The 563,896-nt window shown below is 48.1% G+C and overlaps 14 protein-coding genes, 2 long non-coding RNA genes and 2 other non-coding genes across 63 annotated transcripts; 12 read left to right on the plus strand and 6 right to left on the minus strand.

Annotated features, from left to right (window-relative positions):
• The first annotated feature begins 10,180 nt into the window (after positions 1 to 10,180).
• On the plus strand, positions 10,181 to 55,260 carry ELOVL3 (ELOVL fatty acid elongase 3). Of its 2 annotated transcripts, none has more exons than XM_055093316.2 (5): positions 10,181 to 12,507; positions 52,106 to 52,321; positions 53,298 to 53,429; positions 54,088 to 54,239; positions 54,496 to 55,260. In XM_055093316.2, exons 2-5 carry the CDS (start codon positions 52,221 to 52,223, stop codon positions 54,921 to 54,923), a joined length of 813 nt encoding a protein of 270 aa, XP_054949291.1. In that variant the 5' UTR covers positions 10,181 to 12,507; positions 52,106 to 52,220; the 3' UTR covers positions 54,924 to 55,260. The 2 variants fall into 2 exon arrangements, with proteins under 2 accessions (XP_054949291.1, XP_054949290.1); XM_055093315.2 differs by lacking the exon at positions 10,181 to 12,507 and adding an exon at positions 49,159 to 51,583.
• Positions 55,261 to 55,443: 183 nt separating this feature from the next.
• On the minus strand, positions 55,444 to 71,031 carry PITX3 (paired like homeodomain 3). Its single transcript, XM_024930485.3, has 4 exons — positions 66,983 to 71,031; positions 57,636 to 57,765; positions 57,261 to 57,463; positions 55,444 to 56,774 (listed from the first exon to the last, which is right to left on the minus strand). Exons 2-4 carry the CDS (start codon positions 57,751 to 57,753, stop codon positions 56,187 to 56,189), a joined length of 909 nt encoding a protein of 302 aa, XP_024786253.2. The 5' UTR covers positions 57,754 to 57,765; positions 66,983 to 71,031; the 3' UTR covers positions 55,444 to 56,186.
• Positions 71,032 to 71,050: 19 nt separating this feature from the next.
• GBF1 (golgi brefeldin A resistant guanine nucleotide exchange factor 1) lies at positions 71,051 to 208,568 on the plus strand. Of its 5 annotated transcripts, XM_055093319.2 has the most exons (41): positions 71,051 to 71,431; positions 84,606 to 84,711; positions 85,739 to 85,805; positions 169,780 to 169,911; positions 176,991 to 177,109; positions 177,584 to 177,692; positions 178,199 to 178,259; positions 179,341 to 179,395; positions 180,111 to 180,209; positions 183,770 to 183,917; positions 184,233 to 184,456; positions 184,997 to 185,162; positions 185,913 to 186,124; positions 186,754 to 186,852; positions 187,450 to 187,644; positions 188,192 to 188,381; positions 188,973 to 189,113; positions 189,427 to 189,515; positions 191,108 to 191,310; positions 192,062 to 192,185; positions 192,761 to 192,886; positions 193,154 to 193,236; positions 193,894 to 194,130; positions 194,415 to 194,508; positions 194,887 to 195,063; positions 195,389 to 195,453; positions 195,539 to 195,662; positions 195,852 to 195,923; positions 196,062 to 196,156; positions 196,385 to 196,538; positions 201,042 to 201,267; positions 201,955 to 202,115; positions 202,243 to 202,483; positions 202,618 to 202,823; positions 204,966 to 205,116; positions 205,203 to 205,333; positions 205,535 to 205,636; positions 205,933 to 206,046; positions 206,190 to 206,370; positions 206,812 to 206,940; positions 207,727 to 208,568. In XM_055093319.2, the coding sequence occupies exons 2-41, from the start codon at positions 84,616 to 84,618 to the stop codon at positions 208,005 to 208,007; spliced, it is 5,679 nt and encodes a 1,892-aa protein (XP_054949294.1). In that variant the 5' UTR covers positions 71,051 to 71,431; positions 84,606 to 84,615; the 3' UTR covers positions 208,008 to 208,568. The 5 variants fall into 5 exon arrangements, with proteins under 5 accessions (XP_054949294.1, XP_008949086.2, XP_003825561.2 ...); XM_008950838.4 differs by lacking the exon at positions 180,111 to 180,209 and having other exon boundaries at positions 184,994 to 185,162; XM_003825513.6 differs by lacking the exon at positions 180,111 to 180,209 and having other exon boundaries at positions 184,994 to 185,162; positions 202,618 to 202,811.
• LOC134731148 (uncharacterized) lies at positions 107,400 to 130,569 on the plus strand. Its single transcript, XR_010113279.1, has 2 exons — positions 107,400 to 127,357; positions 127,395 to 130,569. It is a non-coding gene; the product is annotated as an uncharacterized LOC134731148 (long non-coding RNA).
• Positions 208,569 to 216,941: 8,373 nt separating the features above from the next.
• On the plus strand, positions 216,942 to 228,144 carry NFKB2 (nuclear factor kappa B subunit 2). 7 transcript variants are annotated; one of them, XM_057298994.2, is made up of 23 exons: positions 216,942 to 220,401; positions 221,505 to 221,597; positions 221,870 to 221,951; positions 222,066 to 222,106; positions 222,343 to 222,441; positions 222,522 to 222,673; positions 222,922 to 223,028; positions 223,147 to 223,305; positions 223,603 to 223,707; positions 223,834 to 223,919; positions 224,001 to 224,139; positions 224,355 to 224,480; positions 224,907 to 225,116; positions 225,196 to 225,337; positions 225,699 to 225,813; positions 225,897 to 226,110; positions 226,274 to 226,443; positions 226,567 to 226,669; positions 226,800 to 226,951; positions 227,069 to 227,138; positions 227,365 to 227,537; positions 227,668 to 227,779; positions 227,872 to 228,144. In XM_057298994.2, exons 2-23 carry the CDS (start codon positions 221,577 to 221,579, stop codon positions 227,994 to 227,996), a joined length of 2,703 nt encoding a protein of 900 aa, XP_057154977.1. In that variant the 5' UTR covers positions 216,942 to 220,401; positions 221,505 to 221,576; the 3' UTR covers positions 227,997 to 228,144. The 7 variants fall into 7 exon arrangements, with proteins under 7 accessions (XP_057154977.1, XP_063463940.1, XP_003825563.1 ...); XM_063607870.1 differs by having other exon boundaries at positions 216,943 to 220,401; positions 227,875 to 228,144; XM_003825515.5 differs by having other exon boundaries at positions 216,943 to 220,227; positions 227,875 to 228,144.
• A 94-nt stretch (positions 228,145 to 228,238) lies between these two features.
• Positions 228,239 to 245,558, minus strand: PSD (pleckstrin and Sec7 domain containing). 5 transcript variants are annotated; one of them, XM_057298992.1, is made up of 18 exons: positions 245,485 to 245,558; positions 244,312 to 244,370; positions 242,024 to 242,760; positions 241,656 to 241,758; positions 240,501 to 240,867; positions 239,407 to 239,835; positions 238,019 to 238,213; positions 237,785 to 237,865; positions 237,345 to 237,457; positions 236,677 to 236,735; positions 236,477 to 236,566; positions 232,841 to 232,884; positions 230,966 to 231,156; positions 230,803 to 230,873; positions 230,518 to 230,675; positions 230,203 to 230,347; positions 229,462 to 229,605; positions 228,239 to 229,050 (listed from the first exon to the last, which is right to left on the minus strand). In XM_057298992.1, exons 3-18 carry the CDS (start codon positions 242,675 to 242,677, stop codon positions 228,820 to 228,822), a joined length of 3,075 nt encoding a protein of 1,024 aa, XP_057154975.1. In that variant the 5' UTR covers positions 242,678 to 242,760; positions 244,312 to 244,370; positions 245,485 to 245,558; the 3' UTR covers positions 228,239 to 228,819. The 5 variants fall into 5 exon arrangements, 4 of the variants coding, with proteins under 4 accessions (XP_057154975.1, XP_003825568.2, XP_034787265.1 ...); XM_003825520.5 differs by lacking the exon at positions 245,485 to 245,558 and adding an exon at positions 245,267 to 245,337; XM_034931374.3 differs by lacking the exon at positions 245,485 to 245,558 and adding an exon at positions 244,630 to 244,712.
• On the plus strand, positions 244,857 to 248,751 carry FBXL15 (F-box and leucine rich repeat protein 15). Of its 3 annotated transcripts, none has more exons than XM_003825518.5 (5): positions 244,857 to 245,025; positions 246,666 to 246,796; positions 246,968 to 247,121; positions 247,402 to 247,907; positions 248,419 to 248,751. In XM_003825518.5, the coding sequence occupies exons 2-5, from the start codon at positions 246,744 to 246,746 to the stop codon at positions 248,606 to 248,608; spliced, it is 903 nt and encodes a 300-aa protein (XP_003825566.1). In that variant the 5' UTR covers positions 244,857 to 245,025; positions 246,666 to 246,743; the 3' UTR covers positions 248,609 to 248,751. The 3 variants fall into 3 exon arrangements, with proteins under 3 accessions (XP_003825566.1, XP_008949094.1, XP_008949095.1); XM_008950846.6 differs by lacking the exon at positions 244,857 to 245,025 and adding an exon at positions 245,326 to 245,913; XM_008950847.6 differs by lacking the exon at positions 244,857 to 245,025 and adding an exon at positions 246,410 to 246,571.
• Positions 248,752 to 248,863: 112 nt separating this feature from the next.
• Positions 248,864 to 258,626, minus strand: CUEDC2 (CUE domain containing 2). Of its 4 annotated transcripts, none has more exons than XM_063607872.1 (10): positions 258,148 to 258,288; positions 256,997 to 257,083; positions 250,730 to 250,810; positions 250,264 to 250,407; positions 250,114 to 250,175; positions 249,879 to 250,009; positions 249,611 to 249,793; positions 249,413 to 249,474; positions 249,272 to 249,332; positions 248,864 to 249,187 (listed from the first exon to the last, which is right to left on the minus strand). In XM_063607872.1, the coding sequence occupies exons 3-10, from the start codon at positions 250,801 to 250,803 to the stop codon at positions 249,041 to 249,043; spliced, it is 864 nt and encodes a 287-aa protein (XP_063463942.1). In that variant the 5' UTR covers positions 250,804 to 250,810; positions 256,997 to 257,083; positions 258,148 to 258,288; the 3' UTR covers positions 248,864 to 249,040. The 4 variants fall into 4 exon arrangements, with proteins under 4 accessions (XP_063463942.1, XP_034787271.1, XP_003825567.1 ...); XM_034931380.3 differs by having other exon boundaries at positions 250,730 to 250,813; XM_003825519.4 differs by lacking the exon at positions 256,997 to 257,083 and having other exon boundaries at positions 250,730 to 250,813; positions 258,148 to 258,626.
• A 2,811-nt stretch (positions 258,627 to 261,437) lies between these two features.
• LOC117974710 (uncharacterized) lies at positions 261,438 to 281,923 on the plus strand. Of its 4 annotated transcripts, XR_008620027.2 has the most exons (5): positions 261,438 to 261,615; positions 263,936 to 275,891; positions 276,960 to 277,116; positions 277,632 to 277,753; positions 280,963 to 281,923. It is a non-coding gene; the product is annotated as an uncharacterized LOC117974710 (long non-coding RNA). The 4 variants fall into 4 exon arrangements; XR_008620025.1 differs by lacking the exon at positions 261,438 to 261,615 and having other exon boundaries at positions 262,061 to 275,891; XR_008620026.2 differs by lacking the exons at positions 261,438 to 261,615; positions 276,960 to 277,116 and having other exon boundaries at positions 262,069 to 275,891.
• MIR146B (microRNA mir-146b) lies at positions 262,126 to 262,184 on the plus strand. The gene has a single exon (NR_163121.1). It is a non-coding gene; the product is annotated as a microRNA mir-146b (primary transcript).
• Positions 275,899 to 277,085, minus strand: C8H10orf95 (chromosome 8 C10orf95 homolog). The gene is made up of 2 exons (XM_034931381.2): positions 276,947 to 277,085; positions 275,899 to 276,708 (listed from the first exon to the last, which is right to left on the minus strand). The coding sequence occupies exon 2, from the start codon at positions 276,652 to 276,654 to the stop codon at positions 276,013 to 276,015; it is 642 nt and encodes a 213-aa protein (XP_034787272.1). The 5' UTR covers positions 276,655 to 276,708; positions 276,947 to 277,085; the 3' UTR covers positions 275,899 to 276,012.
• A 5,022-nt stretch (positions 281,924 to 286,945) lies between the features above and the next one.
• Positions 286,946 to 302,716, plus strand: MFSD13A (major facilitator superfamily domain containing 13A). 6 transcript variants are annotated; one of them, XM_008950850.5, is made up of 11 exons: positions 287,011 to 287,097; positions 291,643 to 291,748; positions 294,430 to 294,519; positions 294,632 to 294,874; positions 295,670 to 295,752; positions 296,342 to 296,794; positions 296,950 to 297,073; positions 298,531 to 298,627; positions 299,247 to 299,418; positions 299,496 to 299,689; positions 301,397 to 302,716. In XM_008950850.5, the coding sequence occupies exons 4-11, from the start codon at positions 294,707 to 294,709 to the stop codon at positions 301,657 to 301,659; spliced, it is 1,554 nt and encodes a 517-aa protein (XP_008949098.1). In that variant the 5' UTR covers positions 287,011 to 287,097; positions 291,643 to 291,748; positions 294,430 to 294,519; positions 294,632 to 294,706; the 3' UTR covers positions 301,660 to 302,716. The 6 variants fall into 6 exon arrangements, with proteins under 6 accessions (XP_008949103.1, XP_008949098.1, XP_008949100.1 ...); XM_034931383.2 differs by lacking the exon at positions 287,011 to 287,097 and adding an exon at positions 287,313 to 289,258; XM_008950852.4 differs by lacking the exon at positions 294,430 to 294,519.
• Positions 302,717 to 304,881: 2,165 nt separating this feature from the next.
• ACTR1A (actin related protein 1A) lies at positions 304,882 to 328,403 on the minus strand. The gene is made up of 11 exons (XM_003825522.3): positions 328,263 to 328,403; positions 316,204 to 316,268; positions 314,717 to 314,792; positions 313,804 to 313,929; positions 311,265 to 311,389; positions 309,815 to 310,031; positions 308,666 to 308,758; positions 307,654 to 307,828; positions 307,490 to 307,551; positions 306,785 to 306,825; positions 304,882 to 306,618 (listed from the first exon to the last, which is right to left on the minus strand). Exons 1-11 carry the CDS (start codon positions 328,308 to 328,310, stop codon positions 306,516 to 306,518), a joined length of 1,131 nt encoding a protein of 376 aa, XP_003825570.1. The 5' UTR covers positions 328,311 to 328,403; the 3' UTR covers positions 304,882 to 306,515.
• Positions 327,959 to 453,877, plus strand: SUFU (SUFU negative regulator of hedgehog signaling). 6 transcript variants are annotated; one of them, XM_034931388.3, is made up of 15 exons: positions 327,965 to 328,649; positions 328,980 to 329,023; positions 329,787 to 329,997; positions 334,822 to 334,956; positions 375,596 to 375,732; positions 413,277 to 413,419; positions 414,331 to 414,416; positions 414,688 to 414,760; positions 417,837 to 417,990; positions 420,130 to 420,241; positions 435,708 to 435,842; positions 437,728 to 437,866; positions 446,235 to 446,360; positions 447,599 to 447,667; positions 450,489 to 453,877. In XM_034931388.3, exons 1-15 carry the CDS (start codon positions 328,642 to 328,644, stop codon positions 450,576 to 450,578), a joined length of 1,662 nt encoding a protein of 553 aa, XP_034787279.2. In that variant the 5' UTR covers positions 327,965 to 328,641; the 3' UTR covers positions 450,579 to 453,877. The 6 variants fall into 6 exon arrangements, with proteins under 6 accessions (XP_054949301.1, XP_054949300.1, XP_034787279.2 ...); XM_008950857.5 differs by lacking the exon at positions 446,235 to 446,360; XM_034931387.3 differs by lacking the exons at positions 447,599 to 447,667; positions 450,489 to 453,877 and having other exon boundaries at positions 439,504 to 446,384.
• Positions 412,215 to 412,321, plus strand: LOC112441136 (U6 spliceosomal RNA). The gene has a single exon (XR_003029097.3). It is a non-coding gene; the product is annotated as a U6 spliceosomal RNA (small nuclear RNA).
• Positions 453,878 to 463,829: 9,952 nt separating the features above from the next.
• Positions 463,830 to 478,461, plus strand: TRIM8 (tripartite motif containing 8). The gene is made up of 6 exons (XM_008950858.4): positions 463,830 to 465,339; positions 474,795 to 474,890; positions 475,221 to 475,454; positions 476,246 to 476,277; positions 476,410 to 476,525; positions 476,887 to 478,461. Exons 1-6 carry the CDS (start codon positions 464,770 to 464,772, stop codon positions 477,492 to 477,494), a joined length of 1,656 nt encoding a protein of 551 aa, XP_008949106.2. The 5' UTR covers positions 463,830 to 464,769; the 3' UTR covers positions 477,495 to 478,461.
• Positions 478,462 to 496,680: 18,219 nt separating this feature from the next.
• On the minus strand, positions 496,681 to 534,935 carry ARL3 (ADP ribosylation factor like GTPase 3). Of its 3 annotated transcripts, none has more exons than XM_003825524.5 (6): positions 534,748 to 534,935; positions 525,469 to 525,612; positions 519,535 to 519,651; positions 509,927 to 509,977; positions 505,859 to 506,044; positions 496,681 to 496,959 (listed from the first exon to the last, which is right to left on the minus strand). In XM_003825524.5, the coding sequence occupies exons 1-6, from the start codon at positions 534,748 to 534,750 to the stop codon at positions 496,912 to 496,914; spliced, it is 549 nt and encodes a 182-aa protein (XP_003825572.1). In that variant the 5' UTR covers positions 534,751 to 534,935; the 3' UTR covers positions 496,681 to 496,911. The 3 variants fall into 3 exon arrangements, with proteins under 3 accessions (XP_003825572.1, XP_034787283.1, XP_034787284.1); XM_034931392.3 differs by lacking the exon at positions 534,748 to 534,935 and adding an exon at positions 534,270 to 534,665; XM_034931393.3 differs by lacking the exons at positions 509,927 to 509,977; positions 534,748 to 534,935 and adding an exon at positions 534,270 to 534,665.
• A 100-nt stretch (positions 534,936 to 535,035) lies between these two features.
• On the plus strand, positions 535,036 to 559,722 carry SFXN2 (sideroflexin 2). 11 transcript variants are annotated; one of them, XM_003825525.6, is made up of 12 exons: positions 535,036 to 535,159; positions 547,107 to 547,292; positions 547,482 to 547,652; positions 548,927 to 549,025; positions 549,814 to 549,889; positions 550,218 to 550,303; positions 552,216 to 552,276; positions 552,645 to 552,711; positions 553,352 to 553,401; positions 554,046 to 554,095; positions 556,410 to 556,457; positions 558,215 to 559,722. In XM_003825525.6, exons 2-12 carry the CDS (start codon positions 547,132 to 547,134, stop codon positions 558,312 to 558,314), a joined length of 969 nt encoding a protein of 322 aa, XP_003825573.2. In that variant the 5' UTR covers positions 535,036 to 535,159; positions 547,107 to 547,131; the 3' UTR covers positions 558,315 to 559,722. The 11 variants fall into 11 exon arrangements, 8 of the variants coding, with proteins under 8 accessions (XP_003825573.2, XP_054949305.1, XP_054949303.1 ...); XM_034931391.3 differs by lacking the exon at positions 535,036 to 535,159 and adding an exon at positions 535,226 to 537,197; XR_008620029.2 differs by lacking the exon at positions 535,036 to 535,159 and adding an exon at positions 535,217 to 537,197 and having other exon boundaries at positions 553,352 to 554,095; positions 558,215 to 558,265.
• The last annotated feature ends 4,174 nt before the right edge of the window (positions 559,723 to 563,896 follow it).

A 563,896-nucleotide genomic window follows, 5' to 3' on the forward strand; every position in this document is an offset into this window, starting at 1 on the left:
GCCTCAGCCTCCCGAGTAGCTGGGACTACAGGCCCCCGCCACCACGCCCGGCTAATTTTTTGTACTTTCAGTAGAGAACGAGGTTTCCCCATGTTAGCCAGGATGGTCTCGATCTCCTGACCTCGTGATCCGCTTGCTTCGGCCTCCCAAAGTGCTGGGATTACAGGTGTGAGCCAGCGCGCCCGGCCGTATGTGTGTTTTTAAAAAGGATTTTATTAGGGAAATTTTCACATACTTACCAAAGTAGGAAGAACAGTATAATTAAGCCCCATCTTCCCATCCAGCTCTTAACAATACACAGCCCATCTTATTTCATCTCTTATTAGCCCAACTCATTCCCCTTCCCACTTCCCATTGGATAATTTTGAAGCAAAAACAAGACTTTTTTTTTTTTTTTTTCTAAGCAGTCTCACTCTGTTCCCCACCCTGGAGTGCAGTGGTGCAATCTGGGGTCACTGCAACCCCAAGCCTGCAACCTCCAGCCAGGCTCAAATGATCCTCCCATCTCAGCCTCCTGAGTAGCTGGGACTACAGGTGCACACCACCATGCCCAGCTAATTTTTCATCCCATCAGAACAAGTAAACATGTGGGCGCCACGGCTCTTGCGGGTACTGTCTCCCTCATGGTGAACAAGCCTCCTGGTGCTTCGTCCAAGAAAAGGAAGGGTGTCAGCGGAACCACAGTCCTTTTTCATTTATAAACTGCCTCTTCATGTTGCCTGCTCAAGTTTCCACGTAGAATTGCTATCACTGTGGCTCTTTATTTTTCTTTTTCTTTTTTTTTTTTTGAGACGGAGTCTTGCTCTGTCGCCCAGGCTGGAGTGCAGTGGCGCTATCTCGGCTCACTGCAAGCTCCGCCTCCCGGGTTCACGCTATTCTCCTGCCTCAGCCTCCCGAGTAGCTGGGACTACAGGCGCCCAACACGGCGCCCGGCTAATTTTTTGTATTTTTACAAAATACAAAGTAGAAACGGGGTTTCACCATGTTAGCCAAGATGGTCTCGATCTCCTGACCTCGTGATCCACCCACCTGGGCCTCCCAAAGTGCTGGGATTACAGGCGTAAGCCTCCGCCCCCGGCCCACTGTGGCTCTTTCTAAAAATCCTTCTATTTAACTGGCTCACTGAAATTAGTCATAGGAAACTTGTGATTTGGTGAAGAAGCATTTCTTGTAATAACCAAATGATGGGACGGTTTGCATAGCAACAGTGTTACACTTATGGGGGCCGTCTCTAGAATCCAGGAAGTCTCTGGATCTGAAGGATGAACAGTTCTTCCTGCTCTGAATGAGAGTGGACTCTTCCCCTCACCCCCAACTGAAACCACAAACACCCAGAATCTTCTGGGATTCTGACTTAAGAGTCCTTGTTATAGAAGACCTTGTTGCTATGGAACATGAAACTGTGTGTGTCAGATGGAGAGATTCCCTTAACTTAAGAGCCTTAAATAGCCCTGAAAGTACACCGGGACAGTTTGCCATGTAATTAAAATTAGAAGTGAATATTTTTAGGTGCCCTTGAAGCTTTCTGGGGACTCAAAATTATCAAGAGTCAGGGACAGTCCGGAGGAAGAACGTCTGCAAAAGTGGGTTCCTGGAAGTACAGACAGATGTGGCTTTTTGTAGAACTTGGTGGGGAGCGGTGCCTCGTGAGAGCGGAATGGCCTGGCGTAGCCAGTGCTTCCCGGCAACACGCAGCTCTGCCAGCCTCCAGAAATCCCCCGTTCTGAGCTTGATGCCCTTAGCCTGTCCCCCACCTCCTTCTTCCCCTCCCCTCTAGCCCTTTCACAGGGGTGATTGCTACCACTCTTTTCTTGGGACTAGGCAAGTTTTAGAGGAGTTCCCAACCATTGTCACGAAGCCTGTGTGCTCCCTGGGCTGGATGGCCTGGGCTTGCGTGTGGCCCGAGGGCTCTCCTGGGGCCTTTTCCCCAGTCACCGTCCAAGCCACAGTGCACTCATTGGATGTATGTTCTTAACATAGCTCACTGCTTCTCTTTCTACATTAAAAAAAAATCATTATTGCATTTTGGAAAGCAGTGCTTATCAAAAGCAACTTTTTTTTTTTTTTTTTTTTTTTTTTTTTTTGAGACGGAGTCTCTCTCAGTCGCCCAGGCTGGAGTGCAGTGCCACGCCCGGCCCAAAAGCAACTTTTAAAACCTATTTCATTGTTCCTTTAAATGTTCTCTCCCGCTGAAACTGCCTTGGGGAGGCTAGCAGCTGCTCTTCCATTTCCCCACATCAGGGTATTCTCCACGTCACTGAGTGGAGATGACTCCAGGTATGTTTAAAGACTGGACAATTCACCTGTACTGTGTAGGAAATTACCTCCTTACTTACCTGGTAGAATTGTCAGCAGACATGTTCATCCGATGATAGTACTGCAGTTTTCTATTAATAATTTGCTGACTTTTATCTAACCTGCACTCATGTACAGATTATTAAAAGTTTTAAAATGTAACTGATCAGTATTGATCAATCATTATCTTGACTTTTTTTTACAGTGTATATTTCTTTTTTCTTTTTATTTTTTTGAGACGGAGTCTCGCCCTGTTGCCCTGGCTGGAGTGCAGTGGTGCAATCTCGGCTCACTGCAAGCTCTGCCTCCCGGGTTCACGCCGTTCTCCTGCCTCAGCCTCCCGAGTGGCTGGGACTACAGGCGCCCACCACCACGCCCAGCTAATTTTTTGTATTTTTAGTAGAGACGGGGTTTCACCGTGTTAGCCAGGATGGTCTCGATCTCCTGACCTCGTGATCCGCCCACCTTGGCCTCCCGAAGTGCTAACAGGCGTAAGCCACTGAGCCCACCCCCTATAGTGTATATTTCTAATCATATTCTTTAAAGCCAAGAGAACTGGTTGAATGAATGTTTATTTTCCTGAAGGTATTTTTAAGATAAAGCTGCCTAATGGCCTGTAAACTTTGCATATATATGTAGTTTGATACATATTGTCACATTTGAAAATCTTGTGAGTTGTAACTGGTTTTATACAAAATATCGAATAGTGGAAATTGTATAATTACAATCATGTAATTAAACTCCCCCCCAAAAAAATACCAAAATTAGTCGGGCGTGGTGGCATATGCCTATAATCCAAGCTACTCGGGGGGGCTGAGGCAGGAGAACCGCCTGAACTTGGGAGGTGGAGGTTGCAGTGAGCCGAGATCTCACCATTGCATGCCAAGTTGGGCAACAAGAGTGAGACTCCATCTCAAAAAAATTAAAGTTAAGCCTTTAAGGAAAAAGGCTTTACTTTTCACACTTAAAAGAATTATCAGGCCGGGCGCAGTGGCAGGCGCCTGTAGTCCCAGCTACTCGGCAGGAGAATCACTTGAACCCAGGAGGCAGAGGTTGCAGTGAGCTGAGATTGCACCACTGCACTCCTGCCTGGCGACAGAATGAGACTCTGCCTCAATAAAAAAAAGAATTATCAGTATAGTAATTAGTTGGTATCATTAAACATCCAGTGAGTATCACCATCCAGTCAGTAGAGATGGGATTTCACCATGTTGCCCAGCCTGGTCTCAAACTCCTGGGTCCAAGAGATCTGCCCACCTCTGCCTCCCAAAGTGCTGGGATTATAGGCATGAGCCACCACACCAGGACTTTAAAAAAAATTTTTCTTGAATTGAGTAGTGCTTTAGAATTATCCATTAAGCTTCATGTTTATGTTTGCTGTATTTCACACACACATACAAAGTGTTGTTGTTGTTTTAAAGAAGAATGCTGTGTTTCCTTGGGACAGGTGAGGTGAGAGGAGAAACGTAGAAGGAGAAAAGTAGAGAGATGGAACAAAGAGGGCTCTGAGGAATACAAAACCTGCAAGACAAAAGGGAAAAGAGTGGCTGTGGGGGCCGTGGACCCTGAGAAGGTGTTTCCAGGTTCTCCACAGAGGGACCCCAGACCTTGCATCTGCAAGCCCACTTGAGCTCCAGGCTTCTGGAGAGGTCTCCAGAGAGCGGGACTAGAAAGGCAGCCCCAGGAGTGATGATGGTGAGCCTGCCCGGGCCAGAGCAACTCCAGGACAAAAAGCAAAGGGGCCTGGGAAGTTGGAGAAAGTTTCTTTTCATTTTCTCTTTTTCATTTGAGAAAGGCAGCAGAGAGCAGTGGAAAGGACCAAAGGGCCCCGTGTCTGAATTGTAGCACTAGTAGTTGTGTGATACTGGGTTATGATACTCCATTAAATTTTTTTTTTTTTTTACTCTCCTCTAATTTATTTTACCAGACTCCATTAATTTTTATCTCAGCTTCATTATACAGGTTGAGTATCCCTTATCGAGAAGGGCTTCAGATTTTGTGTGTTTTTTTGTTTTTGTTTTTGGACTTTGGAATATTTGCATGTACATAATGAGATATCTTGGGGATGGGACGAAAGTCTAAACAAGAAATTCATTTGCGTTTCATATACATTTTATACACATAGCCTGAAGATAATTTTATTATGTATTTATGTATATAAACATAAAAATATATGTGTATATTTATTTTTTTGAGATGGAATCTCACTCTATCGCAAGGCTGGAGTGCAGTGGCACGATTTTGGCTCACTGCAACCTCCACCTCCTGGGTTCAAGCGATTCTCCTGCCTCAGCCTCCTGAGTAGCTGGGACTACAGGAGTGTGCCATCACACCTGGCAAATTTTTGTATTTTTTAATAGAGACAGGGTTTCGCCATGTTGGCCAGGTTGATCTCGAACTCCTGACCTCAGGTGATCCACCCGCCTAGGCTTCCCAGAGTTCTGGGATTACAGGTGTGAGCCACTACACCTGGCCAATTTTATATTATATTTTAAAACAATTTTGTGGCTGGGCGGAGTGGCTCACACCTGTAATTCCAGCACTTTGGGAGGCTGAGGTGGAGCCCAGCATTTCGAGACCAGCCTGGCCAACATGTTGAAACCCCGTCTCTACTAAAAATACAAAAATTAGTCAGTAGTGGTAGCTGGTGCCTGTAATCCCAGTTATTCGGGAGGCTGAGGCAGGAGAATCTCTTCAGCCTGGGAAGTGCAGTTTGCAGTGAGCCCAGATCGTGACACTGCACTCCAGCTTGGGCAACAGAGTGAGACCCCATCTCCAAAAATTAAAAAAAAAAAAAAGAAGCTGAGGTGGGCGGATCACTTGAGCCCAGGAGGTCAAGGCTTTGGTGAGCTGAGATCACACCACTGCACTCCAGCCTGGGTGACAGAGCAAGACCCTGTCTCAAAAAATAAAATAATTTTGTGCATGAAACAAAATTTTGACTTCATTTGACTGAGACCTGTCATATGAGGTCAGGTGTGGAATTTTTCACTTGTGGCATCATGTTGGCACTTAAAAAGTATCAAATTTTGGAGTATTTTGGATTTCAGGTTTTGGATTAGAGATGCTCAGCTCAGCTTGCATGTAAATAATAACAATAGCCAAGCTTTATTATATGCTTACAATAAGCCAGGCCCTATAAACCTTGAAAATACGACTCATTTGGCCAGGCGCGGTGGCTCATGCCTGTAATCCCAGCACTTTGGGAGGCCAAGGCGGGCGGATCACGAGGTCAGGAGATAGAGAACATCTTGGCCAACATGGTGAAACCTCATCTCTACCAAAAATACTAAAAAAAATTAGCTGGGCGTGGTGGCATGCACCTGTAGTCCCAGCTACCTGGGAGGCTGAGGCAGGAGAATCGCTTAAACCTGGGAGGCAGAGGTTGCTGTGAGCACCACTACTCCAGCCTGGCAACACAGCGTGACTGCATCTAAAAAAAAAAAAATATATATATATATATATACACATACATATATATATATATATGTCTTATTTACTCCTTACAACAGCCCTCGAAGGTATTATCCACATTTTACAGGTGAGGAAAATAAGGCAGACGGGTTATGTTACTTGCCCATATTCACACAGGGAAACGTAGAGCTGAGACTTGAATCCAGGCAATTGGACTCAGAATCCATGTCCTTACCACTATATTACCATTGCCAAGAGATATAACATTACAGAATTGTTTTATTGGTTATAGATAATTAATGCAAAGTACCTGGAACTGAGTGAGTATAGTCGTCCTTCAGTATGGGGGAGATTGGTTCCAACCCCCCAATACACCAGATATCAAAATCTGCAGATACTGAAGTCCCTTATATAAAATAAGCAGTACTTGCATTTAACCTATGAACATCTTCCTGTATACATTAAATCATTCTAGATTACTCATAATACTTAATACAATGTAAACTCTATGCAAGTAGTTGTTATACTATTTTTTTATTTGTTTGTTTTTTGAGATGGAGTCTCAGTCTGTCGCCCAGGCTGGAGTACAGTGGCATGATCTAGGCTCACTGCAACCTCCACCTCCTGGGTTTAAGCAATTCTTCTGCCTCAGTCTCCTGAGTAGCTGGGATTACAGGCGCTTCCCAGAACACCCGGCTAATTTTTGTATATTTAGTCAAGACAGGGTTTCACCATGTTGGCCAGGCTGGTCTCGAACTCCTGACCTCGGGTAATCCACCTGCCTCGGCCTCCCAAAGTGCTGGGATTACAGGCATGAGCCACTGCACCTGCTCCTGCCTCTTTTCTTCTTAAAAATCTGTTGGAGAAAGCATTTTAGAAGAAAATGAGTCTCTGGTCTCACGTTTCGTCTGATCTCTTGTGGCTATTTTAGGACACTTTATTCCTAGACGGGTAGGTCCTGGAAGCTCATTTTTAGCAGGTTGTGAAGTCTCATGTCCTATGAAGAGAAAATGGGGGGAGGAAGAAAGAAAAACAACAACAAACAAAAGAATAATCCTGGAAAAATTGATATAGGCAACATTACTCTGAAGTCCATACATTAGTAGGCAGGTATGAAAGTGGCTTATGTATATAAATAGGTGGCTGTTATTTTCTTCTGACACTTAAATTGTCTGGCTTCAGTTCACAGGGCATTAAGAAAGCACAGTTTAGTTTTCAGTGAATCCAAATTAGGAAAAATGGGGGAAAAAGAAGAAAAAAAATGAAAACAGTATTTTGAAGTCTTGTAGCTAAGAAAAATTAGAATTTGGTTCAAACTGTAGAAAACAATAAAAATTGGCCGGGCGCGGTGGCTCACGCCTGTAATCCCAGCACTTTGGGAGGCCGAGGCGGGCGGATCACGAGGTTAGGAGATCGAGACCATCCTGGCTAACACGGTGAAACCCCATCTCTACTAAAAATACAAAAAATTAGCCGGGCGCGGTGGCGGGCGTCTGTAATCCCAGCTACTCGGGAGGCTGAGGCAGGAGAATGGCGTGAACCCGGGAGGTGGAGCTTGCAGTGAGCCGAGATAGCGCCACTGCAGTCCGGCCTGGGCGAAAGAGCGAGACTCCGTCTCCAAAAAAAAAAAAAAAAGAAAAGAAAACAATAAAAATTGAAAAAATATTAGGCAAGACTAGAATCTAACAACAGGTGTACTATAGTTTTAAAACATAATTTTTCTCTCTCCAGTTTCCCATTTTTACTAAAGACAAATCATGGTAGGACTGGTTTGCTTTATTACACTTGGCATAATTATTTGTATACAGTGCAGCAAGAATAATCATTTTTTTAATGTAGGCTTTTAAATTGGCTTTGATGGAACTTGTTCCATAGGAGGATTCTCAGATAAGACTTTTTAAAGCCGAACCCAGTCATGGATTACAGGCATGAGCCACCGCACTCGGCCGCTTTTTGAGAAACTTTTACTATAATGGATTATAAAAATAACCACTTTAAGGACAGTATCAATAATTTAATTTTATTATTTTTTTTGCCCCACCCCCTCTGCCTCTTAATTATTTATTTATTTATTTTTTGAGAGGGAGTCTCGCTCTGTCGCGAGGCTGGAGTTCAGTAGCACAATCTCAGCTCACTGCAACCTCTGCCTCCCAGGTTCAAGTGATTCTCCTGCCTCAGCCTCCTGCGTAGCCGAGACTACAGGTGCACGCCACCATGACCAGCTAATTTTTGTATTTTTAGTAGAGACAAGGTTTCACCATGTTGGCCAGGCTGGTCTCAAACTCCTGACTTCAAGTGGATCTGCCTTCCTTGGCCTCCCAAAGTGCTGGGATTACAGGCATGAGTCACCGAGCCTGGCCAATTTATTTTTTTCTCCCCTTAATTTGAAATGCTACAGAATGAAAGATGTTTGTTTATTTATTTATTTATTTATTTATTTATTTATTGAGATGGAGTCTTGCTGTGTTGCCCAGGCTGGAGTGCAGTGGCGCGATCTTGGCTCACTGCAACATCCGCTTCCTTGGTTCAAGCAATTCTCTGCCTCAGCCTCCCGAGTAGCTGGGATTACAGGTGCTGCCACCACGCCCAGCTAATTTTTGTATTTTTAGTAGAGACGGGGTTTCACCATCTTGGCCAGGCTGGTCTTGAACTCCTGACCTTGTGATCTGCCTGCCTCGGCCTCCCAAAGTGCTGGGATTACAGGCATGAGCTACCACGCCTGGCCTTGGCATTTTTATTTTATTTATTTTGAGACAGGGTCTTGCTCTGTCACCCAGGCTGGAGTGCAGTGGCACTATCTCGGCTCACTGCAAGCTCCGCCTCCCAGGTTCATGCCATTCTCCTTCCTCAGCCTCCTGAGTAGCCAGGACTACAGGCACCCACCACCACGCCTGGCTGATTTTTGTATTTTTAGTAGAGACGGCTCACCATGTTAGCCAGGATAGTCTCGATCTCCTGACCTCACGATCCACCTGCCTTGGCCTCCCAAAGTGCTGGGATTACAGGCGTGAGCCATTGCTCCTGGCCTTGTTTATTTTTTATTTTTATTTTTTTAAATTGAGACACAGCCCAGGTTGAAGTGGTGAGATCTCGGGTCACTGCAACCTTTGCTTCCTGGGTTCAAGTGATTCTCCTGCCTCAGCCTCCCAAGTAGCTGGGATTACAGGCACTAAGTCCCTATGCTGCACACAGCACAGGAACCCTTGGCCCAGCCCACAAAACTAATTTTTCCTCCTAGGCCTCTGGGCCTGTGATGGGAAGGGATGCTGTGAAGACCTCTGACATGCACTGGAGACATTTTCCCCATTGTCTTGGGGATTAACATTCGGGTCCTCATTACTCATGCAAATTTCTGCAGCCAGCTTGAATTTCTCCTCAGAAAATGGGATTTTTTTTCTATCGCATTGTCAGGCTGCACATTTTCCAAGCTTTTATGCCCTGTTTCCCTTTTAAAACTGAATGCCGCCTGGGCACGGTGGCTCACACCTGTAATCCCAGCACTTTGGGAGGCTGAGGTGGGCAGATCACGAGGTCAGGAGATCGAGATCATCCTGGCTAACACGGTGAAACCCTGTCTCTACTAAAAAATACAAAAAATTAGCCAGGCGTGGTGGTGGGCGCCTGTAGTCCCAGCTACTCGGGAGGCTGAGGCAGGAGAATGTGTGAACCTGGGAGGTGGAGCTTGCAGTGAGCCGAGATTGTGCTACTGCACTCCAGCCTGGGCAACAGAGCGAGACTCCGTCTGAAAAAAAAAAACAAAACCAAAACTGAATGCCTTTAACAGCACCCAAGTCACCTCTTGAATGCTTTGCTACTTAGAAATTTTTTTCCACCGGATACCCTAAATCATCTCTCTCAAGTTCAAAGTTCCATAAATCTCTAGGGCAGGGGCAAAATGCTGCCAGTCTCTTTGCTAAAACATAACAAGAGTCACCTTTGCTCCAGTTCCCAACAAGTTCCTCATCTCCATCTGAGACCACCTCAGTCTGGACCTTATTGTTCATATCACTATCAACATTTTTTTTTTTTGAGACGGAGTTTCGCTCTTATTGCCCATGCTGGAATGCAATGGTGTGATCTTGGCTCACCACAACCTCCACCTCCTAGGTAAGTGATTCTTCTGCCTCAGCCTCCCGGGTAGCTGAGATTACAAGCATGCACCACCACGCCTGGCTAATTTTGTATTTTTAGTAGAGAAGGGGTTTCTCCATGTTGGTCAGGCTGGTCTTGAACTCCCGATGTCAGGTCATCTGCCCGCCTCGGCCCCCCAAAGTGTTGGGATTACAGGTGTGAGCCACCATGCCTGGCCCATTATCAGCATTTTTGTCAAAGCCATTCAACAAGTCTCTAGGAAGTTCCAATCTTTTCCACATTTTTCTCTCTTCTTCTGAGCCCTCTAAATAGTTTCAGCCTCTCCCTGTTACCCAGTTCTGAAGTTGCTTCCACATTTTCAGGTATCTTTTCAGCAACACTCCACTCCTGGTACTAATTTACTGTATTAGTCCATTTTCATGCTGCTGATAAAGACATACCTGAGGCTGGGCAATTTACAAAAAAAAGAAGTTTAATGGGCTTACAGTTCCACATGGCTGGGAGGCTGCACAATCACAGTAGAAAGACAAGGAGGAGCAAGTTACAACTTACGTGGATGGCAGTAGGCAAAAAGAGAACTTGTGCTGAGAAACTCCCATTTTTAAAACCATCACATCTTTTGAGACCCATTCACTATCACCAGAACAGCACAGGAAATACCCACCCCCATGATTCAGTCATCTCCCACTGGGTCCCTCCCACATCTTATTGGAGCTACAAGATGAGATCTGGGTGGGGACACAGAGCCAAACATATCACTGCATGTTCTCACTTGTAAGTGGGAGGTAAATGATGAGAACACATTGGCACAAAGAGGGGAACAACAGACACTGGAGCCTACTGGAGGGTGGAAGATGGGAGGAGAGAGAGGATCAGAAAAAATAACTAATACTAGACTTTATACTTGGGTGAAGAAATAATCTGTACAACAAACCGCTGTGACAAGTACAAATTTGCTTATATAACAAATCTGCACATGTACCCCTGAACTTAAAAGGTAAAAAACAAACAAATGAAATCAACCCAATAGTTCCAGAGACTATTGTTTTGGATAAACATAAAAATTTATCTTTCTGGTCTTAAAGCTTGAAACTTATATTTGCTTTATTTGAGTTCCTTCATTAGTAAATGACCTTCAGGCTTCTCCCCCGCAAAAAAAAAAAAGTATCAATGAACTGAAACTCACCAGATCACTACATCCAGACAATGAGACTTTGGACCCCTCATTCATCATGATTACTTCCTTGGCCTTCCCTACTTCCTGTTTTCTTACACATTACATTTCTTCCCTGCTGTATAAAACCCTTGTTTTAGTTGATCAGGGAGATGGATTTGAGGTTTTGAGCTCCCATCTCCTCAGCTGCAGCACCCGATTAAATCCTTCTTCCTTGGCAATACTTGTCATCTCAGTCATTGGCTTTCTGTGCAGCTAGCTGTAGGACCTAGACTGAACCCCTGATGTTTCAATAACATATTTTGGTTCCCTGACTGGGAACATGTTGCTTGTGGCTCAGCTGCCATGGGTGGAGTCTCAGAAGCCCTCTTATGCAGCTGCCTGACAAATTTTATTTTATTTTATTATTTTATTTTATTTCCTTTGAGATGGAGTCTCACACTGTCACCCAGGCTGTAGTGCAGTGGCACAATCTTGGCTCACTGCAACCTCTGCCTCCCAGTGCTATAGGAGTCAGAAGAAATCACTTGGGCAGATAGCCAGGGTATGGGAATCCTCAGTAAGGCTTTTCTTTTTCTTTTTTAATGAAAAGCTGCCCCAAATCATTTTCTAACAAAGAGCAGCCTGAAACCTGGGAGTTTGCAAGGGTGAATGCCAGCAGGAACTAAGGAGTAGACATGTTCAAGATAGCGACTTCATCTTCCCTTCTCTGCCAGTCATGTGTACTGTAAGGAGCAGACCAGATGGTGTCGATCACCTCGCCTCTACTAAAAATATAAAAATTAGCTGGGCGTGATGGTGGGCGCCTATAGTCCCAGCTGCTCAGGCGGCTGAGGCAGGAGAATTGCTTGAACCGGGGAGTCAGAAGTTGCAGCGAGCTGAGATCGCACCATTGCACTCCAGCCTGGATAACGAGAGCAAAACTCTGTCTCAAAAAAAAAAAAAAAAGAAAAAGAAAAAAAAAACAGATGGTGTCGATCAACTGGAAAGGCCATTTGCGTAACAAGATTAGGGTGGGGCAACCAGCCTTTCCTGAGCACTATGTAAACGTCATAGCTGATCAAACCAATCTGTGAGCCCTATGTAAATCAAGACACATTAAAACAGTCCACACTAAATCAGACACTGCCTCCTCAAACTGGTGTCTTCACTACCAGCCAGTCCTTTCCATTCGGAGACCTCTTCTTCTATAGAGGAAGCTATTTCTCTTTTCCCTTCTACCTATTAAACCTCTGCTCCTAAACCCCTTGTGTGTGTCTGTGTCCTAAATTTTCCTGGCCCGTGACAATGATAAATATATACCCGAGGGCATATACCCCAGACAATGTAGCCACTTCACCAGGTTCAAGTTATTCTCCTGCCTCAGCCTCCCCAGTAGCTGGACTACAGGCATGCACCATGCCCATCTATTGACCAATATCAGCTGGAAGTGAGTTTCAGTTTCTCTCTGGCCCCACCATGGTCAGCCCCAACCATCCTCCTGATTGCCTTGGAAGAATAGCCTTTGAAATTGAACATCTGCATCCAGATAAGTGAGTATCCTTTGTGGGCCCAGACAGCAGGATTTGCTCCTCTCAATTTGGGAAATTTTTAAAAGAATTTTCATTTGCAGGTTGAACAAGCCCAACTGACTGAGGGAGGGAAACACCCTGACTGTTTTTATGTGGACACTCTTGGGGGCTAGTTTATAATTGTGTGTTGTGTCTGGGCAAGTGAGTGCCTCGTGTGTGTACCAGACAGCGGGATCAGTTCCTCTCAATTTGGGAAATTTCCTAAGGAATTTTTGTTTGCATTTGATCAAGCCCAACCAATGAAGAGAGGAAGCACCCTGACTGTTTGAGTTTGGACACTCTTGGGGCTTGTTTTTTGCTGCAGCAGTTGGATTGTGTTTTGGTGATCATTTGTGTGTGTTTTATATAGTCATGAGAAGTTAGAATTTGGTAAACTGATATTCATTTGCAATACTGTTTGGCCCCAGTGTTGTTTGGAATCTGGCGTTTGCTGTTTGGAATCTGGAGTTTGCTGCTGAATGGGAAAGTGGGATGGAGTTGTGTGTATCCAGGCTTTTGTGCTGCTGTTCTAAGCAAGGTTGGGCCTGGCAGGTATGTGATGTTCTCCTTTGTTGCTGTTTGACCCCAATGTTCTTTGGAGTCTGAGGAGGTTTGGCCTTTAAAAATCAAACTGCCATGGAAACTACTATACCCAAAATTTTGATTCACAGCCTTCACTGAATTACCTACTGGGACAAAGTGTAACCATGTAAAACCAGTAAGCTTGTATTGCTATCTCATAGCTATAGTTCCAAGGTAAAAGCTATTGGATCTTTGTTTATGTGTGTATATTCATGTTTAGATGTGTTTATTTGTATGTACCCTTATTGGTATATGTTGTGTCTACCAAATTGGCTTATAAGTAAAACAGCACTCATAAATTAAATAAGTCAAAGCAATTTTCAAGTTCATGTGAGTTAAGTATATTTTTTTGAAACCAGCTGGCTTTAAAATTATTGGTAAAATGAAAATAGAAATGTCTTCAAAATTGTGAGCATACATTTTTGTCTGGATTTTATATTTGTCTCTGGTAGATATTTTGAGGTTTCAGGGTTTGGCATAGAAGGTTATAAAATTATAAACCCAGCCAAAACAAATGATCTTCATGAAAATTTTTTGAAAAGTAGTATTACGGGATCACTGGATGTCAATTTTTCTGGCCAGAAACCTCTGTGGCCAGTGGTGCTTTGCCTGAGTTCTTATCCTGCGTTCAGGAAGAATGAGGTACTCAGGCAAGTGAACCAGACAAAGAGGAGCTTTATTTAGTATTAGAGCAGCTCAGGGGAGACGCACAGTGGGTAGCTCCTTTCTGTTACTCGTTGTCCCAACGTCTGCTGCTCTCAGCAGAGAGGAGGCCCTGGAGAGGACAGCTCCTGTCTGCTACTGGTCATCTTGACGTATGCTGCCCTCAGCAGAGAGGAGGCCCTGGAGAGGATGGCTCCTCTCTGAAGCTGGTCCACGCAATGTCTCTTCTGGTCTCTGAAGCTCTTAGCAGAGAGGGTAGCTCCTTTCTGCCAGCTGGTCATCCCATTGTCTCTAGCTATCAGTAGGGGGAATAGCTCCTCTCTGCATTTGGTCCTCTTGTTGTCTCCCCATCCTCTGCCCTGCTGTGGCTGAGCCCAGGGCTTTTATGTGGCTCAGGGGGAAGGGAGTGTGTGCTGACTGGTCCACAGGAAAAAGCACCATGAGTTCCTCCTCCAATCAGCAGGAATGGCAGCCTGGCCCCCACACTTCAGGCCTGTCCTGGCATGAAGGTGGGGCTTCACTGGGGACTTGCCCCCTTCCACCCAGGAGCCTGTCTGCCTTCCACAGCCATCCATAGTGCCCAGGCTGCTGGCACCAAGGGGCACCTGCAGGCCAGCACCAGTCACTCTCAGCCCCTCTCAACTTCCCTTCCTGCACTCCTCAGTGCCCAAAGTCCAGAGGGGGGCAGGGCAGCAGGGGACTGGCGTGTCAGCACTGCCCTGAGCTTGCACATACCTGGCAGCACTGTGACAGCCCCTGGACTTGGCCCCAAGCCTGCTCCAAGATCAGAGTGGGCACCGGGAGCAGGGAAAGGCCAAGCAGCAGGAGCAGGGAGAGGCCAAGCAGCAGGAGCAGGCACCTCTGAGCCTACAAGGGCAAGGAGGGGGCCTTTTCAGGCCCCCCAAGAGTGCAGGGATGCCTGGGTCTGCAGCCCCAATTTGGGCGGCTGCAGCACCCCACGGCGGGTTGGGGTTCCTGCCTGCTCTGTGGAACTGGAGGCCTGTATCTGCAGCTGTGGACCAAGTTGCTGCAGCTGCACCCAGGAAGGGATGGATCCTGCCTGCTCCTGGCCCCAAAAAGAGCACAGGGAGGCTCAGATCTGCAGCGAACACCTGTAGTCCCAGGTACTCAGGAGACTGAGGCAGGAGAATTGCTTGAACCTAGGAGGCAGAGATTGCAGTGAGCTGAGATTGTGTTACTGTGCTCTAGTCTGGGCAACAAAGCAAGACTCTGTCTCAAAAAAAAAAAAAGACTTTTGTCAACCACAATCGATGTTTTGCTTTGATTCTTCTCAAAAAGTGACTTACAATCAGCTACAGTCCAGGGCTTGCTTCTTTGGAGGAGTTCATGAAAAGGACTTTTGATTTGCAGGTTTCTGATAACTTTGGGGTTTGTGCCACTGAATTAGAGAGAAAACTTCCAGGACTGTAATTGAAAAGCTGGTGTGTTCATAAAGATTGCTAACTCAATATGAAACAGAGCAAGAGTTGATTGCATGAATTGAAACTGAAACTGAAATAGTTTTTATGGCTTTTTGTTTGAAATATTGCTGATTCTTTTTTTTGTTTGTTTGTTTGTTTGAGACGGAGTTTCCCTCTTGTTGCTCAGGCTGGAGTGCAGTGGCGGATCTTGGCTCACTGCAACCTCTGCCTCCCAGGTTCAAGTGATTCTCCTGCCTCAGCCTCCTGAGTAGCTGGCATTTCAGGCATGCATCACCATGCCCAGCTAATTTTGTATTTTTAGTAGAGACGGGGTTTCTCTATGTTGGTCAGGCTGGTCTCGAACTCCTGACCTCAGGTGGTCCACCCACCTCAGCCTCCCAAACTGCTGGGATTACAGGTGTGAGTGACCACGCCCAGCTATATTGCTGATTCTTTTTGTTTTTTCAGAGTCTGAATAATTTTTCCTTTTGAGCTGTTTATAGCCTTTAAGCATACTTTAAGTGTATTAAGTGGAGTATACTTTTTTTTTTTTTTTGAGATGGAGTCTCGCTCTGTTGCCCAGGCTGGAGTGCAATGGTGTGATCTTGACTCACTGCAACCTCCACCTCCTGGGTTCAAGCAATTATCCTGCCTCAGCCTCCTGAGTAGCTGGGATTACAGGTGTGCACCACCACTCCCAGCTAATTTTTGTATTTTCAGTATAGATGGGATTTTGCCATGTTGGCCAGGCTGGTCTTGAACTCCTGACCTCAGCTGATCTGCTTGCCTTAGCCTCCCAAAGTGCTAGCCACTGCACTGAGCCAAAGTGCAGTGTACTTTTTTATTTTTTTGAGATGGAGTGTCACTCTGTTGCCCAGGCTAGAGTGTAGTGGCGTGATCTTGGCTCACTGCAACCTCCGCCTCCTGGACCCAAGTGATTCTCCTGCCCCAGCCTCCTGAGTAGCTGGGATTACAGGCGTGCGCCACCATGTCTGGCTAATTTTTGTATTTTTAGTGGAGACAGGGTTTCACCATGTTGGCCAGGCTGGTCTCAAACTCCTGACCTCAAGTGATCCACCAGCCTTAGTCTCCCAAAGTGCTGGGATTACAGACGTGAGCCATCACACCCAGCTGAGTATACTTTTGTAAACAGAATTTGAGTCATATATCTCTCTCTGCCTAATTTCTCCAAAATTTGTAAACTATTTGTGAATATTCTTAATTCATGGCAATGTATATGTTTGCATATACTTAATAACAACATATTTTCAGCCAGGCGCGGTGGCTCACTCCTGTAATCCCAGCACTCTGGGAGGCTGAGGTGGGCGGATCACAAGGTCAGGAGGTCGAGACCATCCTGGCTAACACGGTGAAACCCCATCTCTACTAAAAACACAAAAAATTAGCTGGGCGTGGTGGTGGGCGTCTGTAGTCCCACCTACTCGCAAGGCTGAGGCAGGAGAATGACGTGAACCCAGGAGGCAGAGCTTGCAGTGAGCCAAGATTGTGCCACTGCACTCCAGCCTGGGCAACAGAGCGAGTGTCCATCTCAAAAAAAAAAAAAAAAAACCAACAACATATTTTCTTTTGTAACAGGGCACAATTGAAGGAACTGGTTTTATTATTATTATTATTATTATTATTATTATTTTGAGACAGAGCCTTGCTCTGTCACCCAGGCTGGAGTGCAGTGGCATGATCTTGGCTCACTGCAAGCTCCACCTCCTGGGTTCACGCCATTCTCCTGCCTTAGCCTCCCGAATAGCTGGGACCACAGGTGCCCACTACCACGCCTGGCTAATTTTTTTTTTTTTTGTATTTTTAGGAGAGACAGGGTTTCACCATGTTAGCCAGGATGGTCTCGATCTCCTGACCTCATGATCCACCCACCTCGGCCTCCCAAAGTGCTGGGATTACAGGTGTGAGCCACTGCACCTGGCCAGGAACTGGTTATTTTCTCAGGGCTTTGACTGAAATGGTCTTGTGAGATGTTCCAGCAAAGCTGATTTGGGAGAGTCTATATGGACAATGATTCTTGCTGCACTGTGTGTGGGTAATCGGGTCGATTATATGGGACTGCAGCTTATTTTGCAGGTAGATTGGTCCTGCTGTGATTTGTCTTTGGTGGAAGCAGTGGACTGTAGAGAGAAATATCATGTGTCAGAAGAAACTCTACATTAGATTAACCTTTGATCCCTGGATGGCTACATGGTCACCCATGGTATGGAGCTGCCTATGACACCCCTCCTCATTATGAAGCAGCCAGAAAGATAGACAACCAGATTCCTCATGACTGAGGAACTGATCAATAGAAAGGGGGCACTGAAACCAACCCAATAGTCCCATAGACTGTTCTTTTGGATAAACATAGAAATTGACCTTTCTGATCTTAAAGCTTGAACCTTATATTTGTTCTACTTGAGTTCCTTCCTCAGGAAAGGACCCTTAGGCCTTAAAAAAAAAAAAAAAGTAAACTGAAACTCATCAGATCATTACATTTGGATAGACTTTGGACCCCTCATTCATCGCGATTGCTTTCTTACCCTTCTCTAGTTCCTGTTTGCTTACACATTGTTACATTTCTTCCCTGCTATATAAACCCTTTGTTTTTGTCAGTCAGGGAGATGAATTTGAGGCTGAGCTCCCATATCCTGGGCTGCAGCACCCGATTAAAGCCTTCTTCCTTGGCAATACTTGTCATCTCAGTCATTGGCTTTCAGTGTGGCGAGCAGCAGGACCTGGACTGAACCCCTGGTGTTTTGGTAACACAAAAAGAAGATGGCTGACTGGAGGCATCTTGCACTTGCCTCCTCCACAAAGAAGAACCAAAATAGCAAATAGATAATAATACTTTGAATCAAGCATCTAAGGGAGACCACTGGAACTCAACAGGGAAGTGACAGGAAACACCTGAGGCACAGGAGGAGAGGGAAGCGAGACAGCCAGCTCTGCAGGCCAGGATTGGCTGGGAGGCCAAGGAGTTTCCCCAGTGTGGGAAAGTGTAAATGAGAGATCCCTAGTGATCCACATTCCCACCTGAAACCCGAGACATGGGAGAACCTCGTGATCCTTGCAGGCCCTGAGAATAGTGTAGGAGCTGCCTGGAGACTGTGTGACGTCAGTGCTCTAGAGAGGGAGCTCACACTGGGTCCCACACCCCTCCTCCATGACCCCTAAGCAGCTGCAGCATGGGACCATTTTTAGAGCTAAGCACCTATCAGACTGCATTCTGTCCTGGGGCCCAACAGCCCTTGCATCTCCACATCTCTGGAGCCTCACTGACATCCACCTGTGTCCACCTGGAGGGCTGAAGCAGCAGATGTGGTTGGACCCAGTAGAGGTTCCCTCTAATGTGGTTGCTCTAGCACACAGTATCTTGCACCCTAGGGAACAGGTAGTATAGCACACCAGGGAAGCTGCCCCTGGGGCAAACAGAGCCAAAGCACAAAGTCCCTAGAGCCTGAGGGAGATGGGTTAATGGACACAAACATACAGTTAAATAGAAGGAATAAGTTCCAATATTCCACAGCAGAGTAGGGTGACTATAATTTGCAACAATATATTGTCTATTTCAAAATAGCTAGAAGAGAGGACTTTAAAGGTTCCCAACACATAGAAATGATAAATACTTGAAGTGATTGTGAGAAACCCTCACCTGTCCAAAATCAAAGAATGGACTCAGAGACACGAAATGCAGCAGAAGCGAGACTTAATGGCGGTCTTGCAAGATCAGGTGTCCGGTAGGCAGGCATACCCGGGGCAGTTACAACAGGTAATTTATCTCCTAGCACGCAAGGCCCTCCCCCAGCTCCTCATTGGTCGAGTACTATGGGGTTACAATCTTCCTGGACATCGCCTAAGTTTCATTATCCCCTTATAAGGTTATACCCCAGTCCCCTTCCTCACTTAAGTTTCAATTTCCCAATAATGAAACTTTCTTCCCTTTTATGGGCTGACCCCTCCTCTACATACTGTTCTCTTATCGTGACTTTCTAGGTGCATGAGTCGTTCAGTTTGTCACATCTGCAGGCTGGCTGCCAGTACACACAGATTTATCATGCCTTGAAAATAGACCATTTAAAATATTCTCTCACAAATTCCCTCCTCTGTTGTATTTACTTTCCTCAGTCTCATTTTTATCTAAACCCTTTTGGTCCTGAAATTGCTCTAGAAGTCATTTACTTTCTTCCTCATAGGAGAGTGAGTTTAATTTGGTTTCTAATAGTAGTAGGTTATTTTTCTGGTAAATCATGGGCATTTGTTTATTAATAGCTGTTTCAGGCCGGGCGCGGTGGCTCATGCCTGTAATCCCAGCACTTTGGGAGGCTGAGGCAGGCGGATCACTTGAGGTCAGGCCAACATAACAGCACCCCATCTCTACTAAAAATACAAAAATCAGCCTGGCATGGTGGTGCACACCTGTAATCATAGCTACTCCAGAGGCTGAGGCAGGAGAATTGCTTGAACCCAAGAGGCAGAGGTTGCAGTGAGCTGAGATCGTGCTACTGCACTCCAGCCTGGGCGATAGAAGGAGACTCCAAAAAAAAAAAAAAAAGAAAGAAAAGAAAAAATAGATGTTTCAGTTAATCTCTGTGCTAGTCCCCTCACACAAAGGATAATACAACATCCCACTGCTAAGACTCCTGCTACAATTATGAGAGATGTAAGGATTGAAGCTACCATGTACCATGCCTTTCCTTTTTTTTTTTTTTTTTTTTTTTGAGATGGAGTTTCACTGTAGCCCAGGCTGGAGTGCAGTGGCGCAAACTCAGCTCACTGCAATCTCTGCCTCCCGGGTTCAAGCGATTCTCCTGCCTCAGCCTTCCAAGTACCTGGGTCTACAGGCACACACCACCATGCCCGGCTAATTTTTGTATTTTTAATAGGACAGTTTCATCATATTGGCCAGGCTGGTCTCAAACTTCTGAACTTATGATCCGCCCGACTCGGCCTCCCAAAGTGCTGGGATTATAGGCATGAGCCACCATGCCTGGCCACCTTTCCTTTTTTTTTTTTTTTTTTTGAGACAGAGTCTCACTCAGTCGCCCAGGCTGAAGTGCAGTGACGCGATCTTGGCTCACTGCAAGCTCTGCCTCCTGGGTTCAAGCCATTCTCCTCCTGAGTAGCTCCTCCTCTCCTCAGCCTCCCGAGTAGCTGGGACTACAGGCACCTGCCACCATGCCCTGCTAATTTTTTTGTATTTTTAGTAGAGACGGGGTTTCACCATGTTAGGCAGGATGGTCTCGATCTCCTGACCTCGTGATCCACCCTCCTCGGCCTCCCAAAGTGCTGGGATTACAGGTGTGAGCCACCGGGCCTGGCCCACCTTTCCATTTTTTAAACCATCTTTCTAGCCAGTCTATAAATGGGTCATCAATCCCAGCATTTTCTGCCAGTTTGTTGGCTAGGGTTGTTAGCCCTTGTAATGCCTTTGTGATAGTTCTATCTGGGGCAGTATTATTGGGAATGAAAGTACAACATTTTCCACCTAGCATAACACATACACCTCCTTTTTCTGCTAATATCATATCTAATGCAAACCTGTTTTCCTAGGCTGGTGGCATCTAACTGGCTAGCCACCCCCTTGAGGGCATCTTGAGTATAATGAATGTCTGTTGATTATAATAGATGTAATTAATCCAATCTACTTTTTTGTTAATAGTTGACCAGCAGAAGACTGCTGACTCAAACCCCACAGCTATTTGGTTTTGGGCCTTGAATTAATTAGGCACCTCCCTGGGGACTCACTGTGTCAATGTAGATATTGGGATTAAAGGAATTTGTTAAATGTCTCCGGTTTTGGTGGCTATGTGAATTTTCAGGTATCTTATGGAATGCCAGGGTAAAGGGAACAGCCAGTTGGACTCAAGCACAAGTACCGGTCCAATTGGACCGTAACAGGTTATGGAGGTTCCTCTTCCCACAGTACCACCAGACATCAGCCCAGGGTATATGGAGAACTGAGTAATTGCCATTGCCTGACTCACCAGTGATGTTTAGGATGTGGATACAAGTCAAGAGTTCTCCCATGGACTTATTGAACTCAGCCTCCTGCCTGGAGAGACAAGAGGAGTGGTTTATACTCCCTATAGAGAATGAGGGGATTGCTGTGGGATCCGACCTCTGCAATGCAGGAAAGAGCAATGACAGACTCTTACAAGTCTCATCTCCCCATGCATTCTTGTCCTGGTATAGAGCCAACATGCAATGCATTCCTTCAGGATTGGTATCCCATCCTAGGGGAAACGGAACCACCTGTGCTTGTGGTCATCCTGCAGCACACATGTAGCAGTTACTCTTGTTGAGGGCTTGTACCAAAAATTTGACCTATTTGACCCAGGCATTCACATCTGCTTACCCTGTCTCAATTTCTTTCGCCTTTTTCCCCCTTCTTTCCTTCCTTCCTTCCTTCCTTCTGTCCTTCCTTTTTCTTTCTTTTCTTTCCTTCTTTCCTTTCTTTTTTTTGAGATAGAGTCTCGCTCTGTTGCCCAGGCTGGAGTGCAGTGGCACAATCACGGCTTACTGCAACCTCTGCCTCCCAGGTTCAAGCTATCCTCCTGCCTCAGCCCCACTAGTAGCTGGGATTACAGGCACATGCCACCATGCCCGGCTAATTTTTGTATTTTTAATAGGGACGGGTTTTCGCCATGTTGGCCAGGCTGGTCTCAAACTCCGGGCCTCAGGTGATCCACCCGCCTTGGCCTCCCAAAGTGCTGGGATTACAGGTGTGAGCCACCGCACATGGCCCCCGTCTCAATTTCTAAGGTTTGCCTTAAATCCTTCAATTATTTATATTCTTTTAGGATTATTGTTGGGTGAACTAGAGTGTTTGTTGGGGTCTGGAGTTGGAGTGGTCCCAGGCAAATGAGAGGTTGAGTTCTCGACTAACTTGAGGATAAATCGACCTAAAGGATCCCTCCCTATAATATCTGCCCCTAACCCATATACTCAAGATGCTACCTCTGGCTTTTGGTTTTAAATGACTGGGTTGTCAATAAAGATGAGTATAGCATTACATTGTAGATTCTGACAATTATTTGGTGGGGAGCCCTTGGACAGTTGTATTTTATTATTTAGGGCCCTCCAAGATGGGGTTACCTACCCCATATTGACAGTCCAACCCTGGTATTTGGTGGTCCAGCAGACATCATCCCAGCTAGGTCAGGGACTTGCCCTACGGTAGCCTTTGTCTGGTTCAGGGCAGAGATATACTTATCTGCCTGTGAAAGCTGCCTCTGGTTTTCTAAACTTCTACAGGATAAAATTTGGCAGGCATCAAACCATAGTTTGGGGTGCTATTGTTCTAGTCACATTAATCACCAATTTGATCGGGTAGGAAGGGGTCTCCTGCCAATTTCCATTTCGACCTTCCACCCTTTGTATACTAAGCCATCCCAACCACATTAATTTCCAAAAGTAGGGCCTTCCCATGGTCTTCTTTGTAAGTTTTTTTTCAGAGTCAACTTTAAAGATTTCTCGGGTAACTGATACACTTTCCACTGGTCTTTCTTCCTCCCTTCTGGGGTTTCTTTTACCAGTCTCTTGACTCATGTATAGTGAGTCCACCCCCGTTCAGCTTTTCATACAGCTGTCTTGGTGGTCAGGAGCACTTGATAGGGAACTTCCCAGCTGGGTTGGAGCATATCTTCTTTCCAAGTCTTAATCAGCACCAAGTCATTGGATTGGAAGTGGTGAACTGTGAACTCAAGAGGCAGGGTTTGAGTTAGAAGTCCTCTTAACCTAAGGGATGACAAGGTGGAGTATATGGCCAGTATATAATTTCTTAAGAATTGGTCCTTGGTTTTCATAGTAGGAAGATCTGTAGCCCTGCCCAAATATTGGAGTCGGTATAATAACTCATATGGGGACAGTCCCAAGTCTGTTTTTGGGGGCTGTCTTTACCCTAAGGAGTGCTACTGGAAGACATTTGGTCCAAGGAATTTTAGTTTAGTTTAGTTTTTTTTTGTTTTTGTTTTTGAGATGGAGTCTCACTCTGTCGCCAAGGCTGGAGTGCATTGGCACTATCTCGGCTCACTGCAAGCTCTGCCTCCTGGGTTCACGCCATACTCCTGCCTCAGTCTCCCAAGTAGCTGGGACTACAGGCGCCCACCACCACGCCTGGCTAATTTTTTGTATTTTTTAGTAGAGATAGGGTTTCACCGTGTTAACCAGGATGGTCTCAATCTCCTGACCTTGTGATCCACCTGCCTCGGCTTCCCAAAGTGCTGGGATTACAGGCATGAGCCACTGTGCCCGGCCAAATTTTAGTTTTTAAGATTAGTTTGGTAATATGCTTTTTGAGAGTTTGATTCATTCTTTCTACGTTTCCAGAGGAAGGGGGATGCCAAAGGGTGTGATAATCCCATGTAATTTGTAAACCTTCCGTAATTCCCCTTAATACCCTTGAGGTAAAATGGCTCCCATTGTCTGAATCAGTATTTTCTACCAAGCCAAATCAGGGTATAATCTGCTCTAAGATTATTTTGATCACATTCGTGGCAGTGGCTGTTGGAAGGGGAAAGGCTTCCACCCTGCTGGAAAGGTAATCTGCTATCACCAGCAAATACTTTAGTTTTCCTACTTCAGGCATTTCTGTGAAATCTACTTGAATGCTCTGGAATGGTCTCAGTCTGGGAGGTCTTCCTCCTGTGGCCTGTTTTCTAATTACCTTTTTGTTTGTCCTTTGACAAGTTACACAACTTCCACATATTTGTTTAGTGAGGGTGTGGATCCAGTTATTCCTAAGTATTCCATCACACAGAGCCTGGGGTTCCCAATGACTCCCTTTGCGTAATATAGACATTAGTTCTCTCATCAGGGGTTTACTTATCATTTCTCTCCCATCAGGAAGTACCCATTTCCCATCTTTAGTTCGAGTGACCCTCTATCCTGTCTAATTCTTCTTTCTTCTCTCTGGTAAGCTGGGGTCTTCATACTACCTTAGGGATGTCTGGGATCAGGCTAAATAGTCTAATTTCTTTCTCCAGGGAGGCTTGCTTAGCAGTTTCATCTGCAAGCCTGTTTTCTGCAGCTTCTATAGTGTTTCCTTTCTGATGACCATTTATTTTTATTTTTTTTTATTTATTTATTTTTGAGATGGAGTCTCTCGTCTCCCAGGCTGAAGTGCAATGGCATGATCTCAGCTCACTGCAACCTCCACCTCCCAGGTTCAAGTGATTCTCCTGCCTCAGTCTCCTGAGTAGCTGGGATTACAGATATCTGCCACCAAGCCTGGCTAATTTTTGTATTTTTAGTAGAGACAGAGTTTTGCCATGTTGGCCAGGCTGGTCTCGAACTCCTGACCTCAGGTGATCCACCCACCTCGGCCTCCCAAAGTACTGGGATTACAGGTGTGAGCCACCACGCCCAGCCTGTCTGATGACCATTTATATGAACTATGGTTACTTCTGCTGGAAGAAGGAGGTTTCTAAAACCTGTCTGACCAGTTCCCCAAGTACCAATTCTTTTCCCTTGCTATTTATTAGGCCCTGCTCTGTCCAGATTTTTCCAAAACTGTGTACCACCCCATAGGCATATTTAGAATCAGTATATATAGCGCCTTCTTGGCCTTCAAGGAGCTTTATGGCCTGGTTAAGAGCATATAATTCACAAGTTTGGGCTGACCAGCCATTAGGTAATCTACCTTCCTCACATAAGGAGTGTTTATTTTTATTAATGACAGCATGACTGTTACGTTTCTTGGCATCTATCACTCTGGATGACACATCCACAAACAGGCTTATCCTACCATGTAGTGGAGCTTCTCTAAGGTCTGGGCTAACTTTGATTTGGTATTCTATGATATCTAAGGCAGTTATGGACTGATGCCTCTTTGTTCTTCTCTCCTTTCCATAAGAAACTGGCTGGATTCAGGCAAGTATCTGTTGTTATGACCAAATCATCTTTTTCTAGTAACATGGCTTCATATTTTAGAATCCAAGAATCCATTAACCATCTCTTGGCTTTTTGATTTAATATATTCCTGACCCGATGTGGGGTGCTCACTGTTAGGGCCCCAGCAAAGGTTAACTTTAGACTCTTGTCTGCCAGCAGGGCTGTGGCAGCTACTACTTGCACACATTTGGGCCATCCTCAAGAGACAGGATTGAGAAGCTTGGAGACAAAAGCAACAGGTTGCCTCTTCCCTCCCCAGGTTTGAGTGAGCACCCCAAGAGCCACACCCTGGTCTACTGTTACAAATAGATGGAATGGTTTCTCTAAAGATGGGAGGGCCAGGACCGGGGCTGTAAGGAGGGCCTGCTTTAGCTCTTTTGTGTCTGGAATTGGTGGGTTCTTGATCTCACTGACTTCAAGAATGAAGCCACAGACCCTTGCGGTGAGTGTTACAGTTCTTAAAGCCAGCGTGTCTGGAGTTTGTTCCTTCTGATGTTTGGATGTGTTTGGAGTTTCTTCCTTCTGGTGGGTTCGTGGTCTCGCTGGCTCAGGAGTGAAGCTGCAGACCTTCATGGTGAGTGCTACAGTTCACAAAGGCAGTGCGGACCCAAAGAGTGAGCAGCAGCAAGATTTATTGCAAAGAGCAAAAGAACAAAGCTTCCACAGTGTGAAAGGGGACCCGAGCAGGTTGCCACTGCTGGCTCGGGCAGCCTGCTTTTATTCCCTTATCTGGCCCCACCTACATCCTGCTGATTGGTCCATTTTGACAGGGTGCTGATTGGTGTGTTTACAATCCCTGAGCTAGACACAAAAGTTCTCCAAGTCCCCACAGAGCACTGATTGGTGCATTTACAAACCTTGAGCTAGACACAGGGTGCTGACTGGTGTGTTTACAAACCTTGAGCTAGACACAGAGTGCTATTGGTGTATTTACAATCCCTTAGCTAGACATAAAGATCCTCCAAGTCCCCACCAGATTAGCTAGACACAGGGTGCTGATTGGTGTGTTTACAAACCTTGAGCTAGACACAGAGTCCTGATTGGTGTATTTACAATCCCTTAGCTAGACATAAAGATTCTCCAAGTCCCCACCAGATTAGCTAGACACAGGGTGCTGATTGGCGCATTTACAATCCTCTAGCTAGACATAAAAGTTCTCCAAGTCCCCACCAGATTAGGTAGACACAGAGCACTGATTGGTGCATTTACAAACCTTTAGCTAGACACAGAGTGCTGATTCATGCATTTACAATCCTTTAGCTAGATGTAAAAGTTCTCCAAGTCCCCACCAGATTAGCTAGATACAGAGTGCTAATTGATGCATCCACGAACTCTGAGCCAGACACAGAGTGCTGATTGGTGCATATACAATCCTCCTGCTAGACATAAAAGTTCTCCAAGTCCCCACCCGACTCAGGAGCCCAGCTGGCTTTGCCTAGTGGATCCCTCACCGGGGCGGCGGGTGCACGCCTGCATTCCTCAGCCCTTGGGCGGACGATGGGACCAGGCACTGCAGAGCAGGGGGTGGCACCTGTCGGGGAGGCTCAGGCCATGCGGGAGCCTACTGCAGGGTGGGGGCTTGGGCATGGCGGGCTGCCAGTCCTGAGCCCTGCCCTGCGGGGAGGCGGCTGAGGCCCAGAGAGAATTTGAGCATGGCACAGGCGGGCCAGCAGTGCTGGGGGACCCGGCGCCCCCTCCGCGGCTGCTGGCCCGGGTGCTAAGCCCCTCACTGCCTGGGGCCGGTGGCGCTGGCCGGCTGCTCCGAATGCGGGGCCTGCCAAGCCTGTGCCCACCTGGAACTCGCCCTGGCCCATGAGTGCCACATGCAGCCCCGGTTCCCGCCCACGCCTCTCCCTCCACACCTCCCTGAAAGCAGAGGGAGCTGGCTTCGGCCTCGACCAGCCCAGAGAGGGGCTCCCATAGTGCAGCTGCAGGCTGAAGGGCTCCTCAAGCACGGCCAGTGAGGCCGAGGAGGTGCAGAGAGCCAGCGAGGGCTGCCAGCACGCCATCACCTCTCACTTTCACTGCCTGAATTTCCTCTGGGGACTACTGCAAGGGATCAGGTTCCTCTTCTTGTGACTTGAGATACAGGATCTTTGTCTTTTGAGCACATGAGTCAATCCATAACCTCCAGTAGCCAGTTAAACCTAAAAATTTTCAGAGTTCTTTCTTTGTCTTAGGCAGAGGCCCATTATTCCTGGTATTCTTTCTGGGTTTATTCTCCACCTCCCTTCATTAATCAGGTGTCCTAAATATTTAACTTATTTTTCTACAAACTGCAATTTGTTCTTAGAGATTTGCAACCCCCTTTCTCCTAGGGAATTAAGCAAGCTTATGGTGGTTTCTGATACTTTGGTCTTCCTCTCCCTAGAAATTAAAAGATCATCTACATATTGTAATAACTGGGTTCCCCTGGAAGGTTGGAATTCTTTCAGGACTTTTTCTAAGATTTGACCAAATAAGTTTGAGGCATCTGTGAAGCCTTGTGGCAGCACAGTCCAGCAGTACTGTTGTTTTCTCCCAGTTATGGGATTTTCCCATTCAAAGGCAAGGAGATCCCTACTCCTAAAGTCTAGGGGACATCTTTTCTTTCCTGCTCCTCTGTTAGGAGGCCCATCATTACTTTTATTTGTCCTTCCTCTATTCCTAATCCTAAACCCAATCTCACAATCAGGTCTCAACTCAGGAGGTTAGTTGCCTGCTTCAGGAACATATAAGAGTGACCCCTCTATTTGTTCTGGTCCTAATCTAATTAACATTTTCTTGAATATCAGAACCTGAAATCCCTCCCCTTTTACCCCTGATACTGTCAATTTTTCCTTAGAGTCCTGTACCCCTTGGTTGATTAATTAGGAAGGAGAGAGACAGCCCAGTATCAAGCAAAAAACTTCTTCCCCATCGGGTCCCACCCTCAAATTTATCAAGAGTTCCTGGTGGGACCTACTTACAAGGAACCCCTGACTCCCTAATCTTCATCAAAAGTCATACAGCGGATTACTTCTCTTCCTTTTTCCATTCTGGACATTCTCTTTTAAAATGTCCTGGTTTTCCACACTTGTAACATCCACTTACAGTCTTAGGAGTTTTTACTTGTATTTCTCTTCTGTCTTTTTGCTGAAACCTAGTATTTTCTTGTCTCCTCTGAGAGGGGTCTTGATCTAACTTCTTCCTGACTACCTCCTCTGCAGTGGAAACCATTATTTTTGCTTTTTGTTTCTGTTTCTCCTCTTCTCTTCTCACAAAGATCTTTTTGAGCTTCCCTCAGTAATTCCTCAATTGATTTTTCATTCCAACCATCAATCTTTTGTAATTTTTTTGTAATGTCAGGCTAGCTCTTAGTTACAAAGTTAACATTCAAAAGGCCTTGCCCTACTGGGGCCTCCAGATCTAATCCAGAGTATTTTCTCATCTGATCTCTGAGCCTCTGCAGGAATGCAGAGGGAGTTTCCTCTTTTTCTTGTTGAATCTTTGAGACATTTGAGACATTTTGTGTCCTAGAAGTGAATTATTTGATCCCTTTAATTATTAGTTCCCTGAGGTCCTGCATTTGGGCCTGGTCCCTGGGATCATTATTATCCCATTCGGGATTGACATTTGGAAATTTTTTGTTTGGCTGGCAAGACTCCTTTCCTCGGAGGATGTTGCCTCTTCCAGATGGTCATTGCCACCCTCCTAATCATTGCTCTTTCTTCTCCTGTGAATAAGATATTCATGATAGACATTATTTCAGTCCAGGTATAAAAGCTGGTCCTAGGAATTGGTACAACTGGTCTGCTAAATGAAGGGGATCCTCTAGGAGTGGTTTCATTACCTTCTTGAAATTCCTAACTTCAGTACTTGTAAGAGGAGCGTTTACAAAGCCAATCTCTTTCTGTCCTGTGGGAACTTCCCTAAGAGGGAACATGCTAGATGTTTGCTGTTTGGAGGGGATAGGGAAGTTCTCAATATCTCTTTTACATTATTCTAATTCTTTTCTTAAATTTGGATAAGGATCTAAAGGAGCAGTTGGTTCAGCTCCCCCATGGTCTCCAGGTCTTTCTTTCTCTAACTCTCCTGCTGCCCCTTGATCTCCCTGTCCCCTATTTTGTGAGACATATGGAGGGGGCACCCATGATAGGGGGTCCCAGGGCTTTTCACTGGGCAAGGGCTTTTTACTAGGCTCTTTTTCTTCTTCTTTGAGGGGGGAACATGGGGGCTAATTCCTTGATCCCACAGACAGCATAACCTATCTTCTCCTGTGCAGATGGGGTTTTATCATTCACATAGAGAATTAAAGGTTGGCACACCCAATCCTCATCTGAGCCAACCTTAGGCCAAAAGACTGAAGGCTTATGAATGGGGTCTTTGGGTTAGGTAAAACAGCAATACTTTATCAACTTTTGCTTTTCCTTGTCCCTGGCTGCAGAGTTGTCCCTCCAAACCTGCAACATTCATTCACCCCAAAGGACTATCTGGGGGAATGTCAGAGGGAGTCTCTTTGGCTCCCTCTTTCCTTTGTCCCTAGGCCTAGAATTTCTGTTTCCCATTTTTGGCCAGTCTCTGTGTCTGGGCCTTTCCCTATGTACTCAACTCTCCTACTGGAGGTTTCTTGCACACCCTGAGAATCGCTTCATCTGTCTCCTGCCGATTCCCTCGCAGGAGAATGGAACTGTGGATTGGGACTCCGTGCTTGCTTTGTATCTAGGGTATGTCTCAGTCACACACACTCAACCTCCAAAAATGCCCAACCACCAAGGTGGTACTTACAGTCTGGTTTTCCTACCTTGGCTCATGCACAAGGTTGCCTAGTTGCCATAGTGTCTGCTTTTCTCCCTATGTCACCTCTGCTGCCTGCTGAATAACAATCTCAGGTTTGTCTATGGCCTGTGTGGGGAGCTGGGACACCAGCACAGAGCGGGCCACCTAAAATTGGGTGAGATGTGTCTCCCCTCTTGGCTGGAGTCCCATTCCATGCAGGCACAGAGATCCTGGATGAGCCCCCAAGTTTGTGAGAAACCCTCACCTGTCCAAAATCAAATAATGGACTCAGAGACAGGAAGTGCTGCAGAAGCAAGACTTTTAATGGCAATCTTGCAAGATCAGGTGTCTGGTAGGCAGGCACACCTGGGGCAGTTACAGCAGGTAATTTATCTCCTAGCATGCAAGTCTTTCCCCCAGTTCCTTACTGGTTGAGTACTACAGGGTTACAATCTTCCCAGACGTCACCTAAGTTTCATTATCCCCTTATAAGGTTATACTCTGGTCCCCTTCCCTGCTTATGTTTCAACTTCCCAATAATGAAACTTTCTCCCCTTTTATGGGCTGACCCTTCTTCTACATCTTGTTCTCTTATGATGATTTTCTAGGTGCATGAGCCATTCAGTTTGTCACATCTGCAGGGTGGCTGCTAGTACATAGATTTATCATGCCTTGAAAATGAACCATTTAAATGTTTTTTCACAATGGTATATACCCTAAATGCCCTGACTTGATCATTACATATGCTATGCATATAACAAAATACCACATGCACCCCATAAAAATGTACAAATATTATATATCAATAAAAAATTAAAAAAAAAGAAAAAGGGAGAAAGATGTTGAATCTACAACCACACTTTACAATCTAAGGAAGTAGAAAAAGAAAAACAAATGGAAGCAGAAAGAAAGAAATGAAGACTAGAGCAGAGATAAATGAAATAAGAAATAGAGAGAACAATAGAGAGAATCAATAAAACCAAAAGTTGTTTCTTTGAAAAGATCAACAAAAGGCCAGGCTCGATGTGAGCGCTCACGCCTGTAATCCCAGCACTTTGGGAGGCTGAGGTGGGCGGATCACGAGGTCAAGAGATTGAGACCATCCTAGCCAATATGGTGAAACCCCATCTCCACTAAAAATACAAAAATTAGCTGGGCATGGTGGTGTGTGCCTGTAGTCCCAGCTACTTGGGAGGCTGAGGCAGGAGAATCACTTGAACCTGGGAGGTGGAGGTTGCAGTGAGCCAAGATAGTGCCACTGCACTCCAGCCTGGCGACAGAGAGGGACTCTGTCTCAAAAAAAAAAAAAAAGTTCAACAAAATTAACAAACCTTAGGCCAGATGCAGTGGCTTACACCTGTAATCCCAGCACTTGGGAGGCCAAGGCAGGCAGATCACCTGAACTCAGGAGTTTGATAACAGCCTGATCAACATGGTGAAACCCTGTCTCTACTAAAAATATAAAAATTAGCTGGGCATGGTGGTGCATGCCTGTAATCTCAGCTACTCAGGAGGCTGAGGCAGGAGAATCACTTGAACCCGGGAGGTGGAGGTTACAGTGAGCTAAGATCATGCCATTGACTCCACCCTGGGCAACAAGAGTGAAACTCTATCTAAAAACATAAAAATAAAAATAAAATAAAATTAATGGTGGTCCACACCTGTAATCCCAGATACTCAAGAGGCTGAGGTGGGAGGATCGCTTGAGCCTGGCTGGTTGAGGCTGCAGTGAGCTGTGCCACTGCACTACAGCCAGGGTGACAGAGTGAGACCTTGTCTCAAAAAAAAAAAAAGAAAAAAAGGCCAGGTGTGGTGGCTCATGCCTGTAATCCCAGCACTTTGGGAGGCCAAGCTGGGTGGATCACCTGAGGTCAGGAGTTCGAGATCAGCCTGGCCAACATAGTGAAACCCCGTTTCTACTAAAAATACAAAAATTAGCCAGGTGTGGTGGCAGGTGCCTATAATTCCAGCTACTTGGGAAGCCTGAGGCAGGAGAATCACTTGAACCCAGAGGTGGAGGCTGCACTGAGCCGAGATCACGCGATTGCACTCCAGCCTGGGCAACAAGAGTGAAACTCCATCTCAAAAAAAAAAAAAAAAGAAAAGAAATGCCTAGAATAGGCAAATTAATACAGACAGAAAGTGGATGAGAGCTTACCAGGAGCCAGAGGGAAGGTGCAATGGTTAGTTGTTGCCTCACAAGTACAGAATTTCTGTTTGGGGTGATGAAAAAGTTTTGGAACTAGTCAGTAGTGATGGTTGTACATTATGAATGTAATTAATGCCACTTAAGAATGGTTAATGTGCACATGTACCCTAAAACTTAAAATATAATTAAAAAAAACAAAAACAAAAAAGAATGGTTAAAATGGGCCGGGTGTGGTGGCTCATGCTGTAGTCCCAGCACTTTGGGAGGCCGAGGCAAGTGGATTACGAGATCAGGAGATCGAGACCATCCTGGCTAACATGGTGAAACCCTGTCTCTACTAAAAATACAAAAAAAGTTAGCCGGGCGTGGTGGTGGGTGCCTGTAGTCCCAGCTACTCGAGAGGCTGAGGCAGGAGAATGGCGTGAACCTGGGAGGCAGAGGTTGCATTGAGCCGAGATCGCGCCGCTGCACTCCAGCCTGGGTAACAGTGCGAGGCTCCGTCTCAAAAAAAAAAAAAAAAAAAGAATGGTTAAAATGGCAAATTTTATGTTATACATATTTCATCACACAAAACAAAGACACTTTGGCAGCTGTAAAGAAACAAGACTAGCCGGGCACGGTGGCTCACACCTGTAATCCCAGCACTTTGGGAGGCCAAGGCAGGTGGATCACGAGTTCAGGAGATTGAGACCATCCTGGCTAACACGGTGAAACCCCGTCTCTACTAAAAATACAAAAAATTAGCCGGGCGTGGTGGCGGGCGCCTGTAGTCCCAGCTACTCGGGAGGCTGAGGCAGGAGAATGGCGTTAACCCGGGAGGTGGAGCTTGCATTGAGCCGAGATCGCACCACTGCACTGCAGCCTGGGCGACAGAGCGAGACTCCGTCTCAAAAAAAAAAAAAAAAAGAAACAAGACTATAGGTTAAGGTTACTGAAGTAATCCAGGCTAAAGATCATCTTCTGTTTGTCCTTCCAGGTGCACACTGCCCTCTTCCTTGCTTTGTGCTCCAGGATGCTGACCTGTGTTGACTGATTAGCAGATTCTTAGGCCCTCTGGCTTCTGGTTGAATTTGACCAATGTGGAGCACTGGCAAGTGATCCGAGAGTGAGAGGAAAGTGACAGCAGGGTAGTTCCCTGGCTCCCAATCTTCAGGTTGCGGTGGGCTGCTGTATCCCTTGACCAAAGGTCACAGCTCCTGTCAGGCAGCCTTCTCCACAAAGCTCTGTCTCTGTATTGTATTAATAGTAATGGCTTGGCCGGGCGCGGTGGCTCATGCCTGTAATCCCTGCACTTTGGGAGGCCGAGGTGGGTGGATCATCTGAAGTCAGGAGTTTGAGACCAGCTGGCCAACATGATGAAACTCCGTCTCTACTAAAAATACAAAAAAAATTAGCCAGGCCTGGTGGCCGGCGCCTGTAATCCCAGCTACTCGGGAGGCTGGGGCAGAAGGGTCGCTTGAACCCGGGAGGCAGAAGTTGCAGTGAGCCAAGATCATGCCACTGTACTCCAGCCTGGGCGACAAGAGCGAAAATCTGTCTCAGAAAATAATAATAATAATAATAAAATAGTAATGGCTCCCTCCGCCATTCCTCCTAGGGGAAAAATGGCCCCAACTAGTCTAAGGCAGGGGGTAGACAGCACGGTCCATTTGTGTGTTTTCCTTTGTGTGTTTTCCTACATGAGTTTATTAGTTTAATAATTCCTTTATTAAGCTTTCATCAAATTACCCAGTTTGACCGTGCTGTCTATTTCCTGCCTTAGACTAGGATGGAGAGAGAGCACTAAATCTATGTGGAGGTAGAGCCTTGAGGTTTTGGTAGGTTGGATGGTTTGGCAAACTTGGCCCCTGGCTCTCAGAAAAGTTCTCATAAACTGGGGGAGACAAGACACATAGCTTAGAAAAAACACAAGATTCACACTTATAGCAAGTAATCATAGTGAAGTCCAGTATAGGCTCAATTTGCAAAGTGGCTGATAGCAGGTACTTAATGCATTAATTCATCTGTTTTCCTGTGTTGGGGACAGAATTGACTCTTCTTCAAGTAGGAGAGAGGTTGGAAGTGTTTGGCTAGTTTCCACAGAAGACTCAGAATACTCAAGTGTCCCGAGAAACAGTGGAAATAGAGGTTCTTGGAAATGATCCCAGAAAACAGGTCTAATCAACTGGGTGAAGTGTCAGGATCCAGACAGTGACTTATAATGGCTCAACCTCCAAACCAGTGATCCTGAGATAAATGGGAACACCCAGCTGTGGTTGTGTGCCTACCTCAGGGTTTTTGAAGCAATACCCTGTTACATCCATCAGCTGTCCTCCTGAACCTGTTCCCTCCCTGAAGCCATGTGTGGAGCAAAAAGAGTATATTTCTCCATTACAGGCCCTGCCTCACTTATCTCCTCCATACTACTTCCCCACTTTCCTTGTTTTCCCCAAAGGCCTCTCTCCCACTCTGGCTCTCCCAGCTACACATATCAAACCTACCTCTCTGCCAGGAGGCAGGGTGTCTGTGGTAGAGGAGTGACCCACACATTTGAGATTTTCCAGGGTCACACTGGAAACCCTGGATTCCTGCCTGGTTTATTTCCCTTGGATTCAATCCATAAAACCCTGATTGGTGTGTAACTCCCATAACATGATCCTTATCTCTTGGGCCCAGGACCCATCATCTGAGGCCTGCCAGCTGTTTCAGCCCAGGCTTTCGTGCCAAGCTCTCGAATAGATGTGGCCAGTAAAATACAGTCTCCTTTTTTTTTTTTTATTTAAAGGCAAAACTCAAAAAATGTTAGCTATTATTATTATTACTAGATTTAAAAAGTACCAATATGCTCATATAATAAATATGAGCTGGGCATGGTGGCTCACGCCTGTAATCCCAGCACTTTGGGAGGCCGAGGCAGGCGGATCACCTGATCGGGAGTTCGAGACCAGCCTGACCAACATGGAGAAACCCCGTCTCTACTAAAAATAGAAAATTAGCCGGGCATGGTGGCACATGCATGTAGTCCCAGCTACTCGGGAGGCTGAGACAGGAGAATCGCTTGAACCTGGGAGGCATAAGTTGCAGTGAGCTGAGATCGCACCATTGCACTCCAGCCTGGGTGAAAAGGGTGAAACTCTGTCTCAAAAGTAAATAAATAAGTATGACCCACTTCACCAAATTTGAGTCTAAAAGGATGGTCACATTTCTCCTCTCTCTTTTTTTTTGAGATGGAGTCTCGCTGTGTCACCCAGGCTGGAATACAGTGGTGCAGTCTCGGCTCACTGCAACCTCTGCCTCTTAGGTTCAAACGATTCTCCTGCCTCAGCCTCCTGAGTAGCTGGGATTACAGGCATGCACCACCACGCTCAGCTAATTTTTTTGTATTTTTAGTAGAGATGGGTTTTCAGCATGTTGGTCAAGCTGGTCTTGAACTCCTGACCTGATGATCTGCCTGCCTTGGCCTCCCAAAGTGCTGGGATTACAGGCGTGAGCCACTGCACCTGACCTCTCCTCTCTCTTTTTAAAAAATTCAAAGTTCAGTTTATTTTTATACCTGTTTTACTTTATTTTATTTATTCCTTACATAAGTAATATGTGCACCCAGAAAAATTCTAAGAAAGTCAAAAGGCCTGCCACTTTTCCCAACCCCCAAGTTTCCCTCTCCACAGATGCCCCTCTTACCAACTTCTTCCATGGACTTGAAGAGAGTCTATGCAATTACAGACACTGATATGTTTTTCCTTGTACAAATACAAGTTATATATTTTGGAGAGTGTCAATTCTTATTGAGTTGCCTAATTCTTCCATTTAATTACTCCCAAACCTATTGAGGTATGTGTGTACTTTCCTTTTTTTTCTTTTCTTTCTTTTTTCTCTTTTTTTGAGACAGAGTCTCACTGTGTCACCCAGGCTGGAGTGCAGTGGCATGATCTTGGCTCACTGCAGCCTTGACCTCCTGGACTCAAGCAGTCCACCTGCGTTGGCCTCCCAACAGGCATTAGCCACCGCACCTGGTGAGGTATAGTTTTCTTTCTTTTTTTTTTTTTGAGATGGAGTTTCGCTCTTGTTGCCCAGGCTGGAGTGCAATAGAATGATCTCGGCTCACCGCAACCTCCACCTCCCAGGTTCAAGCGATTCTTCTGCCTCAGCCTCCCTAGTAGCTGGGATTACAGGCACCTGCCACCATTCCCGGCTAATTTTTGTATTTTTAATAGAGACAGGGTTTCTCCTTTATTGGTCAGGCTGGTATCAAACTCCCGACCTCAGGTGATCTGCCCGCCTTGGCCTCCCAAAGTGCTGGGATTATAGGCATGAGCCACCATGCTCAGGGAAGTATAGTTTTCATAAGGTAAAATTCATCCATTTTAACTTTACAGTTTGATAGATGTTGGCAATCGTATACTGTCATGCAACTGTCACTACAATTAAGATATAAAATGTTTCCATCACCTTAAAAAGTTACCTCCTGCCCTATTACAATTCAATCCCCTCACCTAACAGCTCTAGGCAACCACTGACCTGCTTTCTGACACTGTAGTTTTGCTTTTCCTAGAATTTCTTATAAATGGAATCCCACGATATATTTTTTTATGCTTGACTACTTTCACTTAGCATAACGTTTTTGAGATTCAGCCACATTGTTGTACATATCAAGTCTCATTTCTTTTTAGTACAGAGTAGTATTCCATAATAAAGAAATTGTTCATTCACTTACCAGTTGATGGATATTTGGTTTGTTTCCAGTTTGGCCCTATTATGAATAATGCTGCCGTAAAAATTTGCATACCAAGTCTTTAAGTAAGCATGTGTTATCTTTTGTTCTTGGGTAAATACCTGAGAGTAGGATTGCTGGGTCATATGGTAAATAAAGTATTGTTACTTTCATAAGACACTGCCAAACTATTTCCCAAGTGTCTATACTATTTTGCAAATCTCACCTACAATGTTTTAGAGCTCTAGTTTGCCTCATTCATTGTAACAGCTGGAATGTAACTGCTGGTGGAAAAGAGCAATAAAGCAAATGTGGCAAATGCTAACAATTGGTGAATATAGATAGAATATGTGGATGTTCATTTTATTATTAATCCCATTTCTTTTTTTGAGACAAGTTCTCATTTTGTTGCCTAGGCTGGAGTTCAGTGGTGTGGTCATGGCTCCCTGAAGCCTCAACTGCCCAGGCTCAGAGGATACTCCTGCCTTAGCCTCTGAAGTAGCTGGGACTATTGATGCATACCACCATGCCTGGCTAATTTTTTGTACTTTTAGTAGAGACGGGGTTTCACCATGTTGGCCAGGCTGGTCTCGAACCCCTCACCTCAGGTGATCAGCCCGCCTTGGCCTCCCAAACTGCTGGGATTACAGGCGTGAGCCACTGCACCTGGCCTACATTACTAATTTAAAAATTGTGGCAAAATATATATAAAACATAAAATTTATCATTTTAAGTGTACAATTCAGTGCATCAGTTACATTCACAATGTTGTACAATCATCACTGCTATCTAGTTTCAAAACTTTTAATCACCTCAAACAGAAACTCTGTACTTATTAGGCAATAACTCTCTATTCACCCCTTGCACTAACCACTTGCAAGCTGTGGTCTACTTTCGGTATATGTGAATTTGCCTATTCTAGATATTTCATGTAACTGGAATCATACAATATTTGTCCTTTTATGTTTGACTTCTTTCACTTGGAATAATGTTTTCAAGGTTTATCCATGTTGTAACATGTATCAGAGCTTCATTCATCCCTTTGTATGGCTGAGTAATATTCCGTTGTTGAGTATACACCACATTTGGTTTATCCAGTCATCTGGTGATGGAGACTTCTGTTGTTTCCACTTTTTGGCTATTGTGAGCAAAGATGCTATGAATATTCACATACAAGTATCTGACTGAATCTTTGTTTTTAATTCTTTTGGGTATATACATAGGAGTAAAGTTGCTGGGTCATAAGGTAATTCTATGTTGAGCTCTTTGGGGAACCATCAGACTGTTTTCGATAGCAGTTGCACCATTTACATTTCCACCAACAATGCAGAAGGGCTCCAATTTCTCCACATCTTTGCTAACATTTGTCTTTTTCCTTTAAGAAAAAAAATAGCTATCCTAGTAGGCATAAAGTGACCTCTCACTGTGTTTTTGATTTGCATTTCCCTAGACTAAGGATGTTAAACACATTGTGCTTATTGGCCAGTTGTATATCTTCTTTGAAAAAATGTTTATTCAAGTCATTTGCCCTTTTTATTTATTTATTTTTGAGACGGAGTCTTGTTCTGTCACCCAGGCTGGAGTGCAGTGGCGCGATCTCAGCTCACAGCAAGCTCCACCTCCTGGGTTCACGCCATTCTCCTGCCTCAGCCTCCTGAGTAGCTGGGACTACAGGCACCCGCCACCATGCCCGGCTAATTTTTTGTATTTTTCGTAGAGACAGGGTTTCACCGTGCTAGCCAGGATGGTCTCGACCTCCTGACCTCGTGATCCGCTTGCCTCGGCCTCCCAAAGTGCTGGGATTACAGGTGTGAGCCACTGCGCTGGGCCTTCTTTTTCTTTTTCTTAAGTTATAGGAATATGGTACATTCATGTAATGAAATAGTACACAGCTATTCAAAAAATGTACTAATATGGTACACTCTCTGAGACAAATTTAAAAAGCAAGGTATAGTCTGGGTACAATGGCTCATACCTGTAATCCCAACACTTTAGGAGGCTGAAGCAGGAGGATTGCTTGAGCCCAGGAGTTGAAGATAAGCCTGGGCAACATAATGGTATCTCATACCTATTTAAGAAAAAAAAAAAGCAAGGTATAAAATAATATGGAAACCCACACACCTACAGTGAACTCATTTTCGACAAAGGTGCCAAGAACATACACTGGGAAAAGACAGTCTCTTCAACAAACGGTGCTGAAAAAACTGAATATCCATATGCAGAAGAAGGAAACTAGACCTGTATCTCTCACCATATATAAAAATCAAATTAAAATGGATTAAAAACTTAAGTCTAATACCTCAAACTATGAAACTACTACAAGAAAACATTGGGAAAAATATCCAGGACATTGAACTGGGCAAAAATTTCTTGAATAGCAACCCCAGAAGCACAGGCAACCAAAGCAAAAATGGACAAATGGGATAATGTCAAGTTAAAAGGCTTTTGCACAGCAAAGAATATGCTCAACAAAGTTAAGAGACAACTTACAGAATGGGATAAAATATTTTCGAACTACCCAGGTGACAAGGGAATAATAACCAGAATATATATGAAGCTCCAACAACTCTATAGGGAAAAAAATCCAATAATCTGATCAAAAAATGGCAAAAGATTTGAATACACACTTCTCAAATTAAGACATACAAATGGCAGACAGCCACATGAAAAGGTGCTCAACATCACTGATCATCAGAGAAATGCAAATCAAAACTACAATGAGATATAATCTCACCCCAGTTGAAATGGCTTATATCGGTAAGGCCATAACAAATACAGGCAATAACAAATGCTGGTGAGGATGTGGAGAAAAGGGAACCACTTTACCACTGTTGGTGGGAATGTAAATTAGTACAACCACTATGGGGAACAGTTTGAAGTTTCCTCAAAACACTAAAAATTGAGCTACCATATGACCCAGCAATCCCACTGCTGGGTACCTGAAAGAAAGGAAATCAGTGTATCAAAGATATCTGCACCAGGCATGGTGGCTCATGCCTGTAATCCTAGCGCTTTGGGAGGCCAAGACAGGTGGATCACCTGAGGTCAGGAGTTTGAGACCAGCCTGGCCAACATGGTGAAACCCTGTCTCTACTAAAAATACAAAAATTAGCCAGGCGTGGTGGTGGATGCCTGTAATCCCCGCTACTTGGCAGGCTGAGGCAGGGAGAATTGCTTGAACCTGGGAGGTGGAGGTTGCAGTGAGCAAAGATCTCATGACTGCACTCCAGCCTGGGAGACAGTGAGACTCCGTCTCAAAAAAAAAAAGGCGATATCTGCACTCCTATGTTTGTTGCAGCACTCTTTATAATAGCCAAGATTTGCAAGCAACCTAAGTATCCATCAACAGATGAATGAATAAAGAAAATGTGGTACATATATACAATGGAGTACTATTCAGTCATAAAAAAGAATAAGGTCCTGTCATTTGCAACAACATGAATGGAATGGGAGATCATTATGTTAAGTGAAATAAGCCATGCACAGAAAGACAAACATCACATGTTCTCACTTATTTGTGGTATAAGTGAGAACAAAACAATTGAACTCGTGGACATAAAGAGTAGAATGATGGTTACCAGAGGCTGGGAAGGGTAGTGAGGGGCTGGCTAGGGGAGGTGGTGATGGTTCATCAGTACAACAAAACAGAAAGAATGAATAAGACCTATTATTTGATAGTACAACAGGGTGCCTATAGTCAATAATAACTTAATTGCATATTTTAAAATAACGTAAAGAGAGTAATTAGATTGTTAGTAACTCAAAGGATAAATGCTTGAGGGGATGAATACCCATGTTCCATGAGGTACTTATTTCACATTGCATGCTTGTATTGAAACATCTCATGTACCCCATAAAAATATATGCTTACTATGTACCCACAAAAATTAAAAATGAAATTTTAAAAAATTTTCTTTTTTCTTTTTTCAAGACAAGGTCTCACTCTGTCACCCAAGCTGGAGTGCAATGGCGTGATCTTGGCTCACTGCCATCTCTACATCCTGGACTCAAATGATCCTCCTGCCTCAGCCTCCCAACTAGCTGGGACTACAGGCAAGCACCGCTATGCTTGGCTAATTTTTATATTTTTGTAGAGACAGGTCTTGCCATGTTGGCCAGGCTGGTCTCGAACTCCTGGACTCAAGTAATCTGCCTGCCTCAGCCCCCCAAAGTGCTGGGATTACAGGCGTGAGCCACCACGCCCAGCCCCCAAAAAAATTTTAATTAAAAAAAAATATGAAGGCTGGGCACGGTGGCTCACGCCTGTAATCCCAGCACTTTAGGAGGCCAAGACAGGTGGATCACGAGGTCAGGAGATTGAGACCATCCTGGCTAACACGGCGAAACCCCATCTCTACTAAAAATACAAAAAAATTAGCTGGGCGTGGTGGCGGGCGCCTGTAGTCCCAGCTACTTGGGAGGCTGAGGCAGGAGAATGGCGTGAACCCGGGAGGCGGAGCTTGCAGTGAGCCAAGATCACGCCACTGCACTCCAGGCTGGGCAACTGAGCGAGACTCTGTCTCAAAAAAAAAAAAAATATGGAAACATGCTACCGCTTAAGAAGTTATATACAAACATACCCTTTTATGCATAGATGATATTAGAAAGGGTATGTAGGAGACAGGTCATTGCAGTGCCTCTGGAAGGAGAACACTGAGGACAGCAGTGGGAGACAGTTAATTTTATCAGTTTACCTCTTCTTCTTCAAAAAAAATTTTTTTTTTGGGGGGACAGAATTTTGCTCTTGTTGCCTAGGCTGGAGTGCAAATGGCACAGTCTCGGCTCACTGCAAACTCTGCCTCCCGGGTTCGGGCGATTCTCCTTCCTCAGCCTCCCAAGTAGCTGGGATTACAGGTGCCCTCCACCACGCCTGGCTACTTTTGGTATTTTTAGTAGAGACGGGGTTTCACCATGTTGGCCTGGCTGGTCTCGAACTCCTGACCTCAGATGATCTGCCCACCTCCACCTCCCAAAGTGCTGGGATTACAGGTGTGAGCCACCGCACCCGGCCTATTCTCTTTAAGTTTTTTTTACCATTCACTTCAATTTCACGTGTATGCGTGTGTGTGTGTGCACATATATGTTAGTAATGGAAAAAACACCATTTTTCCTTTCTTCTGATTAATTTCAGAAGACTTTCTGGACAAGGAAAGGATAATTCTAAAGTATTCAGAAGAGACAGGTTTTTCCTAGCTATGGGAGAGGGGAGAGGCTTAGGACAGGGCTTCAGAATAAGTTTTGAGGGTCATCAAAAATGGTAGAACAGGCCGGGCGCAGTGGTTCACGCCTGTAATCCTAGCACTTTGGGAGGCCAACGCGGGTGGATCACCTGAGGTCGGGAGTTTGAGACCAGCCTGACCAACATGGAGAAATCCCATCTCTACTAAAAATACAAAATTAGCCGGGTGTGTGGCGCATGCCTGTAATCCCAGCTACTCGGGAGGCTGAGGTAGAAGAATAGCTTGAACCTGGGAGGCGGAGGTTGCGGTGAGCTGAGATCGTGCCATTGCACTCCAGCCTGGGCAACAAGAGTGAAACTTCGTCTCAAAAAACAAAACAAAACAAAACAAAAGTAGAACAGGCAGCTTCAAAACCCCAGTCTTCCACTAGGGCAATGATTAAGCTGCAAAAACTGTCAGAATCTACTTTTTTGGAATTCTGGAATCTAATAATAAAAAACCTGACAACAACCAGAGGAATTCTTTTCTTTTCTTTCTTTCTTTTTCTTTTTTTTTTTTGAGACAGAGTTTTGCTCTTGTTGCCCAGGCTGGAGTGCAATGGTGTGATGTCATCTCACTGCAACCTCTGCCTCCTGGGTTCAAGCTATTCTCCTGTCTTAGCCTCCCGAGTAGCTGGGATTACAGGCATGCACCACCACGCCAGGCTAATTTTGTATTTTCAGTAGAGACGGGGTTTCTCCATGTTGGTCAGGCTGATCTCAAACTCCCAACCTCAGGTGATCCTCCCGCCTCGGCCTCCCAAAGTGCTTGGATTACAGGCCGGGCGCGGTGGCTCACGCCTGTAATCCCAGCACTTTGGGAGGCCAAGGCAGGCGGATCACGAGGTCAGGAGATCGAGACCATCCTGGCTAACATGGTGAAACCTCACCTCTACTAAAAATACAAAAAATTAGCCGGGCGTGGTGGCAGGCGCCTGTAATCCCGGCTAATCAGGAGGCTGAGGTAGGGGAATCACTTGAAACCAGGAGGTGAAGGTTGCAGTGAGCCGAGATCGTGCCACTGCACTCCAGCTGGGCAACAGAGCGAGACTCTGTCTCAGAAAAAAAAAAAAAGAAGAAGAAGAAGAACCAGCATTAAAGAGGTGGAAAGAAGGGGAAGAAAATCTCACAAAGGCACAGCCAGAAATATCAAGAAAAAAACAAGACAGTAAAATACCGGGGAAACGATGAGTTTGGGAGGAATGCAGGATCCCAGGGTAGGGAACCGGAAGCAGAGAAGTCAATTAGTGACAGAGCACATGTAAAAAAAAAAAGACTTCAATCCAAGATATTTCAATACATTTATTATTACTTTTAAACATTTACTCATTATAAGAATAATTTTAAAATTCTGCCATTCAGAGACAAATTCCATTAGCATCTTGGTATATTTCCTTCCAATCTTCTTTCTCTACGTGGTTTTCTTGCATATTTTTTCCCTACAAAAATTTTACGAACATTCTTCCCATCTGAATTGCCTCCACATTTTTAGTCAACAAATTTGAGACCATACTATACATATCGTCTCATATCCTACATTTTGAAACTTAACATAATATTCTGAGCATTTCTTATGCCATTAAAAAGCATTATTTATTGGATGCAAAGCATTCCAAAATGTATCTATCAGTTTTAAAACAACATGAGAGAAAATTTAAAATACTTCTAAGTTTATGCCTATAATCTCACCCACACCATCAATTGATTTCACATTTTAGTGCTTCTTTTCAACTTCAGTCTTTAGGAACATTATTGCTTTTAGATATTTGAGGTAATAGGAAAGGTATGGTTTTGAATATTGTTTTTCTTTCACATTATTTTGGAAACATAGTTTCACGTTTCTTCATATTCTGATAGATGCAAGCTGTTCTGTGATGTTAGTTCAATGTTTGTTGCGATGTTAAATTCAGTAATTATCCATCAGTGGGTTGTTTCCAGCTGTCTTTTTTTTTTTTGAGACGGAGCCTCACTCTGTCACCCAGGCTGGAGTGCAGTGGCTTGATCTCCACTCACTGCAACCTCTGCCCCCCAGGTTCAAGCGATTCTCCTACCTCAGCCTCCGGAGTCGCTGGGATTATGGGTGCGCACCACCACGCCCGGCTAATTTTTGTATTTTTAGTAGAGACAGGGTCTCAACATGTTGGCCAAGCTGGTCTCAAATTCCTGACCTCAAATGATCCACCCACTTCAGCCTCCCAAAGTGCTGGGATTACAGGCGTGAGCCACCACCCCTAGCCTTCCAGCTTTCTATTATTTTAAGTCCCACTGACTTAATATGTGACTTAAAATATGACTTTCAAATATATATATATTTTTTGTTTGTTTTGTTTTGTTTTCAGATGGAGTGTCACTCTGTCCCCCAGGCTGGAGTGCAATGGTGTTATCTCGGCTCACTACAACATCTGCCTCCCAGGTTCAAGCAATTCTCCTGCCTCAACCTCCGGAGTAGCTGGGACCACAGGAGCAGGCCACCACGTTCAGCTGATTTTTGTATTTTTAGTAGAGATGGGGTTTCACCATGTTGGCCAGGCTGGTCTCGAACTCCTGACCTCAAGTGATCCACCCACCTCGGCCTCCTAAAGTGTTGGGAATACAGGCATGAGCCACCTCACCTGGCCTAAAATATACATTTTAATAATGGTGACATAATTTGGTAGCCAAAGAAACTGCTTTGAATGTTCCAGGCTATTGGGCCATTGATGGGGAATTAAAGTAGATTGAAATTTAATCAGTTGATATTACTTTGTAAGGCTAATTTTTTTCCTTTTTGAAATGATTTCATTAATAGCTGACATATTTATTTTGCAACAAGCTACTTACAATAAAGGAATAATAGTCTATTTATGTATTACTTGTGATTGACCCTTTACTGCAAATAACAAATGCCACTAAATGCAAGCATTTACAAAAGGTTTACAATCCAGTCTACAATCATCAGAAACCTGCTCTACAAATCACTGCTTTTTTAAAAAAGTATTTAATCATTTTTTTAATTGACAAGTAAAATTGTGGATATTCATGGGGCAAATAGTGATGTTTTGATACATTATAATGTATACTGATCAGATTGGGGCAATTAACATCCATCATCTGGAACATTTATCATTTCTTTGCATTGGGAACATTCAATTTTTTAAAAAAGCTGGTTTTCATGGGGAAGAAAACCACACTTATTAATATTTTCTGTGTCTAGTCAAGTACTCTTTATATATAATTAACAGTCTCAGCTGGGTGCAGTGGCTCATCCCTATAACCCTAGCACTTTGGGAGGCCAAAGAGGGAGGATTATTTGAGCCAGGAGTTCAAGACCAGCCTTGGCAACATAGCGAGAACTTAAAAAAAAAAAAAAAAAAAAAGCTGATGTGGTGACACATGCCTGTCATCCTAATTACTTGAGTGGGTGGATTGCTTGAGCCCAGGAGGTCAAGGTTGCAGTGAGCCGTGGTTGCACCACTGCACTCCAGCCTAGGCTGGACAGAGTCTTGCTCTGTCGGGATCTCCACTCACTGCAGCCTCCACCTGCTGGGTTCAAGTGATTCTCCTGCCTCAGCCTCCCAAGTAGCTGAGATTACAGGCATGTGCCGCCACACCTGGCTGATTTTTGTATTTTTAGTAGAGATGGGGTTTCACCACGTTGCCCAAGCTGGTCTCAAACTCCTGACCTCAGGTGATCCACCTGCCTCGGTCTCCCAAAGTGCTAGGATTACAGGCTTGGGCCACCTCACCTGGCCTTTTTTTTTTTTTTTTTTTTTTTTTAGTCTTCCCAGACACTGATAATAGATAGGCATCTTTCAAGCTGATCCCCACTCGAGTTTATAGGTGGTTTGACAGCTGCCTCTCCTCAACATTGCATCTGTTATGATGGTTTAATTGTTGAGTCAGAGCCAGTGAACATTTATATTTCCTACCAACTACCTTGAAGTAAATATCTTGGGAGCTGCTGACCTGGAAAGGTTGTGAGAAGGCTCCTGGCTTCTTCTTTGTCTCACTTAACATTTATTTTAAGGTCAAAGCAATATCTGCATACTACTTTCTCTTTGGTCCTCCAGATACAGTGAGCCCCTTGGTCCAGTCCTCTCCATGTCCCATATGTAGTTTCACCCTAGATCAGATTTTGTGTCTTGGTTCTCAGACCAAAACGGGAACACTGCATGATTGTTTTCTGGAGCCCATCCATCGTGGATGCCAGCCTTGTCTCCACATAGGAGTTGAAGCTCCTTTTGTATTGTATTTCCTGAATCACCACTAAGCGAATACAGTCTTTTCTCATCTAGGCTGGGGATGTTGAAAATGCTCAGCCTTCTGTAGAAATTCTTAAGTTCTCATTAACACATTTCACAAAAGGAAATGAGTATTATTTGACATGGTTCAGATGGTGTTTTAATGGTCAGCATTTGAATAAATACTTGCATTATAATTTGTCCCTTTAAAAAAGTTGTAGCTGAATGTAACTTATTAAATGTTCAGTGGAATGTAAAAATATATATATATATTAATACATACAGATTTTTTTTTCTTTTGGATTATTTCACTGCGTTGAATTCCTAGGTGAGACACTGGGTCAAAGCATACCAGCTCTTGCTAAATGTTGCCTAAGTGTGTTTCTACAAGGATTATATCAGTTTACTTGGCCACTAGCCAGGTGTGATTGCACCTGTTTCCCAAAGCTTTGACTGGCATTAGGTATTTAATTGCTGCTTAGCTATTAATTGGGACCACACTATACATACAGTCTTTAATTTGCATTTCCTTAATTACTAAGAAAGTTGAGTCTTTTAAAAAAATGTTTATTGTTTGTATTTCCTCTTAGGTGCCTACTCAATTCAAAGCAACAGACATATTTTGAGTGCCCACTATGTGCCAGGTAGTATGTGCTACCCTCAAGGATGAGTGACCTAGTGAAAATGACCATTTGGGATAGGGTGAGGGAGCCAGAATAGTACAGAAAATATATGACTGACTGTCCTCCACAAGTAGAAGCACAATACTGGCAGGCAGTTTGGGCAAAGTTTTTTGAATGAAAGACAAAGAAGGAAGGGCCTGACTCTGAAATATATTAGGCTTTTGCAGGGCAAGTGACTTTAGAGCTAGAGCTAGAGTTAAGATTTGTCCAGGTGAGAAAATGATGTATGGGGGGAGAGGGAAAGATGCGTAGAGAGGTAAAGGGGTAAGTATGTAGAGTTGTCCATTATGGCTACAATGCGGAATGCTGGGGGGAGAGGGAAAGATGCGCAGAGAGGTAAAGGGGTAAGTATGTAGAGTTGTCCATTATGGCTACAATGCGGAATGCTGGGGCTGAGGGATGGTGGGATTTTGGCTGGAAATGAATGGTCAGGGCTAAACTCAGGAATCTGATCTTTGTCCTGAGGATTATTTTTGTTCTTAATGAGGAATGACATGAGCTCATGTGTTTTAGAAAGACCTTTCTGGCAGCAAATGAGAGGCAGATTTGGAGACACTGGAGTGTATGAAATGAGCTTGTTTGTATCCTTAGCCATTTACCAAGGGTCGAAGATAAGACTATGAATAAGATTTTTGTGTAGTATGCACATTAACCCTTTATCTGACCTACTTAAAACAACATTTCAGGCCAGGCACAGTGGCTCACGCCTGTAATCCCAGAACTTTGGGAGGCCGAGGCGTGTGGATCAACTGAGGTCGGGAGTTCGAGATCAGCCTGGCCAACATGGCAAAATCCCGTCTCTACTAAAAATACAAAAATTAGCCAGGCGTGGTGTCGCACGCCTGTAATCCCAGCTACTCTGGAGGCTGAGGAAGGAGAATCGCTTGAAGCCGGGAGGTGGAGGTTGCAGTGAGCCAAGATCGCGCCACTGTACTCCAGCCTGTGCAACAGGAGCGAGACTCCATCGCAAAAAACAAACAAACAAACAAACAAACAAAGAAGGTAAAAATGTCGCTTTTTTTGTAAATAATTACTGATGCTTACTCAACTCTTTACATTGTATAATGCTCTTTATTTATTTATTTTTAAATTGAGACAGAGTCTCACTCTGTTGCCCAGACTGGTCTTGAACTCCTGGCCTCAAGTGATCCTCCTGCCTTGGCCTCCCAAAGTGCTAGGATTACAGGCATAAGCCATCATGCCCCGCCAATGCTCTTTAACATATATTATTTCATTTGATCCTCATAAACATCCTTCTGAAGTAGTTATCTCCATTGTACAGATGAGAAAGCTGAGGCCATGATATGTTTGATGATGTCTTCGCCAAGGTTACCTAGGTAGTAGGTGGCAGAGATAAAATCTGAATATAGGCATTCTGATGACCATGCCACCTCCAGAAGAAATGACAGGACTTTGTGTCCTATAGAAGAATATAACTTGACCTCACAATTTCTAGCCTGAAAAATTATATAAATAGTGGCTGGAAAAATCAGCCTATTTTGGAGGTAGATAACAAATTCTTTTTGGGGTGTGTATTGCTAAGGATGCTAGCAGAACATACCAGTAGAGATGTCCAACAGGCAGTTGGAAATAGGGAGAGAAAGAAGTTGGGTTGAGAACCCATAGACACAGAAGGCAGCTACTTGGCACCATGTAATACAAGTGATTGGTGTTCTATAAACTTCCAAAGCCTGCTCAGTTATTCATCTGCTCACACCATCCCATGCTTACCGCTTCTTCCTCTATGTTGAGGCTTTCAGGAGGGCTACTGGGGAAAAAAAACAAAACAAAACCAGTGACCACACAAAAGATAGGCTTGGAGTATTTATCCTGGAGAATAAATAATGTCACTCAGGTTTACATGCCAAGGATTTGATCCATTCAATCACTTGCGCAACAAATATTACCTGGGTTATGCTCAGGGTTAGGAGAATGATGAAAAAAACAGACATATTCCGGCAGTGGCTCATGTCTGTAATCTCAGCACTTTGGGAAGCTGAGGTGGGCAGATCACTTGAGGTCAGGGGTTCAAGACTAGCCTGGCCAACATGGCGAAACCTGTCTCTACTAAAAACACAAAAATTAGCAAGGCGTGGTGGCACACATCTGTAGTCCCAGCACTCAGGAGACTGAGGTACGAGAATCGCTTGAACTCAGGAGGCAGAGGTTGCGGTGAGCCAAGATCAGGCCACTGCACTCCAGCCTGGGCGACAGAGCAAGACTCTGTCTCACAATAAAAAATTTTAAAAAATAGACATAGTCCCTGCATTCATGGAGCTCAAGAACTAGTAGGAAAAACAGGCATTGATCAAGAAATCACAAAAACAACTAATTATAAACTCTCACTGAAGAAAAGAAATACCATGCTCTGAGAATAGTTTATATAAAATAAGGGTACCAGACCAAGTCCAAGGGTCAAGGAATGTTTCCTCTAGAATATAATTTCTGAAGATTTTTCCTCTTTTTTCTTTTTTGAGACAGAGTCTCGCTCTGTTGGCCTGGCTGGAGTGCAGTGACACAATCTCTGCTCAGTGCAACCCACGCCTGCCAGATTCAAGCAATTCTCCCTGCCTCAGCCTGCCAAGTAGCTGGAATTACAGGTATCCGCCACTACACCTAGCTAATTTTTGTATTTTTAGTAGAGATGGGGTTTCACCATGTGGGCCAGGCTGGTCTTGAACTTCTGACCTCAGGTGATCTGCCCACCTCAGCCTCCCAAAGTGCTGGGATAACAGGCGTGAGCCACTGCACCCAGCTTTTTTTTTTTTTTTTTTTTTTGAGACAGAGTCTCACTCCAGGCTGGAGTGCAGTGGTGTGATCACAGCTCAGTGGCAGGATCACAGCTCACTGCAGCCTTGACCTCCCTGGCTCAAGTGATCCTCCCTCCTCAGTCCCTGAGTAGCTGGGACCACAGGTGGGCGCTACCATGCCCAGCTATTTTTTGTACTTTTTGTAGAGATGGATTTTCACCATGTTGCCCAGGCTGGTCTCAAATTCCTGGGCTCAAGCAATCCCCCCACCTCAGCTTCCTACAGTACTGGGATTACAGGCGTGAGCCACCGTGCCCAGCCCCGAGTGTTCTTCTTTCCCTCTTCCACATATACCTCCTCCAAGCCTCACCATTAAACCTCACAGGGAAAGACAATGTTAAATATCTTCACAGAGAAATCCAGGACTGAGTATATATTCTCCATATGCATTTGTAAACCTCCCATAATGATTCACCTTGCCATTTCCATGTGTCTAGTCCACAGTATCATTTTATCTACATTATCTGGCTTGCATACTAATCCCAACCTTGTGACATAAGCAGGCGAGTATGACTATATGCATTTTTTTCTGAAGTAGAATGTGACAAAGGCTAGGTAACTTGCCTAAAATCACATGGCTCATTAATGGGGGTGCTGGGACTTGAACTTGGGTCTTGTAAGACCTAGATGGCATTATTCTTGTAATATTCATTCTTTTATTTATTCATTCATCCATAGACATGTATTGATCACCTTTTGATTAGCTGTCAGGCTATATATGGAGCCATCAGGAACCACTGAAGGTTTTTTTTTTTTTTTTTTTGAGACGGAGTCTCACTCTGTCGCCCAGGCTGGAGTGCAGTGGCACGATCTCTGCTCACTGCAAGCTCTGCCCCCCAGGTTCACGCCATTCTCCTGCCTCAGCCTCCCGAGTAGCTGGGACTACAGGCACCCGCCACCACGCCCGCTAATTTTTTGTATTTTTTAGTAGAGACGGGGTCTGACGGTGTTAGCCAGGATGGTCTCAATCTCCTGACCTCATGATCTGCCCGCCTCGGCCTCCCAAGGTGCTGGGATTACAGGCGTGAACCGTGCCCGGCCGAACCACTGAAGGTTTTTAAGCAGGAAAGCAGAGCTGTTTTCTGGATAAGCAAACAGAAAGTAGTGGTTTTCCAAGTACAGTCTGAGACAACCTATAGGACCAGAATCTCTGCAGTTGAGGCTCAGGAATCTGGTAATCAGCCAGGTATAGGAACTCTTTTCTGATTGCAATGCAGTGAAGAGCAGAAGCACTGTATTAGAGAAAGAGGCAGTGCAACCAGGTAACGTGACCAGGTGAGAAGTGATGAGGTACAGAGACAAAGAGATGCACTTTTGAGTCACTTAGATGGCACTGATAGGACTTCCACTACACCCTCGCATAGACAGTGGCTGAGGTTTAGGAAATAGAGCTGGGGTTCCTACTTGGATCCTCTGGCTCTAGAGCTTTACTGCACATAGCCATTTATACCCACATCTTGATTTTAATTATTTTATATCTATGTTTCTTAGCACTTTTTGCAAATTTCCACCTTATCTCAAACTGCCCTCAAGCCTTGTATTTCTCCTTCGCTTTCATAAAACCTAGGAAAGAAATAAGGGACAGCCAAGTAAAACTTTTAAAAGTTTTAGAACATTTATTTCTTTGGGGCTGGTTACACAGGCGAGAAAGGAGTAGATTTGGTTAGGGAGAGAAAACAACAGGCCTTGGGGAGATACACTGGCTCTCCCCCTCCCTAAACCCTAAGAGGCCTCCAGGAAACCTGAAGACAATAATTCCAGAAGCCCAGAGGGTGACCCCATTTCCTCTCTCCATGGTTATTACTGTCAGTCTGGAGCAGTTCAGGAATTCAGGAAACTATAAAGAAACCACAACAGCCTCAACAACCCAAACATCAACATCAACAACCTCAACAATAAAACTCCTTAAAATTCATCTCCTTCCACCCACTCACAACCGCAGACTCGAAGCTAGGAGGTGGAAGGGACTACAGAAGCTCTGCGTTGCCCAGGTTAGTATTTGCTCATCACAGGCCTGGGTTTCCCAGGATCTCAGGGAGCCTGGAAACTGACGCCTCCATTTCTGGGTGGGAGCACCAAAGCCTAAGGACACCTTTCCTCTCTTCTCACTGCTAAGCAGGTCAAGATTAAAGCAAACCGAGGCAAAGGCCACGGTTGACAGTGCCAAGGGAACCCGCAAGGCCGCACGGGATGGGATGGACGTTTTACGGGAGAAAAGTCTGGGGAAGTGGGCGGGCGATGGCCTACGACGGGACTTGGGGCGGGGTGTGCGAAACGCCTGGCAGGCGGGCCCTTGAGTATGACCAATCAGAATGCGGACTGCGTCCCAGGGGCGGAGCAGAGGCATATCTTGGTCGAGATTGGATAGCGGCGGGGCGCAGGAAAGAGGTCGCGCGCCGCCCGGGCAGACAGCTTTTCAAGTCCGCGTTATATATCGCAGTGGCTGCGCCCGGGATAGCTGGCTGCGCCGCCGCGCACGTGCCTAGGTCCGACGCCCTCCTCCCTTTGCCCAGGAGTTCCTTCTGTCCCGGCTCTGTTCCGTCTCGCCCCGAGGTTCACGCCATCCTCGGAGCCCCAGCCTTTCACCCAGCGCCTCCAAGCTTTGGACCTTGACTTGTGCAAAACTAGATGGTCACAGCCATGAATGTCTCACATGAAGTAAATCAGCTGTTCCAGCCCTATAACTTCGAGCTGTCCAAGGACATGAGGCCCTTTTTCGAGGAGTATTGGTGAGACTTCGGGAGAGGGAAAGGCCATGCCAGGGCCCCGGGGCCGGGGCGCGAGGGGGTGGCATTGAATGCCCACACTGATTTTCTTACAGAGCAGAGTTATGGGACTCCCTCGTACTGGCTTCACACTACCTTTGTCCGAGGTGCAGGTAGTATGTGGCACCTCAAAGAGATTAGAGCTGAAAGCAAGCAAGCAGAAATAAGAGGATGAGGGAGAACGTGGAAACATACAGAAGTCAAAGAGAGCGTGTAGTGAGAAGGGTCTTGGAGGCGTGAGGTTGATCTGAAGCCTTGCTAGATGACTTCCCCGTCCTTTGTGGCTGTGTGTGCGCGCGTGTGTGCACAGTGCAGGGCCCGGGGGACAGCCTGCCCTTTACAATTATCCCATCGTTCCCCAGGTGCTCCACCGTTCCTGCTATGGAGAAGGAGGCGAAGTCAGAGAGCTCTTCCAAGCTTTCCCCAGGAAGAGCTCTCTGGCTTTGCCTTAAAGCTCCCCAGAGGTTTTGGGGGCTGACTTTATGCTCCAACCAATTTGCCATACCCCAGCCAGGGAGAAGCTATTGCCACATTCTTCTTACGCCACAGCCCTGGGCTGCTTCTAGGAGCCCCAACCAGGGAGAAGCTATTGCCACACTTCTTACACCACAGCCCTGGGCTGCTTCTAGGCGCGGGCCAGACAGCCATCACCCACCTCTAACCCCACTGAGAGAGCAATAATCACAGAAACCTTGGACATAGCTCCTGCCCTGTGCTAGATACTTTGTATACGTTAATACCCCCAGGAGAGATGTAGTATTCGCGCTCTACAAATGAGGAAGCCAAGGCTCAGAGAATTAAGTTGGTTTTTCCAATGTCACATAGCTAGTAAGTGGCAGAACTGAGACTCCAACCCAGAGCACTCACCTGGAGAGATGAGTGGGCATTTCTCTAATCAGCACCCACCCATGAGCCCATCCCTCTGCCTTCTGCTTGCCAGGGCAACCTCATTCCCCATAGCCCTGATCTACCTGCTTCTCATCGCTGTGGGGCAGAACTACATGAAGGAACGCAAGGGCTTCAACCTGCAAGGGCCTCTCATCCTCTGGTCCTTCTGCCTTGCAATCTTCAGGTAAGACCCCATCCCACTCCCTGCCTCTTCTCTAGATCTTAGACCACCATTCTATCCCTTAAAGCTTTCCCGATTGCATCAACCTCCATCCTGTCCCCAAGTTGCCCTGTAACACTCTCCCCATCTCATTCTCAGCTTTAGTTCCCCTCCCAGCCTTTACCCTCTTCTGTTATATTATCCTGTTTTCCTTCTCTTTTAGACCCCTACCTGGTGGTCTCTGCTTTGTCCCTCTTGCCTTCATAGAGTCTGTACTCGCAACTAATTTCTCCAGCCTCTAATAGTGTCACCTCCTAACACCCTCTCTCAAGACCCTCCAATAACTTCCCCATATTTTCTCCCCCAAACTCCTTCAGTCTTCCCCTATCCCTCTACACATCTCCTCCCAGGCTCCTAACCCCTCCCAAGAACCCCATTCCTTAACTCAACTTTCAGTCCCATCCCCCTGCATTCCCTGATCTTTCTCCAGCCCTCATCTCCTCTAGACTACTGATTGGATCTACCAGATTGGCTTCAGGATCTCAGGAGCTTTGACCCACCCCCTGTGGACAGGTGGGGAGGTGGTAGAGCTTGGAACACAGTAACCTGGCCAAGCCGGGGGAAGGGTGGATTATTGGTGCCTGGGGTGACACTTACACCATCTTCCTTTGTCCCATTTAAGTATCCTGGGGGCAGTGAGGATGTGGGGCGTTATGGGGACTGTGCTACTTACCGGGGGCCTAAAGCAAACCGTGTGCTTCGCCAACTTCGTCAATAATTCCACAGTCAAATTCTGGTCCTGGGTCTTTCTTCTCAGCAAGGTCATAGAACTCGGTGAGTGGCAAAGCTTTGTCTTTCTGGTGCCTTGTGAACTGCATCCTTCCTCAGGGCCCTCCCTTCACCCATCCCATGGAGGGTCTCTTTCCTACCCTTGGGTCCCAATAATACCTCTCACCCAAGCCCCTCTACAGATTCTCTGCCACAAAGACCCCCTTCCCTCCCCTGAGAATTTCTCCCGTGTCCCTACATCCAGTGCAGAGGGTGGTCCCAGCACTGGGTGGTATGCCAACTATGACTCTCCATCTCCCAGGAGACACAGCCTTCATCATCCTGCGTAAGCGGCCACTCATCTTTATTCACTGGTACCACCACAGCACAGTGCTCGTGTACACAAGCTTTGGATACAAGAACAAAGTGCCTGCAGGAGGCTGGTTCGCCACCATGAACTTTGGTGTTCATGCCATCATGTACACCTACTACACTCTGAAGGCTGCCAACGTGAAGCCCCCCAAGATGCTGCCCATGCTCATCACCAGCCTGCAGATCTTGCAGATGTTTGTAGGAGCCATCGTCAGCATCCTCACGTACATCTGGAGGCAGGATCAGGGATGCCACACCACGATGGAACACTTATTCTGGTCCTTCATCTTGTATATGACCTATTTCATCCTCTTTGCCCACTTCTTCCACCAGACCTACATCAGGCCCAAGGTCAAAGCCAAGACCAAGAGCCAGTGAAGGTCTGGAGAGAACAATGAAGCTCCAGGCTCTCTCTTCTCCAGGGCACCAAGAGGCTGGGCTTAGTTTTGGGAGAATGATTAGGTTGCCTTACCTGCATGGTTTCCCCAGAGGATGTGTGCCCCAAGGTGGCTGGAATTTTTGACAGACAAGAAGGGTGACCCTGGGATGGGGGTGTGGTCTGTTACTTTAATGTTTCTGTTTTTAATGTGAAGGCCAAGCAGGCCCTGGGATGGGAGTGGGGCGGAGGAGGGTCCCAAGAGCTGATTATTTAATTTCTATCCAGAAATCTTTCTTCTTCTTGCTCTGTTTTTTTAAATTAAAGATGTCAACAAAATTTTGAGAGTTGGGGGATTTGGGGGAAAAGAGGGCTGCTGTGATGGCAGGAGGCTGCTACCAAGGGGATGATCTGCAGGTGGGACGCCTGAGGGTGTGTGGAAGGGTGAGAGGCACACACACAGACACTGAAAGAATCCTAGGCCTGGTAGGCACTTAACAAATGTCTGTTACAGACCAGAATTTTATTGCTGTTAGAGACCCAAGCCCCTCATAGGAACAGTGAGAAACAGGTGCAGAAAGGCGGAGTAACTTTATCTAAAGTCATAGGCTCCCTCAATAGCAGAGCTGACACCTACAAGGAAGCGTTGGAGACCAGATCTACCAGCTAGCCTCCCTGAGACCACGAGGTGGCGCCGCAGCACCGGCTGTGGCCGATGCCAGCCAGGTAGCCGGTTTCCCACGTCCCCCGCACGCACGCACCTCTTTGCTGCAGGAATCCCGGGCTGCCCCGACCTGGAGTAGGGGGAGGGTGGTGAGTGGGACTGAATCCCTAGAAGCCTGGACCCTCACTTCGTTCCTGTACATCCAGCTCGCCTGTAGACAGTGGGGGAGGATGAAGGGAAGAGGACTCAAGCGCAACTCTGAATCATCACGCCTTCGACAGTCCGCGCACGTTTATTTCATTTATCTTTGAAAACGAGGGAGGGGAAGCCTGGAGAAGGCGGGATGGGCCAAGGGTGAGTTGGCCCCCGGGGAGCTGGTCCCTGTTCCTGGCTTTAGTCCCAGGGGCGCGGTCTGTGTGTAGGGCCTAGTCCACCCCTCAGGGCTGGGAGGGGAAGGCCCTCTCCTGAGCCGGTGCCCCCCAGCTGCCCAAACACCCCTTTCAGACCCTGGGGCGGGAGCAAGCCAGTCAAAATGACCCCAGTCCGCGGAGGCTGTGAATCGTTGCCCCCGCCCTCGGGGATGATCTACGGGCGGGGCCGCTCATACGGGCCTTTCCACGGCGTACTGGCACGGACTAAGGTTGGCTGCCGGGGGCGGCCCGTGCACAGCGGGGTAGCTGAAGGAGGCGTGCTGTTTGGCTTTGAGCCGCAGGCTGGCCAGGCTCGAGTTACACGGGTCCCGATAGACGTAGGGGGAAGAGGCGGCAGCCGCGGCGGCGGCGGCGGCCGAGGCATAAGGGCAGGACACGGCCCCGGAGGACACGGCGGCCGGAGCCAGCCCGGGGGGGCCCCCGCCCAGGCCCTGCAGGGCCCCAGGCCCTGGCACGGTGCCCGGGGCAGCCGCGGCGGAGGGCACCATGGAGGCGGCGATGGAGCTGGGTGGCGAGAAGACGGGCTGCGAAGCCAGAGGCCCCACGTTGACCGAGTTGAAGGCGAATGGAAAGGTCTTGGCGGCGAGCGGCGGGGCAAGCGCCTTGGGCGGCCAGTTGCCGTACGAGTAGCCGGGGTACACCTCCTCGTAGGGCGGCACCAGCCCCCCGAGCGGCGCCGCGAAGCTGCCTTTGCATAGCTCGGCCTGCTGGCTGCGCTCGCGCTTCCGCCATTTGGCGCGCCGGTTCTTGAACCACACCTGCGGGCACGGGAGAAAGGCGGTCAGGGCCCGGGGCCGGGTCCCAGCGGCTGAAGGGCGGGCCACCCCGACGGGGCTTCCAGCCGGGGCCCTGCGGTCAATAAACGAGATGAGGTGGCTAGAGACGGGGTGGGAGGGAAGGAGCGCACGGAGTCCGGGGTCGGAGAACAGAAGGCGCGGGCGGCAGGACCGAGTCATCGGCGCCAGGGTCTGGCGGGACAGTAGGATGGGGTTGAGGAGGGGTGGTGAGGGGAAGGAGAGACGGTGTCAGGGCCGAAGAAGCGCGCGGTCCGAGTAGTAGGGAGCAGTGGGAGCAGAGGCTGGAGGTTGGCGAGCAAGAGACCGCGTGGGGCTGCGGCCGGGAGCCAGGGTCCGGGATCCGGGGTCCGAGGGAGGGGGCAGGTGGGGTGGAACCGCTGGCCGCCGGGTCGCAGGCTGAGCGCGGAGGGCCCGCGCGGGTGCGAGTCGCGGGTCTGGAGAGCATACCCGCACGCGGGCCTCGGTGAGGTTGGTCCACACGGCGATCTCCTCGCGCGTGCTCATGTCGGGGTAGCGGTTCCTCTGGAAGGTCGCCTCTAGCTCCTGTAGCTGCTGGCTGGTGAAGTGCGTGCGCTGCCGCCGCTGCTTCTTTTTCAGCGAACCGTCCTCTGGGGAGCCGCCGGGCAGCGAAGCCGAGGCCTTTTCTGAGTCTGGGGGCCAGAGTGGGGGCAGGTCACAGAGCGCCCAAGCCAGCGCATATTCTCCGGCTCGGGGACCTCCTAAGCCACTCGCTGGCTCCCACCGGGGCTGCCCAGCCGGGGTCCCACCCGCACTGGGGATGAAGCTGTTATGTCCTGCACCCCCGGAAGGGGGCGCGCTTACCGCTGTGCTCCTGGCCCTTGCAGCCGTGCTCTGGGAGCTGGGGGTGCGGAGTGCCAGCGTCTGACAGCGACAGGGCAGGGCTCCGGGCCTCTGCCTCGCTGAGCAGGCCGAACTCCATGGAGGGAGGGCTCTGGAGGCGAGAGAAGACACAGACCAGGGTAATGGGGGTAAAATCTCCGGCTTAGCTAGGTCCCAGCAGCGTTTCCCCGTAAATTCCCTGGCGCCTTTCTCAACCCCAGCCTTAAAGCTGGGGCTGCGTGGGGCTCCTTAGGATAGAATCGGGAAATAGCATCCTAAGGACGCAGAGGTGCATGCTGAGAGGTTCTCTGCATAGATATATAAACTAGACTTCGTTTCGTTTACTGTTGGGAACTAGAACTGTGCCAGGTATACAGTTGGGGTTCAATATTTATTGAATTAATAAAAATGTAGACTATAGGCCGGGCGCAGTGGCTCACGCCTGTAATCCCAGCACTTTGGGAGGCCAAGGCGGGTGGCTCACCTGAGGTCAGGAGTTCGAGACCAGCCTGGCCAACATGGTAAAATCCCGTCCCTACTAAAAATACAAAAATTGCTGGGCGGGGTGGCACGTGCCTGTAATCTCAGCTACTCGGGAGGCTGAGGCAGGAGAATCGCTTGAACCTGGGAGGCGGAGGTTGCAGCGAGCCGAGATGGTGCTACTGCACTCCAGCCTGGGTGACAGAGCAAGATGCTGTCTCAAAAAACAACAACAACAAAATCTACACTATAGCACACTACATACCCTATACTACATCTGCAAAAACTTAAAATCCTTCTCACCTGAATGCTTAGTATCCCCCTATACTCATACATGGTCCTCAGCCAATCATACCTGAGACACAGACCAGATGTCTGTTACCCATTCTCCTTAGGACAGATTGTATTTTGAACCAGACCTGATATTTCTCCCTTAAGAATAATGTATACTTACTGTGAGCCTTTACCTCATTCTCTCTCCCCTCACAAGAATACGTCAAGTATGATCATCCTTTTTCTGCTGAGGAAACCGTAACTTGAAGGAACTTGATGAGGCTCACAGAGCTTGTAAGCAGTGGGATTGAGATCTGAACTAGGTCTGTGAGACTCCTAATGCTTTTTCTTTGTTTGCTTTTTATTTTTCTTTTATTATTATTTTATTTTTCTGATCCAGTCAACTCAGAACGCTTGTTTTCTCACACTGTGCTTTCTGGGGCCTTCCCTCGAGATTCGCTCAGGGACTCAGCTGCAGTTCTAGCCTGGCCTTGCTTGGGTCGGCTTCAGCTAGGGCAGCGCTGCTTTGATCTGTTTCGTTTATGACTTCTTTCTTTTTTTTTTTCCTTCTTTTTTTTTTTTGAGATGGAGTCTCGCTTTGTTGCCCAGGCTGGAGTGCAGTGGTATGATCTCGGCTCACTGCAACCTCCACCTCCAGGGTTCAAGCTATTCTCCTGCCTCAGCCTCCCATGTAGCTGGGACTACAGGCACGTGCCACCACGCCCGGCTAATTTTTGTATTTTTAGTAGAGACGGGGTTTCACCATGTTGGCTAGGCTGGTCTCGAACTCCTCATCGCTGGTGATATGCCTGCCTCGGCCTCCCAAAGTGCTGGAATTACAGGTGTGAGCCACCATGCCCAGCCTGTTTTGTTTATTATTTCTGAAGAGATTTCATTTGAAAGAAGGTAACAAGATCAAACACAAGTATAAAAACCACTGGGTGCTTGGGCCGGGCCTGGTCTCATGCCTGCACCGACACACACTGCATCCCACCAGTGACTGCTCCACTCATGGACAGCCTCTACCAAGCCTGCTCCAGGCCATAGGCAGGAGCTTCATTAGACCACCTTCCTACTCATACTTCCTTTCCCAAACCTAGCCTCACATTGCCCAGGAGCCTCCCAGGGTCCTTCTCCAAGTTTCCCCCGCAGGGTCCCCTTTTCTGCCTGCTCTCCCAGGACCCCTCTGCTGGGAGGAAGGGAAATGGGCAATACTGGGGCTCAAGACTCTGGGTGCCTTTTGGTTGGAGGAGAACAGAAGGAGGCTAGGGACAGAGGGAAGGGGTAGAGAGCTGAGTGGGAGGGGCCTCTCTGCCTCTCTCACCCCTTCCCCATTAACAGGGGCTTAATGCAGGCTGCACAGGATGGCATTAATGTGGTGGATTAGCCTAGATTGAGATGTGTGTCACTTGGCTGCTCTGGATTTATTAGGAGCCTTTCTCAGGGAGGTGCAGATGGGCAGCAGCCTGTATTTGCACATGGTAATGCCCCCTTCAACAGCTCAGAGATCACAGCTGTGCCCCCACTCCCCACCCCACCTCTCAAGCCAGGTTGGGAGTGGAACCGAGGTCAAGGCAGGAGGTTGAGAAAGAGTCCCTGCTCTTTCCACAGGCAGAGGGGTCTAGATCTTGGACCTTTTATTGGGTGTGAAGAGACAGGGCTGGAGGGAACCCAGGACAGGAGAAAAGTCAGGCCAGAACTGGAGGTGTGCTCAGCTTACTTCCCCTTCCAGGTCGGGTCAGGTCAGGGGGTTTGGAGCTGGAAAACTTTGGCCAACAATGCTCTGATGGAAGGGAGATGTCCCTGAGAAGGAACTATGGTAGCCTTGGCTGGGAAGATGAGGGAGGAAGGGTTAGAACTGAGAGTTGGAAAAAGGGGTGCTCTGAAGTCTCCCCTTACTTCATACCCAAGATGCCCTTGAAATGCAAATCATCCCCCTGACTTTTCCAGAGGCCATGGAAGCAACATGGAGCTGGGGAAAAAACCCAGAGAGGGGTTTACCTGTGGGAAAAGCAGTCCCACCCTTGCCACCTAGCCTTCCAGTCAGCTTTGGCTCCCGACTTGCAGTTTTCCAAATTACCCTGTCCCCAGCGTTCCATACCTGCATCTTGCTTTCACTTTATTTCAGCAGAGGGAGGCAGGGTGAGAAGGGATATGGGCGAGGAAAAGCCGAGGCCAGAAAGCCGAGTTCAGGCTGCGTGTTCCCAGAGACAGACAGACACATGTGCAGACACACACAGGCCCCCACTCAGACATAATAAGCACTTGGACTTGGAGCTAGGGGCACACAAACACACACTCTCCCACACATGCGCTGCCACATCCAGGCAGACAGACACGTACCGTCACACAGTCTCCTCTCTGTGACAGGGACAGCTGCCGGGGCTGTTTTGGAGCTAGCCATTATTACCCTTCCCCCACCCCACCCCCACCGCCTCCCTGGCCCCTCTGAACCTCAGCTCTCAGTCCCAGGAGCTAAGGACTCTGTGTGGGGGAGGAGCAGGCCAAGGGGCCAGGGGAGTGTTCTGCACTGGATGCTGCTGAGTGAGGAGAAGGCATGAGAATGCTGGAGCTAGAGGATGGGGTGGGGAGGAGGGGCAGAAAGTGCCCAGGCCCCTCTCAGGAAAGTCATCTGGTATAGCCCAAAGAAATTAGGTTTAGAGTCAGCAGATCTAGATTCACGTCCTGGCTGTACAACTTACTAGCTGTGTGTCCTCGGCAAGTTACTTTACCTCTCTGAGCACATTTCTTCATCTCCGAAAGGAAGTTCATGATCCCTTCCCTACTTACCTTCAGTGTTGTTATAAGGTTTAGATAAAAACATAAACATGTAAATATGAGTAGGGATAAAACTCTACCTGAGTAGTTTTTTTTCCTCACTCATTAAACAAATGTTTATTTAGCACATTCTATGAGCTGGGCATTGAGTTAGGCACTGAGGGTGGAGTGGTGGCTAAGATCTCATCCCTGTGTCTGCCCTTCCTTGAGTGAGTCATCTGCCCAGACTCTGTATCCTCCAGTGAGGTGTTTCCCTGGTGAATGAAGGTGAGTACGCTGCATTACTGAGAGATAGGCAACACATGCTGCGAACACTCTGTCCTGAGCATAGATGACCCAGTCAACAAGGTAACAGCAAAATGGGCAGAGTAACCCAAGCTGGGAGCCACTTTGGGGACAAGGGACTGGTAGAGGAAAGAATGAAGCCTTTAGGCTCTTGCATGGGCTAGTAACAGCAGAGAGAGGAGCCACAGCTGAGAAGGGACCTGACCGTGAAACTGAAGAGAGAAGGAAAGAACAGTAAAGCCAGGCAGGCAATAGAGAGATGGAAGGGTGGGGGCATAGACCTCTAGCCGACTCACGTCCGGGTGGGCTGGTCAGGCAAAGGCTGGGGGCGCCAAGCTGTTGTCTGAGCTGGAGACAGGCTGGCTGAAGATTAAGCTCCCCCAAACTGCTGGAGGTCAGGAAGCTAGGGAGTTGGGACTGAGGCCAGGGACTTCGCCTCACTCAGTGGATAGGGAAGAACAAGCAGTAGGTCTGGAAGCCGCAGGATTGGTTGATGCTAGTAAGAAATGCCCAGGCAGGGACAGAGAGAGTCAGAAGATAACAGTGATGGTGAGTCCAGCTCTGGAAGGGGGCTGCCGGCCCCACCCCTAGACTTTTTGCCACACCCTGCTAGGGATGTGAGGGATGTGTGGCCCAGTCCCACTGGTATCAGGGTGGCAATCCCAGGCACAGGGAGTACAGAGGGCCTACAGGTATGCTCTGATTCTGTAGTACAGGCTGGAATTACAGGAAGCCTGGTCATGGACTGCAGCAAGAATGAAATATCCAGGACATATGAAGGTGGAGAGCAGATCCCAGGCCAGGGAGGCCACAGTGGGGAGGCCATGGTTTCCAAGAGACACAACCCCATGGCAATAAGTCAGCTGTCATGTGGACCCACTTAAGTCCTGAAGCCAGAGAGGTAGACCAGGGACATAGTGAGGGCCCACAATCGGTTGCAATAATAATGCCTGAGGCTGGAGGCATAACCTGGAACTCAAATAGGAGAAAACCTTTCTCTTTCAGGGGCTAAATGGAGAGGAGATGAGAGGAGCTGGAGTTGTGATGTTTTCATCTTATAAACATGAAACTGAAGTGAGGTCCTTAAGTGGACATGGCTGCATGTTCATTAGGGACGCTGAGCACCCAGACTCTATGGTTTGCTGAACTGCAGTGTGCAAATGGGAGCAAATCGAGACACATTTGCAGCAAAGATTTGAAGCACTCAAGTTATTAAGGGACGATTCGGGGATCAGAGAAATGACTCCACAGTCTTCCTGCTCTTCCTTGCTTCCTTCCTTCAGCAAGTATTAGGTGTTAAGAGGGATCCCAAGAACAGTAAGGCAGAGACCCTATCTTGTAGGAGTCTGCAGTGTAGGGAGGCAAACAGAGCACAGGATGGAAAGATGGACCGCATGGGTCTGACTCCCAGACTGTGGGAGATCAGAGAGAGGGAAGCCCATGGAAGGTGGTACCAAGTGTTGGGAGCTCAGAGAATATAGGCACGTGACTGAATTGGGAGTTCAAGAGGCAGAGAAGGGGTATGGCATTCTAAATAATCAGCAGTGTTGGGAATAAGCTGGCAGGCCGGGAGGGCAGTGGTGAGCCTAGGTTAGTCAGAGTCTCAGTGTAGGCCACGGGAGATCTGCAGAGAGAAACGAGTCAAACCGAGGGGGCCTCCAATGGGGGACAAGGGGCAGTGGTTCAGATTTGACAAAGTCTAGGCTACAGTATGTCCAGCTTTTTCATCAAAAACCCCTAAGATTCACACTGAGCAACAGCCCTGAATAAAGAAAAAAACCCTAAGACCAGTCAAAAACAACATCTACTAGAAAACAGAAGCATGACCTGAAACAGCTGCCACTAGTATGAAATTGTTTTGAGGTCACCAGCTTTATGTTAAAAATGCAAACAAATTTTTCGTTCTATTCCATACTTTAGTCATGGAATATAAAATATTTTAATATAAAAATAAAGCTTTTTTTAATATAAAACCCCCCAATCTTCAAGTGATATCGCCACACCAGGAAGATGGGCCCTGTTTAGACTGTGTGTCATGCCTCCTCCACTCCCGTACTGCCCTCCTCCCCCCCCCCCACTATGAGAAGCAATGCACCAAGCAGTAGGGGTCACTGGAGGCTTGTATCCAGGGGTGTGACAAAAAACAGCATCTTTGTGACCTTTATTTGACCATGGTGAGCAGAAAGGGTTGGGCAGGGAAGAAATAGGAAAGGAGAAACTATTAACTGAAAGGTGTAAAAAAGGCCCCGGGGCAGGACAATGGGAAAGGAGAGATAGAGTTTTGAAAGTTATTCCTCTCTGTCTTCCCCCAACTCTTACCCCACTGATGATCTTTTCCTTTTCCTCCCCATCATTCTTTTCATGAGTCCCTGGCAGTGGCCATGGACACCCTAGACACCCCAAAGCTCAGGACCTAATGGATCCTTCAGGTTAGTCTAGGAGGCATCATTTAGTGTGAATGGAGAAGAAAAGATTCTACTGGCCCCATCCTTCAGTCACCACAAGTCAGCTCTAGCCTGCTGCGTTTGCCCTCCCGTCCTGAACCTGAGTCCTGGGCCAATGTTCCCATCCCTGAGCAGGAGGCAGGCAGAGATATTTGGCCTGGTAGACAGGCTGAGCATTTGGGGAGCTCCCCAGAGTTCTCAGACAGAGGCAGGGGTAGTGGCCAGCATCTGAAGTCCGCGATAGGGTGGCCCGTCTGTCATTAAGATCCCTCCTATGGCTGCATCAGGGATGAGATTAGGCTGCTCTAAGTCTCAGCCCCACTTTTCCAAACAAAGATTCTGCAGCTTGGGCATAATAATAGCAGTGCTTCTTATTTCTATGATGCTCCTCCATTTGCAGAGGGCCTTCACAGACATAATTTCATTTAACTCGCACAACTGCCCTGCATGGCTGGAGTGCCTATCCCCATTACACCTCTAAGAAGGCAGGATGCAAGGTTACACAGTTTGAAGATATTTGAAGAGATTCAAACCATCTAGTTCTGCTCTTTCCATGCCTCACTCCCTCCACCCGGTAGCCATTTGTGACTCTGACATGTGCTGATCCTTCCAAACCCTGAAGGATTCCATTTCTACTTCCTGCCTCTACCATCTCTCTGGAAATGAGCTCTGGAAGTATGCTGCCCACTGTGTGCCAAAGAACATTTTTCTATTCATCCTGAGCTTGCATCACTCCAGTTCTAAAAGGCCCCCTCATCTCCAGTTTCAAGATTTGGGGAGCAAGCAATCCTTCTGCATATCTAGGTCTTTTATTATGCTGTAGATTTCCATCCTGTCTCACCTTCCAGAGGACTAAACTTTGAAATTTGCCCTCGCCAGCAACCCCTGGCTCCCCATTCTGCCAATCATTCTCTGACCCTACTCTAGGCCCATGACATTCTTCCTAAGAGCCAGTGACCAGGCATGCGTTCAGTTACAAGGCTTTATGCAAGGGTGGGAAAAGGTTCTGTCTTTTGTTTCCAATCACCTTCATTATGATACCACCTCTTTGGCCTTTTTGGCAAAAGCCAACTTTGAGCTAAAGTCTTCAGGGAACCATCTGTAATGCTTTCCCTGTTCCTTTCCTGACACAGAGCCCTTCATTTCACCTATAATTTCAGTGATTTTATGGGAGCACAGCAATGGGAGCACAAGCCCCTGAAAAGTGTATCAGAATGTGATGGGGATAATTGTGGTGTGTCTTTATATTGATCAAAATAGGGCAAATGAAAAACAAAAGTTGAGAATCCTAGCCAGTAATAAGCAAACTTTAGAACTGAGGAATGGACATGGGAGTGTGGGGAATACGTATTATATGTCACTCACAGGTGAAGGGTAAGAAAGGTTGAAACCACTGTTTAGATTACTCATTGCTAAATACAATGCCTTGCACTTGTCCTTGTGAAAACTCAGTCCCCAGCTGGGCTATCTCGCTCACTTATATGGACTCGTTCTCCCTGTTCTGTCCTCTTCAGCATAATTGAGCTGTGGTTAGAATTGGGGTCAGGGTGGATGGTCACTGTATGGGCCCAGCAGAGTCAGGGCTGTATCCCAGCTGCAGGGAAAGTAAATCCGGCTGTTAGGTAGGGCCAAGACATCCTTCCCAACCAGACTGAGAGGGCCAGATAGCCCCCTGTTGGACTCCAGAGTCTGGATTCCATGAGCCTCCTTCCCACCTCCGCTCAGCCACCAGAGTGGTGTTGGGACTGGTAGGGCTGAGGAAGCAAAAGGGAAACAGGACCACAGGGTTTGCTTTGCTAATGGGGCTGTAGTTTTCTCTTCTGGCCTGGGCTCCTGCCCACTGTAGGGAAGGAGCCATTGGTCGGCTGATACTCCAGCAAGGAGTCTGGGGGGTGTCTGGTTAATTGTATTGGAATTAGGGGGCAACTGAGGCTGCCAGGGGCTTGTACCCAGCTCCTTCCTGTTTTCCCATTGCCTTTTGTCACCTATTCCTTCCTTTCCTGGTCTTGATTCCCACTAGCAGGCTCCTCATTGGCCTTCTGTCCTCAAATTTGGATTCTGGAAGTACAGAGTGATGCTCTGATCTATTCTGAATTGAAGGGGGCATGTGTCCCAGCCCACCTCACCCCAAGGCCAGGCTGCAGCCTTTACTCTCGCTCCCTGCTCACAGCTTCGCAGCCCGAAGGAGCTGAAACAAGTTTGCAAAGTGTGAGCTGGGATTTGAGGTGACCCACCGCAGCCGACCCCATCGCACACGCAGCAGCTGGGCAGGCGCTGCTGGGTAGATGGACATGCCACCCAGCCAGGGACATTCTGTCCACCACTGCCAGACACAACTCCCGCTCCGGAGAGACCCACTTCGCTACCCGGACATTCTGTCCGCTCCGAGCCCCATGCACCGCGGACATTCTGTCCGATTCTGAGGCGGCCTCAAGTCAGGACCCTTCTGGGCCCAGACACCCCAAGCCAGATCCACTATACCCGCCGCCTGGTCACTCTGATCCGCACAGCGGCCATCTGACTCAGTCGCGGCCGGGCTCTCACAACACAGCTCCTATTCCAACTGCGGAGCAGCTGGGAAGAGAAGCGTGTGCGACCAGGCGCACCCCGGCTCCCAGCCCCAGGAGTCTGAGCCTAGGCCGAGGGGCATCGGGCACCGTCAACTGCCCCCACACTGGGGGCCGCCCCGCCAGCTCCCCCGCTGGCCAGGGCCTCTGTAACCCCTTTCGCTCCCTGGCCGCCTGCCCCGTGCCCTGGGATTCCAGGGCGCTTTCTGGTAATGGTTTCCAGACTCCCTACTCCCTGCCTCGCGAAGCCCCTATCCTGGTTTCAAGTCTCCGGCTTCGTTCCGGATCCTCTGAGTCTCCCCCTTCCCTATCCCCTGGTTCTTACCCTGAGTTTCCCTTTTCCCAAGTCCTGGCCCCAGGTCTGCAGTCCGCCCTCCCATTCTCGACCTGTTCCCGAGGCACCGGAGTTCAGCTGCCCCAGGTCTCGTTTTAGGGATTCCAAGGTCCAGCAATAGCTCCTCGGCCCCATGAGCCCCTGTCCTTAGAATGGTCAAACACTCACAGTGCGTCCTGCAACAGGCAGACTCCCAGTAGCGGCGGCTGCGGCGGCGATCTAGAGGGCAGGCAGGGGCCAGGGGCCGGGCACCCGGCCGGAGTGGGGGCCGCCCCCCTGCTCCCGGGCCGCCTCTCCGCTCGGGCGCTCCTGGACTCTTGGAGGGAGTGAGCCTCACCGCGTACTGCCACCCCCAGCCGGCGCCCATTCACTTTATGGCAGACCAGGGCGCCCCCAGCCCGCCGCGGCGAGCCGCGCGCGTCAGGCCCCGCCCCTTTCCAGCTGCGCTGCTGGGGCTCCGCCCTTTCCAGCTGTGGATCTCCAGGCCCCGCCTTTGAGGGAGGGGTCTGGTCGGCGAGACGCCAAGAACCCCGCCCTCTGGCCAATCAGAAGCGCTCTTCAGCAACTCGGCCGCGCCCCTCCCCACGTGGCAGAGACCGCGCTCCGGCTAGGACGCTTAGGCAGAGCCAAGTGGGCGAGAGTAGAGTGGTCCCGGTAGCCACGGGTAAAAGGGATCGGCTGGCAGCGAAGTGGGTTGGGCCGCTACCCCGAGGAAAGTGGATCGGCGCCAGGTGGGAAGGCGCACGGGGCCGCCGGGTCTCAGCGCTCAGACTTCTCTGCCACTCAAGTTTCGCCGATTTTCTCCACTTGTCGCTGTCCGTCTCTCCTCCCTTTTGTCTCTGTTCCAATCCTCCCACGTCTCGCCTTTCTTTCCTCTTCTTTCTCCTCAGCCGCTTCGCTCCTGCTGTTTACCATTCTCCTTCCTCTGCCACTTTAAAAGACTCATTTCTCTTTCTCTCTGCTCCTCTTTCCTCATATCTTTCCTCTTCTTCATTTCCCCCTTCTTCTCCAAGGAAGGTGACTTCGGGGAGACAGCAGGGTTTGGAATGATACAAACCAAAGTAGTATTCCAACGCTGCCACGAACTGCACCATCACTGAGTGAACTTGGACGAGTAACTATCATCTCCCTCCCCGCGCAAAGCAATTAAGAGGAGGTTCCTGCTGGATCTCAGGGCTTGGGCTGGGCACTCCAAAGGCATTGCCTTTCAGTCTGTACCCTTGTCTTGCTTAGGCTGTGCTCTCCCTCCTTCAGCAGGGCTGGTTTCCCGCTGGTGGTACCAGGTTAAGTCCTGTGGGCAAGGTGTGGCCTTGGTGCCTGCTGGTTAGGAATTTGCAAGGGACAGGACAGATGACCAAGGAACATCCTGGCAGACTGTGACTTCGGCCCTCTCTGACTTAGGCCTCAATTTCCAGGAAACAGGCTCCTTCTCTTCTCCCAGTTAGGCTATGTTGCTTGGGTGCTCCTAAGAGCCTAAGCCCAGGCCGGACACGGTGGCTCATGCCTGTAATCCCAGCACTTTGGGAGGCCGAGGCGGGCGGATCACAAGGTCAGGAGATTGAGACCATCCTGGCTAACACGGTGAAACCCCATCTCTACTAAAAAATACAAAAAATTAGCCAGGCTTGGTGGCGGGTGCCTGCAGTCTCAGCTACTGGGGAGGCTGAGGCAGAAGAATGGCGTGAACCCAGGAGGCGGAGCTTGCAGTGAGCTGAGATCGCGCCACTGCACTCCAGACTGGGCGACAGAGCAAGACTCTGTCTCAAAAAAAAAAAAAAAAAAGAGCCTAAGCCCAGTCACACACAATATGCCCCTAAGGCAAATCTGAGCAGTCATGTCTTGACTGTTCAGTGACTCCCATTGCCCTTAGGATAAAGGTCAAGCTCCCTAGCCTGGCATACAAGACCTTCAGGACCTGACCTTGTCTTCATCTCCAATTTCCTAGTAGTGTCCTGCACACCTCTGGCCCTTCCTGTGAAAGTAACCCATCTTTATATTGTCAATTCCTACTCCTCCGATGTTCCACTCAAGCCTTATTTTCTCTGGGAAGCCTTTTCTGAACTCTCAGTTTAGCCCCTTGCTCTCATGACCCTCAGTGTATACCTTCTATTACACCACCCACCATATTGAAGGGATCAGCTTATGTGTTGTCTGCTATGATAATAAAATTTAGGAGGGTAAGGACCATGTCTATTATTCCCAGGCATAATGTAGAATCTCAATAAATGTCACACTGATATCTATGAGGAAGATGTTCTGCCTGGTAAGATGATGATTAGTGGTTAGGAGGGACTAGGGAATTGTCATCTCTCTCCTCCCCATCTCTATTGCACAATCACATGCTTTTAGAATGATGAATTTCTGGAGGTATGTAGAAGTAGATATTGGCGAGCAGAAATTTTTGGCCCACTTAGAGGATTTTCCAATCGGCTTTCCAGGACCTCTCAATCTGAGACAGGCCCAGGACACCAACTCTCAGTTTTCAAATGAAGAGGAAAATGGCTCTGAGGTAATGTGGAAAGAGGTGCTATGATGGTATATCCTCTTTCCCTGACTCTCTTTGGGTGATAGAGGCTAGATCTTCAGCTGGACCCACCGACCAGAAGCCCAATGCGCAGGTGTAGGAAGTTACTGAGGGGTTCTTCACGTCTGATATCTGATGGGTGCTTTACACTAGAGCATCGTGGCCAGGTGTGGTGGCTCACACCTGTAATCTCAACACTTTGGGAGGCTGAGGCGGGTGGATCACCTGAGGTCAGGAGTTCGAGACCAGCCTGTCCAACATGGTGAAACCCCATCTCTACTAAAAATACAAAAATTAGCCTGGTGTGGTGGCAGATGCCTGTAATCCCAGCTACTTGGGAGGCTGAGGCAGGAGAATCACTTGAACCCAGGAGGTGGAGGTTGCAGTGAGCCAAGATCACAGCACTGCACTCCATCCTGGATGACAAAGCAAGACTCTCTCAAAACAAACAAACAAACAAAAAACAAAAAAACAAAACAAAACAAAAAAATAGCGCATCGTAGCACACGGATGGTCTTTGGATGTCTGGTTTTGAGACTGCTTTCCTATGTGGTTAGTTATAGAGCTTCCCTGGACTTGGGTCGTCCATAATTGGGAGGATGTATGGAAAGAATTAGGTATTTTTTTTTCACTGCCTCCCAGCAGCTTCTCCAGGTCTGCAGGGACACTGGGGCTCTAGTGTCCCAAATAGGCTGGGAATTTCATGATTCAGTCTCCTAGGAGAAAACCCATCCTCTTGTCCTCTTCTCACGCATTCTCACTTCCAGGTAATACAGGTAATTCTAAATAGCTTAGTAACCTCTATCATCTCTTGCAAGGGGAGGAGGCAGCTGGGGGAAGACAGTGAAAACAGGTGGGCATCCAACCCTCAGGCCCCTTAGCGTTTCTAAGGCAAACAAGAAAGACTTCTGTTTCCTATCACTGATGAGGTGGGCTAAGCTGTGTATTTAGCCTGGTGGATAAGGCCCGTCAAAGGCTTGGTATGAAAGGCAGACCGGGAGTCAAAGCCCGATATACTAAGGCATAAGAGGTGACAAAAGGCGATGAAAAGAGTTGGCCTGGGGGTGAGGAGACCCAGGGGTTCGTCTCTCTGCTCTGCTATTTACTAATTATGTGAACATGGGCCCAGCCTTCCACCCTGGGGCTGTTTCCTATAATGTAAAATGAAGAGACTTAAATTAGATATCCAGGGCTTCTGCTACGTCCCATTTTCTCTATTTCTGGATGATGGGAGTGGGGCAGAGGACGCTGAAACAGAGTTGGGACGTGACAGACATAACTGTGAGAAGCCACGACAGGGAAGGTGGACAAGAGGGCGAGGAGAGCAGGGTGTGGAATAGATCGCTGGACTTGTTTTTAGAATGAAGGGAGCCCAGAGCTGCCTCGAAAAGGAGTGATTCCTCAAGGGGCATGGTCTTGGCCCAGGTAACTTTGATAATACGTGGACGGGGAGTAGGGATGCCCGCTCAAGTTCTCAAAGCGGACCCCGCCCCTTTCCAGCCAATTGTAGCCTTTCTCCCCATAATGCCCAGCAGCCACTGCCAAACCGCGCACTGCAACCGAACTCTACCTAACTCCACCTCTCTAGCCGCCCAGCCCAGTTCCTCATTTTTTATTGGTTTTTTAAACTGTCACTCAGAGAGTACTCGTATCCGTTGGTTGTCCCCTAACATACCCTTTCTTTCCCTTGTAATCTCGCCTCTTTAGGCACTACCCGCCTCCTGAAGCCAATTTCCTTTACTCGATTGGATAGTCGGAATGCTACTTTTCACGGTGCAAAGCTATGATTGGCTGCGCGCGGCAGGGCTCGCGCAGTTACCAGGCAGCGGGCTAGACTGAGGCTAGTTACCACGTCAGTGAGCTGACAGGGAAGGTACCCGGCTCTACTGCCCGTCCCGGCCGACTCATCCTGGCGGACTGTGCAGTCCCACCCTGACTTCGGCCTCAATTTCCAGGAAACAGGCTCCTTCTCTTCTCCCATCTGCTACCAGAGCCGGGAGAGCTGCCCGGAGACGCCTCCGGGGTGCGGGCTGGACATGAGCAGCGGCTGCCGGTCCTGGGACTAGGCCCCGCCATTTTGGATCCGCTGACAGGTCAGTGAAGTCTCTTCCTAGAGTTCCGGTGTCGTGAAGGCCGCCCTGACATCGCAATAGGGAATTAGTGGGAAGGGCCCTTAAATTGGGCGAGCCAAGGTGGGCTAAGGACGCAGCGGACAGGAATAAGACGAGGGAAGGGTTGTTGTGGGAGGGAACAGGGAGGTATGCAGGGGCAAAGGTCATGCCTCTGCCGCAGGAGGGGCGATTTCTGCTCTCATTACTGATCCTTTGCAGGTGCCCAAATCTTCTGTTTTCCCAGGCTTGACCTAGTATTTAGCTTCTCCTTTCCAGCGCTTTCTGCATCCTGAAGAGCCCAGTACTCAAAAGCTGAAAGCAAACCTAAGGAGCATTGTGTCTACTTTTATGGGTTTTCAGACTTTAGATGTGAAAGTCTCTCTAGATTCTGTACAGCGTCTACTTCTTTGTGATTGCCTCACTAATACAAAGGAACTGCTTCATTAATACTGAATGATGAACTAGTGCACCCTAGAATCAGGTTGTCAGCAGAGGGACGTGTGGAAGGCTTGAGGTTATAGCAGCACAGGGAACTGGGCTATGAGAAGGCTTCCCTCTTACAGGACAGCTCAGCTGCCAGTCTGGGTCTGTATGTAAACACTAGACTTATCTTCTGGGCCTGTTTGTTCCTTTATACAATCTTTCACAGGCATTCTTTTGTAGTGTATGTTTTTGTTGACATTTTTCTCTCAGATCTTCACTAAGGAGATGAGGCTTAATCATAAGGAAACCACTCTATTATGACATATTTGACTGACAGCAGAGAGAGATTTGAATACTGGCAAAGTTTGGTATTGTCGGCCTATTATGTTTAGTGGGCAAAAAGAGTCATGAGAGATTTTCAGCCAATTGTAGGGTCAGAGCCCCAGAGTGAATGATGGAACATAACCCTAGAGAGTAGTTTATGGCACTGTGATGACCTTTGATAAACTGCTGTGTTGTAAAGCTATAAAAGTCCACCAAGGGTAACGAATGCTTTTAGAAATAAGGAATAGTGTAGATGGTGTTTTTTAATGCACAATGTGGAAACTTGTGCATTAATTCAGGTATAAAAGGCACTCTAGGCCCTGTGGAGGATACAAATGGAAAGGTCTGCTTTGGGACTGCTCAGTTAATGCACTTCTTAAAAGTAGTAGCATGTATGTGCAGTGGCCTAGCTAGAGCATGTAGTAGGTTAAGAGCAGGATCAACCTAATACCTTTTGGTATGTAGTGGGCACTCAATAAACGTTATCTCTGTCTGGGATTAGTTTCAGTATGTGATCAGGACTTGTGGCCTGCTTTTGGCCCTGGCAGTCAGGAACACTTTGCACTTTTGCATGATGAGGTAGTAACAAGGAGGATCAAAACCTCATAGTGTCAGAAGAGAAAACTATTTAGGATCTTGGAATGACTAACTCAGTTTTTCCTACCTTTGTCCTTATGAAATTGAAATTTCATAATTTCCCTTTTCCCTTCCTACCTTCGTCCTTATGAAATTGAAATTTTTGTGTGTGTTGGGAGAAGGGGGATGGCATTATTTATGCTTCACGTGTGTTGATTTAGATGGAAATGGTACAGGAAACTATTTGCATTTTAACTTGCTGATCTAAGTTGTAGAATTCCTCCCCTCTCCCCGCCCCCAAAAAAGTAGTTGAACGCAGCAAATGAAATGACATACCTCAGGAGGTACCCAGGTTTGATGATCCTGCCTTGCTCACTTGGGCCATTGCGCTGTTGAGTTGATATGCTTTGCATAACAGGCAATCTAGTTTCTGGGTAGGCAGTGTGATCAATCCAGGATCCAGTCATCCTCAGTTGAGCCTAAGGGTGACTATAGAGGCATCAAAACGTTTTCTCTTTCTCTCTCTTTCCTTTTTTTAATCCTAAATGTCATTTCTAGATAGGAATAATTTTCTAGATAGGAATAATTCCCACTCCTACCCACAAATCAGAAAATTCATCTTTCAAATACAAGTCCCAAGCTTGTATTTGAGCTTCTTTTTAATGGTGTTTGTAGACAGTATGTTCCAGTCTTGACAGTGATGCTCATTGGCACAGTGGGAACTCAGGCTATAGACATATCTCCTCAGTAGCTGGGCACCAATCCCAGTTTCAGCTCAGAGTTCTCAAAGTTCCACTACTATTTTATTTCCCTCTTTTCCAGAAGTCAGGATGACTGCCACTTTCACATAATAACCTCATTGATAGGGTACTTAGAGTGGCTGCTGTGGGCAGCTAAAGAGGAAGAAGACACAGCTCTTGCTTTTGAGGAGACTCTATTTATAGAGTACTCACTGCAAGGATCACCCTAATCTTTGTATGACACTTCTCATTGATTGATCACACACTATATCCCTGTGGCTCTGTGTGACTGATTAGAATGATTCTGTTGTTGGGTTAATGGTGGGATTGAATTTAAGGGTGTATGTTTTTGTTGACATTTTATCCTCAGGCTAGAAGAGCTATGTAAATATAATGAGCTGCTGTTTAGCTGTTACTCTTTTTTTTTTTTTTAATATTTCAGTACGTTCAACTGCAGTTGTTTAACTAAATGAAAATATAATAAAGCAGTGTGCTGATTTGGAACCCCAATAATAATAGAGGTGATCATAGAAGTGATTATTTGTTCTAGTAGTAGTGGAAATTACCATAGATGCAATAGTAGTGTAAATGATCATGGAAGTATGATGGCAAAGTAATGGTTTGCCAATCATATAAACCAGGGGTTACGAGCTCATGTGCCTAAATGCCAGGCAGGTAATGTAAATGAGTTAATTGAGTCCCATGGGAATGTATTAGGATTAGTGGGGACTGTTGTGTACTGGACAACCCATGCCTTTATTTTTTTTTTTTGTCTTCAATTTTAATTTCTTTTTATTGAGACAGGGTCTTGCTCTGTCACCCCGGCTGGAGTGCAGAGGAGCGATCACAGCTCACTGCAGCCTTGACCTCTGGGCTCAAGTGATCTTCCTACCTCAGCCTCCCAAGTAGCTGGGACCACAGATGTGCGCCATCATGCCCAGCTAATTTTTTAATATTTTGTAGAGACAAGGTCTCACTGTATTGCTCAGGCTGGTTTCGAACTCCTAGACTCAAGCAGTCCTCCCACTTTTGCCTCCCAAAGTGCTGGGATTTTAGGAATGAACCACCATGCTCAACCCATTCCTTTATTTAGAAGAGCCAACTGCTCCTTTTTCAGCAGATTGTTACTGTTTTAGAATGCAGGCACAGAATGACCACTCTTTCTATTTTTCAGGAGAAACTGGAAATTTAGATCATTGTGTTTTCTAATTGTTGGAAACTAGTTAAAAGTATTTTTAAGCCTTTTTCAGGCCAAACAAAATATGTCTGTGGACTGGATTCTGCCCAATGGTTACTGGATGATGACCCTCAATAAACAAAATGGGCAGGCCTTATGAGACTTAATCACTGCAGTTCTCTATGCATAATCACATAGACTTTTTTTCTTTGTCCTACTCTGCCAGCTGTCACCTTTATACCTTGGGTGCCCTGAGTGGCTAAAAGATGGAGTGAGATAGAGAAGGTTTGTTTTATTTTTCATCTCCAAGCTGGCAGAAGGGACAGCTTTGGACATATTAGTAGCTTACCTTGTAAACGGTTTTTGAGATACTCTCAGAATCTCCACAGGGGGAGGAGATGGCATGCTAGAGCTGAGGTACCCTGGTCACCCGATTATCAGGTCTGGGAGGATTTTCCAGTGATGCATTGTCAGGGCACCAGCTTTTTTCCCAGTTTAACCTTCTTTTACTTCCACCCTTTAAGTAAATTTCTTGAGCTCAGTAAGTTGTTTCCTAGTTTAGTAACTTTGGTTATTCTCAATAAAGCACAGAACTATGATGTGTTCCTAGGCCAGCTCTGGAAATATTAAAAGCTCTGCATCTTTATTGTTTCTCTGGCTTTTTTTTTTTTCTCTGATGGAGTCTTGCTCTGTTGCCCAGGCTGGAGTGCAGTGGTGTGATCTTGGCTCACTGCAACCTCCGCCTCCTGGGTTCAAGCAATTCTCCTGCCTTAGCCTCCCAAGTAGCTGGGACTACAGGTGCGCGCCACCACACCCAGCTAATTTTTGTATTTTTAGTAGAGATGTAGTTTCACCATATTGGCCAGGCTGGTCTTGAACTCTTGACTTCGTGATCCGCCCGCCTCGGCCTCCCAAAGTGCTGGGATTATGGGTGTGAGCCAATGCGCCCAGCCTTCTCTGGCTTTTAAAGGGATTGAGTGAACATAAACCTTAGAAGGGCCTATTGCTGGTCCTTCAGCTCCCTACTACCATCTACCTTTTCAGAAAGTCCATCAGTTTTCTTGGTTTGCCCAGCTCTGTATTAGACACAAAGGCATCATGAAAAAGAAAAACAAAATTGCGCTTTTGCCTTTGGAGAATTTATTTGCTAGTTGGATAAGAATAATTTTTTTTTGAGACAGAGTCTCTCTCTGCCACCCAAGCTGGAATGCAGTGGTGTGAGATCTCGGCTGACTGCAACCTTTGCCTCTCAGGCTGAAGTGATCCTCCCATCTCAGCCTCCTGAGTAGCTGGGACTATAGGTGCGTGCCACCACGCCTGCCTGATTTTTGTGTTTTTTGTAGACACAGGATTTTACTATGTTGCCCAGAGTCCAGTGGTGTCATCATAGCCCATTGCAGCCTTGATTTTTTTGGCTCAACTGATCCTCTTACCTTAGGCTCCCTAGTGGCTGGGACTACAGGCATGTATCACTATGTCCCACTAATTTTTTTTTTTTTTTAAATTTATGTTGCCTAGGCTGGTCTCTGACTCCTGAGCTCAACCATTCCTCCTGCTTTGGCCTCCTAAAGTGCTGGGATTAAAGATGAGAGCTACTGCACCTGGCCAAGGAAATGTTTAAAAGTGATTAAGAGGCCGGGCGTGGTAGCTCATGCCTGTAATGCCAGCACTTTGGGAAGTCAAGGGAGGCAGATCACCTGAGGTCAGGAGTTAAAGGCCAGCCTGGCCAACATGGTGAAACGCTGTCTCTACTAAAAATATAAAAATTAGCTAGGCGTGGTGGTGGGCGCCTGTAATCCCAGCTACTCGGGAGGCTGAGGCAGGAGAATCACTTGAACCCTGGAGGTGGAGGTTGCAGTGAGCCGAGATTGCGCCACTGCACTCCAGCCTAGACGACAAGAGCGAAACTCCGTCTCAAAACAAACAACCAAACAAACACAAAACCAAACCCCATAAAAGTGATTAAGAAAAAAAAAACCACTTAAACACTAGTGTACTAAAACAGCTATTTAGAGCCAAAGAAAATAAGACATATATGAAGAATTGACAGTTACATTAAAAATTATATATTTCACAAAAATGTGAATGTGCAAATAACACTTAAGGAGATGTCAGGAAGATAGACGTGAAAAAAGAAGCATTATGATATGGCTGGTAGGTAAATGTGGGTTCTTTTTACCTGTATGGAAGGTTTGTAACTTCTGGTAGAGAAGCAAATATATATTATCAAAAAAAGGTTTGCCAGTGTGGCTCAGAGTTATTGTCTTCTATGAAGTCATTTTTCTCATGAGGTGGATGTGTGCTGTACCACTCTTGAAGAGTCAGTCTTGATGTTATTTCATTTGTTCATCCAGTATTTATTGATCATTTTTCTTACTATGTGTCAGGCTTTGGAGATAAAAAGGTAAATAAATCATGGTCTTTCCCCCTGAGATAGAGCCTGATAGTCCCATGGTGGTGATACACTAAATAAATAATTATAAATTAGTATAAGATGTGTTTATTTTTATTTTCATTTATTTATTTGAGGCAGAGTCTCACTCTGTCACCCAGGCTGGAGTACAGTGGCACGATCATACCGCAAGGCAACCTGGAACTCCTGGGCTCAAGTGATCCTCCTGCCTTAGCCTCCCAAGTAGCTGGGACAACAGGTGTGCGCCACCACACCTGGCCAATTTTTCTTTATGTTTTGTAGAGACAGGGTCTCACCATGTTGCCTAAGCTGGTCTTGAACTTCTAGGCTCAACTGATGCTCCCTCCTTGGCCTCCCAAAGTGCTGGGATCACAGACATCAGCCACTGTGCCCAGCCAAGATACGTTTAGAGATAACTACAAAGTGCTGTGGGTGGCCGGGCATGGTAGTTCATGCCTGTAATCCCAGCACTTTGAGAGGCCGAGGCAGGCAGATCACTTGAGGTCAGGAGTTTGAGACCAGGAGTTTGAGACCAGCCTGGCCAACATGGTGAAACCCCAACTCTACTAAAAATACTCTGCTAAAAAAGTGGAAAAAAGGGCTGGGCGCAGTGGCTCACACCTGTAATCCCAGCACTTTGGGAGGCCGAGGTGGGCAGATCACCTGAGGCCGGGAGTTTGAGACCAGCCTGACCAACACGGAGAAACCTCGTCTCTACTAAAAATACAAAATTGGCCCGGCATGGTGGCGCATGAATGTAATCCCAGCTGCTGGGAGGTTGAGGCAGGAGAATCGCTTAAACCTGGGAGGCAGAGGTTACGGTGAGCCGAGATTGTGCCATTGCACTCCAGCCTGGGCAACAAGGGGGAAACGCTGTCTCAAAAAAAAAAAAAAAAAAAAAAAGTGGAAAAATAAATAAATAAATAAGTGGTTTTAAGATTGTTCTTAGAACCACTGTGATATTCTGACTCCCTCATTGACTTTTGGATGGAATGAGTAAGGGTTTATCAGGTGGACAAGAGTGAGAAAAAACATTCAGAATAGAAAGGGAGCTTCATATGCAAAGGCAAAGAGGCAGCAAAAACCATGACTTTAAAAAGTAGGAATGATGTGGCGTGGTGGCCCACACCTATAATCCCAGCATTTTGGGAGGCCAAGGCAGGCAGATTGCTTTGAGCTCTGGAGTTTGAGACCAGCCTGGGCAACATGGCAAAATGTTGTCTCTACAAAAAATACAAAAAAATTAGCCAGGCATGGTGACTCATGCCTGTAGTTCCAGCTACTTGGGAGGCTGAGGTGGGAGGATCGCTTGAGCCTGGGAAGCAGATATTGCAGTGAGTCAAGATTGTACCACTGCACTCCAGCCTGGGCGACAGAATGAGACCCTGTTTCAAAAAAAAAAAAAAAGGAACCTTTTAACTTTTTAGGGTCTTTTATTTTATTTTATTATTATTATTTTTTGAGCTGGCGTCTTGCTCTGCTGCCCAGGCTGGAGACCAGTGATGCAATCTTGGCTTACTGCAACCTCCACCTCCTGGGTTCAAGCAATCCTCCTGCCTCAGCCTCCTGAGTAGCTGGGATTACAGGCCCCTGCCATCATGCCCAGCTAATTTTTGTATTTTTAGTAGAGTGGGGGTTTCACCATGCTGGCCAGGCTGGTCTCAAACTCCTGACCTCAGTTGATCTGCCTGCTTTGGCCTCCCAAAGTGCTGGGATTACAAGCATGAGCCACTGCCCCCAGCCGAGGGGCTATTTTAGACAAAGAATATGTGTAGCTTATATGGGGCACCAATGGCTGCCACCCAGCTTGAAAAACAACATCACCAAAACTGAGGCTGCATGTATGTATGCCCTTCCCTGTTAGTTCCCCCACACTCCCTGCCCCTTGCCACTATTCTCAATTTTTTTGTGTGAGCTTCTCTGGGGTATAGTCCTAGAAGTGGAATTGCTGAAATATAGGATATGAAGTGCTTTAGCTTTGTAAGATAATGCCAAATTGTTATTCAAATTCATATTAATTTAGATACATACCAGCCACTTGGTCTGCATTTTTTACCAACTTAAAAACAATTTTTTTTTTTTGAGACAGGGTCTTACTCTGTTGTCCAGGCTGGAGTACAGTGGTGTGATCGTGGCTCACTGCAGCCTTGACCTCCTAGGCTCAAGTGATCCTCCCACTTCAGCCTCTCAAGTAGCTGGGACTACAGGCACATGCCACCATGCCCTACTAATTTTTAAATTTTTTGTAGAGATGGAGTTTTGCTGTGATGCCCAGGCTGTTCTCAAACTCCTTGGCTCAAGTGATCCTCCTGCATCGGCCTCCTAAAATGCTGGATTATAGGCGTGAGCACCTGGCCTTTTAAGTATTATCAGATTTAAAGTGTTTTGCTATTTCAGGAATGTAAAGTGGCATATCATTATAATCTTATTTTGTAATTTTCCTGATTATTAATGAAGCTAATAATCTTTTCATATATTTATTTGCTGTTTATGTTTCCTATTCTGTGAAACACCTATTCATGTCTGTTGCCAATTTTGGGGAGGGGTTATATGTCTAGTTCTTATAGTTTTGTAGCAGTTATTGTATACTCTGGATATTACTCCTTTATATTAGTTATATGTGCCTCAAATATTTTCTTCTGGTTTGTGCCTTATCTTTTCCCTCTTTTTTATGTTGTCTTTTGAACAGGCATTTTTAATTTTAACATGGTTGAATTCACCAATTTTTTAAAGAGGTTTTGCTTTTTGTTTCTTGTTTAGGTACTTCTCCCTTATGCTGAGTTTATAAAAATACTGTCCTGTAGCCAGGTGCTGTGGCACACACCTGTTGTCCCAGCTACCCAAGAGGCTGTTGTGGAAGGATTGCTTGAGCCTAGGAGTTTGAGTCCAGCCTGGGCAACATAGCAAGACCCTATCTCTAAAAAAAAAATCAAAAAGAAAATATTCTCATATATTAGCTTCTAAGAGATTTCAAGTTTTGCTTTTCATATTTAAATAACCTGAGATATATTTTTGGTATTCCATTAAATAAGAATACAATTTATTGTTTCTTTTTCTCCTGCTTTTGTTGGATATAGACAGAGTTGCCAAGTGATACAGTGACTCCTCTTTGGATCCTGTTGAGGTAACTGGGATGCCACAAAGCACTAGGGGAATGTTCTAGACCCAGCTTTAAATGGACAGTGGTTTCAAGGGTACATGTTACTCAGAGTCTCTGGGCCAGTGGCTTATCTGGCTAAGGGTGTTAGTTGGTATTTATTTAGTTGTTCCCTCTCTTATTTATTTTTTTCTATTAATTTTTCATTTGTGTGGGTACATAATGAATGTATTTCTCTTGTTATTTCTGACACAAGATAAATCTTAAGTTCGTTTCTACTATACTTTTATGAGGTTTCTGCAGGCCTTTATGACCTTGTGACAAGGGATTTCTTGGCCATTGGCTACCAGGCAGCAAGTGGTTCATCAGTTTCCCATCTGAAGCTGAAGGGCACAACTGTTTGGAGATTCCCTGAGTGAGGGGACATACTCAGAGACCTAGAAGGAGATTAGGCAGCTCTGCATAGTACTTGAAAATAATTCCTCTTCATTCCCTAGATGTTTCTTTTTTTTTGAGACAGAGTCTCACTCTGTTGCCCAGGTTGGAATGCAGTGGTGTGATCTCGGCTCACTGTAACCTCCACCTCCTGGGTTCAAGTGATTCTCCTGCCTCAGCCTCCCAAGCAGCTGGGATTACAGGTGTGTGTCACCACACCTGGCTAATTTTTGTATTTTTAGTTGAGGCGGGGTTTCACCATGTTGGCCAGGCTGGTCTTGAACTCCCAACCTCAGGTGATCTGCCCACCTCAGCCTCCCAAAGTGCTGGGATTATAGGCGTGAACCACTGCGCCCAGCCCTAGATGTTTCTTTTTTACAATGATTTTTTGCTTAGACCTTTGCTGTCTTAGAAAGTGGTTACTTCTTTTCTAAAGGGCTTATTCATTTTTAGTCAATCAGCTGATTAAAATTTAAAAGTAGTTAATAGGTAATATATGTTTGTGACACAAAATTCAAAAGGTAAAAAAGAATATACAGAGAAAAGTTAGTCTTCCTTTCACTCCTCCACCACTCAGTTCCATAGTCATCCAGTTTCTTTCCCTGGAGGCCGTAACCTCTTAGCATTTTCTTACAAGTCCTTCCAGAGACCTAGAGCATATTCATCTTGCCTACATAATTTAAGGAAAGGGAAATACCAGGAGAGATTTAATCTTTTCTCTTCTGATACTTTAAATCATTTTTGAATATATCTTTCTTCTATTTCTAAGTTCTCCTCCTCCTCAGAAGAGAGCGTGGTTGTACATTCATATCATTGACACTTCTCAGAAGAGAACATTGTTGTGTTCCTAGAGCATTTGGAAAGCAGATAGTCTTCTGAGATTAACCTAGTTTTTAAAATTGTCATTAATATAAATCTTGTGTTGGATTCCCTTGTGGACTGGGGAGCTGTCATGGGCATGGACACATTATTATTATTATTTTAAGAGAGAGTCTCGCTCTGTTGCCCAGGCTTGAGTGCAGTGGCACGAACGCGGTTCACTGCAGCCTCAATCTACCGGCCTCAAGCAATCCTCCCACCTCAGCCTCCCTAGCAACTGGGACTACAGGTGTGCACCACCACACCTGGCTAATTTTTGTATTTTTTATAGAGACGGGGTTCACCATGTTGCCAAGGCTGGTCTCGAACTCCTGGGCTCAAATGATCTGCCCACCTCAGCCTTCCAAAGTGTTAGGGATAACAGGTGTGAGCCACTGCGCATGGCCCCTGGACAAAATTTGTACCAGTTTCTTTTTCCTTTATCATGGTGGTTTTCATGCTTTTCACTTTCTTGGGGGGGCCTCATCTTATGCAAAATATGCAAATTGAGCTACTTGCTAGGTACATTTCTTTCTCTATTATCTCTGGCTGTGTCTCAGTTTTTGTATCTATTCCACTAAACTGTATAAATGCCTCAAGGACATAAATTATATACCTCTTATCATTATTAATGTTTAATTATATTGATAGTACAGTAATACATTCTCTTTGTAAAAAAAAAATTTTTTTTTTTTGGGGATGGAGTCTGGCTCTGTTGCCCAGGCTGGAGTACAGTGGCATGATCTCGGCTCACTTTAACCTCTGCCTCCCAGGTTCAAGCGATTCTTCTGCCTCAGCCACTCGAGTAGCTGGGATTACAGGCGCTCTCCACCACACCTGCCCAATTTTTGTATTTTGAGTGGAGATGGGTTTCACCATGTTGGCCAGGTTGGTCTCGAGCTCAGGTGATCTACCCGCCTTGACACTCCTGAAGTGCTGGGATTACAGGCATGAGCCACAGTGCCCGACCTTCTTGTAAAAAGTTAAAATATTACAGATCCAGCCTGGGCAACAAAGTGAGACCCCATCTCTACAAAAAGTACAAAAATTAGTTGGGTGTGGTGGTGTGCGCCTGAAGTCCCTGCTACTCAGGAGGCTAAGGCAGGAGGATTGCTTGAGCCCAAGAGTTCAAGTCTGCAGTGAGGCATGACAGTGCCACAGGACTCCAACCTGGGTGACAGAGTGAGACCTTGTCTCAAAAAAACCCCAAAAGACAAAACCATTACAGATAAGGCTCAAGTATCCTTTGATTGCACCCTGTTTTCACAGCAACTTCTCTAGGAATAATTATGGTTATAAGTTTGGGTATATTAGCACAGACCTTTTATTTTATATTTACCTATCATATTAATGCTTTCTTGCTGTCAGTTAATATGAGTTTTCAGAACTTTTCAAAGGTCTTGTCACTGTCACTGTCCAGTTTTCTGGAGCTGACTGGGCAGATTGGATGCAGTCATTTGTTTATATTTATATTTATATATTTTTAGAGATAGTGTCTTGCTCTGTGACCCAGGCTGGAGTGCAGTTGTGGGGTCATAGCTCACTGCAGCCTCAAACTCCTGAGCTCAAGTGATCCTCCCGCCTCAGCCTCCCCAGTAACTAGAACTACAGGTGTATGCCACCATGCCTGGCTAATTTTTTAGTTTTGTTTTTTTGGTAGAGACTGGGTCTCACTGTTTGCCCAGGCTGGTCTCAACTCCTGGGCTCAACTGATTCTCCTGCCTTGGATTCCCAAAGTGCTGGGATTGCAGGTGTGAGCCACTTCACCTGGTCTGGATGCAGCCTTTACGCTGACATTGCAACTGTGGTTCTAAACCAACACTATGCTTCCAACAACCTTTATTCTTTTCTTTAACTTGAATCTTTAAATTCAAGTTAAATTTTTATTGAGTAGATTAAAAAGAACAAAGGGAAGACTATATATTTAGGAGAGAGCGAGAGAGAGTGTCTCGATATGCTGCCCAGACTGGTCTTAAATTCCTGGGCTCAAGCAATCCTCCCGCCTCGTGCTCCCAAAGTGCTAGGATTATAGGCATGAGCCACCACGTCTGGCCAGAAATATTGTTTTTAACAAGCTGACATTACAGTTGTATCTGTGTACTTAAAGGCATCATAGGACTTTGGGAACAATTGACTTTGAAGAATTTGACATGCTTCCTGAGGATTGTTGAGGTGCCTTTGAAAAGTGTTCTGGATTGACTCGCTTTGAGTTGTATCTTGAACTACTTTGAACTTCTAAAGACCCCCAGGAGAGCCAGATAGTTGGATTCATAACATAAGATGGACTTCATCTCATTTTAGTATTACAGATTTTTTTTTTTTTTTTTTTGAGGTGGAGTTTCACTCTTGTTGCCCAGGCTGGAGTGCAATGGGGCGATCTTGGCTCACACAACCTCTGCCTCCCAGGTCCAAGCAATTCTCCCATCTCAGCCTCCCGGGTAGCTGAGATTACAGGCATGCGCCACCTCGCCTGGCTAATTTTTTGCGTTTTTAGTGGAGAGAGGGTTTCTCCATGTTGGTCAGGCTGGTCTTGAGCTCCCAACCTCAGGTGATCCACCTGCCTCTGCCTCTCAAAGTGCTGGGATTACAGGCCTGAGCCACTGCACCTGGCTAACAGATTTTATGAGTATAGAAAATCTTGGTACTGGCCAGGTGCAGTGGCTCACGCCTGTAATCCCAGCCAGCACTTTGGGAGGCCCAGGCGGGCGGATTACCTGAGGTCTGGAGCTCGAGACCAGCCTGACCAACACAGAGAAACCCCGTCTCTTCTAAAAAAAATACAAAATTAGCCAGATATGGTGGTGCATGCCTGTAATCCCAGCTACTCAGGAGGCTGAGGCAGGAGAATTGCTTGAACTCGGGAGGCAGAGGTTGTGGTGAGCCAGGATCACGCCATTGCACTCCAGCCTGGGCTACAAGAGTGAAACTCTGCCTCAAAAAAAAAAAAGAAAGAAAGAAAGAAAGAAAGAAAGAAAGAAAGAAAGAAAGAAAGAAAATCTTGGTACTGAAAAGTTAAATCACAATTCTAACCTTATCAGGTACTGATTTTTAAACTTGGGTATGCTTTGGGTAACCAAATATTAACCAGACTATTATCTTAACTGTTTCGGTAGGTTTGCCAAGATGGTGGATAAGAATATTTACATCATTCAAGGGGAGATTAACATTGTGGTTGGGGCCATCAAACGAAATGCCCGATGGAGCACCCATACACCACTGGTAAGTGGGAAATGGATAAATAGCCTGGTCACTAAGTTTTTATAGGGGATCTGTTGGCATGGTTAAAAGAGTAATCAAATTCCTAGTAATAATGAGAATAGTAGGAATTCAGAGTTGTTCTTGATATCTTGTTTTTTTGTATCCCAACTAGCATCAGATACATAAGCTATCTTTTTTTCTCTGGGACCATCAAAAGATGTCATCAAAAGATGACACCATTCTTCTTCTAAATATTTTTGTAAACAGCTTAAGCTAGTCCTGTGCTTGGGACCTCTTTAGTATGCCTAAAAGTATCAGAAAGATTCCTTATTTTCTAATTCTTTACGGCTATAATTAGCTATCAAATTTATTTAAATCAGTGTAGTTATTGATACATAGAACATGACTTAGTGATGGTACTCCTTGGGGGTTCAGCAAACTTCCATATATAGAGTAGGCCATATCTTACCAATCAGATGAGTAAGAAACTTACCTGTTATACAGTTGGCTTTCTTTGCTATATATGTTTGAGGATTTTTTTTTGTAGAATTGTGTAAAACAATTTTTGGCCCAGTTGTAAAAGCAAGTTTAGAAATTGCCAACTTGGGAGTTTATATGAACATAGTTGGTAAGTGCATTTGGAAATTTCTCAAGTTCTTTCATAAAAATGTATTGATTTAAAAGTGAGAATGGCATCAGGAATATCTTTGAAATGAATATGTATGATGACATAGTGGGTATGAAAAGGGAGAGAAGACAGAATAATACACATATAAAGGACCTGGCAATCTGTAGTAGCTTGAGTGTTATGGTGATGATATAGATTAGCACGTAAGAATTCACTATTTTGTATAAGCCCAGAGTATCTCTACGAAATAAGAGATTAGGGTACAGAAAAATATGAACTATGGCTAATTTTCTTTTCCTCAGAAGGAAAACTTAAATGATTTTCTGATTGGATTCATAGAAAGAGCCCTTGATCTGTCCTTTATTTTCCTTTTCCTCTTTTGGCCCAATAATGACTTACTTTAATCTATGTGTTCTACAGGATGAAGAACGGGATCCTCTGCTGCATAGTTTCGGTCATCTAAAGGAGGTTTTAAACAGTATAACAGGTAAGTCTCCATATGTATGTGGATTACTAATCTTGGTAAAAAATATGTGTTTGATTTATTGAAAGGATAGACAAACTTTTTGTATAAAGGACTTTATAGTAAATAATTTAGGCTTTGTGGGCCATACACAACTGTGCAACTACTTAACTCTGCCTTTGTAGCTCAAAAGCAGCCATAGATAATATATAAATGAATGAGAAATATATATTTCCTTTTTGTTTATTTTATAGAGACAGGGTCTTGCTATGTTGCCCAGGCTGGTTTCAAATGCCTGAGCTCAAGCAATCCTCCTGTCTTGGCCTCTCAAAGTGTTGGGATTCCAGGCTTGAGCCACTGTGCCTGGCCTATATTTTCCTTTGTTTTTTTTTTTGTTGTTGTTTGTTTTTTTTTTTTGAGGTAGAGTCTCTGTTGCCCAGGCTGGAGTGCAGTGTCATGAACTCAGCTCACTGCAACCTCTGCCTCCTGGGTTTAAGCCAGTCTCCTGCCTCAGCCTCCTAAGTAGCTGGGATTACAGGCGCGTGCCACCACACCCGCCTAATTTTTGTATTTTTAGTAGAGACGGGGTTTCACCATGTTGGCCAGGCTGGTCTCAAACTCCTGGCCTCAGGTAATCCACTGCCTCGGCCTCTGAAAGTGCTGGGATTACAGGAATGAGCCACTGCGCCTGGCCTATATTTTCTTTAAAAAAAAGAATCTGCAAGCCAGATTTGGCCCATGGGTGCAGTTTTCCAATCCTTGGTTTATTGCATTGGTTTCAGTCTTCATGATCTTTCAATCTTCATGTGTTCTAGAATCATTTGTCCCTTTGTTTGCCCCCTATTTTCCTAATCACGGTAACCTTATATAATATATTCATATGTTTAGAATTTTCAAAGCCATTTTCACATTTATTACCTTATTGAACTTTTATACAACCCTGTGAGGGAGGCATGGCAGCTATTGTCCCCTTTTTGTGAAAGAAGTTAAAGCCCAGAGGAGTTTAAAGTGATTTAGCTGAGGTCACACTAATCCTAAGAGGTGGAGTCAAAACTAGAATTCAGGCCTCTGTTGCCTGGTTTAGGGCTCTTTGCTCTATATTGCTTCTGTACATGTGATTAGAAGAGAATGTACACATTAAGTACCTTATATTTGTGTGTGTGTGTGTGTTTATTTTATGTATATACATACACACACACACACACACACACACACTGGCAGGAAAGGAGGAAAGTGTCAAAACCAAGGGGATGTAGATACAGACTGAAAGGGAAAGCCTCAGAGCTATGTTCCTTTGTTGACCACAAAGGGCTCCTGCAGTGTATAACCCTGGAATGCTTTTGGCTAGTGACATATGTCAGACTGTAATTGGATAGTGTTTAGGCTTCTGCAAATTAAACAAACAATAAGAAAATTTCTTCTTTTCATTAGAAATATGGGAGAAGATCTGGAGAAAAATTCTATTTTACTTTCCTAAACATGGGCTAAAGTTATCTAAGAGTTCCCTACATATTTTCTTTCTTTCTTTCTTTTTTTTTTTTTTTTGAAACAGTGTGTCTCTCTGTTGCCTAGGCTGGAGTGCAGTGGTGTGATCTCGGCTCACTGCAACTGCAACTTCCGTCTCCCAGATTCAAGCGATTTTCGTGCCTCAGCCTCCCAAGTAGCTGGGATTACAGACGTGCACCACCACACCCGGCTAATTTTTGTATTTTTACTAGAGACGGAGTTTCACCATGTTGGCCAGGCTGGTCTCAGACTCCTGACCTTAGATGATCCACTTGCCTTGGCCTCCTAAAGTGCTAGGATTACAGATGTGAGCCACCGTGCTCAGCCCATATTTTCTTTTTGTGCAGTGGCGTGATCTCAGCTCACTGTAACTTCTGCTTCTTGGATTCAAGCAAGTCTTCTGCCTCAGCCTCCTGAGTAACTGGGATTATAGGCGTGTGCCACTATGCCTGGCTAATTTTTGTATTTTTAGTAGAGATGATGTTTCACCGTTTTGGCCAGGCTGGTGTTGAACTTCTGACCTCAAGTGATCCGCCCACCTTGGCCTCCCAACCATATTTTCTTTAAAGGAGCAAATTTCACTCAATTGAAACAGCTTGGAAATGTTAGCTAAGAAGGATCAAGTATAGAGGAGGCAATTGTTGACTAGTTAGCAGGGCAAATGCTGCTACTAGGTGGCATGTTCTTATTTTATGGCCTGTACCGACTGGTACTTGAGTGCTTTAGAATGTTGGCTACTTGCACAGATTTTTTTTTTTAATTTTACAGATAAAGCTTACATATCCCAATTAGAAAGGAAATATAATGAATGGAGATTTACAGTTCTTTTTGTTTGGTTTTGAATTCAGAGTACTGTCTTCTTAAGAGATATTAAGAGGATCAAACAAGTTAATATAATTGGAAACACTTGGTAAACATCTTATACACAGTGAAGGATTGTTGTTATAAGTGACTGGGAATACCCTAAAATGACTGAGATCACCCTGGCCTTGTAGGCCTTTTGGTCATTCTGCAAACCTTGAGGAGCTGAGGTGGTGCTGCTATCCTGACAGAGCCACATTTCCTGCCTGCTACTGAATCCAGATCCCATGCTTATTTTCTTCATGCTAACATGTCCCAAGATTTTACCTCAGAGACCATACCTGTGGTGAATGATGCAGTCTAGGAATTGTAGACTATTTAAGAGCTATCAAAGTTGAGTCTGACGCCTGATTTCCTTATGTCCTTGGGTCAGAAATCCAGCCAGATTATCTGCTCTTGGAACTAGTAAAACCAGAGTGTGTTCAGGAGCCATTTCTCTCATTGGTGGTAGGAACATCTCTGGGTGTTGCTAAGCTTTCCCCTGGAGTGAGAGGGAAGGGAGTAGTGTTTTCCAAGGCCAACAGCTGTGGCATGTCTTGAAATGGTGCCTGCCAAGGTTGCTACATTGTTCTTGGTTTTTAGCATATTACCTGCCTGAGAAAATGACAGAATTGACCTAAAATAGAGCATTTATGGTCTTCATATTGCTTCTGACCCCACACACAGTGCTGGCTCCCAGGAGCAGGTTTATGGGTCAGCTGTCCCTGTGGTCCTGGACTCTGCAACCCATGACTAATTTCTTGTTTCTTTTACGGAAACAAACAGATTTTTCTGATTGGCAGTGTCAGGAGGACTGCTTTCCTGGAAGCTTATTAATGGTAGGAGGCTGGGAAAGGGTTTTTAACTTGGAGAGAAAACTGAAGGGAATGTGCTTGTGTTAGATGACCAGTTAAGGTGTACCACTTAGATTGGAGGAGGGATAGCAGGAATTCTAGGACTTCTACCCAGGTTCTCATGAAACTGACTTGGACATGGTCCTTTTTTGCAAAGGGTTTCTGTTTGCATTTTTCTAGGCTTTCTGCTGGCTTGATTGGTAAGACTATCACTGTTGGAAATGGGTGGTTCATTGGACATTGTCAGTAAACCAAAATGATTTTTTTTCTCTTTTTGTAGAAAGAATCTTTAAAATGTATAAGTACTACCTACACTACTCCTCCAGGAATATTATCTCATTATTGTGAAGGAAATAAGTCCTTTTCTCCAGTAAGGTTGGCTAAGTCCATACTAGTTTTTCTCACAGATGTATGTCATTGGACCACATTTACAGTCAGTATTTGCCTAAACTGTATGATGACTACAAGGTCTATAGCATTTAGAGTAATAAGATATTCTAATAATACCAAATTTGAAAAGAGGGTTGCTCTTGGAAGAAAAAGGGTGTCCAAGAGCAAAGTTTGCATACTGTTACTTTGGATAAAGCTTTAGCTTACCACTAGTGAGAGAGACTTGACTGCTGTCCCTCATTTGGTCTTGAAGTCCTCTCAGAACTCCTTTTAGATTATTCTGAAGGAGTTAAAACAGATGTGTGGTTACCAGGGGCTGGGAGGGGGTATGGAGAGTGACTGCTAATGGCTACAGGGTTCCTTTTTGGGGTAATGAAAATGTTCTAGAATTAGATAGTAGTGATGGTTGCACAACTTTGTGAGTATACAAGAAATCACTGAATTGTATACTTGAAAAGGGTAATTTTATAGTATGTGAATCATATCTCAGTTTATAAAGGAGGCAAATGTAGGCTGCAGAAGTGATGGATTTGCCAGTTTTTTCTCAGGTCTCAGCGCTGTGGAGGGAAGTCTCTGTAGTCACTGCTGTGCTTTGGACCCATTACCCAGCAAAGGCAGCATAAGGCTCTGTTCAGCTTCTGGCCCAGTTTGTCCTTTTATGTCTCTCTCATTAACTCAAGGAAGCACATGGCTTTTATATTTAAATTTATTCAAACTGTAATCTTTGACATTTGAGTTAGCTTTTAGTACAGTTTTGCATTTATAGTAATATATATTATGTATTTTCTCTATCCCCAAAGAATCCGTTTTAATCTTTTCCGGATGCAAATTTCAGCCTGTCTTGTCCCATCTCCCCTCTCTTGCTCTCTTTCCCCTCCCCCCACGGAGTGTGTTTGATCAGGTGTGGCAGGAATATCCACTGTCAAGCTGCGCCCTTTATATTAGTCAATATTATCCTTCTCCCCCCTCCCTGTCTGTCTGCCCCTTTGGGCTTTCCCAGTTGATTTATAATTTTGGAATTCTCATTGGAGTCTGTAATACAGTTTGTTCATTATTTAACCAAAACCTGTTTAATGAGCAGAGAGAGGCAATGTAAATGTTAGGCATGTTGCAGTGATGTACCTTTGTGCTTCTCAGAGCGGGTGGGTAGTTAACTCTGTGCTGCCTGCAGGGCTGGGGTGTCCTGGCCTTAGGGGCAGAAGGGCCACTGCCTCTCTCTTACATCTGCCCAAGCCCTGCCATGGGTTTAGATTCCAAAGACACATTTCCTTTTATTCTTCTAGGAATCTTTTGGGGCTCTTGCATATGGGAGTTATCTTCAGTCTCGCAGCTAGACCTTGTGGTAGGATCTGTGGCATGGGATGGGGCATGGAAGGGAAAGTGAAATATCAGGATACTTGATATTGCTCTTGGTTTTAGATCTGACAAGAGTAGACAGTTTATAGGAATGCTTCTAGCCAATATGGTCTGTGGTCTTTGATCTCTTTGTTCCCAGACTAGATAAGTTCTTGCAAGCCTTAGTTCCCTTCATCCAGTATAGCTTTATGGAAAGGGCTATAGTCATTTGTGAGTTGTGGTGTTTGGTTGTAGTCATTTGCCTCCAGATATAGTCTGTCTTTGTCCTTGGTCTTTAAACTTAGATCATTACAAAGAGATTCTTTTCCAGAAAATTTTTGGTTTAAAGCAGGAGAGGAACAGTCTAAAAGTATCACAACCAGGCTAGGTGCAGTCACCCACATCTGTAATCTAGCACTTCGGGTGGCCAAGACAGCAGGATTACTTGAGGCTGGGAGTTCGAGACCAGCATGGGCAACATACCAAGATTCCCCCCATCTCTACAAAAATAAAAATAAAAAAAATTAGTTGGGTATGGTGGCGTACAACTGTAGTTCCAGCTACTTAGGCTGAGGCGAGAGGATCACTTGAGCCCAGGAGTTCGAGGTTACGGTGACCCATGATTGCGCCACTGTACTCCAGCCTGAGTGACAAGAGTGAGACCCTTTCAATGAATGAATGAATGAATAAATGAATGAAAGAAAGTATCACAACCAAAATCTTCTCTTATGGGATCATCTTTTAATGACTTACTTTAAAGCCTTCAGGGCCAGGGCTTGAGGAAGACTTCTTAGGGTGTGCGTGTGTCTATGTGCGTGTGAGGGTGTGGTGGTGAGGAGTTTGCCTTTGGAGATTTAGTCCCAGGTCTTTTTAGCTCTGAGGACCTAATGTCCAGTTTTGGTTTTCAGGACTGGGGGTTCTCAGTGTAAGACTAAGGTGGAGGGCCGGGCGCGGTGGCTCACGCCTGTAATCCCAGCACTTTGGGAGGCCGAGGCGGGCGGATCACGAGGTCAGGAGATTGAGACCATCCTGGCGAACACAGTGAAACCCCGTCTCTACTAAAAAAATACAAAAAATTAGTCGGGCATGGTGGCAGGCGCCTGTAGTCCCAGCTACTCGGGAGGCTGAGGCAGGAGAATGGCCTGAACCCGGGAGGCGCAGCTTGCAGTGAGCCGAGATCGCGCCACTGCACTCCAGCCTGGGTGACAGAGCGATACTCTGTCTCAAAAAAAAAAAAAGACTAAGGTGGTCTTGAGGCCCAGTATAGGTACCCATATTAACTATAACATTGTTCTAGCTTCTTAGACCTTTTCTTTTGGGGATTCTCCAAGATTTGGATTCCTTCAGGGCCTAGCTTATTGAGTTGCTTCTAACTGATATTTATTGACTATCTGGTATGTGCCAGGCATTTTTCTTAGGTACTTAGGAAGTGGGTCTATAATGGTAAACAATCAGTCAGACTTCCTGCCCTCATAGCCACTGGTTTGACAGGACTAATGACTCTAGCTGATCATTCCAAAGCTAACATTTTGTAGCCTCTACTTTATGCTATATGGTCCCTATCAGGCATGGAATGGATGACCATGAGTGAGAGCAATCTGCTGCCAGCTTTTCTTATTCCTGCTCTTTCCTTAAGGAACAAGCCAAAGAAATAAGTAAAAACAATAGCTCATATTTGCTTATTTGGCTTTCACATGTAAAGCTGTTATGGCCAGAGTTTAGCTATTCCCAAAGACATTGGTGGGTTGCATAGCGTAATTCTGGGGGATAGGATATTTCTTTACAGAGCTTACTGGGACAGCAGGTTATGGCGTGCTTGAGTTTAAGAGGGAGAAGCACGTGCCAGGAGAAAGTGGATGTGTCAGGAGTTTATTTAAGTATAGTTTATCCTGGACAAACACACCTGTAGGGTACTGTCTGTCTCAAGCTTTGTGAATTCAGAGTCTGAGCTAGGAGGTTTGAGTCCATCTAACCTCCAGAGGTTTGCAGAGAACATTTAAACAGAGTCTGGAAGCCAACCTGGGAGGAACTATGACTTAACACCTGTCTGGCCTGGGCCTCTTAGCAGTAGCCGCTTAGGTAGAAAAGAAACTGTTTGAGAATGCCTGATACCTCAAGTTTAATCTGTTTCATTTGGAAAATGGGGAGGTGTAGAGAAAAGAGATTTTAGTAGTCATTGTCAGGAAAAAGATTGAATAAGAGTATATTATATGTGCCAGGCATGGTGGCTCACACCTGTAATCCCAGCACTTTGGGAGGCTAAGGCGGGTGGATGACTTGAAGTCAGCAGTTCGAGACCAGCCTGGCCAACATGGTGAAACCCTGTCTCTACTAAAAATACAAAAATTAGCCAGGTGCAGTGGCGCATGCCTGTAGTCCCAGCTACTCAGGAGGCTGAAGCAGGTGAATTGCTTGAACCCAGGAGGTGAGATTGCAGTGAGCTGAGATCGTGCCACTGCACTCCAGCCTGGGTGGCAGATCAAGACTCCATCTCAACAACAACAACAACAACAACAAAAGCGAGTATGTTATATGAAAAAAATTTGTTGGAGTCCTATTGATTAAGTGCCTACTTTTATTTTTTCCTACAGGGGTCTATAGTTTAGGGAGTAAGTAATATATCATTATTAATCAGCATGAGAAGAAGGTTGAATGGGTCATCAGCTTTTGTTCCACTTGGAATTGAGCTTGTGAATTGTTCAAGGCCTAAGTAGAAACTAAAAGAACCAAATGTGATAAAATTTGGCAGACAAATTTTGTGAAAGGCTGAGTGTTAGGAAAGGCAATGGGCACACTTAAAAGTATCCATTTCCTGTGCCCTGTTTTACTTTCTTGGTTTATAATATAAAACTATAATTGAGTAATACATTAGAATGTGACTTGAATTTGAGTCAGACTGACTTTGGCACCTTAGAATCTCTGTAACTTGAGTGGCCACAGACTTGTAGACATTTCAGCACAGTTAGAGTGAATAAAGGTACTGTGATTCTTTTTTTCCCCAGGGACTATTCATATTAAAAGGGTAGCTCCAAGAGGCCTATATTTTGATGACTTGATTTTGCCATTTCTTTTTGCTGGGGCCTTCCCCAGATGATTTATGAATGCTCTTCATTTGACACTTTTAAACCAAGAAGTTCTTCCAAACATTTGTTTGTACTCAAGGTTAGAAAATGAAGACTCTTGAGAAGAAACAGCTCTGCATAATCTGTCTTCTCATGGGTTCAGCTCTCTCTTTTTCTCTTCCTCATACCCAGGCACACTTAGCCATCAGAACTAGTTTGCTGGCTGTTGAGGGGGCACATTTTCTACTGCATGTATCAGAAAAGGAATTGTGTAAAAAGAGGAAAAAGCATTCTTAATAGTTTAACTCTCAAAAACAGAGAAACCTAATTTCTTTGTAGCAAAGGTTAGGGGGCAGTGTAACAGTGTAGTTTGTGGTGGGTATCAAAGTTGCTGGCGTTTTTATTGCATTTGTCCTCTTTAGCACAGCTACCTCTTGAGGCCTGAAACTTCTGAGTATATGCCCAACTTACCATGACAGCAGTCAGATAAGTAAAAAGAAAGCCAGCTGCTGTTTTTTTTTTCAAACAAGGAGGCAGGCAGAGTCCCTTCCTGCTTTTCCACCCATTCAAACTCAGGACAAGTGCCAAAAGGGTTTCAGAAGAAGCCAAATGCTTGAAATTCAATGTGTTGTTTTGATTAGGAGAGATAGTGAAGAGTTTGTCTCAGCCTTGCCCCCCTCTGACTATCTCTCTATGTTCATAGATACTTAGTTGATAACCCAGTTTCTGAAGTGATAGTGGATATGTTTATGGAAAGGGTGAGTACATTTGTCTTTTCTCTCCTGGCATCTGTTAGAAGATGGAGTTGGCTATAGAGCAAAATGGAGATAAGATCATTTCAGCTCAGATCACTTCATTAAGAAAGGGTAATAGATGGAGAGCAATGACTACTTTAGGCTCTCAGTTTTACTCTAGGAAACCAGGAGATAATTTGCACCTCACCAGTTTAGGGGCCTTTATTCCTTTCCTTTATTCTTTGAAGATCCTAAAGAACTTAGATGGACAAGCACTTCTGGCTGTCTGTTGGCTGGGTTCTCATGGCATGTCTCTTCTGTAACATCAGCATTCTGTTACCACTGTTACCACTGTAGGTCGAGTTGTGAAGGGCTGCCACATGTGCACAGATCACAACTGACCTTTCCTTGTTCCACGCTTATTGAGCAATTACTTGCCCGTTTGTGGAACTCACATTATTGTCTTGCATTTCTGGCCCAGTGTGAAGTGGGGGCATCCAGGAAGTGGCCTAATGGACTGTACATCAGAGGGCAATAAATTGGCATATGATTTGGTGGAAAGGCAGGGCCAGATGTAGTGTGGGAGCTAGGGTTTTTCTGCAGTCAGCCATGCAGCTTGCTTCCAGGTGTCCTGGAAAGCAGCTTGGGAACTAGAGGGTAAGAGTAGTTGAGGACTTTCACTGGGGAAGAAAAGGATCAAAAGCACTTCAGTGTTATCTGGGATTGGCCCTGAATTGAAAAAAAATCCTCTAAAAGTAGAGGGACAAATGAGATTTCCCTGACACTGACAGGGACTTTTCCACAGATTATTTTTTGTTTTCAAGTAAAGTGAGTTATTGTAAGAAAAAAAATCTAAAATTTGAGAGACCCTTGACAAGAGGATGTAGAATGAGAAAGCCTCATTCCAAATGAGTTTTTGCATTTAAGAAAACTGGTACCAAATTGATTAAATGAAATGAGAGCTGATATGGTATTACAACTGCCCTGGGCTACAGTGGTGTTTTTCAGACTGTAGGATGCTTTGCATTAGTGAATTACATCACTGTAATGGGTTGCATGGCATTCTCTCCAATTTTTTTTTTTTTTTTGAAACGGAATCTTGCTCTGTCACCGCGGCTAGAGTGCAGTGGTGCGATCTCAGCTCACTGCCAGCTCTGCCTTCCGCGTTCACGCCATTCTCCTGCCTCAGCCTCCCAAGTAGCTGGGACTACAGGCGGCCGCCACCACGCCCGGCTAATTTTTTGTATTTTTAGTAGAGATGGCGTTTCACCGTGTTAGCCAGGATGGTCTTGATCTCCTGACCTCATGATCCGCCTGTCTTGGCCTCCCAAAGTGCTGGGATTACAGGCGTAAACCACTGCGCCCGGCCTTTTTTTTTTTTTTGAGACGGAGTCTAGCTCCGTCACCCAGGCTGGAGTGTAGTGGTGCAATCTTGGCTCACTACAACCTCCGCCTCCTGGGTTCAAGCAATTCTCCTGCCTCAGCCTCCTGAGTAGCTGGGATTACAGGCACGGGCCACCACGCCCAGCTAATTTTTGTATTTTTGGTAGAGACAGGGTTTCACCATGTTGGCCAGGTTGGTCTCGAACTCCTGACCTCATGATCTGCCCACCTCGGCCTCCCAAAGTGCTGGGATTACAAGTGTGAGCCACCGTGCCCGGACTGCTCTCCAGTTTTTTATGATGAAAAATGTTAAACTTAGCAAAAATTGAAAGAATACCATAATGATTACCCATATTTCACATTTAGAGTCAAAATTACTAACATTTAGCCATATTTGCTTTATCCGTATATGTGTATTATCATTTTTTTCATGATCCATTTGAAAATAAATTGCAAACATGTTGACATTTCACCCCTAAATACTTCAGCATGAATCCTAAATAAAGATGTTCTCCTACATAATACCATTATCACAACTAAGAAACAATAATAATTTGCCAATTCTAGTTAATATCCAGTTCATATTAAACATTTTCCGTTTGTCCCCAAACTTTTATAGCTATAGTTGGTTTTAGAAACCAAAATCCAAGCACAATTCTCATTTCATTAGGTAGTTATGTCTTTTTAGACGTTTTATTTTATTTATTTTAGAGATGGGGGTCTCACTGTGTCACTTAGGGTGGAGTGCAGTGGTACGATCATAGCTCCCAGCAGCTCAAGCGATCCTCCTGCCTCAGCCTCCTGAGTAGCTGGGACTACAGGCGCATGCCACCATGCCTAGCTAATTTTTTATTTTATTTTATTTTATTATTATTATTATTATTTTTTGAGATGGAGTCTTGCTCTTTCGCCCAGGCTGGACTGCAGTGGCGCTATCTCGGCTCACTGCAAGCTCTGCCTCCTGGGTACATGCCATTCTCCTGCCTCAGCCTCCCAAGTAGCTGGGACTACAGGCGCCCGCCACTGCGCCCAGCTAATTTTTTGTATTTTTAGTAGAGATGGGGTTTCACTGTGTTAGCCAAGATGGTCTCAATCTCCTGACCTCGTGATCTGCCCGCCTCGGCCTCCCCAAGTGCTGGAATTACAGGTGTGAGCCACTGCACCTGGCCCATGCCTAGCTAATTTTTAAAATTTTTTGTAGAGACAGGATCTTGCTGTGTTTTCCAGGCTGTTCTCAAGCTCTTGGCCTCAAGCAATCCTCCCACCTTAACCTCCCAAAGTGTTGAGATTACAGGTGTGAGCCACTGCACCTGGCCCTAGGCTTTTAAAAGACAATTTTCTCCACCTTTTTTTTTTTTTTTTCTCTTGCATTGGCTTTTTGAGGACACCAGCCCATTTATGTTTAGAATGTTCTACATTCTGGGTTTGTCTGTGCCCTTGTGGTATCATTTAACTTGTTCCTCTTTCCCGTATATTATGTACTAAAAGGATTAAAAGCTTGATTAGGTTCAGGTTAAATATTTTTGGCAAGAGTATTTTATAGATGATACTATGTAATTCATATTATTATTATTATTATCATCATTACCATTATTTTTTGAGACAGAGTCCTGCTCTGTTCCCCCAGGCTGGAGTACAGTGGTGTGATCTCGGCTCACCACAGTCTCCACCTCCTGGGCTCAAGTGATCCTCCCACCTCAGCCTCCCAAGTAGCTGGGACTACAGGTGCATGCCATCGGGCCCAGCCAATTTTTTGTATTCTTTGTAGAGACAGGGTCTTGCCATGTTGCCCAGGCCTGTCTTGAACTCCTGAGCTCAAGTGATCCACCCACCTCAGCCTACCAAGGTACAGGGATTACAGGTGTGAGCTATTGCGCCCAGCCTTATGTCATATTATATCACCACAGGAAGCACATCCTGTCAGGTTGTCCTGCAATTGTTGATTTTTTTTTTTTTTAGACGGAGTCTTGCTCTGTCACCCAAGCTGGACTGCAATGGTGTGATCTCAGCTCACTGCAACCTCACTCCCAGGTTCAAGTGATTCTCCTGCCTCAGCCTCCCCAGTAGCTGGGATTACAGGCACCCACCACCGCACATGGCTAATTTTTGTATTGTTAGTAGAGACAGAGTTTCGCCATGTTGGCCAGGCTGGTTTCGAACTCCTGACCTCAGGTGATCTGCCCGCCTTGGCTTCCCAAAATGCTGAGATTACAGGCATGAGCCACTGCACCCGGCCGCAATTGTTGATTTTAACAGTTTTGTTACTTGCTTCTTATGGTGACTGCCATATCTCCTAATTTTGAAATACGTTAATTTTTCTTTTTGTAATTTTAGGTAATCTGTGAAGTAATATTTTTGCACCTTGTAAATATCCTGTCCTCTAATATCCTTTTACCTAATGGTTATCCACTGATTAATATTTGACTGAATCTTTTATTTCACTGGTCACAGAATGATTTTTCTAATTCTGTCATTTTTTTCTACATTTATTAGCTAGCATTTTCTGTAAAGAACTATTTTCCCTCATCAACTGGAGGATAAACCAATTTCTTCTAAAAAGGCAGGATAAATGCTTAATTCATTCCCTTTAATTGGCAGTTTTCAGATTCAGAAGTGAGTGTTGATAATGATCACTAGTGGTGGCAAATGTGGGTCTGCCTCCTCCTAGGGGCTTGTGAATATTTTTTAGTGTTTTACAATTAATTACAGATATGTTTTTTTCCATTGTTATTTTTGGTGCTCACATTATTTCAAGTTTGGCCAGTGTGCGTCCCCTTCAGACTGGTTCCTTTGTCTTTTGACATGACATCTTTGAACACTTCCTTGCTTTCTGGTACAATCAACCAGCAATAAAGGGGAAAAAAGAATAGAATAGAAATTATCAGTGTATCTGGCCGAGCGTGGTAGCTCATGCCTGTAATCCCAGCACTTTGGGAGGCTGAGGTGGGCGCATCATGAGGTCAGGAGTTTGAGACCAGCTTGGCCAACATGGTGAAACCTTGTCTCTACTAAAAATACAAAACTTAGCCAGGCATGGTGGCACGTGCCAGCTACTCAGGAGGCTGAGGCAGGAGAATTGCTTGAACCCAGGAGGCAGAGGTTGCAGTGAGCCGAAGTCGCGCCACTGCACTGCAGCCTGGGCGACAGAGCAAGACTCTGTCTCAAAAAAATAAATAAAATAAAAAATAAAAAAAAGAAATTATCAGTGTATCATACTTAAGAAAGATAAGTATTGTTTTTCGCAACTTGTTTTAGTTAGAAACCTGTATTTTCTGGGTTGTAGCGTAAGCTGTATCTTCTTCTATCCATCATGGTCAAAAAAGTTTGAAAGCACTGGTAGAAAGTTTGTGATGTACTCCTGTTCTAGCACTGGTTTGAATTTGTCTGTCTGCAATGTTATTTCATGGGCAAGGAGTCAAGGAGGATATTGAGTCAGGGTGCCCTTCTCACCATTTTCTTGACATTCTGTGAAGGACTCTGTGAGGCACCTTAGCCCCCTTGACTTTTGGGAATTAGTGGATTCTTCATCCCTATCAACTTTGATTTCAGTAAGACAGTTCTATGTAGATGGTTGTTTCTGGATGAATCAGCTTTTGCCAGGCAGAGATTAATTTGAGCCTATTTGAGTCGTTATAATCCTGGAAAATATTAGAGTAAGTATTCTTCCCCAAGGAAATAAGAATTGTGGAAGTAATTATGACTGATTAGTCACTTTGCACCTTATCCCTTTTATGTGATGCTATACAGATTGTTTAGACATACCATGTTAGACATGGCCACCCTTTTGAATCATCTTGGTGAGCTGAGGGAATCATTTGTCCTCGAAAGACTCCAAAAGAGCATCTTCTCCAGGAACTTTTCTGTTAGTGGAAGTTCAACAAATATTTGTTGATTACTTACTATGTGCCAGGAATGGAACTAGGTTCTAGGGACCTAGTTTTCAAGGAGACTGACACAGTTCCTGTTCTCATAGTTTATGGTCTAGTGGGCTGGTGATTTGAGAAGCTCTGGAATTTGAGCAGACAACTGGGCACTAGTTTGAAGTCTGCCAGTTTCCACATGTAACCTCAGGAAATTGTTGTATGCTTTGGTTTGCTGAAAGAGGTTCTAGGATGGTCAAAAGAATAGCATTGGTGTTGTCCACATTGTCCGTCCCACCCCCACCCTCTGCCCTAGCCCTGCCTGCTTGGCAGTGACCCTGGAAATTCTGTGCATGGCAGCTTCATTAGCTGCTTTTAGGGCCTTGAATGTCTTATAGTTGATTAGTCTATTAAAAAAATTTTTTTCACCTATAATATGTTCTATGATATGATTAGTCTCTTTATATTGGCCTTTGATTAATCAGTCTGTGCATCACAGACTGACCACATCACAGACGGACCACAACTGACCACAGTTGAACCATAGGATAAGTTATCAATGGCTGATTGTTTTTTCTAATAAAATTCAACTTTGCATTTGAGTCCTCTTTGGCTTGGGCTTCTGACACAATTTTTAGGACATTGAAGTCTACAGGTGCAAAACAAAGATTTTTTTTTTTTTTTTTTTTTTTTTTTTTTGAGAGGGAGTCTCACTCTGTCGCCCAGGCTGGAGTACAGTGGCGTGATCTTTGCTCACTGCAACCTCTGCCTCCCGGGCTCAAGTAATTATCCTGCCTCAGCCTCCCAAGTAGCTAGGATTACAGGCACCCACCACCACGCCAGGCTAATTTTTGTATTTTTAGTAGTGACAGGGTTTCACCATGTTGGCCAGGCTGGTCTTGAACTCCCAACCTCAGGTGATCTGCCCGCCTTGGCCTCCCAAAGTGCTGGGATTACAGGTGTGATCCACCGTGCCAGGACCTTTTTTTTTTTTTTTGAGACAGAATCTTGCTCTGTTGCCCAGGCTGGAGTGCAGTGGTGCAATCTCCTGCCCTCAAGTGATCCACCGGCCTCAGCCTCCCAAAGTGCTGGGATTACAGGCATGAGCCACTGCACCCAGCCAAAAACAGATTTTAGTAGCTGTTTACCTTATGTTGCTAAAAGAATGAGGAAAGCTGTTTTTTCCAGCCAGGGTCTAATAGTCCCAGTTCACAAATAACAAAAGTGTTTTTTAGTAGCAGCCTACTACCTTTAGCCCAAGGGTCTCATGTGAGGAAAGTAGTACCAAAACCCTTGTAACTTTGAACAGGATTTAGCTTCATAATCAATAGGACATTTCATCATATATTTGTCTTTTGAATCCCAGAGAACGCACCTAGAAGTAGCCTTTGGGAGCATTGAGACCTCAGAGAGACCGTCCCCTTGTGTAGGAATAGTATTCCTAGGATTTTCAAGGGTAGAAAGAGGTGGTGAGGCAGTGAAACAGTTAAACAGTGGTTAAGAACTCTCTAAAAGAGAAAGTTGGAGTGAATGTTGGAGTACAAATGTAGTCCACAGAAAGACCTGTGACCTGTCATTTGCTTGAATGGCTTATCGTGTTCTGAATTTAAAGTGCAATTCTTTCTCCTTTGCCTCTTTTTTTCTGGGATGAATCTATATCCAAGTTACATTATTTAATACCTACTATAGCTAAATACTTTTTGTGACCAGAATCTGTTGACTCTGATAGGATCCTTGTTCCCTCTGGCCTGGGAAAAAAAGTTCTTGGTTCAGTCCACCTGGACAGAAGCATTGTAGGGAAAATAGTCAAAGGAAAATGGACTTCGGTTCTCAGACTCCAAGTAGGTTTCATTAATCCTCCCAAGTGAGCCAAGACTGCATCTTAATCAGTTTCATTTCAGGGGTTTTAAATAATGTTTCTGGGCTGGGCGTGGTGGCTCACGCCTGTAATCCCAGCACTTTGGGAGGCCGAGGCAGGTGGATCACCTGAGGTTAGGAGTTCTAGACCAGCCTGGCCAACATGGTGAAACCTCGTCTCTATTAAAAATACGAAAATTAGCTGGGCATGGGTGTGAGCACCTGTAATCCCAGCTACTGGGGAGGCTGAGGCAGGAGAATCGCTTGAACCTGGGAGGCGGAGATTGCTGTGAGCTGAGATCGCACCACTGCACTCCAGCCTGGGCAACAGAGGGAGACTCCATCTCCAAAAAAAGGCCTGGCGCGGTGGCTCATGCCTGTAATCCCAGCACTTTGGGAGGCCGAGGCAGGCGGATCACAAGGTCAGGAGATCGAGACCATCCTGGCTAACGTGGTGAAACCCCGTCTCTACTAAAAAAACAAAAAATTAGCTGGGCATGGTGGCGGGCGCCTATAGTCACAGCTACTCAGGAGTCTGAGGCAGGAGAATCACTTGAACCTAGGAGGTGGAGGTTGCAGTGAGCTGAGATTGCACCACTGCACTCCAGCCTGGGCGACAGAGCTAGACTCTGCCTCAAAAAAAAAAAAAAAATGTTTCTGTTGCCAAGGTTCTATAAGGAAGAAAATGAGTAGTGCTTGCCTTTAGTAGAACTGCTTTTTATTTAGAGAATGGGAGATGGTGCCAGGGTCCTAAGTAATCCTGGGTAGGTCGTAGGCTCAATAGTCAACAAAATGGGTTGTGTGCATGTAGTAAAGGAAGGTAGAGAATGGGAAATATTTGGGTTGGTAATAGTCTAACAAAAGCTCCAAAGGGAAGGAAAAAATTGGCTACTAGAGGTTGTTTTACTGCTATTTAGAATGCGAATTCATCCCTATTTCCTTTTTACCTAATTGGTATCAGGACATTGAATCAAATGAACAGATGGTGAATTTTCTTGAATTTTTATTTTGAAATAATTTCAAATTTAAAGGTGCAAGAATAATAGGTCTCCCATATGTCCTTTTGCTACTTACACACACACACACACACACACACACACACGCACACACGTATGTATGTATGTATGTATGTATAGACATAAAATTATTTTTTGGCTGGGCACAGTGGTTCACATATATAATTCCAGCACTTTGGAAGGCCAAGATGAGAGGATCACTTGAGCTCAGGAATTTGAGATTATCCTGGGCAACATAGGTAGACTCCATCTCTACAAAAAATTAAAAAGCCAGGTGTAGTGGCATGTGCCTGCTGTTCCAGCTACTTGGGAGGCTGAGGTAAGAGGATCACTTAAATCTGGGAGGTGAAGGCTGAAGTGAGCTGTGATCATGCCACTGCATTCCACCATGGGTGACAGAGTTAGACCCTGTCTCAAAAAAAGAAAAGTACATAAATAAATAAATTTTTCTAAATCATTTGAGAGTAGGTTATATACATTGTGACTTTTTTTTTTTTTTTTTTCAGACAGTCTCGCTCTGTCACCCAGGCTGGAGTGCAATAGCGTGATCTCGGCTCGCCTCCCGGGTTCAACCGATTCTCCCTGCCTCAGCCTCCTGAGTAGCTAGGATTACAGGCGCCCGCCACCATGCCCAGCTAATTTTTGTATTTTTAGTAGAGACAGGGTTTCACCATGATGGCCAGGCTGGTCTCGAACTCATGACCACAGGTGATCCGCCCACCTCGGCCTCCCAAAGTGCTAGGATTACAGACGTGAGCCACCGCACCCAGCCTATCATGATCTTTTATCCCTTAATACTTCAGTGCATATTTCCTAAGAACAAGGATATTCTCTTACTAATATAAGTATAGTTATCAAATTCAAGAAATTTAGCATTGATACAATAATTTACTATTCATATTCCAATTTTGTCAATAAACTTTTATTATTTGTTTTTTTTTTCCCCTTCAGCCAAGGATCACAAATTACATTAGTTGTCACGTTTCTTTAGTCTCCTTTAATCTGGGACAGTTCTTTAGCTTCTCTTTATGCTTCATGACATTAGCATTAAAAACATTTTTTTAAAATTTTTTCAGCCAGTGGTTTATGCCTGTAATTCTAGCGTTTTGGGAGGCCAAGGCAGGAGGGTTGCTTGAGGCCAGGAGTTTGAGACCAGCTTTGGCAACATAGTGAGAACTCATTGCTTCAAAAAATAAAAAAAATTAGCTGGGCATGGTGGCATGTGCCTGTAGTCCCAGCTACACAGGAGGCTGAGGTGGGAGGATTGATCGAGCCCAGGATTTGGAGGCTGCGGTGAGGTATGATCATGCCACTGCACTCCAGCCTGGGTGATTAAGAAAACAAACAAAAAAACATTAAACAAAAACACTTTTTTTTTTTTTTTTTTTTAGAGTTATGGAGTTATCTGTAACTCCATAACTGTTTACAGAGTCTGGTGATGGGATCGTAGCTTACTGCAGCCTAGAACTCCCAGCCTCAACTGGTCCTCCTGCCTTGGTCTTCCAAAGTGATGGAATTACAGGCATGAGCCACCACAGCCAGCTGACATTGACATTTTTTATAACTACAGACCAGTTCATGTCTGTGTTCTTTCTTTTTAAAAAATTGATCCATAATAATTATACTTATTTATTGGTTACATGTGATATTTTGATACATGAGTACAATGTGTAATGATTGTATTTAGGATATCCATCACCTCAAACATTTGTCATTTCTTTGTGTTGGGAGCATTTCAAATCTTCTCTTATAGCTATTTGGAAATATACAGCAAATTATTGTTAACTATAGTCTCCCTAATTTATTTATTTCTTTCAAAAATATTTCTCATTTTGGGTTTGTCTGATGTTTTCTTATGGTTAGATTCAGGTGGTGTGTGTCTATCGTGAATCTGTAATATATACCACTACTGATATAGGGTCCTTCTCAGGGTATCGCAACTGCAGGTGCTGTTCATTGGTGATACTAATTTTGATCATCTGGTCAAGTGTTAATCTGATTTATTTACTGTGTAGATGTTATTTCCCCTTGCAACTAATAAGCAATCTGTAGGGAAACATTTGAAGATCATACTCCTCTTTAAACTTTCCCTCTAATACCTAACATACATTGATAATTCTTGCCTGAACCAATTTCTGGTTGCAGTTATGGTGAAATTTGAGTGGTTGCTTAAAATACTTGTTCTTAGGTGGACACAAACTGTCTTTCTAGCTTGCTTCTGTTTGTTTCTCTTCCTATAAGAAACACAATTGCATACCCTAAAGATCTATATTTTTTTATGTCTAAATCTAATAACTAAAAAGAGTTGAAAATTGGAAAAAGGTTTGGCTCAATGAGGCTTGACTTGGAACTTGGTAATTTCCTAGAATGGCCACATCACCCAGTGGAATTTGTTCTCCACTCAACCAACAGCATAAGTGCTTTTTCTCTAAGCCAGACTGACAACAGCCATGTGAAGTGGATTCTTTTTTTAAAATTTACTCCCTCTTTTAATAAGTGGGATTTGCTATGAATTCATCATTATATTTCAGCTTTTGTTCTCAAATCTATTTTAATAGCTTGATTCATCTTATTAAGAACTTCCACTTAAGCTTTAACAAAATCCATAAAGTTTGGAAATGCCCATTGTCCAGGAGCTTTAAGAGAGAAAAGGTTAGGAGAAATGTTTTCCTATTCTCCTTTTCTATCATTTTTTTCTTTCCTACCCTCTTATTTTTCTGCATTTTTTCCTTGTGCCTTTCCTTTCATTCCTTTGAAGCATGATTAGGATGCATGACTGAGCCTCCAAAAGCAGAGAGAAAAAGAAGTATTGCTTCTTGAGACTCAGGTTTTTTATTGTTATTACTACGGAGAATAGGCTAATGATATGATAATTATGACCATTACTAATGAATGCCTTATCAGCTATCAGTTGTTTCTTCGAGGGAACCTTGCCCTCAAAAAAAGTGGCTTACGCCTGTAATGACCAGCACTTTGGGAGGGCGACGCAAGAGGATTGCTTGAGCTCAGGAGTTTGAAACCAGCCTGAGTAACTAGTGAGACCTCATCTCTACTAAATTTTTTTTTGTTTTAATTAGTCAGGCATGGTGGCACACACCAGTAGTCCCAGCTACTTGAGAGGCTAAGGCAGGAGGATCTCTTGAACCCCAGAAATCAAGGCTGCAGTGAGTAATAATGGCACCACTGCACTCTAGCCTGGGTGACAGAGGAGTCCCTGTCTTAAAAAAAAAAGAGAGAGAGAGAGAGAGAGAAATAAGTAGAGACAAAAGAAAACAACTAGAGAGTCAGAAAGAGGAAAGGGGCAGAAGCAAAGAACTTGGGGATGGGGAGGCAAGGGTAGGAGAGAAGGACAGAGAATACAGAACTCCTAAAATAGGAAAATGGGAGTCAGCTCTAACATTTACCTTTACCCAGTCCAGTGTGTGGGTTTTCCCCTTTCAGTAGAATGTTCTATGAGATAGGATGAGATGGGGTGAATGAAATTGTCCCATCCTTGACTCCTTGGATCTGTTTACCTGGAACTGAAGGTTTTACCCTGTAATGTGACTTGATAGCCTGATCCTAGTGGGTTGGGTAGGAAGAGGCTATTAAGTGATGTTTTTTGGCTTGCTAGCATTAACAGAGTTATTTTTAACCTCCCATTTCAATCTCTTCATTGTTCAGGTTCCTCTGCTGGCTACCATGAGAGCAGTCAAAATTAGCAACTATATAAAATGAAGTACCTCTTGTCTCCCCAGTCACTTCCAAAATAAACAGGGAGTAATACTGTCCATATTTTGTCTCACTTTACTCTGAAGGCTAGCAATAGAGGAAGCATGGATTAGTGTGTAGTGATTTCCAGGCTCTGCCCTCTGGACAGATTCCCCTCTGAGTGCTCCAGTTGAGTGACAGGACCATGTGGCAGGAGTGCAGCTGGAAGTATATCATCGGCAGATTTGGGTTGGGTAAATATAGCAGGAGCAGGATGTCAGTGTGGGAGATGGATTGTTCTGGGAAAGGAAGTGTTGTCTTTCGTCTGAGAAACAATTTCCTGCACTTCTGGGACTTTTGCTTTCTTCTTTTTCTTTTTTTTCCCAGGGCAGAGCAGGAGTTGGCAGGGGATGGGTACACTTGCTGAATTCTATCTCTGGATGTCTGCATGTTTCTACATTTGAAGTTGGGAGTAGAGATCAGATCTGTTTCAGCCAGTTAGGAAATGGACCTAATAAATTATCGTACCCATGCCTTAAGTTTCACTTTTTGAAGTTTTAAATTAAAGCACCTATCTGCTTAAAGCCTCTTTTTAAAAAGTTACTGTTCTTTTAGTGAAATAGACGGGTTGAGAGGCAAAAATAATTACGTAAAGAAAATCAACTCTATTGCAAGTCAGACATGAGGCACCAGCTGGCAGGAAACAGCTGGGATATTTCTGGGGGCTAGACTCTTCCACACCAGCACTTAACTCTTCAAGTGATCTCTGTTATCTGAGCTACTTAAGATAGCTACCTACCTTACCAACAATCTGCATAAAATACTAAATCTACTAAATTATGTGATATTTTACAATTGACTAGAACTTTATAATTTATAAAGTGGTTTTTCATTATAGCCTTTCAATTTTAGAATCTATAAAGCACATAAATTATCATCTATAAATTACATTTATATAAATTATCTATAAATTATATTTATATAAATTATTATATTATAACTTAGACTCATATATAATCTATAATAGATTATTTCTATAAACATATTTATAGAAGAGTTGTAAAGAAGTTCTCATCTATCCAATGCCCAGTTTCCCCTATTATTAACATCTTACATTAATATGACACATTTGTCACAATTAATGAACAAATATTGATTCATCATTAATTAAAGTCCATACTTTATTCAGATTTCATTAGGTTTTTACTTAATGGCCTTTTTCTGTTCAAGGATTCCATCTAGGATACCACATCACATTTAGTCATCACATCTTGTTAGGTTCCACTTGGCTGTAACAGTTTGCCTGTATTCTTTTTCTTTTCTTTTTTCTTTCTTTTCTTTTTTTTTTTTTTTTTTTTGAGACAGAGTCTCGCTCTGTCGCCCAGGCTGGAGTGCAGTGGCGCGATCTTGGCTCACTGCAAGCTCCGCCTCCCAGGTTCATGCCATTCTCCTGCCTCAGCCTCCCGAGTAGCTGGGACTACAGGCGCCCACCACCACACCCGGCTAATTTTTTTTTTTTTTTTTTGTATTTTTTAGTAGAGATGGGGTTTCACCGTGTTAGCCAGGATGGTCTCAATCTCCTGATCTTGTGATCCACCCGCCTCGGCCTCTCAAAGTGCTGGGATTACAGGTGTGAGCCACCGTGCCCGGCTGCCTGTATTCTTTTCAAGTTTCACAAAAACTCACAAGATAGACTGTACCTTTATTAATATTCCCCTTTTACAGATAAAACTCAGGTTCCAGAAAAATTAAGTAACATTTTCAAGGTTATACAGTAAAAGCTTCTTTTAAAGTGTGATTATGATTTGGAAAAAGGCGATGAGGTTATTTATTTGCTTTTCACGTGAATAAGGGCAGACTTACAGCTAACCTTCAGGTGGGCCATTTGCTGAAGAGGAACAAGAGACAGAGGTGAGTCTAGCTTGTTCCTGGACTCTTCTGTCTTGCTGGAGACAAATTAACATTATTATTTTAATCACAGTTATTTTGGGAAAACCCCTTTCTCTTTGATTCTGCTATGTCTACCGAAGGAACTGATGGCAGAAAATCCTGAGTTAGCCTTGTTCCCTGGCAACAGACTTCAGGCTGCTTACTGGTCCCTGTTGTTGGATACCAGGTTCAGTAGGAAAGTCTGCTGAGAGTATAGCATGAACACTAACCCAACTAGCCTATTTCCAGCACATGTGGTGTTAACTATCTGGGAATAGGAACATGAGTTTTTAAATTCCAGTCTCTAATTGGGTAGGCTGAAGTTCTGGCTTGGAGTAAGGAGATTCACAGAACTGCAGTGCTAAGAGATAGTAGAAAAATTTAAAAATTCAATAAGACATGGCACTTAACTGACTCTGAATGCTCTGTCCAGAGGGATGAGTAAAGGGGAGAGGTGAGAGGAGGTAAAGTAGCGGGTTACTAATGATCCTAGATACTATTAAAAGATTATCACAAGGAGGTGGAAACTATTGAGGTACAAACCATCAGATCTTAAGGTAAGGAGTCACTCATCTTGCCCAGAGAAGTAGTAGTGAAGATAGTACCTGGATCCTAAAAGGTAACTTTTAAAGTACTTCAACCTAAGATGACAGAGGGTAGGCAGTTTATTGATACCCTTAACAACCACTTGTTAGTAGAGCCATTTTAATTAATGGGAAAGGGGATCATTCTCCGTTTATGCTTTTATTATATGTAGCTATGAGCATAGAAGCTGTGTTTGGACCCTCTGGTGACTATTGCCCTCTTCTAGTTGTGTCCAGGCACAGGTAAATTATTGAGGCCAGGAAGGGCCTGGCTTTATCTCCAAAAGGAAGCTGTGGAAATAGCAATGAGCAAAACAATGAGAAAGAGCTTTAGAAAATTTGCAAATATTGTGTATCTTCATGGCATGATGAAGTGGGATTAGGACAGGGGAGAAAGTATAAACCACCAATTATAGGAGTCTTTAAGGGCTTGGGTGACTGAGGCCTTCTGCTAGGAGGCTGGGAGGTTATTGATGACAGCAAAGATGTAACAGGTATTGAATACTAGAGGATAGACCTCATACTCTGAAAATGCTTTTGCCTCAACAATTTGGAAGAGAAATATGAAAGACAAAGTGACAATATGAAGAATGACTATTCAAAGTGCTTCTACCAGTAAGTCTTGTCTGTTGGCAAGTTTTAACCTGTAGGTAGGGGAAAAACGTGGGAGGATCTCTTATTCGGAATGCAAAACAGGAGACAGTGAAGTACCTGTGTTTCCAAAGAACTCCGAATTGAGCTGTGGTGGAAGAGGAGGAAATTTCTTACTGTGGTCTTGTATAATGTGAAATCTTTATGAAGTCTCAATAGATGTTAAGTCTCCAAGGAGGGGAGACTTTTTAGCTGCTAAAGAAGCTTAGGTTCAGTGAGCCTCCAGTGGGAATACAGACATAGACGTCCACTGACATTTCTGCAACCAGTTTTGGTGAGTGGAAAGCAACTAGGTAAGTTTCACTTTTTGCAGGAATCCCAAGTGACCCTTTGTACTATGGGCTGAGGTACCTGCTTGTCTCTACAAAAACTATAGAGGAGACACGACAGGCTTTAACTGGAAATTGTTCATGGTTTCTTAGAAGAGAAGCTCATATCCTGTTAAAGCACTTTAGAAAAATAAAGTCAAATTAGAGATAAGAGGATCTTTACTTGCATTTTCAAGAGCTTTTTTAAAAAACTGAAGTGAAATGCATATAACATAAAATTAACCATTTTAAAGTGAAACAATATAGTGGCATTTAGTACATTCACAATGTACTCTATCTAATTCCAAAACATTTTCATCGCCCCAGAAGGAAATCCTGTACCCATTAAGCAGTTGCTCCACACTTTCCCTTCCCCTCCAGCCCCTGGTAGCCATCCATCTGCATTCTGTCTCTAAATTTACCTATTCTGGATATTTCATATAAATGGAATCATATAATATGTGACCTTTTATGTCTGGCTTCTTTCTCTTAGCATAATGTTTTTGAGGGTCATCCATGCTGTAACATGAATCAGCACTTCAATTCTTTTTAGGATTGAATAATATTCCATTGTGTGTGTATACCACAATTTGTTCATCCATTCATTCGTTGATGGACATTTGGACCATTTCTTCCTTTTGGCAATTATGAATAGTGCTGCTAGGGACATGTGTATACGTGTATTTGAGTATCTGTTTTCAATTCCTTTGGATATATACCTAGGACTGGAATTGCTGGGTTGTATGGTAATTCTATGTTTAACTTTTTGAGTAACTGCCAAACAGTTTTCTATAGCAGCTGAACCATATTACATTCCCACCAAGAATGCAAGAGGGTTCCAGTTTTTCCGCATCCTTACCAACACTTGTTATTTGTGTTTGTTTTGTTTTATATAGCTTCAAAAGCTTTTGAGACTGGATAGGACTTTGATGATAAAGCTCCTTTCAGGTCTTATGGATCTTCTGACATGCTTCTCTCCTGAAATAACTGGATGGCTCTTCTGGGCCAAATAAGGTATTGAGGTTTTAGCTTTTATACTAAAGGATTACTTTCTTCCAAAATTTCCAGTAAACAGCGAACACAGATTTTACAGATTTTACAGGTTGCCTAGACAGGGTCGAATTCTGACTTGCCAAAAGAAGAGCGTCAGTTACACTTTGGGTCTTGAAAGTAGATGATGGTATTTCTGGTTTCATTTGCCATCAGAATCCTGGACCAGGCAATAGGCTAGGTCTTGCTGACTATACAGGTAGCTCAGTTTGCTTACACATTACCAGCTTATCTTCCTGCTCACAGAATAACCTTCTGGGGAGGGAGTTAACTCTAATTCCTGATAAATGACTGGCTCTTTTTAAGGTGCTATATAAACTGAATTTGGATGTTACTTTGCCACTACTTACAATGATATTATGTACAGATATTAAAACTCTAATGTTCCCATCTCCTTACTGTGTGGCTGGGTGGTTTCTTATTTTGATGTCTTCTACATCCAACTGTTGAGTTCCTAAGTGTTTTCTTCTTACCCCTCTCTTTTTTAGTCTCTCAGTTTCTACTTCTTGCATCTATATATTTTGTGATTTGTCTAATAGTCACTGTGATTAATGTTTTAGTTTGTTTTTCTTTTGTGAAAATTATTTTCTTCTTGTGAAAGGTGAAAATTAGTTTCTTCTTGTGAAAGGAGAAAACTGGTACAGAAATCTAGGATGCTGGAACTTCTAGCTCTCTCCGTTTTTTCTAGAGTTGTAGCTTTCTTTCTTTTTTTTTCTTTGACTGTTTTCTCCAGTTTATATGTTGAGTGGTAGGTTTTTCTAACTTTTAGAAAAAAATTATTTTGCTATTTAATGTGTTTGCTGTATTTCCTTGAAATATTATAAATCAGAATACATTTTAGTGTTTATTGCTGCCATTGGTTGCTTTAAAAAAAAAGGTTGAACCTGTTTTCAAAGTAAACAGAAAATTGTAGCCTCTGCTTACCTTCCTCCTTTCCCCACCACAATACACAGTGTTGTTGGGTTTGCAAATTCATCCTAACCATTTGATCAAAGTCAGGCTTTGAACAAGGCTTTATAGTGAGGTGTGGTGAATGACAGGTATGTCTGGATTTGGCCTTGAGAGATTTGGGGATGTAAAAGCATAAGGGTTTTTTTTTTTTTTTTTTTTTTTTTTTTTTTTTTTTTCTGTCTTTCTTTCTCTTCTCCTAATGTACTGTGGTCTATAATAGGTTGAGTTGTAACATTCATTAAACCACTCCTCGCATTCCCTGTTTTCAAAGCTTATCAGGATGACTTTGATTTAGTTATTTGGAACCAAAAAGGCAGTTTGTGGAGCCTGGTCTGGAGCTGTGTAGCAGTAATATATCAGAGATCAGACTTAGGTCCCAGTGGGATTATTCCTCGGGATTTATTTGCCTGGAAGTACACACAGGAGCCAAATGGTATGTATGGAAAGCTTTGCTGGAATGCAAATTGGACACATTTTGTTGGGACCTGTAGGGGATTTTCACTGCTTCATAATTTTTCAAAGGTTTGTTATACATCAGACAGTCACTGCCTCTTCTTTAAATCTTTAAATCCCCCCTCTTTTTCCTGTTGTAAAGGTCAGATTTTTTTTGACAACTGTGTGCAGGAACAAGATTTGCTAAATCCCTTCATTTTTATTCATACAAATATCGGAATTCAGTGAGCATCAGTTATTCCAGCATTTAGAGGTAAGGAAAACTCAGGGAGAATCTTGTGAATCTCAGCTTTGTGCTAGACATATATCTCTGGGGATAAATTTGCTGCCTCAACTTTAACCCCTTGACTGCTCTGATGTGAGACGACACCCTTACAGTGGCTGCCTTGTATGTGAAACCTACCCTTAACTAACCCCCATTTATGGCTGTAGGATATGTAATATAATTACTGGGAGGGGACTGTGTTGGACTCTTCTGATGGGGCCTTTTTGGCTGTGACAAGCCTTAGATTAGTGTTGGAAGAGAAGGACAATTCATTCCCTCCAGTGGAGCCCCTTCTTTAGGCATATTTAGCTTTTAATGGTATCATAGGCAATAACCACTTTTAATTTGCAGATGATTCTTTCTCAACCAGTAGATGAAATAATGATATCAAATGGTACATTTCCCCATCAAACTTGCTTAGTTTGATGTTATGTTATTATGTTATCTATTGCTGGGTAACAAATTACCCCAACAAATTACCTCTCCTACCCATCTATCGCTGGGTAGCAAATTACCCCCCAAAATGTGGCAGCTTAAAATTAAAAAACAAAAAAAATTTCACACAGTTTCTTTTATTTTCTTTTCTTTTTTTTTTTTTTTTTGAAATGAGGTCTCACTGTGTTTCCCAGGCTAGTCTCAAACTCCTGGGCTCAAGTGATCCTCCCACCTTGGCCTCCCAAAGTGCTGGGATTACAGGCATGAGCCACTGCACCTGGTCTATTTCACACAATTTCTAAGGGTCAGGAATCTGGGAGCTGCTTAGCTAGTGGTTCTGGCTTAGGGTCTCTCAAGATGTCAGCCAGGGCAGCAGTCATTTGAAGGGGTGGGCTGGAAGATCCATTTCCAAGTTCATTCATGTGGTTGTTGGCCAGAGGCCTCAGTTCCTCACAATGTGGCCTCTCGATAGGACTGCTCACAGCATGGAAACTAGATTCTCCATAGGTGAATGATCTGAGAGAGAGCAGAAGCCACACTTTGTTTTCTGACCCAACCTCAGAAGTAAACCTCAGGAGTAACCATCACTCCTGCTATATTATATTAGTCACATAGACCAACCTAAATACATAAAGATGTAATCATTGGGGACATCACTGGGAGTCATCTTGGAGGCTGGCCTTGCAGGAAGTTAAATGGAAATTTTTAGATGTTCACTGGGACTTCAAGATTGATTTTTTTAATTTGAAAAATTTTGTTCTCCCCAGTCAGCCCTGTCTCCCTGTCTTCTCCCAAACCTTTATGTCTCTGAAATTGTCCAATATGTATATGGCAAATATCTCTTTCTCTTCCTTTGCTGTCTCAGCCATAAGCGCTAGTAAAAACTTTCCGTTTTTCTAAAGCAAGCCAGTAAGCATGATCGATCTACCTCCTCTACCCGTTTTGCTGGGACATCCATGGCAGCTGGTCAAAGGAGGCTTCTGCTCGTGAGAGCACTTCAACTGGATTCAGATAATCCTTTGTGGTTTCTCCACCTATTTACTACTGATCCTCTAAAATTTGGTGCAAATGAACTAGACTGACTAGAGTTACAGTGTTACCATGTTTTTTTCAGACTGAGATATATAATGATATAATGATATGAGCTCTTTTTGGATTCTATCCAGGATCTCCAAAATGGAGATAAAGACCTAATGCTCGGGAGTGATTTAAAAACGAAATTACTTGTCACTAGATAGATTCATCTGGTCCTTTGTATACCAGTCAGATAAGAGCCTTAGGAGTTGGCCGCATGTGGTGGCTCACGCCTGTAATTGCAGCATTTTGGAACGCTGAGGCGGGCGGATTACTTGTGGCCAGGAGTTCGAGACCAGCCTGGCTAACACAGTGAAACCCCATCTCAACTGAAAATACAAAAAAATTATCTGGATGTGGTGGCACACGTTTGTAATCCCAGCTACTTGGAAGGCTGAGGCATGAGAATCACTTGAACCCAGGAAGCAGAGGTTACAGTGAGCCAAGATCATGCCACTGCACTCCAGTCTGGGTGACAGAGCAAGACTCTGTCTCAGAAAAAAAAAAAAAAAAAAAAAAAAAGGCCTTAGGAGTTATTTACTATTCTTCACCTTTCTAGGACAAGCAAGTCGATAGCCACAGTGATGAGGACTGCACAGGCAGATCCTAAAGCTAACCAGGGACACTGTCCTGCCTCTGTGTTTGGTAATCATTCCAGCTATGCAGTTTCATTGATGTCTTTCCCTCCTTGGTACATACCTTACTCTATACCTGATAATAGAAATCCTTGTGAGAATATACTTATTCAGCTCTTGGTGACAGGAGGTGGGTGGAAGTGTGGGGCAGAGAACAGGGGTGAGGTTGTTAAAATGGAGAATCAGTTTACTTTTTCAAAAATTCTGGAAGCCAGACATGGTGGCATGCACCTGTAATCCCAGCTACTTGGGAGGCTAAGGCAAGAGGATCATTTGAGCCCAGGTGTTTGAGACTAGCCTAAGCAACATAGTGAGACCCTATCTCAAAACAAACAAAAATTCCAGAGCATCTTTGGCTTCCTAGGAAATAGCCTAAGGCTGTAAATAAACCCTGGCCTCATATTCCTGTTGTCATTTACTGGCGTAGTAGACAATTCATAACTGGGAAAATCCTTTGGGTGTTTTTTTGATTTAGGTTTTATAGAATCAGAGAGGTTCCAAAATTGTGTTTAACTGATTCTATAGAAGACTATAAAAGTAACAAAGCAGGCAAACAAGAACAAAAACCTTTGTGCCATAAAATCACTATTTAGGCCAGGTGTGGTGGCTCATGCCTGTAATTCCAGCACTTTGAGAGAGGCCTAGGCGGGAGGATTGCTTGAGCACAGGAGCTCAAGACCAGCCTGGGCAACATAGTGGGACCCCGTCTGTACAAAAAAAAATTTTAATTAGCTGGGCATGGTGGCAAGTGCCTGTAGTCCCAGCTACTCAGGAGGCTCTGACAGGAGGATTGCTTGAGCCCAGGAGGTCAAGACTTCAAGTGAGCCATAATCATGCCACTTTCCAGCCTGGGCAACAGAGTGAGACCCTTTCTCAAGAAAAACACAAAAATCACTGTTTACCTTCTCTAACCCTTATCATTATGTAAACATAATTTAATAGTTTAATCAGTATGCCTTATTATTATTTTTTCCTTTTATTCATTTAGTATCATTTTTTAAAGTATATTTTTATAGGCACTCTAGAACCTTGCTGAAATTGGCTGAGGATACTCTTCAGTGGGGCCAGAAGTTCTTAGCATTATTTCATACAGAATTTTCCATGCATTTACCTAATATATTTATCATCTTTAATGACATTATAAAAATACATTGAACCAGAATGCCATAGATTAACTATCCTTTTTAAATTTTGATTCATTATATGTAGTAGAACCTTATCTCTGTATTGATAACAGTTTTTCTTTTTATTTTTTATTTTTTATTTTATTTTATTTTTTTTTTTGAGACGGAGTCTCGCTCTGTCGCCCAGGCTGGAGTGCAGTGGCGCGATCTCGGCTCACTGCAAGCTCCGCCTCCCGGGTTCACGCCATTCTCCTGCCTCAGCCTCCCGAGTAGCTGGGACTACAGGCGCCCGCTACCACGCCCGGCTAATTTTTTGTATTTTTAGTAGAGACGGGGTTTCACCGTGTTAGCCAGGATGGTCTCGATCTCCTGACCTCGTGATCCACCCGCCTCGGCCTCCCAAAGTGCTGGGATTACAGGCGTGAGCCACCGCGTCCGGCTTCTTTTTTATATTTTTAATTTTTAATTTAATTTAAATTTTCAGACAGGGTCTCTGTCGCCCAGGCTGGAGTGCAATAGTGTGATCACAGCTCACTGCAGCCTTGACTGTCTGGGCTTAGGTGATCCTCCATCCCAGCCTCCCTGAGTAGCTGGGACTACAGGTGTGTGCCTCCACTCCTGGCTAATTTCTATATATTAATATTTTGTAGAGATGGGTTTTTGCCATGTTTCCCAGGCTAGTCTCAAACTCCTGGGCTAAAGCAATCCACCTGCCTGAGCCTCCCAAAGTGTTGGGAGTGAGCCACCACACCCAGCCTGCTTTTCTTTTAAATTATTTTCTCGAAGTAATAGTCCCATAAGTAGAGTGGGTTTTGTAGCTATGCTGCATCCTATATTGAGTTTTCTAACTTCTCTTTAATTTTGCTAATTTAATTGACAAGGTGATGCTTTTATAATTTGTTTCACATTTCTTTAATTACTAGCATTTTCTCAAGTGTTTTACTGTTTGGGGTTTTTCCTATTGAATTATCTGTTCTTATCTCTTGGCCACTTATTGGACAGAAGTTGGATAGGAACCTTTCGGATTTGTATTACATGTATCAGGTTCTTTCATAGCTGGATAGTGTGTTTTTTATTGCCAAGTTTCTTTTTTTTCTATTACTATGAGCTATTCACTGCTTGTTTGTTTGTTTGTTTGTTTTAAATAATACCCAGACTGGTCTGAGACTATGGGCTATTTCAAACCTAAATAGGTAGTGGTATTTTTTTATCCTTACAGAGAAGTGCATCAACTAGTTTATTTGCATTTGAAGTGTAGAAACGAGAGGTCCTGGCTGAACTTTTGGCATGGGAGCAGTGTGTGTGTGGAGAGCAGGCTGTCCATGATAGGAGGGGAGTTGAGGACAAGCCTGACACCAGGCCTATAAATACCCTAAGGTTTAGCTTTGTACTTTGAAATAGGAATTAGGTCACTTTTATTGTCTTCCCCAGACTTTTTACTGGTTGGCTGTGGAGAAAAGGCATCAGGACTTTTAGAGGAAATGTTACTGTTTCCAGCTCTCAGAAAGGTGGAAAGTGCTGATATTGGTCAGCTCTTACTCTTGTTTTCTCATTTCTGTTAGACTGAGGTGACCAAATGGAAAGCGTGGGAGTGGAGACTTGATATTCGGCTTCCTAAGTAAGAAGTGGAATTCTGAACAGCGAAAGGCCTTGCCTGTATCCCTTTGCCGTGGCACCATGCCTTGGACAGATGGATGGGGAGCTAGTTACCCAGCATCTGTCATTCTCCTTACCATTGACAAAGGTTCTCTTTTACCTTTATCATAGGCTGCTGTGTCCAGTCATTCTAACTGGGCTTTCTGCAGAGGGACCCAAACCCCTAGAACTTTTCTTTTTTTTTTTTTTTTTTTTTTGAGAGGGAGTCTCGCTCTGTCGCCCAGGCTGGAGTGCAGTGGCACAATCTCAGCTCACTGCAAGCTCCACCTCTCGGGTTCATGCCATTCTCCTGCCCCAGCCTCCTGAGTAGCTGGGACTACAGGCGCCCACCACCACGCCCAGCTAATTTTTTGTATTTTTAGTAGAGACGGGGTTTCACTGTGTTAGCCAGGATGGTCTTGATCTCTTGACCTCGTGATCTGCCCACCTCGGCCTCCCAAAGTGCTGGGATTACAGGCGTGAGCCACCATGCCCGGCCCTAGAACTTTTTCTAAGGTCCTAGTTTCTAGTATTCTCTTTGGCCTTTCCATTTTCTTCTCTAAAATAAGAAAATTCTGGAATCTCTGGGACAAACAGAAAAGAAAAAAAAATTTAATGATAAAAAAATAAGAAAATTGGACCAAACGATCTCTCAAGTATGATGTATGTATGTACTTGTTAATTAAAGACAGGGCCTTGCTGTGACGCCCAGGCTGGAGTGAGTTGCACAATCATGCAATACTTCACTACAGCCTTGAACTCCTGGGTTCAAGCAATTCTGCTTCAGCCTCTCCAGTAGCTGGGGCTACAGGTGTGTGCCACCATTCTCGGCTACTTTATTTTTTCATATTTTTAGAGATGGGGTTCTCGCCAGTTCTGCCCAGGCTGGCCTTGAACTCCTGCCTCAAGTTTTCTTCTCACCTTGGTCTCCTAAAGTGCTGGGATTGCAGGCATGAGCCACTATGCCTGGCTCAAATGATCTCTAAAGTCCCTAAAGTCCTAAGATTTTTTGGAGTTTGATGTCTTCCCACACAAGTTTGGAAATACTTTCAGAGGGATTCTATTCCATATGAATGTCATTACAATTTTAATGAAAATTTTGATGTAGCAATATTATAGAATATATTTTAAAGAGGTAAATATACACAGTCTTCTGTGCATTTTGAGATAGTCTAACTTTATAATTTTCCTTTGTCTTTCTGTTGTCCAGTTGTCAGTTTTCAGATAAATTCTGCTTCAAACTTGTTACGTAAGCTTCTATTGGGCATTTAGTTTCAAATTACTGTTTCCAAAATCTTTGTATTTCTTTAAATTTTCAATCATTCTTAAAAATAGATTAATATTGCATGAATGTCAAGAGAACCTCTTCTATTTTCATTTTAAAATTTTAATCATTAAAATATACTGCAGTGTCTCTATATTAATTTATCTGAAGATGCATCAGTGTACAGTCAGGTGCTGCATAACAACATTTCGGTCAACAATGGACCCCATACATGATAGTGGGCCCATAAGATTATAATGGAGGTAAAAAAATTCCTATCACTTAGTGATGTTGTAGCCATCATAATGTCATAGTATAACATATCACTCGTGTTTGTGGTGATGCTGTTGTAAACAAACCTGTGCTGCCAGTCATATAAAAGCATAGCACATAAATTATGTACAGTATATAATACTTGATAATAAATGACCATTACTAGTTTATCTATTTCATATATTATATATCATTGTTTTAGAATGTACTCTTTCTACTAATCAAGAAAAAGAGTTAACTATAATATAGCTTTAGACAGGTCTTTCAGGAGGTATTCCAGAAAGCATTATTATCATAGGAGATGACAGCTTCATGGGTGTTATTGCCCTGAAGACCTTCCAGTGGGACAAGCTGTGGAGGTGGAAACCAGTGATATTGATGATCCTGACACTCTGTAGGCCTAGGCCAATGTGAGTGTTTGTGGCTTAGTTTTTAACAAAAAAGTTTAAAAAGTACAAAATAAAAAATTTAAAAATAGAAGAAACCTTATATAATAAAGATATAAGAAAATATTTTGTACAGCTGTAGTATGTGTTTTTTTTTTTTTTTTTTTTTTTGAGATGGAGTCTCACTCTGTCGCCCAGGCTAGAGTGCAGTGGCGTGATCTCTGCTCACTGCAAGCTCAGCCTCCCGGGTTCATGCCATTCTCCTGCCTCAGCTTCCCGAGTAGCTGGGACTACAGGCACCCACCACCACGCCCAGCTAATTATTTGTATTTTTTAATAGAGACGGGGTTTCACTGTGTTAGCCAGGATGGTCTCGATCTCCTGACCTCATGATCCACCCGCCTCGGCCTCCCAAAGTGCTGGAATTACAGGCATGAGCCACCATGCCCGGGCTGTAGTATGTATGTTTTAAGCTAAGTATTATTATAAAAGTCCAAAAGCTTAAAAAAATTTAAAAGTTATAAGGTAAATTATGGTAAGCTAAGGTTAATTAATGAAGAAAGAAAAATCTTTTTAAAAATAAATTTAATGTAGCCTAAGCATAGTGTTTATAAAGTTTGCAGCAGCATACAGCAATGTCCTAGGCCTTCACATTCACTCACTATTCACTCACTGACTTATCCAGAGCAACTTCCAGTCCTGCAGGGCCCATTCATTCTAAGTACCCAGCACAGGGTTGCCATTTTCTTTTTTTTCTTTTTCTTTTTTTTTTTTTTGAGACAGAGTCTTGCTCCGTCGCCCAGGCTGGAGTGCAGTGGCGCAATCTTGGCTCACTGCAACCTTCGCCTCCTGGGTTCAAGCGATTCTCCTGCCTCAGCCTCCTGAGTAGATGGGACTACAGGCGCCTGTCACCACGCCCGGCTAATTTTTTGTATTTTTAGTAGAGATGGGGTTTCACCGTGTTAGCCAGGATGGTCTCGATTTCCTGACCATCTGCCCACCTCGGCCTCCCAAAGTGCTGGGATTACAGAAGTGAGTCACCATGCCCGGCCCATTTTGTATCTTTTATGCAGTATTTTTACTGTACTTTTTCTGTGTTTAGATATACAAATCCTTACCATTGTGTTAAAATTGCTTACAGTGTATAGTATTCAGTACAGTAACAGGCTGTACAGGTTTGTAGCCTAGAAGCAATAGGCTGTACCATATAGCCTAGATATGTAGTAGGCTATACCACGTAGGTTTGTGTAAGCATACTCTATGATTTTTGCACAACAATGAAATCACCTAACAATGCATTTCTTAGAATGTATCTCTGTCCTTAAGCAATGAATGCATATCAGTTAAGCCTGTGAGGTAGGCCTGAGGATGTGGAATAGCAGACACCAATATATCCTAATCCCAAGAGGCAACTTCTTTCATCTCTTTTAGTAGATTCTTTTGGAATTTACTCCCATATTTCTAATTAACAAGTGTGTATTGCTGCTTCTTAGTTTTTCAGATTAAAGGATAGAGCTCCACTCATTTGTTTTGTTTCTCTGTCAATATTTACAAGAGTCAAGTTATCTTAGAACTGGAAGAGACTTCAGATCCTCCAGAGAACTAAACTCAAAAACTGTCAAGGGCTTGGCAGATAACTTAAATGAAAAGAATAGGGAGTAGTATGGACTGTGGCAGACTAGAATTCTGTGCCATCTAAGGACATTCAATTCAGTTTTAACTCTGCACATATCAAACAGTTGCAATATATGGACCTTGTTTGGATAGCGATTTATACAACAAACTATCTTTAAAAGTTTATGGCAGTTATAGAAATTGAATAATTGCAAATTGAGCACTAACTAAAATTTTTATATTAAAGCAATATTACTCTTTTGGATGTGATGATAATGATATTAAGGTTAAAGATGTATGAAATGATATGATAGGCAAGATTTGCTTCAAAACAATATGGGAATAGAAGGGAATAGAAGGGAAAAAACAAGATAAGCCCTAAGTTGCTAATTATTGAGGCTGGGTTTGGGGTATTTGGGCGTTTGTTAGTCTATTTACATAATTTACATTTATATAATTTTGAAAATTTTCATAAGCTTTTTTTAAAAGACTTATGTGGGTAAAACCTTGTCTCCTTCAAAGAGGAATATTAGAATGAGGAGAAAAGGAATCCAGATTAAGCGAGAATAGAGGCAGTTCTGTTAGCTATACTGATTAAGGGTTGTCACCAGAACCTTACTAGTATATTCCATTGTATAAATATGTATTTGTTATTATACATATTTATTTGTTTGGCATATTCTGTTAAGTTTATTTGTATACTCAAATAAATACTTATATCTTAAGTAGCGGACAATAACATTCATTCCAAAATGTGGTTTCACTTATTCTCAATAAACTCATTTATTGCTATTAAAAAAATAAAACACAACATAATACTAAGCAAAACACATCTATGGACCAGCCCAAATTTGTAAGCTGGCTTTCAGTTTGTGATTTCTGAGTCTATTCTCACCAGCTTGTTTCACAGAAGAAACTAAAACATTAACCAAGGTCACATAGCTTATCAGGGGGAAAGCTAGAACTCAGGTCTCCTGATTCCCCATTCATTGCTGCTGCTTATGAAAAAAACTGCCCAACTGACTTAAATAAGAAAGAAGGGTTATGGTTTTGCCTGGCAATTGTCTCCTGTTTCCTAACCTTGACTATTTTTTTTAGAATATAGGTTTGAGATTTGTCTTCTCTCTTTTTGTAAGATGATAGGGATAAGAGATTCAGCCTTAAACTTCTGGTAGAAATCCAGGTCTAAGGATAGTTATATTTCTTTGAATGATAAAGAATTGTAGGCCAGACGCGGTGGCTCACGCCTGTAATCTCAGCACTTTGGGAGGCCGAGGCGGGTAGATCATGAGGTCAGGAGTTCAAGACCAGCCTGGCCAAGATGGTGAAACCCCATCTCTACTAAAAAGACAAAATTAGCTGGGCATAGTGGCGGGTGCCTGTAATCCCAGCTACTCAGGAGACTGAGGCAGATAATTGCTTGAACCCGGGAGGTGGAGGTTGCAGTGAGCTGAGATCATGCCACTGCACTCCAGCCTAGGCGACAGAGTGAGACTCTGTCTCAAAAAAAAAAAAAAAAGAATTGTAGGCCAGGCACAGTGGCTCACACCTGTAATTCCAGCACTTTGGGCGGCCAAGGTGGGCGGATCACTTGAGGCTAGAAGTTCGAGATCAAGCTGGCCAATTTAGTGAAATCCCGTCTCTACTAAAAATACTAAAATTAGCTGGACCTGGTGGCGCGTGCCTATAATCCCAGCTACTTGGGAGGCTGAGGCACAAGGATCGTTTGAACCCGGGAGGCAGAGGTTGCAGTGAGCCTACGTTGCACTACTGTACCTCCAGCCTGAGCAACAGAGCGAGACTGTCTCAAAAAAAAAAAAAAGGAAAAAAAAGGTAATTGTAGCATTTAAGCAAGTTATAAGCATAAGACTTAAGATGAGGCAGGACTGGAAAAATGAACCCCTTGGTTCTATTTGGTCCCCAAGTGACATTTCACTGCCACTAAAAATTGCTGCTGTGTGTGGGCTTTAACATTTATTTTTAAAATTTAATTCTTTTCTCTAAGTCCAGAGCACTAAGCAAGCAGCATAGATGTACAGACTTGCCAGCTATTGGGGATGTGTTGCTAAGCAGCTGTGACAGCCTTCGTAAGATGCTTTGCTGTACAGTTATCACTAGACTTTGCTCCCAGGTCTAATTGGGAAATAAGGATTCAGGCAGTTTTGTTTTATGTATGTTTTGTTAGCATGCTTAATTTAAAAGCCTAATAAACCTGAGCTGACTTTTGAAAAACCATTTCTGTACTAGCAAAGATTCACATAGCAAACATCAGCTGAGGAGAGATTACTAGAAAGCACCAGAAGAAATTAGAATGACTCTTGTAGATAGATTTGAATAGTCTTTCTACTATTCCAGCTTATTCTCTTCTTTTTTACCTTCTTACACTACTCCTTTTGTTTATATATTTTTCCACTCAGACCAAATGGAAGCAGAAGGGAAAGAAATGATCTTATTGAATTCCTTTGGACATAGAATTTGAGTCCTTCTGGACCTTTTCATAACCCCTTTGAAGTATACTCTGTTTTCCTAAAGAACTTGAAAATTTTATAAACCAATCACTCATCAAGTAGTACAAAACTCAGGCCTTTTATGGAATTTTTTTCCTTTCATAGGTAAAAAGTTGTTAGAACAAATACCACTTTGAAATTGATGCAGGTACCTGGAATGAAAGAGTTGAAACTAGTAGTTTTGTTTTTTGTTTTTGGTTTTGGTTTTTTTGAGACAGAGTCTAGCTCTGTCGCCCAGGCTGGAGTGCAGTGGTGCAATCTCAGCTCACTGCAACCTCCGCCTCCTGGGTTCAAGCGATTCTCCTGCCTCAGCCTCCCGAGTAGCTGGGATTACAGGCGCCCACCACCACGCCCAGCTAATTTTTGTATTTTTAGTAGAGACGGGGTTTCACTGTGTTAGCCAGGCCAGTCTTGAACTCCTGACCTCGTGATCCCCCCGCCTCAGCCTCCCAAAGTGCTGGGATTACAAACATGAGCCACCATGCCCGGCCGAAACTAATAGTTTTAAAAATGTATTCTAGATGTCGACTAGTAAAGGCTTTGCTGTTATCTATACCTAGGTAATGTTCTAGACTAGATGACAAGTCGAGTCCACACCTGAGTGTTGATTTTGACTTTAAAAAATTAAATAGAAAGTTAAAGCTATTGGCTAAAATTGTGAGTTTATCTCTATATTTGTAGATCCAGTCACACAGTTTAGCATCATATTATATCATGACATTAGTTCTACTTTTAGAAAAGTGTATCTTTTAGCTAGAATATGTGCTCTTTGTAGTCAGGGACCATGCCTTCTAAATCTTTCAGAGATTAATAAATACTCGTATATTTCGTAAGCATTTTGGCCTCTCTTTTTGTCTCTACTCAATATAGGTGGTAATAATACTCTGTATCAGGAACTTTGTATGTGTCATCTCATTGAGTTCCCCCAAGGATATTTCAAGGTAATATTATCCCCATTGTATAGAAGAGGAAACAGAGGTTCCAAAAAGTGAAGAACTTGTGTAAGGTCACATACTTAGTAAGTCACAGAAATGGGACTGTAAACCTAGGCCTGTTTCACTGATTATACCTCCTACTCTTACCTCTACATCAAGATCCCTTGAGAGCTTTGGAATTGTCACTAGAAGTCTTGACTATTCTCATCCTCATTTTTGGTAAATATGAAACTCATTTGTTCTGTTGTTCTAGAAAAGCTCTTAATGTTTAAATCAGGATCATGGACTACTATCCCCCTCTTCTAAGAGCTTAGATTAATAGGGGCAGTATAACATAGTGGTTAAGAGTGTATATAGGTTCTAAAGCCATGCAGACTGGCTTTGAATACTGGCCTCACCTTGATGACCTTGGGCAGGTTGCATAACCTTGCTGTACTTTAAGTGCCTTATGAGGCACTTACCATAAAATGAGGATGGTATGGAATGCTACTCAGCAATAAGAAAGAACTATTGATACATGCAATAACCTAGGTGGATCTCAAAGTCATTCTGCTGAGTAAATGATTCCAGTTACATAGCATTCTGGAAAAGGCAAAACTGTGGTGACCAGGAACAAGCATGATTGCCAGGGGTTGGTGGTGGGGAAAGGGTGTGACTACCATGGGGTAGTATGAGGTGATTGTTGAGGAGATGAAACTGTTCTGTATCCTCATTGTGGTAGTGGTTACATGAGTTAGTACATGTGTTAAAACTCATAGATAATACGCTTCCCCAAGGAATCCATTTACTATACATTAATTTTTTAAAAAAATAAATGTAAAAAGGGCCAGGCGCAGTGGCTCATGCCTGTAATCCCAGCACTTTGGGACGCAGAGGCGGGTAGATTACCTGAGTTCAGGAGTTCGAGACCAGCCTGACCAACATGGAGAAACCCCGTCTCTACTAAAAATACAAAATTAGCAGGGCATGGTGGCACATGCCTATAATCCCAGCTACTTGGGAGGCTGAGGCAGGAGAATTGCTTGAACCCGGGAGGTGGAGGGGTTGTGGTGAGCCAAGATCACGCTGTTGCACTCCAGCCTGGGCAACAAAAGCGAAACTCCGTCCCAAAAAAATTAAAAAATAAATGTAAAAAATGGGGCAGTAACAAAACCTACACATACCTGTGTACTACCTACTATACAGTACATAACTATATACTAAATTATTTTTATTATTGTTATTTTATCATTGTTATTAAAAGTATGATATTAAATATGGTGACATTCATTTAAGGTAGGATAGAATAAACTTTCACACCATCTGCATGGGTATGGTCAGTAAATGTGAGAAAAATGAGTAACTGTTGAGTCAGGTGGAGTATGTTTTCACATGATTTGGCAGGGGATCTGAGGTTTTCTGGACGGTGGAGGATTAGGCCTAGTATTTCTGGAGTATCTTGCAGCTGACTTCTTGTCTGGCTGCATATACAGTTCCCTTGATAGTATTCTTCAACAAAATAGCTTTGGTCTTAGAAGCCACAGCTCTTTTCACTGGCTTCAGATTAGATCTGAAATTTGGACTGAGCAAACTGGTCAAAGAAGAAGCTGGAAGTGGTTCTCATACTTGGAAGATGGTAGCTGTTCTGTATAACAGCTGTGGCTTCCAGAGCCATTTCCTCCTGCCAGCCATAGTCTCTGGATTAGACAGTGATAGCAGTAGGGCAAGCATTATTCAACAGCTAAAAAAAAAGTTAAGGTCGCAGTGGCATTGTAGTTACACTAGCAGTGAAAAAGAGGTTCTAAAGTGAAACCATGACCTTTCCATCAAGTGGGGTGGTGCTTTTGTAGAGGAACTCACAACCTGAATCAAAACAAGTTAAATAAATGGTAAAAAGGATTCTGACCTTAGAATGCTTGCTATGTTAGTTGGCACTTACTGGTCTGTATATTCATTTTTATCTAATGACGCCAGAATTCAGAAAGCAGGGGGGAAAGGGGAATGTTTGTGGTTCCTGGTACAGGGCATTGGTTTAGCAGTGACTTAACTTTTCCTAATTTCTTTACAACAGTGACACTAAATTTCAAGCAAAGCCCCGTCGTCATTCAGTTTGCTTCTTTTATAGCTTGTTGTACATATGTGACTAAGTTATTGATTGCTGTTGAGGAACATCACTCTTTTGTGGCTTTGAGGAGACAATGCCAAATTCACTAGCCTATTTTTTTATTTTGGTTTTGTGTTTTAGTTCTCGTTAATTATGCTAAGAGTAGTTTGTTAGGACAGTGGTTTAAAATATATAAGAGAATCAGTATTTTCTTTTTTTTTCTTTTTTTTTTTTTTTTTTTAGTATTTATTGATCATTCTTGGGTGTTTCTCGCAGAGGGGGATTTGGCAGGGTCACAGGACAATAGTGGAGGGAAGGTCAGCAGATAAACAAGTGAACAGAGGTCTCTGGTTTTCCTAGGCAGAGGACCCTGCGGCCTTCCGCTGTGTTTGTGTCCCTGGGTACTTGAGATTAGGGAGTGGTGATGACTCTTAATGAGCATGCTGCCTTCAAGCATCTGTTTAACAAAGCACATCTTGCACCACCCTTAATCCATTTAACCCTGAGTGGACGCAGCACATGTTTCAGAGAGCACAGGGTTGGGGGTAAGGTTATAGATTAACAGCATCCCAAGGCAGAAGAATTTTTCTTAGTACAGAACAAAATGGAGTCTCCCATGTCTACTTCTTTCTACACAGACACAGCAACAATCTGATTTCTCTATCTTTTCCCCACATTTCCCCCTTTTCTATTCGACAAAACCGCCATCATCATCATGGCCCGTTCTCAGTGAGCTGTTGGGTGCACCTCCCAGATGGGGCGGCTGCCGGGCGGAGGGGCTCCTCACTTCTCAGACTGGGCGGCTGCCAGGCGGAGGGGCTCCTCACTTCTCAGACGGGGCGGCCGGGCAGAGACGCTCCTCACCTCCCAGACGGGGTCGCGGCCGGGCAGAGGTGCTCCTCACATCCCAGATGGGGCGGCCAGGCAGAGGTGCTCCTCACATCCCAGATGGGGCGGCGGGGCAGAGGCGCTCCCCACATCTCAGACGATGGGCGGCCGGGCAGAGACGCTCCTCACTTCCTAGACGGGATGGCGGCCGGGAAGAGGCGCTCCTCACTTCCCAGACTGGGCAGCCGGGCAGAGGGGCTCCTCACATCCCAGACGATGGGCGGCCAGGCAGAGACACTCCTCACTTCCCAGAAGGGGTGGCGGCCGGGCAGAGGCTGCAATCTCAGCACTTTGGGAGGCCAAGGCAGGCGGCTGGGAGGTGGAGGTTGTAGCGAGCCGAGATCATGCCACTGCACTCCAGCCTGGGCAACATTGAGCATTGAGTGAACGAGACTCCCTCTGCAATCCGGGCACCTCGGGAGGCCGAGGCTGGCAGATCACTCGCGGTTAGGAGCTGGAGACCAGCCCGGCCAACACAGCGAAACCCCGTCTCCACCAAAAAAATAGGAAAACCAGTCAGGCGTGGCGGCGCACGCCTGCAATCCCAGGCACTTGGCAGGCTGAGGCAGGAGAATCAGGCAGGGAGGTTGCAGTGAGCCGAGATGGCGGGAGTACAGTCCAGCTTCGGCTTGGCATCAGAGGGAGACCGTGGAAAGGGAGAGGGAGAGGGGAGAGGGGAGAGGAGAGAGGGGAGAGGTCAGTATTTTCAAAAATCATCATATAGTACGTGGTTACACAACTCTGAATATACTAAAACACATTGAATTGTATACTTTAAAGGAGTGAATTATATCTCAATATATAAGGGGTGAGTTATAGCTCAATAAAGCTGTTAACAACAAAACAAAAATGCCATACCAAAAAAAAAACATCATACTGATCTGTGACCTTCCAATGGAAGGAATTAAACTAAACTTTTCAAAATGGGGCTACTGGCCCTTAGGCAAGGTCCTGAGATTATCCTAAAATTATGGATTTAGAGTATTTAATGACTTTTCTGAAGAGTTCTTAGAATTCATCTACTAAGCAAATAACCATTCATGTAGTTATGATGTAGTCATTGTCAATTTTTACAAGGGAGGAGGATAAGGATCATCACTAAGACTAAAACAATGATTCTGAACTGGGTGATTTTGCCCCCCAGAGGAAGTCTGGCAATATCTGGAGACATTTTTGATTGTCATATCTCAGGCATGCTACTGGTATCTAGTGGATCAAAGCCAGGAGGGATGCTGGTAAACATCCTACAATGCATAGGACAGCCCCCATGATGAAGAATTACGTGGCCCAAACTGTCGTTAGTGCCAAGGTTGAGAAACTCTGGTACAAAATGTACATCTGTGTTTTCTTTCAAGAGTTTTAGCTTTTACATTTAGATCTTTGATCCATTTTGAGCTTTTTTTTTTTTTTTTTTTGGAGACAGAGTCTCACTCTGTTGCCCAGGCTGGAGTGCAGTAGTACGATCTCAACTCACTGCAACCTCCGCCTCCTGGGTTCAAGTGATTCTCCTGCCTCCACCTCCCAAGTAGCTGGGATTACAGGTGCATGCCACCACACCCAGCTAATTTTTGTATTTTAGGTAGAGATGGGGTTTCACCATGTTGGCCAGGCTGGTCTCAAACTCCTGACCTCAAGTGATCCACCCACCTCGGCCTCCCAAAGTGCTGGGATTACAGGCGTGAGCCACCATGACCAGCTTTAATTTTTGTATATGATATGAGGTAGGGGTCCAGTTCATTGTTTTACATGTGGGTATCGAGTTGTCCCAGCAACATTTGTTGAAAAGGCTATTCCCCATTGCATGGTCTTGGCACCCTTGTCAAAATCAATTGACCATAAATGGCCCTGGTGTAAAATGGCTAATGTCTGTACCTATTTCTCCTAGAAAAAGCCTTACACAGCCTCCCTGAGGTCTTAGAAAATCTTGATGACTTTCTACTGCTATGGCTGCCTAAAGAATAATTCAGGTTGTTTCCATATGAATACTGCTACACCTGAGTGAGAACAGGTTAAGGATTACGGTGTCTGTAAGCCTCCTGTCATATATTCAGGCAGCTCATACCGCGCAGCTTCAGTTCTCCAGGCTAAGGCATGGCATTAAAATTGTGAAGGACTTCAAAAATTTAATCCGACTTTCTACCAAGTACTCTAAATTATCTCAAATATTATTGTTGTTTTATGATAAATCTCAATATACAAAGCAGGTACCCTCTCAGTACTTACTTTTTCAAAAATTTCCTTAGCTATTCTTATCTGAATGTTTTAAATACGTTATTTTGTTTAATTATCAAGCCGAGGAGGTAGGGTTGTGCTATTTTCTTTGTCATTTTACAGATGCAGAAACTGAGGCTTAGAGAAGTTTATTTGCTATGGTCGTACCAGGACTGGGATTTTAATCTAGTTTTTTTTTTACTCCAAAGGCATTGCCTTTAGAGAGCACATAATGAATTATATGTGAAGTCTCCATCTTCACATATAATTAAGTTCTTCTAATAGGAATAAAATAACTGCAAAAATATATCCAAACAGAAAAATGGTACATAAGGTTTAAGCTTAAGCCAATATATACTTACGGGGAAAATCTAAACTATATTTGAGATTCATTGGCCTTTTATAATCTATATTCTGACTTAGAAAGGGGATATGGACCGTTCTTTGAATACTTACTTGTTTTATAGCTAAAGAGGTCCTCACAGTCATGGGCCACATCGTATGTAATTTTGAAAACATTACAACATGCAAAGACTTCGAATGCCGTATGTGGTTCTGGTTGCAGCATCTAAGAAAGAGATATATATATTTTAAATCTGAGAAAATTTCGGAGTGGTAAAATAAAATACTTTCCAGTCTTAGAATATTAGGATTTAGGAACATAATCTTCAAGGTGAAATTAGGTAAAAGGGGCCGGGCACGGTGGCTCATGCCTGTAATTCTAGTACTTTGGGAAGCCAGGGTAGGTGGATCACTGAGGTCAGGAGTTAAAGACCAGCCTGGCCAACACAGTGAAACCCCATCTCTACTAAAAATACAAAAAAATTAGCCAGGTGCGGTGGCACACGCCAGTAATCTTGCTACTAGGGAGGCTGAGGCAGGAGAATTGCTTGAACCTGGGAGGTGGAGGTTGCAGTGAGCTGAGATTGTGCTACTCCACTCCAGCCTGGGCAACAGAGTGAGACTTCATCTCAAAAAAAAAAAAAAAAAGAAAGAAAGAAAGAAATTAGGTAAAAGGAAAAGTTCTTCCTTATGTAGTAGTAAGTAAATTTTTAAAATTTTATACAAGCCGGGTGTCGTGGTGCAAGCCTGTAGTCCCAGCTACTCAGAAGCCTGAGACAGGAGGATCGTTTGAGCTCAGGAGTTCAAGACCAGCCTGGGCAACATAGCAAGACGCACATCTCTTAAAAAAAAAAAAAAAGAAAGAAAGAAAAAGAATAAAAAATTAGCTGGGTGTGGTGGTTCATACCAAAATAAAAATTTTATGTAAAACATTGGTTCAAGAAGGATTGAGATCAGGCATTCTGATCTGGGATCCAGGAATGGGCTTCAGGAGATTAACGAACCTTCTGAAATTATATGCAGATTTGTGTGTGTGTGTGTGTGTGTGTGTGTGTGTGTGTACTTGATCACCTCAGTGAAATAATATTAAGAGGTGAAATAATATTAAGAGGTACCACTGTACTTCTAATTCTGGGCAAATCTTTCTCCTAGCTATAGAAATTGGAGTCCTGGCCAGATGCAGTGGCTCATCCCTGTGATCCCACCACTTTGGGAGGCCAAGACAGGCAGATCACTTGAGGTCAGCAGTTCAAGACTAGCCTGGCCAACCTAGTGAAACCCCATAGTGAAAAATACAAAAATTAGCTGGGTATGATGGCACGTGCCTGTAGTCCCAGCTACTTGGGAGGCTGAGGCAGGAGAATCACTTGAACCCAGGAGGCACAGGTTGAAGTGAGCCAAGATCATGCCACTGCACTCCAGGCTGGGCAACAGAGCAAGACTCCATCTCCAAAAAAAAAAGAAAAAAGAAATTGGAGTCCTTTCACTGTGTTTCTTTTGAGACGGAGTTCCGTTCTTGTCGCCCAGGCTGGAGTGCCATGGCGCAAGACTCTGTCTCCAAAAAAGAAAAAAAGAAATAAATTCGAGTCCTTTCATTGTGTTTCTTTCCTAAAGAGTCATTTCAATAAATTTGTATTGAATATCTTTTGTATACCAGACACTTGTGGGTGCTTTGTGTAATACAAACATGATCACTTTAAATGAGTGTGAAGTACTGTTCTGGGCAGGTGAAGGGTAAAAGGAGAGCATCCCTCTCAAAATGATGGAAATAGGATGATAGGTTTGGGGGAGAGCAGGGATCTCCAGAGGGAGAGAATGATGAATAGGTAGGTTGGATTCATGTTGTGGATGCCCTTAAATACCAACTGAGCAAGGTTACTATATATATATACAATTAAAGGATACCTAAGAAGAAGCCTGAAGACTTGAGATATAGACTGGGCTTTATCATAATTAGCTGTGTTACCCTTAGGTAAGTGATTTTACTTCTCTTGACCTCAGCTGCACTACTCAAACACACACATAAACACAAATGAGACGGGAAATGAGCTGGGTGTCTGTTTCCTTACAGCTCTAAATTCTGTTATTCCCCTTAATTCATTTTTAATAGAAGTGGGAAATCATTCATTGAAGGTTTCTGAGCATGGGAGTTCTCATCAACAGAATTACTGCTGTTTCACTACTTGGTTGCTCTATTTATTAATGCTCTTTCTTCCACCCTTATGTGATTGCTCTGGGAGGGACTGTCTCTTTATTTGTTTTTTGTTTTTTTGAGATGGAGTTCTGCTCTTGTCGCCCAGGCTGGAGTGCAATGGCGCAATCTTGGATCACTGCACCCTCTGCCTCCCAGGTTCAAGCGATTCTCTGGCCTCAGCCTCCCGAGTAGCTGGGATTACAGGCGCCTGACACCAAGCCTGGCTTATTTTTGTATTTTTAGTAGAGATGGGGTTTTGCCATGTTGGCCAGGTTGGTCTTGATCTCCTGACTGCAGGTGATCTGCCCACCTGGGCCTCCCAAAGTGCTGGGATTACAGGCGTGAGCCACCACACCCAGCCAGGGCTGTCTCTTTAGATAGTTACTGATGTGGCCAAGGAATTGGCCATTATTATTAGCTTATATTATTGAGAACATGGGGATGGTCAGGTATCTATTCTTGAATTAGATCTGAAGCTGGTCTTGTTTCCTCATATTATCAGTCACTGACCTGTGAACTGGTCCATGTGTCCACAATGTGGGCAGCAGGTAAGTGCTGACATTTTGATGGCCACATCATATTTCAGGGATCTATGAGAAGGTCTGTAATGACCATGGAAAGCCAGCCAAGAATCTCCTTGCCATGGACAAATGGGAGAAGTTACTAAATTTAGCGGACATTAAGCTGTAAATTATTTGAAAGGTGGAAAAGGATTCTATTCAGAGACTATCCAGAATTTCCATTTACTAATCAGGCCTTGTGCTGTAGAGGCTTTCATCCCAGGAAAAGTATTGCTTTCTCTCTTCCTCTTTCCCCACACTTTTGTTCCTGTTATAGTGGGAGGATGATTTTCAGCTCTTACTATAACATGGACTTCAGTGCATGTTGCTATTAGATGCCAAGAGCCTCAGGATGATAAAATCTGAGGATTCTGATTCTGATTCTGCTATTTAAAAATTAGAATATGAGCTGAGTTTGAATTTTTTAACTACAGAATGATAGAGACATATATGAAATACAGTACATTTTTGCTTTTTGAAAGGAATTGTTATAGTGATGTTCACAAATCACCAACCTTGGCAAAAAAAAAGGTCCCTGTGTGAACCGGTGTAAATCAATAAGAAAAAAGCAGATTTCCCAGCTGGGCGCGGTGGCTCACGCCTGTAATCCCAGCACTTTGGGAGGCCAAGGCAGGCGGATCACAAGGTCAGGAGATTGAGACCATCCTGGCTAACACAGTGAAACCCCATCTCTACTAAAAATACAAAAAAATTAGCCAGGCATGGTGGCGGGTGCCTATAGTCCCAGCTGCTGGGGAGGCTGAGGCAGCAGAATGGCGTGAACCCGGGAGGCAGAGTTGCAATGAGCCGAGATCGCCCCATTGCACTCCAGCCTGACTGAGTGACAGAGCAAGACGCCGTCTCAAAAAAAACAAAAAAAACAAAAAAACAGATTTCCCAGTAGGAAAATGGGAGAAAGACTTGAACAGACATTCACAATAGAGGATACCTAAATAATCAGTAAACATAAGAAAAGGTGCTCAACTTCATTAGTCATGAGGGAACTTCAAAACCACCATAGAATACTACTACACATAGAGCAAAATAGCAAAAATGAAAAAGATACACAATATCAAGTGATAGCAAGGACGTGGAGTAACTCAGACTTTCATACCCTAAGGGTAAATAGGGTAAATTGGAAAGCTGGCTGCATCTACAAGAGCTGATTTGCCAGCAATTACATTTCTAAGAATATGCCCAGCAGGTAATCATATATATGTTCACCAAAAGATGTTTATGAGAATGTTTATAGCAGTGTTGTTCACAGAAGCTAAAAAAAAAAAAAAAAAAAAAAGAGGAAACTGCCCAAATCTCCATCAGAAATAAAATGGATAAGTAAAATGTGGTATATTCTCATAGTGGAATACTATAAATAAATGAGAATTAGTAAACTACAATATCTTACAACACAGATGACTTTCTCCAGCATAATATTGAGTGAAAGAAGCCAATCCATACCCAAAAGACTATAAATCATGCTGCTATAAAGACACATGCACACGTATGTTTATTGCGGCACTATTCCCAATAGCAAAGACTTGGAACCAACCCAAGTGTCCAACAATGATAGACCGGATTAAGAAAATGTGGCACATATACACCATGGAATACTATGCAGCCATAAAAAATGATGAGTTCATGTCCTTTGTAGGGACATGGATGAAATTGGAAATCATCATTCTCAGTAAACTATCGCAAGGACAAAAAACCAAACACCACATGTTCTCACTCATAGGTGGGAATTGAACAATGAAAACACATGGACACAAGAAGGGGAACATCACACTCTGGGGACTGTTGTGGGGTAGGGGGAGGGGGAGGGATAGCATTAGGAGATACACCTAATGCTAAATGATGAGTTAATGGGTGCAGCACACCAGCATGGCACATGTATACATATGTAACTAACCTGCACATTGTGCACATGTACCCTAAAACTTAAAGTATAATAATAATAAAATTAAAAAAAAAAAGAAGCCAAACCAAAGGAGCTTCTACTTCATGATGCCATTTATGTAAAGTTCAGGCAGAGAAAATCAGTGGTTTAAGAAGTTAGAATAATGATTATCTTTGGAGGGATTGCAACTGGAAGAAGTCATGATTGGGATTTCTGGGTCCTAATAGTGCTCTGTGTCTTGATCTGAGTGCCGACTACATGAGTGGTTAGGTTTGCAAAATTCATTGAGTTATGCACTTAATGGTGTTGTCTTATTAGAGCTGATGGAGGAGACAGGGCTTCAGTTTGCACAACTGAGTAATCAGCTAGGCCCAGTCACTAGGTGAACAACTTACTGCTACCAATCAGCCTTAGAGCAGGAATCAAACTCATGTCTCAGAAAAGTTATTAATTACAGCTTGTCTTGGGACTTCCTTCAGAGTCACTCTTGAATAGCTGAAATAGTAAATGTTAAATCTGTGGATGCAAGTGTGTAAATTATTTTAGTCATCAGCTCTAATAAGATGGCCTTTGGGGAAATGAGTATAAGATCACGAAAATGAAATGGCAAGAAGGAGGTCTACTATTTCTCCTGTAATACTGATTTTTACCCCATCAGGGTCAGTCCCCAGAGGTTGTAAATGTGAAGCTTGTTCTTTTTCTTTAGTAAGCTGAGTTTGTGGCTTTTTAAAGCTTTGCTTCACTGTTCTCATTTGTAAGTGAGATATTGCTTGTTCACCTCCCATAGCTGATGAGGAGATTCTTGTGCACTGTATTTGTTGAGATAAGGCTGGTTTGGGGTTTTGTTTTCATCTTTGTTTTTTAGTTAAATCATAACCTAGTTATGATTTTTGTGTGTCCTTGTTTATGGATCTGGAATTTAATTCATTATTAGTTGTAGAATGAAAGGTAAGATTTTGTTTTACTCTTCTCCTGAATTTTCTCCCCATTCTAGATCTGTTGGCATAAAATTTTAACCAGAAGCTAATTTAGTGATGCTGAGTTAGTCCTAGAAATTAGTTTCAATTCTAGTGTTAATATAGTCTGGGTTTCTAAGTTGTAGAAAAATCTCATTTTTTGGTTCTTGGTTTTCATTTGTATAATTTAGGGAAAATACAACCAACTGTATTTTAAACATATATAGGCCTCATCTTTTCTGTTGGGCTTGAAGAGTTGTACTGGGTATTATGGAACTGGAAAGAAGCCATGTGGATAGTTACGGGATTTAGGTGGATTTGTTGTTGGTAGAAGTGGTGAATTGGAAAAGTGATAGGGTACATATGTTTCGCCTTCAAGGCAAGTCTATTCTTACTGTTTGATGTCAGAGTAAAAAGTGTCAGTAGCTGAAAAAGACAAAAGAATCTTGACAGAGTAGGAAAAGTCGTGCCTCATGTTCTATTGATCAAAAGGAGGTTATATTTTCAAACTAGCTTCCTAAGATGAAATTGAAGCTGTACATATGCCCTACTTATCCTTGTTTTTCCTGATTTTGGTTTTTCAGATTATTCCTATTAAACATGATATGCTGATTAGCACTGAATATTTTAGGTCTGCTACGCCTGTATTAGTTGAGATTCCTCTTAATTTGTGTTAGATCTCTGTTAGGTCATTTCTACTGCTGGCATTCCCTAGAATAGAGGCCTGCACGCACATTTGTATTCTAATGAGTATAAGCACTAGGTGTTCTTGGCACTAAGAAAACCTTGCAGCATCATCAACCTAGGAGAGATTTGGGGTTTACACATTAACTATGGGAGGTTGATCAGTTTGTGGCCTATACACCAAGACTGTTCTTTATCACCCCCAAGCCACATTTGAGCAGGGGTTGAGGAAGGGGTTGATTTTTCTGTTTATTAGAGGTGACATGAGCAGTGGGGCAGCGGCAAAGAGGCCATGTTGCTCTTGCTAAATATACATCCCTGACAGTTGGATAATAGGTTCCAGGAAGTTCAGTGGAAAATTAAAACAAAGCAACATTTATAGCTGATTGAACTTGAAAAGCCATTTTGGTGTTGAATGGCAAATATGTGGACTTCAGCATTCCTGGAGCCTGATGCATCCCGCTGGATGGCCCTGTTCCTGTGTACATGATGGCCTGGGGACTCAGCAGTGTGCAGGGTACTCTCCTTTAGAGGGTGCTTTGAGGAAAGAAGTTTGCTGCCACTTACAGAAGTCCCCTTCCCATACAGTGATATAACACAAGTACCCCATGTCCAGGGAGCATCTTTCCTCTGATGGCTTGAGGACTTATTTATTAAAAGGACAGGAATGTCTGGCAAGAAACAGAGGAGCTCTTAAGTACTGTAAATACTCCTAGTCACTCTGCATCAGGGCTGCAAGTTTAAGCAGATTGCTGTGGTGTATACACATGATTTTAGCATGATAACACTTCTGTTTAATGTCCTTAGTTGTTCTGGGGCCACCACTGGCGTGAGCCTTAAGAAAGGCTAACGCGGCTGTGAAGAAAGGGCTTTATAGTCTGTGTGTGGAGTGGTTAATTTTCTTAGAACTAAAAGAGAAGCTGCAGGGGATGGGAAGGGAAAATGAAGTCATGGTACAGGAAATATAGGTGAAGAGAGAATTGAGCCATTTGCAAGTATCAAGAAAAGTTGCTACACATTCCCATCTTTTTCTCCAGGATGATCTTACGCTATTGCTTCTATGTGTTTGTCTTTTGAGAAGCAAGGCCAGGGTGTCTGATGGGAACTTACAAACCTTGGTTTGCTAAGGGTGATGAGAAAACCTCTGTCATTTGACCCTGTCAGTCCCTTGGTGACTTCATCCAAACCAGCTTGGCTGTCAGGAAAATATGAATTGTGGCTATGGGCCTAATTTCTTCTGTTCCCACTCAAGTGAACTGCCTTTGCTAGCTGTAGAATCAACTATTCCTATGCCCCATGAATTTCCCCAAAGTTGAACTACTCCAGTGGAACTGAGGGTTTATTGGTTCCCTACCATTTCAGGACATTTCCCCAGCAAATAAGAGTCTTTCATCCCTTGTGTTTTAACTGAAAAACAGAGACCCAGCCATAACAATTCCCTCAGCTCCTCCTTTACTTAATGAAGAGCTTGAGTAGGCCCCACTTTTAAATATCTCTTCTATAAGTATGGTGCACTGTTCACAAACTTAGAAAATGTTAAATCTCGCCGGGCGTGGTGGCTCACGCCTGTAATCCCAGCACTTTGGGAGGTCAAAGCAGGAGGATCACCTGAGGTCAGGAGTTTGAGACCAGCCTGACCAACATGGAGAAACTCTGTCTCTACTAAAAATACAAAATTAGCTGGGCGTGGTGGCGCATGCCTGTAATCCCATCTATTCAATGGAGGCCGAGGCGGGAGAATCGCTTGAACCTCGGGGGTGGAGGTTGCAGTGAGCTGAGATCTTACCATTGCACTCCAGCCTGGGCAACAAGAGCGAAACTCTGTCTCAGAAAAAAAAAAAAAAGAAAGAAAATGTTAAATCTCTCTCTGCCCTACTCTGCTGTGGGGTTGAGGAACAATCCACTTAATGGGTCTCTTCTCTTTTGCTTAGCTGTAGCCACGGCAGCTCTATGTGTAGGTTGGTTGGCACGCATTTATAAACTTTGGATAACCTGGCACCCAGCCCTTGGTTCACTTATTTTAATGCTACTAAAGTTTAGTTTTCAATTCAATAATCTTTGTTGGTAGGGCCTAACTATTCTAGTTAGCAATTCCCTCCGTTGCAAGGGAATGCTGACAGCTGACCTGCTGTCGTCTATGCAGGTTAAAAGATCTTAGTTAAAAGATCTTAGTTGGAGTAAGCCTATACTTTTGGTGTTCCCAGACTATGAAACTGCTGCAGGTAGAAACAACTGTTTGTTTTGGTTTCTTCAGCAGATAGAGCTTTTCCCATGAGACACTGCTCCTGGTGTTTGCCTCGGGTACCTGTAAAGTCACTGAGGAAGAAACAGATCTTCCAGTGAATTGAGCTTAATTGTGGTCTGTTGCTTTCTCTGTCTGTGTCTCATACTGGCATCATGAGTTTCCTTTCTGAGCCAGTTAAATCTGAGCTGTGCCTTGTCCTGTGGAAATCTGAGGCTTGGCTAGGCTCATCTTGATGGTCTCCAAATGGTGAAATTGGGGCTAAGGTGTGTGGAAATGCACACCTTAGCCCTGTGTGCAGGGCTGTGGTGTCTTATAGATACAGTACTTTCTAGTGAGTGCTCACTTAGGCAGGGCCAAGAAAGTAGTTCTGAATGGGAACTCCAGAGGCCTAATCCAGATATAGCATATTATAGGTGCTAATGAAGAGGAATTGTGCTGCTGAGCAAAGGAAAGCTTTTGTGACTTGAAAGCACGTTCTGTGTATCATGGAGGCTGGGTTATTTTCCCAGCTTTAGGCAAGTGGCACTAACTACAAGTTTCATATTCTTCTGAGTACACATGAGTCGGTACTGCAGTCAGTATACTTCTTTTCCTGAAATAAGAAAGTGATTTACGAGGTGTGGGCCCTTACGTGAAAGAAAACAAAACCAGCCGCTCTGTGGGCCTGTAAAATTCCTGTGCCATCTCAGTGGTGTGGGTTACAGGAGGAGAAGATGGAGAGGGCTAGCTGGCCCTCCCTTGCTGGGGCTCAGCTGCCCCAAATACTTGTGATATTGCAGGTTATTTATGAGCTCGTCTGGACTGGGATTCACTGCCCCACACCCTGGTAGGTGAAGATTTGCAGGCAGAATGTAGAAGCCCTCATTAATCTTCCTGGTCTTGTTGAGGATTTCTTGTCGGCCTGAGCTCCTGTTGGAGAATGAACTGGCTTTTCCACTGAACTACAATGGCTCAGATTAATATTAATCCCCTTAATGCTGCAGTTCATGATATAGTCATTAGGTGACTTGGAACTAATCCTGTCCACCTAACTAGTGTGATTTATTAAATACACATGGAGATCGAGTCTGAATACAGCTAGGCAGAATCAGCAGCAAATAAATACCTCTGTGTATCTGTATTAATGCTGGTTGATTGGGACACAATTGCAGGCTGGGCTAGGGAGAAACAAGGGCCAAAAGGAGGCTGAGCTCTCTTAATCAACAGTATTTGCCCACCTCTACCCTTTAATTTAGATGGCAGAAACTATTAAACTCTTGGTAACAGTTTTAGGAGCAGTGATGAGAGCGTATGTCAGGAACAGGGATTATAAGTAATCCAGTTCTGTGCATGTAAAGTCAAAGAAGAGAAAAAAAGAAACCATATATGCATTTGAAAAAATGTAAAGACATAAGCTCAAACTAAGTAAGAAGAAATCCTTTAAACATATCTTTTTTTTCTGGAGTCAGGATTATGCTCTTTTGCCCAGGCTGGAGTGCAGTGGTGTGAAAATGGCTCACTGCAGCCTCAACCTCCTGGGCTCAAGTGATCCTCCTGTCTCAGCCTCCCAACTAGCGGGACCATAGGTGCACACCACCACACCTGGCTAATTTTTAATTTTTTTTGTAGAGACAGGGATCTTCCTACGTTGTCCAGGCTGGTCTTGAACTCCTGGGCTCAAGCAGTCCTCCCGCCTAGGCCTCCCAAAATGCTGGGATTACAGGTATGAGCCACCGCACCCAGCAACCTATCAATTATTTGAGTGACTTTTCCTCCTATACTTTCTTCCTTTAAGTTTTAAGAGTAACAGTTCAAATGGAGCTTTCTCTACAATTTAACTTCCTTAGCTTCCTTTAAATTCTTAATCAGTAGACACCCTAGGCCAGGCACTGATCTCACTGTTCTATTACTTCTCCTGGCTTCAAGGCTTGAATTTTTCTTTTTGAAATGGGTAAGGAGATGGAGTAGCCATGCCTGCCATATAACAGTTCTCTTCTCTGAGATCCTTGCCCAAGTTAGCAGAAGCATAATTTCTTTGGTAAATAATTGATGTTTATCGTTTCCCTTTCTCAAACCTCCTTTTCTTCCCCTTTCAGCAGAGATGGCATTAATATGAAAAACATCTACCTAGCTGGCTTCATTTAATCAGGCAAGTCTGACATTTGTGAAACCTCTCATTAACATTTTCCCCAAAGAGCACAAAATGGCCTCCCCTCCAAATACAGCCACCTCAAAGTTTAGGCTTCTTTCCATCACCATTGGCAGGCTGTTCTCAGAGATGTTACTTCTCTAAACTCACACTCCTGGCCAACAGCCACTGGTCACATATGGGGGGACCTTCTGTTCAGGTGCTGCCCTATTCCTTGTAAACATCGCTTATTACCAATTTTCCTGGAAATGACAAGAAATCTTTGATAGGAATACTGGAGTATAGGTTTCTTCAGTACTTACATAGGACCTTTCTCCACCAATTCAGAAACATCAGTTGAAGACTACTATGTTCATGGTCCTCTACTTCAGGGGGTCCCCAACCCCCTGGCCACAGACCCGTTAGGAACTGGGCTGCATAGCAGGAGGTAAGTGGTGGGCGAGCAAGCATTACTGCCTGAGCTCTGCCTCCTGTCAGTTAAGCTGCAGCATTAGATTCTCATAGGAGTGTGAACCCTATTGTGAACTGCACACATGAGGGATCTAGGTTGCGTGCTCCTTATGAGAATCTAACTAACACTGTAGAACATCGGTTCCCCAACCTTTTCAGCACCAGGGACTGGTTTCATGGAAGACCATTTTTCCACAGACAGTGGGGCTGGAGGGCAAGGGAGGTGTTTGGGATGAAAGTGTTCGACCTCAGCTCATCAGGCATTAGATTCTCATAAGGAGCACCAACCTAGATCCCTCACATCCCTCACATGTGCAGTTCACAATAGGGTTTGTGCTCCTATGAAAATCTAATGTCGTCGCTAATCTGACAGGAGGCAGAGTTTAAGTGGTAATGCTCACTCGCCCGCTGCTCACCTCCTTCTGTGTGGCCTGGTTCCTAACGGGCCACAGACTGGTAGTGGTCCATGGCCTGGGGGTTGGGGACCCCTGCTGTAGGTAACAGAAAAGCAAAGAAGCCTTGTCCCTTTCTGCTTTCCAGGAGCTTGCAGACTACAATTTAGCAATTCCATAAACTAGAATATGCTATACTAAAGCAACAGAACTCTATAGAAGTTCTAAGAAGGAAGAAATTAATTCTGATAGCAGACTATATAATACTAATACTAGTAATAGTACTAATATAGTACTATTAGTGCTATATCCTCTTACCAATTCATATCAGGATGAGGACAGTAGTCTCTGTCATTTACCTTTCTGTTTTCCTTCCCTCCACTTTTTTTTTTTTTGAGATGGAGTCTCACTCTGTCGCCCAAGCTGGAGTGCAGTGGTGCAATATCAGCTCACTGCAACCTCTGCCTCCCGGGTTCAAGCGATTCTCCTGCCTCAGCCTCCCATGTAGCTGGGATTACAAGCGTGTGCCACCACACCTGGCTAATTTTTGTATTTTTAGTAGAGATGGGATTTCACCGTCTTGGCCAGGCTGGTCTTGAACTTCTGACCTCAGGTGATCCGCCCGCCTTAGCCTCCCAAAGTGCTGGGATTTACAGGCATGAGCCACCGTGCTCGGCCTTCCCTCTACTTTTTGACCTGTCTAGTTTTTGACTGAGTACAGTTTAAGTAAGGACATGGATTGCTTATACTTCTTGGTAATTTTAGTAGTCCTCTTCCTCTTACCTGTTCTCCATCTCATCACAATATTAGTGTCTTTTTAACAAGCATTAGGAACAGAACCACCATTTAGGTCTTCAGTGAGTCACAGATATAAAACTGTGCCACAGTTAACGAGTAGAATACTTGGCATGCCTGACAATCAGAAATCATAGTCATTGAATTTCTGAGCCATATGGCCATTTCCAGTCCTATCCTTTTAGATAGATAGACAGATAGACCAACTGATAAAATAAGACCCAGAAAATTTGAAGTTTGGCTGTGGTCATAAAAGCTAGTGTAGTCTATAGTCTGTAAGCAAGACTTTGGATTATTCTTCTTTGTATATCCAATGGTTAGCAGTGCCAGGCCCACAGAAGGTACAAAATAATATTCACTGAAGGAGAGGATGAGGGATTTGAATGCAGGAAGGCCAGTATTGTTTCAGTAATCCTATAAATGCCATTTTAAATAATTATTTTAAATTCCCTAATAATGGGAGATTATGCTAAACAATCATTTTTAGCTATTCATGAACAACAAAGCAGTGCTCATATTAAGTTTTGGGAAGTGAGTTTTACTAAAACTTAGTAATAATAGTCTTCAGACTCTGTGATTTAGGCTGCCCAGTGCCCCCTTTTTTTTTCTAACTAGCTTTTTAAAAATAACATTTAGTAGTAATATAAGCCAGGCACAGTGGCATGTGTTGGTAGTCCCAGCTACTCCAGAGGCTGAGATGGGAGAATCACTTAGCCCAGAAGTCCAAGTCTAGCCGGGGCAACATAGTGAGACCCTGTATCTAAAAAATAATAATAGCCCATGTCTACATAGACTATTATATAAATTTAGGAAGATACAAAAAAGTTTAAAGATGCTAGGCATGGTGGCTCACGCCTGTAATCCCAGCAGTTTGGGAGGCCAAGGTGGGTGGATCACCTGAGGTCAGGAGTTCGAGACCAACCTGGCCAACGTGGAGAAACCCCATCTTTACTAAAAATACAAAATTAGCCAGGCATGGTGGCACATGCCTGTAATCCTAGCTACTTGAGAAGGCTGAGGCAGGAGAATCGCTTGAACCCAGGAGGCGGAGGTTGCTGTGGCCAAAATCACGTCATTGCACTCCAGCCTGGGCGACAAGAGCAAGACTACATCTTTAAAAAAATAAAAAAGTTTAAAGAGATGGAAACAAGAACCTCCATAGTCCAATCACCTAAAGATAACTATTATTTTATCTTTTTTTAGTGCACGCAAACACAATATCACCCTTAGCAAAATGGGAATCATATTCTATACATTTTTGCCTCTTCTTTTATCATGTTATGGGCATTGTCCCACATCATTACACATTAGAAAATAAGATCTAATGATATTATTCATTGTATGAATGTTACAGAATTTATTTAAGAGCTTCCTGTTGTTGGTTATTTATTTATTTATTTATTTATTTTTTATTTATTTTGAGATGGAGTCTCGCCCTGTCACCCAGGCTGGAGTGCAGTGGTGTGATCTCAGCTCACTACAAGCTCTGCCTCCCGGGTTCACGCCATTCTCCTGCCTCAGCCTCCCAAATAGCTGGGACTACAGGTGCCTGCCACCACGCCTGGCTAATTTTTTGTATTTTTAGTAGAGACAAGGTTTCACCGTGGTCTCGATCTCCTGACTTTGTGATCCACCCGCCTCGGCCTCCCAAAGTGCTGGGATTACAGGTGTGAGCCACCATGCCCAGTCTATTTATTTATTTTAAGATAGTGTCTCACTTTGTTGCCTAGGCTAGAAGGCAGTGGTGTGGCTCACTGCACCCTCAACCTCCTGGGCTCAAGTGATTCTCCTGCCTTAGCCCCCCAAGTAGCTGGGACTACAGGTGCGCATCATCACACCCGGCTAATTTTTGTATTTTTTTTTTTTGTAGAGACGGGGTTTCGCCATGTTGCCGAGGCTGGTCTTGAACTCCTGGGCTCAAGCAATCCACCTACCTTGGCCTCCCAAAGTGCTGGGATTACAGGCATGAGCCACCGTGCCCAGTGGTTATTTAGATTATTCCCAGTTTTTCAATATTATAAGCAATGTGGTATAAATATCTTGGTACACAAATTTTTGCTTATCACTCTTAAGGATCCTTATAATAAATTCCTTCTATTATTTTTATTTCTCTTTAGGTAATACATGTACATAGTTTTAAAAAGTCAAATTGTGCTGCAAAGTCCAACTTCCCCCCGTTTCAAGGTCCCCTCCCTAAACTGTTTTAGCTGTTTATTCAGTTATTTTCTTTTCTATTTCTAAATAATATGTTGATACTACATTTTTAAATAGGATTTTTACATTTTAAGCATTATCTATTGACTTCCTACTCCTACATGTAGATATAGCACATTTGCAATACCCACCACCCCTATTCTCCTTTCCTCCATCCTCCCAATATAATTATCACCCCATTTGGTTAAACCAGTACTCATTCTTTACCTTATTAAGACCTTATAGCTGGGCACAGTGGCTCATGCCTGTAATCCCAGCATTTTGGGAAGCCAAGACAGGAGGATCTCTTGAGGCTAGAAGTTCAAGACTAGCCTGGTAGGCTGGGCGCAGTGGCTCATGCCTGTAATCCCAGCACTTTGGGAGGCTAAGGCAGATGGATCACGAGGTCAGGAGATCGTGACTATGCTGGCTAACATGGTGAAACCCCGTCTCTACTAAAAATACAAAACAAAATTAGCCGGGCATGGTTGCAGATGCCAGTAGTCCCAGCTACTCGAGAGGCTGAGGCAGGAGAATGGCATGAACCCGGGAGGCGGAGCTTGCAGTGAGCCGAGATCGCGCCACTGCACTCCAGCCTGGGTGACACAGTGAGACTCCGTCTCAACAACAACAACAAAAAAGGCTAGCCTGGGTAACATAGCAGGACACCTGTCTCTAAAAAAAAAAGATCTTTAGTATTATTCATTTGAATTCATTATTCAAGTTTTCCCCTCCTTTTGAAAATATGCTGTTTTCTGTTACTGTTACTGTTTCTTCTCAAATTCTACAAGTTTTAAAAACTGAATATTATTTTTCCACGTGGTCAAACACACAGCTCTTCTCTTCCATTTTTATCTCTTCCTAGAAACTCTTTCTCAGAGCCTCCCATCCTCTTCTTCTATTCTGTATTGGTTACTCTCTAGACCTCAGGCACAGCTGTCCTTCTGGAACTTCCCTTCAGTTTTCTCTAGATCTCCTTTTTCTTGTTTATGCTATGTCCATTTCTTTCTTTTTTCTTTTTCTTTCTTTCTTTTTTTTTTTTTTTGAGACAGAGTTTCACTCATGTCGCCCAGGCTGGAGTGCAGTGATGTGATCTCGGCTCACTGCAACCTCCGCCTCCCAAGTTCAAGCAATTTTCCTGCCTCTGCCTCCTGAGTAGCTGGGATTACAGGTGCCTGCCACCACACCCAGCTAATTTTTATATTTTTAGTAGAGATGGGGTTTCACCATATTGGCCAGGTTGATCTCAAACTCCTGACCTAAGGTGATGTGCCTCTGCCTTCCAAAGTGCTGGGATTACAGGCGTGAACCACTGCACCTGGCCCATTTCTTTCTTGATTTACTGTCTCACGTTGGTTTTTTATTTTTTATTTTTTACGTCATCCAGTAGCTTCTAGGAAAGGACACCTGGGGATGTATGGTTTTTTTAGACATTGCTTATCTGAAGCTATCTTTTTATTCTATACTGACACTAATTGAAGGTTTTACCGGATATAGAATTCTAGTTTGAAAATAGTTTTCCTTCGAAGCTTGATGGCTCTGCTTCTTTTTCTTCTCATTTCCAGTGTTGATCTTGAGTAGTCTGATGCCATATTGAATCTCAGTCCTTTATATTTAAACTGGAGTTCTTACAATTTCTTTATCCCCATTATTCTGAAACACTTGGTGTGGGTCTCTTTTAGTTATTCTGCTAGGTTCTTAGTAAGGGTCTTTTTGATCTGCAAAATTATATCATTTGATTTTGAGAAATGATCTTATATTAGTTCCTCAATAATTTCCCCTTTTCCCCCTTCTCCATTTTTTCTGTTTTCTCAATTAGTCCCCCTGTTTTCTGTTCCATGTCTCACCTTCTACCTGGTGCCTCCTTCCAGAGCTTGTTTCTTATTGGTACTTCCTTCTAAAGCGACTTGCTCTTCAGCCTTTTCTGCTCTGCTTATATTTCCTTTTCTTCTGCTAAGAATCTGTTAATGAATCTATGCTTGATTTTAGCTGAAAGGCTGAGAAGCAATCTGTTAATGAATCTCAGACAGTTTTCTTTTCACCTCAAGGTCATTTTATTCTACTTATTATATATTTTAGTTTTTAATTCTTTTTTTTTTTAAATGGAGTCTGGCTCTGTCGCCCAGACTGGAGTGCAGTGGTGCAGTCTCGGAGTCTCGGCTCACTACAACCTCCACCTCCTAGATTCAAGTGATTCTCAAGCGTCAGCCTCCCGAGTAGCTGGGATTACAGGTGCGCACCACCACGCCCGGCTAGTTTTTGTATTTTTAGTAGAGATGGGGTTTCACCATGTTGGCCAAGCTGGTCTCAAACTCCTGACCTCAAGTGATCCACCCACCTTGGCCTCCTGAAGTGCTGGGATTATAGGCATAAGCCACGGTGCCCAGCCTATATTTAATTCTTAAACACTCTGAACACCTTGTATTTCTTCATAACACTTACAATTAGTGTTAAAATCATAACTTATAATTAGTCACAATTATAATTAGTTAATTGTGTGATCCCTTGCCTAATGTCTTTCCCACTACACAGGAAACTCCATGAGGACAAGGATTGTGTTGCATTGTTCACCATCATATATCTATTATCTAGCCTGGTAACTGGCACAAAGTTGGCACTCATAAATATTTAATAAGTGTATTAATTTGCATCTTTCTTTAATCAATATAATTTATTCTGTCAAGTGGACTGAAATAGGAATTTAACTTTTCCCACCTAACATCCCATTTATTGAATGCTCTTTATCATATATCATATACTACATATTGTCCTACCTATTCTTTTGCCAATAGTATACTGATTTATTTGTTGTAGGATTATAAGACATTTTAAAATGATACTGCAGACTTCCTGAAATTAGTTTTTTGTTTGTTTTTGTTTTGAGACGGAGTCTCGCTCTACTACCCAGGCTGGAGTGTAATGGCACGATCTCAGCTCACTGCAACCTCCACCTCCTGGGCTCAAGCAATATTCCTGTCTCAGCCTCCCGAGTAGCTGGGACCACAGGTGTGTGCCACCACACCTGGCTAATTTTTTGTAGAGACGGGGTTTCGCCATGTTGCCCAAGCTGGCCTTAAACTCCTGAACTCAAGTGATCTGCCCACCTTGGCCTCCCAAAGTGCCAGGATTACAGGTGTGAGTGAGCCACTGCACCCAGCCTGTTTGTTTTTGAGACAGGGTCTTGCTCTGTCACCTAGGCTGGAGTACAGTGGTGCAGTCACAGCTCACTGCAGCCTCAACCTCCTGGGCTCAAGCAATCCTCCCAGCTCAGCCTCCAGAGTAGTTGGGACTACAGGCCTGCAACACCACGCCCAGGTAATTTTTTGTATTTTTTGTAGAGACAGGGTTTCACCATGTTGGCCAAGCTGGTCTTGAACTCCTGGGCTTAGGCAATCCACCTACCTCGGCTTCCCACAGTGCTGGGATTACAGGCGCAAGCCAAGCCACCATGCCTGGCCTCATTAGTTGTTTGAAAAAATATTCTGGCTATCTTCATCTGGTTCTTCTTTCACATGAAGTACAGAGTCACTTATTCAAGTTCTTTTTCAAAGACCTTTAGGATTTTGATTCAAAAACATAAATTAGTATGGAGAGAATTGACATCTTTATAATATATTTGGCCTCCCTAACCAGGAACATGTTATGGCTTCTCCATTTAGTCAAGACTTCTCTGGTGACCTTGGTAAAGTTTGTAGATTCTTCTTTCCCCAGTTTATGTCCATTTCTTGTTAGATTTATTCCTAAATATGTGTATGTTCAATTGCTAAAGGAAATAGGATTTCTCCCCACTATAAATTCCTTTTATCTCACCTAAAACTGGGTAAGTTTTCCTTTATTCCTACAATACAGTTTACATTATATGCCCATGACAAAATACTAGTGTTAGTAGTTCTCCTTACATGTGGTGTCTCATGCCTGTAATTCTAGCACTTTGGGAGGCCGAGGCAGGAGGATCTCTTGAATCCAGGAGTTTGAGACCAGCCTGGGCAACATAGTGAGATCTCATCTCTACAAAAAAAAAAAAAAAAAAAAAAAAAAAAAAAAAAAAAAAAATTGCTGGGTATGGTGGTGCATGTCTGTAGTCCCAGTTTCCTAAGTTAGCTTCATTTTTAATAACAGCCAGCTGTTTCAGCAAGAATCGCTTGAACCCAGGAAGCAGAGGTTGCAGTGAGCTGAGATCACACCACTGTAGTCCAGCCTGGGTGACAGAGCAAGACTGTCTCAAAGTAATAATAATAAGAAGAAGAAGACAAAGAAGAGCCAGCCATTTCAATGATCTATTACTATGTAACCATTTCCAAACTTTGTGGCTTAAACCGACAACCATTTTATTATATCACAATTTTGTGGGTTGTCCAGGGCCCAGCCGAACACCTCTTCTCACAGTCTCTCCTGTGGTTGCAGTCAGCTGCGGCTATGGTTTGGATGTCTGGTACCATGTGGCTTCCTTTGACATGATACCTCAATCTCCAGGGCTTTTCCTCATGACCTAGCTCTCCTGCAGGGTAGCTTAGACTGTGTACATGGCAGTTTAGATCTCCAAAATTGAAAAAAAAAAAAGAAGAAGAAGAAGAAGAAGAAGCTTCAAAGCCTTTTTAGTGCCTGGGCATGGAAGTCCCAGATTGTCATTTTCTCTGCATTCCGTATGTCAAAGCAGTCACAGACGAGATTCAAGGGGAGCAGACACAAGCTGTACCTCTTGATTGGAGGAGGAACATGTGAGGGGTGGCACTGTAAGGGACTACCTTTGGAGATTAACTGCCATAATGGCATTTGTTCATTGGCCCTTGTCTTCTTCCTTTTCTTCTTTTATTCCAGGTAGCTACCCTAGACTTCAGTGTAGACTAAGTTCTTTTAAGCATGTTTGCACTTTTTTTTTCTGTCTTTTTTTTTTTTTTTCCTTTATGTGGAGAACGGGACCTCGCTATATTGCCCAACTCCTGGGCTCAAGTTATCCTCCCATCTCTGCCTCCCTAAGAGCTGGGATTACAGGCGTGAGCCACCATGCCTGGCCATAAGCTTGTTTAATCCAGTCAAATTTCAGTACCAAATAACTATATTCATTGTCATAAACAGGAATCTGAAGGGGGTAGCAAGGGAAGCCTTTCTTTTAATGTTTCCATCTTCACATTTGTTTTCCTGGATGAGGTTTAACTCTTATGGACAGAAATACAGAGTTCACTTAAGCATGAAATACCAGACAAAGAGTCAGGTGTAAATTGGCCCTGTTCTTCTGAATCCTGCCTGCCTACTTTCTAGGAAGGCTAGCCTCCCCCTCTTTTCCCCAGCATAAGTCCAACCCCTTCCCTCATTATGGTTTGTCATAAGAACTCTCTCTTATACTGGTGCAAGTGGAAAAAAGAGAGTATTATTCCTTTTCTTTTTTTCACAAAATACTTCTTCCTACCCTGGATTTGCTAACCTCTGGCTTAAATACGCACCAAGCAAAGATGTATAGTCTTCCTCCCTTCCTCTCCCTCCCCTTAGTCTGAAGGAAAGCAGCAGGTGATGGAATGCATAAAGGATGGGGGCAGGGCTAGAGTCTTTTCTCACACACTATGGACGTTGCTCAACAGAATGGGTGTGAAATTTAGTCAGAGCCACAGCATGTGTTTCAGTTTTCCAGGGAATTTCCTCTTCCTAACTGTAGGTTTAACCCTTTCTTCTGTGTAGGGAATGCCAGGGGCTACCCGAGAAATATGAAATGAGTTATTTGTAAGAAGGAAAAAATGCCCGGCTTTTACCAGGCTCCTTTGGGATCTAGGATCTCCAACTTACTTCTTGCTAAATGATTGTGGAAAAAGACATAGACTTTGGAGTTGGATAGACCTGGCTTCATATCCCATCTCTACCATTGGGTGGTCTTGGGCAGTCATTGGTGGCAGTTACTTGATCTTTTTTTTTTATTTGAGACGGAGTTTCGCTCTGTCACCCAGGCTGGAGTGCAGTGGCGCAATCTTGGCTCACTGCAGCCTCCACCTTCCAGGTTCAAGCGATTCTCCTGCCTCAGCCTTCTGAGTAGCTGGGATTACAGGCGCCCGCCACCACGGCTGGCTAATTTTTGTATTTTTTAGCAAAGACAGGGTTTCACCATGTTGGCCAGGCTGATCTCAAACTCTTGACCTCAAGTGATCTGCCTACCTCTGCCTCCCAAAGTGCTGGGATTACAGGCGTGAGCCACTGTACCTGGCTGATCTTTTTGAATCTCCATTTTCTCATCTGCAAAATAATGTAAAAACTTGCCTTATAGTATTCTTGTGAGAATTACATGAGTTGATGTGTACAAGGTGCCTAGTACAATGCATACCCTCTCCGCAGTATGCACTCTACATATGATTATTTTCTTCTCCAGTCTTTACCTCTGGATTCTGAGGCTATCTACTCTTCTTTTGTGCCATGCCATGTTGGGTGTTTGCCATGGTAGCAGCTTTTCACTAAAGTTTGTTGCTTTTCTCCCTGAATCTAATTCCCTAAGTGCGTTACAGGGAGGAGTTATTTCACATGATATGCAGAATCCCTCTTGGGGTCCTCATTAAGCTAAAGGACAAGTCTCTATAAGAATGCTGAGAAGGGCTGGGCCCAGTGGCTCACGCCTGTAATCCCAGCACTTTGGGAGGCCAAGGCAGGCGGATCACGTGAGGTCAGGAGTTCAAGACCAGCCTGGCCAACAATGGTGAAACCCCGTCTCTACTAAAAATGCAAAAATTAGCTAGGCGTGATGGTGGGCACCTGTAATGCCAGCTCCTTGGGAGGCTGAGGCAGGAGAATTGCTTGAACTCAGGAGACGGAGGTTGCAGTGAGCTGAGATTGCTCCACTGCACTCCAGCCTGAGCGACAGAGCAAGACTCCGTCTCAAAAAAAAAAAAGAAAAAAGAAAAAATGCTGAGAAGGACTATAGGGCTTTCCTTGCCCGTCTCATACTGGAACCCATATGAACTTACAAAAGTTTTTTTTGTTTTTGTTTTTTTTTAAGACACAGTCTCACTCTGTCACCCAGGCTGGAGTGCGGTGGCACAATCTTGGCTCACTGCACCCTCCGCCTCCTGAGTTCAAGCGATTCTCGTGCCTCAGCCTCCCGAGTAGGTGGGATTACAGGCACATGCCACCACACCTAACTAATTTTTGTATTTTTAGTAGAGGTGGGGTTTTGCCATGTTGGCGAGGCTGGTCTTGAACTCCTGACCTCAAGTGATCCACCTGCCTCGGCCTCCCAAAGTGCTGGGATTATAGGTGTGAGCCACTGCGCCCAGCCTACACTTATAAGAGTTCTAAAATCATACAGTGTTAGAACTGAAATGAAGTATAGAGGTCACCTGGCCTATTTTATACGGAAAGAACTGTGGCTCGGAAAAGGTCATGTCATGCAAGGCCTCATAACGGAGTAGTGGCAGCTCTGGAACTAAAGATCTGTCTTACTTGTCTATTACTATGGTTATAATTTAATTTTTTTGAAGGCTATCTGAGTTCTAAGTGCTCAGGGCCTAGTATGCAAGTTTACGCCAAGTATGTAAACTTGCTTCTAAATTGGAATGCTGATCATACTTTTAGCAATGGGGAAGTAAACACTGTTGAAGACATTTCAATATCATTCCCTTGGGGAGTAACAGGGCTTCATTTAGAATATTATAAGCTACCACCTGAAAACCTCATTTTTCTACAAAGGTTGCCCAAGGGGCACTGAGGTGGCAGTTCAGCTGGCTGTTGAGTCTCTGCTCCCAGACTGGTGAGTTGGGAAGCAAACTTGTTTCTTCTGTTCTTTCTTCATTCTCCCAAATAATACCAAGTAGGGGAAGCTCACCCCAAGCCCCCATCTGGCTTTCCTTTTTTTTCAACTTGAGGTATAATTAACATACAATAAAATATGCAGATGTTAGGTGTTCAGTTGGTAAGTTTTGATAATTGTATAAACCATGTAACTAGCATGAATAAAGAATACACAGAACATTTCATCTCCCCAGAAATATCCCCCATGCCTCTTTGAGTCCCCCAACCCCACACATATATACAAAACTATTTTCTATCACTATGGATAAGTTTTGTTTTTGGATTTCATATAAATGGAATCACACAGGATATACTCTTTCATAGCTAGCTTCTTTTAGCTTAGCATGTTTTTGGAATTTATCCATGTTGCATATATCAGTAGTTTTTTTCTGTTTTGCTTTTCTGAGTGGTAGTCAATTGTGTGGATATATAAGGAGAAAAGGTAGAGGTTGGTGAAGGGCTTTCATCTGGCACGTAGCCTGACTACCCTTTGCTCAAGAGCATTTGGACCACCAGAGGCCCCCCTCCTTAAGATTAAGATGTTCACTTACCTGCTTTAAATGTACCACGTCACAGCATATACACTATTATGTAGCTATGTCTTGTAAAAGTCTCTAATCGGCATCCATTAGATGAGCCGAATTCTCCTGGCCAAGCCTTAGCCTCTCAGGGGGCTGGCACCAAACAGGGAGGCTGGAGTAGGGTTTCAAACACCTGTTTCAGCTTTTTAAGTGTCCGATTCAGGCCACTGTGCTCTGGCAGCAGGGATCCTCATGATGTGGCTTCTTCTGTCTCTCCTGCCAAATCCTCAACTTAAAGAACCTAGGCCCTTAGGGGAGGAAAATATAGAGCTGGTGGAGAGGGGAGGGGTGTGCAGCAACATTGAAGAACTGTTTCTTTTAAAGTTAAACGCACATCTACCCTGTGGCTGAGCACTTTCGCTCTTAGGTATTTAGTCAAGAGAAACAAACACATTTACAAAGAGACTTTTATAGGAATGTATACAGCAGTAATAGTAAATAACTGGAAACAACTCAAATATCCTTCAATAAGAGAATGGATAAATTCTTTGGGAGTGAAGGACTTACAGAGGATTCTCTGGCGGCCCTCCTCTCTTTCTAGGAATCATTCTTGTTTCTATCCTTATTTCTTTCTGGATTTTTCTGAATTTGGTTGTGTTTTAAATGCCATGTAATGGAATACCCATTATTTGTAAGTTGATTGAGCATAAAGTATTTTATTATAAAGTGGTCATCCATCACAAGAAGGCATGTGGCTGTAAAAAACATTAACTCTGCACTCTGGGCTGGAATGCAACTTTACCAGAATAATGGAGCTTTTGTATTAAGTGTGCAGTTGGGATAAAACAAGAGACAGACAGACAGACAGTGTTGGGGAAACAGGTGTTGGCTGGGCCCAGCTTCTGTCCCATGTTTTGTGAAATTGTTTTCCAACCCTTTGAGGATTGCTCCTCCAGATTCAGCTGTCTTAAAGGTTCTGTCAGCACCTTTCGAGCAAATAAGGTGTGACTTTTCAGGGTACTGCTGCTTCCATAAGCTTTATTTGTTTACTGTCCAGCTCACAGACATGTCTAGAGACAGCAGTGGCAAGTGATTACCATACTTATCCTAGCTCCATCTATTTTTGATGCTTTTGTTTTCCCCATCAGTAAAATGGGAAATATCCCTTATCATAAAGTTCTTGAGCCTTTTAGCATGAGGGTGGCTGAAACAGCATAAAGACTTCTTAATCTGGCTGGGCACAGTGGCTCATGCCTATAATCCCAGCACTTTGGGAGGCCAAGGAAGGAGGATCACTTGAACCCAGGAGTTCAAAACCAGCCTGGGAAATAATAGCAAGACCTCATCTCTACAAAGAAAAAAATTTTTTTTAATTAGCCAAGCGTGGTGGCACACGCTTTAGTCTCAGCTACTTGGGAGGCTGAGGTGGAAGGATTACTTGAGAGGTTGCAGTGAGCCGAGATTGTGCCACTGCACTCCAGCCAGGGTGACAGAGTGAAACCCTCTCTCAAAAAAAATAAAAATAAAAAGACCCCTTAGTCTTGTTGTCACTAAGAATTTATGATATGCTGCTGTAGTAACTATTTCCAGCTCTTGGGAAAACATTAACTCTGTACTCTGATAGTACAGTAAGTGAGAGTGAATAAGTAAGGTCCTATACACTGAAGGGACAGGGAAAGGTTACTTATCAGTCCTGTTATTGAGACTGGGGATTGTCTGATTCTTCTCCAGGAGCTTTGACTATTATCTCTTCAGGCTTTTTCATCATCTGTAAACTTTGCTAATGTCAGTTCAGAATTTAGTTCTTTTTAATTTCCTCTTTGTCTTTTTCAGGGCTGGTGGAGAAGACCTGACATAGTTATAATTGATAATAAACGTATAATGCTGCTGTTGAACAATGAAATTTTTTACTAGACTCTGAAAGGAATTTGTATTGAAAAAGCTGCTCCAAGTGTAATGACTGCATAAAGCTGGGGTAAATTGTTCTGTTGTCAAGTATACCAACAGAAGTTTTTAATTTCTCCTGGGCTTTCAGATTGCCTGCTTAAGTTGGGGCTTGGTCTTCTACAGTGCATGCAGAAAACAACAAGGCAGAGTGAAGGGCCACAGTAGCTCTGGTTTGTCTGTATGCTATAGCGAATTGCTTGCCTTTCAATATGTGCCAATTTCCTCTAGAAAGAAGAGAACTAGTATTTAGGGTTGATACGCATCAAACTTGTGCTTTCAGTAAGACAGATGGATCAGTCTGTCCTTGGGTCTCTGAGATATGATTGAGGCCAGTCCCTGTGGGCCTCATTTATCCCTGCCAGCCTTGTTAAAGGGGCCTCACTCTCCCTCTTTGGATTAGGAGGGAACCTAGGTAAACTTGACACTTAATTTGTATGGCAGTACTACAAGCAATAACTAACAATGTTTAGTCACTGGTTAGGAGAAGGAGAGGTGCAGAAGAAACTTCAGTTCTGGGATGGTTGAGTTTTAAATTTTTTTGTTTTGTTTTGTTTTTGAGACGGAGTCTTGCTCTGTCTCCCAGGCTGGAGTGCAGTGGCACAATCTCGGCTCACTGCAAGCTCCGCCTCCTGGGTTCACTCCATTCTCCTGCCTCAGCCTCCTGAGTAGCTGGGACTACAGGCGCCCGCCACCACACCCGGCTAATTTTTTGTATTTTTAGTAGAGATAGGGTTTCACCGTGTTAACCAGGATGGTCTCAATCTCCTGATCTCATGATCCACCTGCCTCGGCCTCCCAAAGTGCTGGGATTACAGGTGTGAGCCACCAAGCCCGGCCGAGTTTTAAATTTTTGTCATCCAAGTCATGCAGTTAATATATCTAGTAGTAAACTTATACAATAGGCCAGGCACAGTGGCTTATGCCTATAATCCCAGCACTTTGGGAGGCTGAGGCAGGAGGATCATTTAAGGCCAGGAGTTCAAGACCAGCCTGGGCAACATAGCAAGACCCCCTATCTACAAAAAATTTAAAAAATTAGCTGGGCATGGTGGCACATGCCAGTAGTCTTAGCCACTCAGGAGTTGGTAGTCTTAGCCACTCAGGAGTCTGAGGCAGAAGGATTACTTTTGAGCCTAGGAGTTTGAGTTTGCAGTGAGCTATAATTGCACCATGGTACTCCAGCCTGAGCAACAGAGCAAGACTCTGTCTCAAAACAAACAAACAAACAAAAAGCCCCCTGTACCATAGCATGGTATAATATTGAAGAGTATAATACAGTGCCTTTGGAGTCACAATAGACCTGGATTCAAATTTTATCTCTTCCACTTGCTGTGTGACCTTGGGTAAGTCACTTAATCTCTTAGAGCCTCGGTGTCCTTATCTGTAAAGTGAGGACAGTAACACTATTTCCCAGGTTATTGGGAGGATAAAATAAAATTATATATGGTAATTATGTTTAATAATATAATGTAGCTGGCCGGGTGCAGTGGCTCACACCTATAATCCCAGCACTTTGGGAGGCTGAGGCAGGCAGTTCACCTCAGGTTAGGAGTTCAAGACCAGCCTGGCCAACATGGCGAAACCCCGTCTCTACTAAAAATACAAAAATTAGCTGGGTGTGGTAGTACGCGCCTGTAATCCCAGCTACACTCAGGAGGCTGAGGCAGGAGAATCGCTTGAACTCTGGAGGTGGAGGTTGCAGTGAGCTGAAATCACGCCATTGCACTCCAGCCTGGGCAACAAGAGCAAAATTCCATCTCAAAAAAATAAATAAATAAAAATAATATAATGTAGCTGTTGCTGATGTCTGAGGCAAATTAAGGTTGTTGTTCTGGCAATGAAATGGGATTCTTGTGAGGGTGGTAGATAGCAGCTCCTAGCAACAAGTTAATCTGGCTATTTAGCAGGAATGCCCAAGGTAGGAAACTCATTCCTCTTCTAATCAGGATTCATACATCATATTGGACAAAATCATACAATAAACTATTTTCCCATGTGTATGCTGCCTTTAAGTGCCTGTCTTATCTTTTGAAAGTGGAAGCTAAATCTGACCTCAGGCAGACCAGAGTAGTCTCACTCAGCAAGGAGACAATGGCAAAAATGACGATTTCAGGAGCAGAGATTTACGGAAAGCAGCCTGCTCTGAGATACACATGCTGTTAGGGATTTTGACCCTGAAAAAATATATCCTCTTCCTATCCTCTCTCTAAGGAGAGGTTGAGCTGCTATAGGGATGGAGATGGGGGCAAGGTCCTGACAAAGGTGTTCAAGCCAGAGAGCATATATAGATGGCAAAAATAATTTTCTGTCGTGGTCATCTTGAACCTTTTTGCACCAGGTATCTAGGGAGGAGGAGTTCTTACATAATCTCTGGGTTAGGTTGGGGCCTCATGAACATGATGTTCCATAAAGTACTTATCAGTGGCAGTTTTGGAGAAAATATAAAATTATGATTTCTAATCCCTGGGGTTTTCAGACTTTAAATGTAACCTCAAGGTGTATACATTCAGGAACTCCTCATGTTTAATCAGAGAGTTAAGGTTTTGATTCATTAAAAAAAACAGATTGGGGCTGGGCATGGTGTCTCAAGCCTGTAGTCCCATCACTTTGAGGGCCAAGGTGGGTGGACTGCTTGAGCCCAGGAGTTCAAGACCAGCCTGGGCAAGAGAGAGAGAAGAAAAACAGGGTGGGTTGACCTTTGAGGGATTGATCAGCCAGAAAAGTGAACACTTTCCAAAGGGTTTGTTTTTGTTGTTGTTGTCTTTTGAGACAGGGCCTCACTCTGTCGCCCAGACTGGAATGCAGTGGTGCCATCATGGCTCACTCCAGCCATGACATCCCTGGGCTCAAGTGATCCACCCCACACGTCAGCCTCCCTAGTAGTTGGGACTACAGGCGCACGCCACCATACCTGGCTAATTTTTTTTGTTTTTTGTTTTTTGTTTTTTTGTTTGTTTGTTTTTGTTTTGAGACAGAGTCTCGCTGTGTCACCCAGGCTGGAGTGCAGTGGCACAGTCTTGGCTCACTGCAACCTCTGCCTCCTGGGTTCAAGCGATTCTTCTGCCTCAGCCTCCTGAATAGCTGGGATTACAGGCGTCTGCCATCACGCCCAGCTAATTTTTGTATTTTTAGTAGAGACAGGGTTTCGCCATGTTGGCCAGGCTGGTTTCGAACTCCTGACCTCAAGTGATCTACCCGCCTCTGCCTCCCAAAGTGCTGGGATTACAGGCGTGAGCCACCGCACCCAGCCTTCCCCTATACTTTAAATCATCTCTAGATTACTTGTAATGCCTAACTCAATATAAATACTATGTAAATAATTATACCATATTTAGGGAATAATGACAAGGGAAAAAGTTTGTAGATGTTCAGTACAGATGCAACCATCCACTTAATTTTTCTGAATATTTTTGATCTGTGGTTGATCGTGTACACTGATGTTGGATCCACAGACACAGAGGGTCAACTGTAATTTGCCTTTTTTTTTTTTTTTTTTTTGAAACAGAGTCTTGCTGTGTCACCCAGGCTGGAGTAAAAATGTTATGATCTCGGCTAACTGCAACTTCTGCCTCCCCGGCTCAAGCGATTCTCGTGCCTCAGCTACCAGAGTAGCTGGGATTACAGGTGCGCACCACCATGCCCAACTAATTTTTATATTTTTTGTAGAGACAGTGTTTCACCATGTTGGTCAGGCTGGTATCTAACTTCTGACCTCAAGTGATTCGCCCACCTTTGCCTACCAAAGTGCTGGGATAACAAGCGTGAGCCACCAAGCCCAGCCTAATTTGCCTTTTTCAATGTAAGTGGTTGGTACCATTATCTTCTACTGCTGGCCCTAAGTGGATCTATGGATCCTGATTTTTACCTGGATGCAGCAATGATTAAGCCATAATCATACTTTGTCTCTTAAAAATCATAATGTCAAAGTTCTAGCCCCCTAAGTCTAGAAGCATCCTGAGAAGCTAAGAATGTGTTTGATAAAAAGAAGCAGATCTGAGAAACTGTTGTGTGATAGCTGAGAAAAGAGCCACTGTGAAGAGCTTAGACAAACAAACAGGACTTGCCTTCCCTCCAGGCTAGACTGTCTACATTCGTGTGCATTTACTTCCAAATGGTACTTTGCATTTAGAATCATAAGTTTTAGGGACCTAAAGGGGCCTTAAAGAATCTAGTTAAATTACTATCACCACCACCACCTTCCCCAGGAAATCCCAATGGATGAGGAGAAACTATGGCCCAGAGAAATGAGGTGTTTTTGCCCAAGGTCACACAGTTAATGACAGAATCAGAATTGGGCCTAGTGCATTTCTTTATTTCATATCTCCTGTTGTATAGGGCAGGGTCTATCTGGGTTTGACCCTTAAGCCCAGGCTAGGAAATACAGGTATGGGACCTGTCCCTTGACAGTGTTTTCTGGAATCCGTTCCTGAACCAAGCCTAAATTCCCACCTGTCCATTCATAGGTCTAGAAAACTTTGAAGCTGATAAACGAAGGTATGGGAGGTTTGGCAGTTAATTCCAGAGGCTTCTGGCTTTGCCAAAGTTTAGCTTTGATTATTCTTTGGACCACTACCCCTCTTTTTTTTTTTTTTTTTTTCTTTTTGAAACAGGGTTCCACTCTGTTGCTCAGGGTGGAATGCAATGGTATGATCAGGGCTCACCTCAGCTTCCTGAGTAGCCAGGACCACAGGTGCGCGTGCCTGGCTAATTTTTTCATATTTTGTGCAGCTGAAGTCTCACTATGTCGCCCAGGCTGGTCTCGAACTGCTGGGCTCAAGTAATTCTCCCACCTCAGCCTCCCAAAGTGCTGGGATTACAGGTGTAAGCCACCACACCTGGCCTGGACCACTACTCTTGATGTCCTCTAGTGACCAAAAAGAACACAGCTTCTTCCTACTGAGCTTACCATACATCAGACATTTTTGTAGATCACTATCAATCTTGACTTTTGCAAGAAATATATTCCTGGGGTGTACAGCATAGTCAGAAAAGTAGCATATGAGACCTATAACTTTCTCCTAAAATGGAATGTACAGATATAGACAGAAAAGCCTAAAACCAAAAAGCTTTTGTTGTCTGTCTCTGGATACAGAAATGTTAGAGGGGTAAATGAACTAATTTCTTTTTTTGTCATGCTATGATTTATTAGTCTGTTATACATGATCCATCTTGTGAATGATGGCATTCTGTCTCCAGGAACATGGGCCAATATTTGCAGGATAAAGAACAAGCATGGGAGCAGGCTGGTGACCCTCTAGAAAGCAAGAAGAGAGAAGTAGACTCTGAGGGCAAAAAGGTCGAGACAGGCATTTCTGAAGCCAAATGGTGTTGAAATAACATACCGCAGGCCTTTTTCCTTGTCAGCGTAATCCAATTGAGAATGCCCAACTGCCCCTGATAAGAGTCACTCAGGAGTGAAGAGCTTTGCTACCAGGGAAAGCAGCTTATGTGTGCATTTTGGCTCAGGAATGTGCCAGCCCAATGCTGGCCAAATGAGAAAAGGCTGCTGCGGCCTGGAGAACACAGCCTCCTGGGAGGATGGTGGCTGTTCCCTTGTAGCTTAGGAGAGTATTCTGTTTTGTCCAAGGGCAGTGCTTGAGGCCACATGTTGAGGCCTTTGGCATAGATTATCAGAGATGGTAGCAGCTCTGACATGAGAAGAGAAAATAATGTCAAAATTCAGCTGGGCGCAGTGATTCATCCCTGTAATCCCAGCACTTTGGGAGGCCGAGGCGGGCACATCACGAGGTCAGGAGAACGAGACCATCCTGGCTAATACGGTGAAACCCCGTCTCTACTAAAAATACAAAAAATTAGCCAGGCGTGGTGGCTTGCGCCTGTAGTCCCAGCTACTCGGGAGGCTGTGGCAGGAGAATTGCTTGAACCGGAGAGGCGGAGGTTGCAGTGAGCCAAAATTGCACCATTGCACTCCAGGCTGGGTGACAGAGCGAGACTTCGTCTCAAAAAAAAAAAAAAAAGTCAAGATTCATCCCCGTTTTGGAGAGGTCACCTCATCATTTGGGAAGACAAGAGGTGTGGGACATCTGCAGATTCTCAGACAGACATTGGGCCAAATTGACACTTCTGTTTTAATGTCATAATATGGGGAGTGAAGCACCCTGCCCAGTCGTATCGAGTACAGTATGAGCAGACCACCACCAAGACATCTCCAAAGGGCTTCACTTTGCTTTGGGTTGAAGTGACTCATGAGCCTCTCCAGAAATAATTTAATAATTCTTGTTGTAATTTGTCACTGACTGTCCAGAAATTGGATCCGGATTTGATTCTGGAAGGATCCAAAGTGTTTTCTCCAATGGGGGGTTAGATTTCCCCTCCTTGTGCCCTTTTTCCCCCAGATGACTGGCTCATCTTAGAACATGGACCAGCCACCTTCAGAGCACCCCTCTACCTAATCTGCACTCTGTGTTTACTGGACTGTTTGTGCCTTGAGGTTGACAGTCTTCCAGGGCGGGAATTTTGGCTGCTTGGCTGGGGTGTCAGATGTCTCCTTGGTTGTGAAATTATTCAGCCTGCTTACTATGAGCAGAATCATGGCACTTTTCTCCTGAAGGACTCAGGCAGTTTTCACTCTTCTGGAGAAGATCCAGACAATTGAATCTCAGTTCCCAGCCAGGCTGAACCGTGAGATAGGACACCAGAAACCTTTCTGTTCTAGCCTTGTAGGAAGCAGTAAAGTCGGATGGCTACGAGCAGAGCTTTTGGAGTTGGATGGACCTGGATTTGATTCCTGTTTCCACTACTAGCTAGTGCTATGATCTTAGCTGGTGGGGACATCTCGTTATCCTTTCTAAGCCTCATTTTCATCTTCAAAATGGGGTTAATTATGAAGAGTGAAGGTATGTAAAGTGCATAGCACTTGGCATGGTGCAGGTAATAAATGTTAATGAGTACTTTAATAATTCATTTTATTAAAAGGAAGCCTATTCTTTCTCTGATACCTTGGAGAAAGCTGAAGCCCTCAGAAATTAAAAGTGCTATCCCAAATTGTACCGTAAATATCAACCACCTGTTATCTCAGTATTTATCCTTAACTTGTATTCCTTTTATGGTTTAGGAGTCAAAGGTAGAATTTTTGTATATATATTTACTTAAATCTTAAGAAATGAACTGGTGGCCGGGTGCAGTGGCTCATGCCTGTAATCCCAGCACTTTGGGAGGCCGAGGCAGGCAGATCACAAGGTCAGGAGATCAAAACCATCTTGGCCAACATGGTGAAATCCCATCTCTACTAGAAAATACAAAAATTAGCTGGGTGTGGTGGCATGTGCCTGTAGTCCCAGCTACTCGGGAGGCTGAGCCAGGAGAATTACTTGAACCGGGGAGGTGGAGGTTGCAGTGAGCCAAGATCACTCCACTGCACTCTAGCCTGGTGACAGAGCGAGACTTTGTCTCAAAAAAAAAAAAATAGAAAAAAAAAAAAGAAATGAACTGGTATACAATATAGAGAACACTGGACTGCTGTGACTCTAGAGCTAAAAACTAGAACAATATCTTAGTTATCTTTATTATACACTTTATTCCATGCATTGTACCAAGTGTTTTACATGCATCAAATGAGATAATGTGTGTAAATTGCTTAATACCATGCCTGGCACATAGTATATGCTCAGTGAATGTTAGTTGCTATTATTATTTATTTTAAATGTAATTTATTTAAATTATCTAATACCCATTTACAAGTAATAAAATTAGAGACCCAGAACACTTAAGTAATTAAAGTCACATAGCTATTAAGTTGCAGAACTGGGATTTGAATCGTCCACGAAAGCCCATGATTCTACCTAGAGCCCTTAGCTTCTAGTCCTGGTTCCAATACTAACTGGCCTTGTACAAATTACTTAACTTCCCTAAATCTCAGTTACCTCATTATAAATTATTTTCAGGCCCTATTTTAGCTATAATATCCTAGGATTTGGAGGATTTTCCTGAATGATCAGTCAAAAATTATGACTTATTTTTGTAGGGTACGGTTTAATCTCTGAGTAACAGTTCCCTAGAAAACTGATGCAGCCTACAAACTGCTGCTTATACACAAAGAGATATATACAGAAGTTGAAAGTATTTTAAAAATTTTATAACAATGTGACAGTAGTTACATGTATGTTGATTCTAGTAATAAAAAAATTGGACTTTATGTTTTTAAAATTTTTCTAGTAATTAACTGTATTTTATAAAACTATGGGTCTGCACGGGCTGGGCGAGGTGGCTCACGTCTGTAATCCCAGCACTTTGGGAGGCCGAGGTGGGCGGATCACGAGGTCAGGAGGTCGAGACCATCCTGGCTAACGCGGCGAAACCCCATCTCTACTAAAAATACAAAAAGTTAGCCGGGCATGGTGGTGGGCGCCTGTAGTCCCAGGTACTCGGGGGGCTGAGGCGGAAGAATGGTGCGAACCCAGGAGGCGGAGCTTGCAGTGAGCCAAGATCTCGCCACTGCACTCCAGCCTGGGCGACAGAGCGAGACTCCGCCTCAGAAAAAAAACAAAAACTATGGGTCTGCAGTGGATTGACATAAAGAAAAAAAAACTGCTCTTCATCACAGATAATTTGACAGGCACTATTCTAGATAACCATCTGAACATCTCACCAGGATTATAAATTCAAATTTGTTTGTTTTTAAATTACATGTTTACAAAAAGTTACCCCTTAAATTAGAAATATCCTTACTAAAGGCTGGACGTGGAGACTCGCGCCTGTAATCACAGCACTTTGGGAGGCTGAGACAGGTGGACCACCTGAGGTCAGGAGTGCAGTTTGAGACCAGCCTGGCCAACATGAAGAAACCCCATCTCTACTAAAAATATAAAAATTAGCTGGGCCTGGTGGTACATGCCTGTAATCCCAGCTACCTGGGAGGCTGAGGCAGGAGAATCGCTTGAACCCTCCTGAGGCAGAGGTTGCAGTGAACCGAGATCACACCACTGCACTCCAGCCTGGGTGACAGAGCAAGACTCTGTCTCAAAAAGAAAGAAAGAAAGAAAGAAAGAAATATCCTTACTAGTGATGCCCCACTAGGAGTTCAACTTGCCCCCAACCCCACTTGTTGCAGAGTTGCTCCTGTTAGAGCTTCTCTTATGCTCCTGGCAATCAACACTTGAACCTAGAGAGCAAAACTCTTGTTCTCCCTAGACAAAACTCTTTAAGGAAAGTTAACTTTATATATCATGATTCTCTTTTTTGGAAGAGGTAGGGAAGTGACATGATAATGAAGGTTCCTGGTGGGCTCATTAAAAAGTTTAACCCTTCTAGTTTTTCATCAGTAGGTTTCTATAAAGCACTGACTTACCAAATGAAAGTACTGGAATGAACATATCTTAGCAGTCATAGATTCCAACAATCTTCTTCTTCTTTTTTTTTTTTTTTTTTTTTTTGAGACAGAGTCTCCTTCTGTCACCCAGGCTGGAGTGCAGTGGTGCAGTCTCGGCTCATTGTAGCCTCTGCCTCCCAGGTTGAAGCAATTCTCATGCCTCAGCCTCCAAAGTAGCTGAGATTACAGGCACGTGCCACCACACCAGGCTAATTTTTTTTGTATTTTTATTAGAGACATGGTTTCACTATGTTGGCCAGGCTGATCTGAAACTCCTGACCTCAAGTGATCCACTCACCTCGGCCTCCCAAAGTGCTGGGATTAGAGGTGTGAGCCACTGCGCCCAGCCGATTTCAACTATCTAATTTGACAGATGAAGGTCTTGGGTATCATATATCTGGCTATTGATAGGAGTGAGACTAGTCCATTGACTGAATTGTATGCTGTGTGAGGGTTACACACAGAGCCTCGGCTGGGTGCGGTGGCTTACACCTGTAATCCCAGCACTTTGGGAGGCCAAGGCAGGCGGATTACCTGAGGTTGGGAGTTTGAGACCAGCCTGACAAACATGGAGAAACCCCGTCTCTACTAAAAATACAAAATTAGCTGGGCGTGGTGGCGCTCATCAGTACAGTGATGAGAGAAACCAAGAAGATCTGAATAATGGAGAGACATACCAAGTTCATGAATTGGTAGGCACAACATAGCAAAGATATCATGTCTCCCCAAATTGATCTATAGACTCAATGCAATTCCTTTCAAACTTCCAACAAGGCAAGTTTGTCTTAAATTGAAATGGAAAGACAAAGGAATTGGAACACTGAATGATATTGGAAAAAAAAAATGAAGTTGGAGGAATCACACCACTGTTATTAAGACTTAGTATAAGCCGGGCATGGTGGCTCACGCCTATAATCCCAGCACTTTAGAAGGCCAAGACGGGTGGATCACCTGAGGTCAGGAGTTCAAGACCAGCCTGGCCAACATGGCAAAATCTCGTCTATACTAAAAATACAAAAATTAGCCAGACGAGGTGGTGTGTGCCTGTAATCCCAACTACTCAGGAGGCTGAGGCATGAGAATCACTTGAACCCGGGAGGTAGAGGTTGCAGTGAGCCGAGATCATGCCACTGCACTCCAGCCTGGGTGACAGAGCGAGACTCTGTCTCAAAAAAAAAAAAAGTATATATCGGCCGGGCACAGTGGCTTATGCCTGTAATGCCAGCACTTTGGGAGGCTGAGGCGGACAGATCACAGGGTCAAGAGATCGAGACCATCCTGGCCAACATGGTGAAACCCCGTCTCTACTAAAAGTACAAAAAAATTAACTGGGCATGGTGGCACGTTCCTGTAGTCCCAGCTACTCAGGAGGCTGAGGCAGGAGAATCGCTTGAACCCAGGAGGCAAGGTTGCAGTGAGCCAAGATCGAGCCACTGCACTCTAGCCTGGGTAACAGAGCAAGACTCCATCTCAAAAAAAAAAAGACTTAGTATATATTTATAATAATTAACACAGTGTCATGTTGTCAGACTTAGACACATAGATCAATGAAACAGAACAGAACCCAGAAGAGACTCACAAAAATATGGCCAATTTAATTTTTTTTTTTGGAACAGGGTCTTACTCTGTCACCCCAGGCTGGAGTGCAGTGGTATGATCACAGTTCACTGCAGCCTCAGCCTCCCAGGCTCAAGCAATCCTCTCACCTCAGCCTCCTGAGTCGCTGGGACTACAGGCACATGCCATCATACCTGGTTAATTTTTTTTTTTTTTTTGAGACAGGATCTCACTCTGTCACCCAGGCTGGAGTGCAGTGGCACGATCTCAGCTCACTGCAGCCTCTACCTCCTGGGTTCAAGATATTCTTTCACCTCAGCCTCCCCAGTAGCTGGGACTACAGGTGCGCGCCACCATGCCCCACTGATTTTTGTATTTTTTGGTAGAGATGGGGTTTCACCATGTTTGCCAGGCTGGTCTTGAACTCCTGACCTCAGGTGATCCACCCACCTCAGCCTCCCAAAGTGCTGGGATTATAGGCATGAGGCATGAGCCACTGCTCCTGGTCCATGCCTTTTTTTTTTTTTTTTTGAGACAGAGTCTCGCTGTGTTGCCCAGGCTGGAGTGCAGTGGCACGATCTCCGCTCACTGCAAGCTCTGCCTCCCAGGTTCACGCCATTCTCCTGCCTCAGCCTTCCTGAGTAGCTGGGACTACAGGCTCCCGCCACCACGCCTGGCTAATTTTTTGTGTTTTTAGTAGAGACGGCGTTTCACCGTGTTAGCCAGGATGGTCTCGATCTCCTGACCTTGTGATCCGCCTGCCTCGGCCTCCCAAAGTGCTGGGATTACAGGCGTGAGCCACCACGCCTGGCCGTTTTTTTAATTATTTTCTGTAGAGATGATCTCACTATGTTGCCCAGGCTGGTCTCGAACTCCTAGACTCAAGGGATCCACCCACCTCAGTCTTCCAAAGTGCCGGGACCAGTGCCCAACCTGGTCAATTTATTTTTGACAAAGGTGCAAAGACAACTTAATGAGATATGTTGGAAACAGTAGGAAATTCTTAGGCAAAGGAAAAATGAGCCTCAATCTAAACCTCACACCTTATGCAAAAATTAACTGAAAATAGATCATAGGTGAAAAACATAAATCTGTAAACATTTTAGGAGAAAATGGGAGGGTGGAAATCTTTGTGACTTGGAATTAGGCAGAGTCAATTTAGACATTAAACCAAAACACAATCCATAAAATATTAATAAGTTGGACTTCATCAAGAGTAAAAGTGTCTGTTCTATGAAAGATGTTAAGGGAATGAAAAAATAAGCTTAAGACTGGGAGAAAATACTTACAAATAACTGTGTCACTACTGAAGGACTTGAATTCAGAATAAAGAAGTCTCCAAACTCAATAGTAAGAAAACAATTTAGTTTAATAATGGATAAAAGACTTGAGCAGACATGTCACCCAAAAGGATATACAGATGGCAAATAAGCACATGAAAAGATGTTCAACATAATTAGTCATTAGAGAAATGCAAATTTAAACCACGCGGAGCTACTATTACATACATACATGAATCGCTTAAGTAAAAACACTGAAATACAAAGTACTGAAGAGGATGTGGAGAAACTAGAATTCTTATTGCTAGTGGGAATACAAAGTGATAAAATGACATTGGAAAAGAGTTTGACAGTAAAGCTAACCACACCTTTACCTTTTGACCCAGGAATCCTACCCCTGGGTACTTACCCTAAAGAAGTGGAAACCTGTGTTCACACAAACACTGATACACAAATGTTTATAGCAGCTCCATTCATAATTGCCCCAAACTGGAGATCCCACATGTCCTTCAACCAGTGAATGGATAAAGAAACTGTGATACATACAGGCAATGAATACTACTCAGCAGTAAAAAGAAACAAGCTATTGATATATGCAATAGCTTGGAAAAATTTCAGTCATCATGTTGAATGAAGGAAGCCAATCTGAAAATTGGCTGTAAAATTACATGCTGTATAAATCATTCATTTAAAGAAAAGAATTAATTTTACCAAATTAGCAAAAAGAGGCTAAATGCACATCACCCTAGAAGTGTGGACCCCATATATAAAACTGCCCTACTCTTTTACCGTGAAGGAAGACGTGAAGCAAGTATATAGTTGTAGCAACTAAATGAAATCACAGAAAATCTGTACCTGTCCCGATTCTCAAAGATTTTTTTCCTCTAGACTTTTATATGTCAAATATACCTCTTGACCACTTTTAAGATAACAAACCAAATTGTACATAATTCATGTTCCTAAAGCAGCAAGACTAGATGACTTTACATTTTTTATGTGCTTTTTTTTTTTTTGAGTCGGAGTCTTGTTCTGTCACCCAGGCTGGAGTGCAGTGGCGTGACCTCAGCTCACTGAAAGCTCTGCCTCCTGGGTTCACACCATTCTCCTGCCTCAGCCTCCCGAGTAGCTGGGACTACAGGTGCCCACCACCACACCCAGCAAATTTTTTTGTATTTTTAGTAGAGACCGGGTTTCACCATGTTAGCCAGGATGGTCTCGATCTCCTGACCTCGTGATGCGCCCGCCTCGGCCTCCCAAAGTGCTGGGATTACAGGCATGAGCCACCGTGCCCGGCCCTTTTATGTGCTTTTTTAAAGTACGTTATGTATTTCAGTTTTTCACACACACACACACACACACACACACGTTCTTCTCTAGGTTTTTTCTGTAAATTTTACATCTCTAGGTGGGGGTAGTAGGGGAAGAGAAGCAGGTTTTTTTTACAGCTGATGTGATCACTGTACAGACAAGCTTGGAAAATGCTACCCAATCTGCCAATTAATTAAAGCATTAATCTGAGGAGCAGCCGGCCCAGGGAATGTTTACCCAGGGAGGAGTGGGGGTGGTAGGAACCGAGTAGGCAGCTCCCTATATTTGCATGAAAATGAAGGTGCTTAGGAAACCCTGCTTCCTTTTGTCTCTAAAGGTGGGGCAGCCTAGATCACATCCCTAAACACTTTTGGTCTCTTTAGGAAGCCTTTTAGGGAGCTGGTCTCTGAAAGATGAAAGCACAGCACAATCTAGAAAAACCAATTTAAATTCTGGGCAGAGTAAGGTAGGGAGTAAGTACAGTGTAGTATTCTTTGACCTAGAATGGAATCTTCTAAATTCAGGAGTAAAATTTCATCTATTTAGGTAGAATAGATGAAGGGGTTTTACAAGTTTTAGAACCACATAGGCTGGGTTCAAATCCCAGCTCTGCATATTAGTTGTGTGATTTGGGACTAATCATGTATCTTATCTGAGCCTTTTCTCATCTGTAAAATAAAGATTATCAATTGCCCCTTCATCTCAGAGCAGTTAGTTCTCTGCTAACTCTAGGCAGGAAACAGGCCGGACAGTGGTTACGAACTTCCAAGATTACAGACTGCCTCCATGACTAAGAGACTGCTCAGCCTTTTGTTCTTGTTAAACTTTTTTCTCAGCAAGGGATTATAAACCTCAGAGTTTTCTCTCACCCTCCTGGAATATGCTGCACTCTTTCTCTAAGAGAAGTGACCCTGACCGTAACAGCAAAGGACATAAAGACAGGAGCCCACCTTGGGACCTAAGGGTCGCATTGGCTCTACCCAAGATGACGTTACCTATTTATATCACAGGGGAGGGTGGTGAAATGGGCATGGAAAATTGACTCACAATATTTGATGATGTTGAAAAATTATTGTTAATTTTTAAAAATTGTGATAAAATACATATAATGCAAAATTTACCATTTTAACTGTTTGTTAACTCTTTAAGCATAATATTGTGGGCCAGGCACGGTGGCTCGCGCCTGTAATCCTAGCTCTTTGGGAGGGCAAGCCAGGGACAATTGCTTGAGCTCAGGAGTTCGAGACTAACCTGGGCAACATGGCGTAACCCCATCTCTACTAAAAATACAAAATTAGCCGGGCATGGTGACAGATGCCTGTAGTCCCAGCTACTGAGGAGGCTGAGGGGCTTGAGCCCTGGAGGTGGAGGTTTGCAGTGAGCTGAGATCATGCCACTGCACTCCAAAGCAGGACTCTGTCTGACAAAAAAAAAAAAAAAAGATAATATTGTGTTTTTGTTCTTTTTTTAAGATTCCTAATCTTTTAGATCTACATGCTGAAAATTTTACAGATAAAATGATACAGTGTCTGGGATTTGATTCAAGGTAATCCAGAGGGAAGAAGATTGACCCAACAACAAAGACCTCTAGCCTCATGACACAAACAAGAAACTTTTTCCAGGGTTTAGTTTTCTCTTAGATGATACCTCTTCATTTCTGTGTATTTTCTTGCAGAACTCTCAGAAATTGAGCCCAATGTATTCCTTCGACCTTTTCTGGAAGTGATTCGCTCTGAAGATACCACTGGCCCTATCACTGGACTGGCACTCACCTCTGTCAACAAGTTCCTGTCCTATGCACTCATAGGTAAGAGCTCAGGCTTTGTTGCATGACCACAGCACTTCATTTCCCACCTTTCCTGGGGTGCCCAGGCCTTAGGCAATGAGCTGGTGATAGTGGGAAATTTTTTCCAGTCACCTCTTTTCTTGTAGAAGAGAAATAGGATTGTTGTTGGTTATTCATCATGCTAGCTGACTCACGTTGTACAGGGTGGGAAGGGCAAGAGAAGAAGTTTTCCTTGGCACTCTGGCTTCTCTATGCTTTGGAAAGAGTTAAGGGTATGGTACCTTACTCTTGGAAGTTTGGTTAGGTTTGTTTGTTTGTTTGTTTGTTTGTTTAGTTAGAGATGGAGTCTCGCTCTGTCGCCCAGGCTGGAGTGCAGTGGTGTGATCTCGGCTCACTGCAAGCTCCACCTCCCGGGTTCATGCCAGTCTCCTGCCTCAGCCTCCCGAGGAGCTGGGACTACAGGCGCCCACCACCACGCCCAGCTAATTTTTTGTATTTTTAGTAAAGACGGGGTTTCACCATGTTAGCCAGGATGGTTTCGATCTCCTGACCTCATGATCCGCCCGCCTTGGCCTCCCAAAGTGCTGGGATTACAGGTGTGAGCCACTGTGCCTGGCCTGGTTAGGTTTATTTTTAAAGTTATTTTTTCAGACATAATGCATGCACATTATAAGAAGACAGACAATAGAGATGTTCAAAAGAAAAGTTAATTGTCCTTCCTGTACTTTCTCAATGTTCCTCCTCCTTCTTTAGGCAAATAGTGTGAACAGCCTAGTTTGAATCTTTATGTTTTTCTATGTCTTTATAAATGAAGTACCATTCCTTTTTAAAATGAAATAAGGCCGGGTGCGGTGGCTCACGCCTGTAAGCCTAGCACTTTGGGTGGCCAAGGCGGGTGGATCACGAGGTCAGGAGTTTGAGACCAGCCTGGCCAACATGGTGAAATCCCGTATCTACTAAAAATACAAATATTAGCCAGGCATGGTGGCGGGCTTCTGTAACCCCAGCTACTGGGGAGGCTGAGGCAGGTGAATCACTTGAACCCGGGAGGCGGAGTTTGCAGTGAGCAGAGATCGTGCCACTGTACTCTAACCTGAGCAACAGAGCGAGACTCTGTCTCAAAAAAAAAAAAAAAAAAAGAATAGAATAAAATGAAATAAAAATAGGATTATGTGCTACATATTTTCTTTTTTCATTTAATGGTATTAACTTGACCAGGCACAGTGGCTCATGCCTGTAATCCCAGCACTTTTTGAGGCCGAGGCGGACGGATCATGAGGTCAGGAGTTTGAGACCAGCCTAACATGGTGAAACCCCATCTCTACTAAAAATACAAAAATTAGCCAGGCATGGTGGTACGTGCCTGTAATCCCAGCTACTCAGGAGGCTGAGGCAGGAGAATCACTTGAACCCGGGAGGTGGAAGTTACAGTGAGCCGAGATCACACCATTGCACTCCAGCCTGGGTGACAGAGCAAGACTCCGTCTCAAAAAAAAAAAAAAAAAAAAAAGCAAATAGTATTAACTTAAATGTACATGATATAACTATTCATCTGATTTATTCTTTTATATTGTAGAAAATATATATAAAACTTGCCATTTCCATCAGTTTCAGTTTACAATTCATTGGCATTAATTACATTCACAATGTTGTGCAGCCGTCACCACCATCTATTTCCCAAACATTTTTATTACCCCAAATAGAAACTTAACATAATGGGGAGTTAACATTAACCAATAACTCCCCATTTCTCTCTCCCCTCAGCCCCTTGTATGATTTTTTTTAGTAGCTCTATAATTTCCATAGTGTAATATAGATATAACACAATTCATGTGCTCATTCTTAATATTTAAGATTGTTTCCTATTGAAGTCATAAATAATGCTAATATAAGCATCCTTGATCACATGTCCTTATTAATAATTTTTTTAATTTTTATTTTTAGTAGAGATGGGGTTTTACCATTTTGTGCCACCACGCCCGGCTAATTTTTGTATTTTTAGTAGAGACAGGGTTTCACCATATTGGCCAGGCTGGTCTCGAACTCCTGACCTTGTGATCCACCCACCTCGGCCTCCCAAAGTGCTGGGATTATAGGCATGAGCCACCATGCCCGGCCCCTTATTGCTAATTTTACTCTTGTATGAAAGATTTCTGAACTTGGGATTTCTGGATTAAAGACCACGTGCATATTGCATTTTTATAGCTATTACCAGGTTGCTTCCCCAAAAGGTTACATCATTTATACTTCCACCAGCAGTGATTGAGAATTTCTACTTCCCTACCCTGTCATCAGCACTGAATATTACCAGTTTTATTTGTGCCAACTTGGTAAGTAAAAAATGATATTTTGTTTTTATTTTTTGAGACAGGGTCTTGCTCTGTCACCCAGACTGGAGTGCAGTGGCACAATCACGGCTCACTGCAGCCTTGACCTTCGGGCTCAGGTGATCCTCCTACCTCCGCCTCCCAAGTAGCTGGGACTATAGGCACACGCCACCACACCCAGCTAGTTTTTGTACTTTTAGTAGAAGTGGAGTTTCTCCATGTTGCCCAGGCTGGTCTTGAACTCCTGAGCTCAAGAAATCCACCACCTTGGCCTCCCAAAGTGCTAGGATTACGGATGTGAGCCATTGCACTCAGCCTTTTGTTGCTTTTATTTCCTGGAGGCTGAACATTTGAATTTCCTGTCCTTCACTTCTTTTTTTAATTGAGTTGGGTTTGTTTTTCATGTCAGTTTGTAGGAGTTCTTTGTATGGTAGGAATATTAACCCATTGCCTTTCATAGCATTACAATTATTTGCTCCTAATCTAGGCCAAATATTTCCCTTAATCTGTAGTTTATCTCTAAATTTCTTCATGGTGTCTTTCTTTGGATTTCTTTTTTAGTTGGTCTTGACACTCAATTTGGGAATTCATTTTCCCTGATTGGCAGCCCATGTACAAGGATGAAGAATATAGAAAACAGGCAGCTGTCTTTGTTTCTTAAGCAGGGAGACAAGAAAAGATAAGGCTCAGGCTTTAGCTAGCCAGAAAAGAAAATAGTCTTCAGTTCAGAGCAAGAAAACCCGTTTTTCTAGAAATGTTGGATTTGCTTAGCTGATGCATTCAGGATCCTGAGCAGGAATCCTGGGTACCAACTAGCTTCTGAACAGGTGCATCAGCCTCTCCGACACCCTAGTCCCAGCTTCATACTTTTCCTAAACAAAATCAGGCCCAGCCACTTCCAGCCTTGCCCTGAGCACCACCTGCAGGTCATCTTTCTTCACAGCCTCCAGTGGCTGCCGCTGCTGTGACTTTTCCCTCTGCTGTCTTGTTGGTGTTACTCTTTCCCCTTCCTGGACTTGGCAGACAGGCTGGTCATTGGAGACCTCAGGCCAGCTGGTCATTGGAGTTTCCTGTGGTGGGAAAGGAGAATGCTGGAGGTGGTGATTGCAGTGGGCATGAGAAAAGGAGCAGGAAGGAGTGTATGAAAGCCAAGAAAGCAAAGGAGATGGGATTGGCAGATTTCCCTGAAGTTGGTTCCAGAGTAGCCAGAAGAGGAGGACATTTTAAAGAAGGGTTTAGGCTGCTCTTCTAGAAGAAAACTCCTGTCTCTTGCTCCTATGATCCAAGGTTTCAGGGATTATTTTAGATCCTCCAAGGACTAGCCTTTTGTTTGGCCCCATACAGCTGCCAGACCAGAATTTTTGTGCCATGGATTTCATGGGTTGCTAGCAAGCCTTGCCTATGGTTCTTGTCAAAGACCTGTCACTCTAGTCTGCCTTTTTATTTTTATTTTTTATTGGTTTTTATTGAGACAGTTCGCTCTGTTGCCCAGGTTGGAGTGCACTGGTGTGATCTTGGCTCACTGCAACCTCCATTTCCTGAGTTCAAGCAATTCTCATGCCTCAGCCTCCCAAGTAGCTGGGACCACAGGCATGCACCACCATGCCCAGCTAATTTTTGTATTTTTAGTAGAGATGGGGTCTCGCTGTATTGGCCAGGCTGGTCTCGAACTCCTGAGCTCGGGCAATCTGCCCACCTCAGCCTCCCAAAATGCTGGGATTACAGGCATGAGCCACCGTGCCCAGCCCATAACTGCCTGTTTAGAAAATTAACTTTGCTACTTCATTCAACCTCAGGGGACAAGAACTACAAAGAGATCAGTAGAGCTTAAACCCCGTTAATGGAGTCTCTCTGAATCTATTCTGGTTGGGGGATGGAAGGAGTGTCTGATTCAAAGTAATAATTTAAAAGACACCTTAACAAGAGAGATTACTGAAAGAGAGGAAGAAATGGATCCCCAGGAGCCTTGTGAGATAGGAACAAGGCTACTATTCACTTATCTCTGAAATGCTACACAACACTGAGAAGGACCTGGGTTTCCTATGTGGGCCCTGGTGGCCTGGGTAGGGACTGTCAGGCAGGGCTATGAGATAGAGGCCCTGAGAGCATGGGATTTTTTTGTGCTGATCGGGAGAAACGTGGAGAGGTGGTGTGATAGGAGGAGCTGGGTCACCCCATTTTACTATATGTCATGAAACTGGCTTCCTTCTGCATGACCTCTAAAGTAACTACTCCCAGTGCTGAGTAGAAGGACACTGTAAATAGGACAAAGAAAGTCTTGATGTGGTGTCGGAGGCTAATGAGGACAGAAGAAAAAGAGGAAACATTCACAATTAGTAAAAGACTTCTGGCTTATCATTGCAAGAGAAATGTTTGGGGGCCAGGCACAGTGGCTCACACCTGTAATCCCAGCACTTTGGGGGTCCAGGCAGGCAGATCACTTGAGCCCAGGAGTTCAAGACCAGCCTGGACAATATGGGGAAACCCCATGTCTATAAAAAATACAAAAATTCTCCTGGCATGTTAGCACACATCTGTAGTCCTAGCTACTAAGGAGGCTGAGGTAGGAGGATCACTTGAGCCCCAGAGGTCGAGGCAGCAGTGAGCCATGATTGCACCACTGCACCCCAGCCTGGGCGATAGAGCAAGACCCTGTCTATTTAAAAACAAAAAAAGAAAAAAAAAAAAGTTTAGGTTCTCAGCCATCCCCTGAGCTTTAGGCTCAGGAACTCTCTGATTTCAGGTACCAAGAAAGAGAAAATGGGCTGGGCACAGTGGCCCAAGCCTGTAATCCCAGTACTTTGGGAGGCCAAGGTGGGTGAATCACCTGAGGTCAGGAGTTTGTGACCAGCCTGGCCAACATGGTGAAACCCCATCTCTACTAAAAATACAAAAATTGCTGGGTGTGGTGGCAGGCACCTGTAATCCCAGCTACTCAGGAGGCTGAGGCAGGAGAATTGCTTGAACCCAGGAGGCAGAGGTTGCAGTGATCCGAGATCATGCCACTGGACTCCATCCAGCCTGGATGACAGAGTGAGACTCTGTCTCAATTCAAAAGAGAGAGAGAGAAAAAAATAACAACAATCTTATAATTCCTGTGACTAAAATTAGGGGGTGTTCCTGCATTACACCATGCCACCTCTGGAGCAACTTTCTCTGTCACTCACAAAGCTTTTTCATATGCCTGCCCTTTCCCCCTACTTAGGCTCCCCCTTTAGAACTAAACAGCTCTGGAAAGGATCCTTCAGAGCAGACCTAGGGCAGGAGCTAGGCAAGACCCTTGATGGTGACAACTTATTTGGCTATTTCTCGTGGCTATTTAATACATGAATGGGAGCTGAGTTCCCTGCTTAATAGCATTTGTGTTCATTTCCAGCGTGGTGCCGGTTGTCTGACCTCTAGCTTCTCCCCTCTTATTCTGTACAGCTGAAATTCTCCCTCCTGCCTAACCCCCAGCTAGTCAGCCTCCAGTCCTGTTTAGTTTATCTTTTTTCTCTCCTAATGCCTGTTAAGCTGGAAACAGGATTCTTGCTCGTCGTCATATTATTTTAAATAAGAATGAAACTAAAGAAGAAGTCTTTGGGCCAGGCATGGTAGCTCACACCTGTAATCCCAGCACTTTGGGAGGCCGAGGCTGGCAGATACCTGAGGTCGGGAGTTCGAGACCAGCCTGACCAACATGGAGAAACCCTGTCTCTACTAAAAATACAAAATTAGCCAGGCATGGCGGCACATGCCTGTAATCCCAGCTACTCAGGAAGCCTCAGGCAGGAGAATAGCTTGAACCTAGGAGACGGAGGTTGCAGTGAGCCAAGATCTCACCATAGCACTCCAGCCTGCCAACAAGAGCGAAACTCCATCTCCAAAAAAAAAAAAAAAAAAGTCTTCAATCTGCTGTGATGTGGCACTCAGATATGAGTATTGGTGGCAGTGAGTGTTCGTTTCCTCCTCCTGCTCCCCTAATTCAGTTGCGCCTGAACACAAAACTCCAAAAGCAACCAGAGAGAGAAGCTGTGTTGAAAGATGAAAGGAGAAAAGGCCACAAGCTTTGGCCCTACCTGGTTCTTGTTCTGAGTCAAAAACTCTTGTTTCCAGGCCCCTCGTCTATGAAATTAGTAGATTTATACTAGTGATTCCCAGAGTATGGTCCCCTGCTCGGTGGTGTTTAACTTCAACTGGGGTCTTGTTAGAAACAAATTCTCAGGCCCCACTCTGGGCATACAAAATCAAAACTTTGTGGTATGGGTCCAGCAATTGAGAACCACAGTTTTACCCAGTGGATTTTGTGTTGAGGAGCTCGTTAAAACCAGTTATGGGGCCGGGTGCAGTGGCTCACATCTGTAATCCCAGCACTTTGGGAGGCCGAGGCAGGTGGATCACCTGAGGTCAGGAGTTCAAGACCAGCCTAGCCAACATGGCAAAACCCCATCTCTACTAAAAGTACAAAAAAAATTAGCTGGGCATGGTGGTGGGCGCCTGTAATGCCAGCTACTCGGGAGGCTAAGGCAGGAAAATCTCTTGAACCCAAGAGGCGGAGGTTGCAGTAAGCTGAGATCACGTCATTGCACTCCAGCCTGGGCCACAAAGTGAGACTCTGTCTCAAAAAAAAAAAAAAAAAAAAATCAGTTGTGGGCAAAAATTCTCAGGTAGCTCAAGGAGCCATGGGTTAGGGAACTGAAGAGGAAAAACTGTCTCTCAAAGCTAGACAGGCTGCCTTACCTTTTATCTCTCTCCTCTCCACATCACTTAATCTTTCCTTTTTCGCTGGAGCAGATCCCACCCATGAGGGCACAGCAGAGGGCATGGAGAACATGGCAGATGCTGTCACCCATGCTCGTTTTGTGGGCACAGATCCTGCCAGTGATGAAGTTGTCCTGATGAAAATCCTTCAGGTAAGCGAGAGGGAAATAGCAATTAGGCTAATGGCCAGGGGCTGGTGCCGCAGACTCTACTTACTCTGCCCACAGCATGAAGCTGTGTTTTGACTCCACTGGGGCTTAGGGGAGCTACTTTGTTTCCAGACAAGCAGCTGGGGTACCCAAAGTAAAAGCTTTTTCTAAGGAAAATCAGTAAAAGCTTTATATGAAGTGATGTCAAATACCAGAAGCCTTAAATACACTTGTACCTCTGGCAGACTGTATTTGTGCCGTCCATCTCTTGGGCTCATGGGCTAGGGCTAGGGCTAGAATGAGTTCTGAAATATGTCAGGGTCATAAAAAGTGAAGAAACAATTCCAAGGACAAGCTTCTTGGAGACCTCTCTACCAAGCTGAGGTGAGGTCAGCATTCTTGCTAACCCCTCTCTCTTACCCTCGAGTACCTCTCAGTACCTTGTTTATCACAGTAATTCCTTTTTCTTCCTGATAGGTTCTACGGACTCTGCTGCTAACCCCAGTGGGTGCCCACCTAACCAATGAATCTGTGTGTGAGATTATGCAGTCTTGCTTCCGGATCTGCTTTGAAATGAGGCTCAGTGGTAGGTGCTTGGATATTAGCCCCTTCACCATTCCTGGGGCCAGTGTCTGAGTATGAATACAGGAGGCTGTCTTCCCAGAGAGATGGAAAATTCAGGACTTCTCCATCATCTATCTCATGCGATCATAGGGGTCTAGAAGAAATGTCTGTACTTGGCTATTGTGAAGCTAGAATAGAGACCTCAGCCCGTTATGCCAGGGCAGGAGTTGGGATGGATCCCAGATTGACTTAGCCCAGGCACCAAATCACCCTCTCTTGGGGTTTCTGGGATTGACACCAACCTGCAACCCCCTAGAACACATCTATACCTCCCCTTTTTTCCCTGACTCAGTAGTGCCACCTAGTGGGCCAGTGAAGTTCTGGCTGCCAGGCTGAGCTGGAGCTGGTTTTAATAAGTTTGGCATAATCCTTGGTAAACAAGGTTTGGAGGGGAGTCTGCTCTGAGAACCCTCTTGATAATAGCACAGCAAGTAATGACACCTGTGTTATTTGTTTTTGCCTGTGCAGAGTTATTGAGAAAATCCGCAGAGCACACTCTCGTAGACATGGTGCAGCTGCTCTTCACAAGGTAAACCTGCTGCTGTTTGCTTCAGCCCGGCTGCCCAGGCCTCTTGAGTCTGCCTGCTTCTACACAGCCACGTCAGGGACCTGGCCAACCCCACAGCCGCATCAGAGGCCACTGGGATTATGGGTGGGGGGTAGTTCTCTGGGCCCAGGGTTACTGAGCAAGGGAGAAGGAGGAGGGAGCTAATTTGGCCTCACGGGGAGGCAGAGGGTTATTTAATATAGGCCAGCAGACCTCATTCTGCTTCCCAAATTTGTGTCTGTTTCTGTGCAGGTAGCAGCTGGGAAAGGGAACCCAGAGAGGAAGCCAAACTCAAGGGATCCTGATTTCTGTGGGAGAGGGCCAAAATTAGGGTGACTAGCAATTGTGAATTGCCTGGGACTGTCCTGATTTCAGCACTAAAAGTTCTGCATCCTGGCAAACCCCCCTCAGTCCCAGGCAAACCAAGATGGTTGGTTACCCTTCGGTAAGGCCCTTAGCCTAGGGCCTAGGAGGCCTTTTCATACTAGGCCTGTTTCCTGCACCTCCTTTCAACAGACTCACAGAAGAGCTGAGGCAATGGCTTTAAACCTTCCTCTGGGATTTCCTTTTGCTCTCAAATCTATAGATAATAATCCTTATTATCTACAGACTAGACTGCCCTTGGATCCTGCTGCAAAGAATTTTTTGCTCCTCAGGCTCAAATTTACTGGTTTCAAAACTTCAACCTGCCTGTTAATTCTTCTCTTTTGCCCACTCTCCTAGGGTTTTGATAGACTGTCCTCCCCCCATCTCTTGGCAGCAGTATTTGCCAAGTAAATATAAGCAGGAAGGAATCAGTCTCAGGATAAAAAGAACCTCCACACTCCAAGGGCACTTACCTTGCTCTCACAACTACCTCCTTTTGTCCATGTCACACATCCCCCGATTCCTGTGGCTCTTTGATGAAGCTCTGAAAAGGATGAAATTAGTCTGCTTCTCTTTTGTAGCCTTTTCTAAGACACAGGGCATGCTCTGGCTCAGAGCACCTTTGGTTTGTGGCTGGCATGGAGGGAGACATTTGTCATTATCCCTAATGACAGTTGATGGATTTTCTATCTTATAGGTTACCTCAGTTTAAAGAAGAACCCAAGAACTATGTGGGGACCAACATGAAGAAGGTATGATCTGAGAGCTGATCTGCTGTCCCTCATCCAAACCTTAATCTCCCAACTTCAGTGCCTTGGGGTAACCTTGCTTAGCAAAGATATGCTTTTGCCTAAACAGGTCTGCTTGGAATCTAGAAGTAGCTCTCACTCCTTTAGTGAGAAATGTATTCTCTTCCAGATATATCTCTTCCTCAGCTTTTCTGCTCTGGCCTATCTCTGAACCACCATGTAAGCTGGTGAGCCAGTTCTTCATGGAAACTGCATGGTACCCATCAGTCTTGGCTAAAAATGTCTGTTGACAAAGATGAAAGTCCTGCCATCCCCTCAAGACTTAGCCTTATCCGCAGGTAGAAGGCCTAGAGAGGCTATGTCCCAAATCCTACCTCAATGCTGAATTAGACTGGGCTCTTGCTTGTGCTAGTCTGTATTGAAGAGATTAGTCAAGTTAAGAACCAAAGGGTTCTTAAACTGCTAGGAGAAGACTAGTGGTCAAAAGAATGGCTTCTTTCTATCTTGAACTGAAGCCCTGGACTTCACGGGCCTCTGATGAGGATTCCGCTTGCACCCCTAAGAGGGTCTACCTATGGAGATGACCCTTAGCTGTGTGATGCATGCACCTGACCTTCTCCTCTCCCCTGTCATCCATCCCCATTCCTGCCCTGTTCCCTGTTGGTATGTGTCTGAGTTTATTTCACTGTTAAATCGTGCGTTTGCCTGTCTTTCGCAGATATCTCCATGTCTCCTCAACAAACTGCAGCTAAGTAGTGGGGAGCAGACCAAAGCCCTGAACCAGTTAGAGAGGGTACTACTCTTTAAGAACCTCAAGGTCTCTCTCCCTCTCTTTCCCTTCCCCTTTTTATTTCTTTCAATGTTTAATTTTTATATATAACACCTGGGTCCCATTTCCATTGTGTAGAGCACAACTTACCCCTCCCTAGTAACACAGCACGGCTTTGGAAGAGTTGCACGTGATTGTAGCTTTGCAGTGTTGGGAATTCTCCTGGGGCATCTGGTTGCCTGGATACAGGAGAAGGAAGACTTGAACATCACATAGTTAGCCTAGAAAGCCTGGGGTCTGCTGTTACCTTGTGGGGAGGCTTAAGATCTACCATTTCTAGGGAAACTGTGAGGGACCTTCAAGCAAGACCCTTCCCCCTTCTACCTTATCCTTGTCTCAGAGCTGGCATAGAGAGCTTAAGCACAGTCCTCAGCTCTATCTGGATTACCTGGACTGGGTTTGGAGGGAAAGGGTAGTCCATCTAGTTGGGATCTTTTTTTTTTTTTTTCTTGGTTACCATTAAAGAGGTCATTCCAAGGATTAGAACTCTAGATTGATGGAAAGAAGCCAGGTGCCAGGATAGCCCAGGACACTGGGAATACTTTGGGATCTGTGAAGATGCCCTCTGTCCTCTAAAAGTCAAGGTATAGGGGAGCTTAGGGGAGGGATCCAAGCTAAAGATTACCCTAATCTGCATATACCTGCCTTAGGAAGAAAGGGGAGAGAAGGAGGTGTGGGCTGTCTGGGCTGTCCATCACAAGAGTGTGCATGCTGAAGGTGTGGTTGTGGACATACAGGTCACTGAAAGTAAAAAACTCTGTGTATGTACACCTAGCTAGATAGTCCATTGGCCCATGTTCTCTTTGAATGCATTGTGTCATTTCATTTGTGTGCTTGCACAGTCTCAAGCTGCAGCTCTCATTAGTGGCTATCCAGCATGTTGCCATGATTATTAACCTGGGACCTGCTCCTTTTTTGTAAAGCTTACACTGTCCTTTGGAATACAGAGTCATACAGATAAGGTGGCGTAGAATTCCATGAATACCTACTGCCCACCCCACACCTTCAGACCTTAGGAGAGGGAGAATAGCTATACCTTTTAAGGGCTGAGGCATTCGTGAGAACTGGCAGCCTCTTGGCCCCTACTCCAGCCAGCAGGCTGAGAACACTAATTGAAATGATCAGGTTGGAGCAAGCTTTGCAGAAGATAGAGAAGGAAACGTGAAAAACTGATCCTCGTATGGGAAGGAATCTCAATGACTGACTGGCTTCTCGGTGGAAGTAGGACTGTCTGGAGTCCCTGAAATGGGGGAGCCTCCTGGAGAGAAAGGCTACCTCATAAAAGTAGATCCAGTTCTTAGTACTTTTGGGAGCTCAATGATAACTGCCAGTAGAGCCAGGAGGTCTCTCATTGATCTCTTGGCCTCTTGCCCTTTTGCATGTTTGGCGGACTCTTCTCCCATAACATTTTTTACTATGAACTTGATCCAGTTGAGCTCCAGTGGTTCCTGGGGAGAGAATCCTTTTGCTTCCTCCTTAGCTATAGCGGTCAGTACGCCTGAAGCTCAGTTCTAAGCATATGACTGCAGGCATTTTGGAGATGGATCATCTAGAAGTATAAATCCAGTATGAGGCTGTTGCTATGTTACTAAGAGCTGGGGGAAGGAAGGGCTCAGCTGTTCAGCCTCATCTTTATTGGAAGGAGCTATGGGTAGGAATGGAAGAATTGTGTGGTTTCTAAGCAAGGAATCAAAGATTACCCAGGTTCTGAGAGCTTGGGGGAGCTTGAGGAAGGGAGTCAATCCCTCACTATCAAAAGGAATTGAACAGGCCATGGACAATAGGATATATTCAGCCTTTAGGAAGAGGCAGAGAGAAAAAGTGCTTCTGCTCTCTTTAGAGTCATTCTAATGGTTTCTGGAAGAGTGTTGCCATTGCCCAATCCAGGAATGGTCCAATCCAAGAATGGTCTATCAGTCTAGGAATAGTTTAGAATGACTTTGTAGAGGGACTGAGTTCAAACCCAACTGAGAAAACATCAGGGCTTAAAAAACAAATTGGGCCGGGCGCAGTGGCTCACACCTGTAATCCCAGTACTTTGGGAGGCCAAGGCGGGCGGATCACGAGGTCAGGAGATCGAGACCATCCTGGCTAGCACGGTGAAACCCCGTCTCTACTAAAAATACATAAAGAATTAGCCAGGCTTGGTGGCGGGCGCCTGTAGTCCCAGCTACTCAGGAGACTGAGGCAGGAGAATGGCGTGAACCCAGGAGGCGGAGCTTGCAGTGAGCCGAGATCACGCCACTGCACTCCAGCCTGGGTGGCACAGTGAGACTCTGTCTCAAAAAAAAAAAAAAAAAGGGGGGGCCTAAACAAAGTAACTTTGAACTTAGAATGGAGGAAATACATAAAAACACAGATCCTAGGGAATAGTTAACAGGTGATAGAGATTGTCCCTTGCCACTAAAAGTAAGCTATAGGAAGAACAGAAATACAACAAGAGGGGAGTGCAACAGAGCAAGGAGTCAAGGAATCAGTGGCCTTACCATCTGACAACATAAAACTGCATCTGGAAAGACCAATAGTGAGAGGGCCAGAGGGACAGGTGGTCTCATTGATATAACAAATTGGGAGCAGCAGAGAGCACAGCAGCAGCGTGACATGACCTTCTATCCTGAACTCCACAAAGAAACTGGGAGGCCAGTCCTTCCTTAACTCCAAGGAATGAGCTTTTGACCAATCTGATACAGAAATTCCAGAGAGTAAGAGATATGTTAGCTGGGTGCAGTGGCTCACACCTGTAATCCCAGCACTTTGGGAGGCCAGGGCAGGCAGATCACCTAAGGTCAGGAGTTAGAGACTAGCCTGGCCAACATAGTGAAACCCTGTCTCTACTAAAAATACAAAAATTATCCAGGCGTGGTGGTCCACACCTGTAATCCCATTTACTCAGGAGGCTGAGGCAGGAGAATCACTTGAACCCAGGAGGCAGAGGTTGCAGTGAGCTGAGATCGTGCCACTGCACTCCAGCCTGGGTGGAAAAGCTAGACTCTGTCTCAAAAAAAAAAAAAAAAATGTTTATGGCTTAGGCTCAGCTCACATACCAGTAAGAAAACCAGGACAGGAAGGAATAGGCTCTTATAGTTGGATAAAACTACAAGTAGGAGGCTGCTCTACAAGCTAGTTGAGGAGGAAAGCCGGGAGACCATGCACCTGTAGAACTGAGTGTCAGGGCAAAGGAAACCCTGCCCTTACACTTTCTGCAAGAGGGTCATGCATCATCCATAGGACTCGGGATTTCCTGCTTAATGTAACACTCAGGACCCAGAGAAGCAGAGTGATAAGTGTGAGGACTGGCCCTACCAATGACCAGCCCAGAAACAGAATGTCACCTTCTACATGGAGGCTGCCATGCCAACCTGTGAAGTGGTAAATGTAGAAGCCAAGTTAGAAGAGTAGGAATGTGAACTGATGGTCTAGAGTCTTACTTTAGCAAAGATATGGGGTATAGCTTGTTTTCTAGAGATCAGTAGGACTAAATGAAGGGAGATTAATAGGGATAGAGTCTTAGTTTGAATACCATTGTTAATAGGGTATGATATTTCCAGCTGAAAATGAGAGCCGGAGGCATGAGTGATTCATCCAAATGGAAGAAACAGAAGAGATCCCCTCGGCCCCCACGCCATATGACCAAAGTCACACCAGGTTCAGAGCTGCCCACTCCCAATGGAACCACCTTATCATCTAACCTCACTGGTGAGTGCCCTGGACTACTTCCTCTGATTAGACAAAAGAAGAGCTCCTTTCTCTCTTAGGGATTTTGAAATTGAAGACCAACCGAGGGGCTTTGGTTTTGGTGCTGAGAACAAAAAGGGAAACTCCAGGTCAAATCAGAGTGTGACCATTCAGCAACTATGCAGTGACTTAAGGTTGTTCTCTGACAACTTTAGAGACCAATATATGCAAAGATAAGCATGTAATCTGGGAAACAGAGACCCTAGTACCATAGAGGGTTTGTTTTGCCCACAGCCTCTTTCTTCTCCTTCAAGCGTCACATACTTTTCTTGGCAGGCGGCATGCCCTTCATTGATGTGCCCACTCCCATCTCCTCTGCAAGTTCAGAAGCTGCCTCAGCAGTGGTCAGTCCCTCTACAGACAGTGGCCTGGAATTCTCCTCCCAAACCACTTCCAAGGAAGACCTTACTGATCTAGAGCAACCTGGCTCTCCAGGGTACAGCACAGCTACAGAGCCTGGAAGCAGTGAGCTAGGTGTTCCCGAGCAGCCTGACCTCCAGGTATGGCTTTGATTTTTAATGTCCCTCTTCAGTATTCCACTGTGGGAATTGGCTTGATCCTTTGGATCCTTTATGCAGGACTTGGCTCGAAAGAAGCTTGGGGTAACTTCAAAAGAAGCTCTGATCTTTCCTGCTTCTCAGAATTGGTTGTACTGCCTTGAAAACCCACAGCATGACTCACTGTGAGAGACAGCTCATGAGATTTATCAAGTTATACATATAGGTAGTACTTGACAAAAGGGAAGGAGCTGGCCATTGCTTTTTCTGGAAGGTAATGATCCAAATCCTAAGCCTGTGAGAGGCTCTGTGTCTCTAAGGTTCTAGTCATTGTAGGTCAGTGAAGCCTCAGGAGATGTTTTTCTGAGTCCTTCATCATACTCCTACCTGAGCCATCTTGCGGTGATTCATAAACCACTGAGTTGGCCCTACATCTGTAGCCCATTAGAGACAGCTTGGAAGACAGCTACTTCAGGGGAGTAAGTTCCAAGTTGCTCTTGCCTCATCCCTCTTCCCATATCTCCCTGCTACTGGTCATAGCAGGAAGGGACCCATGTGGAAAAGTCCCAGTCAGCATCTGTGGAGTCCATCCCTGAAGTGTTAGAGGAGTGCACGTCCCCTGCCGACCACTCTGACTCTGCCTCTGTCCATGACATGGATTACGTCAATCCCCGGGGCGTGCGCTTTACACAGTCCTCCCAGAAAGAAGGTGGGTACTCTGGTAGGCTCTGCCAATTCACCTCCCCCATCCTACCTACTAAGCTGCCTGAGCCTAGACCGTCTTAAACCAAGATATTGGACTACTGCCTGTTGCTCCAAGTTCTAGGCTATTTTCTAGTCAGGAAATGGAGTCAAGCCATAGACTGTTGGCATGGAGGGAGCCCTTCCCTAACTTATACTACAGGGAGGAGGTTTGATGGGCGATAGGAAGCAAGAAGGAAGGATAAAAAGCTTAGGACTTTTAACAGAAAGGTAGGATCATCAATTCTGATTTCCTCCAGAAGTAGACTAGTCCCCTCATGTCCCCAGGAAAAAAAAAAAAAATCCTTTTCCTTTTTTTTTTTTTTTTCCTGTCGCCCAGGCTGGATTGCTGCAGTGGCACAATCACAGCTCACTATATCCTCGACTTCCTGGGTTCAAGCAATCCTCCCACCTCAGCCTCCCAAGTATTTGAGACTATAGGCATGCACCACTGCACTTGGCTACTTTTAAAAAATCTTTTGTAGAGATGGGGTCTCTCTGTGTTGCCTGGGCTGGTCTCAAACTCCTGGCCTCAAACAGTCCTCCCACCTTAGCCTCCCAAAGCACTAGGATTACAGGCATGAGCCATCACGCCCAGCCCTTTTCTTCAAAGAGAATCACTTACCTAAAATTGCCTTGTGTAATGCAGAGCAGGCTAGGCAAAGCCAGCAGACTAGTTGTTTTATAGCAGTCTCACTCTCCTCCTGGCCTTCCCCAGGCACAGCTTTGGTCCCCTATGGTCTTCCCTGCATCCGCGAGCTCTTCCGCTTCCTCATCTCCCTCACCAATCCACACGACCGCCATAACTCAGAGGTTATGATTCACATGGGACTGCATTTGCTGACAGTGGCCCTTGAGTCAGCCCCTGTAGCCCAGTGCCAGACCCTCTTGGGCCTCATCAAGGATGAGATGTGCCGTCACTTATTCCAGGTAAGACAAGATTGCTAGAGGGTCTCAGAGTCTCTTTCAAGGGCCAGGGGAACACAGGGAGGTCTGGCTGATTACGCAAAGAGTATAGGACCTAGGAAAGCATCTCCCTCCCAGTTGGCCAGTAGTTTTAGTAAGAGGGTTCCAGTAGTTCCCCAGGGACTCTGGCAGCCAGAGAGAAATATAGGAATGGCTAGATGTAGAGTTCCCTGGAAGCAATGGACCTCAGTGACACCTTCACTCAGTTTGCCTCTTCTGCCTCTCTTGGTTGAGCCATAGTCAGCTTCAGAAACCTCACAGCCGGGCTGGGTGCAGTGGCTCACGCCTGTAATCCCAGCACTTTGGGAGGCCAAGGCGGGCGGATCACGAGGTCAGGAGATTGAGACCAGCCTGACCAATGTGGTAAAACCCAGTCTCTACTAAAAATATCAAATTAGCTGGGCATGGTGACGTGCGCCTGTAATCCCAGCTTCTTGGGAGGCTGAGGAAGGAGAATATCTTAAACCCAGGAGGCAGAGGTTGCAGTGAGCTGAGATTGCGCCACTGCACTCCAGCGTGGGCAACAGAGTGAAACTCCACCTCAAAAAAAAAAAAAAAAAAAAACTCATGGCCTACCCTGCTCTCATCTCCAGCTACTCAGCATAGAGCGACTAAACCTTTATGCTGCTTCCCTGCGAGTATGCTTCCTACTGTTTGAGAGCATGCGAGAGCACCTCAAGTTCCAAATGGAGGTGAGTTTCTTGATGTGGAAAGAAAAGGGGGAAAAAAAATAGGGAGATATATGGCATCTTCAGTGGGGCCAGCTCTATCATGCTACAGGGGTAGGATTTAGGGACTTCCTATAGGAGAGTCCTTTTAGCCTCCAGAGTTCGGTTCGATCAACTGGCCTCTTTTGTGGAAAAGTTAAAAGGAGACCAAAGGAGACTGGCTGACCCCAAATATGAGAACTGCCAGGTAACCTTACCATGAATAGGAACAGCTCTTCTGCCCAGCAGTTACTCTGCAACACAGGCAGGTAAGTCAAGCCAGCATTGTCACTAAATTGCTAAAAGGAACTCTAAATAGGACCAGGTCATGTTCACATAGCACAAAAGGGCAAGAGGCAACTTGTCTGGGACCAGGTATGTGGTAGAGAGCCAGGCCTTATCCCCCAACATGGAGGCCAAAGAAGAGATATATTTAGGGGATGGAATACCTTTGGGTGTCTCTTAATACATGCCTCTAGGCTGGGCTTCTGCATCCTGTTTAATGTTTTTCCTGTCTAATTTTTTCTCTTCCTATCTTGAATCCTTTCCCCACCCAAATGGCAATTACTGGGTTATTGCCAGATGTACATCAAAAAGCTTATGGAGATCATCACTGTGGAGAACCCCAAGATGCCTTATGAGATGAAGGAGATGGCACTGGAGGCCACTGTGCAGCTCTGGCGCATCCCCAGCTTTGTCACAGAGCTCTACATCAACTATGATTGTGACTACTACTGTTCCAACCTCTTTGAGGACCTCACAAAGCTGCTGTCCAAGGTGCTGAGCACTATAACTGGCCTCTAGGAAAAAACGCATTATAAAGGAAATCTCCCTGGTGGTAGTGAGGATGGTACATACAGAGAGGGGAACACTTGAGAGCTGGGAAATAGAAGAAAGGCATTTTCTTTTCTTTTTTTTTTTTTTGAGACGGAGTCTCACTCTGTTGCCCAGTCTGGAGTGCAGTGGCGCGATCTCGGCTCACTGCAAGCTCCACCTCCCGGGTTCACGCCATTCTCCTGCCTCAGCCTCCCGAGTAGCTGGGACTACAGGTGCCCACCACCACGCCCGGCTAATTTTTTGTATTTTTAGCAGAGACGGGGTTTCACCATGTTAGCCAGGATGGTCTCGATCTCCTGACCTCGTGATCCACCCGCCTCGGCCTCCCAAAGTGCTGGGATTACAGGCATGAGCCACCACGCCCGGCCAGAAAAACGTTTTCTAAGGGCAATGTACAAGTTAGAAGAAGTTTTGGAAATTTTAGAAAATGATCAAAGTGTAAAGTGTTCTCCTAACTACAAGTCCAATTGATCTGTTTACTTTCCAGAATGCCTTCCCTGTGTCTGGTCAACTCTATACAACACACCTACTATCTCTTGATGCCCTATTGACAGTGATTGACAGCACCGAGGCCCACTGCCAGGCTAAAGTCCTCAACAGCCTCACCCAGCAAGAGAAGAAGGAGACAGCCAGACCAAGCTGTGAGATAGTAGATGGCACCCGAGAAGCTAGCAATAGTGAGAGGCATTTCTTTCTTTGATGAACCCAGTGTTCTATGCTTATCCCTTCTCTACTCTCTGAGTCGTTTTTCCTGTCCCCATATCACTTCCCCTGGGATGCTCCCAATTCTGTTTCTGGGCTTTGGCAGTTTAAATCACAGGCCAGTCAGGCAGATTAGTAGAACTCATAGCCTTCTCCCTTTTTCCTCCTCCCCACTTTGGTTTTTTACAGAATTATTATTTCTTTATGGCAAGAGAAGAGAACAGAGATTAAAGAATATAGGATTTCTGTCTCTGAAAGCTCCAGGTCCCACCGTCCCTCATCCCCAATATCTGCCTCCACTCTAATTAGTCCTCTCTAGCTCCCCCTTGAAATTTGAGGTTGCAGAAGATCAGGGAAAGTGACTGGGTAATCTCTTCATTAAATTAGAGAATCTAATGCTTGGCTGGGACAGGGACTACTTATTTTGGCTTGGGTTTGTCCTGCTCAGGGCTGGCGCCCTGTGCAGGAACCATGCAGGTCTTCTGGGCTTGGGATTTGATCTATCCTGCAGCTCTGCTTGGCTTCATACCCTGTAAGTCTTCACATATCTTCTTCTCTCTTACCAGCTGAGAGAACTGCCAGCGATGGGAAAGCTGTAGGCATGGCCTCAGACATCCCAGGCCTGCATCTGCCAGGTGGAGGGCGGCTGCCACCAGAACATGGGAAATCAGGATGCAGTGATCTGGAGGAAGCTGTTGACTCTGGGGGTGGGTACTGGGTGTCCATGACCCTAAGCTCCTCACCTGGAGGGCCTGGTGAAGAGCAGAGGGAGGGAGCAGATACCTAGGATAGTAACTAAGCAAGCCTTGGTAGCCCGCCTCGCCTTCAGACTCAGAGACAGGGAGGCAAACATATGGACCCTCAGTTGATAGGACTTCCAGGGAAGTAGAAGACTGGTGAGGACAAGATTTCTGAGGCTCCTTCTTGAAACTGGGGAGTATATTGGTGACCTTCCAAAAGTCCTTATCTGGGTAAAAAAAGGTCTTACAGATTTTTCCCCCCTCTTCTTCCTACTCCTAGCTGACAAAAAGTTTGCCCGGAAGCCACCCCGATTTTCCTGTCTCCTGCCAGATCCACGGGAACTAATTGAAATTAAAAACAAAAAGAAGGTACATACATGTATTCCCCAGCCTCTGTCCACCTCTGTCTGGGTGTCCAGTGTTGTAGGGTTTCCATCTCAGAAGATGAAGGAGAGTCTAGCACCTCATTGTACAGCTTCCTGAGGCCAGTCTTTGGGCTTGTTGGGACTTCAGCAACTCCCATTTGAAGCCCTTCCCTTACTCCTAAGCTATGTAGTTGAGCATACCCTATGTATGCCCCTGCACAAATGCTGTACCAATTGAGAGCCAAGTGTCACTAGTGGCAGTGACAGGAGCCTTGGGAGTTGGTGTCTTGTGGGTCATTGAAGGTTACTGTCATCTCCAGCTCTTGCAAGATGATTGGCAATAAAGGGAAATTGATATTCATTCTGGTGCTTTAGTAAGGTTCAAATAGTAAGGTTCAAATAACTGTTTGTACTTTGGATTTCTTTTCTTTTTTTTTTTTTTCAGACGGAGTCTCTCTCTGTTGCCTATGCTGGAGTGCAGTGGCATGATCTCAGCTCACTGCAACCTCCACCTACCGGGTTCAAGCAATTCTTCTGCCTCAGGCTCCCAAGTAGCTGGGACTACAGGCGTGTGCCACCATGCCTGGCTAATTTTTTGTATTTTTACTAGAGACGGGGTTTCACCGTGTTAGCCAGGATGGTCTCGATCTCCTGACCTCGTGATCCACCCACCTTGGCCTCCCAAAGTGCTGGGATTACAGTCGTGAGCCACCATGCCTGGCCTGTACTTTGGGTTTCTTAACACAAAGAAAACCTAACCCTTTCTGGCCGGGCGCAGTGGCTCACGCCTGTAATCCCAGCACTTTGGGAGATCGAGGTGGGCAGATCACCTGAGGTCAGGAGTTTGAGACCAGCCTGGCTAACACGATGAAACCCCGTCTCTACTAAAAATACAAAAATTAGCTGGGCATGGTGGTGCATGCCTGTAATCCCAGCTACTCGGGAGACTGAGGCAGGAGAATCAGTTGAACCTGGGAGGCAGAGGTTGCAGTGAGCTGAGATCACGCCACTGCACTCCAGCCTGGGCAACAGAGTGAAACTCCATCTCGGAAAAAGAAAAAAAAAACCTAACCCTTTCTTTCTCTTATTGCCAGCTTAAATGACTTTGGTTCATGTGTGCCCTTGAGTACATGGCCGTGACTGGACATACAGAAATATGAGTTGCCTCCACAGTTAGTCCACTTTGTCTTTCAAACCCAGGGCATTAAGCTAGGCAACCAAAGAAGCTAAGCTAGGCTAAAAACAAGAGGCTGGCTATCAACAAATGTCAGGGATGGATATAAAACTGGAGAGAAGAATTATCTAGTTTCTTTCTTCTACTTTTCCCCCGATCCTAAGTTAGAGAAGAGGAACTGTTTTATGTATCTTGAGCACTCAGGAAAGGAGTAAAAAAGAGCTCGTAAGCCAATTCAATTAGACATGAAGGTGGGGGAAGCTAAGGCCATTATGATCTAGCCTTAGTTCTGTAATCACTAAGAACCACATCCTAGGAGCTTTTTAGCTGACCAACTGTGGGTGGGCTATGGTGGACTCCAGGCTGGCCTTGTCTAATTTAGAGGCAAAGTAGCTTCTATACCTCTAGTTTTTCTCATGCAGCTGCTAATCACTGGCACAGAGCAGTTCAATCAGAAACCAAAGAAGGGGATTCAGTTTCTGCAAGAGAAAGGCCTCCTCACCATCCCAATGGACAACACAGAGGTTGCTCAGTGGCTCCGAGAGAACCCTCGGCTGGACAAGAAGATGATTGGAGAGTTTGTGAGTGACCGCAAAAACATTGACCTGTTGGAGAGCTTTGTGAGGTGAGGAAGCTGTAAGAAATGTGGGATATAGCCAGGTATGGTGGCTCATGCCTGTAATCCTGACACTTTGGGAGGCTGAGGCAGGCAGATCACTCGAGCTCAGGAGTTCAAGACCAGCCTGGGCAACATGGTGAAACCCTGTCTCTACAAAAAATACAAAAATTAGCTGGGCATGGTGGCATGTGCCTGTAGTCCCAGCTGTTCAGGAGGCTGAGGCAGGAAGATCACTTGAGTCTGGGAGTTCGAGGCTGCAGTGAGCTGTGATCATGCCACTGCACTCCAGTCCGGGTGATAGAGTGAGTGAGACCTTGGCTCAAAAAAAAAAAAAGAAAGGTGGGACATGGTTAGTGATCAGTTTAAAGGGACAGAACATCCCTACCTCAAAGCAGTCTCTATAAATTTCTTCTGGAGACCCTAGCCAATGTTCTTCCTCTACCCATCATTTATATCTATTGGACCTGAAAGGGACTCCAACGAGATAGTTTGGGGAGCCCCCTCCATTCTGCATGGAGTCCATTGCAAAGGGGTAGAGCAGGGTTCCAGGGGGTGAGGGTTCTAGGCAAGAGTCCGTGGATGTGAAAAGTATTAAGGCTAGGGGTTGTGTTAGGGATGAACAGGAGATACTGCCCCTTTGCTAGAGACCTCAGCCTCCTCTCTTCCAGTAAGAGTAGGTTAGGAGGACAGTGACTAAAAGAGCCTGACATGTGCAGCTTACACATTTTCAGCCTCTTCTTCCTTTCTTTCCCTATAGCACCTTCAGTTTTCAGGGTCTGCGACTGGACGAAGCCCTCCGCCTCTACCTGGAAGCCTTCCGTTTGCCTGGGGAAGCACCAGTCATCCAGAGGTTGCTGGAGGCATTCACAGAGCGTTGGATGGTGAGTTTGAGTGTCAGGGGCTGAGCCCAGGATCCAAGGTCAGTTTGACTGAGGGCTGAAGAATCCAGCTGCTGTCTCTTTTTTTTTTTTTTTTTGAGACAGAGTCTCGCTCTGTCACCCAGGCTGGAGTGCAGTAGCGCAGTCTCAGCACACTGCAACCTCCACCCCCCGGGTTCAAGCAATTCTCCTGCCTTAGCCTCCTGAGTAGCTGGGATTTCAGGCACCTGCCACCAAGCCTGGCTAATTTTTGTATTTTTAGTAGAGATGGGTTTTGCCATGTTGGTCAGGCTGGTCTCGAACTCCTGATCTCGGCTGATCCGCCCACCTCGGCCTCCCTGAGTGCTGGGATTACAGGCGTGAACCACCGCACCCAGCCTGCTGTCTCTTAAAAAGTCAGAGAGCAAAATTAGTGACCTTTCCACAAAGAGATCAGCTTCTGTTAAGGAGTTGGCAAGAGACTGGCTGCTTTCTGGATGGTACCTCTCCTCTGTACTAGCACTGACCAGTGGGTTGGTAGTGAGGGTTTAATTGGCCAGAGAAGGGCATTGACACAGGCGGGATCTTTGCTTTTTCAGAATTGTAATGGCTCCCCATTTGCCAATAGCGATGCCTGCTTTTCCCTGGCCTATGCTGTCATCATGCTTAATACTGACCAGCACAACCACAATGTTCGTAAACAGAATGCACCCATGACCCTGGAGGTAAGCTTGGGTCCCAGTCAAGGCAAAGAAGACCCAGCACAGCTTGGGAGGTAGCAGGAAGGACATAGGATTTCCAGTGGGCATGATGGATGGGGTTCTGTCCAAGGGAATCAGGAAGGGCTGGCCAACCTAGAAAAGGGACTGGGGTGGGGAAGTGGGTTTTTTCGCTTACTTTTTCCTAAGTCCTATTTACTGAAAACCCAGGAGTTCCTTGGGTGGGGCTTCAGTGTTGACACAAGGGGAAAAAACTTACTGGCCTGTCTCTAGGAGTTTCGCAAAAATCTGAAAGGTGTGAATGGAGGCAAGGACTTTGAGCAAGACATCCTGGAGGACATGTACCATGCCATCAAGTGAGTATACATAGAGAATAGTGCAGTATCTCTGTTAAGAAGAAGCACATTGCTTCCTTTCCCAGTTTTTAGAGTCATGTCAGACTGCAGTGACTCACATGCCCTGGATTTAGCCTCAGGACTTAGTTGGGCAGCCCCCTCTCTGCCAACTGTTTCTTCCTTAAAGAAGCCCAAATGATATTGGGACTCTAGTACTCTAAGCCAGGGTCCAAAGTGCTGCTCTTAAGTAGGATATCATGGCCCCATTTTCTGAACTTAAAACAGGTACATTTTCCTGTATAGATTACAAGATGCTGGCTGGTAGAGAACCCAAGATGGGCACTGGAGTGTGAGGCCTAGGTTACAGGTCAGAAATGGGCCACTTAGTTTTTTACTGTAAATCAGAAAAGGTAGAATTGTTCATTTTATCACACCTAGTAAGAATGTGTGATCTTACTATAGAACTAAAGGCCTCACTTACAGATAGGGCTTTGAGATTATGGGACACTTCCTTTCTTTCTGTCTGCTCCCACTGGTGGGTGGAAAGCAGACCACTGAGCTGCAGTTCTGATGACCTCTCATCAGTGGAGAGTGCTAGTATGGATGAACTCCTAGTCTTGGTTTGGAACTAGTCAGGTTCAAAGCAGTGCAACTGCTCCTTCCCTTACCTCCTGACAGGAATGAGGAAATTGTAATGCCTGAGGAGCAGACAGGCTTGGTTCGGGAGAACTATGTGTGGAATGTGCTGCTTCATCGAGGTGCCACCCCTGAGGGCATATTCCTGCGTGTGCCTACTGCCAGCTATGATCTTGACCTCTTCACCATGACCTGGGGCCCCACTATTGCTGCTCTCTCTTATGTCTTTGACAAAAGCCTTGAGGAGACAATCATCCAGAAAGCCATCTCAGGCTTCAGGTAGCCCAGCTTTGGCCTTGGTCTTCACCTCCCCCTACCTCTGTGAGCTAACATGGTTTTCTCCATGCCTCTCTGACTCCTACTGTTACTTCATTAGAATGGGGTTCCCCCTGAGTTTTTGGAGGGAGGCTGAAGCTTGGGTAGGCTCAGTCTTAAACAGAAACAAAATTAAAAGGTTTCTTCCTGGGACTGACTGGGGAAGAGCCCCATGCAAGCTCAGGGACTTCGAAGGGCTGCTTGGCCTTCCAGTGACTCTGTTTCTGGGATGGGGGGTAACATTACAGGAAGTGCGCCATGATCTCCGCCCACTATGGCCTCAGCGATGTGTTTGACAATCTCATCATCTCTCTATGCAAATTCACAGCTCTCAGCAGTGAGGTGAGCAGGTGCAGGAACTGTGTACTTGGAGCTCCAAAGGAGGACCTCTCTTTTAGCCATGGATCTACCCTTATCAACAGACCTGGTTGCCCTCAGCATCTTCCCTCACTGCCCCCACTTGAATATACCAGAGCTTAGGCCATTTCTGTCTTGTACACTCTGGGATAAAACTAGTGTTACTTCATGTAATGGGGATGGGAAAGGAGATACAGGAGTGGGGAAGGCCTTAACTAGGTTAACCCACTCCCACCAGTATTATGGGGGATTGAAGCAGAGCCAACAAAAGGACCTGAGGGAACCATCATAGGCAGAGACCTAAGAGATTTTCCTTTCCAGACATTAGCTCGGCCTTAAGTCTGTTCTCATCCTCTTTTCCAGTCTATTGAGAACCTGCCCAGTGTATTTGGAAGCAACCCTAAAGCCCATATTGCAGCCAAGACAGTATTCCATTTGGCCCATCGTCATGGTGACATCCTGCGGGAGGGCTGGAAGAATATCATGGAGGCCATGCTGCAGCTCTTCCGAGCCCAACTACTGCCCAAGGCTATGATAGAGGTAATTCTTAGTAGGAGACTAGTGAGCGATAACAAGGCAAGAGCTGCAACATTGTATGCTATCTGTACATAGAAGTAAGTGGTTGAGAGTAATGTTGGGCCTGATGCCTGCCGCAGCTCACCAGGAATGCCTCAAATGTAAGACCACAGATCTTGGGGGATAGCTGTAAAAGAAGGCTGGTAGATGCCATTGCCAGTCACCAATTGGCACAATAGCATAGGGGCAGAAGACTAGAGGAGGAAATCCAGAGAACTTTGGTGGGTGGAGGCAGGGGCACAAATGCAAAGGACACATGGAAAGAAATTATTTTGACTTACTTTTCCAGGTAGAAGATTTCGTGGATCCCAATGGCAAGATCTCTCTACAGCGGGAAGAGACACCATCAAACCGGTAAGAGCAGACCAGAGGCTCAGGGGCTTGGGGAGGGAGAGTCAGAACTTTGGGGCTCACCAGGCCATGTGCCCTTTTTCTACAGAGGAGAGTCAACAGTGCTGAGCTTTGTGAGCTGGCTAACACTGAGTGGTCCTGAGCAGTCTAGTGTTCGGGGCCCATCCACTGAAAACCAAGAGGCCAAGAGAGTGGCCTTAGAGTGTATAAAGGTAACTGCCCATCCACCCCTGGTGAGAAAGCCTAAACACCTTCCTATTAGATGCTACCTGGTGAACTGAAGAATAAATCATCCAGGATTTGTAACCAGGGCTGACTCTGCCCTCTCCCCCTGGCTCTTGGGGACATTCTGTTCTCTTCAGCCTTTGTCAAAGACCCCCTCTCTCTTTTGCCCTCTCTAGCAATGTGACCCAGAAAAAATGATCACAGAAAGCAAGTTCCTCCAGCTGGAGTCACTACAGGAGCTCATGAAGGTAAAGGATGAAGAAAGGAAACATGGAACAACTGGCTGAATCTGGGAGGGGTGACAGGGACAGTATTATTTCTGTCAGGGCAGGGCCAGTGGTTGGCTTCTTTTCCATGCCTACTTTCCTGCTGCTATTCCCCTTTAGGCTCTGGTCTCAGTGACACCAGATGAAGAGACATATGATGAGGAAGATGCTGCTTTCTGCCTAGAGATGCTGCTAAGGATTGTGTTGGAGAACAGGTAAGATGAGCGTAGTCTTTAGGCAGACCCCATGCTGGGCTTGTGCCAAAGGGATGGAAGCCATCTTGCTGAGTGGGCTCTGGGGAACTGTAGGCAGCAGGGGAGAAGCTTACTCATCATACCTGTCTACTTAGGGTATAATACCAATGAGTCCTGAAAGGCCTAGGGGACCTGTTGCCCAGTGGCCCCTCTGGCTGAGACTATCTTCATTCCTTTATGTCTACACAGGGATCGTGTGGGCTGTGTGTGGCAGACTGTTCGAGACCATCTATACCACCTCTGTGTTCAGGCACAAGATTTCTGCTTCCTTGTGGAGCGGGCAGTGGTGGGGTTGCTACGCCTGGCCATTCGGCTTCTCCGGAGAGAAGAGATCAGTGGTCAGGTAAGCAGAATGCATCTTGGAGAGTGGGCAGGTATGCAAGGGATTAAGGCCACAGTTGTCAATTATGAATATGGCCTGAGACAGAGAGTACATTTAGTGCCCCATAGCATGAGTCCAGTGACCAACCACAGGGCTGGTGCAGTCTAGCGGGTGGTACTGGGAGTGAGCCTGGAATGGCCTCAGGCATGGAGCTTGTGTTTGGCACCTCAGCCTCCTATGAATCTGCTTTGTAGGACTGGCCTGCTACTGCCTTATAATAGTCTCAGCCCTATACCTGGTTTCCTGTCATGCTTATGACCCTCTTGAGATCTCTTTGCTTAACTACAAAAAACAACAAGCATAGAACTAATAAGTGGATTCAACAAGGTCACAGGATGTGAGATCAATACACAAAAAGTAATTATATCTCTACATGCTAACAATGAACAATATGGAAACTGAAATTTAAAATACAATACCATTTACAAGTGTTCCAAATAAAGTGAAATACTGAATATATAGCTGACAAAACATGTATAAGATTTGTATGATGAAAACTACAAAACTACAAAATAAATTGAAGAAGATGTAAATAAATGAAGAGGCATACTATGTTCATGGATTGGAAGGCTCAACATAGTAACTTTGTCACTTCTCCCCAAATTGATCTGTAAATTCAACATAACTCCTATAAAAATCCCAGAAAGGTTCTTGTAGACATAGGTAAGCTTATTCTAAAATTTAGATGGAAAGGCACAAGCTCTAGAATAGCTAGAAAGAATAAAGTGGAAAGAATCACTCTCTCTGGGCCGGTTGCTGTGGTTCATGCCTGTAATCTCAGCACTGCGGGAGGCCACAGCGGGCAGATCACTTGAGGTCAAGAGTTCGAGACCAGCCTGGCCAACATGGTGAAACCCCATCTCTACTAAAAACACAAAAATTAGCAGGGTGTGGTGGCACACACCTGTAATCCTAGCTACTTGGGAGGCTGAGGCAGGAGAATCGCTTGAACTCAAGGCGGAGGTTGCAGTGAGCTGAGATCGCGCCACTGCACTCCAGCTGGGTGACAGAGTGAGAATCTGTCTCAAAAAAAAAAAAAAGAATCACTCTGGTATTAAGACTTACTGTCCACTTTGGGAGGCTGAGGCGGGTGGATCACGAGGTCAGGAGATCAAGACCAGCCTGACCAACATGGTGAAACCCCGTCTCTACTAAAAATAGAAAAATTAGCTGGGCGTGATGGTGAGCGCCTGATTGCTACTCGGGAGGCTGAGGCAGGAGAATCGCTTGAACCTGGGACGCGGAGGTTGCAGTGAGCCAAGATTGCGCCACTGCACTCCAGCCTGGGCAACACAGCGAGACTCCATCTCAAAAAAAAAAAAAAGACTTACTCTCGGCTGGACACAGTGGCTCACGTCTGTAATCCCAACACTTTGTGAGGCCAAGGCAGGCAATCACCTGAGGTTGGGAGTTCGAGACCAGCCTGACCAACATGGAGAAACCTCGTCTCTACTAAAAATACAGAATTAGCCAGGCATGGTGGGGCATGCCTGTAATCCCAGCTACTCAGGAGGCTGAGGCAGGAGAATCACTTGAACCTGGGAGGCAGAGGTTGTAGTAAGCCAAGATCACACCATTGCACTCCAGCCTGGACAATGAGCGAAACTCTGTCTCAAAAAAAAGACTTACTGTATAGCTATAGTAGTCAAGATTATGTGGTGTCAATGGAGGGACAGACACGTAGATCAATGGAAAAGAATAGAGAGACCAGAAATAAGCTCAACACAAATATGTTCAGTGGATTTTTTGACCAAGATGTAAGAACAATTCAGTGGAGGTGGAATAGCCTTTTCAATAAGTGGTGGAGTGATTAAAATCCGTAGGAGGAAAAACCAAATGAACCTTGACCTAAACCTCATACCTTACAGGAAAATTAACTCAAATGGATCATAGATTTAAATGTAAAGCTATAAAAACTTTAGAAACAGGAGAAAATCTTCAGGATCTAGAGCTAAGCAAAGAATTTTTAGCATGTTTGGCAGTCCTGTGGATCTGTCTCTTGCCTCAACACTGTCTGGATGGAATAGATCCGGGGGAGACTTTCTTTCAAAAAAAGTAATAATTTTTAGACTTGACATTAAAAGCACAATCTAGAAAAGGAAAAATTGATAAGTTGGGCTACATTAATATTTTTAAAAGTTTTGTTCTATGAGAGCCTATGTGAAGAGGATGAAAAGACAAGCTGTAGACGAGGAGGAAATATTTGCAAATCACATATTTGAAAAAAGGTATCTGTAATATAAAAACTCTCAAAACACAACAGTGATAAAACAATCCAATTATTAATAGAAAATAGACAAAACATAGGAACAGATGTTTCACCAAAGAACACATACAGATGGCAGATAGGCACATGAAATGAAGATAGCATCATTAACCATCAGAGTACTGCAAACTAAAACCACAATGAGGCTCACACCTGTAAGCCCAGCACTTTGGGAGGCTGAGGTGGGTGGATCACCTGAGGTCAGGAGTTTGAGCCCAGCCTGGCCAACATGGTGAAACCATGTCTCTACCAATAAATACAAAAATTAGCTGGGCGTGGTCACACACACCTGTAGTCTCACCTACTGAGGAGATTGAGGTGGGAGGATCGCTTGAACCCAGGAGGTTGCAGTGAGCTGAGATCGTGCCACTGCACTCCAGCCTGGGTGACAGAGCAAGACTCCAAAAAATAAAACCACAATGAGACATCACTACCCACTTTGCAGAATGGCTGAAATAAAAAGTAGTGACAATACCAAATGCTGAAAGGATGTGGAGAAACTGGGTCATTCATATATTGCTGGGTGGGAATGTAAAATGGTACAGCTACTCTGCTGGCAGTTTCTTATAAAATGAAACATATAATTACCATACAACCCAGCAGTTGCACCCTTGGACATTTATCCCAGAAAAGTGAAAGCTTACTTTCTCATAAAAACCTGTACATGAATGTTTATAGAAGCCTTAGTTGTAATAGCCAAAAACTGGAATCGGCCCAGATGACTTTCAATAGGTGAATAAACTGTGGTACATACACACCATGGAATACTATTCAGCAATTTAAAGCAACAGACATCTCCAGGGAACTATGCTGAGTGAAAGAAAAGCCAATCTAAAAAGGTTGTGTAATATATAATTCCACTTATATAACATTTTTGAAATGACAGAACTTTAGAATTTGAAGACAGGCTGGGTGCAGTGGCTCACACCTGTAATCCCAGCACTTTGGGAAACTGAGGCTGGTGAATCACTTGAGGTCAGGAGTTCGAGACCAGCCTGGCCAACATGGTGAAACCCCATCTCTACTAAAAATACAAAAATTAGCCAGGCGTGGTGGCTCGCACCTGTAATCCCATCTACTTGGGAGGCTGAGGCAGGAGAATCACTTGAACATGGGAAGCAGAGGTTGCAGTGAGCTGAGATCCTGCCTGCACTCTAGCCTGGGCAACAGAGTAAGACTCCATCTCAAAAAAAAAAAAAGAATTTGAAGACAGATTGCTAAGGATTAGGGATGGGGGCAGGAAGGAAGAGGTGGGTGTGGTTATAAAAGGGCAACATGAGCTGGGCATGGTGGTGCATGCCTGTAGTTCCAGCTACTCTGGAGGCTGAGACAGGAGGATCACTTGTGCCCGGGAGTTTGAGGCTGCTGTGAGCTATGATCATACCACTGCGCTCCAGCCTGGGTGACAGAGCAAAACCTGTCTCTAAAAAAAGAAAAAGGCAACATGAGGGATACTGTTGTGGTGGAACTGTTCAGTATGTTGTTTTGTGGTGGATACCCAAACCTACACAGGTAATAAAATTGTATAGAAATTAATACACACAAAAATGCAAGTAAAACAGGAAATCTGAATAAGATCAGATAGTATCTTGATTATGATATTATACTATAGTTTTGCATAATGTTACCATTGGGATAAACTGGGCAAAGTGTATAAGGGACCTTTTTGTATTATTTCTTTACAACTGCATATGAACCTAGAATTTTCTCAATAAAAATTTGTATTTGAGGCTGGGTGCAGTGGCTCATGCCTATAATCCCAGCACTTCAGGAGGCTGAGACGGGAAGATCACTTGAGCCTGGGAGTTCAAGACCAGCCTGGGCAACATAGCAAGACCCCATCTTTCCAAAAAAGAAAAAAAAAATTAGCCAGGTGTGGTCACATGCACCTGTAGTCCCAGCTACTCCAGAGACTGAGGCAGGAGGATCACTTGAGCCCAGGAGTTTCAGGTTGCAGTGAGCTGTGATTGTGCTACTGTGCTCCAGCCTGGGAGACAGACCAAGACCCTGTCTCAAATAATATAATTAATATATTTCTATTTGAAAAAAAAAAAAAGACCAGAGTAGTATCCTAAATTGGGTCCTAGCCAAACTGTCTTCACTGGCCTAAGGAGACTGGTGGGAAAGAAAACTAGACAGGAAGCTGTGTGCCCACACAGCTCCCCGCTTCCCCGCTTCCTGCCCTAACCCCACTCCAGGTGCTGCTCTCCCTGCGCATTTTGCTACTGATGAAGCCCAGTGTGCTATCCCGAGTCAGCCACCAGGTTGCGTATGGGCTCCATGAACTCCTGAAGACCAACGCAGCCAACATCCACTCAGGTGATGACTGGGCCACACTCTTCACGCTGCTGGAGTGCATCGGCTCAGGTGTGAAGCCTCCAGCTGCTCTGCAGGCCACAGCCAGGGCAGATGCACCTGATGCCGGTAAGCCCTTTCCCAGGGAGACTCAGGCTGGCAGATAAACAGTTACACCCCAGGAGTTGGGACAGGAAAACAAAACACAGGTTACTGTGTTCAGCAGATTAAACAGCCCTGGCTTCTGCCATCACTTCCAGAGCTTCCAGTGCCCGCTGGCTAGTACCCATAAGTTAAATAGCATGAGGGCAAATAAGCAATGCAGATGTCTGTGAAGCCAGGCTTCCTACTGTCCTGAGGACTGATTTGTCCTGAGAACTGTTTCCCAGTTTCTGTTTCTGAGCTGTCCCGAGGACTGTTTTCCCAGAATTCTGGGAAAATAGAATTCTGTGAGCAGACTTTATATCACTAAATCGATACATCACTAAATCCCAGAAACTGGGAAAACAGTCCTCAGGACAGTGGAAAGCCTGGCTTCATAGCCTTCTGCATTGCTTATTTGTCCTTGCCACCACTCCCTAGAGTGGTGCTACAGCTGCCACTAGATGCCATCAGGAACCCAGATTAGCCTGCAACCTTATTTGGTCAACAGAGAAACTGTTCCGGCCATCCTTTGGCCCTCTGGTGACAGAAATTAAACTATGCCAGAGAGAGGGGAGGCCAGGCCTCAGCATCTTTTTTCTGAGAGCCTGATTTATCCCTCATCCCAGTGCCCCATCCCCACCCTGACTCTGCCCTTCTCCCTGCCTACCATAGGGGCCCAGTCAGATAGTGAGCTCCCATCCTACCATCAGAATGATGTGAGCCTGGATCGAGGGTACACTTCCGACTCAGAGGTCTACACTGACCATGGCAGGCCGGGCAAGATACACCGATCAGCGACAGATGCCGATGTGGTCAACAGTGGTTGGTTAGTGGTGAGTGACAATATGGGCAGCAATTGAGTCTCTCCTGCTTGACCTGTGGGAAGAATTCCTGGTCCTCTGCAAGGACATTCACACAGGGGCCAAGCCTGTGTCCCCAGCTCCTCTGTGTACTTTACAGGTCGGGAAGGATGACATTGATAACTCCAAGCCAGGGCCCAGCCGCCCAGGCCCTTCACCCCTGATCAATCAATACAGCCTAACAGTGGGACTGGATTTGGGGCCACACGACACTAAGTCTCTGCTTAAGTGTGTGGAATCGCTGTCCTTCATCGTGCGTGATGCTGCCCACATCACACCTGACAACTTTGAGCTCTGCGTCAAGACTCTCCGGATCTTTGTGGAGGCCAGTCTGAATGGCGGTGGGTCAGCTGATGAGGGGGCAGCTGGGGAGTAGCCATGCAATTATACAGGGGAGAGGCTGAGAGGGGAGAAAGGGCAGGGTATCTATGCCTATATAGACACAGAAATGTGACCTGAGTCTGGCTCTGCTCAGGATGCAAGTCCCAGGAGAAACGTGGCAAGAGTCACAAATATGACAGCAAAGGGAACCGCTTCAAGAAGAAATCCAAAGAGGGATCAGTGCTTCGCCGGCCTCGAACCTCCAGCAAACATGCCTCTCGGGGCGGGCAGAGTGATGATGATGAGGACGAAGGCGTGCCTGCCAGCTACCATACGGTGTCTTTACAGGTCAGTCAGGACGTAAGTATGGCACCCTTTACTTCCTCTCCTCCCCTGCACCTGATACTGGGAGCCTGGGGCGGCCAGGGAAAGCCAGGGCTGAGGGGAAGGGCCCATGTGTGCCAGCCCAGGCCCTGGACCACCATCTTCACAATATTCCCTTACCCAAAACCTTACCTGTAAGTCTTTATTTGCTTAAATTTATTTATTTATTTATATTTTTATTTATTTATTTATTTATTTATTTTTTGAGATGTAGTCTCTCTGTCACCCAGGCTGGAGTGCAGTGGCGTGATCTCGGCTCACTGCAACCTCCACCTCCTGGGTTCAAGCGATTCTCCTGCCTCAGCCTTCCAAGTAGCTAGGACTACAGGCGCGTGCCACCATGCCTGGCTAATTTTTTGTATTTTTAGTAGAAACGGGGTTTCACCATGTTGGCCAGGATGGCCTTGATCTCCTGACCTCGTGATCCGTCTGCCTCGGCCTCCCAAAGTGCTGGGATTACAGGCATGAGCCACCGCACCTGGCCTTTAAATTTATTTTTAAACTAAGATTTACTTATTTTTTGAGTAGGTTCAAAATATACAAAAGGGTAAACTGATAAAACTAAGTTTCCAATCCATTCCTGTCCCCAGCTTCTGAGTTCCCCTCACTAGAGGCAGCCACTGTCACCAGTTTCTTGTCTATCCTTCCAGAGTTACCCTGTGTCTATTCAAAGGCATATAAAATTAATTCTGTGAGCAGAGTTTATATCACTAAATTGATGGAGAACCAATTGCCTTAAATAGAATAACCATACAAAAATGACAAAAGTGGCTGGGCTTGGTGGCTCGTGCCTGTAATCCCAGCACTTTGGGAGGCCGAGGCGGGCAGATCACGAGGTCAGGAGATGGAGACCACCCTGGCTAACACGGTGAAACCCCGTCTCTACTAAAAATAGAAAAAATAGCTGTGCGTGCTGGCAGGCACCTGTAGTCCCAGTTACTCGGGAGGCTGAGACAGGAGAATGGCGTGAACCCGGGAGGCAGAGCTTGCAGTGAGCCGAGATTACGCCACTGCACTCCAGCCTGGGCGACAGAGCAAGACTCCATCTCAAAAAAAAAAAAAAAAGAAAAGAAAAGAAAAATAACGAAAGTAAAAATGTATTAAATCTGGCCAGACACTATTGCCCAATCAAAGCCTCTGAGCCTGAGGTTTTCTGTTTTAAAAATGAGATTAACAGCCAGGTACAGTGGCTCACACCTGTAATTCCAGCACTTTGGGAGGCTGAGGCGGGAGGATCACTTGAGGCCAGGAGTTCGAGACCAGCCTGGGAAAAATAGCGAGACTCTGCCTCTACAAAAATAAAAATGCAAAAATTATCCGGGCATGGTGGCACACATTGTAGTCCCAGCTACTGGGGAGGCTGAGTAGCTGAGTAGGTGGGAGGATTTCTTGAGCCTAGGAGATCCAGGAGGCAGTGAGCCATGATGGTGCCATGCACTCCAGTTTTGCACAGAACAAGACCCTGTCTCAAAAAATAAAATAAGAAATAAAATTAGGCCGGGCATGGTATAATCACACCTGTAATCCGAAAACTTTGGGAGGACTATTGCTTGGGCCCAGGAGCTCAAGATCAGCCTGGGCAACATGGCAAAACCCCATCTCTACAAAAATACAAAAAATTAGCTGGCTGTGGCAGCGCACAGCTGTAGTTCCATCTACTCGTAAGGCTGAGGTGGGAGGATCACCTGAGCCCAGGAGTTCGAGGCTGCAGTGAGCCGTGATTGTGCCACTGCACTCCAGCCTGGGTGACAGAGTGAGACCCTGCCTCAAAAAATAAAATTAAATTAACAACATGAGGCTTTCTCTGTCATCAGCAGGTTTGAAATAGAATTGAAAAGAAAGTATCTTTCTCACTGTGAGTAAGGATTGTGAAATACTCAGTCCACACACCTCCTAAGGCTCTCTCTCTCATGAGTAATCTCTGACTTGGAGAGTCCTTTACAAGGACTGGAACAACCAGGAAGTCAAGTCAAGGGAAAGAGTAGCGAGGGGGTGAGGTATGGCATGATTGGTGCTAGGGACACCTTGAGGACTTAGTTAGGGACAGTGAGCGGGGAGGGGGAAAGGGATCCACGAGACCTAACCCCACTCACATCCTGCCCCCTCCTGTGATCCTAGTTGCTAGACCTGATGCACACCCTGCACACGCGGGCAGCCTCTATCTACAGCTCATGGGCGGAGGAGCAACGCCACCTGGAGACAGGTGGCCAGAAGATTGAAGCTGATTCTCGCACCCTCTGGGCCCGCTGCTGGTGCCCTTTACTGCAGGGTAAACCAGGAGGGGCAGAGGTAGGGAGTTTGGGGAGCATCAGGATCAAGATGCCTGAAGGATCCTGACCCTGCTCTTGCTCTCAGGTATTGCCTGCCTGTGCTGTGATGCCCGGCGCCAGGTACGGATGCAGGCACTGACCTATCTGCAGCGAGCACTACTTGTACATGATCTGCAAAAGCTAGATGCCCTGGAATGGGAGTCCTGTTTTAACAAGGTGGGACTTCCTACTGGTCTTAAGATAAAGTTCAAATCCTAAGAAAAGGGAAGCCAGGCAGCCCGAAGAGCCCCTAATGTGAGTCTTCAGCCTGCATCATACCTTCCCTTCAGCTCTATGCCCATCCAGTTCCTGGCTTCCTTGGGGCAAGGCTGCCTAGCTGACCCTCATAGGGAGACATTGCACATTTACCCCCACCAGGTGCTGTTTCCTCTACTTACCAAGCTCTTGGAGAACATCAGCCCTGCAGATGTGGGTGGGATGGAGGAGACCCGGATGAGGGCTTCCACATTGCTCTCTAAGGTACTGCTCACCACCCTATACCCACCCTCTCTCCCATACCTGCCTTTTCCCGAGGAGGGAAGCCAGGGCGCTTCTGGCAGGACCTAGAGATGCACTGTAGGTGCTCACAACCCCCCAGCTATGGACACTAAGCAGGACCTAGGGACCTGAGAGGATTCTGAATCTTAAATCAGAGATTCCTCCATCTCTGATCTAAGATTCTCATGCAAGATAGGACAGGCTTAGCTACCCAGCCTCAGAGAGGGGTCCAGAGGCTCCTACAGTCCCCTCAGCTGAAGGGGGCTGGTGGGCCATAGGTCTTCCTGCAGCACCTGTCTCCACTGCTGTCGCTCTCTACCTTTGCGGCCCTCTGGCTCACCATCTTGGACTTCATGGACAAGTACATGCACGCAGGCTCCAGCGACTTACTGGTATGTTCTACCTCAGCTCTGCTGCCTGCCTCCTGTCCCACCTGTTGGAAGGACTTGCCCTTTCCCCCTTGGTAGCTACCTCCCTTTACCATACTCCCCCCATGCCCTCTTTCCTATTCTCATGGTCCCACTGCCACCTGCAGTCAGAGGCGATCCCTGAGTCTCTGAAGAACATGCTTCTGGTGATGGACACAGCGGAGATTTTCCACAGTGCAGATGCACGGGGAGGCGGCCCCTCGGCCCTCTGGGAGATCACCTGGGAACGCATTGACTGTTTTCTCCCTCACCTACGAGATGAACTCTTCAAGCAGACCGTCATCCAGGGTAGGGGGCTCAGCCCAGCTTTATCAAAAAGAGTCTCCTGCCTGGGCACAATGGCTCACACCTCTAATCCCAGCACTTTGAGAGGCCGAGGTGGGTGGATCACCCGAGGGCAGGAATTTGAGACCAGCCTGACCAACATAGTGAAACCCCATGTCTACGAAAAATACAAAAATTAGCCAGGTGTGGCGGTGGGTGCCTGTAGTCCCAGCTACTCAGGAGGCTGAAACAGGAGAATCACTTGAACCCGGGAAGTGGAGGTTGCAGTGAGCCGAGATCACAGCCTGAGCGACAGAACGAGATTCCATCTCAAAAAAAAAAAAAAGTCCCCAAAGCTGAATTTATTGTCTGCCCTGGGTGGGTAGAAAGGCTGTTGGGTAGCTAGGGCTCTGCTGGAGAGAGAAAGCACTAAGAGGTGCCATCTCAATTCTCTACCGTCTCCAGACCCCATGCCCATGGAGCCTCAAGGCCAAAAGCCTCTCGCCTCAGCCCACCTGACTTCCGCTGCTGGCGACACCAGGACACCTGGCCATCCACCGCCCCCAGAGATTCCATCTGAGCTGGGGGCCTGTGGTGAGTCTCTCTAGCCTAGCCTGATAGGCACTGAGTAGCAAGCAGGGGGCCTAAGAGGAGGCCCAAGGGGGCGTGGGAATGCTGCTGAGCAGGGTCTGTGAGCCGAGGGAAGAAGGCCACTAGAGAGAACTGTTGCCGCTCTTCCCATGGGAAATGACAGGACCATAAGCTATGAGGAACTAGCTGCTTGCAGTCTTCAGGCTTGGGAAGAGAAGGCTGGGTCAGGGACTTGGAATGAATTTGCAGAGGTTTCCTTTCAGGGATTCTAGTAGAGAGTAACCTGGCGGCCAGGCGCAGTGGCTCATACCTGTAATCCCAGCACTTTGGGAGGCTGAGGCAGGTAGATCACCTGAGGTCAGGAGTTTGAAACCAGCCTGGCCAACATGGTGAAACCCCGCCTGTACCAAAAAAATACAAAAATTAGCTGGGCGTGGTAGTGCACACCTATAATCCCAGCTACTGGGGAGGCTGAGGTGGAAGGATCGCTTGAACCCGGGAGGCAGAGGTTGCAGTGAGCTGAGATCATGCCACTGCATTCCAGCCTGGGCGATAGTGAGAACCTGTCGCAAAAAAAAAAAAAGAGTAGCCTGGCAAAGGAGATAGAAGGTAGCTGAACATTGAAATGAGTTTTGAGGGGAGACTCCCAACTTTTTAGGCTGGTGGGGGGCCGTGTTGCTTACTGGAACAAGGAGGAACAGAGACTCTATAAGCAGCCAGCTGGGCAATGTGAGAGTTGTCTTGTACCAACAAGGGAATCTGACTGTAACCACCTTGCTTTCCCTACAGACTTTGAGAAGCCCGAGAGCCCCCGAGCCGCCAGCAGCAGCTCCCCAGGATCACCAGTGGCCTCAAGCCCCAGCAGGCTGAGCCCCACCCCCGACGGGCCTCCACCCTTGGCTCAGCCCCCACTGATCCTGCAGCCCTTGGCCTCCCCACTGCAGGTGGGCGTGCCACCTATGACTCTGCCCATCATCCTCAACCCTGCGCTCATCGAGGCCACCTCACCAGTGCCCCTCCTGGCCACACCCCGCCCCACAGATCCCATACCCACCTCTGAGGTCAACTAAGGCAGGTCACTCAGAGATCAAGACCAGTGCTTCCCACCAGGCTTTCCTTGACCCCACTTCTGGCTGTCCTGCGGGCCACAAGCTCTTCAGGCCAAGTCAGAGCTGCTGTTGCTGCCACTTGGATGGGGACCTGAAAAAGAGAACGTTGATAGCCCCAGCTAAGACCCCCCAATCAGCTGTGGGACCTTTTTCCTCCTCTGCGCTCCATTCCTGGGGGTTCAGCCTGAGAGTGAACTCAGCTGTCATCTGCAGCCTCTGCCTCCAGCCCGGCAGCTCTGGGGAGGCATCCGTGTGCCGGCCCTGCAGTGCCTGCCCACGGTCAGGCATTGAAAACTAAGCCCAACCACTCTGCACTTTGTTTCCCACTCCCATTAGCCCTGGGCCACCTCCTCCAGTTCTTCCTCTTTTACTAATTAGTTGGTCAGTTTGGAGAGTTGACTGGCACCATGGAGGGTAGGCAGGTGGGGGCTGGGTGGGGGACTGCCCACAGGAGCATGTACATATGGAAAAACAGAACAACAATGGACTTTTTATGATATAATAAATGTCTTAGTACCAGCATCATTGTCTCTCCCTCCGGTTTCCTTCTTGAGCTTGTGGGTCAGGGCACCATGTTATCGGGTGCACAGGGCTTGGACTTGGTGTGAGCAGAGGCTGAGCCTACCTAACACCACCACCCCCCTCCCCCACCCCGCCAGATGCTAGGCCGGGGGTCAGGATTCCTTCACTGCTGCTGACCCCTGCCCTGCCACAGGGTGTACCCTTGTCATCACAGGTGTGCCCAGGGGCTTGGGCAGTGGCTCGGGCAGTTGTCGTAATCTTCCCTAACAACTGTAACAAGGGAGACACGTGAGACAACCTGGCCTAGGTGAGAGGGAAGAGGAGTGAGGGCTGAGTTGTAGTTATTCAGAAGTCTTCTCTCAGATGTGAATCACCATCCAAGAGACCAAAACAGCTGTTGGGGTTTCAGAGGAGCCCAAGAGTTCGAGGCTGCAGTGAGCTATGATTGTGCCACTGCACTGGAGCCCCCCTCTGTCACCCAGCCTGGCGTGCAGTGGCACAATCATAGCTCACTGCAGCCTCAAACTCTTGGGTTCAAGCAGTCCTCTCACATCAGCCTCCCAAGTATCTGAGACTAAGGTGTGCACCACCACACTTGGCTAATTTTTTGTGTAATTTTTATAAAGACAGGGTCTTACTATGTTGCCCAGACTGGTCTTGAACTCCTGGGCTAAAATGATCTTCCTGCCTAGGCCTCCCAAAGTGCTGAGATTACAGGCATGAGCCACTGCACCCAGCCCTGGGAAGGGTATCTTGCCCACAGCTGCAGTCATGGGTTTGGAGCCCAGGGCATTCATTTTGACCCCAAACTGAAAAGGGGTAACTTTTCCCAGCCCCACAAACCTCAAACCTCACTCACTGCAGCATGATTACAGGACCCCTCTTCTCCTTTCCCTTGTCATCAGGGTAAGACAGGTGGGAAGTGTGTATGGGGCAGGCTGTGTGGCCCCTGCAGGGTGGAGGTGCTATGGGTGTGTGATACTGTGAAATAGATATTTGGTCTTCACCCCGTTTCCTGGCATAACTCTTAAAATCCTTAGAATCTCCAAAGTGATGTCCTTTAATATATGATTGACTGATAGCTGGCAGCCCCTATGTAGCTGCTGGATGGGGGCTGGTCACCAAAGCAGAATTAAAGGGTTGGGACTTTCAGGCTCAGCCCCCAACCTCCAGGGAGGGAAGAGGGACTGAAGGTTAAGTTGACTGTCCAATGGTTTAATCAACCGTGCCTATGTAAGGAAGCTTCTCTAAGAACCCAAAAGGGCAGGGTTTGGAAAGCTTCCAGAGAGCTGAACATGTAGGCTTACAGGAAGCCAAACGAGTGCATCCTTGTGCCAGAGGGTGGTGCACCACAATTCCACGGGGACATCACTCCCGGGCTCTGGACCCTTTCAGACCTCACCCTATGTATGTCTTCATGGCTGGTTATTTGTATCCTTTATAATATTCCCTGTAGTAAACTGGTAAGTGTGTTTCCTTGAGTTCTGTGAGCTACTCTAGCAAACTAGTTGAACCCAAACCCAAGAAGGGGGTCATGCGAAGCCCAATTTGTAGCTGGTCAGTAAGAAATACAGGAAAAACCACCTGGGACTTAACAATTGGCATCAGAAGTGGAGGCAATGACCGGGCACCATGGCACATACCTGTAATCCCAGCACTTTTGGAGGCGAGGCAGAAGGATCCCTTGAGGCCAAGAGTTCAAGACCAACCTGGGCAACATAGCGAGACCCTGTCTCTATTTAAAAAAAAAAAAAAGCATTTTTGTAAAGAAGTAGAGTACAGTCCTGGGGAATGAGCTCTCAACCTATGGGACCTGGCACTATTTCCAATTAGATAGTGTCAGAATTGAATTGGAGGCCACCCAGCTGGTGTCTACTATAGAGCTGATTGCTTGCCTGGTGTGTGGGGGTTTTCCCACACACACACATTTGGTCACAGAAGTCTTCTGTGTTGATTGTTTTTGAGTGAGAAAATAGAAACACTTTGAAGGTGTTTTCCCCTCTCATGGTGTGATACAAAATGCTGGGTATTAAGCTTTCCCAAGTGAAGCATCCACATCATCTTGGTTTCCACCTCCGCAATGGTGCCTTCCCTTCCCTGGGGCACAGAGAACAGTGTGGCCCTGTTGTACTTCCAGCTGGCCTCCATCACGGAGAGTTAGGGGCACTCACCCCCTGCACTGGGGCCCAGCTGGCAGTGTGATTCTCCAGCACCAGGCTTCCCTTTGCTCAGCACATGCACATGGCTGGGCATTTGGACCTCTGCAACGCCTCCCTCAGTGTAGAAAAAGGCACCTCAGAGTGGGAACAACCTGAAGTGGAAAAATACTGATATGAAACCGGAAGCTCTTAGGCTAATTTCTCCCTCTTCCTTTCCTTCTTCCTGAAGTCCAGGCCATGCCTGGTTTGCATACTAACCAGAAGTCTTGCCCAACCCTGCCCCTGGGAAAATTAGGAGGGGCAGAAAGCTCTATGTGTGTGCAGAAAAGCCTGGATCTACAGCCAGCTAGATACTGGGGCATTTGGCTTCAGCTGTGGTGTCTCTGTTCTCCCATCTGAGCCCCACAAGCTCTGCCTTTGGAAGCTTCCATGTGTTTCCCTATGGGAGAAATAGTGTTGACTGCTGCAAATAAGTCTGAAGGCCATCCTATGAACAAAGAAATAGGACAGCTCTAATGTTCCTTATAAAACCAATCTCAAAAATTAGGAAAGAAGTGGGAACAGGAGTGGGGTGGGGTGCGGTGGCTCACGCCTGTAATCCCAGCACTTTGGGAGACTGAGGCAGGAGGATCGCTTGCCCAGGAGTTCAAGACCATGTATCTGTGGCCTAGCTACTTGGGAAGCTGAGGCAGGAGGAGTGCTTGAGCCTGGGAGGTTGAGGCTGCAGTGAGCTATGATGGTGCCGCTGTACTCCAGCCTGGCAACAGAGCAAGACTCTGTCTCAAAAAAAAAAAAAAAGCTGGAGCAATTGCAAACTGGCCGTCTCCCTGCTGGGAAGCAAAGAAAAACATTTGCTGGAAGTTGCATTCTGTTATTAAAAAGTAGCTGAGGCCCGGTGCTGTGGCTCACATCTGTAATCCCAGTACTTTGGGAGGCTGAGGTGGGAGGATCACTTGAGGCCAGGAGTTTGAGATCAGCCTGGGCAACATAGTGAGACCCCCATCTCTATTTTTAAAAATATTTCAAAAATATATTTAAAAAACAAAAGACCAGCTGATATGCGTGATTTGTATTATGGACAATCTTGTCTCAGAAAGCAAAGGAAGCTGCAAGAGGAACTAATAAGTAAGCCTTAATCCTGACCAACAAAGAAGAATGGCTTGGTGATGTGGAAGTAACCAAACCTTGGGGAAAAGTAATAACATAGTCTGGAGGGAAATGCTGGTCTTAATGACATCTCCCACCAGAAATCCAGGATAGCAGATAAAGTCAGGAGGAAAGGTAGAGATGGTTCCATGACCTAAGACCCTAACATAGAGCACTGGCATCGCTAGAGCGCCTATATGTGTCAGTACTGAGTGCCTTGCTCAAACATTTTATTTTTATTTAATGTGGGGAGGGGGATTTTTTGTTTTTTGTTTTTTGTTTTTTTCTGAGAGAGTCTCACTGTGTCACTCAGGCTAGAGTGCAGTGGTGCAATCTTGGCTCACTGCAACCTCCGCCTCCTGGGTTCAAGCAATTCTTGTGCTTCAGCCTCCCAAGAAGCTGGGATTACAGGTGTGCACCACCACAACTGACTAGTGTTTTTGTTTATTTGTTTGTTTGTTTTTAGATAGAGTCTTGCTCTGTCACCCAGGCTGGAGTGCAGTGGCGCGATATCGGCTCACTACAACCTCCACCACCCGGGTTCAAGCGATTCTCCTGCCTCAGTCTCCTGAGTAGCTGGGATTACAGGTGCGTGCTACCACGTCCAAGTAATTTTTGTAATTTTTGTAAAGATAGGGTTTCACCATGTTGGTCAGGCTGGTCTCGAACTCCTGACCTCATTATCTGCCCGCCTCGGCCTCCCAAAGTGCTAGGATTACAGGCCTGAGCCACCGCAACTGGCACTGGCTAATGTTTTGTACTTTTAGTAGAAATGGGGTTTCACCATGTTGGCCAGGCTGGTCTGAAACTCCTGGCCTCAGGTAACCCACCCACCTTGGCCTCCCGAAGTGCTGGGATTACAGGTGTGAGCCACTGCACCCGGCTGTTTTTGTTTTGTTTTTTGAGATAGGGTCTCCCCCTGTTGCCCAGGCTGGAGTGTAGTGGCACAATCACAGCTCACTGCAGCCTTGACCCCCAGGCTCAAGTGATCCTCCCACCTCAACCTTCAAACAACATTTTAGAGGCATTTTCTCCTCTTACAGATGAGGCTATAGGTTCAGAGGCCAAGTCATGGAATTTAGGGAGCTGGGAATCAAACCCAAGTCAGTGTCACTCTAAACCTTGTGTTCTTTGGTATGACACTTTTTCCATTCAGAAGTAGTGATGGTGAGGCCAGGTGCAGTGGCTCACACACGTAATCCCAGCACTTTGGGAGGCTGAGGTGGGCGGATCACCTGAGGTCAGGAGTTTGACACCAGCCTGGCTAATATGGCAAAACCCTATCTCCACTAAAAATACAAAAATAAGCCGGGTGTGGTGGCTCACACCTGTGATCCCAGCACTTTGGGAGGCCGAGGCAGGGGGATCACGAGGTCAGGAGATTGAGACCATCCTGGCTAACACGGTGAAACCTATCTCTACTAAAAATACAAAAAAAAAAAAAAAATTAGCCGGGCATGGTGGCACACGCCTGTAGTCTCAGCTACTCAGGAGGCTGAGGCAGGAGAATCGCTTGAACCCAGGAGGTGGAGGTTGCAGTGAGCTGAGATTGTGCCACTGCACTCTAGCCTGGACAACAGAGCGAGACTCCCTCTCAAAAAAAAAAAAAAAATTAGCCAGGAGTGGTGGTGGGCACCTGTAATCTCAGCTACTCGGGAGGCTGAGGCAGGAGAATCGCTTAAACCTGGGAGGCACAGGTTGCAGTAAGCCGAGATGGCACCACCGCACTCCAGTCTGAGCAAGAGCGTGAGACTCTGTCTCAGAAAAATAAATAAATAAATAAATAAATAAATAAATAAATAAATAAAAGTAGTGGTGGTGGTGGTATAGAAACCCTCCAAAGCTAAACACATTTTCTGTAGCTTCTCATGTGAAATAAAACGCTAAGTACCTGAGGAAACAGGTTATTACCTAGTGAGCTCAGAGTTTAGTAGGAGTTTATAAAAACTGGAAACAGATGCCCACAACCAAGAAAAATATGTGAATTTTCTACACACATAATGATATGAGAAAGAACAAAATATAGAATGAGCTACAATGGGCATTCCTCCCTGCCCCGCCACCAAATAGAAAAAAATACTAGGAACAACAAAAGCTGTGGTTATTGGAGCCATGGGTAATTACCTTTGTTGAGGGCTCACTGGTTGGAAGACAAGTGGCTGTGAATGAGCAGAGTCACTCAGCCCCAGGGCTCCCGTTGAGAGGGGCCTGTAATCCCAGCTACTCAGGAGGGTGAGGCAGGAGAATCGCTTGAACCCGGGAGGCAGAGGTTGCTGTGAGCTAAGATTGTGCCACTGCACTCCAGCCTGGGCAACAGAGTGAGACTGTCTCAAAAAAAAAAAAAAAAAAAAGGCTGGGCACGGCGGCTCACGCCTGTAATCCCAGCACTGTGGCAGGCCGAGGCGGGCAGATCACTAGGTCAGGAGTTCAAGACCAGCCTGACCAACATGGTGGAACCCTGTCTCTACTAAAAATACAAAAATTAGCCGGGCGTGGTGGCGGGCGCCTGTAATCCCAGCTACTCGGGAGGCTGAGGCAGGAGAATCACTTGAAACCGGAAAGCGGAGATTGCAGTGAGCCGAGATGGCGCCGCCGCACTCCAGCCTGGGCAACACAGTGAGACTCTGTCTCAAAAAAATAATAATTAAAGAGAAATAAAAATAAGTAAAAGGAAAAATTCTTGATACCCCCTACAAATCTGCTCCTCTCTCAGTGTGCCCCACATCACTAAAGGACAATTCCATTCTTTTTATGCCAAAACCCCCTCTTTTCTCACATCCTACATCTAATCTTCAGCAAGTCTTGTTACTTCTATCTTGAAATCTATCTAGAATTGCGATTACTTCCCACCACCTTCATCATCCACTAGCACCCAAGCCTCAGCCGCTGTCTATTGGACTCCTGGTCTCCCTCCTTCCTCCTAGGTCCTTGCATTCGATAGTCTTTACACAGCAGCCAAACGGATCCTTTTTTGTTTGTTTGAGACGGTCTCGCTCTGTTGCCCAGGCCGGAGTACAGTGGCACAATCTAGGCTCACTGCAATCTTCACCTCCTGGGCTCATGCAATTCTCTGACCTCAGACTCCTGAGTAGCTGGGAATATAGGTGCATGCCACCACACCCAGCTAATCTTTGCATCTTTTGTAGAGAAAGGGTTTTACCATGTTACCCAGGCTGGTCTCGAACTCATGGGCTCAAGCAATCCTCCTGCCTCGGCCTTTCAAAGTGCTGGGATTACAGGCATGCAGCCCAAATGGATCCTTTTAAGACACATTATACCCCAGCCTGGACAACACAGCAAGACCTTGTCTCTAAAAAAAAAAAAAAAAACTACAAAATAAAAATTTAGGCTGGGCATAGTGGCTCACACCCATAATCCCAACACCTTGAGAGGTCAATGTGGGCAGGTCACTTGAGCGCAGGAGTTGGATACCAGCCTGGGCAACATGGTGAAACCCATCTCTACAAAAAAATGCAAAAATTAGCTGCACATGGTGGCAGGTGCCTGTAGTCCAAGCTACTCAGGAGGCTAAGGTGGGAGGATCGCTTGAGCCCAAGAGTTTGAGGCCGCAGTGAGCTATGATCACGCCACTGCACACCACCCTGAGTAACAGAATGAGAGCCTCTCTCAAAAAAAAAAAAAAAAAAGGATACATTATACAATTTTCACTCCACTGCTCAGAACTCTCTAACGGCTTTCCATCTTGATCAGAACAAAACCCAAAGTTATTACTTTATTCCACCTACTAACCTTCTTGCTGTTCCTCAAATATGCGAAACACTTGTATCAGAGCTTGGCCCTACTGTTCCCTCCACCTGGAACACTCTTCCTCCAGATATTCCCCATGACTCACTCCCTCACTTTTTCAAGTCACTGTTTAATTGTTACCTTATCAGAGAGTCCTGCTTTGACTGATACCTAGAAAATCCTTGTCACTCTCAATCCCTTACCTACTTAATTTTTCTTTGTAGCACTTATTACCAACTGATATATATCTGTTTGAGTTTTGCCTGCAAGCAGCGGTGTTGTTTAATGGAGTGGGCTCTCACTATTTATCGGTAAATGAATGGAATAAATTAGTGGTGCATCTGCTCTGGGCTAGGCATTGTGCTAGGGCTGGGTGCGGAAACAGATGATCATTAGGATGAAAATTAGTGTAACATGCAATGAAGAAGTTTCTTTCTTTTTTTTTTTTTGAGATGGAGTCTCACTTTGTTTTCCAGGCTGAAGTGCAGTGGCATGATCTCGGCTCACTGCAACCTCCACCTCCCAGATTCAAACGATTCTCCTGCCTCAGCCTCCCTAGTAGCTGGGACTACAGGCGCCCACCACCACACCCTGCTAATTTTTGTACTTTTAGTAGGGACAGGGTTTCACCATGTTGGCCAGGCTGTTCTCAAACTCCTGACCTCAAATGATCCACCCGCCTTAGCCTCCCAAAGTGCTGGGATTACAGGTGTGAGTCACTGTGCCCAGCCTAACGAAGAGGTTTCTTAAGCCCAGATAGATGAGGCTCTAGCAAGTGACAAGCTATTTTGAGTTAGTTTAAATCTCCAGGCTAACATGCATTAGGAATTGTTGAATCTGACAGAGGGGCACACGAGGGCTCATTATACTATTCTCTCCACTCTTCTTTTTTTGAGACAGCATCTGTCTGTCACCTAGGCTGGATGGAATGCAGTAGCACGAACATGGCTCACAGCAGCCTCAATTTCCTGGGCTCAAGCAATCCTCCCACCTTAGCCTTCCGAGTAGCTGGGACTACAGGCACTCACCATCACATGTGGCTAACTTAAGTAGACATGAGGTCTCCCTATGTTGCCCAGGCTGTTCTCAAACTCCTGAGGTCAAGTGATCTGCCTGCCTCAGCCTCCCAAAGTGAAAATCTTTGTATGTTTGAAATGTTCTCTAATAAAGGTCTTGTTTTGTTCATCTTTAGATAAATTACGCCTTAGACTGTTGTAACTAAAATAGCTCAACCCTTAGGGGTGCTTTTAGAGATGTTGTGGAGACTCAAAGAATCCGTGCTGATTTTGGTGGCAATTTATGAGCACTTTGAAAGGATAGATGTGATCAGTGGTAACCAGCACGGGTTTACTAAGCTAGAGTATACCAAGATGAATTTACTCCATTATACATTTTATTTTTAAATTTTTATTTACTTATTTAGAGACCTAGTTATGAGACAGGCTAATTTTTGTATTTTTGTGGGGAAAAGCAAGAGAGATCAGATTGTTACTGTGTCTGTATAGAAAGAAGTAGACATAGGAGACTCCATTTTGTTCTGTACTAAGAAAAATTCTTCTGCCTTGAGATTCTGTTAATCTATGACCTTACCCCCAACCCCGTGCTCTCTGAAACATGTGCTGTGTCAAACTCAGGGTTAAATGGATTAAGGGTTGTGCAAGATGTGCTTTGTTAAACAAATGCTTGAAGGCAGCATGCTCCTTAAGAGTCATCACCACTCCCTAATCTCAAGTACCCAGGGACACAAACACTGCGGAAGGCCGCAGGGACCTCTGCCTAGGAAAGCCAGGTATTGTCCAAGGTTTCTCCCCATGTGATAGTCTGAAATATGGCCTCGTGGGAAGGGAAAGACCTGACCGTCCCCCAGCCCGACACCCGTAAAGGGTCTGTGCTGAGGAGGATTAGTAAAAGAGGAAGGAATGCCTCTTGCAGTTGAGACAAGAGGAAGGCATCTGTCTCCTGCCCGTCCCTGGGCAATGGAATGTCTCGGTATAAAACCCGATTGTATGCTCCATCTACTGAGATAGGGAAAAACCGCCTTAGGGCTGGAGGTGGGACATGCAGGCAGCAATACTGCTTTGTAAAGCATTGAGATGTTTATGTGTATGCATATCTAAAAGCACAGCACTTAATCCTTTACCTTGTCTATGATGCAAAGACCTTTGTTTGTCTGCTGACCCTCTCCCCACTATTGTCTTGTGACCATGACACATCCTCCTCTCGGAGAAACACCCACGAATGATCAATAAATACTAAGGGAACTCAGAGGCTGGCGGGATCCTCTATATGCTGAACGCTGGTTCCTCGGGTCCTTTCTCTATACTTTGTGTCTGTGTCTTTTTCTTTTCCAAGTCTCTCGTTCCACCTCACGAGAAACACCCACAGGTGTGGAGGGGCAACCCACCCCTTCAATTTTTTGAGACGGGGTTTCACCATGTTGCCAAGGCTGGTCTCGAACTCCTGGGCTCAAGTGATCCACCAGCCTTGGCTTCCTGAAGTGCTGAAATTACAGGTGTGAGCCACCATGCCCGGCCTTAGTCCATTTTAATTTAAGGTTAGGAATCTGACTTACCAGAGAAACGTAGTAGACAACATATCTGGATTTCAGCAAATTGTTTGGCAGAATCTTATGATATTTGTTTGAGAGGCCCACAGTAAGGTGGAAAGGGCTGCTTTGTTTTATATAAACTTAGGGGAGAAAGCTTCATCCTGGAGTCAACAGATTGGGTTTGAATCCTGGCTCTGTCCCTTTCTAGCTGTGTGTTTGGTTGTTACTCCACCTCTCTGAGCCTTAATTTCTTCATCAGTAAAGGTAATATTCACCTCCTAGGGTTGTTGGGAGGGAGAATAAGAACTTCTAAAGTACCCGAACCTAGCAACTAGGACACTATATTTGCAGGCAAGATGAAGAGGGGTGGGGAAGTAATAGGAAACAGCCCAAATCGAGAGCCATAATAGTCTCTCTTTACTTAGTGCCAGTGCAGGCCTGTGATTCTGTTCTTAAAAACGTCTGGGGCAAGCTGCAGGAAAGACCCGAGATAGCTTATGTTCTACCATAAGCCTAAGGGAGGAGGACTCCAGGCAGGGAGATTACTCATGGCACCTGCTAAGGAGAAACGCTACTGACCAGAGAGAGGTCCAGTCATGTACTCCGTGCTTGGTGAATTTCTGTCCTGACCTCGCTGCCTCTAGAAGTGTTCAGGTGGAAATTGGAAGGTCTATAAGAGGCAATTCGGCAGCATACAGTGGCTCACGTCTGTAATCCAAGCATTTTGGAAGGCCAAAGTAGGAGAATCACTTAAGCCCAGGAGTTTAAGACCAGCCTAGGCAACGTAGTGAGATCCATCTCCACTAAAAATTTTAAAATTCGCGAGGTATGGTGGTGTGCACCTGAGTAGCCCCAGCTACTCAGGAAGAGTCAGAGAATCGGCGCACCCCGGAGTTCGAGGTTGCAGTGAGCCATGATCACGCCACTGTACTCCAGCCTGGGTGACAGAGCAAGACACTGTCTCAAAAACATAAATAAATAAATAAATAAATAGGCCGTGCGCAGTGGCTCACGACTGTAATTCCAACATTTTAGAAGGCAGAGGCCAGCGGATCACCGGAGGTCAGGAGTTCGGGACCAGCCTGACCAACGTGGTGAAACCCCCAACTCTACTAAAAATACATAAATTAGGCGGGCGTGGTGGTGGCCGCCTGTAATCCCAGTTACTCGGTAGGCTGCAGCAGGAGAATGGTTTGAACCCGGGAGGCAGAGGTTGCAGTGAGCCAAAATCCCCTCACTGCATTCCGGCCTGAGACTAAAAAAAAGAGGCGATTTCCCACATCGGTGGAAATTTGAGCTGTTTAAACTCTGGATGTCTTTTTCAGTTCTAATATTCCAGATCTCCTTGGTGGATAAACACTTCATTTCCCTTCTCCTGAGCAGAGCTCCTGAGCCCTGGCCCGCTGGGAACCTGTCACTTCTAAAAAAGTTCGAGGTCCGGACTGTCTCTCCCGGAGCCCTGAGGCTGATGAGACGGAGCGAGAGAGGGGCCCGGGCCGAATGGAGTCTACTCGCGGGCCCAGGGAGGCCGCCAGAGGGCGCCCGGGACCGACCGCAAGAACAACTTCCTTCCTCTTCCGCTAACTTCCCGGCAGCGCGCCGCTCAGGGTGGGGGCCCCGAGGGCTGGGGCCGTCGGCTTCCCCCTGGGGTTCCCCCGCTTCAGAGAAAGCCAAGCGTTAGGCGCAGCCAAAGCCGAGAGGCAGCGGAAGCTCCCGGCCCGGGGTGGCGCTGGGTCAGCGGGTACCTTCTCGGCGGTCCCCTGGCCGGCCGAACTCGCGCCTGGTGTCCTGTCACCCCGCTCCCCGCCCTGAGTGAGCCTGTCCCCTCTCAGGGGCGCGCCCGAGTCGCTCCGGGTTGGCTGCGCCAGTCCAGAGTTAAACTTTCAGCCAATGAAAAAGGGCGCGAGGCGTGACGCACGGAAACGTCATGGGAATTCCCCCCTCCGGGGGGCCGAGAAGGGGCTTTCCCGGCCCTGAGCCCTGCTGGCCGGCGAGGTGTCGCGACCGGTCCCAGGTGGGTCGGGCGCGGAGAGAAGCCGCAACCAGAGCCGCCGCCACGGTGAGTGGCTGGATTCAGACCCCTGGGTGGCCGGGACAAGAGAAAAGAGGGAGGAGGGCCTTTAGCGGACAGCGCCTGGGGCTGGAGAGCAGCAGCTGCACACAGCCGGAAAGGGCGCGCAGGCGACGACACTCGGATCTACGTCGACACCGTTGTACAAAGATACGCGGACCCGTACGTATACCTGTACCTGTGCTGGCGCACACACGGCAGCGTCCGTGCAGTCGCACTCGCACACACATGCACACGGAGACGTGCCCACCGGTGCACTGGTGCCTGCACCCACACCCTTCACGCGCAAACTCAAGATACGCTCACCCGTGTCTGTACAAGACAGGCGCTGACACACACCCACACTGAGAAGCTCGGGATTCGCCTATCTACACACATGCTCGCTTGCACACTCATGTTGACGCCATGGACACACAACATGCAACCAAGCACTACAGCCGAAACACACTTGTGGAGCTGTGATGGAGACACACTCTTGTATTGGGGGGGGGGGGGGAGCGTGCAGAGATCTCCCTGTCGCCTGCGCGCCCAGAGCCGGTGCGGTGTGGGACCAGCTGCTGCTGTGAGGTTTGGGAGAGAGAGAAAAGAGCCCACTCCGAGGAGGAGACACTTTTCCCGCAGCCCCAGAATCGCGTTCTCGGGGCAGAACCCCGGGGCCTCCCACAGGAAAGAGCCCCCGCCTACAGGCTGTTCGAAGGGGAGGCCGTCCGACAGCAGGAATGTCCCCCCAAAAGCCCCCGGGGTTTATCAGCCGTGGCCTCCCTCCTGGCAGAAAATCCCAAGGTTGCTCCAGACCGGGGGAGGGGAGCGGGAGGCGGACTTGGCCCCAGACTGCCAGCCTCCTCCCGGCCGTGAAAGACCCTCCTGTTCCCTGCCCTGGAGGGAGGAGGGGGCTTAACCCCCACCGGGGCTTCCCGGATTCTCCTAGCCCTCTGCCCGCTGAAAAGCAGCGGGAGCCCGTAGACTGGCGAGGGCCTCCCGCCCCTCCCGTCGCGAGGGCGGGGCCAGTGGCGTCATTTCCAGGCCCGCCCCCTCCGGCCCCGCCTCCCCTTGGTATTTTCGGGACTTTCCTAAGCTGCTCTAACTTTCCTGCCCCTTCCCCGGCCAAGCCCAACTCCGGATCTCGCTCTCCACCGGATCTCACCCGCCACACCCGGACAGGCGGCTGGAGGAGGTCGGACCCTCCCCCAAATCTGGGCCCCCATCTCCCGCCCACCCCCATTTAGATCTGACCCCCTCCCCCACGCCACTCCTCCCAACTTTAGGCGGGCGTCTAAAATTCTGGGAAGCAGAACCTGGCCGGAGCCACTAGACAGAGCCGGGCCTAGCCCAGAGACATGGAGAGTTGCTACAACCCAGTGAGTCATGCCGCCTGCCCCTGACCCGGCCGGCCGCCCCTCGTGTCTGTCCACCTGTCTGCCCGAGCCCCCTCTGCTGCCTTACACCTGTATGCTCGCAGATGCTCTCAGCCTGCCAGTCTGTCCATCTGTCTGCAACTCTGCCTCCAAAAGGAGCTTTCTCTTGGGTCTGAGGAGGAGGGGGGAGTGACCACTGAGGACTTGGAGATGGGAGGTGGGGCTGTGGGGGGTGCTGAGAGTCGGATGCCACCACCAGTCTGTCTCCAAACCAGGGTCTGGATGGTATTATTGAATATGATGATTTCAAATTGAACTCCTCCATTGTGGAACCCAAGGAGCCAGCCCCAGAAACAGGTCAGCAAGTTCACTAACCTCCCCTAGTCCTAAAGCGGGGGAGGGAGAGCATGTGCCCTCTCTCTGGGGGAGGGGCTGGGAGATCGTGGCTCAGCAAGGTCTCTCTGTCCCCAGCTGATGGCCCCTACCTGGTGATCGTGGAACAGCCTAAGCAGGTGAGTGAGCAAAAGGGAGGGTGTGGAATGGCTTCAGCTTTGGGGACAAATGGGGTAGTGGTAGCTGGCTGGCCATGGAGGAGCCATTGCCCAAGGAGGCCACAGGGGATTGGATGGTCACTGCTGCTGATCAGAGTGCTGTAGTTGTGGTTCAGGGCTACTACCAGGCACTGCGGTCACTGCTGGCCTGGGTGGTCTTCCCTGATCACAATGCTACTATGCCCTTGGACCTTCAGAGAGGCTTCCGATTTCGATATGGCTGTGAAGGCCCCTCCCATGGAGGACTGCCCGGTGCCTCCAGTGAGAAGGGCCGAAAGACCTATCCCACTGTCAAGGTGAGCCAGGATGGTGCTGGAGGGTGGGCTAAGTGGACAGCATGCCCAAGGCCCTGACTGACAGTCCCTGCCTCTCCTAGATCTGTAACTATGAGGGACCAGCCAAGATCGAGGTGGACCTGGTAACACACAGTGACCCACCTCGTGCTCATGCCCACAGTCTGGTGGGCAAGCAATGCTCGGAGCTGGGGATCTGCGCCGTTTCTGTGGGGCCCAAGGACATGACTGCCCAGTAGGTGCCCTCTACGCCTGGCCCCCACTGGTATGCCCCTGTCTGCCAGTCCCAGGCCCCAGCCTACCTCCATGAGCTTAGCATCTGACCAAGGGGAAAGATGTAGGTTGGCCCCAAACCCAAGGGCCCAAGTAGAAACTCCAATGGCTTCCTTGAGGAAGTAAGGCTGAGCTGAGCCCTGGCAATGGGAAAGGTGCCTCAGGAAGAAAGAACTGCATGGCCAAAGGCCTCCGATTCTCTCTTCTCAGATTTAACAACCTGGGTGTCCTGCATGTGACTAAGAAGAACATGATGGGGACTATGATACAAAAACTTCAGAGGCAGCGGCTCCGCTCTAGGCCCCAGGGCCTTACGGGTATGGCTGCAGGGGGTGGGTCGGGTATGGGTGCAGGGGGTGGGTGGGTCATGGGAGGTGCTCATGGAAGGAGCAGGGAGGGAGAAGCCCAGGGGTCACACATGTACCCACTGCCCAGAGGCCGAGCAGCGGGAGCTGGAGCAAGAGGCCAAAGAACTGAAGAAGGTGATGGATCTGAGTATAGTGCGGCTGCGCTTCTCTGCCTTCCTTAGAGCCAGTGATGGCTCCTTCTCCCTGCCCCTGAAGCCAGTCATCTCCCAGCCCATCCATGACAGCAGTGAGTATCCTGATTGCCTGGGGTGCCAGGCCTGGTGGCAGAGGTGGCAATGAGGGGTGACCTCAAGCTGTGCAATCAAACAGACCCAGGTTTCAGAACCTGGCCCTGCCACATATGAGCTGAGTGATCCTGAGCAAGTCATTTCCCCCCCTGAAGCTTCTGTCTTCAGTAAATGCGAATATTGGGTGTTTCCTGCAGCTCCAGGGGTTGCTGAGATAAGGAATACAAAGCCCCCAGCTTCTTAAATGTGGCCTTGGCTATTGCATCATCTCAACTAATCCATATCCCACTCCATAGAATCTCCAGGGGCATCAAACCTGAAGATTTCTCGAATGGACAAGACAGCAGGCTCTGTGCGGGGTGGAGATGAAGTTTATCTGCTTTGTGACAAGGTGCAGAAAGGTGAGACTGGAGCCCACGCTGGGCACCAAGGACATCGAGTATAAGACTGGGGCCAGGGACGCTCTAAGGTAAATGGCCCCAGAGATTCCACCGGGAGCTGTGGCCAAGCTTCCGTTTTCCTTGTAGATGACATTGAGGTTCGGTTCTATGAGGATGATGAGAATGGATGGCAGGCCTTTGGAGACTTCTCTCCCACAGATGTGCATAAACAGGTACCCAGGGCTAGGGCCCGGGTCGGGGGCTAAATTAGGCTAAGGACTCACTGACACCCTGTGTCTCCCTGCACCCCCCAGTATGCCATTGTGTTCCGGACACCCCCCTATCACAAGATGAAGATTGAGCGGCCTGTAACAGTGTTTCTGCAACTGAAACGCAAGCGAGGAGGGGACGTGTCTGATTCCAAACAGTTCACCTATTACCCTCTCGTGGAAGGTGGAGCTGGGCTGAGGACCTCAGGGTGCTGGCGGGGGGCCAGGCTGGGCTAGAAGAAGGTCCCAAGAGCTAGATGTGGGGATGCATGAGCCAAGTCAGAAGTGTGAGGGTCCCAGGAGGTGCTTCCTAGGAGCCGGCCCTGAGGGCTCTTCTGGGAAGGGCCCCTGAGGCATGACACAATAATTGGGCTCAATCTCATTTTCCTCTGCCCCCAGACAAGGAAGAGGTGCAGCGGAAGCGGAGGAAGGCCTTGCCCACCTTCTCCCAGCCCTTCGGGGGTGGCTCCCACATGGGTGGAGGCTCTGGGGGTGCAGCCGGGGGCTACGGAGGAGCTGGAGGAGGTGAGGGGGTACTGATGGAGGGAGGGGTAAAGGTAAGAGAAGCTGTGGAGGAAAAAAATCTGGGGGAGGCCGGGCGTGGTGGCTCACGCCTGTAATCCAGCCCTTTGGGAGGCCAAGGCAGGCGGATTACCTGAGATCAGGAGTTCAAGACCAGCTTGGCCAACAGCGTGAAACCTCGTCTCTACTAAAAATACAAACATTAGCTGGGCATGGTGGCAGGCGCCTGTAATCCCAGCTACTCGGGAGGCTGAGGCAGGAGAATCGCTTGAACCCTGGGAGGTTGCAGTAAGCTGAGATCACACCACTGCACTCCAGGCTGGGCAATAAGAGCGAAACTCCGTCTCAAAAAAAAAAAAAAAAAAAAAAAAAAAATCTGGGAGAGTCATGGCTGGTGCCCGCTTCCCACAGCCCTGCCTGTATCCACAGGTGGCAGCCTCGGTTTCTTCCCCTCCTCCCTGGCCTACAGCCCCTACCAGTCCGGCGCGGGCCCCATGGGCTGCTACCCGGGAGGCGGGGGCGGGGCGCAGATGGCCGCCACGGTGCCCAGCAGGGACTCCGGGGAGGAAGCCGCGGAGCCGAGCGCCCCCTCCAGGACCCCCCAGTGCGAGCCGCAGGCCCCGGAGATGCTGCAGCGAGGTATGGACTCCGGGGCACGGGCGGTCGGGGCGCCGGGGCTGAGGACCTAGCCCTGACCCACGCCCTCTGTGGCCCGTAGCTCGAGAGTACAACGCGCGCCTGTTCGGCCTGGCGCAGCGCAGCGCCCGAGCCCTACTCGACTACGGCGTCACCGCGGACGCGCGCGCGCTGCTGGCGGGACAGCGCCACCTGCTGACGGCGCAGGACGAGAACGGAGACACGTAGGCAACAGAGGGCCTGGCGGACGCGGCGCGGGGTGGGGGCAGGAAAGGGACCGGCACGGAGGCGGGCTCTGCAGTTTTCGGACACGCCAGGCTTCAAGTCCGGCCTCGGTGTTCACAAGCTCTGTTCAAGATGCTTGGTCTCTCCAAACTTCAGTTTGGTCGACCGTGCAAGGGGTACAGTCATAGCACTTACCTACCTCAAAAGGTGCTGCGAAACGTTAAGTGCAGGCACAGCGATGCCCTGGGCCACGTGCTGGGTTCCATGGGCCCCAGCGAGGGAGACTATGAGGGCGGTGGGGCCTTGAAAGCGAAGGATGCTCTGAGTGGCTGGGCCAGACTCTTGCTCCCCAACCCCCAGACCACTGCACCTAGCCATCATCCACGGGCAGACCAGTGTCATTGAGCAGATAGTCTATGTCATCCACCACGCCCAGGACCTCGGCGTTGTCAACCTCACCAACCACCTGCACCAGGTGCGGGGGCGCCTACTGGGGAGGTGGGAGGGGTTGGAAGGCAAGTGGGTCTCGGGCCTGGCTCACCCTGCTTTCATCCCCAGACGCCCCTGCACCTGGCGGTGATCACGGGGCAGACGAGTGTGGTGAGCTTTCTGCTGCGGGTGGGTGCAGACCCAGCTCTGCTGGATCGGCATGGAGACTCAGCCATGCATCTGGCGCTGCGGGCAGGCGCTGGTGCCCCTGAGCTGCTGCGTGCACTGCTTCAGAGTGGAGCTCCTTCTGTGCCCCAGCTGTTGCATATGCCTGACTTTGAGGGTGAGCTCCCCATCTCACCTGACTAAGGGGGCAGGCGGGGACCAGGGAGGCTATCTGGCCAGTGCCCAGAATGGACTATGAGGTGTCGAGATTGAATGGTCAGGGCTGGCCCAGGGGCTGCCTTAAGGGTCACAGCTGCAGGTTGAGCATCCTGCATCCTTAGGACTGTATCCGGTACACCTGGCGGTCCGAGCCCGAAGCCCTGAGTGCCTGGATCTGCTGGTGGACAGTGGGGCTGAAGTGGAGGCCACAGAGCGGCAGGGGGGACGAACAGCCTTGCATCTAGCCACAGAGATGGAGGAGCTGGGGTTGGTCACCCATCTGGTCACCAAGGTGGGACTGAGGATTGTGGAAGGAGTGGGGCCAAGGGTGGTGGAGGGGCCAAAGATGGTGAAGGGTGGGGGCTGGCCAAGGGGACCATGCTGTGGTGTCAACTCTCGCTGCTCGCACCCCCAGCTCCGGGCCAACGTGAACGCTCGCACCTTTGCGGGAAACACACCCCTGCACCTGGCAGCTGGACTGGGGTACCCGACCCTCACCCGCCTCCTTCTGAAGGCTGGTCAGTCTCACCCTCAGGGGCACTTGAACAGGGTGGGGGGAAGGGAGAGAGGTGCCTCCCAGTCCCCCCACTTTGCAGTCCTTAATGTAGGCCCCCACCATACCTCCCCATGACGGCCTCCCTCTCCCAGGTGCTGACATCCATGCTGAAAACGAGGAGCCCCTGTGCCCACTGCCTTCACCCCCTACCTCTGATAGCGACTCGGACTCTGAAGGGCCTGAGAAGGACACCCGAAGCAGCTTCCGGGGCCACACGCCTCTTGACCTCACTTGCAGCACCAAGGTGAGGCCAGCCCGGGACTAGAAGTGCTCTGAGTGACGGGGTCCAGAGTATCTGGACTTAAAGACACAGGCTTAAGGACGAGGTGGGAGGTAGTCAGAACTGCGGCTGTCTCCCCAGGTGAAGACCTTGCTGCTAAACGCTGCTCAGAACACCATGGAGCCACCCCTGACCCCGCCCAGCCCAGCAGGTGAGAAGCATCAGGCATCCCCAGCCCGACTCCTCTGACTCCTCACAGAGGTCTCTTCTCCTTCAGGACCTCTGAAGGAGGCCTCCCTTTCTCTACCCTCAGCCCCGTCCATCACCCCTCATGGTCCTGTCTGTCGCTTACCTTGGGAGAAAGGCAGTGTTCAGGTGTCCATGTCCCCACCCAACTCTGGAGGTAAATGACATGTCTATATGTGTGTCCCCCTAAGGGCCGGGACTGTCACTTGGTGATACAGCTCTGCAGAACCTGGAGCAGCTGCTAGACGGGCCAGAAGCCCAGGGCAGCTGGGCAGAGCTGGCAGAGCGTCTGGGGCTGCGCAGCCTGGTGGACACGTACCGACAGACAGCCTCACCCAGTGGCAGCCTCCTGCGCAGCTACGAGGTGGGTTGGCCTGTGCCCTGCCCCCTCCCCAGCCTCCTTTCCTGATCTGAGTCCAGGTGCCTCCTTGGCCCCAGGGCTCCCGAGCACATGCCCTAACCATGACTCAGACCTCATCCCTCTGTCTTCTCAGCTGGCTGGCGGGGACCTGGCAGGTCTACTGGAGGCCCTGTCTGACATGGGCCTAGAGGAGGGAGTGAGGCTGCTGAGGGGTCCAGAGACCCGAGACAAGCTGCCCAGCACAGGTAAAGGGGCCTCCCTGGAAGGTGGATCTGGACTTGGAGGGCCGGAGGCCTGAGGCTTTGACTATCCCATTCCTGTCCCCATTTACCCCCAGCAGAGGTGAAGGAAGACAGTGCGTACGGGAGCCAGTCAGTGGAGCAGGAGGCAGAGAAGCTGGGCCCACCCCCTGAGCCACCAGGAGGGCTCTGCCACGGGCACCCCCAGCCTCAGGTGCACTGACCTGCTGCCTGCCCCCAGCCCCCTTCCCGGACCCCCTGTACAGCGTCCCCACCTATTTCAAATCTTATTTAACACCCCACACCCACCCCTCAGTTGGGACAAATAAAGGATTCTCATGGGAAGGGGAGGACCCCTCCTTCCCAACTTATGGCAGCCCCTGATGTGACTCTTGTCCCTGGAACCAGCTACCCACCCTGCCCACATGCCAGGCATGGTGAGAAGAGAAGGAGGAGGCCCAGCCAGCAAGTCCAGAGCAGTTTTAATGGGGGTGGAGGCTGTACAAAGGGCAAGGCCCACTGAAGCGGGGGAAAGCCAGGCCGTGCTGCCCCCGGCCCAGGTATGGGGCCTTGGCATGGACGCCCTTCCTCCACCTCCAGCAAGAGAAAGAGTAAGCCCTTGGGGAGGACGGAGGGGAAACCAGCTCAGCCCCAAATCCTGGTCTCTGTCCAAGCCAGGCCCCAGGACAGAGGGGGACTGATGGTGTCAGGGTGGGGGTGGTCTCAGCAGAAAGCAGAAACGGCATCAGGCCTCTCCCACACAAAAAAAAAGCATCAAAAGTTCAGGGGCGCTAGCCCCTCCCGCCCCCGCCCACCCTGTACGAAAAAGTGCAAAACATTATCACAAAAAGGGGCTCTCGGAGGTGCCCCTAGCCTAGGCTCCTGAGGCCCAGGCCCCAGCCCTGCCCTGCCCCGGACACCGCGTCCGGCGCGGTCGGGCCCTAGGCCGGGAGGCCCTCGTGGGTGGCCCGAGGCCGGCCCGGGCTCAGGCAGGGCCATGTCATCCTTCAGGTGCCCAGCAGGCACTCCCCACCCTAAACCTCATCTCAGGGCTTCCGCCGCCTACTGCCTGCCCCTGGCCGAGGCTCTGAGCTGTGACGCTGAGCCCGGGGCTGGCTGGAGGGTTTGGGCTGCAGGGAGGGACTGGAGTGAGAAGGAGGGAGTCCATCCTCCGTGCTCCCGGCCTGGGCCAGTGCTGCCTCCACTGCATCCAGCTCCTCACTGCCTGCCTTCAGCTTGACCCGAAGCAGCGCTGCATAGGTGCTGTAGCGGGATTTCTGAGGTAGAGGGGCAGGGGCTGTGAGAGCCTCTTCTCTGCCTTCTGCCCACCCCACCATCTGGACCAGGGAGGGCCGCCAGCAGGGCAGAAGATGGCAGGTGCCCACCCAGGACTGTGAGATGGTCCCATGCGGGCTGGTGCCCCCTCTGGGCTCTCCTGGGACCATCATCTATAACCTAATGTGTCTTGAGCCTTTACTAGAGCTGGGGAAATGGCACGCTTGACACATGCCTCACCTCGAGACCCCAGTGGATGTCAAATGTTATCCTTGTTGCACAGAGGAGGAAACTGAGGCTTAGATTAAGCAACCTGCCCAAGGACCTCCGGCCGGTTCCACTGTTAGAGTTCATGCCCTTCACCCTAGTATGGGCCTGCGTGTGTGGACAGAGGGGCAGACAGGGAGGCTCACCTCAAACTCCAGGTAGGCCTCCTTCTGCCGCTGCTCTTCAGCCTCCTTGCCCCGGCCCTTCTTGCCCAGCTGGGCGGCCCGGTGCTCCCGCAGCTCACTTGCCATGGCCTTCAGCTTGGCCTCGTGGGTCCGCACCTGCTCCTCCTAGCGGCCAGGGGGAGGCATGGTCATGGTCACTCTGCCCTATACAGTGCCTCTGCAGATTTTTAAAAAGATGCCCCTTCCAGCCGGGCGCAGTGGCTCACGCCTGTAATTCCAGCACTTTGGGAGGCCAAGGCGGGCGGATCACGAGGTCAGGAGATCGAGACCATCCTGGCTAACACGGTGAAACCCTGCCTCTACTAAAAATATAAAAAATTAGCCAGGCGTGGTGGCAGGTGCCTGTAGTCCCAGCTACTCAGGAGGCTGGGGCAGGAGAATGGCGTGAACCCGGGAGGCGGAGCTTGCAGTGAGCTGAGATCGCGCCACGGCACTCCCACCTGGGCAACAGAGCGAGACTCCATCTCAAAAAAAAAAAAAAAAAAGATGCCCCTTCCTTTGGACAAACAAAGCACTATGTTTGGGTTCCCAGCCGGCAAGCGGGACCCAGTGGGGGCTGGATTTCAGCCCCTGCTCACCCCTGTGGCCAGCATCCTGGTGCAGGGGACATCTCCACGATCACACGCAGCAGCCTTGAGTGCAGTGGGCCTGAGCCTAACACCCTCCATCCCACTGGCACTAGGTGGACAGAGCTTGGGCTACCTGGGAGAGGCGGGTGGCAGCGCTGGGCAGGAGAGGGCGGCTGAACTTCTTTTGGGAGCTAACAGCAGCTGGGAAGGGGGGCGCAGAGAACATAGCGGCTACTACATTGATGCGAGTGATCCAGGACTGCATCTGCTCCAGGCTCCTGGGGAGAAAGCACAGCCCTTTGGGACCTGGGCCCAGGGTTTCTGTCCCAGGATGCCAGTCCTGGCTCAAGTGTGGCCTGAGAAAGAATGAAGAAATCCAGGGACAGGGAGGGGAGCAGGATGGGAGGTGGGGGAAGGGGTCCGGGATGGGCAGGAGGAGGGCACTCACGGGGCCTGGAAGAGGAAGACCCGCCAGTCAGCTGTGCGCAGGTAGAAGACGTGGGGCCTCTTGCTGTAGTCACTGGCACGAGTGGCCAGGGCATGGTGGATGCTGATGGCATTCTTGAGCTCCGTCTCTGAAAGGGCCTTCCCAGGCTTGTACTCCTCCTGCAGGAGTGTCCATCTTGTCCTGGCTCCAAATGCAGCCTGGCCCAGCCCCTCCTATTCCCACCCATCACCCCACACCCACCAGCCAACTCAGTCCCAGCCCCAGCCCCCTGGCCTGACCCCGCACCTTCTGCAGGTAGAGGATCATGCCCTTGAGGATCCCGTGGAAGCTCTTCCAGCCCCGCTTGCCCCGAGGTGCTGCGGGGAGAGAAGACAGGTCAGGGGGCCCTGGAACAGGCCCACTCCCATCCATCCCCTAGACGCCCGCCCCCCGCAGCTCGGCCACATACTCTTCCTGCAGTCAGGGTCTGCGTGCACCTTTCGCACCAGGGCCCCGTGCTTGTAGACGGCAGCCCCAGGCTCGGGAGTCAGGTCCAGGAAAGGGCTGGAGCCACTGCCACTGCCCCCGCTGATCCGCTTGATGACCTTGGGGTTGGGGTCGGCCAACTCAGACAGAGAGCGTCTCAGCTCCTCCTCGTCTCTGCAGGTGTGATCACCTCAGAGGGGGCTGGCCATGGAGCCGCGACCCCCGCTTCAGTTCTGGCCTCTGCTCGCCCTGGAAAAGCTCCCCCAGTGTTTGTGGCTTGGGGGGCTCAACCTGAGGGTCCTGCCATGTCTCCCGTCTCAGATCAGGCCTCCACAATGTGTAGCTGTGCCTCCTCAGAGCAGGGCACCTCCCTCAGAGCTCCCCAGCCTAGAGCCACCACTGTCCCTTCCTCCCAGCAAGTAGGGCCAGCACTATCCTCTCCATTGCTGCACACCTGCAGCCCTCACACCCTTCTCCACCAGGACAGCCCCGGGCCTGCCTCCGCTGGCTCAACCACATCCAGCTCCAGGCTTTGCTCACGGTTTGTGGGCTAAGTGGTAGGAGATGGAAGAAGTAGTTTCCTAGTGCCGCCCCCACCCCAACCCCATACATCCTGGTCTACAGGCTCAGTCAGATACAAAATTTCGGATTCTATCTTGTCACTCCCTTGCTCAAGAACCTGTGGTAGTTCCCTGTTACTTCCCATGTGGAGCCTACACTGCATCTCCCCCAACAGTGTTTTTCTCCGTCCCAGCCAGGCCTGCCTCCCTTGGTCCCCCACCCCATACTCATTTCAGCCACCACACCTTTGCCTCCCAAATTCCAGCTTCCCCTTTCCTCTTCCCAAATGTTGCCCCAACTTCATGGCCCCAGTCTCAACCCTCCAAAAACCTTCCCTGATCTCCCCCTGCACCCTAATCCTGAGCTGCACCTCCCCTGAGATCTCCAATGACTGGGAACTCCCAGCTAACTGGACAGTGAGGGAGTCTCAGTGGATAACGGCAAATTTGAATGATCTATGAACTGTGAAGATAAGGCCTCTACCCTCAGACTGGGGACCCCAAGGCCCAAACTGGATTTCTTCCCTCAGACTAGAAGACTAGACTCTTCCAAGACTTACTTATGAGTCTCTGTGTTTCTTTTTTCTTTTTTTTTTTTTTTTTGAGACGGAGTCTCTCTGTCACCCAGGCTGGAGTGCAGTGGCGGGATCTCGGCTCACTGCAAGCTCCACCTCCCGGGTTCACAGCATTCTCCTGCCTCAGCCTCCTGAGTAGCTGAGACTACAGGTGCGTGCCACCACACCCAGCTAATTTTTTGTGTTTTTAGTGGAGACGGTTTCACTGTTTTAGCCAGGATGGTCTTGATCTCCTGACCTCGTGATCCGCCCGCCTTGGCCTCCCAAAGTGCTGGGATTACAGGCGTGAGCCACCTCGCCTGGCCGAGTATCTATGTTTCTATTGGAGCCTTCCAAGAACAGACAGCATGGTTACTTGTTTTGTTCTGTGACATCTGGGCTCCCTAGGACCTGTGTGGGCCTCTTGTGCTGCTGGTCAAGGCCCTGCTTCCAGAGGCTTCTGCTTTCCCACTCAGGTTGCCAGGGGACCTCCCTTTGATGTTTCAGCACCTCTCCTCCCACCCCAACCCACTTGTCATAACAACCCAGCTAGAGACAAGATACAGAACCCCAAATCCAGGCAGACATCTCCAAAGAAGGAAGTGAGGCAGCCTCACTGCCTCTCATGGCCTCTCACTCCCCTCCCCTACCCCCACCCAGGGCCTACCCCAGCTCTCTCAGCCTCCCCAGGCAGCCCCTTCCCCATGCCCCATCCTAGCCCCACCACGCAGCCCCGGGACTCACATGGCCCACTGCAGCTTCTCATTCTTGATGGAGCTGTACAAGGCCTGGGGGGTGGGGGGAACAAATTAGGGGGTTGTGGGTCAGTACCGCAGTGTCAGAGCTTAGAGCCTTCCCCTCTAACTTGAGAGATGAGCCAGAACTAAGGGGAAAGGGCAGCAAGATATAATGACCAAAAATACAGGCTCCAGAATGGAGACCCAGACCCGGCTCCACCACCTGAGCTGCATGACTTCGGGCAAGTATCCATGGAGAGGAACAAACGTAGTAACATGTGGGCACAGGCAGTTAGCACAGGGCATCCCAGCACAAGGCTGACGCACAGTAAATGGTTGTTGCTATTATTATCTTTATTGTTGTTAAGGGGCTGTCCTGCTCAGATCCTGGGCTGGAGAAGCACAGCCCTGGAGGGAATGGGAAAAGCAGCCCAAGAAATTCCCCTTCCCCCAACCACGCGCTCTGGCCTGTTTCCACAGGATGAGCCCACACATAGCATATGGGGAAACTGCAACCCCAGGATAGGGGACTCACCCTCTCAGCACTTTCCTTCGCTAATAGAGAATACACTATCATGGCTCCCAACACCAAGACAAGCTGAGGCCTCCCCCTAACCCTGACAGCCCCACCAAGCCAAATGCCAGGGTGGTCCAACGCCCTGCCCACGTGCACACTTTGTCACTGGAGAGTGAACACTCCTCTAAAAAGCAGTGATTTTAGCTTCCAATCCCTGCATAGCCCAAACTCTGTGCGATGTGAACCAGCCACTTCCCCTCTGTGCAGTTGGCCTGGGGACATTTGGGGGTCCTGGGGTGGTCAGAAGAGAGAATAGGCTCCAGGAGTGGCATGGGGTCCCCTCTTCTCCAGAGTGGTCTGGAACATGGGTCCACACCAGCACCTCCAACTGTGGGGTACTTCCGTCAGCCTGTCCGTGAGTGGGTGTGTCCCCAGCATGTGCATGTTGGGCTAAGTGTGTGGCGTGTGATGCTGCCTGCATGTGAGCTGGGTGCAGTGGTGACGTAGGCACCTTCCCTGTGATGGGACACAGCCTCCCCTTCACTCCTCCCAACAAACCACAGTCTCTGACTCTCTCACTGCCCACAGCCATGCCCAGCCACAAGGCAAACCAGGCATCCCAACTGGGCACACACTGTTCACACCCTATCTGGGGATGGGTGTACCCCACAGCCTCCAACCCCCACTCCACCGCCCCCAGCACAACCAAGGCAAATCAACACATAGACCTTCCAGCACACACCCAGACGAAACCCAGCATGGCTCAGACCCTTAACCCTCACTCCCCAACTCTCTGGCCAGAAAGCGGAAGTGGCCACCAAGATCCAACCTGCAATCCTTGCCTCCAGCCTTCTAGTTCATCCCCTGCCCTGTCTCAGGACCCCCTTCGGCCCACCATCACACCTCATTCGAGGGCCCTGAACCCCATCGGTGGGCCGCAAGTCATATTCAATCTAGAAAAGCCTCTTCGGTTTTTGAGGCCCACCTTGGCCCCAGGGTCTGTGCCCTCCCTGCCCCCCCAGCCCGTGCCCGCCTCTGGCTGTCCATGACCTCTGTCCCTACCAGGCTCCGCCCTCGGTTGGCACCGCCCTCGGTGCCTCCCACAAGCCGCCCCCTCGGTCGCCCCCCAGCCTGGCGTGGGCCGCGGCCCCAACGCCCTCACCGCCTTTTTCTTCTTGCGGCTCTGCAGGCGGCTGACCACCAGGTCGGTGTAGAGCACGGGCTTGAGGCTGCGCGAGCGCTGCGGCCAGCCGTAGCACAGGGTCTCCGCGCCGCGGTGGGTGCGCCCGTAGCGCACGGAGCACAGCGAGCGCGAGCGCAGCCGCCCGGCGCTGCTGTGGATGCTGTTGACGCCGATCATGCTGGCCCGGCCGGCGCGCCGCGGCCCCCGGCCATGCCCCCGTCCGCCCTCGGCCCCCGGGCCGCCCGGACGGCCCGCGGACCGCTCCCCCGACAGCCAGCGCGAGCGGCGCGGCCCGGCCCGAGCCGGCCCGGCTCTCACGGACGCACGGAGTGCGCGGCGGCGGCGGCGGCGCTGTCTGCTCTGCGGCTTGGCTAGAGCGGGAGGGGGGCGCCGACGGGAAAGGGAGGGCGAGGGCTGGGGGCGGGGACCGCATGAAATGGAGGCGCCCGATCGCGAAGGGGGCCCTCCCCGCGCGGCCACGGGGAGGAGCCTGGGGAGGCCAGCGTGGGTGGCATCTCCAGGGAGGCTGAGAGCGCAGCTAGGCCTGGGGCTGTGACGCTGGGCGGACCCGGCAGGGTCTGGAACTCCCTTCTGGCTTGTCTGGGTTGGGGTGGTGGGAGGGGAGAGGTCGGACCGCTTCCCTGCAGCCCTTTTCCACTGAGCCAAGAGGGGCCTCGAGGGAGGACGGAGGCAGGGAAGGAACAGCCCTGGCCTCATCCAGCTCACCCGCGGTTACCCCACCCATATATAGATCTGAAGTCACGTAACACACCTCGATTCTGACATACACCCCAACAAACCAGACGCACCAGTTCACGGTCACCCCAACTCGCAGACACTACCCATTCAGATGGACACTTCAAAACTTAGAATCTTTAGCTCACAAAGATACACCCCCTACTCAGAGGCATATGGCATACCTCAGACACGGCCAATTCGAAGATGTACACCCCACCACACATAAACATCCAGCCTACACCCCAACTCAAACACACACTCTGAATCGTAAGCCCTAAAGCACAAACACACCAAGCCATACAAACCCTTGATTCACGACGCCCGGGCACACAGATGCAACTCAACTCAAGCACACACCCCAGCTCACCATGGACGTTCCCTCTCAGATATACCCCAAACTCAGAAGCCCAGCACCCCAAGCTCACAGAAACGCCCTAGGACAATCCTGTGCTGTTACATGTATGTAGTGGAGCAGAGACACCTTTGTCCTAGCCTGGGGGTTTCTTCAAGTGAGTCCAGGCCTCTCTAGATAAACTACCACCAGATCGGGGAGAGGAGTGAACCCACTGGACGAGCCACTCCCTTCTCCTACCGGCACCAGCCCCTACGTATCTGAGCCCTCGGCTGCGGGCCATGGAGCTGGCGCCTGGGAACGGGACCTGCTCACAGGGAGCCAGAAAGCAGTTTCTAGCTCCAGCTTTGCGCTAACTCGCTGCCAGACCTTGGAAAAGCTTAGTCCCTCTCAGGCCCCTCTCCCTCCGGGTTCCTGCAGCGCAGCAGCACCGGGAAGGTCTTTTTGGCTGTCCACCCGGCGGGGGAGCAGTGTGGAGTGTACCCCCATCCAATCCCTGTCCCGTGCAGGGACCCCCGCAACTCCCGCCTTCCACCCCAGCGCACACTGGAGGAGGGGAACTGAAGGCAAACGCAGGGGCCGGGGCCGCCTGCTCGCGTTTTCCAGAGCCGGGTCCCCTCCCCCGCCGTGCGCAGTCGCGACCACACGCATGTGCGCATGTTCCGGGAGAGCCTGCGCTTGGGGCCTGGGGAGGGGGCGGTCCCCAGGCTGAGTCACGAGAGCCCGGGCTTCCGTGGCAGGAGCCGGGGGTCGGCAAGCCCCAGCCCTGCCCTCCCTCCGACTCTGGACTCCGTCGCCGACTGGGTCCTCCATCCTTCCCCTCCAGCGACTTCTACCCTGCCCCGCCCCCCACCTTGAGCAGCTCCCTAGGGAAGTCGCCGCCATCATTGAGGCCCTCCAGGTTCCCGATGAAGTCCCCGCAGGTCATGCGCTTCCCGATGTTCTAAGGAAGGGAACGGAGGCCTGTGAGTTTGGAGGGCCCTTGGCCTCCCAGGTCCTGCATGTCTGGCCAGGGGTTTGTTTTCCGGCTCCTGCCCGCCCGCCTCCACTCACATGGCCGTGGAGATCCGTGTTGAGCAGCATGAGCGCACAGGTCAGCGTGTGGGCGCCGTCTAGGGGAGAGCTGACTTTCAGCCTTGGCTGCCTCCCAGGGACCCTTCCCACAGCCATCTTCCCCAACCTCCCATTTCATCCCCACCCCCTTTGGCCGGCAACTTCCTACCTCCTGAACCCCGCTAGTGAACCCTCCCCACAAAGAGCTCCTCTTCCAGCAGATCCGTCAGCAAGGACCTATACCTCTTCTCAGGACCCGTCCCTGGCTCCCTCAAGTACTGAGGGCTAGTTGCCCCAACGTACTAGTTGCCCCAACGTTCCCTTGCCTCTAAGCCTGGACCACGAGAAAGTGAACCGCAACACAGTCCTGTAGACCAGTGCAGCCAAACAGAATCCCCTCTCCAGCCAAGCACTGGCCTGCACAGGCATGCAAACTCCTGCCTCTTCACAACACACTCAACCCTAGCAATATGCCTGCCCACATGTATAGTTCCACATACATGCAGCCATGACAGCGCTGTCTGCACACATTCAAGTTCACATGCCTACACGCATGTACATCCATTCCCTGCTGTACACACACTCATGCTGCTGTACACACACACAGGGCCCAGCCCATTTTGCCACTGTGGCCAGCTAAGGACACCCCTGCTCTCGGAACTCCTCACCCTCTGAGGACAGGGCTTCAGGATTGCACTGGAAGTATCGCTGGGAGAAGTGGGCCAGCACGCGCTCTCGTTCCTGGGTCTCACCCATTAAGGCCAGCTCCTTCAGAAACACCCTGGGGAAGGGGCAAGAGAGGGTTGCCTAGCAACCAGGAGTTTCCAGCCTCTGTCTCTGGGGTGACAGGTGGCTTTGAGAGTACAGCAGCTGGGGTGGGAAGGGGAGGAGAGAAAGGGGATGAGGGTATGCACCCTGACCCTTCACCCATCACCCCTACCCAAGGTCCCTTTACCAGGCAGCTCTGGCCCTTGGCCATGCCCAGCCATCTTGGGAAGGGTGATGTCAGGACGGCTTGTGGGGGACAGAGGGGCTCAAAGGAGGCATCCTGGGGCCCTAACACGAACCCCGGAGAGTGGGGGCTGTCCTCCAAGGGGTCAACACCCACCTGAGAGCTTGGTCCAGAGTCATGCCCGTGAAGACAAAGAACTTGAGGTACTCCCCAGCCACCAGTTTGCTGAAGTCATTGCTGTGGGCAGGGCAGAGAGACAGGTAGGGTCTCAAGGGGAAGTGCAGGGGGTCAGGTGGGGATTACCCAATGACCAGGGGACATTAGATGGAGAGCTGCCTTCAGGATGCATTCCCTCTGCCCCCATCCTCAGTCCCAGCCTAGTGGCTTTACTTCTTGCCCAGGTGCCGGGCCACATCGGCCTTCCTGAAGCCATCTAGTCGGTACAGCCTCTTGGCCAGGCGCTGCGCAGCCTCCAGGTCCGCTTTCTGCCCATTGGACAAGGTGTCTGTGCTTCCCAGGGCCAGCCGCTCTGTGCTGTCCAGCTCTGAGTCTGAGTCGGACACCAGCTGGCTCAGGGGTGGTTCGCTGCCGGAGTAGAACACCAGCTCAGGCTGGGGCAGGGTCCTTAGGAGCCATCCAGACCCTCCTTCTGCCTCCAGGCCCAGAAGATGGAGAAGGGGAGGGAGTGGAGGGACATGGGGAAAGCATTTTTCTTTTTTCCAGGGAAGGAGATTAGATTCTCTCCATCAGCCTACTCCATCATTACCACCTCTCTGTGGAAGTCCTGCCTCAAATCTAACCCACATCCGTCTTGCTGCTGTGGGAGTTCTGGCTGCTTCCTCAAGCTCCCAGGGGCCTACATTTGCTATTAGACATAGATTATCTGTTCCCACCCTGGCCCTACACAGAACATAGTCCTTTGTCTCTTAGACTATGGACAAAGCTGGAATAGATGGGCTACCACGGAGGAACTGTGGAGGGCCAGGGAAAGATTTGAGGGCAGCAGGGATACTGGTCCGAAGGCTTTCCCCCTCCTGCTTTTTAGGGAGAGGAGCCTCTCCTTGGTGCTCCCCCTCTGCCCACACAGAAGCAGGCTCTGGAGTTAGGGGGTTAAGGGTCGGGGTGCATACCCTCATTCCCTTTCTTTCCTCCCCTTCCCACCCCAGCTGCTCTATTCGCAAAGCCACCTGTCACCCCAGAGACAGAGGCCGGAAACTCCTGGTTGCTAGGCAACCCGGTCTCCCTGGCCACCCCCTCCTGTTGCCATGGCTTCCATGACTGAGAGGGTAGCTGGCAGAGGGGAGAGCAGAAAGGTTAGACTGTGAAAGGACTTCCTGGAGCTGGACGAGAGATGCCTGATTAGGCAGGGGTGACATGGGAGGGAGGCAGTGGGAGAGGCTGGTGGCTGCATCTTTGGTGAAGCCTTCAGGCTGGGTGAGGGTAAGGTCACAAGAATTCTGAGCAGGCTAAAGACTCTGCCAAGGGAAGATAGGGCCCTCCAGGAGAGCAAGAAGGGTATTCTCCTGGGATCCTTCAATGCTGAATCATGCTTTCTCAAGCCACTGGACTTGAGACCAAGAGGGATGCTGTGAGGGACTCTCCCTCACAGCTAATGGCAGTAGTCCTCCAAATAGGAAAACAGGATCTGCATCCCTTAACCACCCCTACTCAGGGGTCAGGAATATAAACCAATCCTCACACTCAGGATCTGTCCCTTACAGCAGCTGTTTCTGGAGCCCTGGGGGCCTCAAGTCTGAGGGACAAAAGGAATTACTTACCTGCCAAGGGGTGCTGCCCCCAGCCCAAGGCTGTCCTCTGAGTGGCAGGGACTAGGGGGCTCCCTCCCTGGGGCCAGCTTGGCTCTGGCCTCTGCCTCCTCCTCCTCCCCTCTCTGTGTCCAAGGACCATCAGCAGCAGAGCTGGTACCAGAATCCGGTTCAAGAGGGGCAAGTGGGGCAGGAGCTGGTGGGTCGGGCCGGGGTGCAGGGGGTTGGGGAGGCAGCTCAAAGGTGAAGAAGGGGCTCTGGGTTGGGCCAGGTGAGGCCAAGGCCTCCAGCGAGGCGAGGCTGGTATAGGAGGTGCCTTTGGCCCGGTGTGACTCCAGGATGGCTTCGAACACACAACTGAAAGAGTCAGGCCCATCAGCCGAGGGGCTGGTCCCAGGTAGAAAGGGCACAGGCGACTTGAGAGGCATCCGGCTCCCTGGCCTGCAGGGGCAGGGAGAATCTCTGATTAGGGGCCCAGATCACAGGGCTGGGGCAGGATTTCACTGAACTCTCACACTGACTCTGCTAAGGGGATTATCATCCCCTTTTCACTGGCTCCAGCCCACTAACAAAAAAGAGCCTCTAGGGTAGGGCGCCAAGCTATTCAGTGCCCCCTGGGGCACACCAGCCCTACCAGTCCCCAGCACCCCATCCCCTCCCTCCCTGCTAATCTCCCTTTCTCCTCCTTTTCCCTGATCCGCTTCCCTCCTGCCATCCCATTTCTATTTCTAGCAACATCTTAGGAGAAGATGAGGCTCCAAGCGACACTGGGGTGTGAGACGGAAAGGAATGTCCCCACACTCCCCACTCTCCCACCAGGATCCAGGATCCGGACTCATGCTCCTGTGTTCCTGGGCTTGACTGTGGCCTCTGGCCTCTCACCCTGCCCCCTGTTCTGCTAGAACCCCTGGCCTCTTTGCTCCCCACATCCCCAGTGTTCTGCCAAGCCTCAGGCCTCTGTCTAGAATCTCCTGCTATACACACTGCCCCGCCAGCCCCACACCCATCTCTATCCCAGGCCCTTCGAGCCCGGCTCTGCCTGTGGGCCAGTGCGAAGGAGCAAGCCGCTTCCCTCTCCCACTTCCCCCTCCCACTTCCCTACTCACCGGGCCCCTTCAGAGGCCTCAAACACCTCGTCGTCCACATCTTCTTCCCCACCTGCCTCATCGTCGTCCTCATCCTCATTGCCACTGCCGAGGCTGGGATGAGGGCCAGGGCGTGGGCCGGGCCGTGGGGCAGGTGGGTGGGCAGTGCCTGGTGGGCCCTCAGAGCTGGGCTGACTTTCGATGGCCGAGTCGGCCTCCTCCCGCTCAGCCAGCACCTCATCGATGTCAGTCTCGCGGTAGCACCTCAGGGGCACCGTGTCCAGGTCTGTCTCGGAGTACTTGGCTGCTCGCCCCACAGCCACCCCAGAGCCCTGCCTTGAGCCCACCCCAGGTGGAGATGGGGGGGCCTGCTCTGGGGGCTTAGCACCTGTAGTGTGCATAGGCATCCAGGTCAGGAGGTTATCCACGTCAGCTCCCTGTCCTAATTCTGCTCTAGGATCTCTGCCCACTGCCTCATATTGACAGGAAGTTCTTTCACTGTCTAGCCACCATTCCTCCTGCTACATACTTAGCTTGTTCCTGGTGCCAGTGGAGCTCATTTTAAATCAAGTTCTTGTCAAATGGCTTTGAGGAGCTGGGGGAAGACCAGCCTTTTTCTTTCTTTTTTATTTATTTATTTATTTTTTTTGAGACAGGGTCTCACTGTGTCACTGAGGCTGAAGTGCAGTGGTGCAATCATAACTCACTGCAGCCTTGACTGCCTGGACTCAAGGGATCCTCCCACCCAACCTCCCCAGTAGCTGGGACTATAGGTGCACACCACTACATCCAGCTAATTAAATTTTTGGTAGAGACTTGCTATGTTGTCCAGGCTAGTCTTGGACTCCTGGCTTTGAGCAGTCCTCCTGCCTTGGCCTCCCAAAATACTGGGGCCACTGAGCCCTGCTGAGCCTCTTTTCTACTCCATGGAATGCCCCTCAATATCCTTCTGTCCCCTCCCTCCATTACTCAGCTTCCTCCAGGTGCCCCGCCCAGTCCTATCCTCCAGCCTCCCATCATAGCGCAGATGGAAAGATTGAGGCCTGGGGAGACATTGGCTGACTCAAGAGCCAATTCCAAGGATTGGGGGAAGTTTGAAGGAGGGCTCCCTACTGAGCCTCAGCTGCTGTGGGGAAGGCCCTGCCCTGTTCTCCCTGCCTCAGTCCCAGGCCTTACCTGAGCTGGGGGGGTCCAAGGAGCCATAGAAGAATTCCCATTTGGCTCTAGCAATTCTCTGGGCATGAGAGGAGACTTCCCGGGGGGAGGACCAGGTATCCCCCTGAGCCAACGAGGGAGACACAGGCACCCAGAGATAAAGCCAGACATACAAGGACACAAGAATATGGGACAGAAACAGAAATTAAAACATGCATCGACAGAGATGGAGGTTCAGAGACACAGAGACAAACACAGAGGGCAAGAGAGAGGCAGATTTAGAACAGATTAAAGGATTCAGAGTGAACAGCAGACAAGCCCATGTCTGACAGGAGGCTGAGCCTTGCCCCTTCACTGGGGGCCCAGGGAGCCCAGGGGAAGTTGCATACCTGGTTCAGGAATCCAGTGTCAGCAGGTCCTCCGAAGAGTGTGGCCAGGCGCTCAGGGGGGCCCCCCAGCCCATTGGGGAGAGAGGAGTAAAGGCCATCTGCTCCAACCTGGGGTGGGGCTGGCGGCCCATGTACAAGGTTCCGGCTGCCAGGTAGGGCCGAGCCTCCTCTGGCGGGGAGTGGGTCTGATGTGGATGCTTCCAGCCGTAACTTCCGGTTGGAGCCAGGCCCAAGGGCTGGGGTGGGCCTGGGAGGAGAAACCCCACCCAGATCCCAGCTCCGACTCAAGCCCCCTGGAGCAGGTAGCCCATTCAGTGGCCTCACACTGGCCTTCTCCACAAAGCGGAAGATGACCACAGAGCTCTGGGCCCCGGGTGGGGGCTGCCCAGTGGGTGAAGAGGGTGCCCAGGGTGAGGGAGCAACACGGGGTGAGGGGGGGCCACGCAGAGGTGTACAGGGTGCTGTCACACGTCCCAGTTCCCGGCCTCGAGGACCTGGACCTGCCACTCGCCGTAGCAAGGAGCCTGTGCTGCCATACATGCTGGCTGGGGGGCTCTGGGGCACCGGGCCTTCGGGGAGCCAGCGGCGTGGGCATCGTGGTGGGGAGATGGCACAGTCGCCTTCCGAGCAGAAGCGCATGGCACCCTGGGCCATGCTGGGGCCGGGGGTCAGGCTGGGGGGGCAGGGATGGCGAGGCCAGGCGGGGAGTAAGGGGGCTGCATGCTCTTCAGACAGGCCTGTAAGAGAGGAAGGGGAGCATGGGGTGAACTGCCAAGGAGTTAGATGGATAGGACAGCAGAGATAGGGAAGGGAAAGTTGGCTAGGGCCTCTGAGTATCAGGGACCTAGCTCACCCTGGTAATATGGGATCATTGATCCCACGCCTGGGGACTACTTCCATAGAGGCCTGACGAGAAAAGACTTATACACCCAGTGGGCCCCTGGCTCCTTTCCTTCTGCCTGAGGCCCTGAGCATCACCCTGGGAGGAGAGAGGAAGCAACTTCAGAAGTTGAGTGAGCCCGGAGTTCTTATGGCACTTTGGAGCTACTTCTAGAATAGGGGAAGTTGGTACCCCACCCTCTGGAAAAGGGGTGTCAGCCAGCTGTCACCATCATACAGCCCTGTGACCCCTATAGTCTCTCTTATGGAGGCCCCTCACTCAGGGAAGGGAAACTCAGGCCTCCTGGAAGGAGAGGGAAGAGGAACAGGTGTTTATATAGGGATGCTGAAGGGCTGAGAGGCACAGCATGGAAGTGGGGAGAAAAGCCTGAGCAGAGGCTCCTACCCCCAATATATACATACTGAGTGGGAAAGGGACATTCTTCTTTTTTTTTTTTTGAGACGGAGTTTCGCCCCTGCTGCCCAGGCTGGAGTGGAATGGCGCTATCTCAGCTCACTGCAACCTCCGCCTCCCAAGTTCAAGTGATTCTCCTGCCTCAGACTCCTGAATAGCTTGGATTACAGGCGCTCAGCACTACGCCTGGCTAATTTTTGTATTTTTAGTAGAGACGGAGTTTCACCATGTTGTCCAGGCTAGTTTCGAACTCCTGACCTCAGGGGATCCACCCACTTTGGCCTCCCAAAGTGCTGGGATTACAGGCGTGAGCCACCGCACCCGGCCAGGGACATTCTTTTCTTCATACAGGTACAGACAGGCACCTACACACACACACACACACACACACGCGCACACACACATACATAAGGACAAATATGTCAGTACACAGTTAAACACATTCATAGGAAACACCCTCTGGCACACACACACACACACACACTGCTCAAAGACACACCCTCATGCACTCACAGTCATAACAAGTATGTGTGTAATGAAAAGGCACATGCTTGTTTTACACACACACCATCATCAAACAGGAACACACAAAGAGGTACCCAAATATATACACAGGCTGTCATTCTCCAGTGCACACAGAGGTCCAGGTGTATCAGACACTCACAGAGACCTACTGCTCACAGTCACATACACATACAGATGTACACATACAGATGTACACACTCAAGCAGGGACACATACCGTCCCCTCCCCCCCACCTACTGGGGTCTCTTGAGGGGAATCTGCACCATATTCCTCTCCTCTCCCTCTCTCCCCAGGGGTAAGACAGATCCCGCCCAGGAGAGACCATAACCAGGTAAAGGGGCCTCTGGTGGCAATGCAGGGGAGGGGCACATGTCAGGAGTAGCAACCCTGCCAGGCAGGTTCCGGAAGCTCAACGGGGTCCCAGCGCATACCCGGTGCAGCCCCAACTCAATGCCACCTCAGTACTCACCGCTGCTCGCCCAGAGCTGAGACCGAGGAGAGACAGAGGAGAGGCTGGGCCCAGCTGAGCTGTGAAGGCAGCGCGGCTCCCGTTTGCTCCAGGCCCGCCCGCCTCTCAGTCCCTCCCCCTACCCCCTACGCGCCGCTCAGGCAACGCTAATCCCCCCCACCCCCCGCCCTCTCCCAGGGCCCAGAGCCCCGGAGGCTGCCAGCCCCCCTTGTCGCTAGGTCCCCGCTGGGCTCTCCCGCCAACCTAAGACCCGCCCCAGACAAGGAGGAGGGCGCATGGAACCCCTGGTTCTATTCCCCAGACCCTCACGTGCCCCACCCCACTTGTGTCCACGTCTCTCTCGCCCACCGCCCCTTGAGCCACACGTAAGGCCCGGCTGCACACGCGTGTCCCGCTCCAGACCCCACGCGTGTCTCTAGGAGGCTGCCACATGACCTGTTACATGCCACACGCGCTCCCGCCCCCACGAGCACGCGGCCGCGCCAAGCACACGGTATGGGTGTAGACTGGACCCGCCCCCTAAATCCAGGAGACCATCAACTATGTAAAGGAGATCTAGGGAACACCGTCTTGAACCCGCCAGGGGTTTTGAGTCTCGGACCCAGGAGATCCAACCCTGACCACCCTCCCAGGATGCAGCAGGGGGATGTTAAATCAGACTTCAGGAAGAACTTCCTTGCTGCCTGAGTTAGGTGTCGTCACGCCTGCCCAGGGGTAAGAGGTTAGACGGGATGAACTAGGGACCGGAAGACGTGGGGGACCGGCAACCCTTGTGCCCTTGGCCAGGGTAGAAGGGGGCCCTGCTATTTTAAGAAAGAGCCGCTGGAGTTACTATGGCAACTACTCTCTTTGGGAGGGCCAGGGCGGGCAGATGGTGACCTCGGAAGGAAGAAGGGGTCTGTTCGGGCAGTCAGGGGCCGCGAGGACGTGCGAGGCGGGGGCGCGCGGGGCTCACCGAGGGGAGGGGCGGCGCGGACTCCGCGTGGTGCTGAAGGGGACAGCGCCAGATTTGTCGCACTGCGCAGGCGCAGAGGCGCGAACAAAGAGGGGAGGGGGACGAGGCGCGCGGCCGGAGGTGGTGCGCGCTCACGTGGCTCTATCTTTGCAGGGGTCTGTCCTCCCAGCTACCCCCTCCCTAAGCAGGCTGAGGAAGAAGAGATAGCAAGCCCTCACCTAACTTGACCCCTTTCTTGTCTTTCCCCGCTGCTAGCTTCTCCCTTCTCGCTGCCTTGCGGGGTGGGGAAACGTGGAAGGAATTCTGGGAAAACCAGATGTCTGGGTTCTCTATTCCCGTCTGGCTTGATTCTGGACAAGGGGCTTCCTCTCCAGGGCCTCGGTTTCCCCATCTTTAAAATGGAGTGATAGCATAGACCTGCCCACCTTTCAGAGGTGCCCGAAGCCTTGACGAGATAACAGATGAGAAGTGGTTTTCGTTGTGATGAGCCAGCTGAAGCGGTTGCACCGAAGGAGCGCCAGACCGTCAGCGGTGCAGTGGCTCTCGCGTCCTTCACATCCCCCCACACCCATCCCGTGGATGATGGGGGAAGGCACTACTCCTGGGGTTCCCCGAAGCGGATCCTGGGACTGGGACCTGGGGACGCGGTGAGAGGCAGCCCTGAAGCTGAGTCCAGAGGTCTGGGGCGTCATTGTCCCAGGGCGGACCCAGCCCCAGACCCTACAACTAAACCCAAGGCCAGCCGAGAAGCACTACCCCTGGCGGGCTGAGCTGAGCTCTCATTCTTCTTAGGACTCTGGACCTTTGGAGGAAATGAAAGGGACCCAGTTGGAAATATAGTCTTTCTTCGCGCCCCCTACATCTCTCTCCCCCTGCGGAAACGCGGCCCAAACTGTTACGAAGTGGTAGAGGCTGGATAGCTCTTCATAATTAATCAGGAATGGGAGGTTTGAGCAGGTTTACTTGATGAGGGAAACATTATAGCCTCGCCAATTCATTCATTATTTCAACAATTACTTATTGAACACCTGCTACGTGGCAGACAGTAAGAGCCTGGATAGTTTCTCCCCGTTTTTCAAAGTCGCTAAACGCGACCAGAGGGCAGAGGAGAGGCCGGTAACCTAGGAGTCCTGGCTCCGCCCCCTCCGCGTTTGGCCTTGCCTGCTCCTCCCACCACCACTTCGCTCAGAGGCGGCTACTGGCTCAAGAGGACGACAGAAGCCAGTCTCTGATGCCCACCGCATTCTCCAGCTTCAGGCCTCAAGCCCTGTAGCCGAGAAGGCGAGGCCTAATGTTACACCACCGGTCTGTTCCGCCTCCGTTTCGGGGTCCACCCGAAAAGCTTTCAGATCGGATCCTCGGTGAGACGGCACTCGATTAAATAGGTCTGTCTCTACAGGCCAAGGAGGCGGGTTTGGTGCGGCCACTCCAAGGCCAAAGCGAGAAAATCTTACTGCGCACGCGCAATAGACAGCCGATGGAGCCACCGATGGAGCCGTCCGGAGGGGAGCAAGAGCCCGGAGCCGTCAGGTACCGAGCACCGGAGGGGCCGAGAGGGAAGAGGAACCTGAGGGAGGGGAGCCGAGCCGGGGCTGGGTCTGGGGGCCGCTCTTGGGAGCTGGGGCGCAGGAACATAACGGAGGCGGACTCGCAGGTAATAGTGGCCCCGGGACGCCAGTGCCAACGCCCCTTTACTCGCAGGTTCCTGGACCTGCCCTGGGAAGACGTGCTGCTCCCACACGTCCTGAACCGGGTCCCGCTGCGCCAGCTGCTCCGGCTGCAGCGCGTTAGCCGGGCCTTCCGGTCGCTGGTGCAGCTTCACTTGGCCGGGCTGCGTCGCTTCGATGCCGCGCAGGTGAGCCGGGGGCTGAAGCCCCGCCCCTGCCTAGGTACCGCCCCGCCTCTAGCCCAGCCCCCAGCCTCGCAGTATGGCCTTCTGGACCCCCTTGGGCCGCCGGGGCTGCCCGGGAAGGGATCCACGCACCAAAGGGCAAATACTGGGTAGCGACTCAGAGGGAAAGTGGGGTCTCTCCTGGGAGAGCAGGAGGCTGCCAGAAAAGAACTCAGGTCAGGGGTGCATAGGCGGCTGAGGAGTGCGGGACGGGCTGAGAGTTGGGGTGCCTCCCCGCCCGCAGGTGGGTACGCAGATCCCGCGGGCCGCATTGGCCCGGCTGCTGCGGGATGCCGAGGGGCTGCAGGAGCTGGCACTGGCGCCGTGTCACGAATGGCTGTCAGACGAGGACCTGGTGCCGGTGCTGGCGCGGAATCCGCAGCTGCGGAGTGTGGCGTTGGGCGGCTGCGGGCAACTGAGTCGCCGGGCGCTTGGGGCGCTGGCCGAGGGCTGCCCACGCCTGCAGCGCCTGTCGCTCGCGCACTGTGACTGGGTGGACGGGCTGGCGCTGCGCGGCCTCGCTGATCGCTGCCCGGCCCTGGAGGAGCTGGATCTCACCGCCTGCCGCCAGCTCAAGGACGAGGCCATCGTGTACCTGGCGCAGAGGCGCGGCGCTGGTCTCCGCAGCCTCTCTCTGGCCGTCAACGCCAACGTGGGGGACGCCGCGGTTCAAGAGTTGGCTCGGAACTGCCCAGAACTCCAGCACCTTGACCTCACCGGCTGCCTCCGCGTCGGAAGCGACGGTGTCAGGTGCCTGGGCCTGATAGGGCGGGAGGAGGGCAGTCACTTAGCCTCTGCTGGTATGGGGCGGGCTGTAGGTGTTAAAAGGCCGGACTGAGGGTTCTGAATCTTCCTGCAAACCACAGCACCCCCATTCTGAACAGAAAGGGCCTCTAGGATTGCCTAGGCCAGAGAGCCCATAGTTTAAAAACTTTTTTCAACCAATGTTTACACATTGGGAGATTTCACATGGAAAGTCGACTTCTGGCTTTTCTTCAACAAGGGGGAGATCTTGCAATCCTAGGCGGAGCTGAGGGCCAGGTTCCCCCCTTAAATGAGACAGGAAGTCTCCAGCTCACTGGAAGCCAATCCAGGCGCCTCCCTTGTGTAGGGACGGAAAAAGTATGCCCCTGCCCCGAGCTGGAGGGAGACCGGGATTTTGCCGGAGCCAGTCCGAGGCTGAGTGAGCCCGGGCCTCCACCTTACCCCACCAAAGGTATGGTGGCCTCATGTCCCTAGCCTCACCCTGCTCCTCCCTCAGGACATTGGCCGAGTACTGCCCCGTGCTGCGCTCGCTGCGGGTGCGGCACTGCCACCATGTGGCGGAGTCCAGCCTGAGCCGCTTGCGGAAGCGCGGCGTGGACATCGACGTGGAGCCGCCGCTGCACCAGGCCCTGGTGCTGCTGCAGGATATGGCGGGCTTCGCACCTTTTGTCAACCTGCAGGTCTGACCCGCCTGCCAATCGGAGCACAGCTGGACTGTGTGGCTGGGGCCTGACACTGAGCTGTAGGGAAACTGAACTGTGGGGACCTCTGGTGAGAGGCCAGTGCCCTGCCCCACCCTGGAGCTTCAAATAAAGAGCTTTTTACCCCCTCTTGCCTGGTGCTGCCCTGTTGAAGATAGGGGATTCGAGGTTGGGGAGGAAAGGTCAGACAGGCATAGTATCCCAGTCCTGAGGCAGAAATGACCAGAATGCACTCACACCTTCCTTGGGCCACCTTTACTGTGCCCATGGAGGCAGCTCCGAGAGTAGGTTAACACTATGGAGCAAAGGAGTAGAGAAGGGGGACAGGAGTTAGGGGGCCCCTGTGTAGGGGTATAGGGCTCCTGCATCCCTCTGGGATCTGAGCCTAGAAGGCTCGGGCAGAGTCCGGCGAGTGCCTCAATGGAAGCGGTACTTTCTGGCTGGCTTGAGGTTGATGTATGTGGCCTTCATCTCCTCGGCCTCAGGGTTCCGCACATCTTTGAATCGCTCCCCTTTGGTGCTCACTACCTGGTTGTCGATGTATCGGATCAGCTTCTTGGGGGCCTGTCAGGCAATCAGCAGTGAGTGGCAGAAGCCAGGAGCCAGTCCCACCCATTCCGCATCCCCAGCAACCCTTAACTCTCTCACCTCCTTGGGAGCCATGGGCCGGTGAATCTTCTGATCCTCTGCGCTATCCACCATCATGTACCTGTCAAAAACTGGCTGGGTGAAGCTCCTGTCACCCTGGGAAGACCCTCTAGGGCCCAGCCCAGCCCAGCCCAGACTCACTTCTGCAGGATGAAGGACTTCAGCTCATCCTTTTGGGGGCCTCTGAGGCGTCTGGGCAGGTCCTGCAGAGAGGGGAGGCCTGGTCTAGGCCCAAGGGCACCAGCAGGGGAAACAGATGGGGATAGGTAGGGGTTGGGGCTTAACACCAAGGTGGAATGTAGCTGAGGCTACATGGTAGAGGGTGCTGGGAAAAGATACCTGGTTGGGGCCCTCCCAGGCTGCAGGCCCCTCTTCCTTTCCCTCTACCAGCATCTGCACAGCTTCTTCCAAGTCCCCCCGAGCTTTGGCCAGCACCCACTGGGCCTGCTCCACCGAACAGGTAGGGAACACCTCCAGGAGTACATCCACCCCTGGCAGAAGCTCCTCCTCAGCGCCAGTTGCCTAAGGGTACAAACGTTAACAAGAGGCAATACTCCCCCCTTTCCAGCCCCCTGGGTCCCTCATTGGTACCCTCCTCTACCAGTACCTCATCTTGGGTGTCTGCAGCAGCAGCAGCCGAAGACCTAGTCTCTTCTTTGAGCATTTCGGGCCGCTGCAGGGGCTCTGGGGAGATGGGCACCTGACTTTGGACACCAGAGCTCTGCGGTTGCAGGTTCTCTTAAAGAGGCAAAGAGAGCATCAGGTTTGCCAAGGCTCTGGGGAGCAGGCAGTTGGGGGAGCGGGATTATGAATCACTCAGGTGCCCAGAGCCCCAGACTCACCTTTGTTCCTGGCATCGCTCAGCTGCCCTGAGAGCTTCTGCATCATGTCCCCTATTGTGCCCCTGAAAAGATGAGGGCAGTGAGAGGATGACTCTGCCCACCCCATAATCAGCCAGCCCCTTCCTCCTCCTGGCCCTAGCCAGAACCTACCTGGGGATGTGGGCGAAGCCAGGCACATAGGCCTCCATCATCTCAGTGAAAGCCTCCATATCGAAGTTCTCCTCTGATGGGCCCGAGGGGCCCAGGTCCTCCAGGACCCCAAGCACATAGGAGAAGATGACCTCATCCAAGCCACTGCAGGAAGGGAACAGGACAAGCCCTGGGTAGGACACTGGATGCCTCCAGCACCCCCACCTATCCTGAGATTCCAGCCCTCAGCTTCATGGGGTCTATGAGCTAGACCTTTATCTTTAAGGCCAGAGAGTATAACCCCCTCCCTCAGAGCTATGGTTTCCCATCTGCCCAACAAAGGTGACAGGGACAGGATGAGAAGTAAGGCCTCTCAGCAAATCCTAGTCAGCCCTCCTGCTGTCTTTCCATCAGCCAGTACCCATAATACTGCCTGGCAGCTCCAGCTCCAGCACTGACATGAGCCTTCCGGGGGACCCGTCTCTACCTGAGGTCGGCCTCCGGGAGGTGTGTCTGGACAAAGGCAAGGAGGGCTGCACTGACGATCCTCTCCAGCTCCATGCTCTCTCTTCTGAAGGGACACAGACAGGATGGCCAGGCCTTCTTCTGCCTGCCCCCACCCACTGGGCCTGGGGGCAGTGGCTCCTCCCTCCTGGCCTGCTGTGGAACCATCTGTTGATGCTGCCCTCTCTGTTCCCCCAAGTAGAACCATGCCCCCTCCTCCGCCCATCTCACCTCCTTCAGCCTGAGACAGGACCGGGCACTGTGTCTGGAGACAGCCTCTAGAGGAGGCGCCCCCCCACCTCTCCCCACCCCCCTACCTCTCCCCACCCCCCTACCCCATTCCCCAGCAGCAGTCCCAGACCTTCTGACAAGGTCTTGGGGTCACATGCCTCCTGGCTCAGGAATCCCATCACTGAGGGAGCCCCTTGGCCCCCAAGTCCAATCACAAGGGGCCCCATTGTCCAGCCCCTCAAGGCTCAGCCTCAGGACCAAGCACAGCCCTTCCCCCACCCAGAACAGGCCACCCACCCTCTGCACAAAGGGGCTTTTCTGGCTCTGGGGCCCAGATAGAAGGGGAAGCCTTTCATGGATTCTCTCTTCTCGCCCAGTCCCTGCCCTTCCTGCAGCTTAGGACTATCTGCACAGCACTTTCCATCCTCCTCCCCAAGGCCTGAGGAGCCCACAGATCTGGCCCTCTCCCAGCTCTCCAGCCTCCCCAGTCCCTCCTCCCTGGCTCGCTCCCGCCCCACCTTGCTGTCCCTCAGACTTGCTGAGCTTCCTCCTGTCTGTGTCCTGCGGGACATCCATGGCTCATCCAGTCACTCCTCAGGGCTCCGCTCAAATGTTACCTCCTCAGAGAGCCCTTCCCTGACTAACCTATGGCAAGTAAGTCTTCTCCATGCCCCTTAACCCTACATAGCACTTACTACCATTAACATTATTTTGTGCTTATTTGCCTATTGTCTGTCTGCCCCCATAAAATGGAAGCTCCAAAGCAAGGTGGGGATGAGGGGGACACTCTGTCTTATTCATGAGTGTAACCCTAGCACCTAGAAAAATGCCCATACTGGCTAGGTGCTGAATACATACCTGTTGACATGCTCCATTCCCATCTACATGCTTTTGACTCCCAAAAGTCTGTTTGGGAGTCAGGAGCATGTGGGTGGTAATGAATGGCTCCAGACCCATAGGTCCAAATGCCAGCTCATCATCCCACTCAGAAGGCTCCGAGGCACCACCAGTTCCACGCACCTCACACTCATCATAGACTACTGATCTGCGCACATCCCCCTCCAAACACACATCTGCTTCATCAGCTGACACCACTCACTCAGCTGCCAAAGCTGAAACCTGGGGATTACCCTTGATTTTGCCCTCTTTCACCCCTACCAGTCAATCACCAAGTCTGTCAATTCTACTTCCTTCTTTCCTTCTTATCTGCATTGTATCCACTTCTCCCTATGCTGAGTCTGGCTTCTGCTCCAAAATCTCCACCAAAATTTCTTCTTTTTCTTTTTTTTAGACAGGGTCTGGCTCTGTCACCCAGGCTGGAGTGCAGTGGTATGATCTCGGCTCACTGCAACCTCCATCTCCCCAGCTCAAGCCATCCTCCTGCCTTAGCCTCCGGAGTAGCTGGGACTACAGGCACACGCCACCTACTAGTTTTTTTTTTGTTGTTGTTTGTTTGTTTGTTTGTTTTAGTAGAGATGCAGTTTTGCCATGTTTTGAGTCCAGGGTTCGAGACCCAGGCTGGTCTCGAACTCCTGGGCTCAAAGCAGTTCGCCCACCTCAGCCTCCCAAAGTGCTGGGATTACAGCCATGAGTCACCGTGCCCGGCCTCAAAATTTCTTAGACTGAGGTCATCAGTTACTTTTTCCAGGTTTTAGTCTAATTAGGTTGAACCATATGAGCTTGCCAATTTTGTCTGGTTTTGATCTACAAAAAAAGAGGGGGAATTTCTCATGATTTCACCTTCTATTTGCCCTTTCAGCAGCTCCAACTTTGGTTTCTGAGATGCCATTCTTTCCTGGTTTCCTTCTACCTCTCTGGCCATTTCTTCGAAGGCCCTTTCTCTGTCCCCTTCTCTGCTCCCCTCTAAATGTGGGAGTTCCTCACATGCAAGGCTGCCTCTCCTCACTGCAGCGCTCTCTCTCTCTCTCTGGAAGATCTCATCTGGGCCCACATCTTTATGTACCAATGCCATGTCATCAATTCCCAAATGCCCAGTCCTCTAGTCCAGTCTCCTCTGAGCTACAGGCTTGGACATCTACCTCTCTAACACTGCCACGTGTATGTTTTACAGGCATCTCACAGTTAGCGTGTCCCAAACTAATGTTCTCTCAAGTGCTTTACTCCTCCAAGGCCATTCTCAGTAAATGCATGTCCAGGCACCCGGCTGTTCCTGCCACAAATCTGGGAATTATCCTTGACACCATCCTACCCCTTGCTCTCCCTCATCCAATCAGTCGCCAAGCCCTAATCATTATCTCTTGCCACATCTATTTCTCTCCATCTCTACTCCCACTTTTCTCCATCTCTTGCCTGCAAGACCTTCCTAACCCTTCTCCCCACTCCATCTTCCCCCCAACAACCTATTCTCCACACCACAGCTGTGTGATCTTTACAAAAAAATCACATCTTTTCCTGCTTAAAATCTATCAATGCCTTCCTGCTACCCTTCAGGAAAGTCCAGAATCTTTTCATGGCTTTCCATTGCGGTCCTTACCCTGTCTATATCTCTCTCCAGCTTCACCATGCACCATACCTTCCTGGATCATTTCCCTCCCTCCACCCTGGCTTTGTTTTTTGTTTGTTTTGTTTTGTTTTTGAGACAGCCTCACTCTGTTGCCCAGGCTAGAGTGCAGTGGTGCCATCTTGGCTCACTGCAACCTCTGCCTCCTGGGTTCAAGTGATTCTCCTGCCTCAGCCTCCCAAGTAACTGGGATTACAGACATGTGCACCACACCTGGCTAATTTTTGTATTTCTAGTAGAGACAGGGTTTCACCATGTTGGCCAGGCAGGTCTTGAACTCCTGACCTCAGGTGATCCACCTGCCTTGGCCTCCCAAAGTGCTGGGATTACAGGCATGACAAAGCACCCGGCCCCACCCTGGCTTTCTTTCAGTTTGCTAACACTCAAACTCTTTCATGGCAAGGTAGTGTACCCTCTGAGCCTTCTGCCTCATCATCTGAGTGGGACAATGAGCTGCCATTTGGACCTATGGGTCTGGAGCCATTCATTACCACCCACATGCTCCTGACTCCCAAATAGACTTTTGGGAGTTAAAAGCATGTAGATGGGAATGGAACATGTCAACAAGTATGTATTGAGCACCTAGCCAGCGCGGGCATTTTTCTAGGTGCTAGGGCTACACAAACTATTTCCTCTGCCTGGGCACCCTTCTGCCTCCACCCCTTTACTTACTGTCACTCTGATCTTTTGGGTCTCATTTTAAAATTCCCTTCCTTGGCTGGGCACGGTGCCTCATGCCTGTAATTCCAGCACTTTGGGAGGCTGAGGCAAGAGGATCGTTTGAGCTCAGGAGTTTAAGACCAGCCTTGGCAACATATCAAGACCCCATCTCTCTTTTTGTAGAAAAATATTTTTAGGCCAGGCACGGAGGCTCATGCCTGTAATCCCAGCACTTTGGGAGACCCAGGGAGTTGGATCACGAGGTCAGGAGATCAAGACCATCTTGGCTAACACAGTGAAACCCCGTCTCTACTAAAAATACAAAAATTAGCTGGGCATGGTGACACGCGCCTGTAGTCCCAGCTACTCAGGAGGCTGAGGCAGGAGAATGACATGAACCTGGGAGGCGGAGGTTGCAGTGAGCCGAGATTGCACCACTGCACTCCAGCCTGGACGACAGAGTGAGACTTTGTCTCAAAAAAAAAAAAAAAAAAAAAAGAAAAGAAAAGAAAAATATTTTCAAATAAAAATAAAATAATTCCCTTCTTCCTCAAGGGACATCACCCCTGACCTAGAACTCGTTTGGGCCCTGCCATATTACACTCTCTATGCAGGCTGCAAGTTTTCTGACTAGCAGCACCTTTCACAGCCATAATTATTATTTGGACAATGTTTAATGTTTCTTCCAGTTGTCTCATGAAGCAGGGACTAAACACCGGGCTGACATTCACCAGTGTATACTCAGCATCTCTCATGAAGTGGGCACTCAATAAACAGTTGAACCCCAATTTACCTATGAAGAAATGAAGTTCAGTGTGTTTAATGACTTGCCCAGAGTCACCTGGCTTGACTGCGGTAGTCAGATTTAAATCCAGGTCACCTAGTTCAGCATCTATTCTAGGGGCTACTCTGGGGAAGGGAGGATATCAAGACTTTCAAGTGGGTTGGGACAGGGCTACCTTCTATGCTTACAGTTGCCTGGTCCCCTGAGTGGTAACAGAGTTGCTCATAGCACAGGGGTCACTTTGGAAAGCAGGACTGAGAAGCCCCAGCCTACCAGGGGAATTCATACCACCTGCGCCAGAGCCCTCATGGGCCCTGAGGAAGAGCAGAATGGCTCAGCCCAGGCATACTAGATCCCATCATGCAGCTCCCTCAGGGTAGAACCGCCTCCAGGGACCTACCTCGACCCTGGGTTACATCACCCTCGAATCCTGGGCTGTCAGTTGCATGGTAGCCTCTGCCGGGACAAAGGCCCATGGCTGCTGCATGAAAGCCCAGTTTCTTTCTTTCTTTTTTTTTTTTTGAGACGGAGTTTCGCTCTTGTTGCCCAGGCTGGAGTGCAATGGTGTGAACCTGACAGGGTCAAGCGATTCTCCTGCCTCAGCCTCCTGAGTAGCTGGGATTACAGGCGCCTGCCACAACGCCCAGCTAATTTTTTGTATTTTTGGTAGAGACGGGGTTTCACCATGTTGGCCAGGCTGGTCTCGAACTCCTGACCTCAGGTGATCTGTCCGCCTTGGCCTCCCAAAGTGCTGGGATTACAGGCATGAGCCACCTGTGTGGTGGTGACTGAAACTTGGCTGAAAGCCCAGTTTTTCTTTTTTTTTTTAATTTTATTTATTTATTTATTTATTTATTTTATTTTTGAGACAGAGTTTCACTCTTGTTGCCCAGGCTAGAGTGCAATGGCGCGATCTTGGCTCACCGCAACCTCCACCTCCTGGGTTCAAGCGATTCTCCTGCCTCAGCCCTCCTGAGTAGCTGGGATTACAAGCATGTGCCACCATGCTCGGCTAATTTTGTATTTTTAGTAGAGACAGGGTTTCTCCATCTTGGTCAGGCTGGTCTCGAACTCCCGACCTCAGGTGATCTGCCCGCCTAGGCCTCCCAAAGTGCTGGGATTATAGGTGTGAGCCACCGTGCCCAGCCTGAGAGCCCAGTTTCTAGGGAAGAAGCTTCTCAGGGATGTGTCTCATGCTTCTGGGTTTTTAGCCAAGGCCTGGGGGCCAGGGAATTTTTAGGAAACTCTTCACTGTCCCCAAATAAAAAGACTTGCTCCCCTAAGCTTTTCTCTAGTTTGTATTCCAAGGGAACATCCTCCCTCCCTCCTCCTGTTTTTGGTCTACCCAAACTTCACCCAGGCTTCTAAGCTCTTTTACCCTCCCCCATCCCCGGTAGCCTTCCTAAGTACATCCTTCCTGCTCAGGGGCTCCTAATACTTCTTCCCGCATAGCCCCTGAGTTGGGGAAGATCTGGTCTGCCAGACTGGTTTCCTAAGTAGCACCTAAGCAGCCAGCCTTCTCCAGGGTAAGAACATGATTTCCATGAGACATTTCAAGTTCCAGATGTAGCCCACAGAACCCCATTACTTCTTGGGGGCCCCAAATTAGAGATCATTGGTTGATGGTGTCTACCAAATGTGACTGTCATCCTGTCATGAGTCCTGCCTAAATGCCTCCGATGATGGTAATATTAGCATTTATTGCCTCTGCTTACCAGGCATTGTTCTAAGCACTTTTACATGTATTAACTTACCTAATCCTTACGATAACTCTAAAATGTAGATACTGTTATTCTCCCTATTTTATTTTATTTATTTTATTTATTTATGTATTTTTGAGATGGAGTCTCACTCTGCCATCCAGGCTGGAGTGCAGTGGTGCGATCTCAGCTCACTGCAACCTCCACCTCCCTGGTTCAAGCAATTCCCCTGCCTCAGCCTCCCGAGTAGCTGGGATTACAGTCGCATGCCACCATGCCTGGCAATTTTTTTTTGTATTTTTTAGTAGAGACGGGGTTTCACCATGTTGGCCAGACTGGTCTCGAACTCCTGACCTCAGGCAATCCACCCGCCTCGGTCTCCCAAAGTGCTGGGATTACAGGCATGAACCACCGCGCCCGGCCGTATTATCCGCATTTTACCTGAAAGGAAATGAAGGCACTATGAGGTTAAGTAACTTGCCCAAGGTCACAAGGCAAGTTAATGGCAGATTTACACCCAGGCTGTCTGGATCCAGAACGCTCACTGTTAACCACCACACTACATCACCTCTCACGATGCAAATTGTGTGGCCCCATCCTATATTCTGAATCTCCTCTCCTGCCTGGCTGGCTATATTGTCTATTTCAGAATCTTTGCTCACACCACTCTCCCAGCCCAGAGCATCTTTCCCTCTGCCTCTCCAAATCTCATTCTGCAGGACTCCCTTTCTGCAGCCAACCCTAACTGCCCCACCTTCACTGCTCCCAGCTAGCCTGGGAGCTTCCCAAGGGCAGCACAGGCCTGGACCCACCAGATGCTAGATAGAGACACTGTGGACAAATTTAAGTGAGAGTGGGGTAAGAAGTACTATGCTGCTCCCTTGGGGTGGGGAGGTGCTTAAAGTGGAGGGAGAGCAGGCCATGTGGGAGGAGGAATCCTGGGAGCTAGTGTGAAAGGAGTCCTAGCGAACTTCTCAGGGAGGCAGCAAGGGGTCTAGCATGGAGGTCTTCAATGCTTCTCCCAGCCCCTGTGAAGCCCGGTTCCTGAGGCCCTGGACCCATAACGCAGGCCCCAGAGGATATCATTGTCCTCTGATACCCAAGTCAGACCTTAGAGGCACCAAGGGCATTGAGGGGAACAAGGGATCCCTGCATCCAAAGTCAGGCGGGAGCACAAACAGGGAGGGCGAGCACAGGAAGTGGGACCGCGATGATGGACGACCCCTGAAGCAGCAGCTCCCTAAACCCGCTAGCGGGACACCCATAAGCGTCCAGAATAGTGGGCCCGAGGGCACAGGGATGCGGCTGTGGCCTTGGAGGACACATGACGAGGCAGGCCTGAGCAAACTGGTTGTGCCTTGATACAGGCCACGGCGAGAATCAGAGATGGGGGTCCGACGGGCCCCGGGGGGGGGTACCGTGGGGGAACACATCGGACGGGTACCCTGGGTCAGCGCTCTCCGCGACTCTCCTAGCCCTGGGCCGGGGGCAGGAGGGGAAATCACCTGCTCCGTCGGGCGCCGCCGGCGACTTGTCCCGCGCGGTGCAGCTCTCATCCCCCAGCCCCACCAACGAGATCAAAGGCGGGGCCCAGAGCGGTTCCCTTCCAGAGGCGCCGTGGCGGCCATGTTTGAGAAGGGCAAGTTGCCCACAACAGGGCGGAGCTTCTGCTCTAATTCTCAAACGTCCCAGGGCTATGGACGGGCTCCCGTGGCGGCCAGTTTTGTTGCGCGTAGGGAGGCGTTAGGCGTGAAGGTCTTGAGAGGGGATGGAGTTGAAGTGGGTAGGACTGCATCCCCGTCTTGTTCCTTCTCATCCGTCGGAGACCCGAAACCTTTCTCTTTCTTTCTCTCTCTCTTTCTCTCGTCTCTCTCTCTCTCACTTTTTTTTCCTTTTCTTCTTCTTCTTTTTTTTTTTTGGGAGGGAGCCTCGCACTGTCTCCCGGGCTGGAGTGCAGTGGCGCGATCTCGGCTCACTGCAACCTCCGCCTCCCGGGTTCTAGAGATTCTCCTGCCTCAGCCTCCCGAGTAGCTGGGATTACAGGCGCGCGCCACCACGCCCAGATAATTTATTGTATTTTTAGTAGAAACGGGGTTTCACCATGTTGGCCAGGCAGGTCTCAAACTCCTGACCTCGTGATTCGCCTGCCTCGGCCTCCCAAAGTGCTGGGATTACAGGCATGAGCCACCGCGCCTGGCCTCTTTTCTTTTCTTCTTTCTTTATTTTCCTTTCTTTCCCTCCCTCCCTTCCTTCCTTCTCTTTCTTTTTCTTTTTTTCTTGCTGTTACAGCCCCAGGCTGGAGTGCAGGTTCACGAGTGCGAACATGGCTCATGCAGCCCCGACCTCCTGGGTTCAAGTGATCCTCCCATCTCAGCCTCTGGAGTAGCTGGAACCACAGGCGCGTGCCACCACACCCAGCTAATTTTTTTTTTTTTTTTTGTAGAGACAGGGTTTTTGCCACGTGGCCCAGGCTGGTCTCTTAGGTACTGACTTCCCCACCCTGTCTGTACCTTTTGCATTCCCTTAACAGCAATGTCTCCCCTAGATTGGGGTGAGCTACAGGTCTGTGTCTCCGGAGGGTGGAGCCTGGGATTTTGGACGTGGTCTGGGAGAGGTGGAGTGGTAGCAGGTGTCAGGATGAGGATCCACCTGAGCCCTGTCATGGACAGCCTGTAGACCATGCCTACCCCCCGGGGCCTTCATCCCCCATGTTGGCAGGGCTGCTTGTCTAGGACAGGAGAGCTGAACTCCAGGGCCCAACAAGACCTCAGCTTCCTCTTTTTGTTCCTGCTGCCACAGATTCCCGGTGCTGCCCTGTGGGGAAGCCCCACAGCCCTCCCCTCTTGGGAACCCTGAAATGGGTCACAAGGGTAAGAGTCCCCTTCAAGGATAAAATTTCCCATCCCCCATCAGCAGGGATGAGCCCTTTTTAGTGCTAGTTCCCTCGTGGGGTGCTGGGGACCCGGAAGCTGTCCCTGCCCTCAGGGAGCTCACAGTCCAAGAGAGAAGTCCCATCTTTCCTCTCTCCTAGGGACTAAGGCAGTGCCAAGATACTATGCTGCAGTGGCTCACACCTGTAATTCTAGCACTTTGCAAGGCTGAGGTGGGAGGATCGCTTGAGCCCAGGAATTTGAGACCAGCCTGGGCAACATGGCAAAACCTCGTCTCTACAAAAAATTTAAAAAATAAAAAATTATCTGGGCATGGTGACACACGCCAGTAGTCCCAGCTACTCCAGAGACTGAGGTGGGAGGATCATTTGAGCCCCAGAGGTCAAGGCTGCAGTAAGCCGTGATTGTGCTACTGCACTCCAGCCTGAGTGACAAAGCAAGACCCTGTCTCAAAAAAAAAAAAAAAAAAAAAAGAAGAAAAGAAGGAGAAGGAAGAAGAAGAAACTATGGAGAAAACGGGGTGACTGCTTATTGCTTTCTCTTCCACCTCTGGTCCTCACAACAGCCTCCTTCCTCTTCTGGCCTCAGAGACAGCAAGATGTTGGCTGCTTGGGGGAGGTAGCAGGGAAGGAAGGGGCACATTCGGTGTCGCTTTGCCCATAAAAACACTGCCACTCCAGCCTGGTGATACTAGGGTTAATGAGGGGTGGGGTGACAGTGACTTTGAACTCTGGCCGGGCAGGCCCCTAGGAAGGGGGTGATGGGCAGCCCACAGCCCCAGGCCTTTGCCTGTCCTCCAGAGACCAGCCATCCCTTTCCTCCCCCGTCCCCTTTCCTGCTTCCCCCTGTCCATTGCACAATACTGATGACTCTTCTCTCCCTACCACCCTCCATTCCCGGAACTTTCAAGTTTCCTCAGTAGAGCTGCCCTGAGTTCTGGCCCAAGATCCCTGCAAGCCATTTCTGACTGTGTGCCTTCCCGTCTCCCCTATCCCCTGTTTGTTGGATGGCAGCTGCATGTGACTTGGTATCAGAAAGAACTTCCTGAGCTTTCAAGGGAGGAGGATGGAAAAGACTTCTTAGGGGGAGTCCCTCCTTTCCCAACTCAAACTCTGGGGAGTCCCAGCTCTGTGCAGCAGGAGTCAAGTTCTGGGGGGTCGAGGACAGAAGGTGGGCTGAGGAGAGGGAACCCCACAGACACAAGGACACATACATACTGTAAGGTAGGGGCTCCCGGGATCCCTGCCCTGAGGGATTCTGAAGCTGGCTGGAACTTCAGCCCCTGATTTTCTTTCCTCTCAGGTCTCAGTCTCTCTCTCCCCAAAATGGGAACAGACTCCCTACTGCCCTTTGGTACTGCTTGAAGCCGCACAGAGCTAAAGGAGGCAGAGGGATGCCTTTTCACCGCCATTCCTTCCAGTGAATTTTGCAGCTGGTGTTTGGGTGCCTGGATCGCCTTAGCTGGTGGGAAAAGCTAGAAACCTACGCTGAAGCTTCCCCTAGCACCTCCATTCCCCATCATCCTGCTTCAAAATGAGAAACTGGACTTGAATTTGGCATAAAGGGCAGATTTTTCAGGCAGAGTAGAGAGAGAGCCCAGCGGGCTGGTCTCAAGGGGTGGGAAGAACTCAGTTAGAGACCAAGGTGAGGAAGGGGAGGCTTCAAAGAATGGCGGGGGCGGGGTCCCGCTCTGGCTTGAGGTTAGAAAGGGCTCTCTGGGCAGGGTTCCTGGCCCTCCCACACCTTCCTCCTTTCTCAGAAGAGCCAGCATGGGGCGGGGGCGGGAGGCGGCTGGGGCGGGGGTGGGGGCCTTATTTAAGGAGCACCGGCTGAGAACATCGTTGCAGATCCAGCCCCAGGAGCCATAGAGAGGAGGTTTCGTGGGTAAGTGGCGGTCCCTTTCTCTGGATTCAAGCAGGGGTCGGGATGGGGTGCCCTTGAGGCTCAGGCTTGGCTTTCCCTCTCTGGGATAGGCTGCAGCTTTGCCATGTGAGTGAGGGGAGCACCCAGCCCTCGGCTGAACTCTCCAGAAAATGAAAGTGTGCTTCAGGGAACTCTTTCTCCTCCACTCCACTATCCCAGGTACTTCAAACCTTTATTCAGCGTTTTGGGGAGATTTCTGGGGAGCTAGGACTCCTGGGCTGGGCTCCTATCTTGGGGATCCATATCTTGGGGACTCCCTTTAGCTCAGAAAGCGCCTTGGTTTGCATAGAGATGCCCTTCTCAGTGTGCGTGTTCTGGCTCTTTCCCCAGCCCCTCACCCCTCCAGCCCCACATCAGGCCCCACCAGGAACACATCTGGGCAGGAAGCGACAGATGGATCCCTGCCATGGCCCTGAGCCCCCTCCCCTCTTAACCTACTCCAATTCCTGTTGGAATTTATGGAACTCCTGTCCATTTCCTTAGCTGTGGGCCCCCATTTTCAGCTCCAAGCTCAGACCCTCCCTGGAATAGGAGTTCTCTTGGTATCACAAGTTCCTTATGTGACCCATCCTGGGCCTCAACTTACTCATCCTGGGAACGGGAGACAATTCACAGAAGAGAACATGCAAGAGCAGCGTCCAGGCTGAAAGGACTTTGGCCACCTGGCACTGAGAACTGAATTCCATAGGCTGTGAGCTCTAGCAATGCCCTGTGGACTCAGTTCTGGTGCCCGGCAGTGCTACAACATCAATGCCAAGGCCGTGGGGCAGCTGATGGTTTGGGCTCCCAACTTCCCAGCCAGGTGCTTCTGCAGGCCCACATCTTGCCCACTGGCCAAACCTTTAAATAACTTTGACCCGGGCTACTCTTATGCTCAAAGACGTCAGGGGCTCTCCCAAATCTCTTTACCCTGCCAGAAAGTCTTCTATAGTACGGCCCCCACTTAGCTTTCACGCCTGATCTTCCATCGCATCCTGCTCATAACCTGCCACTAGTGAACCCCTGCTGCTCCGGCTCCACACTTCTCATGCTGGTCCTTCCTCAGTGCTCCTGGGGACACCTCTTGCCTGTCACTGTCTGTTGGAATCCTGGACATTCTTCAAAGCCTCTCTCAGATGCCTCTTCTTTTTTCCTTTTTATTTATTTTTTTGGGGATGGAGTCTCGTTCTGTGGCCCAGGCTGGAGTGCAGTGGCGCAATATCAGCTCACTGCAACCTCCACCTCCCAGGTTTAAGTGATTCTCCTGCCTCAGCCTCCCCGAGTAGCTGGGACTACAGGCGTGTGCCAACACACCTGGCTAATTTTTTTTTTTTTTTTTTTTTGGAGACGGAGTCTTGTTCTTTTGCCCAGGCTGGAGTGTAGTGGTGCAATCTCGGCTCACTGCAACCTCTGCTTCCCGGGTTCAAGTGATTCTCCTGTCTCAGCCTCCCAAGTAGCTGGGATTATAGGCACACACCACCACGCCTGGCTGATTTTTTATTTTTAGTAGAGATGGGGTTTCACCAGGTTGGCCAGGCTGCTCTTGAACTCTCGACCTCAGGTGATCCGCCTGCCTTGGCCTACCAAAGTGCTGGGATTACAGGCGTGAGCCACTGTGCCCAGCCAGATGCCTTTTCCAAGAAGCCTCCCTCAACTCCCCAACAGTGCATATGATCTCTTACAGATCCTCCACACCCCTCTTCATGAGCCCTGTAGGGTCTAGTCCAGCGTCCAGCATATAGTAGCTGTTCAATAAATATTCCTTGCATTTTTGTTGAGTTTGTCTCCTGTATGAAGAGACAGTTTGACCTACAGGTTAAGACTGCGATCAGTTAGCCAGGCATGGTGGTGCGTGCCTATAGTCTCAGTTACTCAGGAGGCTGAGATGGGAGGATGGCTTGAGCCTGAGAGGCAGAGGTGGCAGTGAGCCAAGATCATACCACTGCACTCCAGCCTGGGCCACAGAGCAAGACCCTGTCTCTCTCTCAAAAAGAAAAAAAAAAAGAAAAGAAAAGAAAAAAAAAGATAAGAAAATTACAATCAAATTTCCCAGGGACATTCTTGGGGTATAGCCTTGGGTAAGTTGTTAACATCAATGGCCCTCAGTTTTCTCATCTGCAAATGGGAATGATAATTGCATCCATGGGATGTAATTATATCCACATCAAGGTTTTGTGAAGATTAAATTAAATGTGTTGATAGTTTCTGTTCAGGGCTTTAACGTGGTGCCTGGCATAGAGCAAGTTCTCATAAGTGTGTAATGTTATGATTCCTATTTTATTCCCTTGAGTAGAATGTGAGCCAGACAAAGGTAAGGTCATTGCGGGGTGGAGGAGGGCTTGAAATTGGTCAGTCAGGGCTTGTTGACTGAGGGGGTCCTGACAAAATGGATTGGGCGACAGGTAAGGCTGGGGCAGGGCCAGGAGGAGGAGGCCATCAGGTCAGGGCTTGGAGGCCCAGGCCCCGCTGGGAGCTAAGAGTCCTGGATTCCTGCCTACAGTTTGAGCTCCGGTGAAGCACTCCTTCTTGATGGCTCTGGTTTCCCAGCATAATGTAAATTGAAGAGATCGAACCAGATGAACGGCAAGGTCCCTGGCAGCCCAGAAGTTTTGTGAGTTCTGAGCTTCTAAGTTAATTTCAAAAAAAAAAAAGATCAAACAAGGAAGCATCTGTGCTTCCTCCAGGGCTCACATCAACAGGGCCTGGAGTGAAATGGGATGCTGGACTCAGTGAGTGGTAGCACCTCCTTCAAAACGCCTGCAGTCAGGGGCCCTCCTCCCTCACTGGGGCTGGGGCTAGGGGTAAACTGTGTGCAGTCCAGGGCCACTTCCAGAGAATGCCCCAGGGAGGAATGGCTAAGAGAATGCAGATCCTCAGAGGTGGGGGACATTGAGAGACTTCAAGACCCAAGAGACTTCAAGACCCAAGACTTCTAGGCCGGGCGCAGTGGCTCACGCCTGTAATCCCAGCACTTTGGGAGGCTGAAGCGGAAGGATCAGAGGATCACGAGGTCAGGAGATCGAGACCATCCTGCCTAACACGGTGAAACCCCGTCTCTACTAAAAATACAAAAAATTAGCCGGGTGCGGTGGCGGGCGCCTGTAGTCCCAGCTACTTAGGAGGCTGATGCAGGAGAATGGCATGAACCTGGGAGGCAGAGTTTGCGGTGAGCCGAGATCGCGCCACTGCACTCCAGCCTGGGCAACAGAGCCAGACTCCGTCCCCAAAAAAAAAAAAAAAAGACCCAAGACTTCTGGACCCAAGAGGACAGAGAGGGAAGTGAATACACAACACACCTTATGCTGGAGTGGGACTCATCATTTATTTGAAGCCTGCATTGTTTCAAAAAAGGATTTGAGAATGCTCACCAGCATGCACACAATTCTCCAACATTAAAAAGTAAAATCAGGCTGGGTGTGGTGGCTCACTCCTCTAATCTCAGCAATTTGGGAGGCCCAGGTGGGCGGATCACCTGAAGTCAGGAGTTCGAGACCAGCCAAGCCCACATGGCGAAACCCCATCTCTACTAAAAATACAAATAGAAAAATTAGCCAGGCATAGTGGCAGGTGCCTGTAATCCCAGCTACCTGGGAGGCTGAGGCAAGAGAATCACTTGTACCTGGGAGGCAGAGATTGCAGTGAGCCACGATCATGCCACTGCACTCCAGCCTGGGCAACAGAATGAGACTACGTCTCAAAAAATAAAATAAACAAAAAATAAAAGTAGGCTGGGCGCAGTGGCTCACACCTGTAATCCCAGCACTTTGGGAGGCCGAGGTGGGAGGATCACGAGGTCAGGAGATTGAGACCACCCTGGCTAACATGGTGAAACCCCATCTCTACTAAAAAAATACAAAAAATTAGCCAGGCATGGTGGCGGGCGCCTGTAGTCCCAGCTACTCGGGAGGCTAAGGCAGGAGAATGGCGTGAACCCGGGAGGCGGAGCTTGCAGTGAGCCGAGATCGCGCCACTGCACTCCAGCCTGGGGGACAGAGCAAGACTCCGTCTCAAAAAAAAAAAAAATTAAAAAAAAAAGTAAAATCAAAGCAAGGTGCGGCCGGGCGCAGTGGCTCATGCCTGTAATCCCTGCACTTTGGGAGGCCGAAGCGGGTGGATCACGAGGTCAGGAGATCAAGACCATCCTGGCTAACATGGTGAAACCCCATCTCTACTAAAAATACAAAAAATTATCCGGGCATGGTGGCGGGCGCCTGTAGTCCCAGATACTCGGGAGGCTGAGGCAAGAGAATGGCTTGAACCTGGGAGGCGGGGCTTGCAGTGAGCCGAGATCACGCCACCGCACTCCAGCCTGGGCGACAGAGTGAGACTCTGTCTCAAAAAAAAAAAAAAAAAAAAGCCAGGTGCATTGGCGAGGGCTTGTATTCCCAGCTATTCAGGAGCCTGAGGCAGAAGGATCACTTGAGCCCAAGAGTGTGAGGCTGCAGGGAGCAGTAATTGCACCAGTGCACTCGAGCCTGGGCGACAGAGCAAGATCTGTCTCAAAACAAATAAATAAAAATAAATAAATTATTTTGAAAAAGTAAATACTGTCTAATGTTAGCACTATGTAAAAAAGAGGTTTAAAAGATAAGCTCGGCCGGGCGTGGTGGCTCACGCCTGTAATCCCAGCACTTTGGGAGGCCGAGGCGGGTGGGTCACGAGGTCAGGAGATCAAGACCATCCTGGCCAACACGGTGAATCCCTGTGTCTACTAAAAACACAAAAATTAGCCGGGCGTGGTGGCGGGCGCCTGTAGTCCCAGCTACTCAGAAGGCTGAGGCAGGAGAATTGCTTGAACCCAGGAGGTGGAGGTTGCAGTGAGCTGAGATGGCGCCAGTGCACTCCAGCCTGGGTGACAGAGAGAGACTCTGTCTCAAAAAAAAAAAAAAGCTCACTCGTGCAGTGGCTCACGCCTGTAATCCCAGCACTTTGGGAGATCAAAGCAAGTGGATCACTTGAGTCCAGGAGTTCCTTTGAGGCCAACCTGGGCAACGTGGTGAAACCCTGTCTCTACTAAAAATATAAAAACTTAGCTGGGTGTAGTGGCACACGCCTATAGTCCCAGTTACTAGGGAAGCTGAGGAGGGAGGATTGATTGAGCCCAAAAGGTCGAGGCTGCAGTGAGCAATGATTCTGCCACTGCACTCCAGCCCTGGGCAACAGAGTGAGACCCTGTCTCAAGGGGATTTAAAAAAAAAAGCTCATTGGCTGGGTCCCAGTACAATGACTCATACCTGTTATGCCAGTGCTTTAGGAGGCTGAAGTGGGAGGATCCTTTAAGACCACCTGGCAACATCTCCTAGACCCTGTCTCTATAAAAAATTAAAAACAAGGCTGGGCACAGTGGCTCACGCCTGTAATCCCAGCACTTTGGGAGGCCGAGGCGGGCAGATCAGGAGGTCAGGAGATCGAGACCATCCTGGCTAACACAGTAAAACCCCGTCTCTACTAAAAATACAAAAAATGAGCCGGGCGTGGTGGCGGCCTGTAGTCCCAGCTACTCTGGAGGCTGAGGCAGGAGAATGGCGTGAACCCAGGAGGCAGAGCTTTCAGTGAGCCAAGATTGTGCCACTGCACTCCAGCCTGGGCGACAGAGCAAGACTCCATCTCAAAAAAAAAAAAAAAAAAAAAAAGAAAGAAAGAAAGAAAGAAAAGAAAGGGCTGGGCATGATCTTATCCCCATGGCTGAGCATAATCTATAGTTCTTATTCAAATCTTGCTACTTGTCCCAGTAATGTCCTTCGTAACAGGTTTTATTTTGGTTCAGGATCCAATCCAGGATTATGCATTGCATTTAGTTTTCATGCCTTTTTAGCCTCCTTTGAATCTGAGACATTTCTCAAGTTCCCATAGTCTTTTTTTGAGACAGGGTCTCACTTTGTCACTCAGGCTGGAGTGCAGTGGCATGATCACAGCTCACTGCTGCCTGTACCTGCCAGGCTCAAGCGATCCTCCCACCTCAGCCTCATGAGTAGTTGGGACCACAGGTGCACATCAGCATGCCCAGCTAATTTTTGTATTTTTTGTAGAGATGAGGTTTTTCTATGTGTCCCAGGCTGTCCTCGAACTCTGGGGTTCAAGCGATACACCCACCTAGGCCTCCTAAAGTGATGAAATTACAGGTTTGAGCCACCGCGCTGGGCTGGTGTCATAGTCTTTTATGACATTGCCATTTTTGAGCAATACAGACAAGTGGAATCATCTCTCCGTTTAGGTTTATCTGAGGTTTCCTCATGACTGCATTACTGCTGAACTGATGTTGTGTTTTTTAACATATCAGGAAGCTTATGATGTTGATTTGTCCCCTCTAATGATAATGTCAACTTGTTTCATCCTGCTGAACCCACAGTTGGAATCACCCCAAAAGCCTTAGCAGGGGAGTTTCCACAAGGGAGTGCCCCAGACCTTTTCCAGGTGGGGCCAGTTGGGATTCCAAGGGAAGTAGCACTTAGCACTAAATAAACAACAGGGTGATCAGTCCAAAGCATTTATTTATTCATTTAGACAGGGTCTCGCTTGCTCTGTTGCCCAGACTGGAGTGCAGTCACACAATCATAGCTTACTGCAGCCTCAATCTCTTGGGCTCAAGCGATCCTCCCACCTCAGTCTCCCAAGTAGCTGGGACTACAGGCAGACACCCCCACACCCAGCTAATTTTTTTTTTTTTTAGTAGAGAGAGGTCTTGCTATGTTGCCCAGGCTGGTCTCAAACTACTGAGCTCATGCCATCCTCCTTCCTCAGCCTCCCAAAGTGCTAGGATCACAGATGTGAGCTGCCATGGTCAGCCAGTCCAAAGCATTTATTAGGGGAACCTTACGTACAGAGTGCTACAGCAATCCTCACGACAGACAGTAACAGAAAAGCGGTGATCCCCCTAGGTATATCCAAGCAAAGTGGTCAGGGGATAGAGTTTATGTGAGCCTTTAAGGCATTTGGCTCAGGGCTGGGGCTTGTTTCTTTCTGTTTTGGTAACAACCTAGATAATTTTATCAGTGCCAGGAAATGTTCAAGACCCCAGTGTGGGTTCAAGCCTTCAGGGTAAAACATGTTGGGTCACAGAGGGATCAAAAGGACTCTGTGATCTTTGGGTCAAGACACAGAAATAGGGGACAGACACTGGGGGACCCTACAGCTTTGATAACTTAGTTAAGGTGATATACACCAGTTTTCCCTATTATACGACTAGCTTACTCTTTTTCGCTTTGTAATTAATAAATATCTTATTGGAACATATTTTGAAACTAAACTAAATAAATATCCTGTTTTTATTCAAATTTGTACTCATTAGTTTTATTATCCATGAGTGACCTGAATCAATTTAGTATCACCTGAATCAATTATTACTATGATGGCTGGGATGGGAATGGCAATTTTCTTTTCTTTCCTTTCTTTTTTTTTTTTGAGAAGAAGTTTCGCTCTTGTTGCCCAGGCTGGAGCGCAATGGCGCGATCTCAGCAGCTCACTGCAACCTCTGCCTCCCGGGTTCGAGCAATGCTCCTGCCTCAGCCTCCCGAGTAGCTGGGATTACAGGCGCCCGCCACCACGCCCGCCTAATTTTTGTATATTTAGTAGAGACGGGGTTTCACCATGTTGACCAGGCTGTCTTGAACTTCTGACCTCAGGTGAACTGCCCACCTCGGCCTCCCAAAGTGCTGGGATTACAGGCGTGAGCCATGGCGCCCAGCCTTTTTTTCTTTTCTTTTCTTTTCTTTTTTTTTTTCCCCGAGATGGAGTTTCACTCTTGTTGCCCAGGCTGGAGTGCAATGGCTGCGATCTCAGCTTACCACAATCTCCGCCTCCTGGGTTCAAGCAATTCTTCTGCCTCAGCCTCCCGAGTAGCTGGGATTACAGGCATGTGCCACCATGCCTGGCTAATTTTGTACTGTTAATAGAGATGGGGTTTCTCCATGTTGGTCAGGCTGGTCTCCAACTCCCGACCTCAGGTGATCGATCTGCCCGCCTCGGCCTCCCAAAGTGCTGGGATTACAGGCGTGAGCCACCGCACTGGGAATGGCAATTTTCTAATTTTATTATTCCTTCTACTGTAAGGATTAGTTTTTCCTTCATATTTATTTATTTAGTGATTATTAGTATGGACTTATGGATTCTTATTTTTTTCAATGAGTTATAATGAATTACTGTCATTATTTGTTTTGATGCTTAAATTGTCCCTAATTTGGCCAGTGGAAGTCCCTTGAAGCTGGCTTCTTTGTACTTTTGACTTTTTTTTTTTGAGATGGAGTCTCACTCTATCGCCCAGGCTGCAGTGCAGTGGCGCCATCTCGGCTCACTGCAAGCTCCACCTCCCAGGTTCACGCCATTTTCCTGCCTCAGCCTCCCGAGTAGCTGGGACTACAGGCGCCCGCCACCACGCCCGGCTAATTTTTTGTATTTTTAGTAGAGACGGGGTTTCACCGTGTTAGCCAGGATGGTCTTGATCTCCTGACCTCGTGATCCGCCCGCCTCCGCCTCCCAAAGTGCTGGGATTACAGGCGTGAGCCACCGCGCCCAGCTGTACTTTTGACATTTTTGAGCAGTCCTTTATTTTTTGGAATAAGTTGTTCTAGGCTCCTCATGTACCTTCACTGCCCCAGACCTGGAATCAGCCATTTTCCCAAGGACCCTCATTCCTTTTAGTTGGGAATGGAATTTAGAACTAAAGACCTGAAGCGGCCGGGTGCGGTGGCTCACACCTGTAATCCTAGCACTTTGGGAGGCCGAGGAGGGCCAATCACGAGGTCAGGAGTTCGAGACCAGACTGGCCAACATGGTGAAACCCAGTCTCTACTAAAAATCCAAAAATTAGTTGGGCATGGTGGTGGGCGCCTGTAATCCCAGCTACTCAGGAGGCTGAGGCAGGAGAATCGCTTGAACCTGCGAGGCGGAGGTTGCAGTGAGCTGCTGAGATTGCGCCATTGCACTCCAGCCCGGGCGACAGAGTGAGACTCTGTCCCCCCACAAAAAAAAAAAAAAAAAAAAGAACTGAAGACCTGGATTTTGGTCATTCTTATTGCTACTAGCTGTCATTGTTCAGTGATTCAGTTTCCATCTCAAAGACTTTACATTCGACAATTTAATACTTGTATATGTGAACAAAGATGCATATTCAAGGACATTTATTTTCTCATCACCCTTACTACTTCCAAATAAAACGAAGTCATCTCTTCTATTTCCTGTATTACAGTCATGTATTGCTTAATGATGGGGATACATTCTGAGAAGTGCATCATTAGGCCATTTTGTCATTGTCTGAACATTCTAGAGTGTACTTACACAAATCTAGATGGTAAAGCCTACTACACACCTAGGCCATATGGTAGAGCCTATTGCTCCTAGGCTACAAACCTGTACAGTTTGAGGCTGTACTGAATACTGAAGACAATTGAACACAATGGTAAGTGTTTGTGTATCTAAACATAGAAAAGTTACAGTAAGAATATAGCATTATAATCTTAAGGGACCACCATCATATATGCGCTCCGTCGTCAACTGAACCGTCATTGTGGGGTGCATGACTGTACTTCAAAGCCTAACTGCCCCCCATTTCCATGATGACCCCTCTATAGTCTCTTTTCCACATAGCAGCCAGAATAATAATAATTTTTAAATCTGATAACATTACTCCTATGCTCATAACCCTCCACCCACTAATAATAAAATCCAGCCGGGCACTGTGGCTTGCTCCTGTAATCCCAGCACTTTGCGAGGCCGAGGTGGGTGGATCACAAGGTCAGGAGTTCGAGACCAGCCTGACCAACATGGTGAAACCCCATCTCTACTAAAAATACAAAAAATTAGCCGGCCATAGTGGTGCGTGCCTGTAATCCCAGCTATAGCTACTCAGGAGGCTGAGGCAGGAGAATCACTTGAATCAAAGAGGCGGAGATTGCAGTGAACAGAGATCACGCCACTGCACTCCAGCCCAGCCTGGGCGACAGAGTGAGACTCCGTCTCAAAAAAAAAAAAAAAAGAATAAAATCCAAAATTCTCAATACAGCTTCATTGCACCACAGGTTCTGCTTAATCTCTTATCACATGTGCTTGCTCACAGGACAAGGACACTCATCCACAGGGTGGTCATACCTGCTTTTCTTCCCCAGGTACTCAAATGACTTGCAAAGGTCTTTATTATGACTATACTCAAGTCACCTCTTGGGAGAAGCCTCCTCAATCCCATTTAAAACACCACCCATCAATTATCACTATTTGACGCTATATCACATATTCACCTATTTGCTTGTCAGTCTCTCCTCCTCTGTTACACCTCTAATGTAAGATCCATGAGGGCAGAGACTTGTTTGGTTTTCTGCTGTAGCCCCAGTACCTGGAATTCTGACTGGCATATTTGGGCTCTCAATGCCTGTTAAGTGAATGAAGATAACTTTCACTCTTTAGGGCTTCTGCACTCACCATACTCTCTGCCTGGCCTCCCCCTCACCCTTCTCTGCATGGTTAACTTTGCATTCTTTAGATCTCAGTTTAAATGTCACCTGCTCAGAGAAGCCATCCCTGATTATCTTATTCTAAAGTAAGTTCTGACACTTATTTTCTAAATCAAAAATAAAAATAGACCGGATGTGATGGCTGACACCTGTAATCTCACCACTTTGGGAGTTTGAGGCGGATGGATTACCTGAGGTCAGCAGTTTGAGACCAGCTTGGCCAACATGGTGAAACACTGTCTCTACTAAAAATACAAAAATTAGCTGGGCATGGTGGCACACACCCATAATCTCAGCTACTTTGGAGGCTGCGGCAGGAGAATTGCTTGAACCCGGGAGGTGGAGGTTGCAATGAACTGAGATTGCCCCACTGCACTCAAGCCTGGGTGATGGAGCGAGACTCCGTCTCAAAAAAATAAAATAAAATGAAATAAGAAATAAAAATAAAAATAAAGCCTGGGTGGAGTGGCTCACGCCTGTAATCCCAGCACTTTGGGAGGCTGAGGCGGGTGGATCACTTGAGGTCAGCAGTTCAAGACCAGCTTGACCAACATGGTGAAACACTGTCTCCACTAAAAATACAAAAAAATTAGCCGGGCATGGTGGCGTGTGCCTCTAATCCCAGCTATTTGGGAGAAGAATTGCTTGGACCCAGGAGGCAGAGGTTGCAGTGAGCTGAGATGGCACCATTGCACTCCAGCAGCCTGGGTGACAAGAGCGAAACTCCGTCTAAAATACATACATATATATATATATATACATACACACACATATATATATATATATTTTTTGTGCATAGAAAAATAGTAGATTGGACCTCAATGATCATTGAGGGGTGAGGGAAATCAGAAAAGAATTTAACTTCCTATATCACATATTTCTGTATTGCAAACTATGTTTAAATCAAACACTGGCCAGGTGCAGTGGCTCATGCCTGTAATCCCAGCACTCTAGGAGGCTGAGGCAGGCAGATCACGCGGTCAGGAGTTCAAGACCAGCCTGACCAATATGGTGAAACCCTATCTCTACTAAAAAAAAAAAAAAAAAAAAAAAAAAATACAGGCTGGGCGTGGTGGCTCATGCCTGTAATCCCAGCACTTTGGGAGGCTGAGGTGGGTGGATCACGGGGTCAGGAGTTCAAGACCAGCCTGGCCAAGATGGTGAAACCCTGTCCATACTAAAAATACAAAAAAATTTGCCAGGCATGGTGGCGTGCGCCTGTAATCCCAGCTACTTGGGAGGCTGAGGCAGAGAATCCCAGGAGGCAGAGGTTGCAGTGAGTCAAGATCATGCCACTGCACTCCAGCCTGGGAGACAGAGCCAGACTCCACCTCAAAAAAAGAAAAAAAAAATTAGCCGGGCGTGGTGGCACATGCCTGTAGTCCCACCTGCTTGGGAGGCCGAGGCAGGAGAATCGCTGGAACCCAGGAGGCAGAGGTTGCAGTGAGCCAAGATTGTGCCACTGCACTCCAGCCTGGGTGACAGACTGAGACTCCATCTCAAAATGAACAAACAAACAAACAAACAAACACTAACATTTTAGCACTTAACACATGCCAGGCACCGTGGTAAATGCTTTCTGTGCACTGTAGAAACACAGATATCATGGCATCTTCTCAATAACCTCATGAGATAGGTTTTTGTATCATCATCCCCATTTGGGATGGGGAAACTGTTTCATGGACATTAATTTGCCCAAGGTCACACAGCAGACCCATCACACTATGCCACCTCACCTTCTTGTGTTTTATAATTTTTTAAAAAGGAAAAATAAGGTGAAACTAGGGATAACAGAGTTCAGGATGCAGGTTTTATATAAAAGACACTAAGCAGGCCGGGCACAGTGGCCATGCCTGTGATCCCAGCACTTAATGAGGCCAAGGCGGGCAGATCACTTGAGGCCAGGAGTTTGACACCAGCCTGGCCATCATGGGAAAACCCCATTTCTACTAAAAATACAAAAATTAGCTGGGCGTAGTGGCACACACCTATAATCCCAGCTACTTGGAAGGCTGAGGCAGGAGAAGCGCTTGAACCAGGAGGTGGAGGTTGCAGCTGCAGTGAGCTGAGATCATGCCACTACACTGCAGCCTGGACAACAGAGTGAGACTCTGTTTCAAAAAAAAAAAAAAAAAAAAAGACACAAAGCAAATTTGGCTCTGAGCTCCTTGGAAACCAGGACCAAAAGAAAAATATGATCAGTAATGAGATTCGTAGCGCTTAAAAGACAAAAGCAAACCACTGATCAGGAGAAACACCTTTTCCAAGGGCTGAGGTTTGAGACAACTTCTCCAAGAAGCTCACAAATACAGCAGTGCCCAATCAGCTGGCCTACAGCTTCAATAACTCACCTGTGTATACCCAGGTAACTATTGGTCAGTTACAAATGGAAGTTCAGTAAAAGAAATTTCTACAGCTGGGCCTTAAATCTGGCTAGATCCTAGTTAAAATTGGCTATGTGGCCTAACATTCCAGAAAACTCCTAGAATATTGCAAACCTCAGCCTATTAAGAATTAACGATTATTAGCAAGAATTGGGAGACAAGAAGATACATTCATCTTTTTTTTTTTTTTTTTTTTTTGAGACGGAGTCTCGCTCTGTCGCCCAGGCTGGAGTGCAGTGGGGCCATCTCGGTTCACTGCAAACTCCGCCTCCCGGGTTCACGCCATTCTCCTGCCTCAGCCTCCCGAGTAGCTGGGACTACAGGCGCCCACCACCTCGCCCGGCTAATTCTTTGTATTTTTAGTAGAGACGGGGTTTCACCGTGTTAGCCAGGATGGTCTGGATCTCCTGACCTCGTGATCCGCCCACCTTGGCCTCCCAAAGTGCTGGGATTACAGGCATGAGCCACCGCGCCGGGCCGAGACATTCATCTTAACTTCCAATTAGGCTGGGTTACTTTTACGCCTCTTTTACTGAAGAAGAAACTGAGAGTCAGAAAGCCTTAAGTTACACAGGTAGAAAATGTCAGAGCCAGCCCTAAACTCAGGTCTCAGACATCCCTTTCCTAGTGAAGCCTTCCACACTTCAAAAATAGAGCTTATGCCCTCAGCATCTCGGCGGGTGGTGGGCCAAAAGACCAAGGAGAGTTAGAAGGTGCTGGCCTGCACACTTGGAGGGAGATGGTGAAGAGGGCAGCTGGGCCCAGCGATCAGACACATGCTTTCTCCAGAGGGCCAGTTCAACTTCACGCCCCTCCACCCTACCTTCCTGTACCCCAGGGTGGGCGGTAAGACTCCCATTAAACAGATAAACAGATGGAGAAACACCACCCCAAAACATAACAATGATCTCGCAGTGTATACTTGACTTCGATCATTTATTTATTGTTTTTGTTTGTTTGTTTGTTTTTGTTTTTGAGACAGGGTTTCAGTCACCCAGGCTGGAGTGCAGTGGTGCGTTCACGGCTCCTTGCAGCCCCGCCCTCTCGGGCTCAGGTGATACTCCCATCTCCGCCTCCCGAGTAGGTGGGACTACAGTAGTGTACCAGCACACCCGGCTAATTTTTGTTTTTTTTTTTTTCGTAGAGACAGGGTTTCGCCATGTTGCCTAGGCTGGTCTCCAACCTGGTCTCCTGGGCTCAAGCGATCCGCCCGCCTCGGCCTCCCACAGTGCTGGGATTCCAGGCGTGAGCTACCGCGCCCGGCCTATTTACTTTTCTTACTAAGCTGGGGATCACCGTCGCCCCTCGGCTTGGCAGGAAGGCGGGGGTAGGGGAGCGGTGGGAAAGTGGGGTGGGCGACGCCTCTGATAGAGGGAAAAGAGGAAGGGAAAGTTGGGGCTTACTGCAGGGCAAGCTCCTTAGGAGAAGGAGGAGGAAGGAGGGAGGTCCAGGCCCTTCTTCCATCCCACGTCCTCCACTTCCCAAGGTGCAAGAAGGAAAGAGGTACAGAACACCCAGAGGTGCCCTCGATTCCGTCTTGCACTTGCCCTTCTCCCACCGTCCAGCAATGAAGCGAGAGAAACAAGTGCAGGAAACTGGCAGGCAGTCATGGGAGAAGCCAAAAAGACAGGTGAGCAGCGCGTCCGCCTCCCGCGCACAGGTGAGGGCTCACTTCTGCCTGTCGGCGGCGGCACACACAGGAAAGAGCCAAGCGCGTGCACGCGGGCCGGCCCCTAGGCCTTGCGGCGGCTTCAGCTCAGGCCCTTGCTCTTCCTGGTGCGGCCGCGCTCCGCGGCTTCCCGGGCTGGGCTGCTGTCGCCGCTGTCGGGCCGGCGCCGCGCGCGCCACTCCACGCGGTGGTCGGGCTCGAGCACGCGCGGCGTCGCCTGCAGCAGGAACTGGCCGCGGCGCTGGGTGACGCGCACGTCGGCGCGGGGGTAGGTGCCGTACGCGCGGCGCAGCTCCCGGCGCACGAAGTCCGGTAGCTGCAGAGGGGGGCCCCGCGCGCGCTCCACGAGGCCCCAGCGCAGCTCGGTTTGCAGGCTCCCGCCCTCGGGCCACGGCGCCCAGCTCTCGGCCGCCGCCGCGGGCGCCTGCAGCGACAGTCCCGAGATGCCGGCGGCGGCGCAGGGCCGGCGCAGGGTCGTGGCGTAGGCCGGAGGGCAGGCCCACCAGGGCGGCGCGGCCTCGGGTGGCGCGGCGGGGCCGTAGAAGCGGTGGTATTCCCGTGGGGCCGCCCACTCGCCCGCGTGCAGGCTCCCGGGCCGGCTGCGGAAGCTGTGGGCCTGGACTGGGGGCAGCAGCAGAGGGGCGGCCAGGTAGGTGCAGGTGAGCAGCTGCGGCGGCGGCGGCCAGACACCCTGTTTGGGCGGCGGCCAGCTGTACACATACATGGTCGGCCTCCCAGGCGGCTGCTGTTCTTACTGGGGGCTCCTGCGGATCCAGACCTGCGGCGGAGGAAGGGATATGTAGACAGACTTTCTACTTAACCGCCTCCTGTCCCTGTGGGCCGGTTCCCCGGGACGCCGGTTCATGGCTTTGGGGGAATTCATCCCAAATCGAACATTCAGCTCCCCGCCTTGCCTCTTGTCCCAAGGTCGGGCAGAGCCTCAGGCTCCCAGCAGACAATAAGGAGCCTTTTCAAGCCCTCCGCCGGGATGCTCTTCCCAGTGACTCCCCACTCACTTGTCTCCTTCAGCCTTGGGGAGCCGGCGGGATCCAGAGCGGGGCTCCTCTCCGCACTTTGTAGCTGCGTTGCTCCGCTCCATGCCCTGCCTCAGCCACTCCTCCTGGTTACCAGGCAAAAGGAAACACCTTGAGCTGGCCAGGAGCTACCAGCGTCTGTCTACACCTGGGTGAGCCGTACTGGTCGTAGTGGCCCCACCCTACAAGGATGCCCTTCCTACAGTATTACTGATGGCTGTCTAATCTGGTTAGCTCCCAGTCACTACACCCCAGCCTCCCAGCGCCTGTAGGTGGATTGGGTTATCCTCACATTTGAGTGAAACTCCTGCACACCAGACACTGAATCGAGTTGTCTGGGAGCATCTAACTGCAAGTTATGTCGATCCGAGGAAGGGGGGTACTGATATTACCCCTGCTTTCCATAGCAAAAAGCTGCTTGCCTCACAGTTGGTGTCCAGTGTATTCAGTGACTGGAGCCTATGTAGGTTAAATAACTCATCCCAACTCACACAGCTGGCTATAGTAAGGGCAAAATTCAACCCCCAGTCTGTCTCAAGACTCAGGCTCACAATGTTGGTCTTATTGCCCACCTGTGCAGGAGCTTCTCGCAGACTGTCTCGAAGTCCTCCCACTCGAGAATGTTAAATAAGCGCTTTAATTTTTTTTTTTTTTTTTTTTTTTTGAGATGGGGTCTTGCTCTGTTGTCTAGGCTGGAGTGCAGCGGCATGATCTCGGCACACTGCAGCCACCGTCTTCCAGGTTCAAGCGATTCTCCCACCTCAGCCTCCCGAGGAGCTGGGATTACAGGTGCACCACCACCTCCTGCTAATTTTTGTAGTTTTAGTAGAGACGGGGTTTTCACTGTGTTGGCCAGGCTGGTCCCGAACTCCTGACCTCAGGTGATCCACCCTCCTTGGCCTCCCAAAGTGCTGATTTTACAGGCGTGAGCCATCGCGCCCGGCTGCTTTAAATTCTTTTCTTCCTTTTTTTTTTTTTTTTTGAGACAGAATCTTGCTCTGTCGCCCAGGCTGGAGTGCAGTGGCACGATCTTGGCTTACTGCAACCTCCGCCTCCCAGGTTCAAGCGATTCTTCTGCCTCAGCCTCCCAAGTAGGTGGGACTACAGGCGTGCCCCACCACACCTGGCTAATTTTTGTATTTTTTAGTAGAAATGGCGTTTCACCATATTGGCCAGACTGGTCTTGAACTCCCAACCCCATGATCCGCCCACCTTGGCCTCCCAAAGTTTTGGGATTACAAGGATGAGCTACTGTGCCCGGCCTACTTTAAATTCTTAATAGCTATGTGAAGTGCATAGTGATGTCATGCTCTTTTAGTAGATAAGGAACCAGAGGCTCAGAGAAGTTAGGCCACTGTCCCAGGTTCACACAGCCTGTAAGTACCACAGTGGAATTTGAACCCAGTCCAACTGATGTCAAAGGCCAGAAGCCATTTGAATGAAGGCAGGAAGATTGCTTCATCCAGATGGGGTGAGCCCTGTCTGAGTTCCAGTCCCTTCTGGTGTGGGTCACAACCCCTGCACCTCTTCCTTCTTCAGTGGGGAGAGTGGTAGTTATGGATGATTAAAACTGAAACCGTCTCCCAGCTGCAGGGCTGCCATGTTGCCACACTTTCCTTCCCCATCTCCTGTTGACTGAAGCAGTATCACCAGCAGCCCTGACAGAAAGGTTCTTCTGGGTTCTCAGTATCCCTCAAAACTCAGCTACCCTCTGGTGGTGGCCACCATTTGGTGACTCACCCTGGTGATGTCATGCTATTCGTGACTGAGCCACTGCTCCAAGTCTTAATTCGGGCCAGTCCTTTTGAAGGCAGGTGCTGTGGCTGGGCTGTGGATGGAAAAAAGGGGCCTGGTTAGGGTTTCATTTGGACTCTAACACTGTCATAGAAACCCAGATTCAGGCTGGTGAACCTGATGCACAGCTAAGGCCAAACAGTGGGAGATAGAGAAAGGTTTATTTGATTTGGCCAAAGTGAGAAGGCGGGAGAGCAAATCTCTCAAATCCCTATTAACAGAAAAAAAGCAGCAGGGTGGCTTACACCTGTAATCCTAGCACTTTTGGAGGCTGAGGCAGGTGGACTGCTTGAGCTCAGGAGTTCGAGATCAGCCTGGGCAACATGGTGAAACACCGGCTCTACAAAAAAAAAAAAAAAAAAAAAAACCAGGCATGGTGGCATGTGCCCGTAGTTCCAGTTACTTGGGGTGCTGAGGCAGAATGATCACTTGAGCCCAGGAGGTCAAGCCTGCAGTGAGCTGTGTTCATACCACTGCACTACAGCCTGGGTGGCAGACTGAGAGCCTGTCTCAAAAAGCAGCAGGGAGTTTTTATGTGACTAAGGAGTGACGGAGGGGGCATTTCAGGGAACCCAGGGTAAAAGTCTGTGTTTCTTCAGTCTCAGATAACCCCTTGAGCCACCAGACTTCTGGGCATCAGCAGCTGGTCACAACGTCCTTCAAGGCATTCATTCCTGCAATTTTTTTTTTTTTTGAGACGGAGTTTTGCTCTTTTTGCCCAGGCTGGAGTGCAATGGCGGGGATCTTGGCTCACTGCAACCTCCGCCTCCCGGGTTCAAGCCATTCTCCTATCTCAGCCTCCCAAGTAGCTGGGATTACAGGCATGCGCCACCACGGCCAGCTAATTTTTTGTATTTTTAGTAGAGACAGAGTTTCACCATATTGGTCAGCTGGTCTTGAACTCCAGACCTCGGGTGATTCACCCACCTCGGCCTCCCAAAGTGCTGGGATTACAGGCGTGAGCCACTGTGCCCGGCCTGCAATTTTTTTTCATGACCACAAAGTTACCTCTTCCTGCTTGACCAAGAAACAGCACATCAGCAGTTTATATTGTGGGAACAAGGAATATTGGGCAAAAAGTGAGTGGTTAGCACGTGCAAGCAAGCATCGGCCTGATCAGAATTTTTTTTCTTTTTTTTTTCTTTTTGACAAGGTCTCATTCTGTCACCCAGGCTGGAGTGTGAAGGGGTGGGTTGCCCCTCCACACCTGTGGGTTTTTCTCGTTAGGTGGAACGAGAGACTTGGAAAAGAAAGAGACACAGAGACAAGGTATAGAGAAAGAAAAAAGGGGGCCCATGGGACCGGCGTTCAGCACACGGAGGATCCCCCCAGCCTCTGAGTTCCCTTAGTATTTATTGATCATTATTGGGTGTTTCTCGGAGAGGGGGATGTGGCAGGGTCATAGGATAATAGTGGAGAGAAGGTCAGCAGGTAAACACGTGAACAAAGGTCTCTGCATCATAAGGTAAAGAATTAAGTGCTGTGCTTTAGATATGTATACACATAAACATCCCAATGCCTTGAAGAGCAGTATTGCTGCCCGCATGTCCCACCTCCAGCCCTAAGGCGGTTTTTCCCTATCTCAGCAGATGGAATATACAATCGGGTTTTACACCGAGACATTCCATTGCCCAGGGATGAGCAGGAGACAGATGCCTTCCTCTTGTCTGAACTGCGAGACATTCCATTGCCCAGGGATGAGCAGGAGACAGATGCCTTCCTCTTGTCTGAACTGCAACGAGGCGTTCCTTCCTCTTTTACTAATCCTCCTCAGCACAGACCCTTTACGGGTGTCGGGCTGGGGGACGGTCAGGTCTTTCCCTTCCCACGAGGCCAAATCTCAGGCTATCACATAGGGAGAAACCTTGGACAATACCTGGCTTTCCTAGGCAGAGGTCCCTGTGGCCTTCCGCAGTGTTTTGTGTCCCTGGGTACTTGAGATTAGGGAGTGGTGATGACTCTTAACAAGCATGCTGCCTTCAAGCGTTTGTTTAACAAAGCACACCTTGCACAGCCCTTAAGCCATTTAACCCTGAGTTGACACAGCACATGTCTCAGGGAGCACAGGGTTGGGGGTAGGGTTACAGATTAACAGCATCTTAAGGCAGAAGAATTTTTCTTACAGAACAAAATGGAGTCTCCTATGTCTACTTTTTTCTACACAGACACAGTAACAATCTGATCTCTCTTTCTTTTCCCCACAGGAGTTCAGTGACATGACCAGGGCTCACTGCAACCTTGATCCGGGCTCAAGTGATCCTCCTACCTCAGCTTCCTGAGTAGCTAGGACCACAGGTGTGCACCAACCACACCCGACTAATTTTTGTAGAGATGAGATCCCACTATGTTACCCAGGCTGGTCTTGAACTCCTGGGCTCAGGTGATCATCCTGCCTTGGCTTCCCAAAGTACTGGGATTATAGGCTTGAGCCACCGTGCCTGGCCTGTGATCAGAATTCTCATTTTTTTAGTCACTAAAAATGCTGGGGGGCACTCCATTCTCCATTATGTGATTAGTTCACATTGCATGCCTGTATCAAAACATCATATATACCCCACAAATACATACAAAAAACTTTAAAATTTTAAGTATTAATTGCTCAGGAAAAATTTAAAATGCTGGGGTGCTGAAATCTCAAGGGCCCCATTACAAAACTCCTTAGGAACCTCGCCCTCTCTCTGCTGTAAGGACTGGTTCCAGAATGAGAGAATTTAAAAGACATTCCCCCCCCAAAATGTTCATAATGTCACCCCGGAAACCTGCGAATATGTTATATTACATGACCAGGGAGAAGTAAGGTTGCAGAAGGCAGTAAGGTTGCTAATGGGCTGACCTTAAGATAAGGAGATGATCCTGGATTATCTGGGTGGACCCAATGTAATCACAAGGGTCCTTAACTGTGGAATAGTGAGGTGGCGGAGTCAGAGGCAGAGTGATGCAATGAGTGAAAGACTTAACCAGCCATCACCGGCTTTGAATACGGAAGACGGTCATGAGCCAGGGAATGCAGGCAGGCTCTGGGAGCTGAAAAAAGCAAGAAAATGGATTCTCCCCTGGAGCCTCCAGAAGGGATGTGGTCCTGCCAACCCCTTGTCAGTGAGCCATTTCAGATTTCTGACTGCCAGGACTGTAAGAAAATAAACTTGTCTTGTTTTCAGCCACCAAGTTTGTGGTGATTTGTTACAACATCAGTAGGAAACTAATACACCTCCCTGCTCCTGTTTATAACTTCGTCCCTGTCCTAAAATCCCAGCACCTGGGAGTATTCACGGCTATCCATGGACTGACCACACCCCAGCCTGGAGTTCAGTAGTGGACCCATGGCACTGGCCAGGTTTTCCATCTCTTCTGGGTGGAGAGTGGGGAGCAAGCAAGACGAAGCTCAAGTGGAGCCTGGGAAGGAAATTTTCAGGCAAAATGAGAAAAATAATGGCCAAGCTGTGAGTTTCTCAGTATTTGTTCACCCTGATTCCAGTGCCAGTCCCCAGTATTTTGAAGTCCCACACCTTATCTATTCTCAGGAAAGTAGTTCTGGTGGAGTTGAATCTATTGTATCCTTAGGTTTGGGTGATTTAGGGCTAAGCCTTTCAGCACAGCCATCCCTCTGGCCATAGTGATTGACTTGGGCTAGCCCTTGACATGATATGGGCCAATGCAAGGCAAGCCTAGGACTTTATTTTCTTGTTGGGTGGAGGGGATTTTTTGCTTTTCCCGGGACAGAAATCAGAAAGGGTCCTGGACTTAACTTACACAGGCCAGTAAATTCCTTCTTTATTTTAAGCTAGTTTAAATGGTCTATCGCTTCCACCAATGATACACCCCAGGATATTTCCTAACCGCCCCCCACCCCCCGCCAGCACTTTGTTATGAAGAAAATTTTTTTTTTAGGCAAGAGTCTCTTTCACCCAGGCTGGAGAGCAGTGGTGTGGTCATAGCTTACTGCAGCCTCAGCCTCCTGGGCTCAAGCAATCCTCCCACCTTAGCCTCCTGAGTAGTTGGAACTACAGGTGTGCCTCACCACATTCCACATAATTTTTTAAATTTTTTTATTTATTACTACTTTTTGAGACAGAGTCTCACTCTGTTGCCCAGGCTGGAGTGCAGTGGCGCGATCTCGGCTCACTGCAACCCCCCGGGTTCAAGCGATTCCCCTGCCTCAGCCTCCCGAGTTGCTGGGACTATAGGCGTGTGCCACCGTGCTCGGCTAATTTTTTGTATTTTAGTAGAGACGGGATTTCACCATGTTGGCCAGGATGGTCTCGATATCCTGACCTTGTGATCCGTCCGCCTTGGCCTCCTAAAGTGCTGGGATTACAGTTGTGAGCCACTGCACCCGGCCTGATTTTTTTATTTTTTGAAATTTTTTGTAGAGATGGAGTCTCACTATGTCGCCCAGGCTGGTCTCCAACTCCTGGGCTCAAGCGAGCCTCATGCCTCAGACTCCCAAGGTGCTAGGATTACAGATGTGAGCCACTGCATCTGGCCATGAAAAATTTCAGTATATAGCAACCTGAGAAGCTTTTGCTCAGGGAAGCTTGCGATCAGAAACTCACTTGAGGGCAAAATGGAGGACAGATTAGAGAGCATGGGGTGGAAGCTAGTCATGGAGGAGGTTCTCGTGTTAGCTTAGGAAAGCTGAGAACCAAACAGGAGCAAGGGATGGAAAAGACAGATGGGAGTAGGATTCACCTGGACTTGATCCAAGATGGTGGTTTTGATGAAGTGCGTAGGATGGAGGGTGGATGCACATGTTTCCGCCTTGGCCACCTGGATGGACAGTTAAGGCAGTCCTGGAGGTAGAAAATGCTGGAGGGAGATTGGAAGTTTAAGGAATGGTGAATTCGGATGGGCCATTCTGGATATTCTCTTCAGGTTGGACATGGGAGGTGTGGAAGTAGTCATGAAGGAAAAGGTACTAGGTGAAATTACCGTAACAGCTGCCACCCTGGGCTTGTCTCCATCTGGTCCCTATCACACTATTGACATCTTGGCTGCCAGCTTGTTTGGACCCCACTCAACGCCTCTTGCAGGTAGCTATCTTGTTTTTTTTATTTTTTGAGACAGAGTCTTGCTCTGTCAACAGGCTGGAGTGCAGTGGCGCGATCTTGGCTCACTGCAACCTCTGCCTCCCGGGTTCAAGCGATTCTCCTGCCTCAGCCTCCTAAGTAGCTGGGATTACAGGCATCCATCACCGGGCCTGGCTAATTTTTTGTGTGTTTTTTAGTAGAGATAGGGTTTCACCATATTGGCCAGACTGGTTTCGAACTCCTTACCTCAGGTGATCCGCCCACCTCGGCCTCCCAAAGTTCTGGGATTACAGGCGTGAGCCACCGCACCTGGCCAGCAATCTTGTTTTTGAAGTCCCCTTTACCTCACAGCCTGTGGCCTGGCATGGATTAAAAGTTTGAGTGAGTATATGAGTATTCAAGATGGAAACCTGGGACACCCTCCCTTTTCCTTTAGAGGCCCTGGGAGAAAGTGCCGCAGTGAAGGGGACTGAGGAGGAATTATTAGGTAGGAAGAGAACATGGCAGAAACTAGATCAGAGAGATGGGAAGTAAAGGGAGGAGAGAATTTCAAAGACAGAGAGTGCGCAATCTATCTGTCGCATGGTCCAGGGACTCCGGTATGGCTCAATGAGTTAGGGAGGTGATATGGCCTCTAGTTCATTGCATTTCCCCTCCCAGTTAGCTCTGTGACTGGCAACCAGAAAGAGAAATCAGACAGAATCACAAGGCCCTGCCCTGATGCTGACATAAAAGGTAACTGGCTACGTTGTCTATATAATCAGAGGGTTGAGGGGCCTCAGAGTGTAACTGTGGGGCATTAAGTGCAACGTGAGAGACCAAAGGTCTTTTCTTTTTTTCTTTTTTCTGTTTTTCTTTTTTTTTTTTTTTTTTTTGAGCCAGAGTCTCACTCTGTCGCTAGGCTGGAGTGCAGTGGTGCGATCTTGGCTCACTGCAAATTCCGATTCCCTGGATCAAGCAGTTCTCCTCCCTCAGCCTCCTGAGTAGCTGGGATTACAGGCACACGCTACCACGCCCAGCTAATTTTAGTATTTTAGTAGAGATGGGGTTTCACTATGTTGGCCAGGATGGTCTCGATCTCCTGACCTCGTGATCCAACCACCTCAGCCTCCCAAAGTGCTGGGATTACAGGCGTGAGCCACCTCGCCTGGCTGTGAGGGACCAAAGGTCTTTTCTCCTGGGTCACATCCAGCTCTGGCCCCTGCCAGCCCTCCCCATTTCCATTTCCCCACTGGACACCCAGGGAGGGCTAAGTAAAGACTCGGGTTTGCTTTGAAATAAAAGCACATGCTGGCCACAGATAGAAAGGCGGGGAGACTCCTTTAGCAAATGTATGGAGATCCCAGTGTGCCGGACCCCAGGCTGAATGCTGGGTTTTCTGTTCTCACAGCCAGGAAATCACAGATGAAGGTAAGAGGTGAGGAGAGGGACAAAATGATCACCTGTCTTCTACTCATGAGGCTTTCTGGATCAGGAGGAGTTTCAGCAGTTGTCTAAGTCTAGAAGAGAGATGGTTGTATGTATGTGTGTGCGTGTATGTGTGGCTTGGGGTGACATGGGAAGTGTGAAGGGTGTCCGAAAGAGAGAGATTGGGAAGGAGGGAAATGAGACAGGTTAGTGGGAGATGGATTCTGGGGGCAAGGTTCATGGCATCCCTGGGGGCTCCCCAGGAACTGGTTGAATAAGCTGTAGCCCCTGGACACTAGGCGTCTACATTGGACCATTTGCTGTGGTTGTTAGGAGGAGGACAATACTCCTGTTGCAGGAAGTTAGCCGACAACCATCAATGAAGGTCATAAGGATGAGCAGTTCACAAAGCTCCTACACCCTTGTTTCTCATTTAATGTCTGAAAAATCCCTGTAAAGCATAAAACAGACTCACAAAAGGAGGGTCCCAGCCAGGTGCAGTGACTCACGCTTATCATTCCAGCACTTTGGGAGGCTGAAGCGGGAGGGTCCCTTGAGCCCAGGAGTTCAAGACCAGCCTGGGTAACATAGTGAGACTCCATCTCTACAAATAATTCTAGAAATTAGCCAGGCATGGTGGAGTGAGGTGGTGGTCCCAGCAGCTTGGGAGGCTAAGGTGAGAGGATCATCTGAGCCAGGGAGGTGGAGGTTACAGTGAGCTGAGATCATGCCACCACTGCACTCTAGCCTGAGCAACAGAGCAAGACCCTGTTTCAAAAAATAATAATAAAGAAGTCCCTTAGCAAAGAAGTGTTGGAGCTAGGGGTTGAGTTCCAAGTCCCCCATAAGGCAAAGGCCACAGGCTTTTTGCCCTGTGTCCCAAGGTAGGGGAACCAGGCAGAGCTGGAATGTGTGCTGTTTGCTTGCCCAAAAACCTATCCAGGCTTACAGGCCAATTGGGAGAAAACATAAAACATCCTCCACAGCCTACATTGAGCAAAACAAAACTTGATTTTGAGGGATTGTGCAGGTGTGGGAAGAGGAAAGACTCTTGTTGTGGGAGTCAGGATAGCGGGTTCCACCTCGACTGGGCCCTTGCTGTTTGCGTGTCATTGAATCTCTCTGAAATGCAGTTTCTTCACATATAAAATGTGGATAAAAGCGCCTACCTCCTAGGAATGATGTGAGGACTCAACAAGAGAATGCACGTGTTGTTCTGAATGTAGTACGGGGCACATAGCAAGCACTCAGTACTCCTTATGTTTTATTATTACCGTTATTAATACAAAGAGGTTGTGCTGCATGGTTGCTCATTCAGGCCCTGGTGGCTGTTTCCCACCTTCAGCCCTGGCTCCTGTGGCTAGAGCCCTGGTGCCCACAGCTCAACCTGGACCTGCCCACCCTTGAAGGGCTCATGATGCAGCATCAGGGAGTCCCAGATCGAGCCGCTGACACCTCCAAGTCGGCTGCAGCTGTGCATCCGCTCAGACCACAAGACTCAATGGAGGATGCTGACCTCTCTTTGTTCTCCCAACGAGTACTAGGCAAGGAGGGAAGGAAGGTGAGCGCTTAGAAAAAACGTGTTGGTTTCAACTGAAATGACATTAAGCTATGGTGGAGGTAAAGGAGAGGGGTTGAGCCGGTCAGGAATCCAGGCAACCTGACCCTATTTGCCAGTGTCCACTTTTAATTTTGGTCGCTAAGGGCAAGCGCCCGTGACAAACATGGCGGCGGCACCCTCAGGCGCGGTCACCTGCCGGAGCTGCGCCCGGGGGCCGCGCGGAGCCAATCGCTGGGCGGGGGCGGAGGGAGAGGCTGGGGAAGCCCTAGAAGTGCGCGCAGGCGCACTGGCTCGCACCTGGCTCCCGCCAGCCGTGGGATTAGGCTTCGCCGGCTACGATTGCGGTGAGACGCTGGCCAGAGGCCGGGGCTCGCGGGCAGGAGCGGGCTGGGCTGGGGCCGATCTGGCACAAACGACAGACCCGAGGGGGAGGGGAATGCTTTGCGCTCTGGGAGTCATGGGGACTATCTGCGGGGGTCTTTGGGGTGATCATATTGTGGATTGGGAGAGTTGTGTGGTCCGGGCGGAAGAAGCGGGGTTCAAGGGGGCAAGGGTGGAATCCTCGCAGAAAGGCTCTCCGGGGGTCTGGAGGAAAGGGATGCAGTGGGTCAAATAGCTCCCTGGTGGTCTGGGATCGAGGGATGCACTGGTCAGGCCGGGATCCGTGCCATTAGCATAAAGGCATTTAACCCTGGTGGCATTTGGGGAGCTTTGAAAAACACCGATGCTGGGCCCACCCGAAGAGATTCCGATTTAACTGTTCTGGGTGAGGCCTGGGCCTCGGTATTATTGCACAGCTCCTCAGGTGATTTTAACGTGCAGGCGGTGGGGAGCAGCCCTACACGTGTTTCAGCACCAGCTATTGAGTGAAGAGCTCCTGGGCTGATCCCAAACTCCTCAGTGGCTTGGGAGGGGTGGGTGGTCCTGAGGTGAAGCTGTCGCCTCTTCTGGGACCTGTGGGGGAGGGAGAGGGAGAAGGTCCCCATCTCAACAAGTTGAAAGCTCATTTCCAGCCGGAGGAGGAGGATGGGCCCCCACCCCCCAACCCTGGTGCTAGACCCTGCTGTGGGGAGACTGGGCAGGAAGACAAGACCCCGAGAGTGAAACAGGAAACACAGCAGACAATTCAGGGGTCAGCTGCCTGTTGAGAAAAGGGCACATATTATACCTTTCATGTTCATTTGTTCATTTGGTATTCCTGAGGATAGGCAGAGAATGGAATTGTTTTCTCTGCTTCACAGATGTAGGAATAGACTCAGATAGTAAGTTAAAGATAATGTTCACACCTGACCCAGGGCTCCTGACTCCAAATTATGCCTCTTCTTAGCTTTTACCTCTGCACTAATGTCTCTTGTACAGTCTGATACCTCTCACTCCAGGGGCCCAGTTCGGCATTCTTGGTTTCTGCCACTAAATTCATCAACCTCCCCAACCCACCATAGGTTGGTTCAGAAATCAGGGAGATGTTGCTGCTTCCATCCCTTTCTAGTCTTTACCTACCAGGGGCCTGGTAGGGTGAAGGGGAAGAGTTTTGACACCTGCTAGAGGGGCTTCTTCCAAACAGATCTGTCACTTCCCCACCCCCAGCTCCCCACCTGTTGTCCTCAGCATAGAATCTTGCACAACGTTTACAAAACCCTTCCTGATGTGGCCCCTTTCTCCCTCGCTGCTCTGAGCTCTCTTCCCAGATTGTTTCTGTGTCTCTTAGCACAGTGCTGTGCACCCGGCGAAAGCTTAATAAATGTTCCTCTGTTATGATCACTATTCTTCTTTGTACCTGCTGCCTTGCTTTAGTGTCTTACTCAGAGAGGCACATCAAGCCTCCCAGGCTGCCCCTTCTCTCTGACTCCCACAGTTAAGCAGAACACAGAGCTAGGAGGGGCACAGTGGGGTCTGAGGATGACAGTTTTCCTATGACTGCTGCTGCTGTTCCCTAGGGCTGAGGATGTTGTTGATATTGACCTTTTAGGGGCCAATCGACCCAGCAGGGATTGACTGAGCACGCTGAAGGAGCCTGGTGGAGGCAAAGGGCAGGGATCAAGGGCGGGACTAACCCAGCCCTGCTTTTTTTTTTTTTTTTTTTAAGAGACGGAGTCTCACTCTGTCCTCCAGGCTGGAGTGCAGTGGCGCGATTTCGGCTCACTGCAAGCTCCTCCTCCCGGGTTCACGCTATTCTCCTGCCTCAGCCTCCTGAGTAAGCTGGTACTATAGGCGTGCCCGCCACCACGCCTGGCTAATTTTTGTATTTTTAGTAGAGAGGAGGTTTCACCGTGTTAGCCAGGATGATCTCGATCTCCTGACCTCGTGATTCGCCCGCGTCGGCCTCCCAAAGTGCTGGGATTACAGGCGTGAGCCACCGCGCCCGGTATCAGCCCTGCTTTTAAGAAGCCTGTGGGCTGGAGGAGGGGAAGGGAGGCATTTGGATGCCTGATAAGGGGGAAAACGGGAGAGAACACGTGATTGGGTGTGCTTGGGAAAGCCGTGACACTGGATGAGCAGGATTTGGTAAGATGGGGGCAGGGTGTGGGGGGGATGATGAAGTGAGAACGCTGTTGTTTTAGTCAAAACCTGTTTTGAATCTTGACTCCAGCACCTACTAGCTTTGTAACTTGGGCCTGTTATTTAATCTTCAGAGCCTTGGTTTCTTCATGTACAGAACGTGAATGCAGATAGTAACAGAGCTGTAAGGGGTCTGATGATGGATATAAAAGCCAAGCATACCCTGTATGGCTGAGGAATAGTATATAGTTATCCTAGGGTATCTTAGGTGACAGGAACAGCATGAACAAAAGTGTGGAGGTGGCATTTAGAAAGGAATTTGATGGATGGCAGACAAGAGGGGCTAGGATATTCCAGGTGGCAAAAAGCATAAAGCTTGGGTGCTGGAAAGACAATTTCAATCATGGATTTGGCAGAAAGGTCAATGATTTTTATTTTTGATTGATGTTGCCCCAGCTGGTCTCTAACTTCTGGCCCCAAGTAATCCTTCTGTCTTGGCCTTCCAAAGTCCTAAAATTACAGGCATGAGCCACAACACCCCACCTAGTGACTGATCTTTAAAGATCATGAAACCACACGGTGGCTCTCGCCTGTGAGCCAGCACTTCAGGAGGCCAAGGCGGGCGGATTGCTTGAGGTCAGGAGTTCAAGACCAGCCTGGCCAACGTGGCGAAACCCCGTCTGTACAAAAAATACAAAAATTAGCCAGGCATGGTGGCGCACGCCTGTGATCCCAACTATTTGGGAGGCTGAGGCAGGAAAATTTCTTGAACCTGGGAGGCGGAGGTTGCAGTGAGCCAAGATCCCACCACTGCACTCTAGCCTGGGCGACAGAGTGAGACTCCGTCTCAAAAAAAAAAAAAAAAAAAAATCATGAAACCAAACTTCAAAGAAATGGAAAGAAAATGGCTACTGTGGGCCGGGCGCAGTGGCTCATGCCTGTAATCCCAGCAGTTTGGGAGGCCAAGGTGGGTGGATCACAAGGTCAGGAGTTCAAGACTAACCTGACCAACATGGTGAAATCCTGTCTCTACTAAAAATACAAAAATTAGCTGGGCGTGGTGGTGCATGCCTGTAATCCCAGCTACTCGGGTGGCTGAAGCAGGAGAATTGCTTGAACCTGGGAGGCAGAGGTTGCAGTAAGCCGAGATTGTGCCACTGCACTCCAGCCTGGCCAACAGAGCGAGACTCTGTCTCAAAAAAAAAAAAAAAAGAGGAAAAAGAAAAAGAAAATGGCTACTGTGGGCCAGGCATAGTGGCTCACACCTGTAATCCCAACACTTTGGGAGGCCGAGGCAGGTAAATCACTTGAGGTCAGGAGTTCAAGACCAGCCTGGCCAATATGGTGAAACCCCAGTTCTATGAAAAATACAAAAATTAGGCCGGGTGTGGAGGCTCATGGCTGCAATCCCAGTACTTTGGGAGGCCGAGGCAGGCGGATCACAAGGTCAGGAGTTTGAGACCAGCCTGACCAGTATGGTGAAACCCCGTCTCTACTAAATATACAAAAAAAAAAATTTGCCGAGTGTGGTGGCGTGCGCCTGTAAATCCCAGCTACTCAGGAGGCTGAGGCAGGAGAATGGCTTGAACCCAGGAGGCAGAGGTTGCAGTGAGCCTAGATTGCGCCACTGCACTCCAGCCTGGGCGACAGAGCAAGACTCCATCTCTACAAAAAGAAAAAAAATTAGCCGAGTGTGGTGGCAGGTGCCTGTAATCCCAGCTACTGAGGAGACTGAGGAAGGAGAATTGCTTGAACCCAGGAGGCGGAGGTTGCAGTGAGCTGAGATTGAGCCACTGCACTCCAGCCTGCGTGACACAGCGAGACTCCATCTTTAAAAAAAAAAAAAATAGCTGCTGTGTATTGAGGGTCTTCCACGTAGCAGGCACTTGGCTTTAAATTCCTTTTGCATTTCAGCCCACAGCCATCTAAGAGGTTGACATTAACATCCCCACTTTGTGGGCGAGGAGCCTGAGGCTCAGGGAGAGGGAGTGACTGGCTCAAGGCCACCAGCTGGGACCATGAGGGTGGGTCTTGGAAGGTGCCAGGGAGGTGGGTGGAGTTGGTTGCAGGTTACAGGATTTCTCACCAGCTTATGCAAGGAGGCTGGTGTGGGCTCCAAGCTGTTCTTCCCTGGGAGAGGTGGGGCTGCTGTTCTCTGCTGGGGCAGATTGAGGGTGGGGAGGGCAAGTGGGGGAAGGCTGTTTCCCGATGGAGGAGTGGAATCTGGAAGAGAAACCATTAAAAGAGTAACCCTGCACACTCCTGCCTCAGCTTCCTCTCCAGGATGGCTGTTTACCTGGACAAGTTGCAGTTGGCACAGGTCTACAGGGGGCCAGGGCCAGTTTGTCTTTGGCATTCTCAAACATTGTATGTGTTCCTGCTCCTTGCAGGCCCCCATCTTCTGACTTTTCCTCGTGTGACCCATCTTTTCAAATTCCCTTACCTGAGGAAGGAGCCCGATTACAAGGATATTTCCCTGCTCCTACCCTGATCTAGGTGAGCCCAATAAAAAGCTACTTTCTGAGCATCTTCCGTGTGACAGCACGGTGCTCTGTGCTTCCTGGACATTTGTTTAATCCTTTCTGTACCCCTGTAAAGATAGGCATTATTGGCCAGGCGCGGTGGCTCACACCTGTAATCCCAGCACTTTGGGAGGCTGAGGTGGGTAGATCACCTGAGGTCAGGAGTTCAAGACCAGCCTGGGCAACATGGTGAAACCCCATCTCTACAAAAATACAAAAATAAGCTGGGCATGATGGCAGGTGCCTGTAATCCCAGCTACTCGGGAGGCTGAGGTGGGAGAATTGCTTGAACCTGGGAAGCGGAGGTTGCAGTGAGCCAAGATTGCACCATTACACTCCAGCCTGGGCAACAGAGCAAGACTCCACCTCAAAAAAAAAAAAAAAAAAAAAGATAAGCATTATTACCTGATTTTATAGATGAGGAAACTCCGGCCCAGAAGGGTTGAATTGCCTGAGGTTACACTCTTAGTAGGAAGTACAGTTGGGATTTGAACCCAGGCCCTGCTGATGGCAAAGGTCATACCTGTTCCATCTCATTAACCTTTGAGGTTTTCTTCTACCCAGTGTGGGTGCAGGGAGGTGGCTGGGGGAGGCTGGGGACCTTGTGTTCAGGGCTCACCTTCTCCAGCAACAAGGACAAATCACTGGGCATCTGGGTAGGCGTGGGGAGCCTTCACTCCATTTTGACAAAGGCAGGAGAGTTCTGAAAGCCCTGGAGGAATTGGAGTAAGTGACCCTGCTAAGGATAGTAACAGAGGTGGACATTGTGCTTTACAGCCCTAAGCACCTTTAGAGAGCATCTCATTTAATTCCCACCTCAACCCTGTGTGGCGGGCATGGGGCCTCTCCATTTTAGGGAAGGACTGAGAGGTTGGATAGTAATGATCTGTAAAGCTTTAATGCTCACCATTTTTAAACATTTATTTGTATTTATTTCTTTTTGAGGTAGAGTCTTGCTCTGTCGCCCAGGCTGGAGTGTAGTGGAATGTTCTGGGCTCACTGTAACCTCCACCTCTGGGGTTCAAGTGATTCTCCTGCCTCAGCTCCCCAGTAGCTGGGATTACAGGCGCCCGCCACCACGCCGGCTAATTTTTGTATTTTTAGTAGAGACGGGGTTTTGCCATGTTGGCCAGACTGGTCTCAAATTCCTGGCCTCAAGTGATCTGCCCACCTTGGCCTCCCAAAGTGCTGGGATTACAGGTGTGAGCCACTCCGCCCAGCCCCATGTCTTTTTAACATACGTTACTCAGAAAAGCAGTGTCGAGGGAATGTAGGGTGATGGATGTGTTCATTATCTTGTTTGTGGTTATGATTTCACAGATACATGCATATGGTAAAACTTATCAGCTTGCATGCTTTGAAAACTGCAGTTTAGTGTTTGTCAATTAGACCTGAATAAAGCTTTGAGGAAAAAAAGAAATGCATTTTCTTCAGGGGGTTCAAGGGCCTCAGGGAAAGGCCATCCTCCTGCCTTGGGACAAGATAGGATCACTGTGGCCCACGGGGGTGGTGGTGGGGACTTGCAGGCTTAGAGTGCTTCTTCTTTTTTCTTTTTGAGACTGAGTTTCGCTCTTGGTGCCGAGGCTAGAGTGCATTGGCGCAATCTTGGCTCACTGCAGCCTCTGCCTCCCGGGTTCAAGCAATTCTCCTCCCTCAGCCTCCCTAGTAGCTGGGATTACAGGCATGTGCCACCATGCCCGGCTAATTTTTTGTATTTTTAGTAGAGACGGGGTTTCACCGTGTTGGCCAGGCTGGTCTTGAACTCCTGACCTCAGGTGATCCGCCCACCCCGGCCTCCCAAAGTGCCTTATTACAGGCGTGAGCCATGGCACCCGGCTGGGTCTCAGGGTTTTTATAAGCATAGGATGGGGCGTGGTGGGCCGGGTGGTCTTGGGAAATGCAACATTTGGGCAGGAAAAAAAAAAAAATGCCTGTCCTCACCTAGGTCAGGCCCAGGGGTGGAGCCCTAGCCAGGGACCACGCCCTCCTCTACCCAGCACTTCCTTTCCCTGATTCCATATCATTTAAAGGGACCACATTCTTCCGTTTCTGGCACTTCCCTTCCCGTCTTCCTTATCAATACCAACAGTGAGTGCTTTCTGTGAGTTACCTTGTTTAATCCTTATGATTTGCAAAATAGGCATAACAATCTCCTTTTACCTTTTGCAGAAGAGGAAGCTAAGGCCTGGGTTGGGTAACTGCCTGACGTTTTACTGTAAGTGCATTGTGTGCCCAAGCTCAGGGTTGTCCCGTCTAGACCATTAAAGTCACATAGTGCAATTTAAGAAGACACTGAGGCCGGGAGCGGTGGCTCACACCTATAATCTCAGCACTTTGGGAGGCCGAGGTGGGTGGATCACAAGGTCAGGAGATCGAGACCATCCTGGTGAAACCCCGTCTCTACTAAAAATACAAAAAATTAGCCGGGCGTGGCGGCGGGTGCCTGTGGTCCCAGCTACTCGGGAGGCTGAGGCAGGAGAATGGCGTGAATCCGGGAGGTGGAGCTTACAGTGAGCGGAGATCTCACTACTGCACTCCAGCCTGGGCAACAGAGCGAGACTCTGTCTCAAAAAAAAAAAAAAAGACATCGAGCATCCAGCCCTGGCACGCGACCTGGCTCAGCACTTGCTGGGTGTCTGCCGTCTCTTCCCACAGGCTCTCTGTTTCCTCGAGTCACTCCCAGATTAGTGGTGTCTAGCTCAGCACTGTTTCTGTTATACTTCATTCATAATTCCCAGCGCTGTTGTAAGTACAAACTCTCTCCTGTTGGAAATGAGTTTTTAAATGATTCAGAGGTCTGGGGTTAAGAGCAGAGCTGGCTCTGATCCCTGTTGCTCACTGGTTCCTTCTTCCCCAGGGACGAGGATGGGAAGACCGCCTGTGGCCATGAGCCCTCCCCGGTTCTCCTGGGGCTAAGGCTGGGGCTGCAGCCATGGGGCTGGGTCAGCCCCAGGCCTGGTTGCTGGGTCTGCCCACAGCTGTGGTCTATGGCTCCCTGGCTCTCTTCACCACCATCCTGCACAATGTCTTCCTGCTCTACTATGTGGACACCTTTGTCTCAGTGTACAAGATCAACAAAATGGCCTTCTGGGTCGGAGAGGTAGGGCCAGTGCTGGGTGGCTAACATGGAGGAGGGGGTGGGGTGGAGACTAGAGGCTGCCCAGGCTGCTGGGCAGATTGCAGGTGCCTGGTCCCACCCAGTCAGAGGCCTGGGTAGTCCAGGTTGTTCACCAAGACTCATCAAGAAAAGCTGTGGAGGCCTTGATGACTCCTCCTCGATGGGGACTAGACTAGCTTTCCTGGCCACTGTCTTACATAGTTGCTGTTCTGTGTACTCATATATATAATATGTTCACGTATATGAATTTATCAGCTGCATACATTTACCAGCTGGGCCCTGGATGGGTGGGAGTTTGAAGGGGGCAGTGGTTTGACTGGCAGAGTAGGGTTTTTTGTTTTTTTTTTTGAGATGGAGTTTCACTTTTGTCTCACAGGCTGGAGTGCAATGGCGCAATCTCAGCTCACTGCAACCTCCGCCTTCGTGGTTCGAGTGATTCTCCTGTCTCAACCTCATGAGTAGCTGGGATTACAGGCACCCGCCACCACGCCCGGCTAATTTTTGTATTTTTAGTAGAGACAGGGTTTCGCCATGTTGGCCAGGCTGGTCTCAAACTCCTGACCTCAGGTGATCCACCTGCCTCGGCCTCCCAAAGTGCTGGTGTGAGCCACCAGCGCCTGGCCAGAGTGGGTTTTAGCAGAGGAACTGACACCAGCAAAGGTTTGCAGGTAGGAAAGCTGGGGCCATCTTTGAGGGGTGGTGAGCAGGCTGAGGGGGGAGGAGCCCCGGAGAGGATGCTGTCTAGAGCCCACCTGCCTGTCTCCCCTCTGCCTGCAGACAGTGTTTCTCCTCTGGAACAGCCTCAATGACCCCCTCTTCGGTTGGCTCAGTGACCGGCAGTTCCTCAGCTCCCAGCCCCGGTTGGTGTATTGGGAACAGCTCGTAATTGGTTCAGTCCCACCCTACTGCTACCCAGGAGGGAGGACCCCTGCCTGTGTTTGGGGTGGGGAAGGAAGGGGAGACTATTTCAGTGTTGCCCATGGCTCTTCCCTTACTGGGGTCCAGGGTGCTCTGTTTGGGTTGGAGAGGTGGCCTTGGACGTACACTTGCCTGGCTCGGCAGGGGAAGAGATCTACCCTGGCTTGGCTTGGCTGGCCCCTCTGGACTGTGGACTGCAAACACCCTCTGCTGCTTCTGGAAGATTCCTTTGCCCCATCCCTGCTTGAGCCCATCATCACCCCCAACCTTGAGAAGTGGGCATCCCATTCCCTTTGGCCATCAGCCCGACAGGCTAATAAGGGGGTGGAAATTGGGGCAGAGGAGGAGAGTGTACCCACTGGTGAGTTGTGCTTCCTAAGTTGCAGACTGGGGACTTAGGGGACAGTGGGACCACCCTGTTGTGAGTCCCACACCCTGGGCCTCCATCCCTCCCCTGGGGCCTGGGCAAGGGGAACTTCAGCCTGCCAAGTCTGACACGGCATCTCCCAACAACTCTCCTTTCCCCGGCAGGTCAGGCGCCGGGCTCTCCTCAAGGGCTGTGGTGCTGGCCCGGGTGCAGGCCCTGGGCTGGCATGGGCCGCTGCTGGCGCTGTCGTTCCTGGCGTTCTGGGTGCCCTGGGCCCCAGCTGGCCTGCAGTTCTTGCTGTGCCTGTGCCTCTATGATGGCTTCCTGACGCTCGTGGACCTGCACCACCATGCCTTGCTGGCCGACCTGGCCCTCTCAGCCCACGACCGCACCCACCTCAACTTCTACTGCTCCCTCTTCAGCGCGGCCGGCTCCCTCTCTGTCTTTGCATCCTATGCCTTTTGGAACAAGGAGGATTTCTCCTCCTTCCGCGCTTTCTGCGTGACACTGGCTGTCAGCTCTGGGCTGGGCTTTCTGGGGGCCACACAGCTGCTGAGGCGGCGGGTTGAGGCGGCCCGAAAGGACCCAGGGTGCTCAGGCCTGGTTGTGGATAGCGGGTGAGTGGCCAGCCCCGGCTCTTCAGGTCCTCACCAGCAACCTTCTAAGTCTGATTTCGGTGCTGGGTCCCCGGCTGATGGGGGCTGCCCTGGGATGTGTTGGGGGATAACTCTGGCCAGCCCCAGGCAGTTCTCCACTCCCTTCTGCCCCATAGCCTGTGTGGAGAGGAGCTGCTTGTGGGCAGTGAGGAGGCGGACAGCATCACCTTGGGCCGGTATCTCCGGCAGCTGGCACGCCATCGGAACTTCCTGTGGTTCGTGAGCATGGACCTGGTGCAGGTATGGGGAGCAGCTCCCGGCCCCTCTACAGCTGGGCTGGACTTCACTCAAGGGGACAGACTCCTCAAGAGCTGGGAACTCGGCCACGCATGGTGGCTCATGCCTGTAGTCCCAGCACTTTGGGAGGCTGAGGTGGGTGGATCACTTGAGGACAGGGGTTCGAGACCAGCCTGGCTAACATGCCGAAACCCCATAAAAATACAAAAATTAGCTGGGCATGGTGTAATTCCAGCATATCTGTAATTCCAACTACTTGGGAGGCTGAGGCAGGAGAATCACTTGAACCCGGAAGGCGGAGGTTGTAGTGAGCTAAGATGGCACCACTATACTCCAGTCTGGGCAACAGAGTGAGACTCCTTCTCAAAGAAAAAAAAAAAAGAGCTGGGAACTGAGTTCTGGGCCACCCAGGAGGTCTGCTGGGCAATTCGATGGCAGGAATGCAGGTTGAGTAGTCAGGAGGCCTGGATTCTAGCTCCCTCTGAGCTTTTCCCTCCCTATGTGATCTTAGGCAGGTCTCAGGCTCTCTGGGTAGCCCTGTCCTCTCCTGTAAAGTGAGGATATGAGACAGAGATGCCCCCTTTGGGGACCCTCTAACAATCTTTTTAAGACAGCAACCGCTGCCAGGTGCAGTGGCTCACGCCTGTAATCCCAGCACTTCGGGACGCCAAGGTGGAAAGACCGCTTGAGCCCAGGAGTTCGAGGCTGCAATGAGTTATGATTGCACCACTGCACTCCAGCCTGGGCAGCAGAGAAAGGCTCCATCTCTAAAAAAAGAAGAGCTAAGTGCTGTACCTAAAACATGTAGTATATAAACTAGCTGAACTTAGAAATAAACTGTTTTCATGTTATGAAATTTGTTTCACTAATGTGTTTTCTTTTCTTTTTTTTTTTCTTCTCACTTTGTTGCCCAGGCTGGAGTGTAGTGGCATGATCTAGGCTCACTGCAACCTCTGCCTCCTGGGTTCAAATGATTCTCCCACCTCAGCTTCCTGGGTAGCTGGGATTATAGGCATGCAACACAACACCCGACTAATTTTTTATATTTTTAGTAGAGACGGGGTTTCGCCATGTTGGCCATGCTGGTCTCAAACTCCTGGCCTTAAGTGATCTGCCTGCCTTGGCCTCCCAAAGTGCTAAGGTGCTAGGATTACAAGTGTGAGCCCCTGTGCCCAGCCTCACTAATGTGTTTTCAATTAAAAAGAAAAAGCTTTTAATTGCTCCAGTACTATTTTCCCATGGCTTCTAACTTTGTAGCAAAGTTAGATAGCACCAGGAATGTGGTTTTAGGTTGTGTTCTGGCATGTTCTGTGTTTAGGGACATGGGGAAAAAGGCCTGCTCTCGCTCTTGCTGCTCTGAGGATGGGGAGTTGGGGGGGATGTGTGTTCCCCTGTTGGCTTCTGGCCTTGTCAGCTCTCCTCCCCCTGGAAGCCTCCTCACCATCCCTGTCGGGTTGCAGGTCTTCCACTGCCACTTCAACAGCAACTTCTTCCCTCTCTTCCTGGAGCATCTGTTGTCCGACCATATCTCCCTTTCCATGGGCTCCATCCTGTTGGGTGAGTGTGGACCTTGGGTGCTTCATGCAAGCTGGAAGGAGAGAGACCTGTATTTTTAGTAGAGATGGGGTTTCACCGTATTAGCCAGGATGGTCTCCATTTCCCGACCCAGTGATCCACCTGCCTCTGCCTCCCAAAGTACTGGGATTACAGGTGTGAGCCACTGCGCCCAGCCAGGGACAATCTTTTTAAGACACCAAGTGCTGCCGGGTGCAGTGGGCATGGGGGGCAGGGTGTGGTGGGTGTTGAGGGGGGTGGAGGCTATGCTGGTGTCAGTCCTCTTGGAGATGGTGGCACCCTGAGGGGGTGCAGTGGCTGGTTAACACAGAGGAATATCATCTGATGGGCCTGGGTGTGAGTCTTGACTCTGTGCTCATCTGGTGGGCAGCCTCAGGTGGGTTAGTTCATCTTTTGGGGCCTCTCTTTCTCATCCGTAAAGTGGGGATGATAATAGTACTCACCTTAAGGGGCTGTGAAGATGAACTAAGACAGTGAAGCTCTTAGCACAGAGCCCAGTGCATCGCTAGTGTACAGGAATGCAGTTGGCTGTGAAGCTGATGGCGCTCACTGGCACTGCAGCAGTGCCCTTGACAAGGTGGCTCCCCGTCTTCCTCCCCAGGCCTCTCCTATGTCGCTCCCCATCTCAACAACCTCTACTTCCTGTCCCTGTGCCGGCGCTGGGGCGTCTACGCGGTGGTGCGGGGGCTCTTCCTGCTCAAGCTGGGACTTAGCCTGCTCATGTTGTTGGCTGGCCCGGACCACCTCAGCCTGTTGTGCCTCTTCATTGCCAGGTATGCCCCTGCCCATGCTCCCCGCAACACCTCCATCCCATGCCTTCATTCCTGCCTGCTCTCTCCCTCTACTGCAGCAACCGCGTCTTCACTGAGGGCACCTGTAAGCTGCTGACCTTGGTGGTCACCGACCTGGTAGACGAGGACCTGGTGCTGAACCACCGCAAGCAGGCAGCCTCGGCACTCCTCTTTGGCATGGTTGCCCTGGTGACCAAGCCAGGCCAGACCTTTGCCCCGCTGCTGGGCACCTGGCTGCTCTGTTTCTACACAGGTGAGGGCCAGGTAGCAGGCAAGGGCTCTTAAGGCTCCAGGGGGCACAGCTTACCTGGCACACTGGCTGGCAAGCCTGGGCTCTGGGTCCAGTGACGGAAAGTGGCAACTGGCGTCCCCTCAACATGGCTAGAGTCACTGGGTCACCGATTCCGCCATGCTTTCTTAGTTCATTCATTAATTAATTCATTCAACAAATATGTATGGAATCCCTTCTCTGCAGGTCCTGCTGTGGGTGCCAGGGAGCTAACCATGAATAAGATAGACAAAGTCTTTGCCACCACGGAGCTTGTATTCTAGTCAGGGGTGGGCTGGGGTTGGCAATAAACATCCAAACAAGACATTATCAGGTAGTAATAGTGTTATGGTGAAATTAAGGTGATGTGAGATGGCGTGACCAAGAAGCTATGTAGTATTATCAGGGAAGGCCTCTCCGAGAAGGTGTCCCTCAGGATGTGAGCTGAATGGCAAGGATTTGTCTAGAAAAGGTCTCAGTGAATCGCAGGCAGAGGGAACAGCAGGCGCAAAGGCCCAGGGTGTCAGGGGTGATTAGGAAATGTGGCTGGAAAAGCGAAGAGGACTTTGTTGATCAGGGCAGTGTTGGAAGCAAGCTGTTGGAGGGTTTTATTTTTATTTATTTATTTATTTACTTTTTGAGATAGGGTCTCCCTGTCACCCAGGCTGGAGTGCAGTGGCACGATCTTGGCTCACTGCAGCCTTGACCTCCCAGGTTCAAGTGAGCCTGCCACCTAGCCTCCCAAGTAGTTGGGACCACAGGCGTATGCCACCATGCCTGGGTAACTTTTTGTATTTTATGTAGAGATGGGGTTTTGCCAGGTTGCCCAGGCTGGTCTCAAACTCCTGAGCTCAGGTGATCAACCCACCTCGGCCTCCCAAAGTGCTGGGATTACAGGCATGAGCCACCACGCCCGGCCAGGGAGGGTTTTAAACAGGGAAGTGACGTGGTGTGATTGACTTTTTAACAAAATTCACTCTGGGCTGGGTGAGGTGGCTCACACCTGTAATCCCAGCACTTTGGGAGGCTGAGGAGGGCAGATCACCTGAGGTCAGGAGTTTGAGACCAGCTTGGTCAACATATGGTGAAACCCCCGCCTCTACTAAAAAATACAAAAATTAGCTGGGTGTGGTGGCGCATGCCTGTAGCCCCAGCTATTTGGGAAGCTGAGGCAGGAGAATCGCTTGAAACTGGGAGGCTGAGGTTGCAGTGAGTGGAGATCGTGCTACTTCACTCCAGCTTAGGTGACAGAGCGAGACTCCCTCTTTCCAAAAAAAAAAAGTTCACTCTGGCTGCCATATGGACAGCAGATCATAGGGAGGCCAGAATGGGGACAGCAGGGAGATCTTTGGGAGACTGGCAGAGGCTGTGGAGACTTGGGCCAGGGTGGTGGCAGGTGGGATACGTTTTGGAGTTGGGGGGAGATGAAGGATTGGGTGTTGGGGAGTGATGGCGTGAAACCAACCAGGGAACTGAGGAGGACTTTGAGGTTTTGGGCCTGAGTTATTGGGTGGATGGTGGTGCCTGTCACTGAGATGGGAAGAGTAGGAGAGGAGTGGGTTTGGAGGAATCAGGAGTTGTGGTCTGGACACGTCCATGTGGTGTCTGAGATGTCACACCATAGACTTGGAGGGCACCAAGGCTTGGAGGACAGTGGGCTGACCATGGTCTTCCTGTGCTCTCTTGTCCTAGGTCATGACCTCTTCCAGCAGTCCCTCATAACCCCTGTGGGGAGTGCCCATCCCTGGCCAGAGCCCCCAGCTCCAGCCCCTGCACAGGCCCCGACGCTCCGCCAGGGCTGCTTCTACCTGCTGGTGCTGGTGCCCATCACCTGTGCTCTGCTGCAGCTCTTCACCTGGTCCCAGTTCACGCTGCATGGGAGACGCCTGCACATGGTCAAGGCCCAGCGCCAGAACCTGTCACAGGCCCAAACCCTGGATGTTAAGATGGTGTGAGAGCTGTGGCAAGGTCACCCCACTGAGGATGCTGCTGGCAGCCTGGGGAAGGAGCCAGTTTTTTTTTTTTTTTTAAGGATTTCACAGGTTTTTTTTTTTTTTTTTGGAGATGTTGCCCAAAAAAATGGATCTGTTGCAGTGGTGCAATCTGGGCTCACTGAAACCACCACCCGGGTTCAAGCAATTATCCTGCCTCAGCCTCCCGAGTAGCTGGGATTATAGGAGCGTGCCACCATGCCCGGCTACTTTTTGTATTTTTAATAGAGACAGGGTTTCATCATGTTGGCCAGGCTAGTCTCAAACCCCTGACCTTAGGTGATCAGCCCGCCTCGGCCTCCCAGAGTGCTGGGATTACAGGCGTGAGCCACTGTGGCCAACCTAATTTTTGTATTATTTAGTAGAGACAGGGTTTCACCACATTGGCCAGGCTGGTCTCGAACTCCTGACCTCAAGTGATCTGCCTGCCTTGGTCTCCCAAAGTGCTGGGAATACAGGCATGAGCCACTGCACTCGGCCAGGAGCTAGTTTTACCAGCATCCTGCTCCACTGCCTTCCTCTAGTGCAGCCTGGAAGACATGGCAGCGGGTAGCTCCTGGGGCTGAGCCAGAAGCATCACTGCAGTGAAAGTCTCTGCTTACCTGTCTGGCTCAGCTTGGGCAAGGGCTGGGCCATATGTGCTCAGGGACGTGCTTCTCTTGTAAGGCAGGAGGATAGAAGAGGACCAAGAAGGGAGGGGGCTGCCCTGTGGTGCACACGGGCCTGCCATGGGGCGTGGGAGCCCATCCCGCTGCCTGACCGGAGCTGGCCGCTGTGGTGGACTCAGGAACCACTTTTAATACTGCAACTGCTCCCTTTTGCCCAGTCAGGGAAAGCTGACTGTAAGTCCCACCTCCCCCTCGGTCCACCCTTCTAGTGGTTTCTCTGAGAGGTTTCTCTGCTTCAGCTGTGCTTGAAGTGGCATGCCTCCTCTGCTGCAGGGCTCCCCCACCCCCACACGGCCTCTAAAGATGTTTATTTCCTTATAGACTGATTAAAGTCAGCCATTCTTTTTCCTCAAGTCTGTGCTGTGTGAGTGGTGGGTTGCTGGGGTTGAGAACCAGGATTCCTTACTGACTAGAAAAAGCCCCCGAGAGCATTTTTCTGAATAAGAGTGGTAGGTAGGCCGGGCGCAGTGGCTCACGCCTGTAATCCCAGCACTTTGGGAAGCCGAGGTGGGTGGATCACCTGAGGTCTGGAGTTTGAGACCAGCCTGAGCCAACATGGCAAAACCCCATCTCTACTAAAAATACAAAAATTAGCCAGGTGTAGTGGTGTGTGCCTGTAATCCCAGCTACTTGGGAGGCTGGGGCAGGAGAATCGCTTGAACCCAGGAGGAGGAGGTTGCATTGATCGCGCCACTGCATGCACTCCAACCTGGGCGACAGAATGAGACTCCATCTCAAAGAAAAAAAAAACCCACCTTGGTGGGTTACCAAGGTGCCAGGGAGAAAAACATAGATTGGTAACTGCATAGGCACTCGGGCCCAAAATGACCATTAGGCCTCAGTGCATTTCCCATGTATCACTGCTGGACATGGTAGTCAAAGAGAGAGGAGCCTCTTTTAGGCCCGAGGTTCTCAGCCTTGGGGTCCCCTGGGGAACTTAAAAAATACTGACATCTCAATTCCATTCCTTGGGATTCTGACTTAACGTGTCTGGGGTATGGCCTGGGCAGTAGGATTTTGAACATCTCTGTAGGTGATTTTATCATGCAGCTGGCACTGAAAACCATGACTCTCAGCCACAATTTCTCAACCTTGGCACTAGCACTGGAGATATTTGGGGCCAGATTGTTCTCTGTTGTAGACATTTAGCACCCCCCACCCCACCCCACACACACACCAGTTGCGACAAACAAATATATCTCCAGGCATTGCCAGATGTGTCCTGGGAGGCAAAATTGGTTCCAATTGGGAACCACTGCTCTAGGCCAATGGTTTTTTACAGGCTGCATGGTGATTAAAAATGTAGGCTGTAGGTTCTATGGCCTGGGTTTACATTCGGGATTAAGAAAGGCCAGCACTGGGCACGGTGGCTCACACCTGTAATCCCAGCACTTTGGGAGGCCGAGGCAGGCAGATAACCTGAGGTCAGAAGTTTAAGACCAGCTTGGCCAACATGGTCATATTAAAAATATGAAAATTAGCTGGGCACAGTGGCAGGCACCTGTAATCCCAGATACTTGGGAGGCTGAGGCAGGAGAATTGCTTGAACCCAGGAGGCAGAGGTTGCAGTGAGCGGAGATTGAGATTGTGCCTCTGTACTCTAGCCTGGTGACAAAGTGAGACATGATCTCAAAAAAAAAAAAAAAAAAAAAAAAAAAAGGCAGAACTTTGGAAAATTGCTTAATCTTTCTGTGGCTCCAAATCCTTATCTGTAAAATGGACAACAAAAGCACATATATTTTGTAAGGTTATTGGGAAGATTAAATAGTTACCATTTGGCAAAGACCTGGCAATTTTCCTCCCAAGTGCAGGTTTTAAACGGAGAAGTGATTAATCAGGATATCTGAGTATGGGCCCTGGAAACTGCACTGTAATAAGCTCCTGGCCTTCTTTTTTTTTTTTTTTTTTTGAGACAGTCTTACTCTGTCGCCCAGGCTGGTGCGATCTCAGCTCACTGCAACCTCTACTGCCTGGGTTCAAGCGATTCTCCTGCCTCAGCCTCCTGAGTAGCTGGGATTACAGGCGCCTGCCACCATGCCCGGCTAATTTTTGTAGTTTTTAGTAGAGACGGGATCTCACCATCTTGGCCAGGCTGGTCTTGAACTCCTGACCTTGTGATCCACTTGCCTTGGCCTCCCAAAGTGCTGGGATTACAGGTGTGGCGTGAGCCACCGTGCCCGGCCAAGCTCCTGGCCTTCTTATTCACTTGACAGTTTTGAGAATCTTTGATTTCAGGGATGTTGAGAGCTGCTCCTGTCATCTGGAGTTGAGTCTCACCCATGGGCTACAGTGTACACAGGAGTGGGACCTTCTGTTCTTGAACTTAGGCTGTGGTGTGATCACCCTTTTCTCTGCATCCACCTGACAGGCTGGGACTTGGGCTATGCTCTGGACAAGGCTGGCTGGTGCAATGATGCCCTCTAGAGGATGGATCAGGCCCAGTCACCACCTCAGATTCAGGGCCTGCTGCTCTTCCTCTTTCCACTTGGCCCTGGTGACAGACAGATAGAGGCCCAGCTGATGTGTCTATCGGAACGACTTTATTTCAGTACACTGGGCCCCACCAGGCAATGTGGTTTGTGCGAGGCTGTGCGAGGGACAGGCTTGGGCTAAGAGAAGGGAGGTGAGTTGGTTAAGCGCACTGCAGTCCGCGGGGCGCTACGTTGCTTTCACACATACCTGCTGCTGTGGCCCACACCTGGCAGGGGCCTTTGGTCATAGGACGGCGTGGGGAAGAATACTGTGTGAAGTCTGGGATTGGGGTGGGTCTTGGTGTCACAGGTGAGGGTGCCGGTGAAGACTAGCTGGCCCCAGCTTTGCACCATCTAGGCTGAAGGCCTTTGGACCACTCCTAGGAGTCAGGCCTGGCTCCATTAGCTCCTGGCACTCTGGTCTGGCCCACTCCCTCCTTAACCAAGCAGGTCCAAGGTCAAGAATGGCACAAGATCAGCCCAGAGGGGGCCTTCCCACCTCTACAACCTAGTCCCCTGGTCAGCTACAGTGGCAAAAGGCAACTTGGTAAATTGCAGCTTTCTCCAGTCTTAAGGGCACTGGCTCTCCAACACCCCTCCCTTGCTTAGGGGCCTCTGCCAAAGAAAAATTTTACCTCCTGTTTCAGAAAATCTAACCAGCAACCAGCCTGTTGATTCCAGGGCAGTGAGCAAGAGGAAAAGGGAGAAAGAGCCTGGTGGGAGTGTCTTTGAGTGTAGCTTCCAATCTCAAATGGTCCTGCAACCTGTGGACACTGTCAGCTCACCATCAGCTGGGAGAGGTGGGGCCCTGGAGGCTAAGCTTAGGTGCTGTAAACATTAGTGTAGCAAGGCAGGAGGCAGCAAGCTCCCTCTCTCCAGCCCCTAACTGAACAAACACTTCAATAAATAAAACGGTTTGAAGATGGCATTGCAACAAGAACAGATGGAAAGCGAGGTCCTGGAACCAGCAGGTGCCTTAAACTCTCCCAAGGCCCCCGAAAAGGGACTGGGCTGGGAACATTAACTCTGCAGCCATTCAGAGGGAGGACTGCTCCTGCCCTCCTCCAGTGGCCGGTGTGGTCCTGTTCCCTAGTGAACATGAGGGCCTCCTGCTCTCTCCTGACTCCAGTCTCTGTAATAGCTCTTGGGGTGCTTTTCCAGCCTCCCAAACCAAAATGGCAACAAAACCAGACAGAACTCAACCCCAGTCCCAGTCCTCAGTGTGCAGTCAGGAGGCATCGATAGTGGAGGCAGCAGCTGCCTGGGGCCTCAGGGCACCCTGGGGGTGGGGGTGAGGGTGGGGCCAGCCCAGCCTAGGATGGTCAGCTGCAAGGTCTCCCGGGGGATGGCTTACCTCCCTCTGTCTCCCTGTGGTAGTAAACGGAGTCCCCCACAGCCAGCCAGAGGCCACCTGAGGAGGGAGCACAGCCTCTGCCAGCGCTCTTCCCTGTCAGGAGCCAGTTAGTGGTCAACCCCAGGCCTCAGGCCATCACCACTGCGGGTAGTTCATCGTCCTTTCTGGGCCCAGGGTCCCAGGGCCACACGGCACTCGCATGTGCGCACACACTCATATCCACACACGCACTCACACACAGGCAGTTCCTCGCAAACACTCCGACTCAAGAAAGCGAGTTTTAAAGTGGAGTTAACTTCAGAGAGAGGTGAAGATGATGTCCCGACATTAGAAGGTTTTTCTGTGGATGGATCGGGCACCGTCTTCCTCATATTCCTTTTTGGAGACCCACATCTTCTTAAAGGTGTCCAGGGAGGCAAGGATGGAGCCCCTGGAGGGAGGAAACCCAGAGGAACCGTGTGAGAGAGAAGTGGCTGTGTGTGGAGCCTACCAGTCCCCTGGGGCCAAACCAAATCAGGCTTTTCTTTAGAGGGTGCTGAGGGGTTATCAGTGCCATCACTTCCTGTTCTGTTCTTACTCCTGGAAGAGCTACTCACCCAATCCACGTGGAATACAGTCTCTCCTGAGGTGCAGATATCTGCAAAGGTGGGGGAAAGAGGAATCTGAGACTTCCAGCCCTCCCGCTCCCTTTCCCTACAATGCTCCTCTTTCTGCCCATGGCAGGGGATACATTTTACACAAGCCTGAAGCTCTGGCCTCTCTGGAGGGCACTGTGGCCAGCCTGCCACTCATCTGGGGAAGCAGGTTTCCAGTCCCCACAGGTCCCAGGGAAGCTGGGACTATTGGGGGGGGCAGGGAGAAGCAGACTCCATGGCAAGAACTGTACTCCTTCCTTTAGGATCCCCGCTCTCCTCAGACAGCCAACCTCCTTCACCTATCACTAAGGTGTCAGACTGTGTGACAGGGGAGCCACCTGGGCAGGGGGCACAGCAACAGTAAGTCAGTCTCCTCTTAAGATTATAGTTTCCCTGAAAGATCACGCAGGGGGCCCTCTACCTAGTACCCTGCCTCATCTGGGTATTAGAACTGCCTGCCTTTGGTGTGAAGAGGGAGAATGAGAACTCAGCCTCCCTGTGGCTGACCTAGACCTCAGGGTCAGTGTACAGGCTGGGAACCTGGCGCTGCTTGTAGAGCCATGGCTGCTTGAAGAGCTTGGGCAAAGCTAGAGGGAAGCTACGCCAGGTGGCACTCTGTCCATGGAAGCCTAGTTCCACCCAGGCCAGGCCCCACCATGCTCCTACCCTGATCTTCACATCTTTTGGAGCTAGTTTCTTCACTTCACTCAGGAGCCTGTCACCAAAACCTGAATGGGCAAAGAGGAGAACTTCAAGTCAATTCTCAGGGTGCCTGGAGCCAGCAGGAGCTGAACACTTCCAGGGGAAGGGCTCCAAGAGAAGAGACAAACCTTTGAACAGGGTAGAGCCTCCTGAGAGGACAATGTTGGAGAAAAGCGTGCGCCGCAGGTCCATGTCTGACTTCTGAATGGCGAACACCAGGACCTCGTGGATGCCTTCACTCTCCTCTCCAATCAAATCTGGCCTGAAGAGCAACTCAGGGGCCCGGAATCGGGAAGGACCAATCTGCAGGTAGGAGGGCCAGCTGAAGAGGTCGGAGCTGGGACCAAGGTCCCTTTGGGAGTGGGAATGGAAGACGCCCCTCTGCATGTCACTTAGTAACTGGGTGGCTATGAAGGCCAGGCTCAAGACAGACTCTACATGTCAAGGGCTTAAAGGAACAAAGATAGGCCTCATGGAAACTAGTGAGGGGAGGCTCCTATATTTCCTTCTCGCTCTGGCATTTTCCAGCCAAGAGGTCTTTGGCATCAGTACATGGATTTATTTGCTCATGGAAATGTCTTCCTAGCAATGGGGGTTCAAGGGAGTGGTAACTCACCCTACACTGCACCTAGGTGTGGTGAAGGATGGCACTAACCATCCCACTTCCTAATCTCATACTGATGTGGGACAATCCCTTAGGAGCTTCCTCCCCTCTAGCGGGAGGGAGCAAAGTTCTGGCTGCCTCCTCTGCAGGAGACAGGGCCACTCATGCTCAGGAGCTCTGCTGCTCCAGAGAGAGGGTGTAAGGCTGGGGTGTCCAATCTTTTGGCTTCCCTGGGCCACATTGGAAGAATAATTGTCTTGGGCCACACATAATATACACTAACACTAATGACAGCTGCTGAGCTAAAAAAAAAAAAACTGCAAAAGAATCTCATAATGTTTTAAGAAAGTTTACGACTTTGTGTTGGGCCTTACTGAAAGCCATCCTGGGCCACGTGCAGCCCATGGGCCAGGGGTTGGACAAGCTTGGTGTAAAGGGACTGGCCTGCCAGACTCCAGACCCTGATGGAGAATTCTGGTTGGGCCCAGAGCTTTTGTGGACCTAAGGGGACCGAAGAAAGAAGGCAGGCCACCTACCTCAATGGTGCTGCCATCAGGCAGGTAGTACTGAGCTTTCTCTGTCTCTAGCGTCTCATCCTTTTGGGGGTTTATGGATAGGTAACAGGCTCTCTGCAGATCCAAGCAAGACAGTCAGGCTGGCAGGAAATCTGGTGCACATCCAGTCAAAGGCCCAGGGGAGGAATGTGCTGCTGCACAAACCTGTCTAAACGTTGTGATGGCCCCAATGGTCACTATAGCTGCTGCCCAGAAGCAGGGGCAGTGAGGTCTCTGTTGGCCTTCACTGGGTGGCATTTAGCATATGAGTTCTTAACCGCTCCACCTTCCTGATGGGCAAGCTTGGAAACTTGGCCCCTGGATCCTAGGTCTGAGACCACAACCTAAGTTCAGCCCAGGCCCAGGCATCTTTCTCCTTCTACCACTCATATGGTTCTGGTCCTACCCAGCTCGAGTTTTCCCTATAGCCACAGGTGGCAGGAGGTTTCAGTTTACTTACAAAGACAAATGTTTTAAATGTATTATGACTTCTTCAAGGATGTTAAAAAAATAAAAATAAAAAAACCAGGAGTGGGCGCGGTAGCTCATGCTGCAATTCTAGCACTTTGGGAGGCTGAGGCGGGCAGATCACTTGTGGTCAGGAGTTTGAGACCAGCCTGATCAACATGGTGAAACCATGTCTCTGCTAAAAATACAAAAATTAGTGGGGTGTGGTGGCAGGCACCTATAATCCCAGCTACTTGGGAGGCTGAGGCAGGATTCAAGTGATTGCTTGAACCCGGGAGGCAGAGGTTACAGTGAGCCGAGATCACACCATTGCACTGCAGCCTGGGCGACAGAGCGAGACTCCATCTCAGAAACAAAACAAAATGAAACAAAACCAAACCCTATGTAATTTGCATATAAGGTATAAAAAACATACTGAGCCCCTATGTAGCCAACACCCAACTGAAGAAATGGAAGCAGCTCCCTTTCCCCCAACAAGATGGCAGCACGTCAGGAAGGCGAATCTGTCAGTGTGACGTAGGGGAGACCTGGCTGGGAAGAGCAAGGCCTCGCCAGGGACCCCCAGGCAGGTGCTTTGCCTGGCTTCACTGGCAGGTCACCAAGGTCCTGGGTGCTATGCTCCCAACCCCCACTCCATCCCTAGGCCCAGGGGGCAGCACTTACTTCTTTTATGGCCTTGACAATCTCAAACTCAGAGGATGAGTGGAAATCGTAGCCCTCCTTACGCAGGTAGAGGCGCAGGAAGCGAGAGACGTCCCGGCCCGCGATGTCGATGCGCATGATGGAGTGGGGCATGGCAAAGCCCTCATAGATGGGCACAGCATGGGTGACTCCATCCCCAGAATCCAGCACCACCCCTGTGGTCCTGCCTGTAGCATAACTGAAGCAAAGGGGCAAACCGTCACTCAGCACTGCCTCCTCACGCTGGGAAGAAATACACTTCTTTATTTAGGGTTCAATGTCAGCTAATCTAAAGCTTGGGCCTGCCTCTCTCCAGGGTCTGTAGAATGGACTGGGTACTAAGGAAGCCCGGGTGTTGGAGCAAGCCATGAAATACCTGAATGGAAGGAGCTGATCTTCTCCAAGTTCCCTCCCCGTACCCAGAAGAGTAGGCCTTCCTGTCTGAGATGGCCTGGCCTTCAGCTGCTTCAGAGACCCAGCCTAGGGGCCAGTTTTAACTCTCTAGACAAAAGGCAAAAACCCTCAAATGTCAACAGGGGCCAGGCAGGAAAAGTAAGAGTAAAGAAAAATAAGAATATTTTTCACTTCCATAAAAAACAAAGGCAGGAGAAGACCCCGCTTTACTGGTTTGAGAGCCCGGGGACCTTTGTCAGCCTCCCTCCAAAAAAAGGCAAGTGAGGCAACTGACCCCCTGCTTCAGTGCAGAGAGGCCAACAGAGCATGGACACGCTGTGGGGAGGGTGGGCTTGCCAGCCCCATCTCAAGTGGCAGCCGCTCTTCAGCTCCAGCTGATTTTTGCCCTGTGGGAATGTGTGCCCGACATTCCCAGATCTTCCCATTTTTTTCAGAGAAGCCAAAAATTTGGGTTTTGATGGGACACCTTTTGATTTTTAAATGCTGGCTCACAGTTTGTTAATGGGGTCAAATAAATCCCACGTGTAGGTCACTTGTGGATAATCTCTGCCGTAGACCTCACTCTGGTGTGAGGTGGGGTAGGAGTGTGACAGGAGCCATGGGGGATGGGAACAAGGACTGTGGTGGCATTCGGATCATGGTTGTCTCACAGCCTGGCAGAGCAGCTGGCCACAGTAAGTGCTGAATAATAAGTGGACACATTACAGGGGCCTCCGGGAAGAGCTGCTGCAGCATGTGGCTGCCTCGGCAGGCCCAGCCAAGGCCTTGGGGACCAAACCCACTAGGAGTCCTGACACTGGGATATGGTCAATAGCAGCCACATGTCCTCCTTTGCTTTCAACTACGAAGCCTCAGTGCTCAGTTTCAGCAAAAGCCTCTCTCTCTTTCCCACCATCTTTAACCTTTCCCTAGCAGAGGGGGCTCAAGTTACTCTGAACCATTCCAGAGGAGAGCCAGCCTCAGCTGTGCCAAAGGACTGCTTTCCCCGCAGGGGCCGGGCTAGCCAGCTGCTACTCACAGGCTGAGTACAGCTTGCATGGAGATGAAAAGAGCGGGCACATTGAAGGTCTCGAAGAAAACTTCGGCAGCTCGTTCCCGGTTTTTTCGTGGGTTTAAAGGCGCCTCAGTCAGGAGCACAGGATGCTGGTGAAAGGAGCCCGGGAGACAATGAGGCCAAGGCCAGATTTCCATCTTCATTAGTCTTAGGGGAGAAGACCCTGCCTTGCTGGTTTAAGAGCCCGGGGACTTCAGTCAGCCTCCCTCCAAAAAAAGGCAAGCTGTGCCTGTCAACTATCCCTGCCCAAGTAGTTTTCTCAACTTTTCAAGTTAATGCCCACTTTAAAATTTCATTCTGTCCTCAGCTGTGCCCCCCAACTCCCCTCCTTGTCCTCCAAGATTGTTATACAGGCCCCTGTGTCTACTGTGTATCTCCAACTGTCAAGAAGATTTTGTGAAACTCTAAATTCCTGCCGCAGACCAGTTCCAGTCTGTGACCTGTTAGGAACCAGGCCGCACAGCAGGAGGTGAATGGCAGGTAAACGAGCATTATTGTCTGAGCTCCACCTCCCATCAGATCATCCGAGGCACTAGATTCTCATAGGAGTGTGAACCCTACTGTGAACTGAGCATGTGAGGGATCTAGGTTGGGCACTCCTTATGAGAATTGAATGCCTGATGATCAGAGGTGGAACAGCTTCATCCTGAAACTATCTGGCCACCCCAAACCCCGACCCCCATGGAAAAACTGTCTTCCAAGAAACTAGTCCCTGGTGCCAAAAAGGTTGGGGACCACTGCTTTAAAAAAACTGTCTGAAAACAGCCGGGCATGGTGGCTCACACCTGTAATCCCAGCACCTTGGGAGGCTGAGGCGTGCGGATCATCTGAGGTCGGGAGTTCGAGACCAGCCTGACCAACATGGAGAAACCTCGTCTCTACTAAAAATACAAAATTAGCCGGGCTTGGTGGTGGTGCATGCCTGTAATCCCAGCTACTCAGGAAGGCTGAGGCAGGAGAATCGCTTGAACCTGGGAGGCAGAGGTTGCGGTGAGCCGAGATTGCGCCATTGCACTCTAGCCTAGGCCACAAGAGCGAAACTCCATCTCAAAAAAGCAAACAAACAAAAAAAAACCAAAACTGAAAACATCCCACCTGCACCTGGAAATTGATACACCTAGTCTGCACCTCTCTGCATTTTCTTTCTTTCTTTTTTTTTTTTTGAGACAGGGTCTCACTCTGTCACCAGGCTGCGAGTTCAGTGGTGCGATCTTGGCTTACTGCAACCTCGATGCCCCCAGGCTCAAGCAGTCCTCCCACCTCATCATTTCAAGTAGCTGGGACTACAGGCACGCACCACTGTACCCAGCTATTTATTTTTTCATATTTTTAGTAGAGGTGGTGTTTCGCCATGCTGCCCAACTTGGTCTCAAACTCCTGAGCTCAAGAGATCCACCCAAAGTGCTGGGATTACAGGCATGACCCACAGTGACCAGCCTCCCTTTACATTTTTGAATGGAGAGTTACTTCCTTACAAGTTAATAAGCACAGGCTGCACAAGGTGGCTCACGCCTGTAATCCCAGCACTTTGATAGGTGGAGGCGGATAGATTGCCTGAACCCAGGAGTTCGAGACCAGCCTGAGAAACATGGCAAAACCTTGTCTCTACAAAAAAATACAAAATTTGCCAGGTGCCATGGCTCATGCTGTAATCCCAGCTACTTGGGAAGCTGAGGCAGGAGAATCATTTGAATCCGGGAGGCAGAGGTTGCAGTGAGCCTAGATCACGCCATTGCACTCCAGCCTGGCCAACAAGAGCAAAACCCCACCACACACACACACACACAATTAGCCGGGCATGGTGGGGGGTGGGGCTGAGATGGGAGGATTACTTGAGCCCAGGAGGTCGAGGCTGCAGTGAGCTATTGCACTCCAGTCTGGGTGAAAGAAGTTAATGAGCACAGGCTTTGAATTCTAAAAGACATAGGTTTGAATTCCATCTCTACCCTTTGTTCACTTGGTGACCTTGGAAATACCACTTGGCTTTTCTTTTTTTTTTTTTTGAGACGGAGTCTCACTCTGTCACCCAGGCTGAAGTGCAGTGGCACAATCTCGGCTCGCTGCAAGTTCCGCCTCCTGGGCTCACGCCATTCTCCTGCCTCAGCCTCCGGAGTAGCTGGGACTACAGGCGCCCGCCACCACGCCCGGAGAATTTTTTGTATTTTTAGTGGAGACAGGGTTTCACCGTGTTAGCCAGGATGGTCTCGATCTCCTGACCTCGTGATCCACCCGCCTCGGCCTCCCAAAGTGCTGGGATTACAGGTGTGAGCCACCGCGCCCGGCCACGACTTGGCTTTTCTGAACTTGTTCCCTTGTTTGTAAAATGAGATAATACTACCTATATCTCATAGGAATGGTGTTAAGATTAAATCTGAATATGCCTGAAAATCAAATGGCTCCAGCACTCTTGGCAGTGATCATCGTCCTCCTCATCATCTCTAGGGTAGGAGTTTGACACAGCTTTGCATACCCTACAGGAGTGCCCTACACACAGGATCCTCACCTCCTCTGAGAAAGTCTGCAGCTGGTCCTTAGAATAGACATATTGCCAAATGCGTTCCATGTCGTTCCAATCCTTGACGATGCCATGCTCCATGGGATAGCGGATTGAAAGCAGCCCTCGGTGCTCCTGGGAAAAGAGAACAGGACTTACGACTGCAGTCAGGCTCCACCCAGGACCCTGCTCTCCCAAGACTAAGCAGTGCAAGCTGAATCCCTTGCAAAGAAGCCTCAGCTTCCTGAGCTCCCACCCTGCTGTCCTTGCCCAGGGCTAAGGGTGGGCACTCATTCTCCAAGGCTAAATACTGTTTGCTGCAAACTGCCCTCATTCCCGAGGAGCCGGCAAAGCAGGGGCTTCTGCATTTCCATGGCCCCTCAGGTGCCTCTAGGGCAAGTGGCAAGAGGCATCTTCCTCATTGCCTGGTTCCAGGACACAATCTCCTGGCTCCCACCTCTGGGCCTCAGCACTTGAAGCCAAGGATGGCAACAGCGATTCTGCTATCTGCTTACAAGAGGCTGCATGAGGGCTCTGACAAAGCTGTGTGAATTAACTCATCCCTAGGGTACCCCAGCCAGGATCTCCCCACTGAATATTTTTTGTGAAAAAAATAATAAACACAGTAAATTTGATCACTGACAAGGCAGTGACAGGATGCAGAAGACAACAGCCCTGTTTCCTAGACTGGTCTCAGTGTGTCCCAAAGTGAGGTCCCAGGTATTTTCTTCTCCAAGACCACAGGCTGTTCCGGGGAAAAATAAACCACCTAAGCCTAGGATGAGAGAATCAAAAAGGAGATTTTCAGAGAAAGTTGCCCCTTTTACTTATGGGTATGTCCAAATGTTAGGACATGTTCCATGTGGTGAATAATGAAGGTCCTCTGCTGGCTTAAGGCTTGTTCTGTAGGCCTGGGAATTACCTCAGCTTTGGGGCCAATGAAGATGTCGCCTTCAAGGGCTCCTGCCATGACACGAACGTGCTTGGGTCGGCCCACACTAGAAAAGACAGTGAGGAGGACCATCATTTTTCATTTCATGACAGAACACAGGAAGGATGTATAGATGTACATACACACTCAAATTCTACTGAGATTATCTTCGAGGAGTGAAGTCACAGTTGATTTTGATTTTCTTCTTTATACTTTTCTGTATTTTCCACAATTTCTAAAATGAACATGTATTATTTATATATTATTTCATATTTTATATTTATTATAAATTATGAAAACAAATTTTTAGAGTATTCAATACCTCTAGTTCTTCTCTTTCTGCAGTGTATGAACAGACCAAGAAAGATGAGGAAATGAGAATTTCTAAAGGAGTGATTAACTCAAAACATTTTAGTGTCCTTAGTCCCCTTCCCAGGACCTCTAAGTAAAACTGATGCTGGGCTGGGCTCGGTGGCTCACGCCTATAATCCCAGCACTTTGGGAGGCTGAGGCAGGTGGATCATTTGAGGTCAAGAGTTTGAGACCAGCCTGGCCAACATGGTGAAACCCCATCTCTACTAAAAATACAAACATTAGCTGGGCGTGATGGCACATGCCTATAATCCCAGCTACTTGGGAGGCTGAGGCACGAGAATCGCTTGAACCTGCAAGGCAGGAGTTGCAGTGAGCCGAGATTGCGCCACTGCACTCCAGCCTGGGCTACAGAATGAGACTCCGTCTCAGAAAACAAAAAAAACTGTGATGCTATAGATCGGACAGATAGCCTCTTCCTTTCCCTCCCCCTGTAAGCCCTTCCTGTAAGCCTCTGTGCTCTTCTCCTGCCTGCAGTCTCTCTATCTTAGGAAAGTTCTGAGAAACTCCTCATTAAGATGGTAGAAGGGCTGTAATCCCAGCACTTTGGGAGGCCGAAGCAGGCAGACCATGAGGTCAGGAGATCAAGACCATCCTGGCTAATACGGTGAAATCCCATCTCTACTAAAAATACAAAAAAATTAGCCAGGCACGGTGGCGGGCGCCTGTAGTCCCAGCTACTCGGGAGGCTGAGGCAGAATGGTGTGAACCCGGGAGGCAGAGCTTGCAGTAAGCCAAGATCACACCACTGCACTCCAGCCTGGGCAACACAGCGAGACTCCGTCTCAAAAAAAAAAAAAAAAAAAAAAAAAAGATGGTAGATGGGTTAAATGTTAATCCCCAGCCTGGGTGATAGGAGAATTTTAAAAGGAGGGCTCCACCAAGAGGCAATCCTCCAAAGCAATAAGTTACCAATGATAAAATTTGTTAGCATCAGATAAAATTGGATTTTTAAAAAGAGGCCTCTTATCTGTGTCTCTCAAATTGTACCATGTAGACAACTGTTTTCCTTTGTTGACTCCAAACCCGGCTCCTGTCCCTTATAGGGCTGGGCCTGTAACAAAGCTGATGAGCCTCCAAAACGTCTAAGCTACAGAATGACTTACTAGTTTGGAAAGCAGTATTTGGGAATCTGATCACCAGCAAAACCAGCTTTAATCACACCGGATCCCTGAGGAAAGAGGAGAGAGAATGAGGAGTCAGAACTATCACAAATACAAAAGGAAAAAATACATTATATGGTACCATTTTTATTTAAGAAAAGAAAGTGGCCGGGCGCAGTGGCTCACACTTGTAATCCCAACACTTTGGGAGGCAGAGGCAGGCGGATCACTTGAGGTCAGGAGTTTGAGACCAGCCTAGCCACCATGGTGAAACCCTGTCTCTAGTAAAAATACAACAATTAGCCGGGCATGTTGGCAGGCACCTGTAGTTCCAGCTACTTGGGAGGCTGAGGTGGGAGAATCACTTGAATCTGGGAGGCAGAGGTTGCAGTGAGCCAAGATTGTGCCACTGCACTCCAGCCTGGGTGACAGACTCTGTCTCACAGGAAAAAAAAAAAAAAAAACTAATATTTGTATATAATATATACATTTATTTGAACCTAGAAAAAGGTAAATGCACACCAAAAGAAGGGAAGTGGAAATAGGATGGTGAGGAGGATTCTCACTGTATACACAACCGTATGTGTGATTTTTCTGTAGTCTCTGACTTTTCTACATTGAACATGTTTTGCTTTGGGAATTAAAAACACTAGTAATAAAGGGAAGAAAAAGACAGAAAACCTGGGGAAAGAAGAAAGTACCTAGAAGCATCAAAGCAGCCAAGTTCAGGAACATAAGGTAGGAAAAGCACATGACTCCTTGTTACACCACCCTGGGGTGCTTTTAACCTACTTTCCCAGCTCAGGCCTGAACTCTCCTAGCTTCCAGGGCCTCTGTGACAGACACCGCCATGAGCACTGTCATGCTTGAAATGGACTCCCATGGAACACGTGCTGTCTGGTTCTTATTGCAAGGGCAGAGCACGATGCTTTGGGAGATTTTTGTTGTTGTTTTCTTTTTAACTATGCTTTCCTTTTACTCCTTGGTCTCCTGATGGTAAAGAGAAGCAAAGACTAAAGCCTACTCTGAGAATAGAAGAGAACCACAGTCCTGCTGCTCCAACACTTGGTATGTCGAGTGAGGTGTCCAGAAAAGAATCTGAGTTCTCCCAGCATCTCAGGTACCACCCAGGGCCCAATCAATGTAAACAGTGACTCTAGACACAGAGACCAACCCTGTGCAGGACAGATGTCAAGGCTTAGTATTGCTTGTAGATACACCCTGTCCTCTTCCTTTTTTTTGAGATGGAGTCTCGCTCTGTCGCCCAGGCTGGAGTGCAGTGGTGCAATCTGGGCTCACTGCAAGCTCTGCCTCCCAGGTTCACGCCATTCTCCTGCCTCAGCCTCCTGAGTAGCTGGGACTACAGGTGCCCACCAGCATGCCTGGCTAATTTTTTTTTTTTTTTTTTTTTAGTAGAGACAGGGTTTCACCGTGTTAGCCAGGATGATCTCGATCTCCTGACCTCGTGATCCGCCCGCCTTGGCCTCCCAAAGTGCTGGGATTATAGGCGTGAGCCACCGTGCTCGGCCTTTTTTTTTTTTTTTTTTTTGAGACAGAATCTCGGTCTGTCACCCAGGCTGGAGTGTGGTGGCACAATCTCAGCTCACTGCAACCTCCACCTCCTGGGTTCAAGCGATTCTCCTGCCTCAGCCTCCTGAATAGCTGGGATTACAGGCGCACACCACCATGCCTGGCTAATTTTTGTATTTTTAGTGGAGATGAGGTTTCACCGTGTTGGTCAGGCTGGTCTCGAACTCCTGACCTTGTGATCCACCTGCCTCGGCCTCCCAAAGTGCTGGGATTACAGGCATGAACCACCGCGCCTGGCCTCTTCTTCCTTCTTAACTCTTCTACCACCACACCTGATACCCTCACCTTTCTAACCCAACATGGTTTGCAGCTGCACCCGTAGCTGGGGCAAGCCTTTTCCTGCTGCCTGTTGACCACTCTCCTGGGGTGGAGTGTGGTATTTACTGACCTCATTCTACAAGCACTGAACACACCTGGAGACTCTAAGTAGCCAAGGTTATCTGTACCAAAGGCTTCCCAGCAACATGCCTGCTTCCCTCCTTGACTCTCTTATTCCTGCTCTTCTGCAGGAAGAGGGGGAGTGAGACTGGCCATCTGGTGCTTGCCTTTGGCAAGACAGAGGTTGGTGGAGGAAGCAAGTGGTTGAAGGAAGCCAGGCGTGGTGGCTCACGCCTGTAATCCCAGCACTGTGGGAGGCCGAAGCGGGGCAGATCACATGACGCCAGGGAGTTCAAGGCCAGCCTGGCCAACATGGCAAAACACTGTCTTTACTACAAATACAAAAATTAGCCAGGTGTGCTACACGTCTGTAATCCCAGCTACTCAGGGAGGCTGAGGCAGGAGAATCACTTGAACCCAGGAGGTGGAGGTTGCAGTGAGCCAAGATCGCACCACTGCACTCTAGCCAGGGAGACAGAGTGAGACTCCACCTCAAAAAAAAAAAAAAAAAAAAAAAAGAAGTGGTTGAAGGGCAGAGAAAGTGGTATGAGAGGAGAGCAGGGCAGCCAGTTCTCTAAGGGAGCAGGAATCTTTGCCAACAGAAGAGAGTGAAAACAGAAGACAATGTGCAAACTCATTGGACTGGGCAGTACAACAAGGAGCCTGGAAAAGGTGCAGCTGTCAAGTGAGCTGAAAGACTGGGAAGGAGGGGCAATTTGCCTACAAACCCAAGGGCTCTGAGAGCAAGGCACGGACAGGCAAGAAGGGAACTCCTAGAACTTGTTTGCTCAGGCTTCCAATGATTGCTCACTGCCTTCATCTGGGTGTGGTGATGCCAACAGACTAATTGGGTCTCCCGGCAGAGGTTAAAAACAAGAGAGGATGAGATCTGTCCTTCAGACCCTGGATATTTTTAAGAGATGATTTTCCTGGGTATTTTATTTTTAGTTTACTAGCAAAAGGACTAGAGTCTGGGTAAACAGGCAGATTATGAAGTCAGATTTGTTTTTTCTTCTCTGTCCTTCCTAGCAAAGAGTATAAAAAGCCCAGTTCAAATATCATCACCTTCCTCCTGAAGAAACATCCCCAGTTGGAATGAATGATCATCTTCCTATTATCTCACAGCAAATTTCCATTACCTGTACCACGAGGTGGCATGCACTTCATTCTGCTTTTTATTACAATGTAAGGTTTCCACTTTCATCTCTTTTCAGTTGAAGTTCCTTAAGGCTAAAATACATTTCGGCAGTATCTGGCATTTGCTGGGTACTCAACAGATGCTGGCTGAGTAAAATTAAAATCAAGTGCAAATGACTGGCAGATAGAACCTAAAGTATGGAACCTGAATGACCAGCTGAAATGACAGAAGCCCCAGGCAGAGGCGGTTCAGGAAAGGGGAAAGCAGCACTGGGAGTGATGCACAAGGTGGAACCAGACCCAGCGTGTCCTTGCAGCCCCCAAGCAGGCCTGCCATGCCAGTCATAGGGTGATGAATCAGTGGAGAATGAGGAGCAGCTGAGCTGCCTCAATTCTGCTCAAGCCACACAAATTCTGCTCAAGAGCATACAAAAGGGTTATGTCCATTTCTTTAACAGTATTTACAACTAGGAACTGTGTACCTGGCAAATAAGCTGCCACTGTCTTTGTTATTCACTCTGGCAAGGCCAAATGAAAAAATGCCTGGTAGAGGCTTCTTGAGTAGTCTTGGCTGGGTGTGGTAACTCATGCCTATAATCCAAGCACTTAGGAAGGCCGAGGCACGCAAATCACTTTGAGGCCAGGAGTTTGAGACCAGCCTGGCCAAAATGGAGAAACCCCATCACTACAAAAAATACCAAAAAGTTAGCCAGGCATGGTGATGCGTGCCTGTACTCCTAGCTACTTGGGAGGCTGAGCTAGGAAGACTGCCTGAGCCCGGGAGGTCGAGACCAGCCTGCACAACATGGCGAAACCCCGTCTCTACAAAAAATACAAAAATTAGCTGGGCATGGTGGTTGTGTGCCTGTGGTCCCAGCTACTCAGGAGGCGGAGGTTGGAGGATCACTTGAGTCTGGGAGGTCAAGGCTGCAGCAAGCTGTAATTGCACTGCTGCACTCCAGCCTGGATGACAGAGTAAGATAAGACCCTGTCTCAAAACCAACCAACCAACCAAACAAACAAACAAAAAGTATGGCTGGGTGCGGTGGCCCACGCCTGTCACCCCATCACTTTGGAAGGCAGATGAGGGAGGATTGCTTGAGGCCAAGAGTTCGAGAGACCAGCCTGGGCAACATGGCAAAACGCTGTCTCTACAAAATATTTATTTTAATTTTAATTTTTTTGAGATGGAGTCTGGCTCTGTCACCCACCTAGAGTGCAGTGGCACAATCTCGGCTCACTGTAACCTCCGCCTCCTGGATTTAAGCGATAGTCCTGTCTCAGACTCCTGAGTAGTTGTTGTTACAGGCGTGCGCCACCACACCCGGCTAATTTTTGTATTTTTAGTGTAGAGGGGGTTTCACCATGTTGGCCAGGCTGGTCTCGAACTCCTGATCTCAAGTGATCCACCCGCCTTGGCCTCCCAAAGTGCTAGGATTACAGGCATGTGCCACCACACCAGGCCTACAAAATATTTAAAAATTACTCGGGCGTGGTGGTGCGGGTCCATAGTCCTTGCTACTTGGGAGGCTGAGCCCAAGAGGTCAGGGCTGCAGTGAGCTGTGATCTCGCCACTGCACTCCAGATTGGGCGATAGAGTGAGCCTCTGCCTCAAAAAATATATATAAAAAATTCAAAATAAGGCCAGGCGCAGTAGCTCACACCTGTAATCCCAGCATTTTGCGAGGCCAAGGCGGGCAGATCACGAGGTCAGGAGATTGAGACCATCCTGGCTAACACGGTGAAACCCCGTCTCCACTAAAACTACAAAAAATTAGCCGGGTGAAGTGGTGGGCGCCTGTAGTCCCAGCTACTCTGGAGGCTGAGGCCGGAGAATGGCGTGAACCCAGGAGGCGGAGCTTGTAGTGAGCAGACATTGCGCGACTGCACTCCAGCCTGGACGACAGTGCGAGACTCCATCTAAAAAAAGAAAAAAATTAGCCGGGTGTGGTGGCACGCGCCTATAGTCCCAGTACTCGGGAGGCTGAGGCAGGAGAATCTCTTGAACCCACAAGGGGGAGGTTGCAGTGAGCCGAGATTGCGCCACTGCAATTTAGCCTGGGCGACAGAGACAGCCTCCGTCTCAAAATAAATAAATAAATAAATATACAATTATTATTATTTTTTTTTGATACGGACTCTTGCTCTGTCGCCCAGGCTGGAGTGCAGTGGTGTGATCTCGGCTCACTGCAAGCTCCGCCTCCCGGGTCCAAAGCCATTCTCCTGCCTCAGCCTCCCAAGTAGCTGGGACCACAGGCGCCTGCCACCACACCTGGCTAATTTTTTTGTATTTTTATTTTATTTTGTTTTTGTTTGAGACGCAGTCTCGCTCCGTTGCCCAGGCTGGAGTCCAGTGGCGAGATCTCGGCTCACTGCAAGTTCCGCCTCCCGGGTTCATGCCATTCTCCTGCCTCAGCCTTCTGCATAGCTGGGACTACAGGTGCCCGCCACCACGCCTGGCTAATTTTTTGTATTTTTAATAAAGACGGGGTTTCACCATGTTAGCCAGGATGGTCTCGATCTCCTGACCTCGATAAATACATAAATTTTTAAAAATCAGAATATCTGGCAACACTAGGCTGGTATTCCTGCATGGGGACAATTGGATAGAAAGGAGAATCAGTTAACATTTTGGTCAGGCATGCTCAATTCAATGCACCTTTCAGATTTCCCAGCCTGGAAGAGGTGCCTTTCAGGCTATTCTCTCTCTTCTCTTTTGAGTATATTTCCATTCCTGCTTGGCCTCTGCAGGCATTGAATTTGAAATCCCTATTCTAGGCATTTGCAGCCACTAATTGGTGATGTTTCTTCTTCCACATGGTATCTGATTTCTTTTTTACCCTCAGAGGACTTAGCTCAGTGTGAAGCACATCCTTGGCTTGCAAAATATACATAATTGAACAGTGAAAATATCTTTATAAGTCACCTCTTCTTCACCTTTTCTGTCAAGCTAGGGATGGATTCTTGCTGAAGCTGTACAACCAACAGCCTGAATATCACACTGTAAGTGACAGTGTTAGATAAATACATTGACTTCATTTCCTCAGCTAATTCTAGTGTCCCTAAAAACTTAAGTGAATCAGCATTAGTAGGATCAGAAAAGCTGATAACAAATTGTAAAAGAAAATTTTTTTTAGACAGTGAAATCTGAACATTGACTAGATAACTGATAAGATTAAGGGGTTCTTGTTGATTTGATTAGGCATGATAATAGTATATTGATTATGTTTTTAAATGAGTGTGGGGCTGGGCGTGGTGGCTCACACCTATAATCCTAGCACATTGGGAGGCTGAGGCGGGTGGATCCTTTGAGGCCAGAAGTTCGAGACCAGCCTGGCCAACATGGCAAAACCCCGTCTCTACTAAAAATACAAAAATTAGCTGGGCATGGTGGTGCATGCCTGTAGTCCCAACTACTCGGGAGGCTGAAGCAGGAGAATCGCTTGAGCCACGGAGGTGGAGGTTGCAGTGAGCATCACTGCACTCCAGCGTGGGCCACACAGCAGACTCCATCTCAGGGGAAAAAAAAAAAAAAAAAAAAAAAAAAGAATGTGGGAGAGGGAAATGGGCAGGAATGTAGTTGAAAAGATTGGCCAAGAGTTTGATAACTGTTACAGCTAGGTGAACGTATGGATGTTCCTTACACTATTCCTTCTCCTTTGTATGTTTGAAATTGCTATAATAAAAAGAGATAACAGTAGGATGATAGCACTTAAGTAAACTTTCAAAACACAAACAGCACACTCCCCTGCCAAACTTAAAATGCATATGCACATAAAATCATGGATGGATCTAGGCATGGTGGCTTGCTCCTCCTATACTCCCAGCTACTTGGGAGGCTGAGGCAGGAGGTTTGCTCGAGCTCAGGAGTTTGAGGCTGCAGTGAGCTACGACTGCAGCACTGCACTCTAATCTGGGTGATAGAGTGAGACCTCATCTCTAAAAAAAATTTAAAAACAAATAATAATTAAAAATTAAAAAAAATCATAGGTGGAAAGGAGCACAATTTTTTTTTTTAAAGAGATGGGGGTCTTGCTGTATTGCCCAGGCTGGCCTTGAACAACACAATTCTCCTGACTTATCTTCCTGAGTATAAAAGGAGGACAATTTTATGATGATGGTTGTTTTGCGGGTTATTTGTAAAACAGAGAGAAAGGATAGGGTTGCCAGGCACAGTGGCTCATGCCTGTAATACCAGCACTTTGGGAAGCTGAGGTGGGAGGACTGCTTCAGCCCAGGAGTTCTAGATCAGCCTGGGGAACACAGGGAGACCCCATTTCTACAAAAAAAAAAAAAAAAAAAAAAAGGCTGAGCAGGTGGTACACGGCTGTAGTCCCAGCTACTTGGGAGGCTGAGGTGGGAGGATTGCTTAAGCTTGGCAAGCTGAGGCTGCAGTGAGCTTTGATTGTGCCACTGAGCCCCAACCTGGGCAACAGAGTGAGACCTTGTCTCAAAAAAAAAAAGATAGGGTTGTGGAGGGGTACAAAGAGTCTTCAATTATATCTGTAATGTTTTATTTCCTTAAAACATGAAGGTGGATGGGAACACTAAAGCAAAAAAAAATACTGAAGCAAATATGGCAACGTCAATATTTATTAAATCTGGGTAGTAGACACATGCTACCTGGGTGCTTGTTATATGCCACACCGAATTTTTCTGTGTGTTTAAAGTATCTCTCTCTCTCTCTCTTTTTTTTTTAAAGGGGGCTGAAGCAGCACAACATCCAAAGCAAAACAAACAAATGCTTAGCTTATTGTTGAACTTCTGAAGAGCCTGCATTTAGGTCCATATAGTCACAAAGACAGTTTTAAGTTTGACAAGAATGTTGATCCATTTTAGGTTTAGGCAAAACTGTAAACTTAGAGTTTTTTGTTTTTGTTTTTAAATAGGCTGGAGTGAGGTGCACGATCTCACTGCAGCCTCAAACTCCTGGGCTCAAGTGATTCTCCCATCTCAGCCTCCTACAGGTGCATGCCACCAAGCAAGCCTGGCTAATTTTTTTTTTTTTTTTAAAGTAGAGATGAAGTCTCACTATGTTGCCCAGGCTGGTCTCCAATTCCTGGGCTCAAACGATTTTCCAGCCTTGGCTTTCCAAAATGCTGGAATTACAGGAGTAAGCCACCACATTTGGCCTGGATCTTAGGAAAAATTTGAGTTTCAGAATAAACATGGTATTCTGATCAAAGTGTAATCCTCAAAATGTGGCCTAGGAGCTGCTCCTATCTTACACTATTCTCTATGTCTTTGGGAAGAAATGACTTATATTTGGTTTTAAAAAATATCTATCATCATAAAGCTTCTTGGGTGATTAAAAAAATACCTATCACTTTATTGTTGTCATTAAAGCACACACCTACCTGCCCCTCCATTTTCCTCATTAAATTCTGATGAAATGACTTGATGCCAGAGTAAGATGAAAGAAGTGGTCACAATTGTCTTATGATTGGGAAAGGCTGTGAACTTAATGGGGCTCTTTCCCTGCTTTCTTTCTCCTGCATTCTTTTGATTATACTCTTCTGCCCATAAATAAAGTGTAGCAACATGTTAAGCTATGGAGTTAACATAGCTAGTGATACATTATTCTCATTATATGTACTAAGTTGTCTCAGGTATTTCAAATAATGTTTCCTATACATCTACCATCTTGAAAATAATAAAAACAAAATGACCCCCCAAATGTTAAACAACAAGGACTACCTGAGACCCCACATGTAAAAATGTGGCAGATTTTCAGCAAATACTAATAGGAAAATGACTTAAGTTTCTCCTACTTCACCTTTTGGCAGAAATACTGGCATAATAAAGGACATGTTTTCCCAGAGGGGGAAAAAAAAAGACAAGTCAATTCTTTAAATCTTGAAACTAAAAATGCATCACTGCTGTAATGCATTTCGAAACATACTACCAGGAAAGAGAAAGAAAAAAATTAAGACGCATTAGTGTAAGTGATATTAAAGAAAATGGCCGGAGATGGAACTCCTGCCTAGCAATTCAAGAAGCAAAGGAGCTGGTGGGATAGACAGGTTGTTCCTTCTGCATTGCTGATGAAAACAGGAAATTGAATTTCTATGTATTTTTCCTTTTTACAACTAAGAAAAAGGCAGAAGAAGCACAAAGAGCCTGGCTAAAGACAGAAATCATAGTGCTCTCTGAAAATCAACATCAAGAACAAAAAGTCCTACTCAATTATCTGCAGTAACTAACTAGAGAAAACTCCCCATCTTTTCTTTATTTAGGAATATCTTTGTTACTTTGATAGAGATATTCAGTCATTCATCCAATCACCCATCAATCCAATGAAAAAACATTTATTGAGCACACAGAGGTGCCAGACCCTAGGTATACTGTGTGTGTGTGGAGAGAAGTGGGTGAAGTGAGACTAAAGGAATATCATCTTTCTTAAATTTTTTTTCCCAACACCACTAAACCTGTGGGAGAATATCATCTTTTTCCACAAGGATTTAATAGTCTAGTGAGGGAGACAAAAAGATCCTCTCAAAAATGAAGTATCTGGGCTGGGTGTGGTGGCTCATGCTTGTAATCCCAGCACTTTGGGAGGCCAAGGCGGGTGGATCATTTGAGGTCAGGAGTTCAGGACAAGTCTGGCCAATATGGTGAAACCCCATCTCTACTAAAAATACAAAAATTAGGCCGGGCGCGGTGGCTGACGCCTGTAATACCAGCACTTTGGGAGGCCGAGGTGGGCGGATCACGAGGTCAGGAGATCGAGACCATCCTGGTTAACACGGTGAAACCCCATCTCTACTAAAAATACAAAAAATTAGCCGGGCGAGGTGGCGGGCGCCTGTAGTCCCAGCTACTCGGGAGGCTGAGGCAGGAGAATGGCGTGAACCCGGGAGGCGGAGCTTGCAGTGAGCCGAGATCGCGCCACTGCACTCCAGCCTGGGCGACAGTGAGACTCCGTCTCAAAAACAAACAAACAAACAAACAAACAAAAAACAAAAATTAGCCAGGCGTGGTGGTGCACATCTGTAATCCCAGCTACTTGGGAGTCTAGGCTGGAGAATCTCTTGAACCTGGAGGCGGAGGCTGCAGTGAGCTGAGATCGCACAATTGCACTCCAGCCTGGGTGACAAAGCAAGATCCTGTTCCCTCCACCCCCCTACACCAAAAAAAGAGGCGTCTCTGCCAGGCACGGTGGCTCAGGCCTATAATCCCAGCACTTTGGGAGGCCAAGGTAGGGGAATCGCAACAGCCCAGGAGTTTGAGACCAGCCTGGACAACATGGTGAAACCCTTCCTACAAAAAATACAAAAATTAGCCAGGGGTGGTGGCGCGTGCCTGCAGCCCCAGCTACTCGGGAGGCTTAAGTGGGAGGATCACTTGAGCCCAGGAGGTTAAGGCTGCAGTGAGCTGTGATCGCGCCACTGCATTTCAGACTCAGCAACAGAGCGAGACCCTGTCTCCAAAAAAGAAAAAAAGAAAAAAAAATGAGCTGTCTCATTGAGCTCAATCCTGCCCCTTTCTAAGGGGGAATAATAAAAACAAAATACCCATGGAGAGAAGGAAAATTTAATGAAAACAACAACAAAAATATATTGGAAAAAGCAAGCAACTTGGAACTGGATCTTAGTCTGATGACTGGCTCCTCAATTCCTAAACTGGATGGTTTGAAATCTGTTATTTAACATCCCTGCATACACTGGGGATAGTAATTCCTATCTACCTAACAGAGCTGAAGCTTAAACGAGAACATTGTAATATGCCTAAGGTCCCAAGAGCTGAATCAACAAAGGGAATCTGACAGAGTCAGCTTACAACAGAGGGAACTCGTAGTTTTGCCTCAATGGAGGGACCTACAAGGGACACAGACAGGGATCAATCTCTGTGGGACCAAAGCTTTGAATCGAAGGCAGAAATGCAGTCGTTTTACAATTTTCTCCTTTCCCCCCAAAATAAGAGCAGTATTTAGATTCTTTCTATTGGTCAATATTGATGCTTCTGCATGGTGGTGCTGGCAAAAGGGATGACGGATAAAGTACTGGATTTAGGGCACCTCTGCTATGTGACCTTGGGCTCACGTTACGTCTTCGCGCTTCAGTTTTCTCATCGGTAACACGAAGATCAAAGTTTCTTTTAAACTATGCGTCCAGTTTTTGTGAGGATCCAACTCGAATGTATGTGAAAACGCCCTGGAAGCGCTAGAGCGCCAGGCAAATATTAAGTTTGGTCATTTTTTCCCCGTAAGAACTAGGCGTTCCAAAGAGGAGGACAACCTCTCTGCTTGCTTTGTCACTCTCCTTTCTTCTCGACCTTTACCAACTTTGTAATTTATAATCACAGTAATAGCTGACATCCTACAGCAGTTTCTGGCACCAGATTCTCGGGCCCCACCCAGATCCACACCACCAAGCCGCAGCGCCGGCTGAGACCGAAGGAAAACTTAGCCGTTCTCCACCCGCGGGCGGGCACTCGCCTTTAGGCCCCACCACCCAGAGTCCTGGAAGCCAATCCCCGCAGCCCTGGAGCACTGCCCCGCCCCTTCAAGAGGGAAAACAATATGGCGGCAAGGAAGAATGGCAGGGGCGTGAGCCAATCACCGCAGAGGCCTAGCCTCATCCGGCAAGGCTAAGAGGCGGTATCATTGGCTAAGATGGACAGCCAGAGCAACCAATAGAGCGATCGGAAACGGGGGAGAGGGCGGGCGACGGGAATCTCACACAGCGGTTAAGGCCCCTAGAGCCAAGGGCCCAAGGACTGGCTTGGACTATAACTCTTTCCTTTATCCACTCCAGAGTTCTCCATCCCACTTTTGCTGGCTGGCCGCCTTGCCTGCGGACAATGTGATAAGGGGAGGAAGGAGGCGGCGGTGGCTGAACGCGCCTGACAGGCCGGGCCAGTGACAAAGAGCCGGCGGCTCAGGCTGAACCCCGGGAAGCGATCCTTTCGAGGAGGAGAGCCCAAGTCCCCTTATAGATAGGAAAGACGCAACTCACGTTGTCGATCACGACAGGCTGGTTGGCGATCACATCGTAGGACTCCATGGCAGAGGAATCTCTCCTTCTGGGGAAGGAACTGCCCAGCCGGGTCCGCCGCTAGCGCCACTGACACGCATGCGCAGTCTAGCCGCCGGTTCAGGGCGGCGAGGGAGCGGCCCGACCTCGCCTCTGAAGAACTACAATCCCCAGCAAGCTTTGCGCCTGGGTTAGCGATCTAGCTTGCTTTGCTGCCCGCCTAGTTTAAGACTGGGAGTCGCATTTCCAATGCACAGTACCCTGGGATTTGTGGTCTCCCTAGATTAAACAGCCAGAGACACAGGTTGATGGTCATGTTGCATGCCTGGATCTGTAGTCCCTTTGAAGGAGTTCGCAGTGCATGCTGAGGTATGTAGTCTTCTCGAGTACTTGTCTGTAGTTCGGTTTGGATTGGTCGTAATTCATGGATGTTTGGATTTTGCAGATCAGCCCTGCCACTCCCCCCGACGTTCCCTTAGACAATATAAGGTTCTCATGTTTTTATTTGGGTCTGTAAGACTTTAATAAACATCTCCTAGCACCTCACACTCTAACAAAAAGGAAATGTTAACACACGTACGCGAGAGGACATATTCCTACAACAAAGGAAAACAATTTAAATTGCATAAAATTAGCTTTAAGTTTAAAAACCTGTACATTGTCGTTGCCTTTTGCATTTTCTTTTTTTCTGCATAACAGGCTAACATTGATCCGAAGATTGGCAATTGGAACTACTGGTATAGGTAATCTTTTGGTCATTAAAACATCATCTAAGGGTTTCAGAAACTGCTCTAGTATCTCTTTAATTTTCATAACGAGCTAGAATTGACACTGATGGTTGAGAAAATGGAGGTGAAGAGAGGTTATGTGTCACCGCTTTCAAATGAGCCCAGTGCATTTTTTTCTCTGGATTATGTTCTCCCCCAGCCCCCTTGAAATTTCAGGGACCTTTTTGTCAATAGCCCTAGAAAACATTAGATTTATTATCATCTATTAATACTAACGCCCCATGGATGAATGAATTAATCCATTGTCAGATTTATGTTTAAATCCTAGTTAGCAGCGCGTCAGCAAAACAGTAACAAATCCTTTGTTGGCGCACTTCTCGGTGCTTTCGTGGGACCTTAGCACCTCAGAGGGTGCTCAGCATCTCTAAACTTGGGTTCCTCCTAACACTAGGGGGAGACCAAGAGCCTTGGGACACTCCCAACACAGGGAGGGGAGGCGGGGCCTATTGTCAAGTCACACCTTCCCTGCCTGTGACTGGCACAGACATTAGCCAATGGGTGCTTGGATAGGGCGCGCCGGCGCCCCGCCCCCCTGAGCGCCCCGCCGCCCCGAGGCACCCTCTGGCAGACTCGGCGGCGGCGACAGCCTGGGCGGACAGTGCGCCGTGCGCAGGCGCGGAGCTAGACCTCGCTGCAGCTCCCATCGCCTCGGGGAGTCTCACCCACCGAGTCCGCCCGCTGGCCCGTCAGTGCTCTCCCCGTCGTTTGCCCTCTCCAGTTCCCCCAGTGCCTGCCCTACGCACCCCGATGGCGGAGCTGCGGCCTAGCGGCGCCCCCGGCCCCACCGCGCCCCCGGCCCCTGGCCCGACTGCCCCCCCGGCCTTCGCTTCGCTCTTTCCCCCGGGACTGCACGCCATCTACGGAGAGTGCCGCCGCCTTTACCCTGACCAGCCGAACCCGCTCCAGGTTACCGCTATCGTCAAGTACTGGTATGCTCTGGGCCGCGGGGAGACGGACAGGCGCGGGCTGGAAAGGGTTAAAGCGCCGAGGGCGAAGTAATTTGTGGGAGGTGGGAGGAGGGGTAGAGAATGGTTAAAGCACTCAGAAGGAGGGCTTCCTGCTGCGAGGGAAGGAGTTAAGGCTCAAGTTGGGAATGGGGACAAAGGGGTTAACGGAGCCCGTGGGTACTGAGGGGTTAACCGGGATTAGGAGAATAGAGTGAGGACTGGGGGTGTGTGTAGGAGCAGAGGGGGGAACGGCAGGAGCGAGGGAACTGTAAACGTGGTGAAAAGAGGGGGCGCCTGTAGGGGGTCATTAGTGGGCGAGGGGAAGCCAAGCGGGGGCGGCCGAAGTGGGATGGGAGAGGCGAGGCGGGGCCTGGGGAGCATTTGAGAGGGCTTTGGAGGAGCGAAGCCGAAGAAGCTCAGAGGGCACGAGACTGCATAGAATGGGGGGTTCGGGGGGCCCAGGGCTCTCCTGTGGTGGGTAGGAGGGCCAAAGATGATGGCCTGGTGCTTGTGGAGAGAGGAGGAGGTCTCCTTTTGATACCTTCCCGATTAGCTCAGACGTCGTATCAGGGCAAAGCTTTTGCTTTTGAAGTTTGACGGAGCAGCTCTTCCTGATAAACTTTTTGCTTACTCTGCACTGTTCTCTTTCTCCGTGCAGAGCTTCCTCCTAGCTCTGCAGTTGCTTTGCTTTAGGGCATTAGGTAGAGAGAACCATGGTTTGGCTTAGGATTGAAGGGGCCCACAGCTTCCCACCTCCAGTTGGAAATAAATGATGGAGACTCTGGGACCCCAGCAGGGAGGAATTGTGCAGTGGGACATTAAGAGGAGCTTCTCGGCCATGGCCTGCAGTTTCTCCGGGGAGCTGAGAGTAACCCTCAAGTAGCTTTAGGGTAGGAATGGTCTTTTCTAATTTCCCATTCCTGTTTGCAGCCTGTTTCTTCCTTCAGCATTTGGGCAGAACAGATGTTCTGGGGACTCTGGAAAAGAACCTGTCCTCAAAGTCTTGCTGGACCAAAAACTGAGATACTGGTTGAAACTGTCCAGGACCACATTCATGCAGGCATTGTGTAAGATGATCTTCAATGAGTCTTGAAAGACTGTTCTGCAGCTGCTTGGGGGTGTGGCCAAAGAGTAGACCTGAAGGGGCAACTGGACATCTTTGCTGGTTACCTCTCCTTTTAGGACTGAGTTTTCCTCCTGGTGAAAACCTGTTGCTTCCCCTGGACATCGGTGTCAGTAGGCTGTGCAGGGCTGAGGCCAGGTGCCTGCATCAATGGGAGGATGCCAAGAGGCCAACAGCGTGTAGAGCCTGGGGACCAGCCACCTGCTGTCTAGGGAGGATTGTAGGGAACAACCTCCTCTGTCAGAGTAGCCGGGAGGAGGTGGAACTGGTGTCGCAGTCCTCTCTCGCTGGCGAACTGTTCTCTGGTTGAGAGGAGTTGTTGAAGAGCGCTTCTGAGTGGAAAGCAGCTCTTGCTAGCTTAATGACCCATTCTCATTGTGCCTTTATATTTAACTATGTGTTGTGATGAACTTGTTGTCATGTGTCAGGAGAAAAGTGGGCCTGGGCTGGGCACAGTGGCTCATGCCTGTATTCCCACCACTTTGGGAGGCCTTGAGGATCCCTTGAGGCCAGGAGTTCGAGACCAGTGTGGGGAGCGTAGCCAGACCCTAACTCTGTTATTTGAAAAAAAAAAAAAAAAAAAAGAAGTGGGCCTGGCTCTGCCACGCTGTTTGTTCAGGCCTCATTTGAGTGTGAGGAGAAATCCCTACACAGATTCAGGCAACTATTTTTATGTCACCCAAGTAGCCATAAAGGATAGAATTGTATGTAAAAGGTATGAAAGCATGTGCAAAGGACTAAGGGCAATTTTTTTTTTCCTTCCTGCTGCAAGCTTGTTAACAGCCATATCTTCAGAGATGGGCCAACATGTGATAATGAAGAAAAGGGATTATACAGCACTTTGTGAAAGCCCTTCCTAGATGCAGAAAAGTGTAAAGAGAAACAGCACAGTGACTGGTACTTTCTCTTTTTTTTGAGACAGAGTTTTGCTCTGTCACCCAGGCTGGAGTGCAGTGGCACGATCTTGGCTTACTGCAACCTCTGTCTCCCGGTTTCAAGCGATTCTCGTGCCTCAGCCTCCCAAGTAGCTGATATTACAGGCACACGCCACCTTGCCCAGCTAATTTTTGTATTTTTAGTAGAGGCAGAGTTTCACCGTGTTGGCCAGGCTGGTCTCGAACTCCTGACCTCAAGTGATCAACCCACCTCGGCCTCCCAAAGTGCTGGGATTACAGGCGTGAGCCAGTGCGCCCAGCCATCAGTGACTGGTACTTTCTAAGATGCGCAGGGGTTTGCAAAAATAAGATCCTGAAATTCATTTATATTCCTCACATTTGGGATCCCACGAGGTTTCTAGCAGGATGACTGACCCAGGCTGTCTGGGTCTGTCTGTGGCCCAGGGTAGCTTGGGATTCATTTTGCAATAGCAGTGTGGCTCTGTGGCTGGTGATCCCTGAGTAGTGGGGACATTCTAACTGAAAGCTGAGACTTTGGTGAGCAAGGATCAAAGCAGAGAGGCAGAACCTGTACTCATGGCCCACTTCAGTCCTGCAACTGCCCTGCAGAGAGAAGTTGGGTGTTCAAGGAATTAAGTTGAGGGATGCCCTGGGACCTTGGATAACATAATTTGCTAAGTGTAAAATGCGATTTTTTCTCACATACTCATCTGGCCTCTGAGTAGTAAGTAAACAGAATACTCTGTGCTTGGGGACAGGGTTAATTTTAGCTGACTCTTGGTAGTTCCTTGCAGTTGGAGTTTGAAGGTTAAGCTTCTCTCCTTGATGTGACACCTTGTGGAAGACTTGGTGAGAAAGAGGGCTGCAGGGATGCTGCAGATGGAGCAGAGAATGGTAAACACAGTTTTGCAGCTTGGTGCAGGATGGACCTAGGCTGTAGCGGGGCAGGTTTGGAAATTTGCAGCAGGAAACTGGAGCAGGTATGGGGCCTGTAGTGGCTCTCATCTGCTCTGGAGTTCTGTAGCTCTAATGGGGTCTTTCCAGGGATCTCTACTCTTTTCTTTCTTCCCTTGCCCCACAAACTTTTCTAAATCCAACCTGTTGTAGAATTAGTCAAGTGATTTGTTGAAATCAGTTAAGGCAGACATGGAGAGTTGTCCCTCTTCCTCTGTTGAGATGCTAAGCTATTTGTAGCAACTTTCTTAAAAGTTCTATAAATAACTTAGCATTTCCTAACAGAGAATAGGGATTTCTACAAAGGCAAATAATATCCTGGTGAAAGAGGACGAAACAAGACCAACTAGTTTTAAATAGTGTTTAAATTGCCTGGTGCTGGCACCATTGACTGGGATCACTTGTAACGTGTCTTTTATTTGGTTGTTAGCTTTCCACCAGCATGCTATCCCAGTTGCAAAGTGTACTCCATCGATGTCCCAGGGGCAGGTGAAGCTTTTGCAGTCTGTGGAATGGTCAGATGTTTGAGGCAGCTCAAATGCCGTGTTTGTGGGCTAAATGCAGACTTCCTTCCACCGATGGTTTCTATTTGGTCTATTTCTCTAGCTACCAAAATTTCTTATCCATTTTTTTTTTTTTTTTTTTTTTTTTAGACAAAGTCTCACTCTGTCACCCAGGCTGGAGTGCAGTGGCGCAATCTTGGCTCCCTGCAACCTCTGCCTCTGTTGTTCAAGCGATTCTCCTGCCTCAGCCTCTCAAATAGCAAATAGCTGGGATTACAGGCACCTGCCACCACACCTGGCTAATTTTTTGTATCTTTAGTAGAGATGGGGTTTCACCATGTTGGCCAGGCTGGTCTCAAACTCCTGACCTCAAGTAATCCACCCACTTCGGCCTCCCAAAGTGCAGAGATTACAGGTGTGAGCCACCGTGCCTGGCCAAAACAGGATTTTTTTAAAAAAGCACTGATTACTAAAGGGAACTCTTATTGTATTAAATCCTCAGAGTGAGATAATAACTGAATCTCTTCCGCAACTCCTTCTCAGTTGAATGGTGGGGGAAATTTAATGTGGTCCTGAGAGGCCCCAAATCATTTACCATCCCAGCTCTACCTTTGATGTGGCAGTCTCTCCTGGGATCATTTTCTGGGTGCAGATGCTCACAGGGCGCAGTTTGACTCCTTCTGCAGTTCTCTGTGCAGAACTAAGTTAAGCCTAAGTTTGGCCTTTGTCACTTGCAATGATAAGAGACCAGCTTTGGTCTATGGGGTGCAGGCTGGTGTCTGCACAGACTAGAGGCTTTGGGTTTGTTTAGAACAAACTGTAATTAACATAGGGCACAATATAGTCTTTCAGGCATTAGCTGTCTAAGAGGCTGGAGTGGAGCAGAGCCTCCTTCCAGGAACAATGCCCATTGGGGATGCTTGGGATGGTCTTTCAACAGAGGCCAATTGATTGACTGATGTACCTCTTGCCTTGAAGCTTGGCATGTATACAGGCACCACAGAAGAGAGACAATCCCTGCCAATCTCATTTGGGATCGGTAATTTGAAACAGGAGAAAGCAAAATGGGTAACCACCCAGTCTGTTTTATTTCTAAAAGAGGCCCAGTCTTTCAGGGGTAGGAGAAGGGAGCCTCTTGGGCTTGCAGAGTTGGGCAGCCTTAGCTGTCCATCCCTTAGTCTCATTCTGGAGAGATGTGGCCTCTCTTTAGTTACCTTTCACCCAGGTTCCTCCAGGATGGGTCCTTTAGGTTTACAAAGTAGAGCGCCTTAGCTTGACATTGTCTGATTTCCAGGTTTACACTAACACCCCTGTGTTTTGTTTTTTGCAGGTTGGGTGGCCCAGACCCCTTGGACTATGTTAGCATGTACAGGAATGTGGGGAGCCCTTCTGCTAACATCCCCGAGCACTGGCACTACATCAGCTTCGGCCTGAGTGATCTCTATGGTGACAACAGAGTCCATGAGTGAGTATATGTCACCTGTTCTTTATCCAGAGCCTTATTCCTGAGGTCTTCCTGAGCAGGGGTGACAATGTCATAGTGCTGTGAGCATGGTACTTCTCCGTGGAACCTCTGCATTTCTGCCCTCTGACTATATCTACTCATGCCAAGGTGGTCCTCGTTAACACCTGATTCCTGCTTATCTAGTGCAGGAAAGTCTTGATGAGCAGGATTCCCAAATCAGGTTTTTCTAAGCTTGCCCTGGAGTTTGGGCTCATAGGACAGGAAGGTAGCATGGTTATGACTCAGAACTTGGGCTGATGCCTTTGTGTCTACTTCCTTTTATTCCCCTAGCTTATTATGAAACATTTTAAACATAAAGCAAAGTTGGAAGGATTTTATAGTGAACACTCATATACCCACAACCCAGATTCTACTGTTAACTTTATACTTGCTTTATCACAAATCTGTTCATCTCTTATCCTTTATCTATCTTACCTACTTCCTTTTAACCTGTATTTATTATTTTTTTTATCTTAGTCTGCTTCCGTTTGTTGCCCTGTATGTTTTTTTTGGAGATAGGGTCTCACTCTGTCATCCAGGCGAGAGTGCAGTGGTATGATCATGGTTCACTGCAGCCTCGACCTCCCTAGGCTCAGGTGATCCTCCAACCTCAGCCTCCCGAGTAGCTGGGACGACAGGCAAGCACCACCATGCCCCGCTAATTTTTGTAATTTTTTTGTAGAGACAGGGTTTCACCATGTTGCCCAGGCTGGTCTCAAACTCCTGGGCTTAAGCAGTTCTTCCACCTCAGCTTCCCAAAGTGTCGGGATTATGGGTGTGAGCCACTGTGCCCAACTCAGAGTTCATACTGTTAATGACTGTATTCTCTTGCCTTTTGAGCAATTATATCATGTACTCCAATAAGCTACCAACTATTTTTTTTAGAAACAGAGTCTCGCTTTGTTGCCCAGGCTGGAGTGCAGTGGGGTGATCTCGGCTCACTGCAAGCTCCACCTGCCGGGTTCACGCCATTCTCCTGTCTCAGCCTCCTGAGTACCTGGGACTATAGGCACCCACCACCACGCCCAGCTAATTTTTGTATTTTTAGTAGAGACGGGGTTTCACCATGTTAGCCAGGATGGTCTTGATCTCCTGACCTCGTGATCTGCCTGCCTCGGCCTCCCAAAGTGCTGGGATTACAGGCGTGAGCCACTGTGCCCGGCCTGCTACCATCTATATTTTAAAAAGATTTTTTTTGGCTGGGCACAGTGGCTCATGCCTGTAATCCCAGCACTTTGTGGGGCTGAGGCAGGTGGCTCACTTGAGGTCAGGAGTTCGAGACCAGCCTGGCCAACATGGTGAAACCTTGTCTCTACTAAAAATACAAAAAATTAGCCAGGCATGGTAGCATGTGCCTGTACTCCCAACTACTCCGGAGGCTGAGGAACGAGAATCACTTGAACCTGGAAGGCAGAGGTTGCAGTGAGCTGAGATCGTGCCACTGTGCTCCAGCCTGGGCTACAGAGTGAAACTGTGTCTTAAAAAAATAATAATTAGGCTGCGTGTGGTGGCTCACGCCTGTAATCCCAGCACTTTGGGAGGTCGAGGCAGGCGGATCACCTGAGGTTGGGAGTTCGAGACAAGCCTGACCAACATGGAGAAACCCTGTCTCTACTAAAAATAATAAAATTAGCCGGGCGTGGTGGCACATGCCTGTAATCCCAGCTACTAGGGAGGCTGAGGCAGGATAATTGCTTGAACCTGGGAGGAGTAGGTTGCAGTGAGCCAAGATTGTGCCATTGTACTCCAGCCTGGGCAACAAGAGTGAAACTCCATCTCAAAAAAAAAAAAAAAAAGTAATAATAATAATAATGAAAATAAACAAAGTTTTTTTTATTTATATTCTTTTAATGGAGAGTTTTTCTTCAATTTAAATGTAATCTTTCTATGTTTGTATTCTGTCAATTAAAAATAAAATAAATAGTCTTCCCTCAACCTCATTAGCATGGTTAATCAAGAGCTGATTTTATTTGTATTGTCATATCCTCTTCTGATTTTTGCCTTTTGTACTTTTTTGCCCCTTATACCATGTCTTTTCTATCTTGGTGGTGGCTGCTTAACCTGGGCAGGTTGAAAGAGTAGCAGGACTCATCCTGTCCTGCCTTTGCATAGCGACCAATTCTGGAGATGATGATGGTATCATAAAGAAGATGATGATAGCCTTTTTCCCCTTTGTTTAGTACTTACTGTCTTCCATGTCATTGTGTTAAATGCTTTACAATCTTATCAGGGTCTCGTTATTCCTATTTTATAGATAAGAAAAATGAGTCTCTTGAGGGGTTAAATGAATTGCTAAAGTTACAGATCTAGGGGTAAAAGAGCTGGGATTGAATTGGGCTGTTTGAGTCCAAAGTTTGAGCTTTTTTGTTTTGTTTTTTGAGACAGGGTCACGCTCTGTCACCCAGGCAGGAGTGTAGTGGCTCAGTCATGGCTCACTGCAGCCTCAACCTCCTGGGCTCAAGTAATTATCCCACCTCAACCTGCCAAGGAGCTGGGACTACAGGCATGCACCACCACACCTGGCTAATTTTTCAAATTTTCTGTAGAGTTGAGGTCTCACTATGTTGCCCAGGCTGGTCTCAGATGCCTGGGCTGAAGCGATCTTCCTGCCTTGGCCTCCCAGAGTGTTGGGATTACAGGCGTGAACCACTGTATTCAGCCTCAGAGTTTGAGCTTTTAACCACTGGGCTATTCCACCTCTCTGAACACAGGCCTAACCCAACTTCCTCTTCTCTCTTGTTAAGCTCAGAGGCCCAGGTTTCATCTCTTCACTGGTCACGTGTTGGGAGCAATGTCTGCAGCTGCCTTTACAGCCTTCCAAATGGATTCATTGCAGTGTCAGCAGAAGGATTTGGGAACAGGGAATTAATCTTGCCTGAATGGGGACCCAGCATTACAGTATTAATAATGGAGACAGAATAGCAAACAGATGTGGGGAGTAAAGAGACTATGCTGGACCTTAATTTATATTTTTAATAAGAACCTGCAGAGAGTATTTAGTGCAGCTAGCCTGTACCTTTTTGTTGACAGATTTATTCTGGTTAAAAGAATATCATTTCCTATGTGGCTTAAGGATTCTTCCAGTCTACCTGCTAGGTATAGGCCCAAGGCCCAAAATAACATGAAGAATGTGATTGAGCAAGCCTCATATTTCAGAAGGGGCAACCTCTTAATTTGAAATAGGACCTTTCTTATTGTTTTTTTCTGGTTTAATACTATCCTCTTACATGTGTTTCATTTCTACATGGTACAGCACTTTGTATTCATATGTCATTTATGACAAGAGTGAAACCTCTATTTGGGTTTTCATGTCACCAATCAAGCCTAGTATTTTCCAGTATTACATCCTGGCACTAGAAGAATGTGGAAGGAATGTTCTCAGATATTTACCCAGTTCTGGTCTATGTTGCAGAAGTCAAAAGTACTTCTATAGGCTGGGCATGGTGCCTCATGCCTATAGTCCTAGCACTTTGGAGGTCAAGGCAGGAGGATTGCTTGAGCCCAGGAGTTCGACACCAGCCTGGGGAACATAGTAAGACCCTCCCCCATCTCTACAGAAAATACAGAAATTAGCCAGACATGGTGGTGTGCATCTGTAGCCCTAGCTGCTTGGGGGGCTGAGGTGGGAGGATCACTGGAGCCTGGGAGTTTGAAGCTGCAGTAAGCCATGATTGCACTACTGCGCTCCAGTTTGGGTAACAGAGCGAGACCCTATCTCAAAAAATAAAGAAAGAAAAATAATAAAACACAAATAGGTACCTTTATAATTGGCTTTGTACTGGGATGACTGGTTTCTTTTTGATCCTGTTAAGTTTCTTGAAGAAAAATGTGATTTTCCACACATTTCGTAATGGTGGGGCCTCTTTAAAATGACTTAATGAATACTCATTTAAATTAGTACTCAAAGCTAGGCCAGAAAGGCAAGTGTTCTGCCATCCAGCTTAAGTGCTAAGGGGCGCTGGGTTGGAATGATGGCAAATGGATCTCTGGCAACAATTCTTCCACTGTCTGTGTCTTCTCTTCAGCAAAAAAGGAGCAGAAGCATTGATTCATTTTTTCAGCACACATTCATCAAGCACCTACTTTGTATCAGACACAGAACATCGTAATAGATGTCTTGGGGGATAAAATAGCAAGACATAATTCTTGTCTGAAGGAGCTCATGTTCTAGAGGGGAGATAAACATGTAAAGATGGTTATAGTATTGAGTAATAAATGCTACAGTCCATGGGTGTAAAACACGGTCTGGGAGCAGAGCAGAGGGAGTAACTTCTAGTGAGGCTGCTGAATTGCTAGAGGCTGCAGTGAGGAGGTAGTGTTTGAGAGGAACCCTGTAGGAAGGGGCCTGGGATGCCATCTGCAGCCTGACGCGGTAACAACAACGCTTTTAGGAGTGAGAGGGACTTGAAAAACCTTCTAGCTCAGTATTTCAAAAACTAGTGCCACTTTCATAATTGTTGCCGCTTGTAGTATTATTTACTTCATGTTCCTTTTAAGTTATCCTCTCCTTTTTTAAACTGATATGAATTTATTTTTATTTTTATTTTTGAGATGGTCTCGCTCTGTTGCCCAGGCTGGAGGGCAGTGGCGAGGTCACAGCTCACTGCAGCCTCAACCACTCTGGCTCTAACGATCCTCCTACCTCAGCCTCCCAAGTAGCTGGGACCACAGGCATGCACCACCACACCCGGCAAATTTTTTTTTTTTTATTGTTGACACGAGGTCTCGCTATGTTGCCCAGGCTGGTCTCGAACTACTGGACTCAAGCAATCCTCCCGCCTTGGCCTCTCAAAGTGCTGGAATTGCAGGCAAGAGCCAGTGCTCCTGGCAATGGCATTTATTAAATGCCTGCTGTGTACCTCCTCCTATTATGATCTTTCCTTCTCCTCACAGCCTGTTGAGGGGTAGGGACAGGCAGAAGCGAGGGGTCCTCTGCATTTCTTCTTGCTCCTGGCAGGCATGCTTCAGGGGCAGGAGGGGATGCCCACCCTGGTAACCCTAAAAGGGATGAAGAGTATGATGATTTGATAAGCCTTGGGATGGCCATTTTCATTCAAGTTCTTTCCTTATTCACATTCACTAAAGGAAACCAGGCAAGAGAGCACTTGTTTCGATCAAGATTCTTAAGAAGCCATTTCTGAAGTTGGAGAGATGGAACAAGTTCCAGGTCTGGGCAGCCACAGGAGAGAACAGAGTGCTTTTCTAGGAACCCCAAGGCTGCTCCCAACTGACCTGAGTGGAGAAATTGTCCTGTGGGACTCTTCCCTGGGACTTGGGAGGTGTCAGACAGCTGAGCCTCAGCTGCCAAGTGCTGTCGGAGCTTGCAGCTCTGGCCTTCCCCTTCATGGCCAGGCAGCTGTGGACTGGAATGTGGGGATCTATGCGGCTGTAGAAGTGGTTTCAGCATCACTCTGTGAGGATTTCTGGCTGCCCCTGGTACCACCAACAGCTCTGGCTAGACAGAGCCTATGGGGCCCTAACCGAGGCTGGAAGGCTGGGTAGTTGGAGAGTGCATTTGAGAACTCAGGCAGACTTCCCTGGTGGGATTTTCCCAGGGCAGGTCATCTGCTGTACAAGTCGGGCTGGTTCCAAAGACAGCCTTTGTGTGGAGTTGGCCCAAAAGCATGTGTCATGCCCATGCCTCACCACCATGGGTGATCTAGGCTCTGTCTCACAAATGTGACTTCTTGGCGCACATGTCCAATGGAGTTTGGAGCAGTTCTGCACCCCCCGTGGGGTCTGGAACTGCCGCTGACCGGCTTTCTGGGGCTGCCTCCACCTGGTTGGTGGAGAGCCTCCCTTTCCCTTGTGTTCTTCTTAGCTGGGCTCTGCACCTGCATGAGTTATTTATTAAAACACTGGATACAGATTAACTTTTCCACTTGTTGTTTAGTGTGGCCTCCATCTCCTGCAGTTGAGAAATGCTAATTTTTCCTCCTCAAAGCTTAGTTTGCCGGAACTTTTTTTTTTTTTTTTTTTTTTTGAGACGGAGTCTCGCTCTGTCACCCAGGCTGGAGTGCAATGGTGTGATCTCGCTCACTGCAACCTCCACCTCCCTGGTTCAAGTGATTCACCTGCCTCAGCCTCCCAAGTAGCTGGGACTACAGGCGCATGCCACCATGCCTGGCTAATTCTTGTATTTTTAGTAGAGACGGGGTTTCACCATGTTGGCCAGGCTGGTCTCGAACTCCTGACCTCAGGTGATCCACCCACCTCAGCCTCCCAGAGTGCTGGGATTACAGGTGTGAGCCATCCCGCCTGGCCTGCAGGAACTTTTTAACATGTCGTTTCCAAGAGAGATCCTTTCTTTGCCATACACATCTGTACTGGGAGCTTGGTCCCTCCTCTGGTTGGACCTTTGCCCTCCTCCTAGAGCTCTCATGAGGCTGGCAACCAGAATGCCTCCCTAAGCCACTGGACCCAGCCCTGGCTAAGTTTAGCAGGCTAAAAGAAGTGTTCTGCAGGCTCATTGGGGGGCACACCTCCCTGAAGCCTGGTCCCTCTGCCTTTCCTCTCAGGGATGTTCAGTGTCAGGATTACTATTTGCATGAGATGGTGGAGTTCCCTGCTAAGAACAGGTGATCTGGACCACCAAGCAAGCGTGAGGCGTCCTTTTTCATGGCCCAGTGTGGGGCAGGGCCCAACAGGGACTCTCCAGAGCCCTTCCTGAGGCCAAAGCTTTCACTTAGGGTTGGAGTTCAGGCCCCAAATCTCTGAATTTGTGAATTTTTAAATGTTGAGGAGAATTTCTTTTCTTTTTCTTTCTTTCTTTTCTTTTTTTTTTTTTTGAGATAGAGTCTTCCTTTATTGCCGAGGCTGGAGGGCAGTGACACGACCTCGACTCTGCTGAGATTATTTATAGGTGTGCGCCACCATGCCTGGCTAATTTTTTATTTTTATTAGAGATGGGGTTTTACTATGTTGGCCAGGCTGGTCTCAGACTCCTGACCTCAAGTGATCTACCCGTCTCAGCCTCCCAAAGTGCTGGGATTTCTTTTCTTTTGTAGCTACAGGAAGACCTGTATTGTGGGGGTTCCCAGCAGATGTCTGTGGGTGTATGGCTTCATCCTTTATAAAGCATTTCATTTGCAGCATGGATTGTTTCTTCCTTCATGGGGTAAGGGTTACAAATTCTCCAATTCAGAGAGTCCCTCAACAGTTGGGAAAAAACTTGTCCAGCTGGCCCAGTTAAACTCAATTTTCTTTTTTTTGAGACAGAGTCTCGCTCTGTTGCCAGGCTGGAGTGCAGTGGCACGATCTCGGCTCACTGCAACCTCCACCTCCCGGGTTCAAGCGATTGTCCTGCTTCAGCCTCCCAAGTAGCTGGGATTACAGGCGCCCGCCAACACGCCCAGCTAATTTTTGTATTTTTAGTAGAGATGAGGTTTCACCATGTTGGCCGGGATGGTCTCGATCTCTTGACCTTGTGCTGGGATTACAGGTGTAAGCCTCTGTACTGGCCTAAACTCACTTCTAAAAAGCCTGTAGCTGGGCATGGTGGCTCACATCTGTAATCCCAGCATTTTGGGAGGCTGAGGTGGGCGGATCACCTGAGGTCAGGAGTTCGAGACCAGCCTGGCCAACATGGTGAAACCTGTCTCTACTAAAAATACAAAAATTAGCCGGGTGTGGTGGTGGGCACCTGTAATCCCAGCTACTGGGGAGGCTGAGACAGGAGAATTGCTTGAACCCGGGAGGTGGAGGTTGCAGTGAGCCGAGACTGCTTCATTGCACTCTAGCCTGGGCAATAAGAGTGAAACTCCATCTCAAAAAAAAAAAAAAAAAATTAGCTGGGCATGGTGGCACACACCTGTAAACCAAGCTACTTGGGAGGCTGAGGCAGGAGAATTGCTTGGACTCGGGGGCCAGAGATTACACTGAGCCGAGATCTCGCCACTGCACTCCAGTCTGGGTTAAGGAGTGAGACTCTGTCCAAAAAAACAAAACAAAGCAAAACAAACAAACAAAAAGAACAACTGAGTGGTGTGGTATTGTAAGTGACTACCAGGCCAGAGTGGTGCCAGGTAGGTCAGCGCTGGGAAAGTTCCTTCTCTTCCTCAAGAGACTTGGAAGCCTTTATGGGTTTGATGCAATCTGATCTCTCAGTCCCGGGATTTTTCCCTGTTCAGCCCACCCTTTTGGGCTCTCCTCTTCCAAGCTGTGCTGTTATCTATTTTGAATGCTATTCCCCATACCTCTCATGTCCTGGGTCTGAGTTTGCTAGCCTCTCCCTTATCCACCTTTCTGATTCAGGGGTCCCAACTCTGGCCTTTGGCCCTTGACTCCTGAATTCATTCATGTATCTTGCCTCTGAGGTATTCAGTGCAGCTCCATTTCTTGTTTCAGTTCTGATGTTGTTCCTGAGATGTGTCTGGTGGGATCTTATCCTCTATGACCTCAGCCCTGAGGAATGGTATCCTCACCCGTCCAACTAACTTTGCAGCTTGCTGTCCTGCCTACCAAGCTCTTGAGGACCAGGCTGTGCAGCACACTCACCAGCAGAGCTATCTTGAGTCCCCTGTACAGGCAGAACATTGGACAAGATGATGTGTTTGAGTGTGGAGACAATGAAGAATCTGACCGAGCGCCTGCCCTTAAAAATGCAGCATGTGCTTGGTAGGAGATGGTGAGGTCCTTGAGAAAGAAGATGACAGTGAGGATTGGGACTGGGAGCAGCTTCCTGTCTCCCTGTGACTTTGAGGCTCTCTCCCCTCATCCTGTGATCTTCAGTGTTCCAAGAAACTTTAAACATATAATTATTATTACAAACAATTATAGCCCTTACTCTGTATAAGGCACTCTTCTAAGTGCTTTATATTTAATCCTCAGAACAACTCTATGGTGTAGGACTTATTATCCTTATTTTACACATAAGGAAACTGAGATGCAGAAATGTTAAGGAACTCATCCACCCAGCCAGTGAATGCTGGAACTGGGATATAAACCCAGGCAGTCTGGATCCAGTAGTCACCACCTCCTTTTTCTACCTCCTGCAGAGAGCTGGAGAATTCTATTCAGAATTATGCTGCTAAATTCAAAGTTATCTTGGATTAATGGAATGAAATGATCAAGACTGAGTAGAGTTAACCAGAAAGTGCTTTGTGGGGGGAAATGTTGAGCTGGATGTAGAAGCTATCTATCTAACTGACTGACTGTCTGTCTGTCTGTCTGTCTGTCTATCTATCTATTTATTTATTTATTTATTTTTGACACAGGGCCTGGCCCTCTCGCCCAGGCTGGAGTGCACTGGCTCCATCTTGGCTCACTGCAACCTCTGCTTCCCAGGCTTAAGTCATCCTCCCACCTCAACCTCCTGAGTAGCTGGTACTACAGGCATGCACCATCATGCCTGGCTAATTTTTATACTTTTTGTAGAGATTGGGTTTTGCCATGTTGCCCAGGCTGGTCTCAGACTCATGAGCTCAAGCCATCCCAAAGTGCTGGGATTATAGATGTGAGTCACCGCACCCGGCCTGGAAGCAGCTTTTAAAGAAAGGGTCTGGCCGGGTGCGGTGGCTCACACTTGTAATCCCAGCACTTTGGGAGGCCGAGGCAGGCGGATCATGAGGTCAGGAGATCGAGACCATCCTGGCTAACACCCTGAAACCCCGTCTCTACTAAAAAAATAGAAAAAATTAGCCGGGCGTGGTGGCAGGCGCCTGTAGTCCCAGCTAGGCGGGAGGCTGAGGCAGGAGAATGGCATGAACCCGGGGGGGCGGAGCTTGCAGTGAGTGGAGATGCGCCACTGCACTCCAGCCTGGGAGACAGCGAGACTCTGTCTCAAAAAAAAAAAAAAAAAAGAAAGAGTCCTTCAGGGCAATGGCAGGAGGGTAAAATGGCAATGGCAGCAGGTGACAGGTGTCATCTCTCAAGTCAAGACTTCACCAACCAGGCTGGGCATGGTGGGCTCACTCGTGTAATCCCAGCACTTTGGGAGGCTGAGGCAGGTGAATCACCTGAGGTCGGGAGTTCGAGACCGACCTGGCCAACATGGTGAAACTCTGTCTCTACTAAAAAAAAACACGAAAATTAGCCGGGCGTGTTGGCGGGCACCTGTAATCTCAGCTCTTCGGGAGGCTGAGGCAGGAGAATGGCTTGAACCCACGAGGCAGAGGTTGCAGTGAGCTGAGATCATGCCATTGCACTCCAGCTTTGGCAACAAGAGAGAAACTCTGTCTCAAAAAAAAAAAAAAAAAAAAAAAAAAAAAAGACTTCTGCAACCTTATCGTAGTCATTTACAGTAAGTTGCCAGGAAAGTCTGCAACTTTTAAAAACATAAAAATTTCTGGCTTAGATGGCAAGTTCCCATGGTCATGCTGCTGCTTCTGTGGTCAGGGATGTGCCCAGCATCTCAGTGATCCTTATATCAATGCAGATAGTCATTTAAAATTTTTAAAATTCCTTTAATGATTTATTTTTAATCAATAGACTTTATATTTTTGTGGGGTTTTTTTGAGATGGAGTCTCGCTCTGTCGCTCAGGCTGGAATGCGGTGGCATGATCTCAGCTCACTGCAACCTCCGTTTCCTGGGTTCAAGCAATTCTCCTGCCTCAGCCTCCCGAGTAGCTGGGATTACAGGTGCCCACCACCACACCCAGCTAATTTTTGTATTTTTAGTAGAGAGGGGGTTTCGCCATGTTGGCCAGGCTGGTCTTGAACTCCTGACCTCAGGTGATCTGCCCACCTCGGCCTCCCAAAGTGCTGGGATTACAGGTGTGAGCCACCGCGCCTGGCCAGTTTCCCCTATTATTAACACCTTGCATTATTGTGGTTTATTTGTTATCATTGGGGAACCAATATTGATACTTATTACTACCTTAAGTCCATAGTTTACCTTAGGGTTCACTCTTTGTGTTGTACAGTTCTTTTTTTTTTTTTTTTTTTTGAGGCAGAGTTTCACTCTTGTTGCCCAGGCTGGAGCACAATGGTGTGATCTCAGCTCACTGCAGCCTCCGCCTCCTGGGTTCAAGTGATTCTCCTGCCTCAGCCTCCTGAGTAGCTGGGACTACAGGCACCCGCCACCACGCCCGGCTAATTTTTTTGTATGTTTAGTAGAGATGGGGTTCTACCATGTTGGCCAGCCTGGTCTCGAACTCCTGACCTCAGGTGATCGGCCTGCCTCGGCCTCCCAAAGTGCTGGGATTACAGGTGTGAGCCACCGTGCCTGGCCAGTTTTTGGGTTTTGACAAATGCATGTCATGTATATACCATCACAGCACCATACAAACTAGTTTCACTGCTCTAAAAATTCCTTGTGCTCCACCTGTTCATTCCTCCCTCCCCCGAAACCCCTGGCAACAACTGTTTGGTTTTTTTTACTATCTCTATAGTTTTTGCCTTTTCCAAAAGGTCATAGAGTTGGAATCAAATAGTATGTAACTTTTGCAGACTAGCTTCTTTCACTGAGTAATATGCAGTTAAGATTCCGCCGTGCCTTTTGGTGACTTGATAGCTCCTTTCTTTTTATCACTTGATACTATTCCATTGTTTGTTATGTACCACAGTTTATTCTTTCAACTTTTGAAAAATATCTTGATTGCTTCCAGTATTTTTTGGCGATTTTTAATTAAGCTTCTATAAACATTTGTATACAGGTTTTTGTGTGGACATATGTTTTCAACTCATCTGGGTAAATCCCTAGGAATGTAATGCTAGATCGTATGTTAAGACTATGTTTAGCTTTATGAGAAGCTGCCAAACCATTTTCCATAGTGGCTATACCATTTTTCATTCCCACTAGCAATGAATGAGAGTTCCTATTGTTTCATGTCCTCACCAGCATTTGGTATTGTCTGTTTTTTGGATTTTAGCCATTCCAGTAGGTGTGGAGTGGTATCTAATTGTTTTAATTTGCAGTTCTCTCATGACATATGCTGTTGAGCGTCTTTTCATATGCTTGTCTGTCTTCTGTATATCTTCTTTGGTGACATATCTTTGTTTTTCTTCCTAACCTCCAGCCACTCCCCATTCTACCTCTGCCCATACATACCTTTTTCTCACATCATGGGTTCAGACCATGGGGCTAATTATGCTTTCTGGCATATTTTTCTTTTGGTCACTTCTCAAGCCGTTAAATGAGTTAGATCCGCTGAGTTAGGTGCTGGGCTTACCTCTGAATTCCTAAGTTGCTGTTGGTTTTAACTGGGGGTGGCTCATGAGTTCTCTACCTTATATTCTCCAATGATGGTGTCTTCCATAAAGTGTAGCTGCTACTGAGATTTGCAACCTCAATCCTAAGGTTTGAGATTGATTCTGCCCTCCAGTACAGACTGTAGAAAGACTGGTATGCAGACTTGTCCATTCCATACCCTATTGGGCTTAACCTTGCCTTTGATGAGAAATGCATATACCATGCTCCTTTGAAGCCCCAACCAGATCTCAAACTCTCATAGTTGAACCAGCATCAAGAAGACAAAGTCTAAAACTTTCCTGGCCTGGCCTTTTGCTGTTAAATTCGTTATTGTTATCCAATGTCTTAGTTGTAATTTTGCTTTTTTTCACTTATAAAAACAGTTGAACCATTTTACTAAAAATGTTGGGAATTAGAAATGGGAGAAAACAATTACTGATAATCCTATCACCTTTTGTTTACAATTCTATGTCTGTTCTTATGATGATTTCTGTAAATGATTCTGTAAATAACTGGGAGTGACGCTGTCCCAGTTGTGCACAGGGCTTTTGCTTTGTGTGCATCTCATCTTCTTAGTGAGGACTTAACATCTTCTGAGGCTTCCCTGCTACCTGCTTAACGCTGTTGTCTGAATTCAGCTTGCCCACTGTTGCTAGGGTTTCTAGATTCTGAAAACAGCACATTTGCTTGGGAAGATAGCTCTTACCCACTGCCATGTTACATTAACGATATTCCCATTTTTCCTCCTTGACGTCTCACAGCAGTGAAGAGTGGTTTAGGTAGTATATGTATGAACTGTGCTGTTTGCCTACTTCTCAGATCACAGCTTTACTATCACAAATGGTGGTAGCTGTCCTGAGGGGTTGTGTTCTTCCAGTTGTTGCTTTTATTGTTATTTTCCCCTTAGAACAGTCAAGATTTGGTGATCAGTGTCACCTGGAATAAATACCACATGCCTCCTCCTTTCTCCGTTTCTTGGGTGCGTGGGTACAGAAGACTGAGATTGGCTTACAGAGTGCCCCAGGGTCCTCGTACTCGAGGGACACAGAAGGTTCACAGGCATAAGCACAAATGCCTAGAGCTCCTTTTCAGGTAATTGCCTGAAACAAATGGGCTACCATTTAGGGCTTCTGTCACACAGGAAGTCAGATAACTTAATACTACTGTATGTTTGCAGCAGGACTAGATCTAGAGATCTAGAGAAGGAGTGGCCCACTGTCCTTTCCTAGCACTGGGTTGTGGGTAAGCAGGCACACTTAGTTCCCATCCAACGTTGATCGCTGTCCTCTCTTCTTTGGAAGGCCAGACGTTAATCTGCTCCGTAGATTGTCATCGTTGGGACACAGTTCTGGGCATGAGGCTTGTAGTAACAAGCAACATAAACCTGGTCCTGGTCCTCATTGGGCTGAAGGGTCCTTGAGCTAGAAGACATTGTGGGGAGGTGGGCCTGATACAGTTTCACAGCCTTAGGTTATCACCTGGTGCCTCTTTGTCTCCTCTTCTGCTGTCCATGGCTTGAGGCCTAGTGGAGGGCTCTTGGCAAGCAGGAGTCCTGAGGCTCATTTGTGACCAGGCCTGAGTTTGAGGCTGAGACAGTTGTCCATTTGTCAGCGAGATCATAGCTTCACAGCAGCTTCTCAGAGAGGTGTGGTTCACTGGACTCCAGGCCCCTAGCATGTTAGTAAAAGATAGTGGCCCTCACAGATCCCTTTCCTTCCTACTCCTATGTTACTCAGTCTCTTGGAGTCCCTGGTCATAGAATCAGCTTAGCCACAGGAAGGCCAATCAAAGAGATGTTTTGTTTTTCTAGTACTAACCCTCATGTGATACCTGGGGCCTCTTGGAGCCCTGCCTCTGACCACCAGTTTCTCTTACTCTGACCTCAGGCCTTTCAACATGATGTCAGGCTGCCCACGGCCATGGCTATGGGGAAGAGTAACTGCTAGAGAATGGGACTTGGCCCAGGCTACCAGTCCCAGGGGGGTCGAGCTGGCTGGCTGTGCTTTTGGCCTGTGATGGATTTGACTCTTCAAGGCTTCTGACAATGCTTGGTTGGTTAGAGGAAAAATGTAGTGAAAACCTACAGGCAACACCATGGCTTGCCCTAACCCTCTCGTTTTCCTGTTCTAGCTTTTCCCATATATCAGGTTGCAGACATGCTGAATTCCCACCCTCCTGGAGCCAAGCTGGCAATTTCTCATTCCTGTAACCAGTGGTTTTGTATAGATAAAAGGCCCAGAAGGAAGATGGTCGCTGAGCAGGGAGCCTTCGGAGTTAGACCTTCTTTAGCCAGGGCCAGTGGACACTCATCTCATGAATCATGCTCAGAACCATCCAGTGGCTTCATGTCTCACTTGAGTAAAGGCCAAAGGCCATCACCTTTAAGGTCCTTTGTACTCTACTTCAATCGGCCTTCTCTCTGACTGCTCTGCTCTTCCTATTCTGCCCCCCTTGCTTTTCCTCTGAAGTGCCAGGCATTCTTCTACCTCAGGGCCTTTGCACTTACTCTCCCTATGCCTGCAAAGTTCTGCCTGCAGATAGCTTCATACCTTACCTCACTTCCTTAGACCCTTTCGCAAATAACTTCTCTCAGTTAGGCCTTCCCTGACCTCCTTATTTAAAAAGGAAATCCTGCACCCTCCTCCCACAAAGCAGTATCCCCCTTTCCTGCCTAATTCTTCTTTTTAAAAAGTTATATATATTTGTATAGTCAGGGTCTCACTATGTTACCCAGGCTGGTCTCGGACTCCTGGACTCAAGCGATCCTTCTGTCTTGCCTCCTAAAGTGCTGAGATTACAGACATGAGCCACCGCACCCAGCCTAATTTTTCTTTTTCTTTTTCTTTTTTTTTTTTTTTTCTGAGATGAAGTCTAGCTCTGTTGCCCAGTCTGGAGTGCAGTGGTGCAATCTCGGCTCACTGTAACCTCCGCCTCCTGGGATCAAGCGATTCTCCTGCCTCAGCCTCCCAAGTAGCTGGGACTATAGGCACGTGCCACCACACCTGGCTAATTTTTATATTTTTTGTAGAGACGGGGTTTCACCATGTTGGCCAGGCTGGTCTCAAACTCCTCAAGTGATCTGCCTGCCTCAGCCTCCCAAAGTTCTGGGATTACAGGCGTGAGCCACTGTGCCCAGCCTGTTTCTTCTTTAAAACACTTATCACTTCTGCGATGTCTATTATGCTTTAAGAAATTTTTTTTTTAATTACCATCTAGCTTATTTTACTTACTTACTTATTTGTCTTGTTTATTGTCTGTTCCCTCTCCTTCCCACTGGAACATAAGCTCCCTGAAGATAAGGATGGAAATGTGCTTTATCCATTAATGTTTCTCCAGTACATCAGTAAATATTTGTTGAACAAATGAATAAAATGGAGGAAGCTCTTGCTTTGGGGTTTTTCCGACTGTTGGAAAAATATTCTCACCACTGGAGACGGAGAATTCTCCTGGCCCAGCACCAAGCCCGACCTTTTAGCTCATTCAAGAGCACTTCTTCAGTTTGGACCCTTATTCCCATAGGAGAGGAGACATTCCAAGGGCATTTTCTTAGGAGTCAGAACCCTTCTGTGGGAGGAGGTATGTGATTTTGGAAAAATTGTCTGAACCTTGCTTTATTTTATTTTAATTTTTATTTTTGAGATGGAGTCTCTCTCTGTCGCCCAGGCTGGAGTGCGGTAGTGTAATCTCGGCTCACTGCAACCTCCACCTCCTGGGTTCAAGTGATCCTCCTGCCTCAGCCTCCCAAGTAGCTGGGATTACAGGGCACGCTACCACGCCTGGCTAATTTTTGTATTTTTAGTAGAGATGGGGTTTTGCCATGTTGGCCAGCCTGGCCTCAAACTCCCGGCCTTAAGTGATCTGCCCACATCAGCCTCCCAAAGTGCTGAGATTATAAGCATGAGCCACCGTATCTGGCCTGAACATTGCTTTATGAGGTGAGGGAGTACCTCCATCCCAGCAACTGGCACAGTGCTTAGTATGTGTCAAGCACTTAATTTATTTTCTTTTTTTGTTTGGTTTGAGATGGACCCTTGCTCTGTCGCCCAGGCTGGAGTGTAGTGGTGCGATCTTGCGATCTCAGTTCACTGCAACCTCTGCCTCCTAGGTTCCAGCGATTCTCCTGCCTCAGTCTCCTGAGTAGCTGGGATTACAGGCGCGCAGTACCATGCCCAACTAGTTTCTTGTATTTTTAGTAAAGATGGGGTTTTGCCATGTTGGCCAGGCTGGTCTTGAACTCCTGACCTCAGGTGATCCACCTGCCTCGGTGCCCCAAAGTGCTAGGATTACATGCATGAGCCACTGCACCTGGCCTATTTTCATAAATTTTTAGAGCACATTACCTAAATATCCAGTGCTTTCTTAGTGCTGAGGATACCATGGAAAGCAAAGCAGGCAAGGTTTCTGCTCTCATGAATCTTATATTCTTATTGGAGAAACATGAAAAATTTTATATAGTTTTAGATAGTACAAGTGCTGTGTTGAAAATAAAGCAGGGCCCCAGCTACTCAGGAGGCTGAGGTGGGAGGATCACTTGAGCTCAGGAGTTCTGGGCTATTATGCACTATGCCAGTCAGGTGTCCACACTAAGTTCAGCATCAATATGGTGACCTCCCAGGAGCGTGGGACCACCAGGTTGCCTAAGGAGGGGTGAACTGGCCCAGTAGGTCAAAACTCGTGTGCTGATCAGTAGTGGGATTGTGCCTGTGAATAGCCACTGCACTCCAGCCTGGGCAACATGGGGAGACCCTGTCTCTTAAAAAAATGAAAGTAAAGCAGGGCGCCAAGTGTGGTGACTCATGCCTCTAATCCCAGCACTTTGGGAGGCCACGGCGGGGTGGGTCACTTGAGCCAGGAGTTCGAGACCAGCCTGGGCAATGTGGTGAAACCCCATCTCTACAAAAAATACAAGAATTAGTCAGGCATGGTGGTGCGTGCCTGTAGTCCCAGCTACTTGGGAGGCTGAGGTGGGAGGATTGCTTGAGCCCAGGAGGCAGAGGCTGCAGTGAGCCAAGATCGTGCCACTGCACTCCAGCCTAGGTGACAGAGTGAGACCCTGTCTTAAAAAAATAAATAAAATAAAAAAAGCAGGGATGGTACTCTGGAGCTTACATGGGTAGAAGTAGTGGTCGAGGTGGGTGGGGAGGATGCTGTTAGCAGTAATCAGTGATGGCTTCCTTGAAAATTTGAACTGAGACCTCAAAGACCGGTGGCAGCCAGGGCTGTCACATTGTACAACTCTAGGGCCACCGTTCACATTATTCTGTGCAATTGCTGCCCCCTGGAGTTGTACAATGCTAGGAGTCCTGATGAAGGTCCTAGGCAGTGAAACAGCTAGTATAAAGGCCCTGAGGGCAGCACGGACCTCGAAGTGTTTAAGGAAAAGAAAGAAGGCCAGTGCATCTGAGGCTTGGTAAGAGAGAACAGTGGAACAAGATGAGGTTGCAGAGTTTGAAGGCAATGTAAAGAATGTGAGATTCAATAAATTATAATTATTATTATTGTTTTTTTTTTTTTTTTTTTTTGAGATGGAGTCTCGCTCTGTCGCCCAGGCTGGAGTGCAGTGGCAGTGGTGCGATCTCGGCTCACTGCAAGCTCCGCCTTCTGGTGTCATGCCATTCTCCTGCCTCAGCCTCCCAAGTAGCTGGGACCACAGGCACCCACCACCATGCCTGGCTAACTTTTTGTATTTTTAGTAGAGACAGGGTTTCACCGTGTTAGCCAGGATGATCTCGATCTCCTGACCTTGTGATCCGCCCACCTTGGCCTCCGAAAGTGCTGGGATTACAGGCGTGAGCCACCGCGCCCGGCCGACATTCAATAAATTATTTGTTGACTGATGAGGAAAGAAAAAGGATGATATGACGGAGGCTGGAGTGGGGTTTTAGAAAGCATTCCAGTGTGGGACCTCAGCTTTAGTATGAAGACAGGAGAACTGAGTTGAGTGACGGTTTTATTTCCCCAAAAAGGAAATAGTAGCAAAAGTGGCTCAAAGGAAATACCATTAAGATATATATATATATATATATGTATATTTATAGTACATCATGACATTCAAAGCCATGAAGATATTTGAATCTACTTTGATAGTGACTAAGAGGGAGGCACATTGCTTTTTAATACCATCTTATCTTGTTGAATGTCTCGGCTTGATTATCTCTTTGGGTGGCAGTGGGAATATTATTACCATTTAGCATTGCTCAGCCATGACATGATGTATTCATGTACAGAACACACAAAAAGTACAGTCCTTGCCCTTGGGGAACTGAAATGCCAAAAAGATTTGTTTCTTCCCATTGCCCTGTTTAGGTTTCTTGATCTTCTGGGATGGCTGGCTTCCCAGAGTTCTGGAGGAGAGTGGGTGGACAAAAGGCCCTTGGGTAGATGCCTTGCCTCTTGGGTCAGTAAGAAGTCCCCAAGCTGCACACTTAGGCACAGAGGGCACCTCGCTTCCCAAATCAGACTGTGATCTTGTCGCCATTGGCTTAGCCTGTCTTTTTTTATTTTTAAGAAGACCTTTGTAAAGGTGTTGCTTTAAGCCAAAGCCAGGAGTGGGAGCTACCATATTGATGCCAAGAAACCCAAGCACTGGGCTTCTTCCTTGGCCCAGAATTCCTGTAGCGCTCCAGGCTGGCTTAGGAGTCCCCTGGGGGCTGGCTGACCTTTGAGTTTGGGGGTGGTTGGGAGTAGATGGAAGAAGGTGCAACAGATGTCCAGCAGGGGATGGTTGAATGTGAGCTTTTACCACCCTGCAAGAAAGGGTCTGGTGCCCTTGGCTTAGAATTTCTAAAATTCAGTATCTTGGCTGGTACAATGGCTCACACCTGTAATCCTAACACTTTGGGAGGCCGAGGTAGGAGAACTGCTTGAGCCCAGGAGTTCAAGACCAGCCTGGGCAACATAGTGAGGCCTCATTTCTACAAATAATAAAAAAAATTAGCCAGGCATGGTGGCATGTGTCTGTAGTCTCAGCTACTCGGTGGCTGAGGTGGGAGGATTACTTGAGCCCAGGAGATCAAGGCTGTAGTGAGCTGTGATCACGGCACTACACTCTAGCTTGGGCAACAGAGTGAGACCCTGTCTCAAAAAATAAATAAAAATAAAATTCAGTGTCTTATTCCAGGAAACCCTTTGCTCACTGAAAGCCCAGGACAGAGTTAAGCTGCCTGAAGTGTTGGGAGCCGGAAGAGTTTATTTGGCTGGATTCTCAGCCGAATCAGTGCTGGGAGCCACTGTTTTTGAACTTGAGGAATGCTGTGGGAACATGGTCTTTGGCTCCCAGCAAAATGTCTCAGGAACCATCTACTTGAGTGAGGCAAATGCATTCCATGAATCTGGTTGGTTGGGGTATAGCGCAAAGAAAGCTTCTATAACCCAGAGTTGCAACTCAAAGGTGGCTGCTGCACTGTAGCCTTATTGGACTCCCAGGTCAGAGTATGAGAGTGCAGTCTTCGCTGATGTGGCTTTTTTCCTTTCTTTTTTTTTTTTTTTTTTTTAAGATTATACAAAATTGATTAAATATAACTGGAGATTTATGGGTTTTTTTTCTATTAGTTTGTTTTTATAACTGGAGGCTTAAAAAAAAAGCTTAGCTATATCAGAATATTATCATATAAACATATTTCGAAAGTTATTTTTACAAAGTTTTGCTACATACAGTAGTATTTGTGTTGTCACCCAACACCATTTTCAAATGTCTAATAAAGTATCAGTAATTTTGAATTATAAATAAAAAATAATCTCTGCAGTTGTTTATTTAGTAGTTGTTGACTGAATTCTGTTGTAATGGCTGTGACTCAAAGCATCTCACAAAGGAACTCTCAGGTCTGGTTAGAAGGTTCTGGGAGGGACCCAAGGTCAGGAAATTGGGTGAAGCTGAAAGACTCGGGCAGCTTTTGAAGGACTGGGCTGATTAAGATCCAGAGCCCAGAAGTTAGGGAAGCTGGAGGCATCTGCTGATATTTTAAAGGATAAATGATGAGCAGAGTTTGCTTTGAGTGAGTACTAAGAAAAGGAAAGTTGCAGCCAGGCTCAGTGGCTCACGCCTGTAATCGCAGCACTTTGGGAGGCCTAGGCGGGTGGATCACGAGGTCAGGAGTTCGAGACCAGCCTGGCCAATATGGAAGGCCGAGGCAGCAGTGAGCCATGATCATGCCACTGCACTCCAGCCTGGGCAACAGAGTGAGACTTTATCTCTACTAAAACCCCATCTCTACTAAAAATACAAATATTAGCTGGGAGGCCAAGGCGGGCAGATCACAAGATCAAGAGATCAAGACCATCCTGGCCAACATGGTGAAACCCCATCTCTACTAAAAATACAAAAATTAGCTGGGCGTGGTGGCATGCACCTATAGTCCCAGCTACTCAGGAGGCTGAGGCAGGAGAATCGCTTGAACCCGGGAGGCAGAGGTTGCAGTGAGCCGAGATCGCGCCACTGCACTCCAGCCTAGCGACAGAGTGAGACTCCGTCTCAAAAAAAAAAAAAAAAAGAAAAAGGAAAGTTGCACACTAACTGCTGTGGAAGGGCACTTGCTAGGTGCCAGACACTGTGCTGTCACACTAAAACCTCCCACCCTATGAGATGAGTGTTCTTCTCCCAGTTTTACAGATGAGGAGCCTTGCACACATGGAAGTTAACTTGCCCACCAGTCAGCTAGAGAAAGGTGGAGTTGGGGTTTGATCGGCTCAGTTGCTTCCACAGCCTGTATTCTCGTCCACTTCGCTGGGCTCCTCTCTGGCATCTTATTGGGATGCTGGAGTAATATGTTAATAATTTCATGCAGTTTCCACCTAAGTCCACCCAGAGACCTCCAAAGGGTCCAAAGATCGTGAGACTAAGAATGTCTGACACCTGCCTTCCTCACTTCCCAACTTCCCTGTCTCTAAGCCAGGCTCAACACTCTGCCTAAGTCCTTCAGCCCATAACCTTGGGCTGGCATTTAGTTTCTCTTTACCTTTGTCCACTATTTTAAATCTTTTTTTTTTTTTTTTAATGGAGACAGGGACTCACTCTGTTGCCCAGCCTGAGTGCAGTGGCACAGTCATAGCTCACTACAGCCTCAAACTCCTGGGCTCAAGTGGTCCTCATGCCTCAGCCTCTTGAGTAGATAGGACTTCAAGTTTGTGCCACCATGCTTGGTTAATTTTTAAATTTTTTATAGAGATGGGGTCTCACTATGTTGCCCAGACTGGTCTTGAACTCCTGGGCTAAAGCAATCCTACTGCCTCGGCCTCCCAAAGTACTGGGATTACAGGTGTGAGCCACCGTGTCTGGCCTTCTGTGACTCTTAATCCCAAGGAAATAACCCAAATATGGGAAGGAAACGAGGTAATATGCACAAAAATATTTTCCAAGGCATAGCTTTGGAAGCAACCTTATGTCCAACAAGAAAGCAGTGGTCAAATAGAGGACTATATATGGTTTTCCTGGTTTTGTAATAAATGATAATAGTAATTATCAAGAAAATTGTAGTTTCTTGGCTGTGCATGGTGGTTCACACCTGTAGTCCCAGCGCTTTGAGAGGCTGAGTCAGGAGGATTGCTTGAGCCCAGAAGTTTGAGACTAGCCCAGGCAACATAGCAATACCCCATAACCCATTTCTACCAAAAAAAAAAAAAAAAAAATGTAATCAGGTGTAGTGGTGCACACATGTAGTCCCAGCTACTCAGGAGACTGAGGCAGGAGGATCACTTGAGCCTGGAAGGCTGAGGCAGCAGTGAGTCACGATCATGCCACTGCACTCCAGCCTGGGCAACAGAGTGAGACTTTATCTCTAAAAGAATAAAAAATAAAAATAGTAATATCTTAATTGTGTAAACTGACAGATCAAAAATTGGAGAGCCTTGGAGTCTTAACCAAGGGGCCAGGCACCCCCAGAGTCAACGTCAGAAGCTCAAAATTGCAGGACTGGTTCAGCCTCATTACTCCCATCGCCCAGCCTTTGTAGTCCCAACTGGCTTTGCTGGACAGGTCACCTTTCTTGTTGAGCTGATGCCCATTCCTTTGTTCGGCTGCTTTCACTGAGCACTCCTGTGCCAGTCAGTGGGGGTGTACAAAGGGGTAAATCCTGTCCTGATGGGAGAGATAGGCAGCTGCAATACAGCAAGGAGAGTCCTGTGATGGAGGTTTGCACAGGGGTAAGGAAGAAGTGATGAGAGCCCTCTCTTGGTCAGGGTCCCAATAAGGGATTGGTGCCTTCAAAGTAGGATATTAGAGGAAGGTATATTTATAAAGGAATAGCATAGGGGATAGTGATGTAACCCAGGGCTAGTGGTTGGCCTGGCTGTCACTCTCCTAAGGCTGAAGGGACCAGAAGAGGGAGTGGGATCCAAGAACCTAGAGGAGAAAGTTGTGTTGAGTGTTCTTGAGAGTGACTGTTAGCAGTGACCTTCAATCAAGGGGCATAGCACCTCGGGCAATCCCAAAGGGAGGGAACTCTAGCCTCACTCTCCTCCCTTCTGCTGATTTCCTGTGAGAACTTTTTTTTTTTTTTTGAGATAGAGTCTTGCTCTGTTGCCCAGGCTGGAGTGCAGTGGCATAGTGGCATGATCTTGGCTCACTGCAGCCTCTGCCTCCCGAGTTCAAGCAATTCTCCTGCCTCGGCCTCCTGAGTAGCTGAGATTACAGGTGCATGCTACTATGCTCAGCTATTTTATTATTATTATTTTTGGTAGAAACAGGGTTTCACCATGCTGGCCAGGCTGGTCTGGAACTCCTGACCCTCTAGTGATTCTCCCATCTCTGCTACCCAAAGTGCTGGGATTGCAGGCGTGAGCCACCATGCTCCTGTTAGAACTTTCACTGGCTGAACCCAATTAGATGCCAGAGGGCCCAGGAGCCCCACACAGGCCAGCCCTCTAGGGCAGGGAGCAGGGTGGACATACTGGTTTTCTGTTGCTGCAAATCAGCAGCTTACAACACACATTTGTTCTCTCACATCTCCTTTGCACCAGGAGTCCAGGAATAGCTCATCTGAGTGCTATGCTTAGGTCCTCCTAAGGCTGCGGTCAGAGTGTCAGGCGGGCTGCATCCTCATCTGGGGCTCCAGTGGGGAAGGATCTGCTTCCCAGCTCCCTCAGGTTTGTGTTGGCAGAATTCCTTTCCTTGGAGCTGTCAGGGATCTGTCTTGCACAGTGGGGAATGGAAGGGCAAACAGAAGATACTCAGAGAAGGTGACACCTGAGCCTTCCTGAAGATGAGCAGAGGGCAAAGAAGAGAACACCTGCGCAGAGTTTCGGAGGCAAGGGAGTCATCAGTGTGTCCACAGATCTGCCAGTCCATTCATTTGGCCTACAGTATAAGGCAGAGGAGGTATAGGACCTGGTTCACGGTGACCTAGTGAGACTTACTGAGAAGTCTGGACTTTGTTCTGCAGATTGGGGATAGGGATGGGCTTCGGAGGATTTTTAAGCAGGAGAAAGGTGTATCGTTTCCATTTTGGGAACAACACTGAACAGCAGGAGGCAGGAGATCAGTGAGGAAGAGGTTGTTGGCCACCCGAGTGAAGGATGCAGAAGGCTAACGCATGGTGTGGCAGTTGAGATGGAGAGAAGAGGACAGATTGAGGGCCGCTGAGAAGGGAGGGGGCAGAGTTGCCAGAACTCACTGACTGTCTGACCAGCTGCACATGGGGAGAGGGAGGACTGGAGGATAACTCTTGGGATTCTGGCCTGGTGGATTTTTTAGTTCCTATTGCTGCCATAAAAAATTACCACAAAATTAGTGTCTTAGAACAATATACACTTATTGTGTTATAATTCTGGAGGTCAGAAGTCTAACATGTATCTCACTGGGTCAAAATCAAGGTTCCAGGCTGGGTGCGGTGGCTCACACCTGTAATCCCAGCACTTTGGGAGGCTGAGGCAGGAGGATGGCTTGAGCCCAGGAGTTCGGGACCAGCCTGGGCAACACGGTGGAACCCCATCTCTACAAAAAAAAAAAAAAAAAATTAGCCAAGCATGGTGTCCTGTGCTTGTGGTCCCAGCTATTTGGGAGGTTGAGGTGAGAGGATCACCTGAGCCCAAGAGGCTGAGGCAACAGTGAGCCGTGATCATGCCACTGCACTGCAGCCTGGGCAACAGAGCAAGACCCTGTCTTGAAAAAAATCAAAGTGCCTGAGGGAGAATTCGTTTCCTTGCTGTTTCCAGCTTCTAGAGGCCATGTCCATTCCTTAGCTCATGGCCACTCCCTCCATCTTCAAAGTGAGCAACAACAGACAAATTCTCACGTCACATCTCTCTGATCTTTTACCTGTCTCTTTCATTAAGGATTCATGGATTAGATTGAGCCCACCCAGGTAATTCACTGTAAGATCATCCCCATCTCAAGATCCCTAACTGAATTACATTTGCAAAGTCCCTTTTGCCATTTAAGGTAGCATATCACAAGTTCCAAGGATTCGAATGTGGGCATTAGGGAACATTTATTCAGGCTACCACAGTGGTGCTCTTCTTCAAGCTAGGTAAAGATGGAAAGATCAGGTTTGGTAAGATACTGAGTTTGGATTTGTGTAGACTGAACTAGAAGTATCTAGGTCTGGTTCTTTGCTTGGGTATAGATTTGCGAATCCTCAACAGAGGCGTGGTGGCTGAAGCCATTTCATGAGGTTGCTGAAGGAGACTGTGTGGTGAGGAGGGGCGGAGACTGAGTCCTGGAGAAAGTGGAACTCTGGGCCAGGCGCGGTGGCTCACGCCTGTAATCCCAGCACTTTGGGAGGCCGAGGCGGGTGGATCACTAGGTCAGGAGATCGAGACCACCCTGGCTAACACAGTGAAACCCCGTCTCTACTAAAAATACAAAAAATAAGCCGGTGTGGTGGCAGGTGCCTATAGTCCCAGCTACTTGGGAGGCGGAGGCAGGAGAATGGCGTGAACCCGGGAAGTGGAGCTTGTGGTGAGCCGAGATCGTGCCACTGCACTCTGGCCTGGGCTACAGAGCGAGACTCTGTCTCAAAAAAAAAAGAAAGTGGAACTCTGACTTTGTCCCTCTTTCCCCACCTAGGAAGTCCCCTAGGGGACAGGCGGAGGCCACGCAAGGGGAAATGCTCACATTCTGCTTTCCTAGTGAAGAGGTTTCCAATGACGGCCTCCCTTCGCCAGACTGTCGTTCATCCTCTGCATAGGTGTAAGGGGCAGAGCAGTGGCTAGTCCTGGGGCATCATGGGGCTTGGGCCAGCACTGAAGGTCTTAGAGCAGATTGACAGGAAACGGTACAAATAGGAAAGGCAGCTGGTACTCCAAGCATGTGCTGGAGTTTGGGTGAGTGGTCCTTGGACTTGCTTGGCATTGCCCTGGGATACAGAGAGATTGTAGAGAAGCTGCAGGCAGCCTCTGTGTAAAGCCCTAGAGCAACAGGAGGTCTGCGGTTTAGGTTTCTCTGTAGTCTCTGGGTCCAGCTGGGCCTAAGGCTGGGCTTGTCCCTATGCCTGTTGGAGACATGCATGGGAAATGTGTATGTGTGTGCACTTAGAGGGAGGCCACTGAAGGAAAAGGTCTGCAGGTCTATACCACCCATGCCCACCTCCACCCCCTACCCCCTGCACAGGATCTAGGTCCATTCTTCTGGAGGGAATAGCTAGCCCAGTAAGGTGAGAACTCAGCCTGATTCCCAAGGAGAAGGGCTGGTTGGAAAGGAGGACTAACCCCAGGATAAAGGATGGGTCTGCCCAGTTCTCCATCCAGCCTGGGACCAGGAGGAAGGGGAAGAGGAAGGGGGAAAGAAAGAGACAACAGGGCCGGGCGCGGTGGCTCACGCCTGTAATCCCAACACTCTGGGAGGCTGAGGCAGGCGGATCATGAGGTCTGGAGTTCGAGACCATCCTGGCCAACATGGAGAAACCTCGTCTCTACTAAAAATACAAAAAATGAGCTGGGCATGGTGGCACACACCTGTAGTCCCAGCTACTCAGGAGGCTGAAGCAGGAGAATCTCTTGAACCTGGGAGGTGGAGGTTGCAGTGAGCCCAGATTGCACCACTGCACTTCAACCTGGTGACAGAGTGAGACTCCGTCTCAAAAAAAAAAAAAAAAAAAAGAGAGAAAGAAAAAAGAAAGAAATAACAAGAGCTTTTGTAGGGGAAGAAGTGACATCACCCCTGGTTCTGGAGTTGGACTGGGCTGGCCTCCTATGCCATGTGTTTCCGGAGGCACATAGTCCCTTCTTCCCTTTCTTCTGACACCATCACTGGGCTTGAGACTGAGCCATAATGCCTAACCCTGGTACCTTTGCAGGGTCAGTAGCCACCGTGGCTGGCCTGGCATTCCTTGCTTCAAAGACCAATGGAAGCATCCAGGCCACCCCCAGAGGAAGGGGCCTGACCTTGGGCCTCTCTTGCCATGTCCTTGGCATATGCATATGAACACTTAGCAACAGACTATGTGAAGCCTTGCACGCTAGACCTGCAGATACAGTAGTGACCAAGATACAACCCTGCCCTTGTGGGGTTTATAGTCTAGGCTGGAGATGATGATGATGATGATGATGATGATGATGTTGTTGATGATGATTTTAAGACAGAGTCTTGCTCTGTCTTGCTTCGGTTAGAGTGCAGTGGCACCATCTCAGCTCACTAGAGCCTCTGTTTCCTGGGTTCAAGAGATTCTCCTGTCTCAGCCTCCTAAGTAGCTGGGACTACAGGCACCCACCAACACACCCGGTAATTTTGTATTTTTAGTGGAGACGGTTTCACCATGTTGGCCAGGCTGGTCTGAAACCCCTGACCTCAGGTGATCCACCTGCCTCGGCCTCCCAAAGTGCTGGGATTACAGGCGTGAGCATGAGCCACTGTGCCTGGCCAGGAGATTATAAATGGTAGAAAATTTTGGAAAATACAAAGAAGTTTGAAAAACAAAAATTATACTGTAGTAGCCACTATAATAATTTTATTGCTTTTTTTTTTTTTTTTTTTGAGACAGAACCTCACTCTGTTGCCAGGCTGGAGTGCAGTGGTGCAATCTCGGCGCACTGCAACCTCCGCCTCCCGGGTTCAAGCAATTCTCCTGCCTCAGCATCCCGAGTAGCTGGGACTACAGGCGCCTGCCACTACACCTGGCTAATTTTTGTATTTTTAGTGGAGACAGGGTTTCACCATGTTGGCCAGGATGGTCTCGATCTCTTGACCTCGTGATCCACCTGCCTCGGCCTCCCAAAGTGTTGAGATTTCAGGCGTGAGCCACCACGCCTGGCCTGCATTTTCTTTTTCCCTTATATATTTTACTCACATTTAAAATTTCGTATATACATAAACATTTTGAATCATACTTTATGTTGAATTTTGTTTTGTGTTTTTTCATAACTACTTATTTGTGGCATAATGTACATAACTTATCCTTTTCTTAAATTATTTTTTTTTTTTGAGATGGAGTCTTACTCTGTTGCCCAGGCTAGAGTGCAGTGGTGTGATCTCAGCTCACGGCAACTTCTGCCTCCTGGGCTCAACTGATCCTCCTGCCTCAGCCTCCCGAATAGCTGGGACTGCAGGCATGTGCCACCAAACCCAGCTAATTTTTGCATTTTTAGCAGAGAGAGGGTTTCACTGTGTTGGCCAGGCTGGTCTTGAATTCCTGACCTCAGGTGATCTGCCCGCGTTGGTCTCTCAAAGTGCTGGGATTACAGGCATGAGCCGCTGCACCCAGCCTACATAATTTAAATTTACCTTTTTTTTTTTTTTTTGAGTCAAGGTCTTGCTCTGTCACTCAGGCTGGAGTGTAGTGGTGCAGTCACAACTTACTGCAGCCTGGACCTCCCAGACTCAGTGATTCTTCTGCTACAGACTCCGAGTAGCTGGGACCACAGCTGCACACCACCATGGCCAGCTAATTTTTAAATTGCTTGTAGAGATGGGATGTCCTTATGTTGCCCAGGTTGCAGACTCCTGGGCTCAAGCAGTCCTCCCACCTTGGACTCCTATAGTGCTGGGATTATAGGCATGATCCACTGCACCCATCCCAAAATTTACCATTTTAACCATTTTTAGATTTACAGTTCGGTGGAATTAAGTACATTTACATTGTTGTGCAACCATAACCACCTTCCACTTTCAGAAACACTCTGTACCCCTTAAACAATAACTCCCCCTTCTCACTTCCTCCAAACCCTGGCAACCACCATCTTATTTCTGTCTCTATGAATGTGACTACTCTGGGTACTTCATATAAGTGGAATCATATGATATTTGTCCCTTTGTGCCTGGCTTATTTCACTTAGCATAATGTCTTCAGGGTTCATCCATGTTGTAGCAGATGTCAGAATTTTCTTCCTTTTTAAAGGCTAATATTCCATTATATGTGTATACCAATTTGGCTTGTCCATCCATCTATTGACTGACTCTTGGGTTGCTTCTACCTTTTGACTATTGCTAATAATGCTACTCTGAACATCAGTATACAAATTTCTATTCAAGACCCTGCTTTCAGTTCTTTTGGATATATACCTGGAAGTAGAATTGCTGGATCATGTGGCAATTCTATGTTTAATTTTTGAGGAACCGCCATACTGTTTTCCATAGCAGCTGTATCATCTTACATTTCCACCAGCAATGTGTAAGGGTCCCAATTTCATGACCATTGTGAAAGGAGTTTATTTTTATGCTATAGTGAATAATAGGTGAACAGAAAACATTAGAGGCTATAGAGTGGGGTTCTGATGTAAAGTTCCTGTTCCTCTTTACCAGTAAGAGGTGGAAAGAGAACCCCTCACCTCTCAAAGATTAGTCCTTCTGCTTTCAGAACCATTGTTTTTAGTGACTTGTAATGTCCTACCACATAATGTGCCAGAACTCATATAATGCCGCTACTTGTAGAACAGTTAGATTGTTTCTAGATTTTTTATTCTTATAAATACTACTGAATATACTTATGCAAGAGGCTTTTTTTTTTTTTTCCAAATGTAAGATTATTCCCTTAGGTAAATTAGCAGAACTGGAAACTGCTACTGTAAGTAATCACTGACACTAAGATCTACTGTGTTCCAGGTGCTGTTCTAAGTGTTTTCTATATTATATGTTAACTCATTTTAGTAGCTACCATATGGAAACTACAATTATCTTCGTTTTTGAAAAAAGACTTTTTTAGAGCAGTTTTAGGTTCTCAGCAAAATTGAGCAGAAAGTACAGAGAGCTACCACACACCCTCTGCTTACCACACGCATGCATGCACACACACACATGTATGCAGCCTCTCCCGCTGTCAACATCCTTACCCAGATTGGTACATTTGTTACAGTCAGTGAACCTACGTTGACACATCATCACCACCCAAAGTTCATAGTTTACATTAGAAGTGAGAAGGTATATAAGTGAAATGTAGATAGGAAGAGAAGTAAACTCTTCTTATCTACATTTTACAGATGAAGAAACTGAGGTACAGAGAGGCTAAGTGATTTGCCAAGGGTCACACAGCCAGGAAGGGTGGCAGAGCTAGGATTTGGGCATAGGCAGCCTGGCTTCAGAGACTGTGCACTGGCACTGCTGACATTTTGGTGGCTCTTGATGCATATTCAGTGCTTTTTAAGTGTGGCAGTGTTTTGCTTTGTGCGGGTCAGACAGTGGACACTTCAGGATCGGTTGACCAACTGTCCCCATTTGCCTGGGCTTTTCCTGGTATGTGGGGCTTTCAGTTCTAAAGCCAGAAAAGTCCTGGGCAAACAAGACAAGTTGGTCACCCTGCTTCAGTGACTCCAGAGTCTTTTTTAGTAACTTAATTGTCACATCTCTTAGATGCCTTCAAATGTTTCCTCAATCTTTCTGTTTTTCATGACCTTTTGAAGAGTACAGGTCAGTTATTTTATAGAATGTCCTTCAATTTGGATTTATCTGATGTTTCCTCATGCGTAGGATCAGTGCATGTATTTCTCCATAGGAATATCACAGACATGTTGTGCCCTTCTTAGTGATCATATCAGGAGGCACTTGATGTTGATTTGTCTAATTACTGTTGATGATGTCTAATTACTTTGATTGTTTGGTTAAGGTGGTGTCTGCTAGGTTTCTCTTCTGTATAGTTACTGCTTTTCCATTAATAATTAATAAGTAACTTGTGGGAAGGCATTTTGAGGCTATGTCAGTATCTTGTTTCTCATCAGATTTTTTACCCACTGTTTTTACCACCAGTTGATGATTCTTGCCTGAATTATTATTACAATAGTTGTCAAATGGTGACTTCTCATTTGATAATTGTTTCTACATTCATTCATTGATATTGAGATTTTACTGTAAGGAAGAGTCTTCTCCATATTTACTTACTTATTCATTTATTTATATCAATGTATTAGGGCTCTCTAGGAAAAACAATTGGAGATGCACATCCACATATCTATATATTATCTATACACATAATATAAATACAAATCTATAAAGAGATTTAGGAGAAAGAATTAGCTCATGCGATTACAGATGCTGGCAAGTCCAAAATCTTTAGAGCCAGTATCACTAGGTCCATTACAATCAGTGTGGACTCATAGATTTTTATTTTAATTAATAGATTATAATTTGTTAGGATGCTTTAATTTAACGCTCAGATTGTTGTTGATTTGGCCAGTGAGAACCTTGAATTTGGCTTCTCTCTACTTTTGGCATGTTCCCATCATTCTCTGAACCACTTCCTTACTTTCTGGCACAGTAGGAAATTTCAGAATCATTTTGTACTTTGCCAGCCCAGGAATCAGCCATTTATCCAGGAAGCCCTGGTTTTATTTAGTGGAGAATGGTATATAGAAGCCATGATCCGGAGGCTAGGTATTATCATTGCTCTTGGAGTGTCACTGCTCCCAGTGGCGAGAACTAGGAAACACACACGCACATATACACATACCACTCTATTTCCATATTGGTTTCTCTCTTAAATACCATGAATTCATACTGATACCTCCAATTCTAAAGCTATACCTATGGGGGCCTGGTGCAGTGACTCATGCCTGTAATCCCAGCACTTTGGGAGGCCGAAGTGGGTGGATCACTTGAGGTCAGTAGTTCAAGACCAGCCTGGCCAACATGGTGAAACCCCGTCTCTACCAAAAATACAAAAATTAGCCAGGTGTATTGGTGCACACCTGTAGTCCCAGCTGCTGAGGAGGCTGAGGCAGGAGAATCACTTGAACCTGGGAGGCAGAGGTTGCAGTGAGCCGAGATCACACCACTGCACTCCAGCCTGGGCAACAGAGCAAGACTCTGTCTCAAAAAATAATAACTAACTAACTAAATAAATACTATACCCGTGGCATTCATTCCTGCCTGCCTTTAAAAAAAAAATATATATATATATATTTCAGACCAGGCACAGTGGCTCACACCTATAATCCTAGTGCTCTGGGAGGCCAAGGTGGGTGGATCACTTGAGGTCAGGAGCTCGAGACCAGCCTGGCCAACATGGTGAAACCCTGTCTCTACTAAAAATACAAAAATTAGCTGGGCATGATGGTGTGCGTCTGTAATCCCAGCTACTCGGGAGGCTGAGGCAGGTGAATCACTTGAACCCGGGAGGCGGAGGTTGCAGTGATCAGAGATCGCGCCATTGCACTCCAGACTGGGTGACAGAGCAAGACTCCATCTCGAAAAAAAAAAGTTACTTGGGTTATATCTTTTTTTCCCCCTTTCAGTGTGGTTATATGGTTGATTTGAAATACTGTTAGGTTCATTAATTTCTGTTTGTATTATATTTTAGCATTTTCTCCCTCCTCATTGATTCTGTTTCATTTATTTTGAGTATGTGAAAGCATTATCACGGATCCAAAACCAAAAGTGAGAACTATACAAAAAGGTATATTCAAATAAATGTTACACACCTCCACACCCTGCAGTGCTTTCTACCGCCTTCCCACCTACTGCATGTAAGAATCCATCTCATTCATTTTTGGTTTATCCTTCCCACATGGCTTTCTACAGAAATGAGTAGGTAATGTATATTTTCCTACTTTTCTTTCTTTCTTTTTTTTTTTTTTTTTGAGATGGAGTCTCGCTCTGTCACCCAGGCTGGAGTGCAGTGGTGCGATCTCGGCTCACTGCAACCTCTGCCTTCTGGGTTCAAGCGATTCCCCTGCCTCAGCCTCTCTAGTAGCTGGAACTACAGGCATGTGCCACCACGCCTGGCAAATTTTTGTATTTTTAGTAGAGACGAGGTTTCACCATGTTGGCCAGGCTGGTCTCCAACTCCTGACCTCAGGTGATCTGCCTGCCTCGGCCTCCCAAAGTGCTGGGACTGCAGGCGTGAGCCACCGCGCCCGGCTTTTTTTTTTTTTTTTTTTTTTTTCCCTTTTGAGACAGTTTTGCTCTTGGTGCCCAAGCTGGAGTATAATGGTGTGATCTCGGCTCACCGCAACCTCCACCTCCCAGGTTCAAACAATTCTCCTGCCTCAGCTTCCCCAGCAGCTGGGATTGCAGGTGTACACCACCATGCCCGGCTAATTTTTTTTTTTTTTTTTGAGACAGAGTTTCGCTCTTGTTGCCCAGGCTGGAGGGCAATGATGGTGCGATCTTGGCTCACCGCAACCTCTGCCTCCTGGGTTCAAGCAGTTCTCCTGCCTCAGTCTCCCGAGTAGCTGAGATTACAGGCATGCGCCACCATGCCCGACTAATTTTGTATTTTTGGTAGAGATGGGGTTTCTCCATGTTGGTCAGGCTGGACTTGAACTCCCGACCTCAAGTGATCCACCCACCTTGGCTTTTTTTTTTTTTGAGATGGAGTCTCACTCTGTTGCCTGGGCTGGAGTGCAGTGGCGTGATCTCGGCTCACTGCCACCTCTGCCTCCCGGATTCAAGCGATTCTCCTGCCTCAGCCTCCTGAGTAGCTGGGATTACAGGTGCACACCACCACTCCCAGCTAGTTTTTGTATTTTTAGTAGAGACAGGGTTTCTCCATGTTGGTCAGGCAGGTCTTGAACTCCTGACCTCATGATCCGCCCACCTCGGCCTCCCAAAGTGCTGGGATTACAGATGTGAGCCACTGCGCCCGGCCTATATATATATATATTTTTTTAAGTAGAGATGGGGTTTCATCATGTTGGCCAGGCTGGTCTTGAACTCCTGAACTCAGGTGATCCACCTGCTTTGGCCTCCCAAAGTTCTGGGATTACAGATGTCAGCCACCATGCCTGGCTCCTATCTTCCTTTCTTTCTTCCTCAAAAACATACTATAATATCCTTTTGCTCTTTTTTTTTTTTTTTTGAGACTGAGTCTCCGTCTGTCACCCAGGCTGGAGTGCAGTGGCGTAATCACAGCTCACTGTACCTTCTGCTTCCTGGATTCAAGCAATCCTCCTGCCTTAGCCTCCTGAGTAGCTGGGACTACAGGCACGTGCCACCATGCCCAGCTAATTTTTGTACTTTTTGTGGAGGCAAGGCTTCGCCATGTTGCCCAACCTGGTGTCGAATTCCTGGGCTCAAGCAATCTACCGGCTTTGGCCTCCCAAAGTGCTGGAATTACAGGCATGAACCACCATGCCCAGCCTCTTTTGCTTTTTTTGCCTAACAGTGTTTATACCAATTTGTAGAGTTCTTCATTCTTTCTTACAGCAGCATTTTCTTACAGCACTTTGAGTCATTCTCCTATAAATGGGCATTTAGGTGATTTCCAGTATTTTGCAATTATAAGTTCTTAGAAGTGGGATTGCTGGATCCAAAGGTATAAACCTATATGTAGTTTTATTAGGTACTGCCTAATTCTCCTCCATATAAGTTGTACTAATTTATATCCATACCGGCAACATATGAGAGTGTCTCTTCCCCCACAACCTCAGCAACAGAATATGATGTCATACTTACTAATTTTTGCCAATCTGATAGGTGAGAATGGTATCTCATTGTTTTCATTTGCATTTCTTTTATTATGTGTGAGGTCAAACATCTTGTCTTATGCTTAAGGAATATCTGTATATCTTGTTTGTGAATTTTTTCTATCAGGTTTTTGAGTTTTTTCCAAATTAAAAAATAAATGAATAAAGCATTTATTGATATAATTAATGTAGCATACAGTTCACCCATTTAAAATGTACGCTTTCATGGTTTTTTGCATATTTATAGTTATGTAACCTTCACTACAATCTAATTTTAGAACTTTTTCTTTACCTTGAAAAGAAACTCCATCCATATTCATTAGCAGTTACTCCCCATTCATCCCCACTACCCCAGTCCTAGGCAACCATTAATCCCATTCTGGACATTTGATGTAAGTATAATTTATATTATATATTACAAATTATACAATTTTTCCTGTAATATAAATAAAATCATACAACATGTGGTCTTTTGTGACTGGCTTTCTTCACTTAATGTAAGTGATACAATGCTTATAGTGTTCTAAGTACTGTTTCCAAATGTTTAATCCCCAATAACAACTCTATGAAACAGTTACTGTTATTATCCCCATTTTATAGATGAGGAAACTGACACACAGAGAGGTTAAATAGCTTGCCTCTGGTCACACAGCCATAAGAAGATAGACTTAATTAGGCCAAAATAGATTAATTAGGCACACACTTGTAATTTCAGCTATTTGGGAGGCTGAGGTGAGAGGATCTCTTGAACCCAGGAGGTCATGGCTGTGATGAGCCCTGATTGTGCAGCTATACTCCAGCCTGGGCAGCAGAGTGAGACCCTGTCTCACAAAAAAAAGATGAGCTTTGGAGTTATACAGACTTCAAGTTCTACCTCTATCACTTGTTCTGTGATTTATGGACTATTACATAAACTCCATCAGTGTTTCTCATTTGTTTGTTAAATGAGTATAACAATGGCTGAGTCCTAGAGTTATAGAGAGTTAAATGATATGATATCAGGTATACCTGAGATGCCAGCTTTTTAAAAATAAATCATATACCATGAAATTCACCCTGTTAAAGTGTGTAATTCATTGGTTTTTAAGTATATTTATAAGGTTACACAACCAGTACATTATCTAATTCCAGAACATTTCCATCTCCCAGGCCAGGCACGGTGGCTGACGCCTATAATCCCAGCACTTTGGGAGGCTGAGACGGGCAGATCACTTGAGATCAGGAGTTTGAGACCAACCTGGCCAACATGGTGAAACCCTATTTCTAGTAAAAATACAAAAATTAATGGTGTGGTGGCACACGCCTGTAGTCCCAACTACTTGGGAGGCTGAGGCAGGAGAATCGCTTGAACCCAGGAGGCAGAGGTTGCAGTGAGCCAAGATTGTGCCACTGCGCTCCAGCCTGGGCAACGGAGTGAGACTCTGTTTCAAAAACAACAACAACAAAAAAGAATTTCCATCATCCCAAAAAGAAATTCTGTACCCATCAGCAGTCACTCCCCATTCCGTCCTCACCCTAGTTTCTGGCAACCACCAACCTACTTTCTGTCTCTATAGATTTGTCTATTATGGACATTTCATAAAAATAGAATCATACAATAGGTAGTCTTTTGTATCTGGCTTCTTTCACTTAGCATGATGTTTTCAAGGTCATCCATGTTATAGCGTATGCATACTTCATTCTTTTTTATTTCCAAGTTATATTTCATTGTACAGATATACCATATTTTGTTTATCCATTCCTCAGTTGATGGACATTTGGGTTGTTTCTACTTTTTGGCTACTATGAATAATGCTACTATGAACATTGATGTATACGTTTTCATGTGAACAGGTTTTCTTTTTTCTTTTTTTTTTAGACAAGGTCTTACTCTGTCACCCAGGGTGGAGTGCAGTGGCACCATCAAGGCTCACTGCTGCCTTGACCTCCCTCGGCTCAGATGATTTTCCCACTGCCTCAGCACCCCCACCCTGGGTAGCTGGGACTACAGGTGTGAGCCACCATGCCTGGCTAATTTTTGTATTTTTTTTTTTTTTTGTAGAAACGGGGTTTGGCCATGTTGCCCAAGGTGGCCTCAAACTCCTCGGCTCAAGTGGTCCATCCACCTCGGTCCCCCAAAGTGCTGGTATTACAGGCATGAGCCACTGCATCCAGCCAGGTTTTCAGTTCTCTTGGGCATATACTTAGGAGTGGAATTGCTGGATCATATGGTGACTCTGTTTAACTTTTTTAGGAACTGCCAAACTCTTTTTCCAAAGTAGCTCCGTCATTTTATATTCCCCCTAATGATGTGCAAGTATTCCTATTTCTCCACGTCCTCTCTAACACTTATTATCTCTTAGTTATGATAGAGGGTGTGGAGGGGCAGTAGCTCACTGTGGTTTTGATTTGCATTTCCTTAGTAATAAATAATGGGCTGGGCACAGTGGCTCACGCCTGTAATCCCAGCACTTTGAGAGGTAGAGGCGGGCAGATCATCTGAGGTCAGAAGTTCGAGACCAGCCTGGGCAACATAATGAAACCCTGTCTCTACTAAAAATACAAAAGTCAGCTGGGTGTGGCGGCACACACCTGTAATCCCAGCTACTCAGGAGGCTGAGGCAGGAGAATCACTTGAGCCCGGGAGGCAGAGGCTGCAGTGAGCTGTGATCACACCACTGCACTCCAGCCTGGGAGACAGAGTGAGGCTCCGTCTCACATATAAATAAATAATGGTGTTGAGCATGAGATGCTGACTTTCAGCAGTCATTTTGGGCTCTTGGATGCTCACTGATACCTTCTTAGTGAGGTACTCTGGGGGAGACCTTTGGGTGAGTTCTGATGGTCAGGCTGTTGTGTGTCTAGGATTCAAGGCATGTGTTCTTGTCTTCTGGTTTAATGTTACTCTTGGGGCTGGCACAGCCATCAGGCAGACTTGCCAAACTGCTGGGACAAAGCCAGCCTTCCCCCGGACACCCCCATGAACAGGATCCAGGGTCCTTGAGCAGGAAACAATCTTGAGAGTCTTATCTCATCCTTCCTTTTGCAATAAGACAGTTAGAACCCCTTACCCCCACTCTGCCAGCCTGGGAAGAATTTTTTTTTTCTTTTTTTAATTTCTGTAGGAAGAAATTCCACTGGCCCCGTTTACCACCAGCCAGTATTTTAGTAGACTTCTGTGTTAGAAAAATGCTTTGCTGTGACCCAGATCCCACCTTCTGCAGCACATGCCAATTTCCCCTTATACTTTCCTTTCTTGGAAGATGTGAGAGACAGCCGCTCCCTAGGAGGGGCTTCATTCTCTGTTCAGACAAAACCACTTTGGCTAGAGAAGCCCTCATGTGAGGAAGTCCAGACCAAGCCAGGCCCCTCCAGGAGACTTTAAAGATGGAATGACCTTGTCACTTGGTGATTGCTTGGGCAGCCTGCTTTGAAAAAGAGAACTTCTGACAGACTTCAGGTCGTGTGTTTATCCTGAGGCTGGGCCATTCCAAACTCATGTTTCAGAGTTTAGAGGTTGCGTCCAGCCAGCCCGTGGGTGGTAATCAAATGCAGGTGGAGACCATCTGGCCGGGCCTGTCCCTCCCACCCAGCCAAGTAAGGGCTGGCCTGCCCACCACAGAACTGGCCCAGAAAGCACCCTGCGTGGAGGCAGATGGTAGACACATGCGTGTGCACGCATGCACACCTCTAGGCGTGTGTGCACACGGACCCTCCTTAGTGAAGTGGTGCTTTGTGGATGCATCTGATCCAGTGATTTCTTTCTCTGCATTTGAGGGTTCTTCCCATTGTGCAGCCGAAGAGGAACAAGTTTCTTTTAGTCTGTTTCTCAAGTTTTTGTGGTTAGAAATCATGTACGTTTCTTGGCCCAAGATGAAAGCCCTGGAGTAATAGTCTAATACATTTTACAAAGCTGCCTCTAATTGGTGGCTGCTTAAAATCTTCCCTTTGCCCTACTGACCCATCTCCCTTTAGAGAGTTTTAACTCTAGTCAATCTTGCATTACTCCATGTTTTCACACCCCTCCCAAACCTGCAGCTCCAGGGAGGTAGCTCTTCCAACTTCAGTTTGATAGCTGTTCCCTCAGCCTGCCTGCACTGAATTGACCTCAAACAGGGTAATTCAGCAAGGAAATAAAATAGCTTACAATGTGTTGTCCAAGCATCTTCTGCTGGCCTGGTCTCCAAAATTCCACGTGTGTACCCTCAAAATGGATTCTGTTTCCCACATTGCTCTAGATACCTGGGGAAAATGCAAACCGTGGATACTTCATTTAAACATAGTTGGGCCAGGTGCTGTGGCTCTTGCCTGTGTTCCTAGCACTTTGGGAGGCCAAGGCGGGAGGATTACTTGAGCCTTGGAGTTCAAGGACTAGCCTAGGCAATGTGTTGAGACCTGTCTCTACAAAAGTTTTAAAAATTAGCTGGACATGGTGGTGCACACCTGTGGTTCCAGCTACTTCGGAGGTTGAGGTGGAAGGATTGCCTAAGACCGGGAGGTCAAGGCTACAGTGAGCCATGTTCACACCATTGTATAGAGCAAGATGCTGTCTCGGAAAGAAAGAGAGAGAGGCGGGGGGGAGAGAGAGAGAGAAAGAAAGAAAGAGAGAAAGAAAGAGAGGCGGGGCATGGTGGCTCATATCTGTAATCCCAATACTTTGAGAGGCTGAGGCCAAAGGATTGCTTGAGCCCAGGAATTTGAAACCAGTCTGGGCAACATAGGGAGACTTTATCTCTACTAAAAAAAAAAGAAAGAAATTAGCCAGGTGCCAGGTGCCGTGATGTGCCAGCTACTCGGGAGGCTGAGACAAGAGGATCGCTTGAGCCCCCAGGAGTTCACACATGCAGTGAGCTGAAGATCACGCCACTGCACTCCAGCCTGAGTAACAGAGCGAGACCCTGTCTCAAAAAAATACATAGATGATAGATAGATAGATTGATAGATACATACGTACATACATACATACATACATAGAGTTTGATCATGATAATTTCTAATGATACCTTTTCAGTCCATTGGAGAACTTAGCTTCTCAGAGGTGATCTTTCCCTGCAAAGTGCAGGAGGGCTGGGTTCACCCAGGCACAGAAAACTAGGACAGATGTCAGCTTCTGAGACTTGGGAATCTCTTTCTATCCCATCTCCTGGCCTTGCCTCTCGGGGTGATGATGATCATGATGAAGAAAAGATGCCACGTGGAATTCTAGGGTTGGGCATTGACTGCATCATCAGCCCTTGAGAATTCTCACCTCTGATCACCTGTTTCAGGAGCTTGGTTGGCTGTCATCTTAGTTTATGGTTTGTGTTTGTATGCTGACGAGTTTACATGTGTATAATCATTGTGGCTCATGTTTGTACAAGATATAATTACTGAAAATTATATCATGAATGTATTTTAATTTTAACCTTCCCATGCTGGCAAGCCTCATGTAGCTCTCCCTGGACGCTTCCCTTACCTGGGGAGGTGTGGCACCCCGCCAGCCAGGCCCAGCTCTCTGATCCACATCACTGCCCTCTCTGATGGAAGTCCCTTTCAGGGACTTCCCTGAGACTTGGGGCTCCTGAGTGTTTCCTACAAACAGGGAGGCAGGGATTCCTGCTTTCTCTCATTGTCACTTTAATGAATTGTGGCCACAGAAGCAGTCATCCTCATTATTCTGGGTCACTGAGGGATGGGAAGGGAGGGCAACCCATGCATCTCTAGGGTTCCAGCAATTGAAGAGTACATGTGGAGTGCCAGGTTTCAGGAAGAGCTTGTGCTAATTGAGGAGTGTGTGGTGGGTGCTGAGTTTCAGGAAGAATATGGGCCCACCCAGTATTTGGAATCTGCCTTAGGACCTGTCCACAAATGCTGAGTCTGGAGGCCAGCCAGTGCCACCCAAGGTTGTACCCTTGTGGGCAGAGTGGAGGTGGGAGTGGAGAAAGGGTCTCATCCTCACAGAGTGTATTAATCCATTCTCACACTGATATAAAGACATACCTGAGATTGGGTAATTTATAAAGAAAATAGGTTTAATTGACTCACAGTTCCACATGACTGGGAAGACCTCAGGAAACTTACCATGTTGATGGAAGGAGAAGAGGGTGGCAGGCACAAGAGAGTGGGCAAAAGCAGAGAAAACTGCCTTATAAACCCATCAGATCTTGTGAGAACTCACTCACTATGACAAGAACACTGTGGAGGAAACCACCCCTGTGATCCAGTTATCTCCCACCTGGTTCCTCCCTTTACACGTGGAGACTATGGGGATTACAATTCAAGATGAGATTTGGGTGGGGACACAGAGCCAAACCATATCACAGAGCATATAGCCTTGTGGCTCACAGGACATGTATCCTTAGCAAACAAAGTAGATGCCTATTAATAGCTTGAAGGAATAAGGAGCATGAACAAGGGAGATTTTCAGCAGTGTTGCCTCAATCATCCAGGAAGGAATGTTCCAGAGCCACAAAATTTGGAACTCATAATTCAGAGTGCCAGCAGTAGAATTTGGCCAGGCCGAGGTCACATCCACATACCCGCAGCTGGCAGGAGGACGAGGCAAGAGTTCTGGTTCCTTATGGGCTTCTCAGGTTCCCTCCCCACAAGGCTCACATCCTGGGATACTCCTCTGAATGGGGGATTTGGATACTGAGGCCACCATAAAAAGGGGGAGAACTTTAGACTTTCAAGAGAGTGTTTTTCCTAAGGTAATTGAGCTTAAAACACTTGCTTTTTATGTCTTTCAGGTTTACAGGAACAGATGGACCTAGTGGTTTTGGCTTTGAGTTGACCTTTCGTCTGAAGAGAGAAACTGGGGAGTCTGCCCCACCAACATGGCCCGCAGAGTTAATGCAGGGCTTGGCACGATACGTGTTCCAGTCAGGTAGGAGGCCAGGGCTGGCTGCTTTGCTGGTCCTTTTGCCATGAGCCTGGTTGACTTTGAGTACTAGCAGCTATATTTTGATGTTTGTGGAGTGGCCTTTCCTGGGAGTACTATGCCCCAATTCTACCATGAGGATGGCTTGTTTTGCCTGGTGTTTCCTGGTTGGAAAACCAACTGGGCCATGGCAGAGAGGGGTACTCCCCTGTGCCCTCCAGCAGCAAGTTCTGTGTTATGTTGTGCCACCCTGCACCCTTGTCGTGTTTTATGGAGGGTTTCTTTCATGTCATCTGATATATGTTTCTCTGTGGCTAATTGCTCAGAAGCATTTCCCATCTGATCTCAGATTTTGTTTCTTTGTTTTTGTAAGTAGCCTTCAAATGAAGGCCAAGATACTTTTCCCAACCTTTTGCTCTTGAAATATCACAGATAAAGTTCAGAGCAAGCCATGGTCTCTCAAAGCATGGTTCTTATACCACCTGCCTCTGAACTACCTGGAGAGCTTGTTGCAAATACATATTCCTAGGCCCCATTGCAGATGTCTGACTCAGAATCTTTGAGGGTGATGTTCCTTGGTGCTTCTGGTAGAGACTAAATTTGGAGAACCATAGATCTGGTAGCTTCTGTAGTTACAGTGACTTTTTTTTTTTTTTTTGAGATGGAGTTTTGCTCTTGTTGCCCAGGCTGGAGTGCAATGGCGCAATCTCGACTCACTGCAACCTATGCCTCCCAGGTTCAAGCGGTTCTCCTGCCTCAGCCTCCTGTGTAGCTGAGATTATAGGAATGCGCCACCACACCCAGCTAATTTTTTTGTTTTTTTAGTAGAGATGGGGTTTCTCCATGTTGGTCAGGCTGGTATCGAACTCCTGACCTCAGGTGATCTGCCCGCCTCGCCTCCCAAAGTGCTGGGATTGTAGGCATGGGCCACCGCACCTGGCCAGTGACTTCTTTTTTTAAACCTTGAGTAGGTTATACATTTGGGGTACAATAGACCTGTCTAGGTTGAACCCCTCTGCCCGCATTTCACACCTGTGGGAGCCAGTTGTTGGCACATGAGGCAGATCCATAACTACCACCTACCACTGTATGCCCTGTGGAACAGTCCCCTCATGGAGGCTACAATGGGTCTTCTCTAAGCAGGAGTTCCTAAATCTGGCTGCCCATCAACCCCTTAGAGGAGCTTGTCAACACACTGATTTCCAAACCTTCCTGTGGGGCTCCAGTTGAGTTGGCCAGAAGTGGGACTAGGGCAGGCCAGGCACAGTGGCTCACGCCTGTAATCCCAGCACTTTGGGGGGCCGAGGTGGTTGGATCACCTGAGGTCAGGAGTTCGAGACCAGCCTGGCCAACATGGTGAAACCCTGTGTCTACTGAAAATACAAAAATTAGCCAGGCATGGTGGTGGGCACCTGTAATCCCAGCTACTTGGGAGGCTGAGGCAGGAGAATCGCTTGAACCCGGGAGGCAGATGTTACTGTGAGCCAAGATTGCACCACTGTACTCCAGCCTGGGCAACAGAGCAAGACTCCATATCAAAAAAAAAAAGTAACAATCACAGTAGTTGTGAAACAGAACAGCGCTAATAATGGAAAAAATTATTATTATGTGCCCTCTTTTTTTTTTTTTTTTTTTTTTTTGGAGATGGAGTCTCACTCTGTCCCCCAGGCTGGAGTGCAGTGGTGCGATCTTGGCTCACTACAAGCTCTGCCTTCTGGGTTCAGGCCATTCTCCTGCTTGAGCCTCCCGAGTAGCTGGGACTACAGGTGCCCGCCACCACGCCTGGCTAATTTTTTGTATATTTTAGTAGAGACGGGGTTTCACCTTGTTAGCCAGGACGGTCTCGATCTCCTGACCTCGTGATCCACCCGCCTCAGCCTCCCAAAGTGTTGGGATTACAGGCGTGAGCCACTGCGCCCGGCCTTATTATGTACCTTCTTATGTGTTGCAGTGTGAGGTATGTAACATCAACTATGTAGCATTTTCCCAAAAATGTTTAACCTGAATCAAATTATAAGCAGACAAATACAGATTGTGAGACACTTTACAAGACAAATGCCTATATTCTTCAAAAATGTCAATGCTCTAATCCCAGCAGTTTGAGAGGCTGAAGCAGGAGGATCACTTGAGCTCAGGAGTTTGAGACCAGCCTGGGCAATGAAGCAAGACCCTGTAAATTAAAGATTAGCCAGGTGTGGTGGCATGCCTATAGTCCCAGCTACTTGGGAGGCTGAGGTAGGAGGACCATTTGAGCCCAAGAGGTTGAGGCTGCAGTGAGCCATGATTGTGCCACCACATTCCAGGCTGGGCGACACAGTGAGACCCCACCTAAAAAAAAAAAATACACACACACACACACACACACACACACACACGCACCCCAGTGCTATGAAAGACATAAAAAGGCAAGGGGCAGGGACTGTTCTACATTAAAGGAAACGTGGCAGTTTAAATGCATTGTTGATCCTTGATTAGATCCTGAATTGAAAAAAAAAGGTCATTTTTTAAGGACAATTGGAAAAATGTGAATTTACACTGTGTATTAGTTAATAGTACTGTATGTGAAATTCCCTGGATGTGATTATGGTATTATGGTTATACAGGATAATGTCCCTGTTGCTAGAGATAAAGGCTAAAGTATTAACGGATAAAAGGACCTGATGTCTTTAACTTAATTGTCAAATGATTCAAATGATTTAACTTAATTGTCAAAAAATAAAACATCTGTGTATGAAGAGAAGCTAAAGCAAATGAGGCAAAATGTTAACAACTTGTGAAGCTGGGTGAATGGTATTTGGGTATTCATTGTATCATTCTTTTAACTTTTCTGTAGGATTGGAAATTTTCAAAATAAAATAAAAGTTGTGGCTGTTTGTTGAGTATACATTGACTAATATGTGCTCTGAGGCCCTTTCTGTACCTGATGGCCCCACTTATGGTCGTTATAATGTGCCTGCTGTAGTTTGTGTCTGCAGATCACTTTAGGGACGTCAGAACGGGACAGGGTGACTACACTCCTAAAAGTGTAATACTTGACTTTCTATTTTCCAGATTTCTTGTAATATGATTGTATTATTTAAATAACAGGTAAAACAAATCTACTTTAAATTTTTTTTAGAACATGGTAGGAAATAATAGTAAATTGTTTAAATAATGGGAAAATGATAAAGAAAAGTAAATGGTAACTGATTTAAGATAGGAGACCATGGCTATGGGCCTAAATGGTGATGGGAATGACTAACATTTAGACTTGTGCTCTGTGTGCCATTGAATATGTGAGGTTAGGGACTGTGATATACCAGCTTTTCAGTTGCAGCAAGCAAGACAACACAGGTTGAGCTGCATGTTCAAGATCACACATCTAGTGGGTACAAAGGCAAATTTTTTTTTTTTTTTGAGATGGAGTCTCGCTCTATCACCCAGGCTGGAGTGCAGTGGTGTGATCTTGGCTCACTGCAAGCTCTGCCTCCCAGATTCACGCCATTCTCCTGCCTCAGCCTCCCAAGTAGCTGGGACTACAGGCGCCCGCCACCGCGCCCAGCTTATTTTTTGTGTTTTTAGTAGAGATGGGGCTTCACTGTGTTAGCCAGAATGGTCTCCATCTCCTGACCTCGTGATCCGCCCGCCTCAGCCTCCCAAAGTACTGGGATTACAGGCGTGAGCCACCGCGCCCGGCCACAAAGGCAAATTTTAACCCAGACAGTGTAGCTCTGAATGGCAGCTCTTGGCCAGACACGGTGGCTCATGTCTGTAATTCTAGCACTTCAGGAGGCCAAGGTGGGAGGTTGGCCTAAGCCCAGGAGTTCAAGACCAGCATAGGCAACATAAGGATATTCTGTCTCTACAAAAATTTTAAAAATTAGCCATTGTGGTGACGCGTGCTTGTGGTCCCAGCTACTCAGGAGGCTGAGGTGGGAGGATTACGCATAAGCCTGGAAGGTACAGGCAGCAGTGAATGGTGATTGCACCATTGCACTCCAGCCTGAATGACAGAGTGAAACCCTGTCTCAAAAAACAAAAACAAAAACAAAAACAGGTCAGGCGCAGTGGCTCATGCCTGTAATCCCAGCACTCTGGGAGGCCGAGGTGGTTGGATCACCTGAGGTCAGGAGTTCGAGACCAGCCTGGCCAGCATGGTGAAACCCCGTCTCTACTAAACATAGAAAATTTAGCTGGGCATGGTGGTGGACACCTGTAATCCCAGCTACACGGGAGGCTGAGGCAGGAGAATCACTTGAACCTGGGAGGCAGAGGTTGTAGTGAGCTGAGATCACGCCATTGCACTCCAGCTTGGGCAACAAGAGCAAAACTCTGTCTCAAAACAAAACAAAGCAAAAAAAAGTACACATAACTGTACAGCTTGATGAGTTTTCACAAACCACATACACCCATGTAACCAGCACCTAAATTGAGAAACAGACCAGTTCTCTAGAAACCTCCCTTACGTCTCCTTTTAGTCAACACTCTTACCGTCTCCTGACTTCCAACATCATTCTTTTCTTTTGTTTGATTTCACTGCATAGTTAGATCCTTAGCACTATGTGTCTGAACTCATTGCTAATAGCTTAAGTAGCTCCCCATCCCCACTCCTCTTGCCTGAACTGTTCTCCATCTGCCTGTGACTGCCAGATCAAGGCAGCAGCATGGTGTGGTGGTTTAAGAGTGTAGCCTCCTGACCTAGATAGCCTGCATTCATATTGGCTCTGCCAGTTACTGCCTCCTTGGGCAACATGTACATCCATTTGCTCAGCTATAAAGCAGGGATAATAGTAACTGCATGAAGTTATCGAGAGGTAAATTAATACCTGTAAAACACTTAGAATGTGCCTGGTACGCAGTAAGTACTATGTTTTACCTGTAATCATTATCATTATTCAGTCTTTAAAAACTTTATATGGATTGGCCGGGCGCAGTGGCTCATGCCTGTAATCCCAGTACTCTGGGAGGCCGAGGCAGGCAGATCACGAGGTCAGGAGATCAAGACCATCCTGGCTAACACGGTGAAACCCCGTCTCTACTAAAAATAAAAAAAATTAGCCGGACGTGGTGGTGGGCGCCTGTGGTCCCAGCTACTTGGGAGGCTGAGGCAGGAGAATGGCATGAACCCAGGAGATGGAGCTTGCAGTGAGCCGAGACTGCGCCACTGCTCTCCAGCCTGGGCGTCAGAGTGAGACTCCGTCTCAAAAAAAAAAAAAAAAAACTTTATATGGATCAAGATGGACACCTTGGTCTTTTTTTTTTTTTTTTTTTTCCTCAATGACAGACCCTACTTAACAGCAAAACTGTATTAGGAAATGTCTTGCTCGTCCCTGAATCAGATATGCAGCCTCAGCTGACATGATGACATTTGGAGGCATTATCTTACTCACACGGAAAATCAGTAATATTGATACAAATAAAATTACCTCGTTTTGTACATCATATTATATAGCTGAAAACATTCAGTTCAGGTGTGGCTCCTTGGTTTTTTGTAGTTGATTTATGTAGTTGCCTATGAAGTCTTAGGCAAATCAAACCCTATTCTAAGTCCAGTAGAGCCTATGCAGTTTAGTGGGACCTTGTAGTAAATCCCTTAATAAGGTGAACAATCTTTATATAGTGTAAGTAATTGCCCCTTATTGTAAATATTTTGTAAGATTTGGTGTAGGTCTATCAGGTTTTCTCAGAGCAGATCACTCAGCTGCTGCTGCAGAGCACCTCCTTTGTGACTTGTAGGCATTACTCTACCCCTGTGTGGTTACACGCTACAAGAGTTACATGCATACGTACTGTACAGAACGTGTGTCATTTATGTTTGATGTGTATACAGATATACCTGCCTACGTACATAGTATTGTAATTCTGTTTGATGGTCTTGCCTCACTTGTGCTGTCCACCTTAAACTTAGTGAGTTTATGGGGAGCACTCCACCCACCCATTTGCACGTGAGAACATGCTCAGCAGTGTAATCAAGCAAGTGAACTGTTTAGACCTGCTTTTCCAGATCTAAGTGACATCCACAGTCCTACAACCCAGCCTTGGAAATAGCATCAAGGCAGTGGGAGGCGAATGAAAGGGGAACGATGAGGCTCTGGTGGGTGTGGGGGCGGGGGTGGAGATGCCCACAGCCAGCCATGGAGCTGTATGAGGCAACCTTGGAAGCCTGCTCTGAAGCATGACTCAGATGGCTTCTATAACAGCCCTGACCTGCTGGCAGACAGCTACCCTCTGGGAGGTTTGCGCAGAGGTGGAAGCTGAGCTGGAGAGAAAAGGAAGTAGAAATGGGAGAGATCTGAGAATGAAGAGCATCCAGAGGCAGTGAAGGCTTCCAGATGTGGCTAGATATAGACAGATTAGGGTGATTTAGTTAGGATTCTTCTAGTTATAAGAAAATGGGCCAGGCGTGGTGCCTCAGGCCTGTAATCCCAGCACTTTGGGAGGCCGAGGCAGGTGGATCACCTGAGGTTAGGAGTTTGAGACTAGCCTGACCAACATGGAGAAACCGTGTCTCTACTAAAAACGCAAAAATTAGCCGGGAGTGGTGGCACGTGCCTGTAATCCCAGCTACTCAGGAGGCTGAGGCAGGAGAATCGCTTGAACCCGGGAGGCGGAGGTTGCAGTGAGCCCAGATCGTGCCACTGCACTTCAGCCTGGATGACAGAGTGAGACTCAAAAAAAAAAAAAAAAGAAGGGAGGAAGGGAGGGAGGAAGGAAGGGAGGAAGGAAGGAAGGAAGATGGGTGGGGCACAGTGGCTCATTACTTGTAATCCCAGCACTTTGGGAGCCTGAGACAGGCAGATCACTTCAGGTTAGGAGTTCGAAACCAGCCTGGCCAACATGGTGAAACCCTGTCTCTACTAAAAATACAAAAAATTAGCTGGGCATGGTGGTGCACATCTGTAATCACAGCTACTCAGGAGGCTGAGGCAGGAGAATGGAGAATCACTTGAACCTGGAAGGCGGAGGTTGCGCTACTGCGCTCCAGTCTGAGCAATAGAGCGAGACTCCCTCTCAAAAAAAAAGAAATTAGCTTGATGTGGTGGTATGCACTTGTGGTCTCAGCTACTTGGGAGGCTGAGTTTGAGCCCAGGAGGTCAAGGCTACAGTTAGCTGTGATCATGCCACTGCACTCAGCCTGGGTGATAGAGCAAGACCCTGCCTCTAAAAAAAAAAAAAAGAAAAAGAAAATGGCAGAAACCCAACTGAAACTACCTTAAACAATAACAGGGCCAGGCGTGGTGGCTCACACCTGTAATCCCAATACTTTGGGAGGCTGAGGCAGTGAGGCGGGCAGATTGCTTGAGCCCAGGAGTTTGAGACCAGCCTGGGCAACATGGTGAAACCCCACAGGGGTAGAGTGAAAAGATTGAAAAAATTAGCTAGGCATGGTGGCATGCATCTGTAGTCCCAGCTATTCAGGAGGCTGAGGTAGGAGGATTACTTGAGCCAGGGAGGTCGAGGCTGCCTTGAGCCAGGGAGGTCGAGGCTGCAGTGAGCCATGATCACACAACTGGACACTCCATCCTGGACAGCAGAGCAAGACCCTGTCTCAAAAACAAAAAACAAAGAAAAACAATAACAGACTTTATTGGCTTAGGTGACTGGGACAACAAGGGTTTCAGGTGTGGCTTGATCTGTATGTTCAAATGGGGTCCTCTGGGCTATGACTATAGCTATGACTCTCTGTATGTTGATCTTGTTCTGCAGACTCTCCCCATGTGCCACCATTGGGGAGATGAGCACCATCATTCCTAGTTTCAGTTTCTCTCAGTTTGTAGTCCCAGCAGGCACAGGGCTTTGTGCTTTTAGCTTCGGTGTTTTGTTTGTTTTTTACTGATTTTTTTTTTTTGAGACGGAGTCTTGTTCTGTTGCCCAAGCTGGAGTGCAGTGACACAATTCCAGCTCACTGCACCTCCGCCTCCTGAGTTCAAGCAGTTCTCCTTCCTCAGCCTCCCGAGTAGCTGGGACCATAGGCATGCACCAACATGCCTGGCTAACTTTTGTATTTTTAGTAGAGATACAGGGTTTCACCATGTTGGCCAGGCTGGTCTCGAACTCCTGACTTCAGGTGATCCACCCGCCATGGCCTCCCAAAGTGTTGGGATTACAGGCACAAGCCCCAACACCTGGCCTGTTTTTTAATTGATTTTTGAGACAGGGTTCTTGCTTTGTCACCCAGACTAGAGGCTAGAGTACCATAGCACCTTTTTAGTTCACTGCAGCCTCAAATTTCTGGGCTCAAGTGATCTTCCCATTTCAGCCTCCTGAGTAGCTACGACTACAGGTGCACACCACCACCCTCAGCTAATTTTTAAACTTTTTGTAGAGACAGGGTCTCGCTGTTGCCCAGGTTTTAGTCTTGAACTCCTGGGCTCAAGTGCTCTACCCACTTTGGCCACCCAAAGTGCTAGGACTACACATGCGAGCCACTGCGCCCAGCCAAGGCTTTAAACTTTGGACATTTCTACATCAGTTCTGGGGTAGGACACAGATTAGTTCTGTCTGGCCATGTGACCACCTTGGTTGGTGGCAGTGGTCCAGATGGACCACCAGGATTTACGTTGAAAGTCTTCCCTCTGCTCATCACTTCCAAGCACATGGAGTAGGAGGGAAGTCCTCTAAAGCAAAGGCTAACCACCAGCAGAAGAATAGCACGGCTTTGCATAGGCAAAATCAGTTGCTGCCACGGGACTGGAGGGACATCTCTTACCTCAGTAATCATGGTGTACAGTTAACACTTGGAAGTCAGATTATTAGAGGAGATGTCGATGGAGCGGGCACTTTCTGTTCTGTCTTGTATGTGTTGGGATGGTTTTGACTACAAGTAATAGAACACCCTGACCAGAGTGGCCTAACAATAAGGGCACTTACCTTACATGGCAAGCCATCTGGAGGAGGGGCAGTTCCAGGGTTGGCTGCCATCTGTTCAGCGATATTGTCAAGGACCTGAGTTGTTCTTAACTTCTCTGCCTTCCTTAGCACTTGGCTTGTCTTTTTAAATTGGTTTCCTCATATTCCAGAGATGGCTGCCATGATCCTAGCGTCCTGATCACCCTTGACAGAGTCTACAGGCAGTAAGAGAGACATTTCTGTCCTATGTCCTTTAAAGATGAACCAAAACCTCCACAGAACCGCCCTCGTTGGTGTCCCCTTTGCATCTCATTGGCTAGAGTTAGGTCAAGGATGATATTGGCTGGGAATGGGCCTGGCTCGCAGAAGGGAATGGCCAGGAAAAGGCAGAAAACCAAAATTGGGGTTCTGTTAGTAAGGAGGGGAATGCCCATCGTGTAGGCAAAACACTCCCACCTAAGAAGCCCCAGCCCTGCCTGGGATCAGAGGAACCTTGCCTATTGATCAGGACACTGGGCCTGGGAAGAGAATGTTCCAGTCACGAGGACAGGATGGCTGTCATTTCACCTGCTATGGCAGATTTACAAACAAATCTAGCCTGTGGCATGAGTCGTTTGGAAAGTTTTGCAATAAATGTATCAGTAACTTCACCAGTAGACACTTCCATGTCTGTCTGTCCTACTTTGCAGCCAGTTTTTCTTACTTCCCTGTTCCCCTTTCATTTTACGATCAGTTTATTCTTTTCAGATTGCCAGTTACTCTTCCCCTGCCCCCCATCCTCTGGGTTTCATTAGAAAGAAACCATTCCCCAACTCAACAGGGCTTGATTTCTGAACTGTGCTTTAGAATTCTGCTGGAGAGGCTATCTGCTCTCAGTTCTGCCATTGGTAGGCTTTAACCACAAATTCCAAGGCAATTTCATTTGCGTTTTTAGGAAAAACGTATCTCCCCAACCTTGTAACTGACACTGGAAATTGAAGTGCCTTCACTTGCTGCTGTTTAATGGCAACCTCATGACATGTGCTCAGTTGGCTCGATTTGTGAGTGGCTCGATTTCTGAGTGCTGGGATGGCACTGCATGAGTAGGGATCTCTCCCAGGCCATCAGAGCTCATGGCTGATCCAACCCTGTGGTACTGACAGACTCTAATGCTAACAGAGATTTTTTTTTTGTTTTCACATTTTCTTCCCTTTCCCCTGTTTATAAAAGAAATACTTGCTCATTATAAAATTGAAACTTAGAAATTTAAAATCTGACACAGAAGGTGAAAGTCCTTCATAATTCATTCCCTCACAGAGAAAACTTTGGTGTTCCTCTTTCCAGGTTTTGTTTGCCATGCGTATGTCTGGATAGAATTTGCAGTATTTTGACCAGGCGCAGTGGCTCACACCTGTAATCCCAGCACTTTGGGAGGCTGAGATGGGTGGATCACTTGAGGTCAGAAGTTTGAGACCAGCCTGGCCAACATGATGAAACCCCATCTCTGCTAAAAAAAAATACAAAAATTAGCCAGGTGTGGTGGTGCATGCCTGTAGTCCCAGCTACTTGGGAGGCTGAGGCACGAGAATTGCTTGAACCTGGGAGGCGGAGGTTGCAGTGAGCTGGGAGCATGCCACTGCACTCCAGCATGGGTGATAGAGCAAGACTCAGTCTCAAAAAAAAAGAACTTGCAGTATTTTGTAAAAATGGACTATGCTTTTCATACTGTTTTTCACCTTGCTTTTTTAACTTACTATCATTTGGACATCTGTCAGGATGTTCTTTTTAACGTGACACTTTTTTAATACCTACATATACTGTACTTTATTTAACCAGTCTTCTATTGTTAGACATTTGGGTCATTTCTAATTTTTTCCTTTCACAAAGCTGCAGTGAGCGTCCTCGTATATGTACATCTTTGTATTCTTACCGAAGTATTTCTTTTTTTTTTTTGATGAGATGGAGATTTACTCTTGTTGCCCAGGCTGGAGTGCAATGGCGCGATCTTGGCTCACTGCATCCTCCGCCTCCCAGGTTCTCCTCCCAGCGATTTTCCTGCCTCAGCCTCCCGAGTAGCTGGGATTATAGGCATGTGCCACCACACCCGGCTAATTTTGTATTTTTAGTAGAGACGGGGTTTCACCGTGTTGCCCAGGCTGATCTCGAACTCCTGACCTCAGGTGATCCGCCCGCCTTGGCCTCCCAAAGTGCTGGGATTACAGGCATAATCAACTGCGCCCAGCCTTACCGGAGTATTTCTTCAGGATAAATTCCTTTAAATGGGATCACTTAGCCAGGTGTGGAGAAATTAACCTTTACATGTTAATAACCATTGCTAAAGGATTTTTAAAGTGAGGAGGAATTAGATAAATGAATATGTTATTAAAATAATACTATTGGGGCCATCCAGTAAATGTTATCGTTATTTTCAACAAACAATAGAAGGATCATTATATAAAAGTGGTTGTTTTTGTTTGTGTGTTTTGTTTGAGACAGAGTCTTGCTCTGTCACCCAGGCTGGAGTGCAGTAGTATGATCTTGGCTCACTGCAAGCTCCACCTCCCAGGCTCAAGTGATTCTCCTGCCTCAGCCTCCTGAGTAGCTGGGATTACAGATGTGAGCCACTGCACCGAGCCTAGTGTTTTTATAGCAACAAAATACTTTACTGAGTCCTTGAGAATAGGTCCCCCTTCTTAGGTTCCTTGGCCAGAGAGATTGGTTCATACACACTTTGTGGCATGCATTTAGGGTTAGGAAAGACCAGCAAGCTTTTTTTTTTTTTTTTTTTTTGAGATGGGATCTCACTCTGTTGCTCAGACCGGAGTCCAGTGGTACGATTATGGCTCACTGCAGCTTTGACCTCCCGAGCTCAGTTGATCCTCTTATCTCAGCCTCCCAAGTAGCTGGGACTACAGGTGCATGCCACCACACCCGGCTAATTTTTAAATTTTTTGTGGAGACAGGATTTCGCCATGTTGCCCAGGCTGGTCTTGAACTCCTGGGCTCAAGTGATCTGCCCGTGTTGTCCTCCCAAAGTGGAGGGATTATAGGCATGACCCACTGCGCCTGGCTAGCAAACCTTATACAGTGTGTTGCACAGTTTAGAGTTCCAGGAATCCATCCATCATGCTTCCTGTCTCTGAAGTTGGAAGTGCTGAGGGACACAGCCTGCCTCTGTAAGTCAGAGAGACTTTTCCAGATATTGACAGCAAGTCATGTTTTACATAAGGAACCTCAATGCATTGTAGAGTTTTCTTGGGGTTTGCCTCCTCTTGCCTTCCCAAAAGTTAACAGATGTGATTTAGTCTTTTCCTGTTGAGGTCCTTTTTTAAAACTTGCTTTTCTATGCCAGGTGCGGTGGCTCACGCCTGTAATCCCAGCACTTTGGGAGGCCCAGGTGGGTGGATCACGAGGTCAAGAGGTTGAGATCATCCTGGCCAACATGGTGGAACCACGTCTCTACTAAAAATATAAAAATTAGCTGGGTGTGGTGGCACGCACCTGTAGTCCCAGCTATCGGGAGGCTGAGGCAGGAGAATTGCTTGAACCTGGGAGGCAGAGGTTGCAGTGAGCCGAGATCGCGCTGCTACAGTCTAGCCTGGGCAACAGAGCAAGACTCTGTCTCAAAAACAACAACAACAACAACAACAACAGCAACAACAAAACTTGCTTTTCTATAGTTAAAAGTAAGTAAATAAAACAGTAGGTATTGGCTGGCTGTGGTGGCTCACACCTGTAATCCCAGCACTTTGGGAGGCTGAAGCATTTGGATCACTTGAGGCCAGGAGTTCAAGACCAGGCTGGACAACATGGTGAAACCTCATCTCTACTGAAAATACAAAAATTAGCTGAGAATGATGGTGCATATCTGTAATCCCAGCTACTCAGGAGGCTGAGGCATGAGAATTGCTTGAACCTAGGAGGCGGAGGTTGCAGTGAGCTGAGATCGTGCCATTGCACTCTAGCCTGGGCGACAGAGTGAGACTCCGTCTCAAAAAAACAAAACAGTAGATATTGAGCACCAATATCTTAGGTACTTACCTTCTCTTATTTAACCTGTGCGGTGGGTAGCCTGGTGAGGAAGATACTGGTTCATATTGCCCCTTTTCAGATGAGGCGATAGGGAGGTGATGGGCCCTGGAGAACTTCCTGTAGCTGCTGAGTGGCAAGAGCAAGCCTCCAGGGACAGTCTAACCAGCCTGCTCTGCGTGCTCCAGCCTCTCAGCCGCCAAGGGTCCATTTTAGATGAAGAGAGAGGACTTGGGGAAAAGGAGCTTTTTCATCAGTTATATTTATTTTATTTAAGTGCCTGCGACACAGCAGAGGCTCTGTCAAATGCTAGGTAAGCTGTGTGGAACAAACTTTCCACTGCCTTTAGCTAGTAGAGACAGACATTGAAAAAATAAGCAAATATTTGATTCCATAAGATCACTAAAAGGGAAAGATGAGGAACTGAAAGAAGGCTTATGTAGCTGGAGGGAGGTGAGGGAGAGGCGAGGGCTCAGGAAAAGCTGGAGGCCTGGCAAGAATAGGAAAGTGCTGGGCTTGAGGCAAGTCATGGTGCATTTGCCTCAATAGAGTCTTGATTCTAAGGGTAATGGAAAGCTACGAAAGCATGTTAAGGGCTGGGTGTGGTGGCTTATACGTGTACTCCCAGATACTTGGGAGGTTGAGTGGGGAGGATAGATTGAGTCCGGGAGGTTGAGGCTGCAGTGAGCCAGGATCATGCCACTGCAGTGAGCCAGGATCATGCCACTGCACTCCAGCCTAGGCAACAGAGCAAAAAACAAAAAAAGAAAAGAAAATGAAAGCATGTTAAGGAGGAAGGTGAAATGGCCAGTTTGGGGAGTGAAGTCCTTTTTTTTTTTTTGTTAAATTAAGATGTACTTGGATTTGAAGTATTTGAGACTCTAGCTGCATTTTGAGAGTGGCTCTTACGCAGAAGGGACAGGGGCTGCTGCAGCAGTTGGAGCGCAGCCCTCAGGGTCATGGATACTTCTCAGCTCTGCCATTCCAGTCCCTGGGGTCTTGAACTCAGCAGAATCCTGTCTCAAGCCTGCTCTATCCTGAGGCTCTCCAGCCTAAGAAGGGGACCCTCTTATCTTGGGGGTGTTAGCAGCCTCAGCATTGCTGTGCTCAGCAGCACACCACAGGGCTATCTTCTCAGATCCAAGAGGGAGATCAGGCTTTGCTTCCTCTTCCCTGCCCTGCAGGTGAGTAAAGGAAGTCAGGAAGGTTGAGTGAGGAGCTCAGAGTACGTCCCCAGGTAAGATGTTACTAGGCTGCAGGCAGCTTCTCATCTACAGCTCACCTGGCTTTCTTCTCTCATGTCCCAAATGTATGTGGTCTTCATATCTTTTCCTCAGGTAAAGCTTTCTGGAAAGAGGTGCTCCATCATTACCAATGAGAGCTGTCAAGCTGTCTCTCTCTTTTTTGGAGACAGAGTCTCACTCTGTCACCCAAGCTGGAGTGCAGTGGTGCGATCTCGGCTTACTGCAGCCTCCACCTCCTAGGTTCATACTGTTCTCATGCCTCAGATTCCTGAGTAGCTGGGATTACAGGCGTGCACCACTACACCCGGCTAATTTTTGTATTTTTAGTAGAGATGAGGTTTCGCCATGTTGGCCACGCTGGTCTCCAACTCTTGGGGTCAAGTGATCCACCCGCCTTGGCCTCCCAAAGTACTGGGGTTACAAGCATGAGCCGTCGCACCCAGCCTCAAGCTCTCGTTTCCTGGTTTCGCTAAGCTGCCTATTGCCCCAGTCAGCTAACTAAAGCCAAATGGAGCTGCCTGGTTATATTCATATCATTTTTCTCCCTCACACTCTTTTTAATTTTCCTGACATTTTCTTTGCCTCAACCTGATTCATCCTCTTTTCTGGTTGCTGTGGATCTGTGAAATATTTTCACTTTTATCAGTTAGTAATACTGACCAACTATAAGACAAAACAACTCTTGATTTCTCTGCACTTTCCTAAGATTTTAGATTAATAGTTGAAAGATTGTGTTCCTACTGCACTGAAGAAAAACAGGTCAGTCCCTCAGAAATGAGTTTGTGCCCTAAAATTTAAGTGATTTAGCCAATATATAAATCTGGGTATTTTTAGGGAAAACTTAAACCCTGAGAGCAGAGGTTGGCAAGTACAGCCTGCAGGCCAAATCCTGATAACCACCTGTTTTTATAAGTAAAATTATATTGGAACATAGCCATACCCATCATGGATTACCTGGGCTTCTTTTGTGCCACAGCAGTGGAGTTGAGTAGTTGTAACAAGAATGATATGGCCCTCAAAGCCTGAAATATTTTATCTCTGGCCGTTCACTGCAAAAGTCGGCCGACAACTGACTTAGAGAATGTTTTCCACTTCTGAATAACAACTCAGGTGGAGAGAGGTAGCCATCTCTGTGAGATTTCAGAGGTCCTGAGAAATGAGTTGCCTTAGCTGGGTCCTGTGCTCTGTGGCCTGTGGTAGAGGAATCAATTACAGTACCTAGAGTTTGTTGGGGTTGGGGGGTATGCATCTCCTGCTGTGTTGCTGAAGGATTTTCTTTAGCAAGTTCCTTTAGCTTCTATAGGTCTGTATCCTACATTGGAGAACTACATTAAATGACTTGAAACTTTTAGTAGAAAGAGTCTATTTATTGTTTTTGAGACGGAGTCTCGCTCTGTCGCCCAGGCTGGAGTGCAGTGGCGCGATCTCGGCTCACTGCAAGCTCCGCCTTCCAGGTTCACGGCATTCTCCTGCCTTAGCCTCCCGAGTAGCTGGGACTACAGGTGCCCGCCACCACGCACGGCTAATTTTTTTTGTATTTTTAGTAGAGATGGGGTTTCACCGTGTTAGCCAGGATGGTCTGGATCTCGTGACCTCGTGATCTACCCGCCTCGGCCTCCCAAAGTGCTGGGATTACAAGCGTGAGCCACCACGCCTGGCCGAAAGCATCTATTTGATACAGGCATTCAGCTAGGATAATTCACCCTCGGACAAGGTCTCTCATCTCTGGACCCCTGTGGAGTTTTAATTGGTTGGCTCTTTCAGCGGAATGTGGCCCTTTTGTCTCTAGCACTTGCAATTCAGGGATGCTTTCTGCAGGGGGCAGTGAAGCCCACTGGCAAGCAGAGATTGCCGCTGGAGAGTTAGGACAGTAGAACTAGCATCTCTGCAGGAGGTAAAGCACTTTGATGACTGGAAACTGCTCATGATAGAGTGTTCAGCGAAGAGGGCTGGAAAAGAACATGGCTGAGAGCAGGAATCCAAATGGCAGGTTGCCTGGGTTCAAATCCTAGTTGGGCCATGTAGGACCAAAATTGAACATCTCTAACAGTTGGTTACTTCATCTGTGAAACACAGGTAATAGTAATATCTACTTCATAATATAGGTAGTGTTCCTAATGCAGACCCTGGCATTATACATAGAAACAATCAATATTATTTATGGCTGGGTGCAGTGTCTCACGCCTGTAACCCCATTACTTTGGGAGGCTGAGATGGGTGGATCACCTGAGGTCAGGAATTCGAGACCAGCGGGGCCAACATGGTGAAACCACGTCTCTATTAAAAGTACAAAAATTAGGTCAGGCGCGGTAGCTCACGCCTATAATCCCAGCACTTTGGGAGGCCAAGGGGGCGGCTCACAGGGTCAGGAGTTCTAGACCAGCCTGGCCAACATAGTGAAACCCCGTCTCTACTAAAAAATACAAAAAATAAACCAGGCGTGGTGGCGGGCGCCTGTAATCCCAGCTACTTGGGAGGCTGAGGCAGGAGAATCGCCTGAACTTGGGAGGCGGAGGTTGCAGTGAGCCGAGATTATGCCATTGCACTCCAGCCCAGGCAATAGTGTGAGACTCTGTCTCAAAAAAAAAAAAAAAAGTACAAAAATTAGCCGGGCATGGTGGTGGGCACCTGTATAGTCCCAGCTACTCAGGAGGCTGAGGCAGGAGAATCACTTGAACCCGGAAGGCGGAGGTTGCAGTGAGCCGAGATTGTGCCACTGCACTCCAGCCTGGGTGACAGAGCGACTCCATCTCAAAAAAAAAAAAAAAAAAATTATGTTGTTGTTTAAGAAGCACATTGCAAAAGAAAAGGAAACAGGCTCTTTTTTTTTTTTTTTTTTTTGAGACAGAGTCTCGCTGTGTCGCTCAGGCTGGAGTGCAGTGACACAATCTCGGCTCACTGCAACCTCTGCCTCCCGGGTTCATGCCATTCTCCTGCCTCAGCCTCCCTAGTAGCTGGAATTACAGGCGCCCACCACCATGCCCTGCTAATTTTTTGTATTTTTATTAGAGACGGGGTTTCACTGTGTTAGCCAGGATGGTCTCGATCTCCTGACCTCGTGATCCGCCTGCCTCGGCCTCCCAAAGTGCTGGGATTACAGGCGTGAGCCACTGCGCCCCATCCAAAACCTGTCAAGAAAAAAAAAGGCCAGGGCAGTGGCTCATGCCTGTAATCTCAGCACCTTGGGAGGCCGAGGAGGTGGGTCGATTGCTTGAGCCCAGGAGTTCAAGACCAGTCTGGGCAACATGGCAAAACCCTATCTCTACAAAAATTACAAAAATTAGGCAGGCATGATAGTGTGCATCTGTAGTCCTTCCTAACTACTTGGGAAGCTGAGGTGAGAGGATCACCTGACCCCCATCTGGGGAGTTAGAGGTTGCATGAACCAAGATTGTGCCACTACACTCCAGCCTGTGTGACAGAGTGAGACCCTGTCTCAAAAAAGAAAGAAAGAAAGAAAAAGAAAAAACCAGATTGCAACACTTTATACAGTTGGATTCCAATTCTGTTAACAATATGTACATGCCCACATAGATCACTGGCAGACACATGTGAAAATATTCACCAAAGGCCATCTTAGGGTGATGGAGTTATATGTCATTGATATTTTCCTTTTTGTACTTTCTTGCCATTTTGAAATATTTTTTTGCATACAGCATGGGTTTTATTATCAGAAAAGAAAAAACATAACTATGACTGAACTTTTTTTTTTTTTTTTTGAGATGGAGTCTTGCTCTGTCGCCCATGCTGGAGTGCAGTGGCGCCATCTCGGCTCACTGCAACCTGTGCCTCCCGGGTTCAAGCAATTCTCCTATATCAGCCTCCTGAGTAGCTGGGATTACAGGTGTCTGCCACCACGTCTAGCTAATTTTTTTTTTTTTTTTTGAGATGGAGTCTCGCTCTGTCGCCCAGGCTGGAGTGTAGTGGCACGATCTCTGCTCACTGCAAGCTCCGCCTCGTAGGTTCACACCATTCTCCTGCCTCAGCCTCCCGAGTAGCTGGGACTACAGGCGCCTGCTACCACTCCCAGCTAATTTTTTGTATTTTTAGTAGAGACGGGGTTTCACCATGTTAGCCAGGATGGACTCGATCTCCTGACCTTGTGATCCACCCACCTTGGCCTCCCAAAGTGCTGGGATTACAGGCATGAGCCACTGTGCCCAGCCAATTTTTGTATTTTTAGTAGAGACAGGGTTTCACCATGTTGGCCAGGCTGGTCTCGAACTCCTGACCTCAAGTGATCCATCCACCTCGGCCTCCCAAAGTGCTGGGATTACAGGTATGAGCCACTGGGCCCAGCCAAATTTTTCTTTTCTTTTCTTTTCTTTTTGAGGCAGGGTCTGGTTCTGTTACCCGGTCTGGAGTGCGGTGGTGCAATCACAGCTCACTGCAACCTCCACCTCCTGGGGCTTAGGTGATCCTTCCACCTCGGCCTCCCGAGTAGTTGGGGCTACAGGTGCACACCACCATGCCTGGCTAATTTTTTCATTTTTTGTAGAGCTGGGGTTTCCCCATGTTACTCAGGCTGGTCTTGAACTCCTGGACTCAAGCCGTCTGCCTGCCTCAGCCCCCCACATTTCTGGGATTACAGGCTTGAGCCACCATGCCTGGCCACATGACTGAATTTTTAAAAGAACTTCTCAGAGGCTGGGGACAGTGAGTCCTGAGACGCAATCTAGGCCACAAGTGCAGGTGTGGTCAGGTTACCACTTCAAGGTATGCTCTCTGGTACTGAGGAGAATGTGTTTATTGGAACAGCTTTGGATGAGATACAGTGATCTGCTTTCTTACTCAGTTTCTTCATAGCTCTCTCAGTGGAAGATGACTGGCGCCCGTAAGCCATACACAGTACTGCTTGAGATTCCCTGGGAGTGGGTCTCCACCGCCAGGCCTGTCTTCTTGCCTTGCAGGGCAGACATGAGGACAAGCTTGTTGTTTAGGTTCTTCCCAGGACTCAAGGACCAAGAGAACAGAATGGCCCTCCCTCGAGGGTTCTGATGAGGTTCAAGCAGCATTTCTGACTCCTCACAGAGCCCTCTCTCTGGACAGATGACAGTTGGAGCTTGAGCCAGGGGGGGAAGAGAAAAGGGAGGGAATTCGGGTGCTTTTAAAGAGGGATTGCAACACACCCAGGCAGTGGATTGTTGTTTTGCTGGCGTGCAGCAGGTAGACTCTGAAACAGCAGTGGGGGTCCTTCTCTGCCTTGTCCTGCTTGGCCCAGTGGAAGCTGCATACCTGGGGCACTGTGCTGGGCAGGGAACGCATCTCTGGGAGAGGCTACAGCCCAATATCCCCTAGCCCCAGGCCTAGCTCCAGCAGCCTATTTTGGCTTTGAAGATTTAGGAAGAACAGGACACTATCAACCTGCTGGGCCAACCGGGCATGTCTAGGTCCTCCTGTATTGAGTACCGTGGTGATCTGAACACAGGAAAACCTTGTCCTTTGCTTCTCTTTACTGGGCCACTCACATCACACATTCATTGTCTTCTGTCCTTGGCTGGTACACTTTTATTCCCCCAAACAAATATAACATTATTGTTTTCCTAATTACAAAAAGGACATTAAAAAAATCCAGGCAACACTGAAAACATAAAGAAACCTTGTCGCAGAACAATGGGTAGAGTGGAGTTTCATTTTTACTTAAAAAAAAAAAAGTATGACTTTGATTATACATGCTGAAAAGAAAGTCTTAAAGACTGCATATCAGATGTTAACAGCAAATGTTAATAGCTGAGAAATGGGACTGATGGGAAAAGAGATTTTCATGTTTTACTTTATACATTTCTTTGTTGTTTGACTCTCTTATAATAAGCCTATGTTACTTTGTAACTTAAATAAATATATGTTGAAAACAAAAATAAATATGCTGCTGAGACAGCCATTTTTATTTGGTTACTATCCTTCTAGATATGTCTCTATACAAAAAATAGGCAGTTTTACTAAGTACTGTATATATTAACATGCTTTCTTCACACAGCATCATGTCATGGAAGTCTTTCTAGCTAAGTAACTATAGTTCAGCCGGGCACAGTGGCTCACGCCTGTAATCCCAGCACTTTGGAAGGCCAAGGCAGGTGGATCACCTGAGGTCAGGAGTTCAAGACCAGCCTGGCCAATGTGATGAAACCCTGTCTCTGCTAAAAATACAAAAATTATCTGGGTGAGGTGGCGGGCACCTGTAATCCCAGCTACTTGGGAGGCTGAGGCAGGAGAATCACTTGAACCTGGGAGGCGGAGGTTGCAGTGAGCCAAGATTGCACTATTGCACTCCAGCCTGGGCGACAAGAGCAAAACTGTCTCAAAAAAAAAAAAAAAAAAAAAAAAAAAAAAATATATATATATATATATATATATATATCTATAGCAGTGCTTGTAATTGTATGGCATTTCATTGTATGATACTAACATAACAGGCCCCTCTAGGATAAATAGACCCCTCTGGATGAACTTGCAGATAGTTTCCAGTTTTCCCTATTTTAAACAACACTATAAGATTGTTGCCCATATATGAACATCTTGGCAACTGCGTCCAATTATCTCAGGATCAGTTTCTAAAGTGGGATTGTGGGTCACAAGGTCCGCAGATTTTACAGTTTGGCACATATGCCCAGCTCTCCTTTTGAAGGTGATTCCACTAGGCAGGGTGGCCCCTGCCGCGGCTGCCACTGTGTTCTCACCTGTAGTCATGGCCATTTGGCAGTCCAGGCACTGAGGAAGCACTGTGTAGTCTTTCAAGTCCGTAAAATAAGACACAGGACTCTTCCCACTCTTGGTAGCTTTAAAGCTGGCCGTACTCCAACATTAAGGAAGTTCTTTGAGGCTGGAGGCCCACAGGCTACTCAGACTCTGTGGCTCTTGGAAAGCCCTGCACTACCTGAGTTCACCCTCACAACTCAGTCCCTTCTCTATCTCTCCAAGCAGGTAGAAATGTCCTGGAAGAGTCTGGCCTGAACACCAAAAGGGTTCACTAATGATTTATTGCTATCTCTTCCTATAATCAAATCACCCAAAATTGGTTATCTATAACCCCCTTCCTGTATCTGATTGGTAGGGAAACTTTGAAATTTGGGCAGGTACATAGACGGCTGAGGGGCTGTTCTTTACACAGATACTCAGAGGTAAGTGCCTGCCTCATGTCCCGCCTCTGACCCAACAGCCCCTTCTGGGTGCAACATTCAACAAGGGATTTAAACCAATCAGAGTGTGTCCAGAGAATGGTGGCATTCAAACTGGCAAAACCTTTCAAAACTGTCCATCTATGAGGAATGACTATAAAAGTGAGGTAACTGGAAACATTCTAGTTTGAAGACGAAAAGACTTTGAGATGGAATATGTAGGGAGTTGAACTATGACCCACAACAGGTATTTAAAAATAGCTGAGGTCTTCCCATATGGAAAAGGGATTTGACTTTTTGTTACTCAGAATAGAGAGCTAGAAAGCTGTTAACTCTTCATTGGGATGTAGAAGAATTTCCAAATGTGGATAGGCACTGGGAGGCAGTAAACTCACCATCCCTGAAGTTTTCCTAGTAGTCTGGGCAGTTGCTGGCCCAGGCGCTTGTAGAGGGGATTTAAGCTCTGGGTGTGGAGTTGGTGATTTGGGAATCTAGATTGCCGAACCGAGAGAATATTTATTTATTTATTTATTTATTGAGACGGAGTCTTGTTCTGTTGCCCAGGCTGGAGTGCAGTGGTGCAATCTCGGCTCACTGCAACCTCCGCCTCCCAGGTTCAAGCAATTCTCTTGCCTCAGCCTCTCAAGTAGCTGGGACTACAGGCACACGCCACCACGCCTGGCTAATTCTTATATTTTTTAGTAGAGACGGAGTTTCACCATGTTGACCAGGCTGGTCTCGAACTCCTGACTTTGTGATCCGCCTGCCTCGGCCTCCCAAAGGAGACCATTTATTAATGCTGGGGTTTTTTTAGTTTTTTGTTTGTTTGTTTGTTTTCTAATCGGTATTTTTGTGACCCCTTCTTCTGTGTTCCAGTCTGGTTTCTTGCAAACAAGTCCTTCCCCCTTCCTCTTCTCGATGCTTCCCAGGTCCTCCAGGTCTGACCCAGCTGGGTGACTTCTGAGAACATCCATAAGTACTATAGCTGTGCTTCTTGGTGTAAACTAAGGCAGGAAGAAGGGAGTTAGTTTCCTAAGCTGAAAATTAGAATCGTGGCTCCTCGAAGAAACCATCTGCTCTTCCTATGTGGGTGGATTCTATGTCTGTGTCTCAGTGCTACTGGATCCTTCTGTCTTCATTTCTTTTTGTGTAAATAGTGGCCATATTTTCCAGTGGTCAGATCTTTCAAATGAATAGCAACTGTTTAATTTGTACAGTATTTTCAGTACACAAGGCAATTTTTACATATTTTGTTTTCTTGGATTCTAAAAAAAAACCCAAAACCTTCAAGGTGTACAGTATATCATCACATCATGTTTTGGTAGGTGAAAAAACAGATGCAGAGAAGTTAAGTGGCTTCTTCAAGGTTACACAGTAAGAAAATCATATCAGAGAATAAAGCTAAGAGAGGAGACTCTTAACTAGAGGATCTGATTTTGTCTTGAACAGGAGGGTATACATAATACATTTTGGGTGACTATTTGCACCCATGACCTGGTAGAAGAAAAATAGTCAGTACTAATAAGTAACGGTTTCACCTTACACTAAGATGGCCAGTGACTGAGCTAAAGAGAAGTTAGTGTTTCATTAATTTATCTTTTTTTGGATTGCTGGGGATGAGGCCAACCAAAATTCTCTCTGGGTTAAAAGTTGATGTTTAAGGAGGCCGGGCACAGTGGCTTACGCCTGTAATCCCAGCACTTTGGGAGGCTGAGGTGGGTGGATCACTTGAGGCCAGGATTTCAAGACCAGCCTGGGCAACATGCCGAAACCCTGTCTCTACTAAAAAACAAACAAACAAACAAAACAAACAAACAAAAAATTAGCCAGGCATGGTGGTGCACACCTGTAATTCCAGCTACTTGGGAGACTAAGGCAGGAGAGTCATTTGAACCTGGGAGACAGAGGTTGCAGTGAGTCAAGATTGCGCCACTGCACTCTAGCCTGGGCGACAGAGCAAGACTCTGTTTCAAACAGCCACCGTGCCTGGCCAGGACTACGAGTTTAAAACCTCCTTAGTCCCTTTGGCTTTAAGAACAAAGAGGCTGGTGGCTCATGCCTGTAATCCCAGTACTTTGGGAGGCCGAGGCGGGTGAATCACTAGGTCAGGAGATCGAGACCATCCTGGCTAACATGGTGAAACCCCGTCTCTACTAAAAATACAAAAAAATTAGCTGGGCGTGGTGGTGGGCGCCTGTAGTCCCAGCTACTCGGGATCGCGCCACTGCACTCCAGCCTGGGCGACAGAGCGAGAATCCGTCTCAAAAACAAAAACAAAAAACAAAGAACAAAGAGGCTTGGGGCCAGGCATGATGGCTCATGCCTGTAATTCCAGAACTTTGGGAGGCCGAGATGGGTGGATCACTTGAAGTCAGGAGTTCGAGACCAGCCTGGCCAACATAGTGAAACCCCATCTCTACTAAAAATACAAAAATTAGTCTGGGTGCAGTGGCACCTGTAACCCCAGCACTTTGGGAGGCTGAGGCGGGTGGATCATAAGGTCAAGAGATTGAGAACATCCTGGCCAACATGGTGAAACCCTGTCTGTACTAAAAGTACAAACATTAGCTGGTCATGGTGGCGCATGCCTATAGTCCCAGGTACTCGGTAGGCTGAGGCAGGAGAACTGCTTGGACCCGTGAGGCAGAGGTTGCCGTGAGCTGAGATCATGTCACCGCACTCCAGCCTGGCGACAGAGCAAGACTCCGTTTCAAAAAAAAAAAAAAAAATTAGATGGACATGATGGTGCGCGCCTGTAATCCCAGCTGCTCGGGAGGCTGAGGCAGGAGACTTGCCTGAACCTGGGAGGCAGAGGTTGCAGTGAGCTGAGATGGCACCGCTGCACTCCAGTTTGGGCAACAGAGTGAGACTCTGTCTCAAAGGAAAAAAAAAAAAAAAAAGAACAAAGAGGCTTGGGCTCTGCCTTGTGTGTAGGTGGCAGGCCCTCGTGCTGGTGAAGGAGAGAGGAACAAGGGCAGGTCTTGCTCAGTTACAAGCTTGTGGGCAGAAGATTCTGCCTTCTCATGCTGACAGGTGTCTAAACAGATGGAGCTGCTTAAAAAGAAAAGTGAAGGCATCTGCTAGATTAGGACTTCAGGCTCTCTCTAAGGGGTAAGCAAGGACCTGTGTACTTTACAGGTGGGCATAGCATATATGGGTGAGTAAATGAGGTTTGACTAGTGACAGCTACAAGCTGTGGCCAGGTGAACCCTCCTGAGCTCTGTGGGCAGTCAGGGTCCTCACCCTCATTGGGGGGAGAATGAGGCTGTCTGCTGTGTGCCCTGCCCATGTGGGCACAGGGTGAGTGTCAGGTCCACAGTCTATCTCTAGCTAGCGAAACTGCATCAGTCCAGTTCTGAAAGGTTTGCAGCCCCCTACACTCGCTTTGGGGTGAGAACCTGCAGGGTCTCTGGCAGCCCGCCAGCCTCCCACCTCCCCTGCTGTGACTTGTATTCCAGTTTACTGAGCATCTCTGCTTATAAAGGGATTTCCCTTACACTTCACTGTTTGCCTTTATGATTGTGGCTTTGAGGGACAGGAAGGAAGCTGAAGAGCGGGAGGTTCTGGAGAAAATGCATAGGGAAGCAGTTTTGAGTCTCCTTTGGCTAGCTGTGCGATTCCTTTGATTCCAGGCAAAACCTGGAAGGAATAGCCTTTACATTTCCTTTCAGTTTTGCAAGAGCAAATATGTCTTCTCTCAGTCTTCTTTAATCAAGTGGGACTGCGTATTCATTTCCCGTCTCCATGTCTTGCAACCACATTTAGCCAAATTAATATCAGACAGAGCTAGCTGAGGGAAGCTCTCAAACCAAACACTCAAATGAACTTTTCAAGTGATAAAACTGCATCCAGAACTTTGAAAAGGTAGGTGGGTGAGGGTAGGGGTTAATTCTTGCTTCTACCACATGACCAAGTTGGGAAACTCTACAACTGGTCACCATCTGCGCCATTTGACCAGCTATGAAGAACTTTACCTTCTAGCCCCAAGAGCTCCTCAGCCACATGTACAGAGAATCTGTTTTGGGTCTCCTCCCCCGCACCCCCCCCCCCCCCCAGTTTGTTTGCTTTGTTGTTTTTTCTTTCTTAAAGAGAGTTTCTGTCTTTCCCCTTCTTTGGAGTTTGATTGGAAGCCCTGCAGAGGGGCTGTTGAGCAGTCAGCCATGTTCCTGGGATTATCCTTCCTTTGGAGCATCTGTCTGCTGTGCACTGTGTTGGGAGAAAGGCAGGGGTGCGAAATTCTGTTGGTTTGTAACAAATTGTAGCTTCTGAGCTGGGGAGTATCCCATCTTTTCCTCTCCTTGCAGGAGGTCCACTGTTAAAGGGGAATTACGCAGGACGTGTTTATTTTTTTTGCTCCTACGCTGTTTATACATCATTGTATTCAATTTCTGTCCCAGTTCCTAGTGTGGGCCTTGTCTCAAGACTCTGCTGCAAGGTTTCTGTCCTAGTTCCTAGTGTGGGTCTTGCGTCATTACTCTGCTGTAAGGTTCTTTGGCTTTGGCTTGGGGAGGGGGTATGGAGCCGGGTAGGCAGGGAAGTGGAGGGAGGTGCTCACTCTCAGCTTTATTTGGATTCCTGGAGGAAGGAGAGTTGCTGTTACCAGGAAAAGTCAGTGTTGATCAGACAAGAAGAGGATCTGCTGCCTTCCTTTGGTGGGTGGGTACTGTTAGGTTGAGGGAGAATTTGCCTGGAGGAGGCTCTGTGTCTTCCTGAGGGCAGTGCCCTCTGTACAGTGCCTGGGGTTACTCCTCCCTAAAATGAGGGTAGCATTGTGCGGGTGTGCTAAGGGCTCCAGAAATGTCATTTGTGGTTGTGCTACACCCTGTGGCCTAAAACTTTGTAGGCTTTTCATTTCTGGCAATAGACTAGGCACACACATCCCTATTCTCCTCTCTGGTCTAGAAATTAGGCTTGGGCTGGGCGTGGTGGCTCACACCTGTAATCCCAGCACTTTGGGAGGCCGAGACAGGTGGATCACTTGAGGTCAGGAGTTCAAGACTAGCCTGGCCAACATGGCAAAACTCCATCTCTACTAAATACAAAAATTAGCTGGGCATGGTGGTGTGTGCCTGTGGTCCCAGCTACTTGAGAGGCTGAGGCACGAGAATCACTTGAACCCAGGAAGTGGAGGTTGCAGTGAGCCGAGATTGTGTCATTGCACTCCAGCCTGGGCGACAGAGAGAGACTCTGTCTCCAAAAAAAAAAAAAAGAAGAAGAAATTAGGCATGGGTTTTAGAAATTAGTATGGGCTTACAGAGAGATCCAGTGGGGGCAGTAGGCAGACTGAGTGGCCCCCATTAGGAGCATCTGGGCTGGGCAGAAGCCAACAGGACTAACTTTGAACTTTATTTCCTTCACTGCCTCAGCCAGAGATGTTTTGTTCAACAAAAACTCCAGATTTTCTCCTCCTCTCACTGGGGAGTCATGAAGCTCCCAGGCCTGTGTGGACCTGTAGTTCTGCCCCCGTAAATATATTTCTGCTCGTGGGCCTTCTGTTGACTTGAGAAGGAGCTGTCTTCCAATCTCAGAGGAAGCCTCCTCTGGGCCCAGCTCCGCTGCGCAGTCCACCATGGCCGCAGCAGTAGCAGCTTGAGCCTTCTCAGGAAGGAGGGCGGGTTAGGCAGTTGCCAGAGTCTCCCCACAGGTGTCGGCTTCATCCTGGGACTTCCAGATATGGGGCATAGGCTAACTGAACCTTTCCTCCTCAGCAGTCTGTGTTACTGGGGACATGTCTGGCACATCTGACATTTTGGGAAAGAACTGCTAAGCCCCCCTAGGACCAGCTCCGGGTGTTCACAGAAGACACTTAAGCCCTGGTTATCAGAATGATTTGTGAACACCAGAAATGCAAGAGGAGTGGAGATTTTTTCTTGAGAGATTATGATGGCTGTGCCATTGTCAAATATTTGACCTCCAAGTTGACAGACCTGAGTCTCCCAGCCTGCTTTGGGTCACCTCCCATTTTCCTGCTCTCTCAAAAACACCTCTTGCAGACTAGCCACTCCTGTGACACCTGGCACAGTCCCGCTGCGTTTCCTCCCCTTGTTCTCTGTCCCTGGAAAGCACGGAATAATCTCAGAGCACGCAGAAGAGCACCTGGAGAAAAGGGGCATTTGGCTTTCACAGTGCCAAGCTTCACGCTCCTGGGCTCCCAAAGGGAACATTAGTCCCCGCTCCACAGACCAAGTATGTTAATTCTGACCCTGGGCTGGGGCGTTAGTTTCCAGGCTATTATGTAGAACATCACGGGGCCTGTACTTTTGCACAGAAGGGAGGCAGGCTGGCACTGTCTAGAGTTAGGATGAATTAAGAACTCTTGAAGAATGTATTTGTAAGAACTCAAGGAATGTATTTGCTTCTATGTTTCAAAGGCAGCACTATTTTACAAACAATAGCTGTTTTCTTCTGCAACCCCTCTCCCTAGATTTTGCTAGCTTATTATATCCGGGACAGTCCAACTTCAAACCACCATAACTGAAGCTGGATGTCAGGGAGGTGGGGGTGGGGTGATGGCCAATTGGAGGAGCCAGTAGGATTCTGTGCGCCTGTTCAGCACCCCCCACGTTTTCAGAGTTCTTGCCCAGGAGTTGTTTGTTAATGGGGAATGAGACGTGGAGGAATGAAATCTTTCTCCCAAGTGAGCAAGGTGTAGAACCGTAACTAGCATTTTTGGCGGGGAGGGGAGAGACTCCTTTTGCTATCCTGGAGTGGTATTTCCCTTCCAGTGAATTTGCCAAACAACATAAAAGTCGGGTAGCTGAGGGAGGTTTCTCCTGGTACCCGGGGGCAAAGCTCCAAGGAGGGAAGGGAATAGAAAGTGTCTACCCAGCCCTTACCTGGAATGGCGACGTTCTTTCAGACACTGGGTGCGGGGGAGCCTCTGCTGTGTGGTTTAAGTGGAGGTCTCTGGGATTTTCACCCTGACTTTTCAATGAGGATACCTTGGGGAGCAAGAGAGAGGAAGCCAGCTCCTGTAACCGCTGGACTGAACAGCTGGGCCTCTAACTGAGACATTATTAGCATTTGAAAGCCCCTCTGAAGGGGCCAAGAGCTTCCCAGGGTGGGCGCAGGGGCCTGAGTGCTGAGACCCCACAGTGGCTCCAACAGAATGGGGCTGAGCATCCAGGGCATAAAGACCAGACCGGACTCAAGAATGAACTCATTGTGGCTTTGTCCCATGCTTGAAAACTGTGACCAGGGCTCTTTCATTGTTAAGAAAGACCATTTCTTGTCCACAGAAGAGCTCATAAGTCTAGTTCCTTCATCAGGCAGAGCTGCGGAAGACCCTGCCCCTCACTAGAAGTTTCTGTTAGTGTCCTGCTCTCCAAGCATTTCTGATGGAAGTTGCACTTTCTGCTCCCCACTTTAACTCAGGAGTACCTTTGGCCAAAGCCTGATCACACATGCTCAGGGTGGAACGTGTTGATCCTAGAGCAACACCTGGGCCAGACTCCCTTTTCTTGCCTTAGAGTCTCCCTTTCCCAGCTGCCTAAATTAAGCCCCTTCCCAAGTTATTAAGCCTGCACAAAGTGCTTTTTGGTCATTCTGGTTCAAACAGTTTGCGTTTGCACAGTATTTTAAAATCATGTTAATTCTGGTTAATAAAAGGTCAAAGGTCATGGCTCCAAATCTTTCCAGCCTTTTCCCTGTTTCCAGCCTAAATAAATCCCCACCCGGTTTGGGGTATGTTTCTTTTTCTTTTTTTTTAATTATACTTTAAGTTTTAGGGTACATGTGCACAACGTGCAGGTTTGTTGCATATGTATACATGTGCCATGTTGGTGTGCTGCACCCATTAACTCGTCATTTAACATTAGGTATATCTCCTAATGCTATCCCTCCCCCCTCTCCCCACCCCACAACAGGCCCTGGTGTGTGATGTTCGGTTTGGGGTATGTTTCTACAGACTAGACATCAGATAGGGATGCAGAGCTCCAGGGAACTGGCCCATCTGTTTCTTAAACCAGGAGCAATGGTGCCACCTACTGGGCACTTGCTGGTAGCGACAAGCTCTGTGGCCAGTCCTGTTTTCTGGTGACTTGGGTGAGAGTATCTGTACTGTATTCCAGTACACGAGTAATAACATACTGCAGTAGAAAGCATATTGAGTAGGCACGCTATTTCCTGTTAACAGGCTTAGATACTGTGTTTGGGCAAGTTGCCCAGGGTCACATCCAGTTAGGAATGGAGGCAAATAGAAACAGGGCCTTCCCAACTCCGAAGTTCACCACTAAGCCAGGGTTTGCCAAAACCAGCAGGCGATTTCAGCTGGTAACTGCACAAGAGTGGTAACTGGTAGCATGAATAGTGAAGCCACTTTTCTCTCTTTGGTTCTCTTTGTCTTTTTTTTTATTTAAGATGGGGTCTTACTATGTTTCCCAGGCTGGTTTTGAACTCCTGGGCTCAAGAGATCCTCTCACTGGGCCTCCCAAAATGCTAGGATTACAGGCATGAGCCACCATGCCCGGCCCAGTTTGTTCTCTCTCAGTCTTGGTGATTTTGTCTCAGCTCTATATGACTCTTTAAACCTTGAACAGCTCTTTGACCCTTGTTTATTTCATTTTTTAAACAATTTTAGGTAGGCAACAATATCAGTTAGAAATTAATAACATTTTGTTATATTATCCTGAAGTTACCACTTGAGGTAAGCAACACTAATTTGCCATTTATTTTCCTTATTTAGTATAGTGATATGAAGTTGCCTTTTCAGAGTAAGTTTGTTTAGGTTAAAAAAAAAAGGCAAGTCAATTTTAGGGGGAAAAATACAGGTAAGTAATGGTACAGATGGTGCACAGATATGGCAAACATGCTGATGGGTGTTGTGGATGAGCCCAAAGTTTGGAAAGTGTTGGGCCATGCCCATCATCACTGACGTACTGTGAGACTGTGGGCAATCTCAAGCATCCTTTTCTCATTTGTAGAAAAGAACATGTTAGTAGGTGATTGTTCAGGTCATGTAGACATACACAGTGCTGTGATGTCTCAGCATTATGGGTCAGGTTTCTCCCAGGCCAGGCTGCTGTGCCTGGGGTGGTGGGAACAAGGAATTTAGAGGCTTGGCCTTGCTTCCCCTACTTTGCCTGTGCCTCAAGATTCCTTCCTTTTGCCTGCTTTATTCTTTCTTTTTTAATAACAGATTTATTGAGATACGATTCACATACCATGTCATCCACAGTTGTGAAACCATCACCATAAAAAAAGAACCTCATATTGGTCACTCCCTATTCCCTCCAACCGTCACAGCCCTAGACAACCACTAATCTACTATCTGTTTCCATAGATTTGCCTATTCTGGACATTCCATATGGATGGAATCATATAAGGTCTATTATGACTGGCTTTTTTCACTTAGCATAATGTCTTTAAGGTTCATGTTGTAGTATATATTAGTATTTTGTTCCTTTTTATTGCCAGATAATACTTGTAATTGCTATCTTTTTTGTTTTAAACATTCTAGTGGATATGAAGTGGTGGTGTCTCATTGTGGGTTTTTTCTTTTCTTTTCTTTTGTTTTTTGAGACAGGGTCTCAGTCTGTCATCCAGGCTGGAATACTACGGTGCGACCAAAGCTCACTGCAGCCTCCACATCCCGGGCTCAAACAATCCTCCCACTTCAACCTCCTGAGTACCTGGGACTACAGGCTTGGGCCACCACACCCAGCTAATTTTTTGTTTGTTTGTTTGTTTTTTATAGAGATGGGGTTTTGCCATGGTTGCCCTGGCTGGTCTCAAACTCCTGGCCTCAAGCGATCCTCTCACCTTGGCCTCCCAACACTTTGGGAGGCCACTGCACTGGCCTCATTGTGGTTTTGATTTGCATTCCTCTGATGGTTAATGGCATTGAGGATCTTTTTATGTGCTTATTAGCTATTTGTATATCTTTTTTTTTTTTTCCGACAGAGTCTCACTCTGTTGCCCAGGCTGGAAGGCAATGGCATGATCCTGGCTCACTGCAACCTCTGCCTTCCGGGTTCAAGCAATTCTCCTGTCTCAACCTCCCTAGTAGCTGGGATTACAGGCTCATGCCACCACACCTGGCTAATATTTGTATTTTTAGTAGAGACGGGGTTTCACCATGTTGGCCAGGCTGGTCTTGAACTTCTGACCTCAGGTGATCTGCCCGCCTTGGCCTCCCAAAGTGCTGGGATTACAGGTGTGAGCCACCATGCCCGGCCAGCTATTTGTATGTCTTCTTTGGAGAAATATATTCAGATCCTTTGCTCATTTTTAAATTGAATTATTTATCTTTTATTATTGAGTTGTAAGAACTCTTTATATATTCTGGATACAAAATACTTAATATATGCTGGATACTTATTAGATATATGATTTGCAAATATTTTCTCTCATTCTCTGGGTTTTTTCTTTTAAAATGTGATTAAGCCTGGGCACGGTGGCTCACGCCTGTAATCCCAGCACTTTGGGAGGCCGAGGCGGGTGGATCATGAGGTCAGGAGATCGAGACCATCCTGGCTAACACGGTGAAACCCTGTCTCTACTAAAAATACTAAAAATTAGCCGGGCATGGTGGCGGGTGCCTGTAGTCCCAGCTACTCGGGAGGCTGAGGCAGGAGAATGGCCTGAACCCGGGAGGCGGAGCTTGCAGTGAGCCGAGATCACGCCACCGCACTCTAGCCTGGGTGACAGAGCGAGACTCCGTCTCAAAAAAAAAAAAAATTGTGATTAAATATATGTAACATAAAATTTATCATTTTAACAATTTCTAAGTGTACAGTTCTGTGACATTATTAAGTATATTCACATTGTTTTGCAGACATTACCACCATCCATCTCTAGAAGTTTTTCATCTTCCCCAACTTAAACTCTGTACCCACTAAGCAATAACTCCCCACTCGCTTCTCCCCCAGCCTCTGACAACCACCATTCTATTTTCTGTCTCTATAAATTTGCCTACCCTAGGTACTTCATGTAAGTGAAATCATGCAGTATTTGTCCTTTTGTGTCTAGCTTATTTCACTTAACGTAATATTATCAAGTTTCACCCATGTTTTAGCATTTGCCAGAATTTCTTTTTTATGGCTGAATAGTATTCCATTGTGTGTAAATACTACATTTTGTTAATCCATTCATCTGTTGATGGACATTTGGGTTGTTTCCACCTTCTGGCAATTGTGAATAATGCTGCTGTGAACACAGGTATACAAATATCTGTTTGAGACCGTGCTTTCAGTTATTTTGGCTATATACCCAGATGTGAGCTTGCTGGATCATATGGTAATTCTGTGTTTAAATTTTTTTTGCAGAACCGCCGTACTGTTTTGCACAGTGGCTGCTTCATTTTATATTCCACCAGCAATGCACACGGATTCCAAATTCTTTGCATCCTCACCAACACTTGTGCACTTATTTTCTGTTTTCTTTTTTTTATTAATAGTCACCCTAATGGGTATAAAGTGATATCTCAAAAGTGATTTTGCTTTGCATTTCTTTTTACTTTCTTGATGGTATTGTTTACAGCACAAACAGTTTTTTTTGTTTTGTTTTGTTTTGTTTTGAGATGAAGTCTTGGTCTTGTCACCCAGGCTGGAGTGCAGTAGCATGATCTCGGCTCACTGCAACCTCCTCCTCCCGGGTTCAAGCAATTCTCCTGCCATAGCCTCCCGAGTAGCTGGGATTACAGGTGCCCACCACTACGCCCGGCAAATTTTTTTGTATTTTTAGTGGAGACGGGGTTTCACCATGTTGGCCAGGCTGGTCTTGAACTCCTGACCTCAGGTGATCTGCCCACCTCGGCCTCCCAAAGTGCTGGGATTACAGGCATGAGCCACTGCACCCAGCCAGCACAAAAGGTTTTAATTTTGATGAAGTCTAATTTACCTATCCTTTGTTACTTATGCTTTTGATATTGTATGGAAGAAACCTTTGCCTAATCCAAGGTCAAAAGATTTACTCCAATGTTTGCTTCTAAAAGTTTTATAATTTTAGCTATTACAGTTAGGTCTGTGATCCATTTTGAATTGACTTTTGTTTGTGATATAAGAAAGAGCTCCAACTTTATCCATTTGCGTGTGAGTATCCAGTTCTTTTAGCAGCATTTGCTGAAAAGACTATTTCCTTTATCGAATTGTTTTGGCCCCCTTGTTGAAAATTAATGCCCACAGGCTGGGCGCAGTGGCTCACGCCTGTAATCCCAGCACTTTGGGAGGCCGAGGCACGCGGATCACAAGGTCAGGAGATTGAGACCCTGGCTAACATGGTGAAACCCCATCTCTACTAAAAATACAAAAAATTAGCTGGGCGTGGTGGCGGGCACCTGTAGTTCCAGCTACTCGGGAGGCTGAGGCAGGAGAACGGCGTGAACCTGGGAGGTGGAGTTGGCAGTGAGCTGAGATCGTGCCACTACACTCCAGCCTGGGCGACAGAGCAAGACTCTGTCTCAAAAAAAAAAAAAAAAAAAGAAAAGTAAGTTAATGCCCACAAATGTGAGAGTTTATTTCAGGCCTCTCAATTCTATTACATTGATCAAATGTCTATCCTTATGCCAGTGCCGCACCGACTTGGTGACTATATCTTTGTAGCAAGTTTTGAAATCAGGAAAATTAAGACCTTCAACTTTGCTCGTCTTCTTTAAGAATGTTTTGGCTATTCTGGGTGTCTTGCATTTCCACGTGAAGTTTTGAATCCGTTTGTGAATTACTGCAACAGGATACCTGGCATTTTCATAGGGATTGCACTGAACCCGTAGATGGATTTGGGGATACTGCCATCTCAACAACACTAAGTCTTCCGATCCATGAATGTTGGATATTTTTCCGTTTATGTAGGTCTTCTCGAATTTCTTTCAATGATGTTTTGTAGTTTTCAGAGTATAAGTTTTCATTTCCTTTGTTAAATGAAGCATTGTATTATATTTGATGCTACTGTGAAAGAATTGTTTTTCTTACTTTCATTTTTTATTTTGTTTGTTTATTTATTTATTTATTTATTTTTTTGAGACACAGTCTCACTCTGTTGCCCAGGCTGGAATGCAGTGATGTGATCATAGCTCACTGCAACCTTCAACTTCTGGGCTCAAGCCATCCTCCTGCTCCAGCCTCCCAGATAGCTGCAGCTACAGGTGTGCACTACCATGCCTGGCTAATTTGTGTGTGTGTGTGTATGGAGATGGGTGTTCTTGCTCTGTTGCCTAGGCTGGTCTCTAACTGCCAGGCTCAAGCAATCCTCCTACCTCGGCCTCTGAAAGTGCTGGGATTAGAGGCATGAGCCACCATGCATGGCCTTAGTTTTATTTTTGGATTGTTCCTTGCTAGTATATACAAATACAAATAACTTTTGATCTCGGCTCACTGCAACCTCTGCCTCCCAGATTCAAGCAATCCTCCTGTCTTGGCCTCCCGAGTAGCTGGGACTACAGATGCATGCCACCACGCCTGGCTTATTTTTGTATTTTTAGTAGAGACAGGGTTTCACCATATTGGTCAGGCTGGTCTCAGACTCCTGACCTCAGGTGGTCCACCTGCCTCGACCTCCCAAAGTGCTGGGATTAGAGCGTGAGCCACCACACCTGGCCTTTTATTTTGTACTTCTTTTTCTTGCCTAGTTGTCCTGGCTAATACAGTGTTGAATAGAAGTGGTGAGAGTAAGCACCTCTGTCGTGTTCCTGATCGTAGAAGGAATTAGTTCAGTCACTTACCATTAATCAAGTATGATGTTAGCTGTGGGGTTTTTTGTTAATGTCCTTTATCAAGATGAGGAAGTTCCATCTATTCCAAATCTGAGTTTTTTTTTTTATCATGAAAAGGATCTTGTCAAATGCTTTTTCTGTGTCTATTGACATGATCATGTAGTAATTTTTATAATCTGTATTACATTGATTTTCTTGTGTATAACTAACCTTGCATTTCTGGGATAGATTCTACTTGGTCATTGTGTATAACCACCTCCCCCCCCCGACTTTTTCTTTTTTTTTTCTTTTTTTTTTTTTTTTGAGACAGAGTACAGAGTCTCACACTGTCGCCCAGGCTAGAGTGCAGTGGCGCAATCTCTGCTCACTGCAACCTCCACCTCCCAGGTTCAAGTGATTCTCCTGCCTCAGCCTCCCGAGTAGCTGGGATTACAGGCGCCTTCTACCACGCCCTGCTAATTTTTTGTATTTTTAGTAGAGACGGGGTTTCACTTTGTTGGCCAGGCTAGTCTTGAACTCCTGACCTCGTGATCCGCGTGCCTCGGCCTCCCAAAGTGCTGGGATTACAGGCATGAGCCACCACACCAGGCCTGTATAACCCTTTTTATATGTTGCTGGGTTCTGTTTGCTGGTATTTTGTTGAGGATTTTTGTTTGTATATGCATAAAGTATATTGGTCTATAGTTGTTTTTTTTCTTGTCTTACCTTTGCTTTTCATATCATGGTAATATTGGTTTCATAGAATGAATTAGAAATTATTTCTTTTATTTTTTGGAAGAGTTTGCAAAAAGTTGATATTAATTCTTCTCTAAATCTTTGGCAGAATTTACCAGTGGAGTCATCTGGTGGACCTGGACTGTTTGTATTGTGTATGTTGTTGGTGGGGGTTAATTACTTATTCATTCCTTTTACCTGTTGCATTGTTTCTTGCTTGCAGAACATGCAGGTTGCTTGTAGAAACACACTTATGTAAAAGGAGAGAGATTCTGGGAAGAGTGGGCCTAGCAGGAATTTGGAAATTTAGGGGTTTCTAGTTGGCTCTACCTGAAGCTGTGCCTTCTCCTCTCCCCTGTATTATCACATCTCAGATGAAGCAGTCTTCCTTCTCCTGCCTGAATGAACACTATTGAGGTTAGGACCAATAACTGAAGCCGTATCTTGGATGGAAAAGGTGTGTCTGTGTGTGTATGTGTGTGTTCTGCCTTACCTTAAATATTGATAAAAAGTGAAGAAAGATACCTCAACTGTTGAGATTCTGAGATCATGAATGACAGACCATAGTGAACTCTGGAACAGCCATTTAAAGAATGAGATAGCTCTCCATATGCTGAGAAGCAGTGATCTCTGCTGGGTGCCGTGGCTCATACTTGTAATCCCCGCACTTTGGGAGGCCGAGGCGGGCGGATCACGAGGTTGGGAGATCGAGGCCATCCTGGCTAACACCGTGAAATCCCACCTCTACTAAAAATACAAAAAATTAGCCAGGTGTGGTGGCACATGCCAGTAATCCCAGCTACTCAGGAGGCTGAGGCAGGAGAATCGCTTGAACCCGGGAGGCGGAGGTTGCAGTGAGCAGAGATCGCGCCACTGCACTGCAGCCTGGCAACAGAGCAAGACTCCATCTCAAAAAAAAAAAAAAGTGATCTCTTGCTCACTTCAGCAGCACATATACTAAAATTGGAACGATACAGAGAAGATTAGTATGGCCCCTGAGCAAGGATGACATGCAAATTCGTGAAGTGTTCCATATTAAAAAAAAAAGGTGCTGTCTAAGATATATAATTAAATGAAATCTGCAGAATAGTGTGCTTCCATTTGTGTAAGGACAAAACATGGAAGGGAGCCTGTGGATGCATAGGCTGGACATACAGAGCACCTTGGCACCCACGATGAGAGTCAGAGCTGGTGAGAGACTTAGTACCTTGTGGGGTTGTTTTCCCTTGTGGTTATGTGGCCTTAAACAAAACTCTCTCTAAAGTAACGTACCTGCTTGAAGTGCAGTGGTGAGCCTGTGTGTGAGGAGGCTATGCCCTCATGGCAACAGCTACCCTTGGCAGAATCTGAACATCTCAGAGACATGGCCTGAGGATCCTCATGAGTTGTCTCTGCCACGGTGTGGGAGGCACTATTTAGACCTCCATTTAGTTGAAGCCTAGTGTTCCTCAGGAATTCCTACATCTACCTGTGGGAAAATGGTGATAGATTTCAAAGGCTCTCCAAGGTTCGATGTTTCCTTCTGAGTGCCGTTTCAGCAACATAGAAATTTCGGTCTGTTTCTCCAAGGTGAAGGGCTTTCATTGCCCTGTTGCCTCTCTGTGGACTTCTGGCCAGGTGGCCCTACAGAAAAGCACCTTATTCTTTCTTGGCAGATCCAGTCATGGCTCCTGCCTCCCACCATGAGTCGGGATATTGGGGAAGCGAAGCAGATGCCAGAAGTCTTTCGGGTTTCCCAGGCCGAAGGAGCTTTCACACTAATAGCCTGTCCTTTTCCATTTAAGTCTGACAGAATTGGCAAGCAGGAACAATTTAGGTTTTTGGAAATATCCACAAACTCTTTGCTTCCATCCGGAGTGAATGCTTCTCTTCCTTCACAGAGGCTACCCTAAGAGGCTGGGAAGCCTCCCAGCCTGGGCTAGTGAGATCCCAGCCCAGATTCCAGGCCTGGATCTGGGGCCTTGAACAATGAGGATCCTTGTGTCTCTCCCACAGAGAACACCTTCTGCAGTGGGGACCATGTGTCCTGGCACAGCCCTTTGGATAACAGTGAGTCAAGAATTCAGCACATGCTGCTGACAGAGGACCCACAGATGCAGCCCGTGCAGACACCCTTTGGGGTAGTTACCTTCCTCCAGGTGAGGCACAGGTTGGACGCTGGCTCAAGCCTTCCTGTGGGAAGGGTCCTGGGAGGACAAGGAGGCTTGAGGAGGGGGAGTGAAGGGAGTGGGAGGTTTCCTTTGGCCTCTTCCTGATTTCTGTTTCCTCTGATGGTTTGTCAGGTAGATTCAGATGGTCTGATTTAACCTGCTGAGATGGGAGAAGGGAGAAAGGGAAGGAGGCATTTGGTTGGGAGAGAATGGCTGTAGCTGAGAGGGAGTAATGGGGTGGCGGGTATTCTTTGAACAGTGAAGACCCAGTCTCAGGAACAGGACTTTCCAGCAGGAAGCCAGCTCTGGGTCGTCCTTGCTCTTTGCCAGAAGCTGTGGGAACCTGCCCAGCTTTGACCAGTGCTTGTTTTTGGTCACGAAGTCTATGTGAAGGTTCCACTGATTCCCTTGATATTTACACAAAGGCCTATCCCCTAATAAGGAAGGGAGGAGTTTCTCTGCAGGCTGCTATGACCTATTGGTGGTGGTTCCAAGCCTGATAGGTCTCAAAGTCTCTTGTTTACATTCCCCATGATACCAGACTGGGTAGGAATGGCTCCCTGAACCTCCCCTACTTCCAGAGACATGGCCTGAGGACACATCTTGAGTTGCTCAGGCCTTGGTTTTCTCCTTTGTAGCTAAGAGCTAGACCTGGTGTCATCCAGACACAGCAAGGGCAAGGGTCAGGCCTCAGGGCCCACATGTGGACCCAGCCATTTCCCAGCCAGGCAGCCACTCCATCCTAAGGGAATCATCCAATCTTGGCTGCACCAGCTCCTGAGCACAGATCCTGCCTGTGGTCTCCCAACTGGAGGTGACTCAGAGAGCCTGGGTAGCTGACCTTCTTGGGGTGGGGGGTGGCCATTAACACACAATGGGCTTTCTATCCTGGGCCTCAGATCGTTGGTGTCTGCACTGAAGAGCTACACTCAGCCCAGCAGTGGAACGGGCAGGGCATCCTGGAGCTGCTGCGGACAGTGCCTATGTGAGTACCCATGCAAGGTGGGAGCGCGGCTCCCTGGGCCTGGGGGTGGGGGTCCCTCCACTACCCTCCATGTGGGGCTCCCTCTTGCGTTGTTATTTCAGACCCTGGTTTTTCACATCAGGGCTTCCTGACGACTCACTCCCTGACAGTCCCTGACCACGAACTATTCCCCTGTGTCCTAGGCCTGGGGCAGCAAACAGGGCAGGCTGTAGGCCCAGCCCATCAGCCCCAGACCCTCAGTTACCATCGTATCCCCTTTCCTTGTCCACAGTGCTGGCGGCCCCTGGCTGATAACTGACATGCGGAGGGGAGAGACCATATTTGAGATCGATCCACACCTGCAAGTATGTCTTGAGTGAGGAAAACCTTTCTAGCACCCTGTGCCTAGGCCTCTTCCAAATAACACTGGCTTTCATCCTGGGAAAACAGAGGACCTTTATGTGTGAGTGAGTAGAAATATGGCATCACTTGGAACTTATCCCCTGAATTCTGCAGAGCACGTAGGGAGCAGAGGTTTCAGCCCAGGAAAGCTAGTCCTCAGACATATGTATTTTGGCATTTTAAAAGGATATTTTTATTGTATGTAAATTATATATTGGCTTAAAAAATTAGATTGCCAGCAATAAAAGATAAGTGTAGTGGATATTGCTTGCTTGCCCAGTATTCATTCTCCTGCCTCCCAGACTTTCTTTTAGGGAGCCACCACGGCCACCACCGCCCTGTACCAGACAGTAGTGTAGGTGATACTGACTCCATGGCCCAGCTGCAGGAGTGAGTGCTGATTGGTCTAACGGTCCTATCCCCATTTTTGCCACATTTTCTATCTTGGACAGTCAGATGCAGAGCTCCTAGCCTGGAAAGATTGGCACCTTAGACACACAGGCTGGCAGCTGCCCACTCCCTGTGGCCCACCTGGACATTGTTTCAGTGTCATCTTTGCTGTTTTAGAAGCATTCCTTTGTCATGCAGGTAAAGTTTGAAAGCCACAAGAACGTAACTGCCTTTTCTTTTTTTGAGACGGAGTTTCGCTCTTCTCACCCAGCCTGGAGTGCAGTGGCGCAATCTCGGCTTACTCCAGCCTCCGCCTCCCAGGGTCAAGCAGTTCTCCTGCCTCAGCCTCCCGAGTAGCTGAGATTACAGGCGCCCACCACCACGCCCAGATAATTTTTTGTATTTTTAGTAGAGACAGGGTTTCACCATGTTGGCCAGGCTGGTCTCGAACTCTTGACCTCAGATGATCCGCCCGCCTCGCCTCCCAAAGTGCCGGGATTACAGGTTTGAGCTAGTGCGCCTGGCCCATAACTGCCTTTCTTATGGGCTTCTCCTGAAGCAGGAGCCACAGACAGCTAATAATGTTACCTGCCCGGCGTCTGGCTCCTTCTACTCCCCTGACCAAATGCAGGTCATTGCCATCTCTAAACCTGCCATGCTTCTGTAAAATATCTGGTAGGCCACAGGCAGTTGCCGGGAGTTCCATGTGTTAGAGCAAGAGAAAGGTGGCAGATGGACATGTAGCCAGCAGCCCCTGAGTTCTTCACTGTAGACTTGTGAGTTCTTGGGAATAAATCCTCTTCATTCACAGATGATGCTCCTCTGTTTTCCTAGTGCCTTTAACACTGAACATTTCAAACTGCTGCCAGGATCCTCTGTTCTCTCTACTTTAAACTTGGTTTCCTTATATCTTCTGCATATGCAAGAACCAGGAACCAGGAAGGCTATCTTTCCCTAAGCCCTTGTTCTGTAGCCACACTGGGATCCAGCATGGGGCACTGTGGGCCGTTGTTTGGCCCCTGTCATAAGTGCCAAGTACTAAGAAAGAACCTGGTCCTTTGCACTACTAGGGTAAACAGCTGTCCTTCCATGCCAAGGGCTGTTCTCCTTCCTAGTCTGCAAGCTCCCCTGAGAGCAGCCCACAGGACCCGGAGCACCTAGTGGTCTTTGAAAGCAAACCAGGGTCCCACAGGAAGAAAGGACAGCTTTCTTTCCTGGTGGCTCTGTGCACCAAGTGTGAACTCCTCTGTATTCACTGTGCCTTTCTGGGGCCTGCTTGCTATCAGTCTCTTTAGAGCTGGCATATATTCCTGTGATTCAAGCTCTACACTAACCAGCTGTGTGCCCAAATAAGTCCCTCGCCTTCTGGGTCTTAACTTTTTCTTTTTACTTATAAAGTAAATAGCCCAGACAAGTTGAGCCAAGAATTATCTGTCTGCAACTCTTTACCTAAGTGAGGGACCCCAGGGCAGCCAGTGCAGAGGAAAAAGCTCAGACTATCCCCTGAGCACACCAGGGTATACATGCTCCCTGCCTAGAGTACACAGAGCGCTTCCCTGCTTAGCCTCTTCCTGCTCGGAACCCACAGCTTTGCCCAGGCCAGCATTAGCACTTGAAAGGAGGAGATGACTGATGGGAAGGAGGCGTCTGGGGCAGAGCCACTTGCTGACTGGTCCCAGGAAATAAGGACAGTACCTGTACTTCTCCCAGATGGGGCTTCTGGGCTGATCAGCAGGCCAGTGTGGTACCTGTGGAGCCGGGAAGCACAGATTCTTGTTGAGATGCTCAGTCACAAGCTTGATTTGGCCCACACGGACATAGAGCCTTCCAGGTGACTTTTAATTCAAGGTCCAGCATCAATGAACTGTGTTTTACCAGAAAATCCAGGGATGTTTTGAGTACAACTCTTCCTTGAAGCCATTTGGAGAGTGTTTGTACTCAGCAGTACCAAGGCCTGCACAAAGGCAGGGTCTCGATGGGGAGAGAAGGGTGTCTGCAGATAGTCACTGCACTCTAGGCCCCCATTTCAGTCTAAGAAATGGGAAGGAATCTCCATCCAGAGTCCTTTGCTAAACAAGGGAACCAATGCATCTAGGGAAGTCCAGCCTTTGCTCTCCAGTGGCTCTTCCCTGTGTGACCACACCCTCTAGCTGTTAGAAGGGGAAACTGCAGGTGTGGCCTGTTGCCTGTGGCAGGCTTCCACCCTGTTTTCTATAGCAGTGACTGGGAGGTTCTGCCTGAAGATCGGGAGGAGAGGAAGGATCACACCTCTCCTCAGAGAAGTAGGCTCTCTCATGGCCACATCAGCCCCACCAGCCAGCCTGGCGGGGACAGGTTTGGGGCTCTGAAACAGGTAGAGGCCATTGTGCTGGAAGGCTGATGGTAGAAGAGATGTTTCCCTTGGGATTTGCATTCCTCCTGGCTTCCCCTAATCCCTGGTTCCCCTGGAGGAGTCCAGGAGCTGGCAGAGACCATCATGCATTGGTAGCCAGGGCAGAACAAGGTCAGAGATCCTGCTCTCCAGCATTTGTCCCATGCTCAGCACCACAGGGGCTCAGTAAATACTGTAAGAGCGGTGGCTGAAAGGGTGGTCACCTTGGGTCACCAGTTCTCTGAAAGAACTCTGGCTCTTTGGTTCTTTTCAAGCAGGAGAGAGTTGACAAAGGCATCGAGACAGATGGCTCCAACCTGAGTGGTGTCAGTGCCAAGTGTGCCTGGGATGACCTGAGCCGGCCCCCCGAGGATGACGAGGACAGCCGGAGCATCTGCATCGGCACACAGCCCCGGCGACTCTCTGGCAAAGGTGGGAGCCATCACTCAGCATTCCCCCAGCCTTCCTCCTTCCTTTTCCCCAGGGCCTGGTTTCCAGGCTCTCTAGGATGGGTCTCTAACAAAAACAACCCATTCAATAGTTTATTTCCTGGCATGATTTAAACAGCAAGTGAAGTCTTCCAGCAGGGCGGAATTAAGGGAGCTTTATTGGCCCATTCCTAGTTGTGTTTCCTGTGTGTATTTCAAATGCATCACCAGCAGGCACCATTGTGTTTTAGATTTGCCCTTTGCAATCTGAGGTCATGGAGGTGAGTGGAAGCCTCAGAACAGTTACAGGAAAAGTCCATAGTCCACCCAAGTGCAAGAGAAAAGTGTCGGCCACCCACGGAATTGACACAGGGCCCAGCTCTGGCCTGAAGGCCATGCCAGATCCAAGGATCACTCTGGCCTCAGGCCCTCCCAGGCCTTCAACAAGTGAGGCCTGAGTGTGAGGCTGGCTTGCAAATTGCCCACCTCCTGTCATATAGATACAGGGTTAGGGGCTGTGGGCAGGGCCTCTGGACCTACCGTGTTCCGGATGGGGTCTTTGGGAAGGAGGATGTGGCTGTCCTGTTGGAATCTCCCTGTGCTGATCTTGGCTACAGAAACAGTTGTGGTTTTTAGTAGAGGGCGTCCCCAGCTAACTGCAAAGGAAAAGCAGCCACTTACATATACATGTGTTGACAGCTTCTTTGTCTACTTCCTTTCTTCATTCTTCCATCTTTTCTTTTTTTGAAGAATAAGATGTCTACAGCCCTGAATAAAATCCTTACATATATGATAACACTTATAAAAGGTTTTTGTTCGTTCTGTAAAGGAAAAACTTAAACTCCTAGTGCAAATATTTGAGCCCTTTCTTTTTTTTTTTCTTTGAAACAGGGGTCTCTGTTGCCCAGGCTGGAGTACAGTGGGTTGATCTTGGCTCACTGCAACCTCCGCTTCCCAGGCTGAAGTGATTCTCCAGCCTCAGCATCCCAAGTAGCTGGGACTACAGGCGTGAGCCACCAACGCCCAGCTAATTTTTGTATTTTTTTGTAGAGTCAGGGCTTCGCTGTGTTGCCCACGCTGGTCTTAAACTCCTGAGCTCAAAACAATCCACCCGCCTCAGCCTCCCGAAGTGCTGGGATTACAGATGTGAGCCACCGCACCCGGCCAAGCCCTTTCTTTCCTTCCTGTTTGTTCTAATGGCATGCCAAGCCTATTGGAGGCTCAAAGAGAGGGTATACAGTTATTGGAATCATTTGGTTGCTTTTGACAAAAGAGGTGATTTAAAGAGGGAGTCATAGTCTTGTCTAAAATTTCAGTCATTATTGGCTATTTTAAAAAATTGTAAAAGTAATCCATCCCACTGTAACAAGTCAAATAGTTAGAAAAGTTAGTATTCATCTCCTTCCCACTCTAAGGCCACTCTTTGAGCAACTAATTTTAATTTGCTTTTTTGTATCTGTTTACAGTTTGCAGAGGTAAATTTAGATCCAAATCTCAATACAGGGGACCAGACTAGTAAGCTTCATCCCAAAGACCAGCAAAGCACCTTACAAAGAAATAATCCCACCAAGGGAACTCTTTCACTTCCTGGCCCTTGCCTCTCCATGGAGAGGCAGAGTTTCCTGGGATAGACCAAGGTGGAGAGATGATCTTAGCATCTCACTGACTTGAATGCAAGGGGAAGGGATGGCGGGACCAGATGCTAGTTGACTACCCAGAACCCAGAAAGGTGTGTGAGAGGCACCTGCCCATTCATGGCAGGGTGCTTGCAGCCTTAACTCACATCCATTTCAGTGGGCAGAATCCCCAGTAGTCAGTCACTGTGTGGAGCCACGTTAAGGGTAAACCTCGGGCCTGTGACACAGGAAAGAAAAGGATGGTGGAGAGCGCTCTTCTGAACTCTAGAGGCTGCCCCTGGCTTCTATAAGAATGGTACTCTTGCAACCCAGAGCTTCTTAAGAGCGCGGTTGTCCCCTCGCAATCTGTACTCACTCAGCGCTTACATCTGGATGCGTAGAGTGGGCTCAGGACTGGCCAGCGTGGTAGTTTTTCTTAGCACCTCTGCTGAGCCAGGTTTCAAGAGCGGGGTGAGAATTGCTGGGAGCCCACTGGGCCACTGGGCAACTTAGTGGTGTCGTTGCAGACACAGAGCAGATCCGGGAGACCCTGAGGAGAGGACTCGAGATCAACAGCAAACCTGTCCTTCCACCAATCAACCCTCAGCGGCAGAATGGCCTCGCCCACGACCGGGCCCCGTAAGTTCCCCAGTGTCCCTGGGCTGGAACAAGAGGATGATTTTGTTCTGAAGGGCCTGTCCCTGTGGATTGCATGAGAGAGAACAATGCATATAGCCCTTGCTGGATGGGCCCAGGATCTCTAGGCTTAAGGGCAGGCATGGTCTGGGGCACACAGATCTATCTGTGGGTCATAGGAGAGGGCCTCAGAGGGGACCCAGCAGACCGTGAATATAAACATCAGTAAATATTTACATGAGCCGTGTGAACAGACAGGAGGCCAGGTTGGGGCGAAATCTGACTTGGGGCCTCCCAGCCTTGTGGGAGCCCATTGTGCTGAGCACGGTTCCCTCCTTATCTCGGTCTCGGCCAGAGTTGCCCTTCCTTCCTTCCTGGAGCCTGGTCTCCGGCTGATAGCTGCAACCCTGGGGGCCTCCCTCTCTGGCCAGCCCCATACTGGATGCCTGTGGCTGAGGCCCTTCTTCCTGCCTCTCTTCCCTGGGGCCCAGGGAAGGGAAAGGAAGTCTTTTGCAGGCCTCTGCTGCCTGTCCAGGGGCCCCTGTAGCCCTCCGGAGAGACTGTGGCCACCCTAGAGGTCAGATCCGCTTCCTGCCAACCTCTCTTCCTCTGATAGAGGGGATGAGTGACAGGCAGGGCTGAAGCTGGGCACCCCCCTCTGCCCTTAGCCCCAGGGCAGCTCTAGGGAATAGCTGCTGGCAGGAGATACCTGGGGGCTGGCAGCCCAAAGCAGGAACCTTGCCTGCCAGGGAGGAAATTGCTGTGCCTTGGGCTGAAAGGGAGGTTGATCATCCTGCAAGACCAGGGTGATCTAGCCTTCTTCTATGAAGTCTTTATTACACATTTGCTGTCTGACAAGCTCGGACCTAGGGGGCCATCTAGGGTGCACAGGCTCTTCCTTTGGGAGAACATGAGTGAAACAGTTACCTTTTAATGGTGTACATCTGGCTGTCGATGTGATTTGTTGGAAATGGCTGCTTCTCTGGATTCTAGCTCTAGTTGCTGATCATGTTTCCCAGAAGTAGTAACGCTTCAGTGCACTACAGAAAAGACAGGTCCACAGGATCTGGGGTAGTTAGGGAGGGCATCTTGGAGGAGGAAGAACATAGCATCGACCTTGAGGGCGCCTTAGAATTTTAATAAGCAGGGGAAGGAACTCAAGAGGATAGCACAGGGGAGGCCTGGCTGGTTAAAGTTGAGGCTGCCTGCTGGGACCTGACTGGAACTAGAGTTACTCTGGGAACAGGGCTGTACTGAGAGTTGAGCTCTTTGGCAAAAGCCTGGAGAAGTCTCCACCGCCACCTCAGAACAGCTTTTAACTCCGGCCTGTAGGTTTCTCCAGCCGGCTGCCCTGAAGTAGCTGGCTCGAGGCATCCTGATCATCCCCTGGCAGCAGCAGATGGCCACACCAGGTCATACGACATATGGAAGCTCTCTACCTGTGAGTCTGGACCCTGTCCCGGGTCTACACTCCTTCCCATTCCCTGAGCTTGGCTTCTCGCTTTGGGCCTCCTTGGCACTGTTGGCAGGCCAGAGGTACTGGAAGGCCTATAACATGGACACAGTCTCAGTCCAGATGGCTCTCTCCCTCTGGAAGCCTGGGGTTTCTAGGCAGAAGGGCACAAGCTCCTGCAGAGATACAACCTTCTTGCCCCGCTTGTGTATCTGGAACAGGCCTGAGATCTCACTCCCTGGCTTGGGGGCACTTCCAGCTACTGCACCCCCGGACATTGCAATGGGGCACAAGGCTCTGTGCTCCTAGATATACACATAAGCCGAGACTCTCAGCCTACACCCTAACTGGGCAGTCGGGTATTGGTTCTGGCCCAAGGGTTCTCTGTAAACATAAGGCAGAGAGGCTGCAGCTTCTACCCTTTGGCTTGAGTTGGCTGAGATACAGAGAGATGGGTGAGAATAGATTCGAGGTGCCGGGGTTGTCTCCCTTTCCTGAAGGTTTAGTGCCCAGTAAGGTCTCTAAAGCACCAGGACCTGCAGTCTGAGGGGAATAGAATGTTTCCTCTGAGGCTGTCAGTATTGGTTACCAATTTGTTAGCAATTGGTTGAGAAATGGTTTCTCCTCCTCCCTTTGCCAAGAACATTCCCCAACACACCCCTCAAGCCTGTCAGACTCAAGTTTCCTGTTATCTCAGGATCGATGATGATGGACTCAGTTCAGATCAGTGAGCGTGACGGTAATATCTGTGCTGCCCACTCTGGGACCTGACCCCATTTCACATACACCACATGGATTGCAACTGAGAAAGCTGACCCAAAATGTGCTGGCACCAGTGTTTGCTCCTCTCCCTGTGGGGGGGCAGCCAGCGTGGGCCATATTTTGTCTGCGGGTCTGATTTCCCCTTAGTCAGGACTTCTGGGCCAGGGAGCTCTTATGCATGGGTCTTCGCGGGTTTGTCTGTGGTCTAAGGAAGATACAGAGCTAAATCAGAGGCTCAGAGCAGCTGATCAAGCCTGGGCAATAGCAGCCGGGTGCCGGCCTACTTGGGGGTGTCAAGCACTTGCTCTTTTCACACTTCAGCAGCAGCTAAAACCTTATTAGTGCTCATTCTGTGCTAGGTAATGTGCCAGCTACTATGTGCTGCCATTCATTTATCTTATCCTCATAGCCATCCTGTGGTCGATAATCTTACATATTCCCCTTTAATGGATGAGGTACAGAGAGGCTAATAAGTATCTTTTCCAAGGTTGGAAAGGGGTAGAGCTTAGTTACAGCCATCTATCAGCCATTAAAATGGATGTAATCTTCCTTACCCCATTCTCAGGGACCCCATGGGGGACACATCAGACTGTGTCTCTGAGAAAATAATGACCCTTACTGGTAGAATTCATCTAACTAGTTGCAGCATGAATCAGGACCTCTCACATGGCACCGAGGACAAGGCCAAAGCCTCATATTAGAAGCTTATTGGGCTTATTTAACTAAACTCTAGGGGAGTTAAATAACTCCTATGAGATGCCATGAGCCTTGATGATTCCAAATCCCAGAAATAACAAGCTATGTCATAATTGGCTCATTTATACCAAAATTATTTTGTGACACAAGGCCTTACTTTCTTCATGTGCAGAAACTAAAACAGCCCTCTCTCTGGTCCCTCTACCACCTCAGGGCTAGGGGATTTCTTTCCATTTTGAGGGTCTATTTCTTCCTTTCCAGAAAGGCAGGCCCCCTGGGTAACCCGCTCCTCTCCTACTCTTCGTTGCCAGCCCTCCTCCCACTGCCTTCCCGGAAGGAGAGTCCTTGGCCCTCTTTGGGGCTTCTTCAGCATTTCACAACCCTTGCGTTCCAGCCATGAAATCTGTATCTGGCTTTTCCCAAGATGATCAGTTGAGAAAAGCCTCCTTCAGCTTGCTGGCGCCTCCCTTCCCACTGCCTGCTCGGGTGAGTTTGGGAAGGATGGGAAGCAGTTCCTTTGTGCCGCATGAGGACAGCCTGGCTTAAAGACTGTGCCTGCCAATATCTGTAGAGATTTGAGGAGGGAAAAGTTCCTGGGCATCCTCTCTGTCTGAGGTCACCTGGTCAGACATGGTCTATGGAGTCTGGTCTCTCTACAGTGCACAGAAGATATGTGTGGTCAGGTGAATTGTGTGTAGAGGTTTTCTTTTATTTATTTCTTTTTTTTAGACACAGGGTCTCCTTCTGTCACCCAGGCTGGAATGTGGTGGCAAGATCATAGCTCACTGCAGCCTCGAGCTCCTGGCCTCAAGTGATCCTCCTACCTTGGCCTCCCAAAATGCTGGGACTACAGGCATGAGCCACCACACCTGGCCTGTATTTCTCTAAACTGTTGCTCAGATGCTGGGAACCTGCACCAGTATTCTAGGGCCACCTCCTCCCTCAGCCAGTGACTTACCACCTGAGGCTGGGAACTCTTAGGAAGCTCTCTGAGTTGTGTGCCCTCCCAGAGAGGGACAGGGCACATGCAGGTGTGCACACTTATGTTAGAGGGGAAAAGTTCCTGACTATGGGAGAAGCACTTTGTAGTTGAGGCACCTCTAAAAAGCGAACTCACCATCACTGCTGAGTTTCTCAGTCTTCTAGAATCACACCAGCAGCTTTTAAGACCTTTAAAAATTTTTTTTTGCCTTAATTTCCTGGAGAATTAAGATTGTGTACCATGAATTCCTCTGCTGTAACATTCTCATTTGCAACACCTCCCCAACATACACACACACACATATACATAGATTTCTCTCTACTCTTAGGAGTGTCTCTGCACTTGTCTGTTTGGCCTTTGATTGGGGTGACTTTGCTGCCTCTAATTCCCATCTTGAATACCTTGTAACCTGGCCAGGGAGTCATCCTTTAGAGAAAATTGTGTTTCGTTTTGCTCAGCCTGTGAGGACCATGAAGATTAATTAGAGGAAGAAAATATCTTGTTTGCATCCAACCTACCAGTGAATTGGGGTGAAGGAAGGTGAGTTTCCATCTGGGGAAACAGCTGGGCTGTGGCTGGTGCCGCTCGCATGAAGGGTTGGGTAACCCTGCTTCAAGGGGTCTCTCTTGTCAGCGCAGTGGCCAGCCTGGAGCCCTCTCTGTCACGTTGGCTTCCCTCACACTCCCACGCTGGGGAAGTACAGTTACTTGCACTGGAAAGAAAGCCCAGAAAGAAACAGCCCTTCTCTTAGGGCCCCAGCCAGACTCTGCAGGGCTGATGAGAGGAACAGCCCAGGCCTCTCTGCTCCCTGCGTCCTGGACAGCAGGCTCCTTTTTGCCTCCCTCACTGTGATCCATGTTGTCATGCCAAGTGCCTTTACAGGCCTTTCTCAGAAATACACATTTGAAAGGGCAGAGCAAGGGGCTCCACAGCAAGTCTGGCATGGGTAAATTTCTGTTTTAATTCCGTTCTTTGCTCCGCTTCCCCAAAGAGATGAAGCCACGGCCATTGTTAACACCTCAACTTCAGAATTCCTTGCTGGTGCTTGAATTCTCAGTCCAAACGCTGCATCCCCCTCCCTCGAGTTGCACAATCAGGAGTATTTTTATCGCCCATCCTTGATCCTTGGTGTCACCCAACACTTCAGCAGTGAGTCACTTCTCCAGGGAAGGGAAAAGGAAGGCTCAAAGGTAAGAGCTAGAGAAAGGAAATGACTCAGTGTCTCAGAAAAAGGAAAGCTGGGGTTCTGGCTAGAGTAAGCTCATTCAGGAGAGTAGGGGTCCTAATCTCCCACCCAAGTCAGAGTGTAGGGCTGGGGATGGCGGCCCCTGGTGCCTGGAGGAGTTAATAGTTGACTAGGAAATCCCCTAACCTTGATGCAGATTTTACTCACCCTGACTTCTTTAGCCATACTCTGTCCCACCATTTCATGATTTCATGATCACATTTTACCTTTGGGATATTCCCGATGAAAATATTGCCTTTTTTTTTTTTTTTTTTTTTAACACGAGGTGAAGTCTCACTCTGTCACCTAGACTGGGATGCAGTGGCACAATCTCGGCTTACTGCAACCCCTGCCTCCTGTGTTCAAGCGATTCTCCTGAGTAGCTGGGATTATAAGCACACACCACCACGTCCAGCTAATTTTTGTATTTTTAGTACAGATGGGTTTTCACCATGTTGGTCAGGCTGGTCTCGAACTCCTGACCTTATGATCTGCCCGCCTCAGCCTCCCAAAGTGCTGGGATTACAGGCATGAGCCACTGTGCCCTGCCAAATATTGCATTTTTAAACTGGGTGTGGTGGCTCATACCTGTAATCCCAGCACTCTGGGAGGCTGAGGCAGAAAGAGCTCTTGAGTCCAGGAGTTCGAGACTAGCCTGGGCAACATGGCAAAACCCCATCTCTACAAAAAATACAAAACATTAGCCAGGTGTGGTAGCACATGCCTGTAGTCCCAGCTATTCAGGAGGCTGAGGTGGGAGGATTGCCTGGGCCTGGGAGGTTGAGGCTGCAGTGAACCGTGATCACACCACTGCACTCCAGCCTGAGACCCTGTCTCAAAGCAAAAAAAGAAAATACTGCATTTTGTCATTTGGTTATTGGTGTTTACTATTCACCTTTTGTGGCCTTTTACTCCTATATTGTCCTTATAAGAAAATTTGTCAGAATAACCAGGTTATAAAGCCTTGTGCTTAATAAGAACTTCAGAGGTGAGCTGGTCCCCTCTCCCTCGATCCCACAGCCACACCCTTTTCCAGTTCTGCCTTAAAGGGAGACCTGCAGGTGGTTCTTTCTCTGGAAAGTTCAGAGCTTTCGTCAGCAATCAGAAAGCAAAAGGAAGAATCTCCCAGGCAAGGGGCAGAAGCCAGAGGTTGGGCTGGGCTCAGCAGGCCAAATCCACTTCACTTGTGAATAGTTGCCAAGCTTGATGCCCTGGTTCCTGTTCCTGGGCATCCCCAAGGAGAAGGCCCCAAGTCGTGTGTCCACTGCAGACGTCATGACTCACAGGACTGGGATTGTGGCTAAAAGGAGTCTCAATGGTTCAGCTCCTCTCCTTTCCACCCATGCTGCCACTGACTGAATGGGACCAATGCCCTTTAGGCGAATGTGAAAAATTAAGACTTTTCCGTTCAGAGAGACCAGGGTGGAGGGGAAGCATGGTTGAGACTCTGTTGGTCTGTTATGTGTAGGTAGGGTGATCAAGGCATGTACTATGAACTGTACACTGCTAGAAATCAGGAATCTACCTTGACACTGGAAGGAGAGGGTGTATTAGGATCTATAAAAAGACACCTTATGCAGTGAGAAATACAAGTATAGAATGTGTTATATAGACAGGTGGTAAAGACGAAATAGATCAGTTTAGATCAATTGCACCTCTAAGCCATCCCATAAACCACCCCTTGGTGTGGTGCTCTCAATATAGAAGGAATCTTGGGCTGGTCCTCGCGGCTGAGTGGGCAGTTTTTATTGTGCATCACCTTGTGCCAGGCCTTGCGTCGTGGGATGCCCTTGTTCCTGTCTTGTGACTTAGAACACTGAGACTTAGCCAGGTTGTAGAACTTATCTAGCATCAGACTGCAGGGATTAAGTGTCAGCCAGGATTTGAACCTGGGTGGTGTGACTCTAGATCTGAGCCTCTTCACTGAGTATTGCCTGTAAAAGAGGATAAAGGTGGAGGGATACATGCCAGTTCACCAGAAAACATAACTGGAAACAGGGTCTTTGATGCCTGCATGCCAGTGCACAGAGGAAAGCTGGTATTTTAGTTTGCCTGGAAACCCCTGAAGGTGGCAGTTCAGGAGAGACCATTTAGCTGAGAGAGGCATACTAAAAAAATAAAGTGAAATCAGCTAGAGGATACACTCCATCCAAATCTAAGTGAGGAAGACATATGCGGGTAGGAAATGGATTCAACATGAGAAAGAGACAAGGAGAATCCGGGGTGAATGGGAGAGTGATCCCAGATGACAACGGTATAGCAGGAATGAAAGGCAGCCAACCCAGGTGGGAGCGGGTTGGAAGGATCCTCTGGAGAAATGTCTCCAAGAAAATAAAATTGATAAATACCTGATGTATTTGAATGTCCTGGGAGGAGGATGTGTGGACCATTGGTAAGAGTAATTTTTTTTTTTCTTTGAGACGGCGTCTGACTCTGTCGCCTTGGCTGGAGTGCAGTGGTGTGATCTCAACCTCTGCCTCCTGAGCTCAAGTGATCTTCCCTCCTCAGCCTCCTGAGTATCTGGTACCACAGGCACATGCCACCATGCCTGGCTAATTTTTTGTACTTTTGGTAGAGGTGGCGTTTTACTGCGTTGCCCAGGCTGGCCTTGAACTCCTGAGCTCAATCGATTTTCCCACCCGGCCTCCCAAAGTGCTGGGATTACGAGCATGAGCCGCCACGCCCAGCCAATAATAGTAATTCTGATTTAATTGGTGATAAGCACATAGAAAACTAAGACAGGTATTAAATCCAAGGAAAATAGAAAATTATGACAGAAAGGAAAAGTATATTAATATAATACATGGCTCAACTGTAAACAGCATTGATATAGTCATAATAATTTAAACACACCAGTCCACACAAACTGATGGTGCAGTTATCCTGAAAAGGTGGGAAGGTGCATGGAAGAGAGCTAAAAGCTCATCTTCCCTAGTGGGGAGTCAGCAGGTAAAGCCTGAAAAGGAAATGCCAGGCCAGGTGTGGTGACTCACACCTGTAATCCCAGCACTTTGAGAGGCCAAGGCGTGCAGATAACTTGAGGTCAGGAGTTGGAGACTGGCCTGGCCAACATGGTGAAACCCCGTCTCTACTAAAATACAAAAATTAGCTGGAAACGGTTGCATGCCTGTAGTCCCAGCTACTCGGGAGGCCGAGGCAGGAGAATCGCTTGAACCCAGGAGGTGGAGGTTGCAGTGAGCCGAGATCTCGCCACTGCACTCCAGCCTGGGCGACAGAGCAAGATTCCATCTCAAACAAAAAAAAGAAAAGAAAGAAAAGAAAAGGAAACACCGGGGAAAGTTTATTTAAAATATCAAGGATGGGAGGCCGAGGTGGGTGGATCACCTGAGGTCAGGAGTTCAAGACCAGCCTGGCCAACATGATAAAACCCCTCTCTACAAAAATATAAAAATTAGCCAGGCGTGATGGTGGGTGCCTATAATCCCAGCTCTTCGGGAGGCTGAGGTGGGAGAATCGCTTGAACCCAGGAGTTGGGGGTTGTAGTGAACCAAGATAGCACCATTGCACTCCAGCCTGGGCAACAGAGCGAGACTCTGTCTAAAAAAACAAAAAAAAATTTAAGGAAAATGCAAAAGAATCATCTACAGAGGTGACAGTTGTCTCCGAGGAGGGGAGCATGGGAAAACAGTGACTATTGTAATGACCCTCATGAAACCGTTTGACTAAATGCTAAAAAAGAAAAAAGAAAAAGATATTGTATGAGCTGTTACAGTTTACCCTGCCCAGTGAAAAGAAAGGATGATGTGTGCCAGGTAAAAAGCACACAGTTAGTGCCAAGGCAAGCCCAGGGGAACTTCAGCTTCCCCAGCCTCAGGCTGAGAGTTGAGGGTGAGCCGTGGAGAATCATCTGACAGCCCCCTGAAAAGTGTCTGTCTCAGGGGCACAGAAGATAATGGGGGGGAACTTGGCTGTGGACCCAATTCTGACCAGCAGGGAGTGTGAGTCCTGTGAGAAAGCAGCTTGGGCAGGCAGAGTTCAGGAGGGAAAACCCTGGGCCAGTAGTCCCTAGAGGAGGTCCCCACAGCGTTTTAGGGGATTTTCTTGGGTGTTCAGCTAAAAGAGGGTTCTCTGGCTACAGTTGGAAAATGCTGGCTTACACAAAATGAAACCGGTACATTTTCCCTCTGTCCTCCTCAGAGTCCAAAATGCCAACATTTTGTGAATCTCTAATCTGAGATGGGACATATTCCATCCACCTTTGCCACACCTGTTTTTCTAGAGGCTTCTCTTAAAATTCCATCGAATACCTTTTGGGAAGTCCTGCCCTGTCTTCCAGGAAGGCAGTTCTTTTAAGAATTCAAGGAAAAGATAGATATGTCTTCATAGTCTTGAAACCCCGGAAGAAAAGACCACTCAAAAGAGATGGGAGTTTCTTAAGGAGAAATGTAGAAATATTATAGTTACTTTCGGGGTTTTATCTCAGCTCTTTACTCATTGTGCGATCTTGGGCTAGTTATTTAAGTCTCTGAGTTTCAGTGTCTTTATCTGTAAAATGGGGAAAATAATGCCTCTTTATAGAGTTGTGATGGAAATGAAAGGAAGCAAAGTACACAAAGGATTTAGCATAGGACCCAGCACCACAGTCTGTGCTCAATAAAAGATGTCTCTTATTATTGTGAATAGTCCCCTGAAAACCAAAAGGAGGTCTATTACCTCCAGGGACCAATATAGGTCTGTAGAGAATACTTCACACAACTCAATTTGGAAGAATTTGAACAAATGCTGGAAGGAGAGAGATGTTATGTCAGCATAGACTTTAAAGAACAGGGTCAAGAAAAGCTGAAACTCAAGAACTGAGTCTTGCAAAAAAAGTGCAATGACCAGCAAAAAGGACATTATTTTTGTACTTCTCTTTGGAGCAAGAAGAAGAAAACCTAGACCCAATTGTTTGGACAGAGTAACATTTATCAGTGGCAGAGAGAAAGCAAAATTTGCTCAAGTTCTGTTATGGTTCCATATTAAAGCAAATGGTTATCAGACCAGGAAGGGTCCCACAGGCATTGACAAGAGGGTTGAATCTATTATTTCAGCTCTCCTGGCTCACATGTATTGTGCCTCCAGAACACCAGAATTGGCAGGCGAGAGTCGTGAAGCTGGTGTCAGCAATCTTTGAGGGAATGGGAGAGAGGTGTTGGCAGACTGGAAGTACTCGGAAGTTTCAGGATGCAAAAAGCATCTTGCACTCTCTAGACTAGTGAGCTTGGTGTCACTCTCAGTGAAAATTCTGGACTAGATTATTCAGCAAGTAGGCTGTGAACACTCCAAGGGAAAGAGCGAGTCCTGAGAGTCAGAAAGAGCCAGGCTTGCTCTTTCTACTAAAAATACAAAAATTAGCCAGGTGTGGTGGTGGGCGCCTATAATCCTAGCTGCTCGGTAGGCTGAGGCAGGAGAATTGCTTGAACCTGGGAGGCGGAGGTTGCAGTGAGCCGAGATCACACCATTGCACTCCAGCCTGGGCGTCGCAGCGAGACTCTGTCTCAAAAAAAAAAAAAAAAAGAAAAAGAAAAAAGAAATGCTTACCTGCCCAAGTAGACAAAGGAAGTGCTGTAGACCTTATATAGGCGGGGTTTAGCAAGATGTTTTGAGAACATTCTGACAGCATTATAGGCAAAACAGAAATGTCCAGAGAACATCCAGAAGGGTGAGGGCCGTGGCGATGGGAAGGTTGGGTTGATTTATAACTGGTTGGATGAGCATACCCAAAGAGTAATGATGTCAGTCCGTCAGCCTGTCTGCCTAGCCCTTTCCTGTTTACTTTTTAATCAAAGCCTGGGATGAGAACATCGATGACGAATTTATCAGTTTTGTCAGTGATCTGAAGTCAGGAAGGAATGCCAATATGATGGATGCCAGAGTCAGGTTTCAGAAATACCCGAACTGCCGGAACACTAGCCAGATAGCGCAGAGTTCTTCTGCTCCTAGCTCCATGTAATCAGCCAGACATATGGGGGAGAACGGGTCCCAGGGCATCCCGTGGGAGAAAGCCCGAGGGAGATTTCGTTGACAGAGGGAGTGCAGTGTGAGTTGGTAGTATGAGGAGGTTACAAAGAGTAGATAATTCGATGACAGTTTTAATAGAAATAAAATGTCCTGGACAAGAGAGATCATAGTCCCTCTGTGATCTGCACTCGTGAGGTCACATACTATGTTTATTGCCACACACGACACTTCACTTCTGGATGGGACATCAAACTTTGACAGGTTAGAATGAGCCCAGGGGAGGTGACTTGAATGGATGGAGGATTTCAGAACCTTGTCAAGAATCTAGTTAAAAGTTAGAGCCACAGATAGTAGAAAAAGAAACTTGGTGGGATGTGAGAGCAGCCTCAGGGATTGGAAAGTCTGTTATGGGAAGATGGATTCAGCTCGCTCTGGGCAACTTGAAGAACAGTGGTTTGAGAATTGCAGGAAGGCAGCTTGTGCTCTGTAGAAGGAAGAGAGCCCTGGCGTCACCTCCCTCAGTAGAGCAAAGGCCTCAGTGTTTCTGTTGGACTGTAGTTGGGCCTTTCCAGAGCACCAGTGGTTGACCAAAGCCTGCAGGGTCCACTCAAGGAGTCAGGAGCTCTTTCAAGCCCCATCTCAGAAGTACCCTCTCCCAAGCTCCAGGCAAGAACCTTTGTTCAGCAGGGAACTGGCCTGGCCAGAGGCAGTTGTAAAGGCAAACAAGTTTTGGTTAAGCCATTGACATTTTTACAGGAGGAGCAGATAGACTTTTAGAGGCAGCCAGCTAACGTCAACACATTAATGCACTTGTCAGATATATTATGAGCACCTACTACATCCCAGGCACTATTGGCCTTATCTGAGTCATCCCATTTAGTCATAATGACCTATTGTTATTTATTCTTGTTAAGAGGATACCAAAGCTCAGAGAGAAGTTAAGCCCAATGTCACATAAAACTGGAACCCAGAACTTAAGCTGTTAGCCACTCTGCCTCCTGGAGCACAGCCTTGGCCCCATGCCCCTGGCAGTCCCCAGCGGGTATGAGCTGTGCCTCCCTGAGAGCCCCTCTCCCTTCCAGCCCCCAAAGCCATGCCTTCCCCTCCACTGGGAACTCAGGGAGAGAACAGCCCAGCTGAAAAATTAGGCCATGCTGCCGAGCACACTACTTATTTTTTATGACTAAGATTAAGCTGACAACCATGCAAAACATTGCAAACCTGTGTCGGCTGCAGATTTAATACCTCACCTAGCCCACACAAATAATTCATGCTTCTGCATCGATGTCCAGAAGAAACAAATCAGCAGAAAACTGGGTTCTTGTGTGTGTGTGTGTGTGTGCACGCGCGCGTGTGTGTGTGTGTATAGCAGCCGCGTTTCCATCGAAGCAGCATGCCGGAAATACCCAAGCTCCAGGACTGCAAATCTTGCATTTTGCAATTTTTTTTTTCTCTTAAAAGATTAAAGTACAGTTTCAAATGATTGAAGATTGGTGGGAGGTGTAAATGTGGGCACTTGTCACATTAATTCTTCAGATGATTAAGTTCTTTTCCATTTCTTTAAGGCTGTTTGCAGTTGGGTTTGATGTCCTGGTTCTGGGTGAGTGTGTTGTGGCAGTTACCAAGGTGACTTTAGCTGACTTTCAACAATTTATTTTTCCCTCCAGCTTGAGACGTCTCTAGCCCTGTGTGCTATTGATTCTTTTCTGCAAGCCCCCACCCCACCTCCCATTGCTATTCATGAGCATTTTTGCCTGCACCATAGAGGCTGGGATTCTCTAGCAGGCCCTGCCTGGACAAGCCAGGCCTCAGCCCCTTTCAGGAGGACAGTAGTGTGTCTAGAGGCAGGAACCGGTGGTCAAAGATGGCACAGGGGAGTGATTGTGAGAGTCACCCCCTGGTCCTTTCGCTTTAACTCACTCTGAGCCCTTCGGCTCGTCACCTCACCTCCCTAAGCCTCAGTTACCTCCTCTGTGAAAGAAGGCTTGACAACAGAGCCTACCTCGTGCTTGCTGGGAGGAATCAGCGAGTGAACCTATGGCCTTAGCAGAGGGTTGGCGCAGAGTAAGGGCTCAGGAAACATGGCTCAGGAAACACTGCTTCCTGAGTTCTGCCCTTGTTTGGGCCCTGAGGGCACCCTATGTCTCCACTGAGCCCTCACCTGTCACTGCTGCCTTCCTCAGAAGGAAGGGAGGTGCAGTGGCCCTGGTGGAAGGGAAAGAGAGTTGGTCGGAAGTCTGAGGCTTCGATCAGAAGTCTGACGCACGGTGAGCGGGGACGCGTCACCCACTCTCTTTTGTAAAGGAAAGAGGTAGATTAAACAACCTCAGAGTTTCCTTCCAGTCCTGAATACTGTGACCCTCTTGGCCATAGCATTTGTCTCCCTCACAGGTCTTGCGCAAAGGCGAAGCCAGGGGAAAAGGCAGTTTTAGAGCTGGCTTTAGGAAAGCAGAGGAAGGGACCGCTTTGTGAAGGAACAGTCAGATCCAGGAATGAGTCCTCACAAGGAGAAGGCCAGCAGGCAGGCACGGCCCATGACCTCAGGGGCACGTCTAACCCGCTGCCGCCACAGGGCCATCCTCTGTCTTTGGCCTGCGGACCCTACACCTTCCCCTGGGGAGGTGCCCTGCCTGTCGGGGTGCCACCCTGGCTGCAGGCCCCAGCACCTAGCCCCGCAACGTGTGAGGAGGTTGGGCCTGCCCCTCAGTGGCTGTCTGGCTGTCATCCTGGGTGGCTCCTGCCTGCCACTTGAATGATAAATAACTAGAGCTTCTCACCCAGTTTTTGATGGACACTTGGGGAATTGTTCTGAGATTCACAGCCCAAACCAGGATCCGGCCTTTTGAATGGGATCAGTGGGTAACTCTTATTTCTGGCTGAGGCAGATTTGAGAGGTTGTCAGTGGGGGCAGCTGAATTTGAAAGAGCAAATCTTAGAATGCAAAGGGACCCTGTGTCCCAGCCGTGGGCCGCACTTTTGGTGGGGAGCAGGAGGGAGTGTGGGGCAGCAGTGACAGCTCACCGTGCCAAGGCCACAGTCAGGAGGAATCTGGTACAGGCTCCTGGGGCCTTAAAGCCCAGCAGGGTGGGGGCCCGGTTCTGCTTTCCAGCCAAGCCCACTGGTCTGACTCCTAAGAGCCCAGCTTGTACTCAGCAGTACAGATTGTATCATCATCTGGTTAGATGAAGGGTGTGAATGTCCCTGCAGCTCCTGGCTGTTGGCGGAATGTGCATCCTCAGAGCCTTCAGGGTCAGCTGGACAGAAACTCTTGGAGCCGCATCTCATGGTGCTCAGAGCTAGGGCTCAGAGGCTCCAGGGCAGGAGAGGAAGGGCTCCCAGAAGCTCCTGCTGATCACAGGGACAGACAAGCCACTGTGCCATAAACTTTAATATAGAATGTTGGGGCCAGGCACGGTGGCTCATGCCTATAATCCCAGCACTTTGGGAGGCCGAGATAGGCAGATCACCTGAGGTCAGGAGTTTGAAACCAGCCTTGCCAACATGGTGAAACCCTGTCTCTACTAAAAATACAAAAAAATTAGCTGGACATGATGGCAGGTCCCTGTAATCCCAGCTACTTGGGAGGCTGAGGCAGGAGAAACGCTTGAACCTGGGAGACGGAGGTTGCAGTGAGCCAAGATCGTGCCACTGCACTCCAGCCTGGGTGACACGGCGAGACGGTATCTCAAAAACAAAACAAAACAAAAAAAAACCAAAGGCTGGGTGCAGTGGCTCACGCCTATAATCCCAGCACTTTGGGAGGCCAAGACGGGCAGATCACCTGAGGTCAGGAGTTCGAGACCAGCCTGGCCAACATGGTGAAACCCCGTCTCTACTAAAAAGACAAAAATTAGCTGGGTGTAATGGTGGATGCCTGTAATCCCAGCTACTCGGGAGGCTAAGGCGGGAGAATTGCTTGAACCCAGGAGGCGGAGGTTGCAGTGAGCTGAAATCGCACCACTGTGCTCCAGCCTGGGTAATAGAGCGAGACACCATCTCAATTAAAAAAATATATATATAGAATGTTGGCCAAAGATGCAGGCTTTATAGAACCAGACCTGCCCGAGACCGGATCTCAACTCTGCCCACTCCCTGGCTGTGCAACCTGTGCAAATTACTTAGCCTCCCTGTCCCCAGTTCCTCCTCTGTAAAAAGAGACAATGGTGGCAGCCACCTCTTGGGGGCATTGTGAGGAGTAGCCAGTCAGTGAGAAGTGCTTGGTGCAGTGGCTGGCGCTCGCCAGGCATATACAGAATGATGGCTGTCACCATCATTATCATCAGTCACCATTATTGTCTTTATTACTCAGGAGCCCAGCTGGAGACTCCCATCTTGCTCCTCCCTGAGCTTTTCACCTTGTGCCGAACCTTTTCCTGTGCTTGCTTCACAGGAGCCGCAAAGACAGCCTGGAAAGTGACAGCTCCACGGCCATCATTCCCCATGAGCTGATTCGCACGCGGCAGCTTGAGAGCGTACATCTGAAATTCAACCAGGAGTCCGGAGCCCTCATTCCTCTCTGCCTAAGGTGAGCGAGACAGCCCTGCCACACAGTTTACCCCACAGCACCCAGCTCAGCCTCCAGGGGGCACTTCAGAGCCTCCCCAGCCCCCTCCCCCAGCAGGCGTCCTCCAGGGCCTCCAAGGAGCCACCAGGCCCGTGCTTGCCGTCTCCCTGTCTCCCTGATGAGGGTGAGGTGCCTGTTGGCAGCCTACACACCTAAGCAGGCTGGGTCTTAGGGAGGGAAGAGAGCTACTCCACTTGGGGCCTGTTTAGGAGCCTGGGGACTGTGAACCAGCCAGTCGCCCCCATGTCACTGGGCCATGCGGTGTTCTCCTTGCCCAACCCTCTGGCTGGCCTAGGTGGTGAGAAGTCTGCCATGCTTCCTAGAGCGGGGCTCTCTTATCTGCATCTCCTATCTAGCCCAGAGCAGCAACAGTCCCCAATGCGCCCAGCACTGTGACCAGAGAGCCCCACTGGTCTCCGATTGCTTGTTTGACAGACCTTCCTCGTTCGCAAGTTCTGGAGTCAGAATCCACAGGGAGAAGTATTCCTCAGCCCTGCTCCCCTTAGGAAGGCTCTGTGACCCAGGGAGTCTCAGGTGCCCCCAGCCACCGACAAGCCCAGGGCAGGGATGGCAGGGTCCCCAGTAGCACTGGTTTGTCAGGGTGGGGTTGGGTGGGTTGGGCTCTATTTTCTCCTGCTTGCTGCTTTTCCCATGCAAAACACTCAGTTCTAAAACCTAGTGGCCAGCCCAGCAAACTCCTTGAGGGACCAGGAAGCCCAGCTGTGTCCCTTCTGCTTCTGTCCACAGTGCCAAAAGCCCAGCCCTATGGCCAGAACTCAGCTCTGTGCTCAGGGCTGCTGCACAGCTGCATCTGCTACAGCTGGCTACCCCACAGCCCAGGGGCTCCACCCACACTTTGAGCAGCAGAGTCACCAAGAGTAATTCTAAACTCACAGAACAGTGACAGGGAAGAAGAACTTGCACACTTGGGGACTCCCCACTGTCCCCAGCACCTGGGAGTGAGTTTGAAGGGTAACTAGCCTTGGCCAGCCACCCTGGGCAGCAGACAGAGAGCAAATGGCCAGAATGAACAGGACCTGGAGGGGCCCACTGCCACCCCACAGCCACATCCTCCCCAGCCACTTCTCTGGCCCAGGCCCAGGGCCTTTCAACTGGTGAAGGGTTAATTGGAGGCAGCCTGAGAAGGCAGAGGGCAGGTTCCACTTCCTTTGCTGATGAGTGGCTCTGCCCATTAGCTGCCCCTGCCTGCCCCTCCCCCAGGTGTATTTCCAGACTAGGGATTAACAGTAACTTCTGTGGCTCCCTGAGTGACCCCACTTGGCTTCAGCTTGCTTGCTTGCTTTTTTTTTAAAGATGTGCTGTGGCCTTTGGGCCAGCCACTTGAATGTTATGGGAAAGCCTAGGAGCAGGTGGAAGATTCTGCTCTGGACATTGAAGGGTCCCACTGCGGAGGCACTATCCCATCGTCCCAGGGAAACTTGTCTAGACGCTACTTCACCTCCGTCCCCTAAGGGGGGATGTGACCCCCCTCTTACCTCTGGGCGTGACCTTCAGCACATTGCTACCTTCCCTCTCTGCCCTCAATTTTCCTAAGGGAGGTGAGCTCCAGGATCTCTGCAGGGCTTTTGAACTCAGTGTTTTCTGCTAGCTTTGAGCACTTTGGAAGGATGATGTTAGAGAACTTGTGAGAGGAGCTTCTCTTTGAAGGTGTTGAAATGAGCGTGTTTGGATACAGTCCCCTGTTGATGGGCAGGTGGGCAGCCAGGAGGGCATGTACCTGGCCCGCGGACCATAGTCCCCACTGTCCCAGAGCCTTGGCCAGGCCTGCTGCGCTTGGAACTGTTTCCAAGCCCAGCTCCTCACTGTCTCCATGTTCCATCTCCAGGGGCAGGCTCCTGCATGGACGGCACTTTACATATAAAAGTATCACAGGTGACATGGCCATCACGTTTGTCTCCACGGGAGTGGAAGGCGCCTTTGCCACTGAGGAGCATCCTTACGCGGCTCATGGACCCTGGTTACAAGTGAGAAGGCCCTTTTTCTTCTCCCTCCTTCCTTTCATAGACTTCCTTGCCCACCCCTCCTCTTCTCCCTTGGCAGCTCTTGATGGCACCCCTTCCTGGGGGGCTGGTCATGAACGCCTCATGGATTCAGGGCCTGGGGCCTGTGTGTAGGTGTGGAGTGTGGATGCTGCTACCCACTCCAGCAGCTTAGGAGCACTTCCTGACCTTCTCCCCCTGTCACCTGAGACACAAGTGTTAACTCTCCAGGCCCTGGCTCTTGGTAATTCTGGTTCCCTGTGGAAATCCAGGTTGGAGGGATATAAGACTTTCTGCACCCTGGGTAAACCAAGGTACAAGAACTCAAGGATGAAGCAAGATGGGAGGATGTGTGGAGGCCACTCTCCAATGGCTACATGGAAATCCCACCAGAATTCAGACAGTGGCATGTGTGCCTGGACCAGGGCTGGGCAGGCCTCAGTGGGAAGAGCCTCCCCTTCTTAGCCTACCCCCATCTGACAGCCCTCCCGTTCCTCCTGAGTTTGTGTGACCAGAGACCTGCTGGCTTATCCGGAGCACTTTGTCCTTCCTTTGCTCTTCTGGCTGGAGCGAGCTTCAGAGCTGTTGCCAAGCAGGGTACCAGGGCCTCAGAGCCATAGGCCTCCTTCCAGTCCCCACCCCGTCCCGGGTCTCTAACAGGTGCTCAACCTACTCCACCACACTCCCGAGTGTCTTGGAGGGACAGCATCCTTTTTTGGCATTTGTTTGTTGGGGGTGGGGAGAGGATTGAACCCTTAACCTCACCTCGCTCGCAAGTATCAAGAAAGGGAACCTGACCCTAAACCTAAAGGTGGCCATACCCGGTTTGTGAATGTATTGGAGAGGCATGCAGCATTACAGTAGAGGGGAAGAGAATGATGCTGGGTTTGTGAGTTTCACCCAGTCTGGGGAGTCTGTGAAGCATATGTAGTCGATACAGACACACTTTTTGTCCCTGCATGTCTACAGAATTTCTCCTCCTTCAGGCCAGGCCCCTCTTCTCCCCCCACCACCAAAATACTAACCCTTAATTAAAACAAACAGCAAACAAAGGACACCAACCACACTCCCCAGACTAAGCCGAGATAGAAATGGAAGCTAGTGCTTTAGGGATATTGTGTTCCATAAATTATCTTGCCTTTTTCCACTGTTGTTATTATATCGTTTCATAACAAAATTACTTTGAACCATAAAGTTATAAATACATTTTAAAAGTCCCACTTGGTAACATTAGATTTCTGTCCATGTGGTGTTGGTAGTTACTGTAACAAAAGCTCTGAAGTGTAATATTTGAAATTAGCCCAGCACAAGTGGAAAGGGCCTCCCTCCATTCCCTACCCCCAGCCATGTCCCAGGCTGCTGCGTCTGACCCTGTGGAGAACAGGGAGGGAGCAGGCCTGTCTCCTGGGCGGAGCTGCTGAGGAGGCTGGAGGTAAGGACAAGCCCCTGAGAGTTCACAGGTCATCATTCCCAAGTGTCCTCAGGTAGCGCGCGCGTGTGTGTGTGTGTGTGTGTGTGTGTGTGTGTGTGTAACGTTCAAGCACGTTTTCCTGGGACAGTCGGGACTGGGGCCTCCCCAAACTGCAGAATACATTCTACCCAGTTATGTTTGACATTCTCAGCTCTGAACCTATCCTCGGAGCTCTGCCCTCCCCTCCTGGAACGTCTTTCTGCCCTGAGGAGAGGGTAGTCAGCATCTCCAATTTTCAGCAGCTCAAGAACCTTGGCCCCCACAGGACTTCGCAGATGTCACATTGCCCCTCAGTCCCCTGAATGCCCTTCGGACCCAACCCCAATTCCCCAAGCCCCTGACCCCCTAGCTGCCGGGGTTCCCACTCCCAGTGCCACAACCCCCTCACCTCCCTGGCAGCCCCTCAGCGAGCCTGAGGCCCAGCACCCGCTGGCTCCCCAGCACATGGTCCCCTCCCATGGGCTGTTGCCCAGGGAACCGGGGCGCGGTGGGAACGAGCTGCTGGCCTCGGCATGTTTCAATAAAGTTGCTGTGCTGGGAGCTACTCAATCAAAGGCCTGTGTTATGGGCTCATTAGTGTGGTCCACCACGGGGCCGGCTCACAGGAGAGCTCCTGGGAAGGCTGGCGGAGGCCCCACACCCCAAGCACCCACCCTTGATCACCGAGGGGTTTCTCAGGCCCTTTCCAAGGAGCCCTGGGAAACCCTCTGACCCTGCCCCCAGCTGGATTCTCAGCAGTGGAGCCAACACCCACACCAGCCCTCTTCCCCCTGCCAGGCAGTCAGCACTTTCTCCCTCTGACTGCCAGCCAGCCGCCCCTGTTAGGGTCTTGCCACTGTGGTCACAGGCAGCTCCCTTGCTTGTGGGAACCTGGGCTTGTAATTACTTGTGGGCCTCTAGATCTCCCTCTGGGGCTGGCTGTCTCCCTGGGAGTCTGCAGGACCTCCTAGAGGCCTGGGGTTAGACTTGCAGTCGCCAGTGAGGGCCACTCCACTGGGCCAAGGAGAGCCATAGGTCCCTCAGGAGGGGACCCCAGCACAAAGAGGCCCACCCTTGCTCCCTGCAGGCATCTCTTGCTCACACCCCCAGGGTTCCGAGGTGTCTTCTTGGGCCTTGTGTGCCCAGGCCTATTGGAGGCAGAGGAGTAGGAAGGAGTGAAATCCAATAGACCCAGGACATGACGAGACCCAGTCTTCTGTTCTCTTAACTGCTGCCGGAACTCTCCCATTGGTCCCAGCTGAAATGGAGGGGCTGGGATGACTTTGTTACAGCAGCCTTGGAAGCCCTCACTCCCAGCCTTGGCACCTTGTTCTGGCCACCAGCCCAGCCCAGGCCTGTTATCTCTTGGGAGAAAGCGTGGCAGAGACATCCTGCAGGGGGAAGAGTGACAAGGAGAGGCCGAGAGGAAAAGGCAGAAGGTTTAGGAACCCGAGCCCCTTTCCGGAGCCTGTGGAATGGCCCCAGACAGGCCTCCACACCCACCTGCTCCACAGCCTTCCCCCATCAGTCCAGACCCAGGAGAGTCAGGGCCCCAGCATGTGGCAAAGCAGGGCTGTCTGCAGCACCAGGTGGAGCACAGTGGACACTCCCTGCTTTATGGAGGATCTGGGGGTGCAGGAAGCCAGCTCCAGTTCCACAGGCTTTCACTTTCTGGAGAACAGCACCTTGACTCCTCCGTCTGCCCTGCCATTTGCTGTTTTCATCCTTGCTGAGACTGTAAAGCTTATCAGCCAATTCCGGGGCTGTGCAGGAGGCTCTTCAGACCCTGGGAGGGGGCCTGCCAAGGTCTGCTCCTGCACCTCCTTCCCCCAGCATTCCTCATCCTGGTGGCTTTAACAAGCCTCTCTCCCTTGAGCCTGTCAACACTGGGCTGTTAGTCTTCTGAGCGGGAGCCCGGCCCAGAGCTGAGTTGTTCATCCGTCCCCAGCCAGGGTTGATCTGAAGGGGGATAAGTCTCAGCCCCAGCGGTCACATAGGGGTCACATCACCAAATATGAGAATATTGTTTTAGGCCCCGCAATGCTTTCTCAGCTGTGTGGTGTCTGACAGCTCACCCAGGTTGCGCCCCTAGTCCCAGCCATTCTCTGCCAGTCCTGATGGGAAGCCCCAGGCGTGGGCGAAGACGCCCAGCAGCTGTTCCAAGTGGGCTCTGCTGCTCCAGGCCAGGCTTGGGAAGGTGCTGCCGAGCTCTCCTCTGGGCAAGCCCTGCCTTCTGCTACCCATTTGGATATTGTGTAGAAGATGACTTGGGAATCCCCAGCCCATGCCCTGGGCACCTCCTCTTTGGTGCCTCTACTGTTCCTCCTTCCACGGGTGAACCCAGGCATACTTATTCTCCCTGGAGACCTTTGCTTGGACTGCCCCGAGACCTTGTTGTCCAGGGGGACACCCATTAAGGTTTAGAGCCCAGCAGTGCGCCTGGGGAAGTACCCTCCCTTGTAGGAAAGGACTGTGATGCCGCACTGTGTCCCTGGCAGCCCACAGCCAGAGCAGGAGTCTGAGCCCGCTTCTGGCCACCAGAGCCAACTTTTCACCGCCCACTAAGAACAGGAAATGAGCGAGACCTGTGCCCCCACTGCAGCCCACTACCTGCCGCACCACACGCCTTTGTCCCTGACCTGGGTTGGGGGTGTTCTCCAGGCTGTTTTCTGGCTTTTGTCTGGCCCGTGGAGTGGGGGTGGGAGGGAAGGGACGCAGACAGGACTGCTTCCCCGTCCCTGCCTCCTCCACTGCCATCGTGGGTGCCAGAGCAGCTCCTTGGCAGGCTCTTCCACTGTAAACAACACATTTCCTTCCCTGAGAAGAGGAAAGGGAGGGAAAAGAAAGCCATGTTGGGAAGCAAGTACAACGTGTCAACATGAAGAACAAACAATGCCCTGGACAAAGTGTGGATTGTCATACCAAAGGGAAGGAGTGGGCATTGTCAGCCACTCTTTGCAGACTCAGAAATATCATTGACCACAGACATCTGAATCGGCGTCAGATCTGCAGCAGCTGGGCCCCTGCCTGCAGTGCAGCCTGGCTTGCCCAGGGCAGGCACTGACACAAGATCACTTTTCGGGTTCCTTTCTGGAACTTGCTGGGGCCTGGGGAATTGGGAGGTTGTTGACAGTCCTCCCTCACCACCACCCAGCCAAGCTGGTTAAAGCAGCTGGTGTGAGCCCACTGGAGTAGCTGCTGGCCTAGATTCCAAGCCCCCCTCCCTGGCCAAAGGTGGGAACTGGGGGTAACCAAGATCCATTGCCCCCCTCGCAGCTCAGCCAGTTTGATGGTGGTGAAGCTACAGCCACCAACTCACCCCTGTTGGTTAAGCCTGTGCCCAAACCCCCTTTCCCTGTGGGCCTGAGTATTTCCCCAGCAGCCCCTCACCATGATCTCCTGGGGCACCACTTAAAAATACAAGTGCTGGCCAGGTGCGGTGGCTCATGCCTGTAATCAGTCCCAGCACTTTGGGAGGCTGAGGTGGGTGGATCATCTGAGGTCGGGAGTTCGAGACCAGCCTGACCAATGTGGAGAAACCCCATCTCTACTAAAAATACAAAATTGCCAGGCACGGTGGCTCACACCTGTAATCCTAGCACTTTGGGAGGCCGAGGCAGGCGGATCATGAGGTCAGGAGATCGAGACCATCCTGGCTAACACAGTAAAACCCCATCTCTACTAAAAATACAAAAAATTAGCCGGGCATAGCGGCGGGCGCCTGTAGTCCCAGCTTGTTTGTCTGCTGTTAAACAGCAGACAAAACTCCAGCCCCTGGCCGGGCCCAGTGGGTCACGCCTGTAATCCCAACACTTTGGGAGGCTGAGGCAGGAGAATGGCATGAACCCAGGAGGCGGAGCTTGCAGTGAGCCAAGATCATGCTACTGCACTCCAGCCTGAGTGACAGAGTGAGACTCCGTCTCAGAAAAAAAAAAAAAAAAATTAGCTGGGCATGGTGGCACATGCCTGTAATCCCAGCTACTTGAGAGACTGAGGCAGGAGAATCGCTTGAACCCGGGAGGCAGAGGTTGCGGTGAGTTGAGATCGTGCCATTGCACTCCAGCCTGGAAAACAAGAGCAAAACTCCGTCTCAAAAAAAAAAAAAAAAAGCATGGGCCTTGGCCTTACCCCAGAGTATTCTGATTCAGGAATTGTGAATGGGGCCTAGCATCGCCATATTTTCAGAAGATTCCCAGGGGAGTGTGCTGCTCAGATTGGTTGAGGGTCTTCCTCTCTTACTAGAGGGTCTCCTCCCTCTGAGGGCTGTTTGTGTACAAACATAAGTGTTTTCTGCCTGGCTCTTGGTAAGTGCAAATATCAGTGAGTGCTGTTATCAATATTATTTCTACTGCTACTTTCTGGGCTAGAGAACTGTCAAGATGTATGTATTCACTAGGCTGGCCTGGGAATTTGCCCCACCGTCCCCACTTGGGAACCATCTCTGGGCATTGGTTTGCCTTCCTTTTCATTGGCCAGTCTGGTTTTTTAGCAGTGTCTGTGACTCTCAGGCTTCTAGCCCTCTTAAGTTGAGCAGGTGGCCAGGAAATGTGTGGCTGGTGGAGGTTGGGACTGCTGATTTTCCAGGTCATTGGTAAAAACCAAAGCTACCTTCACTTCCCTCATCAGAAGACAGAGAAGTTATCCCCATCTATATAGGCTTCTACAGTTGGGGTGTCTTCCCCAGACAGGAAAAGAGCATCCTCTATCACCATGAGATCAGATAGCCGTTCCTCTAAAGTCCAGAGCCTTGAGCCAGGTGTGGTGGCTCATGCCTGTGATCCCAGCACTTTGGGAGGCCAAGGCGGATGGATCATTTGAGGTCAGGAGTTCAAGACCAGCCTGGCCAACATGGCAAAACCCCATCTCTACTAAAAATACAAAAATTAGCCGGACATGGTGATGGTCACCTGTAATCCCAGCTACTCGGGAGGCTGAGGCAGGAGAATCGCTTGAACCCAGGAGGCAGAGGTTGCAATGAGCCAAGATTGTACCACTGCACTCCAGCCTGGGCGATAGGGCAAGAGATTCCATCTAAAAAATAAAAAGAAAAGTCCAGAGCCTTGTCTCCTCTGGGTACCTACCCTTGGGCAAAGTGGGGATGATAGTCACCTCCCTAGCAGAACTGCCATAAGGATTCAATGAAATGACACTGATCAAGCTCTTAGCACAGCGCCTAGCACATGGTGGAGGTACTGCTTCTGCTATTGGCCATTTTTACTGTCATTTTTATCATCACCATTCCCATTATTATTCGTGACAGAGCCAAGCAGCTCTGTAGGGACCCAGTGAGCCTCAGGAGTGCCAAGCCCCAGAACTGCACAGGCTTTTCCCACAGTTGCATCACAAGGGCAAGTCTGTTACTCGGGAGAGCTCCCAGGAGCTGCCCCATCTTAGCTGTCTATCTCCAGTGTCCTGTTGATAAGATCTGTTAACATTCTCAGCTCCAGGTCTGAAATATACAAAGAACAGGGCCTGTTTGTTCAATCCAACCTTCTAAGGTTTAACTCCCAAAGGAAATTAAATTAGGTGCCTGGAGCTATGACAGTCTGTCGTGTTTCTTTGCAGAGAATGTCACCTTTAATATCATGTAGATCTCATGTATAATTTTTCCCCTTTAATTCTTTTAAAATAACGTGAAGTTTCCAGCGGGAACCAGCAAATCACCAAAAGCAAAAATGGAGGAGCAGCTAGGGTTTGTCCTCATTTTTTATCTGGCCATCCCCTCCCCCAGCCGAGTCCAAAATAAGTCCACACACAGATGGTGCCGCGCATGGTCGTTGCTCTACTAAAAGCCACCATAACTCACCCTCTCCTTAGCACCAGTTCCAGACCTTTGTCAGGGGAACCAGCTTAGAATTGAACTCAGTGTTGGTGGCATTACGTTTCCTTGAAGAATAACTCTGGCGTCTCACTGGGTGGCCACAGCCCCTGTGAACCCTTGCCCCTCTTCCTGTCCTCCCTCCACCCCATCTCACCCCCAGCACTTGTTATAGTCCCACATCTATTTACTGATCTGGCAGAAAGCCCCTCCCTCCAAGTTATTTGTGAGTTAGAAATTAGCCCAGCCCGGCCCAGACTGGAGCCATTGTAATATAATTGGGTTTTAGGTATGCTTGTGTTTGTGCTAGCATTTGCAGAGATGGCAACGAGCCCTGGAAATGCCAAAAATATGAATGTAACTTTTGTATTGCTTGAGCAGACTGGTGATAACTGGTGGGGAAACTGAACTTTTGGGGAGGACACCCCTGGGATAAGAGAGTAGGAGGAGCAAGGGCTTAGGCTGTGAGAGGGAGTACGTGTATGGCTGGAGTCTGTGGGCAGAGTCGGCCAGTCCCACTTTGGGGAATTAGGAAGAACTATAGGGGTGCACCTCCCCGAATTTTGCCAACTTTGCCTCTCCTGCTCTGTCTCTAAGCCTTGTCTCTGTCCTTGGTCGGGGCCCTAGCTCCTAGAACAGAGAGTTTGGTGAGGAGACGTGGACCAGTGGTCAGAGTTATTTTGTTCCTGCTATGGGCTTGGAGCCTGGGAAGGCTGGGTCTCTTGTCTCCCTGCCAGCCAAAAGAGGGTGCTTGTCCTGGTGGGAAATGGGCTGCCTTCATGCCTGTGTCCCTGGAAGGATGAATGGATGAGTCAGTGTCCTGGGGGTGAGAGTTCAGCATTCGGGAGCAGTACTCCAGGCACTAAATTGAGAGTCCAGACATGACCAGGATATGGTCTTAGCCACTCACAAGCCGTGTGACACTGAGCAAATTACATAACCTGCCTGTGCCTGTTTCCTCCACTGTAAGGAGACATGGAGATGAGCAGTTAGCATGCCCGGTATGATGGCGGCTTTTCTGCCCACTTGGGGGTAGTGTTCTTATTTCTCACTCCCTCCTCCACCCCGTCCACTTCTTGCTTTAGAGACCTCCGTCCTGTGAGCTCCTGAGCCGTCCTGTGTGCTCACCTTCCTGTGTGCACACCTTCCTTGTTATCTCACAGCGTGGAAACTTTTGTTCTTGGCAGCTGAAAATTCCCAGGGGAAACCTGGTGGGTATTTTTTCAAGTTCTCAATTCTCCTCCTCACAGGGAGGGTTTCCCCTCAGAGGAGCCCCTCACCTGGATCTTCACCCCATTATCTTTCTTCCTTTGTGCCCTACCTGGGTGCTCAAGGTGTACGGGAGAAGACAGGTGGAGCTGTGGCCTGGGGGTACAGAAGGGTCTGCAGTGGAGGGAGGCTGGGAGGCCCTGGGGACAAGGACAGGGAGGGGGAGGGGTGAAGGAAGGGGTCACAGTTGGAAGAGGAAAGACACCCTCACCCAGGGCGTGGTGGGGTGCAGACCTGGGATCAGCTTGGCCTGGCTCTGCCTAGCAGCCTGACGAGAGGGGTGGGTGGGGAAGAATGGCCCAGCAGATTGAGGAAGGCCGGTTTTAGAGGCCCTGAGAGCCCTTGGACGTTGGTATTGGCTGTGAAAACTTCTTTAGCGGATGAAGTTGGTGTTTGTGCCAGCCAAATAGTGGGGCCAGACTCAGCATCAAAGCGAGAGGCAATGAGGTGTCAGACTAGAACAGCAACGTGGAATGCTGGGAGGTGACCTAGAGAAGAGGAACCTCAAAGAAGGCTGGAGGAACTCAGTGGCTGATTGAGCACAGCAGGTCAGGGGCTTGGGAGCTTCCAGCCTGGGAGGATGTGGCTACTGTGAATGGGAATGGAAGTTGGGAGTCCCTTTGTCATCTGTAAAATGAGATGTTGGTCCACAATCTCCAGATTCTCCAGCTCAGACATTCTTGGATGTACCTTCCAGGGCACTTCCAGATTCCAGATAGGGCTAGTATTCCAAATCCAAACAGATTCCTTTTGTCCTTCTATGGTGAGGGGCAGAGGGGGACACTAGAGCCTGACTGGGCAGCAGCTTTAATTTAATTTTTTTTCCTTTTAATTTTTCTTTTCTGTTCCTTTTTCTTCCTGAGATTCCTTTTTACCAGCCCCACCAGTGTTCATCTCCCTTCTGGGAGCAGCATTCCCAGCTCTCCCAATGTCCTCCCTCCCCTCCCTATTGTCCCCTGACCCCTTTCCTTCTATGCCTCAGTCTGATATTGCAGGGAGGTGAGGGTGTGGGGGGAATGACAGCTGGGGACAGGCCTCAAACACTTCCCTGTGTCCCTTGAACAGATCACAGTGAGCTCATCTCTCCTCCATGGTCAGAAGAGAGGTATAACGCTTGGTGGTTGGCAAAAAGATCATACATTTAAAAAAAATAATAAAAGCCTGCCTTGTGCCTTCACAGATTCTGTTGACTGAAGAGTTTGTAGAGAAAATGTTGGAGGATTTAGAAGATTTGACTTCTCCAGAGGAAGTAAGCTTGTTTGACTTTCCCTGACAACAGGTCCCGTCTCTGGGACCATGTGTGTGTGTGCGTGTGCACGTCTGTGCATGCATGTGTGCGTGTGTACCTGTGGTGCGTGTGTGCTTGCATGTATCTGTGTGGCTGCATCTGTGGGCTCCTCCCCAAGGTGCAGGGATAGGCTGGAGAGGAGACTGTAGATTTCTCTTCTGTTTCTATGCACCCTCACCATCCCCTGCCCTACCCCCAGCCCTTGTAAGGACACCCAGCAAATCGTCTGAATTGCCAGCTCCTGAGAGCCTCATTGAAGAGGAAGCCAGGGCCTTCAGGCTAGTACGAGTTCTCCCCAGCCCCTGCTGTTCCCTGGCAGATTCTGAACAGAACGCCCATGTCTGTTGCCAGAGAACATTCCGCTGGGGAGTTCTGGTGGGCAGCAAGGGACTCCTGCCCTCGCCTCGGGCCACCCAGGAGCCACTCTCCCTTCTTCGTCCTCCAGCCATGAGCTGTGCCTCTTAGTCTCCCTCTTCCAGCCCTGGCTCAGAGCTGGAGGAGCTGACAGGCCAGCTGTGGCTGTGCCTTCTTTAGCTGCTCCTCTGGGGTAGAGGAATGGAGTCCATAATCCCCTTTGTTTTTTCTCCCTTGTTCCCGGCATCCTTATTTGCGAGGACTTACCTCATCCTGGAAAATCCCTTCCCCTCCCCCGCTCCTGCCCGCAGCACCCCAGTGGGATGGGAGCTTTCCTGGCCTCAGTGCCCCATGGGTTAGTGAACTCTAGCAGGCTGGCCGGGCCTCTGGAGAGCTCTCCTGGGCCCTGCCCTGCCTGTGGCAGAGGCAGACCCTTCCCTTGTCCTGTCTGCCGGGAAATGTGCTTGGGGGAGAACTCCTTCGCCTCCCAGGGGCCAGGCTTTCTACCAAGAGGGAGGCCAGGCGGGAGCTAGGTTCCAGCCAGGGCTGGAGCTTCCAGCTTCCAGGGCTCCCTGGGCTGCAACAGCCAGGACACAGGCCTCTGGTGTTTAGGAAGCTGAGGGGAGTGCACAGGGCGGGACCGTCCAGTCCAGGTCTCCAGTTGGACAGGAACTCCCCAGAGCCAGGGTCACCCCAGTAGAGCAGGGTCTCCTCTGTCCTCTGGGATGCAGCTTGAGAAATTTGTTCATTTATATATTCCAAAGCCATCAAGCACCCAGTCCATGCCAGCCAATCAACCCCCACAAGTCACTGGTCCCTGAGTCCCAGCTCCCCATTCAGTCAGACCAGAGCCAGCTGCCCAGAAGCGCTTCCGGAGAGGCCTTGTCGCACTGGGATGGCGCTGTGCCAGGCTGCTGCTTTGAGCTTGGGGGTAGGAGGGGGACAGTCCAGGCAAGAGGGACAGAAGCCTGGGGGAGCAGAGGAAAGTAGGTCACTAAAAATGACTTTTTTCTTTTTTTCCTTTTCTGTCCAGAGGCTGTCCCTACACCCTGCCTCACTCGCCACTTTGGTCCTGGCAGAGACAGTCCCCCAGCAGAGGGAGCGAAGAGGGAGGCAGCCAGGAAGGGTCAGGCTCGTCTGCCTCCAGCCCCAGACCGAGGCAGGCTGAGAACACTGTTCTCTCCTTTCCACCCTGCCCTGACTTCCGGCCTAGCCAAATTAGAAAAGACAGACCCTGGGCCGGGCGCAGTGACTCATGTCTGTAATCCCAGCACTTTGGGAGGCCGAGGCAGGTGGATCACCTGAGGTCGGGAATTCGAGACCAGCCTGACCAACATGGAGAAAACCCATCTCTACTAATAATACAATAACTAGCCAGGCTTGGTGGTGCATGCCTGTAATCTCAGCTACTTGGGAGGCTGAGGCACGAGAATCGCTTGAACCCGGGAAGCAAAAGTTGCAGTGAGCCGAGATCGCGCCATTGCACTCCAGCCTGGGCAACAAGAGCGAAACTCCGTCTCAAAAGAAAAAGAAAAGACAGACCCTGTGTCTAAGTTCCGGTATCAGTCCCAGGCAGTGAGCATTTATTGAGCTCCATCTGTGTGCCAGACTGCATGCAAAGTTCTACAGTAAAGAGGGAATAAGAGGCATTAGCCTCTTCCCCTTCCCCTACCAGAAACTCCCAGGTGAATGGGAGAAACAGAACTATAGGCAAATCAGTGTATCCTGGGATGGGGTGGGAGACATTTGGCTCTCCTTGGCCACCACTGGGACCACTCTGAGGCTGGTAACCCTGGGAAGTGGTGCGAATGAATACAGGGAGCAGGGTGGGGATTGGCCCCTCTCAGGCCCAAGGGATCACCTCAAACCACACTTGTCCCACTCTTCTGCTCCCACCAAGGCCGCAAGTGTGGTTCTGACTTTGGGGCCGAACTGGGGCCTCCTTCCCTTTGGAGCCTTTGGCCAAGTATACAGAGGACAGGTTTCCAGGGTTCTTCCTGCACTAGCCTCTGAAAGAGAGGCCATGGCAGTGACAGAGCTCAGGCCACTTCCCCATAGCCTCCAGACCCTCCCCCAGCCCCCATCCTCCAGCCCCAGGGCCTCAGGGAGCAGATTCTTTACATGCCTGTGGCCAGAGGCAGAACCAAGGAAGTGAGCAAGAGGGAGGTCAGCTTAGTGGAGAAAGGAGGAGGAAACGCCCTCCTCCAACCTGCCTCATTATTGACAGGCCGGGGAAAGAAGGGGTCACCAACTCCAGCCGTTTGAGCCCAGCCTGCCACCTGGGTCTAGCATTTGAGAATGAAGCCACGCCTCCCGCGGCCTGTCCTATCCCTAGCTCCCCGGGGACAGGCCTGGGCAATCTCTGGAAAGACCACGGTGTATTCTGCTAACCACTCACACTCCTGGTCTGTGCTTGCTCCCTCCACAGTTCAAACTTCCCAAAGAGTACAGCTGGCCTGAAAAGAAGCTGAAGGTCTCCATCCTGCCTGACGTGGTGTTCGACAGTCCACTACACTAGCCTGGGCTGGGCCCTGCAGGGGCCAGCAGGGAGCCCAGCTGCTCCCCAGTGACTTCCAGTGTAACAGTTGTGTCAACGAGATCTCCACAAATAAAAGGACAAGTGTGAGGAAGACTGCGCAGTGCTACCCCGCAGCCCAGTGGGGTGCCATGCACAGGCCACAGGCCCCCCACCTCACCTCCAGCTCAGGGGCTGCACCCCGCCGCTGGCTAAGCCTTGTGACCCATCAGGCCAGTGAGTGGGCAAATGCGGACCCTCCCTGCCTGCAGCCTGCACAGATTCTGGTTTGAGGTTTGACTCTGGACCCTGGCTGTGCCCCTAGGTGGAGACAGCCCTCTTTCTCACCTACCCCCTGCCGCACAGCCCAGCAGGAGGGAGGCGGACAGCCAGGTGCAGAGCGAGTGGATGCACTTCCCAGCTCATCTCTGGAAGCTTTTGCTACTCAAGCTCCTCTGGCCGCGGAACAATTCCTCTGATCATGTTTGGTTTTCTTCTTCCTTATTTTATTTTGTAGAAACCGGGTGGTATTTTATTGCTCTGCAAAGATGTCCAGAAGCCATGTATATAATGTTTTTTAAACAGAACTTCATTCCCCGTTGAACTTTCGCATTCTCTGACAGAGGCCTAGGGCTGTATCTCTCCCTGGGCTGCCACCAGAGAAGGTGCTTGGTGTTCGCCTGCCAGCCCAGAGCCCTGGAGGAGCCGGCTGCACAGAGAGGCTTTTCTTCCCAGCTGGGCCTGGTGGAGCCCGGGGCAGGGGGAGAGTAGAGACACTCCCTTGTGCAGCTTTGAGCCTAGTTTAGCTGGGGCCAGGGAGGGGTGCTACTGTTTTCCAAGTGAATGGGTCTCAAAGACTTGGTGACCCCAGCCTCATCTTCTAGGCCTTTTCCACCCAACCAGGCCTACCTGGGAGAGGGTGAGGTTCAGCACATCACACACCATCCCCACTGTCATTCAGGGCCTGGGTCTCCAGCTCTGTAACCAGTCCTGTCCCATTTCCTCAGTCCCTGGGCCTCCCAGCCTTCAGGCTGTAGGGCTGCCTTACTAAAACTGAAAAATCCACCTCTTAACATCTCTTTCACTTTGGTTTTGCTAACACTGCTCTCTGCTGCCCTCCCATCCTCCCTGTATCCATTCATGCCCTATCTTTCATTCTGCACTCCTAATCCCTCTCCTTTCTGGCATCCTGGCCTCTCGTGGTCCTCAGCCCCTCACCCCCAGTACTGCAGATCTCACAGTTTGCCTTCCAGAAGCCAGCCTATCTCTAGCCCATGGTTTTGGAGTTCCTCTCGGGTTATCTCCCACTCCTGACCTGGAACCAGCAAGCCCCTTTCCTGCCTTCTTACCCCCAACTCTAGGGACGGGACTGTTATAATACTTCAAGATCACTCTTTACACCTCTTCAAATCAAAGTCATGACAATGCAGGGCTCCTCATTGCTCCCATCTGCCTCTGCTGCACACACAGGCACCAGCAGGGATGCCACAGGAGTGCCCACAGGGTGCAGGACTCCGCTGATGAGAGATCCAGCCAAAGAGCTGCCCCCAGGGGTATGAGGGCACCAGCTGGGTTCTCCAGGGAGCAGGAGTTGGACCTCCATGGAGCCACTAGGCCTGGCCTCCTCTACACATCCCCAGGGCTATCTGGTTAATTCCATCAAGCTCAGAGTTAAAAGGCATATCAGCCTGGAGTATTTGGGAGAGACTGGCTGCAGGTCCCCGCCAGCCAAGATGCAAGCCACTTGGGACCTGATGTCGGCAGCTGTGCCTCTACTGCCCTGAGGACTTACCAGAGGGAGCCCTACTGGCCTTCCCCCACCACAGCAGCCCTGCCTGTGAAGCTCTTGCTTCTGACATTTCACAGGCAGAGAGGTGCCATCAGTTCGCCTCCATTCCTTGCCACCATGACCAGCCTCTCCCTGAACTCTCTCTTGCTCGGGACCTGCCTGAGGGCTCCCTGCTGCAGCTCGCCGTACTTCCATCTGCTGGGTGCCTCCATCGTTGGTTGGGTGGGGATGGGGCATTTTCTGAGCTAAGCTTTGTCATTAGTTTGTGAAGCACCTGGTCAGCAACCTGCCCCAGACCTGGAGGGTCTTTGTGGACTGAAGGTAGACACCAGCCAGCATGGTGGCCCTGTTCTGGGGGAGCAGGGTAAGGCAGGAGGAAGTGGGTGAGCTCCGAGATAATGAGCACATGAAGCCTGTGGCCCCTTCGTACCCGCAATATGTCAGGAGCCTCACGCTCACCCAAGATCCTGCAGGGGCCAGGCTCCATCTCACTGGCTCTGAGGGCAGGACAGGGTATCACACATTTCTGACCAGGCCTCCTTTCCTATGGGCATTGGTGCCTCCCAGAGGTTTCTTGGGCTGCTGGCTGGTGAGAGAGGACCCTTAAAGAAGATCAAGCCAAGCTGACCTTGGACCCTGTCCAGCACAGCTTCTGGCACAGGATGCTTGGTGAATGTACCCTTTCTTTCCCTCCCTGCAGCTCTGAGGGAGCCCCTGACCTTGTAGTGGGTGGAGGAGGTAAGGGGCCTCCCTCCCTAAATCTGCCTCTTCTGCAAGCTACTTGGAGACTTGCCTAGTCCTACCCACCCCTTCAGGTCCCTGGTGCTAGAGCTTCTGAGAAGGGCCTTTCCCTTTGCTCTTTGCCTGCTATATAAGGCAGGCTCCTGTGGCTCTGCTGGCTCAGTGTGGGCTGCAGGAGGACTGCAGACTCAGCTGCAATTCTGAGGGGGGTTTGGGAGGCTTGTGCGAGGTCTCAGGCCTGTGTGGGGAGCTGGTGCCTCTTCCTGCCCATATCTTTCTCTTCCAAGGGCAGTGCTCCAAGGCAGGGACTGGAGAAGCCGAGGGGAGAGTCTAAAAGGGCTAGAGCATTTTTAAAAATAGACACAGGGTCTTGGGACTGGGGTTTCGGATTGAGTTGCAAGCAGGGAGAAAACCTGAAGGTCGGTGCCCCTATGGGGCTGACCAGTAGAGAATTTCCTTTACTGTATTTTTGTATCTGGTCTTCCCTCTCTGGCTTCTAGGACATCCATGCCAGGTGAGGTGCCTGGGTCCCTGTTACAAGTCAGGAGCCCTGTAGGGAGACCCCTCCTTTTGTACAAGTACCTGAATGCTGCGACAAGCAGATTTTTGTAAAATTTTATATTAGTTTTTAATGTCAATGGCGACTCGGTTCCTGGGGCTGCAGCCAGCCTGGGACTTTCGTAAGAATTTTTGGGTGACTCACTTAGATGTCGTTTCCTTCTTGCCCCCTCTTCCTCTCTGTAATCTAAGTGCATTAAACATCTTTGCAGAAGTGCCTGGGTTGTGTGCTCATTTCTGGCTGCCTGAAGTAGTGGAGCCGGAAGCCCGGGGCCCTGGCAGAGGGAGTGGGTTGTTGTTAGCCACTTAGAAGCCAGGATGGAGGGAGGCCCCCAGGATTGTTGTCGAGAGTGGAGGAGTTGCCAGAGAGTGGGATCACACAGCTGGTGGCTCTTCAGTCATGAAGAAATGACCTTGCAAGGACAGGCTCTCCCTCACTGGTCCTGAATTCCTCTAAGGTCAAGGGGGTAGGAGCGAGGAGCAGTCTGGGGAGATGAGGCGGTGGGAAAAGACCCTCTCCCTGCCACTACATCCCTCTTCTATCCTCCTCTCACCAAAAACCCCTTTTGCCTTAGGAAGAGGGGCCCGGACAGGTGAGGAGGGCAGGCCCTCCTCATCTCCTTTGGGGTCCTTGCCCGGCTTCCAGCTCCTCTCACATGACATCTAAATTCCACCTCCTAATCCAGGGCCCAGGGGCAGGATCCAGATAGAAGGGCAATTCAGAACCGGTGGCACCCACTGGGTGACACAGAGGCCAGCCCACCCGCCCTAGCAACTCCACTGGGCCTGGCAGTGGAGGGAGGTATCAGGTATATCTTCCTTTCCTGGACTGCCCAGCTCCTGCCTCTCCAGGGCTGGGAGGCAGCAAAACAGCCCAACGCCCAGTGTGGGGAGGCACTGAGCTGGGGGAGAAGGCACTAGCCTGGCAGGCAGGATAAGGGCTGCGCCCAGACAGAGTTCTTGGAACCTGTGACCACCTGGGCCCTCACATATTCATTCCCTTCTGGTTTTCTATCCTGGATAGTGGCAGGGGATTTGGCTGGGGCTGGGGGCTGGGGCGGAGGTCCTAGGACATCATAAGCAAGGGAGAGGGGGTGTCAGCTCCTATGAGGGGGCTCTTATGTCCTGTCCCTTCTGTGAGACCTAGCCATGTGGGGGGCGTTTGCTGAGAGGTCCACACTCCTTCCCCTGCAGCCTCTTACTGAACTCTCCAACGGAGCAGTGCAGCAGGTCCTGTCTGGGGCCCTCATGCCCTTTCCCTTTTCTCCCCGGAGACTGGGGGCTGGGGGAGGTATCCTCATCTGACTTTAGCCTACAAGGACACAGTATCAGGGTGAAGTTCTTGCCCCAGAGAATGCAGAATAGCAAGATCCTCTGCTTAGGTGGTTCTGCAAGATACCAGGCTGACGCTGTTTCTGGAAAGAGAAGGACTCCTGGGCCTAGGGCAGAGACCCTAGCCCTAGAATTAGGGAGGAGAGAGATCTGCCATGCCATCTGTAATATCTCCTACAGAAAGTCATGTGCCTTCCTCCCAGGTGTCTGCTTTGCCTCATCTGGGGGCCTTGGGGAGGGAGTCCCACAGGTTTCAGGGGGGCTGGGGAGCCTGAGAGGTTTGCCAAACTGGCCTGACCAGAAGAAGAATGCAAACTACAAGTGACTCAACCCAGCCTGTCAGGCACGGAGGCAGCAGCAGGGTGCAAGGGGGTAGGTGGTGGGGAGGCCGGGGTGGGGTGATCTGCTGCGCAGAAGGGGGAAGCCTGCAGGGGCAGGTCTGGATGTGGTCTGAGAGGGGCAGCCATCTCCAGGCCCCTTCCAGGGGACATGGTGGGACTGACCCGTTCCCTCCTTTCCTCCTTATTGCCAACAAGTCTGGGAGGTGAGGACAGCATGAGGGAAGAAGCAGCTGACTGCTGGTGGGTGTCCATGGCTTGAATGAGCATAACTCTCCAAGTAACTCGTAGGACGAGGGAAACTTTGAGGGGGTTATGATGAGAGTAGTGGTCTTACTGGGGCCAGAGAACTGGTCTTACTGGGGCAGAGACCCTCTTCCTTGTTTTTCCAATTTCACCCACACCCACCCCACACCCATTTTAGTACCACGAGAGCACTGCAAGGACGGAGAATGGAGTTTTGGGTCTTAACCTTTACAAGACAGATGAAGGCCAACCATGCATTGTCCAGCCTCTACAATAACACTGTGGGAATGAACTAGAAAACATTCCGTTGTTCTTTCAACAAGTGTGTGCCAGGCACTCTGTTATATACTGGGACGCTGGACTCAGGCCCTGCCTTAAGAGGCTCAGAGTGTGGTGAGGGGAAATAGACAAGGAAACAGATACTTATGAGGAAGAACCATCAAAGAGGAAGGCAGTAAGCTGCTTCCTGTCCTACCCCAGCTCCACCACTTATCAGGGTGACTTCAGACAGGTGCCTAACCCCATCTGCGGAGATTCAAAAAAACTCCCTGAAGAAGTGACATCTAAGCTTAAAACCTAAAGGATGCTTAAGGATGAGTTGAGCAAAACAAGAGGAAACTTTACTTTCATAAGCTCTCCAGGCAGTCAAAACAACAAGGGTAGAAGCCTTAAAACTGCTTGGGAACTAGAGTGCAAATTGCCTGGAGTATATGGTTTAAGGCATCAAACTCTCATTTTAGGATCATCTCCTTGTCTGCTGGATGGAGAATATTTTGAAAGGGAGTAAGAGTGAAGGCAAGGTGACCAGTGATGCTTGGATTAGGGTAGAAGCAGTAGGGATGGAGAGAATGGGATTCATTTATTGATTCGACAAATATTTATTGGGGATCTACAATGTGCTAGGTCCCATTCTAGGCACCAGGGATACAGCATTAAAGAAAATACCTCCTTTGACAGATCTTACTTTTTTTTTTTTTTTGAGACAGGGTCTCACTCTGTCGCCCAGGCTGGAGTGTGGTAGCGCGATCTCAGCTCACTGCAACCTCCCAGGCTGGAGTGCACTGGCGCGATCTCGGTTCACTGTAACCTCTGTCTCCCGGGTTCAAGAGATTCTCCTGCCTCAGCTTCCCGAACAGCTGGGACTACAGGCACGTGCCACCACGCCCAGCTAATTTTTTATTTTTAGTAGAGACGGTTTCACCATGTTGGCCAGGCTGGTCTCGAACTCTTGACCTCAGGTGATCCACCTGCCTCGGCCTCCCAAAGCGCTGGGATTACAGGCATAAGCCACCGCGCCCGGCCTCACAGATCTTACATTTTAATGATGGGCGACAGATAATAATTTCTTTTTCTTTTTTTTGAGACGGAGATTCGCTCTTATTGCCCAGGCTAGAGTGCAGTGGCGCAATCTCGGCTTACTGCAACCTCCGCCTCCCAGGTTCAAGCAATTCTGCCACCTCAGCCTCCCAAGTAGCTGGGATTACAGGCGTCTGCCACCACGCCCAGCTAATTTTTGTACTTTTAGTAGAGATGGGGTTTCACTACGTTGGCCAAGCTGGTCTTGAACTCCTGACCTCAGGTGATCCACCTGCCTTGGACTCCCAAAGTGGTGGGATTACAGGCGTGAGCCACCATGCCTGGTCAGATAATAATTTTCAAAAGGAGGATATATCTTACTTAGAGACCCATGCTATGGAGAAACAGAGGAGGAGGGATAGTGGGGCTGGAGGGAGGGATGCATTTTAAATAGAGAAGTCAGGTACGGCATCACAGCATAGGTGACATTTGAACAAAGGATAAGGATCTCAATTACTGGAAGAAGTGTGCCATAGGGCTATCTGGGGGAAGATGGGCCAGGGAAACTGAAGAGCACCTGCAAAGGATGAGGGAGTCAAGAATAAACACACCGGGTGTCTTTGAGAAGCACCAAGGAAGCCAGTGTAGGTGCAGCAGAGTGGGAGAAGAGAAGGCTAGAAAATTATGCAGAGGCCAGACTGTGCAGGACCTCGGAGGGAATTCTAAAACTTTCACCTTTATTCTGGTTGAATTGAGAAGGCATTGGAAGATTCTGAGCAGAGGAGTGACATTTTCTGATATATATATAATATATATTATATAACTATATAATATATATTATATGATTATAAAATATAATCATATATAATATATGATTATAAAATATAATTATATATTATATATGATTATAAAATATAATTATATATATTATATGATTATAAAATATTATATATTATATATGATTATAAAATATAATTTTATATATGATTATAAAATATAATTATATATATTATATGATTATAAAATATAATTATATATATTATATGATTATAAAATATAATTATATATAATATATGATCATATAAAATATATAATCTATTATATATGATCATATAAAATATATAATCTATTATATATGATCATATAAAATATATAATCTATTATATATGATCATATAAAATATATAATCTATTATATATGATCATATAAAATATATAATCTATTATATATGATCATATAAATATATAATCTATTATATATGATCATATAAATATATAATATATTAATATGATCATATAAATATATAATATATTAATATGATCATATAAATATATAATATATTAATATGATCATATAAATATATAATATATTATATATGATCATATAAATATATAATATATTATATATGATCATATAAATATATAATATATTATATATGATCATATAAATATATAATATATTATATATGATCATATAAATATATAATATATTATATATAATATATTATCCCAAAGTGCTGGGATTATAGGCATGAGCCACCATGCCCAGCCATTCTGACTTATGTCTTTAAAAAACTGGCCGGGGCCTGGTGTGCTGGCTCACACCTGTAATCCCAGCACTCTGAGTCCAAGGTGGGCAGATCACTTGAGGCCAGGAGTTCGAAAACAGCTTGGCCAACATGGCAAAACCCAGTCTCTACTAAAGATACAAAAATCAGCTGGGTGTGGTGGTGCACACCTGTAATCCCAGCTACTTGGGAGGCTGAGGCAGGAGAATCGCTTGAACCGAGGAGACAGAGGTTACAATGAGCCAAGTTCGTGCCACAAAAAAGATTACCCTGGCTACTACATTGAGAATTGACTCCAGGAGTTAAGGGCAGAAGCATGGAAACCAGTTAGGATACACTGAAATAATCTAGGCAAGAGATTATGGTGAAGTAATGGAGAGGTTAAGAAGTAGTCAAGATTTGCTGGCTGGACACAGTGGCTCACACCTGTAATCCCAGCACTTTGGGAGGCCAAGGCAGGTGGATCACTTGAGCTCGGTAGTTCAAGACCAGCCTGGGCAACATAGCAAGACTCCATCTCCACAAAAAGTACAAAAAGTGGCTGGGTGTGGTGGCATACACCTGTTGTCCCAGCCACTCTGGAGGCTGAGGCAGGAAATCACTTCAGGCCAGGAGGCAGACATTGCAGTGAGCCATGATCACACCACTGCACTCCAGCCTGGGCACTACAGAGACCCTGTCTCAAAAAAAAAAAAAAAAAAAAAGATCTGCTGAAGGGTTGGTTCACCAAAAAGCAGAATACGGCAGCAAGAACAGGTTTAAGAGGGAGCAGAGATTAGTATCCTTTTGGACATGCTGAGTTTGAGATGTTTGTTCTAACCACATGAGGATGTCATGTGAGCAATAGATATACAAGTGGATGATCGGAGAGATTTAAGAGAAGGACCTATAGGACCGGATACCTGATTGAATGGATAAGGGGTCAGGGAGGGCAGTAAGGGACAGACAGCTGTCAAGGTTGTCTTCTTCATCCTCAGCTTGGTAATACATTTTTGAAGTCCAGGCGCGGTGGCTCACGTCTGTAATCCCAGCACTTTGGGAGGCCGAGGAAGGCAGATCACCTGAGGTGAGGAGTTTGAGATTAGCCTGGCTAACATGGGCAAAATCCTGTCTCTACCAAAAATACAAAAATTAGCAGGTGTGGTGGCACGCACTTGTATTCCCAGATATTTGGGAGGCTGAGGCAGGAGAATCGCTTTAACTTGGGAGGCAGAGGTTGCAGCGCGCCACTAGCACTCCAGCTTGAGTGACAGAGCAAGACTGTCTCAAAAAAAAAAACAAAAAACAAAAAACAAGTTGTTGATAGGTCCACCAATTGAGACGGGGAATGCAGGAGGAAGAACAGGCTGGAATGTGAAGATAATGAGTTTGGCTTCCAATACATTGAATTCAAGGTGCCTGTGGGACATCTGTGCAGACAGCATAGCCAGTTACACAGATCTGCAACCAGGAGGTGAGGATTTAGCCTGGAGATACTGACTGGGGAGTCATCAGCATGTAGATGGTAATAAAGCTCAGGAGTAAATGAGATAGCCCCAGGGTGTAGATTGGTAAGAGAAGAGGATGGAAAGCAGAACTCTGAAGACTGCCAACATTTATGAGATGGAAATTGGAGACATCTATGATTAGAAGATAAGAAGAAAACGACAAGCATGTGATATCTTACAAGTTAAGGGGAGTGTTCAAAAAAGACAAGAAGTGAGGAATTGTTTAGATTGTTTATCCTGGAGGTCACTGGTGAGGAGGTCAGAAAGGGCCCTCCAACTGCTTCCAAGCTAGACCTTCTTTCTTTGCACCATCCTTACAGCATGGAATTGAGGATTAAGGCTTAGAAGCCACTTTCTCCTTGTTTGTTCATTCATTCATTTATTCACATATTCACTTGCCCTGCATATAACCCCCCATGTGAAGAGATACAAAACACTAAAGACAGGCTCTGTCATCAGAGGATCAGGGACCCAGGGGTCATACTGAACTAGATTTCAATCTCAGTTCTACCATTTAGAACATAATCTTTGATGACTCCAAAATCCCTATCTCCAGGACAAACATCCCCACTGGGCCTGTATATACAATTGTCTCCTAACATTTCCATTGGGATATGAGCCAACTCAACTTAGAAAATCCCTTTACTCACCAGTCTGGGCAACATGGTGAAACCCTCACTCTACAAAAAAATACAAAAACTTAGCTGGGCTGTTTTGTGAGCTTGTAGTCCTAGCTACTCAGGTGGCTGAGGAGGTAGGATCACCTGAGCCTGGGAAGTTGAGGCTGCAGTGAGCCATGATTGTGCCACTGCACTCAAGCCAGGGCAACAGGGTGAAACCCTGTCTCGAAAAAAAAGAAAAGAAAAGAGAAAATAGAGAAGAAAAGAAAATACCCTTACTCAAATAATCTAATCCTATTCAATTTTCCCCTTTTTAGTAAATGGTGCTACCATCAGCCTTTTGTTGAGATCCAAATCCTAGGAATCATTTTAAAAACATTTTTGGAGGATAGAAGGGAAAAATATAGAGTATAAATATTATAGTATAGCCTGGCATGGAGGCTGACGCCTGTAATCCTAGCACTTTGGGAGGCCAAGGCAGCTGGATTACCTGAGGTCAGGAGTTTGAGACCAGCCTTACCAATATAGTGAAACCTTGTCTCTACTAAAAATACAAAATTAGCCAAGCGTGGTGGTGTGTGCCTGTAACCCCAGCTACTCAGGAGGCTGAGGCAGGAGAATCACTTGAACCCTGGAGGCAGAGGTTGGAGTGAGCCGAGATCACGCCATTGCACTCCAGCCCGAGCAACAAGAGTGAAACTTGTCTCAAAAAACAATAATTATAGTATATATAATATATGGTATATTATAGTATATATAATGTATGGTATAGTATAGTATATATAATATATGGTATAATATATATGGTATACTATAGTATATAATATATGGTATAGTATATATATGGTATAGTATATATAATATATGGTATGGTATATATAACATGGTATATTATAGCATATATAATATACACTATAAATACATATAATACATATAGTATATTTATACTATATACTTATCACCATATACTGTATATCCGATACTAGATATAATATGTACTATATATAATAGTATACTATACTTTTATAGTGTACTTATATAGTATCTTATACTATACTTATATAGCACACTTATAATAAACGTACTATTATATAATATATAATAGATATATAAGGAAGGCCCTGTGTGTTCTGGCCCCTACCTTTCTTCCTGGACACATGGCCTTCTTTCTGTCCTGGAACCTGCCTGTTCTATTGCTTTTGCATTTGTTTTTTCTTCCGACTGGATCGCTCCTCCCCCAGGTTTCACCTATCTGACTCTTTGTGTGCATTCAGGTCCCAGCTCAAATGTCACTTTTTCAGAAAGCCTTTGTGTGAGCCTGTTATTCTCTATCACGTAAATTGTCCTCCGTGTATTTACGTTAAATTTTTTGTACGTTTTTCTGGGAATTCTCAGGGCCTAGAAAAATATTTTGTTAAAGATTTATTGACTGACCATTGACCTTGGCAAATTTTTAAGCCATGGTTTCCTTATTAACAGAGGAATAAATGCCTATCTTGCTAGGTAGTTTAAAGTGCCAGGGATGAAGTTAAAAGTATTAAGGACATCGGGAAATCTCCCCACACTGAACCTTTGCATTTCCCTGCTCAGTTCCACCGGACTGCTGAGCAGACCGACAAACGCTCCTTTCCCTCTGGGTAAAAAGAGCCACGGGTCTTCACTTCAGGCCCAGGAAGAGGTGGTCCCACTACGCCGTGGCATCATCGCTTTTTTAACAAGCGCGGAAAACCCCCTCCCATCCCAATGTTTAATGTACCGAAGTTTGTGAGAGTCACGTGAGACTCTCGGGTCTGCCCCGCCTTAGGGAGGTGGAGCCTCAGCTTGTGGGCCAATAGCAGGAGCAGCCTCCGGAACAGCCCCAACGCAACAGGGAAAGGGGGAGGAGCCGGGCTCCCGGCCCTGTAACTGTACTTCCGGAAAGCACGCCCCGCCCCTTCCCCCCCACCGCGCCCGTTTCTTTCGCCAGTGCCGGGTGGGCCGAACCGGCGGGTGCCGATTAAAGGCGCCGCCTGCCGCTTTCTCCTCGCCCCCCAGCGCCGCAGCTCTCCGCCCCCTTCCCGAGTAGCGGGACCGGCCTTGATGTAGGGACACCACCCCCCGTCTCCTTCCGCCCCAGCCCGGGAGCTCGGCTCGCTGCAGCCCCTGGCCCTCCCGTTTCCCCACCCTGCCTGCCCCGCTCTGCTCCGAACCCATTGTATACGGCCGGCTGCGGACTCCCAGGCCGGGCCGTGGCGGGGGCGCCGGGACCCCCGAGTGCCCCTCCGGCTGGTCCCGCGGGCCGCGGCGGCGGCGAGGGCGCCCTTTCCTCCCCGCGCGGGTGACGGGGACGCACCCCCACCCCGGGGCGCCCCTTCGCGGGGGGAGAGCCGGGCCCGAGCAAGTCGAGGCAGGAAAGGGCCGCCACGGACTGCCCGGCCCGCCGATCGTTTTTATTATCGAGATTATTATTAAAAGGGGGCGGGGACCCCAGGACGCGGGGGAGGGGCTGGATACGCAGGTATTTTTATTAAACAGATTATTCCTGAAATAATAATACGCGCAAGATGGCTGAAGGTGGCTGTGATGAGAGTGTTGGGGTTGGGATTTTTTTCTTCCTCTTTTTTCTTTTTTGATCTGAGGATAAAGCTCTGAGGCGACAGCGGCTGCGGAGACCCTGCCCGAAGCGCCCTCCCCTCCCTTGAGAAGCCGCGGGCAGACAGACGGACCTCGGACCGAGCAACGGGCGCGGGCCCGCCCCGGACGCGTCGCCTGGGCAGCAGCCGGGGACCGCGGGCTCTCGCCTTTCTGCCGACTTCTTCCAATTCTCATCTTTTTTTATTTTTTGGACAGGACCGGGGTGGGTGGAGCAGAGGTGGAGAGAAATCGGGACTTGGCATTTTCTCCCTCTCTCTCTCCTAATTTGTTGGAGGCCGCCAGCCCTCCCCTTGGAAAAAAAAAATCCCACCAAAAAAAAAAAAAAAAAAATCAGGAGCGAGAGGACGCCGCGGGGCCCTCAGCGAGCGCGCCCAGACCCCGGCCGCCGCCGCGGAGCCCAAGATGGCTGGGCGCTGAGGGTGGCGGCTCGGCCTGGCCCCGCCGCCGCAGGCTGGCTCCGACCGCAGCCCCGAGCCTTCCAGGCCCCAGCAGAGGCCGAGAAGAAAAGAAAGTGGGGGGGAGGGGGCCGGGGGGGCGAAGGGGGAGGGCCGGGGGAGGGGAGGGCCGGGAGCCGAGCCTCCCGTTCATTAGCAGTTGAGAAAAATTCCTTTCTAGTTTGATCAATCCTTGTTTTCCTCGGCAGAGCCCGGGCGCCCGCCCAGCGCGGAGACGGGCGCGCGGGGTCTCTCCGCGGCGGGGGCGCCGGGCCTCGGGGGAGCGCAGAAGTAGCCGCCCGGGGGTCAGGCCGGAGCGCCGCCGGGGCTTCTCCCTCCCTCCCTCGCCGGTTGCCTTTTTTTCCACTTCTCTCCCTCCCCCTTCCGTTTCTATTTGTGAAGGGAGGAGGAAGGCAGAGGCGGGCTGGTGTCTCTGGCCGGGGACTGGAATTTCATCTGAATGACTGCCCCTGCGCGCACGCAGCGCCCCGGAGTCGGCCCGCCCGCGCCCCGCAGCCCGCGCCCAGCCAGCCAGCCGGGGGACGCCTGCACCGTGGCCCGGGGACCGCCGGCCCGCCCCTCCCGCCCCTCCCGCCCCGTCCGGATCTAGCAGCCCTCGGCGCGGCCGCCCTCGCCTCCTGGCCCCGCAGACCCCGGGCTCCGGCCCCTGCGAGGGAGGTGCGGCGCCGACGAGCCAGGCAGGAGCCGCCGCTGCCGCCGCCGCCGGAAGAAGTGTGCTGCTCCCAAGCTCCGTCTGCCGCGGGGCGCGCCCCAATGTCAGCCGCGGGGACGAGCGCAGGCCGCGGGCCGCCACTGCCCTAGCCGCGCCGACGGGGAGGCGGCCTCTTATATGGAATTTGGACCCCGGCGCTCCCCTCCAAGGCTGGAGTCCCGGCCGCGGCCCTGGCGCAGTCCGCCGCCTCCCGCTAGGCGCTCGGGAGGAGGAGGAGACGCAGCCCGCTGCGCGCGCGGCGTGAGGACCGCGGCTCCCTCCTCCGGGGGGCGGGCACGCGGAAGGCGCTGCTGACTGAGCGACCGTCGGGGCCGGCTGGGGCCGGAGCTCGGGGCTCGGTGGGCCTACAGCGGCTCCGGACGGACCCCCGGGGCTGGGGAGTCGGGGAGGCCTGCCCCGGCCCCCTGCCCGCGGCCGCCATGGCGGAGAATTGGAAGAACTGCTTCGAGGAGGAGCTCATCTGCCCTATCTGCCTGCACGTTTTCGTGGAGCCAGTGCAGCTGCCGTGCAAACACAACTTCTGCCGGGGCTGCATCGGCGAGGCGTGGGCCAAGGACAGCGGCCTCGTACGCTGCCCAGAGTGCAACCAGGCCTACAACCAGAAGCCGGGCCTGGAGAAGAACCTGAAGCTCACCAACATCGTGGAGAAGTTCAATGCCCTGCACGTGGAGAAGCCGCCGGCGGCGCTGCACTGCGTGTTCTGCCGCCGCGGCCCCCCGCTGCCCGCGCAGAAGGTCTGCCTGCGCTGCGAGGCGCCCTGCTGCCAGTCCCACGTGCAGACGCACCTGCAGCAGCCCTCCACCGCCCGCGGGCACCTCCTGGTGGAGGCGGACGACGTGCGGGCCTGGAGCTGCCCGCAGCACAACGCCTACCGCCTCTACCACTGCGAGGCCGAGCAGGTGGCCGTGTGCCAGTACTGCTGCTACTACAGCGGCGCGCATCAGGGACACTCGGTGTGCGACGTGGAGATCCGAAGGAATGAAATCCGGGCAAGTACCCTACGCGCGCGCGCGCGCACACACACACACACACACACACACACAGTCCCTTCCTCTCTCCCGCCCCGGGACCACCCATCCCGACAGGCTGACTCTTGTGACATCAGGCCAGTGGCCCCTGGCCAAACTCTTCTCTGAAAGTTTGGGGACAGGGTCCTGGGAAGAAGGGCCCCGGGTCGCTACTTGGTACATTCTCGCACCTGTGCGCACAGGGTCCGTCTTCTGAGTGCTTTATGGGATTGGGGTGTGGGACCGTCAGGGGTAGAGTCTGGGTGTTGCTTTTCTGTGGTGCGCAGCTCCCTCCCCCAGTCTTGTTGCTGTAGGCCCTACGGGAAGTCACCGAGGCAGTGACCCCGGTCCTGCCTCTCCAGCTGCTGTTTATGTAATGAGTGTCCCGGTGCCGCTGCTGTGGCTGACATGATCCATGATGCTGGCATACCAATGAGGAAGTAAACAAAAGCAGCCATGTTAGTTTTCAGCGCTATTGGAAACACATTGCGGGGGGGGGGTGGGGGGAGTTTCCAGAGGGAGAGCAGAACTCCGGCCGGCCGTCTCTCTGGACAGCGCCTGGGCAGCCAGCGAGGCCCCGACAGCGGCTCCGCTATTTGGATTCCTCCCGAGAGCCGGCTCTCCGTATGTGAGAATCGCTGCCCTGTGTGCCTGTGTGTCGCACGGGCCGCATGAACAAGCCTTCAAGTATCTGTCTTCATCATCCTGGCCCTTTCGCCTAGCACAGCCCTCTCGCCGCCCTCCCACATTTGGGGAGGGGAAGTGGAAGACGGAAAAAGAATCCTGTGGGTTTAAGGTTGAGCCGCCTTGAAATCTGGTTTCAGGCAGCTGGCTCCCCTGGGCTGCCGGCTGGGTGATTACGGAACCGCGTCCCCTCCCATTGTATACACCCTGCGGCCGCGGCCAATGTCAAACCGCCTCCCCCCTCAGGCCTCTGGGCCTGGTTTTGGAGCTGGACTGAGGCAATACTTCCGTCCCCTTCAGTGGAGGGGGCTCCTCCTAGGTCCCTCCCCAGTCCTCTGGCTTTCAGGGTTGAGTCATACCAAAATGAAGGGGTTGGCCTGACACCGAGGAGTCCTCTCTGAAGCCCCACCTTGGGGCCTGGGGCCTGGGTGTGATATCTGGGAGCTAGGCTGCACTCTGGTGGGACTGGGAGTGTCTCTGGGTGGGGATCCCTGGAGGTTAGTGGAGGCCAGTGCGGAGGCTGGCTATGAGGAAGCTCTGTTCAGGGCATGATTGGAGATGGGGCTGTTTCCTGTGTGGGGGGACCAGTCAGAATGAGTCACTGTTTAGCAATTAAAAAACATACACATACAACCAACAAAAGGCAGGAGGGCCACCACAGGCTGGGGCGGGGGCAGCAAATACGATTTGCTGTATAATTAGTTTCCAATCGGATGGACTAGCCCTGGGTTTGTGTGCCAGGATAGGCCTCTGGTTTCTTAAAGGAAGTGTGTCCTCCATCGCTGTTCAGGGCAGGCACAGCCCACACTTTCCCCAGTATTGGGAAGCTGCTGCTATTAATAAAGATGGAAGGGCTGGGGGAGGAGGCCGGGAAAAGTGCAGAGGCAGGAGAAAGGAGGGCTGTCCAGTTCTGTCCTGGGATTGGCAGTGGAAAATGAGAGGAGGGGAAAGGAGATGTGGCTGAAAGGAACAGGGGAGGGGCAGCAACCTGGGCGATGGGCGGATGCCTGCCCGCACCCACAGTGCTGCTGTAGCTGGTCTGAGTTGTAGGGATGTCTTTAATTGGGGTGGGGGAGAAAACGTCATTATACCTGACTTGGTGTAGGAGGATAGCTTTAGGTGTCTGTGTTTTTGAATGTCTTTGAGACTGTGTGCTTCGCCCTCCAATGCACCTGTCTCCTGTCTCTACAGTTCAGGGCACAGGCAGGGGTGGGTGGGTGGCATGTGCATGCAGAGTATTCCCTGGGGTGCCCCCCAGCAGGCCCCTCATCTCCAGACTCGTGGATTGGATGGAAGCAGGCACTGAACTTTGTCGGCAACTCCGCAGGGTGTGTGTGTGCGTGTGTGTGTGTGCGCGTGCGCGTGCTTACTTGTGCCTGGTGTGGGCAGGCTCAGAAGTAGTGGGTTGCATCAGGGCCAGATGTGCAATTCTGTGCCTTCAGCAGCTGTGCCCTGCAGTGGCAGCCTGAGCCTCATCCTTCTCCAGGTTCCCCCTCCCCAGGCCCCTGATTCTTTCTGGTGCCCCAGGCCACTGGGGTTGGAAACCCTTCAGTAGCCCAGTGTCACTCAAGTATGAGTTTGACTTATTGAATGTGGAGGAATAGGGGCCCTGCCTGCCCTCCCAGGAGGGAGAGGAGGGGGTGAGCCATAGGAACCTAAATGGAAGAACCCTCTGCACTCTCTGTAGGCCAAACAGGGGGAGTGGGTGGAGCGCTCTTCCTTGGCCCCTTTTCTCTTCCCGGAGGGAGTCTGCCTTAAAGGGCCTTTGCTGGTGTTGTGGGCGAGGGCCACAGAATTCCCCAGGATACAGGGGCAGAAGCACAGAGACCTGGCACCTGCCTTAAAATCTAGGCTCTGCTTCTTGTGCGTCCTCTTCTGCCCTCCCAGGGGGATTGCTGACATGCCTGTCAACTGGCTAGAAATAGGAAACTCTGATTAACCCCTCCCTGGTGGCCTCACCCTCATATACTTACAGCATCCACAGGTGCACATGGGCCATAGCCTAGAGCAGGGACCCAGCAGGAGGGCAAACAGGTCCTCCATCCATCCTGGGGAACTACAAGGGGGACTCTCAGAATCAGGCCCAAGCAGGTTGTTGCCCTAATCTTCCATTGGGAAGCCAGTGTGTCGGCCACATTGCCCTGAGGCCTGGATACTCACTGGATGATCCCGAGACCATTGTCTAGGATGTGCCTAGATCCTAAATGTGCTCTCCCATGAGGCTGTGGGGAAGCTAAGGGCCCAAGATTTGGACATCCAGGTGGGCTCAGGTCTGGCAGTCCTGAGTGGTCAGACCCCTCCTAGCCCCCAGGTTCAGGGGTTCATCTAAGCATTGAAGGACTGGTGGGAGCTGGGGGGCATCCTTATCTCATGACCCCCCATGACATGGAAAGAAGACCCAAGAGCAGGCCTGGTTGCATGTGTGAGGGGCCTGCAGGTATGTGGTGCGTATGTGTCTATGCAGGTGTATCTGCTTGAGTCTTGTGCAGTTACGGTTGTGTTTCTGCATCGTCCCTGGTGTCCCAGAGCAAGGCTGGACATGTTGCTAGGACCCTGTTCCTTGCATTTTCAGAGGTTCAGAGTCAAGAAGAGGTTCTCTGGGGGAGGAGATCCCACTGCTTGGGCCAGTGTGGGGTTTGCCCCTGCTTGGAGTGAGGGTATCCTGTGCACATTGCCGGTGGCTGGAGGGGTCACCCTGAGACCCTGGAGGGAATCCTGGGTTTCCTCTCCATTTATCTGTCTCTGAGTACGCAGTGAGAGTGAGGGCTGGCTCTACTGGGGCTGGTGCTGAGGCTGGGGCTGCAGCCTGACTCCAGCAGTGCAAACCTCACTGCTCCCTCTCCCTACAGCAGACCATACTCCTGCAGGGGTGTGTGTGTGTGCACGCACATGTGTTTGTGGTGTGACGGTCATGTGGCCCCTTCTTTGGCCACCCCCGAGTCTTCGTGGAAGGAGGCCCTGGCTTGGCTTTCTCCGTTGCCCGTGAAAGGGAGCCTCAGGCAGAGGCCCAGCTGCCCACCCCTACCCCAGGATCCTGCTGACATGGCCAGGCACCTGTCATGCACACACTATTATTACTCTGCCTCCTGCGTCCCTGGGTGGCTGCACATCCGTGTCTGTCTGCAGGTGTGTGTGTGTGCGTGCATGTGTAGCCAGCACGTCTGGGTCGTGTATCTTGGATGTGACTGATCTTTTTGCATCTCACATGGGTGTCTCTGAGAAGGCGCAGCCTGCCTGACTTCAGTCCCTAGTTGCGCAGCCGTGTCTGCCTGCCGGGCTTGCTGAGTGCCTGCGAGTTGAAGTTGAGTGTGCCTTCCTGACAGTTGGCAGCACTACTGTGCTGCTGTGTGAGTGCCCGCTCAGGTGATCCTTGCTTGGTGGCTGTGAGTTTGTCAGGGGTCCTGGGACTTCCCCCTGTGGTGGGGTTGTTGGGGAAAGGAGGGAAAGATGGGCTTCCCCTTGGGGTGAGCCTGTGGCGGGTATTGGAGGTAGGAGCTGAAAGGGTCCTGCGCTGTTGTGTTGGGTGCAGTCTGGCGAGGCGGAGCAAGCCCGGCTTGGGCCCCTGCCCCGGGCCGAGCAGGCTGGCCTGGCTGGCCTCCTCCCTGGCTCTGGGAAATCCTTCCTTTCCCGGCTGGCCTGGCATTCAAAGCCAGACAAAGGGGGGCTTTCTCTCTCGCCTCTTTGTTCTGCTGCCCCAGAGCGCTGCTCTCTGCATGGCAAAAGCTAATTCCACTCTGCAGCTGGGAAGCCCTCTCTGGGGTCTGCCGGGCTCGCATCTGAGGTGCTGCCTCTCTCCTTGCCCTGGCACCTGCCCTGGAGCCCCTTCCCTCTGCAGCTTGTGGTTTCCCCAGCCTGGGGTTCAGTTCACATGATAGCCCAAGGCAGTGGCTTGAGGCATGGAAAGGGGGTTTAGGGCAGGCAGAAGCTTTTCTGAGGAAAGGGGAGAGTGCTATGGGCGCAGAGACCCAGGGAGAGATGGGGACAGGGACCAGGGGGAGGAATAGGGGAGGGTTAGGATGGGGTGGCTCTGAGAAGGGGGCTGGAGCCAGAGCTGGAGCTGGCCGGACAGGGACCTAAGCAGGAAGAGGCTGCCCAGCCCCCTCTTCTTGCCCCTCCCTGCCCTGCCCCTCCCACCATCACAGGGGCTTCTGGAGCTAGCCATGGTCTTGTCTGAAAACCTAGGGACTGCCTCTGTCCCAGTCCCTGGGGCCCTGTTTCCTCCTGACCTTGTTTCTCTTCAAGGTTGACTTGAGGGTTTTATTATTATCATTTATTAACTTTTATACAGCCCAGAGTCCCCAAGCCTCACCCGTCTGCCCAGTCTAGTCTGGCATCAAAAATGGCAGCTGGCCTGGCCAGTCAGTCTCCAGAGGGACATGAGGCTTTCCTGGGGCAGGAATGTAGGGGCTCAGGGTTCGCTGCTCCAGGCCGGGAGGGGAGTCAGAGGAAGCAGCGGCAAAGCTGAGGAGTGGGGGCCCAGGTGGTGGAGGGTGGGAATGGCGGCTCCTGATTCTTCATGCTTTTGTCCTCACAGGCCCCGGGCAGATCACCAAAGGCCTGAGGCCCGACAGGCAGGGCTGGGGGTGTGAAGGTCCTCCCTGGGCCCCACCTAGTCCCAGTCTCCCTGGTGGCCTGGGGCCTCCAGAGCTTCTAGCCCAGGCCACGTTCCACTCTGCTCTGCTCCTGCGTGCTCCAGTGTACGCAGTCCAGGCCATGCACTGCTGTGGGGGGATGGGGCGGTGGCATGTGTAAGGTGCCTCCAGCCCACCTGCCTGCGCAGAGTACTTGCTCTGAACTGAGCTGGGAAATCTGGTCGGATCTCAGCTATGGGTTTTTCCCAGGTGGGAAGTGGGGCCTTGGCTCTTAGCCATTCCCTGGGGAGGCAGGTGGGGGTTGGGATGGAAAGGAGGCTGCTGGTGGTGGGGGGTCTGGGCCTTGCTTCCTCTGCTCCCTGTCTTCCAGCATTTTCTAGTGTCTTGGCAACCTGATTTGCTCATTCGGTGAACTGGGGTGGGGTCGTGAAGGGGACGGCAGGCAGGTATTTCCCATCTTCCTTCCAGTTTCCCAGGCTTGAAGTGGCAGCAGCTCCCACTGTTCTCCCAGGCGCTGTCTGTAGCAGGAGTTGGCCCTGAGGGAGAGCAGGCCAGGCCAGTGCAGCCCCCCGGACTCCTCCCTGGCTGGCACCCCCTGGCCAGCCTCCTTCCTCTTCCTGCTCTCACTCCAACCCCTGCAGCAGAGACAGGAGCCCAGTGGCCTCAGCAGCAGGAGGGGGAAATGAAACCCTCCCACCTGCTAGGGACTGTGTGGCCTGGGCTGGTGTCCCACCCAGAGTGCCTGGGACAGACAGAAGCTTGGGAAGACCCTGCCGGCTCCCAGGGTAGAAGTGCTGCCAGGGGAGACTGAGGAAAGCCCGGAAGAAGAGGGAAGGGGCTGAGCCCCACCCCCCCAGGACTGGACAGGAAGGCCCTCCCTCTGCTGTGCCCTGAGGGGTCACTCCCTGGGCATCAGCAAGGGATGGGGCAAAGGGGCACCCACCAGCCTGCGGGGTGGGTGTGGACAGCTCAGTTCCTGTCCCCAAGGAAGCTGCGCTGGGACCTTGGAGCTGCCTCTTTCCTACCCCTCCCCTGGGACTCACCTGAGTCCTCCCTGAACCAGCTCCTGGTGGGTTTGGTCGTGGAGAAGCAGCCATGCAGTAAGCCCGTGGTGTGAGATGTGTGGGGCCAGCAGGGCCTTTCAGATGTCCTGGGCACTGGATGGAGGGATCAGCCTGGACTCTGAAGAGCACCTGGGGGGCCCTGTCCTCCTGAGGGTGGGCTTGGGGCAACCAGCAGGCAAGAATTTGAGGGCCAATTGTTCCAGGGGAGGTCAGCGGGCCTGATGTTCCCAGAGTGTCCTGGCCACCTCGCCATCGTGCCAGGCCTCTTGCCATTGTCTGGGGCCTCCAGGAGGTCCAGCCTTCCCTGTGAGGGGGTTGGGTCAAGTGCCTTTGCACCTCTGGCTGTGCCCGCCAGCATACCTGAGGCGGGCTCGGGGCTCAGGTGGCAAGGTATTCCCATGTGCGTGCGCAGCTTTGTGCCAGGTGCCCCTGCGCCTGCCCACTCATGCTGTGTGTGCTGTCGGGCTCTGACCCTTGGGCTGGCAGCAGATTCCTGTGCCTCTTGGTGCTTCTGGGGGCAGGGCAAGGTCTCCCAGGCCTGATTCTTTTAGAGGTCCTGTCCTGGGTCACTGAAAGGTTAAGTTGTGTGTGGGCCCCCTGCACCCAGCTTATAAGGTGAAAGCCTCACCCCCACACTTCCTCCTGCTCCCAGGGTTCTGGTTTTTTCCACAGTAGCCTCCAACACAAAATAGGGTCAGGCTGAAGTCTGTGGTGGGCCTTGGTTTGCCCCTACGTAAAATGGGCTGGCGGGGTGAGGAAGGGATTGATGGCAGCTTGTCTTCGGGGAGCCAGCTGGGAGTGGCTGGGATGGGAGTCATGGGGTTGAACTGGAGGGTTACTTTGAGGCCCCCACAGAGGAAGAAAGAGAACCACTCCTTGCAGCATGACAGTTACTGTGAATGTCTGTGGTTACACAGAGCTGCTTTGCAAATTTTAGTTTGTGTATGGAACCCATGGGCTTATTGAGTGAATTTGTTATGCATCTCAGGCCGCCCAGGCCTTTGTGTGGCCTGCCTCTGAAGGAAGGTGGAGAAAGACAGCAGCAAATCCCCATTCTTAAGAGGCCCCGTGTCTTGTAGGGAGATGAGACCATGGTTTGTGAGGCAATTAGAAGACTCCAGAATAGTGCTGTCTAATAGAACTTCTGCATGATGGTAACATTTTGTAACTTTAGTATCTGAGACTAGTGATACGTAGGTACTGGGCACTTGAAATGAGGCTGGTGCATGAGGAACTGATACTTTAACTTTTTTTTTTTTTTTTTGAGACAGACTTTCGCTCTTGTTGCCCAGGCTGGAGTGCAATGGCGCGATCTTGGCTTGCTACAGCCTTCGTCTCCCGGGTTCAAGTGATTTTCCTGCCTCGGCCTCCTGAGTAGTTGCAATTACAGGCATGCACCACCTTGCCCAGCTAATTTTGTATTTTTAGTAGAGATGGGGTTTCTCCATGTTAGGCTGGTCTCGAACTCCCGACCTCAGGTGATCCGCCTGCCTCGGCCTCCCAAAGTGCTGGGATTACAGGCATGAGCCACAGCACCTGACCTTATTTTTTATTTTTTGTTAACTTGGACTTAAATAGCCACATATGACTAGTGGCTACCATATTGGACAGCACACCTGAAAGGGAGGGCAGAATGGGACAGCCCCACCCCGTAGCCAGGACAGGGAGGGACCTGCACAGGCTCAGAGCAGGGGTCATGGAAAGTTTCCTAGAGGAGTGGGGACTTCAGTTGGGCCTTGAAGGATAGACAGGGGAGGGAGGAGGCACTGTGGGCTGCAGAAGAATGTACCTAGAGCTACAGGGAGTTTCCATGTGTGGAGGGTTGGGGACAGGATACCAGCCCAGCTGGCTGGAAGAGTCAGGGTGTAAAAGAGCCTTCATTGCCATGCTAAAGTAGTTGATAGGACGGAGTCACGGAGAGTTTTTGAGCAGGGGAGAGAGCCTGTCTAAAAAGGCATATCTGGTGAGAGGAGGGCAGGAGAGATGGAGTGACTGGCAGGAAAGGGGTTGTGGGGACAGGAGATTATGAGCTGAGAAGAGCACTTTGGTCCAGCACCTTCCAGCAGCCTGGCCTCAGGTCTTAGGAGACCTCAAATCTCCTTTCTGCCTGGGTCCCACTGAGGGGGCTGAGGGAGCTAGCCAGGACTCCAGAGTCCTAGCTCTCAGTCTTAAGAACAAGGGAGGGGGTGACTGGCCTGATGCCCCCTAATGTAAGGCGAGGGTAAAGTGAGATCTTTGGACTGGGACAGAGGTTCACGTGGCTATGGAAGGGAATTTGACCCCCTGCATCTTAGGGTACTCATCTCTTAGAGGATGCTCCCCAGGGAGAGGCAGCACAGCCTGGGTAAGAACGGACCCTGCTGCCAGATCACCTGTGTTTGTGCCCAAGCTCTGCGATTTACAAGCTGTGTGACTGTGGACAAATTACTTAACCTCTCTAGGCCTCAGTTTCCTCTTCTGTGAAATGAGAATAATGATAGTACTTATCTCATGACATTACTGGGATGATTAGATAAATCTGTACAGGAAAAGTGTTTAGAACAGAGGTTGGTGTAGCCCTGCCCTCAGAAAGCTCAGGGTTTAAATATGCATGGGGGCTGGGCATGGTGGCTCACGCCCATAATCCCCGCACTTTGGGAGGCCGAGGCGGGCAGATCATTTGAGGTCAGTAGTTTGAGACCAGCCTGGCCAACATGGTGAAACCCCGTCTCTACTAAAACTACAAAAAAAATTAGCTGGGCGTTGTGGCGCACGCCTGTAATCCCAGCTACTCGGGAGGCTAAGACAGGAGAATCACTTGAACCGGGGAGGCGGAGGTTACAGTGAGCCGAGATCGCACCACTGCACTCCAGCCTGGGCAACAGAGTGAGAATCCATCTAAAAAAATAATAAGATAAATAAATATGCATGGGAAGCTATTCTGGGGAGAGCTGGGAATAGGCCCCTGGGATTGGAGGGGGGCCAAAGGGGCTGGGTAGCAGAGGCTTGGTGCCATCGGGTCAAAGGATCCATAGGATGCATGTGTTGTGTAGAGGGAAGCATGGGTCAGGGTTGGAGCCGCAGTCCCTCTGATACTCCCACCCAAATGTCCCTGCAGAAGATGCTCATGAAGCAGCAGGACCGGCTGGAGGAGCGAGAGCAGGACATTGAGGACCAGCTGTACAAACTCGAGTCAGACAAGCGCCTGGTGGAGGTAGCTAAGCCCAAGGCCATGCTGCGGGGTGGGGGTGGCTTGAGCGCAGGGCTTTGGGTGAGTTCCTTACTAAGGATTGATTGTGTAGCCCTATGCCAGAACCACTCCATCAGTCATTCAATCAACTGCCCGTGATGCCCACTGGTGCCAGGGGATGCTGGCCCAGAGCCCTGTGCTACCAGTGGGGAACTGACAGGTCAGACCTTGCCCTTGGGAGCCTGGGGCAGCCTGGTGACTTAGGGTTCTAGGATGTGAGATGGGTAAGAGGGGGGGAAACCAAAGGTTTCCAGTGCTTACCTGCCTGCCCACTCCTGCCCTCTGTACTCGCAGGAGAAAGTGAACCAACTGAAGGAGGAAGTTCGGCTGCAGTACGAGAAGCTGCACCAGCTGCTGGACGAGGACCTGCGGCAGACAGTGGAGGTCCTAGACAAGGCCCAGGCCAAGTTCTGCAGCGAGAACGCAGCGCAGGCGCTGCACCTCGGGGAGCGCATGCAGGAGGCCAAGAAGCTGCTGGGCTCCCTGCAGCTGCTCTTTGATAAGACGGAGGATGTCAGCTTCATGAAGGTGGGCTGGGCTCAGGACCAGGCTGGTGGCACCCAGAGGGCCATTTCCAAATTGGGATCTGCAGTTTCCTGCACCTGTAGCTCACATGCCCTTACCTTTGGAGCCAGCATGCATGGGTTCAAATCCACCTGCCTGCTCTTTCTAGCACTGTGACCTTGGGCAAGTCATAGGTACATCCCGGGCCTTGTTCCCTCACCTACGAAGTGGTGTTGATGATACAGGTCTACTATTCTTTATCCACAATTCCACATTTATAAACATCTCTGGAAACTAACAAATTTTGGCATCTAATTTAACAGCAAAAATTGACCTAAACTGATGTTAGGCAATTTATGGTCTTTATCTTGCTTAGTATGAAAATTCAAACATTTTGCTGCAGAAATGTTGATGTATTAGATTGTTGTGTCTTGCTGGGGATGATAATGTAATATATGATACAGGCACTGTATTCTCCATCTAAAATCCAAAAAATTCCAAATTCCAAAACACATCTGGCCCCAAAGACTTGAGCTAAAACAGTGTGGGCCTGCAGAGCCCTTCTCCTCGGGTATGGATGAAGTTATGGATGCACAGAAAGCACTTACAATGCCTGGGTCACGTGGCAAGAGCTCAGTAAATGTTAGCTCTTCTTCCGCAAATGGCCACCCCCACCCCTGCCACTTTCTGTCCAGAATGAGAGGATCCACCCAGCCTGGGGGAGGCTCAGGGGGGGCAGCTTTTGTCTTCCCCTCTCCCCGGGCTCTCCCTGGACTGCCTTTTCCACTGACTTGACTCTTTTCTCTCCCCAACAGAACACCAAGTCTGTGAAAATCCTGATGGACAGGTAAGCTGAGGGCCCTAGCCCTCCCGGGGGCACATCCCGGGGAGGGCAGGGGGGCCAGGCCCATGGCGGGGAGGTAGGGCGGGCTCACCGGTGATGCCTCCTCACAGCAGATGCCCCGTCCACTGCCCCCAGGACCCAGACCTGCACGAGCAGCAGCCTTTCCCCCCCTAAGATCGGCCACCTGAACTCCAAGCTCTTCCTGAACGAGGTGGCCAAGAAGGAGAAGCAGCTGCGGAAAATGCTAGAAGGTGAGGGTGGGGTGTTCCGCCGAAGGGAGACAGGGACCTTTGGGGAGGGGTTCAGCGCCACAGCCTTCCCTCCAAGAGGCAGTGTGGCCCAGTCTGGGAGACCTGTCCTCATATCCAGGCTTTGCCACTTGTAGCTGTGGGACAGTGGGTAAGCAACATGACCTCCCCAGCCTCCATTTCTTCAGCTTAAAGTGGGGATATAACTATTCTGTACCTCCTAGTGGCAGAGGAGCAAGCATCATCTGAGATATAACATTCTTGGGCCTCTAGGTGTCAGTGGTCCCCAGGTCCAACCCAGGGAGAGGAGGCCTGGGTTGCTTGGGGTGGGAGCTTTGGCGACTTTTGCCCCAACTCTCCACAGGCCCCTTCAGCACGCCGGTGCCCTTCCTGCAGAGTGTCCCCCTGTACCCTTGCGGCGTGAGCAGCTCTGGGGCGGAAAAGCGCAAGCACTCAACGGCCTTCCCAGAGGCCAGTTTCCTAGAGACGTCGTCGGGCCCTGTGGGCGGCCAGTATGGGGCGGCGGGCACAGCCAGCGGTGAGGGCCAGTCTGGGCAGCCCCTGGGGCCCTGCAGCTCCACGCAGCACTTGGTGGCCCTGCCGGGCGGCGCCCAACCAGTGCACTCAAGCCCCGTGTTCCCCCCATCGCAGTATCCCAATGGCTCCGCCGCCCAGCAGCCCATGCTCCCCCAGTATGGCGGCCGCAAGATTCTCGTCTGTTCTGTGGACAACTGTTACTGTTCTTCCGTGGCCAACCATGGCGGCCACCAGCCCTACCCCCGCTCCGGCCACTTTCCCTGGACAGTGCCCTCGCAGGAGTACTCACACCCGCTCCCGCCCACACCCTCCGTCCCCCAGTCCCTTCCCAGCCTGGCGGTCAGAGACTGGCTTGACGCCTCCCAGCAGCCCGGCCACCAGGATTTCTACAGGGTGTATGGGCAGCCGTCCACCAAACACTACGTGACGAGCTAACGCCACGCAGGCGGCGGGGTGCTGGGGAATCTTCCTCCCCAGCCCCCGGGCTCGGGAGTTATGCATCCAGAGACCTGCCCTTCTACCTTCCTCGCCTCCCCTCTTCCTCATTCCATTGCCCCAGGTCTTTTCCTTTTGGATTTTGTTTTGGTTTTGGCTTTGTTTTTGATTTTTTTTTTATTATGAATCTCCTGGACGTAGAGGTTTGACAGTGGGAGCTGGCCTGGGCCAGGACCGCACGTGGCCCTGGAGATGGGAAAGTGTCTGTGTCGAGGCGCTGAGCTCTCTCTCTGTTTCTCCTTTTTTCCTCTACTCCTTCCCCTTCACACCCCCGTGGCTGGAAGGAACCTCGGCTTCCCTGAAAGCTTGGGGGTCCCACCCTTCTTACCCCACCCGGGAGGAACGCCCAGGGCCCCGGGCTTGTTTCTCCTCTTGTTTTCCTTTTGGGCAGTTTGATCACTGATCGAGTAAGGAATGACCTTTAGATTGTGCGACTTTTGTTTTTGTTTTTTTAAATTTTTTTAAACCAAGAATGATTTCTCCTGCTTCCTTCTCCTCACCATCTTCCCAGACGGAGTTCAAAGGCCACTTCTCAAGCAGCTTTTGGCACCTTCAGCCTCAGAGTGGAATCTTTTAAAGACAGGACCCCTATGTCCAGGAAAGGGGAAAAGGAACTTTGCCAATGATAGTGACCACAGCAAAAGCAAATAATAATAATATTAATAATAATAAAGAGAAATAAAATAATAAAATAAAAAACAATAGCACAGCCCTTGTTGAGGTCAGCAGGGAGGAGGGGCTGCCCGGAGTTGGGTCCTTGCCTGGATTTTGACACAGCACCTTCCTGTAGTGAGCACTTTGTATGAATCGTGGACTTCCTGTTCTCAAGGCGCAGGTATTTATTCTGTATCTGTCTAGAGCACACACCAAAATCCAACCTTCTAATAAACATGATGGCGCAGTCCCACTCCCTGCCTCGCCTGTTCCCCTATCCCCCCCAGGCCTGGGATCTTCAGGCATCGGTGTGGGGAGGGGCCCCTGCCCTCCTTGCCTTGATTTTGCTCCCCTGGGTCCAGCTGGTTCCAGGCCTGTGAATGTCAGTTCGTCGGGCACTGACTCCGTCTGCTCTTGGCCTTGGGTTCATTTGACAAATATTTGCCCAGGGCCTCCCAGGCCCAGCCCCATGCCACCTGGGCCCCGGCATCTCTTTGAGGTTCTGCCAATGTGCTCTTAGCTGAGGACAAAGGAGGAACACCTTTCTATGAGTCTTGCAAAGTTTACCTCCTTCAGGCCACAAATATTTGAGTGCACACTACGTGCCAGGCACTGTGCAGGGCTGCAGGCATAGAGACAGAATGTAATCTAGCTGGGCCTTGGACCCCATAGGGAGAGGGGACCACTCAGGTCCATACTTCCTTTGGTCTTGGGGCTTTGGCCTTGGGAGGGGTGGAGGTGGGGTGGCAAGATGAAAAAGACATCCTGCCCCCATCCACTTCGGCAGAGCTTCTCAAAGTCTCAAGCATGTCTTGGGAGCTTGTTAAAAGGGCTGATTCCTTGCTGTGGCTCACGCCTGTAATCCTGACATTTTGGGAGGCCAAGGCAAATTGCTTGAGCTCAGGGGTTTGAGACCAGCCTGGGCAACATGTCGGAACCCTGTTTCTACAAAAAATACAAGAATTAGTTGGGCGTGGTGGGGCACACCACACCTGTGGTCCCAGCTACTCTGGGACTGAGGTGGGAGAACTGCTTGAGCCTGGGAGGCAGAGGTTGCAGTAGGTCTAGATCAAGTCACTGCACTCCAGCCTGTGCAACAAAGCAACAGAGCAAGACCCTGTCTCAAAAAAAAAAAAAAAAAAAAAAAAAAAAAAAAGGGTAAGGGTGCTGAGTCCTGAGGCCTAGCTTAGACTCATTGGGAATCTCTGAGAGCCCAGGAATTTGCATTTTTAACTCTATTCTCCCATATCCTGGGTTTAGAGAAGTGCTGCCATTGTGGTGTTCAGGGTCCTCCCTGCTGCTTGTCACAGAGGCCACTGCGGGGAGAGGAAGCTGGGACACCCCAAGGCCCTTCTCTGGAGAGGGGCCTCACCTTCAAAAAGGCTCCGGTTGTTGCCTGATGCTCTGCACAGAGCTGTAAGTCTGCAGCCCATGCACTTCTGTAATCTGCTGGGTGCCTAGTTATCTTTCTTCTTGTTTGGGCAGAATCCGGGCCTGAATGCCACCCACCCCAGGAAGCCCAGGACAAGGCAGACAGCCTTGTAAAGTCCCATTCCTGCCAGGCGCGGTGGCTCATGCCTGTAATCCCAGCACTTTGGGAGGCTGAGATGGGCGGATCACCTGAGGTCGGGAGTTCGAGACCAGCCTGGTCAATGTGGTGAAATTTCATCTCTACTAAAAATACAAAAATTAGCCAGCATGGTGGTGGGCGCCTGTAGTCCCAGCTACTCAGGAGGCTGAGGCAGGAGAATCGCTTGAACCTGGGAGGCAGAGGTTGCAGTGAGCCGAGATCGTGCCACTGCACTGCAGCCTGGGTGACAGAGCCAGACTCCATCTCAAAAAAAAAAAAAAAAAAAAAAGTCCCATGCCAGTGGTCCAAGCCTCACTGACCCCTAGCCACCCCTCCCCTCAGAAAAATAAAGGCTTGCCGAGCACGTTGGCTCATGCCTGGAATCCCAGCAGTTTGAAAGGCCAAGGTGGATGGATCACTTGAGTTCAGGAGTTCAAAACCAGCCTGGGCCACATGGTGAAACCCCATCTCTACTAAAACGAAAAATTAGCCAGGCGTGGTGCCACGGGCCTGTGGTCCTAGCTACTCTGGAGGCTGAAGTGGGAGGATTGCTTGATTGAGGCTGGGAGGTGGAGGTTGCAGTGAGCTGAGATCTTGCCACTGCACTCCAGCCTGGGCAACAGAGCAAGATCCTGTCTCAAAGAAAAAAAAGAAAAATAAAGACTTTGGGGCTGGCCAGACCAAACCATAGCCTTGGTCTTGCTAACTGCCTCCGCCTTCCTGCCCTGAGGGAGTAGAGGATGACTCGGGTGGGGTGGTGGACCCTTGCTTCATCGTTCCCCTTCCCAGTGTGGCAGGGAGCCAGGAGCAGTATGACAACAGCTGGCCTCCCCCTTCCCTCCCCGTGCACCTGTTTGGGGCTAAAGGGAGTGGGGAAATGACTGGAGCACAGTGCCCCTCCAGCCCAGGGTGCAGGATGCCTGGGGGCAGGTGCCGGTGGACAGTCACTTCACTCCACTCACATCTGCTTCTGTCTCACTGTCCCTTTCTCCAGTTCTCAGGAGCCCTGAGACATCCCCCGTGCCAAGAGTTGGAAGCCAAGATAAAAAGCTGCCTAATTTCTTTCCCACTTGGCCTAGTTTTGTTTTGGCTGAGGGGAGAGGCCCTTTCCCCAGCTGCGTCAATCCACTGAGATGTGGAGGGGACATTCTGGTGGGAATGGGATGGGCTTGAGCCCCTCCATGTCCCAGCTTTGAAGCCCAATCCAGACAATGACACGCTCAGGCACACATCTATAGGTGAAGCAGCAGCTGCCCAGAGTTGGCTTGGGGGGGGTCCCTAGGCAGCCAGGGAAGCAGGGAGACGCTAACCCACCCAGCTGTCCCCAGCCACCCAGCTGTCCCTGGCTTTGTAGGAGCAGCTGTCACCCAGCTCCCAAAAGGGTCGGGGCAGAGGAGGCCCAGAAAGAGCTGGGGCTGCCCCAGGGAACAGGCTTATTCAGAAGTCATCGGAGGGGCCTTCTCTGCCCTGAACTGGTGGCCCCTTGGAGGGCTGGCTGCAGCCACAGGTGCCCCAGTGCCCAGCCCTCCCCTCCTGCCTTCCCCCAAAGGCCATCACGCCTCCCCTTTCTGGGAAGGGTTGGGGATCTGACCACGTCTCCCTACCCCACAGACTGGGGCCGACAGCTCCTGTGGCCCAGATGTGCTGAGCCCGCAGCGAGGCCACCGCGAGGGAGGGGGTGGGGGTGGTTTCCTCTGCTGCCTGCCCGCCCCAGCTCTTTCATGTTGCCGCCCTCCCCATCCTAGCCCGGAGCCAAGCAGCTGGGCCGCTCCTGCCCCCTCCCTCGGCCTCGCTCCCAGCTGTCTTTGGGGTGGGGCAGGGCAGCTGGGGAACAGCTGCAAGGCAGGAGCCTGGGGGGTGATGGGTGCCCCCTGCAACTGCCGGAAACGGTCTTTGGGCCAAGAAGGGAGTCTGAAGGGTGGGGGTGGAGAGGGCGAGGCCTAGGGGATGATCGGCTCCACCCCTTCTCCCAGCGCATCTGGCCAGGAGACCCCAGCTCAAAGCCCCCTCCAGCTTCAAAGGGCACCCTGGGGTGGGAGGCAGGAGACGAGGGTGGATGCCCTGACCCACTGAGTCCGCACCCCAGGGCCCCTCTCTCCAAGCTGTGACCTCACCTCAGGGTTCTTAACAGGCCCTGCTAACACTCTCCCACTCAGATCCTGTCATTGTCACCATGGCCTTCCTAAGACACCCTCATCTTCTCCCATCCGAGGGTGGGGGAGAACCAATTCGATTCGCAACTTCAGGACCCAGGACCCATCTAGCCGCCTGGGGGATTCCCTACCCCACCTCTGCAGCCTGTAAATTCTGGGGGAGGAGGCCCTGGAGGGAGGATCAGAGGCATGTCCTTCCCCAACCTCCCACTCTGGCCTACTAAGAAATGGGAGCAGGGCTGACCCTATGAAAGTGTGGGAGGTGAAGGAGCTGGAGTCGTGATCCCTGGGTATCCCCAGACAGACATCACCACACTACAGCCCCTCTTCTAAGGTGATCCCAGCACTTTGGGAGGCTGAAGCAGGAGGATCCCTTGATGAGACCAGCATGGGCAGTATAAGGAGATCCTGTCTCTATAAAAAATTAAAATATTAGGCTGGGCGCGGTGGCTCATGCCTGTAATCCCAACACTTTGGGAGGCCAAGGCAGGCGGATCACTTGAGGTCAGGAGTTCGAGACCAGCCTGGCCAACATGGTGAAAGCCCAACTCTACTAAAAATTAAAAAAATTATCTGGGCCGGGCACGGTTGTTCACACCTGTAATCCCAGCACTTTGGGAGGCCGAGGCAGGCAGATTACGAGGTCAGGAGATGGAGACCATCTTGGCCAACATGGTGAAACCCTGTCTCTACTAAAATACAAAAAATTAGCTGGGCGTGAAGGCACATGCCTGTAATTCCAGCTACTTGGGAGTCTGAGGCAGGGGAATCGCTTGAACCTGGGAGGCGGAGGTTGCATTGAGCAGAGATTGTGCCACTGCACTCCAGCCTCGGGACAGAGCAAGACTTCCTCTCAAAAAAAAAAAAATTATCTGGGTGTGGTGGTGGGCACCTGCAATCGCAGCTACTGGGGAGCCTGAGGCAGGAGAATCGCTTGAACAGGGGAGGCGGAGGTTGCAGTGAGCCGAGATGGCGCCATTGCACTCCAACTGGGGTGACAGCGCGAGACTCCATATCAAAAAAAAAAAAAAGGTCGGCACGGTGGCTCACGCCTGTAATCCCAGCACTTTGGGAGGCTGAGGCGGGAGGATCACGAGGTCAAGAGATCGAGACTATCCTAGCTAACACAGTGAAACCCCGTCTCTACTAAAAATACAAATAATTAGCCGGGCGTGGTGGCCTGCACTTGTAGTCCTGGCTACTCGGGAGGCAGAGGCAGGAGAATGGTGTGAACCCAGGAGGCAGAGCTTGCAGTGAGCCGAGATCGTGTCACTGCACTCCAGCCTGGGCCACAGAGCAAGACTGTGTCTCAAAAACAAAACAAAACAAAACAAAACAAAAACCCACAAAAAATTAAAAATTTAACCTGACGTGCTGGCATGTGTCTGTGGTCCCAGCTACTCAGGAGGCTGAGGCAAGAGGATCACTTGAGTGCTGGAGGATCCCTTGAGCCTGGGAGGTCAAGGCTGCAGTGAGCTGTGATTGCACCACTGAACTCCAGCCTGGACGACAGAGCGAGACCCTGTCTCAAGTAAATAAAATAAAATAAAATAAAATAAAATAAAATAAAATAAAATAAAATAAAATAAAATATAAAATAAAATAAAATAAAATAAAATAAATAAAATAAAATAAAATAATAAAATAAAATAAAAGGCCTGGCATGGTGCCTTATGCCTGTAATCCCAGCACTTTGGGAGGCCGAGGCAGGTGGATTGCCTGAGGTCAGGAGTTGGAGACCAGCCAGGCCAACATGGTGAAACCCTGTCTCTAGTAAGAATACAAAAATTAGCAGGGCATGTTGGTGGGTGCCTGTAATCCCAGCTACTTGGGAGACTGAGGCAGAAGAATTGCTTGAACCTGGGAGGTGGAGGTTGCTGTGAGCCGAGATTGCGCCACTGCACTCCAGCCTGGGTGACAGAGCAAGACTCCGTCTCAAAATAAATAAAATAAAATAAAATAAAATAGTCTCCCTGTGTGTTTTTGGAAAATTCTTCCTTGGAGGAGCTTTAGAAACAGTGGTCTCCAGCACCCGGATTCTGGTGCTGGTTCTAGAATCCTCTGGGTCCTGTTTGTTTTTGTTAAGAGGGCAAGGAAGGAAATTGAGAGCACTCTTAGACGGCCTTTGTCTTTTTTTTTTTTTGTGGAGACGGAGTCTCGCTCTGTTGCCCAGGCTGGAGTGCAGTGACGATCTCGGCTCACTGCAAGCTCCGCCTCCCGGGTTCACGCCATTCTCCTGCCTCAGGCTCCCCAGTAGCTGGGACTATAGGCGCCTGCCACCACGCCTGGCTAATTTTGCCCGGCTAATTTTTTTGTATTTTTAGTAGAGACGGGGTTTCACTGTGTTAGCCAGGATGGTCTCGATCTCCTGACCTTGTGATCTGCCCACCTCGGCCTCCCAAAGTGCTGGGATTACAGGCGTGAGCCACCACGCCCGGCCCTAGATTGCCTCTGTCTTATACTCTGTGCAGAAGAGCTGGGGCAGGGCCTGGGGTTCAGGCTTTTCCAGGGCTAAGCTTCCAGAATCTTCTTTGGAGGCTGGGAGAAATGGGAAATACTTCACAGTATGGGGCAGAGGCTGCTAGGGTTGAGGGGCTTATGGTGAGAAGGGATCCGCCTGGACCAGGAAGGGGCTGGCCCCAAGAACATGAGCTTCTTCCTTCAGCTTTAGCTTCCGTCTTTCTTTCCTAACACTGTCTCCTTCCACCTGAATCCCAAAGTCTGTCTTCCTTTCCAGGATAGCATGTGTTCCAACCCTGCTGGAATTCCTAACATAGCCCACAACCTCAGGATGTCACTGTCACAGTGAAAGTCCTTCGACATAACCAATAGAAAGCTGATGGACAGAGCTGTGGTCTCTACCATATCCATTCTCTCTTTTTTTTTTTTTTTTTTTGAGACAGAGTCTTGCTCTGTCATCCAGGCTGGAGTGCAGTGGCCTGGACTTATCCCAGAGCTCTGCACTAGGGGGGTCTTCGAATGTTTCCTTCACGAGAGACCAGTTTTCTTTCACTGTTGTGTGGTTAATGCCTCTCAACTGTAGCAAACTGGGATATTTATGACTTCTCCTTGCACTAGATCTTCAATAATTGGCTCTTTCTTGAGAAAGGACCCATCTGCTCTGTGATACAGATTTTTAAAATTATTATTATTTACACTGAGGCAAGCAGGGGGCGATACATGAGGTGGTATGCAGCTTGTAGCATGGGGGCTTAGAGATGGCACAGAATGGCCGGGTGCACTGGCTCATGCCTGTAATTCCAGCACTTTGGGAGGCTGAGGCCGGTGTATCACCTGAGGTCGGGAGTTCAAGACCAGCCTGGCCAACATGGTGAAACCCCGTCTCTACTAAAAGTACAAAAATTAGCCAGGAGTGGTAGCAGGCGCCTGTAATCCCAGCTACTCAGGAGGCTGCGGCAGGAGAATCGCCTGAACCCGGGAGATGGAGGTTGCAGTGAGCCGAGATCTCACTACTGCACTCCAGCCTGGGTGACAAGAGTGAGACTTTAGTCTCAAAAAAAAGAGATGGCACAGAATTCCATCTCAGAAGTAGAATGCGGGGAGGGGTGTTCCAAGAACTGGGTGTAAGGGTGGTATGAACTTCTGGTCCACCTGGAAAAAAAAACAGCAGTGAATCATTTGACGTATAAATGTCCTGGGCCAGGCGCGGTGGCTCACACCTGTGATCCCCGCACTTTGGGAGGCTGAGGTGGGCGGATCACCTGAGGTCGGGAGTTCGAGACCAGCCTGGCCAACACGGTGGAACCCCATGTCTACCAAAAATACAAAAATTAACCGGGCGTGGTGGTGGGCGTCTGTAATCCCAGTTACTCAGGAGGCTGAGGCAGGAGAATTGCTTGAACCCGGGAGGCGGACGTTGCAGTGAGCCAAGAGCGCATCATTGCACTCCAGCCTGCACAACAAGAGTGAAACTCCGTCTCAAAAAAATACATAAATAAAAATAAATGTCCTGGCTGCCTGGTTGTGAATTGGTTGTTGCCATCAGACACTACCCATGTGCATGCCTGCTGCAGGGCACTGAGCTGGGAGGTGGCATGGATGCAGATGTGCAGCTTGTGGCCTAAGAGGGACTTACCAGCCACACCAAATGCCAGTCCCGCCCGCTGCAACTCCCTAGTCTCCACCCAGCACACCATATGCTGGAAGTCACTCTGCCTGCAACCTCCGTGCTTCCATGCCCCACTGGCTTTGGACTTGCTGACCCTCTGCCTGGACTGACTCTCTAGCCTCAAAGTCTCACCTCTGTGCAGCCCTCCTGGCCCCCGCCCCCTCTGCAGAGAGTGGCTAAGGGGTAATGAGACGATGCATATGAGTGCCAGGTCTGGTGCTGGCATAGGCGACTTTCAGGCATCCGCAGCTATCACAATGTTTATGTTCCTTTGGGCCAGCCATACTCCCATGCACTTCGCTCCCTCACTTTGGATTTTAACTAATTGTGGTTCACAGGTTAAGTTGCAAGCTGCCTGGCTTAATGTCCAACTAGGCTGTGAGTGCCTGGAGGACGTGAATGTGAGTCAGCTCTGATTTTTTTTTCAGGGCCTAGCACAATGCCTGTATGTTTGTTTCATTCATTCATTCATCCATCCAATAAGTCATTATTGAGCTCCTTCTTGTTCCAGGCATTGCTTCAATGTCAGGGATATAGCAGCGAACAAAACAAACTCTGCCATCTTGGAGCTGATCATCTGTGGGGAAGAGCTAGACAATCAACCCTAAAGAAGTCACCATGAGAGGCCGGGCCTGGTGGCTAATGCCTGTAATCCTAGCACTTTGAGAGGCCAAGGCAGGCAGATTGCCTGAGCTCAGGAGTTCGAGACCAGCCTGGGCAACATGGTGAAACCCTGTCTCTACTAAAAATACAAAAAAATTAGCTAGGCATGGTGGCACATGCCTGTAATCCCAGCTACTCGGGATGCTGAGGCAGGAGAATTGTTTGAACCTGGGAGGCGCAGGTTGCAGTGAGCCGAGATCACACCACTGCACTCCAGCCTGGGCGACAGAGTGAGACTCCATCTCCAAAAAAAAAAAAAAAAGTCACTGTGAGGCTGGGCGCAGCACTTGGGAGGCCGAGGTGGGCAGATCACCCGAGGTCAGGAGTTCGAGACCAGCCTGGCCAACATGGCAAAACTCCGTCTCTACTAAAAATACAAAAATTAGCCGGGCGTGGTGATGCATGCGCCTGTAGTCCCAGCTACTTGGGAGGCTGAGGCAGGAGAATCACTTGAACTCAGGAGGCAAAGGTTGCAGTGAGCCGAGATCGTGCCACTGCACTCTGACCTGGGCAACAGAGCAAGACTCCGTCTCAAAAAAAAAAAAAAGGCCAGGCACGGTGGCTCATGCCTGTAATCCCAGCACTTTGGGAGGCCGAGGCAGGCGGATCACGAGGTCAGGAGATCGAGACCATCCTGGCTAACATGGTGAAACCCCGTCTCTAATAAAAATACAAAAAAATTAGCCGGGCGTGGTGGCGGGGCGGGCACCTGTAGTCCCAGCTACCTGGGAGGCTGAGGCAGGAGAATTGCTTGAACCTGGGAGGCGGAGGTTGCAGTGAGCCGAGATCGCGCCACTGCACTCCAGCCTGGGCAACAAGAATGAAACTCCATCTCAAAAAAAAAAAAGTCACCATGAGTTGGCGATAAGTACAGTCCAGGAAGGCAAAGCAGGTGGGGGCACAGGGGATACCAGAAGGGGAGGGGGTGTGGAAGTGTTTACAGGGAGGACTGGGCAGTCTGGCTGAGGAGGTGGCATTGAGCAGAAACCTCAAGAATTTGGGGGGGCAAGATCTGGGGGATACTTGGAGCTAGAATGCTTCTGGCAGAGAGAACCAGTGCAAAGGCCTCAGGCAGAAAATGTTGTTTCAGGAAGAGTCAGGGGGCGAGGGCAGCTGGAAAGAGTTGGGGGTGGGAGAGAGTAGCAAGTGATGAGGTCAGACAAGGCAGTGAGGGGACAGGGCAGGGCACAGGCTATGGGAGGGGTTTTGCTTCTGCTCGAGAGATATTTGCTGGATGAAGGGTTTCACAGGGAGAGGGTTAGAGGGTACCCGGCTGTCCTCTTAGGGAGGTAGGACTTGAAGCACGCCCTAAAGGAACGGAAAGCTCAAAAGAGGGGGCAGACATCCCAGGGAGGAGGTCGCTGTGCACACAGGTGGGAAAATGAAATTGTAGGGATTGTGCTTGGGGGAGTAGTGAGGAGAGACTTGGGCACAAAGGCTGTGTGGAGTCCATGGCTGATAAGTCCATTAAAAAGGTTTGGGGTCAGATCAGCAGGGCCTTGAATAACAGGATAAATGGTTTGGCTGGAGGGACCCACAGCAGCAGGGCCTCTGAAGGCATCTTAGCAGGGTACTGCATTTTAATAATGGCGCTAACCCCTCAAAGGAGGATCAGGCAGGGGAGTCCAGACCAAGCTGGGAGGCAGTGGGAGGGCCAAGGGAGAGACAGGTGGGGTTCAGGGTGCACCCTCAACCCAGTCTAAGGAGTGAGAAGGCAGGTGACTGGGTGTCCAGGTCCTGCTGCTCAGCTAAGGGATGGAAGCCTGGATCAAGCTTTCCCCTTCCCTGCCAGCTAGCCGTGGGCCCCAGAGTCAGCAGAAAATCCCGGCTCCAGGGAGGAGGCGGCGTGGAGCCAGAAGCTGCTGAGGGAGCACTGGCAGCAAGATGCCATTGTACATCCGCAATCAAGATGCTTCAGAGGAAATCAAAAGCACCAACCGGGGAAATGATGTGTGCACTCTCTTTCTCTCAAACACACATACAAACTTCTGCCTCCAAAATGGGTCAAGTGAAGGCTGTGGGCGTGGGTTGGGGAGGGAGGGCTGGGAGAAGTGGGGGCCTGGGAGCCCGGGAGCAGGCTGGGCCCTGGTGCCCACTCACCCTCCTGGCATAGGGGATGGCAGCAGCTGCAGGGTGGGGCGGGATGTGAGGATAAATATACACCTCCCATGCATATGGATCATGCTCACAGCTGCCCTGCTTGCTTAGTGTTCATTAGGACCAACTGTTTCAGGAGCAGTGGCAGGCGGGCGGGAGAGGGTGATGTACCCATTCACAGACTGGGGGTAGGGGGGCTGCCTGCAGCTGTGCAGATGCCTCCCCCACTGCCTGGATCAGCATCTCAGCCCCTGAATGCCCCTTCCTCCTGCTTTTTCTTCTTCCGACCTGCTGCTATGCCAGATCTGGAGGTCTCAGGGTGGGAAAGGGGCCTGGGGCATGAGTAAGGATGAAATCCAGGCTGCATCCCCATAGGAGCTGGGGAGAGTGAGGGAAGAGTTGGGCTGGATTGGATCCCTTGGTTCAGGATGGGCTGTTGTTTACAAACCAAAGCTTCTTATCCCCATCTTCCCAGAAGCCATCTGTAGCATTCCAGCAGGAAAACGGCTTTGGCACTGTCCCCTGGAGGCTCGAGGGAAGCCCCATTCCTATGTGACAACCCTAGACCAGGCTTGCTCTGTGCCTCCAAAGGGAATCCAAGGGGTTTGAGGTTGGTGGACCAGCATCATTCTGCAGGATTCTGATGTCCTGGCAGCAAGGAGGGCTAGGGAAGGAGAACGGTGGGCTCCAGCCCGGGACCAGGTGCTCTAGGTGGGCCTGGGCCTGGGCTGGGGAACAGTGCTGAAATGTAGGCCCAGGGAAGGGTCTGGCTGGTGTCACAGGCAGGGCCAAGTGTAGCTGTACAGCTTGTGCCCTACCCAAGGGAACTGGCTGAGGGGCTTGCAGCTGGTGCCACGCCTTGTACTCTGGTGTGGGGCATAATCTCCCACATGAGTCAGTGGTGGCCTGGGTGACAGGCCTCTCTAGTGTTAGGAATGTGGCCAAGAGGGCCTGCCTGTGGACGGAGCCCGTGTGTCTCCTATGGTGAGCTCTTTCTCCTCCTGCTCCAGCGGTCTTGGGGGGCTCCTAGGGCTGTGCCTCCAGGGGCTGGCACAGGGGCTTCTGAGTCCTGGGTGGAAGTGGAGGCAGCTGATCCCAGGCCAAAGCCCCAACTACAACAGCCTCCCCAGGCCCTTTCCTTGGTTGTAAGGGTGGGGCTGGGCACCTCCTGCCCCCTCTACTGGTGGCATCCAGAGCAGCAGCTGACTCTGGGACCCCAGGGCAGGGTCTTCTGGATCCTGAAAACAGGGTGAGTGGCAAAAAGCGAGGGCCGCCTCTCACCTACCTCCCTGGGGTGGCATCATGGAATAAAATGGGCTTTCAGCAAGTGGGCTGGCGGGAATCACAGTCAAGCCATTTCCTAGCTGTGTGACTCTGGGCAAGTGACTTAACCTTTGTGAGCCTTGGTTTCATCATCTGGGAACTAGGGACAGTAAATGGCTATCTTGTAGGGCGAATCAAAGGATGAGACCCACTAATGACTCAAAGGAGAAGCAGTTGGCTTAGCTAAATGGGATTCTGACCCCAACCCTGTACCTCTCAGCTTCAGGTATCCAAGCAAATTCTCCCTGCCCCCTCCTGGACACAGCTTGCTTTCTGCAGTTCTGTCATTAATATTTCATTTCTTTAGCAAAGGCTTTTTGTCCCTGGGACACTGCTATTCGCTCTGGAGAAGAAACTGTTCCGTGTTCCTTCGTGCAGAAGGATTCTTTAGCTCCTTTTCTGAGAGCAGAGCATTAGGAGCCAAAAGCAAACAGGTATTGTGGTATAAATTTGGGACCCAGCAGTGAAACAGGCCTGAGTTCAAATCCTGACTGTGCCCAGTTCTTCCTGTGCGATCATGGGCGAGTGATTCAAATTCTATGAGCCCCATCCCCATACTGTGAATGACAATACCTACAGTTAACAGTGTCTTCGCGAGGATTAAATAAGGTAACTGTGAAGTACCTGGTGCAAGTGGCTACCTCCTTAACTCTTTTCCCCGGTTCTGACACTGTGGGGGACTGGTTGTTGGCTGCACTTCCACGCCTGTGTGTGGTTGGTTCTGGACACACACACACACCAGTGCTGGACCAGCAGAATGACTGCAGGGAGCCAGGGCTCTCTTTCTCTCCTCCCTGCCCTGCTCCTGGTGGCTGCAACTTCTCTGTGTTCTGCAGTGTTGGAAAAGGAAATTACAGAACAGATTGCAATTAAGGGGGATGAGGGGGAGACAGGGACAGAGGCCCTGAGATGCAGCTTGACTGAGCACTAAACTGTGTTTGCGCCTGGAGCCAATCAGGAGCCTCTGATAAGAGCCTTTCCCACTTACAAAGCTAAGCAGGAGGTGTGGTTGGGGTGGCCCTGGGAGTCCCGAAGGGAGGGGGCTGCTGGCCTTGAAAGTCACAGAGCCACATGGGAGGGAAGGTGGGAGGTAGAGGTCTTAGGGGCCTTGGAAAGCCTGGACTCCAGACTTTCTGCCAGCTGTTATATTTGCTACCATTGATTTAGCACCTACTACTCACTGTACGGACATCTCATCTCATCCTCTTGACAACTGTGCAACATGATTATTGCCTAATTTTGAAGATAAGAAACTGAGGGCCAGGCACGGTGGCTCACGCCTATAATCCCAGCACTTTGGGAGGCCAAAGCACGTGGATCATCTGAGGTCAGGAGTTCAAGACCAGCCTAGTCAATATGGTGAAACCCCATCTCTACGAAAAATACAAAAATTAGCTGGGGATGGTGGCACATGCCTGTAATCCCAGCTATTCGGGAGGCTGAGGCAGGAGAATCGCTTGAACCTGGGAGGTGGAGGTTGCAGTGAGCCGAGATCGTGCCACTGAATTCCAGTCTGGGCAGAAGAGCGAAACTCCGTCTCCAAAAAAAAAAAGAAAAGAAAAAGAAACTGAGGCATGGAATGTTCCTTATATGTGCTAGGTATTGTCCTAGATCTAGGCACTTTGTTTACATGAGATCTCTTTTAAATCTCCCTGTGCTGACCTAGTCAACATGAAAATGCTGGGATTACGGGCATAAGCCACCGCACCCAGCCACACTTTTTAATTGCACTGCGCTGTCCCTTTTTTGGGCAGGGAGTGCTGGGAAGGGTTTTGCCAGCTTTATCAAAACAAAACCAAAAAGCTAGGATGGCCAGTTAAATTTGAATTTAAGGTAAACAATGTATTTTTCGAATGTTATACTGATGTCCCAAATATTGCATGGGATATACTTGAATTAAAAACTATTCATTGTTTATCTGAAATTCAAGTTTAACTGAATGTTCTGTAATGTATCTGGCAACCCTAATTCTTCTTTCTCCTGCTTCCAGCTACCAGCTAGTTCTGCCCACAGTTTGCTCTTTAAAGGCCGGGCGCAGTGGCCCACGCCTGTAATCCCAGCACTTTGGGAGGCCGAGGTGGGCAGATCACGAGGTCAGGAGATCGAGACCATCCTGGCTAACACGGTGAAACCCCATCTCTACTAAAAATACAAAAAAACCCCAAAAGTTAGCCGGCGTGGTGACAGACGCCTGTAGTCCCAGCTACTAGGGAGGCTGAGGTGGGAGAATGGCATGAACCCGGGAGGCGGAGCTTGCAGTGAGCTGAGATTGCGCCACTGCACTCCAGCCTGGGCGACAGAGCAAGACTGTCTCAAAAAAAAAAAAAAAAAAAAAAAAATTAGCCAGACATGGTGGTACATGCCTCTAGTCCCAGCCACTTGGGAGGCTGAGTTGGGAGGATGGCCTGAGCCCAGGAGGTTGAGGCTGCAGTGAGTTGTGACTGTGCCACTGCACTCCAGCCTGGGTGACAGAGCGAAATCCTGTCTCAAAAACACAAAACACACACACACACGCACAAATGGTGAGGCCCTTTGGGACCAGCTGTGCTGCTGTGTCTCTAGCCTGCTGAAGGGACAACGAACTCTTCTGCTCCAGAGGGCAGAGCCCGGGACAGCTGCCAACTCTGCACCTTCCATGTAACACTGGGCAGGTCTGTTCCCTCTCGGAACCCTCTGTAAATGGAAGATCCAGTATTAGGTACTATGTAACTCAAGTCTCCCTGAAGGCCCTAACTTTGCTAATTATTTCTTCTCCCTTTTTCCTGTCTGTTGGGCTGGACCTGGCCAAGGATGAAACCCAGTCTATGGTTGTGCTGTGTGAGCAGAGGACACCCAACACCTGGGGCAGGGAACCCAGGGGAGCAGTGCTCGTCAGAGGCTGAGGGGAGGAGGCTGGACAGAAGGAGCACTCAGAGGCTGGGGGCGCTGAGGCTGCTGGGAGATGAGCCATTGACAAATTTTTTTTTTTTTTTTTTTTTTTGCGATGGAGTTTTCTCCTGTTGCCCAGGCTGGAGTGCAATGGCACGATCTCAGCTCACTGCAACCTCTGACTCCTGGGTTCAAGCAATTCTCCTGCCTCAGCCTCCCAAGCAGCTGGGATTACAGGCATGTGCCACCACGCCCGGCTAATTTTGTATTTTTAGTAGAGACGGGGTTTCACCATGTTGGTCAGGCTCGTCTTGAACTCCTGACTTCAGGAGATCTACCTGCCTTGGCCTCTGAAAGCGCTGGGATTACAGGCGTGATCTGGCCTTGCCATTGACTGTTTTTGTTCTCCAGAGGCGGCAGCTTGCTGAGCATTGAGACCCAGGCTCCAGGCCCCACCTGCACTTAAAGGCTCTGTGATTTCAGGCAAATTCCTTAACTGGGGCAAATGTCTCAATGTCCTCTGCTGCAAAGGGGGACTAATGCTCACCACGATGTATCTAAAGTGCCCAGCACGTAGGAGGGGCTTAATGAAGGGCTATTATTGCTATTGTTGGTATCCTATTTTATATATATATCCTTCTGGAAAAAACCTCTTGAAGAAAGCTAACCCCTGAAAGGACAAACACATTTCAGGCCCTCTCTGAGCTTCAGCAAAGAACACAACACATTCCAGGCTGCCTTCGTTCCAGCTAAATTTTATTTGTCGGATTTTTGACAGACGTCTAAATTATACATTGAGTTTTCCACATGACCAAACACCACATCTCTTCCTTTGATTATCATTTTCAAAAGGGATTATAAAAAAAGAACCTTTTGATGGATCAGACTGAACCCTGAAACCACATGGAGTGCAGAGCTAAAAATAAAAGGAAGTAAGAACTGGTCCCCAAGAAGGAAAGGAAAGGGAAATCAAAGCAAACTCTGACGGGAATGGAGAGACGAGTCCTGGTGAGGGTGACATGGTGTCACCCTCCAGGCCAGGCCGGATAAGGAGCGGCCAACAGTGAGGGTGGGGCGCAGAGTGGCACAAAAATAGCCACTACTTTAGTCCAGAGGGGAATAAAGAAATTTGTCAAAAGCAAGGAGAGAGAAGTGGAGACGGAGGGAGGGAGGACGGAAGGGGGCAGGACCATGTCCTCCCAGCAGCCGTGGGAGCTGCGGACTCCTTTAACCCTGGCACATTTCTAACCGCCGGCATAATCGCTGACTTTCAGCTGTGCACCGACATGTTCCCCAGCTCAGCCCACATCAATGACACCCTTGTTTCCATAGTAACCAAGGGAGAGTGAAGGGGAAAGGGTGTGTTGCACTGGGTGCAGGGAATCCAGCCAAAAGCAGCCACACGGGGTAGGTCGGGAGGAGGGGAGGACTCGAGTTTTTCCCACAACTGGCTTGAGCACTTATCACGAGCACCCCCCGGGCCTTGCCTGCCCTCCGGCCCCCAGCCCTCTCCCCCGCACATTCAGATGCAATTGTGCGCAGGGCAAAAGTCTCGCTAAGACTCACTGGGGACAGGAGGAGGGGAAAAGGGGTCTTCCCTTTCCAGCTTCAAATTCTGTCTTCGGTCAGGGGGCAGGAGTGGGCAGGGAAGAGGCAAGAGGGCTTTAAAAAGTATTTTGTTTTTAAATGGGAGCTTTCAAACTCTGCCTTTTTCAGGCTTCTCTCATCTACCCCAGAGCCCCAGGAGGGTTCAAAAGGGCTCAAAGGGAAGATGAAAGCGTGTGACATCTGCAGTGTCTCTGTGTCTCTGCAGCTGAGAGCAAATCAGAACATTTACAGAGGCCGTTATCAGAGGAGTGGCTTCTGCCTGCTAGGAGAGGCCTTGGGATGGCTCTTTAAAACAGTCCCCTAAGTTGGTGGTAAAAGAACAAAAATATTTTACAGACCCTCCAATGCCAAAGTTCCATACTGCAGTGTTCCAAAATTGCAGACCTCCAAGCAGGCATTTTGCCCCTCAGATAACTTGTCCCTGCTGAACTATTCGGAAGAAAAAACAATTTTCAAGTGCTAGAGCCACATTTGCAGCCTGGTAGAAGGGGGATTTCTGATTCCTTATAATTCTGTGTTGCCTCTGTAAGGGAGGAGCTTGGGTGAGCCAGAGAAGCCAGTGGAGGAGGCTGCAGAGAGCAGCTAGCTCTGCGGTTAAAAAAACCCCTCACTTTCTTTTGTTTTGCAAGTCCTTACAGGTCTGTCCACAGCAACTCTGGGGCACCTTTTCACGGCTGGCTTTGTTAATGACTTTCATGTCAGACCGCTTTTGAAGCTGGCTATGCCTCAGTCTCTGCTGCACTCTTAGCCAGAAGCAGCTGGGTATTGAGGGCCAGGGGCTGCAGCGGCCCCTTCAGTCTGCTCACACGCCCTGATGGGCTTGGGAAGGGCCACCTCCCAGGATGAGAAAGCAGCTGGCCCCCAGGGACCCACCAGTCACTGGACAGTCTCTTATTCATTCTCTGAAAACCCCTGAGCTCAGGCACCAGAACAGAGTTTAATTCAGGAGCTGGGCAATGCTCTGGCCTGTTTCCCCATGTTTGAAGCTGAGGATTTCTGAGGTTCAGGGAAACAAGCTCGTTTTGCAACGAGGGGCGGGAGAAATGTTCTGCTATTCCTCTCCAATCAATCAACAGAGGACGGACATTCTGCTGCAGAGAGGCAGAGGAGCCCAGCAGCTGGGGTGACTCTTGATTCCTTGGACACGACCCCTGCAGTCACACACACACCCATGTCCTCCCCAGCAGCAAACCCTCTCCATCCAGGAGCATCCCACACCACCAAGTTGCCAGCACTGTAAAAATTGATCTAAAAATCGATCTGCCTGGCTTTTCTCAGTGGAGCAGGTTCATGGTAAAGCTGCATTTATTTCTAAAATCTGATAGCAGCGGCCTATTGTGATCGTTTAAACACAGAATTCTTTGAGCTTTAGAAATCCTGTCTATAGGATGGCCGTGGAGAAGCCAGCTAATCTCAGAGTCGGCTGCTCACTGCTCCACTGAGCTGGAGAAAGCCTGTTTACGCTAGCCTGAGCCCTCGATGTGAGAGCTTTTTAAGGACCTTGTAATTTTTCTGGAATTAAACCTCCCACCTCTCCTTACATTCCAGATGTCATTACAGTCAAAAGTCATAAGAATTTGCTTCTCTGTGTGGCTGGCCGGGGCGGGGGCAGGGGTGGGTGGGATGGGGTATGTTTCTGTAGTGACTTGTCTGCAAGAAAGACTTTTTTTTTTTTCTGTCCAAAGAGTGAGGATTACATACGTAGTCTCCGACCTGCAAGACGATGAGATGGTTTAATTATCTGCCTTTTCTCCCCCCACCCCCACCCAGCAGCTTCCTGTCGGACAGACTGAAGCCTGGCTGGGCTGGTGACGGTAAAAATCACTGACAGCACCAGCAAACACTGTCTGTGGTTTCAAAACCATGGAGGGAATGCAAGGGACGGGTCAGTAAATAAATGAACTCAGCAAAGCTGCTTCTTCCTCTTTTTCTTTTTCTTTTTTTTTTTTTGAGAGGAAAAAAAAGCCCACTGGAATTGTCTAAACTGCAATGCAATCTCTTGCTCATTTAAAAGATCTCATTTTCTAATCATGTGCTTTGAGACATTTAATACTATTTCAATTATGCAGAGGAAATAATATAATTCCTTTATTTGAAAAATGATACTGAACCTCAGAGATCAGTTAAATCTACTGCTGGAATGTGGATTCTTTCTAAACTGTGTTGTTCCCTCTCTTCAAACAGCTGGAGCTGTACACAGATGGAAAAACATGTGGTCAGAAAGCAGCAAATTAGTGTTTTTCAGGACCGAATTCGGCTCCCGCAGCTCCTGCATCTCCATTCGTCTAGATTTTATTTCTTCTTTGCATTGACATTTTTGCAGACCCAGTTCATGCCATCCTTTGAGGGAAATGGGCAGAGAAAGGCAGTGTTAGTTATAAGAAAAGCACCACACACTCCAGCCTGGAGGGGCGGGCGGTGGGGGTCCCAGGCCCTCCCTCCCAGACCGCCAGCTTTAGGGAGTTTGCTTGGCTCAGGGGCCCACCTGGGTGACCAGGGACAGTGACCTCCCAGGAGGAGGAGGAGGGAGGTCTCTGAGAGCACAAGAGGGCGATGGGAGGGGGATGCCCAGCGCCTGAACTTGGGATGGGTCCTCAGGAACTCCCTCTGAAAAAATAAACACATCTGCCTGCATCCAAAGCCTGACTGAAGAGCTATCAGGAAAGATTCCAGCCATTTTTGGCTTTTTCTAAAAGGTGACCTTTGCCAGGGCATTAAATTCAATAAGCCACCCTTTTGGTGCCCCATGTGTTTACAGTGTGACAGTGTACACTTGGGTTAAATTAAATTTCTTTTTGGAAAAACAAACCTACTGCAGTGAGTGTTTCGAGGCACACACCAGGGCGATGTGCATTTACTTCTCTTCCTGCAGCACTCCAGATAGGTTTAAAAGGGTCTGGCCCGCTTCTTATAGCTTTAAGCACCAGCATCCAGAGGGACTGGGGAGAAGGTTCCCTTAAAGGCACAATGACCTTGAAAGTGCCCTCTCTTAGAAGGCTGAAGAGGGACCAAGGTAAAAATCACACAATGCCTACAGCCACCTGGCAGGCGGCATAATTCCTACGGATGCCAGGCCTGTCAGAGGTGAACTCCTTCCCAACCCCCTTTGGAGCCAAACCTGGACACTCTCCCCTTCCCTAGAGTCTCCCCAACCTTCAAGAGTGTGTGGAGTTCCCTCAGAAGCCCTGAACAAAATCCAAGGCAGCTGCTGCCATGAGTCCTTCCCCTTGCATCTGTAACAGAGGCTCACGGAGGTCCCAGCTACATCTGCACACATCAGCCATACTGGACATGCCACCAAGTCCCACATTTCCTGTGGCCATGGATCTAGCTGCCGAACCTGAACAGCTGAGACAGCTTACAGTAATAAATATCAGCTGACACCCTTGGCCATTCGGAACATTAATCCCATAAACAATACATCACTGCAAAAAAACAACCAGCAGGCATCCTCTCTCCTGGCTCATCTGACCGTCACCTGAATTTACAGTGATTACAACTCTGCCAGTTGCTGTCAGTGCACTTGGGCAGCAGAACTAGATAATCTGACGGCTGTCCCAGAGCCAACATCTGACCTTTGCCAAGATGAGGCCGGTGGCGCCGAAAGCCTGAAGGTGGACAGCACCTGGCGGCAGCAGGGGGAAGGGCAGAGGAATGCCGAGGTGGGAGAAATGAGGACTCCAAACGCATCTCTAATTACAATGGGGTCAGCTACTTACTCTGAGAAGCTAAGGCCAATTTTAAGACCATTTTATGAAAAGGATTAATTTAAAGAGAAGCATGTTTAATTTTAGTAGCTAATTGGTTTCCAGGAAAAGAAAAAGATCACCTGTCAAGAGACAAAGAAGATTTTACAAATAAAAGAGGGATGAATAAGATAAGCATCTTCTCTCGCCTGGGAAGCTGAATAGCTCAGCACTTACATAGCACTTTCCACCTTCAGGGGCTCACACAAACACTCAAAGGTGGGCACCTCAACACTCTCTCCTCTACGGAGGCTCACACTCAAACCATCTTCTCAGAGAAATCAAGGACAGTGTGCCCACACTATGTCAATAGCGCTTTGCCTTTTCCTTGCTTTATGGCTGATTGAGGAGAGATTATTGCATATAACTGAACATGAATGCAGGCAAAGAGATAGGAAAAATATTTACTCAGCTGCAGGAGCCCAAAGCAGAAGGTGGAGGGTGTGGGGTGGTTTTATGCCGGGTCTCTGTTATGGAGGCAAAGGAGGGTTCAAACGGCAGAGCCCTGCTGAGGGACAGTGTCTGGTGTCTCCAGGTGCCTGTGAGGGCCAGCAGTGGCGAAGCCCTTCCAGCCACTGTCCTGCCAACAGAGGGCGCACAGAGGCCAGTCCCTGCCAGCTGACCCCCGGCCTGGGCCCCTGCAGCTGCCGCTGCAACCCTGAGTGTGGGAAGCACAGGGAGAGTAAACAGGGGACCGAGCCCTGTGGCTGCCCTGGGCCCGGGAGGCCCCTCTAATCTGAAGCGGCTAGTGCTTGGGGAGTGGCATCTTTCTTGTGCTGGGCAGAAGAGAACTGGGCTGGAGGTGGGAGGGGAGGGAAAGGGAGGCATTGGCCAACAATGGTACCTCCTCAATCACGTGGCCATGGATCTAGCTGGGGCAAGCTTTGTCAATCACATCGGGGCAAGCTTTGTCAAGCTGCCTCCTGGAAAGGAAAGGCAATGGTGGTGCCCAAGCTACCCTAGGGGAGGCTCCCATCAGACTTGCTGGAGATTATATTCCCAGAACCTAACATGATGTCTAGCCCACAGCCCACTTAATTCACATCTTTTAAGTCAATCCTTGTAGAAGCCTGCAAAGTAGGTGCTAGTGTTATTTCTCTATCACAGCTGAGGAGATGAAGGCACAGGACAGAGCAGGGCAATGGCAAGCTGTGGTGCCCAGCGTGGTGCTCCAGAGCTGCTTACCAGTTCTCCATGGATGTGGGTACCTGCCGGGTGAAGGGTTCTGCCCCAAGCTTAGAGAGGAGCTGGGAAGCACCCTGAAGATGGGAAAAGGAGGAATTCTGGTTTTATCCTCCTTGTGACTTCCGCTGAAAACAGGGGCCTGAGACTGGAGTAGCCCCAGCCAAGCCTCCCTGCAGCTCCGATAGTGCCAGAGGTTGTTATGGGCCATTCAGTTCTCAAGATTCCTGGGCTGTGGGTATCTGTATATGCAGAGGCCTGGTTATCTGCCTGGCTGCACAATCCTCACATATGAACCATCCACCCAGACCACCTCCTCCAGTGGAAATGCTACATTTAGAGAAAACATACTTGCAAGAGGAGGAACCTTCTGCTTCTTATGTTTAAATAAATGTTCCATACCACTCTTGCTTTCACCTGGCAAGGAAGGCTTTTTTTTTTTTTTTTTTGAGACGGAGTCTCGCTCTGTCGCCCAGGCTGGAGTGCAGTGGCATGATCTCGACTCGCTGCAAGCTCCGCCTCCCAGGTTCATGCCATTCTCCTGCCTCAGCCTCCCAAGTAGCTGGGACTACAGGCGCCCGCCACCATGCCCGACTAATATTTTTGTATTTTTAGTAGAGACAGGGTTTCACCATGTTAGCCAGGATGGTCTCGATCTCCTGATCTTGTGATCCACCCACCTCAGTCTCCCAAAGTGCTAGGATTACAGGCGTGAGCCACTGCACCTGGCCGAATCTTTATTGTTAAAAACTGGTTTGACCAATTTTCTGTACATTTGATCTTCATTATGGGGATGACGATCTTACGGTATGAATAGTCCTCCCTTCCTTCCTTCCCTGGACCCTCCCCTGACCAATCTTGCTGAAACTGAATTTGAATTGATTAGCTTCAATTCAATAACAGAGACTAAAGAGAGACATGGAATTTCAAATACTGAGCTTTGTTTGGCCTCCTAGAGAGGAAATAAAGTTTCCTATGTCACAATATTATTCTCCCCTATAACCACTGGGAGAAACAGCAGGCCACCCCTAAGCATACAGGAGAAACTCCCTCCTCCCAAATCTCTGCATCCCAGAAGTTAAGGTGCACTGCTTCTTTCCAAAGGAAGAGTGGTCTCTGACTACGCTGCTCTCTTAAATTTGATCTCTGTACATTGCATCCATCACTGCTCGGTAGTTGGAAGGAAGCGGTGGCAGCCATGGCTGTGTGGGCCTGGTTTTTAGAGCCATGCTGGTTACGTGGTCACAGCAGTAATTGCTTTAAGATGATGAGGTGTTCGGACCCTTGCTGAGCAATGCAGCCTACCTCATTGTGCCATCAGGCCCCCAGGGTCAAGAAGCAGCTGGATGCTGCTTACATCAAATATGGCTCGCTATTAGTAGTTTTTTTTTTCTGGTGACAAAGGGCATTGCATCAGAGAGGTAGTGAAATCGCATGTCCTGAGACTGCTTTCTTAGTCTCCAGAAAAGTTTGAAAATTTAAAAATAAACCTGAGGTCTGACTCACAGATAAGCAGTTCCATATACACCTGGAGTCAACAATAACTGATACCAGGCCTAGAAAGAAGTGGTAAATTTTGTTTTTCAAAATATCGGGCCAGGCGTGGTGGCTCACGCCTGTAATCCCAGCACTTTGGGAGGCTGAGGCAGGAGGATCACCTGAGGTCAGGAGTTCGAGACCAGCCTGGCCAACATGGTGAAACCTCGTTGCTACTAAAAAAAATACAAAAAATTAGCCAGGCGTGGTGGCGGGCATCTGTAATTCCAGCTACTCGGGAGGCTGAGGCAGGAGAATCGCTTGAACCCAGGAGGTGGAGGTTGCAGTGAGCCAAGGTTGTGCCATCGCATTCCAGCCTGGGCAAGAAGAGCGAAACTCCACCTCAAAAAAAAAAAAAAAAAAATTAAAATTCTATGGCATATTAGGGACAAGTCCCCCAAATCAAGGAAAAAGAAGCAAAACCAAGAAATGGGCGAGTGAGCATTTAGTGTTCCTCCGGAGGCTGACTCAGGCACGGATCACAGCTCGGCGCTCGGACTGCTCATGGCTCCTTTTGTGGACACAAGGCAACTGAAAGCCTATGTGACCTGCTGATGGCTCCTGTCTCCAGGAGGAGGAGAGGAACGTGGGGCAGACATCACAAGAAAAGGTGAGCATGACGGGGTGGCCTGGAGAGCAGCACCCAGGGCACGATCTGCTGGCTTAAGGTTATGGGAGGAGGCAAGTCTCCGTGGTGACCATGGCTAGAGGTCAGGTTAAAACTTCGGATCTCTGCTTTGAGAGGAAATTCAAAGCCAGTATCATTTTAATTACACATACCACACACACATGCACACTCAGAGTATTTTAGAGAGAAAATGTCTTCAAATGCCTGGAACTGTAACAGCAGAAAGAGCTGTGGTTTGGGGTTCAAATTCAGGTCTGTGGGTGGAGGAGGGATGGATTTCTCGATACCTTTCTCTGGCTCTAAGCCAGATCCTTTGTTCACTATTTTCTAGACACCCAAGGAGGGAAAAAAAAGACTGAGAGTCCCAGTGCAGAATGTTTCATCCTAGGAGGGGCCCTGGTAACCTGGGCCTGACCTCGAGGGCGCAGAGTGACACTTCCTCCATGTTGATAATGGAGTCTGGCTTCGGTTCTCCCTCCCAGACATTTTTCAGTTTCTCCTCTTTCCGCTTTCATCCACTTGACATAACTGGGTCTCTCCTCATCACTCCCCTGGACAGTGGGCCTCTTGGCACGACAGAGTTTCTGAGATTGATGATCTCCTTCTGCTTCTCGTGCCCTTTACCTACTCTCTGCTCCTGATGGTCTCCCGTGAAAACCTGCTTTAATCATACAATGGGCTGGCTTCCCAGTCAGCACCAATGAGGAAAAGAAACCCCAGTTCCATCCTCTCTCAAAAGTCAGTTTCCACACCTGAAGCAGAGGCTGGTGAACAACACGTGGTATTTCCCACCCCTGTAATGGCTTCGTATGTGCTGCCTTTAGGACACCAGGTGGAACGGGACCCTGAAATCCATCCCAGGAATCACTAACTTCCATAGTCTCAAATCATGTGTTTAAGCTACTCCACTAATGAGAAGTGATGTACCTGCCCTACTTCATCCACAGAGGGGCGTGGCTCGCCATCTAGCAGCTCCGTGGCTGTTTCCTTAACTCGCCCCCGTGAGGCTACCTATTGTTAAGCAGTACAAGACAGGTCTCTTAAATATGTTTTGATTAAACACGTACGATGTATGTGTCTGTCTTTAAACACTTGAAACTGCAACAGAAATTCCAGGTCCTTTTTTTATTTTTAAACCTTTGTACATTTTCTTTCAGAGTTGTTAGAATCAGATGTCACCTGACTTGCCTATTCAGTGCCTAATCATTTGGGCCAGCTTTTGGGGAGGTGGGGTGGGGTAGGGAGGAAAAAAACAGGAATTTAGGGCATTTCAGTAATTATTGCACAGTTTTCATGTTTGAAAGTGAACCTCAAACCATTCGATCTTTATTGATATTTTTCTAGTAAAGTCTTTCAGTTTTAGAATATTTTTAGCCCTAATAAATAAAAATTACTAAAGGCCTGTACTTCAACTAAGCAATGCTGGAAAGGAATTCCACTTAAGTGACTCTTTTTAAGGCAAAAACCAGGAAGCTGGTGTGTGGACAAGAGCTTGGGTCAGAGGCACCACCTTAGGGAGGTACACGGTCAACCAGTGGCTCACAGTGAAAAGCGTTTCCACAGCAAAACTCCATGACCTTTCTCTAGTCCCCAAAGGTTACCAGGAAAGGACAATAGACAGCAGATTCCCTTCTTAATTAACATTTTTATTAAATAACCCATTTCAAATAATGGTTAAATTCTCTAAATTTATATCATTCTATTAACCATAATCTAATCTCATTAACCTTGAAATCCCAGTCTTAACTACCCAATTCTATACACCATGGTACTATCTACTAAACTAAATTAAGTGACCTTCAAACTATTTCTCCTCCATACAAAAATCATTTTTTATTTTTTGCTCATAGTTTTTTGTTGGATCTCTCTTGATATCATTTCCTGTGAACTTGGTTGCTGAAGGCCCCAATCTGGGAAGAACTTTCTTATCAAAATCAAATCATATATAATAATCTCACTTTACTCACTCAAACTGGTTTATTTTGCAGCACTCCCCTGCCTGTCCCCAACCCCACCCTCTAGCTGCCTAGTAGCTTGCTGCCTCTTTTGTGGCCTAAAGATCCCGTGAAGGGCACTGTCTACGGTGGTTACACAGCCAGGAGCATGGAGTTCTATCCTTTAATCTCCACCTGATGGGAGTTGGGGGAGGGCTGGGGGTTGGGAAGAAAATGACAGGAGATCCCTCTCTACCTCCAGGCTTCTCTGAAGCAATGTCCTTGACTTTAAATGCCACGGCTCTAAATACTGATTCTAGATTACTCTAGTTCTCCTTTTTCACATCGCTAAGGCTGGTGGAAGATACAAGAGCCTTACTGTTAATTCTCGCTTTGCTTTTTCTTCAACACTCTGGTCAAGCAAAAGAAAGATTCCAGAGCTGTACTTGCACTTTCTTACGAATATGCACACAAACTGTATTGCTTTTCTTCAGCCCCACCTTCATAATAGCCCCCAACCTCAAGATGCTCTCAGCTTTCTCTCTCTTTTTTTTTTTTTTGAGACAGAGTCTCACTCTTTCGCCCAGGCTGGAGTGCAGTAGCGCAATCTCAGCTCATTGCAAGCTCCGCCTCCTGGGTTCAGGCCATTCTCCTGCCTCAGCCTCCCGTGTAGCTGGGACTACAGGTGCCCGCCACCACACCCGGCTAATTTTTTTGTATTTTTAGTAGAGACAGGGCTTCACTGTGTTAGCCAGGATGGTCTCGATCTCCTGACCTCGTGATCTGCCTGCCTCGGCCTCCCAAAGTGCTGGGATTACAGGTGTGAGCCACCGCAGCCGGCTGCTCTCAGCTTTCTAAATTTGTGATCTAAACCTTTTAGACAGGCTCATGCTGAAGTGGTTTTCAGAAACACAAGAAAATTACTATCTTTTCTTGGGTCTCATCTTCATCAAAATAACCTTAGGCCTTATGACTGCCATCCTATGTGCAATCGGAGTAAAATATGTTAGACAAATTTTGATTGTTTATTTTTATTTATTTATTTATTTATTTTGAGAGAGAGTCTTGCTCTGTCGCCCAGGCTGGAGTGCAGTGATGCGATCTCGGCTCACTGCAACCTTCGCCTCCCAGCTTCAAGCAATTCTGCTGCCTCAGCCTCCCAAGTAGCTGGGATTACAGGTGTGCACCACCATGTCCGGCTGATTTTTTTTGTATTTTTAGTAGAGACGGGGGTTTCACCATGTTGGCCAGGCTGGTCTCGAACCCCTGACCTCAGGTGATCCACCCGCCTCAGCCTCCCAAAGTGCTGGGATTACAGGCGTGAGCCACTGCACCCGGCCTTGATGTTTTAAAAAGCAGCCAGGGCCGGGCAGGGTGGCTCATGCCTGTAATCCCAGCACTTTGGGAGGCTGAGGCAGGCAGATCACTTGGGGTCAGGAGTTCAAGACCAGCCTGGTCAACATGGCGAAATCCCGTTTCTACTAAAAATACAAAAAATTAGCTGGGTGTGGTGGTGAATGCCTGTAATCCCAGCTACTTGCAAGGCTGAGGCAGGAGAATCACTTGAACCTGGAAGGCGGAGGTTGCAGTGAGCCGAGATTGTGCCACTGCACTCCAGCCTGGGCAATGAGAATGAAACTCCATCTCAAAAAAAAAAAAAAAAAAAATTAGGGGGAGCCTGCTTTTCCGGTACACAGTTCCTCAGTACAAAGCATGGGGCTTTCTGTCAGCAGAAGCCTCCCAGTGGGAAACCAACCTGAAGTAGCAGGAAACAGACACCAACCCTAGGGGCAGGGAAGATAACCAACAGAAGAAACAAAAACACTTCTAGGATGACTAGTACGTGTATGGTTATTGGTGGCTATCACCTTGGAAGTACAGGCATTTTAGCATCCGTAATATCAGACACAACACAAAACCCCAATCCAATCAATCATCAAAGAATCCTAGAGTTAGAGACAATCCTCAGTCTTCTGTTCTCACATCCCTCCCAAAGGGGAAGCTTGCTGCACATGTGGGGTGGCTTACCTGGGGCACTGTTGGGGCACCTCATGATATCTGATTGGTTGCTAAGCAGAAAAGAACCAAATTCCTCCATGCCCTTCATATCTTGGAATGGCTCATCTGCCCATCAAGATCAGCCCAAACAATGAGACAGACCACCTCGGTTAGCTGTCATGTTGCCAGGTGGCCAAGCCTTCCTGTAATCTCACCTGAACGCCCTCTCCTGTGAGAGCTGAGCAAGACTGGATCTGCCAGACTCGGTCGCGGATGGTATGCAGGTTCAGTCCTTCTGCAATTTCAGAGGCAGGGGCTGCTGTGAGCAAATCCTGCTTATTAGCAAAGATGAGCACTGGCACACAACTTAGTTTTTCTTCCTCCAGTAATTCCGCTAGTTCCTGGATTTTGAGAAGGGAGAGGGAGGGAAGGTTAAAATCTATACATCTATGATATTTAACCATACACTACTTTTTTTTTTTTTTTGAGACAGAGTCTCACTCTGTCACCCAGGCTGGAGTGCAATGGCGTGATCTCGGCTCACTGCAACCTTCGCTTCCCAGGTTCAAGTGATTCTCCTGCCTCAACCTCCTGAGTAGCTGGGACTACAGGCATGCACCACCACACTCAGCTAATTTTTGTATTTTTAGTAGAGACAGGGTTTTGCCATGTTGGGCAGGCTGGTCTAGAACTGCACACCTCAGGTGATCCACCCACCTCGGCCTCCCAAAGTGCTGGGATTACAGGCGTGAGCTACCATGCCCGGACAACCATGCAGTTCTAATCAGAAAAAAAATAACAGTTAAGCTGATCAACTAGCAACTTTCAAGAGTAGTGATTCTCAAACTTTTTTCTTTCTTTCTTTTTTTTTTTTTTGAGACAGGGTCTCGCTCTGTCGCCCAGGCTGGAGTGCAGTGGCGCAATCCCGGCTCACTGCAACCTTTCACCTCCCAGGTTCAAGCAATTCTCACCCCTCAGCCTCCTGAGTAGCTGGGACTGCAGGTGCACACTACCATGCCCAGCTAATTTCTGTATTTTTAGTAGAGATGGGTTTTCACCATGTTGGTCAGGCTGGTCTTGAACTCCTGGCCTCAAGTGATCTGCCTGCCTTGGCCTCCCAAAGTGCTGGGATTATGGTGTGAGCCGCCGTGCCCAGTCTGATTATCAAACTTGAACCTGTATAAGATTCCCCTGGCAGATTCCTGGGCCCAACCCAGAGATGCTGACTTTGGAAAGTCTGAGCTAGGGCTCAGGAATTTACTTTTTTTTTTTTTTTTTTTTTTTTTTTTGAGACGAGTCTTGCTCTGTCGCCCAGGCTGGAGTGCAGTGGCGCGATCTCGGCTCACTGCAACCTCCGCCTCCCAGGTTCAAGCAATTCTCTGCCTCAGCCTCCCAAGTGGCTGGGATTACAGGTGCCCACCACCATGCCTTGCTAATTTTTTTTGTATTTTTAGTAGAGACGGGGTTTCACCATCTTGGCCAGGCTAGTCTTGAACTCCTGACCTTGTGATCCACCCCCCGCACCCCCGGCCTCCCAAAGTGCTAGGATTACAGGCGTGAGCCACCGCGCCCGGCATAGGAATCCACATTTTTAGCAAACTCCTGAAGTGATTCTGCTACAGATGATTCACAGATCACTTTTTTTTTTTTTTTTTTTGAGACAATATCTCACTCTGTCATCCAGGCTGGAGTGCAGTGGTGCGATCACGGCTTACTGCAGGCTCAACCTCCTGGGCTCAAGCAATGCTTAACTTAGCCTCCTGATCAGCTAGCTGGGACCAAAAATTTTTTTTGGCCAGGCGCGGTGGCTCACCCATGTAATCCCAGCATTTTGGGAGGCTGAGGTGGGCGGAGTTCGAGACCAGTCTGACCAATATGGTGAAACCCTGTCTCTATTAAAAATACAAAAATTAGCTGTGCATGGTGGTGGGCACATGTAGCCCCAACTACTTGGGAGGCTGAGACAGGAGAATTGCTTGAACCCAGGAGGCAAAGGTTGCAGTGAGCTAAGATCATGCCACTGCACTCCAGCCAGGGTGACAGAGCGAGATTCTGCCTGGAAAAAAAAAATTTTTTTTTGTAGAGACAGGGTTTTGATATATTGCCCACGCTGGTCTTGAACTCCTGGGCTCAAGGGATCCTCCTGCCTCAGCCTAACAAAGTGCTAGAATTATAGCGATGAGCCATCACACCTGGCCCATAGAACACTTTTGAGAAAATCATTCAAGGGAGAAGAAGTGGTTTGAGATTCAAAACTTACCCAAGGTTATTACCTGCAAATAACTTTCAATGCGTGTGTGTGTGTGTATGTGTGTGTGTGTATGAAATTTAAATTGAAAATGACAATTACTTTAGAGATAATTCTGTTTCACCAATCTCTATCTCTAAAACATGCATGCACATGCTTCACATTTCATCAAACCTACATCCTAAAATAACTTTATTGGTCCATCTGGCAAGGTCCCTGATATTTAGGTTATAGGTTGGGGTCTAAACTATATGTGATTTTGTTTACAAAAACTATAGGAAAGGGTGTATATGTACTTAAATGATAGGCCCCACCTTTTCCTCATTAAATCCACACTTTAGCTACTTAAAACACATGGGCTTTCAAGGAGAACTGTATGGATCAAGAGGCAGATGACTACATAGGACCCCCTCCACCTCCAAGCTCATTTCACATGAGTGATAATCCAGAAATCATCAGGGTATGGAAGGGTGGTGGGTTGTTTCCAGAAGTCTGGAGAGTTCTCAACTCAATTTCAAAAAAAGGGACATAAACATGAGAACTGCTACCTTTGGAAGGCCACCTGTGGTCATTTAGGACACAGGCCAAGGACTCTGCAATGATAACTTTTTAAAAAACTTTTTTTTTTTTTTTTTTTTGAGAGGGAGTCTCACTCTGTCACCCAGGCTGGAGTGCAGTGGCACAATCTCGGCTCAGTGCAACCTCTGCAGTGGGTTCAAGTGATTCTCCTCCCTCAGCCTCCAGAGTAGCTGGGACTGTACAGGCACGTGCCACCACACCTGGCTAATTTTTTGTGTTTTTAGTAGAGACAGGGTTTCACTGTGTTAGCCAGGATGGTCTTGATCTCCTGACTGCAAGTGATCTGCCCACCTCAGCCTCCCAAAGGGCTGGGATTACAGGCGCGAGCCACCGCACCCAGCCCTTGGCATGTGCATTTTTTCCTGTCCTTTCAGATTTGTCAAAGTTACCCCTGAATCAATTAAGTAGGTATTGAAAAATGTAAATAAAAATGAGAAGTGACTTGTTCCTCTGGGTTCATTTTCACATGGCCTGGGAAAAAACCTGAAGAGCCTTTGGGCATGGTGCTAAGTTCCACTTGTCTGTATCTCATATATTCAATTTGATTAAAGCTAAAAAGCTTTAATTAGAAAACTGTTTAGGCTGGGCATGGAGGCTCATGCCTGTAATCCCAGCACTTTGGGAGGCTGAGGTGGGTGGATCATCTGAGGTCAAGAGTTCAAGACCAGCCTGGTCAACATGGTGAAACCCTGTCTCTACTAAAAATACAAAAAAATTAGCTGGGCGTGGTGGCACACACCTGTAATCCCAGCTACTTGGGAGGCTGAGGCAGGAGAATCACTTGAACCTGGGAGGTTGAAGTTGCAGTGAGCTGAAATTGTGCCATTGCACTCCAGCCTGGGTAACAAGAGTGAAACTCCGTTTTGGAGGGGGAAAAAAAAAACTGTTTAAAGAACTCTCAACTAATTTCAGACAACTGGTATTTTTGCCTGCTTGCTAGAATAACTGTCTTGTTTGAACTGTAAAGGTTAACAAACAAAACAAAACAAAAACCTCCCTCACTCTCACACATTTATAAGGTTGATTAATGAATACCCAGTTATTTGGGAACTATCTCAACAGAAGAATTAGTATTTAAAAAATATACTAGGCTGGGCGTGGTGGCTCACACCTGTAATCCCAGCACCTTGTGAGGCTGAGGCGGGAAGATCACCTGAGGTCGGGAGTTCAAGACCAGCCTGACCAATGTGGTGAAACCCTGTCTCTACTAAAAATACAAAATTAGCCAGGCGTGGTGGTGCATGCTAATTCCAGCTACTCGGGAGGCTGAGGCAGGAGAATTGCTTGAACCTGGGAGGCGGAGGTTGGGGTGAGCCGAGATCATGCCATTGCACTCTAGCCTGGGCAACAAGAGCAAAAACTCCGTCTCAAAAAAAAAAAAGTACATATATATATATATATATATATATATATATATATATATATATGAACTTTGATATAAAAAAGAATTATTTACCTGACCCGTCTCTTCAAATCTTTTTCTGTCTGCACTGTCAATTACATATATCTATAAAGGAAAAGAAGAAGGTTATTTCAGTGAGCAGAGATGGAAAAGACAGGGCAATTTCTGCAAAAGGAGCAGGTGATCCCCAATCAGCATATTCCAATTAGCACAACATACAGAAATTGACTGGTGAGTCTCATCTCATTTATGAAGGCCAAACAAACAAATACACAAATTAATTAAATAGGGATGCCCAGAAAATACCTTCAGCAATGCTCCAAAGTCTAGGATTTAGGAAAACCAAGTGGGATAAAATAGCTACATTTAATGGGCACTTGATGTTGTCACTAAACATTACTAGGTCTACTCTATTAACCCTCATTACAACTCTACAATATAGATTTCACTATTTTCCTTTTTTTTTTTTCTTTTTTGAGACAGAGTCTTGCTCTGCTCTGTCACCCAGGCTGGAGTGCAGTGGCATGATCTCGGCTCTGGGTTCACCCCATTCTCCTGCCTCAGCCTCCCCAGCAGCTGGGACTACAGGCGCACGCCACCAAGCCCAGCTAATTTTTTTGTAGTTTTAGTAAAGACGGCGTTTCACCATGTCGGCCAGGCTGGTCTCGAACTCCTGACCTCAAGTGATCCACCTGCCTCAGCCTCCTAAAGTGCTGGGATTACAAGCATGAGCTACTGTGGCTGGCCTACTTTGTTTAAATTATGTTAAGTTTAAACACAAAGCTGATATTAATAATAATACAGTAAATGATTAGTAGTAACATGAATATATCTTGAAAAGACATTTATATCTGGCCTACTTTGTTTAAATTATGTTAAGTTTAAACACAAAGCTGATATTAATAATAATACAGTAAATGATTAGTAGTAACATGAATATATCTTGAAAAGACATTTATATCTGTCAAAAGGCTGTTATTATTTCTCGGCCTAAAGAGAAATGGAAGATACCCTATCCCCTCCCTTCCATCACAGTTCAAGTTTTATTTCTTAGACAAACCCTCAAATTAATAAAGCTGATGTCAGATGTTCTCAATGTCATCTTCCCTAAGAATAACTCTGGTACTTCTAGGAGTTACTCTTAGTCTTTCAAACCTCTTTTTTTTTTTTTTTTTTGAGATGGGGTCTTGCTATGTTACCCAGGCTGGTCTCAGACTCCTGGGCTCAAGGGATCCTCCCACCTCAGCCTCCTGAGTAGTTGAGATTACAGGCATGCACCACCAGACACAGTTTAGAGAACCATTTAATTTAATACTCCAAAGCAAGGGTAGGCAAACTTTTTCTGTAAGAGGTCAGCAGTCAATATTTTAGCCTCTGTGGCCCATACAATTTTTTTTTTTAATTATACTTTAAGTTTTAGGGTACATGTGCACACTGTGCAGGTTAGTTACATGTGTATACATGTGCCATGCTGGTGCGCTGCACCCACTAACTCGTCATCTAGCATTAGGTATATCTCCCAATGCTATCCCTCCCCCCTCCCCCCACCCCACCACAGTCCCCAGAGTGTGATATTCCCCTTCCTGTGTCCATGTGATCTCATTGTTCAATTCCCACCTATGAGTGAGAATATGCGGTGTTTGGTTTTTTGTTCTTGCGATAGTTTACTGAGAATGATGATTTCCATACAATCTCTTTCACAACTCTTGAACACTCCTGTTATTGTTAGAAGGCAACCACAGAAAATCTGTAAACAAATGTATGTGGCTATGTTCCAAGTAACTTCATGGACACTGAAATGTGAATTTCATATAATTTTCACATGTTGTGAAACATTATTCTTTTGGCGTTTTTCTCCCCAACCACTTAGAAATGTAAAAACCACTCCTAGCTTGAAGGCTGTACAAAAACTGGAGGCAGCCTGGATCAATTTGTCAACCTGCTCTAAAGCAAGATTTGATTACGGTACTCTAGAGATAATGGGAAAGAATGAACCAGGCAACTCTTGTGTCAAGCCTCAAGCCTGCTCTTCTAGGCAGTGTGGAGTCTAGCGTAATAAGTCTTTTTCAACCAACAATGGAAGACTATTAAACATAGACAAATATAACCCATCCACCTCCTTCACTCTAAGCTGCTACAAAACTGGCAGACAGGGCTGTGAGTCACAAGGCCTTAGAATCTAATCCCAGGGACTCAGTTGCTCCCCCAAACTTGTTTAATCTCAAACAGCACTGGAAAATAATGAAAGGTTGACTCTCGATCCAAAATATTATCTTGTACTAGTGTCAAGTACAAGGATGCAGCTGGAGGAAGCTTCTCTAGTGTTGCTGTGAACCGATTTTTGCTGGATTGTACGTTAATTCTCAGGTACTCTCAGATCACGTGAATGTGGAATCCAGGGTTACATTATATTACAACCAACTTGCAGTCTGCCCTCAAGCTGTTAGAGCTTATGATTTAAAATTACCCTTACCTGGAGACCAGAAAGTTTCTGAGACCTCCTTATGGAGACTTACAATCATTAATGTCTTTATATACTTCTCTTCCTTGGGTATTTCTTTCAAGATACCTTAATCCAGCAGATGAACAGATAGGAATGTAATTTCTCTCAGCCACCTGCTTTTTCCTAACTCATGATTGAAAGAGGAAAAAGGAGTCTATAGCTTTTGAAACATGTATACACTTTTGTTTTTTTGTTGAGACGGAGTCTCGCTCTGTCACCCAGGCTGGAGTGCAGTAGTGTGATCTCGGCTCACTGCAACCTCTGCCTCCTGGGTTCAAGCGATACTCCTGCCTCAGCTTCTCGAGGAGCTGGGATTACAGGCACGTGCCACCACACCTGGCTAATTTTTATATTTTTAGCAGAGATGGGGTTTTGCCATGCTGGCCAGGCTGGCCTCGAACTCCTGACCTCAGGTGATCCACCCACCTCAGCCTCCCAAAGTGCTGGGATTACAGGTGTGAGCCCTCCGTGTATTTTTTCTTTTTTTTGAGACAGAGTCTCGCTCTGTCACCCAAGCTGGAGTGCAGTGGCGCGATCTTGGCTCACTGCAAGCTCCATCTCCTGGGTTCATGCCATTCTCCTGCCTCAGCCTCCCTAGTAGGCTGGGACTACAGGCGCCCGCCGGCACGCCCAGCTAATTTTTTGTATTTTTTAGTAGAGACAGGGTTTCACCGTGTTAGCCAGGATGGTCTCGATCTCCTGACCTCGTGATCTGCCCGCCTTGGCCTCCCAAACTGCTGGGATTACAGGCATGAGCCACCGCACCCGGCCCCTCTGTGTCTTTTCATGACTTGATAGCTCATGTATTTTTATCATTGAACAATATTCTACTATACGGGTGTACCACAGTTTGTTTATCTATTAATCTATTGAAGGACATCTTGGATGCTTCCAGGTTTTGGCAATTAGGATGCCATAAACATTCCTATGCAGAATTTTGTGTGGAATATCAATTTCCAACTAACTGGGTATATATCTTGGAGTACTGCTGGACTGTATGCTAAGACTATGTTTAGCTTTGTAAGAAACTACCAACTGTCTTCCAAAGTGGGTGTACTATTTTGTATTTCCACCAGCAATGAAGAGGAGTCCCATTGCTCTACATCTGTATCAGCATTTGGTATTGTCAGGTTTTTTTTTATTTTAGCCAGTCTAGTAGGTATTAATATGTAGTACCATATTATTGCTGTTTTAATTTGTAAATCCATAATGACATATAATACTGAACATTTTTTATATGCTTATCTGTTTCTTTGATGAGGTGTCTGTTCAGATCTTTTGCCCATTTGTAAAATCAAGTTGTTTGCTTATTCTTGAGTTTTGAGTTATTTGTATATTTTAGATATAACTACTTTAACATATATGTGTTTTGCAAATATTTTCTCCCAGTCTGTGGTTTGTCTTTTTATTCTCTTAGCAGTCTCTTTTGCAGAGCAGAAGTTTTATTTTATTTATTTTTTTGAGATAGAGTCTCACTCTGTCACCCAGACTGGAGTGCAGTAGTGATCACGGCTCACTGCAGACTCAACCTCCTGGGCTCAAGTGATCCTTCCACCTCAGTCTCCTGAGTAGCTGGGACTACAGGTCCACATCACCATGACTGGCTAATTTTTTTTTATTTTTTGTAGAGACAGGGTCACAGTATATTGTGCAGGCTGGTCTTGAACTTCTGGACTCAAAGCATCCTCCCACCTCGGCCTCCCAAAGGGCTGAGATTACAGACATGAGCCACCAAATCCAGCTTCCAGAAGTTTTATTTTTATTTATTTTTTTTGAGATGGATTCTTGCTCTGTCGCCCAGGCTGGAGTGCAGTAGTGTGATCTCGGCTCACTGCAAGCTCTGCCTCCCACGTTCACGCCATTCTCCTGCCTCAGCCTCCTGAGTAGCTGGGACTACAGGCGCCTGCCACCGCGCCCGGCTAATTTTTTTTGTATTTTTTGTAGAGATGGGGTTTCACCGTGTTAGCCAGGATGGTCTCGATCTCCTGACCTCGTGATCCTCCCGCCTTGGCCTCCCAAAGTGCTGGGATTACAGGCATGAGCCACCGTGCCCAGCTGCTTCCAGAAGTTTTAAATTCATTTAAGTCCAATTTATTTCTTTCATGGATTATGCTTTTTGTGTATCTAAAACCTCATCACCAAACTCAAGGTCACCTAGATGTTCTCCTATGTTGTCTTCTAGGAGTTTTATAGTGTTTGGGTTTTACATTTAGGTTTAAGATCCATTTTGTCAAGGGCTCTAGGTCGAAGGAAAAAAGAATCTATTTTAACATTTTAAGTTAAGGGGTAAGGATGGGTCTAGATTCTTTTTTTTTTTTTTTTTTTTTTTTTGCATGTCGATGTCCCATTATTCCAGCACCACTTGCTGAAAAGATTATCCTTCCTCCCTTGAACTGTCATGTTCTTTTGTCAGAGAGAGTGGGCCATATTCATGTAAGCCTATTTTGGGGCTCTCTATTCTGTTCTGTTGATCAATTTGTCTACTCTTTCTCTAATGTATGCTGTCTTCTTTTTTTTTTGAAACGGAGTTTCACACTTGTTGCCCAGGCTGGAGTGCAATGGTGCAATCTCGGCTCACTGCAACCTCTGCCTCCTGGGTTCAAGCGATTCTCCTGTCTTAGTCTCCTGAGCAGCTGGGATTACAGGTGCCTGCCACTACACCCGGCTAATTTTTGTATTTTTAATACAGATGGGGTTTCACCCCATTGGCCAGGCTGCTCTTGAACTCCTGACCTCAGGTGATCTGCCTGCCTCAGCCTCCCAAAGTGTTGGGAGTGCGGGCGTGAGCCACTGCGCCCGGCCTATGCTGTCTTGTTTACTTGCTTTACAGTGAATCTTGATGTCAGGTAGTGTCAGTCCTCTAACTTGTTCCTTTTCAGTACTATGTTAGCCATCTAAATCTTTTGCTTTTCCATATAAACATTAGAATCAGTTTGTCAATATCCCCAAAGTAACTTGCTGTGATTTTGATTGGGATTCTATTAAATCTATAAATCAAGTTGGGCATAACTGACATCTTAATAATGCTGAGTTTTCCTATCCATGAGCACGGACTGTCTCTTTATTTACCTAGATCTTCTTTATTAGTTTTGCAGGTTTCTTCAAGTAGGTCCTGAATGTATTTTGTTAGATTTATGCCTAAGTATTTCATTTTGGGGGTGCTAAATGGTATTTTGCTATTAATTTCAAATTTCAATTGTTCACTGCTGATATAAAGGAAAACAACTGACTTGTACATATTAACCTTATATCCTGCAGCCTTGGTATGATCACTTATTAGTTCTAAGTGTTTCCTTGTTGATTTAAATTTTTTTTTTGTTTTTGAGACTTGTTTTTTGTTTTGAGACTCTTGTTGCCCTGGCTGGAATGCAATGCCATGATCTTGGCTCACCGCAACCTCCACCTTCCGGGTTTAAGCGATTTTCCACCTGAGTAGCTTACGGGCATGTGCCGCCACGCCCAGCTAATTTTGTATTTTTAGTAGAGACGGGGTTTCTCCATGTTGGTCAGGCTGGTCTCGAACTCCTGACCTTAAGTGATCCACTTGCCTCGGCCTCCCAAAGTGCTGGGATTACAGGAATGAGCCATCGCACCAGGCCCGATTTAAAATATTTTAAATTATTTTTTTTTTTTGTTTTTTTCTGAATTAAAAGAATTTTATCTTACCTCACCTTATCTTATCTCATCTTATCTTAGAGAGAGTCTCACTCTTGTTGCCCAGGCTGGAGTGACCACCATGCCCGGCCTTATTTTATTTTTTATTCAGACAGAGTCTCACTCTGTCACCCAGGCTGGAGTGCAGTGGCGCAATCTTGGCTCACTGCAAGCTCCGCCTTCCAGGTTCATGCCATTCTCCTGCCTCAGCCTCCCGAGTAGCTAGGACTACAGGCGCCCGCCACCATTCCCGGCTATTTTTTTGTATTTTTTAGTAGAGACGGAGTTTCACCGTGTTAGCCAGGATGGTCTCGATTTCCTGACCTCGTGATCCACCCACCTCGGCCTCCCAAAGTGCTGGGATTACAGGCGTTAGCCACCGAGCCTGGCCAACAGTTTTTTTTTTTTTTTTTTTGAGACGGAGTCTTGGTCTGTCGCCAAGGCTGGAGTGCAGTGGCGCAATCTTGGCTCACTGCAACCTGCACCTCCCTGATTCAAGCAATTCTCTGCCTCAGCCTCCCAAATAGCTGGGATTACAGGCACCCACCACCACGCCTGGCTAATTTTTTGTATTTTTAGTAGAGATGGGGTTTCACCATCTTGGCCAGGCTGGTCTTGAACTCCTGACCTTGTGATCCACCTGCCTCAGCCTCCCAAAGTGCTGGGATTACAGGCGTGAGCCACCGCACCCGGCCAACAGTTTTTTAAAATGCAAAAATTCCTGTCCTCACGGAGCTTACCTTACAGTGCAAGAGAAAGCTAATAAATAAAAATATGTCTGATGGCAATAGGTACAAAGAATCTGCTGATAGATCAGATGAGGGGAGTGAGGAGAGGGAGCCAAGGATGATTGCATTGTTTCTGGAGGAATGGGACTACCATTTACTGAGAAGACTGTCGGAAGAGTAGGGTTGAGTAGAACAGGATGAAAACAGGAATTTGGTTTTAGACATGTTGAGGCTGAGGGACTTACCAGCCCCTGAAGTGGAGATGTCAAATAGGCAGCTGGCTTATATAGTCATGTGTTGCTTAATGACAGGGGCATGTTCTGAGAAATGCATTATTAGGCAATTCTGACATGGTGCCAACATCATACAGTGTACTTACACACACCTAGATGGTCTACTACACACCTAGGCTGTATGGCATAGCCTATTGCCCCAGGCTACAAACCTGTACACGAAGTTACTGTATCAAATACTGCAGGCAACTGTAAAACAATGGTAAGTATTTATGGATCTAAACATATAAAAGGTAATGTGTTATGACAGCTATGTCACTAGGTAATATAAATTTTTCAGCTTTATTATAATTTTTTTTTTTTTTTTTGAGAAAGAGAGTCTCGCTGTGTTGCCCAGGCTGGAGTGCAGTGGCGCAATCTTGGCTCACCGCAATCTCCACCTCCTGGGTTCAAGCAATTCTCTTCCTCAGCCTCCTGAGTAGCTGGGATTACAGGCATCCACCACCATGCCCAGCTAATTTTCATATTTTTAGTAGAGACGCAGTTTCACCATCTTGGCCAGGCTAGTCTTGAATTCCTGACCTCGTGATCCACCTGCCTTGGCCTCCCAAAGTGCTGGGATTACAGGCGTGAGCCGCTGCACCCGGCAGCTCTATTATAATCTTAAGGGACCACTATCATTTATGAGGTCAGTCACTGACCCAAGTGTCATTATGTGGCACATGACTGTATATGAAACTCAAGTTCAGGGGAGAATTCCAGGCTAGAGATGATAGTTTGAGATTCATAAGCATCTAAGTGGTCATTAAATCCTTCAAATTAGACGAGGTCACCTAAGCAGTGACTCAGAGAAGAAAAACACAAGGACTCCGGGGCTCTCTAACATTTGGAGGTTGGGAGATTAAAAAAAATAGCAATGGAGATTTAGGAGGAGTAGCCAGTGAGGAGGAAAACCAAGATAGAATGGTGTCTTGGAAGCCAAGAAAAGACAATGTTTGAAAGAGAGCATGACCAATGTTAAATGGCCTGATAGGTCAAGTGAGATGAGTACTGAAAACTGAACCCTACTTTTAGCAATGTGGAATTATCAGTGAGCCTGAAAAGAAGGCTCAAGAGTAACTGGGAGGAGATAAAGCAAAGACAGAGAGCATAACAAACTCTTTCAAGGAGTTTTGCTATAAAGGGAGGCTGAGGAATGGGACAGTATTGGAGGGAGATGTATGGTCAGGAGGAGTTTTCTGGGGCTTATTTTTTCTTCATTAAGCAAGAGAAGCTACAGGATATGTTTATGTTGATGGGAATGATCCAGAGGAGAGAGACACTTAGGAAACAACAGCAGAAGGTGAAGCTGTTTGAGATGCAAGATGATTTCTTTTTTTTTTTCTTGTCTTGAGACAGAGTATCACTCTGTCTTCCAGGCTGGAGTGTGGTGGCCCAATCTCAATCTGGGCTCACTGCAACCTCCGCCTCCTGGGCTCAAGCGATCCTCCCACCTCAGCCACCCCAAACTGCTGAGATTACAGGCATGAGCCACCACACCTGGTCTAGATGATTTCTATTCGTAATAAAGACATAGATATGGCTGCTATTATTGCAGTTTATTGCCTTTCATCATAATTGATGTAAACGCAAACTTTTGGTTAGAGGTTAGTAAAAGTGACATGCAATTTTTCTCCCATCTAAGTTCATGAGCCCCCCTAGTTTTAGGGTATGATTATGCAAGTATGTGGCTGAGGTAGAGTAGATGACAAGACCACTGAAGGAGGGCTGGTGAAGGAGCTGAGAGGCTGAGGTTTTGTGGAAATCATGTAAGTGGACAGTGAAATCTCCAAGAATTCTGAAACCGTGGTGGTCCTAAAGGAAGTGACAGCGAGCTGGGAGCTAAAATCTCGGCCTCCACTTGAATGAACGCTCCCTGAGTCAGGGTATTCCCAATGCACGAGGCAGCTTCTCCTACTACTGGACGATTGTAATTATAGGAAACTTCTTCCTTAATCTGAATTACATTCTACCACCTAACATTCCCCATCTTGCTCTTGGCTCAGCCCTCTAGAACTATTCAATCCCTCTGACTTAAGATAATTCTTGAAGCAGCCTAGACAGTTCCCAGTGTTCTCTTTTCCAGGAAGAACATTCTCAGGTCTTTCAACCACTCCTTATACATCATGGTTTCCAGTACTTTCACTATTTTGCTTGCTCTCTTTACAATACACTTGATTCGTTGTCTTCCTAGGGGTGACAGTCAGTGGCATGATCTTCTGACTTCCCTTCTGCTATTCAAATCACTATGGCAATTAATAACACTTTATTTTGCCAAGATGGGTGTGGGTACAACACTGTTACTGAGCGACAGCAAAACATCTTATACAAGTTATACAAAGATGTTTTTCCTTTATAATCTGTAGCCTTCTGCTATCCCTGCTAAATTCACAGTGATTAATGTTATGGTGGTGGAATTACTGACAAGAAAGAATGTTACAGTGTCCATGTTTCTAACACATGGCAGAAAATACTATGAATTAGTGCGTCAGAAGGAGTACTTACAAGAATATCGGTATTTTCAAAATAATTCTTCCAGTATGGTCTGATTTTCCTCTGTCCACCAATGTCCCATACATTCAGTTTAAAACCTTGTGATTGTACACTTTTGATGTTGAAACCCTGAAACAGGGACAAAAACATCAAGTTTTATTAAACTTTGGGATCATAATTCTGACAAAGTTACATTTAATAGCTATGTTTTTTATTAATTCTAAAGTACTCTGCCATATGTGATACTGGTAATGCTGAAAATGATTTGTTGTGACAGAGAATAAAGAAACATTTATACATGCTTGTTTCATCCAGGTTGTGGAGTCAGTGTTAATAATGTCAGGCTAACACAATGTTTTTCTACAATGAACATATATACATATATAATTACTGAGGATAACTCCAAATGAGAATAGCTCTAATTAACCAACACACATCACATGCCCATGAATCTTCAGGATGGTAAAATTTAACAGGACATTTCACGTAACTAACAACAAAAAAAAAGCTGAAGACTCAACAGAAAAGAACACAAGCTAAATTTAAAGAGGCAAAAGCTACAAATCTAGAGGATTAGATTCTTCAAGAGCAGCTCAAAATAAATTTCCTACAGGGATTAATCAGGAAAAAGAGCAGAACTGAGGATGCTATGGGGGAGGCTGGGTTTGTAACTCGAATATATCAGCCCAGTAGGGAGGTGGAGCCCTCAGTTGCAGACACTGATGGAAACAAACAAGTGGTCAGTTAACATTGTGCTTTCAGGCTGGGTGCGTAGCTCACGCCTGTAATCCCAGCACTCTGGGAGGCCGAGGTGGATGGATCAGGAGGTCAGGAGTTCGAGATCAGCCTGGTCAATATGGTGAAACACCGTCTCTACTAAAAATACAAAAATTAGCCAGGCGTGTTGGCGCATGCCTGGAGTCCCAGCTACTCAGGATGCCGAGGCAAGAGAATCACTTGAACCCCGGAGGCAGAGGTTGCAGTGAGCTGAGATCATGCCACTGCACTCTGGCCTGGGCGACAGAGTGAGACTCCATCTCAAAAAAAAAAAAAAAAAAAAAGTGCTTTCATAGGGAACTATGATGAACTTGAACTTGAAAAGGAAGTCTTCATTTTTTTTTGAGACAGAGTCTCGCTCTGTTGCCCAGACTGGAGTGCAGTGGCATGGTCTTGGCTCACTGCAACCTCCGCCTCCCAAGTTCGAGTGATTCTCCTGCCTCAGCCTCCCGAGTAGCTGGAATTACAGGCGCCTGCCACCACACCCGGCTAATTTTTTGTATTTTTAGTAGAGACAGGGTTTCACCATATTGGTCAGGCTGGTCTCAAACTGCTGACCTCGTGATCCGCCCACCTTGGCCTTCCAAAGCACTGGGATTACAGGCATGCACCACTGTGCCCAGCCGGAAGTCTCTCTCTTTTTTTTTTTTTTTTTGCAGAGTTGTGCTCTCGGCTCACCGCAACCTCCACCTCCCGGATTCAAGCGATTATCCTGCCTCAGCCTCCCGAGTAGCTGGGATTACAGGCATGCGCCACCATGCCTGGCTAATTTTGTATTTTTAGTAGAGATGGGGTTTCTCCATGTTGGTCAGGCTGGTCTTGAACTCCCGACCTCAGGTGATCTGCCCGCCTCAGCCTCCCAAAGTGCTGGGATTACAGGTGTGAGCCACTGCACCGGGCTGGAAGTCTTCATTTTTAAGACAGTTACTTGAGGTGAAACTTGGAGGAAGGTGAGCAAATCAGGGACAGGCAGAATTGCCAGGTGGGGGTCAGTGTGGAAAGAAACAAATTAACGAGCCCTTTGGGGTTCCCAGAGAATGTATTTCATGAACAAGAATTTTTTTTTAAAGTCTTCTTGCAAAAATTACATAGGGAAACCAGGATTTGAAAAACCCAATCAACAGCTTGCTACCACAGAAGAGACATTTCATCCAGAATAACTGGAGTTAGATAGGTTTGGAGATGCCTCCACAAACATTTGTTTCATGTGGTAGCCTGTCAACACTGCTGCCTGGCACAGAAGGAGAAGGCACAGTGCAATAGGACAGGAACATTGCCACCCAATTTCCACTGAGGATACACAGTCTCTGGAGGATAACTGGGGATCCTGCTGACTCTCACTTCTCTAACACGCCAATGACTGAATACATTAGAAGTTCGAGAATTCTAAAGGGAAATGGCTTAAGCTTATTGAAAAAAAGTTTCATTGTGACTCACTGGCAAAACTACTTTAGTGTATTTAAAAATTCCACACTCAACAATGATATTAAATGTCAAACTCAGTAATACTGAATCCTTTCTGGAATAAAGCAGAAAATAAATAACAGTAAATCTTGGAATTTGACCATATGTATCAATGGGCTTAAACAGCTATAAGTCATGAGACCCAACAAATCTAGGAATTTATTCTGAGGAAATAATAATGATGAATGGGCAAAAACATTTAGAGATGTATATTACATAAGTATTTACATATATAATAACATAGAAAGATGTTCATGATCTATTATTAAGTGAACAAGAGGAGACAGGTTCAGTGGCTCACACCCATAATCCCAATTTTGGGAGACTGAGGCGGGAGGACTGCTTGAGCCCAGGAGTTCAAGGCCAGCCTGGGCAATGTAGTGAGACCCCATCTCTACCAAAAAAAAAAAAAAAAAAAAAAATTAGCTGGGTGTGGTGGCACATGCCTGCAGTCCTAACTACTCAGGAGCCTGAGGTGGGAAGATTGCTTGAACCCAGGAATTTGAAGCTGCAGTGAGCTATAGATGGTGCCACTGTACTCCAGCCTGGCCGACAGAGTGAAACCCCGTCTCTAAAAAAAATCTGTATCTAGATATAGATGATACAAGCTAGTATATCCTCTATGAGCCATTTTTATTTTTTATTTTAAATATACCCATCATATATATGCATAGAAAAAAACTTGATACATTCCTAAATGTGAACAGTGGTATGTCTGACTGGGCATTATAGGTGACTTTTAGTTTCTCAATTGTATTTATTTATACTTCCTAAATTTACTACAATGAGCATTTATTACTTTTTCTAATATAAAACAAAAAACATAATAAAAGTTTGTTTTTAAAGAATATGAAACCTTGACACAATATAATATCAGAGTCACCTATAACACATCAAACAAAGCCTGAAGGTTAGAATGAGAACTTTGGGTTCCTAACTTTGAGTTTATTTCTGTGTTTGCAGTGTGGAAGTCTTCACGTTAGTGTTCTTGAGAGAGACAGTTTATTGCTAATACTAAAAAAACAAAAACAAAAACAAAAAACCCCCACAAGCGCATGCACACAAAAACTAGTGCTTCTTTTTCTGGCAGAAATCTTGACACACTAATATGTGTTTTCAGCCCTTCTAGGCTAGATTACTGTAATTTGCTTGGGCTATACATTCGATTTGTTCAGAAGCTGTAAAACTGTTCATTTGGTAGCAGTTGAAATGACTTTTCCATAAAGAGTTGTGAATCAGTAAGACTCATGGGCCGTGAAGTATGCATGCACGCCAGCACAGCCATTCAAACCTGACACCAGGTTCTTATCACGGTACAGTGATGGAAAATAACTCTGGTTTTGCTAAAACCTCTAACCTTTAATGCTCAAACACTTTAAAGTGACTAAGACCAACAAGCTCTCCCTGTTGGCTTAGCCAAAGGTCAGGCATTCTTAGGATTTCCTACAGGGAATGAGTTCTAAGAAACCCACTACAGTTTTTCCAATCAGGTCTTGTCTTTTTTTTTTTTTTTTTTTTTGAGACGGAGTCTCACTCTGTCGCCAGGCTGGAGTGCAATGGCACAATCTCAGCTCACTGTAATCTCCGCCTCCCAAGTTCAAGCCATTCTCCTGCCTCAGTCTCCTGAGTAGCTGGGGTAACAGGTGCACACCACCACATTCAGCTAATTTTTGTATTTTTAGTAGAGACAGGATTTCACCATGTTGGCCAGGACGGTCTCCATGTCCTGACCTCATGATCCACCCACCTCGGCCTCCCAAAGTGCTGGGATTACAGGCATGAGCCATGGTGCCCAGGACTTGTCTTTTTTTTTTTTTTTTGAGATGGAGTCTCGCTCTGTCGCCCAGGCTGGAGTGCAGTGGCATGATCTCGGCTCACTGCAAGCTCCACCTCCTGGGTTCACGCCATTCTCCTGCCTCAGCCTCCCAAGTAGCTGGGACTACAGGTGCCCACTGCCACGCCCAGCCAATTTTTTGTATTTTTTAGTAGAGATGGGGTTTCACCATGTTAGCCAGGATGGTCTCGATCTCCTGACCTTGTGATCTGCCCACCTCGGCCTCCCAAAGTGCTGGGATTATGGGCATGAGCCACCGCGCCCGGCCCAGGACTCATCTTTAAACCTCCACGCTGTGAGCACTATCATTCCCTTATCCTTTATGCTTTGCTTGCTTGCCCTTTTCAGGAAAGAGGAAGGTTGATGAGACTGGATTTAAAAAGGCAGGTAATTGGCCGGGCAAGGTGGTTCACGCCTGTAATCCTAGCACTTTGGGAGGCCGAGGCAGGTGGACTGCCTGAGCTCAGGAGTTCGAGACCAGCCTGGGCAACGACGGTGGAACCCTGTCTCTACTAAAATACAACAAATTAGCCAGGCGTGGTGACGTGCACCTGTAGTCCCAGCTACTTGGGAGGCTGAGGCAGGAGAATCACTTGAACCCAGGAGGCAGAGGTTGCAGTGAGCTGAGATTGCACTGCTGCATTCCAGCCTGGGAAACAGAATGAGACTCTGTCTCCAAAAAAAAAAAAAAAAAAAAAAAAAGGCAGGTAATTTTTTTTTCTTTTAAAAATTGATACATATTTGTATTTATTAAGTCTGAAAAGTATACGGTAAAATATTAACCATGATTTTTCTCAGAGTTTTCTCCTTTATACTTTCTCTGTGTTTTCTACATGCACTACTTTCATAATAAGAGAAGATAAAGCTATTTTTTAAAAAAGAATAGGCTGGGTGTGGTGGCTCACACCTGTAATCCCAGCACTTTGGGAGGCTGGGGTGGGTGGATCATTGAGGTCAGGAGTTTGAGACCAGCCTGGCCAACATGGCAAAACCCTGGCTCTACAAAAAAATACAAAAATTAGCGGGCCATGGCGGTGTGCGCCTGTAATCCCAGCTACTAGGGAGGCTGAGGTCCAAGAATCGCTTGAACCTGGGAGGCGGAGGTTGCAGTGAGCCAAGATTGCACTACCACACTTCAGCCTGTGTGACAAAGCAAGACTGTGTCTCAAAAAATAAATAATTTAAAGAAATAAAATAAAAATAAAAAGAATATAGGTACTCAGATCTGCTGGATTTGTCTATATACACACAAACACACATGTGTATATATGTATACATATATTTTAAATTGTAACATAACACGTACAATATGCAGCTGCTGAGGACATGTGTGGGTGGGGAAGGAGGGGCACAGACGGAAGAGGGGTGCATGTGCTGAAAGGTGCTGTGTGGAGGCTGAAGCCCAGCGGGATGCAGATGCTGCAGTGGGGTGGCCTGATGAAGTGGGTACTGTGAAGTGTGTCTGCGTACACATTTTAACGTTATAACATAAAACGTACCATTTCAGCCATTTTAAAGTGTACAGTTCCATGGCATTAAATACATTCACACTGTGGGCCGTTACCCACAGAACTCTTTCCATCTTGCAAAACTGACTCACTGTACCCGTTAAACAATAACTCCCCATTCCCCCTCCCCAGCTCCAGTAACCACCATTCTGCATTCTGTCTCTATGAATCTGACTACTCTAAATACCTCATGAGAATGGAATCTCTTACATATTTTTGAAACCTGGTTATCTTTAGATTGTATAGACTTTTCTCAGAGACAAAACTTGGAAGTGGACGAAACTGTATTTCCCATTTTGTCTTTCACATTGCTATTATCGTCTTCCTGTGTCACACGGCATCTGGAGCCAAGGCAGTGCTCACCTGTGTAGGTGTGATGTGGCTGATGTCTTCAGATGCAAGCTGCTTCAGAAGAGTGGTCTTGCCAGCATTATCCAAGCCCAGGAGAAGTATTCTCACCTCCTGGTCTGGTGCACTTTTCAACTTGCGCAAAATTGAGAGCAAGCCCTTGAACAACCACAAAGGAGACAGATTACTCTGGGGGCACTGACTGTGATATTAACTGGATATGAGAATAATTTCTCCTTGAAAAAAGTTATTGGTTATGGAGAGCTTATGTTATTATTTTTCATTCTAATGCCACTTATTCCATTTGCTTCCTCTTTCCAAGTTTCGGTAGAAGTGCTACAGTAAATTCAGCAACTTAATAAGTAGCAGGGCTTATTTCTGCTCCTCCAATCAATCTAGCTTAGCAGTCACCCCAAATCTCCTGGGAGTGTGAACTCTACCCCATCTGTGTTCCTAAAGCCCTTTACATACACTTAGAGCAGAACATTCATCATATCAAACTAGGTAACTGATGTTTGTATTTTTCTCCTTTACTAAAGTTTCTCGTGGTAAGGGCTATACTTGTCCCATAATGGCTGGCACTTATCAAACAGACACTAGATAACACTTGTGGAATTAAATAGGATGACACACCCAAGTTAACACACGATTTTAAGGTGTTATACAAAAATATATAAAAAGGCTATATAAAATTATAGTTGGGCTTCCTGTTAATGATTTTATCTATTTCATCATTTCACATTGCATGCCTGTATCAAAACATCTCATGTACCCTATAAATATATAACACCATGGACCCACAAAAATTAAAAGGAAAAAATTTTTAAAAAAGATTTTATCGCCGGGCACGGTGGCTCACGTCTGTAATCCCAGCACTTTGGGAGGCCGAGGTGGGCGGATCACGAGGTCAGGAGATCGAGACCATCCTGGCTAACACGGTGAAACCCTGTCTCTACAAAAAATATAAAAAATTAGTCGGGCGTGGTGGCAGGCGCTTTGTAGTCCCACCTACTAGAAATGCTGAGGCAGGAGAATCGCTTGAACTTGGGAGGTGGAGGTTGCAGTGAGCCGATATTGCACACTGCACTCCAGCCTGGGTGACAGAGCAAGACTCCGTCTCAAAAAAAAAGATTTTATCTATTTCAGCACATCTTCAAGACTTCTTCATTCAAAATGTTCTACTATCATCTTTCACAAGACCCTATAGGATAGGTGCATGGTATAGATAATCTGTGTTTTTTAGATGAAAAATTTGGTACAACAGAGAAGTTAAGAAATCACAAAAGGCATCCATGAAGCAAAACAAAACAAAACAAAACAAAAACCCACCAAAATTAACCAAGGAATTTTTTACTGTTAATCTAATATTTCCCTCTGTCACCCAGGCTGGAGTGCAGTGGTGCGATCTCGGCTCAACTACAACCTCTGTCTCCCAGGTTCAAGCAATTCTTGTGCCTCAGCCTCCAGAGTAGCTGGTATTACAGGCATGTGCCACCATGCCTAGCTAATTTTTATATTTTTAGTAGAGATGGGGTTTTGCCATGTTAGCATGGCTGGTCTCGAACTCCTGGCCTCCAGCGATCAGCCCACCTTGGCTTCCCAAAGTGCTGGGATTACAGGCCATGAGCCACCTCTCCTGGCCATTATTTATTATTTTTTATGGATAGAAATATAAAGCATGTTGCTGGGCATGGTGGCTCACACCTATAATCCCAGCACTTTGGGAGGCCAAGGCAGGAGGGCTGCTTGAGCCCAGGAGTTCAAGACCAGCCCTGGCAACATAGTGAGACCCTGTCCCTACAAAAAATAAAAAACAAATAAGCCAGGCATGGTGGCGCAGGCCTGTGGTCCCAGCTACTCAGGAAGCTGAGGTGAGAGAATTGCTAGAGCCTGGGAGGTCGAGATTGCAGTAAGCTGTATTTGTACCACTGCACTCCAGCCTGGGTGACAGAGTGAGACTCTGTCTCAAAAAGAAAAAAAAAAGAAAAAAGAAAAAGAAAACAAAGAAAAAAGAAATAAACCATGTTGATTTTTAGTTAAGAACATAAGAACATCTTTATAGGAAAGTTATTTGTTCTGTGCTATAGCTGATGATCTTGTTCTAACGACACATGGCTAGAACAAGAGTCAAAGAATCCCAGAGTTTAAAGGGCATATAATTTAATCTCCCAGCCCAAGAAGAAATTCCTTCAAACTGAGTCTTAGAATTATGCAAAATGGTTGTATTTGTTATTCACATTGTACCAGGCAATAATTCAAACCAGTTTGTTCACTAAGATCAAAGGATACTTCTGAGAAATAATTCTCAACAACTGCATCTTTGGACAATCATATGCAAATATGCATAATTATTAAGAATTCCTTTCTGCCTCAGAGACTCTTTGTTTACCACTTCTAGTACTGTATCTGTACTGACTTGCTAAGGACCACATTAACCTTTCTATGCCTCAATTTTTTCCAGCAGTAAGATGGAAGGTTTAGTCTAAGCCAGACAAATTCTATGCCAAAAGATTTGGGGGACAGAGATTGAATAGATTGGAAACAAACAAAAGTCTGGCTTTTTAAAAGGCCAGACTTTTTTTTCCTTTTTCTTTTTTTTGGGGGGACAGGGTCTTCCTCTGTGGCCTAGGCTGGAATGTAGTGGCGTGAACACGGCTAACTGCAGCTTCGACTCCCTGGGCTCAAGCGATCCTCCCACCTCAGCCTCTCCAGTAGCTGGGACTACCGGCTCACACCACCACGCCCCACTAAGTTTTGTATTTTTTGTAGAGATGGGGTTTTGCCATGTTGCCCAGGCTGGTCTTGAACTCCTAAGCTCAAGCGATCCACCCAAAGGCAAGATTTTTTTTTTGCTGTTTTTATCTCATCTGGTCTTGAATACTTTGACAGCATTCCTTCTTAAAACTATATTTACAAGAAGTCTCCCTGGTTTCTATTAGCTATATTGCAATCACTCATTTATAATATCACCTTTCAGAAAAGTAAAAATTAAAATTCTGAGATCCTTAGGGGACTGGTGACATAAAAAGGCTAAGAGGAAAACCCATTTTACTACTCATCCTGAGTTCCTGATTGTAAGTGAAAAGAAGAGGTCTCATTACCTCTTAAAATAAATTATAAAACATCTGGAATTTATCAAATTAGTACATTAAATGACATATAGGCAAAGTTCTTCTCATGCATTTTCTGCTTAGTGCAGAAATTATGAAGGAAGATCTGTTTCCTATTTTTAAAAAAATTTTTTTTGGCCGGGTGTGGTGGCTCACACCTGTAATTCCAGCACTTTGGGAAGCCGAGGTGGGTGGATCACTTGAGGTCAGGAGTTCGAGACCAGCCTGGCCAACATGGCGAAATCCCGTATCTACTAAAAATACAAAATTAGCCGGGTATGGTGGCACATGCCTGTAATCCCAGCTACTTGGGAAGCTGAGGCAGGAGAATTGCTTAAACCCAGGAGGTAGAGGTTGCAGTGAGCCAAGATCATGCCTCTGCACTCCAGCCTGGACAACAAAAGTGAAACTCCATCTCAAAACAAAAACAAAAAATAAAACCATATATACATACATATATATATATATATATATATATTTTTTTTTTTTTTTTGAGACAAGGTCTCACTCCTAATGCCAGGCTGGAGTACAGTGGTGAAATCATGGTTCACTACAGCTTCAGCCTCCCAGGCTCAGGTGATCCTTCCACCTCAGCCTCCGGAGTAGCTGGGACTATAGATGTGTACCACCACACCCAGCTAATTTTGTGTATTTTTAGTAGAGACAGGGTTTCACTATGTTGCCCAAGCTAGTCTCAAACTCCTGGCCTTAGGCAATCTGCCCGTGACGGCCTCCCAAAGTGCTGGGATTACAAGAGTGAGCCACTGCACCCGGCCTATAAAATATTTTCAAAGTTTAAAATTAATGTTTTGGGTTTTTCCTCATGTGTCTCTTTTAAGGAAATTACTAAAAATACTGTTTTTTTTTCAGGCAGAGACTTGCTACACACTCATTACATTTGATATTAAAGAATTAAGAGAAAAACAAGGCCAGGCACAGTGGTTCACACCTGTAATACCAGTGCTTTGGAAGGCTGAGGCAGGAGGATAGCTCAAGGCCAGGAATTCAAGATCAGCCTGGGCAACAAACACGAGACACATATCCCTGCCAAAAAAAAAAAAAAAAAAAAATTATCCAGGTGTGGTGGTGTGCACCTGCGGTTCCAGCTACTCAGGAGGCTGAGACAGAAGGATGGCTTGAGCCCAAGAGTTTGAGGCTGCAGTGAACTATGGTCGGGCCACTGCATTATGGGCTAGGTGACAGAGCAAGGCTCTGTCTCAAAAAAAAAAAAAAAAAAAAGAGACAAACGTAATGTTGGCCGGGCGCGGTGGCTCACGCCTGTAATCCCAGCACTTTGGGAGGCCGAGGCGGGTGGATCATGAGGTCAGGAGATCGAGACCATCCTGGCTAACAAGGTGAAACCCCGTCTCTACTAAAAATACAAAAAAAAAAATTAGCCGGGCGCGGTGGCGGGTGCCTGTAGTCCCAGCTACTCGGGAGGCTGAGGCAGGAGAATGGCGTGAACCCGGGAAGCGGAGCTTGCAGTGAGCCGAGATTGCGCCACTGCAGTCCGCAGTCTGGCCTGGGCGACAGAGCGAGACTCCGTCTCAAAAAAAAAAAAAAAAACAAAAAAAAAAAAACAAAAAAAAAAACGTAATGTTTATTCACCTTGAGAGGAGCAAAGCACAGATAAGAAAGAAAAAGAAATCATTCTAACTATAAGGCTGAGTGCAGTGGCTCACGCCTGTAATCCCAGCACTTTGGGAGGCTGAGGCTGGCGGATCATTTGAGGCCAGGAGTTTGAGACCAACCTGGCCAACATGGTGAAACCCCGCCTCTACTAAAAATACAAAAAATTGGCCAGGCATGGTGGTGGGCACCTATATTCCCAGCTACTTGGGAGGCTGAGGCAGGAGAATCGCTTGAACCTGCGAGGTGGAGGTTGCAGTGAGCCGAGATCACACCAGTGTACTCCAGCCTGGGCCACAGAGCTAGACTGTTTCAAAAAAAAAAAAAAAAATTCTAACTATAGATAAACTTTATTAACCTAATGGTGTAGAATACAGTGCTTCTACATTTCTAATGAGTAATTTTCCTTATTAGGAAATATAACTTCAGATACTTCACCTTTGAGTGAAATTACAGAGAAATGCAAAGTTCAGCTAATGTTTTCTTCCAGCAAAATGATAAATGGCATTTCAAGCATAGTCTAGGGAAGACAAGTGCAAATATAATACAGCATCATATTAATCCAACTACTGAGGATGGGATCACAGGATTATCAGGGTTTGCTAAATAGGGAAGAGGATATTTATAGAGATCAGGGTTCTGCCTGAAAGGTACAAAATAAGCTGATTTAAGAGGCTGGATGAAAGAGACCAGAATAAGTCTATTCTGTGCATCTATACATATATGCCCATATTTTATTTTAACTGTCAAATGAAGGGAGACAGCGATTAGAAGTTAAATTTATCATAGGGCTGAGTTTTGCAGTATAAATACAATGACAGTAATTTTTAAAGTGCATTTTTTGGCCAAAATATCCATTCACGCAATTATCATTAAACACCCTTAATGTGCCCCAAGTACAACAGTGAGCAAAACGGGCATGATCTCTATGTAGGATTTATATTCCTGTGACATTAAATAAAACAATTTAAGAAACATGAACTTCAGTTAAAAGTATATTGTGTGTTACCAGCATGTGTGTATACAAGTTATCTACACCCTGGTGGGCAGAAGTGGTCTGACTCAACCACAAAACATTTAAACAAACTTTTCTACAGTCAAATCATGAAGAGATGTGCTATGGACTACAGACGTTTTATCTGCCTCGAAATCAGCTTAAACTATTGGCAGAGGCATGGTGCCCTGACCTAAAACAATACAAACTAGGTCATTCAAAGAAACCAGAGTGGTGGAGGGAGAAGGAATGCGTTGGTATATGGAAAATATATGTGGTTGTGAGGACCAGCTAAAATTTGAATTCTGAAATTACGAAGCCAACCGTCAAGTACATACGGTCCCCATAACTAGCTTAAATATAACTGACTTCCATTTGTTTTTACGTCTTTCAACTGAACTCCTATCAGCTTAAAGCTCAAAATTGAGAACTTAATCCAAACTGTGTCTGCTTTCTCATCACCCTCTCCTAAATAAATACAAACAATGTTTCCTAAGGAGCAAAGTCTGAGCATCTCCTCAGGAAGAGTGGGTTCCCACTTCACCAGAGTCCTAATGAAATGAATGTTATGGGCTTTAGAATTTCACAGACTTGTATTCAGCTTCTGTGTGTGTGTGTGTGTGTGTGTGTGTGTATATATATGTATGTATATGTATCTGTATATATATATGTATGTGTGTGTGTGTTTTTATATATATATATATGTATATACATAACACTGCACACAGTTTCAGCTAGAAAATAGGAACGGGCCGGGCGCGGTGGCTCACGCCTGTAATCCCGGCACTTTGGGAGGCCGAGGCGGGCGGATCACGAGGTCAGGAGATACAGACTATCCTGGCTAACATGGTGAAACCCCGTCTCTACTAAAAACACACACACACAAAATTAGCCGGGCGTGGTGGCGGGCGCCCATAGTCCCAACTGCTGCGGAGGCTAAGGCAGGAGAATGGCGTGAACCCGGGAGGCGGAGCTTGCAGTGAACGGAGATCGCGCCACTGCACTCCAGTCTGGGTGACAGAGCAAGACTCCGTCTCAAAAAAAGAAAAAAAAAAAGAAGAAAACAGGAACAATACTTACATCTCAAGAGATGATGCTATGAGGATGAAATGAGGTCATGTATGTAAAGCATGACACATAACAGCCACTGAAAAGACTACCCTCGTGTTTTGTTTATTTTTTTAAAATAATTTTTCACGGGCCATTTTCTAACCAGAAAACATAAGTAACTGTTGGGAACAATCTTCAAATGTTGAACATGCTTGAGAACGACCACAAGCTCCATATATGTAGAAAGTGCTCCATAAATAATTACTGAATGAAGGAATCATATGTTAAATATAAGTGGTTAGTTACGTGCTAAAATTACTGTCATTTTAGTATTTTAGTAATTCATCAAGAACCTGGCACTGTAAAGCAGGGGTAAAATAGCTGACTCTAAATGTTCAGAGAAACCCATATTTGGGTTTTTGCCACAGTTACCCAAATTTGAAAAAAAATATGTATTTGTCACAGCTGAAGTTTAAAACAAAAACCAAAAAAAACTTGGGGTTCACGCTTCAGTTGTACAGTTAACCATGGGGGCTCATGGGATACCAGATGGGATACACTTAAGTCACACGACTGACTAAATTCAGTGTTTCACTTCAAGTTTTAAGAACAGCTCACGCTTTTGGAGATAGAAAAAAAATGTTTTTGGGAAACCAGATAAAGAATCCGGAATAATTTGTCTTAATTTCTTATTGTTCATCTTAGGAAAAAGGAAAAAAGAAAAACAAAATCTGTTTTCATCATTGAACACAACAGTTGTATACAACAGTGTTGTATATACACTGTAAATTTGTTGTATACAGTGCCAATTTGCACCTGGAAACATGGGCAGTGGTTAATTTACTGTGGCCTGTAATTATAAATTAAACAATCATGGAATTACACAGTACACTTAATTGATAAACAAACTGGGAAAAGTTAGCCAACTCTCATGCACTTCTCATCCATAATGACGAATCTCAATCTCTGTTGGTTCGGCATGCCCTTTTCATTCCAATTCTAGCTATTTTCTGGGTAAATATTTATGTTTGTACTCATTTGTTGAGAAAAACTTTAACTTTAAAAGGACAGCTCACGTATAAATGATTAAGAAAAAGAAACAGTTGTAAAAATCTGTTTAGCCTGAGGTTAAAAAAAAACTGCAAGTGTAGCAAGTGTGAAATGTGATTGGCAACTTCAGATCAAATAACCCTACTTCTTTAACAATCTGACAATGTAAAATCAATTGAGATTTTTTTTTTCCTTTCTAAATCTACTCACTGGATAATCTGACCAAACATACATCTATTTTTTTTTCCCTGGGCATCTAGTTTTTTTTTTTTTTTTTTTTTTTTTACTTCTTAAATCAACAGAAATGGCTCAACATTTCTAAAAGTCAAGAAAGGAACTAGGAAGAGAGGTGGAGCAGTGACTATAAGTTTGATGACAGGCTCTTTGCAGCCAACTAACCTGCTTTAAGTGTTCAAAATCAATTTTTCTTTGATAGCTCTAAAATTACTCAATTCCATTTTAACTCCCTCCAACTAACTGTACAGACATTAACAAGAAACAGAGTGTCAACGGTCAGATCTGTCACAACCATAATTTAGAATTTGGGAAAGCTTTAATTGGGACTGACAGAGAAAAGCCTTGCCCCAGATTGAAGTTCGATCTCCATTTTTAACTTCTCGTTCTTTTCAGTCTGGAGACCTCAAGCTAGGATTAAGATCTTTTGGTCCTGGTATGGTCACACGCAAGAGGAGATTGCAAAAGGTTTCGAAGGAAATTCTAGAGACGGAGCAGCTAATATGTCTTCATCAACATGGATTAAGTATTGAATGAAAAATCGGTCATCACCAACAATCAGATCCTGCAAAACTCTCAGCAAATAACTAAATAATTCGGGACTGAGGAAGCGCACCCGCCACGCAGACACCAAGACGGCGTAAAATCCACCAGGCATCCCTTCCAAGCGGCACCCCTTTGTGTCGTGGGACTTACTCCCCTACCCCCCAGGGGCCCGCACAGCGCGAGAAGGAGGAGAGCTAGGCTACCATCTCCCCTGCTACCGCCAGGGCGACCTCAGAGCCAATGGTGCCGGCCTTCTCTCCGCTTCTGGCCGGGCTCCAGACGAACCCCACTTTACTGCAAAGCCGCGAGACCGATTGCCCGGGAAGTCTAAGCCTGCTAGCGAAAGCTGCTCTCCGCAGTTCCTGGGATCCGCCCTCACCCCTGTCCCCAGAGTAATGATGGAGCCCGGGCTCCGCACCCGGCCAGCCGCGCACTCTGCCAGCCCCTTCCCCAAGCCTCGGACCCGCTGCAAGCCCTGCCTTCCTCTCCAGGCCCAGGCCTCCCTCCAGGGCCCACCCTCGGGTCTCCCCGCCGACCCCCGAAATCAGTCCAGAACCCAGATAGCAGTCTGAGCGACGTCCCATTCCCTCCTTGGCTTTAAGCGCAGTGCTCCGCCCTGGGCCTGGGGACGGGAGGGGGATAACCGGCCGGCTCCAAAGGGGCCCAGGCCCCCACACTCACCATCCTCCCGCCGAGTCCCTCCTCCTCCTCCTCCTCCTCCTGCTGCCTCCCCCGTTACCAGGGGCAACTGCTGCGGCGCCGCCCCCGACGTCCCTCGCACGCACAGCTGAGGAGCAGAGCAGCAATACGGGGCGGGGTGCAGCTCCGCTTTCCCCAGAGTGCGCAAGTGCGCTAAGGCGCCCGCCCACGCAGTGGGCGGGCTACGGGAGCTGCAGAGGCCGCCGCCGGCTCGCCTGGACCAGGGAGTGGAGAAAGCCTGCCCACGTGGCTGGCGGGAGCCTCCCGGCCTGGGATTGGTCGAAAAGGAGGGGCGTGGGGCGGGCGTGGGGGCAGTTCCCCAGCCCAGGTCCTCCTCTCACCCGGGCCGGTTTTCAAGGCGGGCTGTAACTGGTGGCATTTGTCCCGGGACCAGGTAAGGGGCCTTGGGACAATGGCGCTCGCCCTGTCTACCTCCAATCCCCACATCTCGGGTGGGTGCTGAGATTGCTGTCCTGACTGCCCAGGCGGGGCTGCAGCGCGGGCTGGACTTCCACCTGCAGAAGCCACGTGGCGCGAAGAGCGCCCTGGGGCTGCAGATGGGCCCCTCTGCTCTGACCCCCATTGCCTAGGAGTGCCAGGCCGAGCGGCTGGGGCGTTACGAGCTGTCCGGGATGGGGGAGTACCGATGGGGGGAGGCCGTCTGTCGGAGGGCAAGAAGCAGCCTGGGGGCTGGCCCTGAGCCCTGAGGTGAGCTGAAAGCACAGGTGAAAGGCGTTTTGGGGATCGGCCCGGTTTTTGTTTTGACACAGGGTGTCGCTCTGTCGCCCGGGCCGGAGTGCGGTGGCGCGATCTCGGCTCACTGCAGCCTTCGCCTCACAGGCTTAAGCGATTCTCCCGCCTCAGACTCTCGAGTAGCTGGGATTGCAGGCGGGCGCCACCACGCCTGGATAATTTTTTGTATTTTGTTTTTGTAGAGACGGAGTTTCGCCATGTTGCCCAGGCTGGGCTCGAACTCCTGGGGTCAAGCGATCCGCCCACCTAGGCCTCCCAAAGTGCTGGGACTACAGGTGTTCCAAAGTGGTGAGCCACTGTGCCCAGCCTCTGGCCGGTTTTGCTAAGCTGCTTTGGACAGGACCGCGTACCATCTGTAGTCCTGGAGGAGGCAAAAATGAGCCTGCATTTTTAGCCAAGGAAGAGCAAGTGGGACACTGGGGTGGGTTGGGAAGTGCTACCTCCCATCCCTTTCCCGATGCAGAGGACTATAAGAAGAGTTTACACAAACGTGCTAGGCCCTGTTCTAGACGCTGGAGACACAGCAGTGGACAAAATCAGCCCGTATAGAAATTACATCCTTCCTAATGAAATACATTTCATACCAAATTTCATTTTCACAACCCCTAGAAATTGGTAATTGCGGCCAGGCGCAGTGGCTCATGCCTATAATCCCAGCACTTTGAGAGGCGGAAGGGGAGGAAGGCTTGAGCCCAGGAGTTGGAGACCAGCCCAGGCAACACAGTAGGACCCTGCCTCTACAAAAAAAAAAAATTTTTAATTAGCCAGGTTCCGTGGCGCACTTGTAGTCCTAGCTACTCGGGAGGTTGAGGCTGGAGGATTGCTTGAGCCCAGGAGCTATTATCACATCACTGTACTCCAGCCTGGGTGAAAGAGCAAGACCTTGCCTCAAAAAAAAAAAAAAAAAAAAAAAAAAGAAAACAAAAATCAACATCTGCTGCTTGCATACCTGCTTCAGATCCTTGGAGAGAAAAGCAGTTCAGAGCCTTGACTAAGGAGGTGATGAATGGAGGTGATACAGGAGCACAAACCCCTATAATCTACTCATCTCCAGACTGTTGGCCCTTTTGTGAAAAAGGCAAGGGAGGTTGCTCTTTCTAAGTTGTCTGGTGCCTAACAGCCCACTTGCCTTGGAGTCAGACGAGTACCCATAAGCCTATACCTGGGCCTGCTCTTGTAATTATTACCCTCATTTTCCAGCTTGCTCTAGGCAGCCTTGACCCTAATCCTTGCCTGTCTCAGTGGTCTTTGTGTCTGACCTTCTGGGGTCTTTGGCTACCTTGATCTTCCTCTGATGTGAGTACCAGCGATGATGTTTCGTTTTTCTACCTACCTGGGGCTACAAACAGTAATCTTGTGCACTTCTGCTTGTAAGAGGATACCTCAGAAGGAATTTGGAAGCTTGTTTTCTGATCTCTGATACCATTTGCCAGAGAAAATCTGCTCTTTCTGGGAAGGATGAGCATTACGTCAGAGGTGGCAGTAGTCTATTTCTTTTTTTTTCTCTTTGTTTCCCTCTCTTTCTTTCCTTTTTTTTTTTTTTTTTTTTTTTTGAGATGGAGTTTCACTCTTATTGCCCAGGCTGGAGTGCAATGGTGCGATCTCGGCTCATCACAACCTCCACCTCTCGGGTTCAAACGATTCTCCTGCCTTAGCCTCCCAAGTAGCTGGGATTACAGGTATGCACCACCACGCCTGGCTAATTTTGTATTTTTAGTAGAGACGGGGGTTTCTCCATGTTGGTCAGGCTGGTCTTGAACTCTCAACCTCAGGTGATCCGCCTGCTTTGGGCTCTCAAAGTGTTGGGATTACAGGTGTGAGCCACCGTGCCAGGCCTCGGAGTTGGCAAGTAGGCTATAGTGGATAGAGGACCTTGGGGAAGTAAGGCCTTAGCTGTTGTCCAATCTTTGAGGACTGGATCTGTTGATTGTTCATGTTTATATCTGCTGCAAGCGCTTAGTGCAGGTCCAAGTGTATCAAAAATGCCCACTGTGGTGGCCCAATCCATGTGCACCTTTCTAGGCTTCAGTTTCCTCTTCTGTAAACTGAGATCTTAGATCACATGTCTTCAGGCTGTGACATTCTCTCTCTTTTTTTTTTTCTTTTTTTTTTTTTTGTGGAGACAGAGTCTTGCTCTGTCACCCAGACTGGAGTGCAGTGGTGCGATCTCGGCTCACTACAACCTCCGCCTCCCGGGTTCAAGCGATCCTCCTTCCTCAGCTTCCTGAGTAGCTAGGATTACAGGTGCGTGCCACCACGCCTGGCTAATTTTTTGTATTTTTAGTAGAGACAGAGTTTCACAGGGTTAGCCAGGATGGTCTCGATCTGACCTCGTGATCCGTCTGCCTCGGCCTCCTAAAGTGCTGGGATTACAGGCGTGAGCCACTGTGCCCGGCCTCAAGCTGTGACATTCTCTAATCCTAGGAGGGAGATATCATTAAATCGCTGGTCTGATTTTTACTCCTACTTTGTTCCTAGTGGTGGGACCATACAGAAGTGGGGCTACCCTGGACATGATGATGACCTTTTTAGGGAAGACTAGATGTGGCTTGTGTGGGAGGAGGGACAGTAACTGTAGAAGAAAATTTAGAGACCAATATGACTTAGTACAGGCAAGGTAGACAGTTTTGCAACTTCATGAAAGAAAGCATGCTCTTAATTCTGTAACCTAGGCAGGTTCTAAGTTTGACTTAAAAGAGGTGACATCCTTGATGCCAAGAGACCCAAGAAGAAGTTGGAATGCATTTCAGGTAAGCAGTAAATATTCTTCGAGGGCATGTGAAACATGTAGCAGTAAACATCACAGACATGATCCCGATGCTTGTGAGCCTTACAGTCTGTCAGGGGAGGCAGACTTTACACAAATCACAGTCAATGACAAGAAGGTGACAATCACAAACGCCCAGCATGCTGCAAAGGACAGGATGCTGTAGGAGTATATATCACAGAAGGATTTGAGTTTGTCCTGAAGGAGTCGGGGAAGAGTGCCCATTGGGGGACAATGGGTGTGTGGGGGGAAATGTTCCAGACAGATCCTTTAGTGTTTTTTTTGTTTTGTTTTTGTTTTGGCTTTATGTTTTATTTAAGACAGGGACTCTGCAGTTTCTATCCTGACTTCAGTTAAGAAGGCAAAGGCTCTTGCATAATTAGCAAATGTTTAGATTACCCCTTGATGATAGTCCCTCCATTCTGAGAAGCAGAGGACTTTGCAATGTTGCGTTAAGGTGAACAGAGATGTCAGAGAAGGTCTGGCTCTGTGTGTATGTGTGTGCTGAGGGGGAGGCATAGCATTTTGCTCAGTCAGGCTGTCTCCAGCGTGTATGAGCCTGGGGCTCTGTAAGCCAAGGCAGCGTGTGTTCAGCCAGCCAAGCTGACTCCTTTTAGGTTCATGTAGAGCCTGGGAAAGTGAACTTTTTCCCCTCCTCCCACTCTTGCTTCAGCTGGGACTGAGATAAATGCCTTTGGTCTTTGAAGCAGCCTGCAGGAGGCCAGGTGGCAGGGGAGAGGGGAAGTCTGTTTTGGCAGTGGACTCTTTCTGTCTGCCTTCTGACTTCTCTGGAGATTGCTGCTTCAGAGAAGCATCGGGGCCAGGCCAGGGCGCTGTGGATACTCCATGTTGAGCCTCTCCTCTTGTCCCTGGTCTTTCCTCTTAGGAAATGGCGTACCTCCAGCATATCAGCTTTCTGATGTCTCTTCCGCCTTAACGAAAAATCTAAAAATTGACCACTGCTCTTCCTTCCCCAACACTGTCCCTTCTGCCTCCTTTCTTGAACTTGAACTCCTGGCCTCCCAAAGTGCTGGGATTACAGGCCTGTGCCTGTCTCCACCTCCTTTCTCTCTTCTTTCTGGTGGTTCTTCCCATCTTTGGGGGCTTCCTTTTCTCGGCTTCTTTTTTATTTTTTATTTTTTTGAGACAGGGTCTTGCTATGTTGCCAAGATGGAGTGCAGTGGCGCCATCTCGGCTCGCTGCAACCTCCACCTCCCGGGTTCAAGTGATTCTCCTGCCTCAGCCTCCCAAGTAGCTGGGATTACAGGCACCTGCCACCACGCCCGGCTAATTTTTTGTATTTTTAGTAGAGACAGGGTTTCACCATGTTAGCCAGGCTGGTCTCAAACTCCTGACCTCGTGATCCGCCCGCCTCAGCCTTCCAAAGCACTGGGGTTACAGGCATGAGCCACCATGCCCGGCCTCAGCTTCTTTTTTTTTGAGACAGAGTCTCACTCTGTTGCCCAGGCTGGAGTACAGTGGCACAATCTCGGCTCACTGCAACCTCCGCCTCCTGGGTTCAATCAATTCTTGTGCCTCAGCCTCCCGAATAGCTAGGATGATAGGTGCCTGCCACCACGCCCGGCTAATTTTTGTATTTTTTTTTTTATTAGAGGTGGGGTTTCACCATCTTGGCCAGCCTGGTCTCAAACCCCTGACCTCAGGTGATCCACCCGCCTCGGCCTCCCAAAGTGCTGGAATTACAGGTGTGAGCCACTGTGCCCGGCCTTGGCTTCTTAAATGTCCTGATTTTTCAGGGTTTGTCCTCAGCTCTCTCCTCTTCCCATTCTGTGTGTTCTCGCTGGAAAACTTTATCGTAAATCACCTCGATGCTGCTGACTCAGTTTTTTCCTTCTAGCTCTGACCTCTGTTTTCTTTCAAGCCTGAATACCCACAGGCTGATGAACTTCTTATTCAGCAAATACTTGAATATTGTGCTAGGCACTGGGGTGACAGTCGTGAGCAAAATGAACATACCACCTCACTTCACAGGTGAATTATTTAACTTAGCTAAGGCTCTATTTCCAAGAAAAAAACAAAATGACCTAGTAGTAGAAGCTATAGAAGTAAATCTGAAAATTATTTGTACAAAAAAATAAAAGGACAAATAGGTACTATTTAGTGAAGTGAGGAAAGACTAGCTTTTGAGTATTGTGTTTGGAAAGGACCTGAGACAGGAAGAGGCCTATTGCATTTAAGAAAATCCCGGCCGGGCTTGGTGGCTCACGCCTGTAATCCCAACACTTGGGGAGGCCGACGCGGGTAATGGGTCACGAGGTCAGGAGATCCAGACCATCCTGGCTAACACGGTGAAACCACGTCTCTACTAAAAATACAAACAATTAGCTGGGTGTGGTGGCACGCACCTGTAATCCCAGCTACTCAGGAGGCTGAGGCAGGAGAATTGCTTGAACCCAGGAGATGGACGTTGCAGTGAGCCGAGATCGCACCACTGCACTCCAGTCTGGGTGACAGAGCAAGACTCCCTCTCAAAAAAAAAAAAAAAAAAAAAAAAACCCATGGCAGGACCGGGGCTGGTAGCTCACTCCTGTAATCCCAGCACTTTGGGAGGCTGAGGCAGGTAGATCCCTTGAGCTCAGGAGTTGAGACCAGCCTAGCAACATAGGGAGACCCTGTCTCTACAAAAAATACAAAAATTAGCCGGGCATGTTGGCACATGCCTGTGGTCCCAGCTACTTGAGAGGCTAAGGTCAGAGGATCGTTTGAGCCTGGGAGGTGGAGGCTGGAATAGTGAGCCATGATCATACCACTGTACTCCCACCTGGGCAACAGAGCAAGACCCTGTCTCAAAAAAAAAAAAAAAATCCCATGGTATTTGAAACTCAACATGCAGAAATCAAGCTTACTATTAATATTTTCTCCCTCAAAGCCAATTTTTCTGTGCTCTCTCTGTTAGCACCTATCGCCCAAGTCAGAAACCCTAGGTATCACTCTGGATATTTGTCATGTGTCAACTTGGCTAAGCTAAGCAAGACTCCCGGGATTCCCTCTCTGGTATATTCCAGTTATAGTGGCTACCCAGGAGCACACACACACCATCTTCCAGCTCTTCAGACAAACAGTAATCTAGGTGCTGCTGTGAGGGGATTTTGCAGACCTAATTAAATTCCTCAATTGTTTGGCTTTAAGTTAATCAAAAGGGAGATTATCCTGGGTGGCCTGACCTAATCAGGTGGAAGCCCTTTAAAGGAGGGCTAGAACACCCCTGAACCCCCTCTGAGGTTCTGGACTCTGAGCCATTACCCGCGTTGCTCCCTCTCCCCTGGGATGGTCTGTTGCTGGCCGCCTGCCCTGCTGACTTCAGGATTGCCTAGCCAACAGCCACAGTTATGTGAGCCAATTAGCTAATTCCTTGTGATAAATCAATTTCTATATTTTATCAATATTATATTACGTCAGCATTATATATATTTAGGCCAGGAGTGGTGCATGCCTGTAATCCCAGCACTTAGGGAGGATGAGATGGGAGGATTCCCTGAGCCCAGGAGTTTGAGATTACAGTGAGCTATGATTGCACCACTCCACTCTACCCTGGGCAACCAGCTGAGACCCTGCCTAAAAAAGGAAAAAAAAATTATAAAATGTATATAGATAGATCAATATATATTTATAATATATAAAGTTATATATTTATATATGATTTTGTATAGCTATATGAATTATGTTTATATATTATTTTTATATGTTATATTTAAACATAATTCATGTCTATATAAATAAATTTATATATAAATTTATATATTATAAATATATGTTGCTATATCTATAAATTTAAAAAATTAATTATTTATATAGATATATAATTTATATATTTATAAAATATAATATATATTATAGTATACAAATATATTTTAGAAATATATAAAATATGTATATGTATGTGTCATAGCCAGGTGCAGTGGCACACACCTGTAATCCTGGCACTTTGGGAGGCCAAGGCAGGCAGATTGCTTGAGCTCAGGAGTTAGAGGAACTCCATGTTGCCCCATGTTATGTTTTGGTATCTACCTGTCTGTCTGTCTGTCTGTAATCTACTGATTCTGCTTCTCTGGTTGAACCTTGACTGATGAAATGTTCCTCTTATACCTATTGCTTAGCAGACCCTAACATTCCGCTTCTTTGAAAGATTCTCTCCTGTTGGTCTCTCCTCTGAGTGCACGTGGGTTCATTTGAGCCCTACCTCTTCTTGCCTGGATTACTGGGGTTCTCGTCCAGCTGGTCTCCCTGCATCCCGTGAGGTCCATCCACATCCTGTTTATTCTCATGACTACCCAGTTTGTTCTTAGTAAACTACATATCTGATCTTGTCACTCTTCTTCTTAAAGTCTTTCAATGACTTCCTGAAGCTTTCAGGCAAACATTTAAAAGCGTCAGCTTTTTTTGTATGACTCCATTTTCTCTCCTCTCTTAGCATATCAATTATACTTCTTTTGAAAACCTTTTTAGTGGTTGCCCAGGAGTTTGCAATGTACATTTATGACTAATCCAAATCCACTTTCAAATAACACTATACCACTGCATGGAGTGTGCAAGTACCTTAGAATGGAGTCCTCCCAATTCTCCCCTCCTGTCCTTGATATTACTGCTGTCATGGATTTCTCTGATCCATAAAATGTAATCACCAAATACATTGTTGCTACTATTTTAAACAAACGTATCTGTTTGTTAACTGTTAACAATTCAGAATGAGAGAAATAAAGATTTTTATTTGTTTGTTTGTTAGTGTTTTTTCCCAGACAGGGTCTCACTCTGTCGTGCAGGCTGGAGTGCAGTGGCACGATCACAGTTCACTGCAGGCTTAGCCTTAGCCTCCCAGACTCAAGCAGTCCCCGCACCTCAGCCTCCCAAGTAGCTGGGACCACAGGCACATGCAACCACGCCTGGCTATGTTTTTTTCTTTTTTAATTTTTGTAGAGACAGGGTCTCACTATGTTGCCCAGACTGGTCTCAAACTCCTGGGCTCAAGCGATGCTCCTGCCTTGGCCTGCCAAAGTGCTGGGATTATAGGTGTGAACCATCCCACCTGACCAGAAGAACTTCTTTTAACATCTTGTAAGTAAGGTCTGCCAGTGACAAATTTCCTGTTTTGTTTGTCCAAGAAAGTCCATTTTTTTTTTTTTTTTTTTTTTTTTTTTGAGACAGGGTCTTACTCTGTCACCCAGGCTGGAGTGCAGTGGCTTGATCTTGGCTCACTGCAGCCTCCGCCTCCTGGGCTCAAGCATTCCTCCCACATCAGCCTCCCCAGTAGCTGGGACTGCAGGTGTGCACCACCACACCTGGCTAATTTTTCTATTTTTTGGTAGAAAAAAAAATACAAAATGAGGTTTCACCATGTTGGCCAGGCTGGTCTCAAACTTTTGACCTCAGGTGGTCCACCGGCCTTGGCCTCCAAAGTGCTGAGATTACAGATGTGAGCTACCATGCCTGGCCAACTAGAAAGTTTTGTTTTTTTTTTTGACAGAGTCTCACTCTGTCACCCAGGCTTGAGTGCAGTGGCGTGATCTCGGCTCACTGCAACCTCTGCTGCCCAGGTACAAGCGATTCTCCTGCCTCAGCCTCCCGAATTGCTGAGATAACGGGCACCTGCCACTGCGCCCGGCTAATTTTTGTATTTTTAGTAGAGATGGGGTTTCACCATATTGGTCAGGCTGGTCTCAAACTCCCGACCTCAGGTGATCCAACCGCCTCGGCCTCCCAAAGTGTTGGGATTACAGGTGTGAGCCACTGCGCCTGGCCCCAACTAGAAATGTTTTAAGGGATATAAAGCAGTTAGTACTTGAGATGATTCTTCTGTAAGATATGGGATAGGTGGAAATGGGTAACGACTAACAGAATCAGATGGTATGCATCCCCAAATAGTAATTCCAATGATCTAGGAAGACCAACATTCCCACACCATCCCTACCACCACAGACTCAGTGTTTCTCAATGAGAGACAGAATTTGTGTATGGAGGATCTGAGTCCAAGCCGTTGTATTAGTATAATTGCATTAATATTATTTGTTTCTTTTTTTTGTTTTAACTTTTACTTTAGATTCAGGGGTACACGTGCAGGTTTGTTACATAGGTAAACTTGTGTCACTGGGGTTGTACAGATTGTTTCATCACCCAGCTACTAAGTTTAGTACCCATTAGTTATTTTTTCTGATCCTCTCCCTCCTCCCACCCTTCACCCTCAAGTGAGCCCCAGTGGGGTCTGTTGCTCCCGTTTTTGTGTCCATGTGTTCTTATCATTTAGCTCCCACTTTTAAGTGAGATATTTGGTTTTCTTACTTATAAATGTGATATTTGGTTTTCTGTTCCTGCATTAGTTTGCTAAGGATAATGGCCTCCATCTTCATCCATGTCCCTGCAAAGGACGTGATCTCGTTCTTTTTTGTGGCTGCATAGTATTCCATGGTGTACATATACCACATTTTCTTTATCCAGTCTGCCATGGATGGGCCTTTTGCATTTGGACAATTTCTACTGACACATGTTCAGGCTCACTGATTCTTTCCCTGGCCATGTCCAGTCTACTGATGAGTCCATCCAAGACTTTCTTCATCTTTGTTATAGTATTTTTGATTTCCAACATTTCCTTTTGATTCTTTCTTAAGAGTTTCCGGCTGGACGTGGTGGCTCATGCCTGTAATCCCAGCACTTTGGGAGGCCGAGGTGGGCGGATCACGAGGTCAGGAGATCGAGACCATCCTGGCTAACATGGTGAAACCCCGTCTCTACTAAAAATACAAAAAATAGCTGGGCATGGTGGTGCACGCCTGTAGTCTCAGCTACTTGGGAGGCTGAGGCAGGAGAACCACTTGAACACAGGAGGCAGAGGTTGAAGTGAGCCGAGATCGTGCCATTGTACTCCAGCCTGGTGGCAGAGCAAGACTCCATCTCAAAAAAAAAAAGATTTTCCATCACTGCTTATGTTATTTGTCTGTTCTTGTCTGTTGTCCACTTTTCCCTTCAGAGTCCTTAGAATATTAACCATCGTTGTAATTAATTAATTAATTAATTAATTTTAACCATAGTTATTTAAAATTCCTGGTCTGATAATTCTAAAATCTCATATCTAAATCTGGTTCTGATGCTTGGCCTGTTTCTTCAAACTGCGTTTTTTTTTTTTTTTCTTTTTAGTATGCCTTGTAATTTTTCACTGAAAGCTGCACATGATGTACCCTGTGAGAGGAACTGAGGGGTGAGGTTTTGTTTATCTAGGCTATGTTTACTGTTTGCTGTAGCTATAGGTATAAAAGGCTAAATTTTCTTCTGGTGTCCTTGTTCTTATCTCCCTTGCTGTCTATGGGTCTCTCGAGGCTTCTTAAATAGGGCCTAAGACTTGTTACTCTTTTTGTTATAATCCTTGTAATGATACAGGAGCCCTGCTGGTGCAGTGGTGAGGTGAGGGAGTGGAGGATCTACAGTCCTGTGATGAGGTCTCAGTCTTCTGGGGAGCCTGTGCCCCTGAACCTTCACAAGAGCTTCTCAGCCTCCCCTTGTCCTCTTTAGGTGAGGCAGGAAGGCAAGAGGTGGCTGGAGTTCTCTTTCCCCAAGTCACTTAAGTTCTGGTACAACCCAAGATGGTTAGGCTCTGGTAAAATAGTTTCCCTCAAGGGTAGACCTTGTTAAGAAGAATAAAAGGGCTGGGCATGATAGTGCATGCCTGTAGTCCCAGCTACTTGGGAGGCTGAGGTTGGAGGATTGCTTGAGCCCAGGAGTTCGAGGTTGCAGTGAGCTATAATCATGCCTGTCAATTACCATTCACTCCAGCCTGGATAAAATAATGAGACTCTGTCTCTAAATAATAAAATAGGCCAGATGCGGCAGCTCACACCTGTAATCCCAGCACTTTGGGAGGCCGAGGCAGAAGGATTGCTTGAACCTAGGAGTTTGAAACCAGCCTGGGCAACATAGCGAGGTGCCATCTCTACAAAAAATACAAAAATTAGCCAGGGTGGTGGTATGTGCCTGTAGTCCCAGTTACTCAGGAGGCTGACCTGGGAGGTAATAGTTGCATTGAACCATGATCACACCACTGCATCCCAGCCTGGGTGAGAGAATGAGACCCTGTCTCAAAAAAAAAGTAAAATTAAATAAAAAAAAGAAGTACAAAGGGCTTTGGGTGTTTTTTTGTTTGTTTGTTTTGTTTTGTTTTTCCCCCCAAGATGGAGTCTTGCTCTGTCACCCAGGCTCAGGCTGGAGTGCAGTGGTGTGATCTCAGCTCACTGCAACCTCTGCCTCCTGGGTTCAAGCAATTCTTCTGCCTCAGCCTCCTGAGTAGCTGGGATTACAGGTGCCTGGCACTGCGCCCGGCTCATTTTTGTATTTTTAGTAGAGATGGGGTTTCACCATGTTGGCCAGGCTGGTCTCAAACTCCTGACCTCATGATCCCCCTGCCTCGGCCTCCCAAAGTACTGGGATTACAGGCATGAGTCACTGCACCCAGCCGGCTGTTTTTCAAAATGGCTACTTTTCCCATCTCCCCTGCCAGAAACACCTGGGGGTATTATACTATTTAATGGGTGGGCTTTTGTTCCCAGAGCTCCCCAAGCACAGGCACTGTATTGTCCCCTTTTCCAGTCCCTCCTGCTGTATGGTCAAGCACAGAGCTGGCCACCAGCAGGCCCTCAGGAAACACATGTTGGTGCCCAGTTGCTCAATCTGATGACCATTCACTTGGGCCCTCCCAAGCTGAGTCAGACGATGCCCAGTAGATGGTGAGAGCAGGCAGTCTGCAACAGTGGGACGTGCTCAGGTCCTCTGTGGTGGGCTTTGATTTAGGGGACAGTCATCTTCTTCCTTTGTCTCTTAGGTCCACAGTTTTATGTGTGAGCAAGATGGAGACTGACCTGTCTGGCTTTAACATCGATGCCCCCCGTTGGGACCAGCACACCTTCCTGGGGAGAGTGAAGCACTTCCTAAACATCACGGACCCCCGCACTGTCTTTGTATCTGAGCGGGAGCTGGACTGGGCCAAGGTGATGGTGGAGAAGAGCAGGTGAGGGGTCGGGGAAGGGGCTGGAAGTAGTAGGGTAACATTGATGGGGTCCTCTTGGGAGGAGGTGGAAACCGAAGGTGAAGGAATAGGCAGAAATCTCAGGGCTGGGGGCTGGAAGAAGTGAGAGTGGGGAGACTGGGAGACATTGATCAGGCAGGATGGTGACTGCCTGCTGTCCTTGGGTGGCAGGATGGGGGTTGTGCCCCCAGGCACCCAAGTGGAGCAGCTGCTGTATGCCAAGAAGCTGTATGACTCGGCCTTCCACCCCGACACTGGGGAGAAGATGAATGTCATCGGGCGCATGTCTTTCCAGCTCCCTGGCGGCATGATCATCACGGGCTTCATGCTCCAGTTCTACAGGTGGGAGCTGGGGGCAGGGCCGTGGGAGGTACAGCTGCCTGGATCTGCTGGTCAGGGAGCCATACTATGATAATAATAATAGTTCTCTTGATTGGTCACTTACCGGATACCAGGCACTATGCTACATTCTTTGCACGTATTGCTTCATTTAACCCTCTCAACAACCCTACACTATAGGTACTATTATTTCCATTTTATAGATGAAGAACTAGAGTTCTAGAGAAGCTGAAGAACTTGTCCAGGTTTAAACAGGCAGGAAATATGGGTGCCTGGATTTTAACTGAGGCAGTCCTGTGTAGAACCCTCAACAAATAAGCTACCCCAATTCCCTCTTTAAAAAGTACTTATTCCACAATGATTTTAATTATGTAACACCCAAACAAAACAATAGGAAGTCCCTTTCTTGGCTTGGTTGGGGAGAGAATAGACTGCCTCTGTAGCTGCTGGATATGTGACTCTTCTTCCTACCTCTTCCTTCCTCCCCTGCGTCCCCCACCCCACGCATTGATTGGTTCAGCTATTGAGCTGGGCTTTGGGCCGGGTGTTGGGAATGTGAAGGCTTCAGTAACCTCCCGTCAAGGAGCTCCCAGTTTTGTTGAGGAGACCAAGAAGTAAACAGTTACAGTACAGCTTGGTAAGTGGTAGGTTGGAGGAAGAACATGGGGTTGTGGGAGCAGGAGCATGGAGTGACTTACTCTGTCTCAGGAGGGGCAGGGGAAGGGTCGGGAAGGCTCCATGGAGGAAGTGATCCCTCTCAACAGGGCAGGGTTGGCCATGTATGGAAGGAGGAGGGGGAGATATTTGAGGCAGAGGGGCCAGCCTGCGCAGAAGCCCAGGTGCATAAAACAGTATGGGAACAAGCTGGGCGCGGTGGCTCATGCCTGTAATCCCAGCACTTTGGGAAGCCAAGGCGGGTGGATTACCTGAGGTCAAGAGTTCAAGACCAGCCTGACCAATATGGTGAAACCCCGTCTCTACTAAAAATACAAAAATTAGCCAGGCGTGGTGGTGTGTGCCTGTAGTCCCAGCCACTTGGGAGGCTGAGACAGGAGAATTGCTTGAACCTGGGAGGCGGAGGTTGCAGTGAGCTGAGATCGTACCACTGCACTCCAGCCTGGGTGACAGAGTGAGACTTGGTCTCAAAAAAATAAAAAATAAAAAACTAGTATGGGAACAGTGTGGGGACCTGCAGATCATGTGCTTTGACTGGCATACCCTCAGGACTCCCTGCCATCTGACTTCTCTCTGCCTCTCCTGGCCTTCCTCACTGGTAGGACGATGCCGGCGGTGATCTTCTGGCAGTGGGTGAACCAGTCCTTCAATGCCTTAGTCAACTACACCAACAGGAATGCGGCTTCCCCCACATCAGTCAGGTAGGAGACCTGAACCCCAGGCTGTCCTCGTGTCTCCCCACGAACAGCTTTTCTAAAGGGTTCTGGGCTGTAGTCCTTCCTGGGTAGCACCTGCACTGAGCAGGTGACCAAGTCACCCTTTCCCAGGGTTTGGAAATATTTTCTCAAGCTGAGTAGGGGTGGATCTTCTTCCTAGACCAATTCCAAATGTGTTTATTCATTCATTCTCTAAATATTTCTTCTTGAGTGTGTCTTATGTGCTGGGGATGTGCATGGTTCTAGATGCTGGGATACATTGTTAAGACATGTGGTTGGGCCAGGCACGGTGGTTCACACCTGTAATCCTAGCGCTTTGGGAGGCTGAGGCAGGCAGATTGCCTAAGATCAGTCTCAAAACAAACAAAAAAAACCACCCAGAAAACCAGGGTTGCAAGGCAGAGAACAGCAGAGCGGTGTCTGTGTAGTTAGGCCACTTAGAGCAGTCCCATCTGTGAAGACGACATTTCAACTGTCCTGAAGGATGAGGGATGAATGACCCAAGAGCCCAGGGAACACCTCCCCGCATAGGGAGCAGCCGTGTGCAGAGGCTCCGAGGCAGGGAGGAACTTGGCATGTTCACAGTACTGAAAGAAGTCCAAGGGGGCTGGGGCACTGTGAGTGAGGGGGAGAGGGTCACAAGATAAGGCTGGGGACAGATCCTGTGCGGTTTTCACGCACGAAGCCTCGCCAGCCGACTTTCTCCCTCAAGCCCGTGGTTTGGCCCTCAGCCGGCAGGGGCCCCACTCCCAAGCATCTCTCTCCTCCCCCAGGCAGATGGCCCTTTCCTACTTCACAGCCACAACCACTGCTGTGGCCACGGCTGTGGGCATGAACATGTTGACAAAGGTATGGTCTGGGGCCGCTGCAGCATGGTGGCCACGCGGGGGCAGCAGAGTCCTAGGGAAAACGTCCTTCCCCCAGGGACAGTTCCCCAGGCTGGGTGAGTTGGGAATGGCCAGAGCCCGGCTGGCCAAGTGATGAGAAATACACCAGGGCTGTCCCCAGATTGGTTCTTCTTGGGCCTTTGAGGGAGTTTGGGGTTCCCAGACTGGGTGTCTGGATGTATGGCGGTAGCAAGGCCTAGTTTTCTTTTTTGTATTCTAGTCGTTCAGCCCCCTCCCCTCCCATCTTCCAGCGCTTCTGAACAACTCCTACTGTTCTCTTCCCCCAACAGAAAGCGCCGCCCTTGGTGGGCCGCTGGGTGCCCTTTGCCGCTGTGGCTGCGGCTAACTGTGTCAATATCCCCATGATGCGACAGCAGTGAGTAAAGGCCCCTTTTTCTCCCTACAAACCACAAGATTAGCAGAAAAGGGGCAAGAAACCAAAGCAGTGGGCGGCTTCTGGGGACTGCGGTGGGCATGGGGAGGGCTGCTGGGCTGAGCCTCTGAAGGGCCCTGGGATTGGCAGCTCCCATGGTGATGGCCCGGGGAGTGGTGGGTGACTTTGGGTTAGGCCGTGTGTTGAGTCCCGTGGGAGTCCTCTCCTGGGTGATGTGGGATGGGAAAGACAGGGTGGACCTGTGGAGTTTTACACTGGATCATGTCCTTTTGGACCTGTGTTAAAATTGTGAACTCCTCCTACTTCCCAAGCCCTGGGGATGGCATACAGAATGAAATGTAGCAGGCTGAGGTGTCTAAAGATAGCACAGAACCCAGAAGCTTTGAAAGAAGCCAGAGGAGTAGACAGAAGTTTTCCAGGCACCCAACTCTAAGCTTTTCAGGAGAAAAGGTAAAGGAGAAACTCATTGTGTCTCACAGTTCTTATTTCTTGACTAGAGAAATCTCTGTTATGAGGTTTTAATGACGTAATATATGTAAAGCACTCAAAATAGCACCTGGAACATAAGAGATGCTACATAAGTGTTCACTGTTATTTCTACCATTGTCATCATCATCAATATCTACAAGCCACATTTTCTTGGGACTACCAACAAATGGAAAATGTTCACACTAGTCTTTGTAGAGGAAGCACTACCAGAATAGTTGTGCACACATGCTACTCCATTCATCTTTCCTTCCCTATCCAGTGGCCCTTTCCTAACAGGAGAATGAGTCCCTGCCACCTACCGGGGCTTGAGTTGAGTGCTGTCAAGAACTGGCCTGAGAAGAACAGCTGGGGTGGGCTGGGTGCGGTGGCTCACGCCTGTAATCCCAGCACTTTGGGACGCTGAGGCAGGAGGATCACCTGAGGCCAGGAGTTTGAGACCAGCCTGGCCAACATGGCAAAACCCCATCTCTACCAAAAATACAAAAATTAGGGCCAGGCGCGGTAGCTCACGCCTGCAGTCCCAGCACTTTGGGAGGCTGAGGTGGGCGGATCACGAGGTCAGGAGATCGAGACCATCCTGGCTAACACGGTGAAACCCCGTCTCTACTAAAAAATACAAAAAATTAGCCAGGTATGGTGGCGGGTGCCTGTAGTCCCAGCAACTTGGGAGGCTGAGGCAGGAGAATGTTGTGAACCCAGGAGGCGGAGCTTGTAGTGAGCCAAGATCGCACCACTGCACTCCAGCCTGGGTGACAGAGCGAGACTCCATCACAAAAAAAAACCAAAAAACAAAAACAAAAATTAGCCCGGCATGGTGGCGCATGCCTGTAATTCTAGCTACTGGGGAGGTTGAGGCAGGAGAATCGCTTGAACCCAGGAGATGGAGGTTGCAGTAAGCCAAGATCATGCCACTACACTCCAGCCTGGGTGACAGAGTGTGATTGTCTCAAAAAAAAAAAAAAAAAAGGAATAGCTAGAGTAGCTACTGTTTGTGGTGGAGTGATCATACTGTGTGTCAGGTGCTGGACCAAGTATTTCACAGCCATTATCTCATTTAATCCTTACCAGGTCCTGTAAAGTGGGTGCCAGGATGATCCCCATTTTGCAGATAAGCAAAACTGAGGCTTTGGGAGGGTTAAAGACTGTGCTCAAGGTCACACACATCCCCTGCAGTTTCAGGACTCAACCCAGACAGTTCGGGCCCAGGGCCACCGCTCTCAGCCACTGCCCTAGATCACTCCTAAGATACTGCTTATTGGAGTGCAGAAGGAAGGTCAAAGGCCCAGGCTACAGGAGGTGGCTTCCTGGAGCTTAAGTGGCCTGGCCTTGGTCCCCTGGCATGTCATGTGGCTGGCAGGCTTCCATCACCCCTTTCCCAAGTCCAGTAACTCCTGTCTGTGTTTAGGGAGCTCATAAAGGGAATCTGCGTGAAGGACAGGAATGAAAATGAGATTGGTCATTCCCGGGTGAGCAGAGGCCTCCCTTTGGGGTGGGAGGAGGGAATTCCCTCTCATACCCTGTCCCCTCCTTAGTGGTCAGAGTAGGCACCAATATAGGATTGAGAAGCCTTTTCTGGCTCCATCCTCACTCCCTATCAAATTTTCCCCATGTTTCTCTGTTCAGAACAGGCCCCTTCTCTCTTTTCTCCATCATTTCTGGTCCATAAAAACCTGGCTAGGTGGGAGGGGATAAAGTGAGGTCACTCAGCAACTGGAGGGTCCTTCCCTTCCCCTTTACCATCTCAGACTTGGCCATGATGCTGACCCAGCCCCCTGGTGCAGCACATGTACACTGGATACATCATTTCTGACAACTTACTATTTTCTGCCCTCAGAGAGCTGCGGCCATAGGCATCACCCAAGTAGTTATTTCTCGGATCACCATGGCAGCTCCTGGGATGAGTAAGATGGGGAAGCCCTTCCATCCTGGGGAAGCCTGTGACGCAGGGTGGAGGTCTCAGCCACACTCAGCTTTTGGGTGGGAGGTGGGGCCCACCTTCTACAGCCATGCTTCTCAAACTGCTTTGCTTGATTGCTGTAAGCCTAGAAGAACCACACTAGTTCCTAGAACATCAGTTCATCCAAGGTTTGGGGTAGAAAGTTATTTTCATTTTATTAATACTTGTCAAGCCCTTGTGTTTAATGTTAGACACAGTGTGGGGTGCTAGGGAGAGTGATAGAGAAAATAAATTCCCTGCTTTGGTTTGCTTCCAGCAGGGGGTGTATTGCAAAATTTGTTTGCACGAACGTACAAATACATTTTTGAGTTTTGAGAAGGTAGCTTTGGACCTAGCAGCACATGTTTTCCTGATATTGCAAGTGTGCAGGTTGAGAAGCTTGGGAAGCACTGTTCTGCCAGGACTTTGGGGAGAAAGTTTGGGGGTGGTCATGCCTACTTGCTCTTCTGTTCTGCCTAGTGGTAAGTATTTTCTGGAGCTTCTGCTGAAGGAGAGGGAACCACTTGGTTCCTGGTCTGACTTCAGAAGGAGTCCTGGGGAGAGCCTCCCAGCCCTCCCCTCAGCTTCTCCCTGGTCTCTTCCAGTCTTGCTGCCAGTCATCATGGAAAGGCTTGAGAAATTGCACTTCATGCAGGTATGTAGGGTTTGCTTTGGCATTTTCCCTGCCCAGAGTGCCTCCAGCCACATCTGTCCCTGGGGACGCCTGACCTGCCCTCCCCCACCCATCCTTCCCTTTAGCTACCATGCTGTCATCTCACTCAAGCCCACACCAGTCTCCACTGACCTCCTGTTTAGATATACCATGGCCAGTTTCCTTACCTGGTCTGCAGAGAACAAGGCCTTCTTTAAGGGCCAGGGGGTCCTTGCCTGTGGGTTTTTCTTTTTTCTTTTGAGATGGAGTCTCGCTCTGTCGCCCAGGCTGGAGTGCAGTGGCGCGATCTTGGCTCACTGCAAGCTCCGCTTCCCGGGTTCATGCCATTCTCCTGCCTCAGCCTCCCGAGCAGCTGGGACTACAGGTGCCTGCCACCACGCCCGGCTATTTTTTTGTATTTTTAGTAGAGACGGGTTTTCACTGTGTTAGCCAGGATGGTCTCGATCTCCTGACCTTGTGATCTGCCCATCTCGGTCTCCCAAAGTGCTGGGATTACAGGCATGAGCCACTGCGCCCAGCCACCTGTGGGCTTTTCTAGCTGGCTGATCCATGGCAGAGCAGGGTTGGGGTTCACCTTAAGGCATAGAAGTACCATGTGGATCTGTCTTTTGTTTGTTTTTATACAGAAAGTCAAGGTCCTGCATGCCCCGTTGCAGGTCATGCTGAGCGGGTGCTTGTAAGTATCATATTTTGATGATTTGGGTTCTGCGTGGCTGAAGCACTCAAGATGTGTCGTCTTGTCTAGCCCGTGTTGGAGAACGTGTACTCCTTTACCTGACTTTAAAAGTGGTCAAGCTCAGAATACCTGTGGTCCATCTGGAAAGCTCTCACCCCATCTTTTGTGAGGGCATCAGGCTGGCTAGACTTTATGCACGTGTCCATGTAGGAAGTCCAGTGCTGAGGTGCCCTCCCATCCCAGGGTCTCTCCTTTGACCTTAAGTCTGGAGCAATTTTTTTGTTTTTTGCTTTTTTTTTTTGAGATGGAGTCTCGCTCTGTCGCCCAGTCTGGAGTGCAATGGCGCAGCCTCAGCTCGCTGCAACCTCCACCTCCCAGGTTCAAGCAATGCTCCTGCCTCAGCCTCCTGAGTAGCTGGGATTACAGGCACGCACCACGATGCCTTGCTAATTTTTGTATTTCATCATGTTGGCCAGGCTGGTCTCGAACTCCTGACCTCAAGTGATCCACCTGCCTCGGCCTCCCAAATTGCTGGGATTATAGGCATGAGCCACTGCGCCTGGCTGTCTGGAGCAGTTTTACAGAAGAGATAAGAACGAGGAGACATAGCTTTGGCTGGGACTGTCATGTGTCCCAGACTCACACAGGAGGGAAATGCCACCAGTCACGTCAGGGTTCTTAGGTATCTGCCATTAACTGGAGATGTCCTAGCGTTCACCATGCATTTCAGGGCCACGAGACTAATGACAGCATCACTAACAGCTAACATTGACTGTATATTTTCTCTGTGTCCCCACTGAACCCAGTGTTTCATATCTATAATTTCACTTAATTCTCCCAGCCTTAGAAATCTACATATTATTATCATCTCCTTTTACAAATGAAGAAACTGAGACTTAGACAGAGTAAGAAACTTGCCCAAGGGTATATAGCTGGTAACTGCTGGAGCTGAGATTTGATCAACAGTCTAACATTATGCTATACCAACTTCTGCTAATTGAGTAGTTACCATGGGCTGGGTGCTTTACATACATATCTCATTGAATCCTCACAGTAACCCTGCAAAGTAGGCACTGCAAAGTGGTCTGCAGTAGCCCTAAAAAGTAGGTTGTCCTCCCTCTGTGTCTCTGAGGTAACTTGTCCAAGATGGCACAGCTAGTAAGTGGTAAAACTGGGATACCAACCCAGGTCTGTCAGAGTCCCGCGTCCTGTAAGACCTTGCCTCCCAAACCCTGGTCCATGCCAGCATTGTTGGCATCCTCTGATAACTTGTTAGAAGTAAAGACTCTGAAGTCCTTCCCCAGACCCCCTCAGTTGGCACCTGGCATTTTAATAAGCTCCTGAAGTTATATGCACAGTGAAGCTGGAGAAACTGCCTTTCACTGTGCTCTGACAGCCCAGGTGTTCAACCAATAAAGAAGCAGGTCTCAGAATCCACAGACTCACTCCTCCCCCTCCATAGTGCCCCTCCCCCACTCCATAGTGCCCCTCCCCATCCTGGTCACTCCTCCCCATCCTGGTCACTCCTCCCCATACAAGTCAATCCTCCCCCTCCAAGTTGCTCCTCTCCCTCCTCATCGCTCCTCCCCTCCATGTCCTTCCTCCCTCTCCATGTTGCTCCTCCCCTCCATGTCCTTCCTCCCTCTCCATGTTGCTCCTCCCCTCCATGTCCTTCCTCCCTCTCCATGTTGCTCCTCCCTGTCCAAGTCGTTCTTCCTACTCCAAGTAGTTCCTTCCCTCCAAGTCACTCCTCCCCCTTCAAGTCGCTCCTCCCCATCCAAGTTGCTCCGCAACCTCCAAGTCATTCCTCCCTCTCCAAGTCGCTCTGCACCCTCCATGCTGTTCCTCCAAGTTGCTCCTGTCCCTCCATGTCGCTCCTCCCCCTCCATGTCCCTCCTCTCCCTCCATGATGCTCCTCCCCTCCATGTCGCTCTTCCCCCTCCATGTTGCTCCTCCCCCTCCAAGTTTCTCCTCTCCCTCCTCGTCGCTCCTTTCGCTCGATGCCAGCAGTGCCTGTGCTCCTTAGGCCCGCTGCTCACAGTCCCTGTTTACTTCATTGTCTTCTTCCTCTGCTTGAACAATGCAGTAAGGGTGGGAATGAGTGATGGGGGTCAGGAGGGTACTGGTTTTATCCCCCTGCCAGAGTGAGTATCCTCGCACTGCGGGAACAGGAGAAGGGTTGGAGGGAGAGGATATGGTGCCAGCTGGGAAGGCAGGCCAGGTGCCTGGGCATTGCTCCTTTCCCTTGGGGATGGGGGATGGGCGGGCCTGTGGGGAGATGTCCCCTGATGCTTTGGTTTCTCCTTTCTTGCAGCCTCATCTTCATGGTGCCAGTGGCGTGTGGGCTTTTCCCACAGAAATGGTATCTGCTGTTCATTCCTTACTTGGTTTAATTGACCACGCTGCCAGCACGCTCCCTGATCTGCCTGCTGTCCAGAAGGAGACAGGGAAGGGGCAGGAAGGGCAGCACCTGTCTGAGGACAAGTGTCCATCAGCCTAAAGGCTGGGCCTCTTAACCCTGGTGAATTCTGGCAAACGAAAACAGATCTGCGAGGGGCAGGAGAAGCCAGGGACAGGAATAAGGTTGCTCCCTCCCAGTGGAGCAAGCACTGCCTTGAAGAGAAGGTGGGGGAGCAACAAGAGACTTTCTCTCCCTGCCAGCTGGGTTATTAGGAAGCTCTCCTCTGGCTGGATCTGGTTTTTAACTTTTTTTTTTTTTTTTTTTTTGAGATGGAGTTTCACTCTTGTTGTCTAGGCTGGAGTGCAGTGGCACGATCTCGGCTCAACACAGCCTCCGCCTCCCAGTTCAAGTGATTCTCCTGCCTCAGCCTCCAGAGTAGCTGGGATTACAGGTGCCTGCCACCATGCCCAGCTCTTTTTTTTTTTTTTTTTTTTTTTGAGATGGAGTTTCACTCCGTCGCCAGGCTGGAGTGCAGAGGTGCAGTCTCGGCTCACTGCAACCTCCAACTCCCTGAACGATTCTCCTGCCTCAGCCTCACGAGTAGCTGGGATTATAGGCACGTGCCACCACGCACAGCTAATTTTTGTATTTTTAGTAGAGACGGGGTTTCACCATGTTGGCCAGGATGGTCTCAATCTCCTCATCTTGTGATCCGCCCGCCTCAGCCTCCCAAAGTGCTGGCACTACAGGCGTGAGCCACCACGCCTGGCCTCATTTTGTATTTTTAGTAGAGATGGGGTTTCACCATGTTGGCCATGGTTGGTCTTGAAATCCTGACCTCAGGTGATCTGCCCGTCTCAGCCTCCCAAAGTATTGGGATTACAGGCGTGAGCCACCGTTCCCCGTTGGTCGTTAACATTAAATAAGGGGGCTGGTCGTGGTGGCTCACGCCTGTAATCCCAGCACTTTGGGAGGCCGAGGTGGGCAGATCACCTGAGGTCGAGAGTTCAAGACCAGCCTGACCAACATGGAGAAACCCCGTCTCTACTAAAAATACAAAATTATCCGGGTGTGGTGGTGCATGCCTGTAATCCCAGCTACTTGGGAGGCTGAAGCAGGAGAATTGCTTGAACCTGGGAAGTGGAGGTTGCAGTGAGCCGAGATTGCACCACTGCACTCCAGCCTGGGCAACAAGAGTGAAACTCCATCTCAATAAATAAGTAAATAAATAAATAAATAAAGGGACAGGCAGAGGGCTGACAACCGAAACCCCTCTATTTCCTTTGTGTGTCCAAGAAGGAGGAAGCAGGGAGAAGGGATGATGGAAAAGGGAAGGGATACATCAGACTAGGGGGTGGAGGGTGACTGACCCCAGGAGACAAGTGTAGCTTGAATATATACCCAGACAATTCCAGTCTCCCCTTCCTCAGTACTCTAGTTCAATACTAGTTCCATGGTCATCTGCTAGACATCTCTTGTGTCCCAAGCACTGTGTTTGTAATCTTGTGGAGAAGATGGAAGTTGAAACGAAGAACCATAGCCCAAGGAGAATGAAGTCAGGCCTGAGTAATGGTAAAGCAACATTGTGGTATACAGAGGCCAATAATAATCCTAGATGGAAAAATCAGGAGGGCTTCTTGGAGGTGATATTCATCTGAGGGTAACTTACTGCTTGTTCCTGGTGGCGTGCTCATAATCCCCTTCTCCTCTCTTTTCAGTGAATTGCCAGTTTCCTATCTGGAACCGAAGCTCCAAGACACTATCAAGGCCAAGTATGGAGAACTTGAGCCTTATGTCTACTTCAATAAGGGTCTCTAAATGCCCCACTTCAGCAAGGACCAGTCTATTCCCATATTCACCAGCTCCTCCTTAGCTACGTGCACACTTGTGTCCTCCTTCCCCTTTGCCAACAAGGCCTGAAGGCCAGGGTAGATTGGGGGGTGGGACAATGAATGCCTCATACTTACACCCTGGTACTGGTTGATTGGACCTCAGGGGAAAAAAGTGAAAAAGGGTAGCAAAGGCCAATGTCTTCTAGCTGCTTCCTCAACCCCTGTCCCCTGGAGACCAGAAGCTGAGGCCCTCTCAGGGAGGAGACATCCAAGCACATCATTTGGAAAAGTTAGGAAACCTTTAGGATTCTGGTTCCAGCCAGGGTTGAGGAAAAGACCTTGGATCAAAAGGAAGCTTCTATACCTCTTTCTTCTTCGCTTCCTCCTCTCCCGAGCAATGGAAACTTTTACCCATGTAATTCTAGCTGAACTCAGGAAAAAGAAGGGGGAAAGGACTCTGTCTCCTTGGGGCTCATCACCCTTCCACATCCTCCTCCTCGTTGCCCCCTGGTCAGGCAGCTTCTTTTTTTTTTTTTTCAAGATGGAGTGTTGCTCTGTCGCCCAGGCTGGAATGCAGTGGCGCGATCGCGGCTCACTGCAAATTCTGCCTCCTGGATTCAAGCGATTCTCCTGCCTCAGCCTCTCAAGTAGCTGGGATTACAGGGCACCTGCCACCACGCCCGGCTAATTTTTGTATTTTAGTAGAGACGGGGTTTCACCATGCTGGCCAGACTGGTCTTGAACTCCTGACCTCAGGTGATCCGCCCGCCTCGGCCTCCGAAATTGCTGGGATTACAGGCATGAGCCACCACACCCAGCCCGGACAGCTTCTTTGGGAGTGCTGCTAACCTTGAAATTATCAGACACTTAGGAGTTATTAGTGCTAAAAAGGGGACCGTGCAAGGCAGCAGAGTTACATGGTTCTTCAAATCATGTCTGAATCTATTCTTGGAATCTTCTCTATAATAAGGGAAGTTCTCTTACCCCACTGCTACATATCTCTGTTTTAAAAGATAAGTCCACTAACTGTGAGTAAAAATGATATATATAGGCATTAACCACACACTTTAATGGGTATAATTTCCTGGCTGCCTCCCTTCCTCCGCCCATTAGGTTAAACACCAAAGAAAGACTGGTGTGTACTGAATAGGAAAGGGAAGTTTTATTTGGAACCTTCTAAGAGGAAATCAACCAGGACCAAAGAGCCTTAAAGGACACACAGCAAAGCACAGCCACTTCCCTTCCCCAGCTTGGCTGCCCAAGGTGATTTCTCAAGCTCCTTGGGGGACTGTTGTTTCTCATCTGGAATCAATGTGTGTATGAGTTTTGTCTGGTAGGATTGCTGACTGTCCAACAGATATCACTGTGAATTGAATAAATTTGTTGAAAGAGCACACAGGCACACATACACACAAACTATAAACTAAGTTAATGAAGCCTGAATGGAAAGCAGGATCTGGCCTTACTTTGGCCTTGGCATGTCAGAAGGTATCACAACTACTATATAAGGGGAACTTGTCTGATGCCTGGAGGCTGTTGTTTATTTCCCTCATTAAAGGGGAAATCCACCTGTCTCCACAGGAAGCTCCAGATCTCCCAGAATGGGAGCAGTGTTGCCCTAGAGCAAGAGTTGGCAAGCTATGGCTCAAGGGGCCAAATCCACCTGCCACCTGTTTTTGTGCAACTGGAAGCTAAGAATGTTTTTACATTTTTAAAGAGTTGTAAAAGGGAACAACAGGATGCTACCTATGTGGCATACAAAGCCTAAAATATTTACTGTCTGATCTTGACACAAAAAGTTTCCCCTGCCCTGGAGCAGTGGTTCTTAAGCACATGCATCAACCGGGCGCAGTGGCTCATGCCTGTAATCCCTACACTTTGGGAGGCCGAGGCAGGTGGATCACCTGAGGTCAGGAGTTCGAGACCAGCCTGATCAACATGGTGAAACCCGATCTCTACTAAAAATACAAAAAATTTGCTGGGTGTGGTGGCACACACCTGTAATCCCAGCTACTCGGGGGGCTGAGACTGGAGAATCACTTGAACCCGGGAGGTGGAGGTTGTGGTGAGCCGAGATTGCGCCACTGCACTCCAACCTGGGCGACTCCGTCTCAAAAAAAAAAAAGAAAACACATCAGAATTAGCTGGCAGGCTTGTTAAAGCACAGATTGCAGGATCCATTGCCAGATTCTGTCACTCTGGGCTGGAGCCTGAGAACGTGCATTTCTAGTCATTGCCTGGTGATGCTGATTCTGTTGGTCTCGGCACCATATGTGGAGGAGCACTGCTCTAAGGGGAAAGGGCCTCCTCCCCGAGGCCAAGGAATTCACTGCAACTTGATTTTTCTCCCCGTTTAAAAAAGTTAAAATATAGCTCACATACCATAAACTTAGTCCTTTTAAAGTGTACAATTCAGTGGTTTTTAATGTAGTCACAAAGTTGTACAAGCATCACCACTAATTCCAGAATTATTTTGAGACAGGATCTCACTCTGTTACCCTGGTTGGAGTGCAGTAGTGCAATCACTGCTCATTGCAGCCTCAACCTCCTGAGCTCAAGTAATCCTCCTGCCTCAGCCTCTGGGGTAGCTGGGACCACAGGCTAATTTGATTTTTTTGATGAGGTCTCACTATGTTGCCCCAGGCTGGTCTCGAACTCATGGCCTCAAGTGTTCCTCCTCCCTCAGCCTTCCAAAGTGTTGGAATTACACGCATGAGCCACTGCATCTGGTCTCAGAACATTTTTCTTAGCCCCAAAAGAAACCCCATACCCATTGGCAGTCACTCCACATTCTCCCCACCTGCCAGCGCCTCACAATTCACTTCCTGTCTTTAGAGATTTGCGTATTCTGAACATTTCATGTAAGTGGAGTAATGCAGTATGTGGCCCTCTGTGTCTGGTTTCTTTCCTTAGGATAATGTTTTCAAGGTTCATCCATGTTGTAGCATATGCAATTTGATTTTAGCTGGTGTCTGAACAGAAAAGTCTGTCTTTGAGCTAGCTTCTTTAGGACAGGAGACCTGGCTTTATTTCCAAAAGCAAATAGGAAAAGGGAAACATTACCAGAGCCAGTAGAGCTTGGAAACAACTCCTGACTGATGTTCTTTCAGAACATACAATGTTTCCCCTTCCTTCTCAGCTCCTCAAGCCTCTTGGATTTCCTGTTCTCTTATAGACAACTGCTCTTTTGGAAATGTCTGGAAGGTATGTGGTGGCTATAATGTTCAGGGACATTCTAAAAAGTGGTCACTCAAACTGCATCTCAGTCTCATTTTGTAACATCTCTCTTCTTTGAGTTGGCTGCTGTGGGATGTTGAATAAGAGGCAGTTAAGGTTACTAAAAGGCCTTGGTGTGGGAAGTGCTAATCCAGACTGTCCTATCCAATAGCTCAGCTTGAGCTTTCAGGTAAAAGGAGAAAGGGAAGTTGGGGCAAAATCCCCTGTGTTTGCCAAACTGAATTGGGGTTTCTTATTTATTGAGAGAAAGAGGGTATCACTTTCTTGCCCAGGCTGGAGTGCAATGGTATGATCATGACTCACTGCTTCCTCAGCCTCCTGGACTCAAGTGATCCTCCTGCCTTAGCCTCCCGAGTAGCTTCTTTTTCCTGAGTTCGGCTAGAATAGCATGGGTAAAAGGTTCCATTGCTTGGGAGAGGAGGAGGAAGGGAAGAAGAAGAGGTATAGAAGCTTCCTTTTGATCCAAGGTCTTTTCCTCAATCCTGGCTAGAACCAGAATCCTAAAGGTTTCCTGACTACAGGTACATGCCACCATGCCCAGCTAATTTTTAAATTTTTTGTAGACAGAGGGCCTCACTATGTTTCCCAGGTTGGTCTTGAACCCCTGACCTCAAGCAATCCTCATGCCTTGGCCTCCCAAAGTGTTGGGATTACAGGCGTGAGCCACTACATCCCACCTGGGGTTTCTTAGTGATGATGAAACCTAGCCTTTATGTGGAAGACCTACAACTTTTTGAGGCCAGGAATTAGAGACCTTGTGCCATGAAAATAATTTGGTCCTTCCCTAGTACTCAATTTTTACTTCTCCTCTAAGGAGCTTGACTTGTGGAATGGATAAATTTCTAAGAAACGAGAGATTGGCAAAAATACGTGTCACTTTTTATAGTACTTGGAAAAGCAGGATCAAGATAAAGGCAGAACTATGGACTTTCTTAAGCTGAGGGAAAACTGACTTAACTCTTACCTGTTTCCCATTTTTCCAACACTTAAGCCAAGAACAACTCCCTCTGGGCTCAGATGTGGGCTAGACTGGGCCAGGCTGTAAAACACTTTGACAGGTTTTTGAGAGGAAATTGACTGCTAAAGTCAACTGTGTTATTTGCCATGGGTCTTCCTTTGTCCATTTATTTTACCAACTTTTTTTTTTCTTTTTTTTTGAGACAGAGTCTCACTCTGTCACCTAGGGTGGAGTGCAGTGGCACAGTCTTGGCTCACTGCAACCTCTGCCTCCCAGGTTCAAGCGATTCTTCTGCTTCAGCCTCCTGAGTAGCTGGGACTACAGGCATGCACCACCACGCCTGGCTAATTTTTTGTATTTTTAGTAGAGACGGGGTTTCACAGTGTTGGCCAGACTCGAACTCCTGACCTTGTGATCCGCCCACCTCGGCCTCCCAAAGTGCTGGGATTACAGGCAGGAGCCACCGCACCTGGCCTTTTTTTTTTTTTGAGACAGGGTCTCACTCTGTTGCCCAGGCTGGAGTACAGTGGCACAATCAAGGCTCACTGCAGCTTCAATCTCCCTAGCTCTGGTGATTGTCCCACCTCAGCCTCCCAAGTAGCTGGGACTACAAGTGTGCACCACCATGCTTGGCTAATTTGGCTAATTTAGTTTTTTTATTTTTGTAGAGACAGGGTCTCTCCATGTTGCCCAGGCTGGTTTCAAACTCCTGAGCTCAAGGGATCTACCTGCCTCAGCCTCCCAAAGGGCTAGGATTATAAGCATGAGCCACCACACCTGGCTATTTTACCAACATTGATCAAGCTCTGGTTGAGCCTTGTACAGGATATTATAGGCTTTAAAAGAAGAAGAAGAAAGACCTGGTATGCTGTACAAAAAACTGCAAACCAGGCACGCAGATGTAAGTGTTACAAGAATCCAGAAGCAGCAGCAAGGAGACGGGGCTAGGAGTTTGTAAGCAGGGAACTGTATCTGTAATATGTAAATGAAGTTACTGGGCATCTCTTCAATGGTCAGTGTGAGTGGAATGTGTGGGAAAATGTAGTGGTGAGAGGTGAGATAAAGAGAAGTAGACAGGGACGAAGTCACAGAGAGGACCGTGTTGGGAAGTTTGGACTCTCTATTCTGTAGGTAGATGAAGTATTTAAAAGAAGAGGCCATGATATAGTAATATTTGGTTTAATGTGGTATGGTTGTAGTGTGTGGCGGAAATTTGAGAGGAAGAATTGTCAACTTGCAGGGCAGCAGGGAAGCCATTTGTATTTAGCTAGAAGAACATGGATTGAAGCAATGGATGATGGATTTCAGAGCAATTTGTGAAGTAGAACCAGAATTTTGTCCGTCGAACTTGGGGTGACGAAGCACTATGCCTC

The sequence above is a fragment of the Pan paniscus genome, chromosome 8 (genome assembly GCF_029289425.2).
Source record: "Pan paniscus chromosome 8, NHGRI_mPanPan1-v2.0_pri, whole genome shotgun sequence".
Lineage (NCBI taxonomy): Eukaryota > Metazoa > Chordata > Mammalia > Primates > Hominidae > Pan > Pan paniscus.

Excerpts from the sequence above, each read along its gene's own strand:
- NFKB2 (XM_057298994.2), top strand. The coding sequence starts at position 221,577 with ATGGAGAGTTGCTACAACCCA. Across the intron at positions 223,029-223,146 it reads TAGGCCCCAGGGCCTTACGG|AGGCCGAGCAGCGGGAGCTG; the intron begins GTATGGCTGCAG and ends CCCACTGCCCAG. Across the intron at positions 224,481-224,906 it reads CTACGGAGGAGCTGGAGGAG|GTGGCAGCCTCGGTTTCTTC; the intron begins GTGAGGGGGTAC and ends CTGTATCCACAG.
- MFSD13A (XM_008950855.4), top strand. The coding sequence starts at position 294,707 with ATGGGGCTGGGTCAGCCCCAGGCCTGGTTGCTGGGTCTGCCCACAGCT. Across the intron at positions 294,875-295,669 it reads TGGCCTTCTGGGTCGGAGAG|ACAGTGTTTCTCCTCTGGAA; the intron begins GTAGGGCCAGTG and ends CTCTGCCTGCAG. Across the intron at positions 299,419-299,495 it reads TTGTGCCTCTTCATTGCCAG|CAACCGCGTCTTCACTGAGG; the intron begins GTATGCCCCTGC and ends CCTCTACTGCAG.
- ACTR1A (XM_003825522.3), bottom strand. The coding sequence starts at position 328,310 with ATGGAGTCCTACGATGTGATCGCCAACCAGCCTGTCGTGATCGACAAC. Across the intron at positions 306,826-307,489 it reads CAAAAGATGTGAAGATCAGG|ATATCTGCACCTCAGGAGAG; the intron begins GTAGGAGCATGG and ends CCACCTTTGCAG. Across the intron at positions 306,619-306,784 it reads CTGTATTCCACGTGGATTGG|GGGCTCCATCCTTGCCTCCC; the intron begins GTGAGTAGCTCT and ends TCCTCCCTCCAG.
- C8H10orf95 (XM_034931381.2), bottom strand. The coding sequence starts at position 276,654 with ATGTATGTGTACAGCTGGCCGCCGCCCAAACAGGGTGTCTGGCCGCCG.
- GBF1 (XM_055093319.2), top strand. The coding sequence starts at position 84,616 with ATGGTGGATAAGAATATTTACATCATTCAAGGGGAGATTAACATTGTG. Across the intron at positions 177,110-177,583 it reads TCCTGATGAAAATCCTTCAG|GTTCTACGGACTCTGCTGCT; the intron begins GTAAGCGAGAGG and ends TCTTCCTGATAG. Across the intron at positions 179,396-180,110 it reads TGGGGACCAACATGAAGAAG|ATATCTCCATGTCTCCTCAA; the intron begins GTATGATCTGAG and ends TGTCTTTCGCAG.
- PITX3 (XM_024930485.3), bottom strand. The coding sequence starts at position 57,753 with ATGGAGTTCGGCCTGCTCAGCGAGGCAGAGGCCCGGAGCCCTGCCCTG. Across the intron at positions 57,464-57,635 it reads CAAGGGCCAGGAGCACAGCG|ACTCAGAAAAGGCCTCGGCT; the intron begins GTAAGCGCGCCC and ends TCTGGCCCCCAG. Across the intron at positions 56,775-57,260 it reads TCACCGAGGCCCGCGTGCGG|GTGTGGTTCAAGAACCGGCG; the intron begins GTATGCTCTCCA and ends CCGTGCCCGCAG.
- SFXN2 (XM_055093328.2), top strand. The coding sequence starts at position 536,977 with ATGAGCATTACGTCAGAGGTGGCAGTAGTCTATTTCTTTTTTTTTCTC. Across the intron at positions 547,293-547,481 it reads GTGATGGTGGAGAAGAGCAG|GATGGGGGTTGTGCCCCCAG; the intron begins GTGAGGGGTCGG and ends CTTGGGTGGCAG. Across the intron at positions 549,890-550,217 it reads GCATGAACATGTTGACAAAG|AAAGCGCCGCCCTTGGTGGG; the intron begins GTATGGTCTGGG and ends TTCCCCCAACAG.
- CUEDC2 (XM_003825519.4), bottom strand. The coding sequence starts at position 250,803 with ATGGAGCTGGAGAGGATCGTCAGTGCAGCCCTCCTTGCCTTTGTCCAG. Across the intron at positions 249,333-249,412 it reads AAGTCCTTCATCCTGCAGAA|GTACATGATGGTGGATAGCG; the intron begins GTGAGTCTGGGC and ends AGTTTTTGACAG. Across the intron at positions 249,188-249,271 it reads GGCCCATGGCTCCCAAGGAG|GCCCCCAAGAAGCTGATCCG; the intron begins GTGAGAGAGTTA and ends ATTGCCTGACAG.
- FBXL15 (XM_008950846.6), top strand. The coding sequence starts at position 245,728 with ATGAGAAGTGGTTTTCGTTGTGATGAGCCAGCTGAAGCGGTTGCACCG. Across the intron at positions 245,914-246,665 it reads GACTGGGACCTGGGGACGCG|GCCAAGGAGGCGGGTTTGGT; the intron begins GTGAGAGGCAGC and ends CTGTCTCTACAG. Across the intron at positions 246,797-246,967 it reads CAAGAGCCCGGAGCCGTCAG|GTTCCTGGACCTGCCCTGGG; the intron begins GTACCGAGCACC and ends CTTTACTCGCAG.
- ELOVL3 (XM_055093316.2), top strand. The coding sequence starts at position 52,221 with ATGGTCACAGCCATGAATGTCTCACATGAAGTAAATCAGCTGTTCCAG. Across the intron at positions 53,430-54,087 it reads TTCTGCCTTGCAATCTTCAG|TATCCTGGGGGCAGTGAGGA; the intron begins GTAAGACCCCAT and ends GTCCCATTTAAG. Across the intron at positions 54,240-54,495 it reads CAGCAAGGTCATAGAACTCG|GAGACACAGCCTTCATCATC; the intron begins GTGAGTGGCAAA and ends TCCATCTCCCAG.
- TRIM8 (XM_008950858.4), top strand. The coding sequence starts at position 464,770 with ATGGCGGAGAATTGGAAGAACTGCTTCGAGGAGGAGCTCATCTGCCCT. Across the intron at positions 465,340-474,794 it reads TCCGAAGGAATGAAATCCGG|AAGATGCTCATGAAGCAGCA; the intron begins GCAAGTACCCTA and ends ATGTCCCTGCAG. Across the intron at positions 475,455-476,245 it reads AGGATGTCAGCTTCATGAAG|AACACCAAGTCTGTGAAAAT; the intron begins GTGGGCTGGGCT and ends TCTCCCCAACAG.
- SUFU (XM_034931388.3), top strand. Across the intron at positions 417,991-420,129 it reads CCGGCGACTCTCTGGCAAAG|ACACAGAGCAGATCCGGGAG; the intron begins GTGGGAGCCATC and ends GTGTCGTTGCAG. Across the intron at positions 447,668-450,488 it reads ATTTGACTTCTCCAGAGGAA|TTCAAACTTCCCAAAGAGTA; the intron begins GTAAGCTTGTTT and ends CTCCCTCCACAG.
- ARL3 (XM_034931392.3), bottom strand. The coding sequence starts at position 534,650 with ATGGGACGTCGCTCAGACTGCTATCTGGGTTCTGGACTGATTTCGGGG. Across the intron at positions 525,613-534,269 it reads TGGCGGTAGCAGGGGAGATG|GGCTTGCTCTCAATTTTGCG; the intron begins GTAGCCTAGCTC and ends TGGTTGTTCAAG. Across the intron at positions 496,960-505,858 it reads TCACAGGAGAGGGCGTTCAG|GATGGCATGAACTGGGTCTG; the intron begins GTGAGATTACAG and ends TTTCCCTCAAAG.
- PSD (XM_057298992.1), bottom strand. The coding sequence starts at position 242,677 with ATGGCCCAGGGTGCCATGCGCTTCTGCTCGGAAGGCGACTGTGCCATC. Across the intron at positions 237,458-237,784 it reads ACTCTGGACCAAGCTCTCAG|GGTGTTTCTGAAGGAGCTGG; the intron begins GTGGGTGTTGAC and ends CCCCTTCCCCAG. Across the intron at positions 236,736-237,344 it reads TGAAGCCCTGTCCTCAGAGG|ACGGCGCCCACACGCTGACC; the intron begins GTGAGGAGTTCC and ends GCTCTCCCCTAG.